Below are 576,716 nucleotides of genomic sequence, written 5' to 3' on the forward strand. Positions count from 1 at the left end.
TAAGATTAGTGCTCCATTATACAATAATAGACCTATTTGTCTGTCTTATTTCTGACCGAAGGAATGGAACAGGGAAACAGACCCAGAAACAGGCCCATATGTATCTGGACACCTGATTTATGACAGAGGAGTGGGGAGATTTATGTTGAGCAGTGGGGAACGGACAGTCGTTTTAATAAATAGTACTGGGACAGTTGGATATCCACAAGGAATTAAATGAATCTTGACCACTGCCTCACAGCATGCACAAAAATAAATTCCCGAGAGTCCATCTAAATGTGCGAGTAGACAAAATAAAACTTCATCTACGAGACAACATAGAATATCTTCATAACCTTGAGGTAGCCATACATTTTTTAAGGAGACACCCAAAGCACTAGCTCTAAAGGGAAAGATTGATAAGTTGGATGACATTAAAATGAGAAACTTCTGATCAATCATCCAAAGACCTCACTAAGAAAAGACAAGCCGAGTGGAGAAGACACATGGAGTACCTATAACTGGCCGGTGGGTTTGTAGCTAGAATATGTAGAGACTCTAAGAAATCCAAGGAAATGAATCCCTTCCCCCAAATGGGCAAAAGAACGTCCCATACATATAAGATTGTGAGCCGTGTGGTTTTCCTCTCCCAGTTCCAGGTTTTAACCAGTTTGTCCCAGATCATTGGCACAGCCTGGTGGCTGGCCTTGGGAACGATTTAATGCCGTGGCTCTTTCTGACATTTCCTTTGTGTGTGGACTGTGGGCCCCTCCCTTCACATGTTCTCACGCACTCAGCTGTTCATTCTGCCACGAGTGCCTCCTTTCTCATGAATGTGTAATACATGTGTCTCTTCCTCTTTTCCTTTGGGTTGTTAACTTTTGATCAGCTATTTTAAGAGTGTTTCTCTCCGGCTTCTTCCTCCCCTCCCCCCCCCACCTCTTTTTTCATTTCCCTTTTTGTACCTACTTGTTTAGCCTAAAAACTTGCGGTTGTAAAAGTTTTCCTGAAATGTCTGAGTGTGTTTGGGGGACTAGGCTTGTTCCATGGGCTCCAGAGGCAGAGTGAAGATGGGAGGCGAGTAGTTAGTTACCTAGAGAGAGATTTCCTCTCAACCAAATTCAGTTGTCAGAATCCTCCAAAGGTGGGATGGGAGTTATTGAACCAAGGTGAGGCTAGACAATGGCTTGGCCATAGTGTTGTTCATGGAGCGCCCTGTGCCTTGGGTGGGCAGCTGGGTCATCCCTCCAATTTTACCAACAAAGCCCTGAACAGACTCTTCGAGCATGTCCAGAGTAGCAGCTCCTCTAACTGTGAGAGAGGGCCAGTACGTTGGAATATATATGTGTATATGTCCTGTGTCTTCCCCTAGGACTTCTGTCTCTCTGGTGAGTCAGGATGAGACACCATTACTGGCCCTTGAGTGGTATCGTGTATATTTAAAAATAATTCCAAAGCACCCCTCCATTCACAGCCCTCCACACAGGGCTGGTTGACCACCATTGACCTGAAGGCCGAGATTTCCCTCACTGCCCTCTCTTCCATCCTTTTCTTCCGGTAGCAGTAGCTGTGAGGTAACGCTGTTCCCTTCGGTTATGTTTTTCGTTTCTTTAGTTTATTGAAGTCCTCACCCTGGCATTGCTTGCTCCCATTTTTTTTTTTTTTTCATAACAAACGTATCGTATTTTGGATACATTACCACAAAGAAAACAACTTAGAGGCTCTGCAGGTATGTTTTGACTTTTAAAGGTTTTTGACAGTGTTTAAAAGTTGAAAGTTTAATATAATAAATCTGGATTTCCACCTTCTCCTGGAAAACTAGATGATGTGGGCTCTTGGTGGCCTCTGTTCCCAGATGGTCCCAATCAGGTGGGGCTGGGGAGGGCTGCCCGTGAGGAGTAGCGTGTTCCTTCCACTTGGTACATTCCTTCCCAACCCACGTCACTCCTTTGTTACCTGCCTAGACCCCAAAGGCATTTGAGTTTGTGGCTTTCTGAAGTGGGTAAAGTGGGTGAGCCTAGGAACCCAACTAGTGAGCTTAATATGATTTCAGTGGGAAAATTGATTCTAGCTTTTCAAGAGCAGATTTTCGAAATATCAAAAATACCAGTTTGGGAATGCTAATACAGGTTCTGTAACTAGCATGCATAGGTCTTAAGGTCTTCTATGCTGTGTGTTGGCTTAGCACCTAGAACGTACTTCATAAATGAGTTACCTCTTGGGTCACTGGGTGCCCGTTGTTTGCCCCCTCCCAGGTAGTGAATAGAAACACTGTCTCACTGTGGCCCACCTGTAGGTTCTCCCTGGGACTGAGACCATTGTCATTTGATCTAGAGCACTTTCTCTAGCCCTAGATATTTGTGTGGAGTTTGGGATTGGTCTCCTGCACAGGTACCCTGTCTTGAGAAAAATGGTTTCTTTCCCGATTAAAGATCCAGGGACCCCTGGGTGGCTCAGTCGGTTAAGCGTCTGACTTCGGCTCAGGTTATGATCTCGCAGTCCATCAGTTCGAGCCCTGCATCAGGCTCTGTGCTGACAGCTCAGAGCCTGGAGCCTGCTTCAGATTCTGTGTTTCCCTCTTTCTCTGCCCCTCCCCTGCTCATGCTCTGTCTCTCTCTCAAAAGTAAATAACATATTTAAAACAATTTTTTTAAAGATCCTGTCCTCATAGGGACACCTGGGTGGCTCAGTTGGTTAAATGTCCAACTCTTGATTTCAACTCAGGTCATGATCTCATGGTTCGTGAGTTCGGGCCCTGTGTCGGGCTCTGTGCTGACGGTGTGGAGTCTGCTTAGGATTCTTTCCCTCTCTCGCTGTCTCGCTCTCAAAATAAACAAACTGAAAAAAAAAAAAAAAAAAAAAGATCCAGTCCCCGTAGAGTAGGCCAAAATGAGGAAATGAGGGAACGGAGAAGCCTGCACTAAGCCTGCTCTCCTGGCTGATGCCCACCAAACTGGAGTTTGTGGCAATTACAGAGCGATTGCATTCCAAAGCCTGGACGAGTCCTGGGTAAAAGTTCAGCTTATTCCCTGCAAAGAAAATACTTCATCTTTGGCATTTCATAGTTTTGACCCAGATCAGTCAGAGGCCACGGAGAGCTTGCAACGTCTATAAAGCGTGCACAGCTTCCGAGGCCTGTAGCCGCAGAGAAGCCGAAGGGAGCCGGGGGCCTGCTGAGCTCGAGTTGAAGCCCTGCCTTTTCAAGTTTGCCGTGGCCCAGCCTTTCCGGGCCTCACAGGGTGGACGGAAGGAACCAGCACCTTCCCTCTGCTCCGAAGTTATCTTTACCCCCTGAAATCAAACACCACACGCAGCACCCTGTAAAACTGCTTCCTTGTAGGACTCGAGCGTGCTTGCTAAGTAAACATCCTCCCATGTTTTTAGAACTGAATTCGTTTCTGCTTCCTGGTCATCCCATTCGGGTTTTTCTGTCGTAGGCACCACGCAGAATCAGGTTAATAGAAGGAAGATCTAGCATGGGGCAGAGGCACCTAAAATGACTGTTTCAGTCCCAGTAAAACTGTGAGAAGAGTAACACGGTCGTGGGAAGAAAAAGCAAAGACTTAGAAGAAAAGCAAAGTGAGACAAAGCCTCCCCGAACTTAGTACTGTCCCAGTGCCGTTCGAGTCAAGAGTTGGGCCCTGCTGCGTCCCTGAAATGGGGACCTTTCTCTGCATGGACTCAAGCTCAGGTGTGCTGTGGTTGGAGAGTACGGTTGGCCCTCCTCAGTAAATTCCGCGGCTGTGTATGGCCCTCCTCTGACCCTGACTTGCTCCTTGCTCTGTCTCTCATGACTTATTTGCCTCTCCTCTCTCACTTCCGCCCACCCGTGACATCTCCATTGCCATGGCAGTGAGCAGCCACGTCATTCACCAAGTTCATGGGGTGATGGGCCAACTCTTCGGAGCCCTACTTCCCTCTGGTTCTCCCTCCTGAAGCAGGAGGCTCCCTGGCAGAGCTCAGAGCCCTTTGTTTATTTGATCCTGGGCTCTTGGATAAATCAGGAATGTCCTGACATGAACTTAGGCATGTTTTTCTTCCATGGAAAAGGAAACTACAGCAAATGGTATTTAAGTAGGCAGAGGACCATTCCGAGGGACTTGCTTTAGTGCCATCAAGGCCACATTCCTTTGGTCATCAGACCAGTAGGTGACTTCTTTATTGGCATGCACTACCCTGGAGCCCAGAAGGTGTGAATTTGAAGCACTTTCCCCCCTGCTGGGAGCCTGGCACAGATGCTCTGGGCTTCTTTTAAGCCCGTGGAGTGCCATGGTTGTCTTCCAAGTGGTCTTCTTTCTGCTGGGTGAAACCTTGGCCCCAAGTTGCCCGAAGAAGGCTGCTTGGGAAGCAGGGTGCAGGACAAGGTGGCCGCCTGGTCTTCCGTCCTCAAGTCCTCTTCCCAGAAGTCGCAAGGTTCTTGATGTGATACACCTTATGAGTCAGCTAGCTACCCGAGGACCTGAGTATATTTCTCACTTCTGGTCAGGTCCAGGCCCATAGAGCACAACTGGTCGTGGGAAACCTCTGTGGGTCTGCGTGCTTTCCACGTGGCGGTGTGGGAACCCAGCCTCCCTGGGTCTGTCTGGGTAGACAGGGTCTAGGGAGTCGGCTTCTAAGCTGTGCTGGATACATTTCTGGGTCTGGGGTCGGGAAAATGTTGGGAGCTGTGTGCTTGGCTGCAGTGGAGACCTATCGGGATCCAAAAACAACCCCAGCCGGCCTTCAGAGTGTTGGTGGGAAAGCCCCAGCCCCGTGAGGGTTTCCAGGTGTGGGCAGGCCTCCCACCACCATCACGGGGCAGCCGGGGGTGAGCCGGCACGTGCTCGTGCCCCTGGGCTGCCCACCCGGAGCGAAGAACCCGGCCGTTGGCCACTCCGGGTCCAGGCTTGGCCGCTGCTCTGTTTTGCTGCTTTCCATGTTGTCAGAGGATCTTCTTGGGAACAAATGACTCAGCAACCTGAATCTCTGGGACTGAGTGGCCTAAGTGCCTTTTGAGAAGTGATTGGACATTTCCACCGAGGCCCGAAAATTCTGAGCCCGGAAAGAACGGAGATCCAGCCTGGTGTTACCCTGGACTCTTCGGGCTGCGGTTCAGTTAGGTTTCTGCCCCAGTCCTGCCCTGATAGAAGGAGAGCATCCGTGGGGTAAGCGGGCAATGTTTCAATTACGCTTTTTGTCATTAGGAAATTCCAGGGAGAAAAAGGTCCTGGTTTGTGGCCAGAAAAGCAGAAAACAACAGAAGTCAGCTACAGGTCATTGTTCTGGATGTGTCTGTGGCACAAAGAGTTAATAGGACAGTGGTGTCAGGGTGAAGACCATTTTATTCTCCTGTGTGGGAGAAGTTCACAGGGTTCAAGAAGAGATGAGGCAACGTTTAGCATGGGACGGCCCTGTCTGGGTTCCGGGTGCTGTCACTCAAAGAGTTAAGCTAGTCTGGTGGCCGGGAAGCCGGCAGGGAAGGCGTGAGCCTGCAGGGACCAGGCCCTCTATGCCCCCGAGCAGTGAGGTGTGAGGGGTAAAAAAAAAAAAAAAAAAAAGGGCTCAAAAGTGTGGCCAGGGAGCAGAGTGTAGGCCCAACTTTTTTTTTTTTTTTTTTTTTTTTTTTTTTTTGCCTTGTTTGACCAGCCTTGGCATTGCCCTCCGGCTCTCCAGGGGAAGAGCTGCAGTTCTGCTCTTGCAACACAAGGAGCAGACTGGAGAATTTAGATCTGCGTCACAGAGCTCAGAGAGAGAGAGAGGGGAGAGAGAGAGAGAGAGAGAGAGCGAGAGAGAGAGAGAGAGAGAGAGCGCTCCGTCGATAGGTCTGCTAGCAACAGCCGTGCTGCAGCAGAGAGAGAGAGAGAAATCAAGAAACAAGTCATAGCAACACCGGGCACCAGGTTCTGCCAGCTCACTTGCCAAGCGTTCAGAAATCTGTCGGGGGCTAGAGGCCTCTGGGTAGCCCGGGCTAAGGAGATGACACACAAGGTGGCACGGGCGGTTCCCGCGGGGGGGAGGTGGGTGGTGGTGGGGGGGCAGGGGTGGGAGCAAGAGGTTGCGGGGCGATGGTGGAAGGTTTAACGGGACCAATTTCTGGAACATTCGGGACTGCGGCACCCTACGGCCAAGACCGAGATTTGGGTCTGCGCAGGCGACGATGGGTGGTCCGACGGGCTTCAGGACTTGATGGCGTAACCCCCTTCTTCCCCCACGTACGTATCTGCTGGGATCGGGGGCGATGTCTCTGCGTATGTGGGTGCTCTGTCTTTCTCACCTTCTTTCTCGCTTTTTTGCTATTTTTTCTCTGAGAGAGGTTTTTTGTGTGTTTTTTTTTTTTTTTCCACTTTAATTTTCTTTTCTTTTAGTGTCAGCTGCTCAAGCCTGACCGGGGTAGAGGCTAGAGGAGCAAGCTGTCCCCAGCGTCCCACCTGACCTACCAGCCTTTGCCCCCGTTTCCTTCTTTTGAACAGACAGACAGACTGGTTTTCCAGGTTGTTTGGGTATCCGCGTCTGTCTGTCCATCCACGTCGTTCTTAGGTGGCAGGTAGGAAGTGAGGAGGAGAGGTGCTGGGAGGAAGGTGGAAAGGCATAGCTTTCCAGGGGTTGCCTTATTGAAATGTTCAGCCTCGGGGCAGCTGGGCTGGTGGGGAGCCGGTGGGCAGGATGGGGCGTGGGTTGGGAGAAGTGGGGTAAAGCTGGTAGGTTTGTCACTGCGTAGTTGGGAAAAGTGGGGAATGGTGACGCAGTCACTGTTGCATCTTGTTAGGAGCTCCAAGGGGGACAGGTAGTGAGGCTCCCGGCATCTGTAGGGCCAGCTGAGAGGGGTTAGGGATGAGCTGAGAAGGGAAGCTAGCATTTAGAGATTAAATGTCATCCTTTTGGCGTTGGAAAGTTGTTTACCTTGCGCTCTCTGTGTCTCCATGTTGGCACCCTTCCAGTTCACATGTGATGGCCTTCCTTGTACTGCTGCATCATTAACTAAGTGACTGAGCTGGCCTTCCATTGGCCAGGGGAGGGCTCTCACTCCAGACATTTCCTCTGATTGGTGGGTGGGCCAATGGCAGGTGAAAACCTTTTTTTGATTGGCTGAGGGCAGGGTATCAAATCTGAATTTGCATTTCACTTGCTTAAAGGGGAGGGGGGGAGAAGCCCAGCAGCTTTCTAAAATCTGTTTAGGGGTGTGCGTATGCTCCTGTGTCTGTGCCTGCTTTTGACTGACCAGGTGAAGCCTCTTCCTATGCCTTTTTTATTTCAAGCACTCAGAGGAAGAGGAGCTCCGGGTTCCCCAAACTTTTTTTTTTTTTTTTTTTTTGGAGTAGGAAGGGTTGGAGAGATGGGTGCGCAGAGGGTTGACCAAACTGGAAGGAAGTATTTGTCCTTTAGTTTGGTGTCGGAAAAGGGAATTTTCCAATCAGCCACACCTCGGTGTTGCGGCACAATAATTCTTGGCTCCCCTGGAAACGCACGGGGCAAGGTAGGACAGATCTGCTGCTGCTGACACTGCCACCACCATGGGCTTCCTGCTGCCTCTGGGCTGCTCCCTGGGGACGAGAGATTTGCATTGACGGGGCTGTCCAGAGCTGAGCCCAGTGTGGGAAAGACCTGCCTTCTGGAAGCTGCTGCTCCTTGGTCTTGGAAAGGTGAGGATGGGGACTGACCCCAGGATGTTGCTCAGAAACTGCGTATTTGGTGGGATTTCCGGGAGAGCCACTGGGCCGCAAGAGGTTTGGAGGTCCCAGGTTAGGAGGGTTTGTCATTCTGGGGAGTGAGGAGAGTGAGAGCAAAACTAGGGCAGCAGGCTGTTCTCCTGTGGTTGGGGGAGGGAGACTTGGAAAAATCAGGGTCCCGGCTCCCCATCGAGTCCGTGTCGCAGGTCTCACGTTTGTGGGGAGGGGGTTTCAGAGCCCTGCGCCTTGCGCAGTGGCCCCCGCCCATGACTGCGCATCCGGGAGCGCAATGCGCCCTGGGTCGCTGGCCTAGGACAGCACCGCCCTTCTTCTTACATAACGGAGGCACGGCTGTGCCTTCTCGGCCTTTCTTTGCAACCCTGCCTCCTGGCTCCCCAGGGCCCATGGAGCTGGGGAGGGTCTGGTTGGGGAGCAGGGGAAGACTTGGCTCCCTCGGAGGGTTAGCCCTCGTCCAGTCAGTGATGGGAGTTGGGTTTGAAGACAGAAGTGGGCTGCTGTCCCCCTTGGGAGGTGGAACGCAGAATGTCCTTCTCAATGCCCTGTGTCACCCATGGCCCCCAGGACCTCTCGGGGGCATGGGGTGTGACGTCCGTTCTTTCCTTCTTATGCTTTCTGGGTTTTGAGAGGAAGTTTCTGAAGGGAAAGACATGACGATTCTAAGAGTGAGGAAGGGTGTGTGTCGGGGGCCCAGTTGGGAGGTGGTTGACAGTTCACTCCCCTTGTCACTGGCTTCCCTTTCCTTGGGTGGGTTGATAGTGTTTTTGACTCCTTTTATCCTAAGGCTGCCATTTTGGAGGCATTTCTGCTGGTCTCTGACATGGTGACGTTGGTTTTTCTGGTCCTGCTGTGCCAGTTCCGCAGAGTGGGCGGGGGGCGGGGGCTGTGACGGAGGAGGGGAGGGGGGGCAGAAGCGCAGCAGAGGCGGGCCCAGTGGTGGCTGCCGCAGTGAAGGTGGCCCCAGGGGCAGGACCGCCCAGTCCCACCCTCGGACACAGTCTTGGGTGGGGGTTCCACCACCTGGGGCCCCGGCTTGGCCAGAGGGTGGGCATGGCTAACAGAAGGCCTGGGTCTCCCATGCCCTCGTTGGCCTGAGGCTTAAAGCAGTCCAGGGCAGAAGCTGAGTTTTTTTTTTTTGGGGGGGGGTGTGTGTGGAGGGGGCGACTGAAGGCAGAGACCTGGCTGCTCATCTCAGACGTGTCGGACCTGTGGTTTGTGTTCCCCAAATAGGCTCTGTCTCCGGCAGTTTTCTCTATGGGGACAAGGGGGTGGGGTCCAAGGCAGCTTTGAGGATTTGTTCGATGGCCCTCCCTTCTCATTGTTTTTCTTTTCTGCTCCTCGTCATGCCCCCTGCCAGAGCCATGGTTCCAGCTGTAGTCCTCCGGTGAGGCTCCCTGCTGCCCGTCCCTCTCCTTTCCAGGCCCTTCTGCGTGCAGCGGCCATCTTGTCTTTTCTTGCTTAGAGGTTTAAAATGGTTTCTCATCATTTCCAGAGTACAACTCCTTCCCTTTGGCACAGTGCTGAGGACTGTGTGTAACTAGCCTTAGCTCTCCTCCGCAGGCTTACTCTTCTCCGTTTCCCCAGGTGGACCACGTATTCCGACAAAGCCAGGCAACTTACTTTTTCTTGCTTTTCCTATCTCTCGGTTTTCCCTACTGGTATTTTCCACGCCTCCTTGGCTCCACCGCACCCACCTGCGGCAGCCCCACCGTCCTCCTTGGACCTTTCCCGATCACCTTCACAAGCAGCAGTCCTCGTAACCTCTCCTTGCTCCCTCCGGCCAAGCTCTCGTACACTTTGTCCCTCTCATGTGCTACTTTGGTGGCCTTATGGCTCTTTGTGTAGAAGTCTTGGGTCACCTGCGAGATGATGAGCTGCAAGGCGCTGAGAGTCAAGGAAGGAAGACACTTAACCTATTTGGTGCCTTCTGTTCGCCAGGTGCCACGTCAGGCTGTTCCACGGACCTTCTTTCATTTACTGCTTTCCACAACCCTCCGAGGAGAGTCCCGTGACTGGTAAGTGTTCTGATCATGATTAGAACCCCTGTTTCCCCAAACCTTTGCCTCCTTCTTTACTCTCAGTTCTCAGTGTCTGCCACGTGGCTCTTACAAGGTAGATCCCCAGAACGTGCGTGTTTAAGGAATTTCATACACCTCTAATGCCATATGGGAGTTTGGGTGGCCGCTCTTCCTGCGCCCGAGGTCTGGGTCTCGTAGCTCTCCCACACTCCCCTGGACCCTGCTACCTCGTTAACTTTCTCCTCTTCCTTTGCGGTCAGGTTCACTCAAGATGATGGCTTTTTTTTTTTTTTTTTTTTTTGTAGCTGAAATTTTGTTGGGTTAACAAACCTCAGTTATCCTACTTACCTTCCTCCTGGAAGAGAAGGTGGAGGTGGGATGGTTGTAGTACCTTCAGAGCAGAGTGAGCTCCAGAACCCAGGATCAGTGGAGATCGGACAAGGCAGGGAGCAGGACCATTGCACTTGGATCTTGACCCTGCCTCATCTTGTTAGGTGGTTTTTCTGAGGCTTAGTGACCTCAGTCAGTGACATGGAGCCACTGTAATCTACAGTGAAATGCCTAATATATTGCCAAGCAAACAGGCTCCCGACAGAAAGTGGTGCACCTCCCTTTCCCCTGCCCAGCTGTTTTATCGGGGACTTAAGAAGAGTATGTAGCAGGTGGCTGGAGAAGGAATGGGGGGAAGGGAGCTTGCCTGCCTTCAGTGATACCAGAGGCAGGGGAGGAGGTGACCGGGCATTGCACACCTGAAGCCTGCGAGGAAGTGCTTTTCCCTGACCTGGAGTAAAGACCCCCTTAACTTCTGCATCGGGAAAACGCTGTGGGAGCAGAGCCGTGAGGTCAGAGTGGGTGGTGGCAGCGTGAGGGTTAACCAGTGATCCTTCCTGGGAGCCTCGTGACGCCAGGTTAGCTTCCCCTCTTTCCGAATCGAATCGCAGCAGTGGCTGCCTGCTTCCTGACGCTGCTGCATCCCGTGGGAGGGGAGTTGGGCACCCTGAAGCCCCTCGTCACCGATTCCGGGGCTGCAGAGCAGAGAGTGACGACAGCCCATGAGTCGTCAGCCGACGGCAATGGGGACCCTGGTGACGGCTGCTTTGTTGTGTTTTTCCTCTTTGGATGATGACTCAGTGTGTCGGGAGCTGGGAGATGGGGCACTCAGCCGAATGGCCAGGACGTTCTGTCAACATGAAAGCAGCAAAAACAGCTTATCGGGGCTCAGAGCCGACCCTTAGGCTGGGTTCATTTTCAGGAAGGGCTTGGCAGAGAAGAGCACTTCTGGACATCGGGGGTGGGGAGACAAGGCCAGGTAACCCAACAGGGGTCTGTGGACCCTTCAGTTTCAGAAACCAAAAAGAAAATGCAGCTGCTTGTGTTATTAGATAAGCTTGGCAAACGGTCATTTTACAAGCTCCTCTCACCCGTCCCAAACAAGAGACATCTTCTCAGGGCCAGAAAACCCTCCGGGATTTCTCACCATGGCTCATTGTCATAGATGGAGGGTGAGCCCGTCTCAGGTAGGGTGGGCCTGGGAGTCCTTAGTGATCACTGGCATTCCGGGGCCCCGGAAGCAAGAGCCCTGGTGGGGACGTGGCGTCTCAGGTGACCTCTGTTGGCATCACACCAGCAGACGGTGTCACCCACCAGAAGATGGTGGGTCCACGTCACCGGCCTCAAGCCGAAGGCCAGCTCTGGCGCAGCCTACTTCAGCCTCCCCTTTCCTTATTGTTCCGAGTCAAACTTACCTTCTCCCCTTTCATCGTCCTCAATTCCTTCTTAGGTGAAATAGTGGGCCTTGAGTCCTTGACCTTTGTGTGTGTGTGTGTGCGTCATCATGGCGGCTCAGGGTTCTAGACTTTTCTTGAATCTGCAGCATTGCGCTAAGGGCGCGTGACATTCCCCCCCGCCCCGCCCGCCCGGCCCCGCCCAACCATGGCCAGCCATGCCTTCTTGGGAGCAAGAGAGGCCTGGGCCTCCATTGCCACTGAATCTCAGGCAAACCACTATCCTTAGCATCTGGCTTCCCTTCTCTCCTCTGTCTCCCTCGGCCCTGTCTGGGGACAGAGGAGCAAACAACTTGTGGGTGGGGAATTGAGGACGGCCTGGCCCGGGACCACCCTGCCTAGGTACCCCTTAGGCCATTTTTCAGTCTCCTGCTTTCCCATAGATGATGCTTAGCACTGACATTTGTCGCCGAGCACCTCCTCCGCTCCCCAAGGACCTCCCAGTGTGACTCATTTGGGATCTCTGCAAGGAGTGGCTTTGGGGCCTTGGGAGCCAGAGGGAGCAGGAAGACCTGGTGGAGGTCACAGTGGAGAGGTACGCAGGGCAAAGGACGAGAGCCGGCTGTCCCTGGCCCAGAATGCAAAGGCAGCCCCAGCCCCTTTGTGTCATGTCATTTTGAGCCTGAATAGAGAGCAACTTGACCTAAAAAAAAATCGTATATATGTGGATGTTAGATCCTTTGTGTCTCTTTGTCCAGAAGCTGCGCATATGACGAGGGCTCAGATTCTGTACTTCAGAGAGCTCTGCTGTCCCTCAGGTTTGTTTTCCGAAGGAGGTGGTAGTTCCTCTTTGATGAGACCCTGTGTCCACGGGGACTGGACTTTTCTCCAGGACAAGGGGCACAGCCTTGTCTTGTTGCTGTCATTGGATAGTGAGCAGCAGCTGAAGACCATGGTCCCGGGGCCACATATTAGCCCCAGATGGGACCCTGATTGGGGCTTGCAGAATTCATTGCTTGGCTGGCTGGCCCCAAGAGCTGAGCCTACCTGGCTTCCTTTCACTTCTTCCCCACAGAGAACTCAGAGGAGTTGAGCTCCATGAGTCGGTGACAGCCTCTTGGAGACTCAGGCTAAGCTGGGGACAGAGCTGGTGTGCAGAAGACAGCCATGATACCGCCTAATAGAATGGCCCGTTTGCATTTATTTGGAACAAAAAAAGGAGATGCCTGGCAGCCTGGCTTTCTGCAGCTAAGTATTCGTCTGCATTCTGGTTTTCCGTCACACATCGGAAGCGAGAGATGTTCATTGAACCCACCCAGCTGCCGTGACTTCTCCTTTCCCCGCGCACCCCTGCCCCTGATCCTCCAGCAGAGATTGGATTTTCTGGTGCGGCTGGAGAGCTGCAGAGAGGCTAGATCCCAGTGTCCAGCCCCCGCACATCGCCCTCACACTCAGGAGAAGTCGATTTTCCCTAAAGCGGAGCCTAAAGCCCATGTCCCTCAGTGCGGTGTTATTAATGGGCCGACGGGAAGGGCCCTGCTTGCCCTCACTGCCCCCAGCGGGGAGGTGAGGCTCTCGGCTGGCTGGCTGGGGGAGGACGGTCCTTGCCAGCATCTAGCATGGTTCTCTGCCAAGTTCTAGCTCCAAATCTCTAGGCCGCTAGGAACCTAGACTATATATAGCATTGTGCTAAGCAATTCTTATCGGACATGTCTGCCCTCCCCTGCGGGAGAGGAGCCCTTCTCCCAGGGAACCGGAACCTAGAGAGTGTGAGCCTTCTCCAAGGGGTCTTTCGTTCCAGGAAGGGCTGTGTGTGTGTGAGCGTGTGTGTGTGTGCGCGCGCGCGTGGCTGTGTCTGCTTCAGGGCTGCCAAGCTTTCTTTCCTTTTCCCTGTTTCAGATGCTGGGAGATCGGAAGGTCTGATTGGGATGAGGGCCAGGAGGTTCTTGATGGTGTGCGATGTGGCCTATGGCGCCCACCAGCCTCCCGCATGTCTTCTTGGTTTCCTGTTTGCCTTCTTTGCCCAAGGAGGTCTTCTGACCTCTTGAGCTTCTTTTGGATCTGCTGTCTTCCCTGCCCTCCTCTACCTCTTCCTCCTCCTTCCTTTGATTCTCTTTCGGGTATGTGACGGCAGACTGGGCTACGGGCATCCGGGAGCTGTGTCTGCTCGCCGCCCTCACCACCGCCCCCTCCCCCCCCCCCCCACCAGTTTGGGGTTTCTGGAAATCTGGCTTTAGTCAGCCGTCCTCTGGAGGAATTGGGTGGTGACTGAGCGTTTCGTGCTGGGTGGTACGGGGCAGAGCAGGCTGGATATTTGCCTCCTCCCTCCCGTAGGTGCTGTCGAGCCACCGATTTTCTGTGGTTCCGCGACCCCGAGTGCTGACTGATGTGACAGGTTCCGGTCTTGTCAGTGAATCATCGCCAAGCTGCTTATTGGAACCCAGATGCAGCAAGAAAATGGGATTTAACCCCTTCCCGGCCTCTCAGGTAAGTCAGGTGTGGGCTGACGCTTCTGGCCCCACCCCCCCGCCTCCCAGCCCCCTTCCCTTCTCATGGAGACCGTTTTCCTTAGTCAGTGGGGAATCCTCAAACGTCTCCATTCACAATCTCCCAAACAATGCTCTCTTCTTTCCATTCTCCTACTCCTGGCTTTTCTGTGAATGGGGTTAGTAACCAGCAAGGACTTGGGGGAAGGGCCAGCCACAGTGATCCGGCTGCCGGGATGTGGGAGATGGCAGGGACGCGTTTCTGGGTGTGGCAGTCAGCAGAGCGGTTGGGCCTCCCACAGTGACTGGCCGGGAACTCTCCTTGGCCCCCAACATCCAGCATGAGATTCTGGGTTTGAGCCCGGTTGGGGGCGGGGAGTCTGCCTGGGACTTGGGTGTGCCCTTGCTTGTGTATCCCAGTGGATGTTCACTCTGACTCTGGACACCTTGGGGCTTGCGTCTGCAGCCGTAGCCTGGGGTTTAGACTATGGGCTGGGCAGTAGACTTCAGGGCTCTTTCTCCACTTGCGTGTGTCATGGGGCTTGTTTTGGGGGTTTTTTTGTTTGTTTTTTGTTTTGAGTAAATCACTCTCTTCCTCTAGGCCCTCATTGCCTTCACCTTAAAAAAAAAAAAAAAAAAAAAAAAATTCCTGGCCTGGTAAACCATTGCAAAGCATCTCCAGGCTGTTGACGTACAAATGTTTTTTCTCTGCCTCACTTGATGCTGGTCACAGTAATAGCAACGGTGATTAAAAATGATGTTGGGACTGCAGAACTGGGGAGGCCTGTCGCATTCTAGAGACAGTTCAGAAAGCAGACCGTAGTCGCTTGCCACGCTGCCTACCAGGAAATCTCCTATTGAATGCATTCCTGCAATGTTCTGGGCGAGCAGGGTCAGGTTGGAATTAGCCGACAGCGGATTTGTCTGGGGTCTCAAGATAAAAGGGATGGTCCCCGGTAATTTTACCGCACACTTGGCTGATACCTCGAGGCACCTGTGGGATCCCACCTCTGCTCTCCCCACCCCCTTCCCACCGCTGGCCAGGAGGGACCGGTGAATTCTGCCCGTCAGTGTTTTCTCTTCTCTCCTCCCCATCTGACCGGAGGCTGAGCTGGCTGCGAGCAGCCTGAGGTCCTCCCCGAGTGAGGAATCCAAAGGCTGTTGGGAAGAGACACCCGACTCTTCTCTTCCCTGAAGGAATTTGACAAGTCTCAGCCCCTCCAGCAGTAACGTGGGGAGGGATGGCTGGGGGTGTTGGACCTGGAACGCGAATAAAGAGGAGAGATCAGCTTTGGTGCAGCTGGGGAGACGAGGAGGAGCCGGCCAAGTCCCTCAAGATGTGTCGGCTAGAGTCTGGCCAGTGCGGGCTGCCGGGCCGGAGCCAGATGGAGCCGCTGGCCACGCTCAGGAGCCTCTGCCCCCGTATGGTGTGGTGTGGTCCCGGGCCTGGCTCAGGGTGGCCGCTGCTCCCATTCACAGCCCTGCCCTGCCCTTGGCTGGACTGGGAAGATCAGAGGGGGAAGCGGAGGGGAAGTTGATTTTGCTCCTTGTGACGCAGTTGTCTGCGGGGCCTCTGGCGTTTGCAGACTTGGGGTGGGTGCTTCCCCGTTGATTTTCCTCATTTTGTTCGTCATCTGCTTCCTTGCTCCCTGCTTACCGGGCTGGCTTCTGCTGCCATGACACGGGCATTACGTGTCCCCAGCCAGGCTAGCACCACGGTTGGCGTCCCCTGAGAGGGGGACCGGGCATATCTGGCACTCGGTTCTCAACCTTTGAACCCCTGCGCTCTGGGAGCCAGGAGGCAGAGTGGGGCCTCTCCATCCGGGGTCCAGCAGAGGTTAACAGGGCTGGTGGTGCCGGAGCTGCGGTGGTGTGGCCTGGCCAGGAGGCGCTGGGGAGGGGCCCCGCCGGGGGACCTGATTGGTCAGCACCTTCTCTGTTCCACTGAATCCTGAGCCGGTCGGGGCCGTGAATTGTTTAATGCATATCTTGGCTCTGTCCCCTGGCACGAGGGCCTCCGAGGCTGCAGCCACAGTTTTAGCGAGGATGTGTACCTCGTGCTGGTCACTGTTTTGGGCACGTTGCCTCCCTGTGAGATATGAAAGAGATACTGCCCTTTCCACTAGCAGGCTGTCTGTGGGAGGCCCTCCTTTTGCGTTGCTTTTCTGGGCCTTGGAGTGTCTGTGAAGAAGGCCTAGGCTGGGTTTGATTCCTTGCTGGCTCCTTTCACAGGAGGCTGCTCGCGAGCTGGTGAAGCCAGAGAAAACCTCCAGGCCCCGAGGCCCGTGCACAGCCTGATGCGATAGTGTCGGGCCTGGGCAGGAAGGAGCAGGGGCACGAGGATGGAGCGAGGCACGCGGGGACGTGGTCGCGCATCGTCTGACCACAGGATCGGGGCAGCGGGGGTGGGGTGGGAGGATGCGTCCGGCGTTCAACCAGCGGTGCCGGCTGCAGCCTGGAATGGGCCTGTGTGTGCGTGGAGCCCAGGTCAGGGTCTGTAATGAGGCGTGAGGCTATGAGATGGGCATCGGGACTCTTGGTCCCGGCAGAGGGTCCCAGGAAAGGGAAACTGACTTTCGTTAAGCGTCTGTCTTTGCTGGTCTGATTTCATCCTCAGAGCAACCGCATGAAGTAGGTATTACTTCCCTTCAACAGATAAGGAAGCCGTGCGTAGTAATTCACTGAACCAAGGTCACATACTTGGCAAGTGGGATTGTTGAGCTTTAAACCCCGGCACTTTGGATTCCAAAGCCTGTGCTTTTTCTTCGCCCTCTTGGGTGGAAGTCAGACATCTTTGGGAGCTAAGACCATCAGAGATCAGGCAGCCGGGAGATCTGACGGAAACCGGTGCGAAAGGACAGGTGCCTAGGGGGACGTGGCAGCCACTGGCCATAGCCATGCCATATCCCTTTCGGGGGGAGGGGGGCAAGGCAGAGGCAGCTAGTTTCTGGTGTCCCTGAACAGGCAGGGCTGAGCATGGCAGATACACCCACGCCACAAGTGTGCGCCCAGTCTCTGCTTCGTGGCGGGGCGTGTGCTAGGAGCCGGGGACGCAGAACTCTACAAAACCAAGTTTCTGCTCTCCTGGGATGTACTTTCTCGTGTAGGGAGAGGTCGTTCACGATAATAAAAAAGGAATTAGGAACTATATAAAGTATGCAGATACAAAAAGGCGGACACCCACCCGTAAGAAGCAGCGGTCCCAATGTTGGTCGGGGAGGGAATTTGAGAGACTGAAGGATCTCGACCACCTGGGGAAGCCATATTGATGGAGCCCCCAGCGTTCAAGTTGATAGAGTTGCTGATGCCTCTCTTCTCCTAAGAGCTGGAAGAACCCCCCAAGGTCCCCAAAGCTTACAAGAACGTGCAGTGAGTCAGGGATCAAGGTGGCAGTAGACGTCAAGCCGTTGGTCACCAGCAAACGGAGGTTTTTCCGTTAGCCATGGCTGCTCTTGGCCTAACGTCTCCCCCCCTCACCAGGTGGCAGCTGGCGCCTCTCTGCCTCGTCGCGGTGCCCCTCTCTCGTCCACACCGACAGGGGAGCGCTCGGGTTAAGTCTTCGCCAAGTCACCAGTAAAATATGTGCCTGCAGGAGACAGAAGTCAGCTCAGGCTCCCCTGGCAGAACCCGCGGTTCCAAGATTATCGCGATAGGGACGGGTCAGGGGGCGGGAGAGGGAGGAGAAGTCACCTTGTGCCAGATGCTTGGACAAGTTTTGTGTCCAAAAGAGGTTGAGGCAAGTTGGTGGCTGGAGATGGGGGAGGGGATGTCTCCAGCGTGTGCGGCTCCAGGGCTCAGGAGTTGTTTACAGGGTAGAAGCTTATGGTGAGTCAGGCCACGTGATTCTTCCCTCCCTGGCCCCGTGGTCGAAGCCTGCCCCACTTGAACCTCGGAGACTGCCACCTGCTGCCAGGGGGCAGATGTTGCACCAAGGTGCGGTGTGGGTCTTGGGGTGTGGTTGTGGGAACTCCGGGAAAGGGGGCGTTCTGTGGCGTGGTATAGAAGTCTCCACAGTCCCGTGTTCTGGCCCAGGATCCCGTGGTAAAATCTTACTCACTTTACCCTTTTGGGACTCACTTTCATTATTTATCAGATGAGGGGGTTGACCCAGAATCTTCTGGGAGGTGCCTGCCGACTCTGACGTGGGGGCTACCTGGGTGTTCGCGGAGGTGTTTCTTAGGCAGAAACTCAGGTCGGGAACGAGCAGGCCTGACTTACGGGAGAGGGGAGGGGCCTTGAAGGATCTGAGAACAGCTACAGTCCTGTTTGCTGCCGGGATGCTGTCACCATCAATTAGGGCAGGTGGGTGGAGACAGTTTTCCAGGAACTCTTCAGGAGCGAGCGGGAAGGGGCCGGAGATTGCGTGAAGGTGTCTCAGGAAGGTCACCCAAGTGACAGGGGTTGTGACCTCTGGCTCCCACCAAGGGGCCTGTCTGGAGCTGGGCAGTGTGGGAGCCGCTGGGGTCTTTGCTGTGCCACAGGGGCTGACCTGAGATGCCACCGTGCTCTAGGGAAGACGCTCTGTCCTTTGTGACCCTGAATCCTTGAGGGAACACGGGACTACGGGTCCCGTGTCCTGGGCCTTGCCTGAGACGTCTGTTCAGGGTCTGTGCCCCTTGCTGTCAGGAAGTCTTCTTTTATATTTAGCCATTTTTTTCTCATGTGGTTGTTTAAGCCCTTCTATTTAAAAAAAAAAAAAAAAAAAAGACAAGAGAAAAAAAACAAAAAACAAAAACAAAAATATCTCCGAGCCGTTTGGTTCCATTTTAGCTTTTCAGTCTTGAGTCACTGTTTTAAAGGTAGCAAAAGTAAAACACACGCAGGGAAGCTCAAGGCCCCAGACCCTCGTGGGCTGTTGTGAAAGGCCAGCCCGGGGATATGGCGGCCTCTGTCCCCAACGTCCCCCGCTTCTCCAAGGCTGCGTGGGTAGGAGCCCCTGGGGCTGCGGGCACCTGCTGCGCGGGCCACCGAATGGAATGCAGGGTTTTTCAAATTAGCAATATGCCTTCAAGACACGATCCGTGTGCTGCTTTACTGGACACTTACGCTGGGACTCGTAGCTGTGAGCCCACCCCCTTCCCCACCAGGGTGGGGTGGCAAACAGGGATTTGGGCCAGGATTCAGGCAAGAGCCGAACTGATCCGTGACCGACGTCTTATGCGCACCGTGTGTTGTTTTTGCAGCTCTTTTCAGATTCGCTGGCTTGCTTGGTCCTCACACAGCCCTGTGAGGGTCGGCGGTGGGATCCCCGTGGGTGTTCAAGCTCAGCCTCAGACAGCCCTGCTGAGGTCCGGTTTCTTGTACCTGCTTAATTTGGGTCACCGCACCCCCCCCCCCCCCGCCCCCAGGCCCTCCGACTCCAGATGTCATTTCCTTGGGTTTCAGTTGTGCTCTTTAGCTGAGCAGGGGGGCAGGGCAGGGATGGGGAGTGCATCTTGGGTAGCCGACTTGATCTCTGTAGGTTGCAGGTTTCTTTTCTACGCATCGAATGGGGAAGGGAGCCTCCACCCAGGTTCTCCTGTTCTTGGATTGTTTCAACTTCTCTTACGAGGAGTTCTTATGAAACCTGGCTTGCCCTCCTTGACCAGGAAGCCAGCCATTCACCATGTGTCTCTGGTGAGACTCCCTACGTTTGGAAGCTTCTGGAACATACGGTGCTTTAGACCGTTCCGGCACATCTGTCGGGCACTTCAGGCATGTGCATGTAGCCCTGTTTCTGCCAAGTGGCTCACTTAGAAATGAAGCCCCATTGTGGGGCATTTTTTTTCCAACAGATTTATAAGGTATGCCCAGAGCTTTCTGCCCAGCGTGTGCATCGTGTATACGTTATCTGTTTGCTGGCTAATTAACATACAGCACCCGCTGGAAGGATTGGCCAACGTATACTGTAAGCTGGTGGAACCAGTGGCTTCAGCTCTGAACGTTGCTTTCTGATAGAGTTGAAAAAGTAGGCCTTACCCACAGAGGGGAAGGTGGATCAGAGAACGCCTGGGCATCAGTGTTCCCTGGATACTGGGCGTAAGCCCACTCTTTATGAGGAGGGTCGAGGCACAGCCTGGACTGTGTCTTCTGGGCCGCATGGCCCTCTGAGTGGCCTTTATTCAGAGAGACCCAGAGCGAGCCTGTATGAAGGGAGAGAGAAGTGCTTGTCTTTGTTTATGGCACCCTTAACTCGTGGTGGTTTGGGCTCACCTCGGGCACGTTTCTTGAAGGATCGGGGTCGGACAGCGTGGCAGCACGCATATGTCTGTCCGTTTGTGTTCCCGGATGCAGGCTTGGCTCATAGAGAAGCCCTGCCATGGGGAATCCATAGAAGAATTGTTTTGCTGGAGCGAAGGCTTTGGATAACTTTTGTGTGAAGATGCGTCACACCACACCCAGATCTTTCTGTTCTCCTGGAGGATGGGAAGGAGGATGGCAGGACCTGTAGCTGGGAGGCGATCTAGGCCAGCCTTCAGGGAGGGCTGTGGCGGCCTCTTCGCTGAGGGCTCCCAAAGAGACACAGAGCTTCTTTATCTCAGAAGAGGGACTGGATGTCCCTGTCGAGGTCCCTCGGGTCCTGAGCGTGTGGGACTGTGAGGCTCTCCCTGGAACAGCGTGAACTTCGGGTACCGGGACCCAGAGCAGGTTGCACATCTTTTCTTTCTGCCGTGGAGGCAAGCCTAACCTCGGTGGGCCCCACGAGCATCGGGCCTGGAGCTCTAACCTTGTTCCCTCCTGCAGAGAGAATTCCCAGAACTGACCCGAACAGCATTGATATTATTTGCAGATAAAAAAAGGAGAAAGCCATGTTGTCCCTCATCGCTGCCAGGAAAGAGCCCTGAGCGGCTCTAATCCTGTCTTTGTACCACTGCCACTCCCCACCCTTGCTGACCGCCCCCCCCCCCCCCCCCCCCCCCAGCCTAGGGCCCTTTGATAGGCACTAGAGATGTGAATGAGTTTGGTGGGAAGGCCAAGGGCAGGGACAGACATGGTTTGCTGGGAAGAAGGTAGGACAAGGAAAAGGAGTATCTCAGGGCAGGCCCACGGGCACACATGTGTATTCAGATGGACATACTCTTTACTGGTAACGCCAGAGTCTGACATGAACCAGTTAATGCCTAAATGAGGGTTGATTTCGTGTGGAGAATCATACATCATTTTGTGTTTAAGTCTGCAGCTTTAGCATCAAAAGGCCTGACAGGCTGGGGACTTTTCGCTGGGCCCTCCTGTCTGTAAGATCATGCTCATTTTATATTGATTTTCTGTCTCCTTTCTTTCCTGTTTTCCACTCTCATGCATTCCTTAGGCGTACGTGAATATTTGTCCACGCATTCGTGTTACGACTTCCTTGGGGTACCGTTCTTTTCAGTGTCTCCGACATCATTGAACGTATTGCTTTTATTTAAAATGTGAACAGGCCAGAGGCTCACTGCAGAGGGGAGCCATCCTTGCACTGCCCGCAGAATCCTCTTCTCTACCTTGTTCTGGAGTAGGGCATGTGGAGCCCTGAGGAGACGGGAATCAAGGGTGTCTGTGGGAACCAGCCAGACCCCGTGCCATGCCCCCTCTTTGGGAAGGGGTTGCTCAGGCATGAATCCCCCACCCCTAACATTATTAGCAGTTTCTTCTTTTCAGCTTGAACCCTGAGTAGTGGCCTTGAAAGTCCAAGAACACCTGTCACCCTGCTTAGGTGAGGGCGACAGAGAGGGACGGGGACAGACGGGAAGGGGACACACGCTCCTGGCCACGGGCCTCTCTCCAAGACAGGTGAACTCTGTGTTCCAAAAGGAACTCATTTAATCTTTTGGCCCCAATGGAAGTTGTTTGTATTTTCTCTCCCTCTCTCTTCTCCCTCCTCTCTCTCTCCCTCAACACCCCCGCCTCCACCCTCCAGCCTCCAAAAGAATTTAATCTGCTGGACAACAAACAATACTGTTATAAAACTTTGAAAACAAGAGGGTGAGGCCTCCCTGACAAGGAGAAGGGCATGCCGGGTAACGGCCGAGGGAGCCTGCCAGGCCCGGGACGGAGCCGGGCGAGGGCCCAGTTGGCCGGGTACCTGGGCGCCTGCCCCCACCCAGCCCACCAGCCCAGCCATCCCCAGTCCAGAGGGGAAGGAACCGAAACAAAAGCAGGGGCAGAGAAGCGCCTGGAAAGGGGAAGTTGTACGTGTTCCCCTCTCTCTGATCTGATGCGAGTGCGCCAGACTGTGAAACTTCCTCCCCCACCCCTCCCCCGCCAGCCTCCCTCCCTCCTCGTCCTGCCTCCTCCTGCCTCCTCCCACCACTCTCTGTTCCAGGCCTGAGGCCCGATAACAGAACAGGGCTGGCCTAGGTACAGCCACCGGCCGGCCGGCCGGCTGCAGGGGAAGCAGGCAAGGAAGGTGTTCCAAGTTGGCTTTGGACTCTGGACGTACCCTCTGCGTCCCCTTCCTGCCCCCAGCTAGAGATGTGGAGCCACGGCGCGAGGTGTGCCCCAGTCCACGTGCCCCGCCAGGGGTGTGCCCAGCTACCGGGAGAACCTCCGCTCGGAGGTTAGTGGGTCTGTCCCACTACCCGGTGTCTGCTGGAGGCCATGCTCCCAGGAGGCCGTCAGACTCGTACAGGTGGCCTGCTCTCCCTCCAGAGGGAGCCGGGCTGAGCTGTGGAGCCCTGGAGCCTCCAGAGGGGCTCAGGGGACAGAGACTTGCTCCCCGCAGCAAGCAGGCACAGGGTCCTGGCAGCGGGGTGCCTGGTGGGGTTACCGTGTCTGCTGCTCGGGGTGACCCAGCTCTGCCTGGGGAGCAGGCAAGCTGGGCGCTGGGGCATCGCCCCCCAGCCTTCTGAGTGGATTTCACCTGAGACCGAAGTTTCGCCGCCACGCCCACCTGCACTGCGTGGAGCACATGATTTGGGACGGGAGAGTGAGAAGCAGCGGTGGTCTGCCTTTGGCCCGAGGTTGTTTGGACCCGTGAACCGTGTGGTGGGCATTGTGTTTGTGTAATGGGCTGTAGGCGTGCTCGCTTTCCTCTCGTGGGAAGCAGTTCAGGGCAGTGCCCGTCCTCCTGCTCTGCCTGAGCGAAGCCTCTCTCTGGGGAAGTGTGGGGGGCCCCCCCCCTCTTCATTCCATCGCTCCTCCTTCTCTGTGCTCCCCACTGTCCCCTGCTGCCCCCCCACGCCCCACGGCACCCCAAGGCATCCCATCCTCCCAGCCAGCCGACCAGCCATCCCGAGCCTGGGCCTGTACTGAATCTGGAGGATTTCCAGATGCGGGTCTTCTCTGGTGTTGAGGCGGGACAGAGAACCGAACCGGGCGGAAAGCAGCTGCCTGGGAACTCAGGCCGCGGTACCCCGGCCCCAGGGAAACCCGGCATTGCTGATGTGGGGCCCACGTGGTATGAGAAGGCTGTGACCTCCTGCCCTGTTACCTCCACAGGCATTTGAGGGGCTCAGTGGGTCTAGAGCGTGTTATTCTCACTTCGGGATGCCGGGTCTGGGACGTGTAGGGATCCCTGGATGCCCCGCCCTCCTTTTGGGGGCCAAGCTGCCCGGAAAAGAGCCAGCTCCATGTTTCCTGCCTCCCTCACCCTCCATTCCCTCCTCCCTTGCCCCCCGTGCACATACCCATACACATTTTATCACCCTTTCCTCTGATTCATTAACCACAGCTAGTTGGCAACAGGCCCCCACCCTGACAGCTCAAGACAAAATGTCCAGGACACTGGGTCCGGCCTGGAGCTGAGTGACAGGAAGCTGGGCCGGGCCTCTCGGCTCACGCATACAATGGGCAAGGACCGTGTGGAGTGCAGAACCTTCCTCATTTTCAGAAGGGTCTTCCCCAGGCCCCTCTCTCTCACCAAGATGACTCTTCTTCGCTGCCAGGAGCCTGGAAACCAGCATCCCGGGTAGCAGGAAGACCTGATCTGGGCTCTGCTTCCGGCACCCCTCCCCCGCGCCGGCTGGAGCTTGCGTCAGTCATGTAAGTAGCCGTGACTCAGCACCCAGCCTGGTCGGGAGGGAGGCAGAAGACGCCTCCCAGGAACCTTCCCAGCATTCTGGATTTGAACACATGGTGGTGGCTGAACACACTGAACGAGCTGGCGGCCTTCGGTTCCTGGGGGTGCGTGTCTGTCCGTTCCGCGGGTTTGCTTATAGGTCTCATAACCCGGGGTTCCTCTCCTTCCCGTTTTCATCCCGTGTTATTTTTTGGACACCATGCCTGGCATAGGATTTTTAGGACTTTAAAAGGCACAGACGGCATCATTTCTAGAACGCAGCAGAAGCTCTCTTTGCAGTCTCCAGACTGCCCTTTAAACCGATGGCCCATGAATCATCTTTAACCCTCAGATGTTTTTGTTTGACTTACAGAGTTTTCGTTGTTTTTGTTTGTTTGTTTGTTTAACGTGTCCGATTCAGACATGCTTTTAGACAAAACACAGCCTCTCCAGGTCACTGGACTTCTGCTGCACGAGGTCTCTGCCTCTCTGTCCTCTTTCCCACCCCAGCCCTCAAGCATTTGAATGCACGGAGACTGGTCTGCATGAGCCCTCCCTCATTTTGGAAAAACTGGGGCCCATTCCAGGGAGGTGCGGGTCCCCCGTTCTCAAGTCTGGGCCGCGCAGGAATTAAAGCCCCTGTGTTCTGATTCACTGTGTGGTGACCTTTCCTCCACCCTCGGTCGCTGCCCGGGCAGAGGAGTGTCTAGGCATGAGGGGGTGGAAAACCCTCCAAATAGGACGTCTGCACAGAAATGGACGGAGGCTGCACCGTGCTTCCCAGACCTTCTCCCTGCGTGGTGGCGTACCCAGCTCTCTGGCTGGGCGGTTTCCCTTCCCCGACAGCGCACCAGACTCTTCCCACTGGCCCGTGTGCGTGGGACTGTTGGGCCAGGCTGGGACGATCACACCGTCCGCCTTTGACAGCAGAGCCCTAGCAGGCTGGGGCCTCCAGCCCCCTTAGACCACCTGGCCCCGTCTAACAAGGGAACAGAAACACCAGCTAGCTTCAGGTAAGTGCATCCTTGCTCGATGGACTTTTGCCAGAAAAGCCTGGTTCCCCTGGGAGGGCTGAGACCCGAGCAGACTCCTGTTCAGTGGGGTTGGGAGGGCAGAAGGTGTTGGTACTAGGATTACTTACCCCCACCCCCACCCCCGCACGCCCCGCCTTTTCTTGTCTTACGGTGTTTATGTTCATGTGTTGTGAATGATTTCTCTCTTCCTCCAGGGAACTGAGTGTTGTAGACCTCGGTCTGGGGGCCCAGACCCTGGTTCATGGCCCTCAGTTCCCTCAGTGACGGTTGCCACTCCCCCTCTGAACTCAGGGCCGATGCTTCCTGGGTAGCGGGAGAGACTGTAACGAATCCCCCTGATGACCACGTGACGTACGTGCGTCCTGAAGGACAAGAACTAGGTGCTGTGAGAGGGCGTAACCCAACACCTGGCTCACCTGGGGAAAGCTTCAGGCGACCTGCGTCACCTGGGAGAGGGTTGATGGGGTGGTAGCCCTGGGAGAGTGGACGACAGAGAATGTTCCAGAAAGAGGGAATGGTGTACGCAGAGGCCTGCTAGGGGAGGAAGGAGGCTGTCTGGATCACTGAAAGACACCTGTGTGACAATACCTTGGGAAAGGTTTTGTGGATACTGGCAGTCGGGGGTTACTAAGGAGGAAGAGTTCGGCTGGAGTAAAAAGCAAAAAAGCTGAGAAGTAGCAAAGGTAGATCTCCAACCCCCTCGTTTTATAGGACCCCACAGAAATGACTCTCATTTACCACTTACTTCCTGACCTTAAAACCCTGGGAGTTAACCTGTGTCGCGGGGCCCAGCTGTTGACTGCAGGTGCCCTGTGTCAGAACCGCTGCCCAGCTCCTCCCTCAGTGGCTGGGGCCTCGCAGAGCCCCTGGGCTCGGAGCCCAGTGCTGGGGTCAGAATCCAGAGTCCAGCACAGCCATTGCTGGTGGTTCATCTCCAACGCCTCCCCCAACCGCAGCTACGCCCTAGGAGAGCACAGAGGCTCCAGAGGGGCAGGAGGAGTGGGCGAGCCAGCTGGGGACACCGGGCCCCTCACGGGACCAGCTGGGCTCCCATCTCCACCAGGTTAAACGTGTTGTGCAGTCAGTCACATCCACGGCCACGCAGAAACCTTGCCTAGGACTCCCCCCCCCCCCACCCTTGCTCACAATTGAGTTCAAGAACAGAATGAGATGATAGACCAGCCGTGGAGCAGGTGCAGTGGACAGAGGGGCAGGAACACAGACTCTGGAGTTAGACTTGGGGTCTCTCTACCACGTAGTAGTCACGTGACCGTGGCGAGTCCCCGAACTACATGAAGGAGCAGTTTCTCCTGCAGGCGCGGGAATACTACTTGCTTCGCAAGACCGACCCAATTACAAAGCACACCTCAGTGTTCAAATTTTATTTCCTTCTCCTGCCTGCAGCGGCACATGCTGTGATTTCTGGGAGCCACAATAAATACAGGCCTGGATCTGGAAGCCTTCAGAGCTGGTAGACAGCCCGAAAGATCCAGATTCTACTCTGTCTCCTCTTTCCTTAGTTGTGGCATCCCAGGAGATACAGACCTGTTTTCTCAGCTTCCGATGACCAAAACAAAAGCAAACAAACAGACAGAAAACCCGACACATTTAGGAGATGGGAAATCTAATTTGAACACAGGATGCAAATCTTATTTTCAGACACGTTTTTGAAAACAGCACAAAACTCGGTCCTTGTGTTAGAGGATTATCTACTTAACACCGCTTCAGGACACGACATTTGTGTGTGCGTGTCACAGCAGAGGTTAAACGAAGATTGCTAATGTTCTGACCCTTACTTGAGGCTGGCAAGGTGGACCCCAGGCTCTTCCTGAATAGGGCGCATCAGGAGTTGCCCCCGAGCAGGTGAAACTCACCTGGCTCGAACCTCCTAGGCAGATAGGACGCTTGTTTCCTGATGACGTGACATAGTGTCAGAAGACACTGCGTGCTGTGAAATGTTTTCGAGAGCAGGGGGCGATGCTAATGAAAACGTTAACGCATTCTCATAATAGCTCTGGGATACTTCCCTCCATCACACGTGTAATAAACTGTTAGGACTGGTTGTCCAGGGTCAACTAGGCTCCATGAGTTTTGTATTGCTACCGTCTGTGTGACGCGTCAGCCGCGACTTTCACATTCCTTGAGCATCCCTGGCTAGGTCCGCTCTGTGCCTCTCTCACGGACCGCGATGTCCCGCCCCGAGTGGAACTGCAAGAAGACAGGGCAGCACCTGGGTCTTCCGGTTGTGTCTTCCTTCTTTCTTCAATGAGATCCTCTTCTTCTGGAAGCTGGTTTCACATGGTGGCTTAGATTTTTCCATCTTTGTATCTAGCACCATTTGAAATCAGTGTTTTAGGAGTAAGAATTGCGGCGCAGCAAAGGGCCACCTGCAGAGGAGCTCTCGCTGGTGGGACAGAGCCCCTCCATCTGCCGCCTGAGCCGGTCCAAGAGAGGAAGAACTTGAAAAGGAAAAGTGCGCCGCAGCGTATGTCCGTTGCGGGTTGTGGAGGGGCGGCCGTGCGGGGAGGGTGTTTGTGTTTCAAAGAAACTCCGAGCTGGAGCAGGGGCCGAGGTGATGCCTGGTTGTAGCACCTGGGAGCACCACCGGGCGCTCACCTGTCTGTAGGGCCTCTGACCGCGGGGACCAGGCGATGCCGGCTCCTCTGGTACTCGATTGTAGCGGGGGAGGGGCGAGGCTGTGTGCCTGGAGGACGGTTCCATCCCCATCGGCGTTGCACCCCCTCCTAGAGGCCCCGGAACACCCAGCTGCACTTGCAGTGCGGCTGGAATCAGACTTGCCGCCTGCACGGTCAAGTGCCGGACCCCCCGGGAGCACCACCGGACCCATCTCTTACACAGGCTGACCGATTTCTCCTGGTGTTCAGAGTCTGTTTTTGTCTAGCACCATTTGAAATCGGTTATGATGTAGGGGGAAAAGCAGCAGCCTCGAGACCTCACGCCAAGTCTGGTGAGCAACAGCCTCTGTTCTCCTGGAAGACGTGGTCTCCCGGAAGACGGATGGGCAGAGCGTGGGGAAGGACGATCACGCTTTTTTCACTAGCTTCTTTCACTGCATTAATGATACCTTATTGCGGAGGTAAGAGAGAATTGAATGCAGTTTTAAAAACAAATCGCTGTAACCTATCTGATGTCCTGGGGTGCAGTTTGCTAAAATGTGGCAATGCTGTGTATTCTGTAAATGGCTGCTGTTGAATTCTCTTTCTGTTAAGAGTCTATTCATGCATCTTGACCTGAATAAATATTTTACTCTCTTCAATCAATCATGTCTTTGTTTTTCATCTGATCATTCTCTGTTCGTAATGCCATGAGAAGTGGGGTCCTGCAAATGTTAACTTGCTATGCAGACTTACCTACTTCCTAAAGAACTGGAGGAGGTTACGGCAGACACACGTTAAAAACGAAGCCCGTTAAGATAAGAATGAGGTCCTGTGAGCCAAGAAATAAAATGAGAGAAAAGATCACGGAAAAGAGAAATGTTCAAGCCTGGGCTGAGGGATGCTCCTTTTTGCAGGGGAAACTGAGGCTGGTTCCGAATGGGCTGCAGGCAGCCCTGGCCCCTCTGCGGTCGGTGTTCCTTCCGGAAGCTTTTGCACAACCGAACATACTGCCACATGGCTGGTAAAGGGGAGGAGCCTGATGATTTCAGCTGCTTTATAAAAGACGCAGGAGGGGGTACCTGGGTGGCTCCGTTGGTTAACCATCCGATTGTTGATTTCGGGTCAGGTCATGATCTCACGATTTGGGAGTTCGAGCCCCGAGTCAGACTGTGTGCTGACAGTGCAGAGCCTGCTTGAGCTTCTCCCCTGCCTCTCCCTCTCCCTCTCCCTCTCCCTCTCCCTCTCCCTCTCCCTCTCCCTCTCTCTCAAAATAAACTTAAAAGAAAAAAATGCAGGAGGTCTACTTTTTGGTTCTTCGTTTCTATCACCGTTGAAGACAGGGTGAGCCAGTTCCGTGAAGGTATTCAGCAATTAGCCAGATTTTACTTCATGGGGGATTAAGCCTGGGGAATCTTCAGGTAGGAGGGCTGTGGCCCCTTGAGTAAGCATTTTGCACAAGACACATGCGGCCAGCTACTAGCTACCTATGGTACTTGATGCCAGCGGCTCTCGGTAAGTGGTCGCAGCTCTAGCACCTGGGAAGCTTTTCTAAGTTCACGTCCCCCAGATGGCTGCCCTGCCTGGCGGGTGGGGGTGGGGGGGGGGTGGTGGTGAAGCATCTGCTGGGAAGACTGCCCAGGGAGGGTGACGCACCCCCTCCCTGCAGCTGCAATGCTATTTCGGGCTGTTGATTGAAGAATCCGTGTTCTCATCCCCAGGATGTGATGGTGGCGATGGTTTTATTCCCTCCCTGGCCGCGCTAGGTGCAGTAGGACCTGTGGGTCTAACAGCTTTGGCCCAGTTGTAGCGTGTTCAGCCAACTTTTGAGTCCCCTACCGAGTCCCAAGCTCCAGCCTCAGAGTTGCACCAAGGATTCTGCCCTCGGGTTATGCTGATTCCGGCCACCCAAATGCTGGAAGTGCCGGAAGACCGGGTTTAGTATCAAAGCACAGAAACAGTGACTTGAGACGTCTTTTCCGAAAAGGGGGTCCCTCGTGCTCCCACCGAGTGCTAGGTCACGAGAAGCAAAGTGCACGCATAGCTGTGGTGCCTCTCACACAGGATTATTTTACTTTATTCGTCTAGATGCTGACAGCCCTTTACTTAAAATTGCCATTCCAGGTTGGGTTTTCATAACAAATTAGTGAGCAGAATGTTTCTTCTGGAGATTTTTTGTTTTGTTTATTTTTGAGAGAGAGTGAGCAGGGAAGGTGCAGGGCGGGGTGGGGGTGGGGGGTCGGACAGACAGTCCGGAGGGGGCTCCATGCTGACAGCACAGAGCCCACTGTGGGGCTCGAACCACGAACCATGAGATCATGACCTGAGCCAAAGTCAGATGCTCGACCGACTGAAGCACCCAGGCGTCCCTCTCCTGGAGACATCTTGAATCTGGTTTTTTTTTTTTTTTTTGTCAATGTTTATTTATTTTTGGGACAGAGAGAGACAGAGCATGAACGGGGGAGGGGCAGAGAGAGAGGGAGACACAGAATCGGAACCAGGCTCCAGGCTCTGAGCCATCAGCCCAGAGCCCGACGCGGGGCTCGAACTCACGGACCGCGAGATCGTGACCTGGCTGAAGTCGGACGGTCAACCGACTGCGCCACCCAGGCGCCCCTTGAATCTGTTTTTAAGGCCACGCTATCGACCTAGATAGGAAGTGCCGTGTCAGGCATGGGTCCCCATCACCTCAGTTTTACCACATCTTTAGCTGTAGGTGTGTAAGTGTAGAGGGACGATTGGATCTAAGCCTCACGCAAGTTGGAAACTGGCGACTGATTCCCGTCTGTGAAAATGAGTGCAGGTGAATTAACATGACACAAATCCAACCTGACCAATTGAGGTAAACCAGAATGTTTTAAGTCTTGAAACTGGTAATTCATGGAAGATGTTGGCCTGGCCTGCAGTGAGAAGCTGGTGGATGTTTTAGGGGCTACCTAGCAGACTAGGGCGTCCATATTTGGGGTAAGGTTAAGAACATTCCTTGAACACAAGTCATACTTTGGGTTTATACTAACCCAGTAGTGTTCTATAGTTAGATTCACCCAAGTAGCCTTTGAATTAGTGATACTTCGGGCCCACCTGTACAGGTTCTGGTTATACTGTTTTAGGGGCTTACATTTTTGTTCTAAGGTTTTTCCAGATGATTCTGATTGGCAGCAACGGGTGAGAGCCGCTCCTCTGTGGTCTTGTTCTAAAAGGCTTCCTACTCCAATTGCGGTGGGAGGACCCCTAGCAAGGGTGTATTCGTGTTCTGTAACAAGTCCCACAACTTGGTGTTGGTCTTAGTCCCCTCGGGCTGCTGTCAGAAAATACTAGACTGAGAGTTTATAAACAACAGATATTTCTGTTTTGGATGCTGGGAAGTCCAAGATCAAGGCGCTGGCAGATTCAGTATCGGGTGAGAGTCAGCTTTCTGGTTCAAAGTGCCTTCTGGCTGTGCGTTCCCAGGGCAGAGGGCCTGAGGGAACTCTCTTGGACCTCTTATTAGGGCACTAAACCCATTCATGACCTAATCCCTTCCCAAAGGCCCCACCTCCTAATACTATCACATTGGGGGTCAGGACTTTAACAGGATTTTCGTGGGACACATTCACACAGTGATTGTCTTACCACACAGGAGCTGGGTGGCTCAGTTGGTTAAGCATTTGACTCTTGATTTTGGCTTGTGACCCCGGGGTCCCGGAATCAAGCCCCAGAGTCCACGCTCATTATGGATGGAGGCTGCTTAAGATTCTCTCTCTCCCCGCCGTTCCTCTACCCTGTTTACATACATTCTCTACGACAAAAACAAAAAAAAACACATCATTTATTTTAGTTCTGGAACTAAAATAAAAAACACATCATTTATTTTAGTTTAGTTATCAAAAGTGTGATATCATTTCACTAGGCTGAAATGAAAGCATTGGCAGGGCCGGTCTCCCTCCAGAGGTCCTAGAAAAAACCGTTTACTTGCCTTTCGCCACTTCTAGAGCTGCGTCCTTTGGCTTGCGGCCCCTGCCTCCATCCTGACGGCCAACAGCAGAACATTCTGCTTCCGGGTCACGCCTCCTTGTGCTGCAGTCAGGTCCCCCCGGCCTTCCCTTCTTTTTTAAAAAAATTTTTTTTTTCAACGTTTGTTTATTTTTGGGACAGAGAGAGACAAAGCATGAAGGGGGGAGGGGCAGAGAGAGAGGGAGACACAGAATCGGAACCAGGCTCCAGGCTCTGAGCCATCAGCCCAGAGCCCGACGCGGGGCTCGAACTCACGGACCGCGAGATCGTGACCTGGCTGAAGTCGGACGCTTAACCGACTGTGCCACCCAGGCGCCCCCCCCCCCCCCCCCCACCGGCCTTCCCTTCTAGGGAACCTTGTGATTACATTCATTCAGGGCCCCACCCAAGATCCCATCTGCAAAGACCTTCTGCCAGAGAGGTGACACTCACAGGTGTCAGGTGTTAGGACTGTGAAATCTCTGGAGGCCATTAGCCTACCACAAATGGCAGTAGGTAACTCATGGAAATGCTGAACCCTGGCCCCACCTGGGACCTAGGGAGTCAGAATCTGCATTTCAAAAAGACTTACTACACACGAAATTGAAGCGCAGTCCCATGGGGTCCTACACCAGGAATTCTCCAATAATGAACATCGATTGCAAATGGAAGGGGTGTTTTCCTGGGAGCCTTTTCAGGTGGTGCTGGGTGACCAGTTGACCATTTTCCCAAACACCATAACTAAGTGTCATCTCAACAATGGTGGTTTCCAGATTCTCGCTGAAGCCACCAGCCCTAAGCACCAGGATGGCGGAGCTCTTGCTTGATTTCCATAGATCGGCACAAGGCTTGCCACGGCCACAGAAAATGGTTCAAGTTTTTAAAAGCTGTGTAAGGGAGATAAATGATGTTAACGTAAGTAGCTTATGCGAACATCAGTTTTACTACCCAGCTGCAAATGTTCTTGGGTAGCAAGTCAGGAATCAGAGTGGGGAACTTTCTCCATGCGATCTATACTTGTGGTGATTTGTTTACCTTCAGGTAAACAAAGGGAAGGAAGATGTTATTGACCACAGACCCCAGTATTGGATTTCTCCCATATTTAAGCAACAAGGGGCAGAGTTAAGCCTTTTTAGAATGGTAATTTCACAGAAGGAAAGCAGAAAAGACCTAGTTAATACTGGATACAACATGAAATTAAAAACGGCTTCTGGGAATCACTGCAATGGTCGGAGCCTCTGAACGATGACAAAGTTGGAAGGACTTTGGGACTGTCAATGCCCGGGAAGGCCACAGGAGGGCAGCAGTGCCCCGTCAATGGAAAGGCTGACCGCTTCAGTTTAGTGCAAACTTTTCTAAAATGAACCTGGAAATGATGAAAGCAACATCACTTAGGACAAAAAAAAATTAAAAAATAGATGGTGCACAGGCACTTGATTTTTGCATCATTTCTGGAAGTCAGTAGACGATGTTAAATCCTGCTCTTTAGTGGAAATATGCAAATATTTAAAATACGCAAGGAAGTTCATTCTTGGTTGCAGCTAGCTGTTAGGCATTACTAAATTTTAGAATACTGAAGTTGCCTGTTGTCCTTAAACCAAGTGTATTCCTTAAGAGTGCAATTCTGCCCTTCCCTCCTCAGCATTCCTACAAAAGACTTTTTGTTACTTCTCCCTGTATATTTTATAATTTAAATAATAGGGTGTAGTTTCAAATTAAAGCCCAATAAAATTTAATTTCATTTATAGAGAACCTAATTGGGGCGCCTGGGTGGCTCAGTTAAGCGTCTGACTTCGGCTCAGGTCATGATCTCGCAGTCCGTGAGTTCGAGCCCCGCATCGGGCTCTGTGCTGACAGCTCAGAGCCTGGAGCCTGTTTCGGATTCTGTGTCTCCCTCTCTCTCTGACCCTCCCCCGTTCATGCTCTGTCTCTCTCTGTCTCAAAAATAAATAAAGGTTAAAAAAAAATTTTATAGAGAACCTAATTTACATCAAATGTTGATATTGTAAAGATTGCTTTTGTTTTTTCTTAAACCAGAGCCTTGTTAGCCGGGCAACAAGACCATGATTTTAAGTCTTAGACGTTTTTGGATTTATTAAGTATGCTGAATGAATAAAACCTCGATTTTCTTTTGTAAATATAAGGCTGTGTCATTATAAACTTGTAAGTCACTAATGCAGAAGTTCTCAGCCTTAGCTGCATATTAGAATCACTTGGGAAGCTGGGAAAATCCCTATGCCCAGGCAGGCCACATCCCAGATCAGTTACATAAGAAATCCAAGAGGGGTGGGACCCAGGCATGGGTAAAATGCCCCGTGATTCCATGTGCAACATGGTTCAGAACAGTGAGGCCTGATCTCAGACATGTAGCAATCTGATTTAATTCGAATCTGCAAAAAAGACCAAGAAAACTTTTTGTGTAAACAAAAGCAAACCCTGTTATTACACAAATCAAACTTTCCACTTTCATCATTGGGGCTTGGGTTTGTAAGCACTTAATCACACCCACGCACTGATGTGATGTGGAAGGTATATCTGCCACCAGATACAGGCATATAGACACCCGGTTAACTCAAGGTTCGGTAACATCACAAAGGCTCTAAGAGCTGGGCAAGTCGGGAGAAGCTTCACGGAATGGGCAGCAGGAGCTGAGCCTTGGGGAAGATGTCCAGGACCCGGCCAGGACTAGAAGTGCTACAGGCGACAGTGAACCAGGAACACAGCCCGGCACGTGGGGCAGACGGTCCGCTCGACGGACAATAGGTTCTTTGAAGAAATGGAGCAGAAGTCTTCGGAAGACACGTTGGGATTTAATTGTAGAAAGCTTCAGGGTGCCTGCGAGAAACCTTGCACTTGACGCTGTGCACCTGGGACTGAACACCTCTGGGCAGGAGAGGCCCAGGACGGGCTGGGCGAGGAGCCTGGACATATTCAAGACTCTGCAATGTGAGGGGCTGGAGTGGAACGCGTAGAGAAGTCGGGCCAAGTACAAGCATGCTCTGCTCTGAGCTAAAACACACTGGAAATGAACGCATCGTCACAAATGAAAATTCTCCCATCTTGGATTTTATTTTTCACAACACTTGAAGATCCCATTTTCAAAATATGAACAATAAAGACCCCCCCCCTACCCCCCACATGGGACTTCTCATTTCACTGCAAACACATTCTTCCGGGTTTAGCAACCTTTCACATATGCTGCTTTCCACGTCATTAGAGAAACTTTTCATTTTATCCCATATATATAAATGTATATAATGGCATATATAATTGCCATTATTTGAAAAACAAAATTTATATTTACATATCGAGAGCAATTTTGTATAAATATACAAAATAAAAAAAATAAATTTGAAGCAGAAACTAGTATAAAAGTCTGTTTTGGAAAAACAACATAACAATAACATAACAATTTTTTTTGGAAGATAGCATAACAATCTTTGGTTGCAAAAGAGTCAACTGGGCTTGTTAAAAATCAACAGTACGGCCATCTCTTGTTTCTGAGCAAGTGCTACATCCCTGAAAAGTATGTGAAAATGGGTATAGTAAAACTTCACCTTCGTACTTAATTCAAAATTCCTGTTTCTTTCTGCTCAAGCGTATCTTCCCGAAGTACCTCACCGATCCCTCAGGGGGGGACACTTACGGTGCATCATAAACATGCTTTATCCGTAAAACAATACTTGTAAAACATGATTCCCAATCATGTCCTTCTCAAGGCAGCGTTTCTTTGGCCTAACTGATGCTACTAACTGTGAAAGTGCAAAACAAAATTTGCAAAACCGTAATCTGAATGTGAGCGGCCGTCCCTCCTCTCTGCCCAGTGGCTTATTTCAGAGACTCTGCCTGGTGTAAGGACTCAGGTCACGGTCAGTGCCACCTGAGCCCCAGGTGCCACTGCAGCTGTTTGCTTTCTCTGTCCCTTTGTTCGGCCAATAGCGGACACAGTTTCCTTTCTTGAAATAATGCGGCTGGATTTTTACTGTTTTTAGCAGTTAAGGTGAGATGCACATAAGAACTAAGATTCTGATACAACCTGAGGTTATCAGATGGAGATATTCCTGCCAAAGTCACTACTTTTACATGACGTTGTTTAAAGGCATCGTCTTATTCAAGTACAGGGAGAAAATCACCCGTTGCTGGAATTTAGAGTGGAATCTAATTTTATTAAAGAGCAGAATCTTCTTAGAGAAAATTATAGGCCACAGGTTCACTCTGTACCCCCAGCTGCCATTCCTTTTAAGAGTGTGAGAACTCTCTAAAGTTGTACAGGAGTTTCCAACGGATTCTGAATTCCTAACTGACTTCTCTGACTGTTTACTGACGTTTGAAAAAGTGAAGAACAAAGGCCATAAACTTTCTAGCTTCTGGAAGTCACCAAGAAATTACAAATAGTTACAAAACATATAGAACTCAACCCTATTTACTTTGTTTTCTGATAATATTCTCAGTTAAGGAAGTCAAACTTGTTTAAAATCCCAATTTTCAGTGTTCCTCTTTTGAAAGACTTTTTACACTGAACAATATGTAAAACATGTTTTAGAGTTGTTGAGAGAATGAATCTTAAGACTTCTTAATCTTTTTACAAAAAAGATTTGTCACTTTCTTTACAAATGAAATGTAATTTATTTTGCACCACAGTTGCCTGAAGTTGGAAATTTCATTTTAAAAAATAATTTCCGCACCTAAATACCGGGGATATTGTATTGAGTTGCCCTATAAATGCACGTGTTATTTTAAGGAGAAACAGGCCAGATGTTCATACCCAAGTGCATATACGGTTCAAAGAAGCATCGAAAGACGGTGAGTACGTTCAAAGCACATTAAAACGCTAGCGCGATGGCTTAATTAACAGTTGCATTCGTGGAAGTGGGGGAAAAAACCCTAGGGAATAGTTTTTATACATCCTTTCTTTCCCCCTTTCTGGTTTTATTAACTGACACGTAACATTGTGTATAAGGTGTAGAGCATAATTTGAGAATGTATATACTATGAAATGATTACAATGAACTTAGTTCACATCCATTACTTCATTTATAAAAGTGTTTGTCTTCTGCTCAGCAACTCTCCAAAAATACAATATACTACTGACAGCAGACTGAACGATAATTACATCCCAGCACTCGTTAGTCTTAGAACTGGAAGTGTGTCCCTTTTGACCACCTTCAGCCAAATCTGCCCCCACCCCCCAGCAACCACCAACCTGATTTGTTCCTAGGGTTTGTTTTTGTTTTCTGGGATTTTTTTTTTTTTTCCTTTTAGATTCTACAAATTAGATCATACAGTATTTTGTCTTTGTTCGACCTTATTTCACTTAGCAAAATGCCTGAAGGTCCATGCATTTTGTGGCCAACAGCAAGATTTCCTTCCTTTTTTATGGCTGGACAGTATGCCGCCGTATTTGGATACCATGTTTTCTTTTAACGATTCATCTGTCCAGGGGCACTTAGGTTGGCATCCGTGTGGTGGCCGTTGTAAATAATGCTGCAGAGAACAGAGAGCTGCAGTGTTTTTGTTTGTTTGTTTGTTTCCTTTGGATATATGCCAGCAAGTGGAACTGCTAAATCATTCGTTGGTTTGGTTTTTAGTTTTTTGAGGAAGGCGTGTATGTTTTCCATAGAGGCTATATGAATTTACCATCGATGTCAACATTCTAAAAGAATCAGAAGATGCACTGTGTGGAAACCGTTTACTGCGTGGACTCTGCTGGCGAAGCGGATTTATCCTGGTAAGTGCTGTATGAGGCGCTAACTTCTGTTTTCCTAGAAGGCGAGGTAAAAAAAGACAGTATCAGAGAGCAACATAAAATCAATTCCAAAGCCTATGTAGAAAATCCACAGTTCAAACAAAAAACTGCGGGGGTGCCAGGACTGGGAAATAAATGGTTTTTTAGAAACGATTTCGAATGTGCGGCTACTGCCAGTCTAGAAACCCTTCTATCCCTGTATTACATTTTTGATTCTCTTCGAAACAACAGAACAGTGTGATACGAAGTACTTTGTAAATATTTTCCCATTTAAGTTAAAATGAGGGCTAGTGGAGAGAAACACTTACTTTCCTAATACCAACATTTTAAATCTGGCTCTGAAATGAAATGTTTAAAGGGAGAACGATTCCACCGGTGCTCAAGTTCAATCATGCCCCATTTAGCCCTCACCGTCAAGGAAGCCATGCGTTTTGGTAAGAGATTCTCCTAAATAACTGAAATTTACATCACAATTTTATGGTGGCAGCAGACATCTAAAATCGATTATTCTAGTCCAGTGCCATCCAAAGAAATACACTATGAGACACACAGGTAATTTTACATTTTCTAGAAGCCGCATTAAAAAAGTAAAAGAAGCAAGCAAAATTAATTTTAATGTATTTTGCTTAACCGAACATGCATGTTATTTTACATTTAATGTGTACTGAGTCTTTAGAGTCCGGCGTGTGTTTTATAAGCACAACTTAGGCAGGACCAGCCACGTTCAAGTCCACAGTAGCCACACGGGACTACAGACGATGGAACTGGAAAACGCAGGTGTAGTCCCTGCCTCAGGAAACGGACTAGAACGGGCAGACAGAAACTAACGGTGGCCAGTCAGCTGTTCACCGGTGCGTGCGCCCCAGCCAACACTTCAGGGGCGCTCGATGCTACCCAACACAACAGCTAACCATGGCGGCTTTGGATCCCCTCCTGTTTCTCCTTGTGGGGGAGGCCGTCCTGGGAGCCACCACCGTCCCCGAACTACACTCGTCACAGAGCCACTTCCTGAGGGCGACGGGGAGCGTCTTTCGATTGTGGGTCACGACTGTCACTGAATTCTCCATGACCGCTCTCGTTTATCTAGTTTTTTGGAGTCAAAACTCCTTTTGTTTGTGTGGGAGTGGCATATCCTCTTCTGATGGAATTTTAAACAGAATCCGATGCGGGAGAAAGATCAAAAAGACTCTCCTACATTGTAAGACACACCGATTTGGCGTAACAACGAAGCTATTTCAAGACGGTGAAAATCTAAAACTGGATTACTAATCACAGAAAGTTCACGTTATCTTCCGCATCCGTTAGATTACCTTCAGGTGTTTACAGACACCGTAAAGCTCACGACAGACTGAAATCTCCCTTCCTGGCTGGCTTTAGCCTCAGAGGAATTCTGGGACCAGGAAGATACACTGGGCTGGGTAGGCCTCGACTGCCAGTTCTAGTGGCTATGTTTTGTCTTGCCCTTTGCTGCTGTGACCCAAGACACCACTCTGCTTTTACCAAGAAACTGCCCTTCCTGTTGGCTTTGACAGAGTCTGCTCCCAAACTCAAGACCGTAAGGGAGAGGAGCACCTCACATTGCGAGTGGGTGGGATACGTATCTGCTCTCTTCCTGGCTATGCAGACACACATTGGGGCACAAATAGAGGAACACTTCATTTCACTCAGACGCAGGGCAGTGGGGCTCGAAGGGTCTAAGGCAACGCAATTCATAATTTTCCAAAATCTAGGATTTTTTTTTGTTGTTGGTTTCTCCCTCCTATGCTAAAAATATTCTGGTAAAGGAAAACATAAATGTCTTTACAGAATTAATACTTACAAGTTGAAATTGTGGGGTGCCTGGGTGGCTCAGTTGGTTAAACGTCCAAATTTGGCTCAGGTTATGATTTCACTGCTCGTGAGTTTGAGCCCCACATCAGGCTCTGCGCTAACAGCTCAGAGCCTGGAGCCTGCTTCAGATTCTGGGTCTCTCTGTCTCTCTGCCCCTCCCCCGCTCACGTTCTAGCTCTCTCTCTCAAAAATAAATTAAAAAAACATTTTAAAAAGTTGAATGCATTTACAAGCTTAAGTAAAATGTATTTAAGTTTCTGAAAGGAGTATTTTTCCTCCCTACACTTAAAAATAATAAGATTCTAGGATAATTTCCCACTGGGCTAAAAAAATTTCTGCATTTTGGATTCACAGCTACTATGAGGTCAAGGAAGCTAGATAGTCTAATAAAAGGGCAATGGGGACATTACTCAGTTGGAGCCTACGTCAAAGTAAAAGTCTGCCAGTATGTATTTTTTTGTTTTTACTTTTAAAACAGGAGTGGCATAAAAACCAATAATTTAGCAAAGGGAACAGGAATCTAAGTGTTCCCCCTGATGTTTACTGAAGCCAACATATCTTAGTTCAAGGTACTGATATCTAAATAGTCATTGGATATTTTCTATTCTAGAAAGGGTATCTCTGAAAAGAAACATACAGAAGCAGGTACCTTTTAATGATAAAAGCAAACCTTTCTCTCATCTCTTCTTCTCAGAGAGAATTTAATTTTACTTCTCTGTGGCTCTCACCAGTTTGGTATGTGCTGAACAGAGGAAGGGAAAATGCTGAATAAAAAAGTCACAACAAACCAAAAGGAAGCAGAATGGCACAACAGGTGGGATAAAATGAATGACAAAGAGAATGGAAGTAGGGCTGACAATTAGAGTCACAAATTACGACTTTTCTGATTCTCCTTTAGGAATCTGAAACAGGAATTAGGTGCAGGGAGCTACTCTAATGTTGACATCTTACAGATCGTCTGGCAGATGAACTGATTCGGAATTTCTGTGCAATCTGTTTACCTCGAAAACCAATTAGCCTGATACGAATAATGTAAACTCTCTCTCATAGCGTAAGACTGTGTGAGGACAAACGGCCCTTGTCTCTCACATCTTAGATTTAGAGGGAATACACAGAGCATATATTAAATATTATCTTAGCAATCAATTTTAGGACAAGCCAGGCATTTTCAGATGCATCCTGACTTTCGCATCGAGTACAGTTTCTTCCTGCGGCACATCTGTTTTCACCCCGCGGAAAGACCTCTGTAAAACTTACTACATAACATCCCATTGTCCTGGGATGGATCTAAAGTTTGCTCTCAACTAACTACACCATCCTTTGTTATTTATACAATTTTTTGAAGTTTACAGCTCCAGAATTCGAGAGCCAAGTAGAACAATGTTCAAGTTAATTTGATCTTTTGGGTTTTTCCCCCCATGTCACTATACTCCCCACCACCTGATCTGGCCACTCTATGTAGTACATCCCAAAACGTTGTGTAACATTCACTTAAGCACAGACAGCTTAAGAATTGCAAATTTTTAAAAAATGTAAAAAAAAAGTTACAAAGTTAGTGGGTCGGTCATTATTAATATGACATTAAAAACAGGTTTAAGTTATACCAAATAATAAATATCCTTAACGGAAATAAAGGAGAAACGATTTAGCCACAGGTGATAAAATACATAAAGTATGTATATGAGTCGAATGGACTTAAGCCAACTCTCACTTATCCAGGGATGATTTAGCCGGACAAAAGAAAACCATGCATTTATGAAACACGTGCATGAAAACACTGATGTCAACAAATGGCATGTTTTCTAGAACCACGCAGTCATGACAAGCAAAACAGAACTCGAGCAATAGCAAGACACAGGGCAAGGGCTGCGGATTCCAAGACTAGAGACGGGAGCAAATTAGTTAAAGGAAACTGGCAGGAGAAGGTGCATTTCCGAGGCTCTGGGATCCCATCCTATTCCCAGCTGAGACTACGCAACCCTAGCAGAACACTCCAACTGGGGGCCACTTTTCATCACATAATTTAGGGATCTGTCTGAAAAATGACTACTTACACTATTTGTGTACTTTGGGATGGAGGCTGCAGGAGGGTAATGGTGTTCCCAGGTCATCATAAACACAAGTTTACATCAAAACCCGTTTTGTGCCAAGTTTTAGCAGCCATTTGGGACTATCTGTGCCTAGTGCCCTGCTTCCAGAGTTCTTACCGGCCTAGAAATAGAGAAGGAACTGCCTACGTTTTATAGTCTTGTAAGGAAGTTTCTAAGGCAACAACGCTCCGTTTCAGGGGGACAGATGAAGGACATTAAACAGTGCAAAGGACATAATAGAAATCTTTTCTTTCTTTTCTCTTTCTTTCTTTCTTTCTTTCTTTCTTTCTTTCTTTCTTTCTTTCTTTCTTTCTTTCTCTTTTTTCTTCCTTCCTTCCTTCCTTCCTTCCTTCCTTCCTTCCTTCCTTCCTTCCTTTCTTTCTTTCTTTTTTAAAGAAAAGCAACATAAAGCCAAACTTTAGCCCACGCACTTTTTAAAAACATACACATGGATGTGGTACCTTTTGAAAATTCAATTATCTTAAACAGGAGGAAATTTCACCTTTATGTTTGATGGCATTGCTTCCAATTTCAAGACTATGGGTGCATCACTAATAACCTACACTTGGTAACTCAGAGTGTCGCCCCGGCTGGCAGCAACATCGCCGGGGGCTCATTAGACATGGAATCTCAGATCACTAATGTCACTGGATCTTTCATCTGGGGTACAATGCTCAGACAATTGTTCAACTTAAAAAAATCCATTAATGGTGGCTAGAGAGAGTATCATTAATACTTGTTAAGGAATCTATACGTATTTTGATTCAGTGTCGTTGTAAATAGTAAAGTAAGTAAAATAAGGAGCAGTGAGCTATTTTAGGGGTTTTTTGTTGTTGTTGTTTTTAAATATTTATTTTGAGAGCATGAAGGAGCAGGGGAGGGGTAGAGAGAGGAAGGGAGGGAGAGAGAGAATCCCAAACAGGCTCCGTGCTTAGCTTGGAGCCTGACCTGGAGCTTGTGAGATCATGACCTGAGCCGAAATCAAGAGTGGGAGGCTTAATACTGAGCCACCCACATGCCCCCAGAGGGCTATTTTGATTTGTTATTGTGAGAAGCCATTTCTATACAAACATTTTGGACTTGCAAAAATATTCCACGACAGTATTTCCTACTCAGAGTGCTGTGTATGTACAATTTTAAAAATATACTGCTGATTGAGAAATCAAATATGCATATCATATGTTCTACAAATATTAGACTGAAGATTCAAGTGAAGGCACTGCAGTACTTTGTTTTAAAAGTTGAGCTCTTTATGCGTAAAGAATGTTCTTTTATTACATATTCCAAACCAGATGATTAATATAAAGGGAAACTGTATCAAAAAACTATGAATATCGGGGCGCCTGGGTGGCGCAGTCGGTTAGGCGTCCGACTTCAGCCAGGTCACGATCTCGTGGTCGGGAGTTCGAGCCCCGCGTCAGGCTCTGGGCTGATGGCTCAGAGCCTGGAGCCTGTTTCCGATTCTGTGTCTCCCTCTCCCTCTGCCTCTCCCCCGTTCATGCTCTGTCTCTCTCTGTCCCAAAAATAAATAAACGTTGAAAAAAAAAAATTAAAAAAAAAAAACCTATGAATACCAAAAGTCTTAAAATTATTAGTTTGATTTCAAAGGTATTTTCAAAGCAACAGGGAAAAAAATAAATCACTAAAGTTTAAAAATTTCAAAGCACCTAATTTGGTCCATGCTCCAGGATTTATTCCAAATCTTTCATAAATTGTAAATTATTTCATTAAGATTTGTTTGATGTTTAAACATCCTATTCTGCTCAGAAGATATATACTTGTATTTTTTTTTTCTATTTTAAGATCCCCTGCTTTTCATTTTTACAGATTAAAACACAGATAAAGTTAAATAAGAAGGTGCTTTGTAAATCTTACCCCTCAGTAATGTTAAGTTTATCCCCAACAGTTTTACTGCAACCTAGTAAATTGAGAGAACGAAAGAGGGAAATCAAACACTGCTGCTTTTCACTCCCCGGTTTAACAAGTAACAGCTCTAAAGGAAAAGAAATCAAACTGGGTCTTCGAAAGAGACACCTGCACAGCTTCTTACAGTTCCCTAACTTACCCGGACAAATGGAAACTTTCACCTAAAAACTCCACTGAATACAACTGTCCGAGTCTCCACAGTGAACGGTTCTAAGTTTCATCTTGGCCCCTGGTCCAATTGAGGAAATAGGGGGAAGCTGGGTGGGGAAGGCCCCGTAACGCTCCGTGATTTGCTACAGAACTTAAACCTCAAGTCCCACCCCGCAGAAATTTTTCGTGAAGTCCTAACAGACGAAGCAAGCCTGCGCAGGTCGCTCTGGCCGCCGGGACAGGACAAGCAGCCTAAAATATTGTTAGTAAACAGATGCGACTGGCAGGGCACACTGATGCGGGCTCAGCTTAGGCAAAGATGGCATAGGCACAGGTGCAAATGCTGCACGCACGCAGGTGAGGAGTGAGAAGGACCGGAAGTTAGAAGAAATGTCCTTTAATTTACCCTTTCTTCTTGTGTCGATAAAATATGACCAGGATGCAGCAAAGGAATACAATGCCAGCAACTACAAGAAACCAGAAACAAATGACATGTAACTCTGGGAACTAATTGCCAAGATTCAAAATGTAGCAGCAGAAATAAGTAAGTGTTGGTTACATTTCAGTGGTCAGAAAATGCTACTTCATTTAAGCACATATATATCCGTCTAGACTCTTCACTATCAGAAGTTCATGGGAACTATCAATAAGTCAGGGAAGAATCCTTGCTTAGTTTAGAAAAGTACCCAAAGCATATTTGGGACACAGAGTCATGACTAATCATCCTGAAAACACATGGAGTATTTAGGTTTGTTACTAAGTGGACAAGTGGAATATAAAAGAATATACATTCACCAACAAAACATAGTGTATTATATACAAAGTCAGACCGTTCTAGACTGGTGTACTTCACTTCAAGCTATAAAAACTATAGAAATTGGAAAGTTAAATTAAAAATAACCGCATACATTAAAAAATGCACTTGCTCACAGTATTATTTTTATTTAAGTAACATCAAGTTTGGGCTACTTACGAACAACAATGACAATCAGAGCAATGATTCCTTTGCCTGAGAAAAAAATGAGAACAGTTTGAAGATAATTGAGCGCACAAGGGTCCCAGAGAGTGGTCGCATTTAATCTTGCTCACATTATACACTACAGCAAAGAAAGAGTTCCTCAGTCTAGTTTTAGCACGACTGCTACTGTGTCCAGATCATTCCGATCACAGAGCCTTGGACTCTGATCCCACATCCAGGGTCCGCCTTGTAAGACTCTTCAGAGGAACCTCACTTTTCATTGTTTTGTGCTGTCGTTGCCGTATCAGGTTATTTAGTACAGCTTTCTAGGACAACTAAGAATTCAGTAGATCAGAGGGAAATTGCTTTAAAACGTATTACCCCATTATAGTTGGTTTACTTGAATCGGTATTCATCCTATCATTTATGATTTTGTGAGGAATTTGTATTTTTTCCACCAAAATGGGCTCTGTGGACTGGGTCATAAATAAATCTCTACTCATCTATCACAAACAAGGATGTTAGTTTCAGAATCTTCAAAATAATATTTTATCATCAACCCCTCCCGATCCTCTACCCCCTAAAAAAATAAGACATAATCCTAATTACCAAGGAGATTCTACATATGTAAATGAAACACCAGGGCACATAGATGAAAATAATGTATAGAGACTTAAACATGCATTTTTGACTACCCAGAGAGCAATAAATCATACTACAAAATCTTAATTCTTAGAAATGATGTCAGGAGTACCTTGGCTTCTAAACTGCCATTACTTATATTAAAGTTCTGGAAGTCAGAGCATAAAATGTCATGTTTACGTCTGTTCATTTCATAAAATATTAGGAAGCGTTTCATAAAATATTAGGAAGCCATCTTAGGATGGCACTGGTTTTATTGGTACAATGATGGTCTGACTACAGTGTTCAGAGGGAAAATATAACAAGCCTAAAGAGTTATAAAAAGGTTAGCCTTACTTACTAGTCTAATATAAATAAAAGTAATAGGCATTTCTCATTTACTTATCAAGAAACCTTTGTATTTCCATTTAACTGTCGCAACTATAGCTTTTTCTTCATTTTCTTTAACATACATTGTGCGAACCATGCGAGCCTATGTAAAGTTTGCCATACCAGCCTGTAACAGAAAAAAACTAACCCAACCTGTAGTATTTTAAGGCTTATGTATACAAGGTACAAGTAGAAAGAAACTTTATCTCCAAATTGCCACAAAAAAATAACACTACCCCATGAACAGCAAGTTACGTTGTATGTATTTTAACCTATATATAATCATAGTATTTAAGAAAGTGACCTCACCCTACTAGGAATCCTATTTGGGGACAGCTCTTAAAAACTATACTGTATACATGTATCTACAGACACTGCTTACATCTGTCATCGTATCTGCACTATCAAAATAACTCCAAATGTGACATATTACCAATTTGTGACATGCTCTTTCTTATCTACACATAACTGAAATATGATATTTACACGTAGAACTCTAGGGTCTCATAATACAAAGCAATCAACAACCAAAATAGTACCTAAAGTATTAACGTCTTCAGGTGGTGGTGCAGTGGTAGTGGGAGCTCCTAGGGGGGAGGAAAATGGAAATAAGTTAAAAAGAAAAAAAAAAAAGAAAATAATAAAGCTTAAAGGCCTCCAAATTTAGAGGTTTTGATTTTTCGCTTTTGTATAAAAACACTTGTAATTTCATTTTCCTTATATAAACTATGTTAAATGTTTCCCATTAAAAGTAGTATCATAATATATCATAAATTTGTATATTATTAGTATTCTTCCTATTCAGTAACATTTCCTGTGATAATATTCTATGGTATAACAAGCAACTGCATCATAGTTAGCCTATGGATTCAATGTGAGTCTACTTAAAAGTAAAAATTTGGGGGGCTTAATAAACTATTTAGATGTTGATCTGCAATAGAAGGAGACACCACTGTGATAAAGGCCATTTATGAAAACGCCATCATTAGCATCCTCAAAAACTGAAAAGTTTTCCCCTTAAGATCAGGAACAAGACAAGATGCTTGTGTTTTCCACTTACTATTTAACATAATATTAGAAGTTCTAGTCAGAGCAATTAGGCAAGAAAAAGAAATAAAAAGCATCCAAATTGGGAAGGAAGAACTAAAATGATCTCTATTCCACATGATGTGACCTTTACACAGAAAAGTCTTAAGGCTCTCTCTCTCTCTCTCTCTCTCTCTCTCTCTCTCTCTCTCTCACACACACACACACACACACACATACACACACACACCTATTAGAGTAAATGAATTCAGCAAAGTTGCAGGGCACAAAACCAACACACAAAAATCAGTTGTATTTCTATACACTAACAATGAACAATCCAAAAAGGAAATTAAGAAAATCCCATTTACAATAGCATCAAAAAAGAACAAAATGCTCAGGAATAAAACAAGAAGACGAAAAACTCATACACTGAAAACTACAAAACGTTGCTGAAACAAACTGAAGATATAAATAAATGGAAAGACATCCCGTGTTCATGAATTAGAAGACTATTATTAAAAGGTTCATACTACACAAAGCAATCTACAGATTAAATGCAACCCCTATCACCATCTTGAATATGCATTTTGCAGAAACAGAAAAAACTAACCTATAATTCATATGGCATCTCAAGGGACTAAGAATAGCCAAGATAATCTTTTTTTTTTTTTTTAATGTTTATTTTTGAGACAGAGAGAGCACAAGCAGGGGATGGACAGAGAGAGAAGGGGATAGAGGATTCGAAGTGGGCTCCACGCTGTCAGCACAGAGCCCGATGTGGGGCTCAAACTCACGAACCTTGAGATCGTGACCTGAGCTGAAGTCAGACGTTTAACCGACTTCACCCAGGTGCCCCCAAGATAATCTTGAAAAGAAAAGAGCAAAGTTGAGAGGACTCACGCTTCCTGATTTTAAAATTTACTACAAAGCTACAATAATCAAGCAGAGTGGTACTGACATAAAGACAGACACAAGACTAATGGAACAGAATACAAAGCCCAGGAATAAACCCTTATGTCTGTGGTCAAATGATTGCCCACAAAGGTGCTAGGAATATTTAATGGAGAAAGGGCAAAATTTTCAACAAATGGTTCTCAGAAAACTGGATATCCAAACACAAAAGAATGAAGTTGGACCCTCACTTTATACTACACACAAAAATTAATTCAAAACTCACACAAAACTAAAATAGGGCTACAAGTGTACACTTTTCAAAGAAAACATATAGAACAAGCTTCTGTGATGCTGGATCTGGCAATGATTGCTTCGATGTGATACCAAAAGCACAGGCAACAAAAGAAAAAAAGAGGTAAGTTAGGTTTCATGAAAATGTAAGACTTCTGTCCATCTGTGGACACTGTCAAGAGTGAAAAGGCAATCCACAGAATGAGAGAAAACATCTGCAAATCATACACCTGATAAGACCTCCATACACAAAATACATAATGAACTCCTAAAACTCAGTAACAAAAAACAAGCCAATTAAAAAATGGGCAAAGGGTGATGGGCATTGAGGAGGGCACCTGTTGGGATGAGCACTGGGTGTTGTATGGAAACCAATTTGACAATAAATTATATTTAATAAGAAAAAATGGGCCAAGACTTTGAAAAGACATTTCTCCAAAGATCTGCAAAAGACCCAGAAACATATAAAAAGATGATGAATCACGAATCATTAGGGAATTCAATACAAGCCACAAGGAGCTGCCACTTCGCATGTGCTAGGATGGCTGTTCTCAAAACCTGGGAGAGAACAAGTGGTGCCAAAGAGGTGGAGAAACTGGAATATCTGTGCATCACTGATGGGAATGTAACATGGTGCAGCCACTGTGGACGACGGCAGGACTGCTCCTCAAAACAGTAGACACAGAACTAGCACGTGACCCAGCAATTGTACTCCTAGGTATATGAGCCACCAGAAGTGCAAAGAAGGGCCTCAGACAGGTGCTAATATTCAGAGAAACATTATCCAGAATAGCCAAAAGGCAGAAACAACCCAAGCATCGATCAACAGATGAATGGATAAACAAATGTGGTACAGAATACAACGGAATAGGATTCGGCCAGAAAAAGAAGTTCTGATCCATGCTACACCCCAAACCAAGAGCACACTGTACACACTGTATGTTCACCAACTTGACAATAGATTATATTAAAAAGTAAATAAATAAAAAATTATGCTCAGTGAAATAAGCCAGAATACACTGGCTAACTGAAATAAGCTAGAAATGACTCCAGTTCTATGAGGTATTTGCAATAGTGAAATCCGTAAAGACAGAAAGTAGAATAGTGGTTACCAGGGCTAAAGGGGGGTGGGGGGAGAAGGGATGGAGAGTTATTGTTTAATGGGTATAAAGATTCAGTTTGAGATGATGATGAAAACGTTTTGGAGACACAGATAGGAGTGATGGTTGCAAATAATGCGGATACACGTAATGCCACTGAAATGTACATTTAAAATGGCTAAAATGGTAATAAAAGTTTATCTAGAAAAACTAACATACAGAATGGTCTAAACATTCCTGAAAATGAAGTGTTCTGCCAGATACTAAGACATATCATAGTCCCATAGTAAAAAAAAATGATTTGGTGCTGGCATAGGAGTGTATAAAGTTCAAGGGCACAGAAGGATGTGTAGGATACCCATGAATTTAATATATAATAAAAATTGGCACTTGAAAAGAGTTGGAGAGAAAACAACTTATTCAACGAATGTTGCTACTTTGCCACCAGGTAGGGGTGGGTGGAGTAGAGAGGAGCCCTACATCACACCATATATCACAGTGGATTTCAGATGCACCAATGATCTAAATGCAGAGAAAGTAATCAGAATGCATGGTTAATAGATTTCAGCGAGGGGAAGGCCTAAAGCTTTTATGAAGAAGACAAAATACACATAGCCATTAGAGAAGAGATCAATATATCCAACTACTTGTTAATATAAAACGTCTTCATATATAAAAGACCCCTGATAGGAGAATAGTTATATCAACTCTGGCATATCTTAAAGTCACCATTGAAAGGATGGGATATAGTCATCTAATTACAACCACAATCCATGAAGTGGAAAAGTGCAAGTTTCAGGAAAAAACAGCATGATGGCACTTTTATTTAAGAATAAAGAAAAAAAAAACCACCGAAGTATGTATAACTACACCTAAAAGGATGCTTATGTACAGAAATAGATGAAAAAATACCCTAAAATATTAAGTGATTAACTCGAGTAACAGACTAGAGAAAGAGAATGAGAACTAATCTTTAAATACTTCTGTAATGTTTGAAATTTTATAAACTTATATTTGTATACTACTTATATATTACAATTATAAGACGTAAGGTGCCTGGGTGGCTCAGTTGGTGGAGTGTCCGACTCTTGATTTCAGCTCATGTCATGATCCCAGGGTCGTGGGTTCGAGCCCCCTGTCAGGCTCAGCACTGAGTACAGAGCCTGCTTAAGATTCTTGCTCTTTCTTGGGGTGCCTGGGTGGCTCGGTTGATTAAGCATCTGACTTCATCTCAGGTCACGATCTCATGGCTTGTGAGTTCGAGCCCCACGTCGGGCTCTGTGCTGACAGCTCAGAGCCTGGAACCTGCTTCAGATTTTGTGCTGTCTCTCTGCCCCTCTCCCGCTCTCACACTGTCTCTCTCTCAAATATAAATAAACGCTAAAAAAATTTACATATAAAAAAGATTCTCATCTCTCTCTCTCTCTCTCTCTCCCTCTCTCCCCTACTCGTGAGCTCTCTCTCTCTCTCTCTGAAATAAAAATAAAATTTTTTTAAAAAAAAATTATGAAAAACAATCTACATCTAAGAATATAAAAATCTTAAAAGAACGGACTAGTAAAATTAAAGCAAAGAAAAAAACCCAGGAAAAAATTGTTCGCTTCATATTAACAGGGCTTTCATTTACAATCGAGAAAAATATTGTAGAAACCTAGTAGAAAAATGAGCAAAGGAAATGCAAATTAATGTAGGACATCATTTTTAATGCATCGCCTTATAAAGCTCTTAACAATGTAAGTAGGATAAAGAGTGCTGGACCTGGATGATCTGAATCTGGATGGCTTGAACCCGGAGTCGTAGTCATAAGAGGAGGCTTGGATTCTGAAAAAATTAATGTTTCAATTCACCAAATTTATTAATACAAAACTACGGACTTAATTTTGATTTTGACTTTAAAAAGATTATGTAAAAAAGAGTATGTAAAAACATACATACTTCTTGAACTTTGTAATTCTACTTCTGGGAATTTAAACTAAGTATCTATTTGCACAAGTCCATCAGAATGTATGCATCAGAATGTAGCTCTGTGTTTTAAAATGGAAATCCCAGAAGTTAACTGGCAATAAATCACAAAAATAATGTGTTCAGAGGTAGCAACTCTGAACCCTGGAAGATATTTCCTTCCAGCCCTAGCAAAATAATCTTTTCGGTTCTTAAGCAGAGTAGCTCATTAGCAGAACATGCAAGATTCAGTGAATAAAGACTATTCCCGCCTTTCGGTGGCTATGAAATTTAGTTTCTATCGCCAAATAAAAATGCCAGTAAAGAGAAAAAGAATGAGTGTACGAGGTGAGGAGGGTTGGTGGAGGTGGGGGATGGAAATACAGGCCTTTAATTCTAGAGATAGCAGAAATTTCCCAGTTTAAACTGAGCTACAAAATAATTATGTGTATATATATATATATATATATATATATATAATTTATACATATATTACTTATATATATGTATTATATATGTATTATTTATATATATACACACACATATATACACACACATGTATATATATTATTTATATATTATATATTATTTATATATATTATATATATTATTTATAATATATATATGCAATATATATATATTATACACACACACACACACACACATATATAAACAAAAAGAAACAAACCCCTAAGCTAAACTGGTTTCAGTCCAGCAACTGAAACATTGTTCTGGACCAGGAAGATACCCTAAAGGAGCCAACAGATCACTTCTGAAAGGAGTAAAACATCAAAGTCAAAAGCACAGAATATGTACATGTTAAAAAACAGACGCCAAGGGCCTTCCTTTTCACTAATATTAATTTGAGTGATGTCATATAAGCTGCCTTTAGGAGCTTCCCATGTGCCAAGCACTGTGCTGTTTTAAATGAATCCCATTAAGGGGCGCCTGGGTGGCTCGGTGGGTTGAGCATCGGACTTCGGCTCAGGTCATGATCTCACGGTTCATGAGTTCGAGCCCCGCAACTGGGCTCTGTGCTGACAGCTCAGAGCCTGGAGCCTGCTTCCGATTCTGTGTCCCCCCCCTCTCTCTGCCCCTCCCCCCAACCCTCTCTTTCTCTCTCTATCTCAAAAATAAACATTAAAAAAAAAGTAAATGTTAAACATTTACCATCACTCATTGAGGAAGGCATTAAATCATTTTGCAGGGGCGCCTGGGTGTCTCAGTTGGTCAAGTGTCTGACTTGATTTAGGCTCAGGTCATGATCTCACGGTGGTGAGATTGAGCCCCGCGTTGGGCTCTGTGCTGACAGAGTAAAGCCTGCTTAGGACTCTCTCTCTCCCTCCCCTTCTCTCTGTCCCTTCCTTGCTCGAGCGCTAGTGCTCTATCTCTCTCTCTCAAAAAAAAAAAAAAAATCATTTTACAAATACGTAAATACATTTAAAGTTTGCATAACTTGCCCAAGTTTACGTACCTGTTTATATCTGCATACTATGGCAAATAATTTTAGAATCACTAACAACTTAAAATGGCTATCGATACGTTCTTCCTCCTTTCATTACTAAACATGATAAATGTGTGGAAAACATTAGAGATTTAGAAGGTTTTGAAAAATATAAGCAGGAAGGTACTAAACCTGAGACACTCGGAATTGGAGGTTTTGTACTGGGAGGAGTTGACGCTGGAAAACAAAATAATGTAGATGCATCAAATCTTGGGGTTATTGCTGGCATTTGCACCAGGAATTTAAAAGACTTTTGGAAAATATAAGGAGAAAGTTAACTAAATCTGAATGATGCAAAATCGGAGGACTAGCACTGAGAGGAATCAGTACTGACAAAAAAATACATAAATAAATAATGTAGACTGGATTAGTACACCCCTCCCCCCGAATTACTGCTTTCTTTTCATTTAAGTGAATTATACCTTTCATTTTTTTTAAATTTAAATTCAAGTTAGTTAACATACAGTGAGTGTAGTCTTGGCTTCAAGAGTAGAACCCAGTGATTCACCTCTTACGCAGGACACTCAGTGCTCGTCCCAAAGCATGCCCTCCTTAATGCCGGTCATCCATTCACCCCATCTCCCACCCACCTCCCCTTCATTTTTACACACAAAAAAGCCGTACAAGAGAAACTTATATACCTGTGTGACATACGTAACATGCAAAGACCCTAGGAAAACGGATAAGATCACAGCAGCAGAATGCTTCCGTGAATTCTGTAATACATCTGTCATGGAACTGAATATAAGGCAGAGTCCAATACTAAAATCGCGACCGTGCGCCTATTTTTGGCGTCATTGTTATTTAACGTCAAAGAAACAAAATTACAAAAAAAGAGAGAGAGGAGGAAACAGATACCCATTGTACCTTTGTAACACATTGGGGCTGCAGGCTCCCAAGTACCGTTACTGCCACAGACTGCTATGTTGGTTCCATTATAGTAATAACCCTCTGAGCACGTAAACACAACTGTTGCTTTGTAGGAATATTTTCTTCCAAATCCTGACGTCAGCTTTCCATTGGCGGGTTCAGGATGTGGACATTTGACCACTGAAAAGCAGAGAAACTCCAGAATCAATGGAAAGCTGTTTCAACAAAGGACCAAAAAAAAAAAGAAAAGAAAAGAAAAATAGTGCACAGTAGTCATTTCCAGCAGGAAGAAACATACAACTAATTAAAGGCAAGGTGTTAATTAAAATAAAAAAAAATACCCAAGAAATCTTTATGTGTATGTACACTTTAATTCCAGGAAAAAGGATTTAGAGAAATCTGTAACTTTTTTTCACCTAGAAAGACTGTCATTAGAGTTTATTGACTTTCCTGCTTTTTTTCCATTACTGACAGGTTTTGAGAAAGGTCTGACCACCACATACAAATCCAGGGCAAGTTCAAGAGCAACTTTTGATCCTCATTAGCTCCGGGGATTTTAATTAATTATTATTATTATTATTATTATTATTATTATTATTATTATTATTTTAGAGAGAAAGAGAGCATGAGCAGAAGAGAAAGGAAGAGAATCTTAAGCAGGTTGAGTGCTGAGCAACTTGGGGCTCAATCCCACAATCCTGGGAACATGACCTGAGCTGAAATCAAGCGTCAGATGCTTGACCCAATGAGCCACCCAGGTGCGCCAGCTGTAGGTATTTTTTTTTTTTTTAAAGGTCATGCTGACACTGGCTGCAGTACCCTGCTTTTCTAGAAAGGTAGGAAAGACTTTTCTGAGAAGGTAATACTCGAGTTCAGATTTAAAAGTTGAAAAGCAAGTAGCCATGCCAAGATATGCAAAAAGAAAGTGCTCAGGCAGCAACAACATACACAAATGGGATGTTCAAGAAACAGAAAGGCCAGTGGAGTTAGGGCAGTGTTTTCCAAACATCTTGGCCTGCAAGCCAGAGATCAAAAGGCACATTTTACATCGTAAACCAGTATATAAGCACACAGGCCTGAAATACAGGTCAGCCTCATACCAGCGTGCTCTCCTGTTTCCCATTCTACTCCACCTCTTGGGAAGTAAACTACTGCTCATGACCTGATAGATTTATTTCAGAATCTATTAATTAATCTATTAATCTTTTCACCGTTGTGCGAAACTACTGTTAACTGCACTAATGATTTTCTTTATGTTATGTTGGCTAGATATAATTTACGTACAGCAAAGCTAGTCCTCTTAAGCGGACAGCTGTATGAGGTTTGACAGAGGCAAATAATCATGTAATTACCAAAATAAAGACACAGAAAAGCTCCATTGCCCCCCAACATTTCCTCATGCCGCTTTGTAATCAACCCTTCCCACCCCCACAACCACCTTCGCCAACCAGCCAAACACTGATTTGTTGTCTATTCCTATGGGGTTGTTTTTCCAGAATGTCATAATGAGCTTAATTTCTTCTTTTTTCGTTTCTTATGGTGGAAGCTTAGATCATGGGTTTGAGACTTTTTTCTAATATAAGTATTTCAGGCTATAAATATCCTTCTAAGTAATGCTTTTGCTGTATCCCACAAATAGATTTTGATATGTTGTCTTTTCATTTTTATTCAGGTCAAAACATTTTGCAACTTTCCTTGTGACGTCTCCTTTGACTCATGGGTTGGTTAGAAATGTCTTGCATCGTTTTCAAATATTTGGGACTTTTATAGATACCTTTGATTTCTACATTCATTCCATTGTGATCTGATATTACACTGAATCATTTCAATCAAAAAAATTTTTAACTATCATATTGCATAGAATATGGTATTAGAAAATGTTCCATGTGTACCTGAACAGAGTAAATATTTTACTGCTCTTCAGTGGTCCCTTTCTTCTAACAATCAAATCCCCTCCTGTGTCTCCCCGCATTACATCACTCTCTAGACCCTTATACATTAATTTTTAAATATGTTTTGTCTAGGGTTTGTTATTCTTGTTTGTGAGATGGGTAGTCTTTTGCAATTTATTCTACCATTTCCTATGGCCCGAACTCTCAAACATCTTGTAATAGAAGATAAAATTGTTATTTTTAAGCCAGTGTGTGCTGGGTTTTTTTGATGTTTCTCCCCCTCCCCCCCCAAAAAAAAAAAAATCCTAACTCATGCATACACAGAGGAGTTCACAATAAATACATTAGAATGCTAAGAATGTGTAGGGTAAGGGCTGGGGAACTCTATAAATAGAACTATTTTTGAGTCAATTTTACCTGTATTAAATTGAATTAGAAACCAATTTAACAGGAGGAACAAGCACATGGGGCTGTTTTGTTTACTTGTAGGTAGGTATCTACCAAGTGTTTCCAAAATATTTACAAATGAAGAAGGAAGAAAATGGAAGTATTACCTTTACACTGCGGAGGGTTACCACTCCATTCACCATTTCCAGTACAAACAAGTCTGCTCTCTCCAATAAGTGAATATGCATCTGGTCCACTTGATTGATCACAACTGTAAGTTACCACTTCATTATATTCATATTCTTCCTTGCCACTATTGGTATATTTCCCATTTGTTATTTCTGGGGGTGGTAGACACAATATCCCTTAAAAAATGAAAAAAAAAAAAAGGACATGAAAGGCAAAAGGAAAGGAAAAGATGAAGGTAACATTAGTGAAGTCCTATGAACTGCCTTCAGTAAATTCATTAACACATGATTTCTACAAGCTGGCTATAAATCCAATATCCATTTACAAGAAAGTTTCTGTGAGAAAATGTATTCTTCCAAATTCAAACCATTAATATAGACATGAACTTTTAGCATAAAACTCATTTTCTTAAATACTTACAAAAGATACCTATATGAAATACCTATGTTTATCTGCAAGACCATTCTAAGTTCTCATCATAAGAGATGCTGATGCTTGAATGAGAAAATATGCTTGTGATTAAAAATAAAACTCAGTGCTAGTTGAGAAATGCTTTATAATTCATAAATACTCTTGACACTTGAACAACATCGGGGTTAGCACTGATCCCCTGCAGTTAAAACTCCTCATATCTTTTGATTCCCCCCAAACTTAACTACTAATAGGCTACTACTGACCAGAGCCTTACCAAGAACATAAAAAGTTGATTAACACATATTTTTGGTATATGTAGTATATGCTGTATTCTTACAATTAAACAAGCTAGATAGAAGAAAATGTTACTAAGAAAACCACAAGGAAGAAGAAACACATTTACCATACTGTACTGTTAAAAAAAACACAAGTGGACCCACAACAGTTAAAACCTGTGCTTTTCAAGAGTCAATTGTATAACCATTCACTAAATTGATAGTTCCCAGTATCAAAATATTATTATCTGTTTTCACTTTTATCCATATGAGTCTATGGTGAAATAATCCAGATACTATAAATTGTGTGAGAACACCACCGACTGAATCCAGACATCTTCCTTTAAGCCAGATTTTGAAGAGATTTGCAAAAATGTAAAACAATACCTTATTCTATTCCTTGTGGAAAATTCTGCTTTTTTAAAATTTATTTATTTATTTATTTATTTATTTATTTATTTATTTTTTAATTTTTTTTTCAACGTTTATTTATTTTTGGGGGGACAGAGAGAGACAGAGCATGAACGGGGGAGGGGCAGAGAGAGAGGGAGACAGACACAGAATCGGAAACAGGCTCCAGGCTCCGAGCCATCAGCCCAGAGCCTGACGCGGGGCTCGAACTCACGGACCGCGAGATCGTGACCTGGCTGAAGTCGGACGCTTAACCGACTGCGCCACCCAGGCGCCCCTAAATTTATTTATTTTTTGATGTTTGTTTATTTTTGACAGAGAGACGGAGTGCAAGTGGGGGAGGGGCAGAGAGAGAGGGAGACACAGAATCCGAAGCAGGCTCCAGGCTCTGAGCTGTCAGCACAGAGCCCAATGCAGGGTTCCGTCGAACTCACAAGCTGTAAGATAGGACCTGAGCTGAAGTTGGACGCTTAACGTACTAAGCCACTCAGGCACCCCGAAAATTCTGTTTTAAAAAATTTGTTGGGGCGGCCTGGGTGGCCTAGTCAGTTAAGTGTCTGACTTCAGCTCAGGTCATGATCTCACTGTTTGTGGGTTCGAACCCCACATCGGGCTCTGTGCTGACAGCTCAGAGCCTGGAGCCTGCTTCAGATTCTGTCTCCTCTCTCTGCCCTTCCCTGCTCACACTCTTTCTGTCTCCCACAAATAAACATTTAAAAAAATTGTTGCATAGGTTAACATGCATTGAGCTTACAGTTCTTAAAAGTGAATTAATAAATAATTATGAATATCAATAGACATAACCTGCATAGGAAAAGCTCTTTGTGGTTTTCATTAATTTAAAAGCATAAAGGGATCTCAACAGCAAAATTTTATTTTATTTTTGTTGTTGTTGCTGTAAGACTTTATTTTTTTAATATGAAATTTATTGTCAAATTGGTTTCCATACAACACCCAGTGCTCATCCAAACAGGTGCCTTCCTCAATACCCATCACCCACTCTCCCCTCCCTCCGACCCCCCATCAACCCTTAGTTTATTCTCAGTTTTTTAAGAGTTTCTTATGGTTTGCCTCCTTCCCTCTCTATAACTTTTTTTTTCCCCTTCCCCTCCCCCATGGCCTTCTGTTAAGTCTCAGGATCCACAAAAGAGTGAAAACATATGGTATCTGTCTTTCTCTGTATGACTTATTTCACTTAGCATAACACTCTCCACGTTGCTACGAAAGGCCATATTTCATTCTTTCTCATTGCCAAGTAGTATTCCGTTGTGTATATAAACCACAGTTTCTTTATCCATTCATCAGTTGATGGACATTTAGGCTCCTTCTATCATTTGGCTACTGTTGAAAGTGCTGCTATTTTATTTATTTTTTTTTTTTTAATTTTTTTTTCAACGTTTATTTATTTTTGGGATAGAGAGAGACAGAGCTTGAACGGGGGAGGGGCAGAGAGAGAGGGACACACAGAATTGGGAACAGGCTCCAGGCTCCAAGCCATCAGCCCAGAGCCCGATGCGGGGCTCGAACTCACGGACCGCGAGATCGTGACCTGGCTGAAGTCGGACGCTTAACCGACTGCGCCACCCAGGCGCCCCAAAAGTGCTGCTATTTTAAAGACTAATTCAAAAGAAAGCATATACTTACTACTACATAGAGGGGGATTATCACTCCAAGTCATTGTATTATCGTCGATACTAGAAAGTTCACAATGAATAACTTTTGACCCAAACAATCGATAACTAGAAAAGAAAAAAAGTTACTGGATTCTTCAGCAGTTAACAAGATGTGTAGAGCAATGAAAAAACATTTCACATGGCTGTTTTTCTCTACTACAGTAGTTTGAGGAAGAAGTTCCTTAAGGGACATATAATGAGAATGGTAACCATAGCTGCAACGTAACCAAATAAAGAATTTCTGCACTGAAATATACACTGGCCGAGAGCAAAGATTTCTAAATAAATCTGTCACATCTGTCAGTCTGGCCTCTCTGCTATCTCCAGCCATCACATTACACATTCACTTCTATGCTCTGGCCATTCTTCTCAGTCAGAACAACCAAGCAGAGAGATTAGGCCCTAGGGCTTGCCTGGATGGAGCTGAGTCCCAGCTCCATGACTCGCTTTCTATCTGACCTCAGGCAAGTCCCTTAATGTTCCTCTTGCTCAGCTTCCTCATCCCGCCAAAGTGGATAACAGCATATACCTCATGGAGCTCTTTTTTTAACATGTATTTATTTTTGAGACAGAGAGAGAGAGAGCATGAACAGGGGAGGGTCAGAGAAAGAGGGAGACGCAGGATCTGAAACAGGTTCCAGGCTCTGAGCTGTCAGCACAGAGCCCGATGCGGGGCTCGAACCCACGGACCGCAAGATCATGACCTGAGCCGAAGTCGGACGCTTAACCGACTGAGCCACCCAGGCACCCTCATCATGGAGCTCTTTTGAGGATTAGATGAGTTGCCATCTGGCACATAGCAAGTGTTAGGTGAGTTTTAGTTCTTATTCATGTTTACATCACAGTATCTGTTTTTATAAATGCTTATTCATTTTTGGGGGGGGGGGACCGAAAGAGAGGGAGAGAGAAGCTGACAGTGCAGAGCCCGATGTGGGGCTATATCCCACGAACCGTGGGATCATGACGTGAGCCGAAACCAAGAGCTGGCTCCTCAACTGACTGAGCCACCGAGGTGGCCCCATAGTATCTTTCTAACAAGGAGTAGCTCAGGGATATGCCTACTCATTATCTTCTCTGATGATTTAAATTCACAGTACTCTCTTCTCCTGAACTCTCATTGTAATGATCATGAATCATTATATTTATTTGGGACTATTTTGACATCTTTTTGTATGTATTTTGTTTCTCAATAAGGCTACAACTTCTCTGAGAAGAGAATAGGTCTTAAATTTTTACTGTTCCTTAAAGTGCCTAACAAGCTATCTCTAAATAACTATAGGCATACCTCGTTTTATTGCATTTTTTTTTTTCTGTGCACTTGGCAGATACTGTATTTTCTTTAATAAATTGAAGGTCTGTGCCAATACTACAACATGCAAGTCAATCAGTGCATTTTTCAAACAGCATTGGCTCACTTCGCGTCTCTGTATAAACATCTTTAAATTAAGGTATGTACATTGTTTTTTTTTTAATATATAATGCTATTGCACATTTACTAGACTCCATTATGGTATAAACCTAACTTTTATATGCACTAGAAAACCCAATAAGTAATTTCACTCACTTTTTTGAAATACTTGCTTTATTGAGGGGTTATGGAACCAAACCCTCCACCTCTGAGGTATGCCTATGGTGACAGCATGCTCCAATATTTTTACTGGACCAAGTTAAAAAACAGACAGTGAAACTGCCTGCAAATGCTTCTAGCTGAATTTTCCCCCAGAATCAGTCAATCACTGATTCTCTATTAAAATGTATTAGGAGATTATTCTGGAACAATGGCAAGGTGGTAAGCACCAGGAATCTGTCTCTCGATCTAGAAGACAACTGCACTCTTAGGATCTATGTGATGTAAATATTTTAGAACTAGGGAGTCTGCTGATGGTTTACAACTTCCCAGGAAAGACTTGGACAGGTAAACTGCATTGATTTCAGTCAATTTCATCTCAGCAGAGTGACAGGTACCCATCCTCCACCCCCCAGCAGGCAGCTGTGCATGCGTTCTTGGAGCAGCTTAGAAGCAGTTGGGAGATCCAGGGTGGGCAAAAAAAGACTCTGTCCTCCAAATAGCGGGGATCTGTGCTCTTATCACTGAACTCTGCTTCTGATCACAGAGAAGCAGTGAGGCAGGCAGCTACTGTTGTCACACCTGCCCCTAACTCTTGTAAGCCCCCTTCTACCAGCCTGAAGTGACTTCTAGGGGACTAAACATCCAGTGCCCTCTGCTCCTCATTTTATGTTTCATTTTTCTCCTCTCAGGAGCCAGACATTAAAGACTAGAACACTGAAAGACAATTGCATGTGTGGGAAAAAGTAAAAGTGAATGTGCATGCCCAGAGAAAGGCTAGAAAAAACTGAAAAGACCTTCAGTTTACATGTCAGGCTGATCCTTCGCATGGAGACAGCCTACAAGAATAACATAAAATGGCAAACCCTAGGGAAAGAGGAGAATCTGATTTCCAGAGTTAGCACATCAGTAGATTCAAATGTACAGTTCAACAAAAGTTACAAGGTATGCAAAGAAAGAGGAAAGTCTGGTCCATTCAAAGGAAAATATACATTAACAGAAATTAACAGAACTAGACAAAGACTTTAAAATAAAAGTCTTAAAGATGCTCAAAGAATTAAAGGAAGAAATGTAGAAAGTCAAGAAAACAATGTGTGAAGAAAATGGAAACATCTACTGGAGATAGAAAACCTACAACAAAACCAAAATCAAATTCTGGAGTTGAAAAGCATAATAACTACAAAGAAAAATTCACTAGGGAATTGAATACAGATTTGAACATGCAGAAGAAAGAATTGGTGAAGAGAGGGCAATGGAAATTACGGAGTCTGAGGAGCAGAAAGAGAAAAGATTGAAGAAAAGTAGACAACCACAGGTACTTAGGTGACACCAATATGCTAGCCAACATACATGCTGTAAGACAATCAGAAGATAGAAAGGGCACAGAGAATATCTGAAGAAATAATGGTTGGAAACTTCCCAATTTTGATGAAAGTTGTGGATATAAACATCTAAAATGCTCAACAAACTCCAAGTAAGAAGAATGCATAGAGACCCACACTAGAAAGCATAAGAAACTTTCAGAAGACAAAGACAAAGACAGAGAATCTTGAAAGCTGGGAGAAAGAAGTGAATCATCGCCTAGGAGGGATCCTAAATGAGATTATCAACAGATTTCACATCAGGACTTAGAGGTCAGAAGATAGTGGATGGACTGAAAGCTCAAAGGGCTAAAAGAAAAAGAACTGGCAATCAAAATTCCTCTATCCAGTAAAACTGTCCTTCAAAAGTGAGGGAGAAATCAAGACTTCCCCAGAAAAAAAAATGTGAGGGAGTTTGTGACCAACGGTTTGTGACTACAATTTCGCTTATAGGAAATGTCCAAGGGAGTCTACGAGGTGAAATGGATGGACACTAAAAAGTAACTTGAAGCTGTATGGATAAAGATCTCAATAAAGTAAATACCTGGGCAACATTAAAAGCTAGTATTATTGTAACAATGGTTTGTAAGTAAAATTTTTGTTTTCTATATGATTTAAGACACCAATCTTTTAGAAGAAAATAAGTTATTAGTGCAGAAGCTAGTATTACAATTATTAGTGTAAAGATCAGCGCGGCATCAGCAACCAAAAGGGTGGGGATGAAGCTGTAAATGAGCAGTTTTTGTAATTTATTGAAGCTAACCTGGTGTAAATTCAAACTGGAGTGCTAAGAGTGTAGGATGTTAACTGTAGTCTCCATGGTAACTATAAACAAAATAGCTGTAGAATATACACAAAAGGAAATGAGAGAGGAATTTAAACATTTCACTGTAAAAATAAACTAAACAAAAAATTAAACAGTAATACAGGAAATGAGGGACATAAAAAGGTATAAGGCATATAGAAAAAAATAGCACAATTTCAGAAGTGCCTCTTGCCAGTAATTACTTTAAATGTAAACAGATTAAATTCTCCAATCAAAAGACAGTGATCAGCAGAATGGATGAAAACACATGCATGATCCAGGGGGACCTGGGTGGCTCAGTCAGTTGAGCATCTGACTCTTGATTTTGTGTCAGGTCATGATCTCACAGTTTATAGGATCAAACTGTGTTGGGCTGTGTGCTGACAACACATAGCCTGCTTAGGATTCTCTCTCCTTCTCTGACCCTCCCCAACTCAATTCTTTCTTTCTGTCAAAATAAACTAAACCCAAACCTAGCAGAAGGGAGTATTAAAGATTAGAGGGGAGATAAATAAAATAGAGGAGAAAAACCAAAAGTTGGTTCTTTGTAAAGATCAACTGAATTCACAAACCTTAGTTAGATGGACTAAGAGAGAGAGAAGACTCAATTTATTGAAATCAGAAATGCAAGTGGGAACATTTCTATCAATTCTACAGAAATATAAAATATAATAAAAGAGTTCTATTAACAGTTTTGCACCAACAAGTTGGATAACCTAGATAAAATGGACAAATTCCTAGAAACACAAAGGCTACCAAAACTAAACCATGAAGAAACAGAAATTACAACTACTTACTCACCTATAACTAGTAAGGAGATTGAATCAGTAATCGAAATTCTCTCAATAAAGAAAAACCCCAGACCTGATAGTTTCATGGGTGAATTCCACTAAACATTTAAAGAACTAATACCTATCCTTCTCAAACTTTTCCAAAAAATTTAAGAGGAGGGAAATCTTCCCAATTCATTCAATGAAACCAGTATCAACATGATACCAAAAGACACTACAAGCAAATAAAGCTACAGACCAATACTTCTTATGAACCATGATGCAAAAAATCATCAAAAAATACTAACCAACAAAATTCAGTAGCATATTACATACCATGAACAAGCAAAATTTATTCCTGGGATGTAAGGATGGTTCAACATATGAAAAATGACCAATGTCATATGCCACATCAGCAGAATGGACAAACACCACACAATTATCTCAATTGATGCAGAAAAAGCATTTGACAAAATTCAACACTCTTTCATGGTAAATATATTCAATGAACTAGGAAGACAAGAAAACTATCTTAAGATAATAAAGGCCATTCATGAAAAACCCACAGCAAATATTATACTCAATGGTAAAAAGCTGAAAGCTGTTCCTCTAAGATCAAGAACAAGTCAAGGATGCCTGTTTTTACCATTTCTATTCAACATAGTACTGGAAGTTCTAGCCATAGCAATTAGGCAAGAAAAAGAAATAAAAGACATCCAAACTGGAAACGAAGAAGTAAAATTATCAGTTTGTAGACAATGTGATCTTATCTATAGAAAATCATAAAGATTCCACCAGAACAAAACAAGTGTTAGTAGCACTAATAAATGAATTCAGCAAAGTAGCAGGATAAAAGACAATATGAAAAAAAAATCAGATGCATTTTCATATTGTATTCCGTTTACCTTCTAAATGAACATTTTTCATAAATGTCCAGTATCCCCAATATAGACTACTGAAAGAACCCTATAGAACAAAGGCTGTTAATCTTTTTAAAAAATTTTTTTTATGTTTATTTTTGAAAAAGAGAGAGAAAGACACAGTGTGAGTGAGGGAGGGGCCGATAGAGAGGGAGACACAGAATCCAAAGCTGGCTCCAGGCCCTGAGCTGTAGTCACAGAGTCCGATGTGGGGCTTGAACTCATGAGCCTTGAGATCATGACCTGAGCTGAAGTCAGATGCTTAACCAACCAAGCCACTCAGATGCCTCAAAGGCTGTTATTCTTAAGTGCTCAATACCTCTTTTTGAGATACTTAACCTTTGTAACAATCACAAAATTCTAACTAACAGATCTTGATCAACATAACGGTTCAGGTTAACCAGGTGAATTTTGGTCTGCTCTCAATATAAGAATATCTTCAGTTGGCAGTTTGGTCTTTCATTTCTATAAGCCCAACTTCAACTGAGAGTTGGCCATTTTCAATAGGGTGCACTTTATTGTAAAAAATGAAGTCACCATTGTTAATGCTTACAATAGATTTATAGTAGATATGGTAAATATTATAGAATTTTGTTTTTCTTCATTTAAATTTCTTTCTACTAATTACACATCTTTTCAGTTTCCATAAAAAGCCTGAGCCTTGTTAGGCGGTAAGTACGACTTGTCAATAGGAGGAAAATGCAATCAACTTTATGGGAACGCTTATGAAGAGAAGCAAAACAAAAATGGAATTAGGAATATTTACCTTATTTCCTCTAAGGAACAATTTACTTACCCCTCATTACAAGCATAGTGAACCTGTGATCCAAAGAGAAAACTTCCATTTACGCTGACCATATGGCCATTTACGGGATCTCCTGGATGTTGACATGATTTTTCTAAAAGAAAATTTTCAAATTTGTTGTTTCATGTCAATTTCAAAATATTTGAATTAAAATAAAAATTCTGCATTGCTTATCTGAATTCATGAGAATATTTTCTATTTTTGACTATTATAAAGCCAAACTTAAGATTCACATTTAACCAGATAACCAATTGCCAAGAAAAAGATTCCTTGGGGATTTTTCGAGGACTGAAAAACTACTATTTAAAACCTACATTCACATGAGAAAACAATCACTGCACTAGTGGAATATGCAATCTCAAATGTGTGAAATCTCTAGAGCAATAAAAAAAAAATCTGTACACTTACTTGTACAAGCCTCCTGGAGAGGTGTCCATGTGTTATTAGGGTAACAAACAGAAGATACGGGAAGAAGAGGTATAATACGCTTGTATCCTGGGCGACACTGAAATTGTACATTTTCCCCAGGATTATAACTGGATTTAACAACAGTTGGCTTCATAGAGTTGTACTGCAGAGGGTCACAGGCATCTAGGGATAAGAGAATGAGAACATGAAAATGAAGTATTTTCTCTGTCACCAACCAGGGACTGTGGTCTCCCAGCAGGAATGTAATACGGAATAGAAGGAAAAATCCAAGATTTTAAATGATTCTTCCATTCCTTTACCAAAGTTGTGATAGCAGTCGAGGATGTACCTTGCTCATTTTAAATAAAAATAACATCCTACTAGGTTTGGGGAATAGGATGAATTTTCTTTCAACAATACGTTGAAGACACAAAATCACTGGTTTTTGTCTTAACGATATATGTGAAAAAGCATCCTTCCCCATCTTTTTCTAAATTCATTTCAAAACTCGCCTCTCCTCAGGGTGTCTGGGTAGCTCAGTCAGTTACGGGTGCAACTCTTGGTTTCAGCTCAGGTCATGATCTCACGGTTTTGTGAGATCGGGCCCTGAGCCCGCTTAGGAGTCTCTCTCTCCCTCTCTTTCTGCCCCTCCTCAAAATGAAAAAAAAAAAAAAAAAAACTATGAACAATTGCCCTTCCTCTAAGAAGCCTTCTATAGTATATGTAGCACTCTGCTCTGAATACTCTTCCATAGCCTGAAACAAACTAAAATAACTTGTCACTTCAGGCTTAGTTTCCTCTCAGAAGGCAAATTCCTAGAGGTAAGGGATCATATGTCTTCTTTTTCTATTACTGTACCCAGTGGGTGCTTACGAAATGCTATAGTAACAAGTGATTATTAAATAAGCGTAATGTATTTCATAGATCAAAATAAATATTCACTAAAGTCTTTCAAAATACAAGACTTCATTTCTTGTTTCATGTTAGTAAACTGGGCATTTTATAAGTGAATAAATACCATGTAAATATCAAACTTTACTATTCTGAAATCCTTTTTTTAAGTTTATTTATTTATGTAATCTCTACACTTAATGTGGGGCTCAAACTCATGACCCCAAGATCAAGAGTCACAGGCTTTTCTGACTGAGCCAGCCAGGCACCACTCAAAATTGACTACTCTCAATAGCATTACATGAAAAATATGTTGCTTTGGGGGACATTATTTTAAGTATGATTTCATCTTCCTCCACTGATCAATGGATCACACATTCTTTCAGAAGCTCCCTGAATGCAGCTGTCTGGGCTGTTTATCCAATATACACCTCCAGGAGTGCTACGATACTGCTATGCTTTTAGAATTTTGAGGGGGTGAAGGGAGGGTTTTTTTTCCCCTCCCTAGAATAGTGTCATTTCTACTTCAGCGATTCCTCTTCCCTTTCAATTAACCATGAGCTTGAAAACCAAACAGATCTGTCAGGACAATTATGTAAAACAACACGATGGAGACCCATCCAGTAAAGTCCTAAAGGGCTAAAAGAACATGGAGGCCTCTCCTGTAAGGGTGAGGACCTAAGGACAAAGGAGACAGATCTACTTTGATCCCTGAGGAAACTTTTCTTTCTTACTCCCTGGATCTCCGTCTTACTTCAGATTAAGAGACTGGTCAAGAGAACTCTACTCAAGTGAAATATTACTCTCCTTTTACACCATATTCCTAAATTCTAAAATTGTATCTATAAACACCGTCCAACATTTCCTTTACATCATGTCCTCAAATCCACCTACTGGCAATATGTTTTCCACATTACCACTATGCTGACCAAGATATGTGAATGTTCCTCAATCAACTGTCCAAATCAGAACAAAAGCAAAAAGCAAACAAAAAGTCATAGCAATTAAAAGCATTGTCTAAAAAGAGGATTAATAAAGAGATGAATTTTATTAATAACATTACATTTACATTAAAATGAATACCCTGAGTCATTTTATAATGGAGGGAAAAAAGCTAGAAATGCTAATATAATTCCATTCTAGATACAAATGCACCACGTCATTAGAAATCCTTGGAACCACCAAGAAATAAATCAAGTAACAGCATTCCTCTGATTAAATTATGCAAGTATTCCTTGTTTTATGCATTCAACTTCAGTAACTATATTGAAACCAAATAAGCATTTTAGAATTCCAAATATGACTTTCATATATAGTGACCTGTATGGAAAAAGAAATGTCAATTGGATGGTTTATCCATTCAATTAATTTGAAGTATTTCTTCCTCCTAACACGTATAATTATAAGACATGCTTTCAAAAACATGCAAAGTTGACAACTTGGTTGCAAGCTTTATACACTATAATAACTGAGTCCAATATTACACTGTTTTACAATAGTTTCTTCTCTTGCTCGGAACACTGATTTTTTTTTTTGTTTGTTTGGTTTTTTTTAACCCTCTGGCTACCCTTTGTTCTCTGCTTGATTGGATAATGTGATATTCCTGATGGCTTGCTCTAGGAATTCGTGTTACTTCATTCTGCAGATCCCTCAGGGTGAATATGTATACTCCCATGACCTTATTATCACTGAGAGGCATTGCCTCCCGCATCCTGGTCCCCATCCTCAATCTCTAGCCAGGGTGCCAAATGTATATATCCAATTGCCCACCCACATGCTCCACTTGGAAATGTCACGCTATCTCCGATAACATTTTGAAGCCAAAGTGTGGTCTCTTGATTCTTTTCATACTTACACATGCCCAGCAAACAAAATAGATGGGTTTTAAAATTTCAATTCCTGTATAATTAACATACAGTGTTATTAGTTTTCAGGTGTACAATACAGTGATTCAACAACTCTATACATTACACAGTGATCATCACGATAAACATACTCTTTATCTCCTTCACCTATTTCATTCATCTCCCCACCCACCTACCCTCTAATAACCACCAGTTTCTTCTCTATATTTATGAGTCTGTTTTTTAGTTTATCTTTTTTGTTGTTCATTTGTTTGGTTTCTTAAATTCAATATATGAGTGAAATTGTAGAGTATTTGTCTTTCTCTCACTGACTTATTTCACTTAGCATTATACCCTCTTGCTGCAAATAGCAAAATTCCATTCTTTTTCATAACTAAGTAATGGTCCATTGTATATAGCTTCTCTATCCATTCATCTATCAACTCACCCTTGGGTTGCTTCCATATCTGGGCTATTGTAAGTTAATGCTGCAATAAACATAGGGATGCATGTCTCTTACCAAATTAGTGTTTTCACATTCTTTGGGTAAATACCTAGTAGTGGAATTATGAATCATACAGTAATTGTATTCTTAATCTTCTATGTTTTCCACAGTGGCTGCACCAGTCTGAATTCCCACCAAGAGTGGACGAGGAGGACTTTTTACCCACAACCTTGTATTTTGGATTTTGGCCATTCTCACAAGTGTGAGGTGGGATCTCATTATGGTTTTGTTTTGCTTTCTCTGATGACTGGTGATGTTGAGCACCTTTTCATGTGTCTCTTGGCCATTTATCTGTCTTCTTATAGAAATGTCTGTTCATGCCTTCTATTTTTCATTAGAGTATTTGGGGTTTTTTGTTCTTGAGTTAAATATAGATGGTCTTCAAAACAGAAATTCCTGTTCCTTCTCTTTTATTCTGCCTTTCCTTTGAGTTCAGATCACCATCATTTCTATCTACATTGCTACTAGCATTTATGAATAGGCCTCCTTACCTACCACCCACCTTTCAGCCAGGCAGCCTGGTTTCACTACCAACACTTCTTCCCAACACATTCGTCTGAAACCCTCCCGCGCTTACACCAACAATCTACAACGTGGTCCTCAAGAAATGATCTTCTACTGAATCTAGAGAAATTAAAGTAACTCTGGTTTAGACTTGCCATGTGCCAAGTCAAACAAAAGGGCTCAAGGTGCCCTAAAAGGACAGATGCTAACGTCATGTCTGAATTTTAATGATGGTGATTGTTCATTCTTGACTATCCTGTTACTTTCACAGTGATCTGCTCTGTGATCCAGTCCTCTGCCTTTCTCTTGCCTCTGTGTCCTCCTGCTGCCACACCGGGTAGCTCCACAGTCCATGGATGCCCTAAGCCATGTCACATCGCTAAGCCTCTGATCACAGCGTTCCCTCTGCTCTGAACACCCTTCCTACCTGCTCACCCGCAAGCCCTGTTCAACTCTCATCTCCTTACACTGGATCCATTCAACTGTTCCTCCAGCAAGCGTTTTCCACTTCCCCGGGGAGGCAGGGCCCCTTCCCCTTCCCTTGCACCGTCCTTTGCATGGACCTCTCAAGTCACTATCACATGTTTTTGTGTTTAACAGTTCCCATGGCTGGCTCCATTCATCCATGCAGCCACAACATCAAGCACAGCATGTCCCTCAGAGTAGCGAGGCAAAACAACATGGCACTCAAAGGACCACTGGTGTCAAACAGAACACCATGGGGAAGAATACGCTGTCAGGCATCTGACATTGAAACTAACCATCTTTAAGCTTGAAGCACTGGAGAAAGATCTGGCCATGTCATTTCTTCTGTTGCCTATCTCCCAGTATTCTGTAACCTAGCAACTGACCAGAAGGACTGTCCTCTGGGTATTATAATACGTAAAGAAACTAAGAAACTAGCATGTAAGCACTTATAGATCTTGGCTTCTTTAATTAGAGAGAAAGAAAAGACCTAACGATATGACCCACAACAGGAGATAGTGGGTTTTATGCAAAACAGCAGACCCTTTGGAGAAGAATGAGACTGGTCCCGAAACTGGACAAATGTTCCCTTCTGCCATCTCGTGCAGCTGGCAACTAACTCCCTCTGAGGTGGTGAGCTTCCGGGCACAACACTGTCTGCCTACACACCTTCTCCTGAGAGGATGAGAGGCATCAAAACTGAACCGTGTACACCCTTCCCACTGTTTCCCTGCCCAACATAATGAAGGCTCATCTGTACTTTCCCTAATTTCATACCTGTCCTGATTTTACCTTTACAAAAAATTTTTTTTAATCTTTATTTTTGAGAGACAGAGTGCAAATAGGGGAGGGGCAGAGAGTCAGGGAGACACAGAATCGGAAGCAGGCTCCAGGCTCCGAGCCATCAGCACAGAGCCCGACACAGGACTCAAACTCACGAATCGTAAGATCATGACCTGAGCTAAAGTTGGACTCTACCGATTGGGCCACCCAGGCACCCCATGATTTCACCTTTGAACCTTACACTTGGCCTTGATTTCCCTTTTCTTCGTTTTTAAGTCTTATTCCCTTCCATGTTGCACTCTGTCCATTTCAGTTGTCTCTTTCCTCTATTCCAAATGACATTCAGAGTCTCCTTCCCCTTTTAGCTATAAGGCTAATCTAACCTTGATCCTTTTTAAAAACTTCTTTTTCTTTTTTTTTTTTTTACCACCACTGGCCCCTCTCCACTCCACTCCCCCCACACAGAAATGAACTGTTTGATGATCAGTATCAAGCAAGACTCTACATAAACAGTGGAAGACAGAGCCCCTCTGACAGGCGCCCCTGCCTTAGCTTAGGCACCACGGATAGGCCATCCTAAGCACGATGCTTTAAAGAACCTTCCTCCGGTACTGTAAGCCTCACCTGCATCCTTTATTTCATTTTCTGGTACTTAATGTGTATACAAGAGTGTTGATGCTGACGCAGAAAATGGGCATCTGGAACCACAAGTGTGACAAGACAGAGGAGCTCTCTGCATTCTACTGGGGAGAGCAGAAGACACAGGTTTGCAAGGGTGACTCCCAGTCGGGGGATTTGAGGTGGAGTGTGTGGGTCCACCTGAGATGGGGTGGTCAGAGAGGGGCCTTCCGAGGGGGCAACATCTCAGCTGAGTGTGAAGGACAAGAAGGAGCCTTAGGCACAAGGGGCTGGGGGTGGATGCTCCAAGTCTAAGGGAATAGCAAGTGCAGAAGCCCCACAGTGGCAGAGCATGGCCTGTTTAATGAGAAAACTGTTCCTGCCTCCAGTTAAATGCTGTCAGGGACTCAAGCTCCTTTCCTCCAGAGCACTTCTGCGCTACAACATATTTATTAGTAGTATGCTTGGTGTCTGCCACTCCCAATAGATTTTAGCAACAATTTCTTGACGGCCACTGTGTGCATGGCACTGGGGGCCTCACAGTGAGTAATGCAGTCTCTGCTTATATCGATGTGACTGCAACCAGATCAAAAGTGAAATCAGGATCATGAAAATGGGGCAGTTTTGTGAGTGCTCACCAGTGTATCCTGAGGACCAGCACAGAACCTGGCACACAGAAGACAAATATTTGTTGAATGAATGCTACTAAGGAAAGAATGCAGCATACTTAACATATACCTAATAGGCTCCTAGAAATAACTTGGGCAGAGAAACACAGGTGCAGATATAGACAGAATGAAATATACTAAAGTGCTGAAAATGGTTGTTGCTTGAATGTTAAGTGTTAAACAACGAGCACTCTTTTTTAACACACGTGCGCGCACACACACACACACACACATATATTATAAGCACTCATTCCTATTCTGTGAAACATTACAGAAATTTAACGGACGGGCCTTCAGCTTCTGTTAATGCATGCAAGAGAAAACCACACTGACATTATTTATCATGTGATTTCTTAGGATACTCATTTATCAGTAAGCTACCAATCTTTTTGATTCATTCAGTGGCCACCTGGATGGTTCAGTCAGTTCAGCCTCCAACTCCTGACTTTGGCTCAGGTCATGATCTCATGGTTGGTGAGTTGGAGCCCTGCATCTGACCCCACACAGCGGGGCGCCTGCTTGGGATTCTCTCTCTCTGCCTCTGCTCTTCTTCTGCTTGAGAGCGCAGGCTCTCTCACTCTCTCTCAAAAAAAATAAAATTAAATTAAAAAAAAATTCCCTCAAATATGACCCACCCTAATGAAAAGAAGGAAATGGCCAAAAAGCCATTAGGTAATGGAATTGGGTAATGTCTATTGGATGGGAACAGGAAGATGATTCTATGTCCAAAAAAAAAAAAAAAGAACAGCATTCGACCAACACCAATATGATCTTGGACAACAAGGAGACTGTTGTCTTTAGGTACAAAAAGCAAGGTGTGGCCTTCCCAAACTCTAAGCCCCAGGGACCCACAGCATTTTTGCACTCAGAGGCTCTGAGTCAAGCTTGCACACACACGGGGGCTTCTCAGCCCCCATGTAAACCAAGCAGAGAGCTTCCTTACCCAACACCGGACACCATAGGCCTGGTCACTTCCGTAAAGCACACACCCGGTAACACCCAGCCTGGGGTCCCCTAGCCCGGCACAAATTATACCCTCTTCCCAAGGCAGCACCCCTCCAAGAAACACAGGGCAAATATCCCCACAGGCACAGCGCGGATCCTAGCAACAGCTGCACGCACTGAACACGAAGACCAAACCTTCACCCTGAACTCCAGGTCCGCAAGTGCTCAGGCCCGGAAGCACACTGCAAGCTATCGCTGGGGTCAGGGATCCGCCCTGGGAAAACACCCGCCGCACCCATCGCCCGCAAGACTTACTCCAACGCCTCACAAGTCTTCACCTCCGGCACCCCAGAATCCCCAACTGATAGGTGCTCGCACAGCACGTCCAGGGGCACCCCCGGCCCGCGCCTGCTCCCGACCCACCAAAGAAAGCTCCGGGGCCCTGGGTCCGGTCGGCCCGCTCGCAGACCCGCTCCGGCTCGCCACTTGAGCGCACACCCGATCCAGGCTCTTACCGGAGGGCATGGGTAGCAGTAGCCCTGGGGCCACCAAAAGGATTACAAAGCAGGACAGTGAAGAGCGCCTCTCGGGGAGGCCGGGATCTGCGTGGAACAGCGCGCAAGACGCCATCATCTTCCGGGAGACCAGCGGGAACCGGGGAGCTCGCCGGGCAAAGACCTTCCCGAGTCCGGGTACCAGACGCAACAATCCCCCTCGTACGCAGGTGTCAGGCTCCCAGGCGCAGGGGCGTGGCCTGAGGAAGTGAGTGGAAGTGACGGAGTTGGGCGGGCGTGAGAGGACTTCCGGACTGGGCGGGGCTAGCCAGCAGCTGGAAGCGGGACCTGCCTGGCGGCGTGCGGGACTCGGCTGGCTCAGGATGAGAAAGGGATCCGGAAGGGTGGAAAGGAAAGGAGGGCTAGGGAGTCATCTTTGTCCCTTTTCCGGAGCGGAACGCCGCTTTGAGGGAAAAGCGCCTCGCCCTAACAAACCCAGAGCCCAGGCAGCGGGTCGTCGTGGGGCCAGCACCCCTCGGGGCTCCGGTCGTGTCCTGAGGCACTCGGGGCTGTCCGGACCCCCTGGGCCCTTGTTTCAAGAGTTGGCAGTGATCTGGCATATTTAGGGACAATACTTGTGATTTCCGGGGCTCAGCACCTGCTCTTGGATCTTCTCAAGGCCTGCTAGATTTCAGAATCTCAAAGGTTTGGCCACCGCACTCCCAACCCCTAAGGAAAGGATGGGAGATGAATTATTAAAGGACACCGGGCCATTAGCATATCGGGCCTCACCTCTCTGGGGCCCTTGCCCTTGAGCAACTGAATGTTTTATTGAAGAGGAAAAAACATGCACGAAAAAGGTAAGGACAAGGGAGTATTAATTGCCAATCTCCTGGAGATACTCAAAGCCGTTATTGTTGGGATGCGAGGAATTGGTAAGAGAGCTTTTCTGGGGAAACAATCTCTCGGTGGAAAATCAAGCGGAAAATGAAGAATGAGCCAGATCTATTTGTAGCGTTGTGATTAAACCTGTATGACTAGTAAGAGGAGAAGTAACATGACCTTTATTAAAAGAGCACACAAAAGGAGGTGACGTTTTCTTCCTATTAGCTGGCAAAGAAGGATAAAAGTCAACCAGCGTGAGTAAATGTATCGGGGGGCCAACACCCTCAAACTTTTGGCTTTCAAGTTGTCCATATGTTAAGTTTTCAAATGGACATGACTTTTTTTTTTCTTTTTCTTTTTTTTTTTTCCAACGTTTATTTATTTTTGGGACAGAGAGAGACAGAGCATGAACGGGGGAGGGGCAGAGAGGGAGACACCGAATTGGAAGCAGGTTCCAGGCTCTGAGCCATCAGCCCAGAGCCCGACGCGGGGTTCGAACTCACGGACCGCGAGATCGTGACCTGGCTGAAGTCGGACGCTTAACCGACTGCGCCACCTAGGCGCCCCTGGACATGACTTTTAAACCACTAGTTGTTCCATTTAGGGTTCATGCCAAAGAAATCGTCAGAGCTGTGACCAAAGATGTACAATTTAGGGGGGGAAAATAAATCCTAAGTGTCTAGAAAAGTAGAAGGCAGTTTTGATAGGTGGCTTTACGGTATGAATGTCTAGGCAGAAGCAGTTAAAAATCCACGCGAGAAACTACGCAATATCTTTGTGAGTTAAAAAACAAAACAAAACAAAACAAAAAAACCTCCATAAAGTATTTGGCTTTTGGCATTCTCATAGAGGAATTAGTGTAAAATATTCCAGAATTAACTAATGGTGATAGTGATGAGGGAGTAGGAGGCAGGCTGAGGGCAAAACACAAACTAGCACCCCCCTCTCCCACAGTGGGACATGTGTGATATTCCTTGGACACTTCCACCTACCCCAAAACCAGAAAGGACAAAAAACCAAATGGTGAAACTGATGAGAGTCTCCACCAGTTTACCAGAAAAAGTCAGTCCCATCAACAGCCTAAAATTCAGGCTCTCCCTACTGTTTCAATGTTAATGCCTTGCTAGAGGGAAAAACAACCTTAGCTGGGCAAATAGCTAGGCCTCCAAAGTCTTTAGCAAACTCCCTCTTGACTTTTTGCCCCCGGGCTCCATAAAATGGTCACCCCCACACTTACAGTGCAGGTCTTCCTGCCCATGAGTCCTGTCCCCGTGCTTTCACAAAATCACCTTTTTGCACCAAAGCCGGCTCCAAGAGTGTTTTCCTGGCCGTTGGTGCCAGACCCCACGAACCCCCCATCACCCCAAAACTTCAATAGGATCATGGAGATTTTCATTTTCATTGTGGTTTTTAGTTTTCTTTAATGCCCCTGTGCTACACTGGGAATCAGATGAAGAAAAAAATTGTCAAAGTCCAACTTCTACATCCACTGCTATTTCGTTCATAGAATCTCTCAGAGTTAAGTTCTAATGTGAATGGTGAGGAAATGTAAGCTTTTTGTATTAACTTCAAATGCATCTTCTGGAATTATAAAATGCTGTATGCATTTAAAGAATTCTAAAGCAGAGATGTACTAAAAACTTTGTGGGTTCAACAAACCGTGGAATTTCCTCTTTCTCCCACAACAAAACAATGTCTAGATTCTTGGCACTGTGTATAAAACGTTATGTAAAGTGATACATAAAACAAACACCTTAGCATCTTAGATTGTAAAATCCAGACACTCCGTGATGACATTGACTTGAAGGAAGTATAGTTAAGGAGACAGTGAGGGGGAATTATTTCTGTTAATTCTTAACAGTTGCAAAAGACTGACAGAACAGAAGTGTCCTATGGACCAATATTGATACTTAACGCGTAAAAACAGAGAATGTATTTATTGTTCTCTGTAACCATCTGTATAAAATGGTATATATCATTGACATCTCAATAGGATGAAAGCATTTTCCCATCTATTTGTGGTCTTAGAAGTAAGTGGGTTTTTTGCTTATGAGTAAATTAAAGGTTCAGAACATGGCTGGAGTTTGGTTTGTTAGTTACAAGTGCTGGATAGATTCAGGAATTGGGGTTGCACGGTTGCACTGGAACTTTCCTTCTGTCAGTAAAGTCTATCCTTGGGGTTCAGCAAACCATTCTTAATATAATTGAGTACTTTCACATTGATTAATTAATTTTCAAATGACCCAATTAAGGCTCCCTTTGAAAGGTTCTGCGCCCCATTCCCTCTTGTTCTGGACAAGCCCCATGAGACAGGGATAGAGTTCTCTTGCTATAGCTCTAGTGCTGAGACAGTTCTGTGTCTGTAAGGTGTATAATAAAAACCTATACATACTGAATGAAATAAATGGGGGTTGCTGTCTCGTGCATCTAACATGTCTCTGCCAGTTCTCCGCCACCATGGATTTACCAAATGCTGGGGAAGCTCTGAGAGATTTTGTTGTCAGCATTTTAAGATACTGGGAGCAAAGTGGGGTTTGCCTCTAAAAGGAATGAGCTCCAACTGTGTGCACACAAACCGTTCCTGGATCGGGCACTGCAAGCTGTGTTACGAAGCAGAGCTGCTGTCTGTCCCTTAGCCTTGAGATGGTTTTAGTGACTTGGTTCAAAGGGAGAGTGTCGACAGTGAACTTCTTGAAGCCCTGACGGGAATGGCACTCAAGAGTCCAGGCTTTGAGTGGAGCGGGGGAGCAAACACTCATGGTTTCTGCAGCTCCCCCTGGAGATTCTGTCACACTGCTAAAGTGCAGGAGAGGAGAGCATGGAGAACATGCCTGTGCGTAGACCAGGTTTGGAGCTACGTGCTACATCTCCTTTCAGACTGTGTGAAGGCCAGTGGGGAGGGGGTAGGTGTGTGAGGATGTCTTTAAACACAGGCCAACTTCTGGAAAATAAATCGTAATGTTGGATGATTCCTGGCCTCCTAAATTAGTCTGTTTCCATCGTGCTGATCAGAGGTCGGGGTAGCAGCAGGAATGGGCCTGTGAGTGCTCTCAGGAGAGGCTTTCTGCTGCCATGGTGAATTACACACGAGGCATTTGTGAAAACCTGAAAGAGGATGGCTAAACAGGATGGTTCAACCATCTTGCTGATGTTGGCCCTGGGGGCTGTGCCACCGCCCTTTGTATCTGGTAAACACCTGCCATTCAGTTGACCTTCTTGTTTAGCTCTTACCAGCAAGAGCATTCCTGTGGTAAGCCATTACCTGCCCCGGGATTCTAAAACAATCAAGTGCAGAAAGGAAGGCATTTCTTAGAAGGAACACATATTCATTTTGTTTCCTCTTGGCTTGGGAAGGTTTAAAATGTAAATACATTACAAACCATAGTCCACAAGTAGATTTAGAAAGGAAAATCTTTTATCCCTTTCTCATTATAATGGTGGAGACAGAACATTTTACTTAAATGTCATAGATTTAAACTAACGTACACCTTACACTTGCATGTACACAAAAGGCAAATGAGAAAAAAGAGAATATTACCACTAGGAATAACTTTGGAGACCAGCTGGACCAGCCCCTACTTTTCAGAACGAAAATATAAGGCCAGAGGTTAACACAATTGCTCAAGAATAAAAGTTTGTATTTAAAATTTTTTTAATTTAAAAATTTTTAAACTTGAAAGTCAGTATTTTACCCATAGTTAGTATATAGAGTATTTCCCTTATATAAATGTTGTACAGGTAAAAAAAGTCTCATGAATTTTTTGAAATGAAATGACCCAGGCATCAGATAGTTGTTAACCACAATACTCACAGACCTACTTCATTCTGGGTGGAAAAAAAGGAATTTAGATTTTTTTCATGTGATAGGGAATTTTGATTCTAAAACAGCCCAGCCCCCAACAACTATTTTCTAGCCCTCCTTTAAAATGTACTTCTTCAGAAGCTTAAGACGTAATAGATTTCCCTATGTTCCAGCTAAGCAAAGCCATTTAGGATCTTTTTATATATTCATAGGTCACTTCCCTTTCTTCTTTTGGTGACCCGGCTGTATATCTTTTGCCCTTTTGCAGGGAGGGGGAATGGAGAGGGATGGTTTTTGAATTTTTAACTCTCTAAATATGCCTGTTTCCCCTGTCCATGATCTAAGTTGTAGTTTTTTCTTCTGGTTTGTCAGTTGACTTTGCTTATTCTGTTTTTCCCTACCTTCCATGATTTTAAAGAAAACTTCAAGTTCATGTTTGGCTCACTCTTTATATTTATCAAGGTCGATTTGGCAGAATACACTCTAAAAGCAGCTTAAAACCCAGCATTACACGGTAGATAGCAGTAGTCCTATGCGAATCTATTGTTAAATATCCAGGAAGATTCTGATATTTTCTAGATTATTAGCATGACCCATAATATCACACCAGATAATTTTTGATCCGTAAGTATGTGGACTAGTTAAGGACTCCAAGACCACTTATTTATATATTAATTTTTTAACTTCTTTTTTTAAAAAAAAATTTGTTTTACCATTTATTCATTTTTGAGAGACAGAGAGAGACAGAGCATGAGCAGGGAAGGGCAGAGAGAGGGGGAGACACAGAATCTGAAGCAGGCTCCAGGCTCTGAGCTGTCAGCACAGAGCCTGACGCGGGGCTCAAACCCCCGAACTGTGAGATCATGACCTGAGCTGAAGTCGGATGCTCAACCGACTGAGCCACCCAGGAGCCCCAATTTTTTAACTTCATGAAGTCATAGTTTCTTAGTTTATTTAGTGTATTCTGAATCCATACAAAAGTAAGCCAGTTGCTTTTATAATAAAATTATTCTTTTATTTAAAATAGTTATGTTTTTGTAAAGAATAGAGTAAAAGTGCTTTTGAAAATCAACTTAGGAATATCCAAAATTCATTGTTTCAGATATTTCTCTTGAAAACCTCTTCTCCAGAATCATTTAATGTTTTTTTTTAATAAACAGAAAATATCCTTTTTTCTAAGGAAAGTAAAAACTGATTTAGCTATATTTTACTCAGATCTAATAGGAGGAGGTTTTGCTCTATAACAGAAAACCTAACTATTTAAGTAAGACTTGTGTATAAAGAAACATACATGAAGAAAGGTTAGCAGAAAATGAATCGAAATATTACCAGTGGTTATCACAGAGTAGTATAATTCTATGTGACTTATTTGTTTTTCACATCGTCCCTCTGGATTTTCACACTCTCGTTAATGAGCCCATTCCATAGTATGGACATTTGAAAATAAGAAAGGAAAATAACACACTGGTAAACCAAGATCCTAGGCAACCCCTTTGTCCTTTAAGTAAGTGAAGCTATTTATATAGCCCAAGGGCAGTCTTTTCCCCTAAATGGATGGTGTGTGCTTTGAGCACAAGGACAGAGGGTGAAGGAGTGACAGTAATCCAAACTAAGAGGAGGGAGCTTTTCCTAGATCCGGGGACACTTTGGCATCTTCAAGTGCACATGCTTGCATCTCTGTGAGGTCACTTCCAGTTGGGATTTTATGCGTTTCACATCTTATTCTGTTGAAATGAATCGCTTCCTTCCCGACCAACATTTTAATTCGAGGTGTTCTCCAGCTTTATATACTTTGTCAAGGAAGGACACTGAAATAACAGGATATTTTTATTCAGATGACGGCAAGGCTGAAATGAATTACCCAGAACTTACTGGTAATAATCATGAGGACAGTATTACACCAATTATGAGTTCAGAAGAAGTGTTTATTGCCTTCTTTAGCGGTTGCTGTGCAGGGCACAAGAAGGTATTGCATAGGCTGAGACACTTAATAGATAAGAGAGATTAATGAATAAGCTGACCTTTCCCCGTTGCTGCTTTTATCAAAGGAAAAATGTTTCTCAGCGTTGGGCAACTAAATAAAAAGAGCCTCATTCCAGAAACAGAGGTTCCTCATAACACACCAAATGTTTCTGAGTCTCTTCTGAGCCATGTTGTGGCAGGGGAAAGCAAACAAGAGCTGGTAGTTTGGAGGAGGGCCAGCCTCAGAGAACAGGTCCTCGTCCCCCACCACCGTCAAGACTGGAAGAAATCATTGTATCGTCCATGATGTCCAGATGCTTCCCTGCCCATGCTGAAGCCTCTCGTCTTCCTCAAGGCCAGGAAGACTGTCCTTCTGCCAGTGGACAGATCCCTGTTGAGGCCCATCGGCTCACCGGACACCCCATTATTACTGCCGCCTGATCCCCCATCATTGTTCCCTTTCTACGTCGTGACACGTCCCAACGCTTGGTACCTGCGTCATCTTTGAACATTCTCACGTCCTTCAGCATGCAGCTGTGTCTTTGGAGTCTGCCTCTTGCCCTGTATCACCCTCTGCCCTTGCACTTGGCTCGGGTGCACGGGTCCTAAGCTTGGTACAGACACTAACTCACTCCTTGTCTGCCATATGTGGCCACAAATGATCAACTTCGCTCCTGTGGAACACTGTGGCCAAAATCCCAATCTTGAAAAAGACACTTGTGACAAATCCATTTCGGACTTCCTGTATTATTATTAAAACGGTGGTCAACAGTCAGTCTACACAATTTGAGATGCACCTTGATGCCAAAAAAGATTTCCAAAAAGTTAGGTAAAATGAAATTTCAAACAGTTCCCTCTCAAATATCTATACTTCTCATTTGATTAAGTCCATACACAGAAATTTTGGGAAATTTAAAAAGGAGTCGTTACTCATAAGTTGTCATGAGAAAGAAAACATAAGCACAATGCATAGTACGTGTTACAAGTGACTAATTCATGTTTGAAGAACAGAGGAATGTGCTAGTGAATACAATAGTGGTAACAGGCAAAAAACAACAAATGTCATTGACTGCTGTGTGATAGAAGTTTTTAATGATAAAGAAAATGGTCTTCATTGGGTGAAAACAAAATCGGGACTCAGTATTACACAGTGAATATACTCTCAGTGCATAATCTTGCAAATATTAAACAATATGTCAATAAAAGAAACTTAAAATACTAACCACTGGGTGGAAGCTATTACAGATAATTTTTATATTCTTTATATTTTTATTTTCGATGTATTTTTGGCAATGAGCACTTATTAGTCTTGAAAGGTAACAGTTTATTTAAAACATGTTATAGATAGGAAGTTCTGTGAGTTTGAAAGAAAGACATCACTTTGGACTGGCACACTTTGGGAGAGCTCCTTAGATGAGTGAACTCTGAGCCTGATTAATGCCACTTAGATTGGGAAAAAGGTGGCAAAGTGTTTACGTACATAACCAGGCAGGAAGGAGTAGAAATCAAATGATATTTTAAGCCCTCTTGTGAAATAGTTTTTAAAGTAACTTTTGTAAAGACGACCACGCAGTCTAGGTCTCTGTGGCTTCTACTCAACTCTGCTGTTGCAGCATGAAAAGCAGCCATAAATAGGCTAACGGTGGGGGAGGCTGTGTTCCAGTAACTTTATTTACAAAAACAGTCACTTTCTAGTCCAGTGATTTTTTTTTTTTTTTATGTTTATTTTTGAGAGAGAGAGAGAGAGCACACGCAGGGAAGGGGCAGAGAGAGAGGGAGACACGGAATCTAAGCCAGGCTCCAGGCTCTGAGCTGTCAGCACACAGCCCAACGCAAGGCTCAAACCCTCAAGGGTTAAGATGGTGACGTGAGCCAAAGTTGGACACTTAACCGACTGAGCCACTCAGGCGCCCCTGGTCCCGTGATTTCTAATATTCACTTCTACGTGTGTGCCACTTTGACACACATAGTTTGGTAATTTCCCTTTTCACCCCGGTCCTGTAGCAAACAGCTAAACAGTGACCACCCAACAGCTATGGTAGTAGGCTGGTACTTTGACTAGGTGGCATGCAGGGATGAGGTGTGGTGACAAGCCCCTGTTGGGGAGGACAGGAAACAGGAAGGAGAGAGCAGTCCTAGGAGACCTGGTGAGGCAGAGAATTCAGTGGGAGCCAGAAAGCAGGGGGAGGTAAATGCGAAGTCTCCACAGGATCCCCAGGTGATCCTGCACATTTAAGGGAAGGGGGAGCCAGGGGGACACCCAAGTGCCAAATGCCTGCGTTCCACAAGAAAACAAAAGCTTGCTTCTTCTCGAAGGTTTATAGCACCAGCGCACAAAAATACAGGAATGCTTTGAGAAAACAGTGCCCGGAGCACAGCGCTGACAGCCATCACCCAACCCCCTGGAAACAAGAATCTAAGAAAAGAACAACCAAGGCATTTCCGGTTCCTGAAGAACTTTCTATCTCTGGTGGTCCCAGTGATCCAGCCAGAGCGACGTCTTAGGCACATCCTGTTCTCTCTTTCGCTCTGAGTTACTGACAACATTATGAATTCAATATGTACATTAGGTACCCGCTGTTCTCCTGATTTGTTTGCACAGTTTGAGGACTTACACCGCTGTCTTCTTGAGGATGTAAATGGATACTCTCCTTACATTTTTCATCTGTAGTTTCGCTAATTGGCAGAGGGAGAAAAATAAGACAAATCATTTTATACATTTCAGTCTTGGAAGAAAGTAGTCAGTGGCTTCCATTTTGAAATTGAGGGCATAAGTTGCCTCAGGTTTCTGAAATCTTTGCAAGATATGTAAAAAGGAAACAACCAAATCCCACCTCTCCAGACTAAATAACTCAGAGTAGGAAATAAAACTAAAACCATTCTGTACGTTGCCAGGAGACTAGAATTGCTTATACCCAAGTGTCCATGCCTTCAAATGACATTTGCTTCCAAAGTCATTTTGACTGGTAAATACTGTTTACCACCAGGTGGTGACATTTAGGCTTCACAAGGGCAACAGCTTTGCACAACAATTTTACACAAGGCTTCCTTCTTCCGCTACAGCGAAGATGGAAGTTCTGTTTTGTGTACAGTTAACACCCAGAGTTTGGAAAGCAGCAGCAGTTGTCCGGACGCGTGTGAGGACTACGGTAAATCCAAGCATTTAAGCGCTTTTACGTATTTTTTTTTTTTTAATTTTTTGAAATGTTAGTGGGGGAGGGGCAGAAAGAGAGGGACACACAGAATCCGAAGCAGGCTCCGGGTTCTGAGCTGTCAGCACAGAGCCTGACTCCGGGCTTGAAGCCATGATCATGACCTGAGCCGAAGTTCGCTGCTCAACCAACTGAGCCAGCCAGGAACCCCTAAGCACTTTTAAATGTCAATAACAATCACATGTAAATAACAACAGCTCACACTTTCTGACATTCATCCTAACTGAGGCACCATGTTAAGTGAGGTAGGAGCTATTATTGTCCCCACATTACAGACAAGGAAAATAAAGTTTAGAGAGGATGAGTGCCTTGCTGAGGGTTTCATAGCTAGGACGTGGGTGTGACACGGCTCCTAATGATTGCAAAGCCCATCATTTTACCTGGGATGCTACTCTGCCTCTTTGGCAGTTGTTTAAGCACTTCATTTTACATAAATGAAATGGTAAATGGTACAATACCAGTACCCTTAGAGGTCAAATATGTGTTGGTATTAGGGACTTAAGGATCGAAGCGCAAAGAGTTAACTCACGCCACCACCTCCCAGTACTTCCTCATTGCTCAGTTAGTCTTTACCCTTTGGTGGAAATTACAATGAGGGCATCCCTGAGACAAAGAGGAAGACTGAGTCAGAAGCCAAAGTGTTCCCAGAATGAGGAAGGACAAACTTGAGATCCACGCCTGAGGAAGAGTAGAGGGTTGTACTGACGGGTGTTATGGGCGTCCACGGAGCAGTGACTAGTAAGTGGTTAGCCAAGGAATGGCTGAAAGGGGTTTTGGATGATGACCAGTACATGGGCCTGAGAGAATACAACCTTGGTATGTGCTGAGTGGATGGCTATCCACTTGATTGGTGGTAGTCAATGTGGGCATGGGGTAATGCAGGGATACCTCATAGAGGGCGGTCTTAGTAGTTTTGTCACTCCAAGCATCATACCAATGAAGACTTTATAGCTTTATCTGAGTATATACAAGAAGGCTGTTTTGTATGGGAATGGGAATGGATCAGAGGCAGAAACAAGGAGCAAGGCTAAATGGGCTATGAAGGCAGGAATTTAACAGTATTATTCCTCAGTGATCAGTGCATGACTTATCCTGCTTAACATTTGGCACAAATCAGGGTGCTTGGATGGCTCAGTCCATTGAGCATCTGACTCTTGGGTTTTGATCAGGTCATGATCCCGGGGTCGTGGGATCAAGCCCTGTGTCAGGGTCCATACTGAGCGAGTATGGAGCCTGCTCAAGATTCTCCCTCTCTCTCCCTCTGCACCCCCCTTCTCTCTCTAAAAAACAAAAAACGACATTTGCCACAAATTCCTGTGCAAATACACTTTGAAATGGAATGTATGCAGAGATGACGTGTTTTTTACTAGTGAAAAGCCAGTAAAGTTAAGTCCTCAAACTTGCTAGTCTATGTGAATGGACAGGACAATTTTCACTAAGCCTAGTAAGGACAGAAGCCCTTCCCGAATTACTGTAATTTCCTTAGAGGCTGATAACTCAGGATAGAGTAAAAGGGAGAGATTGCATACTATTCTCTAGGATACCTGCCCCATGTACCAGACTAGCTAAAAAAAAAAAAAAAAACCAAACAAACAACAACACACATACCAATAAAATGGACAGGGTAAAGTACTATAAGAAAAAAAGGAAACATTCCACTTTTGTGCTATATGCAGTTCTGGGTGGTACAGAATCAAATTCAGAAATGGCAGCTGAGATTATTACCGGGTAGCTGAATGGGTTCAGGGTCCTAAGATCATGGGGACTGAAGCCCTACTCCTGAAGGACCACCTGCTGGTACAATTTTAAGCCAGCCACTGAATTTCTCTGCACCTCAGACCCTTCTCTGCTTTGGGATAACAATGCAATTGGACCTACCTACCTCACAGAGTTGCTCTGAGGGTCAACGAAGACAATAAATGGTAAAATATTTTGTAAACAAATACATAAGCTGTTGCTATTATTACTATTAATCCTGACTGCTGTACAATTGGAAGTCAAAACTCATTAACTGAAAATGATTTTTTTGCGCCTAGAGGTGGTCTCTGCTTACGAGAAGCTCATTTTCTGCTTGGTGTGTGTGTGTGATTTGGGGCGGGGGGTGATTAGTGAGGAAGGTAGGGGGGTTAAGGAGACGAGAAATAATTTAACAGAGTGTGGGGAACGCAGCGTGGGGCAGAGACAGCAAACGTACCAAGTAATTAGACATGCTGAATCTGGGAAAGCTAAGGACCGAGGAGGCATAGGAAATCATCAGTGACGTGACATAAGTCCAAAGCAGGCTTGCTTACCAAGTCCAGTGGCAGAATATTAAAACAACAAGCATCCTTGAAACCTGTGGTAAGTTTAGGACAATTAAAAACGTACTACCTGGTAGACAGTTGCTGCCGAACTCCCTGGTGGAGGAGAGGGCTAGCTACAGTCGTCAAGTCCTTCAGTCCTGGGTCATAACACAACCACAGGAAGATGCCACTGTTTGATCACAACCCTGCTTTGTGCTGGACACTAACCAACACCTCAGCCCGTTGACTCCTATTTTGTAGCTGGTATTTTCCATGCTAACCCCACTTCGGGCCACTTCTCCTGCCTTGCTCTTTAAACAGGGCAGAAGAAAACAATCTTCTTGTCTTAAGACAACATAAGCAGTTTAAAGATTTACTAACTAATTAACATGAGGCAATCTCAGAGTGCCTGGGGGGCTCAGTCAGCTGAGCAACTGACTCTTGATTTCGGCTCAAGTCATGATCTCACGTTTCATTAGATCAAGTCCCGCATCAGGCTCTGCACTGAGATCACGGGGCCCGCTTGAGATTCTCTCTCTTCATCTGTCTCTATCTCTTCCCCACTCGCACTCACTCGCTTGCTCTCTCAAAATAGACATCTTTAAAAAATGAGACAAAAATAGGATGCACACAGACACACAGGGATGATCTCACTTTAAAGCACTCCTCAATGGGGACCATGCTGATCACGGTATTAAAGATTGTGTCTTTCCCACATCCACGTTTCGAAACTCTGTTCTTCTGCTCAGTTTTCTCCTAGTCTTTTTATCCTCTTTATTTTTTAATTTTTTTAACATTTATTCATTTTTGGGAGACAGCGACAGAGTGTGAGCAGGGGAGGGGCAGAGAGAGAGAGGGAGACACAGAATCTGAAGCAGACTCCAGGCTCTGGGCTGTCAACACAGACCCCAACGTGGGGCTTGAACTCACGAACCTGAGAGATCGTGACCTGAGCTGAAGTTGGACACTTCAACCAACTGAGCCACCCAGGCGTCCCTTCATCGCCTTTATTCTAATTAATTAATTAATTGTGTGTCTAATTTGTAGTCTCTGGGCCACCACTGGAATGAAAACTCCATAAAGGAGTCCATCTTTGCTGATGGATACATAACAAACCTCAGAACTGTCCTTGGGACAGGGAAGTACCCAATAAGATATTTACAAAATGAAATGAGCCCTGCTAAAACATCACCTAAGAGTGTTCCCACAAAATGTAGCGTGTTGTCTCCTGTGTCCGAGAGAGGTAGACTTGCGCCTGCAACCCTCCAGGCCTGGTGTGATCCTGCGTCTCCCATGGAGCAGGCCATTCCTTCTACACTGTTCTGTCTGTCTTTTGGGGCTCTGACATACACTGCTCTTCTGTCGACGTCATATTCTGTGCCTGTCACATGGCTTCCTTCTCGTTACTGTAAGGAACTTTCTTCCCTTCCTGTGAGGAAAGCTTGAAGTCCAGATAAGAACAATCAATCTGCACCCACACAAGGACACAGAACAATGATTACTCACCCAACTGCTTCCAAGAGCAAGGTCTTGGGCATTCCGATCATTTAAGCACAACACCCCCTCCTGCTAATCTCACTTTCGTGTTATTTCTAACACGAAAATAAATGGCATTTTCTTTTAAAGTAATTCACTCATTACTCCAAGAAGTGAAAACAGGCCAAATACATACATCCATACATGTTTAGCTAGGTTTTGAAATTTTTATAGGTTACATATGTATGATATGTTCTATGGTGGATTATTTAGACGTTTGGGAGGTTTTACTCCATGATCTTTTTCCCTGCCACATCCCTGGTTGCTACTGGTCAGCAAATGCTTATGCCATGGCTTTATACTTCTAAAGAACATAGGGACGACAGGAGGCAGGTTCAAAGCCATGGAGTACATGAAGAAATGGCATATGATCTGAGGGTACTTAGAGGGGATGAGATCACCATTCCTAAGGAAATCATTTTTATGAAATGGCTGTTGAATCTTTTTCATGCCCAAGGGTGATAATAGGAGGGACCCATCTTAAGTTACATGGGTGAAACAAATCAATAGCTGGGCTAGGGAATTCGATCGGCAGTTGATGAACTTGGACCAGGCCACAGGAGTCGGAATGAAGTAGTTGGAAGGGAGGAGGAGAGAGACTGCTGTGAATATCTCTAAGAGAAGAGTTCGGTACTCTGGCTGGTTTTAACCCGACATTGGTCCAGAAATAGAAAATTAGAAGCCCCAACTACTTTAATTCAGCCTTAATTTTTTAAAAAGCCTAATTAAAAAATTTTTTGACTCCAATTATAGTAGTAGTAAAAGAGGAACTTTGAGGGGAAAAGGTTATTGACACAAAGGCTTTTGCTAACATCAAGCATTAAGGCTACTTTCACTTTCTATTTATAGTGCAGATGAGGGAAACATATTTACTTGTCAAACCGCAACATCTAGAGAACATTTGTTATGAAGGATAAAACCGTAACTTAAATGTAAATCCCTACTAATTGCTCTACCATGAAATTAAGTTCCTGACTAGATGGTTAAGATGTTCTGCTGTGATGCTCTGCCTTTAAAAAGTTTACACTGGCCTCCTCCGTGAAATGGCAACTTTTGTTTCTGTTAGGCTTCTTTTGGAGACTGCATTTGCTTAGAAAAAGTTATAAACTGTTTCTCATGGGTGTCGAATTTGCTTATCAAGGTGATAACATTGCTCTGATTGACTTTGAGCTCCCAGATTTTGTTCCAAATAAGTCAATTAACACAAACACCGTATATGTTCTCTTCCTAGTCAAAACTGTTTCTTTATCTAATCCTTGCAAGGTTTTAGCAAGTTTAAAACTTGGGTGGGTTTAGGGCACCTGGATGGCTCAGTTGGTTAAGCACCTGACTCTGGATTTCAGCTCAGGTCATGATCTCAGTTTGTGAGATCAAGCCCTGAGTTGGGCTCCATGTTGACAGTTCAGAACCTGCTTGGGATTCTCTCTCTCCTTCTCTCTCTCTGCCCTTCCCCCTCTTGCACCCACACGCATGCGCACTCTCTCTCTCTCTGAAAATAAATAAACTTTAAAAAAAATTAGGTGGATTTATAAAATGCTTTTTAACACCCTACACAAAACCTCAATTCTTTGACACTGGCAGCCTGTGATGTATGTTCCAGTGGGCACACTGTAACTCCTAGTGCCTTGATGAGGCCTGTGTCTAGCGGTCTGTTTGGAATGTTTCAGCAAAACTGGGATAGCAACGGCCTCATCAACACTTTTGGAAAATTCCTTCTATTTTCCTTTGGGTAAAACTTGAGTACTTCTTAAAATCCCAAGCTTTTTTTTTTTTTTTTAAAGTATTCTTATTATCATGTATTTCTTTGTGTGAATATTTCTCTATCCATCATGTGGGTCAAGGGCCTTCTTTATAATTTTGAATCGTATCAGAGATTATCTAGTAGTGCTTGTTCTGAGGTTTTCTTTTACTTCTCTTTGGCTTCCAAGAGGAGGCAAGGACACTTACAACCTTTTCCTAGGCAAGTTTGGTTGTACTTACCCTTGTTTGTGCTTCACAATTATCCAACCGGCCACGATGATGGGTAAAAGAAAGAAGATTGTGCCAAAGAAAATGCCTAGGCAGTAAAACAGAGTCATTGGATGCATGGCAAACATAACCCATGGGTCTTAAACAATGAATATCTAGTCCCGCTAGAGGCTGCCAGTGAGTTTTTTATAAACTATAAATTCTGCCTTTAAGAAACCCCTCACACAGGCTTAGCTTGAAGATTTTCCCTCTGCTCCTGGTTTGATCTGGCGCATTAGTCTTCCTGCCCCAGGGTCACAGACGAGGGGTGAGCAGAGCAGTGCGTAACCTTTAGTCCCAAGCAGCCTTTCATCAAGGAGCCGAGAACCGCCCGGGAGCTCCTGGCTGTGGCGCCCGGGCCCCGCACTCATGTCTTATGTCAGGCACAGGCTACCGACTCCACTGATCCCTGCAGGCAAAGTCTCACCGAACCACTCCTCTTGCACAGGCAGGTCGCAGAAATGGCTAAGAAAATTGATCTTCGTGGCTTCTAATTTGTGCAAGCGGGCATGACTACCATCCTGAAGAATCTTCCCAGGTTGTAAACCAAAGGGGACGTTGTGTTCTCCAGCCCCGTTAAAATAGGAAGGATGATGATTATTCATTTGTAATGATTCAAAACAAAGACGGAGTAGAACCTTCGACAGGGGACACTCACTCACTCTGTGCCTGTGAGGATACCAGTCTTGCCACACCATGGCCTGAATGTAGACTCTTTTCCTTCTGACTAAAATTGTAAGAGATTTTGAGGGGCATCTGGGTGGCTCAGTTGGTTAAGCGTCTGACTCTTGGTTTTGGCTCAGGTCATGATTTCACTGTTGTGAGATTGAGCCCTGTGTTGGGCTCAGTATGGAGCCTGCTTTGGATTCTCTCTCTCTCTCTGCCCTTCTCCCCTGCTCATACTCTCTCTCTGTCCAAAATAAAAAATGATAATAATAAAAAGAGATTTTTATCTTTCTCTCCTTTTTTTTCTTTTTTTGAGAGGGAGAGAGAGAGCACATGTGCAAGAGAGCCAGGAGGGGAGGGGTAGAGGAAGAGAGAAAGAGGGAGAGAGAGAGAGAGAGAGAGAGGGAGAATCTTAAGCAGGCTCTATGCTCAGCGTGGAGCCTAATGCAGAGCTCGATCCCATAATCCTGGGATCATGACCTCAGCTGATATCAAGAGACAGGCACTCAACTAACTGAGCCACCCAAGCGCCCCTGAGATTTTCTCCGTTGTACCTGGACTGTGTGACTGGCTGTGTGCCTGGAGGACGGTTCCATCCCCATCGGCGTTGCACCCGCTCCTAGAGGCCCCGGGACACCCAGCTGCACTTGCAGTGCGGCTGGAATCAGACTTGCCGCCTGCACGGTCAAGTGCCGGACCCCCCGGAGCACCACCGGACCCATCTCTTACACAGGCTGACCGATTTCTCCTGGTGTTGAGAGTCTGTTTTTGTCTAGCACCATTTGAAATCGGTTATGATGTAGGGGGAAAAGCAGCAGCCTCGAAACCTCACGCCAAGTCTGGTGAGCAACAGCCTCTGTTCTCCTGGAAGACGTGGTCTCCCGGAAGACGGATGGGCAGAGCGTGGGGAAGGACGATCACGCTTTTTTCACTAACTTCTTTCACTGCGTTAATGATACATTATTGCAGAGGTAAAAGAGAATTTAACGTATTTTTGAAACAAATCACTATAATGTTTCTGATGTCCTGGGGTGCATTTTGCTAAAATGTGGCAGTGCTGTATATTCTGTAAATGGCTGCTGTCCAATTCTCTTTCTGTTAAGAGTCTATTCATGCGGGTTTTCAGTCGGTCGGACGTCCGATTCTTGATTTCGGCTCAGGTCATGATCCTCTCTGTGTCCCTTGCTTGTGTATGCTCTCTCTCTCAAAATAAATACATAATTTTTTTTTTTTAAAGAAGAGTCTATTCATGCATCCTGACCTGAATATTTTACTCTATTTTTCCGTTTCTTTGTGTTCTTCTTCAGTTTCCTTTCTAAGCTTTCTATAGTTTTCAGCATACAGATCTTTTACATCTTTGCTCAGGTTTATTCCTAGGTATTTTATAGTTCTCGATGCAATTGTAAATGTGATCAATTTCTTCATTTTTCTTTCTGTTGCTTCATTATTGGTGTATAGAAATGCAACCAATTTCTGTACATTGATTTTGTATCCTGCAACTTTGCTGAATTCATGTGTCAGTTCTAGCAGCTCTTTGGTGGAGTCTCTCAGGTTTTCCATGTAAAGTATCATGTCATTTTCGAAAAGTGAAAGTTTGACTTCTTCATTGCCAAGTGGGATGCCTTTTGTTTCCTTTTGTTGTGAGATTGCTGATGCTAGGACTTCCAACACTATGTTAAACAACACTGGTGAGAGTGGACATCCCTGTTGTGTTCCTGATCTCAGGGGAAAGAAAACTCTCAGTTTTTCCCCATTGAGGATGATATTAGCTGTGGGCTTTTCATATATGGCTTTTATGATGTTAAAGTATGTTCCTTCTATCCCAACTTTCTTGAGGGTTTTTATTGGGAAAGGATGCTGAATTTTGTCAAATGCTTTTTCTGCATCTATTGACAGAATCATATGGTCCTTATTGTTTCTTCTACTAATGTGATGTATCACATTGATTGATTTGTGAATATTGAACCAGCCCTGCAACCCAGGAATGAATCCCACGTGATCATGGTGAATAATTCTTTTAACTACTGTTGAATTTGATTTACTAGTATCTTGTTGAGAATTTTTGCATCCATATTCATCAGGGATATTGGCCTGTAGTCTCCTTTTTAGTGGGATCTCTTTCCGGTTTGGGAATCAATGTAATGCTGGCTTCAAAGAATAAGTCCAGAAGCTTTCTTTCCATTTCCATTTTTTGGAACAGCTTAAGAAGGATAGGTATTAACTCTGCTTTAAGTGTCTGGTAGAATTCCCCTGGAAAACCATTTGGCCCAGGACTCTTATTTGTTGGGAGATTTTTGATAACTTATTCCATTTCTTCACTGGTTATGGGTCTGTTGACATTTTCTATTTCTTCCCATTTGAGTTTTGGTAGTGTGTGGGTGTCTAGGAATTTGTCCATTTCTTCCAGGTTGTCCAGTTTGTTGGCATATAATTTCTCATAGTGTTCTCTAATAATTGTTTGTATTTCTCTGGTGTAGGTTGTGATCTCCTCTTTCATTCATGATATTATCAGGGTTCTCTCTTTTCTTTTTGAGAAGTCTGGCTAGGGGTTTTTCAATTTTGTTTATTTTTTCAAAAAACCAGCTTTTAAATTCATTGATCTGTTCTACTGTTTTGTTTTGTTTTGTTTTGATTCTACATTGTTTATCTCTGCTCTAATCTCTATTATTTCTCTTCTTCTGCTGGCTTTGGGATTTCTTTGCTTTTCTGCTTCTAGTTCCTTTAGGTTTGTGGTTAGGTTTTGTATTTGGGATATTTCTTGCTTCTCGAGGTAGGCCTGAATTGCAATGTATTTTCCCCTTAGTACTGCCTTTGCTGCATCCCAAAGGGTTTGGACTATTGTGTTTTCAATTTCATTTGCTTCCATATATTTTTCAGTTTCTTCTTTAATTGCCTGGTTGACCCAATCATTCTTTAGTAGGATGTTCTTGCATTTGGAGGCTTTCCAAAAAAATTTTTTGTGGTTGATTTCAAGTTTTATAGCATTGTGATCTCAAAATATGCATGGGATGATCTCAATTCTTTTATATTTATTGACAGCTGTTTTGTTACCCAGTATGTGATCTATCTTGGAGAATGTTCCATGTGCACTCGAGAAGAATGTGTATTCTGCTGCTTTTGAATGAAAAGTTCTGAATATATCTGTCAAGTCCATCTGATCCAGTGTATAATTCAAGGCCATTGTTTCTTTATTGATTTTCTGCCTAGATGATCTGTCCATTATTGTAAGTGGAGTATTAAAGTCTCCTGCAAATACTGTATTCTTATCAATAAGATCGCTTATGTGTGTGATTGATTGTGTGGTGCCTTCAAGTTGGGAGCATAAACATTTACAAGTATTATCTCTTCTTGATGGATAGGCCCCGTGATTATGATATAATGCCCTTCTTCATCTCTTGTTACAGTCTTTAGTTTAAAATTTGTTTTGTCTGATATAAGTATGGCTACTCCAGCTTTCTTTTGACTTCCACTAGCATGATAGATGGTTCTCCGTCACCTCGCTTTCAATCTGAAGGTGTCCTCAGGTCTCAAATGAGTCTCTGGTAGACAGCATATAGATGGATCTTGTTTTTTATCCATTCTGATACCCTATGTCTTTTGATCGGAGCATTTAGCCTATTTATATTCAGAGTTATTATTGAAAGATATGGATTTAGTGCCATTGTGATATCTGTAGGTTTCATGCTTGTGGTGATGTCTCTGGTCCTTTGTGGTCTTTGCTGCTTTCCATTCACAGAGTCCCCCTTAGGATCTCCTGCAGGGCTGGTTTAGTGGTCATGAACTCCTTCAGTTTTTGTCTTTCTGGGAAAGCCTTTATCTCTCCTTCTATTCTGAATGACAGCCTTGCTGGATAAAGGACTCTTGGCTGCATATTTTTCCTATTCATCACATTGAATATTTCCTGCCACTCCCTTCTAGCTAACTACCCTTATGTGTCTACCTTGTAGGCTAAGGCCCCTTTGTCCCTAGCTGCTTTCAGAATTCTCTCTTTATCTTTGTATTTTGCCAGTTTCACTCTAATATGCTGTGGAGAAGAACTATTCTTGTTAAATCTGAAAGGAGTTCTCTATGCTTCCTGGATTTGGAAGTCTGCCTCCTTCCCCTTCATATATATATAAGAATTGACCAAGAATCAAATCAGAAAATTGAAAACCACTGGACCGATATCTGATGGTGCTTTGGAACCAGTGGCTGCACTGGTCTGGAGGAGGGGCCGTCTGGTTTGGTCCCACGGAGGGGTGTGGTTTGGTGTAGGTGGGTCCCGCCTCCACTGTGGGCCCACTGTCGATTCCCTGAAGCCCCACCATGTTGGTCATCAGGCAAAAAATAGCAACACCCCAGTCTCTCCACCCTCCCCACCAGGTGTCCCAAACCACTCTGTTCAGGCTGTCCTCCCAGTGCCCCTAGCATGAGTGGGCCAGTTGGTTTCCACACTCTTCTGTGCCTCCCAGGCACAGGGCCAGAGGCCATTAGCCTACCACAAATGGCAGTAGGTAGAACTCATGGAAATGCTGAACCCTGGCCCCACCTGGGACCTAGGGAATCAGAATCTGCATTTCAAAAAGACTTACTACACACGAAATTGAAGCGCAGTCCCATGGGGTCCTACACCAGGAATTCTCCAATAATGAACATCGATTGCAAATGGAAGGGGTGTTTTCCTGGGAGCCTTTTCAGGTGGTGCTGGGTGACCAGTTGACCATCTTCCCAAACACCATAACTGTCATCTCAACAATGGTGGTTTCCAGATTCTCACTGAAGCCACCAGCCCTAAGCACCAGGATGGCAGAGCTCTTGCTTGATTTCCATAGATCGGCACAAGGCTTGCCACGGCCACAGAAAATGGTTCAAGTTTTTAAAAGCTGCGTAAGGGAGATAAATGATGTTAACGTAAGTAGCTTATGCGAACATCAGTTTTACTACCCAGCTGCAAATGTTCTTGGGGTAGCAAGTCAGGAATCAGAGTGGGGAACTTTCTCCATGCGATCTATACTTGTGGTGATTTGTTTACCTTCAGGTACGGAACTGAGAGGGAAGGAAGATGTTATTGACCACAGACCCCAGTATTGGATTTCTCCCATATTTAAGCAACAAGGGGCAGAGTTAAGCCCTTTTAGAATGGTAATTTCACAGAAGGAAAGCAGAAAAGACCTAGTTAATACTGGATACAACATGAAATTAAAAACGGCTTCTGGGAATCACCGCAATGGTCGGAGCCTGTGAACAATGACAAAGTTGGAAGGACTTCGGGACTGTCAATGCCGGGGAAGGCCACAGGAGGGCAGCAGTGCCCCGTCATGGAAAAGCTGACCGCTTCAGTTTAGTGCAACCTTTTTTTTTTTTTTTTTTTAATTTTTTATGTTTATTTACTTTTAAGAATGAGAGCGTGAGCAGGAGAGGGGCAGAGAGAAGGAGACACAGAATCCAAAGCAGGCTCCAAGCTCCAAGCTGTCAGCACAGAGCCTGACATGGGGCTCAAACTCACAGAACATGAGATCATGAGCTGAGCCAAAGTGGGACGCCTAACAGACTGAGCCACCCAGGCGCCCCATAGTGTAACCTTTTCTGAAATGAACCTGGAAATGATGAAAGCAACCATGTGTAAGGGGGGAGGAAATGCATGGACACTCAATTTTTACATCTTTCTGGAAGTCAGTAGACTATGTTAAATCCTGCTCTTAAGTAAAAATATGCAAATTTGTAAAAGATCTAAGAAAGTGCATTCTTGGTTAAAATTAAGTTTAACTGTCAGACATTATTAAGATTTCAAATACCAGAGCGGTTGTTTCTTTAAAGCTAAAGTATTCTGTAACAATGCAAATTCCGATTTGTGCCCATCCTCTCTCTCTTCAGCATTGTTTGAGAAGACTTTTGGTAGTCACCTTTTCACCTTAAAAGCTCCCCTGGTTACCAAAAAAAAAAAAAACAAAAAAAAACAAAAAAAAAACAACCAAAAACCAAAAAACAACAAAAAAACCTTCCTTGTATATTTTATACCAATTTAGAAATATGCTACACTCTCAATCTAAAGCCATATACAATTTAGTAAGTTATTTTCTTTTTTTTTTTTAATTTTTTTTCCACGTTTTTATTTATTTTTGGGACAGAGAGAGACAGAGCATGAACGGGGGAGGGGCAGAGAGAGAGGGAGACACAGAATCGGAAACAGGCTCCAGGCTCCGAGCCATCAGCCCAGAGCCTGACGCGGGGCTCGAACTCACAGACCGCGAGATCGTGACCTGGCTGAAGTCGGACGCTTAACCGACTGCGCCACCCAGGTGCCCCAATTATTTTCTATATTTATAAACAACCTAACTTTCATCCAGAGCTGTTATCAGAAAGATTGCCTCTGTTTTTTTCAAACCACAAAAAGTCTTGTTTTGTTAACCAGGCAATAACATTTCAAGTTTCAAACTGTATTGTGATGTAATATGCTCAATTAAAACAAACAGCATTTTGTAAATATAAGCCTTTACGTCCTGTTTTTATTAGTTTATGTGTAGAAATGGGCTATGGAGCTTGAGAATCACTAATGCAGAGGTTCTAAACCGTAGCTGCATTATTAGAATCGCTCGAGAAACTTAGAAAAAATAGCAATGCCAAAGCATCATCCCAGATCAATGACATGAGAAACTTATGGGGGGTGGGACCCAGCCATCAGCAAAACTCCCCAGGCAATTCCAACGTGCAGCCATGATACTAAAAATACTGAGGTCTGATCTCAGACATGTAGCAATCTGATTTAATTCGAATCTGCAAAAAAGACCAAGAAAACTTTTTGTGTAAACAAAAGCAAACCCTGTTATTACACAAATCAAACTTTCCACTTTCATCATTGGGGCTTGGGTTTGTAAGCACTTAATCACACCCACGCACTGACGTGATGTGGAAGGTATATCTGCCACCAGATACAGGCATATAGACACCCGGTTAACTCAAGGTTCGGTAACATCACAAAGGCTCTAAGAGCTGGGCAAGTCGGGAGAAGCTTCACGGAATGGGCAGTAGGAGCTGAGCCTTGGGGAAGATGTCCAGGACCCGGCCAGGACTAGAAGTGCTACAGGCGACAGTGAACCAGGAACACAGCCCGGCACGTGGGGCAGACGGTCCGCTCGACGGACAATAGGTTCTTTGAAGAAATGGAGAAGTCTTCGGAAGACACGTTGGGATTTAATTGTAGAAAGCTTCAGGGTGCCTGCGAGAAACCTTGCACTTGACGCTGTGCACCTGGGACTGAACACCTCTGAGCAGGAGAGGCCCAGGACGGGCTGGGCGAGGAGCCTGGACATATTCAAGACTCTGCAATGTGAGGGGCTGGAGTGGAACGCGTAGAGAAGTCGGGCCAAGTACAAGCATGCTCTGCTCTGAGCTAAAACACACTGGAAATGAACGCATCGTCACAAATGAAAATTCTCCCATCTTGGATTTTATTTTTCACAACACTTGAAGATCCCATTTTCAAAATATGAACAATAAAGACCCCCCCCCTACCCCCCACATGGGACTTCTCATTTCACTGCAAATACATTCTTCCGGTTTTAGCAACCTTTCACATATGCTACTTTCCACGTCGTTAGAGAAACTTTTCATTTTATCCCATATATATAAATGTATATAATGGCATATATAATTGCCATTATTTGAAAAACAAAATTTATATTTACATATCGAGAGCAATTTTGTATAAATATACAAAATAAAACAAATTTGAAGCAGAAACTAGTATAAAAGTCTGTTTTGGAAAAACAACGTAACAATAGCATAACAATTTTTTTTGAAGATAGCATAACAATCTTTGGTTGCAAAAGAGTCAACTGGGCTTGTTAAAAATCAACAGTACGGCCATCTCTTGTTTCTGAGCAAGTGCGACATCCCTGAAAAGTATGTGAAAATGGGTATAGTAAAACTTCACCTTCGTACTTAATTCAAAATTCCTGTTTCTTTCTGCTCAAGCGTATCTTCCCGAAGTACCTCACCGATCCCTCAGGGAGGGGACACTTACGGTGCATCATAAACATGCTTTATCCGTAAAACGATACTTGTAAAACATGATTCCCAATCATGTCCTTCTCAAGGCAGCGTTTCTTTGGCCTAACTGATGCTACTAACTGTCAAAGTGCAAAACAAAATTTGCAAAACCGTACTCTGAATGTGAGTGGCCGTCCCTCCTCTCTGCCCAGTGGTTTGTTTGAAAGAGACCCTGCCTGATGTGAGGACTCAGCGAGGTCACGGTCTGTTCCACCCCAGCATCCGGTGCTAGCACAGCTGTTTGCTTTTTTTGGTTCCTTTGTTCCACCGACAGCAGATACTGTTTCCTTTCCTGAAATGCATGGCTTAATTTTTACTGTGCGTTTAGCAGATATGGTAAGATGCACATAAAAACTAAGATTCCGGGGGCACCTGGGTGGCTCAGTCCGTTAAGCTCAGGTCACGATCTTGCGGTTTGTGGGTTCAAGCCCTGTGTCAGCCTCTCTGCTTTCAGCAAGGAGCCTGTTTTGGATTCTCTGTCCCCCTCTCTCTGCCCCTTCCCAGTTCATTCTCTCTCTCTCTCTCTCTCTCAAAAGTAAGTAACAGTAAAAAAACAAAAACAAAAACAACTAAGATTCTGATACAACCTGAGGTTATTGGATGGAGATGTTCCTGCCAAACTCACTACTCTTATATGACATTGTTTAAAGTAAGACATGTCCTTATTCAAGTACGGGCAGAAAATCACCCACTGCTGGAATTTAGAGTGGAATCTAACTTTCTTAAAGAGTGAAATCCTCTTCGAGAAGACTACAGGCCACAGGTTCACTCTGTGCCCCCGCCCAGCACTGCTACCAGTGTGAGAGCTCTCTAACGTACAGAAGTTTCTGACTGATTCTGAATTCCTGATTTCTCACTGTTATTGTTGTTTGAAAAAGTGAAGAACAAAGGCCATAAACTTTATAGCTTCCTTCGGTCACCAAGATATTATAAATAGCTAAAAAGTATATAGAATTCTACCCTATTTACTTTGAGTATTTCTCAATAATATTCTTAGTTCAGGAAGTCAAACTTGTTCACATTCCCAGTTTTCAGTGTTCTTGTTTCTAATGTTTAAGGGCTGAGGTAGAATATATATATTTGTAAATGCATTTAACACCCAACCATATATAAAACACATTTTAGAGTTGTTGAAAGAATGAATCTTAAGACTTGGCATTACTCTGTGAACAAAAGAGACTTTAAAATAACTTTATTTTTTTTTATTTTTTTTTTTAACATTTATTTATTTTTGAGACAGGGAGAGACAGAGCATGAACGGGGGAGGGTCAGAGAGAGGGAGACACAGAATCTGAAACAGGCTCCAGGCTCTGAGCTGTCAGCACAGAGCCCGACACGGGGCTCGAACTCACGGACCGTGAGATCATGACCTGAGCTGAAGTTGGCCGCTTAACCGACTGAGCCACCCAGGCGCCCCTAAAATAACTTTCTTTACAAATGCAATGTAATTTATTTTGGACGATAGTTCCCTAGATATGGAGATTTAGTTTAAAAATTATTTCCCCATCTAAATACTCCCAGGGGTATTGTACAGAGTTGCCTTATAAATACAAGTGTTATTTAAGGGAAAACGGGCCAGATGTTCATACCCAAACGCATACACCATTCAAAGCAGCATCAAAGGGTGGGGATTACACTCAAACCACATTGAAATGTCAGCCTTATGGCTTAATGGTTGCATCGTGAGAGTATAAGCACTAGAGAACAGCTTCTGTAGATCTTAAGACTTTAATTGTATCGAAAGATAAAGTGATGCCCTCATTCGTAGAAACCACTTGGTACATCTGCTCTGCCTCAGTGGTTGATCTATTCCAGTAAGTGGTATATTCACCTCTAACCTCTGTTTCACTAAAAGGCAAGGTATACAGATAGCATAATTTAGTACAGGAATTAAATCCAGAGGCCTAGTAGGAAAATGGACAACTAAAAACATAGATTTGTAGTAGCAAGAGACCCTGATCTAGGAAATAAAAGATTCTTTTCAAAATAATTTCACATGTCGGGGTGCCTGGGTGGCTCAGTGGGTTAAGCGTCAGACTTCGGTTCAGGTTATGATCTCAAGATTCGTGAATTTGAACCCCACGTTAAGCTCTGTGCTGACAGCTCGGAGCCTGGAGCCTGCTTCAGATTCTGTGTCTCCCTCTCTGCCCCTTCTCTGCTCATGCTTTGTCTCTCCATCTCTCTCAAAGAGAAACATAAAAAAAAGAACTGTCTCTTTACTTGTTACTGCACTGCTGACCAGCAGGGCCTGGTTATCAAGGGACGTGTCGTGTGAGTTGCAGCCACGAAAGCTGTGGTGCCAAACATGTATATGAGGTCCTTTCTCAGAGACACTGACAATCTGGGGCAGGATAGGCGAGTTCAAGGATGGTGCCTGCCCACCAGTCTCCCCAGTTTCGGGGGGGGGGGGGGATTGCCTTGGGCTCACCGACATGTGTTTAATTAGAAGCCCGTTCCTCAGGCCATAGCTATGCAGATAAGCTAAAAGGCGAGTCACAGAAAGACCGGGATGATTTCAGTTGGCCACCTCTGTGCTGTGTCCTGGGTAGGGCGGCCAGTTAACAACTGTTCCTCCATTTATTCCAGTCCTACGTGACCTGCCAACATAAGCCCTGAGGGCCACCAGACAGGTGCACAAGCTCCTTTTCGGGAGGCACTGGCGATGTGGAGCACGGCAGAGGGAGCGTGAAAGGTCGCTCCGGCCCTCCAAGGTCTGTGGAGAGGACTGCGGCCAGACTTGGGTCTAGGTAGAAGCCTGTCACCTCAGGCCTCAGCTACACAGATAAGCTAATAGGCCTCTTTCCCAGAAAGACTGGGGGTGCATTTCAGACTGCTGTGTCTGTGCTGTACCCTGGAGGGCTGGCCAAAGTAAAACCACATGAGCACTTTAAGAACTGTTTCTCGGTTGGCTGTAGCCTTGTGGACCTAGGCCCCACTGGCTTTCAGAGCCAGATGTTTTGTGGACCCATCTCTGGGGTGCAGGTCTTAAAAGCTGGGGTGCCAGACGTGGGGTTCAAACATTTGGCTTCCCAGGAAGAAGCTCAGAGTTGTGAGCTTCCATCTAACTGTGGGTTGCCACACTGGGGGAGGAGTTTATGGTGAGACACTATCTCCTACTCATTTTTGATGTGGGTTTGTGTTTGTTTGTCTTCTTTTTCTTTTTCAAGTAGGCTCCACACCCAATGTGGGGCTTGAACTCATGACCCTGAGACCAAGAGTCACATGCTCCACTGACTGAGCCAGCCAGGCACCCCTTGATGTGGTTTTGTATCCACCCAATGTAGATTTAGTTTTCAGATCTCCTTCGGAGAGAAACTGTTCTGAACGTGGCTATAGACGTCGTGTGTCGGACAGGAGGTGAGTTCAGGGGATCCTCTCACGTTGCCATCTTGAACCAGAGGCTCAGCTTACAAGACCCATAACTTGGTAGCTAAAGAGATTTTGATTAATACTTGTGAAGGAACCAGCATTTTGATGCAGAGAATTTAAACAAAAAAGGAAAGTGAGGAGCAAAAAGCTATCTTGTCTTGCTTTCGCCACAAAACTTTTTGAGACTTGTAAAAATATTCTACTGACAATATTTCCGACTCATGCTATGTGTATGTGTAATTTAAAAAATGTATGCTACTGATTGACAAATCAAATATGCATATCAAGTGTCCTACAAATATAAGATTGAAGATTCAAGTGGAGGCATTGTGATTTAAAAAAGATAACCAATAACATAAAAGAGTTTGAGCTCGTTATGTGTAGAGAATGTATTTTTATTACATGCCCTAAACCAGATGACTAGTATAAAGGCAAAATATATCATAAACCCATGAATACCAAAAGTCTTAAAATTATTAGGTTTGCTGTGAAAGTCATTTCCAAAACTACAAGGAAAGAAAATTATTGAAAATCAATAAAAATCAAATTTCAAAGTACCTAATCTTAATCTATGCTCCAGGATTTATTCTAAGTCTTTCACTGAATTGAAAAGTATTTCATTAAAATTTAAGTTTGACGTTTAAAAACCCTATTCTCGGGGCGCCTGGGTGGCGCAGTCGGTTAAGCGTCCGACTTCAGCCAGGTCACGATCTCGCGGTCCGGGAGTTTGAGCCCCGCGTCAGGCTCTGGGCTGATGGCTCAGAGCCTGGAGCCTGTTTCCGATTCTGTGTCTCCCTCTCTCTCTGCCCCTCCCCCGTTCATGCTCTGTCTCTCTCTGTCCCAAAAATAAAAACCCTATTCTCCCTAGAAGATACGTACTTGTACACTTTTTTTTTCTATTATAAGTCCCTCCCCCACATTTTTCATTTTTATAGATGAAAACAAAAATAAGGGTAATGAGGTGCCTTGTAAATCTTACCCCTCAGTAATGTTAAGTTTATCCCCAACAGTTTTACTGCAACCTAGTAAATTGAGAGAACGAAAGAGGGAAATCAAACACTGCTGCTTTTCACTCCCCGGTTTAACAAGTAACAGCTCTAAAGGAAAAGAAACCAAACTGGGTCTTCGAAAGAGACACCTGCACAGCTTCTTACAATTCCCTAACTTACCCGGACAAATGGAAACTTTCACCTAAAAACTCCACTGAATACAACTGTCCGAGTCTCCACAGTGAACGGTTCTAAGTTTCATCTTGGCCCCTGGTCCAATTGAGGAAATAGGGGGAAGCTGGGTGGGGAAGGCCCCGTAACGCTCCGTGATTTGCTACAGAACTTAAACCTCAAGTCCCACCCCGCAGAAATTTTTCGTGAAGTCCTAACAGACGAAGCAAGCCTGCGCAGGTCGCTCTGGCCGCCGGGACAGGACAAGCAGCCTAAAATATTGTTAGTAAACAGATGCGACTGGCAGGGCACACTGATGCGGGCTCAGCTTAGGGAAAGATGGCACAGGCACAGGTGCAAATGCTGCACGCACGTAGGTGAGGAGTGAGAAGGACCGGAAGTTAGAAGAAATGTCCTTTAATTTACCCTTTCTTTCTTTGAAGACATCTGTACAGGCAGGTGCAAAGTACTGCAAGGCCGACAACTACAAGAAACCAGAAACAAACGACATGTAACTGAGAGCTATTTGCCAAGATTCAAAATGTAGCAGCAGAAATAAGTATGTTTTGGTTACATTTCAGGGTCAGAAAATGCTACTTCATTTAAGCTCATATATATTCATATTCCATCTAGACTCTTCACTATCAGAAGTTCGTGAACAGTCCACAGTAAGTCAGGGAAGAATCCTTGCTTAGTTTAGAAAAGTACCCAAAGCATATTTGGGACGCAGGGTCATGACTAATCATCCTGAAAACACATGGAGTATTTAGGTTTGTTACTAAGTGGACAAGTGGAATATAAAAGAATATACATTCACCAGCAAAACGTGTAGTATCATATACAAGGTCAGACTGTTCTAGACTGCTGTACTTCATTTCAAGCTATAAAAACCACAGAAACTGAAAAGTCACTTAAAAAAATAACGCACTTCCTCGCAATACTATTTTGATTTAAGTGGCATTGAAGTTTGGGCTACTTACGGATAGTAAGAATAATCACAGCAATGATACCTGCATCTGGGAAAACATGAAAACAGTTTGAAGATAATTGAGCGCACAAGGGTCCCAGAGAGTAGTCGCATTTAATCTTGCTCAGATCATACACTACATCTATACACGACAGCAAAGAAAGAGTTCCTCAGCGTGGTTTTAGCACGACTGCTAGTGTGTCCAGATCATTCCGATCACAGAGCCCTTGGACTCTGATCCCACATCCAGGGGCCATCTTGTGAAACTCTTAATTGGAATCGCTTTTCATTGTTTTGTGTTGTGGCTACTACACCAGGTTATTTAGTAAAGCTTATTGGGCACTTAGAATTCCCTACATGGGAGGAAATTACCTACATGTGTCTACACATAAGTACCACTTATGTTTATCATGTTATCTGGACTACTAAAATCACTATCAGTGTCAAATTTCGTGAAACTTGGTTCCTTCCTTAACTACAAATAATTGGAACATGATAGCTATTTCTATATAGAACTCCAAGGTTTCATAAGGAAGAGTAATTAATAGCCAAAATAATACCTAATTCCTCCAGTTCTTGAAATAATGCTGATTCATTGGGCTCAGGATAGCCTGGGGGGCAAAATGGAAAAAAAGAAGAAAGACTAAACCTTAAAGATCCATAAATTCACTGGTTTTTATTTTTTGCTTTTGTATGAAACTGCTAATAATTTCATTTTCCTTATATATTAATGTTTCTTAATACAAATCTCATAAGTTATAAATTTATATTTGATGTCACCAACAATCTTCTTCCTGTACATTGGTATTTCCTGTGACAAGATTCTGCAGTATGGCAAGCAAATTTATCACCACCGCATCCTCAAAATTAGCCCGAATTCAACATGAGTCTACTTAAAATTAAAAGATAGAGGAGGACTTTAAAACAATTTAGAAGTTGATCAGGAATAGAAAGACTCTTCAACATAATAAAAGCCATTTATGAAAAACCCATAGCCAACATCATATTTAAGACTGCAAGTTTTCCTTTAAGATCAGGAACAGGACAGGGTGCTTATGTTTGTCACTTCTATTCAACATAAATACTGCAAGTTCATATTAGAGCAATTAGGTAAAAAAAATAAAAAGCATCCAAATTGGGAAGAAATAAGATGATCTCTGTTCACACATGACATGATCTTTTACATAGAAAACTCTAAAGATCACACACACACACACACACACACACACACACACACACACACCTAGTACAACCAACAAATGAATTCAGTAAAGTTGCAGGATACAAAATCAACATGCAAAAATCAATTGTGTTTTGGGGTGCCTGGGTGGCTCAGTCGGTTGAGTGTCCAACTTCAGCTCAGGTCATAATCTCACACTCCGTGGGTTCCAGCCTTGCGTCGGGCTCTGTGCTGACAGCTCAGAGCCTGGAGCTGCTTCGGATTCTGTGTCTCCCCCTCTGGCTGCCCCTCCCCTGTTCATGCTCTGTCTCTCTCTGTCTCAAAAATAAATAAAAACATTAAAAAAAATACAAGTTGATGGGGAGTGTGAGGGAGGGGTGGGCGGGTGATGGGTATTGAGGAGGGCACCTGTTAGGATGAGCACTGGGTGTTTTATGGAAACCAACTTGACAATAAATTTAATATTTAAAAAAAATAATAATAATAAATAAATTTAAAAAATCAATTGTGTTTCTACACACTAACAGTAAGCAATGTAAAAAGGAAATTAAGAAAACAATTCCATTTACAATTGAATGAAAAGGAGCTACCCTATGACCTGACAATTGCACTACTAGATATTTATCCAGAGCATAAAAAATGCTGATTCAAAGGGGCACACGCACCCCGATGTTTATGGAAGCACTATTGACAATAACGAAATTATGGAAAGATGCCCATTGACTGATGAATAGATAAAGAAGATAAGGAATATATTTAAAATGGAATATTACTCAGTGATTTAAAACAATGACACCCTGCCCTTTGCAACAATGTGGATGGAACTAGAACGAATACATCCAATACGTGCGAAGCAAAATAAGTCAGTTGGAGAAAGACAAATATATTATTTCACTCATTTGTGGAATTTAAGAAGCAAAACAGATGAACATAGGGGAAGAGAAGGAAAAGTAAGAAAAACAGAGAGGGAGGCAAACCATAAGAGACCCTTTTTAAAAAATGTTTGTTTATTTTTCTAAAAATAATTTATTGTCAAGTTAGCTAACATACAGTGCATACAGTGTGCTCTTGGTTTGGGGAGTAGATTCTCATGATTTCTTGCTTACATACAACACCCAGTGCTCATCTTAACAAGTGCCCTCTTTAATGCCCATTACCCATTTCCTCCTCCCTCCTGCCTCCCCCTCAACCCTCAGTTCGTTCTCTGTATGTAACAGTCTCTTATGGTTTGCCTCCCTGTCTCTTTGTAACTATTTTTTCCCCTTCCCTTCCCCCATGGTCTTCTGTGAAGTTTCTCAAGTTCCACGTATGAGGGAAAACATATGGTATCTGTATTTCTCTGACTGACTTATTTCACTTAGCATAATACCTTCCAGTTCCATCCATGTAGTTGCAAATGGCCAGATTTCATTCTTTCTCATTGCCAAGTAGTAATCCACTGTATCTATAAACCACATCTTTATCCATTCGTCAGTTGATGGACACTCAACAATGTGGCTATTGTTGATAGTGCTGCTATAAGGAGACTCTTAAATACAGAGAACAAACTGAGGATTGCTGGAGGGGTGGTTGGTGGGAGGATGGGCTAAATGGGTGATGGGCACTAAGGAAGGCACTTGATGGGATGAGCACTAGGTGTTATACGTAAGTGATGAATCACGAAATTCTATTCCTGAAACCATAATTACACTATAGTTAACTAACTTGGATTTAAATAAAATTCTAAAAAAATAATAAAAGACTTTGGAATAAACTTCACAAAGGAGGTAAAAGATTTGTACACTGAAAACTATAAAACACCACTGTAAGAAATTTAAAAAGACATAAGTAAATGGAAAGAAATCCTGTGTTCATGGAATGGAGGACCTAATAAAGTTAAGATGCCAATGTGATATGAAGCAACCTACAGATGAAGTGCAACCCACCAAAAGCCTAATGACGCTCTTTGCAGAAATAGAAAAATCCATTTGAAAATTCATATGGAATCTCAAGGCACGAGGAATAGTTAAAGCAATCATGAAAAGAGAGAGCAAAGTTGGAAGGACTTGTACTTCCTGATTTCAAAACTTGCTACAAGTACAATAATCAGAACAGAATGGCACTGGAATAAAGCAGGGCACCTGGGTGGCTCAGTCAGGTAAGGGTCTGACCCTTGATTTTAGCTCATGTCATGATCTCATGGTTTGTGAGTTCAAGCTCCATGTCAGACTCTGAGCTGATGTCATGAAGCCTGCTTGGGATTTTCTCTCTCCCTTTGTCTCTGCCCTTCCCCTGCTCTCTCTCTTTCAAAAGTAAATAAACATTAAAAAAAAAAAAAGACAGACATACAGACCAATGGAATAGAAGAGAGGCCACAAAATAAACCTTTGCATATATAGTCAAATAATTCTCTACGAGGGTGCTATCAAAATTCAATAGGGAAAGAGCAAACTTCTCACAAATGGTTTTGAAAACTGGATATCCACATACACAAAAGGATGAATTTTAACACTTGCCATACACCAAACACAAAAGTTAATTCAAAATCGATCAAAGACCCTAAATATCTAAAACCATAAAACTCTTAGAAGAAAATAAGAGTTCAGGCTTCATGATGTTGGATCTGGTAACGTCTTATTGAATGTGACACCAAAAGCATAGGCAACAAAAGGAAAAACCAAACAAATTAGACTACATTAAAACTAAAAACTTTTGGGGCGCCTGAGTGGCTCAGTCGGTTGAGCGTCCGACTTCAGCTCAGGTCACGATCTCACGGTTCGTGAGTTCGAGCCCCGCGTCGGGCTCTGGGCTGATGGCTCAGAGCCTGGAGCCTGCTTCCGATTCTGTGCCTCCCTCTCTCTCTGCCCCTCCCCCATTCATGCTCTGTCTCTCTCTGTCTCAAAAATAAATAAACATTAAAAAAAAAACTAAAAACTTTTGTGCATCAAAGGACACTAACAATAGAGTGAAAAAACAACCCACAGAACGGGAAAAAAAAAAAACATTTGAAAATCATATATCTAATAAGGGATTGAGATCCAAAATATAAAATGAGCTCCTAAAACTCAAAAACAAGACAGAAAAACAACCCATTAAAAATGGACAAAGGACTTGAATAGACATTTCTCCAAAGAAGATATACAAATGGCCATTAAGCACACAAGAAGATGCTCAACACATTATTAATTGTTAAGGAAATGCAAGTAAAAACCACAATATACCTCATGTATATTACCTAACATATATTATGATGGTTATTACCAAAAAGCAGAAAATAATACATGTTGATAGAGGTCAAGAAATTGAAACTTTTTCAAATTAAAACAACAACAACAAAAAAAAGAAATTTAAATTTTTTTTGAGAGAGAGAGAGACAGCACAGGCAATAGAGGTAGAGAATCCCAAGCAGGCTCTATACCCAGTGTGGAGCCTGACACAGGGCTGATCTCATGATACTGAGATCATAACGTGAACCGAAACCAAGAGTTGGACGCTTAACCGAGTGAGTCACCTAGGCACCCCACAAAATCGGAACTTTTGTTGCTGATGGGAATGTAAAATGGTATAGCCACTATGGAAGACAGTATGGTTGTTCCTCGAAAAAGTAAACACCGAATTGTCATATAACCAGCAATTCTCCTAGATATATAGCACCCCAAAATTGCAAACAGGGGCCCAAAATTAAAACTTTTCAATTGTTAAGTTCACAATTGAAAGTAGGACTCAAACACTTGAAAGCCAATATTCAGAGATACATTATTCAGAGTAGCCAAAATGTGGAAAAAACCCAAGCAAGTGTCTTTTCAACAGATGAATGAACAAACAAAATGTACAAAACAATGGAATATTATTCAGCCATAGAAAGGAATGAAGTTCTGATACATGCTGCAAGGTGGATGAACCTTGAAAACATTATGCTACATGAAATACGGCAGAAATGATTCCACTTCTATGAGGTAGCTCGACTAGTCAAATTTATAAAGACAGAAAACAGAATGGTTACCAGGGATGGGGTGGGGGGGGGCGGGGGCGGATTGAGTTATTGTTCAATGTGTATAAGGTTTCAATTTGAGATGATGAAAAAGTTTGGGGGATAGTGCTGGTTACAAACAATGTGGATGCACTTTATGCCACTGAAATGTACACTGAAAATGGTTAAAACAGTAATAAAATATAATACAAGTTTATCTAGAAAAACTAATATACAGAATAGTCTAAATGTTGCTGAAAAGGAAGTGTTCTGCCAGATATTAAAACAAATTATAGTGGGGCACCTGGATGGCTCAGCTCAGGTCACGACATCATGGTTCGCAGGTTCAAGCCCCACGTCGGGCTCCATGCGGTCAGTGAGGAGCCTGCTTGGGATTCTCTCTCTCTCCCTCTCTCTCTCCCCCTCCTCTGCTCTGCTCTCACTCTCTCCCTCTCAAAATAAGTAAACTTAAATAAAAATTTTTAAAAACCCAAAACATTTCATAGTATTATAGTGGGGGAAAAATGACTCAGAATGGCCAGAATTCAAGGAAACATAAAGATGACTGGAAAACAGTTGGAGAGAGGACTTCTTCAACAGATGTTGCTATTTCACCATTACAAGGGGGTGGGTAGAGTGGAGAGGAGACCTATCTCACTCCATTTGTCAGAATGAATTTCAGAGGCACCAATGATTTAAATGCAGAGAATACAATCAGAACACAGGGTTGAAATGTTTATAAAGTTTTAGCATGGGAAAAGCCTAAAGCTTTTATAAGACAGGCAAAACACACACAGCCATTAGGGAGAAGATCGATACGTCCATCAGTCCATCTACTTATTGATGTAAAATTTCTATACATGTAAAAAAGACCACTAACAGAATACTTAAATAAATAAATACGGTATACATTTCAAAGTCATCATTGGAAAGAATGACAATAAATCTAAATACAACCCCAATATAAGACATTCAATGGGAAAAGGGCAAGTTTCAAAAAATTACATACAAGATGATGTCAATTTTGTTTAAGATAAAAGAAAAAATGCCCAACTATATGTATCTAAGGATGTATCTAAAGACTAAAGTAATTCTTCACTCTGTATACTTTCACAATGTTTGAAAATTTATAAAAACATATCATCCATTTACCACTCATGTAACAAAATGTTACAAAAAGCCATCTATAACCAATAGTACACCATAAAAATCTTGAAAGGAAACTGACCAGTGAAAATAAGGCCCCAAAGCCCCTGAAAAAATGTTCACTTCGTATTAAAAGTGTTTTAACTTACAATGAACTCTCACAAATCAACAAGAAAAATATTTTAGAAATCTAATTTTTAAAAAATGAGCAAAGGGCCTGGATAAATCAAAGTGGGGCAAAAAAGTTCAAATTCTTTGATGATAATTAAAGAAATGCAAATTAGAACAAGACACAACGTGGCACTCATCACCTTATCAAGTTGTTAACTATATAAGCAGGAGGAAGAATTACTGAACCTGGATACTTTGAAACCGGAGGTTTGGTTGGATGAGTAGGCTTGAAACCTGGAAAAGTAAATTGGATACAATTCACTAGCCTTATCAACACAAAATTATGGATTTAATTTTGAATTATTTTCAAAAAAGACTCATTATTTCTCAAAATGAAAAATACAAATACTTTCCAAAGTTTGCAATTCTACTGCTGGGAATGTAGTCTAATGTATATTTGCACAAGTTCATAAGCATGTATGACTAAGAATGTTCCCTACAACTTTGTATTTTATATGGAAATCCTAGAAGATGACTAATAATAAATCATAAAAATAATGTGTTCAGAGTAAACACACATATCTTTAAAAAAAAAAAAAACCATCCAAGTCGTATCATACTACATAAGAAGGTGTACCTTTTTCTCTTCTGCCTTGTATTTCCTGGACTTAAAAAATATTTGCACATTTAGATATGCTTTAACACCATTATCTGTTGCTGGTCCTTTTGATACAGTCTTTCTGATACAGTCTTTTTTCTGATGAAAAAAAAATGATTGACAATCCCATGGAGAGTTTTGATTTTGATTTTTTAAAAAGGATCCCTGTAGTTTGTCCTCTTTATAAGCTTTTTCTTACAAGTTTTCTTCTAAAAACTAAACTGTATCAGTGTTTTATAAGTCCTTTATGAAATGCTTATGGTTCAACTCTTTCAAAAGAGCATATCAACAAACATAGGATACAACACAGTGCATATACTCACTAGGATCATGTAAGTAAATACGGATGGTTCATGGAGTATAAATTTCATATACAATCTTAATAAATCAGTCCACCAAAAAAACCATTTTCTTTCCCTCCAAACCTCATAGCCCTCAACTAAAGCACACAAGGAGGGTATCAGGTACTAGGTTTACAGGAATTATTTAAAAAATATATTATAATTACCGTATTAACATGCATAATTCCACAAATCCTTTAAAATACTATGGCCATAGGAAATATACAAACAAATTAAAAGCTATTAATCATGATGTGTTTGAGTTCAACACTTTCAAAAAACGGGAAGCTAAAGTCCACAGAAATGAGGTTACTTGAGTAAGCTGAGCCAAACTAGGACCTTAGTGAGGTCGCCCAGGATAATGTTCTTCCCACTATTCCTGTTGTCTCTTGCTTCTGATGGAAAGAGAGGCCAAAGATAGGAGCACTGAAATCAGGAAGATATTTCCTTCCAACGTAGTAAAAATAATCTTTCAAGTCTTGAACAAAGTAGCTGACCTATAGGAAATCCTTCATTTCATTTCATTTCAATGAATAAGGATTTTTCCTGCCTTTCAGTTGCTATGAAGTTTAGGTGCAGTTGCCAAATAAAAATGCCCAGTAAAGGGAAAAAGAAAAATTGTATGAAGTTGGAAGGGGTGGGGGTGGGGGAGGACATACAGGTCTTATTTGGAGACAGCAGGTATTTCCCAGTTTAAATTGTGCTACATAAAAAACAACAAACTAAACTGGTTGTAGTCCAGCAAGTGAAACATAGTCCTAGACCAGGAAGATACCCTGGGAGCAAACTGATCACTTTAAAAAAAAAAAAAAGAAACAGCAAAGTCGACCCAGAAAACACACATGTTAAAAAACAGAAGCCATAAGCCTTCCTCTTCACTGATACTAATTCGAGTGCTGCTATAAGTCATATGAGCTACCTTTACAAGCTCCCCATATGCCAGGCACTATGCTAAGTGTTAAATGCATCCCACTTAAACGGTATGTAACCTTCCCAAGTTTACATACCTGTTTATATCTGTGGACTCTGCCAAATAATTTTAGAAAAACTAAATAGAACTAAAATGGCTGTAAATACATCCTTCACCCTTTCACTACTCAAAATGTGAATGACTATAAATCACATAAATGTAAAGGATTGTTGTAAAATATAAGCAGGAAAGTACAAATCGGAATGACTCAAAATTAGAGGTTTTATTTTGGGAGAAATCTGTACCGAAAAACGAAATAATGTAGAATCAACGACTTCAGAATTATTGGCTTCATTTCATTTATATAAATGAGTATTATTCTTTTATTCTTGACTTATAAGTGTAAATAAATGTGCGTAAAATTCTTTTAGTCTTGACTTACAAATGTAAAAAATTCTCATGCTTCAGTCTACTCTAAAAGTGGTTGCTAGGGGCGCCTGGGTGGCTCAGTCGGTTGAGCGTCCGGCTTCGGCTCAGGTCATGATCTCACGGTTTGTGAGTTGGAGCCCCGAGTCGGGCTCTATGCTGACAGCTCAGAGCCTGGAGCCTGTTTCAGATTCCCTCTCTCTCTGCTCCTACCCTGCTCACATTCTGTATCTCTCTCTCTCTCTCTCTCTCTCAAAAATAAACATTAAAAAATTAAAATAAATAAATAAATAAAAAATAAAAGTGGTTGCTATACATTTTTACACATAAAAATACTAAATGAGAAATTTGTATGTGATGTAGATAACATGGAAAGACCCTATGAAAACTTACAAAATCACAACATAGGAATGATGTCATATCTCCATCATGTAAATAAATACAAGATGGAACAAAATACTAAATTTTTAAAAATTATTCGTTTTCACTGATATTTCATGTCAAAAAAATTAAAACTAAAAAGATGGAAAAAAAAACACATTTGTACCTTTAATACATGTCGGCATCTCAGGTTCCCAAGTATTTCTCCCACCACAGAACACTGGGTTGCTGCCATTAAGGTAGAAACCTGGGAGGCATTCAAATAGAACCACTGCTTGGTAGGAATAGGTTTCTCTGACTCCTGATACCAGTCTTCCATTCACAAGTACTGGATGTTCACATCTGACCACTGAAAAGTACAGAAACTCTAGAATTAATGGAAAGCTGCTTTAACATAGGATTAGGAAATATAGCGCCAAGTAGTAATTTCCAGCGGGAAGAAACATACAAGGAATGAAAGGCAAGGTGTTAAAAGAAAAAAAATACCCAAGAAACCTTTATACATATGCACATTTTAATTCCAAGGAAATGGATTTAGAGAAATCTAATAACTTTTTTCCACCTAGAAAGACTGTCATTAGAATTTATTGACTTTCCTACATTTTCTTCCATTACTGACAGTTTTTTTTACATTTATTTATTTTTTGAGAGACATAGAGAGACAGAGCACAAGTTGGGGAGGGGCAGAGAGAGAAGGAGACACAGAATCCAAAGCAGGCTCCAGGCTGCGAGCCATCAGCACAGAGCCCGATGTGGGGCTCGAACTCATGAACTGTGAGATCATGACCTGAGCTGAAGTCAGACGCTCAACCGACTAAGCCACCCAGGCGTCCCTCCATTACTGACAATTTTTGAGAAAGGTCTGACCACCACATACAAATTCGAGGCAAGTTTTGATCTTCATCAATTCTAGGGATTTTTTTTAAAGGTCATGCTGACACTGGCTGCAGTACCCTGCTTTTCTAGAAAGGTAGGAATGACTTTTCTGAGAAGGTAATACTCGAGTTCAGATTTAAAAGTTGAAAAGCAAGTAGCCATGCCAAGATATGCAAAAAGAAAGTGCTCAGGTAGCAACAACATACACAAATGGGATGTTCAAGAAACAGAAAGGCCAGTGGAGTTAGGGCAGTGTTTTCCAAACATCTTGGCCTGCAAGCCAGAGATCGAAAGGCACATTTTACATCATAAACCAGTATATAAGCACACAGGCCTGAAATACAGGTCAGCCTCATACCAGCGTGCTCTCCTGTTTCCCATTCTACTCCACCTCTTGGGAAGTAAACTACTGCTCATGACCTGATAGATTCATTTCAGAATTTATTAATTAATCTATTAATCTTTTCACCGTTGTGCAAAACCACTGTTAACTGCAATAATGATTTTCTTTATGTTATGTTGGCTAGACACAATTTACGTATAGCAAAGCTTGTCCTCTTAAGTGGACAGCTGTATGAGGTTTGACAGAGGCAAATAATTATGTAATTACCACAATAAAGACACAGAAAAGCTCCATTGCCCCCCAACATTTCCTCATGCCTCTTTGTGATCAACCCTTCCCACCCCCACAACCACCTTCACCAACCAGCCAAACACTGGTCTGTTGTCTATTCCTAAAGAGTCGCTTTTCCAGAATGTCATAAGGGGATCACGGCCTCTGAGTATGAGTTATTTCACTCAGCATCATGCATTTGAGAGTCATTCCTATTGCTGCATGGGTTAGAGCTCACTCCTTTCGATTGCTGAGTATAATTGCATTGTATGGACATACCATGGTGGTTTGCCATTCACCAGCTAAAGGGCTAGTGGGTTGTCTCCGGTGCGGGACAATTACGACTAAGGCAGCTGAATATTCTCACACAGGTTTCTATGTGAACATGTTTTCATTTACTTGGATTGATGAGTTGTATGGTAAGTATATGTTTAGCTTTATGAAAAATGTAAAAATATATTCCAAGTGGTCATATACCACTTTGTATTCTTACTAGCAATGTGTGAAAATTCCAATTGTTTTACATCATTGCTGGTACATGGTATTGTTAGTTTTTTGTATTCAATTTCAGTTCTTTTATTAGGGGTGTTGAGTGGTATCTCTTTGTGGTTTTAAATTACATCTCTGTAATCACTAATTATATTGAGAAATTTTCATGTGCTTTTTTGTCTTCCATATATCATGTTTGTTGAAATAGGTCTACTCAAATATTTTATCCATTTTTTTTTTAAATTGGCTTGTTTTCTATGATCGAGCTTGGAGAATTCTTTATGTATCATAGATAAAAGTTATTATTTGATATATGCTTTGCTAATATTTTTTCCCAGTCTATTGCTAATTTTTTCCCCATTCCTTTAACACTTTTTTTGCAGACCAGAAGTCTCGAATTTGGAACATCCAAGTTTTTTTCTTTAAAGGATCACACACTTTATGGGTGGTATTTAAGAAATTTTTGGCTAGGTCACAAGTATTTTGTATGTTCTCTTGCAAAAATCTTACGGTTTTAGGTTTTACGTGTAATTCTATGATCCATTTTTTCCCAAAGTTTATTTATTTTTAATTTTTTAATTTAATTTAATTTTATTTTATTTTTTAATTTTTTTTAACGTTTTATTTATTTTTGAGAGAGGGAGAGACAGCATGAACAGGGGAGGGTCAGAGAGAGGGAGACACAGAATCTGAAACAGGCTCCAGGCTCTGAGCTGTCAGCACAGAGCCCGACGCGGGGCTCGAACCCACGGACTGTGAGATCATGACCTGAGCTGAAATCGGCTGCTTAACCGACTGAGCCACCCAGGCGCCCCTAATTTTTTAATTTTAATTGCTCTTTTATTTTTTTAGCATGAGAATTACACATCACAGCTCAGCATGTAGAATTCATTATCCAAGGAAATAGAAGTCATTTTTAGTTTTTTCCTTTTTTATATATTTTTAAATTTATTTATTTAAATTCAAGTTAGTTAACATACAGTGCAGTATTGTGGTCAGAGGCAGAATGTAGTGAGTCATCACACATAACACCCAGTGCTCATCCGCAAAAGTGCCCACCTTAATGCCCATCACCCATTTAGTGCATCCCCCACCACCCTCCCCTCCCCCACCACCCTCCCCTCCAGCAACCCTCAGTTTGTTCTCCGTATTTAAGAGGCTCTTATGGTTTGCCTCCCTCTCTGTTTTAATCTTATTTTTCCTTCCCTTTCCCTATGTTCATCTGTTTTGTTTCTTAAATTCCACACGTGAATGCAATCATATGGCATTTGTCTTTCTCAGTCTAACTTATTTCACTTAGCATAAAGTTTCTAGGTCCATTCGTGTTGCAAGTGGCAAGTTCTCATCTCATCCTTTTTATAGCCGTGTAATATTTCTGTGTGTGTGTGTGTGTGTGTGTGTGTGTGTGTGTGCGCGCGCGCGCGTGCGCATACATTACATCTTCTTTAGCCATTCATCTCTTGATGGATACTCAGGTTGCTTCTATAGCTTGACTATTCTAAATAATGCTGCAATAAACACAGGAGTGCATATATCTTTTCAAATTAGTGTTTTCATCGTGGATAAATATGCAGTAGTGGAATTATTGGATCTCTATGATTCATTTTGAATAAATGTTTGCCTATGGTTCTAACATCGATGAAGGTTCCCTTTTTTTGGCACCTGGATATCCGATTGTGTTGTACCGTTTGTTGAAAATATCATTTTCCACTGAACTGTTTGTATACCCGTACACCTGAAGAAAACCCACTGGACATATTGGCAGGTATCTAATTCTGGATGTAGTACTCTATTCCATTGCTCTATATGGCTATCCCTTTACCTATACCACATTGTTTTGATTATATGCCTTAAGTGTGCTTTATACTAAGTCTTAACGTCCGGTAGAGCGAATCTTCTAATTTTTTTCAAAACTATTTTCACTATTCTAGATATTCTGTCTTTCCACATAAATTTCCGAATCAGTTTAATTTATACAAAAGGTTCTGCTGGGATCACCTGGGGAGCTCAGTCAGTTGGGTGTCCAGCTTCGACTCAGGTCATGGTCTCATGGCTTGTGGGTTTGAGCCCCGCGAAGGACTCTGTGCTGAGAGCTCAGAGCCTGGAGTCTGTTTTGGATTCTGTCTCTCTCTCTCTCTCTCTCTGCCCCTCCCTCACTCATGCTCTGTCTCTCTGTCTCTCAAGAACAAATAACCATTAAAAAAAGGTTCTGCTAGGATTTTTGTTGGGATTGTGCTGAGTTTAGATAAATTAGAGAGGCTTGACTATTACATTCAATCCTCCAAACCATACCTAGTGTATATCCCTTCATTGATTAAAGATTTCTTTAGTTTCCATTATTAGTGTTGAGTAGGTTTTAGCATTAATATCTTTCACATATATTGTTAGCTTTATACTCAAGAATTTCATATTTTGGAACTACTGTAAATGCTTCTTAAAATTTCAATTTCTTTTTTTTATGAATATAACTTATTGTCAAATTGGCTTACATACCACACCCAGTGCTCATCCCAGCAAGGGCCCTCTCCTCAATGCCCGTCACCCATTTTCCCCTTTCCCCCACCCCCCCCCATCCACCTCAGTTTTTTCTCTGTATTTAAGAGTCTCTTGTGGTTTGCCTCCCTCCCTCTCTGTAACTATTTTTTTTCTCCCTTCCCTTCCCCCGTGGCCTTCTGCTAAGTTTCTCAATATCCAAATATGAGTGAAAACATATGATATCTGTCCTTCTCTGACTGACGTATTGCACTTAGCATAATATCTTCCAGTTCCATCCACGTTGCTCAAATGGCATGATTTCATTCTTTCTCATTGCCAAGTAGCATTCCATTGTATATAGGAAACCACATCTTTTTAGTCTATTCTTCTGTTGGTGGGACAATAGGCTCTTTCCATAATTTGGCCATTGTTAAGAGCATTGCTATAAACATTGAGGTACACGTGCCCCTATGCATCAGCACTCCTGTATCCCTTGGGTAAATTCCTAGTAGTGCTATTGCTGGATCATTGGGTAGATCTTTTTTTAATTTTTTGAGGAACTTCCACACTGTTTTCCAGAGTGGCTGCACCAGTTTGCATTCCCACCAACAGTGCATGAGGATTCCCGTTTCTCCACATCCTTGCCAGCATCTGTAGTCTCCTGATTTGTTCATTTTAGCCACTCTGACCGGTGTGATGTGGTATCTCAATGTGGTTTTAATTTGTATTTCTCCAATGACAAGTGATGTTGAGCATGTTTTCATGTATCTCTTGGCCATCTGGATGTCTTCTTTGGAAAAGTGTCTATTCATGTCTTTCGCCCAATTCTTCACTGGATTATTTGTTTTTCGGGTGTGGAGTTTGGTGAGTTCTTTACAGATTTTGGATACTAGCCCTTTACCCGATAGGTCATTTGCAAATATCTTTTCCCATTCTGTTGTTTGCCTTTTAGTTTTCTTGATTAAAATTTCAATTTCTAATGGCTTATTCCTAGTATATAGACATATAACTGTCTTCCATATGCTGATCTTATATTTTGAAACCTTGTTAAAACTTCAGTTATTGGAATATTGTATACAACCAAGTCGTAAGTGATTAGAGACTATATTTCTTACTTTGCAATGTGTATGTCTAATTCTTTCTCTTGCCTTGTTATAGTAGCTAAGACCTCTTGTACAACGCTGGAGAGTAGTGGGAGTGGATTTCCTTCTCTTGTTCCTGCTTGGGGGGAAATTAGTCTTAACATTAAGTATAATGTTAGCTCTGAGATTTTTGTTGATGGCTTTTATCAGAATGAAGTAGTTACTTCCTTTCTATTCCCACTTTGTTGAGAAATTTTATCCTGAAAAAGATGATGAATTCTGTGAAGTGCTTTTTTTAAATATCTATTCAAAGTTTCACTTTTTTAAATTTATAGTCTCCTCATCTAGTATACTGATTAATCTTTGAATCTGAACGAATCTTGCATTTATGGGATAAATTTTACTTTGTTGTGATGTATTATTATTGTTATACATGGCAGGATTTGCTTTGTTACATTTTGTTGAGAAGTTTTGGTTCTATGGTCACTAAAGATATTGTTTGTAATTTTCTTGCAATGTTTTTGTCCAGTTTTGGCATCAGGGTAATGCTGTCCTCATGAAATGAGTTGAGAAATATTCCTTTCTCTTACATGTCTTTAAATTTTTTTCATTATTGTTTTTATTTTTGAGAGAGAAAGCATGTAGAAGGAGCAGGGAGAGAAGGACAGAGAGGGACAGAGAAGGAGACAGAGGGAGAGAGAGAGAATCCAAGGCAGGCTCCTCACTGTCAGCACAGAGCCTGACATCGGGCTCAAACTCAGGAACCATGAGATCATGACCCGAGCTGAAACCAAGAGTTGGATGCAACTGACTGAGCCACCCAGGTGTCCCTCTCCTCTTATATGTCTTGCAAAGCTTGCATGAAGGTACTATTATTTATTCCTGAAATGTTTGCTAGAATTCCCCAGGGAGGCCATGTGGGCCTGCAGTTCTCACTGTGGGAAGTTTTTTGGTTTTTTAAAATGTTTACTTATTTTTGAGGTGGGGGGGAGAGCAAAAGTGGGGAAGGGAGAGAGAGAGGAAGACACAGAATCAGAAGCAGGCTCCAGGCTGTAAGCTATCAGTACAGAGCCCGACCTGGGGCTCAAATTCACAAACTGCAAGATCATGACCTGAGACCAAATCCCATGCTCAACTGACTGAGCCACCCAGGCACCCCTTTAGGAAGGTTTTTAACTGTAAGTTCTATTTCTTTAATAGATATAAGACTATTCAGAGGTGCCTAGCTGGCTTAGTGGGTATAGCATGTGACTCTTGATCTCAGGGTTGTGAGTTCAAACCCCATATTAGGCATAGAACTTACTTAAAAAAGCAAAAGGAGGAGGAGGAAGAGGGGGAGGAGAAGAAGGAGACAATTATTCAGCTTATGTACATCTTTGTTTTTTGTTTTTTTTTTTTTTCAACGTTTTTTATTTTATTTTTGGGACAGAGAGAGACAGAGCATGAACGGGGGAGGGGCAGAGAGAGAGGGAGACACAGAATCGGAAACAGGCTCCAGGCTCTGAGCCATCAGCCCAGAGCCTGATGCGGGGCTCGAACTCCCGGACCGCGAGATCGTGACCTGGCTGAAGTCGGACGCTTAACCGACTGCGCGACCCAGGCGCCCCTGTACATCTTTGAATAAGTTTGGGTTGGTATTTTGTGTCTTTGAAGGAATTTGTCAATTTCATACATATGTTGTCAAATTTATAAACACAAATTTGTTTGCATAATATTGCCCTATTATCCCTTAAACATCTGTAGGATATTTGGTATTTTTTTTTCATTTAAAAAAAAATTTTTTTTTTTTAACATTTATTTATTTTTAGACAGAGAGAGACAGAGCATGAATGGGGAAGGGTCAGAGAGAGGGAGACACAGAATCTGAAACAGGCTCCAGGCTCTGAGCTGTCAGCACAGAGCCCAACGCGGGGCTTGAACTCACGGACCGCGAGATCATGACCTGAGCTGAAGTCGGCCGCTTAACTGACTGAGCCACCCAGGCGCCCCTTTTTTTTTCATTTTTGATGTTAATAATAAGTATCTTCTTTTTTTTCTTTCAGTCTGGCTATAACTTTATCTACTTTATTGGTTTTCCCCCCAAACCAGGTGCTGGTTTCAGTAATTTTCTCTTTTCAATTTCATTGATTTATTTCTAAAAATATTATCTCTTTCTGTCTCCTTGTTTAGAGCTTAATTTTTTTTTTTTAGAAGCACAGGTTATTGAGACTTTTCTTTTTTTCTAACATTAACTATTTCATGTCATGAATTTTCCTCTAAGCAATGTTTTTGATATTTTGATATGCTGTATTTTCCTTTTTATCCAATTTATTCAATTCAAAACACTTTCTAAATTGCCTTATGAATTCTTCTTTGATTCATGGGTTCGTTAGCAGTATCTTGCATAATTTTCAAATATTTGAAGAGTTCTAGGTTATTAACCTGTTTTGATTTCTACATTCATTCCACTGTAATCAGGTAATGTACTTGGAATCATATCAATTTTTTGAAATTTGTTAAAAATTATCTTGCTCATTTTAGAGAATGCTCCATGTGCACTCGAAAACAGTAAATATTTTGCTATTATTCAGTGGTCCCTTTCTTCCAAGAGTCAAATCCTCTCCAGTGACCCCCTGCTTTTGATCGTTCTCCAGTGTCTTAATCATTGTTTTTTATTTTAGTTATTTTAATTTTTTTTAATGTTTATTTATTTTTGAGACAGAGGGAGACAAAGCATGAGTGGGGGAGGGGCAGAGAGAGAGGGAGACACAGAATCCAAAGCAGTCTCCAGGCTCTGAGCTGTCAGCACAGAGCCTGATGCAGGGCTCGAACCCACGGACCGTGACATCATGACCTGAGCTGAAGTCGGTGCTCAACCGACTGAGCCACCCAGGCGATCCCGTTTTTTAAATATGTTTTGTACAGAGCTTATCAATCTTGGCTGTGAGAGGGTTAGTCTTTTATAATTTACTGTCCAGCCAGAACTCTCAGACACCTTGTAATATAAGAAAAGATTTCTTATTTTTAAGACAGTATATGTTGAATTTTTGAGTTCTTTCAAGCCAAAAATTCCTAACTCATGCCATATACGCAGTGGTTCACAACATGTGAACTAGAATTCTGAGAGCGTGTGAAATGGGGGGTGGGTGGCTCTGTAAAACTGATTTGACTTTCTCTATATTAATCTACGTTGGGAGTCAATTTAACAGGAGGAGGAAGCACATATGACTGTTTTCTTTACTTACAGATAAAACCATTTACAAACTGTTTCCAAACTTACAATTAACAAATGAAGAAGGAAATAAATGGAAACATCATTACCTTTACACTGAGGAGGGTCACTACTCCACTTGTTATTCCCAACACAAATAAGTTTGCTGTCTCCAACAAGTGAAAATTCGTCTGATCCTTGTGAAGGATTACAACTGTAAGTTATTAATTCATTATATTCGAATATAGTTCTGTGGCTATTGCTGTATTTTCCGTTATTTATTTTTGCAGGCGGTTGACAGTAAATCTCTTAAAAAGGAAATACAAAGAGGCAAGACAGGGCCAAAGGAAAAGTGTCAAGATAGCATTGTAAAGTACTATGAACTGCCTTCAGTAAATTCATTAACATGATTTCTACAAGCTGTTTATTTAGGCTTCTATGAGAAAATGTATTATTATCCCCAATTCAAGCCATATACAAATGAACTTTCAGAACAAAACTCTTTTTCTCAAATACCTCTATGAAAAACCTATTATTACTTTAGAAGGCCATGCTAAGTTTCGTTCTAGTCTCATTACTGAAAATGTAATGAGAAAAAATGCTTGTGATTAAATATAAAATTCACTGCTATTTGAGAAATTCTTTATAATATTTAAATATACCCATTTGCTAAATGGGTGATTCACAATAATACCAAGATATTGTCTTTATTTACATCCTTATGAATGTATGGTGAAATTTTCCAAGCTACAAATTGTGAGCTTTCACAACAGACTGAATCCAGATGTCCTTCTGTAAGCCAGATATTAAAGAGATTTGCAAAAATGTAAAAAAAAAAAGGCATTATTTTCAGCCTTTGTTTCAGAAAATTATTTTTCATAAAAATATGCTACATACATTAACATGTATTGAGCTTACTGTTCTTAAACAGGAATGAATATATAATTATTTTCCTAACTTCTCAGTTTTTCTTCCAATATAATGAATATCAATAAACACAGCCCACATAAAAAAAAAATCTCTTTGGGATCTTTGACAATTTAAAAGCTTAAAGGGGATATGAGGTCAAAAAAGACTGAGGCTTGCTAGTCTAAATTCTAAACTGAAAATTTACTTACTTTTACATTGTGGGGGGTTATCACTCCAATACACGTCATTTCCACGAAGGTTACAAACTATAACTTGTTGCCCAACTAAGTAATAACTAAATGAGAAAAGAAAAACTTACTGTTTTCTCTATTAGTTAACAAGATGTGCATAATAATGAAAATTTCAATACTGTTGCATTTCTGCACTACAGTAGTCTGAGGGAGAAGTTTCTTAAACAACATTATACCGTGAAAGCGCTAACCATGTCTGCACTTAATGAAATAGAGTTTCCACAGGTGAATGCTCACTGACCAAGAGCCAGAAGATTTTGAAGTAACTCTGTCGTACCTGTCAGTCTGGTCTCTCTGTCATCTCCAGCAACCACATTACACATCCATTTCTATGTCTGTGCTCACTCCATTCTTCTCAGTAAAAGCAATGGAGTAGAGACAGTAGGCCCTAGAGCTTGCCTGCCTGGATCTGAGTCCCAGTTCCATGACTCACTTTCTGTTTGAGCCCAGGCAAGTCCTTTAATGTTTCTCTTGCTCAGATTCCTCATCTATGAAAAGGGGATAATAGTAAATTTTCCATGGGGATTGTTTTAAGGATTAGATGAGTTAGCATCTGGTACATAGTGAGTGCTGGGTAGTTTTCAGCCCCTTTAATACTTTTAGGTAAGAATATTTTCTGGGAATAGCTCAGGAATACTACATAATGAAATTTTCTCTCATGATTTAAATTCACAGTACTCTCTTCTGCTTGACTTTTTTGTAACAATCATGAATAATTTTATTTATTTGCTACTTCTCATTAATTATTTTGCTTTGACACCTCTCTGTATACATTGTGTTTCTCAACAAGGCTATAACTTCTTGGAGGAAAGAATAGGTCTTAAACTTTCGGCATCCCTCAAACTGCCTAGCAGGCTTTCTCTCTAAAACTACTGACTGGATATTCCAGTATGTTTTCTTGATCAAGTGAAAAAAGTAGTCAGTGAAAATGTCTATACATGGATGCGGTTGCCTTTTCTCTATATTAGAGTGTTTGGGGGAGAATTCTAGGAAAATGGCAGAGTGGGAAGTGTGAAGAACCTGTCTCCCCAACTGGGCAACAACTGTAATGGCAGAATCTGTCAAGGGTGACTACTGTGGAACTCTGGAGTCTGTTGATGGCTTGCAACTTCCCAGGAAAGACTTGGACAGGTAAACTCCATTGATTTTAGTCGATTTCATCTTAGCACAGTGTCAGGTACCCATCCCTGACCCCCAGCAGGCAGCTGTGCACATATTCCTGGAGCAGCTTGGAAGCAGTTTGGGGGATCAAGGGTGGGCAAAAAGGGCCCCGTCCTCTGAATAGCAGGGATCTGTGCTCTTATCACTGAATTCTGGTTCTGGTCACAGAGATGTAGTCAACTCCTAACTCTTTTAAGCCCCTTCCTAATTGGCTGAAGTGACTTCCAGGGGATTTAAACAGCCAGTGCTCTTTGATCCCCATATCATTTTTCATTTTTCCCCTCTCAGGAGCCAGACATTAAAGATTATTCAGAAACATCTTAATATGTGAATAAAGTTAAAAAGTGAATGTGCATGGCCAGGGAAAGGCTGAGAAAAGACTGCGAATTTAAATTTCAGGCTGGTCTTCAACAGAGATATTGTACAACATTCAAAAACAAAACAAAACAAAAAAACACATGAACAATAACATAAAACAACTGGCCCTGGGGAAAGGGAAGAATCTGGTTTACAGAGTGCCCGCATTATTAGATTCAAATGTCCAGTATTCCACAAAAAATCACAAGATATACAAAGAAATGGGAGAGTTTGGAACACTGAAAAGAAAAAAATAAATAAACGAAAACTGTTCCCCCAAAAGACCTGATGGCAGATTTACTAGACAAAGACTTCAAAATAACTATTTTTACATGCTCAAAAAACTAAGGAAGAACTGGAGAAAGTCAAGAAAATCATGCATGATCAAAATGGAGATGTCAATGGGGTGACAGAAACCCTAAAAAGAAGTAAAAAATAAATTCTGGAACATTAAAATAACTGGGATATGAAAAATTCACTAGAGGAGTTGAATGCAGATTTGAGCAGCAGGAGAAACTAGTGGACATGGAGACAGAACAATGGGAATTATTGAGTCTGAGGAAAAGAAAGAAAAAAGAGTGAAGAAAAGTGAGCAGAACATATGGGACCCGTGGGACACCATCAAGTGGACCAACATACATATTGTGGGAGTCTCAGAAGGAGAAGAGAGACAGAGGCAGAGAGAACATCTGAATAAGTGATGGCTGACAACTTCCCAAATTTAATGAAAGACATGAATATATTGGGGGCGCCTGGGTGGCTCAGTCAGTTAAACCTCCGACTCTTGATTTTGGCTCAGGTCATGATCTCATGGTTCATGGGATTGAGCCCTATGTCGGGCTCTGGGCTGACAGCATGAAACCCTTGGGATTCTCTTTCTTATTGCCCCTCCCCTGTTCTAGCACACATATTCTCTCTCCCTCTCTCTCTCTCTCTCTCTCTCTCTCTGTCTCTCAAAATAAATAAATAAAATTAAAGAAAAAGAGACATAAATATAAACATCCAAGAAGCTCAAAAACCTCCAGGTAAAGTGAATTCAAAGAGTAACTAAGACACATAACACTCAAACTTTCAAAAGACAAAGACAAAGAGAGAATCTTCAAAAGAAGGACGACAGAAGTGAGTCATCATACAAAGGATCCTTAATAAGACTATCAGCAGATTTCTTATCAGAAGCTTTGGTGGCCAGAAGACAGTGGGACAATATACTCAAAAAGTGCTAGAAGAAAAAAAACTGTCAACCAAGAATCCTCTATCCAGCAAAGCTGTCTTTCAAAAGTGAAGGGGATGTTGGGAAGAGTACTGGGTATTGTATAGAAACCAATTTCACAATAAATTTCATATTAAAAAAAAAATAAAGGTTAAATGTGTATTTCTGAAAAAAAAAAGTGAAGGAGAAACTAAGACTTGATAGATACGCAAAAGCTGAAGGAGTTAGTGACCACTAGACATTCCCTGCAAGAAATAAATTCTCAAGGGAGTCCTGCAAGATGAAATGAAGGAATACTAGAAAGTATCTTTGAGCCATAAGGAGAGATAAATATCACACTAAAGGTAAGTACATGGGAAATTATTACAGCTTGTATTATTGTAACAATGGCTTATAATTGCAATTTTTATTTTCTTTATAACTTAAGAGACTAGTGCATTTAAAAGAAAAAAAAGAAACAATCAGTGTAAAACATAGTATTACTGTGACTTTGTTTTTCACACCAAATCTTGTTTTCTACATAACTGAAAGGACTAATTTATAAGAACTATTAGTTTATGTTATGGCACACATGATGTATAAAGATGTACTTTTGTGTAATAAACAACCAAATGGGGTGGGGATGGAGTTATAAAGGATAAAAGTTTTTGTATGTTATGAAGTTAAACTGGTATAAATTCAAATTAGAATGTTTTAACTTTAGGATGTTAAATGTAATCTCCATGGTAACCACAAAAAACAGCCATAGGATATAGACAAAAGGAAATGAGAAAGTAATAAGAACAGTTTACCAGAAAAAGTCAGATAAACAAAGAAGACAGTAATGCAGGAGATGAGGGCCAAAACAAGCTGTAAGGCATACTGAAAACAAATAGCACAATGACAGAAGTAATTCCTCTCCTTATCAGTAATTACTTCAAACTTAAGTGGATTAAAACTCTCCAATCAAAAGACAGAGATTGGTAGAATAGATAAAAACACATGATCCCACCATATGCTATGTATAAGAGACTCACTTGAGATCCAAAGATGAAAACAGGTTGAAAGTAAACGGACTAAATAAGATATTTCAGCAAATAGTAACCAAAAGAGAGTATGGTTGGCTATACTAATATCACACCAAGTAGACTTTAAATTAAAAAAGGTTACCAGAGACAAAGGATATTATATGTTACTAATTAATAAGGGTTCATGCAACAAGAAGATGTCACAATTGTAAACATTTATGCCACCTGATGCAGACCGTCAAAACATCTGAAGCAAAAACTGACAGAATTGGACAAAACAATACACATTTCTACATAATAGGCATTTCTACAACAGTAGTTGAAAGCCTCACTACCCAATTCACAATAATGGATAGAACAAGCAGACAATGTAAGTAAAGAAAGAAATAGAGGACTTTAAGAACACAACATTTCTGTACGTCCTCCTTCAAACCTGAGAGTTGGCATTTTAAATAGGATATACTTTGTCAAGAATAAAGTCACCATGATTACTACATTTTTGGTGCTTACAATAAACTTATTATTAGGTATAGTATTAGACAATTTTGCTTCACTTCAATATAAATTTCCTTGAATTAATTATGCATCTTTTCAGTCTCCATAGAAAGCCCAAGAGTTGTTTGGCTATAAATGTGAGTTGTCACATACAAAATAATGAAATAAACTTTATGGGAACGCTTGCAAAACAAAACAAAAATGGAATTAGTGACATTCAACTGATTTTCTCTAAGGAGCAACTTACCCCTCATCACAATAAAAGTGAGCTTCGTGATCAAACGAAAAGGTTTTATTTGGGGCAACAACTTCACCATGTTGAAGTGATAGCCTATCGCATTCTTTTTCTGAAATAAGATTGAAAAAAAACTTTAATGCCAATTTCAGAACAGATTTAAATCAAGGTCAAAATTCTGCACGACTCTCTGCAACTAACACAATATTATTTTCTATACCTAGCTGTTATGCAAACTTAAAAATTCACACTCAACCAGGTAAACAATTATTGCCAAGAAAAAGATCCCCTGGAGATTTATCAAATTCTGGAAAAAATATTGCTATCTGAAACTAATTTTTCACATGAGAAAAATTGCGGTAGTGGAAAATGGACCCTAATATTTGTAAAAATCTCTAGAGAAAACAATGTATATACATATACGTTGTTTTGTTTACTTACTCATACAAGCTTCTTGGAGAGGGAACCACGAGTGATTCTGCTCACAATAAGCCATGACAGGAAACACAGTAATGCGTCCTGGAAGACACTCATAATATATTTTCTCTCCAACCTCATAATATTTTTTAGGTTTACCCTTGAGCTTCATCGTTTCGAATTTTGGTGGTTCACCACAGGCATCTAGTGATAAGACAACGAGAATATGAAAATGAAGTATTTATCTCTTTCACCAGCCAAGGCTCTGGTCTGGCAGCAGGTAGGTAATAGAATAAAAAAGGGAAAGATCTTTGCAAGATTTTAATGATTCTTCCATGCTTTTGCCCACTTAGTGGGAGTATGTAAGATGTGTGCCTTGCTTGCGTTAAATAACCGCCTATTAGCTTTTGATTTGATGGGGAACAAGCTGAATTTACATTCAACAATAAAACTGAAAAGACAAAATTAATGTTCATGTTCTTAAAATATATACAGATAGGCAACCTTCCCCACTTTTATCTAAATTCATTTCAAAACTCGCTCTTCCTTGGGGCGCTTGGGTGGCTCAGTCGGTTAAGTGGCCGACTTCGGCTCAGGTCATGATCTCACGGTTTGTGAGTTCAAGCCCCGCGTCGGGCTCTGTGCTGACAGCTCAGAGCCTGGAGCCTGTTTCAGATTCTGTGCCTTCCTCTCTCTCTCTCTGACCCTCCCTCGTTCATGCTCTGTTTCTCTTTGTCTCAAAAATAAATAAACGCTAAAAAAAAAATAAAAAAAAAAAACCTCGCTCCTCCTCTAAGAAGCCTTCTACAGCATATAGCACTCTGCTCTGATTACTCTCCCATGATCTGAAACAAACTAATGATAACCTGTCACTTCAGGTTCAGTCTCTCTCAGAAGGAGAGTTCCTAGAGGTCAGGCAACTTGCGTCTTCTTTTTCTAGTATACTCTGTACCCAGTGGATGCTTAAGAAATGCTATAGTAACAAGTGATTATTAAATAAGCATTACATATTTCATAGCTCAACATAAATATGCATTAAAGTCTTTCAAAATATAAGGCTTCATTTCATGTTAGTGAACTGAGCTTTTCATAAGTGAAAAGATGTCACTTAAATATCAAAATTTACTACTCTGAATAGCCCTACATGGAAAAAAAAATGTTGCTTTTTAGGGCATTATGTCAAATAAAAGTTCATCTCCCCTACTGATCAGTGGATCACACATTCCTTCAGAAACTCCCTGAGGTAGCTGTCTGGGCTGTTTATCCAATATCCACTTACAGAAAAGCTACGATGTTGCTATGCTTTTGGAATTTTGAGGGGAGTGGAGGGGAGATTTTTCCCCCTAGAATAGTGTCATTTCTACTTCAGCAACTCCTCTTCCTTTTTAATTAACCATGAGCTTGAAAACCAAACAGATCTGTCAGAACAATTATGTAAAATAACACGATGGAGACCCATCCAGTAAAGTCCTAAAGGGCTAAAAGAACATGGAGGCCTCTCCTGTAAGGGTGAGGACCTAAGGACAAAGGAGACAGATCTACTTTGATCCCTGAGGAAACTTTTCTTTCTTACTCCCTGGATCTCCGTCTTACTTCAGATTAAGAGACTGGTCAAGAGAACTCTACTCAAATGAAATATTACTCTCCTTTTACACCATATTCCTAAATTCTAAAATTGTATCTATAAACACCGTCCAACATTTCCTTTACATCATGTCCTCAAATCCACCTACTGGCAATATGTTTTGTTTTCTTTTTAACATTTCCACTCTGCTGACCAAGATAAGTGAATGTTCCTCAATCAACTGTCCAAATTAGAACAAAAGCAAAAAGCAAACAAAAAATCATAGCAATTAAAAGCATTGTCTAAAAAGAGGACTAATATAGAGTTGTATTAATGACATTACATGCACTGAATACCCTGAGTCATTTTATAATAGGAAAAAAAAAAAAAGCTAAAAATGCTACATAATTCCATTGTAGATACAAATATATAACATCATTAGAAATCCTGGAACCACCAAGAAAAAGATTAAGTAACAGCATACCCCTGATTAAATTATACAAGTATTCCTGGTTTATGCATTCAATTTCAGTAACTATCTTGAAAGCAGATAAAGAAGATAGAATTCCAAATATGACTTTCATAGACAGTGATCTGTATGGAAAAAGAAATAATCAATTGGATTGTTTAACTTATTCAACTAAGTTGAAGTATTTCTTCCTCCTAACATGCACTATAAAAGACATGCTTTCAACAACATGCAGAGTTTATAATTTAGTTTGGCAACCAGTTGATTGATTACAAGCTTTATACCTCTTATAATCAGACTTCTTCTATTGCTCAGAATTTTTTTCCTATGGGGATTTTGAAACTAAGTATTTCCAGCTCCAGAAAAAGAGTATCTTGGCTTAGTTTGTTCTAGATAGTTTACATGTAATTACTATTACCTGGCAATGCTATACTTTAACAATAGATGCCATTATATAATACCATAGGCAGTATACAGAAAATTCCCCAATGTTCCAAAGGAGTTTCAGGAAAGTGAAATAGTGCTCTACTATGGATCAAGACAACTGTTCACCTCTACACTTGCAAAAATCGTGCAAGCACTCCCTAACCTTGCAACAATTAAAATAACTCCCAGACAGCAGCACCCACCCACAGCTCCACCCAAAACGCTACCTTCAGAAAATCATGGTCTCTGACCAAAACTGTAATCTCAGTGAAACCTGACCTACCCGCTACATCTCGTGCGTCTACACAACCTAGTTTTCTTTGCTTCCTTAAAACACAGACTGTGGCATCTACCCCTGTCAATTGTAATCTCACTTTCCACTCCCTTCTGAGTCTATAAAAATCACTTAAATTATTCAAAGTCATTAGGTGGCTCTCTTCTTGGTAAATTCATCTTAACAGTTTCTTCCTCAGTGATGTCAGTTACCCTGTGTATAACATGTGTAGCCATTGATGACTCTTAGCTGTCTCCTGCCCAAAAAGCTCTCTCCTTGGTTTCCAGGATAGCAAACCACCCTGGTTTTCAGCTTGTCCTCTGGCTACCTTTCCTTCTCTGCCTAATTAGATAATGTGATGTTCCCGACGGGTTACCGTAGGAACTCTTGTTACTTCATTCTGTAGATCCTTCTGGGGGTGAGTGTGCATACTCTTATGATTTCATTAGCACTGAGAAGACCTGCCTCCTGTATCCTGGTCTGCCAGGGAGATCCTCGATCTCTAGCCAGGGAGCCTACTGCATGTATTCAGTTGCCTCCCTGAAACTGTACCCCATCGGCTTAATGAGGTTGAAACTAGCACAAAGATTAAACCTTTTCTTTTTCTTCCTGAGAACTGTTTCTCCCTGATCAGCTACTGTTTCTTTTCAGACCCTACTAAAAAAACTCAGAAGATTTTTCTGCAGCAGCCTGGTTTCAAGGTCAATGGATGAACAAGCAAGGCCATACATTCCTTACCCGAGATAAGGAGTCCAAGACCCAATCCAGGTTATACTGGCTCTCAGAGCAGACCCATAGCCCCTTCTCCTTGTCCTAAGATAACTGCATGAGGCCGGGGTGCTAAATTTTGCCTCCTTCTGATGCTAAGTATCCACCCCAAAGGGAACGTGGGATATATGCTTGCGGTCACTGAATGCACATGCTCTACCTCTCCTCATGATTAGTTGTAAGTTTCCCCACTGTTTTATCAATATGTATATAATCCCAACCCTATGATTATTAAAAAAAAAAAAAAAACTTGTTCTTGCCTCCCTCAGAGAGGGGGCTTTGGGGCTTGTTCTCCCATCCCCTCCTTGGGTTGCCTCTCAAATAAACTTTCCTCAATGCATATCTGATAGCTTTGTGCTGGGCTTTGCTGCATATCAGGCAGATGAACTTGTCTTTGGTTCAATCCCCACATGCTCCACTTGGAAAGTGTCAAGCTATCTCAAATAACATTATGAAGGCAGAGTGTGGCCTCTTGACTCTTCAGCCTCACATATGCCCAGCAAACAAGATAGAGGGTTTTCACAACTGAAATTCCTGTTCCATCTCTCTAATTCTGCCTTTCCTTTGAGCTCAAATCACCACCCTGTCTTATCTACATTGCCACTAGCATTTCTGAATGCCACCAGCACTCCAGACCTCCCATGCATCATTTAACTTTTCGACCAGAGATTCCAACCCCTCCCGCCCACTCATCCCTCAGCTTCCACTGAGATGCCACTCCTTATGGCTCGTGACATCTCTCATCGAAAAACTGGGTTAGGTATCCTCATGATGTCCCATTTACCTCTTCCAGAGAACACTTCAAAGTGTTAGTCTTTATTGTTCATACTCCCTATGAGACGGTCACCTTCTGAGGACCATGTGTGATTCATCACTGCACTTCCAATGCCAAGTGCCAGAGCTGAATGAGCACTGTCATCAGTTCCATACGCTCTCAGATCAAAACTCAAATTCTTTTCTGCTCAGCTAACTTCTTCCGGAGATAGCGGCAAATTATAGTTTTTTTTTTTTTCCCTGCTGTTTTATGCCTGTCTTCAAACTTTTTCCTTCGGTTTAACGACAACTATTTCCCCTTGTCAGAGTATTTAATTTCTTTCATGTCAATCTATCCACGCTTTCTTGTTTTATTATGAACGCTTTCTCCCTTACTGCTCTTATTAGAAACAGTATTTTGACATTACAGAAGGTGAACTCCAAACACTGGGGATTTTATTTTCTCCCAAAGTACAGTAATGAAGGATTCTGTATCTTGTTTTCTCAAACAACAGTGGTGACACTAATAATTTTAGAAATTGCAATCATTCAACACTACTTGTGCAACCATTATTTTAAGAGCATTTTAACTAACAGTCTTCATATGCATCCAATGAGTTGGGTTCTATCCACCCTCTCCCCACCCCACCCCATAAGATGAGCAAACTGAGGCAAGGGGATTAATTACCCCCAAAAATATTCCAGCAGCGAGGCACCATGGTTCCACTACCAACACTTCTTCCCACCACATTCGTCTGAAACCCTCCCGCGCTTACACCAACAATCTACAACGTGGTCCTCAAGAAATGATCTTCTACTGAGTCTAGAGAAATTAAAGTAACTCTGGTTTAGATTTGCCATGTGCCAAGTCAAACAAAAGGGCTCAAGGTGCCCTAAAAGGACAGATGCTAACGTCATGCTGAATTTTAATGATGGTGATTGTTCATTCTTGACTATCCTGTTGCTTTCACAGTGATCTGCTCTGTGATCCAGTCCTCTGCCTTTCTCTTGCCTCTGTGTCCTCCTGCTGCCACACCGGGTAGCTCCACAGTCCATGGATGCCCTAAGCCATGTCACATCGCTAAGCCTCTGATCACAGCGTTCCCTCTGCTCTGAACACCCTTCCTACCTGCTCACCCGCAAGCCCTGTTCAACTCTCATCTCCTTACACTGGATCCACTCAACTGTTCCTCCAGCAAGTGTTTTCCACTTCCCCGGGGAGGCAGGGCCCCTTCCCCTTCCCTTGCACCGTCCTTTGCATGGACCTCTCAAGTCACTATCACATGTTTTTGTGTTTAACAGTTCCCATGGCTGGCTCCGTTCATCCATGCAGCCACACCACCAAGCACAGCATGTCCCTCAGAGTAGCGAGGCAAGACAACATGGCACTCAAAGGACCACTGGTGTCAAACAGAACACCATGGGGAAGAATACGCTGTCAGGCATCTGACATTGAAACTAACCATCTTTAAGCTTTAAGCACTGGAGAAAGATCTAGCCATGTCATTTCTTCTGTTGCCTATCTCCCAGTATTCTGTAACCTAGCAACTGACCAGAAGGACTGTCCTCTGGGTATTACAATATGTAGAGTAAAGAAACTAAGAAACTACCATGTAAGCACTTATAGATCTTGGCTTCTTTAATTAGGGAGAAAGAAAAGACCTAACGATATGACCCACAACAGGAGATAGTGGGTTTTATACAAAACAGCAGACCCTTTGGAGAAGAATGAGACTGGTCCCAGAACTGGACAAATGTTCCCTTCTGCCATCTCGTGCAGCTGGCAACTAACTCCCTCTGAGGTGGTGAGCTTCCGGGCACAACACTGTCTGCCTACACACCTTCTCCTGAGAGGATGAGAGGCATCAAAACTGAACCGTGTACGCCCTTCCCACTGTTTCCCTGCCCAACGTAATGAAGGCTCATCTGTACTTTCCCTAATTTCATACCTGTCCTGATTTTACCTTTACAAAAAATTTTTTTTAATCTTTATTTTTGAGAGACAGAGTGCAAATAGGGGAGGGGCAGAGAGTCAGGGAGACACAGAATCGGAAGCAGGCTCCAGGCTCCGAGCCATCAGCACAGAGCCCGACACAGGACTCAAACTCACGAATCGTAAGATCATGACCTGAGCTAAAGTTGGACTCTACCGATTGGGCCACCCAGGCACCCCATGATTTCACCTTTGAACCTTACACTTGGCCTTGATTTCCCTTTTCTTCGTTTTTAAGTCTTATTCCCTTCCATGTTGCACTCTGTCCATTTCAGTTGTCTCTTTCCTCTATTCCAAATGACATTCAGAGTCTCCTTCCCCTTTTAGCTATAAGGCTAATCTAACCTTGATCCTTTTTAAAAACTTCTTTTTGTTTTCTTTTTACCACCACTGGCCCCTCTCCACTCCACTCCCCCCACACAGAAATGAACTGTTTGATGATCAGTATCAAGCAAGACTCTACATAAACAGTGGAAGACAGAGCCCCTCTGACAGGCGCCCCTGCCTTAGCTTAGGCACCACGGATAGGCCATCCTAAGCACGATGCTTTAAAGAACCTTCCTCCGGTACTGTAAGCCTCACCTGCATCCTTTATTTCATTTTCTGGTACTTAATGTGTATACAAGAGTGTTGATGCTGACGCAGAAAATGGGCATCTGGAACCACAAGTGTGACAAGACAGAGGAGCTCTCTGCATTCTACTGGGGAGAGCAGAAGACACAGGTTTGCAAGGGTGACTCCCAGTCGGGGGATTTGAGGTGGAGTGTGTGGGTCCACCTGAGACGGGGTGGTCAGAGAGGGGCCTTCCGAGGGGGCAACATCTCAGCTGAGTGTGAAGGACAAGAAGGAGCCTTAGGCACAAGGGGCCGGGGGTGGATGCTCCAAGTCTAAGGGAATAGCAAGTGCAGAAGCCCCACAGTGGCAGAGCATGGCCTGTTTAATGAGAAAACTGTTCCTGCCTCCAGTTAAATGCTGTCAGGGACTCAAGCTCCTTTCCTCCAGAGCACTTCTGCGCTACAACATATTTATCAGTAGTATGCTTGGTGTCTGCCACTCCCAATAGATTTTAGCAACAATTTCTTGACGGCCACTGTGTGCATGGCACTGGGGGCCTCACAGTGAGTAATGCAGTCTCTGCTTATATCGATGTGACTGCAACCAGATCAATAGTGAAACAAGGATCCGAAGGTTAGGAAAGTAAAGGTCCGGGGCCTTGGGCCTTTGGACCCGCTCCCCCTTGCAGCCAGGGGACACACCCTCTCCAGGCTCTTACCAGAGTTTAGAGAGAGCAGGAGCACTGGGGCTACCAAAAGAATTCCGACCACGCGCCAAGAAAGGCGCCTCTCGGGGAAGCGGGGACGGCAAGGGCGCCGCGCGCAGGACGCCATCATCCTCCTGGATATCTGTGGGAACCCGAGAGTCCGCAGAGCAGGGACCCTCCTGAGTCCGGTACCAGACGCAACAATTCCCCCAGTACCCAGGTGTCATTCGCACAGGCGCGGGGGCGTGGCCTGGGCGGTGCTTGGGCGGAAGTGCCGGGACGTCCAGTCAGTGTGGGCGGGGCCGGCAGGCGGCTGGAGGCGGGGCCTGCGAGCGGGGCCCGTTAGACTGGGGTCTCCCCACCCGGTGGGCAGCCGCCTGCGTCCACTATCGCGGGCGCCCTGCGGCGACCCCGTCTGAGCACCTGCGCGAGGCCCCTGGCGGCTTGCGGGACTCGGCCGGCTCCCCGCCGCATCTGGAAGGGTCGAAAAGAAACGAGAGCTGGGGGGTCATCCTTGTGGCTTTTCCGGAGCGGAAAAGCGCCTCGTCCTGAAAATACAAACCCAGAGCCCAGGCAGCGGGTCGTCGTGGGGCCAGCACCCCTCGGGGCTCCGGTCGTGTCCTGAGGCACTCGGGACTGTCCGGACCCCCTGGGTCCTTGTTTCAAGAGTTGGCAGTGATCCAACTGCCCTAAATGATCCCTAAATGTTTAGGGACATTTAGGCAGTGTCCCTAAATATTTAGGGACAATACTTGTGATTTCCGGGGCTCAGCACCTGCTCTTGGATCTTCTCAAGGCCTGCTAGATTTCAGAGTCTCAAAGGTTTGGCCACCGCACTCCCAACCCCTAAGGAAAGGATGGGAGATGAATTATTAAAGGACACCGGGCCATTAGCATATCGGGCCTCACCTCTCTGGGGCCCTTGCCCTTGAGCAACTGAATGTTTTATTGAAGAGGAAAAAACATGCACGAAAAAGGTAAGGACAAGGGAGTATTAATTGCCGATCTCCTGGAGATACTCAAAGCCGTTATTGTTGGGATGCGAGGAATTGGTAAGAGAGCTTTTCTGGGGAAACAATCTCTCGGTGGAAAGTCAAGCGGAAAATGAAGAATGAGCCAGATCTATTTGTAGCGTTGTGATTAAACCTGTATGACTAGTAAGAGGAAAAGTAACATGACCTTTATTAAAAGAGCACACAAAGGAGGTGACATTTTCTTCCTATTAGCTGGCAAAGAAGGATAAATGTCAACCAGCGTGAGTAAATGTATCGGGGGGCCAACACCCTGAAACTTTTGGCTCTCAAGTTAACTTGTCCATATGTTAAGTTTTCAAATGGACATGACTTTTACACCACTAGTTGTTCCATTTAGGGTTCATGCCAAAGAAATCGTCAGAGCTGTGACCAAAGATGTACAATTTAGGGGGGAAAAATAAATCCTAAGTGTCTAGCAAAAGTAGAAGGCAGTTTTGATAGGTGGCTTATGGTATGAATGTCTAGGCAGCGAGCAGTGTAAAAAAAAATCCATGTTAAAAATATGATACCTATGTAAGTGGAAAAGGCAGATTCCAGATCAGTACGTGCCTTTTGGTATTCCTTTATTAAAACGAAAGTAGTATATTCATACATGTAAATAGAGATTAGTTGGACATATACCAAAATTAACTACTACTTGAGAGGATTGTGGATGTTTCATTTTCTTTGTGCTTTTCAGTTTTCTGTTACGGTCTTACATTACATTTGGAATCAGTAAAGAAAAAAAAGCCAACTGCTATTGTTTTCACGAATGGTACTGATGAAACCTGCACCACAAAGAGTCAAGGTATGAGACGATTGGAAGGACATGTGAGCTCTCTGCATACACTTCAGATTCATATTCTGGAATTACAGAAATCCCTCTTTTTAAAATTCTGTACCCAAAATGCGCTGAAGACATTCTGGGTTGGACAAACCGTGGAATTTCCTCTTCCCAGACCAAAACATTATTTTCAATTCTGGGGGCAGCCTGTAGGCCACAAAATTGTGGATTGTTGTATAAAATCAACACCTTACCTACTATCTTGGAGTATAAAAACGAGACACTCCATGATGACACTTAATTGAAGGAGGTATGTATAATTAAGGAGACACTGGAAACTCAAATGAGGGAGAGTTATCATTTCTGGAAATTCTTAGAATTGTTAAGAGTGATAGGACAGAAATGTTTTTCAGCTCAATGTTGACATTATTTCTGCAAACAGATAATCTATTTCTTACTCTTTGCAACCATCTGTACACAATGATATATGTCAGCTGTATCTCAGTAAAGCTGAAAAAACTTCCACATTTATTTCTAGGCTTGGAAGTCACATTTTCTTGTGAAAAAATTTAAAAGATGTGGAACAGTATATGGCTAGTGTTTGGTTTCTTAGTGTCATATACTAGATTAGATTCAAGACTTGGGGTTTTGCTGGAACTTTCAATCAGTCAAGTTTCTATACCTGGCGTTCATCAAACCACTCTTAATATAATTGAGTACTTTCACATTGACTATTTTTATTTGACGCAATGCATCACATAATTTATCTGAGAGGTCCCGAGCCCTGTTCCTTATTTTTCTGGACAAGCTCCATGAGACAGGGATAGAGTTCTCTTGCTGTAGCTCCAGTGCTGAGACAGTTCTGTGTCTGTAAGGTGTATAATAAAAACCTATACATACTGAATGAAATAAATGGGGGTTGCTGTCTCGTGCATCTAACATGTCTCTGCCAATTCTCCGCCACCATGGATTTACCAAATGCTGGGGAAGCTCTGAGAGATTTTGTTGTCAGCATTTTAAGATACTGGGAGCAAAGTGGGGTTTGCCTCTCAAAGGAATGAGCTCCAACTGTGTGCACACAAACCGTTCCTGGATCGGGCACTGCAAGCTGTGTTACGAAGCAGAGCTGCTGTCTGTCCCTTAGCCTTGAGATGGTTTTAGTGACTTGGTTCAAAGGGAGAGTGTCGACAGTGAACTTCTTGAAGCCCTGACGGGAATGGCACTCAAGAGTCCAGGCTTTGAGTGAAGCGGGGGAGCAAACACTCATGGTTTCTGCAGCTCCCCCTGGAGATTCTGTCACACTGCTAAAGTGCAGGAGAGGAGAGCATGGAGAACATGCCTGTGCGTAGACCAGGTTTGGAGCTACGTGCTACATCTCCTTTCAGACTGTGTGAAGGCCAGTGGAGAGGGGGTAGGTGTGTGAAGATGTCTTTAAACACAGGCCAACTTCTGGAAAATAAATCGTAATGTTGGATGATTCCTGGCCTCCTAAATTAGTCTGTTTGCACCGTGCTGATCAGAGGTCGGGGTAGCAGCAGGAATGGGCCTGTGAGTGCTCTCAGGAGAGGCTTTCTGCTGCCATGGTGAATTACACACGAGGCATTTGTGAAAACCTGAAAGAGGATGGCTAAACAGGATGGTTCAACCATCTTGCTGATGTTGGCCCTGGGGGCTGTGCCACCGCCCTTTGTATCTGGTAAACACCTGCCATTCAGTTGACCTTCTTATTTAGCTCTTACCAGCAAGAGCATTCCTGTGGTAAGCCATTACCTGCCCCGGGATTCTAAAACAATCAAGTGCAGAAAGGAAGGCATTTCTTAGAAGGAACACATATTCATTTTGTTTCCTCTTGGCTTGGGAAGGTTTAAAATGTAAATATATTACAAAACCATAGTCCACAAGTAGATTTAGAAAGGAAAATCTTTTATCCCTTTCTCATTATAATGGTGGAGACAGAACATTTTACTTAAATGTCATAGATTTATTTATTTATTTTTAAAATTTTTTTTTTCAACGTTTATTTATTTTTGGGACAGAGAGAGACAGAGCATGAACGGGGGAGGGGCAGAGAGAGAGGGAGACACAGAATCGGAAACAGGCTCCAGGCTCTGAGCCATCAGCCCAGAGCCGGACGCGGGGCTCGAACTCACGGACCGCGAGATCGTGACCTGGCTGAAGTCGGACGCTTAACCGACTGCGCCACCCAGGCGCCCCTTAAATGTCATAGATTTAAACTAACGTACACCTTACACTTGCATGTACACAAAAGGCAAATGAGAAAAAAGAGAATATTACCACTAGGAATAACTTTGGAGACCAGCTGGACCAGCCCCTACTTTTCAGAAGGAAAATATAAGGCCAGAGGTTAACACAATTGCTCAAGAATAAAAGTTTGTATTTAAAATTTTTTTAATTTAAAAATTTTTAAACTTGAAAGTCAGTATTTTACCCATAGTTAGTATATAGAGTATTTCCCTTATATAAATGTTGTACAGGTAAAAAAAAGTCTCATGAATTTCTTGAAATTAAATGTCCCAGGCATCAGATAGCTGTTAACCACAATACTCACAGACCTACTTCATTCTGGGTGGAAAAAAAGGAATTTACATTTTTTTCATGTGATAGGGAATTTTGATTCTAAAACAGCCCAGCCCCCAACGACTATTTTCTAGCCCTCCTTTAAAATGTACTTCTTCAGGGGCGCCTGGGTGGCTTAGTCACTTTAGCGGCCGACCTCAGCTCAGGTCATGATCTCTCGGTACATGAGTTCAAGCTCCGGGTCGGGCTCTGTGCTGACAGCTCAGAGCCTGGAGCCTGTTTCAGATTCTGTGTCTCCCTCTCTCTGACCATCCCCTGTTCATGCTCTGTCTCTCCCTGTCTCAAAAATAAATCAAACGTTAAAAAAAATTTAAAAAAAATGTACTTCTTCAGAAGCTTAAGACGTAATAGATTTCCCTATGTTCCAGCTAAGCAAAGCCATTTAGGATCTTTTTATATATTCATAGGTCACCTCCCTTTCTTCTTTTGGTGACCCGGCTGTATATCTTTTGCCCTTTTGCAGGGAGGGGGAATGGAGAGGGATGGTTTTTGAATTTTTAACTCTCTAAATATGCCTGTTTCCCCTGTCCATGATCTAAGTTGTAATTTTTTCTTCTGGTTTGTCAGTTGACTTTGCTTATTCTGTTTTTCCCTACCTTCCATGATTTTAAAGAAAACTTCCAGTTGATGTTCGGCTCACTCTTTATATTTATCAAGGTCGATTTGGCAGAATACACTCTAAAAGCAACTTAAAACCCAGGATTACACGGTAGATAGCAGTAGTCCTATGCGAATCTATTGTTAAATATCCAGGAAGATTCTGATATTTTCTAGATTATTAGCATGACCCATAATATCACACCAGATAATTTTTGATCCGTAAGTATGTGGACTAGTTAAGGACTCCAAGACCACTTATTTATATATTAATTTTTTAACTTCTTTAAAAAAAATTTTTTTTTTTACTGTTTATTCATTTTTGAGAGACAGAGAGAGACAGAGCATGAGCAGGGAAGGGCAGAGAGAGGGGGAGACACAGAATCTGAAGCAGGCTCCAGGCTCTGAGCTGTCAGCACAGAGCCTGACGCGGGGCTCGAACCCCCGAACTGTGAGATCATGACCTGAGCTGAAGTCGGACGCTCAACCGACTGAGCCACCCAGGAGCCCCAATTTTTGACTTCATAAAGTCATAGTTTCTTAGTTTATTTAGTGTATTCTGAATCCATACAAAAGTAAGCCAGTTGCTTTTATAATAAAATTAATCTTTTATTTAAAATAGTTATGTTTTTGTAAAGAATAGAGTAAAAGTGCTTTTGAAAATCAACTTAGGAATATCCAAAACTCATTGTTTCAGATATTTCTCTTGAAAACCTCTTCTCCAGAATCATTTAATGTTTTTTTAATAAACAGAAAATATCCTTTTTTCTAAGGAAAGTAAAAACTGATATAGCTATATTTTTCTCAGATCTAATAGGAGGAGGTTTTGCTCTATAACAGAAAACCTAACTATTTAAGTAAGACTTGTGTATAAAGAAACATACATGAAGAAAGGTTAGCAAAAAATCAAAATATTACCAGCGGTTTCACAGAGTAGTATAATTCTCTGTGACTTATTTGTTTTTCACATCGTCCCTCTGGATTTTCACATTCTCATTAATGAGCCCATTCCATAGTATGGACATTTGAAAATAAGAAAGGAAAATAACACACTGGTAAACCAAGATCCTAGGCAACCCCTTTGTCCTTTAAGTAAGTGAGGCTATTTATATAGCCCAAGGGCAGTCTTTTCCCCTAAATAGATGGTGTGTGCTTTGAGCACAAGGACAGAGGGTGAAGGAGTGACAGTGATCCAAACTAAGAGGAGGAAGCTTTTCCTAGATTCCGGGGACACTTCGGCATCTTCAAGTGCACATGCTTGCATCTCTGTGAGGTCACTTCCAGTTGGGATTTTATGCGTTTCACATCTTATTCTGTTGAAATGAATCGCTTCCTTCCCGACCAACATTTTAATTCGAGGTGTTCTCCAGCTTTATATGTTTTGTCAAGGAAGGACACTGAAATAACAGGATATTTTTATTCAGATGACAGCATGGCTGACATGAATTACCCAGAACTTACTGGTAATAATCATGAGGACAGTATTACACCAATTATGAGTTCAGAAGAAGTGTTTATTGCCTTCTTTAGCGGTTGCTGTGCAGGGCACAAGAAGGTATTGCATAAGCTGAGACACTTAATAGATAAGAGAGATTAATGAATAAGCTGACCTTTCCCCGTTGCTGCTTTTATCAAAGGAAAAATGTTTCTCAGCGTTGGGCAACTAAATAAAAAGAGCCTCATTCCAGAAACAGAGGTTCCTCATAACACACCAATGTTTCTGAGTCTCTTCTGAGCCATGTTGTGGCAGGGGAAAGCAAACAGGAGCTGGTAGTTTGGAGGAGGGCCAGCCTCAGAGAACAGGTCCTCGTCCCCCAACACCGTCAAGACTGAAAGAAATTATTGTATGGTCCATGATGTCCACATTGCTTCCCTGCCCATGCTGAAGCCTCTCGTCTTCCTCAAGGCCAGGAAGACTGTCCTTCTGCCAGTGGACAGATCCCTGTTGAGGCCCATCGGCTCACCGGACACCCCATTATTACTGCCGCTTGATCCCCCATCATTGTTCCCTTTCTACCTCGTGACACGTCCCAACGCTTGGTACCTGTGTCATCTTTGAACATTCTCATGTCCTTCAGCATGCAGCTGTGCCTTTGGAGTCTGCCTCTTGCCCTGTATCACCCTCTGCCCTTGCACTTGGCTCGGGTGCACGGGTCTTAAGCTCGGTACAGACACTAACTCACTCCTTGTCTGCCATATGTGGCCACAAATGATCAACCTCGCTCCTGTGGAACACTGTGGCCAAAAACCCAATCTTGAAAAAGACACTTGTGACAAATTCATTTCAGACTTCCTGTATTATTATTAAAACGGTGGTCAACAGTCAGTCTACACAATTTGAGATGCACCTTGATGTAAAAAAATGTTTCCAAAAAGTTGAGGATAAATGAAATTTTGATAAATTTATTCTCAACTGTTTAGTGTACACTTCTCATTTTAGTAAGTCTGTACTTAGAATTTGGGGAAATTAACTTACTCATAAGTTAATTTAGCATGGGAAAGAAAACACATAAGTACAATATTGGTAGATTACAAGTGACAAATGTTTGAAGAATGAATGAGCAAGCGAATGAATGCATTGGCGTTACTGGGCAAAAACAATAAATGAAATATTGGATACTATGGCATATAAGCATATATACAGTTTTTAATGATAAAAGGATGGTGTTTATTTGGTAGAAACCACACCAGGAATAATGTTATACAGTCAATATAATCTCAGTGTATAACCCTGTAAATGTGAAGAAGCTTAAGTGTACTAGCCACTGGATGAAGGCTATTATAGCTCATTTTTATATACTTTATATTTTGTGTATTTTCTACCTTTTCAATAAGCACATACTACTATTAAAAGACACTATTTTCAAAATGGTATAGGCACTAAGTTCTACGAGTGCCAAAGAAAGACATTACTTTGGACCACAGCACATTGGGAGGGCTTCTTGGGTGAGTGAATTCTGAGCGGAGTAATGCAGATAGGATTGGAAGGAAAATGGTAAAGTGTTTAGGTGGGTAACCGGCCAGGATTGAGGAGATATCAAATGATATTTTAAGTATAATTCTGCATTATTTTTGAATGGACTTTCGTAAAGACAACCATTGCCCTCACAGTGGGCAGTTACTTTGTGTGTTTACAGTGGGTGACAATCCGGCTGGGGATGAATCAGCCTGGCCCAGCTTTTCCATCATAGTAAAGGACAAGCAGTACATCACCCCAAGAGCCTCGGAGGCATAATGTAAAGTATTCCTGAAAGCATAGTATTATCTGTCTTATTTGATCTTAAAATCTGCATTATTTGACTTCTGTTCCTATACCTATGTATTTGTGTTAAGATATAAATAATGCTCTTTTCATTTCAAACTACTGGGATCACAGTAGAAAAAAAAAACACTCTCCTAGGAAATCATGCCATTCCTGTCTCATGACTTCTATATCCTACTGATATAGTAGTCAAGCTGCTCTAGGTATATGCTCTTTTGAGAAGAATCAGGCTGATGGTTATTATAGCTTCAAAAAGCTAATTACTGAGTTTTTTAAAAAGCAGTGCACATTTCATTTGCTTCCATAAACAGTCATGAAAAACAAACTGTTCAGCAAAAGCAAGGTGAGTACAAGCCAGAAAACAAACCTAGCGATTCACAAATTTCTATTCAGGAGAAAGTTGACCATACCCGATATATTTGTTCAAACGATTTGAATTGCCTGTGTCTTGATTATAAAATGCCTCTCTGACCCCTTGCCTTTTCCTGTGGCTACTTCTACTGTCCGATGTTGAATTTAAGATTTGGGACATGTGTGCAGATATAAAATGCCAAGTTTAGATAAGTGCACATTGATATATGGGAAAGAGGACAGAAAGGAAATTGACGAAAACACATGATACTTTTTGCTTCTGCTTTCTACAGGAGTGGCCAGTCCCCTTTATGGCATTTTCGTGCTGGTGTTTCAGACACCCAAGAGTCTGAATAAAAATTTTAGGATACTTAGGCCCAGCCAGAGGAAGCCAAGGACTGGGCTGAAGCCAAGGACTGGGTGAATTGCTCTGTATGATAAAGAAAAAATGGAATTTTGAATTTACGACAAGACCAAGAGTCAAAATGAGGTACCCTGAGAACACATTAAAGATTTTAACAAAACTGATGAGTGTCTAATGTGAGAGTGGCCTAGGAAAAGACTGGAAAGCCAAGGCTTATAGGGGAACTAAACAGTGAGAAAATCCTGATCATATGATAGAGTTCAGGGTTTGGCATTTTTCTTCTGAAGGACCAGATAGTAAGTCTTGGTCTCTGTATTCTGCTGTTAGAGCATGAAAGCAGCCATAAATAGGCTGACAGTGGGGGAGGCTGGGTTCCAATACCTATATTTACAAAACAGTCACTTTTTAGTCCATTGATTTTTAATATTCACTTCTACGTGTGTGCCACTTCGGTGCACATAGTTTGGTAATTTCCCTTTTCACCCCGGTCCTGTAGCAAACAGCTAAACAGTGACCACCCAACAGCTATGGTAGTAGGCTGGTACTTTGACTAGGTGGCATGCAGGGATGAGGTGTGGTGACAAGCCCCTGTTGGGGAGGACAGGAAACAGGAAGGAGAGAGCAGTCCTAGGAGACCTGGTGAGGCAGAGAATTCAGTGGGAGTCAGAAAGCAGGGGGAGGTAAATGCGAAGTCTCCACAGGATCCCCAGGTGATCCTGCACATTTAAGGGAAGGGGGAGCCAGGGGGACACCCAAGTGCCAAATGCCTGCGTTCCACAAGAAAACAAAAGCTTGCTTCTTCTCGAAGGTTTATAGCACCAGCGCACAAAAATACAGGAATGCTTTGAGAAAACAGTGCCCGGAGCACAGCGCTGACAGCCATCACCCAACCCCCTGGAAACAAGAATCTAAGAAAAGAACAACCAAGGCATTTCCGGTTCCTGAAGAACTTTCTATCTCCGGTGGTCCCAGTGATCCAGCCAGAGCGACATCTTAGGCACATCCTGTTCTCTCTTTCGCTATCTGAGTTATTGACAACGTTATGAATTCAATATGTACATTAGGTACCTGCTGTTCTCCTGATTTGTTTGCACAGTTTGAGGACTTACACCGCTGTCTTCTTGAGGGTGTAAATGGATACTCTCCTTACATTTTTCATCTGTCGTTTTGCTAATTGGCAGAGGGAGAAAAATAAGACAAATCATTTTATACATTTCAGTCTTGGAAGAAAGTAGTCAGTGGCTTCCATTTTGAAATTGAGGGCATAACTTGCCTCAAGTTTCTGAAATCTTTGCAAGATATGTAAAAAGGAAACAACCAAATCCCACCTCTCCAGACTAAATAACTCAGAGTAGGAAATAAAACTAAAACCATCCTGTACGTTGCCAGGAGACTAGAATTGCTTATACCCAAGTGTCCATGCCTTCAAACGACATTTGCTTCCAAAGTCATTTTGACTGGTAAATACTGTTTACCACCAGGTGGTGACATTTAGGCTTCACAAGGGCAACAGCTTTGCACAACAATTTTACACAAGGCTTCCTTCTTCCGCTACAGCGAAGATGGAAGTTCTGTTTTGTGTACAGTTAACACCCAGAGTTTGGAAAGCAGCAGCAGTTGTCCGGACGTGTGTGAGGACTACGGTAAATCCAAGCATTTAAGCACTTTTAAATGTCAATAACAATCACATGTAAATAACAACAGCTCACACTTTCTGACATTCATCCTAACTGAGGCACCATGTTAAGTGAGGTAGGAGCTATTATTGTCCCCACATTACAGACAAGGAAAATAAAGTTTAGAGAGGATGAGTGCCTTGCTGAGGATTTCATAGCTAGTAAGTGGGTATGACACGGCTCCTAATGATTGCAAAGCCCATCATTTTACCTGGGATGCTACTCTGCCTCTTTGGCAGTTGTTTAAGCACTTCATTTTACATAAACGAAATGGTAAATGGTACAATACCAGTACCCTTAGAGGTCAAATATGTGTTGGTGTTGGGGACTTAAGGATCAAAGCGCAAAGAGTTAACTCACGCCACTGCCTCCCAGTACTTCCTCATTGCTCAGTTAGTCTTTACCCTTTGGTGGAAATTAGAATGAGGGCGTCCCTGAGACAGAGAGGAAGACTGAGTCAGAAGCCAAAGTGTTCCCAGAATGAGGAAGGACAAACTTGAGATCCACGCCTGAGGAAGAGTAGAGGGTTGTACTGACGGGTGTTATGGGCGTCCACGGAGCAATGACTAAAAGTGGTTAGCCGAGGAATGGCATAAAAGTAGTCTTGGGTGAGTGGTACGTGGGGTGTGAGAAAATACAACCTTAATATACGTTGAATGAATACCTACCCAGTTGATTGATGGTGGTTATGAGATAACAGAAAATACATATTGTTTTCTTCCCTCAGTCCTTGGCACAGATATCTGAAACCCATGTATAATTTTAAGAGCACTAGGATGATCTCTTGTTTTAATATTTATTTTTTGACCCCATCTCTGACACAGTTCTCCTAAAATCCTTGTGAAGTCCTAAGTGGTAAGAGCACTAGGAGAATCTTTTTTTCAAATGAGGTGACTCTGGCTGTGCTCCTGGATGGCTCCTGGATAGCTCATTGGTCACTAGAATGATGAAACTGTGATCAGAAGGTTGGAATTTCAGCCCCATCCCCTACCCTTCAGAGAGGGGAGAGAGGCTGGAAATGGAATTAATAATTGATCATGCCTATATCAACAAACTTCCATAAAATCTCAGAGGTATGGGGTTCAGAGAGCTTCCTAGCATGTGAATGTATCCATGTTTGGGGAAGGTGATGCACCCCAGCTCTGTAGGGACAGAAGCTCTTGTGCTTGGGACCCTTCCAGACCACACCCTATGTCTTTCCTCAGCTGGCTGTTCATTGTATTCTTTCTCATATCCCTTAATAAACGGATAAATATAAGTAAATGCTTCCCTGAGTTCTATGAGCCACTTTAGCAAATACATCAAACTCAAGGAGGGATTCCTGGGAACTCAGATTTATAGCCCATCTGTCAGAAGCACAGATGACAACTTGTACTTGAGATTGACATGTGAAGTGGGGTGGGAATAGTCTTGCAGAACTGAGACCCGAAGCTGTGCGATCTGACATTATCTCCAGGTAGACAGTTTAAGAATTGAATTAAGTTAAATTGTAGGACACACAGCTGGTGTCACAGAATTGTTTGGTATGGGGGGGGGGGGAAACCCCGCACATTTAGTGACCAGAAGTCAAAAGTGAAGTGTTCTGTGCGAGCAGTTAAGGGGACCCACAGGAGGAAAGACAGATTTTTGTAATATTGTGGTTAATGTGAACATAGGAAAACACAGGGAGTCTTTGCACAGAGGGGCTTTAATAGTTTTGTCACACTAAGCATTAAGCCAACAAAGACCTTAAAGTGCTGTCTCACTATGGACAAGAAGGCTGTTTGTAGAGAAAAGGAAATAGATCAGCAGCAGAAACAAAAGGCAAGGATAAACGGGCTCTGAATGGACAAGTGTAACAGCATTACTCCTCAGTGATCAAGCGCATGACTTACCTTGTTAACATTTGTCGCAAGTATTTAGTAAATACACAGTGAAATGCCAACTGTGCAGATAACAGCATTTTTCACTAGTGAAATATCAGGCCAGTGAGGTTTTGTAATCACAAAATGAACAATTTCAATTTTTAAACATGCAGTCACTCAAAATGAGTAAGCAGACTTTTATTCAAACCTTACAAACAACCTTTACACTTAGCCTGAGATTAAGGAGAAAGTTGAACCCATGGTTACTTTCATTGCCCAGTTAAGCATCTGAACACAAAATATTTCCAGTGAACACGCATTTATCAAACATGATCATCCCAATGAACTTGACAATGAATAGTGACCCAAACCAAACTGTAATTTACTCTGGTCTATATGATCTTCAGAGCCTAAAAGTACCTATTTAGTAACGATTTTAAAAAGTCACAGAACTTTAAGTCTGCATGAATGGACTTCCCTAAGTTTTCAGCAAACCTAATAAAGGCTAATGAAGGGCTTCATAAGGACGGAGGTCCTGACAGAAATAGTATAATTATCTTATAGTATAATAACTGAGAATAAAAAGGAAGAGATTGCATACTATTCTCTAGGAGAATAATGTACTCTTAATGTACCAGAGTCCCCCCCCCCCCAAAAAAAATCCAATAAAGCAGATGGGAAATATTGAAAGAAAAACGGAATTATTCCCGTTTTGTGCTGTATGCTCTACTGGATGATACAGAATCAGATTCAGAAGTGAGCAGCTGCAATTTTTACCTGAGAGCCAAATGGGTTCAGGATTCTAAGATCATCAGGCTGAACAACTGAACACCCCTGAACAACTTCCTGCTGGTACGATTTTAAGCAAGCCACTGAATGTCTCTGCAAACTCAGAGCCTCCTGCTTTGGGATAACACCGTTTTTGGGCTTCCCTACCTCACAGGGTTGCTTTGAGGAAGAAACAAGACAATAAATGGTAAAGTATTTTGTAAACAAATATATTAGCTGTTGCAACTCTTCATGAATCTTAACTACTAATGCAAGGAAAAGTAAAAAAAAAAAGTCATTAAAATTATTTTTAAACTAGACTTGCTGGTGTTATCATTTTGCGACGTATACAAATACCAACTCATTATGTTGCACACCTGAGACCAATATAATGTTACATGTCAATTATACCTCAGTTAAAAAGAAATCACTTAGGGGCGCCTGCGTGGCTCAGTGCGTTAAGCCTCCGACTTCAGCTCAGGGCGTGATCTTAACAATTCGTGGGTTCGAACCCCACGTCGGGCTCTGTGTTGACAGCTCAGAGCCTGGAGCCTGCTTTGGAGGCTCCGTCTCCAAAGAGACATGCTCTGTCTCTCAAAAATACGTATACAAAACAAAAACAAAAGAAATCACCTAAAATATGATTTTGAGTAGCTACAGGTGGTCCCTGCTCATAAAATGTTCATCGTCTAGGGAGGGGACTGAGGAGACAAGAGCTAATTTAATAGAGCATGGGAAGGCCCAATGCAGGGCAGAGAGAGGAAACACATGACCCTCTGCTTTTTAAAAAGTTTACATTAGATTGGCATCCTCTATAAATTATCAACATTTCAGTTTCTGTAAAGCTTGTTTAAGAGACTCTTTGCTTAGAACGTTTACCGCAGAAAACTGTTCACTTAAATTGATAAACTTTCTCATAGATCTAAGATTTGCTTATCAAGCTTATAGCATTGATCTCATTGACTTTGACCCAATGATTTTGCTAGAAATAAATAGTACAAAAGCTGTATGCGTTCTTTTCCCAGTCAAAATGTTTATTTAGATCTTAATCTTTGCAAAGGTTTTGCAAGGTTAAAAAGTAAACGGTGTTTATAAAAGTTTGGGGTTTTTTTGAATACTCCAAAGCAAGTCTCACTTCTTCCATACTGGCAGCCTGTGATGGCAACCAGTGGGTCATACTCTCTAACTTCTAGTGCCTTGATGAGGGCTGTGTATAGAGGCCTGAGTCTGGAATGTTTCGGCAAAACTGGGATACCAACTGTCTCACTCATCTTTGGAAAAATTCCTTCTGTCCGTTTTCCCTTTTGCAAAATTTGAGTCCTTAAAATCCTAAGCTTTTTAAAAACATATTATTATATATATTTCTTTTAGTGTGAGTACGTATCTATCCACAGTGTGCCTCAGGGCCTTCTTGATGATTATTACATCTGTTTATATAGGTGGGTTGTTTTTTTTTTTAATTTTTTTTTTGAGGTTTTCTTTTTTATTCCTCTTGGCTTCCAAGAGGAGGCAAGGACACTTACAACCTTTTCCTAGGCGAATTTGGTTGTACTTACCCTTGTTTGTGCTTCACAATTATCCAACCGGCCACGATGATGGGTAAAAGAAAGAAGATCGTGCCAAAGAAAATGCCTAGGCAGTAAAACAGAGTCATTGGATGCATGGCAAACATAACCCATGGGTCTTAAACAATGAATATCTAGTCCCGCTAGAGGCTGCCAGTGAGTTTTTTATAAACTATAAATTCTGCCTTTAAGAAACCCCTCACACAGGCTTAGCTTGAAGATTTTCCCTCTGCTCCTGGTTTGATCTGGCGCATTAGTCTTCCTGCCCCAGGGTCACAGACGAGGGGTGAGCAGAGCAGTGCGTAACCTTTAGTCCCAAGCAGCCTTTCATCAAGGAGCCGAGAACCGCCCGGGAGCTCCTGGCTGTGGCGCCCGTGGCCCCGCACTCGTGTCTTATGTCAGGCACAGGCTACCGACTCCACTGATCCCTGCAGGCAAAGTCTCACCGAACCACTCCTCTTGCACAGGCGGGTCGCAGAAATGGCTAAGAAAATTGATCTTTGTGGCTTCTAATCTGCGCAAGCGGGCATGACTACCATCCTGAAGAATCTTCCCGGGTTGTAAACCAAAGGGGACGTTGTGTTCTCCAGCCCCGTTAAAATAGGAGGGATGATGATTATTCATTTGTAATGATTCAAAACAAAGACGGTGTAGAACCGTCGACAGGGGACACTCACTCACTCTGTGCCTGTGAGGATACCAGTCTTGCCACACCATGGCCTGAATGTAGACTCTTTTCCTTCTGACTGAAATTGTAACGTTACAGATTTTGATCTCTCCTTAAACATCTCACCCATTGTAAGTGAGTACTTACTGTGGAACGTGCTAGAGCTCCTCAGCAAACCCTTCACAGAACTTACCAGCTATGAGAGCATCGTGTGTGCCTAAAGGGAAGACAAAAGCCAGGACGACATCAGTCTGGCACACAGGGTGGTCAAACAGGAGGTCTCAGCCAGTGAAACTTCATCTGATATTTTTCAGCACACAGTCTAATGTTTTTCTAATATAAAAAGCCATTGGTTTCCCCCACTGGACTCCTTCGTTCTTAGCAGGGGCCATGAACATGACACCACATTCAATGACAGGATGGACGAGTGAATGAACAGTGACCATGACGAAGGAAGGACCTACATTTCTTGCAGGTGCACTTACTAGATGCACATATGGCCAGAGGAGGGTCCCACGTGTTATCTGCCTGGCACTGGCTCTGGGGACTACCTTTCAGAGTATACCCCTCTTCGCACTCAAAAGTTACATTATCTCCATGGTGATAGACTTTTCTCATTTCCACGTCCTTCCGGATTCCATTCATATGCGCTGGGAGTCTACATTTTGCCTCTGAAAATAGAAAAATCAGAAGGAAATGGATATTTTATTAATTTTTAGTTGAAACTGCCGTAATGCAAAGATCTATGACCCCCAAACTACCCTGCCTTCAGCAAAGATGAGTCATGTTTTCAATCAAGACCTATTGACACCTACCCAACACCGTACAATTTTCAATTCTCTTTCATTTCTTAGGTAAAGAAAGAGAATACGGAAGGCACTGCAATCCGCTTTTAATTATTGACAACTCTGCAACTGTACAGCGGTCGACAGGTTGGGAGTTATGATAACCATGTTCTAATCCTGGATCCGCGTGGATCCACACCGTAAGGAAAGAGGAGTATCACATTAACTCTCTCTAGGTATGCAACAAATACTGGTATTTTGCTTCTTGGTTAAATGCATGTTTCTGGCTCATTTCTATGCATAGAAGCTAGTAAATCATGATTCTCAATTTAAAACATAATTTTAAAATTTAATTTATTTTATCTCATTTATCTTATCCTTTGTTTTGCTTTCTTTCTCTGCCCAGCTATTGATACCTCCTTCAACCAGCAAAGCCCGCTTTCCGGTTGTAATTATCTCAAAATTAGGCGAAATTATTATTTTCAAAGAACCACAAGGCGAAGTGGTATTTCCCAAAATATGGTCTGTGGTCTTCCTACATCAGAATATGCTGATGGGTCTGTTAAAAATAGACCTCGAGGGGCGCCTGGGTGGCGCAGTCGGTTAAGCGGCCGACTTCAGCCAGGTCACAATCTCGCGGTCTGTGAGTTCGAGCCCTGCATCAGGCTCTGGGCTGATGGCTCAGAGCCTGGAGCCTGTTTCCGATTCTGTGTCTCCCTCTCTCTCTGCCCCTCCCCCATTCATGCTTTGTCTCTCTCTGTCCCAAAAATAAATAAACGTTGAAAAAAAAATTAAAAAAAAAAATAAAAATAGACCTCGAGACCCCACCTCAAAATGTCAGAATCAGAGTTCTTAGGAATGGAGCTTGAGACTGGAATCTTCTTAACTAGGTGCCTGGCTGATTTTGCTAATGCTAAATACAGAATGACCGCTATAAAGCACGTTTGACGAGGACAATTATTAAGACAAAACGAATTTCACTTGGAAGCAGCTGCCAAGAGACTAGAATAGTACCCTTTTATATTCAGGAGAAAAAAACGTCCCAGAGTCTTTTTTTTTTTTTTTTTTTAATTTTTTTTTTTTCAACGTTTATTTTTTGGGACAGAGAGAGAGACAGAGCATGAACGGGGGAGGGGCAGAGAGAGAGGGAGACACAGAATCGGAAACAGGCTCCAGGCTCGGAGCCATCAGCCCAGAGCCTGACGCGGGGCTCGAACTCCCGGACCGTGAGATCGTGACCTGGCTGAAGTCGGACGCTTAACCGACTGCGCCACCCAGGCGCCCCAACGTCCCAGAGTCTTAATTTGAATAATCCGTCTTTGAAGTATTGTCTGAATCTTCATACTTCTCCATGTAACTAAAGCAAAGAGGGGTGAGCTTTCTTCCTGTTCCTGCAGAGGCACAGGGACTCCACAGTTCATGGAGAATAAATAGAGAAGAGCCACTTACCGTCTCTGTAGAGGATATTTTCTCTATCTCTAAAACCAGAGGTCGGCTGGACAAGAAGGACTTCTGAGACTTTTAGGTTGGGGAGAGCCCCATGATCCTGTGACCACCCCAACAGCCATAGGACTAACTGCTCCTTAACGTTGGAAACACAGGCCTGTCTGAAGTCCCTCCTACCTCATCCCTGCCCTTCGCCTAGTTTACTACAAAGGAGACAAAGAGCAAACTGCTAACTCAAAGTTGTGCCAAGTCAAAAGAACCACATTTAATAGGAGACAGAATACAGTGCAGTGTTCCAAAGCATGGGCTGGGCAGTCACCCAGTCTCGGCACCCCCGTCTGGGAGCTGCCTATTGTCGACTGGTTACTGGGGCTCTCTATTTCCTCTTCTGTAAAATAGCAAGAATAATCCCATCTCATCAGATTCTTTTGGAGACTAACACAAATGACTTTTATAAAGACCTCGGTACCATGCTTAGTCACTGAAGAATATTTTTAATTCCATATTTTGTGGGTTTATTTATTTATTTATTTTTAACGTTTATTTATTTTTGAGACAGGGAGAGACAGCATGAACGGGGGAGGGTCAGAGAGAGAGGGAGACACAGAATCAGAAACAGGCTCCAGGCTCTGAGCTGTCAGCACAGAGCCTGATGCGGGGCTCGAACTCACGGACCGCGAGATCATGACCTGAGCCGAAGTCGGATGCTTAACCGACTGAGCCACTCAGGCGCCCCACTTGTGGGGTTTTTTTTTTTTAAAGAATATTGCCAACAAAAGATGTTTTGAGTCAGATGCCAGTTTCGCAAACATAGACAGGAATAAAGGAAGTAAGTTTTGGCACTTGTTTTAAGGAAGAGATGAAAGAGACATTTCACTTTTGGTCTTGGAAATTATAATGAGGACCCATATCCAGTAATTCCGGTAATTAATTGCTCTCAACCTTCCTCCATATTTCAGTTTTCCTCACAAGAAAGTGTGCTTCCAGCCTCCTCTCGAAGGTATTTATGAGGACCACTTGTAACTCCTCTGAGGTCTCTTAGAGCTGAGATATTTTATTAGTTAAAAGCCTGCAAAGCATTTTAAATTGGTGTTTGATGTCTACTGTATTACTGGAAATTCCATCAGTTCTTCTTACTTGTTCAGTAGAGCTGAGAATCCTTGGGCAGCCTCCTTCCTATCTTTTTCCCTGCTTTTCTCCCCCTTCTATCGATACTCATTTCACAATCCTCTCAGAAAGGTGGCTTAGCCTTAGCAGCCTCATTCATCAATTTTCCATTAACACAACCCGGCAAGAATAAGAAATACCTCTGCAATAATGTTCAAAATGACTCCAGGTTCCCAGGTATGTGCAGAAGATGAAGTTCCTTCCCACCAACAAGTAGCCTGGGTCACAAGTGTAGCTGACCGTCATCCCAGGAAGATATGGAAATGGATGTTCTCCAATGTAATGCCCATTGTGGATCTTGGGTGGATGTGGGCATGCTAAGAACAAGACCCCCCCCCCCCAAAAAAAACACAAGAAAAGACATTCAGTTAAACAAAGAAGTACAAATACGCCAACGTATCTAATAACATCTCTATTAGAGCCACACAGAGACCCAAGGCAGGCAGGTTCCAAAGGCACTAAATATTTACTGATCCCTGGGAAGAATGATTCTTCAAACGGAGACCTCTCAGCCTTTAAGCAGGACCATCTGTGTTGTCCCTTGCATACTACACTGGCTGGGAATACCACCAGGATCTCAAATGACCAGTTGCATGCTGTCTGTCCTCGCTGGCTCACAGAGCTTGTGTGGACAATCACAGCCACAGATGAGCCTCCAAGTGCCAGGCACTGTCACTTCATGCCAGACTAATGTGTAAAAGGAATGAGCTGCTAAGAGCACAACCTTGAACTCCGCTTCTCTAGGGCGTGTTGAGTTCCTATTGCTACAAGTGAGACAAAGGGTCACCAAAATGCAGTTACAGGCTGAGCAGAACACTTAAGGGTAACAAAAGGAATACAAGTGCCTACACTGGAGTTTCTTTATTTCTGTAGCCTCCAGTCTGAAGTAAAATGAGGCCATCAACATGTGCTTTTTGCTCTGCACACCCACTTAGCGAGTATAAAGACAACTTGTACTGGAGATGGCACGACAGAGTATTTTCTTTGGCACTTGTATTTTACTGCTTTGAAAATACTCTCGAGAAAATCTGGGTCTCGCTGATTCTCCCCATTCTCCACCTCCTCCTCTTTTCACTGTCCCACACTCCTCGCCCCCGTGGGAAGGATCATCAGAGTACCACGGATTGGGACACAGCATGGCACATCTAGAACCCATCTATTAAGTTGCTCAGCAGGCAATTCTGTGTGTCTGACTTTTATAACCAAGCCACGTTCACAAGCAAACACAGCTGTCACCACAGAAATGAGGACATTCTAGCCTAGATATTCTGATCCGGCTGGGGCATAGGGAAGTGGGTACTGACCAGCAGGACCAGCAAGTTCACAGGAAGGGGCAGGGCCGCTCCAAATCCCGTTCCCTTCACCATCGCTCGTGCAGCGGATGGTGCTCTCCCCGACGAGGTTGAAGGTCATCCCTCTGGCCGAGCGGGGTTCACACATGTAAGTAACTTCCTCTCCATAGGGAACGTCTCCCTGAGAAGTTCTGGGGTAGTTCCCATTAGGGATAGATGGAGGACTTGGACAAAAGATTTCTAGAAAGAGAGCAAGAGCTTTAGATCCATTAGAGTTTTAATCAAAACGATCATACAGCAGGGGTGCCCTGGGACTGTATTTTTTCCGTGAGAACACAACTACAGTGGGTAGACTTAAATATGTAAGGCTTCTTCTGAGAAGGAACGAACTGAAGTGAGACTTTAATTACAGTTTATTGCAAAAGTTCCAAGACCCTCCAGGTAGCTAAGGTTTTAATCAATTTGAAAAGTAACTAATTTGCTTTTTCAGCAACTATCATTTGTCTACTTTCTGTTTGGCATAAAGACAGTCCTGGGTTGACACTGAGACACAGGGCAGACAAGATTGGCCCTCAAAGATCCGAAGTTGCCAAGAAATCTTTGTAAATCTTTAGTAAACACAGATGACCACCTTCAGCAGATATAAATGTTTCTTGATAATTCAAGACCATTATCCGTGTCACTAACAAATACACAGTAATATCTTCAGGATACACTGATTACAGGACTTTTCAGAGCCAGATGAAGTGGCTCTAGGGAGGCGGTTTTTTTTTCCCTTTTGCTTTTTTTTCTTTCTTCCAGGTGACCAGCTGTCCTTTCTTTCTGCTGTTAGTGTATCTGTTTCTAGCAGTTCCCTCCCTAAACTAATCTGATGCTTTGAATCTGACATGAACTTAAGAACAGATACCCAAGCCTGTCAGAATTGTGTGAATAAACAAAGTGAAGGTCCTAGGACGTCCAACAGTGATTGACTTCTCATATCTGGATTTTACCCATGTGTTTATGTTTATCTAAAGTTTATTTATGTATTTACTTTCAGATTTACATGTCTCAGGAAAGTAGAGTTTGTTTTTGTTGGATATCTGAGTTTTATTTATACCGATTGTTCTTGTAAAGTTCCATCACAACCCCATGAGGTGTCCAAATAGATTTCTAGCAAAGATATTTCAACAAAATCCAGATGAAAATAGCCATTCACAACTGAACAAAGGTGCCTCTGTACATTACATTTCTGCACACCTGCGCTTCGAAAAACAATGAGGATAGTTATCTCAGAGGCTGCTATGGATCCAAGGGAGCTGGGATCCAAGCGAATTGGGGGGAATTGCCCCACCCACATTTGCTGGAGAGAGAAAAACATGGTGGACATGCACCAGAGACAGAGATTTTGCAGAGGCCCAGCCAACTTGATGGGAGAAGCGGGCACCCATCTAGGCAGGACAGAGGCAGAGGAGAAGGATCTTGAGGAGCCAGCTCCCCCTTTAGGGCCAGTGACTTCCCTCACAGAAGAGGTGGAAAGTGAAAGTGGTGAGTGACTGTGACCCATTTCTATCCAGCTGCACAGATTTCTGAGGGGGGCACCTGTGCACCTGGGAGAGAGAGGAAAGGGAAGGACAGGCAGTCAAGAATAACAAAGGGCCTTGAAGGGACCTGTTTCCTGGCTATCAGCTTTGGGATGTTAGCGGGAGGTTTGCTCTCAGACCTCTGGGAGTACCCCTGATCTGTGGGCAGTGGGCACCCACAGAGCAACAGGTGTTAAACCCACACTTCCTCCAACTCCACCGTCAGCTGTTTCTAAGCCAGCTTTTTAAAACCAGCATGCTCCCCTGTGCAGCCCAGAGCCACTGCGGTGAAGAGAAACCAAAAACTTGAGCTAAGGCGCCACCTTCTGGAAAACAAAAGAATGGTTTCTAATTGCAAGTTAGTTGAACTGGAGTAAACAAATAAAGGTGTGTGCTACTTCAAGTGCAATGGCAGAACACTCTCCAGTTCCATCCATGTTGCTACAAAAGGCCATATTTCATTCTTTCTCATTGCCAAGTAGTATTCTATTGTGTATATAAAGCACAATTTTCTTATCCCTTCATCAGTTGATGGACATTTAGGCTCTTTCCATATTTCGGCTATTGTTGAAAGTGCTGCTATAAACATTGAAGTACAAGTACCCCTATGCATCAGCACTCCTGTATCCCTTGGGTAAATTCCTAGCAGCGCTATTGCTGGGCCATGGGGCAGATCTATTTTTAATTTTCAGAGGAACGTACAGAGAAAGACAGATACCATATGTTTTCACTCTTATGTTCATCCTGAGAAACTTAACAGAAGACCATGGGGGAGGGGAAGGAAAAAAAAAGTTAGAGAGGGAGAGAGCCAAACCATAAGAGACTCTTAAAAACTGAGAATAAACTGAGGGTTGATGGGGGTTGGGAGGGAGGGGAGGGTGGGTGATGGGCATTGAGGAGGGCACCCGTTGGGATGAGCACTGGGTGTTGCATGGAAACCAATTTGACAATAAATTTCATATTAAAAAATGCAATGGCAGAGATACATTTTGTCAAACACAATGAAAAATCACAGGAATATTGAACCGCAAAGAGGAAATGATAATTCTCCAGCGATCGATTACAAAGGCATGGAGTATTGCAATCTAACTGATAAAGAATTCAAAACAGCTGTTACGAAGAGATTCAATGAGCTACAAGAAAATTCAGCATGACAAGTCGATGAGTTTAGGAATAAAATTAATGGACAAGAGTTCTTTACCAAAGAGACTGAAATTTAAAAAAAAAAAAAAAAAAAAGAGGGGCGCCTGGGTGGCGCAGTCAGGTAAGCGTCCGACTTCAACCAGGTCACGATCTCGCGGTCTGTGAGTTCGAGCCCCACATCAGGCTCTGAGCTGATGGCTCAGAGCCTGGAGCCTGTTTCCGATTCTGTGTCTCCCTCTCTCTCTGTCCCTCCCCCGTTCATGCTCTGTCTCTCTCTGTCCCAAAAATAAATAAACAACGTTGAAAAAAAAGAACCAGACACCCACTAAACTACATTTTTATTCATGTACAATAAAGTTTTCTATTTCTCTAAAAGGAAAAAAAAAAAAAAAAACCAGAAATTCCGGAGATGATAAATTCAATGAATCAGATGAAAAACAGAATGGAGAGCTTAGGAAATAGGATGGATCAGATTGAAGAGAACAAATTAGTGACTTGGAGGATAGGAATTTAGAAAGGACTCTGAAGAGGAGAGAGAGCTAAGATTTTTTTAAAGCGATGAAACCCTATTAGAGCTATGCGATATGAGAAAAACACATATAACTGGTTTGTCAGAAGAAGAAGAGAGGGGGAAGGGAGCAAGAAGTGTCTTTTGGAAAACAGTAGCTGAGAATTTTTCTAACGTGGGGAAGAAATTGAACATACACATCTAAGAAGCTAATAGAACACCCTATTATCCCATTGCAAAAAGACCCTCCTAAAATATATTATAATGAAACTGTCAAAAATCAATGATCAAGAAAGGATCTTTTTTTTTTTAACTTTTTTTTTTTTTTTTTTTTTTTTTGGACAGAGAGAGACAGAGCATGAACGGGGGAGGGGCAGAGAGAGAGGGAGACACAGAATCGGAAACAGGCTCCAGGCTCCGAGCCATCAGCCCAGAGCCCGACGCGGGGCTCGAACTCACGGACCGCGAGATCGTGACCTGGCTGAAGTGGGACGCTTAACCGACTGCGCCACCCAGGCGCCGCAAGAAAGGATCTTAAAAGCAGCTAGTGGAGGGGGGTGGGGAATAAAACAATCTACAAAGGAACCCCCATTAGGCTATCAGTGTATTTCTCAGCAGAAACTCTATAGGCCAGGAGAGAGGAATGATATATTCAAAGTGGTGAAAGATAAAAGTTGCCAGCCACCAACACTTTATCTAGCAAAACTGGCCTTCAAATATGAATGGGAAATAAAGGCTTTCCCAGAAAATACAACAACTGAGGGAGGCTCATCACCGCTAGACCTGCTTACAAGAAATGTTGAAGGAAGCCCTTCAGCTGAAACGAAGAGACGTTAACGAGTGACATGATAGCAGATGGAAGTACACAGCACTCTGGCCAAGGTGAAAAATAAAGAAAACTGTAACTCTATATTGGAATGGCATATTAACCACTTAATTATAATATAAAAGCTTACAGAGGGGCACCTGGGTGGCTCAGTCAGTTAAGTGTCCAACTCTTGATCTTGGCCCAGTCATGATCTCACGGTTCATGGGTTCCAGCTCCATGCTGGGCTTTGTGCTTGGGATTCTCTCTCTCTCTCTCTCTCTCTCTCTCTCTCGCTGCCCCTCCCCGACCCTCTCCCTCTCTCTCCCAAAACAAATAAATAAACTTAAAAAAATATATCCTGGTCTTTTTAAAAAAAGCTTACGGAAAAGAACATTACAAATAACTATACCTACTATAATTTCTCAATGAATTCACAGCATAAAAAGAGGTAACCTGTAACATCAAAAATATAAAAAGGGACAAGTAGAAGGGTGGAAGCTTTATAGGTGAATGAAGATAGGGTGTTATCAACATAAAAAAGGACTGTTTATCTATGAGATGCTTCATGTAAGCCACATGGCAACCACAAAGCAAAAGTCAAGAATAGACTCATGAAACATAAAACATGAAGAGAATGAGCAAATCACCCTAGAAAACCACCATTTTGCAAAGACAAAAACGGGGGGGGGGGGGGAGGAGAAACAAGACAATAACCAGAAGGTATATGATCCGATGGCAGTAGTAAGTCCTTATGTAGCAAGTTACTCTAAATATAAATGGATGAATTCACCAATCACCAGGCACAGAGTAGCTGAGTGGATAAAATATAACACCCAACATATGCTGCCCACAGGAAATTCATTTCAGTTCTGAAGACACATAGGCTCAAAGTGGACAGATAGAAAGGGATATTCTGTGCAAGTGGAAATCAAAAGAAAGTGGGCATAGCCATACTTTATATAAGACAAAATAGACTTCGTGCCAAAAATGATAAGAGACAAAGAATGTCATTATATAATGATAAAAGGGTCGGGTCAATATATCTAGAAGATATAATAACTGTACGAATATACACACCCAACACTGGAGCACTAAATATATTAGGCAAATACTGAGAGATATAAAGAGAGAAACAGAAAACTCTACAATAATAGTAGGGGACTTCAGTACCCCTACTGTGAGCAAAGGATAGATCAGACAGAAAACCAACAAGGAAACATTGGAATTGAACCATGCTCTAGAACAAATGGACTTGACATACATATATAGAACATTCTACCTAACAGCAGCAGAATACACATTCTTCTTGAGTGCACACAAAACATTTTCCATGGTAGATCATATGATATGGCACAAAACAAATCTCAGCAAATTGAAGAAGACTGAAATCATACCAACTATTTTTTTCTGACTACAATAATAGGACACCAGAAATCCACAACAAGGGGAAAACTGGAAAATCTACAAATATGTGCACTAAACAACACACTTCTGAACAACCAATGGATCAAAGAAGAAATCAAAAAGGAAATTAAAAAGTTATCTTGAAAGAAATAAAAATGGAAATACAACATATCAAATCTTATGGGATGGAGCGTAAGCAGTTCGGAAAGGAAAGTTTGTGGTGATAAACGCATATATTGAGAAATTGAATGACCTCAAATAACCTAACTTTACACTTCAGGTAACTAGAAAAAGAAGAACAGATTAAGTCCAAAGTTATGAGAAGAAGGGAAATAATAAAGATCAGAGTGGAAATAAATGAAATAGAGAACAGAAAAGCAACAAAACTAAAAGTTGGTTTTGTGAAAAGGTAAACAAAAACTGACAAACCTTTAGCCAGACTCACCAAAAAAAGAGAGAGAAGACTCAATAAATAAAATTAGAAATGAAAAAGGAGACAACTGATACTACAGAAATACATAAGACCATAAGACACTATTATGAACAATTATATGCCAACAAATTAGATAACCTAGAAGAAATGGATAAGTTTCTAGAAACATAACACCTACCAAGACCAACTCAGGAAGAAATACAAAATCTGAAAAGACCAATGACAAGCAAAGAGATTGACTCAGGAATCAAAAGCCTTCCAACACAGAAAACTCTAGAGCTGATCACTTCACTGGTGAATTCTACCAAACGTTCCAAGAAAAATTAATACCAATCCCACTCAAACCTTTCCAAAAAACTGCAGAGGTGGGACTACATCTAAACTACATCTAAACTCATTCTCTGAGACCTTGACAGCAATGCCAGATAAGGACACAACAAAAAAAGTGAACTATAGATCAATATTCCTGATGATATAGATGCGAAAATTCTCAACAAAATATTAGCAAACCAAATTCAAGAACACAAAAAAAGGATTATACACTATGACCAAGTTGGATTAATCCCTGATATGCGAGGATGCTTTAACATACACAAATCAATAAATATAATATATCACATTAATAAAATGAAAAATTTTAAGTCACATGATCATCTCAACAGATGCAGAAAAAACATTTGACAAAAGACAGCATCCTTTCATAATAAAAACCCTTGGCAGATTAGGTATAGAAGGAGTATTTACATACCTTAATGTCATAAATATCATATATGACAAACTCACAGCCAACATTATACTCAATGGAGAAAAGTTGAAAGCTTTTCCTCTAAGATCAGGAACAAGACAAGGGTGCCCACTCTCACCGGTCTTATTCAATATAGTATTAGACATCCTGGCTAGAACAATTAGGTAAGACAGAGAAATAAAAGGCATTCAAACCAGGAAGGAAGAAGTAAAACTGTCACTATTTGCAGATGATATGATTCTATATATAGGAAATTCAAATGAATCAAACAACAGCTGGAACTAACCAATGATTTCAGTAAAGCTGCGGGATATGAAATCAAGGTACATTTCTATACGCTAAGGATGAAACATCTGAAAAAGAAATCAAGAAAAATTTCCCATTAACAATAACATCAAAAAGAATAAAATACTTAGGAATTAGTTTAACCAAGAAAATGAAAGATCTGTACAATGAAAGTCACAAGACTTTGCTGAGAGAAATCAAAGAAGACACAAACAAATGGAAAGACAACCTATGTTCATGGATTGGAAAAATAAATACTGTTAAAATGTCTACACTACCCAAACCCATCTATAGATTCAGTACAATCCACATCAAAATATCAATGGTATTCTTCACAGAAAATAGAAAAAAAACATTTCTAAAATTTGTTTGGAACCACAATGTAAAAACAAATCAAAACACTAAGACCCAGATTAGCCAAAGCGATTTTGATGAAAAAGAACAAAGCTCGAGGTATCATACATTCTGATTTCAAACTATACTACAAGGCTACAGTAATAAAAACAGTAGAGTACTGGCACAAAAACAAATACCTAGACCAATAAAATAGAATAGAAAGCCCAGAATGAAATTCCTGGTTATACAGTCAGTTAATAGTTGGCAAGACAGCCAAGAGCACCACTCACAAAAATTAACTCGAAATGGATCAAAGACCTGATACTATAAGACTCCTGGCAGAAAATGAAGAGAATGCCCTTGACATTGGTCTAGGCATTGATTTTTTGGACATGACACCAAAAGCACAAACCTCAAAAGCAAAATCAACAAATGGGACTACAACAAACCTGAAAACTTTTGCACAGCAAAAGAAACAATTCGCAAAATGAAAAGGCAACCTACAGAATGGGAGAAAACTTTTACAAATCATATAGCAGATAAAGGGGTTAATATCCAAAAAATATAAAGGACTCATAAAACAACTCACTAGCAAAAACCAAACAGTCTGATTTAAAAAGGGCAATCTCTAATTCCTCATGGTACACCTTTTACATTTCTTAAAAATTTATCAGACTTATTTTTAATAAGTTTTATTTCTTCCATTAGCTATTTTCCAACCATGCTGAACATTTAGATTTTTAACATTTTCCACTGTCATAAGTATTGTTGCATTGAGTGTCTGCGAACCAAAATCATCGGAAAATTCCATCATGATTTTCTTGGGATAAATTCTGGGAAATGGAATTACTAGGTCAAAGGGTATTTACATTAGGCTTTTGTATATATTGCTCATAAGCCTTCCAGAAGTTTGTGCCCACTTTTACTGCCATCAGTCCTGTGTGTTTGATCCTGACTTCCTCAGAGCCTTAAAATTTTACCAATTTGCAATCGGTCATTCTTCCATGTTCCTCAAAGTTTTGGAGGTTCACTTTGCAATATCCCACTGAAAAGATGCAGGCTCAACTAATCAAGAACAAATACAACCTGGGAGAATTTAAAGAAAGGATAAAGCGCAGAACGATCAGAGGCTTGGGGCAATTGCTAAGATTTACGAGATCTTATTTCCTTTTTCAGAGTAAAAATAATAAGAAAGGGAGTTACCTACTTCTTGGGCTTAGCATATGCTACTAAGAGGTGGCAGAGACAGATTTTATTTTCTTCAATGTCTTTTAATTTAGTCATGAGGAAAAGCCTTACACTGGGAAGCATTTACTATCAAAGTAGGAAAGGAGAGCGATTTTACCTGAGTTCAGGTTCACAGTTTTAGACAAATAACCTCCTAAAATAAAGAAAAATCTGGACAACTATGTAGCATAGGACTCTGGATTTCGAATATCAGGGAGACTACTCTCTGCAAGATGGATTGGATTTCCTCTTCGTAACATGAGGCAGATATGGATGGAGCAGAGGGAATTATGGGAAAAAATACTTCGACTCACTCTTACAAATAGGTGTTTCCTTATCCCAAGTGACAGTATTGCCTGAGAGGTGACAAGCTGCAGAAGGGGAGCCAACGAGTCGATACCTAGAAGCAAAGAATGAAAAATGATTATACTCTACACTTCTTACTTAAGTCGCCATGAGAAAATAATTGCAGGTAGATGTTACAAATTACAGGCAGATTCAAACAGAAGTCAAGGAAGAAACCTCATCTCTATCTGCGAATTAGTCCTTTATTTCTAAGGACAAGCTTATATTCTTACTGCTTTTATCCATGTTTACTGCTAGTCCCTCCCCACTGAACACAAAATTTCCCTTCATCGTGGGACATTTTGTACTTGTCTTTAGGGAACCTCAGGAGTTATTTTATCCGTATGCACTTCCATCAAGGAAATGATAAGCTCCTTGATTAACAGGGAAGATGCCTTATTGAAATATTCACATCCTCTAGCACCTTGCCTAGAGATCAAGCATGTGGTACTCAGAGGACAGAAAGATGGCCTTACTGAGAAGATTCAAAAGTGGGAAGCAGGGGAAACAGCTAACCATCTTCACACCTTAAATGTAAAAGGCAGGGGTACTTAACTATTTTGCCATCAAATCACTCAAAGTAGGCCACAAAATTTGGAACATTTTGTCATCACTTATTTTTTTATTGATTAGGGAACTATACAGTTACTGTAAGACATGTCACAAAGGATATCCAGCTAAACCATTCACGTGTTCCATGTACAGTAGGGTTAAACTTGAGTAAGTAAAAGGTAAGGGATATAATGCAATGTCATATAATAGTGAGCAGTTACTGGAACAGCTAAGAACTTGGCTTCTTGATTACCCAAGACACGTGATCAGGACAGTAACCATTTGTAGCAGAGTCTACTGATATCTCCAGTATCTCCTTTCCTCTTCTTCATTAGTAATGAAACTGTGTGTTTTTAACTGGGCCATTGGCCACCTCATTGAAGGCTTCATTTCTCAGCTTCCCTACAGTTGCGTACAGCCATATGGCTAAGTTCTGGCTAAAGGGATGCCCCTGGAGGGTCTTGTGAAACTTCTGGAAAGTGTCTTTAAAGGAATGGGTGTTCTCTTCTTCCATTATTTCTCTCTGCTGGCTGGAGTTTGGGCCATGTGATGACAGAGTCTCAAATAGAAGGATCCCAGGTTTATGTGGATCATGGAGCCAGGTATCAGCCTGGACTTGGAAACTTTACAGTCTTCTTTGAAGGACTGCCCCTGTTCTTAACCTCAGAGAGAAGTAAACTACTAACTTGTTTAAGCTCCTATTATTTTATTTGTTCTTTTATAGCTTAATCTAACCCTAATATGTACCAGCTCTTGCAAAAATAGTGATATAAAGATGATGGGGAGCTATGTGGGCATAGCAATGACAGTGAATACTTTTGTAGGCATATTGAGTCACTTTTGTTGACAAATTGTAGACAAATTGAGTGAATTTTACTTACTGTTACTTTTCATTGATTATAGTGTAAAATCCTTTCAAATGTGCCAACAAATATTTAATCTTCAGAATTTCTTCAGAGAAACAGCTTGAGAGCCACTAGTATGTTTCCTTCCGCCTGCTTTCTGTCCTACATTTAAAAGTTGTCTTACGAGCACAACATCACGGATGTTGCTCGACTTCTGACTATAGAGGTTGCTCTTAATGTGTTCACTATGACTAAGTTAGAGAACTGGAGTGTAAAAAAAAAAAATGTGAAGCAGGTTCCAGCCTATGTGTGCCTGTAAAAAACAGTGAATATTTTTTAAAGTATTATAAGACACTAATATGCTACGATCGCCATTGTGTTGTAATTCTTCCTGACTCGATTACCCATCTCTCTGAAACTCATAATTGTACTCAAGCCTTACTCCTTAGCTTCCATCAGCATTAGAAATTTGGGTGGCCATAAAGCGAAACCACTGTTCAAGAAAAGCCATGAGATTCCCTTCCCTATAAGCAAATATACACACTGTGAGAAGCATGCTGAGACAGGCATCAGAGAGTCCATTGCATGAGGTCAGGGATGGGATAATTAAGGGCTGGAGGGTGGGGCTCCTTCCATCCTTCCTATTTGTTCACGGACTTCTAAGTATTTGGGAGTAGAGGGAATCTATGGAGATATTCAATAGGCTGCAAGTGATTAAAAGTTGCTCACAGATAGGATTCTGCGGCACAAATCATGTAACAATATGATAAACCATAACAATAAATCATAACACAATTGTGTATTAAACTTTGCATCTCACAGAGAATATAAACTTTCTCTCCAGGAGCCATTTATAAAAGTTGTATCATATCACTCGGCAGAGTGTACCCCAAGAATTTGCACAGAGAAGAAATCAAAACAGCTCTACACCCTCATTATAATATAACAACACTAGGAATTAATAATCACAGAATAAACACAAAATTGAAATTTTTGGATCTTGGTCAAAGACAAAAGTAAAACAGCCGTTGCAGATTACCTATAGGATAACAATGACGCATGATCATTGAGTCATGTGCCCAAAACTCTTCAAAGTGCTTTGCATCAATTAATTTAATCTTTATTTTTTTAAATTTTTTTTTAACGTTTATTTATTTTTGAGACAGAGAGAGACAGAGCATGAATGGGGGAGGGGCAGAGAGAGAGGGAGACACAGAATCGGAAGCAGGCTCCAGGCTCTGAGCCATCAGCCCAGAGCCCGACGTGGGGCTCGAACTCATGGACCGCGAGATCGTGACCTGAGCTGAAGTCGGACGCTTAACCGACTGAGCCACCCGAGCGCCCCCAATTAATTTAATCTTTAAAATGATGCTTTGAAGTGAATGTTATGCATAGCTCCCATTTTACAAAAGAGGAAACAGAGAGTTTAACAAATTTGTTCAAATTCACATGACAGATATTGAGGTTCGAGTTTGAATAATGTTAATTGGCCTTAACAGCCTGTAGTAATAAACCTTACATTATTCAGCTACTTCATTACAAATGCTGATGCAAATATTACTCTTTGAAAATTTCTAGGACACTGATGCCAAAACCGTCCTTAGAGAAATATTTAGTACTTTTGTTATTTGACAAGAAAATTTTCAAATAAATGAACACAACATTTTATGTTAGATGTTTTAAAGACTATAAACATGAACATACGAAAGAAGCTGGTCTGAGGAATTACTAAAATAAATTAATAAGTAAGAAAAATGGAATATAAATGATGAATAAATCTAAGAGCCATTTCTTTAAAGTGGTCGATTGAAATAAACAGAACTTGGCCAATTGTAACCTCACAAAATGACACATCTACAAATATATATACATGAACGAGAAAGTAGTTATCATCACAGATATTAAAAAAACTCAATACTTTATCAAAATATTATATCCTCTCTATCTTAATGAGATTGAAAACATCCATGAGATGTATCAATATAAAGGAAAAATAAAATGTATCAGGATGTATTTAAAAATAGGTAGAACAGCTGATAAACCCGTATCTGTTTGAGTGTATATTTTTAATCTTTTTGGATATGTACCTAGGATTGGAATTGCTGGATCATATGGTAATTCTGTGTTAACTTTTGAATCACCGAACGGTTTTTCTCAGAGGCTGCACCATTTTACATTCCCAGTAGTAATCACAAGGGTTCCATTTTGTCCACATCCTCACCACACTTTTGTTTTCCATTATAGCCAGCCTATAAGGTATGGAGTGGGTTTGATGTGCATTTCTCTAATGACTAATAATATTTAGTACCTGTTCATGTGTTTCCTGGACATTTGTCTGTCCTCTTTGGAGAAATGTCTACTCAAATCCCTTGCCCATTTTTAAGTTGGGTTGTTAGTTTTTTTGTTGTTTAGTTGCAGGACTTCTTTATATAGTCTGTACATCAAACCCTTATTAGAGAAATGATTTGCAAATATTCTCTCCCATTCTGTGGGCTGTCCTGTCACTGCCTTGATATGTCCCTGGTGTTGCCTGGGGCTCCCGTCATTTGAAGGACTGATGAACTAAGAAGTCAGAACTCCTTGTTGGGGGCAAGGGGTGAGCAGGGCAAAATCTATACTTTCCAGATAATGCAATTGATGCTTGTGTCCAATTTAACCACCTCTCTCTTCTAAGGGTAACTGAGCTCAACTGACATGTGGGTCACATGCATATTTTCAGGTAAAAAAGGCTAGAAGACTTCAGAGCAAAATATTAACTACAATGAGTAGTAGAACTGTGGGTGGTGATTTTTTTGATCTTTGGGTTATTCGTGGCTTCCAAGTATGTCTAATGAATATATGTTCAATCCAATAAATATGTTCACTCCAATAAAATTCATTGGATTTTACAATCCAATAAAATTCTATTTTTTTCTCTGAATTTGTTGTGGCAACTGAAAATTAATACACATTCTTTAATTGCTCCCTCTAAGTTGAGGCAATGTTTCTGGCATGGTTCCCTGTGCCAAAGAAAAGTTCAGAGCAAGAACTCATTAATGTTCCCGCTCTGTGCATGTTCATACTTACATTTCCCAGAGCTGCTATCACGTTAAGATTTACCCTGCAACCCCTAATTCAAGGTCCTCCAATTCAGCTATAGTGCTCGCTGATCTTAGTTAAGAACATTGCATGCACGGGGGCACCTGGGTGGCTCAGTTGGTTAAGCCTCCAACTTCGGCTCGGGTCATGATCTCGCAGAGCTTGAGTTCGAGCCCCGTGTCAGGCTCTGTGCTGACAGCTCAGAGCCTGGAGCCTGCTTCGATTCTGTGTCCCCCTCTCTCTCCACCCCTCCCCTGCTTGTACTCTTTCTCTCAAAAATAAATTAAAAAAAATTTTTTTAAAGAATGTTCCATGCATGGTACAACTAGCATTTTTCCTTTTACTCATTTAATAGACTCGTCCTTTTTATCCAGTGAATATCTTACCAGGCTTCACACATACTACCTTCCGCAGGAACCTGGTGCTGTCCTCTAGTTAAAATACAAATTGCTTGCTACTCCTTTTTTTATTTTTAGAATTTATTTTATTTTTTAAATTATTTTTTCTAAAAGTTCACTTATTTATTTTGAGAGAGGTAGGGGGAGGGGCAGAGAGAGAGAGAGAGAGAGAGAGAGAGAGAGAGAATCCCAAGCAGGCTCTGCACTGTGCCCAACACAGAGCCCAACACGATGCTTGAACCCACAGACCATGAGATACTGACCTGAGCAGAAATCAAGAGTCAAGACACTCAACCAACTGAGCCACCTGGGCATTCCAGCTGTTGCTACTTTTTTATATTCCTTTGGTCATATGCCCATGTTCAAGCTATCATCTCTATCCGAGAGTTCCTATTGACAACTTTTTGAAGTGTAGATGATAGTCCAGTGTGTCTGGTTGGGAGTAGGTCAGAGATAGCATTGTTGTTCTGAAACTCATATTCCAGGGATAGTGCTTTCAACTCACCCTTCATTACAAGAATAATTCACTGTTGATCCAAACTGGGTGTCTGTGTTTATATGTACCATGCCATTGAAGGGTTCTGGAGGAGCTCCACATGATTTTCCTATGGGAGAGAAGGAAAATTTGGGACTAGGTGTAGAGTTCAAATTACCTTTCCTTTTACGATTCAGTCTGGAGCGTAGCAGACTGAACAGTCTGTATACTTCTGATTGTTCCAAAGGATTGACCACATTGAGGAAGTGCACCAACTTCAGACTCAAGCAGCTCTGGGGCACTGCTTTTTAAAAGATGATGCCTGAATCTCCCAACAGAAGAAATATATGGATAAAGAATTGTTTTCTCATCCCACGAGCCTAAATCAAAGGCCTCAAAATTTGAGATTTCCCCTCCATCTTGGTTATTGAAGCACAGGTCACTGTGATCTATGTGACTTTCTTTTGTGTCCCTATTTCACTCATGTCACGGTTTTAGCCATCAAAAGTAACCTCCAGGGAATGGAAACTTCCCCTCTGATTCCTTTTGTGAGAGACATTCTTGTGAAATAAACATTGAGTCAAGACTGCAAAAACTCCAGGCAGTAAGAAAGGCTGACCTACAAGTTCACCCTCCATTTAAATACCGTGGGCAAACTTAGATGTCTACAAAATTTGAACAAATTAAATGAGATCCCACAGACGCTTTGACATACATGAATTAGCTCCCAGGATGGGGTTACTCACGTCTACACGTATCTTCGGCACTGGACCAGACCAAGTTTTCTAAGCAGGTGATAGAAAACGTAGACTCAAAATACCCAGGGGAACATTTAAAAGTCAAAGATGTCCCAACTGGAAACTCAGATTCATCAGTCTGAGTTGCAGGCTTGGCAAATGGAAACTGTTTTGGGGCTTTACAGTAACCTGGAGAGCAAAACCACAGGAATACAAAAGTGAGCCGAGAGATTTCCGCCCTTCCTCCTCTTTCTGTCCAGTTAAGCTGATAGATGGGTTCATGGAGACAGACTTCTAAAAACGGCAAAAGGTCTTTTTCCCCTTCGAGTTACCTTAGGATGGGGCTTTCCAGCAGCATTTACTCATCAGGAAATTTTTACTACTTGGAAGACGATTCACCTTTTTGGCCTTTTTGCTCTTGTTTCACCAAAGCAAGAATTTCATTGATTTTTAAAGTTTATTCATTTATTTTGAAAGCCAGAGAGAGCACAAGCAAGACAGGGGCAGAGAGAGAGGGAGAGAGACAATCCCAAGCCGGCTCTACACCACCAGCACAGAGCCCAATGCGGTGCTCAAACTCACAAACCATGGGATCATGAACTGAGCCAAAACCAAGAGTCGGACGCGTAACCGACTGAGCCACCTGGGCACCCAAAGCAAGAATTTTAGCTAAGGATGTCATGTGTCAGGCCTATCAGACTGCCTCTGTGTAGAGTTAATCATTCATACCCTCATTTATTAGCGTTAATGTACTCATCCATCAAGACATATTTTACCCTCTCTCTCCATTTGTTCCTCCCAACCTCATTCTCAGGGTGTCCACCATAAGTAGCTTCCCTGGCACTAAATAGCAGTCACTACTTGTAGTGGGTTGAATGATGTCCCCCGAAAAGACACATGCATCCAGGACCTCACAATGGAAACGTACTTGGAACAAGGATCTTTTCAGCTATAATTAAGGTAACAATCTCAAGATGAGATCATCCTGGATTACCAGGGTGGGCCTTCAATCCAATGACTGGTGGTGTCTATAAGAGAAACAAGAGGGACATTTGAGACACAGAGACACAGGGGAGAAGGCCATGTGAAGACAGAGGCAAAGATCAGAACGATGTGTCCACTAGCCCTGGAATGCCAGGAGCCACCAGTATCTAAGAGAGGTAAAGGAGGATTCTCCTCTAGAGTCACAGGAGGGAGCACGGCCCCACCAAAACCCTGATTTCAGACTTCTAGCCTCCAGATCAGTGAAGAGAATAAATTCCTATTGTGTTAAGCCACCTAGTTTGTGGTAATTTGTACGCAGTCCTAGGGAAGGAACAGAGCGCTCTTCTTCTGATGCTAAACCAGAGATTTAAGGAAAAGGCCATCAAGTAGCTTCTTTAGCATATGAAAATCCCTTTGGAAACTTCCCCTTCCCCTTGCCTTTACCTCCCCCCCCCATGCCCCCCACCCTCACCCGTATAACCAGTCTCTCCTCAAGGTCCCGAGGCAGCTCTTTCTGCCCATGGGCCCTGTCTCCGTCCTTTAATAAAAACACCTTTTTGCGCTGGAAAAAAAAAAAAAAAAAAAAGAAGCTATGTCTTTTTTTATGAGAGGGTATATTGTGTGCTGCATATTTCAAATAGAGTCTGACCTCAACGATCTCCTTTTCGGAGGAGACTGCTTCTGTTTGCCCATTCAATAAGCGTGCCTGGTGGCCTAGGCAACTGCTTTTAAAGAAATCTCACTAGATTCTATTGGGAAGGGGAGGGGCAGCAAAGAAAAGTTAAACGTGTTTTATCATGTGTTGCCTTTTCTCATCGGATTGCTTTTCTCTGTCATGTGGTATCCCAAGTCTGGTGCCACCTCCCTGTGTACCCTGTTTCTGTCTTGGGAAGGCCTACAGTCAGTCCTCAAGAACCAGGTAATTTTCAATCCTTCGGAAGAAACAGCCTCTTCCTTTCCATACTCTTTCCCTTGAGCTGATCTTTCCTTGCTTCTAACTCTCAGAACGGGTAAGTTCCAGGGCAAAGATTAAGGTGGGCCCCACAAGCCAGCAGACAGATGGGCATACTTTGAGTCAAGGTCTTAAGCTACAAAAGTAGAGTCCCTTTGGTCACTTAGCCTATTTGACACAGGACTGGCTAAAGCCTTAGCTAAATAATATCCATATTGCCAGTTTTGCAGACGATGAACTTGCGGGGAGTGTTTGGCAATCATCCGCCATTGGTTACTGTTCATAGCCAGTTGTTTTCATGTCCTCTCCAGTGAATACGTTTTTCTTCTTGATCTTCCCCTCCCCGTCCCTCTCCCTTCTTACCCCTCTCTGCTCACCACTGCACCAGCAAGAAGAGTTTCAGAACTTTGACGCTTCCACTTATGACAAAGTTGAACTCACAAGCACACACCATAATCTTAGAGACATATGAAGGATCTGGGCCTGATATTCTGAATCCACTTGGGGTACGTGGGTACTGACCAGCAGGACCAGCAGGTTCACAGTAAGGGGCAGGGCCGCTCCAAATCCCATTCCCTTCACCGTCGCTTGTGCAGCGGATGGTGCTCTCCCCGACGAGGTTGAAGGTCATCCCTCTGGCCGAGCGGGGGTCACACATATAAGTAATTTCCTCTCCATAGGGAACGTCTCCCTGAGGAGTTCCGGTGTGGCTCCCATTAAGGATAGATGGAGGGCTTGGACAAAAGATTTCTAGAAGGAACACAAGAGCTATAAGTTACATCAAAATGTTTACATTTTAACCCGAGTTGATTCTACAATTATGGGATGCTGTGACTGTGTAGCCAATTAAATGACTAAACTCTCAGGGAGAGTATAAACCATAAAATAGATATATTAGGCCGCTGTTGAGATGCTTCCAAATGAAATGACACTGAAACCAATGTTTATTATTACAACGTCCAGGAGGGACTTAATCATCCTGAACTCTTTGAAGACGTAAAACTTCTGGATAATTGAGAGCTCATTCTTTTAAAATAGACAAAAATCTTAACCACATTGACAAGAAAGGCATTCCTTTAATAAGAAAGTTATCCATTAATTCTACAGGAATTTTTTTGAGGACCTACTGTACATCCCCTACTATTTTAAGTTCAAGATAGACCAAATCTTTTAACATCGAGGCTCTTCATCCCAGAGAAATCTTTCAAAATATATTATACATTTACTATCTATCACTGATTTCATCTTTTCTTGATGACTTGAGGCTGTTAGGCTCCAAAGCAAAATGAATGGTTGTAGTAATGCCATCATAATGAAATGAAACATCCCAATGCCCCTGTGCATGCTCCAGAAGACTCAGAAATGTTTTACGACTTTGAGATACTTATTGGTTTCTACAGGAGTTTTTGTTTGTTTGTTTGTTTTTATTCGTTTTTGTTTTCAATTTTTTAATGTTTTTATTTTTTTGAAGGAGAGAGAGCGGGGGAGAAGCAGAGAGAGAGAGGGAGACACCGAATCCAAAGCAGGCTCCAGGCTCTGAGCTGTCAGCACAGAGCCTGACGCGGGGCTCGAACTCACAAACCGTGAGATCGTGACCCAAGACGGAGTCTGGACGCTCAACCGACTGAGCCACCCAGGCGCCCCTGTGTGTTTGTTTTTAAATAACGATCTGGAGAAGCTCCTTTCCCCTTCTGCTTTGAACTATATTTGGGAGGATGATACTCTTGAAAGGATTATGGATAAACTAATCAAAGGTGGACTAACCTAACCAACGTTTGTCCTCTAGCAAGTGATTTTAGCTGTATCTGGCTTCTTGGGAGCATTTTTTTTTTTCTTTCTTTCATGCTTCTTAATTAACTATATTCCAGGAAAGTTAACATTTTCAAATAGCTGGCTTCCAAATATGAAGGATATAATGATCAAGTTTCGTTATAGAAATACAAAGGTTCCAAACAATTTTAGAGCAAAACATTCATTTGAAAAAAAAAATTCTATGTAAACATATTTTTCAATAGTTGTGATCAGAAGGTGAAGCAACATCCTGTTTGTTTTAGTGAAGAAGTAAATGGGCAGACTGAATATATTCATAGTATTTCTGTATTTAACACATTATATTTCTGTCCTCTTAAAAACAAAAACTAGGGCGCCTGGGTGGCTCAGTCGGTTGAGGGTTTGACTTCGGCTCAGCTCATGATCTCATGGTTTGTGAGTTTGAGCCCCATTTTGGGCTCTCTGCTGTCAGCACAGAGCCTGCCTCAGATCCTCTGTCTCCCTCTCTCTCTGCCCCTCTCCTGCTTGAGCTCTCTCTCTCAAAAATAAACATTAAAACACACACACACACACACACACACACACACAAACACACACACACACACACACACCAAAACCAAAAAACTAGCTCCCTTCATCCCACTTCCTTGTGCAGCAATAATCCCATTTCTCTACTCCTGTGACACCAGGACTCCTCTGAGATGTGGCCTATGGTCTGCCCTTCCTTCCCTTCATTCCCCCTTGAACTCATTCCAATCAGACATTTGTCCCACAATTCCACTGAAACTCCTTGTTGAGGCCAATTGGTACCTTCAAGTCATTATACCCAATAATAATTTTCCACCATCTTATTTGACCTCTCTGGAGAATCTCACCTCCTTCAGAAAATTTTCTCTTGGCTTCTAAGATATATCACCCTCCTGTTTCTCTGTCTCTGTCTCCCTCTCTCTCTCCCTGGGTACAGTTGACTGGACAACCCTATCCCTTTCCATATCTTACACTCTGCTCTCCACAAGTGAAGCTCCTGTATGTCTGCACCCATCGCCATTACAGTATCATTGACTACATTCCTTACGTTGCATCTTTTGTTCCCGTGACGTACTCGTTCTATAACCGGAAGCTTGTACCTCCTCCTTTCCTGGTTTTTCTCTTAATATACTGGCTGCTGCTTCTTCATCTCTTTTGTTGATTCATTCTCACCTTTCCAACTTATTAGTGTTGGATTTACAAGGCTCAGCCCACGCATCCCTTTTCTGGCCCCATTCCCCTCCTTGGTGATCTTACTGAATTTCTATTTTAAACTCGGTTTCTTGGGGCGCCTGGGTGGCTCAGTTGGGGCGCCTGGGTGACTCAGTTGGGGGCGACTTCGGCTCAGGTCATGATCTCACGGTCCATGAGTTCGAGCCCCGCGTCAGGCTCTGTGCTGACAGTTCAGAGCCTGGAGCCTGCTTCGGATTCTGTGTCTCCCTCTCTCTCTGCCCCTCCCCTGCTCATGCTCTGTCTCAAAAATAAATAAAAACATTAAAAAAAAAAAACTCTGTTTCTAAACCATCGGCAAATTGTGCCATTTCACCTTTCAGAATATACCCAGCCTGTGACCACTTCTTACCTCTTCTCCCACTGCCATCCAACATCTGTGGTTAGATCTGTGTAACAGCCTTCCAACTTATACCTTCAGCCATCCCCCTACATTTCCTTGGCTGCATCTCCCTTTTGGGCCCTCAGCTGCCTTCTCACTTGGGAATGCTGATTGACACCCCTGTCACCTCCTTTTCTAACAGTACTGGCTGTCTCAGCCCCCCGGAAGTGAGGGGGAGATAGGGGCTCTTGCACATTACATAGAGGTCACAGTAACTCCCACATCCAAGCCAACATGACTGGGAGCCATGGCCACTCTGGCTCCTTCCACCACTTCTGGTCTTAAATGGAGCAGGTCATGGGCTCCGGTGTCTTCAGAGTTTGTCCAGAGGGATGAGATAATACAGCGTAGAAACAAGGGCCTTAATACCCTTGGGATAAACAGGAGACAAGAGACAGGGAAGATCCAGCAAATAAACTGCTCATTCTTTCTCTTTCTACTAGACAGTTCTGGCTTCACAGAACCTCTTCAGGGATGTGTTATATGAGCCAACAGCCAGCTGGGTTTTTTTGTTTGCTTGTTTTGGTAAAGCTTACGGCCACCTCAGCAACACAACATATTTTATTTATCAGCTTTTCTTTCCTTCCTGCACCCTTTTTTCCTCCTTCACTCTTGTTGCTCCAGAACGGCACCCTCGAATAGAGCATGACAATTTATGCTTTGCCTCCAACACTGTTTTCCGGGGACTCTCGATCTAAGGTACGTTCCTTCCAACTGAGTCCTCTCTAGAGTAGCCAAAGTGATATCATTAAAAATAAATTCCATCATGTTACTTTTCTACTTACAATGCTCCAGTGGCTTTCTATCTTGCTCAGAATGAAAACCCACGTTGTTACGGGATGTACAGTTACCGCTCTTTTATCACCTCCGACTACTCCTCTATTCGCTCGCTCCGTATCAGCCATATCGGCTTCTGAGAACATGTCAAAAACAGGTTTGCCAAAGAAAATGCTGGGAATGTGTCTGCCTTGGGCCTCTATACCATCTGTATGGGAAGTTATTCCTCTGTCTATGTCCATTGGTAGTAACCACTTTCCATCAATACTCAAATGTCACTTTCTCAGTGAGGATTCTCATCATCACCTTATTAACTTATTTATTATTTTTAAATGTTTATTTATTTATTTTGAGAGAGAGAGAGAGAGAGAGAGAGAGAGAGAATGAACAAGTGACGAAGTGCCAGAGAGAAAGAGAGAGAGAGAGAATCCCAAGCCGGCTCCATGCTGTCCAGTGCAGAACCTGACGTGGGCTCAGCCTCACAAGCCATGAGTCACGACCTGAGCTGAAACCAAGAGTCAGATGCTCAACTGACTGAGGGACCTCTATAATCACCTTATTTTATTTTTTTTTTAAATTTTTTTTCAGCGTTTTTATTTATTTTGGGGACAGAGAGAGACAGAGCATGAACGGGGGAGGGGCAGAGAGAGAGGGAGACACAGAATCGGAAACAGGCTCCAGGCTCCGAGCCATCAGCCCAGAGCCCGACGCGGGGCTCGAACTCACGGACCGCGAGATCGTGACCTGGCTGAAGTCGGACGCTTAACCGACTGCGCCACCCAGGCGCCCCATATAATCACCTTATTTTAAATGGAGGCTTTATTCTTTTCCTGGCATTCCTTATCCCCCTTCATATAACCATTTTATTGCATCACTCTGTTTTTTTTTTTCTTAATAACACTTGGCGTTATTTGAAATCATCTATTTATGCATTTGCTTGTTATTTTCTTTGTCTTTCCTTCTGCACAAGAATATAAACAACACGAAAGCAGGGTCCTAGTCTTTCTTGTTGACAGGTATATTCCTAGTGTCTAGAAGGAAGACACTAGGAATATAGTGTCTAGACACTAGACACTAGACACTAGAAGGAACCAGTCTAGAAGACTGGTTGTTGACACATAGCAGGTGCTCAAAAATTTTTGTTGAAAGAATGAGGACAGGAATGAATAGATGATTGAAGGAAGGACAGAAAAGCGGAAGCGGGAGTATCATTTTTGACAGGAAAAAGAGCCCAGGCCTTAAATTTCTCTCCATCTGTGAAGCATGTCTTTCCACCTGTAGCACAAAGGATGCTCGTAAACGTTTATAGGATGGTATCCAAAACACACGATGCGCAGATTTATTTCCCCCAGAAACAATCCTTGCAACAAAGAAATATTTCAATCAAAAGTGAAGATAAACAGAGGGGCAAACGTTAGATAATTTTACAGGCAAAGCACATTGAACAAACAAACAAGGAGGAAGGTGCAGACCTCAACAGATATCCCTTGTACTCACGCTCACACACAGGAACACTGTTGTTCCAAAGGCTTTTCATTTCAACCAAGGTACAGTAGCTAGCAGAACTTCCCTTTAAACGGAACCTGAGGAACAAAAGCAGTAGTGACCGGGCGAGCGCACATGTCTCTCTCCCCTTCACTGACAGATCTCAGCTTCTGTCCTTCTGCTGAAATACAGTTTCGTTCCTAAGTTAAACCCCAGGTGAAAAAGTTCCGCTCACTTGTTTTCTCAGCTGATAGAGGGACTGACACCAAGACGTCTGGAGAGATTGCAGTTTCCACTGAGGACAGAGCAGTAACAACTGTCTCTGGTCTTCGGCCTTCAGGAGGTCGTCTGCCCCTGACTGCCCTCGGACAGCTCCCTATTTGTCTCTGTAAGGAACTTTGTCCTCTAACGCAACCCGTAGCCCTTTCCTTTCTTACTGGACCAGGAGGGAAACAACTGCCTATTCAAGTTAGCAAAGAGAAAGGCATCAGAGACTGGCCTTTTTTGCCAACACATTCGGAATGTTCCCGAATGACACCTGTGGCATATCCAGATTATTGATGAGAAACCCAAATTTTCTAGGAAAAATAAGAAAAGGTGAGAAGAGAGGATTCTTTGGAGGACAATCATCCCCAAACATCTGGCTTATTGTTGGACCAATAGCTGCCCGAGTTGCCTCCAGGTGTTTATTGGGTGACAGATATTTGATGCCTGATGAAGGGCCCTTGGAATGTACTGACAACAACATGCTTTCTACCTGTCAGCGGTGTGGGAACATAATACCAAGATCACTTACAGTCACCTAAAGAGTTAATGACATTGCTTGGAACATGAACATCAGTCTTCATGCTCCTTCAACACAGCCTAATCCTAATCAGATGACATATAATTAGATTTAAAAATACTCCCACTTACTCTTTCATTCCTATTCCACATTTCACTACTGACAGGTTTCAAATTTTCTTGAAACAGTCCCTGCATGTCACTTATCTTATAAGTAACTTTCTTTTCTATATCAAACTTTTTTAAAACAACCCCTCTGCAATATTTCTCCCTTGGCGCCTACAAATTACTTTTTATTCATACGTGTAATAAATAGGCATCAGTAGTAATAAATAGTTTCACTTCAATAGTCAAGATCTGTTGTTATACTTCTGCTGTTCAGTATATTTTACTCTTCTTCCTTTTTAAGCATCGTTCATGGTTCTATGTGGTTGCTACAATACTTCCCAATCGTTGCCTCAAATACTAGTCTTTTTTGGTACTTCTGTTCCATTAGACAGCTTGCTTTTTGGATAAACCCCCACTGCCCAGGGCGCCAGCATATTAGCATCCAGAACTGAGTCCCTGGTCTCCATGCCAGGTCATCATACTCACCCCTCATTGCAAATGAAGGACACTTTTGCCCCAAGCTGGAAATTAAGTGGAAAGAGCACACGGCCGTTAGGGAGTTGGTCCAGGAAGTCATCACATGATTTCACTAGGAAAACAACAACAACAACAAAGAGGTAAGACTGCCTCTGTGAAGAACAAGAAGACTGATCTGCAAACCAGAGGAAACCACAGGTACCTGCACACATAGGGGCTGCTGGGCTCCAGTTTCCCTGGGGCGTACAGCGCACAGAAGCAGTCCCTCTGAGATCATAGCCAGGCTCACAACTGTAGAATACTTCCTGCCCAGGGGAAAAACTGTCCTTGTCGCTTGGGGTGGGCTTACCATGCGGAATTTCTGGAGGCGGCGCACATACTGTGGAAAGAACAGGCGCAAAGTACCAGTCATTAATGGAGAAATATCTTTTGCTAAATTCTAACCCTTCTGAGGAGTCAGAGACACAGTTAAAGGGGTTTGGTGTTATAAGAAGGGAAATCAAACGATACTCTAGCCCCCTCCTTTTACTGATATGGAAGTTAAAAATATGGAGATGTAGCCGAAGACCTCACAGCTAGTCAGAAGCAGATAATTAGAGCCAAGTTCTCCCCAGCACAAGGTGAAATACATTTACAAGTCCCTTCTTCTAGTGCTGGCTATTCAAGATGGAGTTATTCGCATTGGTGGGGTTCTCCACCCACATATTTGGTAGAAAGGCGATCCAATTTACAGGCTCATCTTTCAGAGGAGAGGGCTGCCTGAGCCTAAATCTATTTAATAGATTTCCCATGTCTTTTACTGTACTCCTATGATCAGATGTAGTAATCATTCATATTTATATCACTTTGTCTGTTTGTCCTTCCAGCTCTCAGTGGTTGTACAAGGCTGGTGTTAGTTGGCACAAGAATGGTAAAGTCCGTCTTTGTCCCTACGTAGCAGCCACAGCATTTACCCATCCACTCCTAAGGCAGCTATTGTGGCATACAAGGCCAATGAGATAAGCCATTGAGAACAACACCCACTCAATAAACCCATCCTTGTAACGAGAGGGCATATCGCTTAAAGAGTATTTGACTCAAGGTCTGGCTACCTCCATTCATAGCCCTCTTCGTGCTCAAGGCATCTGAACTCATTTGCACTTCAACCTAATCTATATCCAATGAACAATGAGGGAAAATCTGTTTGGCTTTAAGCAACTTTCACTCTCAACTTGAGATTCCTAATGATAAAATGTAGGAGATGGACCAGAACAGACAAACTCTAAGGTCTTGGCCACTATTCTGAGGCTATGATATCTGTCTTCATAAGCCAGTTTCTTATTTTCTGGGAGAGATGCTGACAGAAGTATAACTAGGACCAGAGAACTCAGGTCCTGGAGTCTGACCCATTTGCTTCCATTCCTGGGTACTCCACTTAATAGCATGTGATCTGGACAGTTTACTCAACCTCTGAAATACCAAACAAACTTCACTGCCATATGGATATAAGAATAGCCCTATTGTAAAGGAGTGTTGTGAAGGGTAGATGAGATCATGCATTTAAGGTGCTGATCGCAGGGGCGCCTGGTCGGTTGAGCGTCTGACTTCGGCTCAGGTCCATGATCTCACAGTTAGTGGGTTCGAGCCCCACATCAGGCTTTGCACTGACAGTGCAGAGCCTGCCTCGGATGCTCTGTCTCCCTCTCTCTCTGCCCCTTCCCTGCCTGCTCTCTCAAAAATAAATAAAGACTAAAAAAATTGGAGTGCTTGTGACACAGCTGACTAGAAAGTCCACCTCAGTTTTCAATATATTTGAGAGATACTGGAGCTGGTATTTTGCCCGGAGACTTGCTCAATAGGAGAGTCTCAAATGTCTCCTTCCTTGATTAACTAAGCTCCTGCTTTCAAAAGGAAGGCACATATACATAAGTGCACACACACACATGCATGCACACGCCCCCTTTCTTAATTTCATGCTCCATCCCCCCAAATTGACCCATACTGCTTCCCACGCATCCTCCCCCGGAACAAACACTAATCTCCCAATCCTTTCACAACTCATGCCATTTGTAGGCCCCTTCAAAGCCTCAGTCAGACTCACGCCTAGAGCAGCTTGGCAGCTGTGGTTCCCATCTGTTTCGAGGTTGGCATTTCACACTGGAGGGTCCTTTCATGTCAAAGCCGGACTCACACATAAACACCACGATTTCATTTAAGGAATATAAGGTTTTGCGCTCAGATACTATGATTGCATTTTCAATTTCCGGAGGTGTGCATTTATTAGGTATAATGCACTGAGGGGGAGGGCCGCTCCACGTGCCGACGCGGTTGTCTTTGCTGGTGCAATATATTGACGGCTGGCCCACAAGCTCAAACGGCTTTTTCCCTCTCTGTCCAGAATTGCAGCGATAGGTCACCACCGTCCCGTATGGAAAATATTCTCTGTTGATGCTAGTGAAACTTCCATTGGCAATGTTTGGGGGCGGCCCACAAGGAATTCCTGGGAAAAGAGACAGTGACTTAAGTAATAGTGAATTAAAATAACTAGTCAGAGATCCAATGAGTATAACTCTTTTTACATTTGCTATTTGCTTTTGATCTTTCCTCACATGTGGGTATGTGTTTACAAAGTCATAATTTATTTTTAATTTATTTTTTAATATGAAATTTATTGTCAAATTGGTTTCCATACAGCATCCAGTTTTCATCCCAACAGGTGCCCTCTTCAATGTACAAAGTCGTCATTTAGGTGGGCATACTAAATAGCATGCGTACTGCCTTTCTTACATTATTTCCTATAAGCATACGCATTTTTAATATAATTCACATTCCTTTCATTTTAAACAGCTCTTTGATCATTTTATTTTACCATACTTTACACAGCTTTCCCCTACTCTTTTCCATTTTCCTTCTTAATTTTCATTTTTGTTATTAGCTCAGTAAAGCTTTAAAAAAATAAAAAAAAAACCCTTGCTAAAAGAAAAAAATGTAAGGGAAGAGAAACAACACAGATATACAACAGTGGGAAATAGTATTAAATATATTTGCATATATATGAGAAATTCATAAAGCTGTAGGCTAATATATGTTAATTAAACATTTTGAAAATCTAAATGATATAAATGGAAATGTAAATTACCAATATGCATTCAAGAAGATATAGAAAGCTAGAATGGGCAAAGAAACTGGTAAGAATAGAAGAAAATATTTTACATAAAAATGCTATCAAGTTACTTTCAGGTAATACGTACTTTCAAATGTAATTTCAAATTTTTCACAAGATGTAGAAAATAGAAAACTTACCAACTCATTTCATCAAGCCTAAGTTTGGTATCACAACATGATACCCATGTAAAAGGGATCATATATTAGTTCATAAAAAAAACCTCGCAATACAGTTGAAAATCTAGAAGTAGGACATAGTACATTGTACGACTATAATATTATATAACTAGAACGAAGTGACTTCAGCCAAAACTCCAAAACACTTGAAATTAAAAATAAAAATTCTTAAGAAGGATACTCCTTCTGATAAGGGTAACCTTAACAATTTAAATCAAACATCATTCTACCCCTCCATTCTCCTCCCCCCCCCCCCCCCGCCAAGAAAGACTATAAATGCTGGATAAAATATAAACTATGTCTGTGGATGTATCAGAAAGCAATGAACTAGTGAAGCATTACCAGACCATAATCTGATAGAAGATAAAAAGCTGGTTAAGAGGCATTTAGGCTGCTGGAAGGATAGCTGAATCAGGAGGGGGGGATCTGAGTGGTGAGCAGACTTTGATAGTCTCAAGGAGTCAAGGAACTAAAATGGAATCCAGATCTTGCAAGGTGGAAGCCTTGGTAATATCTTCTGCTGTATACTTATAGGGACCTCAAAGAAATAGGCCTTGGGAATCAAGATTACTGGAGTTGTTCCTCAAGTACTGTGGGTGGCCTAGAAAAATAACAGTTTCTGAAATTGAATGAAAGTGGTCCCAGACTGCTAGGTCCCCAGGTTTCTGGAAGAAATAACAACAACAAAAATCCTTCCTGAAGAAGGTTCGTTTCCTAAGACCTTGAATTTATTTGTACAGAGGAAGGTTCTCAAGTATAATTCCTGACCTACAATCAATGAGATACTTAATGAGATAAAATAACATGAATTAGAAGCAGCATAATTACTGACAATAGAAACTGAACCGTTAGGACCCCAGCTATTGGAATTTTCACTCACAGATTTAAGATAATTATGTTTATCTATTCAAAGATAAAATATACGAAACCCAAACTTTTGGTAAGAACAAGAAACAATCAAAAACAACAGGGAAAATTTTGAAAGGAATCAAATAAAAGTTGTTGTCATTGTAAAACACAGTTACTGAAATTAAGAATCTGATGGAATTAACAGCAGGTGGGACACAGTTGAATAAAGATCAATGAATTGGAAGCCAGGACTGAAGAAAATATCCGGAATAAAATACAGAGACACAGAAGGATCAGAAATACATAAAAAAGAGTAATAGACTTATAGGATAGAGGGATAAGGAAGGCCTAATGCATGTTTAAGTGAATTCCGATAATGAGAGGAGAGCGGTAACACACGGCGTGAACATTTGAAGAAGTAATGGCTGAGAATTTTCCAAAACCAATAAAAGACATCATTAAACCTAAAGATTCAAGAAGCCATACAAACTCAAACAATACAAATACTAAAAAAAAAAGGAAAAACTTTACCTAGACACATCATAGTAATATTGTAAAAAAAAAAAATCAAGAGCAATCAATTTTAAAAGAAGCCAGAAAACAGGGATGATAACTTTTAAGAAAGCATGCCTAGAAAAATATTTAAAGAATCTATTGCCAGAAGACCTACAATACAAAAATGCTAAAAGATAATTTTTTAGATTGAAGGAAAATAGTGTCATAAAGAACTGACTGAACTGCAATTTGGAGGAAGTATAGCAAAAATAGTTAATAGATGGAGGAGTATAAATATTCTTTTTATAAAAACAACAATCATGTCTTGTGAGATCAATGTAAAAGCACAAAAACTGACACAATGAAGGAGAAATAGGATCTGATCGTCTCATTAGATGAACAGTGATAAATTAGAATACACATTCGTGATAAATCTTTTAGCAAGTTAGGTATAAAAAGCAACTGCCTTAATCTGATAAAGAATACCTCCCTAAAACCTTCTGTAAACATCATGCTTTATAATGACTATTAAAAAACCAATATTAAAAAAACCAATATAATGACTATTAAAAAACCTGGGTGGTTCAGTCCGTTAAGCATCTGACATCGGCTGAGGTCATGATCTCACAGTCTGTGGGTTCAAGCCCCACATCAAGTTCTGTGATGATAGCTTGGAGCTTGGAGCCTGCTTTGGATTCTCTCTCTCTCTCTCTCTCTCTCTCTCTCTCTCTGCACCTCCCCCACTCACACTTTGCCTCTCTTTCTCAAAAATAAATAAACATTACAAAAAAAATTTTTTTAAAACCCAGTATCTTCTCTTCCATTCAACATTGTACTGGAGGTTCTAGCCAATGCAGTAAAGCAAGAGAAATAAAAAGCTCCAAGAAAGGAATAGATTAAAAAAATAGGATAATTATTTACCAATGACATGATTATTTATACAGCATATCCAAAAGAATATACAGATAAACTACTGCATTTCTAAGTAAATTTAGCAAGATTGTTGGTTCCAAAGTCAAATGATTGCGTGTTTAAGAAACAATTAGAAAATGTTACATTTTTCAATGTTACATATCTATGTTTACATTATTTTCTATAATGTAAATTGGCAAATATTATTAAGAATTCAAAAATTTCAAAAATTCATGTTCATGAATTTAAAATTAAAAAATGTAAGTGGCCCACAATTGCATCTGCTGAGTCAATAGAAACCCAATGCTAATTCAAGTAGTATTCTTTTTGTGGAAACTGACAAGCTGGTTCTAAATTTTATATGGAAATGCAAAGGGCCAAGAATCACCAAATAAATCTTGGAAGAAGTACATGGCAGAGGATATGCCACCAGATATCAACTCTTATTAGAATACTTAGTAATGAATACTATAGTAATGAATACTATAGTAATGAAATACTATAGTAATGAAAACTATAGTAATGAAAATAGCACAGAACCTCTCTGAGACCCACATATAATGACACCTGACACAGATATTAAACTATTGTATGGTGATATACAAAAATGTTTTTTAATGGTTTTTAAAATCAGTAATATTAGGTGAATTGCCTACCCATTAGGAAAAAAACAAACAAAAACACATACAAAAAAGGAAATACATTCCTTGACCATACTTCACACCACACAAAAAATAAATTTGAGGTGAATCATAAACTTAAGAGATAAAATGATAGGCAAAGCTTCCTTACATAGAACAGAGAAAGTGGTGGGGCGCCTGGGTGGCCCATCTAGTTGATTGAGCATCCAACTCTTGATTTAGGCTCAGGTCACGATCCCAGGATTGTGGGGTCGAGCCTCATGTCAGGTTCCATGTTGAGTGTGGAGCCTGCTTAAGATTCTCTCTCTCCTTCTCTCTCTGTCCCTCCCCCACTCATACTTGCTCTCTCTCTCAAAAATAAAAAATAAAAACATTAAAAAAAAAGAACAGAGAAAGTAGTGACTAGAAAGGAAAAGATTTATTAAGTCTTATTAAAAAACACTATAAAAATGTATACCTTCTATCATCAAAAGACATCATTAAGAAAGCAAAAGGACCAATTTTAGCCTGGAAGAAAATGTGTTTTGTTTATTGTGTTATGTTTATTGTGTATAAAGAATTTCTCCAAGACAATAAAAAAGATACACAAACTAGCAAACATCGGGTGAAATTTTTGAACAGGCACTGCACAAAGATACGAAAAGGTGCTCTGCATCATCAGTCATTAGGAAAATGCAAATTAAAGCCACAGTGAGCCCCTAGAATCGCTGAAATTCAAACAATTGATAACTATCAAGTTGACAAAGATATTGAGCAGCTGGACTTTTCATCTGATTTCGGTAGAAGTGTAATGTGTACAACCACAGTATGACATCTTTTGGCAGTATCTATTAAGACTGGCTATGTTCATACTCAACAATTCCACTTATGTAAATATAAACACTATATAGATGTGCATATATATATATATAAAGATTTGAAATTTTATATTTGCATATATATGGATGTTTATTGCATATGCACATGCATAAAGTACTGCTGATATATAAACAGCTGAGTTTACGAATTCATTGTTAAGTTCTTACAATGAAATACATACAACAATTAAAAAAAAGATCCAATTAATCCATATACAACAACATGGATAAGTCTCCTACATATAACACTCAACAGAAGTTGGACACAAAAGAGTACATGCTTTTTGATTCCTTTAATAGAAAATTCAAGACGGGACAAACTAATCCTTGTGATAGAAGCCAGAATAATGGTTCTTTGGGAAAGATGAGCACTGAGGAAGAGCATGGGGAAACTTCTGATGTGCTGTATCTTATTTGAATGCTATTAATGTGTGTTCACTTTGTAAAGATTCATTGAAGTGAATAATTACTACTGAGCACTTTATATATATATATATATGTAGTAATATATAAATATATGTCTTTCAATAAAAAGTCTAGATGGTGTGAAAAAATTGTTGCAAAAAAGACCTTCCAGGGGAGTCGGGCAGGGGGATGGGTTAAGTAGGTGATGGCTATCAAGGAGGGCACTCTTTGTAATGGGCACTGGGTGTTGTATGTAAGTGGTGAATCACTCAATTCTATTCCTGAAGCTAATATTACACTAAATGTTAGCTGGCTGGAATTTAAATAAAAACTTGGAGATTTAAAAAAGGAGAAGAAAAAAAGAACTTCCAGCAACATAAACTATAGACAATAGGGCTTTATTGGTGAGTCTTTTTCAAATATCTAAGGAAGAAATAATGCCTTAAAGGGAAACAAATCTATGGAACACAATCAGGTGGCTTTATGAGTCTATTGTAAGTTTGATACCAAAACCTCATAAGGACATGAGAAAAATATTTCATTTTTTTCTCACGGGAGAAATGAAATGGGAAAAATATTACACGGGATATTTAAGTCACGGGAAAAATATTACAGTCTGATCCCTCTAAAAAACATTAGGAATGGGGTGATAAAAGTGTTCTAGAATGAGTGGTGCTGGTCGCACAACCTTATGAATATACTAAAAATTATTACAGTGTATCCTTTAAAAGAGTAACTTTATGATATGTAAATTATATCTCAAAAACATCTAAAATACATTACAAAAGCACATTAAACAACATACAAAAATTATAAAATATTTTGTCAAGTTGATGTATTCCAAGAATATAAAATTGGAATTCAAAATCAGTTTGTCTTTCAAAAAGAAACTAAAACTATTCATTACATTAAGAGAGTAACGGAGAGGGGCGCCTGGGTGGCTCAGTCGGTTGAGCATCCGACTTCAGCTCAGGTCATGATCTTGCAGCTTGTGGGTTCGAGCCCCGCGTCAGGCTCTGTGCTGACAGCTCAGAGCCTGGAGCCTGTTTTGGATTCTGTGTCTCCCTCTCTCTCTGTCCCAACCCACTCGCATTCTGTCTCTGTCTCTCTCAAAAAGAAATAAACATTAAAAAAAAAAAAAGAGTGTAACAGAGAAACAGATATGATTGTTCAATATATGTAGCCAATGTGTTTGGTAAACTTTACGGTTTAATGATAAAAAAAATTCTTAGCAATGAAGAATATTATAAGGGAATTTTCTTAATCTAAAAATGGGTATCTACAAAAGCCTACAGCAAATATTGGTTAATGGTGAAATATTCCAATCTTTCCCTTTGAGATGGGGAACAAGACAAAGATACCTTCATCAAGATTTTATTAGGGGTCCTATCTAGTATATGAATAAAAGAGAGAAGGAAGACAAGGAGGGAGGGAGGAAGGGAGGAAGCAAGTAGGAGAGAAGGAAGGAAGGGAGGGAGGGAGGGAGGAAAAGCGAGCTGGTTGGTTGCTTGCTTCCACGTGCTTTGGAGAACTCAAGAGAAAGAAAATGCTCTAAATTCCTGTTCAAGGTCTGGTTCTGAAAGCTTCTCTACCTGCCCTAAAAGAAATACTTGTAGGGCACCTAGGTGGCTCGGTCAGTTGAGTGTCTGACTCTTGATTTGGGCTAAGGTCATGATCTCAAGGATGGTGTGATAGAGCCCGCTTCATGCTCTGTGCTGACAGCGTTCTCTCTCCCTCTCCCTCTCTCTCTGCTCCTCCCCAGCTCCCACGTTCACTGTCTCTCCTCTCTCTCTCTCCCAAAATAAATAAATAAACTTAAAAAGAAAAAAGAAAAGAAAAACACTTGCATTCCGTAGCCACAGAGCCAAAATTTCTGAAGCACAAATCTAACATCTAATCAATCCCGTAGCTGGATTCCACGACAAATCGAATTCACGACAGGGTCTCTTATGTTAAAGTTTGAGAACTGATTGGAAGGAGGACTCTGAAAATTGGGATGGAGATATATGGACAGATTCGAACAAAGCTGAATACCTTGAACCTGTGAGTTCTGCTGAGTCTCCTTTGCTAGGGGAAACAGGCCCTCCTCCCCTGTCTGAGGGGGTCCTCCCCTTCTCTAAAGAAACTGTAATGATCTCTCGTGAGGCAGCTGCCCTGATAAGATTGCCAGAGAAAATACAGAATGTCTAGTTAAATTTGAATTTCAGAAAAACATTGAAAAAACTCTAAGCGTAAGTATATCCCCAATATCACAAGGCACATAGTTAGAATACAAAAGTATTTGTTGCTTATTTGAAATTTGAGTTTAACTGAACATCGTGTATTTTTATTTACTAAATCGGGCAGCCCAAATTTCAGGGACTGCTGATCTTCCTCTGGACCTACCCCTACTACTTCGCATTGTTTTTGGTCCTTAAACCTGATTTAAGTCCTGGCAGACCTGGAAGTACAGGAGGGGGTGGGGAGTACAAGTTATGACCTACAAGAAGGTGCAGAACACCAGAAATGAGACTGTGAATTCAGCGGGTCAGAGTCTGGCCTCTGCTGAACGAAGCTGAAATACCAGAGCTTTTTCAGGATGCTGTTGAGGAAGCATTCTATGACTTGGGGATTTAGGAATGCCAGAGTGGATTTATGTAGTATCTGTTTGTCAACTCCCCAACAATATGCACAGGGGTGGGGTGTTTAAAGAGAGAAATTTAGGGGCGCCTGGGGGGATCGGTCAGTTGAGCATCCAACTTTGGCTTAGGTCCAGATCTCGCGGTTTGTGGGTTCAAGCCCCGCATTGGGCTCTGTACTGACAACTCAGAGCCTGGAGTCTGCTTCCGATTCTGTGTCTCCCCCTCTCTGTGCCCCTCCCAAGCCCATGCTCTGTCTCTCAATAATAAATAAGTGTTAAAAAAAAAAAAAGAGAGAACATTTATCTTTTCACCCAAGGCTTTGAGTAATACATTCATGCAGAATATTCAGTAACCTTGAAAAACATCTATGGTGCTTATTCTCTGTAGGCTGGGAATGACATTGGGATTTAGTTATGGAATTGTCTTCCCTGAATTTAATGGTGATGGAACGACCTCAGGATGCTAGGCGTCAAGTGGCAACACTTGAGGGCCAGGGGGCCAGAGACAATTGAAACAGAAATGAGAATGATTTGCCTGCAGAAATCGTTGCTCCTGGCTGATTGATTGCGGAATCTCTAAAACCGAAATAGAAGAATAACAGACTAAAGTGTCATTAGATGGGTAGAAGCAGAAAAGATCTAGGTTTGACTTGAATCACTGAAAAAAAAAAGTTATGGTTATTCACCAACCAATGCCCAGACTTGAGAGCCAGTTTATGGACCTAGGGCAGTTTGAATAAATAGGAGACTGGATCTTCTTGAGAAAGCATGCGGCTGCACGGTCAAAATGTATACCAGAAGTTTCCTCCCACTTTTACCAAGGAGGCGGAAAGCCATTCACCAAGGTTTAGATATACAAAAGGTTACAGATTTAGAAACAGAGATGAAAATACAGGAATAGATATAGGTGTGTTATCTTTAAATTAAGAGATCTAGCCAGAGTACTGTCCTGTCACCTAATTTTTTCACATAAAATATATAATTAACATCTTTACATGTCATGAAGTGCTTTTCCATGACATCTTTTTTTTTTAATGCTTATTTATTTTTGAGATAGAGAGAGAGAGAAAGAGAGAGTTGGGAAGGGGCAGAGAGAGAGGAGACACAGAATCTGAAGCAGGCTCCAGGCTCTGAGCTGTCAGCACAGAGCCCGATGGAGAGGCTCAAACCCACAAACTGTAAGATCATGACCTGAGCTGAAGTCCCAAGCTTAACCAGCTGAGCCACCCAGATGACCCCCCCCCCTTTTTTTAATGGCTGAATAATATTCTGGTGCATGGCTGGTATTTCTTCTAACTCTGATTTTATGTTTCTTAGGGAATTCTTCATAGTTATTTTTTTTAATGTTTATTTATTTTTGAGACAGAGAGTGACAGAGCATGAATGGGGGAGGGTCAGAGAGAGAGGGAGACACAGAATCTGAAACAGGCTCCAGGCTCAGAGCTGTCAGCACAGAGCCCGATGTGGGGCTCGAACTCATGGACCGCAAGATCATGACCTCAGCCAAAGTCGGCCGCTTAACCAACTGAGCCACCCAGGCGCCCCTCTCCATAGTCATTTTAACATGACTCCTTCCAGTACTTTCCAGACCATGATTTCAAACATTTAGGTTACTTTAACATTTTTGCCATTATAAAGAATGCAGCAGTGAAACATTTACAATGAACCCCTAGTAAAAGTCTGTGTTTATTTCCCAAGCATAAGTTCTAAGAACTGGGTCAAAATAGATGCCCACTTTTGAGGGTCACAGTACATGGTACCCTTCAAGAGGTTTTGTGTAACTCTAGGTACATGAAAGTGTTGATTCATACACAGCTTCACCAACCTTGGAGAGTAACACTTAAAAAAAAATCTTCACTAATTTGCCAAGCAGAATGATTGTTATACTGGGGGTGGTACAGTCAACATAATTCCAAATTATTTGAAGTAAAAATAAAGTTTGAAGGCTTTTCTGCATTTAAGTCCCCAGATTCAGAAAAGGTACATCCTGGGATAAGGAAACATTTAAGGAAACAGTTGCCAGAAACCCCCTAGGGATTGAGGGACAGAATGCACAAAAGGAATTCAATTAAGATTTTTACAACTCCAGGAGGAAACTTAGAATCCATTGGTGAAGGTAACAGGAAAGAATATCTCAACTCACTTTCACAAGTAGGTGGGTTGTTATCCCAGACGACAGTATTGCCCGAGATGAGGCACGTGCTAGAGGGCTGACCAATGAGTCGGTATCTAAAGATAAAGAAGAATGAATGTTATATTCCCTGTTCATTTTCCTACTTATATTGCTACTTACTAGAGATCGCAATCTTGGAGAATTCAGAAGGACAATTTCCATCTGTCATAGTACTATCACTTTCCCAAAGTTTATGTCTTCATTTGGACTTTAAATTTTTTTCTTCATGCCTTCTCAACTAAATGGGCTCTCTCTACTTTAAGCCATGCTTTTGTAGAAACCTACAGTATTTAAGATTCATCAACCTCAAACCAAAGGAAATCCAAACAGAACAACAAAAGTCCAACACTGATTTCATATTTAAAATGGTCAAGGCAGAAATTCTCACTTAGTATGCCACAAACTATTCCAAGCGTTCCATAAATGTGGAATATCTCCCCCATTGATAATCTCTTGCAAAACTATAGTAGAATATTACAACCAGGACATTGGCATAGGTATGATCTGCCAATTTGGTTCAAATTTCCTCAGTTTTATTTGTGCTAATTTGTGTGAGGGGGTGCATGTGTATTTACATCTATGCAATTTTTTTTTATACAGACTATTTTTAAGAGGAGATTCAAGTTTACAGAAATATTGACCAGAAGGTACAGGGATTTACCATATACTCCCTTTCCACACACATGCACAACCTCCCACATTACTAACATCCCCCACCAGAATGGTACAATTTGTTGCAATTGATGAAGCTACGTGGACACATCATTATCATCTCAAGTCCATAATTTACATCAGGGTTCACTCTTGGTGTTGGACATTCTATGGGCTTGGACCAATGTAAAATGACATGTATCCAAAGAGTCGGACGCTCACCCAATTGAGCCACCCAGGTGCGCCCCCGGCCCCCCACCGCGTTGTTTTAGTTTGCATTCTCCTAATGGCTAATGAAGCTGAATATATGTTCATGTACTTACATCGCATATTCTCTTCAATGACATGTCCATTCATGTCCATTCTGGATTCAATAGTATGCCTCTAAATTTACGTCCTGAAACCTCAGAATCTGACTTTATTTGGAAATAAGTTTGTGGCGGATGTAACAGAGTTAGGATGAGTTCACACTGGATTAGCGGGGGCCCTACTCCAATGACTGGTGTCCTCAAAGGAAGATGGAAGTTTGGACAAAGAGACACACAGAGGGAAGACAAAGGTAACACATACAGAGGCAAAGTCATGTGAGGCAAAGCCAGACAGAGGCAGAGATGGAGAGATGTGTTTATAGCCAAGTGATACCAAGGACTGCTGGTAACCACCAGAAGCTAGGGGAAAAGCATGGAATAAATTCTTCCTTAGAGCCTCCAGTAGGAACCAACCTGCTTACACCTTGATTTCAGACTTGTTCAATTCCATCCCTAACTTGCTGTGAGTTTTTACCATGATTTGTTATTGGATTTTGTCAACTGCAATTTCTGGGACCGTTGATATGAGCATATATATTTTCTACTTTGAGCATACAAATTAATATGAGCTTGGGTGGATCAGTCGATTAAGTGTCTGACTCAATTTCAGCTCAGGTCATGATCTCACAGTTCACCAGCTAGAACCCACATTGGGCTCTATGCTAACAGTGTGGAGCCCGCTCGGGATTCTCTCTCTCCTTCTCCCTCTGCCCCTCTTCCGCTCTCTCTCTCTCTTAAAATACATACATAAGACAATTCTAAAATATTAAAAAATTTTTTCCTCTTTAGCCTGTTAATATAGTTGATTATGTTGATTGATTTTTGGATGTTGAATCTGTCTTGCATACCCGGAGTAGTTTCCACTGTGGTCACTGTAGGCAATTTTTTTAATGCCTTACTGGGTTTGATTTGCTAACATTTTATAGACGGTAAAAAAAACTTCAATAAAGCATTAACAAATCAAACCCAACAGTACATAAAAAGAATCATATACAATAGCCAACTGGGATTTATTCCAGGTATGCGATTAATATTTTTAAAGACACGGAGTTCACAGTTAATAAGTTCTTTTCTTTCGTATTTGGAAAAGGTGTGCCACTTCCTTCTTGCCTCCATATTTTCAGATAGTAAACCCATTGCCATTCAAATTGTGTTCCCCTACAGGTAGTGTGTCCTTTCTCTTTGCTTGCCTTTAAGATTTTTCTCAAGGGAATTTGTAATTACTTATTGAAGCGATTTTATGAAGGCTGCTTTAAAATCTTCGTTAGATAGTTCCAACATCTGACTCATCTGGGCATTGGCATCCTTACTGGTATTGATTATCCCTTCTCAGTCAAGCTGCGATTTCCCTGGTTCTTGATGTGACACGTGATTTTTCTCTTGGATCCTAACACTTGGGATATTGTGTTAAGTGACTCTTGCTCTTAGTGAAATCAAGTTGAGCACGTAACCGCTCTCTTTAGGGTAGTGTGTAGATTCTGGCCTATTTTTGTGGGCTTTAGTTCCAATGACAATTGGATTTTCCAGTCTTGCAGGGCTATTCTGGTCGGCTTCATTCTCCTGGCTCCGCATCCCTGCTGACACTGCCTGGGACGGCGGAGGCGCTTCTCTGACCTGCCTGGTACCACTAGGTGAGGCGTGAGAGATGTTCAACCCTTGCATGGAGAGGAACCTCCCTGGCCTGTTCTCTGGCTATCTGGGGAAGGGGGAGCTCCCCCTTTGTTTTGTGTTGTGGCCACCAGTGGAGGGAAGCCCCTATCTAGGCTGCATTTTGCTGCTGGGTGGAGAACCAGGAGTCATGGGTCTGGGAGGCTCTCTCCTACTGCACGGAGGAGGAGGAAACCCCGAACCTGGTTCCCTTTCTGCTGCTGGGTTGAAGTCTAGGTCTCGCCAACTGGGCTCGGTTGACGCCGTCACCACCGGCAGAAGAGAGCTCACTGCTGCTGGCTGGTGTGGGGCATTAGATAAAATTGTCATTGGGACTGAAGCCCAGGTTCTACCATTGATACAGCTGCTGGTGACCTGGGGACCTGCTGCTTCTCAGGGCTTCTCCGAGAAGGAGAGACGCTCCCCTGATCCCTGATTTCTGCTTATGCTGCTAAGCTGGGCAGATTGGACCACTATTGCCATCAACATGTCTCCCCACCACCTCCCCACTAAGGTTCCCTTTTCCCAGCCCTTTGACCAGAGAACAGGCTTCTCTCTCCCTCTCTTCCTGCCTGCTGAATATTCAGGGTTGCGTTCCTTCCAAGCACCCAGTCTTGGAGATAAAAAGGAAATCCAGGGACCTCACTACGGGGTCACTCTTTACGTTTTATAGTCCTCCAGCCCATCTCCTTTCCACCTTTTGTGGTCCTTTCATGGTTACGTGTTGAACAGTTTCCAGGGTATTTAGCTACATAGAGAGACACAGAGAAAAGTGAGTCTGCCCATCGTGTCCTGGAACTGGAAGTTCTTGCAATCGACATAAGTTTTAATGCTCTTGGAAGATATGGAAGTATTAAATGTGTATGCACCTAATTACATAGCCTCAAATATATAAAACAAAACCCAGAAATACAAGAGGAAATTGGAAAAAAAATTGATAGATCAAGCCTGCTTTAGAAAAGAAACACACTCTGCTCATTTTATGAGGATAAATTGGTTATAAAGCCAGACAAGGACAGCATGAGAATGGGAAATTATGAAGCCTATCAAACTTATGAGAATAAAAAGGAAAAAAATCTGAAATAAAATATTATAAAACAGATCTAGCAGTATATAGAAAATATTTATTGTACTTCCAGACTGAGTTGGGTTCCTCCAACATTTCAGGTTTAATCTGTTAGCACAATTCATGACATGCATTCCTCCTCCTTCACTCTTTTGTATTTGGTTATTCAGTTGCCCCAGGCCCAGTTGTTGAAAAGATTCTTCTTTTACCTTTGAACAGTCTTGGTGCCTTGGTGCAAAATAGTCGATGATAAATGTATGGTTTTACTTCTGGATTCCCAATTCTGTTCTATTGATCTGTACATCTGTCCTTATGTCAGTATCACACATTCTGGATTGCTGTAGGTTTATAGTAAGTTTTGAAATTGAGAAGTTCTGCTTTTTTCAAGATTTTTTTTGACTGTATGGGTGCCTTGCACTTCCATAAGAATTTCAGGATCAACTTGTCGATTTCTGCAAAAGGATGCTGGAATTTATAGGGATTGTATTAAATCTGCAGGTCAATTTGGTGAAGTCAATATTCTATAATTCTATAATATTCAATATTATTATAACACTAGCAATATTAAGTCATCCAATCTATGAATATAGAATATATTTCCATTTATGTAGATCCTCTTTCATTTTGTTTTCCAAAATATTTCATAATCTTCAGTGTATACTTTTATGCTTCTTTGGTGCAGTTTATTTCTAAGTGATTTTATTTTTTTGATGTTATTGTAAGTGGAACTGGTTTCTTAACTTCATTCTTAGATTGTTTATTGCTAGAGTATAGAAATGCAATTTAATTTTGTGTATTGGTCTGATATCCTGAATCTTGTTGAACTATTTATTAGCTGTAATAGGTTTTTTGGTGTGTGTGTGTGTGTGTGTGTGTGTGTGTGTGTACATTCCTTAGGATTTTCTATACAAAACACATCATTTTCAAACAGTTATTTATTTAAATTTTTTAATGTTTGTTTATTTTTGAGAGAGAGAGTGAGAGAGCGTGAGCAGGGGAAGGACAGAGAAGGGGGAGACACAGAATCTGAAGCAGGCTCCAGGCTCTGAGCTGTCAGCACAGTGTCCAATGTGGGGCTCAAACCCATGAACTGTGAGATCATGACCTGAGCTGAAGTCGGATTCTTAACTGACTGAGCCACCCAGGTGCCCCCAAACAGAAACTGTTTTAATCCTTCCTTCCAATTTGGATGCCTTTTGCTTCTTTTTCTTGATTAATTGTCCTGGCTTGAACCTCCAGTACAATGTTGATTAGAAGTGGTAAGAAGTTTTCAATAACTTTTAATTTATATTAAAATCGTGTGGTGTGTGTGTGTGTGTGTGTGTGTGTGTGTGTGTGTGTTACAAAACTACATTTCTTAGCTGTGGATCATGATAAGAGAAGTTTGAAAACCACTGTCCTAAGGAAACTTTGGTACATGTGCGCTAGGAGGCATGTATATTCATATCAGGAATGCCTAGAGTAGCCAAAACAAAACAAAGTAAAACAAACTGGCAACAATCCAAATATAACAAGCAAGAAAAAATAAATTGTGGCATACCCACATAAGGAAATACTCTCCCAAGTGAAAATGAATTAACCACAACCACATAGATAATTGGCAGAAACAAACTGTTAAATAGAAAAGCCAGTTGAAGAGAAGTACATAGCGTATCATGCCAGTGACATAAAGCTTAAACTAGGGAAAGCTAAATGTAAACTGACTTGGAGTATGTATGGGAGAAAAGGGGAACAAATGGAAGGGAACGAACCACACAAAATTCGGGATGGTCGTTACTTCCAGACAGATGTTGGAGGTAGAAGGGGAATTGGAAAAGGCACATAGGAGGCTTCCAAGGTACTTAGCAATGTTTCTTAAGGTAGGTGGTGTATACGCCAAAGTTCATTTTATTGTTATTGCTTATGCTACTAAATGTATTTTAAGTGAGCAATAAATAATAAAAACAAAGCAAAAGTTAAGATCTATGGTAAAACAGTCTCTCTACTTCTTTCCTGAATTGGTTGTCTCCCTTCAGGATAAGCCAAGAATATGCCCACAGCAAGATTTCTGCACTGTGTGTGTTTCTGGAGAGGGGCTCTAACAATCGAAATTTGCCTGTCTACCATTCAGCTCCATCATCCCAAACAAATCATTCTTTCCCACTTCTCAGTCCAACATCTCTAGTTCGTGGCGCTTTGGGGCAAGAATAGATGCATGGATCAACTAATGTTTGTTCCATTTGCTTCTTTAGAGAGCTGGTCCTTCCCATTTAATGAATGTTTCGCTTGGTTTTAGGTACATTAATTGGTTGTGCAGTAGGCATCTTTCCTCTCCACCCCCAGGTTTCTAGCACGGATATAGGTTTTTTCCTATTTTTCCAATATTTGTTTAGTCATTTCAGGCAGAGTTGAATGCCTGGATTCAAGCCACCACTTCTATTTAGAAATCTTATTGCTGTTTTTTTAACCTCTTTTTTAAAAAATTTATTTTGAGAGAGAGAGAGAGAGCAGGGGAGGGGCAGAGAGAGAGAGGGTGAGAGAGAGAATCTCAAACAGGCTTTTCAGCATCAGAGCAGAACCTGAGGCAGGGCTCGGACTCATGACATCGGGATCATGACCTGAGCCAAAACCAAGAGTCAGAAGCTTAACCAACTGAGCCACCCGGGCACCTCTCTTATTGCTACGTTTTTAATAGGCAGGTAGACTTTCTAAGACTATTGCTTAGAGATTGGTGCTACAATTCTGGAACTGTCGTCCCCAACAGTGATGCTTGGCACTAGACTCACCCTTCATTACAAGCATAATTAACAGTTGATCCAAACTTGGTGTCTCCGTTTATAGTCATTCTGCCATTTATGAGTTCTGGAGGAGTTCCACATGATTTACCTATGGGAAAGAAGTAGAATTTGGGGACCGGACATCGAACACTCCAAACTTCTCTTAGTAAGTACATAAGATCCCAACGGGCTGTCCCAACCTTTACTGAAAAGCATTTGTAGTTCCAAGGCTTTTGCCCCCTGGAAGACACTTACAAGACTGCCTTAGGACCAGCCACCCACTAAGCACCACTTTCAAAAAGAGCCTTCCTCCAGATCTACCTCATCCTCATACTGTGCCTCCCAGAAAAATGTAAACTTCCCTTATTCCCAAAGTGTTCACTTTGTAATTCAACCAGTGTAAATCAGGGTCTCGAAGTGTGGGATTTTCTCCCCGCCTACACTTCTCTTTCCTTTCCCAAGTCACTCGTTACTCAGTTTCAGTGGTGACAACGGGGAACCCCTACTGAATGGAGGTTTTCCCTCAGTCATGCCTTGTGATAGTCATTTCTCATGAATCGAACTTGTAATGAAGGTGTCAGGAAATCAAAGCAATAGGAAGATAGGACGCAAAGAATAACTCTCACATCTGCAATCCCGTTTAGGCAAACTTATTAAGTCATACGCATCTTGGTATGATGTTCAACCTGAACAATTGAATCAGCTCTTATGGACGTTTAACTGACACAGTGGAATTCTCAGTCTAAAGGTACTTACGTTCACATTTGTTTTCAGCACTTGACCAGGTCAAATTCTCTTGGCAGGTGATACGGAACTGTTTCTTGTAGTAACCAGGGCGGCATATGTAGTTCAAAGATGCCCCAATGGGAAACTCAAACTTCTCAATCGGTTCTGTAGGCCTGGCAAACGGGAGCTGTGCCGGGGCTTTGCAATTACCTGGAGACCAAGACCACAGTGGCATCAAAGTTAATGGAGAAACTTCTACTCTGCTGTCTGTTTTTCTCCAATATGCTTCATGGATGTGATCAAAGAAGAAGAATACTGTAATAATGGTAAAATGATTGCTTCCCTTAGTAGCGATCTTAGATATGAACTTTTTAAATCAGCATCTACTCACTTAGAAAGTCGTTGCTATTTTGAAGGCAATTAAGAGTTAAATATATATATGTGTGTGTGTGTGTGTGTATGTATATATGTGTGTGTATATGTATGTGTGTGTGTATATATATATATATATATATATATATATATATATAAATACTAGACTCAGCTATCTCCCCTTCAGGCCTAATATGTTTAAGTTAAGGTAATAAAAATAATATTTACAGTCAAACAGTATGTAATCAAGAAGAAATATCTGTTGGAAAAATATCATTTTATTCTAGGTTTGGAAATCTGTCAGGTTTTTTCAAATTTTTAATTTTTATTATTTAAAATTTTTTTCAATTTTTACTTATTTTTGGGAGAGGGAGAGCTCCTGTGGGGCAGGGGCAGAGAGAGGGCAACAAACAATCCAAAGGGAATCTGCACTGACAGCAGTGAACCCGATGTGGGGCTTGAACTTGCAAACTGTGAGATCGTGACCTGAACTGAAGTTGGTTCATTAAGCTTGTGGTAATTTGTAACAGGAGTAATAAGAAACTAATACAAAATATAATGGTGTATAGTGTTAGGAACTGGATTCATATCGATCTGGACTTGAACTTCTACTTACTAGCTGTGAGGCAAAAGTAAAAATGCAAATATGGATAATAGCCCAAATAAAAAAGAATGTATGAATCCTCACTAGAGAAAGCTTGACCTAGCTTCCTTTTCCTCCTTCATTTCCGATCCCTCAAATTATTTATCCTATTTGTCCTATAATAAATATATTAATGTGAACTCCATAAACTCAAGATCTACTCTAATTTACTAAAAAAAACCTCTTCCGCATAGCTTTACAGTATATTAAATACAATAACTGAAAAGTATTTGGAGTATTCAATTTGATGACTTTTGACACACGTATGCCCCATGAAACTATTACCACAACGGAAATAACAAACACTTCCATCAGGCTCCCTCTAGTTTCCTCATGTCCCTTTGTAATGCATCCATCTCTCCACCTCCTCCTCTAGGTGATCTCTGACCTGCTTCCTCTTACAACAGACTGATTTGACCTTCTAGAATTTCATATAAACCACATCACTCAGTTGGTACTTTTTTTTTTTCTTTTCTTTTGGCTTAGCTTTTACACAGAAAGCTTATTTTGAGATTTATCCGGGTTGTTGCATTTAAAAAAAAATTATTTCTTTTTGCTCGGTAATATTCAGTTGTACAAATATACTTAATTTAGTTCATCTCTTTAGCTGCTGGAGGTTATTTGGATTGTTTCCAGTTGTAGGCTATTACAAGTGAAGCCACTGTGGAAATTCTATAGAAGTCTTTGTGTGGTCGCATGCTTTCACATCTCTTGAGTAAAGACCTAGGGGTAAAATGCTCAGTCGTATGACACATTTGTGTCTAACTTTTTAAGAAACTGCCAAACTGTTTTCCAAAGGAGTTGGAAGTCATTCCAGTTAGTTCATCTTATTGCCAACACTGTATGCTCAATTTTTAACATTTTAGCTATTCTAGTGGGTGTATACAATCATCTCGCTGTGGTTTTGTCTTGGGTGACCCAGTCCACATTGAAATACTCCCAATCCAAATTTTCCATTCAAGGCAGATTGATTTACTCTGTGCTAGAAAAACAATTTACTTATTACTTCCATGCCTCTGTTCAAACATGAACTGTCAACCTGGGACACACTCTGGTCTCCAGTCTGCAGATTCTACTCTTTTATGAAAAGATCTGCAAATGTCTACAAATGTTTTGTTAAAACACCTTCATCAGTTAAGGAAAAAAAGCATACATTTAAAAAAAATTAATGTATTTATATTTAATATTTAAAAATATTTATGTATTTTATAATATTAGTATATACTACATATTATATTTGGTATATTATGTAATCTAATGTAATATATAATATTATGTATTATAATATATAGTTTGGAATATTATGTTATATATAACATATTAATTTATTATATTATAATATATAATATATACTATATTATACAGATTAATGTATATTATAAATTACTTATAAACTATATATACAAACTATAACAACTTAATACTACACATTAAATTATATTCATATTATACCACTTAATAAATTTCACATGCATATGATGTAATTATATATGTTAATTGTATAACAAATTGTAATGTCATGTTATATATATATAAATATAACATAATTTATATAACATTGTTATATAAAAGAACTATATTACATGTATTATATATTAAAATAGTAAATATATTTAAATATATGTGATAATTTTATATTTATAAAACTATATAATATCACATGTTATACATAAATAGAAATTTTAAAATACGCGATAGAGATGAAATAAACATTTTAAATGCTTTGCTAATCATGATGACTTAATATGATCATTAATTAATGTCTAAAGGGACAAAATAGTCACAATGAGTTTCTCTGTTCACAAGGTGGATGTTCATTTCAAGTAGTCTTGACATTTTCTCGTTTTATTTTGTGAACTTCTGGTCACTTGTGATTAGACTGACAACGTTTCTTCCTCTTAGTGTCTCTGACAAAGAACTTGGATATGTGTGTGCCTGCGTGTGTCTGTGTGCGCATGTCTGCGTGTGTCCATGCGTGGCAGGGATTGTCTTGTTTGCTTAAGTTGGCCTTATTAGAATTATCTTCATTCTGTTTCTATGTGGAAACACTTCGAAGTTACTTGTGCGATCACAGAGGTTATATTAGATAAAACGAGGTAATATAAACCATAAACCTGCTCATCTGAACACATTTAAACTGAATTAGGTGACAATTCACAGAAAGCCACTGGACTTGCCATCTTTTCTACCTTGCGTCTTTACACGGCACGGCAACAGAGTGAGATCTGCCCCAAGGACCAGGTGAGGGCGCCAGAGTCCGTCCTATGCTCCACACTGCCCTAGTACCCTGAGTGTGCTCCTGTGTATGTGAAATAACTATCTGGGTGAATCCGCATGTCCAATTTGGATTCACTCCTTAAATGCTGCGAGCGCCATGCTCCTTGCCCTCTGCCTTCTCTGATCATCAAAGCTGAGATGTCCCCCTTTTGAGTCATGCTGTGGTCTTTAGGCTCTTGTCAGGGAAGGTCCTACTCATGGTTTCTCAGATCTACAGGGGCTTTTCAGGTTACAAAAAACACTGTCACATACACTACCTCATTTGATTTTCACAATAGTCCTCTCATAGGACAGGATGTCGACTATGTTCATTTTCTATGTATGGACACTGAAAGTCAGGGATGTGACTGGCTTGCTGGACTCCAGGCCGACAGATAGTAAGTAGCGGCTGAAAAAAACAGAACCCAGGCCTCCTAATTAAGAAAAGTTCATAAGGGGCGCCTGGGTGGCTCAGTCGGTTAAGCGTCCGACTTCAGCCAGGTCACGATCTCGCGGTCCGTGAGTTCGAGCCCCGCATCGGGCTCTGGGCTGATGGCTCGGAGCCTGGAGCCTGTTTCCGATTCTGTGTCTCCCTCTCTCTCTGCCCCTCCCCCGTTCATGTTCTGTCTCTCTCTGTCGCAAAAATAAAATAAACGTTGAAAAAAAAATTTTAAGAAAAGTTCATAAAACTCCACCACACAGCTTCTACATGAATGCACCTTGGAGAAATAGCTCTCTCATAAAGTCCGAAGTGCTGTGCACACTGTCAGCATTCCATAAACATTTTCTTTACCTAAATTCCTTTGGCAAGTAAATTACTAAGCTGTTTCACATTTTCAGGTTATTATGATAACCTTAGCAAATATTTTTTTTTTGCAATTAACATTCCAGTAAGAAGAGACACATATATACTCAAAAGGTTCACAAAAAATTCTACTCGTTGACCACAGATTGCTTAATACACTTGGCTTGCTTCTCTTCTAGTAATAAAACTTTCGGCTTTATCACGTTTCTTCACCTGGTTGGTTACTTTAGGACGTCTATTAGTAATGACTTCAGTGGAAACTTGGTTTTCCTTTTTCCTTACTCTCTTAGACGGCACAAACAATGAACACACAATGTCTAGCGACAACAGAGAACAAAGTCACTTGGTCAGGAAGAGGCTGGACAAAAATAATTAAGACTCTCATTTCAACGGAGAGGTTTTACCAATGAGTCCAAGCAACTAAGACTTCTCAGAAAGCCAAAAATAAGAAGAGAAGGGTTCAAACTGAAAATGTTTACCTATTTAAAAGGAAGGAAGGAAGGGAAGATGCCACCTCAAAATTTCCCATCAGTTATAACAGGCTTTATTTTCTACCAAAACACATGACCACACTGCCACACTGTGAAAACATCTCTACACTTCCCTTCTATCTGCCACTAGTGACACTGAGGGTTCTGGAACTTCGCTGGCTCTTCCAACCCCGTGGGACTTCTTCACACGTTGGCGCTCAATAGGTGCACGTGCTGGTCTGGGGTGTGAGTGGGGCGCATCCAACCAGATGCAAGGTGAAAACTCCACCGGCAGGACTCCTTGTCCAAACACCCTCACGCACAAAGTTCAGAAAGATTGGCTGGAGGAAAGAACTTAAGTGACAGGCTCTGTGTTAGACCCCTGGACACACTTCATGCCATTTAGGTAACAACACCACGAGGTAGAAATCCGGGTTCACACCACACAGAAAAGGAAACGGACTCGGGCAGGTGCAGGAACCTTCCTCACACTTAAGAACTTGCTAGGATTAGAACCCAAGTTGGTCGTATTTCCAGCCCCCCCCCCCCCCCCCCCCCCCCCCCCCCGTTTCTTGGCTGCAATCAGCACTGCGCTCCTCTCTCGCCGGCCTTTGTTAACAGACAAAGGCAGAGAAATTTCCTGCTGCACCTGCTCGGCACCTGCTCGGCACCTGCGCGCTCCCGGGCGGTGGCACAACACAAGCCCCGGCAGAGGGGATCACCCAGAGCCACCAGGGTCCGGGCATGGGCGGGGATCTGAGAGTCCCCCTGCCTTCTCGCCCCACCCAGCGCCCAGCCCCGAGTCTCACCCCAGGCCGCCGGCAGCGTGAGCAGCAGCAGAACCGCGAGGAGGGCTCCTCCGGAGCGGGAGAGAGGGGGCGCCGGCGGCCCGAGAGGCTGCGGGCTCCTCCGAGGAGAGGCTCCCATCCTCTTCAGGAAGAGGTGCGACCTCGAAGGAAAGCGCAGCGGAGAGAGCAGCGGGGAGATGAGAGGCAACGCGCTCGCTCCCAGCGCTGCGGAGTATGGAGAGTGCAGCTGGGAGGGGCGGAAAGAAGACTTTGACCGCAGCTTCCCCTTAAGGGGCGAGGGCCTGTTTACTACTAATTTGCATCGTTTCTAACGAGTTTCGCTCCCACGACCACCATCGGGAGCCCTCCGCAGGAGCAAAAGCTGGTGATGCTTCGTTTCCTTGATGTCGTCCGCGTGGAGGCTGGGCGGCTCCGGATAAAGGCGGTGGAATCTTGCTGCTCAGCTTTCCGACGCCTCCGCCTGACTTTTCCCCTGGTCAAGAATCCGCGTGAATAGGTCAGCAGACGAAATGCCTGCTCCTTGTGTGAAAGCCACCGTTTGGGGCAACATGTACAGTATGTAGGAAATACCAGGAACTAATTCCTTTACGTTGAATTGAGAAATACCAAGCCACCGGCAAAATTTTTTTTTTTAGCTGACCTAATCAGATTTACATTTTAAACATATAATTGTCTATACGGCGGGGAGACTGGCTTGGAATAAGGCGATAGTGAATGGGGCTGACCAGCAAGGAGGTTTTGCCATCATCCAGGTGAGATTTGATGGTGGCCTTGACTGGAGGTAAAGTGGACAATTAAGAAACTGGAGGCAGAATGAACAGAATTTATTCATGCATTGGATTTTGGTTACTTCCTTTCTTAAAGTTAGTGCTGAGAAAGAGAATTAGCCTTGAATCCTGAATTAGCCTCGGGATTCAAAATGAGTGATGGTGCTATTTGTTGAAATGAACAAAAACGTGGGGGAAGGATGCATTTGGAGCAGGGGGTTAAGAATTCAAGGGTGAGAGAAATGGGTGTGTGTGATGGGTTGAATAATGACCCCAAAGATGCCCACATCCTAATCCCCAGACCAGTGACTATGTTATCTTAGGCGGCAACAGGGGGTTTGCAAATGTGATTGAGTTAAGGGCTTTGAGGTGGGAGATTACCCTGGATTATCCAGGTGGGCAGTGTTATCACACGGGTCCTTATGAAAGGGAGGCACTAGATCAGAGTGAGAGAAGGCAATGACCGGAGCAGAGACTGGAGAGGTGCTGCCATGAGCCGAACAGAATGACAGCCACCTCTAGATGCTGGAAAAGGCAGCACCTTGGTCTTAGCTCTGTAGGATTCATTTGGCCTCCTGACCTCCAGGCTGGTAAAAGAATACATCTGAGTCATTTCCAGCTACAAAGTAACTTGTTGCAGCACCAGTAGGAAACATACAGGAGAGAGAGGGTAACTTGATCAAGGGAGAGTGTGTTGGGGCACCCAGGTGGCTCAGCTGGTAAAGTGTCAGCCTTTGGCTCAGGTCATGACCTCACAGTTTGTGAGTTCAAGCCCCGCATCACTGTGGATCCTCTGCCCCTCCCCAGCTCACGTGCTTTCTCTCAAAAATAAACTTTTTTTTTTTTTTTTTTTTTTTTAAAGAGAGAGTGTCAAAGTATTTTTTTGTTGTTTTTTTAAACCTGAGAAAGACTTGGGGGCATGAGACAGATGGAGTTTTAGTGAGAGCCAGGACGTGTGAGAGTGTTCTAGGAAAATATTGGGAATATAGTTTGATTATGAAACCGGACTTCCAGAGATGTCCAGCAAGAGGCCTTTTGAAAAGGAAATGGGTGGCAGAGGGTCAAAACCTCAGGAATTGATGGCACTCTTAAGGGAGAACATGTATGTAGAATAAATGATAGGAAGATCAGGATGGAAACATTTAGATGTGGTTCACATGTGGTTCATGGTTTTTAATATTTTTGTGTATGGTGGACCCATTTGTCTCTTTGGCTGAGCCTTTGGACCCCTCCTCAGAATTATTTTTTCTTAATGTTCATTTATTTATTTTGAGAGAGTGTGTGAGGGGGGGAGAGGGAGAGAGAGAGAATCCCAAGCGTGCTCTGAGCTGTCAATGTGGAGCTTGTTGCTCACAAGAACTGTGAGATCATGACCTAAGCCAAAATTGACAGTTGGACACTTAGCCAACTGAGCCACCCAGGTGCCTCCAGAATTAATTTTTAATTTTTTTAAATGTTTATTTATATTGAGAGAGAGAGAGAGAGAGAGAGAGCAGGGGAGGGGCAGAGAGAGAAGGAGACACAGAATCCGAAGCAGGCTCCAGGCTCCGAGCTGTCAGCACAGAGCCTCATGTGAGACTTGAACTCACAAACCGTGAGATCATGACCTGAGCTGAAGTCGGATGCTTAACCGACTGAGCCACCCAGGTGGCCCTAGAATTAATCTTTTTAATGCACAAAATAGAATATCTAGGATTACAAAGGAAAGCGGCTATATTGAAATTTAGTTCTACCCATAAACCTTTGGAGGTCTGTGGTCCTTAAGGACCCCAGATTTAAAAGTTAGTTAAAATAAGAGTCAGTTGGGGGCGCCTGGGTGGCGCAGTCGGTTAAGCGTCCGACTTCAGCCAGGTCACGATCTCGCGGTCCGTGGGTTCGAGCCCCGCGTCGGGCTCTGGGCTGATGGCTCAGAGCCTGGAGCCTGTTTCCGATTCTGTGTCTCCCTCTCTCTCTGCCCCTCCCCCGTTCATGCTCTGTCTCTCTCTGTCCCAAAAATAAATAAACGTTGAAAAAAAAAAAGAGTCAGTTGTATGTAAAGCAAGAGTTGGAATGAGTTGTGTGGAGAGTGGAATAATTGCAACCGTCAAATGCTGTAGAGAAGGGAGGGGGATGGAGGTGGGAAGATATAGTAGCAGATATTAGACCACCCATTACCACTTCCTTATGCACTGATTTCCTGACATCTGCTTTCTCACCCCCTTTCTTGAAGGTCTAGTTCTCAGCTCAGAGCAGCCTTCTCTGCCGTTACTCCTGTCACCATCCCCATACTCACAGAAGCTAAGGAAGCTGTACAAGCCGGACACAAGTATTTGGGTGAAGTGACAGAGGTGGAGGTAGAGGAGGTTGACCCAGTTACCCTGTGATGCTTTCATCAGCTCCTAAGAGAAGGAGAATAGAGACAAAGGTAGAATAGATGGCTTGAGGTGCATGGACGGATAATTTGGAGGAATGAAAATAGTACTGATTATGACTGAATAAAAGATGCTGAACAGCATCCCAGTTTTGGGTATGTGTCTAACGAATTGAAAGCAATGAATTGAATTGAATTGAAAGCAATGAATTGGGGGCGCCTGGGTGGCGCAGTCGGTTCAGCGTCCGACTTCAGCCAGGTCACGATCTCGCGGTCCGGGAGTTCGAGCCCCGCGTCAGGCTCTGTGCTGACCGCTCAGAGCCTGGAGCCTGTTTCCGATTCTGTGTCTCCCTCTCTCTCTGCCCCTCCCCCGTTCATGCTCTGTCTCTCTCTGTCCCAAAAATAAATAAACGTTGAAAAAAAAAAAATTTAAAAAAAAAAAAAAAAAAAAAAGAAAGCAATGAATTGAATTGAATTGAAAGCAATGAATTGAATTGAATTGAAAGCAATGAATTGAATTGAAGAGCTATTTGCACACTCATGTTCATAGCAGCATTATGTACGGTAGTCATGAAAACAGCCCAAATGTCCACTGACAGATGAATGAACTAAATGTGATATATACAAGCAACGAAATATCATTCAGTCTGAAAAAGGAAGGAGATTCTGACACATGCTACACCAAGGAGAAAAGTTGATGCTATGCTGAGTGAAATAAATCACACAAACACGGTAGGATTCCACATCTAGGAGGTATCTAAAGTAGTCAAATTCATAGGAACAGAAGGTAGAGTAGTGGTTTCTGAGGGCTGGAGGAAGAGGGGAATGTAGAGTTATTGTTTAATGGATAGAGCATTTCAATGTTCTAAGATGAGAAAGGTCTAGAAATCTGTTGCACAATAATGAATATGCAAACATTTATGAACTGTACATTGGAAAATGGTTAAGATTCTAAATTTTATGTTATGTATATTTTAAAACAAAAACAAAAAAGATGCCAAACAGAATACATAGTCTAGGAGAGGATGGCAAGAGAAATTTGTGGTAGCCACGGAGCAAGGTTTTATTTTCTCAATAGTATAAATGCTAGAACAAGGAAAATTGTCAGCTGGATTTCGAGTGTGGTGGCAGGGGGCTAGGGAAAGGCGTTGTCTGGACGAATAGAGAATATCTTGAGGATGAGGGAATGGAGTTTGTGGACTGCAAGTCGGCTAAAACAACAAAGTGGGAAGATCCAGAATGTATAAATGTTAGATCAGGAACTCTAGAAACCTTAACTAACTGCAATTAAAATTAAAAACAAAAAACAAAAAACAAAAACTCTAAGAGTTCATTGACTCTAAGAAAAAAAATCCTGTAAGGCAAATGTTTTTGTTAAAAGATAAAATTTATTTGAGTAACCACTGTACACATTATTAAAGGACACAGAGCTTTGACAAAACTGCCAAGGAAATATCCAAAGCCTGAACTGTACACCAAAACCTTACAGTGAAAACTTGACTCCTATAATGAAAAAAAAATGTGCAAATTGGAATTACTGAGTGATTATGGAAAGGCAAAGTATACACTGTGGAAAAAGAACAACAACCCTAAAAACAAGCGGAAATACAGGTGAAATGTTTAACCATATGAGAGCAAGATGCTACTATTAAAATAAAATTAGACTTCCCAACAGAAGAATGCCCATCATAATTGCATGAAATCCTCTCTCCTTTGCTTAGTTAAAACCACTCTAGAACCAAAAATATATGGTGACAGTAAGTATGCTGATTACAAAAGAAGGGTCGAGATAGGAGGGCAGCGCTTTTTAGCGCCTTCCTTAATTAAAATGGCGACACTTATGGAGTTCTGTTGTTTGTAGCCATAGCCAGGCTCCAGGCACATCACAGGGGAGGCGTCAAAAAAGTCCTTGAAGAGAGTGTGGCGGTGAGACTGGGATCCCATCTTTATTATCAAGCAAACTTTCTTTGTTCTGCTTGAGAGAAAGTGCATATGGGAAATCATAGCTTATGAAGTCATTTCACTGATGTTGAGACCATACTCATAGACCGGCTGATATTAAAATGGTTTCGTCCCAACTGATGTTCAGTAGGATCCAAACAAGGCACACTGCAATAGAGAATTTCTGTTCAGGGGGCAGCAGGAAGAGCAGTGATGTGACTCAAAATTTACATAATGAGAACGTTAACATTCTCTCTCTCCCCCAACTGTGCTATAACCGATAGAGCATCAAGCCTCTTAGAAGACACTTTCTATCAAGAGATCCCTTCTTCAGAAACAGGATCTGAAGGAAATGATAATTAAATTTTATGTTGATAAGTAATAAGTAATGAGATAGAAATCCAAGCAATGGTATCATTCTTTGTCATTCATGCATTCATTCAACAAATTATTTATAAACTAGTTTTACTTGGGACCCCTAGCGGTTTGGATTTAGGTATCACTCTGGCCTGGTCTCCGCTGTTCTCTTTCCTCTTTCCATGGTTCACCAGCAGTAGGTAATCTTGGCTTTCCTAGCTACCATACCAGTTTTTCTGTATCTTGTTTAAGGTACTTACTCTCACACTATGATAAGTCGATGTCTATGTTTTGTTCTATTGTTTTTTACTTTGTTCTATTGTTTTCTATTATTTCTATTTCTATATTTCTATTTCTGTTTTCTATTCTATATTGTTCTATTGTTTTCTATTTTTTGTTCTCCTGTTTTGTCTATTTTTTGTTGTAAATAAGTTCCAAGCGGGCAAAGGGGTTTATTTTTATATTTTGTAGATTATGTAAGAGAAAACAATTTGAATGTAGATTTGGGCTTGAATTCAGCCTCTGCCCATTACTGATCCTGAGACCCTAGCCGATAGTTCAGCTTTGCTTCTCTCACCTTGGATAGTGTATGCTCACCTGGGTATTATTTGGAGATAATACTTTTCACTGTTGTAGCGGGGACTGAGACAAGGCATGAAAAGTGAGTATTATCTCAAAATAATACCGAGGTTCCCTCTCATACTCCATGACTCTGGATGTGGAAGGACTCAAGGTCTGGCACGTGGACCTTTTCTCTTCCCTAGCCCCTTTCACCCCTTTGCTAATCTTATTTGATTTCATTATTACATACATCCATATGCTGACAGGGCCCGTATTTATGTCTTGAGCCTGGACTTATTCTCTGAAATACACACTTGTACATCCACTGCCTTCTTGATACTTCTACTTGGATGCTTCTACTTGAATGAGGGGATCATTCTCCCCTCTGCTTAAAACCCTCCATTGGTTTCCATCTCAGAATACACACCAAGCTCATTACAATGACCCAGCATACTCTATAGGAGTATGCTTTCTTTCTCTTCAAAATACATTTCATCTTCTCCATTTTATCCTTAATTATTACACTATGTATTCAGTATTTGTTGAATGGATGAATGAACTGAAAAGAACCCATGGCATTAATTTGGCAATACGAAGTAGGTAAGTTAACAATTTCTGGGCATGATTGCTGAAGACTTGTGCAATACAACCATACTCATTTAGTACTATACTTATTGACAAATACAAACTGAAGGCATTTTGACGGATGGGTGAATAAAAATATTTCAATTTCATTAGATACCAGTTTGTCTTCCAATTAGCTTGCCGGGTTGTATGGATCAATAGAATAGACTTCTTGTGTTTCTAAATGAAGATCTCCTTCTATAGGGCTTTTGTTTGTATAATAATTCCTAAATGGAAAAAGGAAGAAAAAAGTAAACTCTTTACTCATTGGCCATGATTACTATAAACATGTCATAGTTGTTTGTTTTCTGTAATTCCCATCACGTGATAAGTACTTTTCATGAATGAGTTCATTTTGATGTCCTAAGTATCATATGAGATGATCACTATAACCCCTATTATTTGGAAAGGCCCCTAAAAATAAATAACTTGCTAGGATGCTAAGTGTCCAAATCAAAAGTTGGTACAAGGTTGCCTTCCCTCGGATCCAGGACTCTCAATAACTTAGAACTATGATCCTCAGTTTGAAAAAATAAATTAAAAAAAGAAGCTTTAATTTTAGGATATGACCATAAATTTACCTTTGTGGGACACAGTCTTCCAGTTTAACTTAAAGGAAAGTTTTCATATTTGATGTTAAATTCCGAATCCTCCTGTAGTCTTACAGCACTAAAAGCTTGAGATAATTTTTAAGAGGACATTTTTACTTTTACACTTTGAAAGCCCACACACTTCACTGTGCTCCTAAAACCCCTTGGCCAAAATTAGCAAGAGACATGAAAATGTGATCACATTATCAGGTAGCACTCTGAAATAAAGTATTACAGAATTACCAAAGAATGATTTCTGCTAAAGTTACTCAGAGCATGTCACTTACTACCATATTTAAGACGTCAGCTTATCGATAGAGGCGTCAAGAATATTATACAATGGTAATTTTTAGGTCTACGTGAGATTTAGGTTTCATTAAAAGATCTTAGATGTCTAGAGAAGAAGAGTGGTCTCTCTCAAATGTTTGGGTGGCTTTAAAAAATACTTAATTTCGCGGCGCCTGGGGGGCTCAGTCAGTTGAGCATCTGACTCTTGATTTCGGCTCAGGTCATGATCTCACAGTTTGATCGAGCCCCGCCTTGGGCTCTGCGCTGACAGCTGACAACGTGGGGCCTGCTTGGGATTTTCTCTTTCTCCACCCCTCACCCTTGAGCAAACTCTTTCTCTCAAAATAAATAAATAAACATTTTAGAAAATATTTAGTTTTGTTACTTAGGCAAAATTTCTAAGTGACCGATTATTTATCTCGTTTACAGAAAGTATTTAAGGCAGCTCGAATGTCTAGATCAACTATCAGAAAATAAACTGAAGTCAGTTACAAATTGGAAATAAAACGAGTGATGCTTAGGAATGGAGTTTAACATATAGGTTTGGTTTATATCAATGGAGGTGCTTCAGTATAGTATATGATATAGTCCCATTCATAAACTAAATAATCTGCCTGGAACATTATAAATTATTTGAGCTTATAGGCATTCCTAAAGTTTGCCAATTTTCCTACACATGTGACTCTCTGATAACAAAATTAGTAGTATGAAGGAAAGTGATAGAGACCACATTTTCTATTTATTTAAATTTCTAATTACTCTTGGCTAAAATTATCTTCAAACTTCCTGTGAGGAAAGCCATGTGACTGACATCCCTATTTTTCTTTTTTGAGACCCTTTTCTCCCTTGATTCTGTGAGACTACTCCTTCCGTCTTCTGACTGTCCCTTCTTCTCCCTTTTAAGCATTACTGTCCTTCTGAGGTCCGTTTTCATCCCTATTCTTACCTTTTATGTTCTTTTTGGTCTCAAGGCTTCAAATGTGATCTAAATGTCACCTGCCGGAGTCCAGGTCCCTCTCTTGCGTCCTGCATCGTGAGTGCCCCCAAAGTGAACTCCTCTTTCTCCACAAAACTGCCCCTCTCCTCTTTTGGTGAACCACTGGATCCAGTCCACATGAGTCATTCTTTTTCTCTCCCTTCTGCCCGCATTTGGCAAGTCACTAAGTCCCAGAAATCCTCTCTTCTAAATAATGACGATGCCTCTTCTATCTATTCCATCCTCCCGATCCCCACCACGGCTGCTTTGGTTGGAAGCCCAATCCTGCCCTTCTTTTGAAAACGCATATCTGAACATATTATTACTTTGCTCAAGATCTGACGGGATACCCACCAACTCCTCTGTCATGGTATGCAAGGCTTTTGGTGATCTAGCTACTGCCCACCTCTCTAGATTTCCCAGTGACTGTTCAATGGAACATTAGTTCCATGGGATGTTCAAGCATTAGTTGAGAAAGAGTTCTCCAGTCCAATTAATTTGGGGAACTCCGGTTTGAAAATAAAATGAAACAGGCTTCTTCGTTGTAGGGCTTTAAATATTTCTCATGGTCATTGTGAATCTTCATGAGAAAAATAACGCATGTTATTTGGTCACAGAACACCCTTTTTATTTCCTGAAGTCATTGACAAAATGAGGGCGATATGGTCCGTATTCTGGTAAACACTACAGGCTAAAGTATATCACAGTTGTAGATCCTTGTAGGACCTGCGGTCCTCAGGCCCCGCCGAGCTCAGAACAAAGCACTCAGGTTCATAGGTGACATCCTTACAGAGGTTCAGCGTAACCCCATCACGTCTAATGCCTCCATCAGGCATTTTACAACGGTGAACAGTGCGTCAGCCCTGATAGATCCAAGTGACTTAGCATGTGAAAGTAATGTTGCTGGAGTTTATGGGTGACACGTTTGGGGTGACATGACGTGGTCACCCCCCCCAACACACACACTAGAGGTTACCTGAGACGTGGTAAGGCTTCACCTGATTATCTTCTCTAACACTGGCACATACGGAGATTCAAGAACCTATGCACACAGACCATCCCTAGGCTGACATCTGATGGTCTCATTTGCTAAAAAGGTATCCTTTTCACTTATCAGAATATTTTGATACAAGATTTATGGGTTAGAGGGGTCTTTTATGCCATCTCTCCACCTAAATCTATGCTGCCTTTTCCTTCAGTCACCATGTCCCAGTTGTGTCAGATGGCTTGCGTAGTTCTCATAACACATGATGGAATGACAAGCCTCTGGGTTTTCACTCAAACTGCTCGCTTACTGTTTCCAGGAAAGCCTTTCTCTCCTGGTCTACAGTTTCTTGAGGCGCTTTTGAAACATTTTGTTCACCATGGGATCTTTTTTTTCTGCTACACATTCTCTGTGACTTGACCATTTGCTTTGTGCACCCACCAAACAGCACATAACCTACTATGGCAGTCAATATTACATTATAGATTAAAATATTTTAAAACTTTAATAAGTTAAAAATAAAACTAGATCTAATCTCTGGATAATAAAACATAATATAACAAAACACAGAAAACCTAGTAATATATTTAAAAGTAGTCATGAAAACAACAACCAAGCGAAAGGAAAGATCACTTGAACGAATAGAAAGGCCTACGATGCTTCCGAAGAGGAACACATTACAGAAAAAGATGCCAATTTCTCACCCACTAATCTATAGACTTAAGTGTAATCACAACACATGTTTTTTTTGGAAATGGCAAATGATCTAAAAGTCACCTGGTAAGAATAAACAGAAGACAATAGAAAAGAAAATAGTAAAAATTATAGCAAGGGAATTCTTGCCCCGCCGTATATTAGAACAGTATAAAACTATACTAATTAAACACAAAGTGATTTGTGATAGAAGAACAGATAAGTCAACACAGCAGGAAAAAAAAGTCCAGAAACACAACACATCCAAAATACATTAATTATTCAATGTTTGGTCAAGTTAGAGCAAACTTTTTGGAAAGCCATTGGGCAGTATTTATTAAGCACCTTAGATGTTCATACTCTTAGTAATTCTAGACATCTGCTACAGAAATAAGTAGATGGGGGAAAGGTTTTATTCAAAAAGGTTTTATTCAGAGGGGTTTCTTGTATCTTTATTTATTATCAAAGTAAATGTGGAAGCAACCTAAAATTTCTACAATACAGAAATACATAGAACAATATGCTGTTAAGTAACTAAAAAGAAAACATACGATACAAAAGATAAAGGCCAAATTTTAAAAATTTAGGTGGGAGACTATCATTCTTAAATTTCAGTTAAAGAGAGAAAAAGAGAAAGAAAGTAAGAGAAAGATCAGATAGGAATATACCAAAATATCTGCAGTTGTTACCACTGAGATTTTTCAAATTTTAATTTTCTAGATTTTGTAAATAATATATCACCTGAATAAACATCATTCAAATAAAGTAAGTGATAATTTTTTTAAGTTCTTACAGAGGGGGCTTCCTCTCAAGAGCCCTTGAGAGGACAAGGGATCCACACAAGATCCCTTACTCCAGTGATCACACTACAATATTCATGGCATATAACTTGCGCTTCTGAATTTAGTTTCAGGCAAGAAGCCAAAACCTTTTGTGCCTTTTGGTCAAGCGTGCAATGAACTTACCGTTCTCTGTGTTTTAATATCGTGCATAAGGTGACACCAATCAAGAATATAAGAAGTACTGAGCCTGCAGAAAGACCTAGAAAACAAAACAGCAAGTATCAAATGCCAGAAAAGTGTGGCCTGTATTGTTCTGAAGTCATTGCAGGGCTATTCCTAGTGTGTGGGGGGAATGTTATGTGATTTTATACCTATCCTTTCTCAGCCATATAAATACCGAATTCCTAAATAATCATACTTGGGATTAAGTGGGGTTTTTTTTGATTCAGTCCAGCCCACATTTAATCTAAAGCACTGAGCATGTGACCACAGGGCTCCAGTCACGTTTGTGTCTCCTTTCAGTTTTATTAGCAATATTCTCGTTGCTGGGATGATATGAGGAGTTCAGGACACCGGGGTCCCACGACTTGGCCAAACAGCATAACTCAGCTGTGAAATATATTTGGCCGCTGCAGAATAAGCCAACCTATTTGATAGTACCGAATCATGCAAATGACCAGAAGTTAATATAAACTACACTTTCAGGTTAAAAACTTGGAATAGCTGGCTGTTTAAACCATTTATTGAGCTCGATGCAAAAGTGTCAGTGTGTAATATGGAGGACACATTAATAAAGCTTTAAAACAGCAAAAAGGATCGTTTCCTAGGACTTAAAGTGAAAAAAAAAAATAACAGGCAGGATATAGGGCCTCAAAATACACACATATTTTTAAAAAATGTTTATTCATTTTTGAGAGAGAGAGAGAAAGCGAGCACAAACAGGGGAGGGGCAGAGAGAGAGGGAGAATCTGAAGCAGGCTCCAGCCTCCAAGCTGTCAGCACAGAGCCCAGCACAGGGCTCGAACTCACGAACCGCGAGATCATAACCTGAGCCGAAGTGGGACGCCACCCAGGCACGACTTACATATTTTTTATAAAACATTAGAGGGGAGCCTCGGTGGCTCAGTCGGGTAAGCGTCCGACTCTTGCTTTCGGCTCAGGTCATGATCTCATGGTTCATGGGTCTGAGCTCCACATCGGTCGCTGTACTGACAGTGCAGAGTCTGCTTGGGATTCTCTCTCTCCCACTTCCTCTCTGCCCCTCCCACATGCTCTGGCTCTCTCAAAATAAATAAATAAACTTAAAAAAATCATTAGAGATTTAATTCAAATATTTAAGAAAACTTACCAGAAAGAAGAGGAGCAAGTGAGGCTAAAGAGAATACAGAATCATGAAAATATTAGTCTAGTTGCATGCTTCAGTGCAGCCCAAAGTCCCATGGTCATGTCCCCAAAGTTAACATTCAGCTCCTCTCTCTCAAAATCCACTTAAAAAAGATGTGATGGGACCCTGGATTATAATCACGCTTCATTTTTTATGTGACAACTCACTGGACTTTAAAAAAAAAAAAAAATTCACTTTAAGTCGGGGTAGTTCCTGAACGAAAAAACCAACATAGTCAATTTCATAATCAGAGACTTCTCAGGTTACAATGCACATATTAGCTGTTGATATTTATCATTAATCCTAACAGGTTGTTCGCCGTAGAGAGTTGTCAGAGGTGAACCATATAGTTTGTAACAGGTGAACGAACGCCCTTAGTTGGCATAGCAACAATGTTCACCGTTGTCCAATCGGTAAGTGGTTATAAAACAAGATTCAGCAAGGGAAAGCTCAGTAGTGACTCCTTTCAAAATGTAAGGTTGTTAGTCTTGCACCTTATAAGTTAGTATTCCTCTCCCTTGATTTCCTTTCTTTATTTCCTCCATCCTCAGAGAGGTTTGCTTTTTGTAGAATCGACTACTAACTTCAAACTCTTCCATCAGTGTAGTGCTGGTCACAGACCCATGTCAAGTTAAAACCTGGAACTTAATGCTGAGGCATAGCCCTTGCTGTCTTCTCTCCAGTGAGGCAAGTACACGAGCTGCAATAGAGCCCTTGGTACTTACCTGGCGATTTGCAAACAGCCAGGGGCGGGTTCCACCGGTGATCATCCTGGCACTGGCTCTGGGGACTGCCTTCCAGGGTATACCCCTCCTCACACTCCAAAGTGACAATAGCTCCATACTGATACATTTTCCCAGGCTCCAGCCCCTTCTGGATTCCGTTAATATACTCTGGGGAGCTACAGTTCACCTCTGAAAGGGAAGAAAGCTAATGGAAGCTGGGTCATAGTTTAGCCTTTTCTCAAGGAAGTAGATCATTCTAAGTAAAGCCTCACTGTGATAACACAAAAGGATATCTTAGGCAGTCTTTTCGTGTCAACAATCCATCTCGATCACCTCTAGGCAATTGAAGCCAGATTATTTTCCTCCTTTGTGCTTTAGTTTCTAAACGGATAGCGTTGGATCATTTTGATGGCTTCCCAGAGAAATGGTGAGGGCTGAGTGGGTAATATTAAGAATTCTGAATGACTGTCTCATCTGCTTCACTGTTACCTAGAATTCTCCTTACAGGAACATGCTCCCTTATTTCTTCTTTCAACTTGCAGTGTAGGGAGTGATAGTGGGAGATTTGGGATTTGAATCATGACTCCTAGACTTCCCAGCTGTGCGACTTCAGGTAGGTTACAAATCTCTCATTCTACCAAGACCTCACCTGTCATACAGAAATAATAGTGGCACCAACTTCATATTGTTCTCAAGAGGATTAATGAAATAATGCATGCAAAATGGTGTGCATGGTTTCTGGTATTTAGTAAAAAGTGCTTGACAAGTATTGGATATTAACTCACTGTGTATTTCACATGTGTTGTTTATGCTAATGAAAGTGAAATCCTGAAACTTTTATTAAAAAAATAGACCCATAATGCCACCACCACTGATAGGAAATATACTGACAAGGTCATTGTGCGTTGTATCAGCATTTTGTCGAATGCACACTTCCATAACTACAACCGTAGTATAAATTCAACCTGTATTTAGTTATATAAGTTGTGTAAGTACTTCAGTTTTCTGTACTTAAAGGACTACATAAGCGATCACTCATCAGACAAGCTATTCCTTAAGTCATTTTTTCTTATTTTGTGGTTACTTAGTGGATTAATCCAATTAAATCAGTCCAATCAAATGCATTGTATTAAATGATCCAATTAACGCATTTGTCTATTTTAAGTTGAAAGCACCAAACTGAATCTATCTACGTGGGAGAAATTTAATTGACAAATAAGAAAATAATAGACACCGCACCTTTACAGTAAGGGGCAGGTTGGCTCCAGGTTCCCTCATGTGTGCAAAGGAGGAATGCCTCTCCCACCAGCAGGTAGCCTTGGTCACAGCTGTACAGGATTGACATTCCAGGAGAAAATCGAGCCATATCTCCACCAGTGTGATTCCCATTGGGTATATCGAGTGGAGGCTGACATCCTAAGAAAGCTTGGACACCAAGAAAAAAAAGGATCGTTAATTTAGCACAGAGGAACATATCGCCAACGCTCTCCGTGAGTGACAGTGATACTGAAAGAAGGTAGGAAACAAGCCAATGAATTGGTACCCAGAAATACGCATCCCACCCAAGCCAAGCAGCAATGGACGGAAATGTGCATTTTCTACATCTCTCATACGTGACCTAAAGATGTCAGAAGTGAAATAATGAAAAATCAATGGTTGTAGCCCACAGTTGTAATCTATCAGCTAACAGTGTTCTTTTCTTTTCCCTTTAAATAGCAGAGAGGCTGTAGTTTAATGGTCTCACACTCAAATGCCTACTGGAACCAGGAAGGGAAGCCGCTATATATCATGAATCCAAGAGCATCTGTCCTAAAAATGGCGGCCATTGCTACCCAATTCAAGCTACTGGAGCCTTGCAGGAAAGCAAAGCACCGTATTTCAGCCAAAGAAAACAGTTCTGGTGAGCTGGGTTCGGTTCTTAGGGCACCAATTGGCAGGCTCGGTGGTAGGTAGTTTCTGACAGGAGCAAAACTGCCACACAATAACTAAAAAAAGAAAGACAATTCAATGGGTTTGAAGGCCAGCATTCCTCTTGAGAAACACAAAGTTCTCTTTCTGGCTGCTTTCACAGTTTTTTATATCAAATCATCAAGCAGTATTATCGCCAGACATTTCCCCTCCCAGAGATATGTGTATTTTTTTAAATTATAAATTAGTAAAAAGAATAGATTTTAGAGACTCCATCAGTTTGGGAGGTAACCATTATCCTCTCGTGTACTTTTGCTCAATGCACTTAGAAAAGGGGAAAAAGGGGCGCCTGGGTGGCTCAGTCGGTTAAGCGTCCGACTTCAGCTCAGGTCACGATCTCGCGGCCCGTGAGTTCGGGCCCCGCGTCGGGCTCTGGGCTGATGGCTCAGAGCCTGGAGCCTGCTTCCGATTCCGTGGCTCCCTCTCTCTCTGCCCCTCCCCTGTTCATGCTCTGTCTCTCTCTGTCTCAAAAATAAATAACCGTTAAAAAAATTTAAAAAAAAAAAAAGAAAAGGGGAAAAAAGAATCAGATGAAAAGACAAGACAAGGCAGGTATCTTGTAAAACAATGTGACTGTCTTTACTTTTACATGCTTTTCTGCAGTTCAAATGGCCAGTGGAGATTCAAAGCCCTTTCCTTTATTCTCTGCACCATCCCATACTTAATTCCTTAAAATATCTTACCCATTTTGATACAAGTTGGTACACCTGGCACCCACTGGTTGCTGGTATGACACCTAATCAAGTTACTGCCATTCATGATGAAGCCGGGATTGCAGGCGACATATACTGTGTCATTGTGGGCATATGAAGAACGAGTTTTGTTTAGCTTATATCCGTGTTTGACTTCTGGGTTAGGGCAGTGGGTCACGGGAGGAGATTTGAAGCACTGGGGGGTAGGTCCACTCCAAGATCCATGTCCTTTAGAATCACTGATGCATCGTATATTTTTCTCTCCCAGAAGGGAGAATCCCTGGTCACATTCATAAGAGACTTCATTTCCATATAGGAAGTGTTCTGCCATCACACCCCTGGGCCTCCCGTGGTCAATCACTGGTGGAGGCGGGCAGTGAACAGCTGTAGAAGAGAGTTAGGAAATTCTACTTCAGTTGGACAGTCTTCATTCAGGCACGGATGAAACTAGGCAACTGTAGGTATTACACAGAGCGATAAAATAACTTAGATTTTAGGACCTGGGTTATACTTTCTTGAAAACAGCTTTATTAGGGGTGCCTGGGTGGCTCAGTCGGTTAGGCGTCCGACTTCGGCTCAGGTCATGATCTCCTGGTCTGTGAGTTTGAGCCCCACGTCAGGCTCTGCGCTGACAGCTCAGGGACTGGGGCCTGCTTTGGATTCTGTGTCTCCCATTCTGTCTGCCCCTCCCCCACTCATGCTCTGTCTCTCTCTCTCTCTCTCACTCTCAAAAATGAATAAATGTTTAAAAAAATTTAAATATTTAAAAACAGCTTTATTGGGGCACCCGGGTGGCTCAGTCAGTTGAGCCTCTGACTTCGGCTCAGGTCATGATCTTGCACTCTGTGAGTTCGAGCCCCGCGTCAGGCTCTGTGCTGACAGCTCGGAGCCTGGAGCCTGCTTCGGATTCTGTGTCTCCTTCTCTCTCTGCCCTTCTGCCTCTCATGCTCGCTCTCTCTCTCTCTCTCTCTCTCAAAAATAAATATTAAAAAATTTTAAAAAACAGCTTTATTAAATTCTCTATGTGACTAATACATCATACTCATTCAAAAAAAAATTCAGGAAACACAGTGAAGTCTTCAGAAAGGAATAAAGGCGGCTATGCTACCATGAACTAGAAACCTAGGCCATATATATATTTTCTTAAATCTTGAGCAGATATACGGCAAATGCTCAGTTCCTACTTGACAACTTCATTTCCCAGTGTCAGTGCCCATAAACACGGAAAGATTTGCCTTATCTTATGTACACGGAGACTGAACACACAGACCACTGAGGTAGTTATAGGCTAGCTCCTCAGTGGCCTGCCCTCTCTACCCCTACTGCCCCTCCAACAACTTTTTTTTCTGACTTACCTTTACAAAGTGGAATCTTTTGGAACCAAACCCTATTCTCAGCATCTTGACACTTCTGATAAGCATGTCCAGTCAGTTGGTACCTAGAGAGAGACTGTAATGCATTTCCTCTTCCTGATAGCACATCTCTGCCGCCTCTCTTCCTCAAATCACAGATGCAGGGGCATTTCTAAGTAAGAACTTCGGGGGGACAGGAGCTAAAACTCTCGGCCCTCCAAGCACAAAAGCTACTTTAAACAGAGTTTTTCACAGCACAGTTATTTCCATGTCAAGAAAGGACTGAAAAGCCCTAGATGTTAGACCTTTAGAACCTCACGTTCCCTGTGAGTGCGACAATGAGGGACTTCTAAATGGAGTCACCAAGACAGGTTGAGGATAGGATTAATGCATAAAGCTAGTGGAGACCCTTCCCAAGAGTGGACCCTCTTCTACTCACCCCTCTTGACAGGACGTATTAACCAGTACCACGTGTGAGTGAACAGGAGGCTCTCGAAGATCTTCTCTCACAGGTTGACACGGTGCTTCTGGACGAGCAAAGTTTGAGTTACTTATACATGCCTGATATCACGGAGAAAGACAACTCTGGAACTGAAAGTACCTTCACACCGAGGGGCAGAAGGACTCCAATTTCCCGAAGGCATACAGTGAATGGATTTGTTTCCCACCAGCAAGTAGCCAGGGTCACAGGTGTAGTCTACAGTCATCCCAGAGACAAAAAGGACCCTATTTCCACCTGTATGCCGACCATGCTGGAGCCCAAAAGGTGGCGGGCAGCCTGAAGAGAAAACTCCCCACATAAATACCAACAACAACAACAAAAAAGGAATTTATACGTGAGAACATTAAGTATACATCGTTCGACAGCAGACAATCTGAAACTTAAACCAAAGACCATGAAGTGCTAATTCATTACTGAATGTTTTCTGCTCTTTTGCAGGAACTAGGCACCTTTAAAAAGGTCGGGAAACAGATGCTTAGCTACAGAGAACAAACTGATGGTTGCCAGAGGGAAGGTGGTTGGGGGGTGGGTTAAATAGGTGACAGGGATTAAGGAGGACACTTGTGATGAGCAGCTGATGTTGTATCACCAAATTCTACATCTGAAACTAATATTACACTGTATATTAACTAATTGGAATTTAACTAAAAACTTGGAAACCATAAAAAGGTCCTCTCATTACCTACCCTGAATACATCACAGATCCATGGGGACATTCACATGAAGAATATATAAAACCACATAGAACATTCCGTCACAGAATGGGAGAGACGGGATAGTAACGTGTGCATGCTTGCCTTTTTCCGTGACTCTAGTTTTGGGTTGGAGATAATAAGAATAAATAAATAAATACCTCATTGGGTCGTTACCTTTTTCACAGACTGGTATTTCAGGATCCCAGGTGTTATTGGCTTTGCAGCGAATCTGACTGCTGCCCTTCAAAGTAAATCCCTTATTACACTTGAATGTCACACTGTCATTGTAGAAAAATGGGGCTTCCTTGCCAGATATCTTGTATCCGTTTGCCACGTGGGCAGGTGGACACTGAACAGCAGGGAGGGAGAGTTTACAGACAGGGGCAGGGCCACTCCAGATGCCCCTCTCTTGGTCATTGCTTATACAACGGATGGTGCTCTCTCCAATTAGGATGAATTCCACTCCGCTCTCTGGCCCAGGGTTGCATGTGTAGGTGACCGTGGTGCCATATGGAACATTTTCGGAGGAACTCCTGGTGTGTTTCCCATTGTAGATCACAGGAGGGGGCGGGCAGGTGATTTCTGGAGAGAGAAGAATTTACTGTAGAATTCTGTTCCAGTATTAGACACAAAAGAAGAGAAGGGAAGCTGGTTACAGACCTCTTGTTATCAGGTTTCCTGGAGGATATGGATGAGTTTTGATGGTAGAAGCTACATCAAGGCTCATTATGTATGTAAAATGTGATTTAAACAGATATCATAGCAAAGATCTTTGTAACGGAAATCTTTGTTTAAAGTGAGCATGTACATCAATATCATGTTGTGAGGCAGTAAAGTCCAGTAGAAAATAAGCCCCCCGTGTCGGGCTCTGTGCGGACAGCCCGGAGTCTGGAGCCTGCTTCGGATTCTGCGTCTCCCTCTCTCTCTGTCCCTCCCCAGCTTACACTCGGTCTCTCTCTCAAAAAATAAACATTAAAAAAAATTTGTTTAATTCATTGTTTTTTTTTTTTTTTTTCTAAATCACTAATAGGTGAATAAAAGGCACAGGGGAGTAGGATTAAGCTTTTTTGAGTCATCTTTGTGCTGATGTGATATGATAGGTTACGCAAGAAAGACTGTCGATTGAGCACCTATTTTGACAGGCAATTTTCTTAGCTACTAAATAGGAATAGTACCACTTAATTCTAATAATGTGGAAGTCTGCAGTCTTAGGTTAACTTCACAGGTAAGAGTCTAGGATTTCCGAGAAGTTACATAAATTGCCCAAGGTCCAATCAAGCAATAGCAGCAGAATCTGGGTTCAGATCCCACACGATTCCCCTTTCTCCCCACTAAACTCCAGTGTTCCCTCTATCAAGGATGGTGGCTCATATACTCACTGTCCTTATTACTCTTATACTCCTCAATCACAAAAGAGAATCAGAAACTAAATAGGTTTACATTGATCGTCATGCTCTGAAGTAGAAAGAGGGGACAGCAGAAAGACAGCAAGACTGCACAACTAGAAGCGGTGACAAAGTGAATCAAATAGAATCTAATATTCTTATTCCCGTAACAGCGCCTCAAGCGGAAATCTCCCGGGAAACGCATCATCTTACCCTGTTTGAGGTCCTCCGTAATTTTTGCTACTCACCTTCACAAAGACGATGCTCCATAAACCAAGGAATCGCACCTTGACACAACTGATAAACACTCCCACCTAACCGGTACCTGGAGACAAAGAGTCATGTCATTTTGCCATCCGGTGCCCACCAAGCTAAGCAAGAGCTATTGGCTCAAAGCGGACTCCCCACTTTTAGGATAAGAAACAATAGGAACAAAATTGTAGCCAGCATCAACACCATCCACGCATTGCATGGACAGAGCTTCCAGGCACGGAACAACGGCACAATCAACCCTTCTGCAAACGTGTGACAGGGAAGGGTCTTTGAGATAAATGCTTGCAACAGAGCTTGTAGTGTGCACTGATAAGACAGACTTGGTTCAGGCTGAGAGCCCTCACTCACCCTTCATCACAAGAAGAGTTAACATCTGGTCTAATAAATTGATCCCGGGGTCTCTTAAAGACTTGTTTTTCTATAGGTTCACACTCTGCCACTAAGAAAAGAGAGCGGGATGAGAAATCAACTCAAGGCAATCTCAAAACCACAAAACATCTGCATTCAAAGCCTGGCACCTTTGCATTCGGGGGCGGTGGGTGTCCACACCCCCTCAGAGGTACAACGTATGGATTTTTCTCCCACTAGCACATAGCCAGGGTCACAGCGGTACTTTATGGATGTTCCTGGGTCAAAGCGGACCATGTGTCCATCTTCCTTTTGCCCATTGAGGATTTTAGGAGGGGCTTGGCACTCTAAAGGAAAAGAAGAAAAATTTTCTTATATAAACAACTGAAAGAAACAGCCAAAGAAATTATCATGACTATCTACAATCCGCTCTGGTGGCAGTTATATGGGATAGAAGTAATCTGTGCAGTCCAGTTTGGGGTAATTTTAAATCAGTGGTTCTCCATCTTTTTTCTTTTCTGCATTTAGTTCAGTTTCCATTTGGTGCTCCAACTCCCCTCCTGTCTCTTTGTTTCTCAAGGAACGATCTCATATGTGTTTCATGGGATATATCCATGGGGTAGAGGATTTGTTGACTTCTCTTAAAAAAAAAAATCAATACTGAGACAAACAAGCATTTTTTTTTCCCCTAGAGAAGTGGGCAACTTAGTGATCCTCAGTGTTTTTTCTCCCAAGGATGCTTCCACAAAATGAAACAATGGTGGGGTGATGATGTTAAGAAAACCTATATAATTTATATTCACTATATTTAGTAGAATCGGGGGGACTAGAAGCTGGAAAAGGCCCTGCTTAAATCTATAACCCCATCTTCTAACTCTTCAAAAAGATGAATTAGTAGCACTTTTCTGAGTATTGGAACACCCACCCTTTTCACAGACCGGTACCGATGGCTCCCATGCACCTTGGCCATTACATCGGGTCACCTTGCTGCCCTTCATGGTGAAGCCAAATGTGCAAGCAAATACCACGGTGTCATTATAGGAATATTGCTCTTTCCATCCAGATGATATGTGGCCTCTTGGGATCTGGGGAGGTGGACACTGAATGGCAGAGCTAGAAAGTTCACAGCGTGGGGCAGGGCCACTCCAGACTCCTCCAGTCTTCTGACTATTGGCGGTACAATGGATGGTTTTCTTCCCAGTAAGGATGAAGCTCACTCCTTTCTCTGGGTCTGGGTCACAAGCATAAGTGACCATGCTTCCATATGGGATGTTCCCTGAAGGGTTGCCTGTATGCCTTCCATTGAGAATAGAAGGAGGTGGCCCACAAAGAATTTCTAGAGAAATCAGAAATAATGACAAGATTGCAGCTGTACAGCAAACAAAGAATGCCTCAGATGTTGCTTGAAACCGTGGTCCCACCCAAGGTTCAGGGACAGTGATACTTGAATCTGTAATGTATCAATCAGGACACCTACAGCAGTATAATTTTAAAAGTATGATTCGGAACTTTATTCTTGACTATATCTATTAGCATGATCCTTTGATTTCTTCTACTGAATATACAATCTCCTTTATATGCCTGGCCTGGCTGGCAAGTGTCCACAGTTTCCAGAGAAAGAAAAGCCTAGGAACCCTGTTTTACTTGAGGACGCAGGGAATAAAGAAGTGGCTGAAGGATGCTTCAGTGAAGAACCTATCCCTTCAAGAGGTCTACGTGAGATCTTTGCTCTATGAGATTCTGTATAGTAATGACTGAACCAAAAACTTTTAGTTAAGCTGAGAATGAGGTGTTCTGGTCAAGGACCAGAGAACTAGCTGCAAACCAGTTTCCTAACATACCTTTGCACACTGGCATCCTGGTCCAAGAAGCACGCTGTCCAGCAATTACACACCGACTAGAAGGTTGGCCTTGTAACCAATACCTGGAGACGGAAGGCGACGTTCAGGACTATTAAGCAGTTGGCGTTACAGGGCAACCGCCCCCACTTAAAACCCAAGACAAATGCACTCAGTTGACACGTACCAACTCCTTTTATAAGCATTCTCTCTCACAGCCTCACTCACACCAGGCTGTCCCTGCATCCTCATGGAGGAGCCTTGTGCAGGTGTCCCGGGTCCTACCGTGCACGCATAAGCCAAATGAATTAAATCTCCCAGGCCCTGCCGACACTCACCCTTCATTACAGTAAAAGTTCACAGTTACACCAACCCGAAGACTTGGAGGGCCCTCTATCTCTCCATTGAGAAACGGTCCTGGAGGTTCACACTGTGCCTCTAAGGAAACAAACCAAAGGTTAGCGAAGCATGGCAAATCACAGCATAGCCCAAATTCTTAAAACTGGTTGCAAATTTAGGTACCTTTACACCCGGGAAAAGCAGCGCTCCACTTTCCTGAAGACAGACACCTAATGGTCTTTTCTCCAACAAGCAAGTAACCAGGTTCACAGCTGTAAGTCACAGACAATCCTGGGGCAAAGGAGCCAACACTCTCCCCTGTGTGATGTCCATTGGGGATCTTAGGAAGCGATGTACACTCCTGCGGGAAATCTTTACATGCACACATTAGGAAAAAGGCTGTCAGGTGATACATCCTTCACAACCTAGACTTTGACTTAGAACAGAGATCCAGACACAAGACATGGGGTCGACGGTAATCGCTAATTTTCAACTCAGTCTTTTCAAGATCAGGCAGGTGTGGTTTAAGTGTATGCATTTTATATCACAAATGGTACTGTAGTTTTCATTCTTAGTTACACTTTATGTGTTACATTTGCCTTGTGAAAAATTTCAGTTACCCAAAGAAGTTCCTTTACACCCATACTATCCTCCTACCCTTAGCCTGTTCTCTGTTCCAAGAGTAGCATGTTATCATTTACGGGGGGATCCTCAAAGACATTAGTAACATAGCTTTTGGGGATCCTAAATATGATACATATCTACACACAGGTATGTGTATGTACTTAATACGTACTACTCTACGCCTTTTCTTTGCCTCATAATCTGTCTATATGTATAGATCTATCTAAATCTTTCTAAAGGCCTCATTGTTTTCCATGGTCACCCCATTTTGTGACTATCTTAAGATCTTCCCTGCCTCCAAGATTACATACTTACCTACGCATAGATAGACCCATATTTTTCTAATGAGTCAACAGTGTGTTCAACTCAACTGATTTAGAGTTGGTCAATACTGTTCTTTACTAAGAAAATAGCTAATTTTGATGGTATAGTTTTTGCCAAGTATTGCCAGTCCGTTTAATTGTAGAACTGAAATTCAGCTTTGGGTTTTGGCAGTGACATAAACCAAACCAAATGAAAAGAAAATTTAGAACTTACAGTGGTCCCTGTTTTCAAAGGGATTTGATTTGAAATGCGATGACTTAGTAGGTGACTTGGATAATAGTGGATCACTCCAGAAAAAATTCACAAAGACCATAGATAAAGGGGAATCATTTCTGCCAGACCATCCCAACAGCTATTCAAAGATGCGTTTTAAATCCATTGCGTACATCTTGCTATCAGATCCCACATTTCTTCTCAATTTAACAGTAACCCAGATACGTAGTTTAAAACCATCTAATTCCCACATCCCAACCAACATTGGCCCCCATTCTTGTGAGACCTATTCCATTCAGTTATTAGGTACGTTCACAGTTACATCTCCCCCTTATTCTTTGCTCTGTGGATGGTTGTTGAATGAACACTTATATCCCTCCAGAACTAAGGACAAGCCAGAAACCCTAATTTTCACCCTCTTCCCTTCCTTCCGCCCTCACCATTCACATATCCATACTGTTCTTCCTTCAGAATAAAAACTTGATCTGCACAGAAATGCAAGGCTCCAGCCTCCTCACTTAGCATTGTGTTGGGTTTTTACTTACCGCTCTCACAGATGGGTAGTGGTGTTGGCCCCCAGGTTCTATTTGCCCGGCACCAAACAGATTTGTTGCCTTTCATGGTGAAGTTGGTATTACAGGTAAATGTCACGGAATCACCATGTCTGTATGGTGGTCTAGACGTTTTATCTCTGTATCCCCCTGGTACTATGGGCTCGGAGCAAAAAGAATTTTTATTATAATATTCACATACAGGAGCACCTTTATCCCAGATGGCCTTCACTTGGTCTTTACTTATACAAAAAATGACTCTTTCTCCAATGAGGCGGAAGTTACCAGAACAAGTGTACCGTATCACAGTGTTAAGAGGTATGGGACCAGAAGAATAACTACTCCAACCATTTTTGATAGGAGGAGGAGGGTCACAAGAAATTCCTGAAAAGTAGACAAGGAAAGATATGGTCATACTGATCCTGACAACGAAAAGATCTAAATTTAGATAAAACGTCCAAATACAGGTCATGTCATTTTTTTTTCAGAAACAGATATTTGTGTAATCTGTTTCTTACTCATAGTCTGTGCTTATCCCCAACCTCCTAAGTTCTTACCTTTCTCCCAATCTGCAGCAAACAAATCAAACTGATCAATACCATCCCGACAAAACAGTAACAATGAAACAGAATTTATTGAATAGTTGTGGATCTCATCAATCTTAGTAGTGAAATAAAAGGCAAACAGCACACGAAAATAATCTTAGTCACATGTTAATCACATGTGGGGAGGCACCATGCACTAATGAAATTTGGGCTCAACAGACCTGGTTTCAAACCCCCACTGTCATCAATAGCTGTGTGACCTTAGGCAAGTCTTAACCTCTCTAACCCTCAATTTCTTAGTCTATAGTAGAATTCAAGCTACTTCATAAGGTTACAAGAAGCATCCAGTGAGCTAAGAGTACCTAAAAATGGCAGGCACAATACCTGGAACATATTAATAATTCAATGTCTGTTTCAAACACACAACTGGGGCCACAAGTGGTGAGAACACATTCTGTTTTGCTAGTGAAGATACTGCGGCCTCACCACAGATCATTTGTCATCCTTTGATGCTGGACGCCTTTAAAAAAGCCACAGAAAGTGATCAGAGGTTTTGAATAATGACCTCACATCCTTTATTTACTTGTCCTAATGCACAAGAAGGATATTAATGGTTTACAGCTGTGTTGATATATGCACACCTTTCCTGAATGAGACTCAGAATGAAGGGAAAATGGCCAATTCCCACAACTTATGGATGATTTCCATTTAGCTCCCAAGAGTTGCTCATCAGTAGAGGAACTGGCAAAAGAAGACACAGCCAACCCATTTCAACACATCAGTGCTACTCAGTTTCAACAGGGGGAACTTTCAAAGCATTTGTCTTTATACATATAGAATACCTAATACAATAGGTAGTCAAATAAATTTGGCTTTGGTCTGCCTCCTAGAACACAGAGAAGACTGGCATACATACATTCAAAGCACACATATGAAGATGTTATGATTGATAAATGGGAATACACCAAAAATCAAGGGGTAAGATCCATACTTGATGATTTTTGTTTTCTACTCACGTTCACAGACAGGAAACTTATTATTCCAGAGTACTCTCGTTCCTTCTGAGACACACTGACTAGAAGATTGGCCATTTAATCGGTACCTTAAACAATAAGGGGTAGCAAATCATCACCAGAACAAATCAGTTCTCGGCTGCATGGAATTAATCACTTCCCTCAAGTATGTGGTATTAATGGCCTCTATTTTTTAAATCATTTCTGACTTAAGGAAAAAGTCCAAGTTTGTGAATCAGCTCAGCTATGTGATGACTTCAGACCAGGTAAAAACACAGAGGGAAAAAAAATTCCTAACAATCATATTCTGTTTTTGTATTCTCCATTTCCTCTTTGGCATCCAAATGTCAAGATTCTCTTTACCATTTAGAAGGAAAAAACCTCAGTTCTTCGTGAAGAAAACGTCAAAGACCTTGTTCCCTAAGATCATTCCAAAGAACCCCTCTTAGTGAACCCCCATTATTCTCCATAATAGGAGCCTTAATTTCTGACCCTAAATTTTGCTTTTTCAAATGGTTAAAGGACAATTTCTAGCTCTCTCTGGCTATGCACAATATATACAGTTGGAGAAAATCAACAGGATTTGCTTAACAATGGAATTATGAGTCATATAAGGTAAAGAAAATAAGAGAAAAAAATCAGAAAGAGCAAAAAATTTTTAACCATCTTTACAGATTATTCTTTGCAATGCTTAGCTATATATTATACGTCTCAATTCAGGCCCTCTCACCTCACACTCACCCCTTATCACAAGCAAACGAAACCTCTGCCCCAAGCTTGAGATTAGGGGGGACCACCACACGGCCATTGAGAAGTTGGTTTGGAATGGCATCACATGATTTTGCTAGGAAAAAAGAGACAAGGCTGGCACATCAAGAGTAGGAAACAATTGAGTTTCCTGAAGATGGAATAGAGATTTAGGCACCTTCACATTCAGGGGCTGTATGGCTCCAGGTTCCCAAGGATGTACACTGAATAGGGTTAGTTCCAATGAGGGTGTAGCCAGGGTCACAGCTGTAGGACACTTCCTGTCCAATTGGAAAGAATTCCTTATCCAAGATGTTATAACTACCATGGTTGATAGGTGGAGGTGGTAGACACCCTGAGAAAAGAACAGGACCAGAGGTCTTTTATTCCTGAAATAAGAACTTTCTCCTCTACAACCTAAGCCAACTTGAGGTGTGTAGGGGTGGGATGAAGGTGGCCATGTCAACTCTCCTAAGCAGAAGGCAGAGACTCCTTTGGGTGGGGTGGAGGTGGCGTGGAACTAACATGCATTACGTCTTTAGATATGATGAACCATGAAACTATCTGCTTTCCCTATCTTGATCTATGCTGGAAAACATTACACCCACTCATCACTTTCCATTTTATTTCACTAAAAAGGTCTCAGATATTCTCTCACTAATATTGTAGCCAAGGGAACCTAACTATTATAATACATTTTTATTACCAAAATCTACCTCTTTCTTCCTGCCGTCCCCAAACCAGGTTGATGAAGTTCCTGAGCCTTGTGGGAGGGGCTCCCAATATTGTCATGTTTTTAGTAAGTCAGACATTTCTTAATAAGAGTAGGGGAGAAAGGCAGAATGGGGAAGTGACTCAATCTTAATTCTAGCCTTATTCCATAAAGGCCACATTCTCAACAGGAGCATGTATAATGTCTACGGTATTTTTAATCAAATTATGATTTGATTAAAATCAGATTCTGATTTGATTTGATTAAATTGACATCAGTCAGTTTCCTCTATTGGCATGGCCAATAGGATTCAGAGTTTATTTTATCCTCATTTAAATAAAATCTAATCGCCTATGTCCTGGAAAAAGAATCTCTGATCATTGGCTCTGCTTTTCTTCGCTTTTCAAAGTGTCTTCTAATTTGCTCTACACTAATGGACATCTAGTACTGTCCAAGAATATAGTAAATTTCCTACTTCTTCAACATTTAGATATTGCTTTGAAAGTATACCTTCAAATTCTTTAACCAAGATACCGAACTACATACACAATCTTTCCCTTTCTTTTTTCCACAGGTACCATGTATCTATTTCTCTAAAAGTTTCATTTTGTTTCTAGATCCCCAGAGTTTCAGCCCAACTCACCCTTAAAGCACTTTGGCAGTGGAGGATTCCATTTGCTGTTTGCTTGGCACCATACTATGTTGCTGCCTTTCATGGTAAAGCCAGGCTTACACCTAAACATCACAGTATCATTTAAATAAAATGAACGTCCAAATCCAGATTCTATAATTCCGTTTTCGACTTCTGGAATTGGGCACTTGACTAAAGTAATACACTGAGGGGGAGGGCCACTCCAGATGCCAACTCGATTGTCTTTGCTGGTACAATATATGGACTTCTCACCCACGAGGTCAAACAACTTTTTTCCATTCTGTCCAACGTGGCACTTATAAGTCACCACCATTCCATAGTAAAAGTTCTCTCTACTGCTGCTGTAAAAATCCCCATTGGAGATGGCTGGGGGTGGTGCACAAGGAATAGCTTTTGGGGGGTAGGTGGGAAAAAAGAGAAGGCATTTAAATGTTATACCTTCTTGGAATCTTGTCTTCACTCTTGCAAACCACACTTCAATTCAGCCAACAATTAACCCAGATTGTTGAAACTCTACATCCTCATCTCAAAGATAGTTCTAAATAGGAAGTAGCAAGGTAGGAAGATTCATGGAACTGGCCTGAAGAAAACTTAAAAAAAAGCTGTGATCTGGTCACCAGTTGCCCCTTCTACTGCAAAGTACAGATAAACTATTCTGGGAACACCTAGGATGGCTGACATTCTGCATAGAATAAAGATGGCAGTGTGTAATCTCATAGTGTATTTTAGATTCAAGCACTTATTCACTATGAAATAACTTATCCTCTAAGAACAGTAATCAAAGGAAAGTGTGGTGAGACTGGGAGACACGGAAGAAGATAAACCACAGCTCTGTGCCCAGAGCTACCCAAACCAAGTGTAACTCTCCTGGGTACTTGTTTTGATGTGTAGATGCCCAATTTCCCTCTAGAAGGGGACAAGAGGAATTGCAAAGGGTATGACAATGGGATCATTTTACTCACATTCACAAAAAGGCATGTCCTTATCCCAGGTTACAATATTGTCTGAGATAATACATGTAGCAGATGAATCACCAATGAGTCGATATCTAAAGACAAACAGATGAGTGATCATCTCCCAGCTAGATGTACATTTTAGGAAAGCTTAGTTCTTCCTCTACTGAAATAATGGCAAAGAATAGATCATCATGTAAGACAAGTAATGGTGATAAACTAAGGACTCATACAAAAAATTCAACAATCCGAAGCCAAATGACATTTGGCTCCTGGTCAGTAATGCTGGAGATGTAAAATTAGAAGAAGAGTAGCCCAAATTTCTTTCTCTTCTAGTGGGTATTCTTGAAGTGTTGTCTCTGGAGCAGATCAGGGTGGTAGTTCTCTTTTTGCTTATCTATGTTTAAGGGTAAATGGCAATTGCTTGGATCTCTTTTGGAAAACTGATGGTTTATGGTTGAAACCACTGTTCTAATACCCATGTATTCTGGAGATGTCTCCTGCCAACTCACCCTTTATCACAAGAATATGTAATTGTTGACCCAAACAGGACACCCGTGGGTATGAGGACAGAGCCATGGAGGAGTTCTCCAGGACTCCCACATGATTTACCTATAATGGAAAACAAAACAAAATTTGGGACTGGGATTTGGGGGATGTTCTGTGTTTCATATTAGATACCAACCTGACTGGACTTGCCAACTAGCCTACTTAAATTAATTCAAAGACAGTTTTGATATCTACAAAACTTGTATCCTCCAAAGGGTCAGTCAACTTCAGAACACTATCTGTTTGAAGCATGCACTCTCTATTTCTGAGCATGGATGCAAACATTATTTGTGGTCAACCATAATTTATAATCTGTATTTCCCCTTTTTTATATCCTGTCAGTTGATGGCATCATCTACCAAGTCTGTGGCTTAAAAAACCTCATAGACATCATTTCCTTTCTGTAACTCATCCTCCACCTACTGCTCTTCACTCAATTGGTTACCAAATTTTAGCGACTGGGTTCCAGAAATCTCTCTCCAAACCAACTATGTAGTCATTGCTGTAATCTCTCATTGGATCATTGAGTACCAAAATTTACCTTTCTATCTTTGGTCTCCATTGGTTTAATACATCTTCTATAGCACAGCACACACTATCTTTCGGAAGCACAAATATGGCTATGCCCCTCCCCACACTGAAAAACTTACAATGACTTACCACTGTTTATTGGGGGAAAATGCATGGCCCATCAAAATTAAGCTTCAATACACTTAATTAACTATTATTCCCCACTATGTACCTTATACTCCAGCCACATTGAATTTTTCTATTTTCCAAAGATGTCCTGTTCTTTTATAGCTCTATGCTTTCGAATATGCTATTTCCTCTGCCTATAATGCCTACTTTTGCCTAATTCTCCAAGACAGTATTATTTACTTCCCTGCAGAGCTTTATACCTATAAATAAATTACATAATAGTACAGCATTTATTTAAAAGTCAGTCTTTACAGCTAGTATAGGAGCTCCTCAAAGGCAAAGACTAGCTAATTTTTATGTGTATTCCCAGCCCCATCATCCAGCCTAATGCTTCACACCTAATGGTTACTAAAAAATATTTCTTGGATTGAATGGGACAAGAATGAGGTGACACACACGTGTTCCTTGTATACTAACTCTTAAGCTCATTTAACACAGTATAGAGACTGTAGAACAAAGCTGTAGAGATTACAGGATAAACAGGGCTGGCCAGCTGTGATGATTTAACCCCAATACCCAATATTATTCTTGGGAGTAAAAGAAACATGGAGAACCCAGGAGCACCCTTCATTTGAAATCATGTAGTAATTTTCTGGTCTTTCACCTTGAAAATAATAGGCTATCTCACAGAGGTACAGATAGACCCAAAGATGCTTCTATTACAGATTACTCACGTTGACACAATCGCTGAGGATCTGACCACTTGGAGGTTTTTAGGCAGGTGATAAGGAATGACATCTTGATATACCCAGGAAGGCATTCATATTCCCAAGATGTCCCAACAGCAAACTCAGACTGATCACTCTGAATTTTAGGCTTAGCAAAATGATACCTTGGCAGGAACTTACACTGACCTAGAGACAAAGACCACAGGAATATCAAAACTAGGAAAGGCTGACACTGCTACTCTGCTGCTTTTTTGTCACCGATCATCCTGACAATTTTGATCTTTAGAAAGTAATCCTAAAATAGGGCAACATTTTCTGGGACAAAGAACATATGGGTGAATATACAGAGATATAAGCTCAGAAGTTCAAAGACTTTTTAGGATGGACTAAGAGGAAGAGCTCGAGAAAATAAATTTTACAGAATTCCATAAGGACCTCGGAGTTGTTTCATCTCCTTAAAGACTCATTAAAAAAACGAAGCCTTATAAATCAAAGCTTTTCTGGGATAGCACAGGGAACAAAAGTGCATCAGAGACCTTGTAAGCTCAGCACATGTATGATCTTCTAAAATGACTTTAATGAATTAACATTACTCTGTTAATCATTAAACCTTTAGGTCTTAGCAAGACAAAAATACATTTATTAATTCTTCATTACTTTATTCCTTTAACCTAATAGTGTAATATGCCTCTTAAGAGACCACAGTATATAATTCTGATGGGTACTAGATAAAAGGAACTAGTCATTTTGAAATAGTTCCCTGTGATTTAAAATAGTATGATGATGATGATGTTTAATGAAACAAATATCATCATAGCTGATGGGTGAGAAACTGTAACACCCATATACTTGAGGATGTACCTGGAAAAGTCATTTTTCTAGGTATGAAAGAGAGCTCAAGTTTCGATGCCAGAATGGCAGAATATCTGAATATCGCATTTATAAATCTTTCTTTTTCAAAGAAGTTTGACACAGGTACAGGTGAAAGTCCAAGAACAAACATGAACGAAATGACACAAAGGCAAACGCAGAGCTCCCAAGGTTGTAGCCAGACTCGGCCTTTCGGTAGCCAGACACTTCTGTTGGAGAAGTCATAGACAGGGTCTAAGAACAGCCATCACTGTTAGGACCCAGATCACTGTAGGTCTTCTTCTAGTTCTCTCAACTCCTTTGTTTTTCTTCATTAACCCCCACAAATGTCTCCAAATGCATACCTGTGCAAAACAGCAAGACACTGTAGGGAAAGTAAAGGTTTGACCTCAACGAACACCATCTTCACGATCCTGGTATTTCTTGTACCAAGTCATCCTAAGCAAGTGATTTAATCTCTAAATACATAATGTGAATAGGGGCAATACCAAATAATGCTCTACAAACTGGAAAGCCAATTTAAATTTGTAATAATCAGTAGCAATGACATGGCCTAAGATGGAACTGAGACCTAAAAGCAGGAAGAGCAGAATACTTTATAACATGATCTTCTGGGGCGAAAGGAGAGAAGGGTCATACTTTCTGGATGGGAAATAATGACAAAACCTTATCCCCGTTAAGAAAACTCGAGGACCCCGTCTCTTTTGGGGGACAAGAGTTACTTGTAACGAATTGCCAAAAATCTAGGTCACGGAAAGAATTTCCCTCAATCATGGTCTCTGCCATCTCAGAAAAAAAAGGTTAGTCCATGAGCCATTAAGAAGACTTTTCTTCAGGGTTACTGTACCCTCTTTACATCTTTCTATTATCAGGAGGAAAAAAAAAAATCAGAGTAGATCGCGACTGGATCTAAAACGGAGTTGGGGCGCCTGGGTGGCTCAGTCAGTTAAGCGTCCGACTTCGGCTCAGGTCACGATCTCACTGTCCGTGAGTTCGAGCCCCGCATCGGGCTCTGTGCTGACCGCTCAGAGCCTAGAGCCTGTTTCGGATTCTGTGTCTCCCTCTCTCTCTGACCCTCCCCGGTTCATGCTTTGTCTCTCTCTGTCTCAAAAATTAAAAAAATGTTAAAAATAAATAAATAAATAAATAAATAAATAAATAAATAAATAATAAAAAATAAAACAGAGGCTAGTGGTTAAGACACCGACATATGCATTCTTCAAAAGTTGTTAAAAACTAAGGAGGCCAAGCAGTTCCTGGAGAGCAGGGATACATTTAACTTTTTGCTTGGGTCCAAGGGGCCTTACCTAGAATTGCTTAGAAATCCGTTCGAAATGAATGAAGAACACATATATAAGATAATAAAAATAAAATGGAAAATTAGGTCAGAAGGCAGATAGGAAAAATTATTATTGAGAACGAGAATTATTATAACCAAACGCTTTAACAATGGGTTTCCTGACTCATCATTTTTGGTTTTGTTTTTCTTTTTTTTAAATGTTTTCTTTTTTATTTTGAGCGAGAGAACGTGCACAGCTGTATACATGCTGGGGAGGGACAGAGAGAGAGAGAGAGAGAGAGAGAGAGAATCCATGCTGACAGCCTGGGGCCTAATGTGGGGCTCGAACTCACGAAGTGTGAGATCATGTTCTGAGTCAAAACCAAGAGTCAGACACTTAACTGACTGAGCCACCCAGGCGCCCCTGATCATTTTTGAATGGCAGTTATGCATATTAACCAAGGTACTGTCCCAAACACAGGAGACACTCTAGTGAACATTAGAAACAAGGTTCCCACGCTCACCGAACTCATACTCCAATAGAGGGAGACAGACAGACAGGTACTACCAGTAAATAAACGGTATGTAAAGGAAATAAATGGGGCGATGTGTCACAATGTAACGTACCAGAAGGAGGAGGGGACGGAGAGGCATTCGACCATCGGCTTATGATGGTTTAGGAAGGCCTTTGAAGAGGAGGCATTTGAGTTGTGACCGGAGAAGGAGCCAGTCAGGTGAAGCATGGAGTAAAAGCATTTTAGGCAGAGGTCTAAGAGCAGGGATGGATTTATTACACTTTAGGGATAGACGGAAGGCAAGTGTGGCTCTAATGTAGTGATCACAACAGAGTGGTAGGAGATCAAGTTAGAAAGTTCAGCAGTGGGGGGGGGGGCGTTCATATTAGGCTTCTTAGGCCATAGTAAGAAGTCTGGATGCTCTCCTAAGTGGAAGCTACCAGAGAGTGCAAACAGGAGAGTCACATGACCCGATTTACCTTTTAAAAAGAATAGCCTGGCAAGTGAGGATAAGTTTGGAATATATTTTATAAGTAGAATTTAGAACAAAAACTTCTTGTTGCATTAGATGTGGGGGTAAGAAAATGGCAGGACTCAGTAATGTCTTCCAGGCTACTTGTAGTGACTTGAGCTACTGGGGTGATGGTAAGACCATGAACTAAGATGGGAACACACCAGTGTGTGTGTGTTGTGGAGTGTGTGCAGTTGGTTTTATGTTAGTCTTGGTATATTTAACACATTTACTGGGAACCCATATGGAGACGCAGGAGGGAAGTCGGCTATACAAACTTTCTACTCAGGAGAGAGTTCAAGACTACAGATAGTAAATGAGCCATCAACATATAAATAGTATTTAAAGCCATGAGACTGGATGAGGTCTCTTAGGAAAAAGGAATGGAGAAAAACAGGAGGCTCAGGCCTGAGCCCCCAAACCCTATAATATTTAGAGATAGGGCAAAACAGACCCAGAGCAACCAGAGAGGTACAGAAAAAAAAAAAAAATTGGTAAGAGTGCCCTGTTTTGGAAGAGGAGAATGAAAACTGTTCCAACAGAGAAGAAAGAGTCAGCTTTTGCTGAAAGACTGAGACAGAGGAGGATAGAAAAAATGGCCATTGGATGCGTCAGCATGAAGGTCAATGGTAACCTTAGAGAGAGTAGCTTCGGGAGAATGTGGGAGAAGGAGCCTGTCTGGAGTGGGTGAAGGAGATAAAGAGAAGTGGGCAAGTAGTCCATGAGAAGTTTTGCTGAGAAGGATGAGAAGAGGGCTGGGAAAATGGAGTTTCACTAGGCCATGAGAAGTCTCCTGACGACCTCAGTCAAGAATGTCCCAGCATGTTTAACTGCTGGTGGGGATGATCCAACAGGGAGATACAAATAGGTGATACAAGATGGGGTATACGCAGAAGTCAAGTCCTTGCACACCGTAATTCTGAAGGAGGAGTGGACTCCAGTCAAGAGAAAGGATACTTTTTCCATTGTTACAGGAGGAAAAAGAACGTTCTTACTGAACTCCTTGTTATGTGCTAGTGTGAGGGATTCATCAGGCAGTAAGACAGATAAAGACCTTGTTTTCATGGAACTTGTATTTCAACGAGAGAACAGACAAGCCAGTGAAAAAATAAATAAGAAGTTTTCATAGGATGAGAGATAGGTGCTCTGTGGAAAAGAGAACACGGTCGTGTGATAGAGCGTGACCTGGGGTACAGACTACTTCCGATGAGAGTCAGAGAAGGGTGACAGAGGAGCAGAGACCTGAATGTCGAAGAGACAGGCAAGGGATGATACGTAGGATGAGCATTTCAACGGAGGGAGCCCCTAGTGCCAAAGCTAAACAAACGTGACTGTGTTCAAGGAACAAAAAGAGGGCCAGTGTGGCTGGAACAGAGAGAGTGAGGGAGGAGAACAGAGGATTTCAGAGACAGACAGATCTACGGTCAAGGTTAAAGAGCATGGATTTGTTCTAATGTCATTGGAAGCCCTTGGCAGGTTTTAAGCAGGGGAAAGAATCTGAGCTCAGATGGAGACAGATGATTGGCAAATAAGGGAATTCCTATTTAATGATTTTGTTTTCTTAGTGTAGGATGAAATGAAGTGGTCAGTCTAGGCAAGAGTGAAATTTAAGAGCAGGACATTAGAATCGGTTTATGCAAACAGACAAAAGGAGAAAAGCGGGAAAACACTCTAAGAAGGGAATTCACTTCCCATATGACTTTGCTCATAGCAGGGCACCCTATAGACACTTGCTTCAGAATCTTCCAGAGTACTTGTTAAACTCAGCTTCCTGGGCCACACCCCAAACCTATGAATCTCTGAAGAATGAGACGGAACCCAGGAACCTGAATTTTTAAAAGGCACTTCAATTCCTCAAAAAATTAAAAATGGAACTACCATATAATCCAGCAATTCCACCTTTGGGAATATATCGAAAGGAAATGAAAACACACACTCAGAAAGATCTGCACCCCCATGTTCATTGTAGCATTATTGACAATAGCCAAGACATGGAAACCACCTAAGTGTCCATCAATAGATGAACAGATTAAGAAGTTGTGATATATATATACACAATACAATATTATTCAGCCATTAAAAATGCCAGAATCCTACCGCTTGTGAAACCATGGATGGACCTTGAAGTCATTATGTAAGTGAAGTAAGTTAGACAGAGAAAGACAAATCCTGTATGATCTCACTTATATGTGGACTCTAAAAACAAACAACAAACAAAATCCAAAGAGCCACATCATATTCGTAGAGAAAGAGATCAGATTGGCGGCTACCAGAGGTGGGATTGGGGGAGGGCAGATTGTAAGAAGGTGGTCAAAAGGTGCAAACTTCTAGTTATAAGGTAAATAAGTACTAGGAGATAATGCTCAACATGGTGATTCTAGTGGATGCTGCTGTAGGATACATAGGAAAGTTAAGAGAATAGATCCCAAGCATTCTCATCACAAGGAGAACTTTTCATTTCCCTTTTATTGTATCTCAATGAGATGATGCATGTTAACTAAACCTATGGTGGTAATGGTTTCCCAGTATCTGTAAATGAAGCCATCATGGGGCATACCTTAAACTTATACAGCGTGTATGTCAATTATTTCTCAACAAAACTGGAAAAATCACTAAATTTTGCAAAAGGTACCTCAAGAGTTTCTTAAGAATGTTCAAGGTCAAGAACTGGCCATGAGCTAAGGCACGGTCTGCAGGACGTACACAGTAGAAGCGAAAGTCAGAAGGGATGTGTGGGCACAGCACCAGCAAAGGACCGTGGTGGTGGTGGCAGGGGCGAGGGGACAGTCAGGCAATAGGATGAACAGCAGAAGCGATGGGGAGTCAGGAGGGGCATGTTTAGATGAGATCCAATGACAAAAAGCTTGAAAGGCTGAGGCATTAGATTTTTTTTTAATTTTTTTTTTTAACGTTTATTTATTTTTGAGACAGAGAGAGACAGAGCATGAATAGGGGAGGGGCAGAGAGAGAGGGAGACACAGAATCAGAAGCAGGCTCCAGGCTCTGAGCCATCAGCCCAGAGCCCGACGTGGGGCTCGAACTCACGGACCGTGAGATCGTGACCTGAGCCGAAGTCGGACGCTTAACCGACTGCGCCACCCAGGCGCCCCTGATTTTTTTTTTTTTTTAATCCCACAGGCAGTGGGAAGCCCTCTTACATTTTTGAGCAACGGAGTGGAGTAATGAAAAAAACATATCTACATCTAGATCTATATATAGATCTAGATAAGATATGTTAAAATGTTGGTGGTCACCACTGGTAAGTTAAAGGCGGGTATCAGAGTGACTGGTAAGAGAGGAGGTTGTTACACAGGTAATCAATCATATGCTCAGGATTAGAATATTGGTGGGTGGGTGCAAAGACAAACAAGGGAAGCACATTAGCTGGAAGCAGACAGGGAGGCCTGGTCGTTCATGAGTCTCCAGTTAAGTGGCCAGAGAGGACGGTGGCACGCTGGTACTGGGCTGGGGGGGGGGGGGGGGACTCTCGGGCATACTTGGAAGGGGCGCTGAACTGGCAGGGCCGGTGTAGAACCTGATTTTCAATTGATAATATCCTCTGCAAAATTTAGTAATAGGAACAGAGCGTCAGTGAGAAGTCAGGTCTGGAACCGTGCCATGCAGAGGTGTTAGAGAAAGTTGTGAACACGCACTTGTTCAAAGGGAGTTCATGTGTAGGAAAGAGAGATGAAGATGTTGGTCTGGGGGAAATGTCCAACCGAGGGCCCGGAGAAAGCAGAATGTCAGGAAGCAAAGTAAGCTGTAACAGAACCATTGATTATATGCAGGATGCCTTAGCAAGGTGGGGGAGGGGGGGTTGCGGATTATGCGTAGATGCTGGCTCCATAAAACCGGATCTATACAGTAATCTCAGGACTGGTATTTAGTAGTAACAAGTAACGCCTGACCTTCATTTGCCTAATTTCATCTCACACTCAGGCAGCGCTGTAAGGTGGTAGGGCAGCTTACCGCACTAGCTTCATTTCACAGATGAGGAAACTGAGGGTCAGGGAGCTAAAAGACTTGCCAAAAGTCACCCAGTTATTGGAATGTGCAGATAGCAAACTTTTAACTAAGATTTCACTCTACCCTGGAGACAATGACAAAGTTAGACCCACGTTGTAGCCAAGAGATTCTAGTCTTAACAAACTGCTGTGCTTCTCTAAAATGAAGCCAATCGCGGGTGGGGGGAGTTAGCATCAACGTGGAAGGAGACCTTCTGGGGCCCTTGCCATTGCAGAAGGTAAATAACACGAAGGCTGTAGTTTTAATTCACATACCAAGTTTCCTCCAATAGCTCTAGGTGTTTGTCATTTAGGATCTCTTTACCAGCATCACATCAAAGTGCAGACTGATGGGAGAACCAAGCCCGCAGCGGGAGGTCTTCGCACACCCGGCCCGGCCCGGTAGGGTTTGGTTACGTGGCCAGCTTTACGAGCGCTTGCAGACCTCGGGCGAGTGCGAGGAGCATCAGCTGAGTCCCCGGGGCCCGGGAGCCCGGACAGCGCAGAGCGAGTGATCCCAGCCCCGGGAGGAGCCAGTGAGCACATTCAGGACCAGGAGATCCTAGGGGTCCCCCAGAGCGAGCGGGAGGCAGTCAAGCGTCCGGCCCTGACCCCTCCTTCTCACTTACTCCGTTTTGCATCGCCGCACAGAGGCGTCCCTGCCCCAGACGTGTCCCTACCTCCGTGCTCCCCCTCCCAGCTCACCGAGGACCCCCGGCGCGAAGAGTGCCAAGACCACGCAGAACAGGCCCGCAGCGCCCATGCCCCGGCGGCAGCCCCAGCGGCGGGATGCGTTCCGAGACGCTCGAGCCTCCGGCAGCTCCGAGAAAACGCGGCTGAAGCAACAGACGGCGACAAGGGAGGGAGGGGGGGCCCTTAAATAGAGCCTGGCACCACGTGCTAGCTTTGCGCGCACACCTGCAGGCTGCCTGGGGCGGGACGCCTGCGCCTGTTAGGTTGGCCGGGGCTGCGAGGCGTCCGCCTGAGGGGGCGACGGGGTCAGGGGGGCAGAGGGGCGGAGCAACTGTGACCCGGTCTTTGGCTCAGGCTCTAGCCCTCAGCGTTGTGGCTTTCCAACCTTTTCTACCGTGCAACGATGCGTCCACTTCGTCTTTTCTGGAGAAATGAAACACGTTTCACAAACTAGGACTCACCGTTGCTAATCTACAATGCTCCATCCCATCCCATCCCATCCCATCCCATCCCATCCCATCCCATCCCATCCCAAAATTCTGGTTTGACTCCACTAAAATATTTTCAAAAGCTATTAATGTTTCAAATCCTCTGTTTAAAGAAATAGTTTACTTAGAAAGGAAATTTACAAGCAGCAGTCCCCTCTGCTCTTTGGCCCTTTTTATTTTGAAGCAATTTCTACAGAAAGTTTTGAGAACAGTACAACGAATTCCCATATACCCGTCACCCAGATTATCCGCTGTTAACATGGCACTATTATTTTCTTTATTATTCCTTCTGTAGACAGTTAGATGACATATAGGTGTAATTATATAGAGATCGATCTAGATGTGTGCACACATACATACATATGATTCTATAATTATAGAATTGTTACTTTGGAACTGAAGTAAGGTGAAGGTATGATACCCCCTGCTATAAATACTTGGTGTGCGTTTTTCCTAAAGACAAGGACATTCTCTTGCATAACTAAGTAAATGCACAAAAACAGGAAATAAACATTGAAATATCTAAGCAACAGGCTATACTCAAATTTCTCCACTCATCTCAGTAATCTTTATTATTGCAATCTCTCTCTCTCACCCTTTCGTTTTTCCGGTCCAGAATCATTCAAGGTTCACACATTACATTAGCGGGTTATGTCTTTTATTTCCCCTCATTTATCTGCAAAAGATCCTCGGCCCTTTTTATGTCTCTCATGACCTTGATGTTTTTGAAGAGTACACAGCAAGTATTTTTGTAGAATGATTTTTATGTTGGTTAGCTATTGCACAGTAACAGATTACCCTATGCTCACTGGTTTAAAGCAAGGGTAAGAATTTAGTATCTCACACAGTTTCTGTGTGTCAGGAATCCAAGAACAGCTTAGCGAGGCAGTTCTGGCTCAGGCTTGTCTTGAGGCTATAGTCCAAACATCAGCCAGAACTGGTTACCTGAAGGCTGGGCTTGCCCTGGAGGATCCAGGTCTAAGAGGGCTCACTCATGGCTGTTGGCTGCAGGCCTCATAGTCCTAACATGTGGACCTCACCATAGGACTATTTGAGTCTCCTTGTGACATGGCAGTTGGCTTCTCCCAGAAAAAGAGAGAAGGGCAGATGCCACAATGTCTTTTATAATCTGTCCTCAGAAGTCACACTATGTTATTTCCACAGTATCCTATTGGATAGTGCGATGGTTAATTTTATGTGTCAACTTGTCTGGGCTGTAGGATGCTCAGATATATAGTCAAACATTATTCTGAGTCTTTCGGTAAGGGTGTTTTGGGACGAGATTAACATTTTTTTTTACAGTGGTAACTGATATTTTTATTCTTTCCATTTTGTTCTCCAGTTTTATTAAGATATAATTGACATACTAGGGGCGCCTGGGTGGCGCAGTCGGTTAAGCGTCCGACTTCAGCCAGGTCACGATCTCGCGGTCTGTGAGTTCGAGCCCCACGTCAGGCTCTGGGCTGATGGCTCAGAGCCTGGAGCCTGTTTCCGATTCTGTGTCTCCCTCTCTCTCTGCCCATCCCCCGTTCATACTCTGTCTCTCTCTGTCCCAAAAATAAATAAAGGTTGAAAAAAAAAATTAAAAAAAAAAAGATATAATTGACATACTAGTTAGGGTATACAACGTAACGATTTGATAATGATTACCACAGTAAGCTTAGTTAACTACCATAGTTACAATTTTTCTTCTTATATTAAGAACTTTTCAGATCTATTCATTTAAAATAAATGCACAATACAGTATTGTTAACTATAGTCACTATGCTGTACATTACATCCCCAGAATTTATTTATCACCTAACAGGAAGTTTGTGCCTTTTGACCACCTTCACGCATTTTCCCCACTCCCCACCTGTGTCACATCTGGCAATCACCAATCTGTTCTCTATTTCTACAAGGTCAATTTTTTTTAGATTTCACATATAGGTTAGGTCATATAGTATTTGTCTGTCTCTGTATAACTTACTTCACTTAGCATAATGCCCTCAAAGTCTATCCAAGATTTTATTCTTTTTTATGGCTAAATAATATTCCACTACGTGTGTGTGTGTGTGTGTGTGTGTGTGTGTGTGTGTGTATCTCACATTTTCTTTATCTGTTCATCTATCTCATTAAGACAGTGATTTCTTTTCCCCTTTGGATATATATTCACAAATGGAATTGCTGGATCATATGATAGTTCTATTTGTAATTTTTTGAGGAACTACTGTACTGGTTTCCATAGTTGCTGCAACAATTCATATTCCCACTAAAAGTGCCTGAGCGTTCCCTTTTCTCCACACCCTCACCAACCCTTACCTCTTCTGTTTTTGATGATGGCGATTCTAACAGGTATGAGGTGATTGCTCATTGTGGTTTTGATTTGCATTTATTGATGTTGAGTATCTTCTCATGGTGGCTGTGCAGAAGCTTTTTAGTCTGATGTAGTCACATTTATTTTTTCTTATGTTGCCCTTGCTTTGGGTGTCAAATTAAAAAGTCATTGCTAAGACCAATGTCAAGGAGTTTACCCCCTATGTTTTCTTTTAGGAGTTTTATGGTTTCAGGTCTTATGTTCAAGTCTTTAATCCATTTTGAGTGGATTTTTGTGTATGGTGTAAGAGAGTGGTCCAGTTTCATTCTTTTGCGTGTGGCTGTCCAGTTTTATCAACACTATTTACTGAAGACATTATGCTTTTTCAATTGTATATTTTTGGCTCTCTTGTCATAAATCAATTAACCACATATGTTTGAGCATATTTCTAAGTACTCTAAACTATTCCATTGAACTATGTGCCTGATTTCATGCAAATGCCATACAGTTTTGATTTTTATGGCTTTGTAATATAGTTTGAGATCAGGAAGTGTGATGCCTCCAGATTCATTTTTGTCCTCAAGACTGCTTTGGTTATTCGGGGTCTTTGGGGTTCCTTACAAATTCTAGGAATGTTTTCCCTGTTTATGTGAAAAGTGCCATTGGAATTTTGATAGGAATTGCATTGGACCCAAAAATCTCTTTGAGTAGCATGGCCTTTATAATAATACTAATTCTTCCAATTCATGAGTATGGAATATCTTTTCATTTATTAGTGTCATCTTCAATTTCTTTCATCAATGTCTTATAGTTTTCAGTGTGGAGATCTTTCACCTCCCTGATTAACCGTATTCCTAGGCATTTTATTCTTTTTGATGCAGTTGTAAATGGGATTGTTTTCTTAATTTCTCTTTCTGATAGTTTGTTGTTAGTGTATAGAAATGCAACAGATTTTTGTATATTGATTTTGAATCCTGCAACTTACTGAATTCAAATTGTTTGAATTAGTTCAAACAATTTTTTTATGGAGTCTTTAGGGTTTTCTTTTATGTAAAAATTTTTTTAATGTTTATTTTTGAGAGAGACAGAGAGAGACAGAGTGTGAGTGGGGGAGGGACAGAGAGCCTGAAAGAGACACAGAATCTGAAATAGGCTCCAGGCTCTGAGCTGTCAGCACAGAGCCCAACACAAGGCTCAAACTCATGAACTGCGACATCATGACCTGAGCCAAAGTCAGATGCTTAACTGACGGAGCCACTCACGTGCCCCTTTAGGGTTTTCTATATATAATATCATGTCATCTGCAAATGGAGATAATTTTACTTCCTCCTTTCTGATTTGGATGGTTTTTACCTGTTTTTCTTTACTAATTACTCTGGCTAGGCCTTCCAGTACCATCTTGAATAAAATGACAAGAGTGGGCCTTCTTGTTTTGTTCTTGATCTTAAAGGTAAAGCTTTCAGCTTTTCACCACCGAGTATGATGTTAGCTGTGGGCTTGTCATATATGGCCTTTGTTATGTTGAGGTACATTTCTCTGTACCCCGTGTGTTGAGTTTTTATCATGAATTTCTGTCAAATGTTGGATTTTGACAACGTTTTTTCTGCATCTATGCATTTTTTTCTGCATCTATAAAAATCGTATGATTTTTACCCTCTGTTTTGTTCATATGGTGTATCACATTGATCAATTTATGGATGTTGAATCATCCTGGCATCCTTAGGACAAATCCCTCTTAATCATGGTGTATGATCCTTTCAATGTATTGTTGAATTCAATTTACCAATACTTTGTTGAGGATTTTTACATCTATGTTGATGATGTAATGTTCTGCAGTGTTCTTTTCTTGTAGTGTCTTTGTCTAGTTTTGGTCTGAGGGTAATGCTGGCCTTATAAAATGAGTTTGAAAGTATTCCCTTCTCTTTTATTTCTTTGAAAGACTTTGAAAATGATTGATATTAATTCTTCTTTAAATGTTTAGCAGTATTCACCAGTGAAGCCATCTAGTCTGGACTTTTGTTTGTGGGGAGGTTTGTGATTACTGATTCCATTTTTTCACTAGTAATTGGTCTGTTCAGATTCAGTCCTGGTGGGTTATATGTTTCTCAGAATTTATGCATTTCTTCTAGGTTGTCCAAACAAGTCGTTCCAGTATCAACTTGTATTTTTCCAGACACAACATTAAAATCTAACATTTCTTGTAAGAATGTTGGTTCTTCTGAGCAGAGTACAGTATTTGAAAACCAAGATCTGGTTGCTAAGTATGTTCACTGCTATTGGAATATCATTGCATCTATACCCTTTCAGAAGGCAGTGTAGGAAATATATGTATGTATATATATTCCTATATCTATTTAAATCTATTCCAATCTATTTTTATATCTAAGTCATGAATTCATATCAGTTCTTCAAATTCAAACCCAATACCATAGATGTCATTTTAATGTTTACTTTTTCCATATTTGTACTTCCTTTCTTCAACAGCAAGGTACCTAGTACTCATATCCGCCATGTATTAACTTATTTGCTCAATCCTAGAATACACAGAAAGTTTTGGAATTGTAATCCAATACCATGGTGGAAAGCAAACTTACTAGTTTTTAAGACGTTTGTTTTTTTTTTTTAGCCTGGGAGCATAAAAATAACATTACTCTGTTCAAAAGTTACTTAGATTAATTATCACACATCATCTCCGCTGACTTCAGTGTGGTTATGTTATACAAGTAAATTTATTTGTTCCCTTTGGATTTCATTTTAGCTTTTCCTCTTTTTTTTTTTAATGTTTGAATAATTTTATTTTTTTAAATTTTTAAAAATTAAAATTATCAGGGCTCAATCCCATGAACTGTGAGATCATAACCTGAGCCTAAATTATAAATAGTAATTTATAATAATAATTTATATTATATAAAAATTGTATATATAATTATATCATATGTTATATATAATTATATATATTATAATATTATATATTATATATGTAATTATTTTATAATTCCATATAGTAAATATACAAGGACATGAATGATAGCATTGTAATAGCAAAGAGTTTAAAACAATCTAGGTTATGTCTCTTGAGGCAAGGGAAACAAAAGCAAAAATAAACTATTTCACTTAGCATAATGCTCTGTAGCTCCATCCATGTCATTGCAAATGACAAGAGTTCATTCTTTTTATGGTTGGGTAGTACTCCATTCTCTATATATACCACATTTTCTTTATCCATTCTTCAATCAATGGACACTTGGGCTCTTTCCCTAATTTGGCTATTGTTGATAGTGTTGCTATAAACACTGGGGTGCATGTATCCCTTCGGATCAGTGTTTTTGTATCGTTTGGGTAAATACCTAGTAATGCAATTGCTAGGTTGTAAGGTAGTTCTATTTTTAACTTTTTGAGGAACCTCCATACTGTCTTCCATCCAGAGTGACTACACCAGTTTGCATTCCCACCAACAGTGTAAGAGTGTTTCCCTTTCTCTGCATTCTTGCCAGCACCTATTGTGTCCTGTGTTGTTAATTTTAGCCATTCTGAGTGGTGTGAGGTGATATCTCATTGTAGTCTTGATTTGGATTTCCCTGATGATGAGTGATGTTGAGCATCTTATCATGTATCTGTTGGCCATCTGTATGTCTTCTTTGGAAAATTGTCTATTCGTGTCTTCTGTCCATTTTTTAACTAGATTATTCATTTTTTGGGGTGCTGAGTTTTATAAGTTCTTTATACATGTTGGGTACTAATCCTTTATCAGATATATCATTTGCAAATATCTTCTCCTATTCTGTCAGTTGCCTTTTAGTTTTGTTGATTGGTTCCTTTGCTGTGCAGAAGCTTTTCATTTTGATGAAGTTACAATCATTTATTTTTGCTTTTGTTTCCCTTGCCTCAAGAGACATAACCTAGATTGTTTTAAACTCTTTGCCATTACAATGCTATCATGAATGTCCTTCTATATTTACTATACGGAATTATAAAATAATTTCTTTGAGAAATTTACCTAGGAGCAGAATTACTGGGTTATAGAGTATGTGTGTTATTCAATAGAATAATACCAGATTGTATCCTCTGCATCATTCTATACTTCTAGCAACAGTGAATCAGGGACATTTTGCCTCTGTATTCTTGCCAACCCTAGACATTATCCAGCTTTCTGTTTTTTCCCTTCGCACAGGTGTGCAAATATCATGTGTTTGTGGCTTTTCTGCCTTGTAAACATTATCTAATGTAGTCAAATTGATCTATTGTTTTTAAATTGTATCTGGATTATGATCCATAGTGAGAAAGCCTTTACCCAGGTTATAAGGTATTTCATCCAAAAAAATAAATAAAATAATTCATCCATATTTTCTTGCACTTGTATCATTTTCCTTATTTTACAGGTAAATCCACAAAATATTCTTGTACTTGTTCTTGACTCTTCAAACTATATTCTTTTGGAGATAAACACCTTTCACCAAGACCAAAACCCAAGTTCTCAGCAGGTTAAATGTGCTCAGTGTCTCGTATCTTGCAGTGATCCTATGTAAATCTTTGTCATTAAAAAAATCACTTCTTTTTGCCCCAAACTGTCCACTAATTTTCTATCTCGTTCAAAGTAAAAACTAATGTTGTAACTTTGACCTACAGGGTCCCATGTGATATGGCTGTCTTTAACCTCTCTGAGTCATCTGCTGCTTTCCCTTTCTTTCCTCTGCTCTGATGGCAAAGGCTTCTGCTATTCTAAAATGTAGGCATCATGTTCTGACTGAGGTCCTTAGACCTCAGTGTCTTGTTTCCTCTACCCAGAGGTTCTTCTCCCAAATACCTATAAAGAAGAAACTCCCTATGTAGGGAAAATCCCAGCTCTTCCCCACGTGTGTTTCTTCCCTGTGTGTCTCCTTTATTTTTACGTGGGACACTTTACTTTTGGTCACTGAATGTTTGTAGGGTTTTCCCTATAACAACAAGCAAGTCCCAACACCAGCAAGATATCCTACCTTTAACCAGCAAGGTATCCTGTAACTTAACTCAATTCTGACACTGTCTATCTACACATAGCATCAGAACTCACAGGTTAAGGGCTGAGTTCCATAAGACTACCATCCCCCACCCCCACTTCAGATGCCAGTTGCACACAAGCTCACTTTATCATCTGTGCTTCTGACTGACCAGCTATAGATCAGAGGTTCCAATGAACCCTTCCTCAGGTTCCAGTAATTTGCTAGAGTGGCTCAGAGAACTCCAGGAAACACTTATGTTTACCAGTTTATTATAGGGAAAGATACAGGATACACATGAACAGCCAGATGAAAAAATGCATAGGATAAAGTCTGGGAGGGTCCTGAGCACACAAGCTTCTGTCCCTGTGGAGTTGGGGTGCACCACCCTCCCTCCAGTGTGGATGTGTTCTCCCACCTGGAAACTCTCCAAACCCTGAACTTGTTGAGATTCTATGGAGGCTTCTTCACACAGGCATGATCAATTATTAACTTCATTTCCAGTCCCACTCCCGTCTCTAGAGAAGGGCAGAGAGCTGAAAATCCCAAGCTTTTAAGCATAGGTTGGTCTTTGTGGTGACCAGCTCCTGCTCAGGAGCCATCCAGGAGGAGCTCATTCACAGTAGCCTCATTAGAATGAAATACGTTCCTAAGGTTCTTATCACTTAGGAAATTACAAGAGTTTAGGGGCTCTGTGCCAGGAACTGGGGACAGAGACCAATGCTTATATTTTCTATTATCTCACAATATGCCGATGGCCAGGTGCCCTTTTCTTTTTAACCTTTATTCAAAGATATCTTCTTAGTTTGGTCTTCCCTGGATGGTCCATCTCACATTTTTACCTACCTTTCTATTTATATTCCATTTGATCTATTTTTTTTATCCTTAGTACTTAACTCTATTGAACACTTTATATATTTTACACTGATTTTGTTTATCTGTGTCTATAACCTAAGACCCACAAAGGCAGAATTTCGTCTATGTGTATTTATTTCTTTATGACAAAACCCCTAGTTCCAAGAACATTACCTGGCACATGGTTAATGGACACTCAATAGAAATCTGTTGAATAAATAAATACATGAATCCCATGGGGGGCTGGGGATTCTACATATGGTAATCCCCCTGTACTGCACTTAAGACATTAGTATGCAGTGGAAACATTTTCTGATTGTTTATAATAAATAAAACCCAGAATACGTAGAAATTTTTGCCAACGTGACCAATATAAAATCTCAAAAAATTTGAAACTGGGGCAGTGAGTTATAGGCATACATATATGGCAGGTTGTATTGAGGGCAAGCATCAAGTTTTACTACAGTCAGGAGACTAAGCTTCGTAGGGAAGTGCACTGAGTAGGCAACTTGACCTGAAATTTTTTAATTAAGCTGGGTAACACAGAGGGGGCTATTGTGGTCTATGTTGTACATCTGAAACTAATATACTATTGTATGTCAACTATTCTTTATTAAAAATAACAATTTTAAAAATTTAGGAAAACAACTTCAAAGATTGAAATCACAAAGTGTATGTTTTCTGACCTCCATATCTTAAGCCTAAAATCAATAACTAAAAGACAAGTAATTTTAAAAATCCGTATGTTTGAAAATTAAGGTAGACATGTTTAAATAATACATGCAGTAGAGAAAAATCACAGTAGAAATTAACATATATTTATATGTATTTCAAAGTGAACCATAGGGGTATATCACATTAAAATTTGTGGGATTCAGCTAATGCAGGTTCTAGAAGGAAGTTCAAAGTTTTACACGGATACTGAAAAAATGCTGAGTGAAATAAGTCCGTCAGAAAAGGACAGATATCATATGTTTTCACTCATATGTGGATCTTAAGAAACTTAACAGAAGGCCATGGGGGAAGGGAAGGAGAGGAAAAAAAGTAGTTACAGACAGAGAGGGAGGGAGGGAAACCACAAGAGACTCTTATATACAGAGAACAAACTGAGGGTAGATGGTGGGGTGGGGCAGAGGGAAAAATGGGTGATAGGCATTGAGGAGGGCATTTGTTGGGATAAGCATGGAGTGTGGTATGTAAGACAATTTGTAAACAAATTATATCAAAAAAATAAAAATAAAAATTGACAAACAGTTCTTGGGGGGAAAAAAGGAAGTCTGAAAAACATCTGTTTCAAGAAGTTAGGAAGAGAAATCCAAAGAAAGGAGAATGCAGGTGATTCTAAAAGTAAGAATTAAAATCAATCAAATAGAAAACAAGTAACAGACAAGTCGTGTTCTTGAAAAAGTCCAATTAACTGGACAAATAATGACAGTGATCAAAAATAAAGGATAAAAATAAAAATAATGGTGAATAGTGGAAATGTTGGGGTCATTACTGCAGATAGATCAAGAAGACAGCTAAGTTTGTTGAATGAACCAACCCAGAAGTCCCTAGCAAAACGCTTCCCAGCCTGTGACTTACCAAAAGATACTGTCTATGACCACGATCAGTTTTGGAACTTCCTAGCTTCTGGTGAATTAGGAAGGAGATTGATATCAAATCATCCTAAACGATTTCTGTCTAATCCCCCTCTCTTACACACTATATATATATATATATATATATATATATATATATATATTCATGCTAAGGTTAACCTTGGACTTCAGGTTGTAGATGAGCTCCTTGCACCAGCACTGAGCAACTGCCATCATACAAATGGGTCTAACACGTCTACACATTGTGGTTTTCAGTGGTGACGGTGCCTGGGACCTGAACGTCTTGGGGTATTGCCAGGGACGCATAAGAACAGTGGGTCTATGGGCATAGTCGGGGGGCACCCAAAGAAGGGTGAAGAGCCCACCACAAGAGAAGAAAGTTATTCTCCATGAGACTTAATTTTTCCCAAGTCAAATAGTATTTTTTTTAAAAAGCTGTCATGACACTAATCCTGTCATGGCATTAACATGGAATTTAAAAATAGCTGCAATGTTTCTACCATCTATTAAAGTAACATTACTGGGTGTAGCCGCGCACTGAGGAAAAAGTTCTCAGGGCTGCCTCTGCCAGCAGAACAGCAGCAGCAGCAAATTGCACATGTCTTTATTTCACGTCCTCCAGGTATAAACATCAAAGAATGTTAAAGCATGGGAGGAAAACACAGAGGCCTCTAGACATAGACCGAACAGACATCTGGTGTTTATGTGAAAGCATGGAGGGAAGATGTGCAGTTTCGAGGACTCCTGGGCAATTACGGTGGGTTTGTCTCCTAACTGGCTCCTGGGAGATCATGGGGCTCCGTTCTCATAGTGCTATGGGCTCAGACAGCCTTGAGACCAGAACATCACTGATGTTTCAGCAACTACCCCGTCCACTTTCCCAGGGGCTTACAGTATGCCCTCTGGAAATAACTCCACAACTTGGAATGTGGGTCTCTTGAATACAATAAAAAGTCATATGTTAAACACACACACACACATGCACACGCACACACACACACACACACACACACAGGAAAGAAAGAAAGAAAGAAAAGAAAGAAAGAAAGAAAGAAAGAAAGAAAGAAAGAAAGAAAAGAAAGACCAATTCCTTGAGATTTCCTGGAAAAAAAACTTTGGCCAGTTCATTTAAAAAGCAGAAGAGGAACCTCCCTTTTGGGGGGTTTCCACACTGGCTTCAGAGCATGTAATGCTGGACCCTCAATGATGAAAGAAGTTCATTCAGGAGTCACATGAAGAGAAATATTCTTTTCCTTTTGGAAAGCAGGATTAATGTAATATCAGTTTCCATAGAAACAGTGTCTAGAACCTGGCCAGGACAATTTCTTCTCCCCCCCAAACCACTTGATCATTTCTGTCAGTTTAAAACCAATGCACTCAACAGTGAGTTACCTCAAGAAAGTTCTGTTACACAATACCAGTCAACGAATGACCTTTTCAGGAAACGAGTCAGAAGTCAACTTGCATTTTAGAACCTTAAGACCAGCTCAGTGGTGGTAGTAGTGATGATAATTCATGATGCGGTGTGGGCCAGGAGGCTGGAGGACAGAGACATTACAGGGGCTTTCCAGGCTACCTAAATCCCGACAGACATTTCATCACCATTTCTGCTCTCATTTTCAAAGACGAGCCAGAAGGGCTTTTGCTACCGTTTGACCCTACCTTCCTGCAAAAATCATGGATTTGCATCTCAGAATTTACTGCATTTCACCTATTGCGGATCTTGTGTTTGTGGGTACTGAAGCAAAGACCTGACACAGCCCTCCGAAGTGCAGAATACTCAAAAGGTGCACCCCGCCCACGCCTCTGGGAATGGAGACCAATTGCAGTCATCTATGGCCTATCTTTGCCTCCTAGGGTGGCCCGATTAAGAAGGACAATGAGGGACTACTAAGTAGTGGAAGAGGGCGTCCAGTCACACTCCTTTCAGACCTTCTCCACTTTTTCTTCATAATTCCTCTGTGTCTCTTACTTGGGGTTGATCCAAATTTTCACGTCAACAAAGATCTTTGGTTTCGAGAAGACACAGAATGAGTCATGGCTCATTGTCTTTATTTCTATTTGTCCCCGACATGGGAAGAAGTCCTGTCGTTGGTCGTTCTTGCCTAGAGTTCACTTTGAAAACAACTTGCGCCAACTAACTTACTGATGGCACTAAATTAAGTTCCAAACACTTAAGACATAATGTCATTAAAAAGAAATCACGGTCCCTAATTTTCTCAGCAATCAAGGATTTTTTTTTAACAATTTTTACTGAGGGTTTGAAGATGAAGTGAAGACAATGCCAAGTGATACAGATGATTAGCAGTTGATTAAAATATATATACAGGCTTACAAAAGAACAACATGGGCTTTGTTTAAAAGCCTGGGCATTCGGCATTCGAAGAGGAAGCAAATTTTCCTAAGTTGGAGTTCAGGTTGCATATTAAGAAAAATTAGAAAGAATTATTCTCAACACCAGAAATAAGACAAAGAGTAAGCAAGTAAAGTGGTTTTGAATTTTATCACAATCGATAAGCTATACAATTAGTAATTAATATAACAAATAATTGGCTCAGTGAAAAAATCAATTTGTTCGTGACAAAAATAACGAAATACACAAAATGTGGGTAAACTTCCTAAAGCAATTTTAACACATTTGTAAAAGCTCCAAATCAGTATGCTCACTTGAGTCCAAAGGGTTTGAAAATTAAAATGAAAGCAATTAAACTCAAAGCAATAACAAACAGCAGCAACAATCGACGTAACAAAACTTTCATTTTATGAACATTTCCAAAGACCCCTTTTTTAAACCTCCTGAATCATGAAAATAATTTAGGATTGTGCTATTTTTGTACCTACTTGGTGAAAGTTCGATCAATGATAGCTAATATTTGCAAATACAGCAAGTAGATGAAAAGGTCAAAGCTCCTAAAGGGGTTACAACTTGGAATTCACAAGACAATTGACAGTCAATATACTGAACCACATACATATATACAATTTCACTTTTGATTCCACTTAATATGGAGCAAAGATACATAGAACCCATAGTGACAGCAGGTAAGCAGTTTAGACTATCATCCCCCAAACTGTAAATCTCCCAGAAAGTCTACCAATTCTTGCCAGCTAACATATAATTTTAAGTGGTAATTAGTGACCATTTTAGTTCTGGGATATATGGCAAATGAAAGAAAAGAAAATCTTTCTTACTTCGGAAGGAAAGAAAACAGCGTATTCATCGAGGTTAAATAATGCACGAAAATGTTAATGAGCCACTACATCTAAACACATTCTCCAGTCCTAGTAGAAACCATTTATCCTTTAACATCTTGGATGTTTTCGGCCATCCCAAGTTACAGATACTAACTCTGCAGTATGTTGTAAATCATACATCTAAAACTTGGCTTCTCCAAAACACTTTACATAAGAAGTAGGCTGAGTAATAAAATCTGAACTTGCTCAAGGTGATTAGACCTGCAGTTTTTCCTCTAGGAATCCTTAGTTTTACTAGCCTCTGCTGCTTTTTTGGCTGGTGATTTTGCAAGCCTAGATACTCTTTGTACCACCTTGTGATAGCCTCTAGAACAAGTTACCCTCCAGGCAGAAAGAATCCGATGCTGGGAACCTAGCTTGGACATCAGTCTTTCCTTTAGCGTTGGATGGAGCAAACTACATACTCACTCAGAGGCTCTGCTTTAGGCCTCAGTAAAGGGTGTGGTTGTTATTTGTTGATGTCTCCCTCTCACTGTATTAATTCTGAATCCCTCCCACACTGCATCACCCTTTCCTTGTACCTTTAACGTTGGTTTCTTCAACTGTTACAATTCCACCTGTCAGTGAATCTTGTCATGATTCTCCCAGTCTCTTCACTTAAGTCTAATGAGACAGAATGTATCTGGTAGGTAAAATGTGGAAGTTTGTAAAAACTATGAAAAGTCAATCTCTTTTGCCAATGATATAGAAGAATCCCTTTCTTTATTTTATTTATTTGTTTGTGTGTGTGTGTGTGTGTGTGTGTGTGTGTGTGAGAGAGAGAGAGAGAGAGAGAGTGTGTGTGCTCAAGTGCACATGAGCAAGGGAAAGCAGCAGAGGAAGAGAGAGAGAGAATCCCAAGCAGGCTCCATGACCCTGGGATTATGACCTGAGCCAAAATCAAGGGTTGGACACTCAACGGACGGAGCCACCCAGGTACCTTGAGGAATTCCTTTTTTAAAATAATTTCCATTGTTCCATCCGAGTCCTTTGCTTGCCAAAACCATTTAATTGCATACATTTCTCCACTTTTGGCTTCTACATGTCAGTATACTTTTCATGTATCTCTCCTATACCTCCATGTAATTTGTAATAATTCATTATCAAATGAGTATTCAGTTTGGCATTTCCACTGATAATCATAGTTGCGATACTTTCCCTGAAGCACGTAATACACTTTTCTCTGCTGCTGGCTCAAATATGTCATGACTCTTACTTATTTCCTTGAAAACTGCACGGCCAATGAATTCACGACAAGACGCTCACCAGTAATCGAAAAATTACAAATTAATGCCAATATTATTTCATACCTATTAAATTGGCAACAATTTGGAAGTTGATATTGGCAACAAGGCCAAGTGTTGATAAAGATGTGACACAAGGGAAATTTCATGCCCTGCTGCTGGAAATTAAGTTAGAACTTCTATGGAGAACACTTGTCACATTTAGTAAAGTTAAGGGTGCATATACATGTGGACCCAACAATTCCACTTCTAGGTATATACCCCAAAGAAACTGTAGCCTGAGACCTACATTTATACAAATGAATGTAATTTATACATCAGTGAAAATTGTTGAACTAAAACTACAAGTATCTTCATGAATAATTCTCAAAAGCATACCCTTCAGCAAAGATGAAAAACTGCCTACTACATGGAGGACGAAGCCATTTATGTAAAAAGCATAAATATATAAAACTACTGTTTTTACATTCACTTAAAAATGCATGCACTTTTGCTAAAAGGATAAAACGTGCAGAGAAATAATGACTACCACTTTGGGGATAGTAGTCACCTCCAAGCAGAGGACAGAAATTGGATGTGACCATGGCGTATAGAGCACTTAAATGGTAAGATTTGGCAAAGTTTGGTATTGGATTCATGGTTGCTTATTATTCTATTTTTTTCTGTGTGTTCGAAATATTTTTTAAAGGTTTTATTTTATTTATTATTTTTTTTTTTTTGAAAGAGAGAGTGTGTGCGTGAGTGGGGCAGGGGCAGAGAGCGAGGGAGACAGAGAATCCAAAGCAGGCTCTGCTAGACATCCCGAAGCAGGGCTCTAACTCACAAACCGCAAGATCGTGACCTAATTTTTCACTTATTCATATTTTGACAGAGACAGAGCGTGAGCAGGGGAGAGGCGGAGAGAGAGGGAGACATGGAATCGGAAGCAGGCTCTAGTCTCTGAGCGGTCAGCACAGAGTCCGACGCGGGGCTCATGAACCATGAGATCGTGACCTGAGCTGAAGTCGGACGCTTAACCTACTGAGCCACACTTCTGAAACTGTGAAATCAAACATTAGGCCTTGGAATGTGGGGACACAAATATTAACCTTGAGAAACCTTGTCTAGGTGGTCAGCCAGGCCGATTTTATCACGATCTCACTCTTCCCTTCTACCTGATCATCTATAATCCCTCGATTGATCATTATCCTCAGGCAAAGCCCAACTATCTTAACATGATCTGTGAGATTGACGATCAGGATCCTCTGGCTTCTTGGGCTGGTCTTCCCCTCCACACTACTGAATTGCCTGCATTGCCACCTGAACTTGCCAAGTCTCTGAGATGTCAACCTTGAACAAAGTCTTCCCTTGACCTTTTTCCAGCTCTTTTGCCATGACTGCCACCACCACCTCTCTTTTGGACGACTCCCACTCATCTCTCAGGTTTCAAACTTAGAGATCGTATTCCCCAATGATCCTTCTAATACTTTTAAAGGTTTACGGTCACATGTCTGTCTGTTGGCATACATAGTCCTCTTTCAGCGTCAGTATCATCGATCCCAGATGGATATTTTTACTCCTTTCCTATCCATACAATGTTATTACCGTTTGCCCAAATGCAAAGTGGTTTCTCTTAAATACATAGGAAAGAGTCTCCCATATATTTTTATCTCAGTCTGAAATGTGTTTTCTCATTCATGCATTTGGCAAGAACTTATTGGGAATTTCTGGTGTTCTAGGCCCTGTGCTGGGTCTTGGGAAAATGAACAGTCTTGACAAGGATCATTGACACCTACTTATTCCTGGGGTCTCAACTTAGGCCTTATTTCTTCCAAGGAACATTCTTGACTCTTCATCCAGGTTTATGTCCCTTTGTCACCTCCTAGACTCTGGACTGCCCCATAACCCAGGGTTTTTTCACACTCCAGGATCACCTGTTTGTCTGCCTATATTCCTGTATTCACCTCAGACTGAACTCTGTAAACGCAAATCTAGTTTATTTATTGACATATCCCTACTACCTCGGCAATGCCTGGCACCGTAGTTAGGGCTCAACAAATATTTGTAAAAAGCACAAAGCTTTTCTGTAACAACGAGAAAAGACTTGGAATTTTGAAGACGACAATGAGATCTCCAAATGGGCTTAGGCTATTGACAGCCAGGAATATGGCACCAGGGTTTGGGGGAAAAGCAGGACTTGAAGTATAGACTAAAAATCTGCAGTACAGGGAAGGTGGGAGGGGTAAGTAACAAAGTATTTGAGTTACACACAAGGAGAGAATAACTGAAGCACAGAGATTGGTCTTGAGGAATATCTTTCATCCATCCATTGTGAGAAGGTCTAGAACAGGTGCTACAGCTATGGATGCCCCTTGTCAGTTCATCTCTACACAGCAAGGCTGTTTACTGAAAACCCTGGAATCTTCTGCTTTTTTGCCCTCTACGAAAGAACGCTGGGCCCATAGAGGGCAAGTCATGTTCTTATAAGCAGTTCTCAACCACTAATGACAAATGGGTAGGACAGCAATGACCTAATCTGTGGAAGCTCTGACTTTGTCCCAGCCTTTTCAGTTCAGTTCTCCTTGCTCCACAGAAACAAAGTGTTGTCTGAGGTCCTGTTGCCATGTACCACGTGAGCACGTATGCACAGTGCAGCCAGAATCCAGAGGGAGATATCAGATATTGCAGAAACAGTTCCTGAGTTTTCCTGGCTTGTCTTCATGCTGACTAAGGACATCTGTGCTCTGTGAAACTTTTAACATAGCAGATTTTTTATAATATCTTTTTTTTTTAATGAGTGGCAATGGCAATCAGGCAATACAGTTGGCTATTGGGACAAAAGATCCTTTGCTCCCTTTTGGAAAATCCCTGTTTCAGACTAAGAAAGACCGGTGCTTTCTGCAGGATGGCAAAGGAGTATTGTCTTTGACCTGAGGACTTCCATAACATCTAGCAAACACCAATGTTTCTAGTGAATCTAGTGGAATAACTAGACAAGAAACAAGCTAGGGTTGGTTTTTGTTTCTTATTTCTTCCAAATTCTCTTTCAGATCACATTTCTAGAATATTCATGTAAGTTAGCTAGTGACACATTAATAAGCATAAATTAAATCTTAGCCCTATTGAATATTCCATTAGACAATTTAGCTAATAGCATCATCTTTTAAAAGTATTTGTAATTATAGCATTTGCAGTAGGAATAGATTTTTATATTTATTTATTATTTTTTTTTAATATTCATTTTTTAGAGACAGAGCATGAGCAGGGTAGGGGCAGAGAGAGATCCTAAGCAGTCTCCAGGCTCTGAGCTGTCAGTACAGAGCCCAACACGGGGTTTGAGCTCACGAACCATGAGATATTGACCTGAGCTGAAGTCAGATGCTCAACCGACTGAGCCACCCAGGCACTCATATTTATTTATTTGTTTAAATGCAAGTTAGTCAACATATAGCGTAGTAATGGTTTCAGGAGTAGAATTTAGTGATTCGCACGTTACGTAAAACACCCAGTGTTCACCCCAACAAATGCCCTCCTTAATGCCCATCACCTGCTCAGCCCATCCCCCCCAACCCAGCTCCCCTCCAGCAACCCTCAGTTTGTTCTCTGTATTTTGAGTCTCTTACGGTGTGCCTCCCTCTCTGTTTTTATCTTTTCTTTCCCTTCCACTATGTTCATCTGACGGCCTTATTTCGCTTAGCATGATACACTCTAGTTCCATCCACATTGTTGCAAATGGCAAGATTCATTCTTTTTGAGAACTGAGTAAAATCCCATTGTATGTATACCACATCTTCTTTATCCATTTGAATATTTTTTAGAGATAACATGATTCGGGATGCCTGGGTGACTCAGTCAGTTGATTCAGGTCACGATTTCACAGTTTGTGAGTTGGAGCCCCATGTGTCAGCATTCTCTCTCCCTCTCTCTCTGCCTCTCTCCGCTCTCAAAATAAATAAATAAACTTAAAAAAAAAAGACTCAATATGATTCAGTGGCTCTTGAACAGGGCCGGTCATCACAATCACTCAGAAGCATGTAAAAAATGTAGATTCCTGTGCTACAACCCAAAGTAGTTCAAATAACTTAGAAGCCCCAGGTGAAGGACTTTTTAGATGATTTTTTAAACTTTTAAAAATGATCTCCCAGGTGATTATTTTGCAGCTTGGCACCAATATTTTTTTTTAAATTTTTTTTTTCAACGTTTATTTATTTTTGGGACAGAGAGAGACAGAGCATGAACGGGGGAGGGGCAGAGAGAGAGGGAGACACAGAATCGGAAACAGGCTCCAGGCTCTGAGCCATCAGCCCAGAGCCCGACGCGGGGCTCGAACTCACGGACCATGAGATCGTGACCTGGCTGAAGTCGGACGTTTAACCGACTGCGCCACCCAGGCGCCCCGGCACCAATATTTGAATAACTTTTGAAGGCTGCTGCACATTTCATTCCTCTGCCTTATGCAAGACTCTTTGTGTTAGCATTATCCCTGAAGAATTTGACTAGTTTCCCCTTGTGGGTGAAGTTTGTTGAGGCATTATCTCCTTCTTTGTTATGGCATATAGACAAAATTTGTCTAACCTGTTGTTTTTACTCACTGGCCTTGCTGAGTCCTGTCATCTGGAACTACACAGAATAAATCTAATGTTATTTCACATTTTTAACACCAGCTGCGTCTTTTCTTCTGCAGGCCAAGTATTTTACTTCTTTAATTCATTATATGACGGATTCAAGTTCTTGTGCCATTGTCTTCACCCGCTATCGGGTACAACCCAGTTTGCTTGTGCTCCTAAAGTATGGTGGACCTCAGCACCGTGCAGCATAATCAGCAAAACTGAGATTAATTCCCTTTTCCTGAATGCTGTACTTGCATGGGCGTGTTCCGGTAACAGAAGCAACTCACATCATTCTATCACATTATTGGCTAATACTGAGTTAATTAAAGCCAGTTCTTTTTACATGTTCTGCTCTTAAGCTGTGTCAGTTCCCATGCTAAACTTACCTATTTGAACATCTGAAGACTTTTTTCAATTAAGTACCAGTGTTTATTGAGACGTTTGTAACATTTCCTCATATTGGATTTGACCTAAAGTTTTCCTAGATCAATGTTATTTTGCATCCTTATTCTTCCAACTATCTCTGGCTATTCATTCCTACATCATATCAATCACAAATTTTACACACAAGCCGTCAATAATTCTTTCTAGTCACTGAAAGGGCCAAAGTCAGATATTTTTTTTTTTTAGGGTGTGATATCATTTGCAAGGAATCATTATTTTGTAAGTATTAAAGTCAAGGGAGAATGAGCTTAATTTATGCACAAACTCAGATCATGGATGTGCTTCATGATCATGCACATTCAGTAATGTTTTATGGACATTGACTAGGTTTCTGAGCATGTGGACTTTAAAAAGGGGTTAGTCTCCTCTACCTGGAATTGGTGAGTCTTAAGACTATTTTACTCTAGGTATTCTCTGGTTGATCCGACTTACATAACTAAGTTCACTTCCTCCCTTCCCCTATGGGTTTTCTCTTAAGCTCTCATAAGAAGTTCCCGTAGGAAATAGGAACCAAGGTACACTGCACCTGTGTTTCGATTCTTCTTTTTCTGGTCCTGGAGTTAAAGAGTGTGACAACATTCACTTTGAAAGTTGGTTTTAAGCCTCTGTGTTTTTGTTAAAGAATAAGCTAATGTTAGGAGTAATCCTATTATTTGAAATAAGATTATATATACAGTCCTTACAGCCAAATAAAAAAGCGTTCTACTTTGTGGCACTTTAGGTACAGCTCTTACAAAGCTTGATTCAGAGTTCCTGTCGCAATCTGAAGCCCCAGGTTTCCAGCCCCAGGTTGTCTCCATCCTATCTTAAAATCATTTTCAGTTTTTGCTCTTCTTTGGATTTATTTTGCAATTTTTTTTTCAACGTTTATTTATTTTTTGGGGACAGAGAGAGACAGAGCATGAACGGGGGAGGGGCAGAGAGAGAGGGAGACACAGAATCGGAACCAGGCTCCAGGCTCTGAGCCATCAGCCCAGAGCCCGACGCGGGGCTCGAACTCCCGGACCGCGAGATCGTGACCTGGCTGAAGTCGGACGCTTAACCGACTGCGCCACCCAGGCGCCCCTATTTTGCAATTTTTATGCTTTCCACCACCATTCTCCTTAACACAGTCTTCTACAATAGCTTCCCAACTTATCTTTTTCCAGTCTCCCCAAACCAGATATAGAGGAGAATATCAAATGATAAGAAAACCTTGAAATCAGTATCATAAATAACGGCACCATTTTATATCTTTAATTTCTTCAAAATCCATAAATGATCTCAATGAAATGTAAATTTGGGCTCCATTTGTTTCTAGTTTGTGTCTCCTTCTTCCATCATTCCAACTGGGTCCTTTGAGATATCTAGCTCCAGACGTTTGTATCGAGGACTTGAGAGGTCAGAGCCAGAATCCTTCCCTGTCTCTCGGGGAAAGGGTAGTCATCTATGGCGAACTGGTAAAAATTACTTGGGAAGCTATTTGTTAATACGCAGATTCCCACGCCCCCGATGAGAACTGCTGAATCTAGTTAACCATGGGCAGACTGGGAACTTGCGAATTTAAAAAAGCTCTCCAAATGATTCTGATGATCAGCCAAGGTTGTGAAATCACAGAACTAGGAAATTGGTAAATGGGTAAGAGAAATCTGAATGCTATTGAGAGGAAGTATGCACCCTAAATATAAAACTTCACAGCTGCTACCAGTCGATGACATGTAAATGAACTCTATGAGAATTGATTCAAAGACTGAACATGCAAACCTATCCCTAATGGATTTGTTTTTTTAAAAAATGGTATAACCCCCAATGTTAGGGTTAAAAATAATAATTGTCATTATACTGACTTGAAGCGTGAGGTTAAAATTTAGCATGGTTTCAAGTAGAGAATTTCAACAATCTACTTCCTTGGTCACACCCTGACCTTATGTCATAATATTGCACCATTTCCAAAATCACGAATTCAAACATCCTGCTCTCTGTCTATAACCTCTATGTTCAACTTACTTAACGACTCACCCTTGACCGCTGTTTGACCACGTTGGGGACTCTGTCCTCCCCAACTTCCAAGTCTACCTGCCCACTCTTTCTTCAGTTCCTCAATCAGTGTAGAGACTATAACCACAAATTCAGCAGTATTGCCAATAACAAAAGCACATTGCTTTTCTGTTTTCTTACTACACGTGTTTAGAAAGGCCTATTTTCCACTTTCTCTGCACCTTCTTCTTCATCGGCTGCAGGTAGCCCTCATGGATAAATTCAGGGTAACCAATTTCAAATGGGATTTCCACCTTGCGTGGCAAGCTTAGAATTGTTTTCTTCCCCACTTTTAGCAGATGAAGTTCTCCCTTTCTTCACTGAGAAGCCATCGGAGATCTCTTGTCCCATTTTCCTGCTAACGATTCTATGAACCTCTGTCTGCATTTGTCTTTTCCTTCTCTCTTGTCTCTACTCCTGCTTAAAGTCAATCTCTCACCTGGGTCTTGGATTCTACATTTGCCTGATTTCTCATAAACGTTACATTACCAAGCAATTTCTCTCTCTTTCTTGCATATTCAACAGTTTCCTAACATTGGATCATTTGGATCATTCCCAGTGACATTTAGACATGCTAAAAAAATAGGTTTTTAAAAGTTTGTATTTAAATTCCCGTTAGTTAACATACAGTGTAATATTAGTTTCATGTGTACAATATAGTAATTCAGCAATTCCATACCACACCCAGTGCTCATCATGACAAAGGCACTCCTTAATCCCCATCACCTATTTCACCCATCTCCCAACCCCTTCCCTTCCTGCAACCATAATTTTGTTCTCTATAGTCGAGAGTCTGTTTCTTGGCTTCTCTCTCTCTCTCTCTCTCTCTCTCTCTCTCTCTCTCTTTTTCCTTTCGCTTGTTTGTTTTGTTTTGTTTTGTTTCTTAAATTCCACATATGAGTGAAATCATATAGCATTTGTTTTTCTCTGACTGGTTTATTTTACTTGGTATAATACACTCTAGTTCCATCAACATTGTTGCAAATGGCAAAATTCCGTTCTTTTTGATTGCTGAGCAATATTCCATTGTATGTATGTACCACATCTTCTTTATCTACTCATCAGTCAATAGACATTTGGTCTGTTTTCATAGTTTGGCTATTTTAGACAATGCTCCTATAAACATTGGGGTACATGTATCCCTTTGAACTGGTATTTTTATATTCTTTGGGTAAGTACCCAGTAGTGCAATTAGTAGATTGTAGGGTAGTTCAATTTTTTAACTTTTTGAGGAATCTCCATACTGTTTTCCAGAGTGGCTGCACCAGTTTGCATTCCCACCAACAGTGCAGGAGGGTTCCCCTTTCTCCACATCCTCACCAACACCTGCTGTTTCTTGTATTGTTGATTTTGGCCATTCTGACAGGTATGAGGTGATATCTTTTTGGAATTTTGATTTGCATTTTTCTGATAATGAGTGATGTTGAACATCTTTTCATGTGGCCATATATATGTACGTTTTCTTTGGGAAAATGTCTATTCATGTCTTCCGCCCATTTTTTAAATCGGATTATTCGTTTTTTGAGTGTTGGGTTTTGTAAGTTCTTTACACATTTTGGATACCAACTCTTTATCAGATATGTCATTTGCAAATATCTTCTCCCATTCTGAAGATTGCCTTTTAGTTTAGGTGATTGTTTCCTTCCTGCTATGCAGAAGCTTTTTATTTGATGAAGTTCCAATAGTTTATTTTGCTTTTGTTTCCCTTGCCTCAGGAGACATGTCTAGTAAAAAGTTGGTATGGATGATGTGAAAGAGATTACTGCTTGTGTTCTGCTCTAGGAATGGTGTTGGGAAAACTGGACAGCAACATGCAAAAGAATGAAACCAGACCACTCTCCTATACCATGTACAAAAATAAACTCAAAATGGATTAAAGACCTATATATGAGACACAAAAAAAATGTTTTAAAGGCCTTTTTTCAACTTCTTATACTCAGACCCCTTTTCACTCTCACTTCCTACCTTTCCGCTCACTTTCAAAGCCAAATGTTTTAACCTATTAAAAGAATTAGAGATTCCCTATTCTTTTTGACATCTTTTACTAATGTTCAATCTATTTTAATTTGGCCTCTGCCTGTCTCACTCAGGTGAGCAATCACCTCCATATTGCCAAAGCAAATGGACATTTTTCGGTTCTTGGCAGAATTTGATGTTTTTCTTTTATTTTCTTATTATTGAAATTTTTTGATGTTTATTCATTTTCGAGACAGAGAGAGAGAGAGACAGAGTGTGAGTTGGGAAGGGGCAGAGGGAGAGGGAGACGCAGAATCCGAAGCAAGCTCCAGGTTCTGAGCTGTCAGCACAGAGCCCAGTGCAGGGTTCCCACCCACAAACCGCAAGATCGTGACCTGAGCTGAAGTCAGACGCTTAACCAACTGAGCCACCCAGGGCCCCAAATGTTGGGGTTTTTCAAGACTCAAGCCTGATCTCTTCACAGTCTGTTTTACTTCCACAGGTAAATGCAGCTGTTACCAAGTGTATTTACATGGCTTAAAAAATTCTAAACCTAGTTCACATCTGTCTTCTGAGCCTACGTCCCTATGTATCTTATTTTACATCTCCATGCAGGTGCTTTAGCCTCCATATGTCAAATGCCAAACTCCCTGCAAAGTTTGTTTGTTCCCTCCAATGTTTCTAATCTCACTGAATAGTGACACCATGCATCCGGTTGCATAAGTTAAAAATCCATGATAACTGCATTCTCTTCAAACCCCAACATTTAATCCATCTTTGAGATCCATGTATTTTTTAAAATCTAGGTAGAGATTTCTTTTTCTTTTTTTATTGAGGTATAATTAACATGCAGTGTTTGTTTCAGGCATGCAATATCATGATGCAATAGTCTGTACATTCCTCAGTGCTCATCAAGATAAGTGTACTCTTAATTCCTCTTATCTGTTTCTCCATTCTCCACCCACCTTGGGCAACCACCAGTTTGTTTTCTATATTTAAGAGTCTAGGGGGACCTGGGTGGCTCAGTTGGTTGAGCATCAGACTTTGGCTCAGGTCATGATCTCGCATTTTGTGGGTTCAAGCCCCATGTTGGGGTCTGTGCCAACAGCTTGGAGCCTGGAGCTTGGCTTGGATTCTGTGTTTCCTTCTCTCTCTGGCCCTCCCTGGCTCATGCTGTGTCTCTCTCTCTCTCTCTTTCTTTCTCTCTCTCAAAAATAAACATTAAAAAAAAATTTAAAAAGAGTCTGTTTTTTGTTTGTTTTTCTTTGTTATGTTTCTCAAATTACCCATTAGAGTGAAATCATTTATTCTTTATTCTAAATATCTCTTCTATCCATTCTAGTGAACTAGTCTTTTAATTAATTTCCTTTCAGTTCTTGTGCGTCACCCATTCTCATCCATTTTTGACAACATGCTGGGTGATCTCTTTAAATTTTTTTTTTAACGTTAATTTCTTTTTGAGACAGAGAGAGACAGAGCATGAACAGGGGAGGGTCAGACAGAGAGGGAGACATAGAATCTGAAACAGGCTCCAAGCTCTGAGCGGTCAGCACAGAGCCCGACGCGGGGCTCAAACTCACGGACCGCGAGATCATGACCTGAGCCGAAGTCAGACGCTTAACCTACTGAGCCACCCAGGCGCCCCTGGGTGATCTCTTTAAAATGCAGTTCTCATTTTCTTCTTCTCAGCTAAAATGAATTCTTCACTGTTACATTTATGAAATTTGTCCAGGAACCACATGGGCTCACTTTGATATGGACCTGAGTCAAAATTCCACTCACCATTAGTTTATATCAAAGGTCAACTTTAATTAATTAGCCAATGCCAAAGACATCGGTGGGCTAACCATTCATGTTACTGCTTTGGTATTGATATTAATTATAATGACCATCTAAGTCTCCATTAAATAAGTGTTACCACTTGGCCCTCATCAGTTCAGGATCCAATCATCCCCACTGGATTCAAAGAAGCCCTTTCAATAGCAGAATTTTCCACTATCATTTCTGGCCTGCAAAGGGAATCTAGTACAAAGGACTTAACACTGGAACTCCTCTTACCAATGTATGTCTCAAATTCTTGGGGACGTAGTATCCTCTAGATACCCACAGCGTATACTCATATGTGGCAGCTTAATAGCTTATATAACCCATTTCAGAATTCCAATATCTCTTAGTGTTTGAATAATAAGAAAAAACTTACATTTACTTATGTAGTTACCATTTCTGGTGCTCTACATTCCTTTGTATAGGTCAGTATTTCCATTTTTCCTTTAACATTTTGTATAGTGTAAGTCTGCTTGTGATGAATTCTTTCAATATGTCAGAAAAAAATTTGTTTTGCCTTTATTTTTCAAAGTTATTTTCACCGGTTATAAAATTCTAGAAAAAACAATCCTAAAATTTGTATGGAACCACAAAAGACCCCAAAGAGCCAACGTAATATTGAAGAAGGAAACCAAAGCAGAAGGCATCACAATCCAGGACTTTAGCCTCTACTACAAAGCTGTAATCGTCAAGACAGTATGGTATTGGCACAAAAACAGACACATAGGCCAATGGAATAGAATAGAGAACCCAGAGTTGGACCCACAAATATATGGCCAACTAACCTTTGACAAGGCAGGAATGAGTACCCAGTGGAAAAAAGACAGTCTGTTAAGCAAATGGTGCTGGGAGAACTGGACAACAACGTGCAGAAGAATGAAACTAGACCACTTTCTTACACCATTCACAAAAATAAACTCAAAATGGATGAAGGACCTGAATGTGAGACAGGAAACCATCAAAACCCTAGAGGAGAAAACAGGTAACAACCTCTTTGACCTTGACCGCAGCAACTTCTTACTCAACATGTGTCTAAAGGCAAGGGAAATAAAAGCATAAATGAACTATTGAGACCTTATGAAGATAAAAAGCTTCTGCACTTCAAAGGAAACAATCAACAAAACTAAAAGGCAATCTTCAGAATGGGAGAAGATATTTGCAAATGACCTATCAGATAAAGGGTTAGTATTCAAAATCTATTTAGAACATACCAAACTCAACACCCAAAAAACAAATAATCCAGTGAAGAAGTGGGCAGAAGACAGGAATAGACATTTTTCCAAAGAAAATATCCAGATGGCCAACTGACACATCAAAAGATGTTCAACATCATTCATCATCAGGGAAATACAAACCAAAACCACATTGAGATACCACCTCACACTGTTCAGAGTGGCTAAAATGAACAACTCAGGAAATAACAGATGTTGGCAAGGATAAATGGGAATCTTCTTGCACTGTTGGTGGGAATTCAAACTGGTGCAGCTGCTCTGGGAAACAGTGTGGAGGTTCCTCAAAAAATTAAAAATAGAACTACTGTATGACCCAGCAATACCATGACAAGGAATTTATCCAAAGGATACAGGAGTGCTGATTCCTAGGGGCATTTGTACCCCAATGTTGATAGCAGTGCTTTCAACAATAGCCAAATTGTGGAAAGAGCCCAAATGTCCATCAACAGATGAATGGATAAAGAAGATGTGGCTTAGGGGCGCCTGGGTGGCGCAGTCGGTTAAGCCTCCGACTTCAGCCAGGTCATGATCTCGCGGTCCGGGAGTTCGAGCCCCGCGTCAGGCTCTGGGCTGATGGCTCAGAGCCTGGAGCCTGTTTCCGATTCTGTGTCTCCTTCTCTCTCTGCCCCTCCCCTGTTCATGCTCTGTCTCTCTCTGTCCCAAAAATAAATAAACGTTGGAAAAAAAAAATTTTTTTTTTAAAAAGAAGATGTGGCTTATATATACAATGGAATACTACTTGGCAATGAGAAAGAATGAAATCCTGCCATTTGCAGCAACATGGATGGAACTGGAGGGTATTAGGCTGAGTGAAATAAGTCAGTCAGAGAAAGATATGTTTTCACTCATGCGTGGAATTTGAGAAACTTAACAGAAGACCATAGGGAAAAGGGAAAAAATAGTTTCAAACAGAGAGGGAGGCAAACCCATAACAGATTCTTAAATACAGAGAACAAACTGAGGGTTGATGGGGGGGATGGGGGAGAGGGGAAAATGGGTCATGGGCATCGAAGAGAGAGCCCTTGTTGGGATGAGCACTGGGTGTTATATGTAAGCGATGAACCACGGGAATCTACCCCCCCCCCCCCGAAACAAGAGCATGCCATATACAATGTATGTTAGCTAAGTTGACAATAAATTATATTTTTAAAAAATGTACAACCAACACCACAATTCCATAGGTGCTTTTCCATAAAATCACAGTTCAATTTCAACCAGTACAAGTTTAAGTATTTTCTTAAAAAAAGAAAAAAAATCAAAAAGCATTGGCACATGTGGTTAACAGCTACCATACTGGACAGTGAAGAGCAGGCTGCAGGCTGGGTAAACTAGAAACAGTGGGTAAAAAATAATCAGAAGAAAGTAGGCAGGTTCTCTGTCTTTCAGAAGTCTCAGAACTAGTGGAGAGGGCACGAGACTTCTGATGAAATAGAAGCTTAAAATATTTTATTCAGTTATTTAGGAAAGAGTGGCCATAAAATGTTGAAAGGCAACACATACATTGTATGAACCTAAAGTTCCAAAGTAGATTTCTGTGCTCCGAGAAAAGATTGGAAGGATATATTTCACAGTGTTACCTTTAGATGGTGTGGTTATAAATACTATCCATTTTTTTCTTTATGCTTAAAATGCCCTTCTCAGATTTTCTCTATGAGCATGGAAAAGTTTTTATTTTTGCTTTTGTTTTAAATCCAATTGGTTATTTATCCGGGTAATACTTTGTAGTGCTAATGACACCCACCCCTCCCAAATTTCCCCATTTCCTTCCCATTCAATTGATCAGGTAACTGACTAACCAAGCTACTTTGCTTCTGGGAAATTATGTGGTCAGCAGGAAGGCAGAAGTTATCTACAAGATTTCCGGTGTTCTGTTTGAGTGTGTAAAGGTTTGCAAAATTTTTAAGAGAAATTAGGGGTTGGGAAGAAACAGAAGGAGGACTGAGCTGAAACTTGCCCCTCAGAAAGCAGAGTGACTTCTGGGGATTGAGAGAGGGGTCTGTGAATTTGAGAGGACGAGGGATCAGAATGAGCTTTCTGGTAGTGCTAGGGTCTTGCATGATTTGTCAGGGAAATGACTGCATTACTGACCCTGGGGTTCTCTGCATAATAAGAATGTCTCATGTCTTGGGGCGCCTGGGTGGCGCAGTCGGTTAAGCGTCCGACTTCAGCCAGGTCACGATCTCGCGGTCTGTGAGTTCGAGCCCCGCGTCGGGCTCTGGGCTGATGGCTCAGAGCCTGGAGCCTGTTTCTGATTATGTGTCTCCCTCTCTCTCTGCCCCTACCCCGTTCATGCTCTGTTTCTCTCTGTTCCAAAAATAAATAAACGTTGAAAAAAAAAATTAAAAAAAAAAAAAAAAAAAAAAAAAAAGAATGTCTCATGTCTCAAAGATAGTGTGAAAACAACAGAAAGTTGCCATCCCTGAATCTGTTAGACGATGGGAAAGATCATTTCATGATCACCTGTGTGGGCCAAAGGGCTCAGCCCCTAATACCCTGTCCCTTGGAGTTTGATACAGTGCTGGGGTGGGTACGGAAGGCACAGGAAGGAGTGAAGAGGAATTTTCCACCAGCTGGGAAAAAAGAATTTCATGAAATTAACGAAATTAATTATTAAATTGTCTTAAGAGGTTTAAAAAAAGAAGGTGGAGAAAATGGAACCCTAATGCATTACTGATAAAATGTAAAATGGTGCAGCCGCCATGGAAAACAGTTTGACAGTTCCTCAAAAAGTTAGACATGGAATTAGCATATGATCCAGCAATTCCATTTTTTGGTATATACCCAAAGGAATTTAAAGCAAGGACTCCAACAGGTACTTGTACACCCATGTTCGTTTCAGCATTATTCACAAAAGCCCAAATGAGGAAACAACCGAAAGGTCCATCAACAGAAAACGAATTTTTAGGAAGTGATATATACATACAATAGCCTAGAATTCAGCCTTAAAATGGAATGGAATTCTGATTCATGCCACAACGTGGATGACCCTAGAAGACATTATGCTAAGTGTAATAAGCCAGACACAAAAGGACAAATGCTGTGTGATCCCACTTATATGAGGTACCTAAAATAGGCAACTTTATAGAGACAGAAAGTAGAACAGAGGTCACCAAGGGCTGGAGGGTGGGGGAGGGGGGTGGATAGGAAGTTATTGTTTAATGAGGACAGCATTTCAGTTTGGGATGATGAAAAAGTTCTGGAGACAGGTAGTGGTGAAGGTTGCCCCAAATGGTGAAGATACTTAATGCTGCTGGATTGTATACTTAGATGTGACTAAAATGGTAAATTTTATGCTATGCGTATTTTACCACAATACAAAGAATACTTTAAAAAAGCATTTAAGGGGCACCTGGGTGGCTCAGTCGGTTGGGCGTCTGACTTCGGCTCAGGTCACGATCTCACTGTCCGTGGGTTCGAGCCCCGTGTCGGGCTCTGTGCTGACTGCTCAGAGCCTGGAGCCTGTTTCAGATTCTGTGTCTCCCTCTCTCTCTCTGACCCTCCCCCGTTCATGCTCTGTCTCTCTCTGTCTCAAAAATAAATAAATGTTAAAAAAAAAATAAAAAAAAAAGCATTTAATTTGTGGTTTTCTGTTCTTAAGTTTTATTAAGTGGGTTCAGAAGAGCCTTTACAGTTAATTTAGCTTCTGCGGTGAAGCAATGAATAGCCTTTTAGGTTTCTACCTGATGCCTCATGTGTTGAGGTCTTTCTACCTTTGCCAGTGGGAAACAAATTGTTCCTAGGCTTGCTGGGCTTCAAGAATTTTCTGCCTTTGTCCACCTGGTGCTTGTTTCTCTGGTTCAGGAGAATTCTCATATGTGTGTAGCTAGTAACTTCGCCAAATACTTGAGCGTATCCCTCTGTTGCTTTCTGTGCGGCTTGTCTTCTCTGTGATACTCAGCCCTGCAATTCGAGTCACCTTGCACCCACCAAACTCCAGCGTCTGCCTGTCAGCTCGGTGAGACTGTGGGCTCCTGGTGTTACGGCTTGGTGACCGTCTCCAGGTACCCAGCTGTTCCTGCGGTGCAGCTCACCTTTTCTGTGTCCCTCCTTACAAGGATCACAGGCCAGTGCTGTGTCTGGTACAGGGTCTCACGCAGGTGACCCCTTGGCAGATTCCTGGAGCTCCTTCTGCGTGTGGCTGTCTCCTGTCTGGCACTCTGCCCGGCGACTCCTGCCACTCCAGACTCCCCGACCACTGATCTCCGTCTCTTCAAGTCTCTGAGCCCACTGTGTTCCGCTTGGGTTTTCCCTTTTGCTGTTGTGACCTAAAATATGTGCCCATGTAGAAGCCAGAGCAATTGTTTCTCTTTCTCTCGGGCCGTTCTTTAATGCCCGAAAATCACAGTCTGTATTTTATCCAGTTTACTTGTTGTTTACGGTACCGGGGCAAGTCTGGTACTGGGTACGAAAGTGTGAATGACTGTATTTTTTTAAGTTTTAGAATTTCTGTTTTGTCCTTTTTTAAAATTTTCTGTTCCCTTTCATTATGTTTTGTTCTTCCATGGTGGTTTCCACTCTTTACTTCTCTTTGAACATTGTAAAGATCCTTTATTTAAGGCATGTTTATATTTTTCTATTATCTGTATTTCTCTGGACGTGATTTACCTAATTCACTGTACTCTCTCTTCCCCAGTCCTTGGTCTCCTCTCGTGGGACACACGTTTTCACTAGGAACTCTTCTTCAGCGGGAGCTATTTCTACAGGAATCAAGTGTCCTGATTTGTGAAGGATCCTCTGTGGGGCAGAAGCACGCTTGACTCTGTCCGCCAAGGCCCCAAAGGTTTTAGTTTTTATAAGAATTTATAAATTGGGGTTTTCCACATAGACAGGATAATGCAAATTCATCTACCACACCAAGCAAGGTTCAGATGCAGACTTCCGACTTCTTTTGTCTCCACCCTCTTACTGCTTCACTGGCTTAGTTAGCAGGCTATTCTAGTTTCCATTTCATGGACTGGCTCTCAGATTTACGAAAGGGCCCATTTCTACGTGGCAATGTTGCCTGGGACTTCAGACTCAAGTCTACAGCTTCGTATGTGTTAAAACCATGGTTCCCATAGGGATTTACTCCATTCTGGCTCCTCCACAGGTCACTGGGTTTAGCTCTTGCTCACCGCACTGATTTTGAATATTCTATTTGTTTCTTCAATCTGGGGATTTCCTTGTCTCAATTTCAAGCTCAGCTGTCTGTTTAAAAAATGAAATGTGAGTTTATTGTATCCAGTTTTTTCAATGTTTTATTTCTTTTTCTGTTAAATTTTTTAATGTTTACTTATTTTTGAGAGGCAGAATATGAGCAGGGGCAGGGGAGCGGCAGAGAGAGAGGGGGAGACACAGAACTCAAAGTGGGCTCCAGGCTCTGTGCTGTCAGCGCACAGCCTGACACGGGGCTTGAATTCACAAACCCTGAGATCATGACCTGGGCCAAAGTTGGGTGCTTAATCCACTGGGCCACCCAGATGCCCCTATGTTTTATTTATTTTTGACAGAGAGAGAGCAGGGGCGGGGCAGAGAAGGAGAGGGGGACAGAGGATCTGAAGTGGGCTCTGTGCTGATGGCAGTGAGCCGATGGGGGCTCGAACTTCCAAACCGTGAGATCGTGACCTAAGCCAAAGTTGGACGCTTAACCAACTGAGCTACCCAGGCACCCCTGTATCCAGTTTTTCTAAGCCTTTGCTTGGGATGGGAAGCTTCAAAAGTCAGTCTTGTTTACCATCCTGCCTTGAAGAATGTGTAGTCTTAAGAGCTCCATCGTACTGCCTCTCAAGTCAGATATTTTCTAGAATCATACTCTTTCACTTTTTATTGTTTGTATGTATGTATGTATTTGCATCCAAGTTAGTTAGCTGATAGTGCAATAATGGTTTCAGGAGAAGATTCCAGTGATTCATCCGATATATATAAAACACCCAGTGCTCATCCCAACAAGTGTCTTCCTTAGTGCCCTTTACTCATTTAGCCTGTCCCCCACCCACAACCCCTCCAGCAACTCTCAGTTTGTTCTCCGTATTTAAGAGTGTCTTATATTTTGTTCCCCTCCTTGTTTTTATGTTATTTTTGCTTCTCTTCCCTTATGTTCATCTGTTTTGTTTCTTAAAGTCCTCATATGAATGAAATCATATGATATTTGTCTTTCTCTGACTAATTTCACTGAGCATAATACCCTGTAGTTCCATCCATGTAGTTGCAAATGGCAAGATTTCATTCTTTTTGATTGCCGAGTAATACTCCATTGTGTATATATACCACATCTTCTTTATCCATTCATTCATCGATGGACATTTGGACTCTTTCCATACTTTGACTATTGTCTATACTGCTACTATAAGCATTGGGGTGCATGCGCCCCTTTGAAACAGCACACCTGTATCCTTTGGATAAATGCCTAGTAGAGCGATTGTTAGGTTGTATGGTATTTCTATTTGCATCTTGAAATCTGGGATTGTGATGCCTCCAGCTTTGATTTTCTTTTTCGGGATTGCTTTGGCTATTTGGGGTCTTTTCTGGTATTGTACCAATTTTAGGATTCTTTGTTCTAGCTCCGTGAAGAATGCTGATGTTATTTTGATAGGGATTGCATTGAATATGTAGATTTCCTTGGGTAGTATTGACATTTTAACAACATTTGTTCATAAAATCCATGAGCATGGAATACTTTTTCATTTTTTGTGTGTCCTCTTCCATTTCTTTCATAAGCTTTCTATAGTTTTCAGTGTATAGATTTTTCACCTCTTTGGTTAGTTTTCTTCATGGTATTTTATGGGTTTGGTGCAATTGTAAATGGGATTGATTCTTGATTTCTCTTTCTGTTGCTTCATTATTGGTGTATAGAAATGCAACCAATTTCTGTGCATCGATTTTATACCCTCAGACTTTGCTGAATTCATGCATCAGTTCTAGCAGGTTTTTTGGTGCAATCTTTTGGGTTTTCCATAAAGAGTATCATGTTGTCTGTGAAGAGTAAAAGTTTGACTTCCTCCTTGCTGATTCGGATGCCTTTTATTCCTTTGTGTTGTTTGATTGCTGAGGCTGAGACTTCCAATACTATGTTGAATAATAATGGTGAGAGTGGACATCCCTGTCGTGTTCCTGACCTTAGGGGGAAAGCTCTCAGTTTTTACCCATTGAGGATGATATTAGTGGTGGGTCTTTCATATATGGCTTTTATGACCTTGAGCTATGATCCTTCTATCCCTACTTTCTTGAGGGTTTTTATCAAGAAGGGATACTGTATTTTGTCAAACATTTTCTCTGCATCTATTGAGAGGATCTTGTGGTTCTTGTCCTTTCTTTTATTAATGTGATGTATCACATTGATTGTTTTGCAGATATTGAACCAAACCTACATCCCAGATATAAATCCCACTTGGTCGTGGTGAGTAATTCTTTTAATGTATTGTTGGATCCAGTTGGCTAGTATCTTGTTGAGGATTTTTGCACCCATGTTCATCAGAGAAATTGGTCTGTAGTTCTTTTTAGTGGGGTCTTTGTCTGGTTTTGGAATCAAGGTAATGCTGGCTTCATGGGATGAGTTTGGAAGTTTTCCTTCCATTTCTCTTTTTTGGAACAGCTTCAAAAGAATGGGTGTTAAGTCTTCTTTAAGTGTTTGGTACAATTCTCCTGGAAAGCCATCCAGCCCTGGACTTTTGTTTTTCGGGAGATTTTTTGTTCCTAATAAAATTTCTTTACTGGTTATTGGTCTGTTCAAGTTTTCTATTTCTCCTTGTTTCAATTTTGATCATTTGTATGTTTCTAAGAATTTGTCCATTTCTTCCAGATTGCCCAATTTATTGGCATGTAATTGCTCATAATATTCTCTTATTATTGTTTATATTTCAGCGGTGTTGGTTGTGATCTTTCCTCTTTCTTTCTTGATTTTATTTATTTGGGTCTTTTCCTTTTCGTTTTTGATCAAACTGGCTAGCGGTTTATCAATTTGTTAATTCGTTCAAAGAACCAGCTCCTGGTTTCACTGATATGTTCTACTGTTTGTTTTGTTTTGTTTTTGCTTTTTTGTGGGTTGTTTTTTTGTTTCAATAGTATTAATTTCTGCTCTAATCTTTATTATTTCCTATCTTCTGTTGCTTTGGGGTTTTATTTGCTTTCTTTTTCCAGCTCCTTGAGGCATAAGGTTAGGCGGTGTATCTGAGGCCTTTCTCCCTTCTTGAGGAAGGCCTGGATTGCTATATACTTCCGTCTTATGACTGCCTTTGCTGCGTCCAAGAGGTTTTGGACTGTGGTGTTGACATTTTTATTGGCTTCCATGTACTTTTTAATTTCCTTTTTAACTTCTTGGTTAGCCCATTCATTCTTCAGTAGGATGCTCCTTAGTGTCCAAGTATTTGTTGTTTTTCCAAAGTTTTTCTTGTGGTTGATCTTGAGTTTCATAGCATTGTAGCCTGTAAATATGTACGGTATGATCTCAATCATTTTGTACTTGTTGAGGGGCTGATTTGTATCCCAGTATGTGATCTATTCTGGAGAATGTTCTATGTGCACTTGAGAAAAATGTGCATTCTGCTGCTTTAGGATGAAGTGTTTTGAATATATCTGTTAGGTCCATCCTATCCAGTGTGTTATTCAAAGCCATCGTTTCCTTGTTGATTTTCTGCTTAGATGATCTGTCCATTGTTGTAAGTGGGGTATTGAAGTCCCCTACTATTATGGTATTATTTTCAATTCGTTTCTTTACGTTTGTGATTAATTGATTTATACATTTGGGTGCTTTCATGTTTGAAGCATAAATATTTACAATTGTTAGATCTTCTTGGTGGACAGACCCCTTAAGTATGATATAATGCCCTTTTTCATCTCTGTTGCAGTCTTTATTTTAAAATCTGATTGTCTGATATAAGTATGGCTACTCCAGCTTTCTTTTGGTAGCCACTACCATGATAGATGGTTCTCCATCCCCTTACTTTCAGTCTGAAGGTATTTTTAGGTCTAAAATAGGTCTCTTGTAAACAGCATATAGATGGATCGTGTTTTCTTATCCATTCTGTTACCCTATGTCTTTTGAATGGAGCATTTACTCCACTGACATTTAGAGTTAGTACTGAAAGATATGAATTTATTGCTATTGTGTTGCTTGTAGAGTTGAAGTTTCTGGTGGTGTTCCTGGTTCTTTCTAGCCTTTTTTGGTTTTGTTTCTTTGTTTGTTTGTTTGTTTTGTTTTGGGGTTTTTTGTCTTTTCTCTCCTTAGAGAGCCCCCCTTAAAATTTCTTGCAAGACTGGCTTAGTGTTCACGAACTCCTTCAGTTTTTGTCTGGGAAACTTTTTATCTCTCCTTCTATTTTGAATGACAGCCTTGCTGGATAAAGAATTCTTGGCTGCATATTTTTCCAATCCAGCACATTGATATATTGTGCCACTCCTTTCTGGCCTGCCAAGTTTCTGTGGATAGGTCTGCTGTGAACTTGATCTGTCTGTCCTTGTAGATTAAGGACCTTTTCTCCCTTGCTGCTTTCATGATTCTTTCCTTGTCTGAGGATTTTGTGAATTTGACTATGATATGCCTTGTTGATGGTTGGTTTTTGTTTAATCTAATGGGAGTTCTCTGTGCTTCCTGGATTTTGAGGTCTGTGTCTTTCCACAGGTTAGGAAAATTTTCTGCTATGATTTGCTCACATAAACCTTCTACCCCTTTTTCCCTCTCTTCATCTTCTGGGACCCTTATGATTAGGATGTTATTCCTTTTTAATGAGTCACTGAGTTCTCTAATTATTATATTGTGCTCTTTTGCCTTAGTTTCCCTCTTTTTTTTCCTCCTTCATTATTCTCCATAAGTTTGTCCTCTATATCACTCATTCACTGCTCTGCTTCTTCCATCCTTGCACTGTGTCAGCCATTCGAGATTGCATCTCAGTTATAGCATTTGAAATTTCATCCTGACTAGATTTTACATCTCTTATCTCTTCAGAAAGGGATTCTATGCTTTTTTCAACCCCCAACTAGTATTATTATCGTGGTTCTAAATTCTGGTTCAGACATCTTGCTTGTATCTGTGTTGATTAAGTCCCTGGCTGTCCTTTCTTCCTGTTGTTTCTTTTAGGGTGAATTCCTTTGTTTCATCATTTTGAAGGAAGACAAAGAATTAAATGATAAATAAATAAATAAATAAATAAAAATTTAAAACAACACACAAAAAAATCAAATAAAGGATGCCAGATCCTAGGTGTATTTTGTTCTGGTTGTTGACAAAAGCTTGACAGAATACAGAAAAGAGGAAAAGAAAAAAGAATCAAAAGGAAAAAAAAGGAAAACCTTTGAAAATTTAAAAAAATGAATACAATACAATAAAATGAAGGAAGTAAAATAGAATTTAAAAAAATTTTTTTAATAAAAAATATAGTAGAAAAAAATTAAATAAAAACGTTTTTATAAAATTGGAAAACAAAAACAAAATTTTCTCTGTATTCAAGAATAAGGAAAGAAAAGAAAAAGAAAAAAAATTGAATAGGTGGACCAGCTAACAGAATGAAATACGATTGAAATTACATCCAGTTTCCCCTAGAAGTCAAACTATGAGGCACTTTATAGCCTGTAACTAAGCAGGCAGAGACTTGTAGTGTTCCTCTAGAGCACCGTTGCCCCAGTTGAATGGGGCTTGGTGTAATGGCCCCATTCTCCACTAGATGACGCTGCTTAGTTTACTGATGTGGATCAGTATGCTCAGGAGAGGTGAAAATGGTGTTACCCAGCTACTCAGTCTCTAGTATCAGAACTCTGTGCTCTCACCCACCAGCAGTCAAGCCACCCCTCCTTTGTCTCTGGCTTCCATCCACTCCATGCTTCTACACTGTCTGTGACCAAGCCATCAGCCTGCCAAGTGACACCTCCCTCCCGAGTTTTATCTCAGATGGGACTGTCTTTCCCAACTCCTTACTTCTGAGGCCTCGTGGCTTTGACATGCTCAGACCCTCTGGGGGAGGGTCTCATCCAGCAATGGCTGGATGCCCGCGCCTCCCCTAGGAACATTCACACAACTGGGCTGCTGCAGATGCCCAGAGACTGCGGCTGGGTGCCAGCTCACCCCGGAAAAAATTCACACAATGGTGTAGCAGCAGCATTTCAGGAATTATGGTAAATCACAACACATACCTGGCACCAGGCTTCATCCTTAATGTCCTTGTTCCAACACCAGTGAACGTGGTTGTTCTCCAGGTTCTGCTGGGACTTTTCCCTGTAGGGATGCCACACAGCCTCTACCAAATGTCCTCCCAGCAGGGGAACTGCATCTCCCCATGTGGCCCGAGGACCCCTCAGACCTCACTGTCTGCTCCTAGGGATTCACCCTTCCCACCAGAGCTCCACCTAGTATCAAGCTGCAGAGTTTCAGACTCTGTGCTCCCCGGTTTATAGAGTCTTAATGGTATTTAAACCCTCTCTTTTCTCCTTTCTCCCTTTCTTGTTCAATCCATTGTGGGTGTTTCCAGTCTTTCTCTTTCTCTCCAGTTGCTTTCATGGGGGGTGCTTTTCCTGTACCCTCCCCCCTGTCTCCATCCTCTCCCCACAAGCAAAAACAGCTCCCTACCCTCTGTGGCTTCTCTCTCCCCCAGTTCACCTCTCCATGCCACCTACCTGCTGAGTTCTGTGGTTGAAGTTGTGCAGATTGTTGTGTTAATCCTCAGCTCAGTTTTCTAGGTGTGCAAGATGGCTTGGTGTTGATCTGGCTGCATTTCAGGGATGAGAGAGGCAAAAAAAACCCTTCCATGCTGCTCGGCCATCTCGTCCCCTCCCCCTATACTGAAATGCCTTTCTAATTTTGATCCTCTTTAACTTTTAATGAATGTACTTTTTATCCCATGCTTCATTCCAAAGACAATTTAGATGCTAGTGGTGAATTCATTGTTTGATTATAAAATACGTATGTAGCACAGAGTGTGTTATTTTAGTTTCTATACTCCCAGACTCCTGATACAGCACCAGCCTAACACATTGCTGAGTAAGTATCTGTTGAAAAGAACAGAAGGAAAAGTTCTGAAACTTTATTAAGAACTTGTATTCGTTAAGTTCAACTTCTCTAAAATGAAACTTAAGACAAAATTTCATCCTTTTTATTTGACTGAAGATAACTGTTGAATGTTGAAGTAGGTAGACAACCCCTCAACTGGTAGCTATCTTTTATTTTCTTTATTAATCTGATAAGAAAATACAGCATTAGAAAAAAGCTCAATAAAAATATAATTCTTCAAAGAAGCAACGCTTCAATTAGCTAAAGCAGGAAGTGACAAAATGGATCCAATCCTTTTATTTTTTATTTATTTATTTTTTAAATATTTATTTTTGAGAGAGAGAGAGAGAGCATGAGCAGGGGAGAGGCAGGGAGAGAGGGGGAGACACAGAATCCGAAGCAGGCTCCAGGCTCTGAGCTGTCAGCGCAGAGCTCGACGCGGGGCTCAAACTCACAATCTGTGATCGTGATCTGAACCCAAGTCGGACACTTAACCAACTGAGCCACCCAGATGCCCCGGATTCAACCCTTTTAAATTTTGTTGGTTGTTGTTAAATAATTTAGCTATATGAAGATGCAGAGAGAATGCCTAATAAATGTCTAGCAAACAGTGTAAGAAACAAAGCCTTCCCAATGGGGGTAGGGGGTCTGGAAGGAGTGAGTGGTGGCACTTTCTCTCTTGGGAGTCTGTTACTCAACCACCCAGGGACAGCCTTGGGATCTGGAGCCACAGCAGAGTGAGATGTGGGTGCAAGGGCTCCTTCTGCCAGGAAGATGCTCTGAAACCCCCTTACACTTGCTGCTTATAGCTCCACAAGGGGTGGTGCTTCCTGGACAGATGTATGGAGTGGGGACTAGAAGAGCCTCCGGTTGGCCTCCCAGCCAAGGACTTTAGGAGTAGTTGGAGGCACCCCATTCCTCCTCAGTTTTAGAAAATCCCCAAGAGACCCTTAGCTAGGGATTTACGCAACTGGATTGCCCCAGACTTCCCGAAGGAGGAGGAACTTCTTGTTGCTTTTGCAAAGAAATGAATCATTTGGAAAACTTGGGACTCTAGATATTCCCTCAGAAGACTTTTCTAAGGAGAGGCGGGCACAGAGAGAATGGGGGCATGACACTAATGTGAAAAACCCGAGAAGCACAGCCGGGGAATCATTTATTTGCTTGCCTGCTTCCTACATCAGGATCTTAGGAAAGCCTCTCTCCAAAAGGATCCAAGATCCCTGGAAGGGCAGTAGCGAGGGGTGAGGACAGGTTTAGGAACAAAGCGGGCTCAGCGCTGAGCAGAACAGACTTAACGGATCTTATTGCCAAACTGAGAACATGTTCCATCCCAAGGGCAACCCCTCCTTCAGAGAGGGCTTCTAGAGGAAATCATAAAGAAAAAACTCAAGCTGTATGTTGAAAAAAGCTAAAAGTACCCAAACATCTGTGAGTATCAGGACATCTTAAAGTTTAAATTAAAGTTTACTGAGAAAGAAGGTGAGCACATGTGTGGCTCAGTTGGTTAAGTGTTTGGCTCTTGGTTTCAGCTCAGGTCATGATACCACTGTTTGTGAGATCAAGAGTCAGGTTCTGTGCTGACAATGCAGAGCCTGCCTGGGATTCTCTCTCCTCCTCTCTCTCTCTCTCTGAAAATAAATAAATAAGCTTTTTTTTAATGTGAAAAAAAAAAAAAAGAAAGAAGGAAACCAGCAATGATAATGGTTATTCTCCAGATGCAGGTAGAGATGTCCGTGGAGTTGAGTCTATCCTTTTGGCACTTGTAAGGCAAAAAATTAACTCTGCTGACAGAATATTCAACTAAAGGAAAGGAGGGATCCTTTCTCAGAAGAACTTACATCAACTTGTTTCAGTTATTTTTACAGCAGGTTCTTCCTCAGAGATTGCCCAGAGAATTGAGTCATTCTAGTACCAGGGACTTTTGAACGAAAGGCTAGGGATTAATTTCCAGCTCTTGATTAGACTGTAGAGTCAGTCTACCAGTTCTAGAAGAAACCATTGCTATTCTTCAGTTTAACTCGCTTAATTTGCAGGAAAGGGCCTTAAGGTCCTGAAAGACGGATGATCATACAAGTCAGTGACAGCTGGCCCTGCCATCTTATTTCCTGGCACCAAAAGTAATGTTTTGTTTTGTTTTGTTTTGTTTTTTTCAGAACAACCCAAAAGCTCTGCTGGGCTGGAGAAATGCTCGGAGTTGGCTCACCTGTGAAAGACAGTTAAGGTAATTGACTTAGGTAATTGACTAAGGTAATTGACTAAGGTATTGACTTCCGGTTGGGAAGTGACTTGTTCCGACATAATGGAACCTGTCCAGAGGCAGGAAAATAGATATGGACCAGTTTGTACTTATTCCCCGTGATAAGAAGGAAGAAAGTTTAAGTTTCCACACTCCCTTTCAGGCCTCCTATTTATTCTAAAGTAAAAGTCTGAGTAATTTTGAGTGAGTCTGGTTGAATTATGAGAAGCAGGAGGAATTTTAGTCGCTCTGTGTTCAGTACCGTCTGAGAGGGAAGACCGAGCTTGAGATGAGATCTTTGGGTTTTGCTTCTCATTATGGTTTAAATGAGGGCATGAGGTGGGGGGGGGCAGTGGCAGAAGTTAAGAGAAAATGAGGTTACAATTCAGTTACTCTTCCACGGAGAGTATATGTTCTGAATATGCTTTTTTTTTTTTTTTTTTTACAAATCTGTATGGCAGGTTCCTAAGTACAGTGGGCCTTCAGATGGGCTTGGGGCTACTTGTTCAGATGTTGGAGAACCTTGACGGGATCATGGAAGGTGTGACCCACCTTTGTCTCTCTTCCTTTCCCGTTGTCTCACTGTTTTACCCAGGCCACAACTGCTTTGATGGGAACAGAATGAAACCGGAAAGGGAAGCATAGGAACAGGAGAAATAAGAACTTTTAAAGAGAAAGAACCCGAGCTGGTCTTCACAGCTACCCTCCAGCCCCACATGCACACTCCATACAGCTGGTGCCTTATAAATACAACCAACAAATCTATACGCTCAGCCTGTTTCTTTCTCTCTTTTTGCCATTATAACCAAGTGTTTGTTGGACTATGTAGCATCTCCTTGTCGCTCTTCTAATCCATGGCAGAAATCTTAACTTGACAGTAATTCACTCCCATGGTGTTTTTTTTTTTTATTTTTTTTTAACGTTTATTTTTTTTTTAATTTTTTTTCAACGTTTATTTATTTTTGGGACAGAGAGAGACAGAGCATGAACGGGGGAGGGGCAGAGAGAGAGGGAGACACAGAATCGGAAACAGGCTCCAGGCTCTGAGCCATCAGCCCAGAGCCGGACGCGGGGCTCGAACTCACGGACCGCGAGATCGTGACCTGGCTGAAGTCGGACGTTTAACCGACTGAGCCACCCAGGCGCCCCTCCCATGGTGTTTTAAGAAGAAGGTGTAGAAAAAGTGTGGGGAGGTAGAATAATATATATTTGTACAGATTGTATGTATATAAAGCCTCCCAGAGTTCTGGATATTTTTCATTTTGATGGGCAGTTCAATTCAGCCTGATGTATATACTTTTATTTAAAAAATGTTTTTTAACATTTATTTATTTTTGAGACAGAGAAAGACAGAGCATGAAGGGGGGAGGGTCAGAGAGAGGGAGACACAGAATCCAAAGCAAGCTCCAGGCTCTGAGCTGTCAGCACACAGCCCGACGCAGGGCTCAAACTCACGGACAGTGAGATCATGACCTGAGCCCAAGTCGGATGCTTAACCGACTGAGACACCCAGGTGCCCCTGATGTATATAGTTTCATGAAGTATTCTTCTCTTATCTCCCCATTACTTTCTCACATTCAGAAACCTCATTGTTCTCTTTATTATGTAATTTTATAATGACATATTCCTATTGGACTTAAGCCTTTGTGCAAATATTAGCTCCCTTCATTATCATAATTGCAAGTGAGGGGAGGTCTTATAAAAAGCACTGAATTTGGAATCAGGAAATCTATGGTACATTTCCACCTCTGACATTTGTTTACTGAGTTTGGATAAACTATAAGATCTTTTGACACCACATTTCCTTCATCATAAGACAAAGACATTAAACACCTTTCCTATCTTCCTGACAAAGTTGTGGGAGGTGTTGAGTGAGATCCTGGGCATCAATGCAGGAAGGATTGGAGATACAGATAAAGAAATGAAGGTTCAGAAAGATTCACTTAGTAAATGAAGGAGAGTCATTACAAAGGTATCTACATTTTATACTGAAAGCTTTTTATTTTTAAGAAAGTCTGAGAGCTACATGTACGTGTGAATAACCTCAGCTCTACAATTTAGGTTGAGACCGACCTGAGAATATGTTTTTATATTAGAATTTTAGACTTTATAGAAAAGGATCTTGTTACCATTTTAAAACTTGACGCTACTAATTCAAATAAAGTAAAATTTAAATAAAGTTGTCACACAGTAGAAAATATTATTTCCTCCCTGATGACACGTACACAGTAACAGCCGCAGTAATTCCTATGTATGCGACACTTCTGATGTTTCATGGTGGGACGATGGCCTTACTTATTGTGCAAATATTTGAAATACATTTCTACCACTAGAGGGAGATAGAACCATAAGAGATCAAAGTTCACGTGCCTGTTTAAAAGAAGGAAAAACCCCTCATCCTCTAATAATTGCTTATAGAAAGGGACATATACATTGGTTAATACAATGTGATAATTTTCTTTGATATTTTAATATGCTGGTTTAAATTTTTAATACGTAATTAATACTAAAGCTTGACACATATAAACGTTCCAGGTAATTTCCAGATGCCATATTACTACCTCAAATCTCTGGGACTGAATAACAGAAGATGGTCAGTTGTGTTTAGAACCTAGTTTTCTCTTTCACATTGGTAAACAGGCTAATAAAAGCTATTATATAGAGCTACTTTCTGTCTTGGAATTAAAAAAATTTTTTTTTTTCAGAATAAGCCTCTATGGATGCATTTCTCCATCAATTCTGCCTAAAATTCTGTAACTATTGTCATACTATATATTCAAGACAATTTTCAAACCAGAAACAACTTCCTTTATTATTTCTCTAGTTATTGTCTACAATGAAACTATTTTTAAGTACATTACTATGTGCTTATATGTGTATATATGTTTTTTGCTTTTTTAAAGTTTTATTTATTTATTTACTTATTTACTTATTTTAAGAGAAAGAGAGGTTGAAAGGGAGAACATGAGCAAGGGAGAGGCAGAGATGGAGGGAGAGAGAATCCAAAGCAGGCTCCAGGCTCTGAGCTGTCAGCACAGAGCCTAACCCAGGGCTCAAACTCCTGAACCATGAGATCATGACCTGAGCTGAAGTCAAGAGCCCAACGCTTAACCAACTAAGCCACCCAGGCACTCCTGTGTATATATGATTTTATAATTTAATATATATATATATATCTTTTTTATAGGACATAGATCATAAAAGTAAGATTTCTAGGTTAAATATTAAATGTATTTAAATGTGATCATATACTGCCAGATTACTATCTAATTGTTGAAACTGACACTTTTGTCACTGATGTATAAGTTCGCTTTACCAAAATCTTTTTAACTCTGAATGCTTCAAATTTTGCCAGGCTGATTAATGCAAATCAACTTATAGTTTTTATTTGCACATCTTTGAACACGTATGAGATTGAACTTCTTTTCATATTGCTATTGGCTATAAGGAACTTTTCCTCTGTAATTGCCTATTTGTTGGTTTATCCAATTTCTTGTTTGAGTGCTTTACTTTTTAGTTATAGAGTTAATTTTATGTTAGATATTAATTTTTTATCTATTATATTGGTTGTGAATCTATTCTCTCTAGCGTACATTTATAGTGACTTTGCCATATGTAATTTCAAAGCTAATCAAATATTTTTCTTTAGAATTTTTGGTTTTCTAGTATTGTTCAAGTTTATTCAATTGCTATTCTCAATTCTTACCAGATATATGTATGCTTTCACAAAAAAACAATAAAATGATATATGCATATTTAAATGGTAGATACTTCTTCTACCTGGATTTTACTTATGTAAATGATGTATGCAGTTATCTTTTTTTTCTTCCAGAACAATATGCATTTATGCTGGCCTCATTTTTATAAAATACACCTAGTCTTGGGGTGCCTGGGTGGCTCAGTCGGTTGAGTGACTGACTTCGCCTCAGGTCATGATCTCATGGTTCGTGGGTTCGAGCCCCGCGTGGGGCTCTGTGCTGACACTTTAGAGCCTGGAGCCTGCTTCGAATTCTGTGTCTCCCTCTCTCTCTGCCCCTCCCCCACTTGTGCACTGTCTCTCCCTGTCTCTCAAAAATGAATAAATGTAAAAAAAATTTTTTTAAATACACCTTTCTTTTTCTACTGAGCTAAGACATCAAATTCATCCTAAATCAAGTTTCCATATGATGTTAGATCTGTTTCTGCATTTAAACATTTCACTATATTGGTCTATCTATTCTGAAATATAGATTAGTACCTTTTTATGATGAATTTAATTTTATAATTTGACAAATCTTGTTTTGAATAATTAAAGAAATAGAGCAATGGTTATTGTGAAAATTACAGTAACTCTCAAAATCAGTGTAATGCACTCCTGATAACGAGAGTAAGCAATTTCACATGTTCCTCTTTCTGAGGATAAATCTTGGTGATTCCTAGTTTTCCTGAAACCTAAATACAACACAAGGCTTTTTTAAAAAATAAATTTTCCGTGATGAATAGTTCCATTGTCTTGATTTGAATTTTTTTTTTCCTTACAGTAAATAACTGTTTTCTCGGAGTAGCATGGCAGACTGTCCCCTATTATAAATTACCTTCACTTAGCAAGACCTTTCTCTCTGAGTGGGACTTTCAGTAGGGGAAAGCCTGTGTCAGCTGCTTGACTGTATGCTCGCCTGATTGGAATGTATTTCTCCCAATCTCTCCTACAAAGAGTCACAGAACTGCGTTAGGTAAAAGTCATCCTATGGTTTGGAACATATTCCCTTAAAGTATGGGCTTTCAATTGGTTGTTTTAATAATATTAGCCCTGGCTGTAATGCTTAAATTCATATATCTGCTTTGCCAAAGATATAAATACTTGTGAGCCTTATTTTTATGGAAGAGCTTTGAAATTTTCTTTTTTCCCATTATTCAAAAGATAAAGTAAAATCCACAGTCTTGCTGAATTCTTTATTCAAACAGAGAGTTAAGAATCCTTGTCTCTTTTGAATTAATAACTGTTTGGGGATTGAATGATTCAGCTAAGGCGGAGTGCATGCTAACAGAGGTAAGATTAATCTCCATCTGGAACGCAGAGGGAAGACTGTCTTCTGCCATCTGTACCCAGCCGCTGGTTATTACTGAGGTTGGATCCACAGGATTCAGACCGTTTTGTTTTTTGTTTTGTTTTGTTTTGTTTTTAATGACATGAGGCTGTCTGCAAGGCTTTCAACTTAAAGATGATTAAACTCCGTTTTTAAGAGTCTCTTATGCTTTGGCTCTCTCCCACTCTAACCTCTTAAAAACTGAGAACAAACTGAGGGTTGATGGGGGGTGGGAGGGAGGGGAGGGGAGGTGATGGGTATTGAAGAGGGCATCTTTTGGGATGAGCACTCGGTGTTGTATGGAAACCAACTTGACAATAAATTTCATATATTAAAAAAAAAAGGAATATATATATATATATATATATAAAAGTAAAAAAAAAAGATGATTAAACTCCTTAATTCCCCATTTCTGGTTTGATACTTCACCTAGTGAACTGGTTAGAACCCTAGTCTGGTTAAGGGCAGGAAACAGGTTGCTTTCTTTGGGCGAGTTGAGCGAGGGTCCAACAGAGGGAGGTTTGTGGGTAACCCAGCATTGGAGCAGTGGAGCTCTGGACCTCTGTGGACACACGGGGTGGATAAATACCATCCCCTGGTGGATAAATACCATCCCCTGGTGGATAAATTCATTGTACGATGGTCTTGTTCCCTGAAGCTCACTCAGGGCAGTGACAGGCACCTCTGGGTTGAACAGAGGCTCTCCCTGCCCTGGTTCATAGTTCGCTCTTTTCTTTTCTTTCCATTTTCTTTTTCTTTTTCTTTTCTTTTCTTTTCTGGAAAAAAAGGATGACCAAAACCTCCATTTTGCCCAAGCATTTGATGAAATTCTGCTACTGAAGATGATCCGTTGTTTCTACCCTGAATGAAAGCCCATGAATTAAAAGACAGGGAATGGGAAATCCGGGTGAAATTCGTAAGTCCTAAACAGGATCTCCAGCCTTCTAGAAGCACTTTGCTTTCAGAATCCACATATTTCTTGAGAAGTGAAATGGACATGTTGAAGACAACCCTGATATATTCTGAATATAACCCTGGTCCCATGGAGGGAACGTTGATCAAGAAAAGTTTATGTACCTAATTCTTTAATAGAAAGACAGTGATGTTTTTCAAATGCAATGGTATGTTAGTACAAAAAGAACACTAAATGATAAGTGGGAGTAGAGTCTCTAAGGATTCAAAAAACATGAGAAATCAAGATAATATTGCTAATGTTTTAAATGTGCTATTTCTGAAAGAAAAGCAAAAATAATAAAACAAGCACAAACCTGTCTAGTTTGAAGAAAATGGAGGTAACTGCCTTCTTTTTTTTTTTTTTTTAAAGAGGCTATTTATTTATTTATTTATTTTGAACGTTTATTTATTTTTGGGACAGAGAGAGACAGAGCATGAACGGGGGAGGGGCAGAGAGAGAGGGAGACACAGAATCGGAAACAGGCTCCAGGCTCTGAGCCATCAGCCCAGAGCCTGACGCGGGGCTCGAACTCGCGGACCGCGAGATCGTGACCTGGCTGAAGTCGAACGCTTAACCCACTGCGCCACCCAGGCGCCCCAAGGTAACTGCCTTCTAGTCACTGTGTGCAAAGACAATAATTATTTATATATGATAAAGAAATCATTATTCAGGGGATGACACCTTACAATGTTTTTTTCTATTTGAAAATGTTGCCTTCCAAATAAAAATATTGACTTGTTCAAATGTTCTAACATCGGTGGCTAATGATAATAGTATGCTTTGATGAGAGGAGAAATAAAATAAACATTAGCTGTGTAGAAAAATCTAATTTTTTCTTTGTTTTGGTTTTTTTGGTTTTTGTTTTTTTTAATAAAAAAATATTTATTAGCCATTTGAGTATTCTCTTTTTGAAAGACCTGTTCAAAATATTATCCATGTTTGTATTTGTTTTTTAGTTGCTATTTCTTTTTTTTAATAGCTACTATTTATTGAGTGCTATGTTCTTTTTTTTAATTTTATTTTAATTTTTTTTTTTTAATTTACATCCAAATTAGTTAGCATATAGTGCAACAGTGATTTCAGGAGATTCCTTAGTGCCCCTTACCCATTTAGCCCATCTCCCTTCCCACAATCCCTCCAGTAACCCTCAGTTTGTTCTCCATATTTATGAGTCTCTTCTGTTTTGTCCCCCTCCCTGTTTTTATATTATTTTTGTTTCCCTTCCCTTATGTTCATCTGTTTTGTCTCTTAAAGTCCTCATATGAGTGAAGTCATATGACTTTTGTCTTTCTCTGACTACTTTCACTTAGTGTAATACCCTCCAGTTCCATCCACGTAGTTGCAAATGGCAAGATTTCATTTTTTTTGATTGCCAAGTAATACTCCATTGTACATATATACCACATCTTCTTTATCCATTCATCCATTGATGGATATTTGGGCTCTTTCCATACTTTGGCTATTGTTGATAGTGCTGCTATAAACACGGGGGTGCATGAGTCCCTTCGAAACAGCACTCCTGTATCCCTTGGATAAATGCCTAGTAGTGCAATTGTTGGGTCGTAGTGTAGTTCTATTTTTAGTTTTTTGAAGAACCTCCATACTGTTTTCCAGAGTGGCTGCACCAGCTTGTGTTCCCAGAAAAATCTAAATTAAAAACCATAAGAGACTCTTAAATACAGAGAACCAACTGAGGATCGATGGGGGGTGGGGGAGAGGGGAAAATGGGTCATGGGCACTGAGGAGGGCACTTGTTGGGATGAGCACTGGGTGTTGTATGTAAGCGATGAACCATGGAATCTACCCCAAAAACCAAGAGCACACTTCACACACTGTATGTTAGCCAATTTGACAATAAATTGTATTTTTAAAAAATTAAAATGTTTTTCTGTCCTGGTATAAATACTTGCTGTATTTTAGGAGTTTTGAGTGAGGAAAAGGAAAATCTATGGTTTAAAGGCTTTGCTGTTTCTACTGAAAATAATATATTAATCAGCAATACTCTAATAATTAATAGTCATGAAGGAGAAAAACAAACATGGAAGGCATTAGGCCTAAATTGGCTTTTATAGTAAAAAGACAACATTTAAAAATATAATGTACATATAAATAATGCTAAGAATGCACTTTATTTTTACTTATATTTAATTTAATAAACACATAGCATATTGTGCCAGGCAGGCAGTACTCTAAGCACCCTACAAATATTGACGGGTTTCATCGTTATAAATACCCTATAAGGTTCCACTATAAGACTTATAGATGAGGAAACAGGAAGGTTAAAAAAAAACTTGCACAGGGGCGCCTGGGTGGCGCAGTCGGTTAAGTGTCCGACTTCAGCCAGGTCACGATCTCGTGGTCCGTGGGTTCGAGCCCCGCGTCAGGCTCTGGGCTGATGGCTCGGAGTCTGGAGCCTGTTTCCGATTCTGTGTCTCCCTCTCTCTCTGCCCCTCCCCCGTTCATGCTCTGTCTCTCTCTGTCCCAAAAATAAATAAAAAACGTTGAAAAAAATAAAAAATAAATAAATAAAATGTTTCTTTTAAAATATATTTTAGAGAGACAGAGCGAGCGGAGAAGGGGCAGAGAGAGAGGGTGACAGAGGATCTGAAGCAGACTCTGTGCTTACAGCAGAGAGCCCCATGTGGGGGCTTGAACTCACAAACCATGAAATCATGGCATGAGCAGAAGTCAGACGTCTAACTGACTGAGCCACTGAGGGGGCTCTTCTTGCTTATTTTAATGACCAGGCTTTGTAGTGAGTGATGTATTCTATTGCATTGTTAATACTGGTGATTTTTGTCTTTTCTCTGTATTCTTTACCAGCCAAATGGAAGTTCATCAATTGTTTTTTAAAGACCTAACTTCTGGTTTCATTGGTTTTCTCTTATTTTTCTGTTTTCCATTTCAATGATTTTTACATTTATCTTCACTTTTTTCTTTCTTCTATTTGATTTTCATCACCTTATTGCTTTGGAAGAGCACAGGCAGGCCATTTTGTAAAAATGTCCCTCGAATTACTTTTTTTCTGGTGCTCCCTCATAATTCGATCCAGATTATGCAGTGTTGGGCAGAAATAACCCAGGAATGATGCTGCATTTTTCTCAGCATGTCCTATCAGGAGGAACCTCATGTCCATTACTGGGAATGTTAATTTTGACCAATTGGCTGAATTGGTGTCTGTCAGGTTTCTCTACTATAAAGTTACTTGTGAGGAAGTTATTGTAATGTGTCTTGTGAGGAAAATTTGGAGACTATATACTTCTCTTATTTCTCATCAGGCTTTCCCTCACTCACTAATTGCAGAATCCATTGAGGATTCTTGCCTGAAAGTATCGTTACAAAGAGGGCTGACAAATGCTGATATTCTAGTTAAATCGTTCCTTGTACATGTATTCATTGGAATTCTGCTGTAAAAAAAAAAAAGGAATTTTCTTTCCCATTTATTTATTTATACCAGCATGCACTCAAGTTTCCACTTTTCTCCTATGTATTACAATCCATTGCCATTATTTTATTTTTCTAATTGTCCCAGATTTGGTCAAAGGGAGCTTGTTCAAGCTGGCTTCTGAGTCCTTTTGACAGGTTGCCATCATTTTTTGAGCATTTATTTTCTGAACCCATTAATTTCGGATACTACAAGATGTTTCAGGGTCATCTTCTACTTTCCCTGCCCCAGCACTAGTATCGGCCTTTTTCTCCAAGGAACTTGGATTTATTTTATTGGACGATGATATTTAGATATCTGGTTCTGGAGTCTCATTGCACCTAGGATTTCTGAGCAGACCAGATCTAATGTACATTTAATGTATGACATGTAGAAGACCCTCAGTAAACATGAGAGAGGGATGGGAAAGTAGACAGATTATGATAACAAGGAGTGGAAGAGGAATGTACATTGCACTTGAACTTGCACACAAATCTCTGGTAGGGCAAAAGCATCCCTTGTTGACCTCCCTCACTCCACATATTACCAGGCCTGGATGTGAACTTGGTGCCCTATGTTTTTCATTATTGATACTCATAGGTCAATCTCCCTCCTCCCTCACCACAAAGCCTTTTCCTTCGAATCTCATGCCATCAGAATACATCACCTGCTACCTTCTTTTCTGCCGTCATCTTTAGATGTCTGGGCCACTCCAAGCTCAATGGTTGCAGTCTCGATTCACGAGCACTCACACCAACTGGCCCACTAATTTTACTAAATTTCTCCAGTCTTTTCCTTCTCTTCCTCTCCTCAAATGTATAACACCTTCTCACGTACTTCATACTCGCGGATGACCTTGCTTTCTATGTCGATAAAAAAGTAGAAGGAAATTTGCAGAAGTTGCCACCATGGCATCCCACACGCTTCCGCAGATGAACCTTTATATGCTACTTTCCTTCCTATTAACTATGGATGATCTGCTCTATCTACTTCTATCTAAGGCCAGGCTCTCCATTTGTGCACTAATAAGAGCTAAAGCTTCCTGAGCACTTCCTATGTGATTGGCACTATTCTAAACCCTTTACGTTTATTAACTTACTTCTCGCAGCATCCTATGTATCACCACTTCACAGATGGAAAGGCACTTTATAGATAGATAAATAAGGTACACAGGCAAGGAATTTTCCTAAAGTCACACAGTTGTTAAATGGTGGGAGTTTGATTTGAGCGCAGGCAGGTTGTCTCCATAATTCATGCGCTTGACCACTAATTATACCACTTTTCTGGATGGAGTCAATTACCTCTTGCCTCCTCAAGAGCTAGAAATCTTCCCTTCTTTCTCCTGCATCATACCCATCAGCGTATACCATGATATACTTCTCCCCATATTTTAAAATGGCATGTTTCTTAAGCTCCCAGTATGTTCCAACGAACATTTCTCTGCCCAAACTTTTCTGCAAAACGTCTCAAAAAAGTTGTCTGTATTCACTTGTATTGGCCATCTTTAATCTCTCTTGTCCCAGTCGCTTTTTGGCCTCTTAACCTAGGCTTTGACTCACAACCACGGTACTGAAAGAGCTTTGCTCAAGGCCACCAATGATGTCCATATCGTAAACCTTAATGCTGAATCTGTCTTCCTCTTGCTTTCATCACTTGGGTTCATTGACACATATTCTCTTATTGATGACTCCCACATATACATCTCAAGCCTAGACCCCCACTTCAGAACTCCAGATTTGTATTTTTTTTTTTAATTTTTTTCAACGTTTTTTATTTATTTTTGGGACAGAGAGAGACAGAGCATGAATGGGGGAGGGGCAGAGAGAGAGGGAGACACAGAATCAGAAACAGGCTCCAGGCTCTGAGCCATCAGCCCAGAGCCCGACGCGGGGCTCGAACTCACAGACCGCGAGATCGTGACCTGGCTGAAGTCGGACGCTTAACCGACTGCGCGACCCAGGCGCCCCTTGTATTTTTGACTACTTATACAACATCTCTACTTTGATGCCCAAAAGGCATCTCAAACTTACATGTAGGAACACAAACTCCTGACCTTTCTGTTACAAAAGTCTTCCCCAAGGGAGTTAAGGTTTAGTAAGTGCAACCTCCTCCTTTCTGTCCCTCAGGCTAAAACTCTTAGTGTCATCCTTAATTCCTTTCTTGCCTTTTTAACTGCACACCTAATCCTTTAACAAATCCTGCTAGTCTCAACTTCAAAATATAACATTATGCTTCCCATCATATACCTCTGAGTCCTTACCTTTTCACCCCAGAAGCTGTCAGGATGCCTGGTTCAGAGACTTTGAGGTTGTTAGCAACATCTGTCTTATTATTCACAGGAATCTTCCCTCTTCCTGGTTCTGTTTCTACCTCCCCCCCCCCCCGCCCCGCCCCACCAGCTTAGTTAGTCTATGATGAGAGTATAGGATTTCAGAGAACAGCAAGGAAGAGACATGTCTTTTAGTGGTTCTGCTCCCATAAGTCAGGATGTTCCCCTAGAGCAAGGAAGACCAAAATTTCCTACCCGCTTGGAGTTGAGAAAGGGAAAACTATAGGGAAAAAACTTAATATATTAGTAAATTGTCCTACCGGAGTAAAGAACAGATACACTTTTAAAGAATATATGGGAAGGGCGCCTGGGTGGCTCAGTCAGGTAAGCATCCCACTTCAGCTCTGGTCATGATCTCGCGGTTCATGAGTTCGAGCCCCGAGTGGGGCTCTGTGCTGACAGCTCAGAGCCTGGAGCCCGTTTCGGAGTCTGTGTCTCCCTCTCTCTGTCCCTCCCTGGCTCGTGTGCTCTCTCTCTCTCTCTCTCTCTCTCTCTCTCTCTCTCTTTCTGAAATAAATACACACTAAAAGAAAATTTAAGGAATATATTGAGATGGATGAAGTAGAGGCAACGGGAAGCAAGGAAAAGAATACCACCACTTCTCAACACTGAGACAACAAGGAGCATGAAAATGAACCAGCCACCACTGGACTAGTTTGCAAAAGAAGCATTGGCTAGGGAGGAAGCCATTTTTTTTTAAGTTTTTTAATTTTATTTTGAGAGAGAGAGACAGAGCATGAGCGGAGGAGGGGCAGAGAGAGAGAGAGAGAGACTCAGAATCTGAAACAGGCTCCAGGCTCTGAGCTGTCAGCACAGAGCCCGAGGCGGGGCTGGAACTCACAGACCGCGAGATCGTGACCTAAGCTGAAGTCGGACACTCAACCGACTGAGCCACCCAGGTGCCCCATGGAGGGAGCTGGGTTTTTTTTGTTTTTTTTTTTTTAATTTTTTTTTCAACATTTATTTATTTTTGGGACAGAGAGAGACAGAGCATGAACGGGGGAGGGGCAGAGAGAGAGGGAGACACAGAATCGGAAACAGGCTCCAGGCTCTGAGCCATCAGCCCAGAGCCTGACGCGGGGCTCGAACTCCCAGACCGCGAGATCGTGACCTGGCTGAAGTCGGACACTTAACCGACTGCGCCACCCAGGCGCCCCAAGGGAGCTGTTTTTTAATTTAGGCAAGGGGGTGGAGGGGACGCTCAAGTTGGTTGAGTAGAAAAAAAGGCATTTCCACCTTGGGCGTTAACCAACAAAAAGTAGTAGGGTGTGATAAGACAAAAAATATTTAAGTGTTCTAAGAAACGTGATAGTGATAGTAGGTTAAATATCATACTACACAAATTTCTGTGGTAAGCAAGTATAATTTCCTGCATGGATTATCAGCAACAGTGTCAAGGGCAATACCATTGCCCTTGTCAGTGTAAAGGCAATACCATCTTTGCAATCAAAGTATCATCTCAAAGGAGAGCTTACCTTGGGGAAAAAACATAAAATTATTCAAGTTCATGACAACAGGACACAAAGTAGTTATAAATCCTGTAAGACAATGCCATTAGTCCCAATACACCTACTGTTTATTTTCTTCAAGGTAACTATTAAATATTTTTTCAGCTTTACCTTTATCTAAATAATAAGATACAAAGGTTAACTCAGTGTATTGTATTGCTGAAGTTCAATATTTCCCAATATCTGAAATTCCTGTGATTATAAACTTGTGTCCATTGATTTCCACTTTAATCATACAGAATAATTATGCGGAACTTACCATTTTTACTTCTCCACTGAACACAAGTCTTCTCTGTGAGCCTTTCCTACTTTGGGCGCATTGCGTTTGCACCTTCCATTCCTGCTATGTGAATCTCATCTATTTGCCCTTCCTTAATTCACATCCTGTCTCGAACGCCTCCCTGCCCACCACGCGCTCATGTAGCAAAGATAGCTTAGATACTCTCTGTATTCTGTACAGGTGATTGCTGTAATATTTGTTAATTCTACACTTTTTCTCTCACTGTGTTAGTTTTGCTTTTCCCGTGATAGAACATAAGCAAATTGGGGGTAGCCACTGTGTTGTAGATCTTGGTAAGCACACACTTACCACATGGTGACCTGCACACAGTAGGCGCTCAGGTGTTTTTCTAAATAACTGAATCGGTGTTATGCTCGCTGCTACCCCAGGAAGCACCAAACTGTCACAAAGTAGGCGGAGCAAGCCCTCTTATTTAACAAACAAATGGATTAGTAGCTATGTGTGGCTAAATGCAGAACTTCTAGGAAAGTTCAAAAAATTTCCTAATATTAGAAGCTATTAGGAAATTATTGTTAATCTCGTTAGTTGTGATGATTGTGGTTAGGTAGAAAACATGTCCTTCTTGTTAGAAATGCATACTGAAGTATTTATAGTGAAATACCATGATGCATATGACGTTTACTTTAAAATACTTTAACAACAAAATGGAAGAAGCAATATGGCAAAATACTTATTGTTAAATTTAGTTATATGTATATGCTAGTCTATTCCAGCCCTTCAAACGTAATCAGTAAGATGAGAAGAATGGATAATCATCTAGAAAGTAATGTGATTGTCCTTAGGTAAATTAATAACAAGTGACACAACTCTTATATGAGAATATGACATGCTTGAGGTAGTACAATATGGCGTAATTTACAAGTAACTTAAGGGGCACCTGGGTGGCTTAGTTGGTTCAGAATGGGACTCTTGCTGAAATTTTGGCTTAGGTCATGATCCCAGGGTCATGAGACCAAGTCCCGAGTCAGGCTCTGTGTTGAGCGTGGAACCTGCTTAAGATTCTCTCTCTCTCGGGGCGCCTGGGTGGCTCAGTCGGTTAAGCATCCGACTTCAGCTCAGGTCATGATCTCACGGTCCGTGGGTTCGAGCCCCGCGTCGGGCTCTGTGCTGACAGCTCAGAGCCTGGAGCCTGTTTCAGATTCTGTGTCTCCCTCTCTCTGTGACCCTCCCCTGTTCATGCTCTGTCTCTCTCTGTCTCAAAAATAAATAAATGTTAAAGAAAAATTAAAAAAAAAAAAAAAAGATTCTCTCTCTCTCTCTCTCAGTGCCTGAGTGGCTCAGTCGATTAAGTGACCAACTTCAGCTCAGGTCATGATCTTGCGGTCCGTGAGTTCAAGCCCCACCTCGGGCTCTGTGCTGACGGCTCAGAGCCTGGAGCCTGCTTTGGATTCTGTGTCTCCCTCTCTCTCTGCTCCTCCCCCGCTCATGCTCTGTCTCTCTCCGTCTCTCAAAAATGAAAAAATGTTAAAAGAAATTAACTCTGCCCCTCCCCTGCTCATGCTCGCTCTCTAAATAAATAAATAAGTAAATAAAAGTAACTGAAAATGTTTCACACCAGGAGAACCAAATGATAGCATTATTAAGTACTTATGAGATGCAGGAAAATAATCTCCTATTTAGAAATAAATATTTATATTTAAGGAAATAAATTTCAAGTACTACATGAGACAAAAATGCAATCCATTATTTATTTCCATTTAGGGAAAATAAATTTTTCTTTACATATCTTCTTGAATTTTTCTTGCTATACATGTAAAATCAATGCGTTCACTGACATGAATAAATATAAATAAATTAATCTTAATATTACAAAAGAATAAGATTTAGGATTTGGCTATGAACACCCCCTACTTCAGAAATATAGACTCTTATGTTAATATTGTAATATACTTTTAAAGACATTAAGTCAATGAAGATACCTTTCAACCTTTCACAGGGGTCTTTCTCCAAAAAAAAAAAAAGAAGATTGTTTTTAAACAAAATTATAGCCAAAGAATTACTTCTTCATTCTGTGTTCCCCCATTTCCACCAACTAACCCCTGAAAAATCAATGCTCTTGGGTCATTAGCATAATTTTCCTTTAAAAAATGTTGCCAACACCTTCAGCCTCATCATAATGGAATAAGAAAACAGGACAATGCCTAATAGTCAAGAGTTATTTTACAATACGGTTCATCGCTCTTTGGCAAGTCTGCTCAGAAGAGACTTCCGGTTTTTTGTTTTCAATATCCAATCACTGTTTTTAATATTTAATTTTCTTTGTAAACAAAAGTAACATTACACACCTAGTGAAAAAACTCACTTATTTCCTTCACATTCACGTTCACGTTCTAAGCATGAACAAACCTCTGCACTTTCCTACGCTTTAAGGAAAGTAATCACTCTAAATCTTGCAAGTGGTTCTATTTTCAAGAGGTTTAGGACAGACTTGCTTCACTGATTTTCCTATGCCCCGTAAAGACAGTGATAACATGAAAAACGACGAGCACTATTACATTTCTTGTGTCCATTCCTCCACAAGGTTCTAAGAAACTAGAAATATTCTGCACACTTGTGTATATTTTCTTCTGATCTCTTCTTCGGCTAAGTCAGCTAGCCAATGGTTACTAGCGTCATAAGCAAAACTGTCAATGTTATACATGTGTGTCCTGAAAGTTAAAAAAGAAAATTAAAATCAAAATAATTTTATTGACTGATGATACACATTAATCTTTTGGTTATTAGGTGATAAACGATGAAAATTAATCCGTTAATGTAGCATGCAAAACAAATGGAAATTAGTAAGTTATCCAACTTCAGCCAGGGTAGACTTGAGTATTTAGTTGCTATAGCAACACCAACTAAACTAGGATACCTGAGTTTTTTAGTTTCTTGAAAATAAGCAGTCAAATTAGACTCAATGAAGATACTTTCAGAATAAAAGTCAATGAAAACCCTGCTACATGTGCAATAGAGGAAAGTTTCGTCAAAAGACACCTAGAAAAAGACACCCAGAAAATTTCACAGATACGTTTATATTATGGTATTTTTGCATCATAATTTTGTATAATATAAAAGGGCTGTAAGATCTATAAACGTGATTTATGAAAGATACCGTAAAACCAATTTTAATATTTCCTACACACTGGAAATTCTAAAAGCCACCAACCAAACCGGAGAAATACAAATACAAATACACTAGAAGCCAATCATCTCACGATGCAAACAGTCATAAGAAAGGCATTCCTATTTGTAAGTCCTAATGCATCCACCTTTTGTTTGACGAAATACTTGCGGTTTTGCTAGCATCCAGTCATTACAATAAGTTGAGTGCAAAACCCAAGGCGAGACGATGAACACAGAATGGAGGGCACGGCACGCGAATGAGAGACTCAATGAGTTAGTCACTCAATAATGAAAACCAATTCTGACAAGTCCGTGAACAGTCACAGGTTAAGTCCCGCCCCAGTGTACTGATGGACATTCCACAAGACACAGAGATGCAACTTTATAAAACCATATACCTTTTAGAACTGACCAGAGGTTTGACTTCTGAGGTATCACCAATCACGGTGAAATTACGAAAGACAACTGCATGCTTTTCTGTTTTCATGTATGTAATAAGAGCTGAGTAGTGGAGAAGGAAAACACCAATTGAATTATAGAATGGTAATTTCAACCGAAAAGCAAGATCAGCATTCCCTTACAACCGGGTCCCTCTTTTGAACTAAAACTCATCACCCAAACCCAACATTTCTAAAAAGAAGTAAGCAAATCCTTTGATAGGCAAACATGAAGGATCACCAGGCGAAGGTACATTATCACCTTCATACTCATTAACCCTTTTCCCAGTCCCTATTAAGATCCAATGTGTTTTTTTTTTAATTTTTTTTTTTAACATTTATTTATTTTTGAGACAGAGAGAGATAGAGCATGAATGGGGGAGGGGCAGAGACAGAGGGAGACACAGAATCGGAAGCAGGCTCCAGGCTCTGAGCCATCAGCCCAGAGCCTGACGCGGGGCTCGAACTCCCAGACCGCGAGATCGTGACCTGGCTGAAGTCGGACGCTTAACCGACTGCGCTCAACCCACTGAGCCACCCAGGCGCCCCAAGATCCAATGTTTAATTAAATCAGTATGAGATCTGGAGTATAACCAGGAATGTATGAACTTTGCTCTTACCTTCAACAGCTTATACTTGCAAAACTAGGCAAGTGGAGTGTTTTTTTAAGGGCACTTGAAAAAAGGCAAATTCCTCCTCAGGGGTTTGCGCGAATTTCTCTGATTCAGAAATAGGGGAACTAGGTTTATTGCAAAACCCCAGTGAAATTCAAAACAGCTATTTTCTCCTTCTATGTCTCAGCACTTTTCATCCTATTAAAACCATCATGGCTGATTACTTTACTAAAGTAGGTAAAGAAACTGAAGCAGCCCAGAGAGCACCCAATACACTCCACCTTCCCTTCCACCCCTCTCACCTGCCAAGCACTGGCTTTGGAAGGCAAACTGATAATGCTCTAATTCAAGAGGAGAGCTGGAATGAGGGCAAAGAAGTACAGAAGATGGGCAGTCTACTGTTTTTTCCACAGTAGTTTTGCTAAAGCATCTGTACCAATGCAACTCACTTAATAGGTCTTAGAATTCTGTATGTTTTTGGTGAACTCTAAACCACGTTCTTAAAAAGCTTCTGAAAAATCTGAACTCTTTTACTACATTTGCTATTATAGCAATAAAACATACATACATATATATGTACGTATATATATAATATATATATACATATATTATATGTATACGTACATATATATACATACATATATATTATATATATATACATATGTATATATATTATATATATATATCTAGAATACTTTATTGTCAGTAAACAAATAGCTGTAAAAACTATTTGAAAAACCCACGAAGCCCAGGACCCAGTGGTCAGATAATTTTACCGGAAGACTGAACCATTCAGTGTTTTAAAGAACATTTACATAATTTAGCTTACAATAGGCTTAAATCATATTGTTAATTTAAGGAGAAAGGTAAGAGTTACAGAGGGTAAAAAGTAGATAGCTCACATCAACCCCCAAATTAAAACAAGCCATTTAGTAACAGCATTAAAATATAGTTGTTTTGAGGGGCCTGGGTGGCTCCGTCGGCTAAGCATCCGACTCTTGATTTTGGCTCAGGTCATGGTCTCACAGTTCATGGGATTGAGCCCCACATCCAGCTCTGTGCCGAGAGCACAGAGCCTCCTTGGGATTCTCTCTCTCTCCCTCTCTCTCTGCCCCTTCCCTGCTTGCACTCTCTCTCTCAAAATAAATAAATAATATATACATATGTATATGTATATACATATATACATATAGATATATATGTATACATATGTATACTTGAATTATTTCTAAACTGCCCTAATGCCTATCTATTTTTTTATCAATTCAAAACAACCATATATTTTTTATTAATTCAAAACAACCATATATATGTATATGTGGTATATGTATATATATATACATGTATATATATACATGTATATATATATACATGTATATATGTATATATGTGTAATATGTATATATGGTATGTATATATGTGGTATATGTATATATATACATATGTATATGTATATATATATATGTAATGTATATGTATATATGTATATGTACATATGTATATATATACACATATACCACATATACATATATATGGTTGTTTTGAATTAATAAAAAATATATGGTTGTTTTGAATTGATAAAAAAATAGGCATTAGGGCAGTTTAGAAATAATTCAAGTTTATATGAACTCTACAGTAAGGTTTCTGAACAGAGGAGGGTCAAGTTAAATAATCCTCTGTTGACAGGAAATGTCAGAGCCAACCAAGGCATCATACTTAAAATACGTTTAGTGCAGGTCAGATCGTACCGACTTTTTTTTTTTTTAATGTGTTGCTGTTTTACCATCTGAGGGCTTTCCACGTGCCAAGCAACATTCTACCTTCTTCTTTATGGCGGGCGACTCATTTGATCCTTACTACCATCCCCTGAGGCAGGTACTATGCTTCTCCCACTTCACAAATAAGAAAACGGAGGCATTAGAGAGATGAAGTTACCCGTTGTCACATAGCACATAAAGTGTAGAGCCGGGTGGATTCAAAGCCAGTGGTCAGGCTCCTGAGCCCGCCCTCCTAACCAATGGGCTGTTTTTAGCTGTTTTGGTGTGTTTTAATAAATACGACTCAGAAAAAGGCTACCCACAGACAACGTTAACAATATGTTAGAGTCTGACTTTTCTTGGGGTTTTGCTCTGTGTAACACAGATCCTATCATAAGTTGTACTGAGTAGGGACACAAGGTGATTTGATTACTGGATGGCAAAGTGAGAATTTGGCTTTCAAATCATTTGCCTTTGAAATGTTAATGTCCTTGAATTTACTGAAAAACTAAAAAAAAAAAAAAAAAAAAAAAAAGACACAAAGTCTGTTGACCCAGGGTTTAATTACAGAGAAAAGGAATAAAGAGATATATTTCAAAGCATACAATTAAGCTAAGAAAGTTACCTTCTGATTGTCAGGTTTTACTGGAAAGAAGCTAAGAACAATTTTTTTTAAATCATCAGAATTTCTGCTCACCCTGATTTTCCATAGTGCCAGACAATTTTGCCTAGAATTAGGGTACCAATTACAGTACCAGCAACAAGTCCTTGAGGAGGAAAAAATTTAGTAACACAGTTAATAGAAACATGAACAATTGCATATACAATGCAGTTTCACAATGACAAATACATTGGATATGAGACAAGTTAAAGAAAAATAGGAGACCATGAATGACAGTTTGTCTATAGCTTTTTTATGTCACGTTTGACAGTAAAAATTGCATGGTACTTATCCTGCTTTCTTTCAAAGCAAAATGAAATAAAATATTTAAAGTATCACCGTGCTCAAATAAAATTTGTTTAACGGGTTGGAGAGGATAATGAAGTGTTTCAACCTGACCATGTTCAATTTTATGATGACTGCCTTATGTAATTTTAGCACTAGGAGGTATCTTGAAGTTCACTCTCATTTTGCAGATGAGTAATTTGAATTTCAGAAAGGTGAGAGTTACATCTGTGGTTGTTAATGGGAAGGCCACTTAGTTCATAGTGAAGATAAGAGATGTAGGCCTTTCTCCATCACAGGAAAGGTAAGATCACCTGTGCATGGGGGGTACAACATATTTACTTTGCTTACAGAATATGCCCTCCAGTGTTTAGTCTTTTGTAGATAAAATTTCAGTTAGGAAAGCTAATATTTACTTTTAGGATTAAATGCACTATTTTGAGTTGAACGATAGAACAACAATTGGTCAAATAAATTGGTCAACAATACTTTTTATAGTTTGATTTTTACACATAATCTTTCTTCTCAAAACCCACCCATTTGCTCTTTGTCTATGCCATTCTTGGTCTCCCTTTTCCTCCCTACTTCACCCTCTAGGATCCTTGAAATCTATTATTTAGATCTGTATTGCATAGCAAACTACAGATAACAAAAGGAAAGCAACTGAATGAGGTTAAATGTGGCCAAATCACAAATCGGTTCCAAATCAGCAAACTACAGATGTCACACAATCGCACTGTCGTATCGATACATGATTTAACAGAACAGCTATTTCTACCACAGCTAAGTTTTTACAGTATTTTACCCAATCAATTTCTTTAACTGATCCTCTAGCACATCATTAGCGTGGAAAGACTGTATTCATAAAATATATCATGGCTCCTCAAAAATTTGGGGTGTCTTTTCCCTCCGTCACTCCCCATTAACCTCTGCCATTTTCAATTGTTGAAAAACCATCCCATTTTCAATTTGAATGATAAATGAAGATAGAAAATTTTAAAGTGATCCAGAGTATCTGGACGACAGAACTAAAATCTTACTCTTAGAACACTGATCAACGCATGTAACTCTAGAACAATGTGTGTGGAGACTCATGTTTTCACAGGGGACTAGAATAAAATACAGAAATAGTAGAAACGGGATTCTACATAAACGATTCTTTAGTAAATAATAAGAGTATTACCCTCCAAATTATAAGCAAAGAAAACTTTCAGGTATAAAGGCAATAGTTACGTTCTCAAAATTCACTTGGCATCTACAGAAAACCAACCCAAGGGTGTTAAGACTTACCACTTGGAATAAATGAGGCAATGAGATTAGGATTATGACAGCCACATTCTTAGTCATTAACTGAAGAGTCTTTGGGTAGGAAAATTATATAATTTTACAAAATGGGTTTCTGCCAAGTAAAAGGAGTGTTTTAGCAATGGTCCTCATTGTATAGAATGACACTTAGTGTTTAAAACATCGCAAAGCAGTTTGCCACCTTGTATCCCGTTACTCCAAGAACTAGTGCAGTACTTGGCAAATAGTAGGAAGTGTTTAGTAAATATTTATTAAATTATACTGAATGATGGAACCTTCTTTTTACATAAGAGAAAACGGAGACCAAAAAACGGTGAGGTGATCGGTTTATTACTGTAGAAAAACGTATTTCTAATCCCAGGCTCTGGTCATGATTTTAACTGTTTCTAGTATTCTCAGTAAAAATACCTGAAGTTATTCAAGCCCAATTTATATCAGATGGAGTGCCTTCTCCATTCCTGAAGAACCCAAGTCAGATTCCACATACAAGATCTGATGTTAATTTAGTGATGCTTTTTCGGAAGAAATGTGAATTTGTCTCCTCACTTCAAAAGGTCTCACTTATATTGTTAATAAAGTGGAAATGTAGTCCAGATGCTATAAAAAAAAAACTTAGGGGCGCCAGGGTGGCGCAGTCGGTTAAGCGTCCGACTTCAGCTAGGTCACGATCTCATGGCCCGTGAGTTCGAGCCCCGCGTCAGGCTCTGGGCTGATGGCTCGGAGCCTGGAACCTGTTTCCGATGCTGTGTCTCCCTCTCTCTCTGCCCCTCTCCCGTTCATGCTCTGTCTCTCTCTGTCCCAAAAATAAATAAATGTTGAAAAAAAAAATTAAAAAAAAAAAAAAACTTAAAAAGTTGTGAATGGGTTGTTCTGCCTTCTAATCCTATTTAACAAAACAGAATAAAGGAACTGACGTCTGAGGACAAGTGAAGTCACAACAGAAAGAGATTTTTTTTTTTTTTGGTGGAAAAAGAATGTGCTTGATTAAACCTTAAATTTTCATTTCCAGATTGAGAAACCAGAATTCAACACTGCTTCCTCAGCAACATCCATAGGACCCTGTCACGGTTTTGGTACCATCAATGGCTTTTCTGTGCCTCCATACTTTTTAAGTGGGAGACGTTCACACTTCTCTCGCCAGCCTAAGAAGATCAATGAAAAATGCTATAATTATGCCACCTGACTTCTTAACTTTGAGTAACTTATAGACAATTGAAGTCATTTTTTATAACGGGATTTAAGTTTGTCATACACAGAGATGGGTAATAGCACACACCAAAGACCTCGTATCACAGCATCCGATGCCTTTCAAATTACTGCTGATGATTCACGAGTCTTGGAAATACACTTCCACTTGGGCTAGTCTATAACATATGCCGTATGCAGGCGGATATGTATAAAGCATAAATGAATAAGCATGTGATATTAAAGGATACAGAAAAAGCATTTTAGATATTTCACTGAGTAGTCTCTAATTTTTTCTTAAATATATTCCTTCAGAGGACCTGTTCACCACCATGAGAAATTTATGAATGTCACAATATGGGATTTCAGCAATGACGGGGGGAAAAAGTAAAGAACCAAGACCACATTAATTTTCAAATTTGAGTTGTGCAGCTTTTTTGTATAGGACAAGAATCTTTCTATCCTTTTGAGTACCTAGTGCTGGAGAAACAAGTCAAGCCTCCATTGAAGCACCTAAGAGCTGTGTGACCTCGGGTAAGTTACAAGTCTTGCAAAAACAGTTCTTTCCGCTAAAAAAAAATGGGACATAGAGACACTGTAAGATGTTTTGAGAAGTAAATAAAATAATACATATAAGAATCTCATGACAGGACTTGCCACACAGCCAACACGCAAATATTACTTTAATAAAGGACTGTTCTTATTCTTTGGTGTGGCCAGAGGGAGTTGCTAAAACTGTCAGAACACCATCTTAGGAAAAAAACAGTGACTGCATTCTAGGACTTCTTTAAGCTACTATTTATTCAATGTTGAACACCGTGCTGGGAGTTTTCATATCCTACTATCTCATTCGGCTTCAAAGACTTTAAATAGGGATCATAAAAAGAGAAAACCGGGACTCAGATTAAGCTCAATCACTGGGGCTGAATAATTACTAAATTAAACAAACCAAAACAAACCAGGATTCAAACCAAGGTCTGCCTGACTCCAAAGCCCAAGCCTGTCTTCTTCTATACAATGTTGGCAGAAAAAACAAAACCAGAAACAAGAGCGAAAACAAAATACAACTATGAAGAGCATGTATTCTCAGTGGGGTGTAGTATCATCCCAAGAGGCTGAAACAAATCTTACTTTCTTATGTATAAAGATATAAATGCAGTATATAAATAGATTTGCATTATATTTGTGGTAGTAAAATGTCACAGGGAGACGATTAGTGGGGGGAAATGTCTGAACTGTTCCTTGAGGGAGAGAAGGCAATAATGGAAAAAAAAAAAAAAAGATTGGCTGCACGAGTGCTGAGCAAGCATAACGTATACACTTGCGGGATCGCTGTATTGTACACCTGAGACTGAGGGAAAATGAGTGTCTGTTACACTCAAATAAAAACAACGCACAAATATAAATAACAAACAGAATGAGAAAAGCGGCCCGATTCACAGAACCCTTTGAAGAAATAAGGATAACGTTTAGGTTTATATTTTACAAAGCTAGGATCCCAAAGAGAACGAGCGCTGCAGATCTTATTTAAGAAGGGAAGAGCTCCTCTTTAGTTTTGAGCACAAGTTGGGATTACAACTACCCCCGAGAGAAAGTCTCTGGAAGATCGCACAGTCCACAGTTCAAGAATGTCAGAGAAAATAAGCACTTCAGACCTACATCCGATGCTACTGGGCAGCTGAGAAAAAGCCCACCCGTTAGACTCACCGTTCTTAACATTAAATCATGAAATCGTGAGGTTTTCATTTAGAATACATTTATTTCTATTTAAAATATCAAACAGACAAAGTGAATTCCAACTGTTCAAAACTCTCAAGATAAATACTTTAGCTGAGGGGAGGTTCATTCAAAATATAAAAGAACTATAAATAATAATAATAAATACCTGCTTTCAGCTTTAGCCCCTTGTCACACTAATGCATATATAGATAGGAGACTTTGGCTTATAAGGACATAATTTTGAAATACTTTCTTTATAAGAGTATATCTTCTAGTGGGTATGATTAATATGCCAACTTAGCTGTATTGCTTCTGAACAAACCTTTCTTTTACCATCTTCGTTAGGAGTTATTAATCTTCTTGTTAAAAGGTGTAACATCAGATAATATATTTAAGAACAACACAAAAGAACGAACAAAAACTAGAATAAATGGCGACACGGTAGGTCCTTAGGTCTACACCAACGGGATATTTTTTAAAGCTAACTTTGCTTTACATCACTGACAGGGCAGGGAAATGGAAGAGGATATAACCAAAGGTACTCTGCTGTCTCTGGAATGGGACAGAAGTCTAGAAACAGTCAAGGAGTAGTTTATGATTACTTGTAGAATACTAGAGGCTTAAAAACTGTATTGGTACCTGCCTCTTCTTTGTTGTTCTTTGGCCCCTAGCCTGACGATGCATTGAGACAATAAGCATTCAATAATACCTGATTGACTGGCCACATGATTTGAAGTTGCCCTAAAACTACCTTGGAACAAGAACACGGTTGGGAATACTTAGGAACATACCGAGTACCTAATGGTGTCCACCAAATACGTCGATAAAATGGATTTACCTGTTTTCTCTTCGATACCCTTAAACACTGCATTTTAATAGTATTCCTAAGACACTTAAAAGACAAGATTCTCTTCCAGGAATATGGATTGTACATCCCACAGTGACGACAATTTCTTTTAACTGCCGAAGAACCAAACTTACCAATTGCAGCGATGTTAGCATCTGAAGAAGGAAAAAAAACAAAAACAAAAGAATTACAAAAAAAATAAAGTCAATGATTTCCTAGCAATTTTATTTATCAACAAAATGCACTCCAAAGTTCAAAAGTAACTCAGATTTTCGTAACTAAAAGAAATAATTGTAAGTAAATTTATGAAACAGTTATGTATTAACTTAATCAAACGACGTATACCACAGTGCGTATCTATTCAGCAGAGTCAACACTGTAAATATGACACATGACTAAGAATACTGCAACAAACACCATATAATTTGGGACTTGATGGCAAGAAGCGAGTTTGAAAGCTTAAATAGTAAACTGCAATCCAATCCTCTGACCGAGAAACTATCAGAAACTGAAGTCTCTTTCAGCAGACTCTATCAAAACTCAAATTACCATAGCACCTTAGTTTTTATACCTTTCAATGACTGTGAATGAGGCAAGTGAAGGCAATGAAGTAAACTTTACTTTCAAGTAAATATATTTATAGTAATATTCTGCTCTCTTAAGTAGTGAACAAATTTACTCACGGGACCACTGAGAACAGGCAATATTACACAGCAGAAAATGCACAGGACTGAGAGCTGGCAAACAGGTGTATACCCCCCACCCCAATTTTCTCCCTAGTACTAGGCACGGTCTGAATCCTACAAATTAATCCCTGTGCCTTGAATGCACCATCTATAAAACGAAGCTAAAAAGACTTATTTTGCAAGCTTGTTATAAGGACTCGTGTCCAGAAATGGAAAGTGCATGGTACATGCTGTAATCGTTAAGTACCCAGTTAAGTGACGGCAGCTTTCTTTTTCCATATGAGCAAAAAGTGGTAGATGATATTTAAAGAGTAAGTTAATGGGGCGCCTGGGTGGCTCAGTCGGTTAAGCGTCCGACTTCGGCTCAGGTCATGATCTCGCGGTCCGTGAGTTTAAGCCCCGCATCAGGCTCTGTGCTGACTGCTCAGAGCCTGGAGCCTGTTTCAGATTCTGTGTCTTCCTCTCTCTCTGACCCTCCCCCATTCATGCTCTGTCTCTCTCTGTCTCAAAAATAAATAAACGTTAAAATTTAAAAAAAAAAAAAAAGAGTAAGTTAATTACTTAAAAGAGAGAAAATTGACCCCAAATATTGGTTGTATTTTTATCACAATGTTTGACTTAGGTTTAATTTATTTTTTTTCAGGTTTAGTTTAAGTTTCTTAAATTATCTTGTATTTTTTTTTTTGGCAGAAAGAAATATTTCAACAAAGTTAGCTCTATAACAAATTTATATAAAGTGAAACTTATGGGGCGCCTGGGTGGCTCAGTCGGTTAAGCGTCTGACTTCAGCTCAGGTCGTGATCTTGTGGTTCGTGAGCTCTTGCCCCACGTTGGGCTCTGTGCTGACAGCTCAGAGCCTGGAGCCTGCTTCGGATTCTGTGTCTCCTGTCTCCCTCCCTCCCCTGCTCATGTTCTGCCTCTCTCTGTCTCAAAAATAAATAAAAAAGGGGCGCCTGGGTGGCGCAGTCGGTTAAGCGTCCGACTTCAGCCAGGTCACGATCTCGCGGTCTGTGAGTTCGAGCCCCACGTCAGGCTCTGGGCTGATGGCTCGGAGCCTGGAGCCTGTTTCCGATTCTGTGTCTCCCTCTCTCTCTGCCCCTCCCCTGTTCATGCTCTGTCTCTCTCTGTCCCAAAAATAAATTAAAAACGTTGAAAAAAAAAATTTAAAAAAAAATAAATTAATTAATTTAAAAAAAATTTTTTTAAGTGGAACTTATGCGGCACCTGGATGGCTCCGTTGGTTAAGTGTCTGACTCTTGATTTTGGCTCAGGTCATGGGATAGAGTCCTGCTTTGGGCTGCGTGCTGTGCGGAGCCTGCTGGGGATTCTCTCTCTCCCTCTGTCTATCCCTGCCCTGCTCATGCTCTCTCTTTCTCTCAAAATAAATAAAAAACTTTAAAAAAAAATTTAAGGGACACCTGGGTGGCTTAGTCGGTTAAGTGTCCAACGTCAGCTCAGGTGATGATCTCTCAGTTAGAGAGTTTGAGCCCCGTATTGGTCTCTGTGCTGACAGCTCAGAGCCTGGAGCCTGCTTTGGATTCTGTGTCTCCCTCTCTCTCTCTGCCCCTCCCCTGCTCATGCTCTGTTTGTCTCTCAAAAATAAACAAATGTTCATTTTTTTTAATTAAAAATAAAGTGAAACATTTCTCTTTTCCATGCTCTATGAAAAATTGGATGTATTCAACCTAAACCATTTAGGTTGAAGACGTCAAATAACCTCCTACAAGTGTTGAAAGTAACAAACTAAATATAAAGGTGTCAATGTAAGCTATAAAACCGATATTGAGTACCAAAAGTCAAGTTAGATGATGAAATATATGCCATACTGCTTACATAAATTATAAAAACATACAAAACAATATCATGTACCACTAATGGAAATACACATACAACACGAGAATTAAAACGTAGATAGGATGCTTACACACAGACCTCAAGGCAGTAATTGCCTTGAGGGAGACAGAAATGGTGACACAGAACAGTGTCTGCAACGTTCAAATTCTTAAAAATACCCAGGTAATGGCAAGAAAGACTTCAAGATAACAACTGTGAAATGTTTGAAATTGTTACAAAAATATGGTCACAATGTGTATAACTGTCTTTGAAAAAACAGTTATTTGATGCCATTGAGGAATGACTCAAAGCAGGTAGGAATGGGTTAAGATTCTGTGTATTTGCCTGTATTTGGCTTTTTACCTAATGGAATCAAGAAATATACAAAGGAAATTTCAACAATGATATCTGTAATGTTTTCAGCTCTTAAAAATCGTCTGGGGTGATGGCAAAATAGACCTCATCATAGCAGTTATAAAACCTGAACAAAATATGCAAAAACATAATGACGGTGATTTGATGGCACCAGAGGGCACAGGAAGACAGGCAGAAATTGGTCAAGACCAAAAGAGGGAGAAGAACTGCCTGGAACGCGGTTTGTGTGTTTGGAGGGAAGGAAATCCCTGGCCATGTGGTGTAAGGGGCAGAATGCCAGGGGCCTCCTGGCTGGATAAGTCAGTGGATGGAGTTCAGGATCAACAGAGCATCTGGAAAGGGAGGGGGCAAATCTGAGGGGCTTCTACAATTTTATTTCTTGACGTTTGTGGTAGTTACACAAATATTTGCTTTAGAAAAGTTATTGAGCCACACATGGGTTTATGCAGTGTGTGTGTGTGTGTGTGTGTATTTCTTCAAACAAAAATTTACAACAATTTTTAAAAAATTATCTCTTGGCTCACAGTCCTATTGAGATTTTTCAAAGGAACCGAAAAAAAATAGACATCTCTCATACGGAACAAGAACATCCATAAAAATTTTGGCTACACATTAGACAAGTTATGAGACAAAAGGACATCCCGGTAGCCTGAAGCAGCAGTAACTAGTAAGAAGGGTTTCATTGGTTCACTCAACAGGTATTTCTGAAGTCTACAGCCTATTTTACTCCACTTTTATAAAAACTATCATTTAAAGAGCCTTGTGTTAACATAGACTATTTCAAAGTATTCTGTGTTTTCACTTACTTAGAAGACACTGTTGAGATGCTTTACCAACTCTAGGGAATCTGGAACACCCTTTAGCATGCTTAAGGGATGGACCTCTATCAATCAACCAGACCCAGAAATCAACCTTAAGGATGGTACATGTTTGCTTCTCAGAAGGGTCCTGAAGAAGTCAACGACTCCCTAAAGCTAACATGGAAAACAGAATTTCTTCACCAATCTTAGTTTCGCATTGTTTTTATGGAGCCACAATCTTTTTCTGTGTTATTGTAAAATGTGTCTTTTTAAACAACTTGCCCTAGCATACTCCAAATCTGCCTCTGAAGAAAGTCAAGAGCGCTAGCATGAAAAACCCCTTCTACCGTAGCACATGAAATCCATACTCAGGAAAACCTGAACAGTCTTAACTAACCTGAAGAAGGAGTTCCTCTTCCTTTATGCGAGCTTGTTGAGCGAAAGTGCGTGGTCGCCCTGGGAACGACAGCTGAAGTCTGTTTTGCTGTAATATGAGCAGAGGTCAATCTTTTTGTTGTATGGAAACCCTTAGTCGCTGGGGCATGGACAGCGGTGGACTTTTGTGTTGCTGGAACACTCTGTGTAAATGAAATTTTTGCTGTGGTGGATCTACGGGTTGCTGGTATGGCCTGTGTAGCAGACGCATTTGCCACGATGGGCTTCTGGGCTGCCGGTGGGGTCTCTGTAGATACAGCATTTGATACAGGGAATTTTTTGGCTGTGGCTGAATCATTTGCTGTGGTAGGTTTCTGAGGAGTTGGTTGGGACTTTGTAGTTGAAGAATTTATTTTGGTGGATTTCTGAGGAGTTGGTAGGGCTTTTGTACCTGGAACATTTACAGTGGTAGGTTTCTCAGGAGTTGGTAGGGCTCTAGTAGCTGAGGAACTTATTGTGTTGGGTTTGTGAGGAGTTGATGGGGCCTTTGTAGCTGAAACATTTACTGTGCTGGGATTTTGAGAAGTTGGTAGGGTTTCTGTAGCTGAAGAATTTAACGTGTCAGGTTTCTGAGGAGTCGATGGGAGCTTTGTAGCTGAAATATTTATTGTGTTGGGTTTCTGAGGAGTTGGTAGGGCTTCCATAGCTGAAGAACTTATTGTGTTGGGTTTCTGAGAAGTTGATGGGGCCTTTGTAGCTGAAACATTTACTGTGCTGGGATTTTGAGAAGTTGGTAGGGTTTCTGTAGCTGAAGAATTTAATGTGTCAGGTTTCTGAGGAGTCGATGGGAGCTTTGTAGCTGAAATATTTATTGTGTTGGGTTTCTGAGAAGTTGATGGGGCCTTTGTAGCTGAAACATTTACTATACTGGGTTTCTGAGGAGTTGGTAGGGCTTCTGTAGCTGAAGAATTTATTGTGTCAGGTTTCTGAGGAGTTGAGGGGGACTTTGTAGCTGAGGCGTTTGTTGTGTTGGATTTCTGAGGAGGTAAAAGGACTTCTGTAGCTGAAACATTTACTGTGTTGAATTTCTGAGGAATTGATGGGGCCTTTGTAGCTGGAGCATTTATGGTGGTGGGTTTCTGAGGAGCTGATGGGACTCTGGTACCTGGAACATTTGTGGTGGTGGGTGTCTGAGAAGTTGATGGGGCTCCAGTACCTGGAACATTCACTGTGGTGGGTTTGTGAGGAGTTGATGGGGCTTCAGTGCCTGGAACATTTGCTCTGATGGGTTTCTGAGGAGTTGATGGGGCTTCAGTAGCTGGAACATTCACTGTGGTGGCTTTATGAGGAGGTGATGGGGCTTTAGTACCTGGAACATTCACTGTGGTGGTTTTCTGAGGGGCTGATGGGACTCTCGTACTTGGAACACTTGCCATTGAAGGCTTCTGAACTGTTGGCATGCCCTTAGAAATCTGGGAATTTTCTGCGGAAGAGAATTGTACAAAAATTAGCTAAATAATGCTGTCAAGTTAAGATTTAGGAACCAGCTGCTTGCTCTGTGACTTCTCCCTTTCTTCCTAAAAACACCTAAATTTGACATTTAGGAAAGCAAGTCTTATTGTGAATTTCCCAAGGACCTGAAATGCCACATTGTTTTTGCTCTGATATAAATGATACCCACAGCCAGTTAAAGTGGGTTTGCACCAAAGTAGTACTGAGATTCGTAAACTGTTTTCTGTGTAAAGAAAGGAAACCAAAGTCAGAGTTGGTAGTAATCTCAGCCTGTGACACACCCCAAATTGAGATGTTTTCTCTCACAAAATGTCTTCCTTTGCTTATGCCAAGACCAAAGAACAACACTGGACAGACAGAGATAATCACAACATAGTTCCTTTTTCCAATGCTTTCTGGCATGTTAGCGACCTCGGAAACGTCTTTGCTTTACTTCTTTTTTCACATAATAAAGTCAACCTGAATAAAATAACTTTTTCCTCTTGTGCTGGCTACCAACTTTACATATCCTAATTTAGTTCCTCCTTGGATTTTAGGTCAGGTAACAAATATCTGAATTTGCAGCTTCCGTTAAGATCCTATTACGAGAATCACAAATCTAAAAACTTGGCACCATTTTAGGTCTTCGGTGCCTTTTTGACTTCGCGTGGCTTGCAAATTCCTTCCTAAGGCAGCGTCGAGTAGGGCCACCCATTTCACCATACACTAGAAACTGTGGTCAAGTTCTCTAATTCTGCTAAGCTTCGGTGTTCTCATGTGTGCGATGAAGATAAAAACAAAGCAGATTTTATGACATTATTGTAAGGAAGGAGAGGTATAACTGAGGTAAGTTATTCCCCACAGTTCTTGTCCCTGAAGCAACACATTTTAGCATAGTGCCAGTTCCACCAACAGACGTTTTGCAACATGCACTCGCAAGTTGTGTGTCCTTTACTTCTGCTTCCTGTATCTACCTCAAATGACACTGGAAAAAGGATAAGGCACATCAAATACCTAGCCAGTGGCACAGTACTTAGGCACTCAAAAAATGATAGACGGTGCTCTCTCTCTTAGTGTAAGCAAAGCTTTTACATGGGTTTTTCCTCTAAGATGCTCACATGTAAAATTTATCCTTTGTTCCACCATGTTAGTTCTCATTTTTGACCCAGGGGGCTTAGGTGCTACTGGAGCTTAAGTTTCCTGGAAAGTGCTTCTCCGGTTACCTCTTTGTTATTTGGTGTCTAGTTTAATTCCCTCGCCATCAGAAAGCGCGCTCCGAATTATTTCAGTCTGCTGAGATATACTGTGATTTAGAGCCCAGAATACGGTCAATGTTCCATGCACCCTTGAAAAAAAAAGTTTTTCAGGGTTCCGTGCTCTTAAGAGCACTGAATGAAATATGCTTATGTGAAAATATATCAGTTTTTTAAAGTTTAACTGTTGCTTCTATATTCCTTTTGGTTGCTTGTTCTATCAGCTATTGAAACAGGTATGTAGAATTCTCAAACTATAATCATGGATTTGTCTATTTTTCTTTCTGTCCATTTTTAACAATGTGTGGGTTGAAGCTTTTTTTTCAAGTGTTCATAGATCGTAGATTGTGATAGATTCCTGTTGAACTGACCCCCTTTGTCATTATGTACTCTCTTACCTTACGTATGCCTTAATACTAATAGAATTGCATGAGCTGTTTTTATTTATTTATTTATTTTTGGTAATTGTTTGCAAAGTATATTTTTCCATCTTTTACGTCTGACCATTCAGTGTTCTTATCATTAAATTGGGTCTCTTGTAAAGCAGATAGTTGGTTGTTTTTTTTTTTTTTTAAATCCGGTCTGGCAATCTTACTTAAATTACACTAAGCATAATTACTGATATAGTTGGGTTTATATCAAACACCTTACTCTTAGTTTGCCATTCCACCCATCTATTTTATGTTTCTCTTCATCTCTTGTTTCCTTTTGGAAGAACTATTCATTAACATTCCCTTATTAGCTTATGATTTCTACATTCTGTCGCTATTATTTTCATGATGGCCCCAGAGAGCATGGCATGTATTAGACTAGAGGTCAATTATGCAAATTAACATCTTTACCACTTTTTAGTATTGCCAGAACCTTGTAACATCTGAATTCAATTTACCTCCTTCTGTCTTTTGCTCACTTGCTATTACACATTTGTATTTGACACAGAAGTCACATCCCAGGAGGCACTACGTTCACTGTTTTGTAGAGTCCATGGTCGTGTATATAATCTTGGTAGCGTTCTTCATTTCCTTTTGCATTTTCCTGTTTTACTTGGGATTATTTTCATTCTGCTTGAAGGACTAGTTTTACTGTGTCATTCGGTACAGGTCTGGTCTGCTGGGGACAAGTTCCCTTGGTTTTCATAGGAGAACATATTCGTTTTGCATTCAGTCTTAAAGGATGTATTCACCAGGGAAAGAGCCCAGGGTGAGCAGTTCTCCTTTGCTTGAAGGATTTCTTCTTGTTGTCTTTGGTTTCCATAATTTTTGTCGAGAAGTCCGTGATCAGTTGTCGCTCCTTTGAAGATAATGTGTCTCTTTGTCTCTTGGTACTTTTATCATTATTTTAAGTTTCCAAAATTTTTGCTATGAGATGCCTGGAAATGGTTTTATTTATATTCTGTTTAGAGTCCGGAGAACTTTTGCAGTATGTTGATGTATTTCATCAGTTTTGGAACAGTGTGTCATTTCTCTGAATATTTCTATTCCTATTTAGCTAACTTAGGTTAGAACAGTTTCACATGTCTCAAATATCTCCTAAAGTTGTATCTTTATTTTACATTTTCCCCCCTCTTTGTGCTTCTGGGCATTATTAATGAATCTTCCTTTCTGTTCCTAACACTGTTTCCTGCTGTGTCCAAATCACTGTGAAACCTATCTATCATGCTCTTCATTTCGGATTTTGTATTTTTCAGCTGTAGAAAGTCTACTCCATTTTTACAGATTCCAGTTCTTTGTTGAAATTCTCTATCTTTTCCTTTAATACCTTAAACATATTAATCATTTATTTTATTTTATTTTATTTTATTTTATTTTATTTTAAATTTTTTTTTCAACGTTTATTTATTTTTGGGACAGAGAGAGACAGAGCATGAACGGGGGAGGGGCAGAGAGAGAGGGAGACACAGAATCGGAAACAGGCTCCAGGCTCTGAGCCATCAGCCCAGAGCCCGACGCGGGGCTCGAACTCACGGACCGCGAGATCGTGACCTGGCTGAAGTCGGACGCTTAACTGACTGCGCCACCCAGGCGCCCCTAATCACTTATTTTAAAGTCCTTGCCTGCTAACTCAATTATCTGGATCTCCTTTATCTGGATTTATTTCTCCCTGGTTTGGTTATAATTTCTTGCTTCTCACCATGCCTAATAACTTTTTTATTGTATTATAGATATTTGTATCTAAAATATTCAGAAGCTATCATCTTCCAAAGACAGGTCCCCTTTTCTGATAGGCAGACTGGTAATGGAGGTGATCACCTCCTCAGCCCATGAGGAACTGAGATGGGTCTCAGCCTCAGTAAGGCTCAGTCTATTCTACCAATGCCTCCGATCCTTGGGGATGGCCCCTGTGGGCTTTTCCTGGACAACCTGGAAGATCTTTGTTTCTTCATCCCTGGGAAACTGGGGGATCCCAGGTCTGTCCTTCAGAGTTCCCAGCCCAACAATCCAGCCTCCTTCCCCACATAGCTTCAAAATGGTCACAAATATCTTAAGGGGGAGACTGGCTGTGTGCTTGATCCAAGCTTCTTCCTCAGATAGGTATTCATTGCTCAAATACCATTAAGACCTGAGGAATTTCATTTTGTACTTTGGAAGCTCTGGGTCTAACACCCCAGTCTCCCCTGCAGCCCAGAAATCAGCAAATGACCCTTTGGAGAAACCAGCACTGCATGTGAGGACCTCAATTTTCCGTGTATTTTCCTAACCCACCAGAACCATTAAAAGCTTTGCCCATTTCTTGGGGCACCTGTATAGCTCAGTTGGTTAAGCGTTCAACTTGGGCTCAGGTCATGATCTCATGGTTTGTAGGTTCAAGCCATGCTGGGCTGACACCTCAGAGCCCGGAGCCTGCTTCGGATTCTGTGCCTCCCTCTCTCTTTGCCCTTTCCCTGCTCATGCTTGGTGTCTCTCTCTCTCTCTCTCTCTCAAAAATAAGTAAACATTAAAAAATAATTTAGAAATAAATAAATAAAAGCTTTGCCCACTTCTCTTTCCTGGCAGTGGTTTTTTTATGTGAGTTGCGACGAATCCCCAGCCCAGGTGTACCTCAGAACATCTTGCCTTCACTCGCCACCCCCAGGAATTCGAGTTCATGCAGTCCTCCTTGTTCCCAGGACTTGTATCTTATGCTTTTAAAAATATGACTTAAAAGGGGGCCTCTAGGTGGCTCAATCGGTTAAGTGGCCATCTCTCGAATTTCAGCTCAGGTCATGATCTCACGGTTCATGAGTTCGAGCCCCGCATCAGGCTCTGTGCTCTTGGTGTGGAGCCTGCTTGGGATTCTCTCTCCTCCTCTCTCTCTTTCTGCCCCTCCCCTGCTCTCTTTCTCTCTCTCGCTCTCAAAAAATAAAAATGAATTTAAAAAATATGACTTAAAAAAATGGATCCAGATTTGGCAGTTATGGTAATAGAAACATAGCCTACCATGGCCTACTTGGGCACTATCCTAGAGTTGTAAGCTCTAAATAACTGATGATTTAATAAAGCAGGGTAAAGTAACCATGACATGTGTCAAATAGATTAAGGGGGAAAAAAACCACATATCAAACCTCACCCATAATTAAATTAACTCAAACAATAAAATGAAATGTTCACTGCTTATATTGTCTCATCTCCACATCATAATAACCATGCTCATTAACTGTGCAGAGAACCAGCACAATGACGCGATATGGGTAGGAGAGTAAATTGCTACATTTTCTTTGGAAACAATGTTGATAACATCTATCAAAAGTTCAAATGCGTATACCTTTGCTTCAGTAATTACACTGCAAGGAATTTATTGTACAAAATGTACTTGCCCACACGTGCAATTCCAGATGTATAATATTCCTTGCAGCATCTTTTGTCATAATAATTTACAAAGCAAACTAGAATCAAAAACTAAATTCCCCTCCACAGGTTAAATAAATGATACATCCATACAACAGCTATGATTAAAAAAATAAATGTTGTAAAAAAAATATGCGTATGTATGTTTATTTTCTAGAATTGAACACGAAAATTTGTGAACAGCGGTCACTTCTGAGGGTTTACTTCTCATTTTATACTAGTCTGCATGGTTTTAATATTACTGCTCTGTTAATGTACACCATTTATAACACAAACCTACTTTTCACAAACACTGATGTTTAAAAATCCATGCCAATGTAATTCCAAGTATAATTATAAAAGTAGCATTTGCTTGAGTTATACCGGCATTCAAACATGACATTGCTAAAACAAATACCACCTACTGGGACTACTATCTAGATCCTAGATAGTCTAACTATCTAACTTTCCCTCCTAACTGAATAAAATAAGCCACCCTACGGACCTTTGTATTAATATTAACTCATTGAAAGTAATATGGTAAGAAATAGCAAACTTAAGCTAATTCACTATAGCATGAGACATTACGGTGTGTGTGTGTGTGTGTGTGTGTGTGTGTGTGTGTACGCGTGTGTATTTGTATATGCTGTGTGTGTATATGTATGTATTTATTTATACATTATCATATGTTCTCCATATCAGTGGTTCTTTCTTTCTTGGAACCCATAGACTCTTCTGAGGATCTGATAAAAAACTGTGTCCCCCAGAAAAATGCAGATATGCACACGTACAACATCGTACATTCATTTTTCAGGGGGTTCATGGAATCTCTGTAGCCCACATATAGTCCTAAAGGTAAAAATAAAACAAAAACATAACTATGCAAACTGATTACCTTTGCATTCAGGGGGCAGGCCACTCCATTCTCCTTGGTCATCTTTGACAGTACAATAAATAGAGTTCTCTCCGATCAGGGTAAAGCCTTGATTACACTGATATTTTACAGACTGTTGATACACATAGGTTTTCCGTGGATTTTGAATGGTTCCGTTGCTAATTTCTTGTGGTTCTGGACAAACAATTTCTTTAAAAAATTCCAACATATTTTAAATTAATAAAACTGCCAAGGTATTTTTACATAAGACTAAGATATGTTAAATTATTTTAAAGAATTAAAAATCTACCATTTCTCTAAATTCAGCACTATCAACAAGGGATGCTTATAAATACATATTAAGTAACGAGAATATATTTGGAGCTTTGGATGCAAATGTTGTAAAACACGAATGCTAACTTTGAGACCAATGTATAGGAATAAGATTTAGAACAGGGGTGCCTGGTTGGCTTAGGCATTTAAGCACCTGACTCCTGATCTTGGCTCAGGTCATGATCTCACAGTCTGTGGGATCTCGCTCTGCATCAGGCTCTGCTCTGACAGCATGGAGCCTGTTTGGGATTCTCCCTCTCTCTCTGCCCTTGCCTCAAACCCCTTCCCTGCTCTCTCTCTCTCTCAAAATATATTTAAAAAAAAAAAAAGAAATAAGATTTAGAACATATATGTAAAGCAAAAATTACAATAAAGTCTGCACATATTCCAGATCAAATTGTGCTAGAAAAAAGTAAATACTGCCAGAGTTCAGAAGTGAAAGCAGGACAGAGAGTTTAAGGAGGATATGGAACTTGAATTTAATACTGAGATGTACCCTTCTAGAGAAGAGGGCATTACTCTTTATTCCAGGGAAAAATGATGCTAAATGAAAGGAGCTTAGAAGTCAAGTGGCGGGGTGCCTGGGTGGCTCAGTCGGTTGAGATTTTGAGACTTCAGCTCAGGTCATGATCTCATGGTCTGTGAGTTTGAGCCCTGCAATAGGCTCTGTGCTGACAGCTCAGAGCCTGGAACCTGTTTCAGGTTCTGTGTCTCCCTCTCTCTTTGCCCCTCCCCACTCACGCTCTGTCTGTCTCTGATAATGAATAAACCTTAAAAAAAATAAAGAAGTTAAGCGGCATACTTGGGAAATACGAATAGATCATTTTGACAGAGCAAAATACCTTAAATGTCAGAATTACATTTTAACCTTTAGGATAAATTTTTTTAAGCATGTATTGACTCACAGCCTTTTACTTCACGTAAATTTATTGAGCAGCGGAATATGTCAAACAAATACAAGCAGAGTCTCTCTGGTTATACTATAAAAAGAGACCTCTCTCTAGAAGTTGCCTTGATTAAAAAAACAATGCAATGGTTCCACATTCTCTAGAGCCATGACGTTTGTTATTTTTTTTTCCTTGAATCAGGAAAGCAATGTGATCACCTGTATACATCGAGTGGCCTTAAGTAACCAGAGAATACTAGAAAATTTATAAATTACTTTTAGGCCATCGATCAAAGCAAGGAGCAAAAACAAGTTAGTCTGCTTTGCTCTGGGCTTGGGTGTCTGATAACAACACATATCACCATCGGTACAGTTCAGATATTTTCCGAGTGCCTAATGCATACCAGGCATTGTTCTAGAAACAGAATTGCAAAACTAAAGAAGATATTAAGTCCTGGGTCTTCAAGCAGAGTGACAAAAAAGATTTTAATTTGATCTTTAATTAAATACAAAAGATTTTAATTTTAACACAAGATAGGGAGACTTTCGGCAGAAGTGTGTTCCGTGGTGTGGAAAGAGAGAAGAAGGACAGTTAACCAGCTGGAAGGTCAGGAGAAACTTCTAGAAGGACTATCAAAGCAAACCCTCAATAAGAAAAAAAAGAGAAGTCCTGCATTTGAAGGGGCCAAAGGACACTCCAGGCAGAGGCAGTCACAGAAGGAAAGCGGGAGGGCAGTGAGCGTGGGTACAGCGTGAAGTATGAAGGCAAGACATAAGCACGAAGTAGGAAGGCCACGGCTAGCCTTGTATGCTTCACCAAGGAGTCTGGACGTTGTAAGTGATGAGGAGACTAGGATCAGCTTTAAGAAGGAAGAGATGAGGGGCGCCTGGGTGGCTCAGTCGGTTAAGCATCCGACTTCAGCTCAGGTCACGATCTCGCGGTCCGTGAGTTCGAGCCCCGCGTCGGACTCTGGGCTGATGGCTCAGAGCCTGGAGCCTGCTTCCGATTCTGTGTCTCCCTCTCTCTCTGCCCCTCCCCCGTTCATGCTCTGTCTCTCTCTGTCCCAAAAATAAATAAACGTTGAAAAAAAAAAAAAAGAAGGAAGAGATGAGACACATTTGTGTTTCAGATGCATCACTCTGGGTAGCGTGTGAATGAAATATTACAAGAATAGAGGATGGGGCCATTGCGAACAGTGTCACTTTTGAGCTCAGGCAAGTGGGGACTCTTGCCCTAGCTCCCACACTTTATTTTCTTTTTAAGTTTTATTTATTTTGAGATAGACGGGGTGGGGAGGGGCAGAGAGAGGGGAGAGAGAGAGAGAGAGAGAGAGAGAGAGAGAGAGAGAGAGACTCCCAAGCAGGCTCTGCACCATCAGCACAGATGTGGGGCTCAAACTCACAAACCACGAGATCACGACCTGAGCCGAAGTTGGATGCTGAACCAAGTGAGCCACCCAGACGCCCCTGGCTCCCACACTTTAAAATGCCACGCTGTGGCCCTCCTCTGACTGTGCCTCTCCCTACTGGGTGGGATATCTGCAGGGCACGAAGGCGTGCTCACTGCGAGCTCCCCCTCCACTCCCACTATAAATCACGCTCTAGGAACTGGCCCAGAATTCCCTGTGCCAGCACCCTTTGCAGGGCCTGAAAGGTCCCTTCTCCTGGTCTGTATTCTATTTTTTTTTTTTTTAATATGGAACACTTCACAAATTTGTGTGTCATCCTTGAGCAAGGGCCACGCTCATCTCTGTATCGTCCCAATTTTAGTATATATGCTGTGGAAGCAATCACATGGTCCCGATTGTTGAGAATGGTCTATACTGTCGATGTGTACATCTGCAACCCAAAGCTCAGTGGAGTGGGAAAAAAAGGTCACAGGGCGCATGGCTTGGGTGTGTGGGCCGAGTGGTCCATTGACAGGCATCAGAGACTTCTCACAGCGACAGAAGGGGATACCTATTTGAGACAGATTGGGTCTTAGGTCACGAACCTCCATTTAGATTTGCTCTGGGCCCTTGAAAATGTTAGGAGTGGCCCTTACTGCAAGAGTCCAGATGAAGGATAATCAACCACACAGAAGTCATACAGATGGAGGATAAGACACAGGTTTGGAAGTATATTAAGGAGATAAAGCAAAACGATTTAGTGATTAGAAGTGGGAGGTGAAGATAATGGGATGGGTCTTGGATGGCAGATATTATACAGATATATTCCAGGATTGCAGGGGATAGCAGTTCACTAAAGGTACTTCTGAAAAAAGGAAACATTGGGAAGGGCACCCGGGTGGCTCAATCGGTTGAGCGTCCAACTTCTGCTCAGGTCATGGTCTTGCGGTCCTTGGGTTTGAGCCCCATGTCGGGCTCTGAGCTGTCAGCTCAGAGCCTGGAGCCTGCTTCGGATTCTGTGTCTCCCTCTCTCTCTCTGCACCTCCCCTGCTCACACTCTGTCTCTCTCTCTCTCTCACTCTCAGAAATAAATAAACAATAAAAATTAAAAAAAAAAAAAAAGAAAAGAAAACATTGGGAGAAAGATAGGAAAACAGATCCTTCTGACATTGAAGCTTCATTCAGAAAGGACCAAGCACTACCGAAGTTTGATGTATAACCAAGGACACATCTTGACCTTAACCTTTTCTTTTCTTCCTCAATCTACACGCTGACATTAAAGCACTCTGGTGTGTCCAGAGGCCACGGCTGTGTACTTAAGGTGAGGCAGCTCACTGTTTAAGAATATGTATTTTCCACTTCATCCTTTGGCATTGTCCAAACAGAAAAATTAAGTCACGTGGAAAATCAGAATCAGAGCCTAAAAGAACTGGGCTTTATAGGGATAGCTGAAGGCACAGGTTTTTTTTTTTTTTTAGGAAAAAGGGCTCCTTTTTTGCAAGACACAGGTGTCCGTGGTTGCTGAACTGCGAAATGGATAGAACAATCAAAGAGGAAAACAGGAACCCCAGTCAAAGAGGAAAATGGAGTTCAAGTTACCAGACAGGGAGTAGGACTGTGGCCCAGCCCTGGCCAAACATGAAGAGAAAGTGTGTTTGCAGTGCAGAAGCTCTACTGTGCTGGGTTACGTGCTTGGTGTCCACATGTCTGTGAAGTTCCTGACAGCAGTTGCTTGTGAAGATCGCAGCCTCAGACCAGGAGACTGCTTGTCCAAACTCCTGGACAAGTTGTCTGTGTCAGGAAAAAAATACAGTCTGGTTCCTCTTTGCCGTCCAAACTTACTCTAGTGTCATGCACAACATCCCCTGCTGGATGGTGGAAATGGGAAAGATGGTGGGGGGCAGTAATGCTAAAATTTTCGAAGTAATAACAACGAGACAAAGATGTAGCAGAGAGAGGAGGGTGGAGTGAGCACAAGGAGGGTGTGGGTGTGATCAGCTTACTCCTGTAAGCTCTTGGCTGGCAAGGCTTCAATTTATTTGTCTTCATATCAACTGACCCCACACATTGCCTACTACAGTGTGCCCATCAATACGTGCTGGACAAATTACGCTAAGTCTATTCTAGTTTCCTGCTCCTAATAACACCAAAAACCTGAACTTAGCAATGATTTTAGCAAAGATGGGAGAAATAAAGCCTACATTTTAAAAGTTTTCAAGAAATGTTTATTTTTGAAAGAGAGAGAGAGAGAGAATGAGATAGAGACAGAGACAGAGAGAGAGAGAAAGGCAGAGAGAGAGGCAGAGAGAGAATCCCAAGCAGGCTGTGCACTGTTTGCATGCAGCCCGATGTGGGGCTCAGTCTCACGAACCGTGAGATCATGACCTGAGCCAAAGACAAGAGCCAGAACTCAGCCAACCGCACCCACTCGGGTACCCCTCAAGTCTACATTTTTACAACGTTTTTTTTTTTTTTTTGGGGACAGAGAGAGACAGAGCATGAACGGGGGAGGGGCAGAGAGAGAGGGAGACACAGAATCGGAAACAGGCTCCAGGCTCTGAGCCATCAGCCCAGAGCCTGACGCGGGGCTCGAACTCACGGACCGCGAGATCGTGACCTGGCTGAAGTCGGACGCTCAACCGACTGCGCCACCCAGGCGCCCCTCAAGTCTACATTTTTAAATGCTACATTTTTTCTTAAGAAGAAAAAAGAAATATGTTCCATGGGTTTTACCCCTCTCAATTTTCAGGAGACCTATGTCTAGAGTGGATATAAATTTGGCTTGATACTTGTATTTATGATATTATTTCTGTGCCCTACCTCCCTTTTAGCAGATAAGATCCTCAAGTGCAGAAATCATATTTCTTCTATATTGTATAACCTTATTTCTCTAATGATGAAAAATAAATCACACTTGAAAACATTTATTGATAATTAGCTCAGCTCATAATCCCACAAGAGGCAGATAGGCAACACTGGGTTTTAGAAAAATAATGGATTTGAATCCAGAAGTCTGGGTTAAATGCCTTCTCTTGCCACTTATGTTGGGATGTAGGGTCAGATCATATAGATTCTCTGATAAAAAGTATTTTAATCCATAAAATTAAAAATTGTGGGGGAAGAAAAACTCTGTATCTATTTTGCTTGATTGTTAGAAGGAAAGGTAGGATAATGTACAACTGAGCACAATACATATCTCAGTTTGTTGGCTTGTGTGTGTGTGTGTGTGTGTGTGTGTGTGTGTGTTTAGGAGTTTGTTGGGTTTTTAATCCTTTATCTCCATAACTAATAAAGTAAGATACATTACTGATAAAGTAGCTAAGACATTCCTACATTGGAAAGTAAGGGTACTACAAATATACACTGTGGATAATTCTTAATGAGAGAAAGTAACGCAGGGGCGCCTGGGTGGCTTAGTCGGTTAAGCACCGACTCTTGGTTTCGTTCGGCTCAGGTCATGATCTTCCAGTTTCATGAGTTCAAGCCCCGCATCCAACTCTGCGCTGACAACACAGAGCTGCTTGGGATTCTCCCTCTCCCTCTCCCTCTCTCTCTGCCCACCCCACCCCCACCACTTGCGCTGTCTTCGTCTCTCTCAAAAATAAATAAACTTAAAAAAGAAATAAGAGCGTAATTTACCACTGATTATTCAGCCTTACCACCAGAGCACTTAGGTTTTTTTCAGTCTTACCTTCGCATTTTGGCAATGGGTCACTCCACTCCACAGCCTGGTCTGCAAGGGAACAGTAACTAAAAGCTGAACCTACTAGCCTATACCTAAAACAATGAATGGAAAGAAAAGTTAGGTCTCATCCACACTGTTTGACTTCGTTTAAATTCTCCAGAATTATCACCTTAAAATATATATATATATATATATATATATATATATATATATATATATATATTTATTTTTGGGACAGAGAGAGACAGTGCATGAACGGGGGAGGGGCAGAGAGAGAGGGAGACACAGAATCAGAAACAGGCTCCAGGCTCCGAGCCATCAGCCCAGAGCCTGACGCGGGGCTCGAACTCACGGACCGCGAGATCGTGACCTGGCTGAAGTCGGACGCTTAACCAACTGCGCCACCCAGGCGCCCCTAAAATATTTACTATCCCCGTAGATGGAGACGAGACAATAGTTGATCAAAGTTTACATGGCAGTGTAAAGGAAAAGAAAAATTTACTTTTAAAAAGGTGATATCCAAACGAAGAAAAGGTAGGAGACAGGCAAAACATTTTTGATTTGGGGGGAGTCCGTGTGAGAGAACATGAAAGTGTTTTGAAACATTTTACGGTGATACAGATGTTTGGATATTTTATATTTCTGAACGCTAAAACGATCAATAAGGCGTTCACAGAATAACAGAACATATTTTAAGGGTTCAAAGTACTCCCCAGATTTGATATTAATCATATTAATGATCCAAACATCTCTGTTTCATACAGGAGACAAGTGATGCTGGTATTTTTATTTTCTAAAGAGCAGGGACACACACACACACACAGAGTAAAATATCATAATTCAATGCGCAGATATTCAATGAGAAAATGAACATAAAGTTTCCAGAAGTGTCTGAGACACTGATGATACTCAATGAGTGAGTTCCTCTTCCGTACATATGGGACTTAGAAAAGACCTCAGGGCAGAATGGTATTTTCACACTAGGAATAAATGTCTTTTACACATCATACTTTCTAACAGGCCATTTGCATATAGAAGAAAATATGGTAAATTTAGGCAAATTAAGGACTGGTTTCTTTTGAACCGTTGAAGGACTTAATTTCTACAAGTGCAAACATGTTTTTCTTCCTTTGCCAATCACATTTAAAACGTTCTAGTGAATCATAGACGTACTGAAATCTAGCAACTGAGGGAATTTGATGTTACAAGAAATTGTCTTTTCTTGCCCCATTTTATTACACGTAACTGTGATGAGCTCATGATAAAAGATCTTTGAGCAGAAGACTCGTTTTATGGAGACTAGCTTGAAAACACTGACCACAAATGTAAACACTTACACCTTCCATCCTGTTTTCACACTAATTAAATAGAGAGTATAAATACAAACTATGCCCAGACGTACCCTGTGTCACACGAGAAGGAAATAGATGCACCATATAATATGTCAGTTGTTATACTGACATGACCATGTGTTATATCTCCAGGAGTAGGACAGGATTTTTCTAGAAGAGAGCACAAATTTATTTTTTCATTAGATTATCAGGCACATCTATGCAAATGCATTGTCACTTCTTATCCGTAGATGTTTCATACCCTGCTTTCATATGGTAAGTTTCAAATAACATATTTAGAATATACACTCATTACATCTGAGGTGGCCTTAAACTAATTAAATGTGAAATGTGTGAGTTAATTAATATTCCTATCTCACGAGTATTTTTTTTTTTTAATTTTTTTTTTCAACGTTTATTTATTTTTGGGACAGAGAGAGACAGAGCATGAACGGGGGAGGGGCAGAGAGAGAGGGAGACACAGAATCGGAAACAGGCTCCAGACTCTGAGCCATCAGCCCAGAGCCTGACACGGGGCTCGAACTCCCGAACCGCGAGATCGTGACCTGGCTGAAGTCGGACGCTTAACCGACTGCGCCACCCAGGCGCCCCTCTCACGAGTATTTAGTTTGCCTAATTTAAAATAAAATTAATGGTTCTTTTCAGAAATTCTAAATAATGACAGGCACACGTAGACTTCTGGCATGAATGAAGGAAGAAATACTATTTCCCCAAATACCGTGTGATTGCGAATACTCTGTAAAATTATACTCACTTTTACAAAATTCATCTGGTGTGGACCACGTAAAATTCTGAAGGCAAGTTAGTTTGTCTGAGAGAGTTTGGTTCCTTCTGTAGCCCGGACGGCAATCATATTCCACAACGAAACCCTCGGGGAAATAATTCTGTTTGCTAAAAGACCTCTTGAGCGATGCAAAACGTAGCCTGGGTGGAACATCGCAGCTACCTGAAAGTATTAACAAAAGCAACAACATAGGTAACATCACTTTGTTTTATAATCTATGTTTAATTATCCAGAATTATTTGATCCTTTACATCATGCCTTTTTCGGTACTTCTTTGTACATATTTGGTATTTGACCATATTAATATGACTATGACATTTACAGCACATCGAGCATATTCACACGTATGCTTATGAAGTAAATTGGGTATGTAGATATCACTATGCCCACAATGCAGGAAGTAGAACCCATTTAAATTGCTGGCACAGTTCTGGCACTGACACTTATGTGCCCTATGGAGGATGGGGAGGAGATCAGATGAAAAACAGTATTTCCAGACTCCTGGGCTAATGTCCTGGGCAATGACAATACCAGTGACAGTAATAGCTAATATTTGTTGAATACTTCTAAATGTCTTACACATGCAAAAACTCATTTAATCCTAACAACCCAGGAGGCCAAGGATCAGATGGGCCGATAATGTACATAAAAGTATTAACTGGAAATGTCTGGGCAATTGTGAATTTGGAGAAGCATGGGATCGTGGAAGGGACATTGGATGTCTAGTCCAAAGGCTCAAGTTCAGACGTTGGCTCTCGTGCAAAAGAACTGCTGATCTCAAGAAGTTATCTCACTTCTGGGGGACTGTTTTCCAGCTGTAAAATGGGGGGAAGGGTCCCCACCCAACTCAATATATGTAGAAGGGTTATAAACTCTAAAACTTGATGCATGCTCAAAGGCCTACTTACTTCAACACACTGCCTTCTGAAATCATGGATACGTAAAAACAAAAAGTTAAAGCTGATTTCACACCTGGTTGCAAAAAACACTTGCGGCAGGTCCTGTATTTATGTACCTTCTATTACTGTAGGTTGTCCAAAGCTAGGAACCAAGTCTTACCTTTATGTTTACTTGTATATGTCAAAGCTAATGCAGGACTATGCCTCTAATGATAGATTTGGAGGTAAAAACAGAGAACTTTTTAAAACACCACCACAGAGTGGTATTCGCTAAGTCCTACCTTCCAAAATGAAATTTAAGAAAACAGACCTCTGTTACGTGTCTCAAGGTGATTGCCAAACATACATAATTTACTTCCTACGTTGTACCTATTGTTTATTTTCTCTATTATTTCAGGAGGTACAGCATTAGGGGGAAACAACAACAAAAACAAAAAAAAAACCCACAAAAAAACAAAACAAACAAACAAAAAACAACAGAAACCCCAAACCTGTTAACGAAGAAGCAGGACCTATTCTGGGAAGTAATGACAGTCAATTAGCTGCAGGGTAAAGTGCCAGCTATACCCTGGGGTTTAATAATGCTTGAAAACTATCAATTACCAGTCACTGCGAAGAGGGATAAAATTAAGCTAACAAGATACATTCCATTCCCATAACTTACATACCAAAAAATTAAGAACTTACGGTTACAAAATGCTGCCACCTCCGACCATTGATTGTTACCAAGACAGATCACGGAGTCTGGCTTGCCAGGGACTTTTACAAAGCCTTCATTACATTTGTATGTTACTGTGGTTCCTTCAGGAAAACTCTTAAGATCACCATCACTCAGAGTTGGGTGGGCATTAGGTACCTCTGGGGGCAAGCTGCAGCCACCTAGGGAGAAAAAAAAAAAAAAGAAAAAAAGCACTGAAGGAATTAATACTTTTCAATTCACAGCAACATACCTTTTCCCAGAGGAGTAAGGGAAGCGGCAAGGGCTTTTGATACACATGTAACAGTTCCATCCAGCGCTGACCTTCCAAGTTCCATCCAGGAACTTGCTAGGCTGCCATTCTTGTCAATTAATTCAGTGCTAAAATAAGGAAGGAACCCTTTCCCTTCATTATTTTGTTTGTAAAGTGGTTTAGAACACGCATACAGTTGCTAGGCGCACAATGAAGACAGACGCCCCCTCCGGACGTTACTACCCAAAGAAGACGCGCAAACTTGTAGCGTCCCGTGTGGCACCCAACTGTGTAAAAGGTGAGAGTGGTCAACTCTTTGGCCACCCACCCTTAAAGAGATGTTTTGGGGGGGGAGGGGAGGCTGAGCATTCACTCTTTGAGCCCTGCCCTTTGGGTTCCTCGTGTTCGGCTGCTCCGCAGACTCAGCCCGCGCTTCCTCAACCGTCCACGCCTCACTCCTAAAGCCACGCGAGCTGGGGGCCGGCACCGCAAGACCCCAAAACTTGCAGTTTAGCAGCGGCGATCCTCTCCCTGTCCCCAAGGGGTCGTGCTAGTGGGAGCTCTGAGCCTCAAGGGTAGGGGATTACGGGAACAATTACCCGTGCCCGCATTCTTCACCTCCCCCGGGTCCCCAGACTTCCCGGTCTCCGCGGAGACGGATCCAGCCCCTCCCACGCGGACTAAGGGCTCACCCAGGGGGGCTGCCCCCCCCCACCCGGGTCCCCCGCTCACCCTGCGCGGCGGGTGGACACAGCAGCAGCAGCAGCGGCACGCTTAGCCCGCCAAGGAAACGCAGCGCTGCGGGGACGCTCCGCCGCGCGGGACCCATGGCGCGCGGGGACGGGGACCCGGAGCGAGTCCAAGCGGCTCCAGCAAGGAGCCGTAAGTAGCAGCAGCGCCCGACGGTTCCGCCAGGCGAGTTAAATTAGCGCCTGGGCGGGGCTGGCGCTCTGAATCACCAAGGGTGGGGCAAAGAGACGGGTGGGGGAGTTTGCTGCACCAGGTGCCGGGCAGGGCGAGGGCGAGGGCGGGGGCTCTCGCGTCACCCGCCCCCAGGGATCCCAGACTTGGAAAGGCGGATAAGGGGCCGGGAGAGGGGCTCGCTTTTTCTCTTTGCTGGGGTGGGGCCTGCGATGAGCTCCCATCTGCAAATGTAAATATCTGCCTTCCAAGTAAAAAACTGGGGGGAACGGAGGAGAAGCGAGTGGCGTTGGCTTGGTTCCCCAGGAATCTCAGTTAGGTTACCAGGAAAGTAAGCGGTCTTGAGGCGGAAAGGAGGGTGCCTTGGATTCGGAGGTAGCTCTTGGAGGCTGACAGAGTGCCCGCCCAGGGACCTGGTGCCTTCAACTAGAGGTCTGTCAAATGCCAACCAGAATAGGAAAAAAAAAAAAAAATGTTGTGTGGTCTCCCAGGACAGTCCCTAATCTGAAAACTGCAAGTGGGAAATGGCCCAAGAAAGGTCGAGCAGCACAGCAAGGAGTGGCCATTGTTCATACTATGCTTGGGCGGGAATCACTTTCCTCGCCAGCGTTCTCATTTACCAAGGACAGCTCATGAATTCCACTTTGGGACGATTTCAGTCCGACTGCTGGGAGAAATTCACCGTCCTGCGGGTGTGTGTGTGTGCGCGTGTGTGTTGGGTGGGGAGAAAAATGCCAAAACAGAAACCAAACGCCAGAAAACGAAATGATAGGGTGGTGGTTTTAAGAGGAAAGTTTGTTGGAAGACTTTACGTATATGCCAGTGCATTGCGATACTAGCTACACATTGGAATCACGTGGGTAGCTTTTAAAAATTCCAGATGCTCAAACTGCACCTCAGACTAGCTAGATTAGAATCTCTGGGGATCGGAAGGGGGCAGCAGGATGATTTAGAGCATTCCTGGTGATTCCAACTGGGCAGCAGTTTGAGAAACACAAATCTACATGGTGGTGGTCAGAGTAATGATCCCCCCCCCCCGGACTCCCACCCTCACCAGGCCAGCACTGTCCCTGTCAGAAACAGGAAAGGACATTGATGGAAAGGCTGGTTACTCCTCTTCATGGAGAGTAACCCCAAGAACATTTTCCTTTAGTAATTCACCTGGATCTGGTTAGCAGAGGCCTACCCTAGGTTTTCCTATTCCCTCAAATATCTTAGGTGAAATCCTTGACTTGGAAATGTGCCTTGGTCCGTGGACCAGCTGTGGGGGGGGGGGGTATTTGTGGCATCCTGTCATGATACTCTTTCCTAAATGCTTTTGATCACTCTTTTTATGTTAGTATGAGATTTATAAGAAGGAAAACAACAGTTTCGACAATACCAGTTTCTCTGGCTCATGCTTAGTGTAGTGAACTGGATGAACCCAGTGTCACCCAGTGCTAGAACCAATTGTATGGGCATTCCAGGAAAGGAAGTCCTGTAGGCTTTCACGGAAACCTATCAGTATTAAAACATTCTAGAGTTTAGGGGCACCCAGGTGGCTTAGTCAGTTAAGCGTCCACTCTTGATCTCTTGGTTTGTGAGTTCAAGCCCTGAGTTGGAGTTGGGTTCTGTCCTGACAGTGCAGAGCCTGATTGGGATTCTCCCTTTCACCCTTTCTCTCTGTCCCTCCCCCGCTTCTGCACTCTCTCTTGCTCTCTCGCTCGCTCTCTCTCAAAATAAATAAACTTTAAAAAAAAAAAAAAGCCCAAACATTGTAGACTTTAGAAGTTGGGCAGGGACACTTAAAGTTATCTACCGTGACCCTCATACTTGATATTAAAACACCTTGGTTTTACTCCCATATGTGAAATAAAAACAAAGTATATCAGGGCCCAGCAGTGTTCTGGAATTCATACCAGATCTTCATGTATTCTCCCTAAGAGGCTCCCGTGACCTTAACCACCATCCCCTTCTGTCCTACATTTATAGGCAAATTGGTGTGAAAGGCAAGGTGGCATCATGAAAAAGATCTGAAGGTCAAGGCCACTACCTTAAGACCTGTCAGAAAACTTTGAGGCCCGTTAGCACTTTCTGTTTATTAAGTGAATGTAATACCTTTTTATCCAGGAAAACAATGAGCTCTGAAAAGGGTTTTCTAAAAAAGATCTTTAACACCCGGTTTAGCTACACTCACCTTCCAAAATATTTTGTTCTCGATAATAAAGAAAAAAAAAAAGGAACTTTTCCAAGAACAACTGGGTAATACTGTGACCACCCAAAATTTCAACATTTTGAGGGCAAAGGGAAAGAAAGGAATCCAGTACCCATTTACTCAATTTAGAAAAAAGATGCTATAAAAACCTATGCATTGAGAAAAATGAAATATGCAATTTGGTAAGTTACAAGGAATCTTTTAAACAATGGCTTCAGGGGTGCCTGGGTGGCTCAGTTGGTTACGCATCCGACTTTGGCCCAGGTCATGATTTCACAGTTCGGGGGTTTTGTGCTGACAGCCTGGAGCCTGCCCCGGCTTCTGTCTCTCTCTCTCTCTCTCTCTCTCTCTCTCTCTCTGCCCCTTCTGCGATAGCACTCTGTCTCTCCCTCTCCGAGATAAATACACATAAATAAATAAATAAATAAATAAATAAATAAATAAATAAATAAATGTGTTCCAGACGCTTCATACACACATTACCCCATTTTACTAACACCACTTCCAGAAGTGGAAATCACTGTCCACTTTTTCAGACGCTGAAAGGTTCAGCAAGTTTCCAGAATCCATGCAGCCAACAAGTGACCAGGCCCAAATCTACATCCGGTTTGTGTGATTCCAAAACCTATACTTCTCCAGTTCTACCACACAACGTTCTTTTTATTGGGACCAGTTGGCAAAGATTTCTTCTAAAGAGAGGACGCTGAATTAGGACCTTTGGGAGGTGCTTAGGGAATCCAGCTGCTTCTGGTGTCAACAGTTGACTCAAGTCTTCAGAACTGATCTTCCTGAAACTAGCTGTGTGTTCTCAATGAGTCACTCTGCCTCTTAAGGCCTCATTCCCACTTTGACTTAGAAAGAGCATGGAGTGGAAATGAAATAGTCTCTGCAGAGCTTTCCAATTCCAAAATGGTAGGTTTGTGTCAGTAGGTCGACAACATTTTTAAAAAATAGCACGTAGGTCTATGACTTTGGCAGAGGTTAGGGAACATGGCTGTCACTCTGTCCCAGAAACCATACAATGACTAAATCAAAGACGTTTAATAAACTGAGGTGCACATAGTATTCCAAAGCGCATTAAGAAAGTGCCAAAACTTGCGTTCATGACTCTGTGATCTACAACGGAGGTGTTATGGGACAAGTGCTATGAGAATGCCAGAGCCAGTAGAGTGGGGGGCGGGATCAAAAAGAGAGAAAAGACCATGGCCACCAGGGTGGAGGAGGCCAACGGCCTAGTGATTCAGCTAAATATGACGAATGAATATCATCAGTGCAATAGGGAAAAAAATATGAGAGGTGATAGGTATGGTATGAGCACATGTTTGCAGTCAGAACAAGGTTAGTTGCTTCCAAGAATAGTAAGGTTACAGAGAAGATGGGGGAGTGAACTACAACCATGGAGGAAGTGGTGAAGAGGGCAAGAGATGGTCTGGCAAGAGACGTGGGAGCCTTAAACACAAGGCTTCTTCCTCTTCTGCTACTCAGAAGCGTTGATGGACTGTTGAACATCTTCAGCAGAGAAATCTAAGGACAGGTTGGACGTCGTGTGCAAGATGCCGCAGCGAAGGTGACCGTGAGCAAAGACCCAATTTTACGAACTATGCAATAGTTCAGGCTGTTAAGATTGGAGAATAGAAATGTCTTTTCGTCTTCAAACTAATAAATCTATAATGACGAAATAGCCTTGTTACTCTATAAAACCCCTGACACGATTACTATAGCCATTGAAGTGTTTGCGTCTGTTCTGATCAAAGAAGTTTCAAAGGAAGAACTCACAGAATTCGGTGACTGATTAGATAAGGAACAAGTGGGGGAGAAAGTGTTCAAGATGACTCAGAAGTTTGGTGTCTGTGAGACCAGGGGCCCTGTTTAGAAGAACTATCCATTCCAAAGTCAAGGGAAGGATTTAGGGAAGGAATAGCAAATTTGGCTGCACACTTGTTGAATTTAAAATGCTTGGCAGGTGTCTGTGTGCAGATGCACAGCATGGGATGGACATGTGGGCAGACTCCGTTGGAGCCTAGATGAGGTATGGCTACAGGCAGGGTGACCAACGGAGACAGTGTAAACCAAAACTCAAAGAGGCCCAAAGGGTGACCCTTGGGTACTCCCCACAACCACACTGAACTGAGTTCAGACAATAAGGCAGAAGGAGAGGGTAGTGGAAAAGGAAGGAGGGTAGTGCAATTTCCTTAAAGCCCAGGGATATGAAATAGTGAGCCAAATGTTCTCATTCCAGTTATAGGTGAGGCAACTTGTGTTTAGGGAAGTTAAGTAACTAGCCCCAAACCACAGGGTTTGTGGAGGTGGAGCTAGGCTTAAGATCTTACCCCTTCTGGTACATTGCTCAGGCATCGCCTCTTCCAGGAAGCCTCCCTGCTTACGACATCAGACCCTGTCCCTTCCTCTACCCTCCCAAAGTACTCTATGCATCCGTCAGTCTTCCAGTCTAAGATATCCATCTGTTTCATACTCGCGTTCAGAGCTCAGCCTAGAATTATTCCCAACTAATCTTGACATGGCCAAGGAAAAACAAACAAAAAAAAAGTTTTAACTGAGGTATGTTTGCAAATAAGGGCAGTTGTACTTTGCAGAATAAGTGTGGTGTACTTTTGAAAAACAAATTAGCAGACTCCTATTTTTCGTAAGGAAAATTTAATTCTCCAGGAATTCACTAATCAAGTTATCAGTGTACTTCATCAAATACAGTATTTTTTTTTTCCTCACGAGGTAAAGGGGTAGCGGGACCTAGTAAAATGGCCTCCTCTCATGTGATACCTTCACCTGACTTGATGGCATCTTGCCTTCCCTCTGGCTTCCCGGTATGTGAGGAAAGGCTCACGGGCCAAACAGAAGGGCAATGCCTGACTCACACGAGCAAACACTTCTTTGCCAAGCCCTAATTTTCTGAGATTGCAGTGAATTTTTGCCAAAGTGGAGGAAGTGGTGGCAGGAGCCAGAAAACTTATGTGAGGTGTATGTGTGTGTATGTATTAGTGTGTGTGTGTGTGTGTGTGTGTGTGTGTGTGTGTGGTGTATGTATGTGTGTAAATGTGAGCGTATGGTGTGTGTGTGTGTGTGTGTGGTGTATGTATGTGTGTAAATGTGAGCGTATGGTGTGTGTGTGTTGTGTATGTATGTGTGTAAATGTGAGCGTATGGTGTGTGTGTGTGTGTGTGTTGTGTATGTATGTGTGTAAATGTGAGCGTATGGTGTGTGTGTGTGTGTGTGTGTGTGTGTGTGTGTGTGTGTGTAGTGAGTGACAACATAGCACTGGGACTGAATGGGCAGGTTTGAGAGTCTAACTGACTTAGGGGGAAATACTGACTCCATTGCCCTCTTCCTTTCTGTATGGCTTGGTTTTCAAACTGCTCCGTACCACACATTCCTCATTCTTAAAACAGGTGTGATAGTATTACCCACCTCATAGAGTTTCCGTGAAGGATAAATTCGATGATATACGTAAAGCATTTGGTACATGGCATGGCCCACTGTAAATACCCAAGAAATAGTAGCAATAATTGATGGCAATGATGGCCATGAATGGACACATCATATACCAGAACTTGCCCACTTTTCATGTAATCTATAAAAAGGGACGTGTCGTGATGCAGGATCTGAAAAAAAATCTATAAAAGAAATGGAAAATGTCCAAAGGAGATGCTAATAGAGTTGAGATCATTCGGTTATTCTCCATTCTCTCCCCACCCAATGGAATATGTTCTTTGGCAAAGATTAGATGATTTGCAAAGTGTCCAGATTTGTTTACACATTGTCCTCTTTCCCTCCCTCCAGTCCATCTGCATTTTGTTTGCCTTGACTTATGATCTTTCAGATTAAGAAGAACTGCACTCAGGAGAATCGCATAAGGGTGGGGACAGAAGAAAGAAATTTGCCTTTAAGGATCACATACCCTGTGCTCTTAGTTGGAGACCAACCCTTCCTGCTCAGCCATTACATCAGTGCCATTTTTAAACTATTATAACATCCATTTTCACTTGATGAAACAGAGGTTCAGATGGGGAAATGACCGGACCAAAGGATATAGATAGCAAAGCCAAGATTTGAACCCAGGTCTAAGTAGCTCTGAAATCATGCTCTTTCCACTACGTGCGTCCCCTTATAGTTGTTGGTGCATAATTAAAAGTAAATGTTTCCTTGATATTTCTCTGGAGTATTCATTAATGGGTAAATATTCTCCTAACACTTCTCTCTCAGTTGTCAAATCAAAGCCATTTACCCAAATGGTGAGCACTTCCCTAGGATAAATTGTAATTTCTTTTTAAATTTTTTTTTCAGCGTTTTTTTATTTATTTTTGGGACAGAGGGAGACAGAGCATGAACGGGGGAGGGGCAGAGAAAGGGAGACACAGACTCGGAAACAGGGTCCAGGCTCCGAGCCATCAGCCCAGAGCCCGACGCGGGGCTCGAACTCACGGACCGCGAGATCGTGACCTGGCTGAAGTCGGACGCTTAACCGACTGCGCCACCCAGGCGCCCCTAAATTGTAATTTCTTGTACAAAACTAAATAGTCTGCTTTAAAGAAGGCAATTTACCTGAAAAAAAAAAAAACACAATAGTTGCAATTACTCTTGAAAATGCTACTCTCTTCTTCAAGGTCCCCATCTATTACCACCTCCATCTCTAATCAAAGACTTCTGCAATACCCTTTATTGCCCTCTCCTGAAGGCCAGTCCTTGTGTTTCAGAGCACTTGGACTCTCCTTTGGTACTTTCTTAGTTTGTTCTGCCACATCTAGGCCAACTGAGGCTCAAATCTAAATCCCAGGGAGATATGAATTTATTGAAGGCAGGTGTAATGTTGAGTTTTATCTTTGTGTCTTTTACTCTCCAGTGCGATACCATGCCTAATGGAGGCCCTGAATAAATGTTTGTGAAATCGTAGTTATTGGTCTGTCTTCTTTGTGACCCTAGAACTTACTCACTCATTCCATAAATCTTGCAGACAGGATCCTGCATTAGCACTGAAAACATTGTTTCAACCTTTGGCTCTTTTTGTCTCTTACTCTATGGTTTAGGTAAACTCTCCTTGACCTCTATACCAGACCTGAATCTTAATAGGTAGAAAAGAGAGGAACCAGTTTCCCAGAATAAAAGACCTAGATAAGATGATTTTGAGTTTATATAGGAAATATATGGAAGTGAGTTCACTTCCATATTGTCATCATCTTTGTCTCTAATTCAAGCCTGCTTTACCTCAAAGAATGGTACCATTCTCCACCCACACCTAGGTGTCTCCACATCTGTTGCCTGAAGACCTTTTGCGAAAGAAGGTATTGGAATGGCCAAAAGGAGCACAGTGGGGAGAAAAAGTCTCAACATGATTATTCATCTGGGAAATGCAAATCAAAAGCACAGTGAACACCCCCTAGAACAACTAATATTTAAAAAGACTGAAAAAGGGGTGCCTGGGTGGCTCAGTCGGTTAAGCGGCCGACTTCGGCTCAGGTCATGATCTCATGGTCCATGAGTTCGAGCCCCGCATTGGGCTCTGTGCTGACGGCTCAGAGCCTGGAGCCTGTCTCAGATTCTGTGTCTCCCTTTCTCTGACCCTCCCCCGTTCATGCTCTGTCTCTCTCTGTCTCAAAAATAAATAAATGTTAAAAAAAAATTAAAAAGACTGAAAAAAATCTAGGTGTTGGTAAGGATATAGAACAGCGGGAACAACTCTCATGCATTGCTAGTGAGAATGTAAGAAAATACAACCACTTTGGAGAACACTTTGGTGACTTCTTATAAAATTAAACAGATACCTTATGACCCAACAATTCCATTTCTAAGGATTGATGCAGGGAAATGAAAACCTGTCTACAAAAGACTTGTGCGTAAGTGTAACGGCCACAAGTGGAAACAATTCAAATGTCCATCAGCAGCTGAAAGGATAAACAAATTGTGATGCTTCCATACATTGAAATTTCCATACAACTACTCAGCATTGAAAAGAAACAAATTAGCTACATACACAATATGGACAGATCTTAAAAACATTCTGAGCAAGAGAAGCTAAATAGATGAAAATACATACCATAGGGTTCCATTTATGTGAGGTTCTAGAACAGACAAAACCAATTTACAATGGCAGAAATCAAACTAGTGGCTGTCTAGAATAGGGAGTTCAGAGGGGTGGGAGGGATGACTCCAAAAGGGCAAGAGGGACCTTTTAGGGACAACAAAAATATTCTCTATATTGATTAGGTTTGGGTTACATTACACATGTATAAATTTATCAAAACGCATCAAGCTGAAAACTTTAAACATCCATCGGTAGATGAATGGATAAGGAAGATGTGGTACCTATATACAGCAGAATATTATGCAGCCATAAAAAAGGATGAGATCGTGACATTTGTGGTCACACGGATGGACCTAGAGGGTATTATGCTAAATGAAATATGTCAGACTGAAGAAGACTAATATCACGTGATTTCACTCATATGTCGAATCTAAAGTAAACAAACAAACAAACAAAAAGCACAATTAGAACTATAAAGGCAGAGAACAAACTGATGGTTGCTAGAGGGGTGGAGTGGGGGAATGGGCAACATGGGTGAGGAGTGGGAGATACAGGTTCCCAGTTATGGAACGAATAAGTCGTGGGGATAAAATCCATAAAGAATGTAGTCCATGATATTGTCATAGTGCTGTATGGTGAGAGATGATAGCCATACTTGTGAACATAGCATAATGAATAAACTTCTTGAACTACTGTGTTGCACACCTAAAACTAATGTTAACATTGTGTGTCAACCCTACTCGAGTTAAAAAGTGTATGTTTTTAATGTTTCTATTTGTTTCATGTAAATTACACCTAAAGTTGATTAAAAACCACAAAATGAGATCAAAGACTTCACTTCTGGAGTTTGTGGGCTTTAGCTACAAGGATCCAAATAAGCCATTGTGCCAAGGGTAGCACAGTCAAACATACCTTTCCCCTTTTTGCCTCCTAATTTAGTAGATCAGTTTTAAGTAGTATTAACCTTGCTTGTGAAATAATCTTAGCCTATATGGAACAATGTTAGTGCATTTTACTGGCTTCCAAAAAAACCGAATTGTTACATATATACCAGGAAATTGATAGGATAAAAACAATTATTTTTTAAAATAAATTTTTATGTTTATTTGTTTCTGAGAGAGAGAGAGAGACAGAGACAGAGTGCAAGAGGAGGAGGGGCAGAAGGAGAAGGAGACACAGAATCTGAAGCAGGGTCCGGGCTCCAGGCTGTCAGCAGAGAGCCTGATGCGGGGCTCGAACGCACAAACTGCGAAATCCTGATCTGCGCCAAAGTTGGACACTTAACCAACTGAGCCACCCGGGTGCCCCTAAAAATAATTACAAGCATGTTAGATCAACCTTTTGATTTGGATGGCATAATGCTGGTTGTTAACTATATTCTGAGAGGCACAGGGTCAGATCAGAATGCTCACCGTTGCCAGGACAACCAGGGACCTTCCAGTGTGACTTCCACCAAAGAAGAACCAAAGAGATTCCATGATCCAGATGGTTTCAACCCCAGTCTGCTCTTAACACTCCAGCTGAGTATGCTTTCAGAGCTGGTGAGGAGAGTTTCTGGCTCTTTTCCCAATGACCTCTCCCTTGCTCAGTCCCCACTAAACCTTGTGCTGGCACGATGCAGAGGACAGAAGTAACGACAGCAACAATTTAGGTATGCACAGGACTTTATTGCCCCTGGGGTGTTTTTCGCTGACATCTCAGTTAATCCGCAGCTCCAGTCTGTGAGGTAGGTATCAGGACCATCTTCCCAAGTGAATTTCAAGGATTACCTAACTAGTCCACAGTCGTACATCTGGTAATGATCAGGCTGAAACTTGAACCCAAATCATCTGACTGCAGATTTTGCGATTTGCGCGGCTCGCCAGTCACACTTCCAACATACCGCGAAAAGCAAAGCCGACCCCTACAGGCACCATCTATTAAAGGGTGCTGCGTACCTAGTCTGGTTACTTGGCACCAGAATTTTCGCTATGAGAGCCAGGCGCTGCTAACCGGCTCCAGTATCTCTTCTTAATAACGTCTACCGTTTCTATAAATTCAAAAATTTAAAACAACAACACGATGAACTAAGAAAAATTAACGACCATACTTCAGAATGTACGATGTCCATACTCCTAGTTAACTTAAGCGTCGATACATGTAAATACATTTAAGTGCAACATAAAACCACACAAATATAGATATAACTAGAGTGTGCCTCTGCCGTTCATGATGAGCCCTAGTTGTGCTTCCTTAGATATTTTCTATGCTATGATTATTTCCCGAGAGTCATTATCAGCTGTCCTTCAGGGGCAGCAGTGTGGTTAGAAAACAGTCATTTTGATGCCTTGCTAAGGTTTTGCTGTTTAACTGTTTCATCCTCACTTAAATAGAAGTTATATTTAAACTGTTCACGTTTCATTTTCCATTGGTTTCCTTAAAGGTTGTTATCTCGGAAAGTAGCCTAAGGAGGTAATTCACAACACAGAAGAAAGATTTTAAGCAAAAAAAAATACTACACTATGTAAGAAGAACATTTAGAATGTGCTTACATATCATTATATTAGGTTAAATACCTTTTAGGACACAGGCCCACATTAATGATGTTAAGAGTTGTATTTACAGGGGTACTTGGGTGGCTTAGTCTATTGAGCATCCAACTTTTGAGATTGGCTCAGGTCGTGATCTCACAGTCGTGAGATCGAGTCCCACATCAGGCTCCATGAATAAAGCCTGCTTAGGATTCTCTTTCTCTTCCTCTGCCCCTCCCCTGCTCGTGCTAATACACGTGTGCTCTCTCTCTCTCTCCCAAAAAAGAGTTATGTTCACAAATATATTTGTAATGGATTATGAAATGCTTCATTAAAATGTTAATTATTCAAATAAGATGAAAATGATAAATTTTGCACATAATATGATAATCAATCTAACTATGTATTAACACAGAAATAAGCTTTATATGAAAGACCTTGAGGGGCGCCTGGGTGGCTCAGTTAAGCGGCCGACTTCGGCTCAGGTCATGATCTCGTGGTCCGTGAGTTCGAGCCCCGCGTCGGGCTCTGTGCTGACGGCTCAGAGCCTGGAGCCTGTCTCAGATTCTGTGTCTCCCTCTCTCTCTGACCCTCCCCCGTTCATGCTCTGTCTCTCTCTGTCTCAAAAATAAATAAACGTTAAAAAAAAATAAAAAAAAAAGACCTTGAAAAAAATAAACCAAAATGTTAACTATGGATGTATCTGGAGGGTAAGCTTACTGATTTTTTTTCTTCTTTCTACTTGTATTTATTTTCCATAGTGAGCATATATTACTATTAATTCTAGAAATCTTTATTTTCATTTTATTTTATTTTTTTAAGTCTCTTTATTTTGAGAGAGAGAGAATGAGTGAGAGAGAGGGAAAGAGAGACTCTCAAGCAGGAGGCATATTATGAGGGCAGAGCCTGACTCGGTTCCATCTCACGACTGTGAGACATGACGTGAGCTGAAATCAAGAATCAGACGCTCTACCAACTGAACCACCCAGGTGCCCCTTTTTATTTTCATCTTAAAAGAAACCCTATCAGCTGATTGAAGATCATAATTGCAAAACATTTGATTATTCTGGGGTATGAGTTGCTCGAATCTAGTATTTTGAATTCAATTTTTTAAGAAGCAGGTATTCTACTTGAGCTTCTTACAACTTAACTGCATTTTAATAATATCTGTTTCATACTTTCTAGTTTGAAAATCTTTCCCCTTAGTATCCTACAGTTGAGAATTATTCTGATATGATTTTTTTGCGTTTAATACCCTGTGCCTTCTATGGGATAGTCACCTGGGCGCTCTGCGTATGAAAGGGTCCTTGGGATGTAACTACGTTGCATAGCTTTTCTACCTATTCCCCCATTTTCAGCACAAACTCTCACCCTTACCTTCAGAGGTTCTTGGTGCCCCCAATTTCTCAGCTTTTCTGAGGTTCTTCAGCATAAACAGATGTGCTTCTCCCTGTAGGGCACTTAGGTTTCTCCTCTTTGCTAAATCAGTAACCATTCAAACATCTTACCCACTGCTATTCTCTTATGTTTTCATGCCTTTGAAGAAAATTACTGTCGTTTCAGTGGCATCGGGGAAAGAAGAGAAATAAACATGAATATTCATTTCGCATCATTTTAAACTAGAAGTCAGTGTCAATATAAATATATTTATGTACAGCTTAACCATTTCAGGTGATGTTATTATCACCTAAAGAACGGACACCAATTTATCAGCCAATATTTATGAAGCACTTAGCTAGGAACTTTGAAAAAACTGGATGTCAACTTAAAATCCAGAACAGAGGCATAAGTTGAAAACTCTTTGTTCCTAGGGGAGGAAAAAAACACATCCAACAAGTAAGGCAAACCGTAGATCAGCTCTTTCCTTTTAAATGGCTTGGATACCCTGAATATTACCTACAATGCATCAAAGGCCTAAAACGGCCTCTGGAAAGGTCATTACCTTGTGAGTTATTAAAAAAAAATAATCTTGATGGGCACAGGGTGATGTATGGAAGTGTTGAAATGCTCTATTGTATATCTGAAACTAATATAACACTGTATGTTAACTAACTGGAATAAAATTTTAAAAAAGGAAGAAAATCTTCAGGGTCTAGCCTTGTCTGTAAAAAAAAATCACATGAAAAATTGCTAATTCAAAGTCCAGGGTCTAATGGAGGTAGCAATGCTTCAGAGAGTAGACAGAACTAATTTTTATTCATTAGTTTAGCAACTGTTTATCATACGCTCACTTTGCACCAGGAATTGGGATTGTTGGTCCTTTGATGTGAGGATTTCCCCGGGATAAAGAAATAGGGCTCCTTGGGGAGCCTTCCTTCTCTAAAGCAGCCAGTCCAGAAGGGTTGCCAGGGATCACAAGTTCCGGATCTGTGGACAGAGCACTAAAGTTCTTACTTGTTGAAGCTGACACTGTTTCAATTATGTGATGAGTCTAAGCTTCCAAAAGGGGGCTCTAAATTAAGAATTTTTCTGGAATGATAACAGCATGTACTTAACAAACAAATCAAGTCCTTTGGGAAATGTCAGTAGTTTTAATCTAGTAGCTGAAATGATACAGCTATCTATTCCTCATGGACCAAGACCAACATGTTTAAAAGAAATGTAAGTTCTCGTGTGGATGTCGCAGTTTGAAGTCAATTCAGTCTTTATTTCTTCATTCCAAACCAAAATCCAATGGACTATTTCCAGAACACGAGTCCATCAATGTCTCACCAATTATGGGTAGCAGCTTTAGTTTGGCAACGTTTACACCGAAGAAAATCTGAATATTGGTAGGGTTTCCAAAGGAAGGCTTTTCCGCTGTGGAGGATCTATAAGGTCCATTGTGTTTTCAGGATGAGCAGATCAAATATACAGAGGTTGCAAGCTGGACCCGATGCTCAGTGTGCACTATTAGCCAGGTTCCCATCCCCATCCAGCCTACCTCTCCTGCTCTAGGACATTCTCCCGGCACTTGTCTCCTCTCTTACCTGCATCATTAGCTTTTTCTCTCAGTTGGATCTTTCCTGAGAGCGTACACATGTACTCTTAGTTTTCTGATCTTCAATGAAATACAAGTCCTCTTTTGACCCCCTTCTGCCTTCTGCTACTGCTCCATTTTATACCTCCCTTAGAACGTTTCAAGAGATTTGTATATACTCACTGGGTTTATTTTTTCTCCTCCTTCTTAAGACTATTCTCATCAGGCTTTTTTGCCCAGCCCCCCAACACTCCACTAAAACTGCTCTTATCAAGGTCCTTAATGATCTTCACGTAGCTACACGTGATCTCAGCCAAAGGCTGAGAAGCGATGATCTTCCCATTGCTAAATGGTCATTTCTTGGGACTGGCAACATCGTATGTCCTAGTTGACCTCTTCCTTCTTCTTAAAGCACTTTCTTCTCTTGGACACCACATTCGCCTGGTTTCTCTCCTATTTCACTGGCTGTGTCTTCTCAGTTTTTCTAGCTTCTCCTCATCTCCCCGGATTCTAAATACCATGCTTTTGTGCTCAGTCGTTTGATGTGTTCCCGCCTCCATCAACACTTGCTTCCCTGATAAGATCTAGTCTAAATGGTATTATTTTCCAAATTGTATGTCCGCTTTGGATCACCTCCCCTGCTGAATTCTAAGCATAAAATACCCTGTTGCCTAATTGACAACTTGGAGATTTTTTTTTTTAATTTTTTAATGTTTTTATTTATTTTTGAGACAGGGAGAGACAGAGCATGAGCAGGGGAGTGGCAGAGAGAAAGGGAGACACAGAATCCAAAGCAGGCTCCAGGCTCTGAGCTGTCAGCACAGAGCCCGACATGGGGCTTGAACCCACAAACTGCGAGATCATGACCTGAGCCAAAGTTGGGCACTCAACCGACTGAGCCACCCGGGCGCCCCGACAACTTGGAGATCTAATAAGCATTCCAAATATAACAGGCAAAAAGGAAAAAAAAAAGCCTCCTATTTTTCACTCCATCCCCAAGATCACAGTTTTCCCCATCTTGGTTAATGACAATCCATCCTTCCAGGTCAAGGCCCCAAATCCTGGGAGTCTTATTTGATGCCTCACTTTCTTTCACACCCTGCGTAGAATCTAGTAGCGGGTTCTGTTGTCTCTACCTCCAAATACATCCCAAATTTGGTTCTGTTTCCCCCTCCCAGTCTTGTCCTCTCTAGCCTGAGTTTCTGCAGTAGCTTGGTCTCAGGTCTCCTTATTCTTGCCCTGACTCTGTAGAAGTGTGCTTTCAACAGAGCAAGCACAGAGTTCCTCCTCAGCTCAAACTCACCAGTGGCTCCCTATCTCACCCAGGATAATGGCCCAGACCTTCACCATGGCCAACAAGACCCAGTAGGGTCCTGTTCTCCATACTTGTCACCTCATCCTTCCAGACTTCCTCGAGGTCTCACTGCTTCTGTTGCACCGGCCTCTTTGAACTCGCTGGGAAGTCCTACCTAGGAGACGTGTGTTGTTCGCTTTTCTGTGAACGTGAAAGAAGTTACCAGAGCGGCTTGCTCCTTCACTTCCCTAAGGCCTTCACTCAGACCTCCCTTTCCCAGTAAGGCATTTCTTTGCTATCTTCTTTAATATTGCAGCCCACTCCAACATTATCCAATCCACACTGTTGCTTTCTATTTCTTTTGTGCCTGCCTCTCCAACTAACATGCCAATATTTCCCTCCTTCCCTTTGTTTATTTTATGTGTCTCCATGCTTGAATGTAAACTTCACCCAGGTCTAATTGAAACACAAGACCTACCACAGGGCTTGATCAAGAGTTAAGATTTCGAGAAATATTTGAGGCAACAGAGGAGAGACTAAAGGAAGAAGACATAAACAGAGACTATCTTGATGTCGACTTTGCCTAAATTGTGTACCTGATATTCTTGTCTTTTCTTCTGAGAAGCACAGGTAATCTTTGACTTCATCTCCTTTTTTTCTCATCTATGCCTTTGGAGTTCAGATTGCTCTTCTGTAATGTTCATTTCACTTGAACCTGAACTTCTTGGTCCACCTATGACTAGCAGACTAAGTGTAGATAATGCCGTGTATCTGTCACCCCTGCAGGGTGCTATGTTCCTGACACGCATCCGCGAGCCTGTATTTAATAGCAAGTTAATACTTATTTTAACAACAGGAAGCAACTTAATGTTAACAACCCTCAAAACTTATATGAGCTCCCTATTACCTCCCTATTATCACACAACAGCACATCCTCATTAAAGAAGCTTATAATTTTGAGAGGCAGCGGTTTTTACCCATTTCTTACCAACAGGTAAGCTGGCAGGGAAGGGAGAGAAAGAGTTGGCAACAAATGAAAATAGAACCCAGAGCTTTTGGTTCCTGACTGCCTGCTCTAACTGAAAGCCCAGAACCGCCCCCCACCCCACCTTGGCCTCCCAGGACCTGTGCAAAAATAAGCAAACACCGTTTTACCTCAAAGCTAGCTGAGTCCAGTTCTGTAAGAGACAGAGACACAGAGAAGCATTCTCTTTGAAATTTTTTTGAATGTTTATTGATTTTTGAGAGAGAGACAGACAGACAGAGTGTGAGCAGGGGAGCATCAGAGACAGAGGGAGACACAGAATCCGAAGCAGGCTCCGGGCTCCGAGCTGTCAGCACAGAGCCCGATGCGGGGCTCAAACCCACAAACCAGGAGATCAAGACCTGAGCCAAAGTCGGCCGCTCAACCAATTGAGCCACCCAGGTGCCCCAAGAAGCATTCTCTTTGAAGAGGGATTTCCCTTCAGGACTTTAGACTATGCAATACCTCTATTTTCTGATATTACTCTTTCCAACCAGTTTGTCTGCAGTCTCAGGAACCGTCCTCCAGCTTAAAGACCATGTTTGGGCCTCAGTTCCATGTGTGGCCTCGTGTGTGCGATTGCTATAATTCATAATAATTGATCTGACACCATTGTCACATCATCAGCAAAGGGGAATTTTAATATTTCATACATAAGTGTGTAAAGCTAACATGCCATTTGTGTGTGCTTTCATGAAAGTGTGTTGTTGGCTCCATTGGAGAACATGCAGAATGCCATCACTGGAATCTAGGAGTTTCTTGGGCCAGCGTATCAGACCTCATACGAGGTTTTACAGTCCCTCAGTTGCTCTCCGTCTGAACAACTAGTTTCCAACCTACAACTACCACTCTCTTTGAATGTCAAAATCTAGATCCTTGGACGAAGGGCAGTTTTAGTTTTTAGGCTCTTTTGATTAAAGTTACACACACACACACACATATATATATATATATATATATATATATATATCGCTAGAAAAAGCTACCATGAATTCAGACATACTTCAAAATTCATTTTAATTTATTAACTAAAATGAATCTATACGCTTCTACAATTATAAGTTTATTAATTTGTCCTACAGAAAATGGCTTCACCAAGCACGAAGATTCATAGAGGTCCTTACCATAGCTGCAGCCCGTCCTCTGGGTCCACCTTCCCTTCTTGCCACGCTGGACCTTTTCTTTTCTTCTTCTTTCTGGCCTGGCTTACCTCTGAGACGTCCCTTCACCCCCATCACAAAACTACATTCTCTCTCGTTTCCTTTAGTTGCTCTTCAACACGTTTATCCTCCTTCCCAATGCCCAGCCTTCCGTATGTTCTTTGAAATTCAATTACTTCAGATTTAGCAAACTTTAGTGAGCACCTATCATGTGCCAGGTACTATGCTGAGCGCCTCCATGCGTTAATTGCGCGTAAACTTCACATAAGTCTTGTCCACAACACTTTGAAGATATTATTATTACCACCACTTTACGTAGAAGGATGTCGACGACTTGGTCAGGTAGCCAAGTTTCGCATTAGAAGACGCTAGATCCCACATATACCTCCAAGGCCTCTAGTTTTCCACAGTATAGTATCGGCCATGACATGTCTCAATGCCCTTGACATTTAGGTGGATCCCACATCATGTAGCATTTGTTCTGTACCGATTTCCATTTTAGGTGCTGGCTGAGGGCAGCAAGAACAGGTTCTGCACACTGAGGTGCTTCTCTTCTAATAAGGGTAATAAAGTAAGGGATTTTTAGAAACATGACTCAGCACACCCAAAAGTTGTTTTTTTTTTTACCTTTAACACAAATGTAATTTCTCCACTTAAAGAAGTTAGTCCAGAAGAGTTCCCCCGATCCACCTACTAGGGATTTACTACCTGCATCCTCATTTACAGATTCATTGAATAAAAGCAGTCAGAACCAAATTACAGAGATGCGATCGTTTTTTTCAAATCCAGTGCCTGCTAAACCTTGCCAGGAATACGGTGGCCTCTGTGGAAGGCTTTGTAACCAAGCAAACATGACATTGCTATGGCATTGTCTCTTGGAACAAAATAAGGCCCTCAGGTCTTTGGGGAGCAGAGGCCACTTTGGACTTCAGATCAGATTGGAGTCTAAAGAAGTCAACCATAAAGTACACAACAGAAAGTACAGTCGTATTTTATATATATGCGAATGCACCCATGCGTATAAATGCTTGATTTCCACTGTTACTATTTTTTTTTTTAATTTTTTTTTCAACGTTTTATTTATTTTTGGGACAGAGAGAGACAGAGCATGAACGGGGGAGGGGCAGAGAGAGAGGGAGACACAGAATCGGAAACAGGCTCCAGGCTCTGAGCCATCAGCCCAGAGTCCGACGCGGGGCTCGAACCCACGGACCGCGAGATCGTGACCTGGCTGAAGTCGGACGCTTAACCGACTGCGCCACCCAGGCGCCCCTCCACTGTTACTATTCTAAGTGTGCAACAGCCTCTTCTGTTCTTGCCTTTTGACAGAAGAGTAGAACTTCAGCCTAAATATGTATTTGGGAAAGCAAGACTGACTTATGTGAGTAGAATAAGCCACTTAAACGAAAGTAAATCAGGCCAACAGGTAAAAAGAGTTGTTTCTTCTGGCATGGAGGAAAGCTTGGGTGTGGAGAAGTCTGACAGAGAACTAAGCAAACACCAAGAAGCGGTTAGGAACTGGGTGTGATTGCAACACAGTGAAAGTACTTTGACATCTGAGGTTGGAAGTCGTTATTTAGGCATGAGCACGTTGGAAGACAAGCCATTGAAGACAGCACAATTGGCAGGTGCATCGAATGGAGATTTTTAAGTCTATGGGGAAATGATGCCAATAGAAAAGAAAGGAGGACATTTCTGCCCAGCTGAAATTTTCATTTTCCTCTGAAGCAAAATTCTCCCAGTTCCCAGGCTCTTGTGGCCTAGGCACAAAGTCTTGGGCTAAGAATCAAGAGATGTGAGTTCTAGTATCAAATCTCATAGTGACAAGTAGGCTTACTTTAGGCAAGTCAACGAATAATGGGATTACAATCTTAAAAGACACGTCAGAATTGTCTTAATCCATCACTTTACAGCAGCTGAAAAGGAGGGGGATCTGTCTGTGTGTCGGTTTTTCCACCCTGTCAAATGCATTCATCATTTCCCTACCTCCATAACAGAATTGAGGCGAGTGTCAGATGAAATAGGAAGCTTGAGAGTGGTTTATCCCTGTGATCTTTCTTCCCTGGATTCCAGTGTTATTTATTGTTAGTCTCATCCTGTCTCCCTCCCTCTTCCTCTCCCTCCCTGCCTCCCTTCCTTCCTTTTTCTAATTGCCTAGTCTTTTCTTATTCCTTATACTGGATTTGTCTACCTTTGACCTTACCTCAATTCTGAAGGCAAGAGCCTGAAACATATTTGTTGAGCATATACTAACAACTTAAATCCGCTACGTAATTACTATGCATCAGACACTGGGCTGCTGTATACAACAATCCAACAAAGGGTAGCACTGATTTTCCTTTTCCATCTAAGGAGACTGAGAACCAGAGAAGTTTAACAGCTGCCCAAGAACACAGAATTAGGAAGTAGAGGAGAAGGGACCAGATTCAAACTTCTCTGGCTCCAAAGCCCTTATTCTTTGCACGCATACAGGCTTGGTTAGGTTAAATGTGATCAGGGACAGTTAAGCATAATTATGACAACCCTTGAATTTCCCTCAGGAACCAAGGAGATAAAGCACAGGAAAAATCAGGAGGAAACAAAGAAAAAAAGATTCTTTTGATGTTATCGAAACCAACAGAGAACTGGAAAACCATTCATGTATCTCATATCCCCAAGGATCCGGAACAGGAAATTTTGTTCAACCTTATCTTCTACCCTTTCCTTCAACCTAGCTAATGGCCTATCATATGTTCTCTGGCTATGTTTTTCATACCCCAATGAAGGCTAAATTAAAATTTTTTAGATCCATTGAATTTAATCACTGCCCGATACTCCTCAGATCCTCTCACCTCTTCTCTCTCTCTCTGGCGGGGAGGTGCAATGGACTTAGTCAGGGAACTGGTTCTAAAGGCTTGATTCCATAATGAGTGGAAAGCTACAAGCCATGCCCCCTGGGAGCACTTGAACCCCATTCTCTGCAGCTACTATGCTTTCATGAGGCACTGGCCACCAAGGATACCTGACATTAAAAACAGTTGCAGTTTTAAATGGCAAATCCTCCAGGAAAAGACTGTGTTTATACCTTTCTCCGATTTTTCCGCGATTTTTAACTCTTTTTTAGTCCCTGCTCTTTAAATTACACCTGTCAGAAAAAGCACATTTCACCAGAAGAAAACTCTGAAGAACAAATAGTCTAAGTAAGTGAACCACGAACTCCTTCTGTGTTTGATTCATTCGATGCATATTGATTGTCTACTTTATGCAAAGCTTTGTGTAGCGAACTTTGAATTGACGGGGGCATTCAGGGTCCCGAAGAGACTGCCAGAGCTACATCACCTGCACAGTCTCATCTGGGCTTTCCCAAACTTCTCTTTCTCCCACTTGCTGTTTGGTTTCTTCTGCTGTCTTACGTCCTACCCAAATTTTTAAAAAATCTGCTAGAGAGAAAGGAACCCATGTTGAAGATGCAAGGCTTTTGCCGGCAAGTGAGGCTCTACATTATGATAAAAAGTATACCCATCATCTCATCCCATGGTTTATACTGGCTTTAGTTTTCCTAAGAGGGCTAGTCTTTTATTTATTCTTTTACAACACCCTTTTTTTTTAAAAAAAAAAAAAAAAAAAGATCAATACAAATTAGAATGGAGATACAATTTCGTGTTAATATGTTTGGAACTCACTGCTGGCCATTTCTCACTTCTCTGGCCACAAAAAATATTAAGCATGTAAGCCTGTTGCTCAAAATCAAGAAGCCGGATTAAAGCAGGGCAAGTCATTTACCCTCCTTTCTCCACAAAGAAGAAACAAGCAAATAAAACAAATAATCTTTGAGTACTTGGCTTTTTAGAAGTTTGACTATTGTCTTGAGTCTCTGTTAGTCAGAATTATCTCTAAAAAAAAAAAAAAAAAAGAGGAAAGACTTGGTGTCAAATCACATACTACATACTCAAAAATATTTAATATCATTGATATTAAGTAAAATATAAAGAATGAAAGAGGGAAGAAACAACTTCTAAGTGAAACTTCAGAAGTCATTACTCAATATCTTGGTGTATTCCATCCCATTTTTTTTCTTATATGATTTTTATTTAATATTGTATTGTGGACATTCTTATATAAATGAAAACTTCTAAAATAGTTACACAATAGTACATTTCTGTATAAAAATTTTTTTAATGTTTATTTTTCAGAGAGACAGAGCACAAGTGGGAGAAGGACAGAGAGAGAGGGAGACACAGAATCTGAAACAGGCTCCAGGCTCCGAGCTGTCAGCACACAGCCCAATGGAGGGCTTGAAGCCACGAACCGTGAGATCATAACCTGAGCCAAAGTCGGATGCTTAACTGACTGAGCCACCCAGGTGCCCCAGACAATAGTACATTTCTGATTGGTCAGTAATCTATTCAGCATTTTCCTGTTGAATGTTTAAGTTGTTTCCAGTTTTTCACTATCACAAATAAGGCAGAGGTGAACATCCTCTTTGTATATTTTCCAGTATTTAAATCATTTCTTTGGTGGATCCTTATCTTATACCATACACAAATATCAACTCAAAATGAATTAAAGACTTAAATGTAATACCTGAAACCATAAAACTGCTAGAATAAAATGCAGGGCAAAGCTTCTTGACATTGGCCTTGGCAATGATTTTTGGGATATGATACCAAAGCAAAATGAGACAAATGGGACCACATCAAACTAAAAAGCTTCTGCACAGCCAAAGAAACAATCAACAACATGAAAGTCAGCCTATGAAACAGGAGAAAATATTTGTAAACCATGTATCTGTTAAAGGATTCATACTCAGGATACATAAAGAACTACTATCACTCAATAGCAAAAAAACAAATAACTCAATTTAAAAATGGGCAATGGAACTGAATGGAAATTTCTCTAAAGAAGACACAAATGGCCAACATGTATTTGAAAAGGTGCTCACCATTATTAATGATCAGAGAAATGCAAATCAAAACCGTGAGACGTCGCCTCATCCTGGTTAGGATGACTATCACCAACAAAAGAAAAGATGACAAGGTAAGGATGGAAGCCATGTGAATTTTATGGCCACCATGGAAAACAGTATGGAGGTTCCTCAAAATTCAAAATATAGCTACCATATGATCCAGCAATTCTGCTTCTGGGTTTATATACAAAGGAAATGAAATCATAATCCTGAAGAGATATCTGACCTCCATGTTCATTGCGTTCACAATAACCAAGACATGGAAGCAATCTAAATGTCCATGGATAGATGAATGTTTTTAAAGAAAAAGTATATACAGACAATAAGATACTATTCGATCTTAAAGAAAGAAGGAAATCCTGCCATTTGCAACAACAAGGATGAACCTTGAGGACATTATGCTGAGTGAAATAAGTCAGACACAGAAGCACAAAAGATACATGACACCCCGATATGAAAAATCTAAAAATCACCAAACTCATAGAAACAGGAGATAGAATGGTGATTGCCAAGGCCTTGGAGGAGAGAGAGAGAAGTAAGGAGGTAGTAATCAAAGGGAGTGAAGTTTTAGTTATGTAAGATTAATAAGTCTTAGAGATCTACTGTACCCTATAGCGTCTATAGTAAATAATACTGTATTGTATACTCAAACATTTGGTAAGGGGGTGGATCTTATGATAGGTGATCTGATTACACACACACACAAACTAATAAGTAAAAAAAAAAAAAGGATGAGAGGAAGCTTTTGGAGGTGATGGTGGTGTTTATGGCATAGGTTGTGATAATGACACCATGGGTGTATACTTATCTCCAAAATTATCAAGTTGCATACATTATATATGTTCAGCTTTTGTTCTTTTTCCATTTTTTATTTTTTTAAGTTTATTTATTTATTTTGAGAGAGAGAGAAAGCATGAGTGGGGAAGGGGCAGAGAGAGAAGAGGAAGGAGAGAGAAAGAGAGAGAATCCCAAGCAAGCTCTGCACTGACAGTACAGAGCCCCATGAGGGGGCTCAAACCCACGAACCATGAGATCATGACCTGAGCTGAAGTCAGACATTTAACCAACTGAGCCACCCAAGCGCCCCTTGTTCTTTTTTCTTTTTTAGTGTTTATGTATTTATTTTGAGAGAGAGAGAGAGAGAGAGAGAGAGAGAGAGAGAGAACACAAGCAGGGGAGAGACAGAGAGAGGGAGAGAGAGAATCCCAAGCAGACTCCACGCTGTCAGCACAGAGCCCACCATCAGGCTTGATCTCACAATCGTGAGATCATGATCTGAGCCAAATCAAGAGTAGGATGTTCAACTGGCTAAGCCACCCAGGCACCCTGATGTATACAGCTTTTGTATGTCATAATTTTTTAATAAAGAAGTTTAAAAATTATGTCATTGAGAATGAATCTCTTTAAGAAACAAAATAAAAATTAAAAAAAAAATTGAAAAAGATAGAAACAAAAAACCAGTCTCTTAAATACAGAGAACAAACTGGTGGTTGCCAAAGGGGAGTGGGGGGGGGAAAGGAAATGGGTGAAATATACAAAGGAAATTAAGAGTACACGTATCACGATGAGCACTGAATAATGAATAGAATTGTTTGATCATTATACTGTACACCTGAAACTAATATAACACTGTATGTTAATTATACTTCAATTTTTAAAAGGATACAAACTTCCCATTATAAATAAGAAATAAAAGAAGAGAATGAGTCCCAAATACAAAACTAGTACATCAAACACTTTTGATAGACATATCCACATTGCTTTTCATACAGCGTAGTCTTGGCTTCAGGAGTAGAATCCAGTGATTCATCACTTACATGAAATACCCAGTGCTCATCCCAACAAGTGGCCTCCTTAATAAGCCATTACCCCTTTCCCCACCCCCATCCAACCCTCAGTTTGTTGTCTGTATTTAACAGTCTCTTAGGGTTTGACTCCCCCTCTGTTTTTATCTTATTTTTCCTTCTCTTCCCCTATGATCATCTGTCAAGTTTCTCAAATTCCACATACGAGTGAAATCGTGTGCTATGTGTCTTTCTCTGACTGACTTATTTTGCTTAGCATAGTACCCTCTGGTTCCATCCATGTGGTTGCAAAAGGCAAGATTTCATTCTTTTTCATCACTGCATAGTATTCCATTGTGTGTATGTATATATATATATATATATATATATATATATATATATCACATCTTGTTAACTTCTAAGCTTCTCCCTCCATTTTAAATATACCAGTCTCTCTCTCACTTCCTAGTCTCTGGATATGCAGGTCCTTGATTCCTTAAGATTCAGCATGCGTGTCACCTCCTCAGAGAAATCTCTGATCCCCCGAATCAGGTCAAGTGATCTCGTGGTCTCTATACCCCATCAAAGCACTGAACTTTAATTTTCCATTTCCTTGTCAAAATTCCCCTTGAGACTTTAAGCTCTGCGAGACTAAAATCCAAGTCTACTTTATTCGCTTTACACCCCTAGCCCTAGGAGAGAATGCATAGAATTGCTGCTCAGTTGTATTCACGCAAGGAATGAGTAAGTGAATGAGCAAGTCTGTGCAAGTCTTTGTATCCAAGGTTATAGAGCCAAGGAGGATGTCGTTTCTATCCCGAAGGAGCACTGTAGAATGACTGCAATACAAGGCAAAATAAGTTTCATAGACGAGGTAAAGAAATTCTGTAGGAATTCAGAGGGGAATGACAGCACGTTGGAGATAAGTTAAGGCCTCTTGAAAGAGGGAGCAGCTGAGATAGACCTTAAAGGGGGGCTGGAATGTTGATAGGCAAAGAGAATGAACGTGCAGTTAACATTCAATATATCACAAACCTGTTATGTACAGGAAGATATTGTTTGAGGCACTCAGTAGGGCAAATAAGTCATGAGTCCTGTCCTAAAGGAGCCAGTGATCTAATTGGAAAACATACAGACATACTAAATAAAAGTGATTTCTATGCTAAAATTAACAGAGTGCTGTGGCACACGAGGGTGTGGGGAGGGCAGAGACAGAGAGAAGTGGGATCAATTCTGACTGGGGACGTCTCTTCCATTGGGGTGGAGAACAGTAGAGCAAAGCCCTGCAGCTGTGAGGATTAATGAACTTCTTGGAACTGGCCTTTGTTTCTCTTGTTGCTTGGTAACCCTCATTCCGGCTCAGGAGATGGCCACCGCTGGGAACAAATTTTTTTTAAAAGCCGAACTTTACATCTCTTCTTTACCCGCAGACCACACTTGTAAAACTTTTGTCCAGACAATGGCATATTTCAGCAATGACCTTGGCCAGGTTAAGAGCATTTCACCCAAATTTTACCTTCCCTTTGGTTGCCTGTCCTTATGGGGTAATCACTGGACTATTCTAACTTCAGTAACTCCTAGGGACATTTTGAGCTGGTTTCTTCCCAAGGGGGTTGTGACTGGTTAGAACCTACTGCAGGTGAGGTCTATTTCTTTCCCCTTTCCCTCTTGGATTCTCACTTGGGGAATTATAGGCTGTGCTGCTCTCCAGAGTCCCCACGGTGTATGCGCCAAACGGCGTGCCTAACCCAGCTGGCCGCCTCTGCCCTTGGGATGCTCTGAGGTTGCTCAGCAGCAGCCGGAGGGGGAGAGAAGCAGTTTTTGTCTGCAATTAACATAAAGCTTCTATGTGGATGCTAACTTCAGCGGTAGACTCTAAAACGTACCACAAGGGCGAACACTGACACAAATCTGAGAATCCCCCAACTCATCAGCATTATGGCATTTAGCTAATGACCTCTACCATAGACCCCTGGAAGATATAATACCAGTATTAAGTGACAGCTTCTAAAAAGCCTTTGGATAAATCAAGGCTTATATACAATTCCCCCCACCCTCAAGTGTTCCTGGAAAGATGGGAAAGTTGGCGGTGAACTTATTTTTTCTTGGCAGGGGTGTCTTTGGGACGGAAGGGACAGTGTTAAGTGACCAGTTGATCTAGGACTACAGAATGGTATAATGTGAGGCTGAGATCATCTGTAAACGTGCAACTACATTTAGTCCTTTTCAAGGAGAGAAATGCAGTTTATACAAACACTATATATGGCCAACTATCCATGCTGTCAGCACCAGATGATGTTGCAACCTCTCCATATACCACAACAAGGTCTCTGCTCTGCAAATGAATTTTGTTGCAAAATCTGGAAGCATGGTTAGTTTAAAGCAGGAAAGAAACTACAGGCCCTAAAGACACTAAAGCATTCATTTTCTTGTTCATTTAAGCGTAGCTGACGCAGGGTCAAATACAAAATATTTCAGGGTGCCTGGGTGGTTTAGTTGGTTAAGTGTCTGACCTCGACTCAGGTCATGATCTTACAGCTCGTGGGTTCAAGCCCCGCATCGGGCTCTGTGCCGACAGCTCAGAGCCTGGAGCCTGCTTTGGATTCTGTGTCCCCCTTTCTCTCTGCTCTTCCCCCACTTGTGCTCTGTCTCTCTCTCTCTCTCTCAAAAATAAACATTTGAAAAAGATTATAAAAAGCAGTACTAAGTATTTCAAGAAGTAAACATATTACATGGTCAATTAATCTTTAACAAAGGAGAAAAGAATATGCAGTGGAAAAAAGAGTCTCTTCAACAAATGATGTTGGGAAAACTGAACAGCTACATGCATAAGAATGAAACTGGACCTCTTTCTTACACCATACACACAAAAAAACTCAAACTGGATTAAAGACCTAAATGTAAGCTCTGAAACCATAAAAATCCTTGAAGGGAGTACAGGCAGTAATTTCTCTGACATTGGCCGCAGCAACATTTTTCTAGATATGTCTCCTGAGGCAAGGGAAACAAAAGCAAAAATAAACTATTGGGACTTTATTAAAGTAAAAAGTTTTTCGCAGCAAAGAAACCAATCAACAAAACTAAAAGACAACCTATGGGATGGGAGAAGATATATGCAAATGACACATCCAATAAAGGGTTAGTATCCAAAAAATACTATATGAATATATGAATATTCATATAGTAAAATTCATATATGAATTTTATATATGAAATAAAGAACTTATACAGCTCAACACCAGAAAAAAAAAACCCAAATAATCCAATTTAAAAATGGGCAGAAGACACAGACATTTCTCCAAAGACATCCAGTTGGCCAAAAGACACATGAAAAGATGCTCCACATCACTCATCATCAGGGAAATGCAAATCAAAACCACGATGAGATACCACCTCACACTTGTCAGAATAACTAAAATTAACAACAGAAGAAACAACGAGTGCTGGTGACGATGTGGAGGAAAAGGAAGCTTGTACGCTGTTGGTGGAAAGGCAAGCTGGTACGGCCACTGTAGAAAACAATATAAAATTTCCTCAAAAAATTAAAAATAGAACTACCATATTCAGTAGTATTTAGGGAAGGATACAAAAATACTAATTTGAAAAGATCTATACTCCCCCCACGTTTATTGCAGCATTATTTATTACGGAAGCAACCCAAGTGTCCATCAATAGATGAGTGGATAAAGATGTGGTACACACACACGCAGACACACACACACACGCACATACAATATTATATACGGATATGTCATATATGAAATATATATTACATATAATATACATGGAACATTACTCACCCATAAAAAAAAGAATGAAATCTTGCCATTTACAACAACATAGATGGATCTAGAGAGTATAATGCTAAATGAAATTAGTCAGTCAGAGAAAGACAAGATCATGTGATTTCACTCATATTGTGGAATTTAAGAAACAAAACAAACAAAAAAGACAAACCAAAAAAAAAAAAAACCTGTTAACTATAGAGAACAAGCTGATGGCTAGCAGAGGGGAGGTGGCCGGGGGGGTGGGGGTGGGGGAAATAGGTAAAGGGGATTGAAAGAACACTTATCGTGATGAGCACTGGGTAGTATATAGAATTGAATCATTATATTGTACCCCTGAAACTAATGTAACACTCTACGTTAATTATACTGGAATTAAATTTTTTTAATGAAAAAAATACAACACATTTCAGAGCAGAAATAACATTTTCTTCCTGTCTCTGGCATCTCTGAGTATGACCAGCCCACCCAAAGACAATCATGCTGAGCAAGTCCTTTGTCATTTGTAAACCAGACAAAAGTCTCTGGGAAAAACCATCTTTCCCATAAAAAAAGAAAAAAATCTGACTTTTATGGCTAATTCATGGGGAGGATTTGGTTTTGTATTTATAGTTCTTCAAAACAGATTCAGCAGTACCCAAACCAGGGTGAGTAAGGAAAAATAAGCTCTCTGTAGGAGGGAATTTAAAGAAAGAGCCCCACAACCCATATGGCATCTGTTATAAATGCTTTATGAAGCGATTCTTTGGAATCAGCAGTCTTATTGCCAGAGAAGGAAAGCTGAGAAGCTGGTCACTGTGGACTCCTGGCCACAAAGAAACTACCGAGCAACTGCCACATCCTTCTATTGTGTTTAGTCAGTTAACGTTGCTCCTCAAGTGGAAACTTCTCGCACCATGTCTGAGAAATCTCTTCCGGCGCCATTTAAAGTGCAGATCTCTGGGGGAGGGGGAGGGGGCGGGCAGATTCCAGCCAGAAGGAGCCCTGCCTGCTTGGAACCAGGTGTCTCAGTGGCTCAGATGATGCTCAACCCAGGGGGTTCTGGGCACACCCAGGCCTCTAGGGCTTGCCGATAATATTACAGGAAAGAAAGAAGAGTGACCGGTGACGAGGGAAGAGGGAACACAAGAGCTGCGTGTTGTGTCCTGGAAAGGGCTTCTACAGTGTACCACGCAGGGTGCCTATCACCCCCGAATTCCTATACGTGGCCCTGAGTTTAACCAAAACAGCTCTGACTTTCCACTTCGTTATTTTGCTACCGACATTTTGTTTTCCCACATGGATTTTGGTTAGAGGGAGGAGGCCTTGTGTTTAGCTTTCCCTTTATTTCCTAGTAACACCTGCTTCAATAGGCCTATATTAAGCACTTGTTAAATCCTTGCTTAATTAATGAACAATTCTTCCTCCCGTTCCCTTCCGTCAGTCCCATCAGACTAAATGGATTCCCTCAACATTTTACACTCTAGAGTCCAACTGGTAAACTGGTTCCGCAGTTCCTCTGCGAATCCTCACGATCTTACTGTCTGCAGCAAAATCAGACGGACACCATCTGGGAAGAGTTGCCCAGTGGCATGTTCAACGTGAGACCCTCGACGTGCTTTTGCAGCTCTCCTTCTTCACCCTGCCAACAACCTTCAAAGAGGAAGGGAGGGGGCAGAACACAATTTCCCGACTACAGTGTCACTGGGAACCAAGTAAAACAGACAAGGCGGCGAAGTTACATAGATCATAGTTAATGTCGGGAATACAAGCCTGGTTAGATGACACTCTGCCTATGGCACTTGCACGGCAACCCTCAAGGTCATTGCCATTTCTTAACTGAAAAGAAAGCCGGTCAGTGAGACAGCTATCACCAATTCTAAGCAGCCTGGACGTAGGTAAAGTTTGTCCCAGGGGCGCCTCGTACCCACTGTTCCGTATTCTGCCTCCAAGTCTATTGTTTTAGACTTGACTTGTCACAAATGGTCCAGTTTTCTACTATTGTTCCTGCTTTCAAACAAAAATTAAAAAAAAAAAAATTCCTGCCTAACAAATAAAAGCTTGTTAACTTTTCCCCTGTGAGGGAAACCGCTTTTGAAAACATGCAGGAAAACAGTGAAAATTAATACAAATACATTGGTAATGACAGAAACTCAAGCATTAGCCCACTCAAGATTTTAAAAACCACATTTTTTTTTTTAATTTAGGAGAAAGGAACTACTGACAGTATGTATTAATGAGGCCAGCTGTAACTGTAATAATCGTCTCTTACAGAAAGAAGTCGTCAGATACTGTTACACAAATCACTTAATGTTATTTTATTTTTAAAGGGAGGGATCATCTCACCCAGCTGTTTGGTGATCCAGTATCCTGGAATAAAAACAACTAAAGGTCAACAATGAATCTTTCCCGAGACTGGGATGATATTTTCACTTTAGAGGTCTGGGTTTGCCTGGAAGGGAACAGCCAAATGCATTTACTTAAAGGAAAGGAAGCACGTCTAAGCTTTTATTTTGTAAGAGAATCTTCAAAAGGGCCCAACAGCCAGCCAGTGGCTCTTTTCCTCCTCTACCTGCTCTCACACCTGGGTTGTTTCGGGCACCTTACACTGACCTGTATTTCAACTCCGTGCCCTTTAACTTTGGCCAAAGTGCGGACACAAACTCATTTCTTGGCTTCCTCCTTAGCACAGCGAAGACAGATTGGAACTTTCACAAAACTTTTCTAAAATACCAATTAAAACAAAACAGAAACAGTAGACGTAAAAATACACGAAAACTGTGGTATATGAACTACAGCTTCCTGATTTTTTATGTGCTGATGTGCACCGAAGGCTTATAGACCTCGTCCTATTTTATACTCTATCTGAGATGGTTTACTTACCCCTAAATGGCTGGCACACATTTACAGCCTTCTGCCGTAAGGAAGGAAAATTTTTCCTGACCCTCTTAGTGTCTCTGGCTGGGTGTGAAAGTGAGACTGACAAAGACAGATTCGTAGGAGAAAAGCATGCGATTTTTATTAAATTGGTTACATGTACGTGGGAAACTTCGCAAGACAGTGAAGACAGAAGTGAGCAGAGCAGGGAGCTTTCATACCTTTTAGATGAGGGAACAATAAATACGTGACAAACAGGCAAGACAAAGAGGTTTGGGCTAGGGGTAGCAAATGGTGAAGAGGTAAGAGGGTTTATTTATTACCCTTCTCAGCTCTGAAGTCCCTGTTTCTGGTGATAAGGTTGTTTCCCTTTCCCCTCATATAGGGAGGATACCTTTCACATGAGAGATTTATCTCCTACTCTTGTGTTTTTTTGTAAGAGGTTGGGGAGGAGGAGACAATCAGAGTGAACTTCCTGTTTCTGGCGTTTTCTCAAATTCTTCCAGCATAAGATATTCAGTAGGCTAAAGCACCATATTTGGGGGTGATGTGTTCTGAACCTCACTCATTATGCCCGTGTTCTGACCTCCAAAGTCTGATTTAGCTTCCTATGGAAGAAATCATTTGAACCTCCTCAGGCTCCTTCTAGACATGTTGGCTACATGGTGGTCCAGATCAAGAGAGAGATTTCTGGGCTTCCCTCTTCCCTTCCCCACCAGTACCAACAGAGCCTCCTTCTATGTTCTGATGGGAGAAACACATATTTTAGTCAAGTGATTGGTGCCATGAACCCACAAACCACAAGATCATGACCTGAGCCAAAGTCAGACGCTTCACCGACTGAACAACCCAGGCACCCTTAGATTTTTATCTCCTGAGTTAGGCTTATTCCTAAGTATCTTGTGGGTTTTGGTGCAATTGTAAATGGGATTGATTCCGTGATTTCTCTTTCTGCTGCTTCATTATTGGTATGTAGAAAGGCAGCAGATTTCTGTACATTGATTTTGTATCCTGTGACTTTACTGAATTCATATATCAGTTCTAGCCATTTCTTGGTGGAATCTTTCAGGTTTTCTGCATAGAGTATCAAGTCATCTGTGAATCATGAAAGTTTGACTTCTTCCTTGCCGATTTGGATGCCTTTTATTTATTTTTGTTGTTGTTGTTGTCTGATTGCTGAAGGTAGGACTTCCAGTACTATGTTAAGTAACAATGGTAAGGGTGGACATCCTTGCCTTGTTTCTGACTGTAGAGGAAAAGCTTTTAGTTTTTCCCTGTTGAGGATGATATTAGTTGGGAGTCTTTCATTAATGGCCTTTATGATGTTGAGCTATGTTCCCTATATGCCTTCTTTGTTGAGGGTTCTCATCAAGAGTGGCTGCTGTACTTTGCCAAATGTTTTTTCTGCATCTGTTGAGAGGATGGTTCTTATCTTTTCTTTTGTTGAAGTGGTATATCGTGTTGATTGATTTGTGAATATTGAACCACACTTGCCACCCAGGAATAAATCCCACTTGATCATGGTTACTGATTCTCCTAATGTACTATTAGATTCAATTTGCTAGTATTTTGTTGAGAATTTTTGGATCCATGTTCGTCAGGGATATTGGACTATAATTCTCCTTTCTGGTGGGGTCTTTGTCTGATTTTGGAATCAAGGCAATGCTGGCTTCATAGAATGAGTTTACAAGTTTTCCTTTCTCTTTTGTTTTTTGGAACATTTTGAAAAGAATGGGTATTAACTCTTCTTTAAATGTTTGATAGAATTCCACTGGGAAGCCATCTAGCCATGGATTTTTGTTTTGGGGGAGATTTTTGATTACTGATTCATTTTCTCTACTGGTTATTGGTCTGTTCAAGTTTTCTATTTCTTCCTGCTTCAGTTTATATGTTTCTAGGAATTTATCCATTTCTTCCATGCCAGAGTCTAGCTCCAGCAGGTCCAGGGGTTTCCGAAGGATGAACGGCATCGGCGAAAAAGTGAGAATAAAACAAAACTAAAATAAAAAATGAAAATAAAAACAAAAAATAAAAATGGACACAGACAACAGCAATGTTGAACTGGCCGATTTATTGTGGCAAACGTAGCATCATATTCGTTAGTGATTTCCTTGTAGCATACGTCATCTATGTTTTCTTGCATTACCTAATTCTAAAAATGTTCCTATGTGTCATCACCCTTTAAGGAGTAACATGGTTATTTTCTCATAACGTTCCCTCCTGCCCTTTGCTTATTGATCAATTTCTTACATTGTTTTCATTACGTATCTATGTTTATCTATAATCTATGAAGCGTTTGCTTTGCTGTTTTCATGAAAGGTCATCTGTCTCTCAACAGCTCAAGTGGAACAGTTACAGGGACATGACCTCTTAGTTGTTTCCCTGAACCATTTGTGGTTTGAGGAACAAAAGTGTTCGCCTCAGTCCGAGGTGCCAGGAGGGGGCCAAAAGGGCCTTAGGAACCCACACCTCATACATTCTCAGAGAGACAATGCACCTTAGGAACGAATGAACCATTTTGTACTTTAACTGACCAGGTTCAATCATCATCTGAAATGCCTCCTGGGGGCCAAGTGGGCCTAGGGTTTAGAGTGACTTGTGCCCGTAGATACACTCCTTAGTTGGCAGAGTGGGGCTTTCAAATACATATGTCTCTCCTTTGTTGGTCTCCTTTGTTGGCAAATGTATGAGGCTATCCTTCCTGTAAGTAGAGGAGTCTCCATAGGGGATGGCAAGGGCCAAATGCAGGGCCACACAATTTTCTTGCGGAACCTTATTTTCTTTTCCTAATGGTTCCTTTTCCAGGGGGGCCTGTCGAGGGCAATTCGCCCACAGACAATACCCCAGGTACTTTTATTAAGGCCAAATTACCTAAAAGCGGGAGTACAAGAAGCTTCACTGTCGGTGGGCCGCCTTGAAGTCACCAATCCCGTCCCCAGCCTTGGCCTTGCCATCAGGCTGGGATAGCTCAGCTTCCAGCATTTCCAGTTGCCCAATTTGTTGACATATAATTTTTCATAACATTCTCCTGTAAATGTAGTCCTATGGCGTTGGTTGTGATCTCTCCTCTCTCATTTGTGATTTTTTTTATTTGGATCCTTTCTCTTTTCTTTTTGATAAGTCTGGCTAGGGGGTTATCAATTTTATTAATTCTTTCAAAGAACCACCTCCTGGTTTCATTGATTTGTTCTACTGTTTTGTTGTTGTTTCTATATGTATTTCTGTTCTGATCTTTAGTATTTCCCTTCTTCTGGTGGCTTTAAGCTTCGTTTCTTATTCTTTTTCTAGCTCTTTTAGGTGGAAGGGTAGGCTGTGTATTTGAGACTTTTCATATTTCTTGACGTAGGCCTGTATTGCTATATACTTCATGCCTATAACCACTTTTTGCTGTATCCCAATGGTTTTGGACTGTAATGTTTTCATTTTCATTTGTGTCCATGTATTTTTTATTTCTTCTTTACTTTCCTGGTTAACCCATTTATTTTTTAGTATGATGTTCTTTAACCTCCATGTATTGTGGTCTTTACAAATTTTTTCTTGTGGTTGACTTCAAGTTTCATAGTGTCATGGGCAGAATATATGCATGGTATGATCTCAATTTTTTCGTATTTGTTAAGGCCTAATTTGTGATCCAGTATGTGATCTATTCTGGAGAATGTTCCATTTGCATTCAAAAAGAATGTGTATTCTGCTGCTTTGGGATGAAATGTTCTGCTATTTCTGTGAAGTCCACGTGGTACAGTGTGTCATTTAAAGCCATTGTTTCCTTGTTGATTTTCTGCCTAGATGATCTGTCCATTGTTGTAAGTGGGGTGTTAAAGTCCCCTACTATTATTGTATTCTTATCAATGAGTTTCTTCATGTTTGTTATTGATTGGCTTATACATTTGGCTGCTCCATCTTGGGGGCAGAAATATTTACAATTGTTAGATCTTCTTGTTGGACAGACCATTTTATTATGATATAATGCCCTTCTTCATCTCTTGTTACAATTTTTGCTTTAAAATCTGGTTTGCCGGATATAATTATGGCTACTCTGGCTTTCTTTTGTTGTCTATTAGCATGATAAATGGTTCTCTATCCCCTCATTTTCAATCTACAGGTGTCTTTTGGTCTAAAATGAGTCTCTTGCTGGCAGCATAAAGATGGGTCTTGTCTCGTTATCCATTCTGACAAAAGACATCCTATGTCTTTTGATTGGAGCATTTAGTCCATTTACATTCAGAGTAATTATTGATACATATGAGTTTAGTGTCATTGTATTACCTGTGAAGTCATTGATTCTGGGGATTGTCTCTATTCTTTTCTAGTCTTTGTCAATTTTGGTCTTTCTTCCCCACTCAAAGAGTCCCTTTTCATATTGCTTGCAGGGCTGGTTTAGTGGTCACAAACTCCTTTAGTTTTTGTTTGTCTGGGAAACTCTTTATTGCTCCTTCTATTCTCAATGCCAGCTTGGCTGAATAGAGTATTTTGGCTGCATTTTTTCCCATTTAGTAGATTGAATATATCACTCCACTACCTGCTGACCTGCCAAGTTTCTGTGGAGACATCTGCTGCTACCCTTATTTGTCTCCCCTGGTAAGTTATGGAGTTATTTTCCCTTGCTCTTTTTAGGATTTTCCCTTATCTCTGTATTGTGCAAATTCTACTATCGTATGTTTTGGTGTTAGCTTGCATTTGTTGATTTTGATGGGAGTTCTCCATGCCTCCTGGATTTGGGTGTCTGTTTCCTTCCCCAGATTAGGGAAGCTTTCAGGTATAATTTGCTCAAATAAACCTTCTGCCCCTTTTTCCCTTTCTTCTTCGGGGAATCTTATGATACAAATGTTATTATGCTTTATGGAATTGCTGAGTTCTCTATATTTGCATTCGTGATTCAATGTTTTTCTTTCCCTTTCCTTTTCTGATTCTTTATTTTCCATAGTTCTATCTTCTATATCACTCTTTCATTCCTCTCCTTCTTCCATCTTTGTGGTCATAACATCCAGTGAGTTTCACATCTCAGTTATTGCATTTTTTATTTCGGCCTGACTACTCTTTAGGTCTTTTATCTCTGCAGTAAGAGATTCCTTGATATCTTCCATACTTTTCTTAAGCCTGACTAGTATCCTTGTGCTTGTTGTTTCAAATTCTGGATCAGTCATATTACTTATATCTGTTTCAGTCACATCCCTGGCCGTGATCTTTTCTTGTTCTTTCTTTTGAGATGAATTCCTCTGTTTTGACATTTTGTCTAGGCCTCTGTCTTCTTCTCTGTGTTAGGAAAGCCTGTTCTGTTTCCTGCTCCTGAGAATAATGCCTTTATTAAGAAGAGGTCATATACTGGTCATATACTGTCCAGGGCCTGGTGCTTCAGGAAGTGTTTCTGGTGCATGCTGTGTGCACTCTGCTGCTGTGTTTTAGCTGTTCTTTCCCTCAGGTCAGTCCTCTGCAGAGTTTCTCCTTGTCTGCAGTGGGGAGTGTTTGGACCTTGGCCAGAGCGTGACGAGTTTTAACTAGATGTGTTCTGGTCTGCTTGTTAAAAGAGGCTATTTGCACTAGAGCTGAAGCTTTGCAGCTCTCTATGGTCTGTAGATTCGGTGCGTTTGGGTGGTTTGTGTTGGTCTTCTGGGCAAGGGGCCCTTTGCGCTGGTTCTTGGGCACACTTCCCTAGTAAAGAAGCCCCTGCAGAGTACAGGAGGGTGGGGCTTGGTGTGAGCAGCTCAAGCCTCCACTGTGGGTGTTGTTCTTCTCAGTGAAGTCGGTCCAGGCTGACAGACGGGGAAGAAAAACGGCACTAGCCTTCTCCCTTTTTTTCTGGAGAGGGAAGTTCATAGTCACTGCTCCCCGAGAATCCCTCCCAGAGGAGCGAACAATCTTCCCTCCTGTGTTCCAGGCATCCCTCCTATCCCTGCCTTCGCGCTGTCTGTGTCTGAGCCATCTGTCTGCCCAGGATCACACAGTGCACTTGTCTTCTATATCAGGCAGACTGGCTGGGTTTTAAAACCCAAACTTTAGGGAACCAGCATGGTGAGAACCCATGCTGATCCTCTGGGGGAGGGTCTCGCCACGCTGTGGGTGGTGCCAGTTTGTCCCAGAAATGTAGTCTCATGAATATGGAGGAGCTTGGAGTTTAAAGCACAGCAAAAAGTCAGTATCCAGGTTAGCTGCCCTCAGCAGGTGCTTCTGCCACTATGCTAAGGAATGGGGCAGTGCAAAGGCACCCGCTGACTTTTTTGTCCCCTGAGAGGCAATGTCAGCTCTCCCAGATAGGCTCCAAGAGGGGGGAACTGTCTCTCCCAATATGTCCTGGGGGATCCTCAGATCATGTTGTCTGCTCCCAGTCCTCTGCTATCCTTCTCTACAGGAACACCACAGCCCCTGCCAGGCTCAATACCAGCCAAGGAACAGACCTATAAAACTCCAGGCTTGGAGCTCCGCTGGTTGCAAAAATTGACAATAATCAGCCTCTCTCCTTTTCCCAGTCAGTTGCTTTGGGGAAGTGCTTTCCTTGTGCGATCTGCTGTGTGCCGCTCCCTCTCTCCCTCTCTCTCACTCTCTATCACACTCTCCTCTCTCTGTGATCAGGGTTCCCTCACCTCTGCATCTATCTCACGTCAATTTCATTATTAGATCGGTCAGAGGAACAGAGAAGAGTAGAAGAAGCCACCCCAACCACACAGACACACATACACAGAGATTCCCCAAATTGAGGATTAGATATTTGGTCATTACTAAGAGTGTGTGTTTGTCATTCTAAGTTCAGCCATTCTGACTGCCTGACAAAATGTCTGAATGCTAATGGGTAGGAAAAAGGAACCTGCTGAATTATGGCAACAGCTACTTCCTATTTATTTACTTATTCATTTATTTTTAAAGATTTATATTTAAAGATTTTTTTTTATTTTTTTTGAACGTTTATTTATTTTTGAGACAGGGAGAGACAGCATGAACGGGGGAGGGTCAGAGAGAGAGGGAGACACAGAATCCGAAGCAGGCTCCAGGCTCTGACTGTCAGCACAGAGCCCGACGCGGGGCTCGAACTCACGGACCGCGAGATCATGACCTGAGCTGAAGTCGGATGCCCAACCGACTGAGCCACCCAGGCGTCCCAAGATTTTATTTTTAAAGTTTATTTATTTTGAGAGAGAGCGACAGAGAGACAGAGAGAATACAAGCAGGGTAGGGGCAGAGAGAGAAGGAGAAAGAGAGAATCGCAAGCAGGCTCAGCACTCTCAGCATGGAGCCTGATGCGGGCTCAAACTCACAAATTGCAAAATCACAACCTGGGCAGACACCAGGAGTCGGCCGCTCAACCAACTGAGCCACGCAGGTGACCCAAGATGTTATTTTTAAGTAACCTCTATGCCCAAAGTGGGGCTCAAGCTCAGAACTCTGAGATCAAAAGTCACACTTCCCACTGGCTGAGCCAACCAGGCACCCCATACCTCTTCCTCTTTAAAAAAAAAATGATGAATGATCTGAAAAAAAAAAAAAAAAGATTCACTTTCACTTCTGGCCTCTGAATTCTGAGAAAAGCAGGATATGGACTTCTGACCTATTAGTCCTACCAAGTTCATAAACATGAATTCAGACAAAACCAATGTGTTTTCTATTCATCGAAGAAGGAAACAGCTCTAGAAAACATTCATTGCTCAACTCTTAAATATGTGGTCAAATTCAGGAGTGATTACTTGAACCAACCATGAATAAATGGACTATATAATAAACAATGAATAAATCTAACAACTCAGCATCTTTCTTTTTTTTTTTAATTTTTTTTTTAACGTTTATTTATTTTTGAGACAGAGAGAGACAGAACATGAATGGGGGAGGGTCAGAGAGAGGGAGACACAGAATCTGAAACAGGCTCCAGGCTCTGAGCTGTCAGCACAGAGCCCGACACGGGGCTCGAACTCACGGACCGCGAGATCATGACCTGAGCCGAAGTTGACCGCTCAACCGACTGAGCCACCCGGGCGCCCCTCAGAATCTTTCTGCCCCCCCCACCTGAAGCACCCTCAACCAACTGGATTTGCTCTAGCTTGTTCTTCCTGGCCGTCCTGCCAGATTTTGTTCCCAGCCTGCTACTTAAGCCTTCAGTTTTACTCCATCCCCCCCTATTTACTCCGACAACCTAAAACAAAACAAACAAAGCCAAACAAAGCGAAAACAAACAAATCAAAACCATCACCCCCTGCTTTCTCTTCGAAATAACCCGAGGGACTCCAACCTTGCCATCCACCGTCAGACTTTCCTACTAGGCCCGCACACCACACCCCAGGCTGGCTTGTTGAACAAGTTTCTCTCTATTCCCTCCTACCTTGAGGAGGTAGGGTAAGTTCCAAACCTCTCACCTGCTTGGAGGTCTTTTATTATGGCCCTGTTCCAATTTGACTTTCGGACATGCTCCGTCCCCCAAACGTCGTATCTCTCGTGCCAGCCATGCCAAACTGCTGTACCCCTATATATACACAACACACCCTTTCTTGTCTTCACCCACCCGTACTAGTTGCCTCCTTTGGTGGGGTGCCTGCTTCCGCCCACCACCTTCCTGGGTAACTACAAACCCCTCCATATTCACGGACACATCCCGGAAGCCCGTCTTTCACTCTTTAGGAGGCATAAGTGTTTTCTGCTATGTGGGTCTTGCCACAAAATATCCGATCTAACTGTGGCAAGAATACAGCACGTCTGGGGATGGATCGCTGGCTCACTGCTCTTCAACCATATGCTATCCGAGCCGTTCTCGGAGCATCCTTGGACCAGAGTGTGACACGTGGGTGCTTGAATAACTGACACCACCTTACGTTGTTGTTGTTGAAACCGTGGTTCAATACTGATTTAATAAAATGGGAGAAGATGACCTTTAATGATAAAAAAAAAAAAGTATGTTGAATTATGCTAACATTTACAATACAGGATTCGTGCGATCTTCATTAGCATTCTCCTCCTCACGGCTAATATTGTTTACAATATATCACATACTGTGATAAGCATGTGATACCCGTTATTTGATTTGTTCCTCAAACTATTTTAATTCTAGTCTTATCATCTTATTTCAGGTCACACCCCCACCCATTTCTGTTATTTTTGTTATTTCACCAACCTGCTATACTTTCTCTTCCTTTCCAGAGCATGGTCACGTTCAGATATACTATTTACCTGCTTTTCTGTCTACTGTTTCTTTCCTGGCTTTTCTTGTGGAATATAAATTCCACAAGCACCAGCCTTTAAAAAAAAATTCTAACTCATTATAGAAGCACGTAGTAGGTGCTGTATAAATATTTGTGTTTTTTTTTTAATTTTAACTTTTTTTGAGAGAGAGAGAGAGAAAGAGGGAGGCAGAGGATGAGTCGGGGAAAGTCAGAGGGAGAGGGAGAGAGAGAATCTCAATGTGGGGCTTGAACTCATGAACAGTGAGCTCATGACCTGAGCTGAAATCGAGAGCTGGACGCTTAACTGACTGGGCTATCCAGGTGCCCCAATATTTGTTTCTTGAGTAGCCAAAACTCTATGAGATAAATATTTTTAAATCTTCATTTTGTGAATAAGGGAATTAAGACACAAAGAAGATAGGGCACACAGCAGGTTGATGGAGGACTCAGAATTTGAATCGATAGTAGGTTCCACAGTCTGCTCTTTTAACATTACATGGAACATAACACAGCAATCTATTTGGAATTACCTTTCATTTAAAAATTACCACCAGTCAGAGGAGCCAACAGGGCAGAGCAGCATGGAAGTTTTCCGCTTCTCTTGTCCCTGAAATGCAGCTAGATCAACACCAAACCATCTTGCACACCTAGAACACTGAGCTGAGGATTAACACAACAATCTGCATAACTTGAGCCACAGAACCTGGCAAGTATGCAGCACAGAGAGGCTAACTGCGGGAGACAGAAGCCATGGAGGATAGGGAGCGATTTCTGTTTGCTGAGTGAGGAGGGAGTCAGTGGGGAGAATACAGGAAAAGCACTCCTCCTGAAAACAGCTGGAGAAAAAGTGGAAGAAAGTAAACACCCATAAAAGATGGAACAAGAAAGGGAGAAAGGAGAAAGGAGAAGGAAAAGGGTTCATTTTTATTTTATTTTTATTTTTTTTCAATATATGAAATTTATTGTCAAATTGGTTTCCATACAACACCCAGTGCTCATCCCAAAAGGTGCCCTCCTCAATACCCATCACCCACCCTCCCCTCCCTCCCACCCCCCATCAACCCTCAGTTTGTTCTCAGTTTTTAAGAGTCCCTTATGCTTTGGCTCTCTCCCACTCTAACCTCCTTTTTTTTTCCTTCCCCTCCCCCATGGGTTTCTGTTAAGTTTCTCAGGATCCACATAAGAGTGAAAACATAGGGTATCTGTCGAAAGAAGAGGGTTTAAATACCATTAGGACTCTATAAACAGGTGATTGCAGAATCTGAAACTGCATAGCAGCTTGATACCTGGCGGAGCTCTGGTGGGAAGGACGAATTCCCAGAAGCAGACAGTGAGGTCTGAGGGGTCCTTGGGCCACAGGAGAGGCGGATCCCCTGCTGAGAGGACATCAGGTAGAGTCTGTGCAGCCTCCCCGCAAAGGTCCCAGCACACCCTTGGAGAACAGCCATGCTTGCTGGTGTTGGAATAAGGACATTAAGGGGCATTGAAACCTGGTGCCCGATGTGTGTTGTGATTTACCATAATCCCTGACATGCTGCGGTTACACCATCGCGTGAACTTTTTCTGGGGTGGGTTGGCACCTGGATGCAGTCTCTAGGCATCTGCGGCAGCACAGTCGTGCAAACATTCCTGGGGGCGGGCTGGCACCCAGCCATTGCTCGGCGAGACCCTCTCCCAGAGGGTCAGAGTGGGTCAAAACCACAGGGCCCTTGGAAGTGAGCAGTTTGGAAACACAGCCCTACCTGAGATAAAATTCAGGAGGGAGGTGCCGTCTGGCAGGCTGATGACTTCTTCGAGGTTGCAGACAGCATAGAAGAGGGGAGCGGATGGAAGCCAAAGACAAAAGAGGGGTGCTCAATTGACAGTTGGTGAGAGCACAGGGTTCTGATGCTAGAAACTGGGTAGCTGAGCAACACCATTTTCACTTCTCTGGAGCATGTGCATACCTACAGGCACCCCTATCATCCACCCCACTAAGGTAAGAAGCGCCATCTAGTGGAGAACAGAGCCATTATGCCAAGCCCCATCAAACTGCACCAACCATGCTCTAGAGGACCACCACAATCTCTCCGCCTGCTTGGTTTATGGACTATAATGTACTTCATAGTTTGACTTCTAGGGGAAACTGGATGTAATTTCAATAATGTTTCATTCTGTTCTCTGGCCCATGTATTCAATCTTTTTTTCTTGTTCTTTTCTTATTCTTAAATACAGAAAGAGAGAAAATTTATTTTTCTCTTCCGTTTTTATAAAAAAGATTTTTCCTTATTTTTTTCTGCCATATTCTTATTTTTTTTGTAAATTTTTTAATTCTATTTTACTTTAATCATTTTATTTTATTCTATTTTATGTTTTCATTTTTTAATTTCAAACATTTTCCTACTTTTTTTTACTTTTTAAAAAATTTTCTTTTCTTTCCCTTTTTACTCTCTTCTACCAAGCTTCTTTCAACAACCAGATCAAAACACAACTAGGATCTATATCCTTTATTTGATTTTTTTGTGTTGTTTTAAATTTTTTAATTTTAGTTATTTTATTTTATTTTTTTAAATTTTCTTAATGTTTATTTACTTTTGAGAGAGAGGCAGAGTGTGAGCAGGGGCGGGGCAGAGAGAGACAGAGACACACAATCTGAAGCAGGCTCCAGGCTCTGAGCTTTCAGCACAGAGCCTGACGTGGGGCTCAAACTCATGAACCATGAGATCATGAACTGAGCCAAAGTTGGATGCTCAACTAACTGAGCCACCCAGGCACTCCTAGTTTTTTTATTTTATTATTTTTCCTCCTCCAAAATGACAAAATGAAGGAATTCACCTCAAAAGAAAGAACAGGAGGAAATGAAAGCCAGGAACTTAACACAGATAAAAGCAAGATGTCTGAACCTGCATTTAGATTCATGGTAAGAAGAATACTAGCTGAGGATGAAAAAAAGCATAGAACCCCTTTCTGCAGAGATAAAAGAAGTGAAATCTATTCAGGATGAAATCGAAAATGCTATAACTGAGATGCAATTTTGAATGAATGCCACAGCAGCAAGGATGGTGGAAGCAGAGCAGTGAATCAACAATATAGAGGACAAAATTATGGAGAATAATGAAGCAGAATAAAAAAGGGGGAATTAAGGCAAAAGAGCACAATATAAGAATTAGAGAACTCAGTAATTCATTAAAAAGGAATAGCATACAAATCATAGGGGTCCCAGAAAAGGAAGAGAAAGAGGGGTAGAAAGTTTATGTGAGCAAATCATAGTGGAAAATTTTCCAAACCTGGAGATCAACACAGACATCAAAATCCAGGAAGCACAGAGAACTCCCATTAGATTCAACACAAACTGACCATCAATAAGGCATATCATAGTCAAATTCACAAAATACATAGACAAGGAAAGAATCATGAAAGCAGCAAGGGGAAAAAAAGTCCTTAGCCTACAAAGAAAGACAGATAAGGTTCGCAGTAGACTTATCCACAGAAACTTGGCAGGTCAGGAAGGACTGGCAGGATATATTCAATGTGCTGAATCAGAAAAATATGCAGCCAAGAATTCTTTATCCAGCAAAGCTGTCATTCAAAATAGAAGGAGAAATGAAGAGTTTCCCAGACAAACAAAAACCAAAAGCGTTCATGACCACTAAACCAGCGCCGCAAGATATTTTAAGGAGGATTTTCTGAGGAGACGAAAGATGAAACAAAACAAAGAAGACAAAAGCAACAAAGACTAGAAAGGAGCAGAGAACACCACCAGAAACTCCAACTCCACAGGCAACACAATGGCAATAAATTCATATCTTTCAGTACTCACTCTAAATGTCAATGGATTAAATGCTCCATTCAAAAGACATAGGGTAACAGAACGGATCAAAAAAAATCCATCTATATGCTGTTTACAAGAGACCCATCTTAGACCTAAAGACACCTTCAGATTGAAAGTATGTAGATGGAGAACCATCTATCATGGTAATGGCTGTCAAAAGAAAGCCAGAGTAGCAATACTTATATCAGACAATCTAGATTTTACAAGAAAGATTGTAACAAGAGATGGAGAAGAGGATTATATCATAAGGTGTCTATCCACCAAAAAGTGTTAACATTTATGCGCCCAACATGGTAATCCCCAAATATATAAATTAATTAATCACAAACATAAAGAAACTCATTGACAATACTACCACAGTAGTAGGGGACTTCAACACCCCACTTATAGCAATGGACAGATCGTCTAAACAGATAATCAACAAGGAAACAATGGCTATGAATGACACACTGCACCAGATGGACTTAAGAGATATATGTAGAACATTTCATCCTAAAACAGCAGCCTACACATTCTTCTCGAGTGCAGTGGAACATTCTCCAGAATAGACCACATATGGGACACAAATAAACCCTCAGCAAGTATAAAAAGATTGAGATCATACCATGCGTATTTTCAGACCACAGCACTATGAAACTCAAAATCAACCACAAGAAAACATTTAGAAAGACAACAAATACTTGGAGAGTAAGCAACATCCTACTAATGAATGAATGGGCTAACCAAGAAGTTGAAGAGAAAATTAAAACGTGCATGAAAGCCCATGAAAATGATAACACCACAGCCCAAAACCTCTGGGACACAGCAAAGGTGGTAGTCAAAGGGAAGTATATAGAAATCCAAGCCTCCCTAAAGAAGGAAGAAAGTTCTCAGGTACACAACCTAACCTTACACCTTAAAGATCTGGAAAAAGAACAGCAAATAAAACCCCAAACCAGCAGACAATGGAAATAATAACTATTAGAGCAGAATTCAATAATACTGAAATCAAAAAAAGAGTAGAGCAGTAGAACAGTGAAACCAGGAGCTGGTTCTTTGGAAGAATTAACAAAATTGATAGACCCCCTAGCAAGTTTGATCAAAAAAAGGGAAAGGACCCAAATAAATATAATCAAGAATGAAAGAGGAAAGATCACAAGCAACATTGCTGAGATATAAACAATAATAAGAGAATATTATGAGCAATTATATGCCAATAAATTGGGCAATCTGGAAGAAATGGACAAATTTCTAGAAACATACAAACTATCAAAACTGAAACAAGAAGAAATAGAAAATTTGAACAGACCCATAACCAGTAAAGAAATTTTATTAGGCATAAAAAATCCCCCAAAAAACAAGAGTCCAGAGCTGGATGGCTTTCCAGGAGAATTGTACCAAACACTTAAAGAAGAATTTACACCTATTCTTTTGAAGCTGTTCCAAAAAAGAGAAATGGAAGGAAAACTTCCAAACTCATTCCATGAAGCCAGCATCACCTTGATTCCAAAACCAGACAAAGACCCCACTACAAAGGAGAACTACAGACCAATTTCTCTGATGAACATGGGTGCAAAAATCCTCAACAAGATACTAACCAACCGGATCCACAATACATTCAAAGAATTATTCACTATGACCAAGTGGGATTTATACCCAGAATGCAGGGCTGGCTCAATATCCACAAAACAATCAATGTGATACATCACATTAATAAAAGGACAAGAACCACACGATCCTCTCAATAGATGCAGAGAACGCATTTGACAAAATACAGCGTCCTTTTTTCATAAAAACTCCCAAGAAAGTAGGGATAGAAGAATCATACCTCAAGATCATAAAAGTCATATATGAAAGACCCACTGGTAATATCATCCTCAATGGGGAAAAACTGAGAGCTTTCCCCCTAAGGTCAGGAACATGACAGGGATGTCCACTCTCACCACGGTTATTCAACATAGTATTGGAAGTCTTAGCCTCTGCAATCAGACAACACTAAAGAATAAAATGCATCCAAATCAGTAAGGAGGAAGTCAAACTTTCACTCTTCACAGACAACACGATACTCTATATGGAAAACACAAAAGATTCCACCACAAAACTGCTAGAACTGATCCATTAATTCAGGAAAGTCACAAGATGTTAAATCAATGCACAGAAATCGGTTGCTTTTCTATACACCAATAATGAAGCAACAGAAAGAGAAATCAAGGAATCAATGCCATTTACAATTGCACAAAAAACATAAAATACCTAGGAATAAACGTAACCAAAGAGGTGAAAAGTCTACACACTGAAAACTATAGAAAGCTTAGGAAAGAAATTGAGGAAGACACAAAAAATGGAAAAATATTCCCTTTCTCCTGGATTGGAAGAAAAATATTGTTAAAATGTTGATACTACCCAAAGCAATCTACCTATTCAATGCAATCCCTATCAAGATAACACCAGCATTCTACACAGAGCTAGGACAAACAATCCTAAAATTTGTATGGAACCAGAAAAGACCCTGAATAACCAAAGAGATCTTGAAAAAGAAAACCAAAACGGGAAGATCACAATCCCAGACTTCAAGCTGTATTACTAAGCTGTAATCATCAAGACAGTATGGTACTGACACAAAAACAGACACTCAGATCAATGGAACAAAATAGAGAACCCAGAAATGGACCCACAAACGTGTGGCCAACTAATCTTTGACAAAGCAGGAAAGAATATCCAATGGCATAAAGACAGTCTCTTCAGCAAATGGTGCTGGGAAAACTGGACAGCGACATGCAGAAAAATGAATCTGGACCACTTTCTTACACTATACTCAAAAATAAACTCAAAATGGATGAGAGACCTAAACATAACACAGGAAGCCATCAAAATCCTAGAGGAGAAAGCAGGCAAAAACCTCTTTGACCTCGGCCACAGCAACTTCTTACTCAACACGTTTATGGAAGCAAGGGCAACAAAAGCAAAAACGAACTCTTGGGACCTCATCAAAATAAAAGGCTTCTGCACAGCGAAGGAAACAATCAGCAAAACTAAAGGCAACCTATGAAATCGGAGAAGATATTTTCAAATGACACATTAGATAAAGGGTTAGTATCCAAAATCTATAAAGAATTCATCAAACTCAACACCCAAAAACAAATAATCCAGTGAAGAAGTGGGCAAAAGACATGAATAGACACTTCTCCAAAGAAGACATCCAGATGGCTAACAGACACATGAGAAAATGCTCAACATCACTCATCATCAGGGAAAGACAAATCAAAACCACGTTGAGATATCACCTCACACCAGTCAGAATGGCTAAAATTAAAAACTCAAGCGACAACAGATGTTGGCCAGGATGCAGAGAAAGAGGATTTCTTTGGCACTGCTGGTGGGAATGCAAACTGGGGCAGCCGCTCTGGAAAACAGTATGGAGTTTCCTCAAAAAGTTAAACAGAATTACCCTATGACCCAGCAATTACACTACTAGGGATATATCCAAGGGATACAGGTGTGCTGTTTCGAAGGGGCACATGGACTCCAATGTTTATAGACATGTTATTGACAATAGCTAAAATATGGAAACAGCCCAAATGTGCATCAACAGATGAATGGATAAAGAAGATGTGTGTGTGTACACACACACACACACACACACACACACACAATGGAGTATTACTTGGCAACCAAAAAGAGTGAAATCTTGCCATTTGCAACGTGGATGGAACTAGAGGGTACTATGCTAAGTAAAATAAGTCAGTCAGAGAAAGACAAATATGGCTTCAGTCATATGTGGAACTTAAGATACAAAACAGATGAATATAAGGGAAGGGAAGCAAAAATAATATAAAAATAGGGCGGGGGAACAAAGCATAAGAGACTCCTAAATACAGAGAACAAACTAAGGATGCTGGGAGGGGTTGTGGGTGGGGCTTGTGGGGGGGAGATGGGGCAAATGGGCAAGGGGCATTAAGGAAGACACTTGTTGGGATGACCACTGGGTGTTACACATAGGGGATGAATTACTGGGATCTACTGAAATCATTATTGTACTATATGCTAACTAACTTGGATGTAAATAAATAAATAAATAAATAACCAACGAAGAGGAAAAAAAGAATAAAGACAAAAAAAAAAACAGGGAGGGGGACAAAACATAAGAGACTCTTAAATATAGAGAACAAACTGAGGGTTGCTGGAGGGCTGTGGGTTGCGGGGGACAAGCTAACTGGGTAAGGGGCATTAAGGAAAACACTTGTTGAGATGAACACTTGGGTGTTATACATAGGGTATGAGTCCCTGGAATCTACTCCTGAAATCATTGCACAATGTGCTAACCAACTTGGAGATATATATATATATATATATATATATATATATATATATAAATGAATAAATAAATAAGTAAAAATTATCATCAATCTTGCTCACAAAGGCTAGCAGTCCCTTTTTACAGAAACAGGCATGAATTCTCATGAAAACATCCAATATTGTTTAGGAAACTTTATTCCTGGTTTTTATGTTCCAAGAAGTGTTTCCTTCTTTAACATTGCTCATGTTCTCTCTTTAGGTTTTATTTGTTTCTATTGTTGTGGTATCTTTCCAAAACAGGAAACTTCTTTGGAAGTATATTTAGGGTGTTTAAATTTAGATTAAAAAAACTAAATTGCTTGTTCCAGGGAAAAGTGTCACGTCATCATGTTTCTGTGGTTTCAGAATTCTAACCGTCAAACACAAGGGCTCATCAGCCAGCTGGTTCTTTCTGATGGCTGGTGTCACTACTTTCAGCAATATACATTCACACTTCACAAAAATCTCCGCAGAGACATGACTCAACCAACAAGGGCTGGTGAGTTCAGTTCTTCTAAAGGATGTCAGCATAGAAACGCACAGGGATGAGACTAATTTGCATTTTTGCTACTAAAGAAAAACACACTTCTCCTGTGTCGCCTCTATTCTCAACACTTCACTGCGACACTACTGCACGTCTCCACCAGATGTGTGGGGTTTACACACACCAAGCAACCCTGCAATACCACCTGGATACCTTACAATTCAATTCAATTCTGATACTATCGACCTGGTGATAGCATCAGATCCCACACACTGAGGGTCAGTCCTCCCAGACTGCTCCCCACCCCCACCTAGATGCCAATCGCGGGTCCAAGTTGTTACCTGTACTTCTGACCAATCGGTATAAATTGGAGTCTCCTATGATACCCTCCTTGGGTTCCATTGATTTGCTAGATTGGTGTGTAGAACTCAGAAAAGCATTGAACTTACTAGATGACCAGTTTATTGTAAAAGGATATAACTCAGAAACAGCCAAATGGAAGAGACACATAGGCACGGCATGTAGGGCGGGGTATGGAGTTTCCATGCCTTCTCCAGGCACCACTCACCCTGTATCTTCACATGTTCGCCAACCTGGATGCTCTCAGAACACAGTCCTTTGGTGTTTGTTTGTTTGTTTGTTTGTTTGTTTGTTGTTTCTATGGCAGCTTTATTGCATAGGCACAATTGATGAAATCACTGGTCTTTGGTGATTGAACTCAATCTCTAGCTCCTCCCTTCTCCTTTGAGGTCAGGCGGTGGGGCTGAAAGTTCCAACCCCATAATCACAGGGTTGGTTTCCCTGGCAACCAGCCCCCACCCTTAGGGACTTGCCAAAAGTCACTTCATTAACCTAAACTCAGCTGTAATTGAAAAAGGCTGGCTGTGAATAAGAAGACGTACATTTCCCCTTTATAGGTCTGAAGACATTTCAGGAACTGAGGGCAAGAGACCAACTATTATAACCACAGATGCTCCCTTTGTTCTCATCACTCAGGCTCCAAGCGTTTGGGGAACTGTGAGCCAGGAGCATGGACAAAGACCAAAATACATATGATGCCGTATACTTGAACAGGAATGAGACTAAGTTGCGTTTTCTCTACAGAACTGTTCATCCTGACATTTTGTGCCCGAGATGAGTGCCTCACTTGTGTCACTCTGGTCCCAGCCTGTGGCTCAGGGTGGGTACAGGAATAGCTGTAGTAGTGGCAACTATTTTGGACTCACTTTGGTTGCATTTTGCATATGCCCAAGAAGAGAGTATATGAGTTTACTGACTTGGCCTCTCCCCTTCAGGTTCTGAGTGACTAAATGAATGTGTTTTGTGCATTTCTGTGGCTTTTTGAAAAATGTCCTGAAGATCTCCCACCAAGATCTATCAGTAATTTACAGGAAGCTGAGGTTTTGGTGGTGTTCACTGACCTGTTGAAGCATGAATGATGAAGATAGTACTTGATATAAAATGGGTGTGTTCTGAGTGAGGATGAAAGTAACATAGACAAAACCCCACTGTGCTGGGAAATCAATACCCAATTATCATCGTCTGCTTTTTGGGTAACTGTTAGCAATTATTCCAGGACTAATTTGATAGATTGTGTCTGATCCTGTTCAGTGAACACAGATGTGGAGAGCCCTGGGGCTGAAAGGGATCTTCAGGGGCACCTGGGTGGCTCAGTCCGTTCAGTGTCCCACTTTGGCTCAGGTCATGATCTCACAGGTGGTGAGTTGGAGCCCCCCATGGGGCTTGCCACTGTGAGCACAGAACCCACTTCGGATCCTGTCCCCCTCTCTCTGCCCCTCCCCTGCTAGCGCTCTCTCAAAAATAAACTTTAAAAAAATGAAAGGAATCTTCATGCACATTTTGAGCCTTGGGAGGTGAAGCTAAGCCAAGCAGCAAGGTGGCCTCTGGAAGCAGAAGGAACTGTGGGAAACCTTAAAGTCTGGCTTGAAGGTTAGAAGTGTGCCACACTGGAAAGGGTGCCTCCAAGGTTTCATCGAATGTACCTTTTGGCCTGGTGCCGAAAGGCCAAGGGTTAGAGCATAATATTTGATCAAAGTGGAGGCCAAAGCTTATCACCAGTATCTTGGAATGCACTGGGGAGCTGGAGGGAAAAAACTTCAACATGTTGGGTAAACAAGTATCGCAAATGTATTATGAAAACTGAATAGTCAGACTTTTAAAGTTTGCTATTCTTATGCGCAAAGAAGAATTTGTCAAGAATTTATCAGCACCACCAGCAGCTGGATTGCTCCTAGGGCTACTAGGCCGCTTCTTTGTGACACTTCAGAGACCTTCATTTTCACACTGAAATCAGAAGAGGAAGGTGTTCGGGAACTACTTGATTTTTTCTTAACAATTTCTTTTCTTTATCTGTTTTATAATAATGTATTGCATTATGATTGATAATGCTTTATCGGGAATGCCACATATGATTTGGAAGTTTTTCATTTCTTTTTTTAGGTGAAGCCCAGCGCAAGGCCAGGCGTTGGGCTTGAACTCATGGCCCCGTGATCAAGAGCTGAGCTGAGATCAAGAGTCAGAAACTTAACCAACTGAGCCACCCGAGCGCCCCTGAAAAGTTTTCTTTTTTGGTCAAATTTGAAATGGCAGCGTTGATATTCATCTCCTTTCTATTCTGCTTGGGTGAGTTCTTCTAGGACTCGTGTAAAAACACAGTGGCCCAAAGGAAATAAAGTAACACAATAGAGCTATAAAAGATCATTTTGTTTAACACAATGAGTACTACTATATCGAGCAATTCCATAAAAATTATCATTTTGATGCAAACTATTGTTTTGCCTTCTACAATTATTTAATTTTGTTAGATGTTTGTTGGCTGCAAAGTTATGTTTTCCCTAAAGTCATCTCTATAATGCACTGTCGATATTTAGTATTAACTATCAAACTATTTCCCTTCTTATTTAAATATGTAAACATTTTTCTGTGCATACAATCAATAGGTTTAACAGCCACTAATCACACTAATCCACATAAGAAATATTTGTAATAATTCATGTATGGTGTATATCCTTCAACTGACTGATAGAATTTTAATGCAAAGCACATAAGGTGACTTTTCATCCTGAGTTGCATCTAGAACATCTGCCCATATTTAAAAGAGAATGTTCAGTAGTGACTATAAATTTCAATGATATTCTTTTTATGCATTATCATCATTGTCATTCTGATTAGATGTGATTAGATATGGCTTTGAGGAATGACAGAAATTACACTGCAAGAGGCATTGAGCTCTTTGACCTTCCCGGGACAAGGCTGAAAAACCAAATAGTGGTCAAGTAATGAGGCTACGAACTGCCTCTCTGGTATCTGTACCACCAAAATGGTATTGTGGGGCTGGAAGGGAGTTGCTCTGTTATGAACTCAAATGTGATCATTTTCCTGGCTCACAGGGACAGAGGCAGGTGCATGCATTACTGGCCTGGGTGCCTTGTCACAGGTAGTGATGAACTAAAGGATGTTGTCATCCTTCAATTGTTGTGGGCACATCACCAGAGACCCACTGGGCCCTGCTTAGCATTTAGGAAGTGCACTTTAATTGCTTGGATTATCTCTAGACAGGTTCTGGGTAAGCAGTCATCAAATACTGCTTACCATGATCCTTTTTACTTTGGAAGAAGTAAAAAATAACAGAATTAGCCAGGACTCCCTTTTGGATATGTACCCAAATAGCGTTCAGAACCATCGGGGACCTTCGGGAGCAGAGTGTCGGGTTCCATGTGTATAACCACTAATTTCTTCCACCTTCCCCATCAGGCAGGACACTAAAAATACCATTTCTTCCAATCATCCCAAGAACCCATATTACTCATAAAAGATAGAAATTGCATAATAAGCTTTGCAATGACTTTAGGTTTCCCTCCCATACAAACTTTGAAGTTTGGGAGAGGAGCAGCCCTGGCAGGATTGGGAGACTGTAGAGATAGGACCTGTGAGAGGGAAAACATTTCTAGCAGAACCTCACCTAATGAGCTCTCAAGGGTTGCTACGTCCATTCTTGGGACCATATTTGGAGGGATGGTGGCAGGGAATAGAATGTGGCCACAAACTAAACCTAGTAAATGGCATGATAAAGGAAACAGCTTTACAGCAAAAATATCTGAGCTCCCCTCCACCCCTTTTAGAGGACTTGGTACACTCTTCAACCAGACTAGTGATGGGAGTTCAGGTCCCAGGAGGCAGGAGCTAAGGCAGAGGGTTCTGATCTCCAGAGGGCCAGGAATGTCTATATTGGATATTGCACAGGGATTTGGATGGCAATAAATAGCAATACACCCAAGGAACTCAGGACTACTTGAATTATGCCTTACCAAAGACACTCTGCCTTCTCTGTCATCACTCTATGCCTTCCCCTGCTGCCTTGCCCTGGCTTCCTAACTGAGGGATAGAAGTTTGGGAAATTACCGCAGCTAGGGCCTGGCCTCCCAGTTCCTTGAGCTCTGAATCTCTAGTGACATTCTCCTCACTCAGCACCCTTTCTAACGGCTATTTTAGACTTTGTCATTACCCAGATCTGTTTTGCCTGAAGAATAAAAAATTTCAGAAAGGCCATTTCGTGACTGCAACTTCTTGTCTTTCCAGTTTGTTCATTCTTAATAGTTTCCTGCCATTGAACATGTTGCCCCCAACATCACTACCAATATCCCCCCCTTCGGACTGAGTCAATGCACCATTTTGGTCGCTTATCAATATCTTAAAACTGCTTTGCCCCTTTGCCCTTTTGTCGTATTCACCTAACAAATTTTAAACTTAAAATAGAGCTCAGTCGTTTCAAACCAACAGAACTCTTGCGGGGGAGAAAAAAGCCCATAAAGTTAGGCAGATTGGTACCACCATAAATTGATGGGTACCCACTTCACCTGGGTCTTCAACTCTGACTCTGGAAATTCTCTTTTCAATAAGGTTGCTCTTAATGCTATCACATTTTCAACCCTTCTCTTCCCTCCTTAGAATGTAGACTTCCCTACTTCGTCCCTATCTTTGAGGAAATGTTCTTTACCCCTACACAAGTGGAAAAACAGAAACTGTAATATACATCTCATATAAAAACAAATAGCATCCGTACTTAATCTTTTCCATGTCCCCCTCTAACATGGAGATGCCCAGCCTCCTGTCTGAGATCATTCTCTGCAGCTGAATTCTAAATCTTATCCACTACGGCTTTATGAGGAAACCTATGTTATTCTCCCAGCCATTGTCCTCTGAGCCACCCCCTGTCCACAGCAGCTAATCTACCCCTCAACCCAACGTGCCACTGCAGCCCTCTGTCTTTACTTTCTTTTGCAAATATAATTTTTGTTAGTCTTTAAAATTATACTAGTGTTTTCTATTATATATACATAAAGTTATGGTTATTATATATAAAAACACACTCACATTACAGGAGTATGACATGTCAAATAAATACTTTCTCTTCCTACACATCTCCCAAATACATATCCCAGAGATAATCACTATGAAATTGTGTATATGTGTATGTAATATACAGAGATGCATAAGAATTTCTTACACAAATGGAATCATATGATACACGCTTTTTCATTTTATATATTTTTGGATATCTTTCCACGTTTGTACATATAAATACCTCATTCTTGTTAATATCTGCATTAAATTTTAATGTTTTTTTTAATATTCATGACTCTACCTTCAGTGCCTAGAACAGTGCCCAGCACATAGTAGGTACCCTATGAATATTGGTGAATAAGTGAATTAACTTATTAATCCACTCATTCAGCAATATTCATAAATGAATAAACTAATAAATTCCATTGCCCCTATGCACTCGGCAAATATGTCACCTCAGCTAAGAGAACAGCTACTCGGGGACAGTGAAAGACCATAAGATAATAAAGCTTGGAGTCAGCCACAGAGGAGTCCTTTTTTTTTTTTTTTTTTTTTTTTTTTGGAAACTGAAGTTACTCAAGAAACATCTGCGACAAGGAGACATTGTTCTGTGAATGCTTGTCAGGAGTCAGGACCGTACGAATCCAGAATCCCCAAGTACCTCCTTCCCTACACATCAACAATACTCTCTGGTTTTGAACCTTTTATAGAAAAGAATCTTGGGGGGAAATTTTTTGTTTTAATTGCTTGAGTGATGAAATAAGAATTAACCCACATGAAAAGACATTGTGTCAAATTTCATAAAGCCTTGTTGCAGAATTGAGTAATATATTTTAGTACATTGGTAAATACAGATAATTTTTTTAAAAAGAGGTTTTAGGGAAGATCTCTATCGGGATCGAGAAAGGTTTTATAACTGTGTATTTCTGTAAATAAAAGATTAAAGCCATAAGGCAATTGTGAGGTTTTTAGAAAACCTTTTTCCTGGCTTTGCTCTTTGAAAATGCATGCTCAGAGAGCATTCTGCCATCATGCTTTGGGTTTCCACATCTGTGTCTTTACTTATGCAATTTTTTCTCTGTACCATTTCCTTGATCCTTCTGCCTGTTATCTAACACAATTCTCATGTTCCCTGTTCTTGTTGGTGTTCTTGGACCCAATTTCAACATGTGGGGTGAGGGCGGGGAGAGGTAGATCATGCCCCATAATACCTCCAACAAGCAACCCTCCAGAAACCAGCCGGGTGCCCTACCACAGAGGGTGTCAGATTCCACAAATGAAGGGTCCAGTCCTACCAGACTGCATCTCCCCCCAACTTCAGACACCAGTCTCAAGGCCAGATTGTGACCTGTACTTCTGACCAACTAGCTATAAGTCAGGTTTCCACAACCCCCCTTAGGTTCAATTAATTTGCTAGAGAAGCTCATAGAACTGAGAGAAACATTTTACTTACTAGGTCACCAGTTTATTAGAAAAGGCTATAACTCAGGAACAGCCAGATGGCTGAGATGCACAGGGCAAGGTATGTGGGAAGGGCCAAGAGCTTCTATATTCTCTCCAAGCAAGCCACCCTTCACCATCTCTGCATGGTCACCAACCCAGAAGCTCTCTGAACCCTGTCATTTTGTTTTTTTATGGCAGCTTCATTACTTAGGTATGATTGATTAGGTTATCGGTCATTAATGATTGATTCACCCTCTAGCCCCTCTCAGGTCCCTGAAAGTCAGTCAGTTTCAGTCCTACCCCTGGCAACCCTCCTTAGGTACGTTACAAAGGTCATTACATAACGAAAGACACCTTTGTTGTTCTCACCACTTAGGAAAATCCCAGGGTTTGGGGAACTGTGATCCAGGAACAATGGTCACCTGAATGACCAAATATATGTTTTTCTTATACACTACAGTATCACATCTGTGAACCTCCTTGGCTGCCCTTGGTACGCAACAATCTTTGGTTTCTCTGAATTACAAACTGCTTGTTAGTAAAAACAGAAGTATTTATCTATGTAGCAAGCATTGTGTTAAGCTTAATTCTTAGATCAACCTTATTAAGTGTTACTATCATCCGCATTTACAGATGATGAAACAGACTAACAGAATAAATAAATTATAAATAAAAAGGGTAAGTAAATAAACCACACAAGGTCACTCGATGAATGGAGTAAAATTCAGGTCTATTTGCTTCCATAATTTGTGTTCTTACCAAAATTCTATTCTTTGCCTCACTGATTTGTCCACTGTATTATGATGTGTGTGTGTATGTATCTATGTCAATGGATAGATAAATAAATGGACAGGTTTTTTTTCTTTAATGTTTATTGTTGAGAGACAGAGCATGAGCAGGGGAGGGAAGTGAGAGGGAGAGACAAAGAATCTGAAGCAGGCTCCAGGCTCTGAGCTGCCAGCACAGAGCCCAACGCGGGGCTGGAACTCACAAACCACAAGATCGTGACCTGAGCCGAAGTCGGTCGCTTAAATGACTGAGCCATCCAGGTGGCCCATAAATGGACAGATTTTTATTATAACTTTTGCATTTTGAGAGCAAGGAGCACATTTCCTACCTCTCCATGCCACAGGCATTTAGCCTGCATGCTCCTCTGAAGAGTAGTTCCCAAATACATATTTGCATGAAGGTGATATTGTTACCTATACAGAAGGTTTAGAGCTGCAATATGGCATTTTTCTAGACTCATACAAAATAAACTTTTATTAACACAATGGACACAAGATTGTTGCACTAAACTCCATGGAGAAGACTGAGGCACATACTCGTATTTTGTTGGGATCCTAAGGCATAACACATGAGTAGTTAAGTCAGAATACCAAGGCAAAGCCTGGCAAATGTCAAAAGAGAGCAGATAATAGGTAGAATAGGAAGAGAGAAAGAATCAAATCAAATTTGACCAAGAGTCAAATAGGTCAGGAAAATCCCTCCTGGTGTCAGGAATTGGAATTAGATAAGTAGCTGCATTCGTGGAAGGCTTTTTATGTTAGGGAAGAATTATATTAGCAAGAAGGGGGAAGGGAGAAATGCATGGAAATACTCATGGTTAGTTAATAGACTAACTTAATGAGAGAATCATATGGAGCAGAACTGAGAGATAAGACTCTAAAGGTAAATTGAGATCAGAGTACAGCAGGCTTTGAACAACACATTGAGTTAAAGACGTATTTCCATAGACAATGGAGGAATTTTTAAGGGAATGAAAAGGAATTTATTCAAAAGCTAACTGAATAACTCACAAGACTTATTGACCAATGGTGTATGGCCTTCCTTCGTTAACTTAGTCAACATTGAATAAGAAATTCAATGACGAACATGAAAGATTGATAGAATAAACACACCACACACACAAACATACATGCACGTGCACAAAAAGAAGAGAATTTGACTATTTACTAAATCTGATCAAAAATCACCAGGTCCAATTCCTAGCCAAAAATTAAGAGGTTCATAATCTGACACTAATCCTTTTGCCTAACTTTCAGCCTTCTATAGATTATTCTCATCTTTTGCTGTAGAAGAAATAACCAAAAGAAAGATGCCTCCATGGTTTCTTAGAAAAATTGCCCCAATGTCACCAGGGCATTAAGGCATTTCAAAAAGTCTGAAAAAGTATAGCTGAACTTAAATTTCTTTAGGCCCATAGAAATCAATCAGCACATCTTCCGTTAATATTCAAAATCTTGTATTTTAATGTTGAAAGAGATGGTATGGGAATTTCTGAATAAACATTTTCAGAATCAGGTTAAAAGTTAACTCACAAAAAATCATATAAGAGAAAGGGAGTCATCTGTAAGTTCAAAAGGCCTTAAGAGACGTATCAAGCAATTGCAATGCGCAGCTATTATTTGGGTTCTAATTTGAACAAATAAACTGTTACAAAAACATTTATAAGACAATCAGGACAATTTGAACACTAACTACATATTTGATCTTACAGATTTCTCATTTAACTTCAGGTACAATAAAGATTTGTGGTTATGTTCTTAAAAATACAATGCTTATCTTTTAGACATACATGTTGAAATATTTGGAACTGAAATACTATACCTAAGATTTCCTTCTAAACAACTTAGAATGGGCAAAGTGGAGACAGATGGATAAAATAAGATTGACCATGAGTTGAAAATTGTTGAAGTTGGGTGATGGCTACATGGAGTTTTATGTATGTTTCAAGGACAAAAATCATCATCGCCTAAGTAAAAAATCACCTTTAATGCATAGATGTTCATTTATATAAAACTTAATGAAATGCTCCAGTCGCCATATTTCCCCCCATGGAGTCCTATAGGTACTTCCTAACCTTTTCAATGTTGATTAATTTATACTTCCTTTGAGGGAAGTGTAAGTTGTTTTATTAATGTTAATTCTTATTAACAGTTAAATTGCTTTATCAATGGTATTAATACATTGTTTATCAATTTCCATTTTATCAATGAAAAGATTGAATTCCAAGATATTTTCAAAGGTTTTAATAATTTTAGGTGTATGTATTGCTATTGTCAGAGAAAACAGTTTTTCGACATGCATTCCTAGGGATCTGGCCCTGTAAACGGATAAGAATAAGTTGCAAGTAACTTCACTTTGATAAATATAAGTTCATTAATGCTTAAATTTCCTATATATTTTTAATTACTTTTTAGTTTATTTATTTTTTGAGAGAGAGAGAGAGAGAGAGCAGGGGAGGGGCAGAGAAAGGGAGAGAGGGAATCCCCAGGAGGCTCCACACTGTGAGCACCGAGCCCTATCTGGGGCTCGAACTCACAAACTGTGAGATCATGACCTGAGCTGAAATCAAGAACCAGATGCTTAACCAACTGAGCCACCCAGGTGCCCGTTAAAGTTCCTTTATTTTTTAAACGAGTTTTTTATTCCCAGTGATATTTTTGTTTCTAATTGATTGTCACATGTTGATTACCTATAAAGCAAAAGTGAAATCATAATTATCACTCATTATGAGAAAATTCACTAAAGTCTAAATTCATTAGTTATGTGTATAAAGTTCCTGTGTAAACTGTAAGACATTTTGTAAATGTAAAGTTTATTTATTTATTTATTTATTTATTTTGCAGTTTGGTAAGTAATTGTCATAAATGAATCAACATGGAATAAATTTGATGTACTGTAGTCTGATCATACTTTAAAAATTCCTAATACGGAATCAATTTGGAATTAATTGGTCTCAACGACTTTGTCTTCATTAATTGAGCACTCCTCTCTTTTTTTTTTTTCCTGGGGCTCTAAGTGAGTAACTGCCTTACTCACCATGTAGGCTGGCTGGGCATAGGAACACAGGCAGAACCCCAAGGAGGCACAGAGCTGGGGCGTGGCTCCCTGGGGCAGGCCTCATGGTTCCTGTCTGCACCAAAGGAAGTTCAAAGGTCTCAGATTTCACCTGGAAACATCTGGAAGAAAGAGAGTAAACTGGCAGCCACGTTTGCCAAACTGGAATTCAGCTGTGCAATAGTCAACAAAACCCTAGGGGAAAGTCCAGGTCACGACCCAGCCCTGAGTTCGGGAGAAGCCAAGCAGAGATGGGTGACATTAGGGCTCCAGGAAGCAACTGAATCAAAGGGCACTTGAAATCTCTCTTCCAGCCTTGGTGGTTGATGCCAGGTGCAAGCAGCCTCTTGGAACTCTGAGGGTACTTAGAAGTATAAACCTAGTCTTTTGTTTTCATGATAGAAGTGGGAAGTTGCCATCTAGAAATGTAAATCATTCATTTTCGAGTAACACACAAGGCATTGAGTGGGGGGAGGGAGGGAATAAAAGCCTTTTAGTTCAGAGTGGGCAGGCTCAGCAACCCTCAAAGCAAAACTTGAGTACCGTAAAGCTGGGTCCTAGGCCCACTGGCGTTTGAAAATTAGTGTGAGAGAAAGTTATTCCTGAGAAGCATAACCCATTAGGAGAAGTTGTGACTTCGCTTATGAGTTTGGTCTGGCCACAACAGAATGCAATTAAAAAACAAATGCAACCAAAAGTGTCAGAGAAAGTTAAATTTCCTTCCCGAAGTTCTAAAGCCTGAGTGGGGAATGAGAAGGATGAAAAGTCTCAGGAACACAGGCTGGCCTGAAAAACATTCCTCAGGCAATAGTTGAGTAGGAAGTTCCTGTTTTGTCATTCCTGATTTACTTAAGACACGTAATGAATCACACCCCCCGTGCTATTCTAGTCTGTTCGAAGAAGGAACGCGGTGCCTGAAGCATCAAGAAAGCAGTCCCAGACATGAAGGGGTTGGAAGTGGTGAACTATGAAGAGAGGAAGGTTCCATAAGGCTTGAAGAATATTTGGAATGTGTTCAAATCAGCCAATAGATACACCCAGTCCTGTGTTATGTCGCTGGCTAAAGCAGCGAATGGTAAGTATTTATATGCACAATTTTTATCTTTCAGGGGAAGTAATATTTGAAGATAAGCTAATGTTTATCGAAACAAGACAATGAGTTTTGAGAAATGCCTGGATACAACCTTCTTACAGAGGTCAGCTGCAGACTATTATAGGTGTTCAAAATCCAAAGTACTTAGCTCTCCCCAGAGATAAGGGGGTAAATCATGATGAAATATTTATTGCAGCACAATTAAATTTCAACCTTCCTGAGAAAAAGAAAGGCAAATAAATTCACCATGAATTTGCTTTACTTTGGAAAATGAATCCAAGACAATACTAAACATTAGTTAGGAAAAAAACAAGCAATTCAAATATTCACTAGAAGACTATTTTGAATCATTCCTTCTATGAAGCACCTACTATGTTCAGAACATGTTCCATAAATGCTTCCATTTACTCTTACAATAAGCCTGTGACTTTTTTTTAATTTTTTTTAATGTTTATTTCTTTTTAAGAGAGACGGAGACAGAATGCGAGTGGGTTAGGGGCAGAGAGAGAGGGAGACACAGAATCCAAAGCAGGCTCCAGGCTCTGAGCTGTCAGCACAGAGCCCAACGTGGGGCTCGAACTCACGAGCCATGAGATCATGACCTGAGCCCAAGTCGGACGCTCAACCGACTGAGCCACCCAGGCGCCCCAATCCTGTGATATTTTTAACCCTCTTCTCAAAAAAGGTTAAGTAACACTTGCCAAAGAAACTCACAAACAATAAGTGGCTGAGCCAGGATCTGTGCTAAATACATGTTTTCCACTATAACCTAATACTTTTAAAATAATGTAAATAATTGTCAAAAAAGTACATACCTATTTAGAGACAAGGTAGAGACAGAGAACATGAGAAAATGTGGTTAAGATCCAGAACGCAAAAGCACTATCTCCTTCCTCCAAACCACAAAAGGACTTCATCAAGAGCTATTGAGTGGATGAATTTGACCTTGATACAATCCACTGATATTACTCAAATTTTCATACTTGTGTTTCAGTGCATTCAGTTCTATACAGTTCTATCACATGTGTAGGTTTGTGTATCCACCGCCCCTGTCAAGATACAGAGCAGCTCCAAGGATCCCTCATGTTGCCTTTTTATGACCACATCCACCTCCCTCCTGGCCATCTCCCCAGCCCTAACCCCTGGTAACCACTAATCTGGTTTCCTTCCCTAAAATGTCGTAATTTCAGAAGTGTATAGAAATAGAAGGATCCAGTGTGTAATCTTTTGGGATTAGATTCTTTTCACTTAGCATAATTCCTCTGACATCCATTCAAGTTATTTTACGTGTCAATAGTCATTCTTTTTCACTGCTACGTAGTATTCCATGGCATGGATGTACCCTAGTGTGTTTATCTGTTCGTCTACCGAAGGACATCTGAATGGTTTCCAGTTTTTAACCAATGTGAATAAAGGTGATAAGAACATTCACGTACAAGTTTTTGTGTGAACGTAACTTTTCATTTCTCTAGGATAAATAAAAGGAATACAATTGGTGAGTCGTGTAGTGGTGGCATGTTTGTAGCTTTAAGAAACCGTCAGACTATTTCCAAAGAGGCTGCACCATTTTACATAACTACCAGCATGTATGAATGACCCCGTGTCTCCACATCCTTGCCAACATTTGAGGTTGTCACCATTTTCCATTTTAGCCAATCTAATAGGTGTGCGGTGATGTCTTGCGGTCTCAATTTGCAATTTGCATTTCCTTAACAGCAAAAATGTTGGACACCTTTTCACCTACTTGTTTGCCATTTATGTATTCTTTTGAATGAAATGTGTATTCACGATCCTTGCCCGTTATCTAATTGGATTGTTTGGTTTTTTACTGTTGCATTTTGAGAGCTCTTTATTCTAGATGTTAGTCTCTAGTCAGATATATGGTTTGAAAATATTTTCTCCCTGACTGTAGCTCGTCTTTTATCACTTTCACATGGTACTTTGTACATAAAAAGGTTTTAATTTTAATGAAGTCCAGTTTGCCATTTTTTCTTTTTGTGAATTGTGTTTTTGGTGTCAAGTCTAAAAATCTTTGCATAGCCACATATCCCAAGACTTTCTCCTAATTTTTTTCTAAAACTGTTATACTTTGGGGGTGCCTGGGCGACTCAGTCGGTTAAGCGTCCGACTTCAGCTCAGGTCATGATCTCACAGTCCGTGAGTTCGAGCCCCGCGTCGGGCTTTGTGCTGACAGCTCAGAGCCTGGAGCCGGCTTCAGATTCTGTGTCTCCTTCTCTCTCTGCCCCTCCCCTGCTTGCTCTCTGTCTCTCTGTTTCTTTCAAAATACATGAATAATGAATAAATGAATAAATGAAAAAAATGAATAAACATTTTAAAAAATCTTTTTAAGTGTGATAGTTTTATAATTTACATTTAAGTCTTAGATTCTTTTTTCTATAAGTTTTTTTTTTTAATTTTATGTTCTACATTTAAGTCCAAGATCCATTTTGAGTTAATTTTTATATGAGATGTGAGGTTTAGATCAAGGTTCGTTTTTTTGCCTCTACATGTCCTGTTGCTACACCATTATCTGGCAAAAAGGTGACCTTTTCTCCATTGATTTGCTTTTGCATTTGTCAAAAATCAGTTGAACATACTTACGTGTAGATGTATTTTTAACTGTCTAGCGTGGGCTACTAATTTAATGAGTATTTATTGAGCCCCTACTATGAGCCAAGATTTCTAGGTGTTGAGGATGCAACGCTATCCAAAGCAGACAAAAATTCATAGAGCTAATAGTCTAGTGAGAAAGATAATCATAAACAAAAATATCAATGTATTCCATAAAGTCAGGAAAAAAATACTATGAAAATAACGCAGGGTGAAGTGGTAGATAGCCATGTGTGAGGTGGGGTGGGTGGCATATATGAAATAATATGGTCCAAGAAGGCTTCTCTAAACAATTGACATCTGAGAAAAGAGTGAAATTAATAGGGGAGTAAACCATGCAAATATCCCGGGGAAATTTTTCCCTGAAGAGAAAACAACATCCTGCAAGCTTGAAAGATTCCATATGTGGAAGGGTGTGGAGGGTATTGCTGTGTGAGTTTCTATAGCTTTATTCTCCCACAGGTAACTCTCAGAAATTCTAGAAAAGACATAAGGTGAGGGGAAACCCACCTGAAGGGACCAGAGAGTGAACCAAACATACGCATTTTAGAAGAGCAATGGATGGATACTGGAAGAAGGGAACAGAATCGAATGTGTTTCTCGTTTGTCATGGCTGTTGACCTGAGAGAAGATGGTGTTGGGCACAGTGGCGGATGGCTGAAACTTAATGGGAAACTAGCAGTCTTTCTGACCTGAAGAAACAGAAACAGAGTTTGGGGCCACAACAGCCACTGCAAAATGAAGGGATACTTGGAAATAAAAGAGCCAGAGAGACAGGGCGACCATATTGTGTAGAAACTCTGCCCGAATCCCTGCTGATTCCCGAATCACTCATTAGGGGGACAGACTGAAAGCAGCCCAGCTAAACAGGAAAAGAACGGAACTCAAATCTGAGCTGCTATTCAAGATAGAATGTTCAGTTTGGATCCAAATAAGTTAATTGCCTGCTTAAACAATCAAACAAACAAACAAAGCGCTTCTTATTAGAGGAGTGTAATAGAATCCATGCCCAATGTCCAGGATACAATCCAAAATTACTCAACATGCAAAGAAACTACAAAACCTGAATCAAATAAACAAATAACCAATAACCAATAAACCCATATTACAAAACATTTCCATAATCTAACACAGGCTTTTTGTCCATTCTCTCAAAAACATTTCAGAGGAAGCAGCAACTCAGTTACATGGCTAATTTGAGGCAGAGGACAAGAAAAAGAGAAGAAAAGAAACTTTAAATGTTTGTTTATTTTAAGAGAGAGAGAGCACAGCAGGGGAGGGGCAGAGAGAGAATCCCAAGTAGCCTCCACACTGCCAGTGTGGAGCCTTATGCGGGGCTCAAACTCACGAACTGTGAGTTCACGACCTGAGCTGCCATCGAGAGTGGGATGCCTAACTGACTAAGTCACCCAGATGCCCAAGAATTGTACTATTGAAGAAAAATACAATGATTCGGCTGCAGAGAATATCAGGATAGGCCTTAATGGCTTATTCACTTGATTTCAAGAGGTCTCAGTAACTAACCCTTATTCCCATTCAGAAATGTATTAGCCAGGGCCAGGTTAGCCAAGGAGGCCATCTTTATACCTGGGACCATTTTGTATACTGATGAGGGACACTTTGGCCCAGATGAGTGAGTTCAGCCTTTAGCAAAAACAGCCAATGCGTAGAACTGCTCCAATGTTATCAGGCAGTCCTCAGAAGGTAACATTTGAATTCCCAGAAGTTCTGATGAGGCTCTTGCTCAAATGAAATTATCTCAAGAGTGTGTTCACTGTGATGATTTGGAGGTCTGGAAGCTTGACCACTTGGAAAATGTGACTGATCTCTCTGCCCGATGTCCTGAACTTGATGATTCCCTTCTGTATCTCTGGATCTTTTCTATAGGCAAATGATGTGATTTACTTAAGCATTTGATCTTCTCATCAATCTGAGATTCATCTTAACATTTGTCAACACTGTAAATACTATTGCTGCGTTGATTAGTGGTAACAGTAGGGTTGAGCAGAGTCCTCACCTCCATTATGCCTAAATCAGCGTGAAGAAAAGTTGGGACAATGAAGCGGTATAACATCGTGCCCCCAGATTATCTTACCGTTCACAGTTTGAGATACCTAAAGCCTTGAGATGTGTAGAGGGAGGTAGAGCTTACCAGCAGGGCATAAAATCTACACCTTTAGCCCCCAAGAATCTGGTGTAGTGGAATAAACTGGAGAACACCACCACCGAAATCTAATGCCCTGTTTATGGTTTACTACGCTGGCAAAAATCAGTGAGCCATTAGAGGGAGCCAAAACAGCACAGATGAAACTTCTGGATACTGGGACTGCTATCCCACAAAACTGGTGCCATAGTAACTAACAGTGGATATACGGCGTAGCGGTAAAGGGGCAAAAAGTGGCAGCCGGTAAAACCATTGAAAAGATGAACTCTACTGTGAGGAAAACAACCTCTCCTATATCACAATGCGCTATGGTTAAGAATACTCTAAGTAAATGAGAAAACCTGCCATTACCTCCCAGATCGCTAGGGTATAGAAGATCCACTCTTTTCAATCTTTAATGTAATTTCCATTGAAGTGTATCATACATGCAAAAAAAAAAAAAAAAGTGCAATCTCTCCTAGATCTAGTTGACTTTTTACACACTGAGTCACGCCCACGTGTCACTACCGAGGTGAAGAAACAAAGTATTACCAGGACTTTTGTGGCCCTGCTGATGCCCACTTCCTAAGAGCGATTTCTATTCTGACTTCAAACACTATGGATTACTTTTGCCTGCTTTTGTACACTACATAATCAACCAATCGGTATGTACTATTTGGGGTCAGTCATCTTTCGGTAAACATTGTATGTTTTGAAAATTCATCCATACAATCATTCCTTCCATTGTTGGGTGTTTCATCATCTGACCTGCCCCAATTAATTCATCCCCTCTACTGCATGTGAGCACTTCGGTGGTTTTCGGTTTGGAGCTGTTACAGTCCGGGCTGCTACAAATACTCTAATACTTGCGTGTTGTTGACCGGATGCATGCACATCTGAGGGGGAATGCCTATGGGCGGAATTGCTGGATCACAAAGTAGGCACACGCTCAGCATTAGTAATTACTGCCAAAGAATTGCACCGGGCAGTTGGACAAATGTACACTTTCACCAACAGTTTTTCTGAGTTGGGGTTGCTACCACTAACATTTTTTTTAATGTTTATTTATTTTTGAGACAGAGAGAGAGAGCAAGCAGGGGAGGGGCAGAGAGAGAGGGAGACACAGAATCCAAAGCAAGCTCCAGGCTCCGAGCTGTGAGCACGGAGCTGGTTGCAGGGGTCGAAGTCATGAACCGTGAGATCAAGGAGAAGTCAGCCGCTTAACCGCCGGAGCCACCCAGGCGCCCCTATCCCTACTAACATTCTTGCTAGCAGTTGCTGTTTTATCATTTTAACAGTTCTTCTGGGTGTGTAGTGAGATTGCTCTGTGGTCTTTTTTTTTTTTTTTTTCTTTTTTTTGGAAGGAGTTGTTTTGTTTTAGATAGTTGCTCTATTTTTGCTGTTGGCAATAAACTCAGTTTACCTTCTCAGTACATAACCATTCACTGTACCTATATTTGAAATTTCTTATGAAAAAGGCTGATCCCTTGTAGATTTGTGGGTGGGGTGTGTGTGTGTGGGTGGGTGGGTGTGCGCGCGCCAGCATGTTTTCTTGGCCAACTTTAATTCTTAGGAAAATTAACAACCACTTAAAACATCCAACCAAGTGTTTCTCTCCAACTTCCTCTCTAAGAGACAAAACTTAGCTGGGGTTCTTTATGTGTGCAAAATTATATCCCACTTCAAGTTCATAGTCAAGTGAGCAAATGCATTTCTAGAGAATTAATTTGTTTTCTGGAGTTTTTATGCCCTGTAGAACGTTGAAATATTATTCTTTTGCTGTCTGAACGCATATTTATAGGAAAGTATTTCATCAGTGTATGATGTTTATTCTTTCAGGTTAAAGGAATTTTTGCTTTATTTTAAAAAATGCATTCAATTTGTTTAAATAACAACAACAAAAAAACAGTCTACCCATTTCTCTCATCCCTCCCACCCCTTTCCTCTGACAAGCAACCATCTGTTCTCTGTATCTGTGAGCTTAGTCATAAACATATATTAGATTCCACACAGAAGAGAGATCGTATGCTATTTGTGCTTCTCTGACTTATTTCACTTGGTATAATGCCCTGAAGATCCATCCATGTGGTAGTCCTACCATACACTGTTGTTTTCATTTCAGTTTCCCTGATAATTAATCAAATTGATCATCTTTTTATAGGTCTATAGGCCAGTTGAATGTCTTTTTTGTGGAGGCACTTCTGGTCTTTTGTCCATTCTTTTGGTGGGTTGGTTATATTGTTCTCATTGATTTGTAGGCGCTCTTTATATATTTTGGATATAAGTCCTTAGCTGGACACGGGTATTACCAATACCACTTCTCAGCTTGCAGCCTTTGCACTCCCTTAATGGTGTCTGTGTTAGCGTGCCCACGCTGCCGTAGCGACCTGTCACAGATTGGGTGCCTCAAACAACAAAGATTTATTTTCCCACATTTCCGGAGACTGGAAGTTTGAGATCAAAGTGTTAGCAGGTTTGGTTTCTTATGAGGGCTGGGAGGGAGATTTCTGTTCCTGAATATGGTCATCCCTTTGTGTGCACACATGTCTAATCTGTGTGTGTGCGTGTGTGTGTGTGTGTGTGTGTCCAAACTCCCTCTTCGAATGAGAATACCAGTCATATGACTAAGGCCCACCTCAAAGACCTCATTTTAACTCAATCGCCTTTCTAAAGACTTTATCTCTGAATACAGTTACATTCTGACGTACTAGAATACCTCAGACTTGAACATATGAATTTGGGGGGTGGGGGGAGAGACAGTTTATCCCAATTCACTGGCTTTTTTTCTTTTGAGATACAATGAACATTTCACAAATTCACCATTTTAAAGTGTGTGATGCATAAGGTCATGCAACCATCACCACTATCTAATTGCAGAACATTTTCTGCAAAATGAAACCCCACACCCTTTAGTAGTTACTCTTCATCCTTCCCCTCCAGTCTCTGGCAACTAGTAGACAGTTAATCCACCTTCTGTCTCTATAGATTTGGCTATTCTGGACACTTCACATAAATGGAACCATTACCTTCATGTCTGGCTTCTTTGACTCAACGTAATGATGCCAGGGTTCATCCATGTTTAGGAGGTGTCAGTATTTCATTCCTTTTTATGACTGAATAATATCTTATTGTGTGGATAGACCCCATCTTGTTTATCCACTCAACAGGTGGGTGGTGTCCACGTTTTTGGTTATTATGAATAATGCTGTTATGAATGTTCATGTGTGCACATGTTTGTATGAAGATAAGCTTTCAATTCTCTTGGGTGGATAACTAGAAGTGAACTGCTGGATCATATAGTAATCTAATTTTTTCAAGGAACTGCCAAGTTGTTTTCATAGCAGCTACAATATTTTCCATTCCTACTGACAATGTATGAACGTCATCGTCGAGGATGGGAACTGTGGTGTTATTGTGGCTTTGATTTGTGTTTCTCTAATGACTAATGACCCTGAGTATCCTTTCATGGGCTTATTGGCCGTTTTTACATCTTATTTGGAAAGCCTTTATTGTGTCTTTAAATGAGCAGAAATGTTTATTTTAAAATTGGATAATTTATAACTTTTTTCATATTGCTTTTTATATTGTTGTATAGAAGAGATACTTGCCTACTTTAAGATCATGAACATAATCTTCTATATGTGTTATTTATTTTTTACCTTTCACATGTAGACCTATATTCCACTTTGGATTTCTTGGGGGCAGGGGTAAGGTAAGGATCAAGGTATAATTTTTTCACATAGCTTTCCAACTGATGTAGAAAATATGAATTGAAAAAAGCATCCGTCCCCACCACACTGAAGAGTCAAATTTGTCATAATTATGGTGGCTATTTTAAGGTAAATATAAATTTTATATATCAGCTTGATTCTATTTGTACCAACACTGTCTTAACCTAGTTTTTTGTTGTTTTTTTTTTTTTTAATATTTTTATGGCTTGGGAGTAGGAATGATTTTTTTTTTCAACGTTTATTTATTTTTGGGACAGAGAGAGACAGAGCATGAACGGGGAAGGGGCAGAGAGAGAGGGAGACACAGAATCGGAAACAGGCTCCAGGCTCTGAGCCATCAGCCCAGAGCCCGACGCGGGGCTCGAACTCACGGACCGCGAGATCGTGACCTGGCTGAAGTCGGACGCTTAACCGACTGCGCCACCCAGGCGCCCCTTAACCTAGTTTTGTAACCAGTCTTGAAAGCTAGCAGTATTAGTCCTCCAGCTTTGTTTTGTTTCCAGATGATGTTGGCTATTCTTGGCCCTTTTCATAGCCCTGGGCTTTTCTGTTAAACCCAGAAAAGGAGCAAATTACTTGTTTTTGGTTTGTGTTATCGTAGAGGGAATTACATTCAGCAGAGAATTTAAAAAATTGATCTTTTGTACTAAGTCTTAGCTCGTGTAACTCCAAACATCCCTTTATGAAATGATTATTGAACACTTACTGTGAACAAAGCCCACAGATGAAATGGTAAGTGTATCGTATGGCAAAGGTTAGTTCTGCCTTCGATGGGTAGTGGTCAAAGATGTTCAACAGAATCAACAGAATCAAAGTTTTTATGTAGTAAAAACTCAAGAGAAAGGAACAAGGTTGATAGATCAATATGGAGGGGATTATAGATATCCCAGGAGACACTGAGCATCCCCCTAAAAAGACCTATAGATACGTGTCCCATTTAAAAATAAAACAGGGGAAGCATGCCCTGGTGACTCAGTCGGGTTAAGTGTCTGACTTCAGCTCAGGTCATGATCCCATGGTTCGTGAGTTTGAGCCTTGCATTAGGCCCTGTGCTGACAGCTCAGAGCCTGGAGCCTGCTTCAGATTCTGTCTCTCTCTGACCTTCCCCTGCTCACGCTTTCTCTCTCTCTCTCTCTCTCTCTCTCTCTCTTAAAAATAAATAAACATTTTTTAAAAACTTTTTAAAGTAAAAAGTTCATTTCAGAGCCACTGAATAGGGGACCCAGAAAGGAAATCTCTAGGGTGGAGGGCAGGAAGGGGGGTGGAACTGAAATTGCACCTGAGGTGTCTGAGCATTCAGAAGTAGAGCGCTAGATTGCTTTTCCATCTACAGTATAAGAGGGTTCCCGTTTCTCCATATCCTCGCCAGTATCTGTTGTTTCCTGAGTTGTTCATTTTAGCCACTCTGACTGGTGTGAGGTGGTATCTCAACGTGGTTTTGATTTGTATTTCCCTAATGATGAGTGATGTTGAGCATCTTTTCATGTGTCTGTTGGCCATCTGGATACCTTCTTTGGAAAAGTGTCTATTCATGTCTGCTGCCCATTATCTTCACTGGATTATTTGTTTTTCAGGTATTGAGTTTGGTAAGTTCTTTATAGATTTTGGATACTAACCCTTTATCTGATATGTCATTTGCTAATATCTTCTCCCATTCCGTCAGTTGCCTTTTAGTTTTGTTGATTGTTTCCTTTGCAGTGCAGAAGCTGTTTATATTGATGAGGTCCGAATAGTTCATTTTTGCTTTTATTTCCCTTGTCTTCAGAGATGCGTCAAGCAAGAATTGCTGAGACTGAGGTCAAAGAGGTTTTTGTCTGTTTTCTCCTCTAGGGTTTTGATGGTTTTCTGTGTCACATTTGGGCCTTTCATCCATTTTGAGCCAAATCATGGAAAGAGCCCAGATGTCCATCAACGGATGAATGGATAGAGGAGATGTGGTTTATATATACAATGGAATACTATTTGGCAATGAGAAAGAATGAAATGCTGCCATTTGCAGCAACATGGACAGAACTGGAGAGTATTATGCTCAGTGAAATAAGTCAGTCAGAGAAAGACAGATATCATATGTTTTCACTGATATGTGGAACCTGAGAAACGTAACAGAAGACCATGGGGGACGGGAAGGGGAAAAAATAGTTTCAAACAGAGAGGGAGGCAAACCATTAGAGACACTTAAATACGGAGGAAAAACTGAGGATTGATAGGGGGAGGGGCAGAGGAGAGGGGAGAATGGGTGATGGGCATTGAGGAGGGCACTTGTTGGGATGAACACTGGGTATTGTATATAAGCAATGCATCAAGGGAATCTTGATTCCCTCCAAAAGCAAGAGTATACTGTATACACTGTATGTTAGCCAACTTGACCATTAATTATATTTAAAAAATAAAATAAAATAATAACCCCCCTCCCAAAATAAATATATCCTCCTTCTGGTTAAGTTTTCAGGATACAAAATTTATTTAAAAACAGGAAAGAAAAGAAATATAGCGCTAGACTCTAAAAAATCAATGGGAGCATGTGGCAAGAATCGGCAACAACAACAGAAAACCTAACCAAAAACCAAGATAAAATATTCATGCCATAAAAAGTAAAGCATTTTCTTATAAGGAAATACATTCACAAATCATTGCTTGGCTTCCCTTGGGTTAGCAAAGCTTAAGATTTGCTCAGTCACAATAAGGTAAACCCTGACTATTAATTCAATCAAGGAGTCGGATACAAGTATATCGAGGAAAGATGGTGCACTGTAAAGGACCTAACCTCTAGTCTCTCTTGAGAGTGAGCCAAAACATAATGAAAAGTAATAAATAAGCATAAGTGGAATGAGAGTGTCATTTGGAAATCTGTAGATAAATATCCTAAGAAAGAGCTAAAGGTGTTGAAAGTGGTTATTTGGGGGGCAAATGACCAAAGGATGGGATTGGGTGGGTCGGAGTACTAGAGTTTTCATTACAAGAGTTTTTGGATTATTTGACTTTTTAATTACCTGCTTGCATTCCCTTAATAAGACAGTAAGCTACTGAAAATTAAAGTTGTATAAATAATGGAGGTTTAAATGAGTTATTTAAAGCCATAAAGATAAGGGGCGCCTGGGTGGCGCAGTCGGTTAAGCGTCCGACTTCAGCCAGGTCACGATCTCGCGGTCTGTGAGTTCGAGCCCCGCGTCAGGCTCTGGGCTGATGGCTCAGAGCCTGGAGCCTGTTTCCGATTCTGTGTCTCCCTCTCTCTCTGCCCCTCCCCCGTTCATGCTCTGTCTCTCTCTGTCCCAAAAATAAATAAACGTTGAAGAAAAAATTAAAAAAAAAATAAAGCCATAAAGATAAGTCATCAATAAGAGAATATAAAATTAAATAAGACTGATGGAAAGAGAGACGAGGGGAAAAGTCAGTGCTAGATTGATCATTTTGTAACAGGAAATCAACATATACGCTTCAGAGAGAACAAGTCAAATCAAATAGTGTGTGCTTCCTCTTCAGAATGATTAATCTCACCAGTAGAAAAACCCAAAACAGAATAGGACTTAGAAGGAGAGAAGAATTTCATTTTTATTTTTTATATACACCTTTGTAAGGTTTGAATTCCTCTGTGTGTGTGTGTGTGTGTTTTCCCTGATTATAATTATGTGTAATTAAGTTAGAATTCACAAATACAAAGATTGTGGCATAATTCACATCGGTGTGAAAATGTCTCCACACTGTCCTCCCTAGAGACTGCGGGAAAGGAAATACGGAAAGACGTGTTATTTTAGAGATTCTTCTGCATCTTCTCTACAGCGTGGGGCCCATGCCTGGAATGGGTGACTCTTTGTTTATTTCACACATTCATGAGTTTTGGGGTAAAGACCCTGACTGAGACTAGGGAAAGATGGTGAGCTAAATGCTTTCCCTAATAAAGTGAAGGGAAACGAGTTTCCAGGACAGCGAGAGTGAGAACGGATGAAGATTTGAGAAGGGAAAGTGTCGGACTGGAATGGCCTCGAGGCTGACAAGGTCATACAGAGAAAAATCAGCCAGAAGATATTCCCTGGTGGAAGGGAAAAGCAACGGTCTTTTAAAATCACAGTTCTGGAACATTCAGTGTGGAAGTCCAGTCTTGGGTAGCCATCCGTATACCCCTCTGTTAAGTCTAAAGCTTTATAAAAGTCTGCTATGAAACTTTCTCACGTGGCACCTGTTGTGACACCACCAAAGAATAGAGATTTTCTCTCTTATGGATCAAGATGCGGTGGAGAAGCAGAGGCCGGGGTGAAGCAAGCATGGGTGGCAATGAGATTTCAGAGGACGTGAATGATTGGAAGAAGAGGTGACTGTCCCAAATGAACATTTCCCAAGAGTATCCAGAGCTGTAAGGGGAACATCTGACGGACAAGCCCCTGAGGAGTTTCCCCAGCCCCTTCGGTCCTTTCTCCCATTTCTGTGTGCTCCTCTACAGGCTTCCCTGGGCTCTGGCTTCTCAGGGTCCGGCCTTCTATTCTCTTGGGGAGACTCCCTTCAGGCGGCTAGACAGTTTGTCCCCCAGAGAGAGCTGGGTGGCCGAGGAGCTCGTAGGCCCCCAGGGTGGCTCTTCGCCAATAACAGACAGGTGCTGCACAATGACAACCCAGTTCCTCTCCCTGGAAAAACTTACCTGGGACAAAAGTTCAGCAAATTCGTCGTCCAGAGTTCTCTCTGGGTCAAGGCTAAACCGCTAGGGAAAGAAAGCAGAAGACTTGGAGGAAAATGAGATGTTTGGCCTGGGCACTGAAGGCAGAGTACGAAGTAGAGAGGGCGGGTAAAGATACCTCACACAAGGCACAGGGATATATTTTTGAGGACTACATACACCTTGTGATGCCATATAATAGAGACGAGAGTTAATTAGAGAAACGTTAGGAAGTGATTTGTACGGGGCGTTACGCTTTGGTTACACGGGCATCCAAGTGAAAACACGGACACTGGATTTTTGACAGGTGATTATTTATTTCTGTCATGCCATCACATCCAGGACAGCAGAAGCGTAGGCTGAGCAAAGAGACAGACCCATAGCCCCACGTGATGGGTGGCACTAAGGATATCAACAGATTCTCCTAAGACAGGTCTTTTTTTCTTTTTTCTTTTTTATTTTCTTTTTTTTTTTTTTTTTTTTTAGTAAACAGTACTTAAGGAACAATTAGTAGGGTTGCTAACTGGAAAAATGTACCTAATTCTTTTTTGCAGGGAGGCGGCAGGCGTGGGGGGGGGGGGTGTGGACGTACTGGTTTCTCAGCGGCATTCCCCTCAAGCCGAACTCTTGTCCAGGCGCTCAATCTCCACTGACAGCTTATACACCTCCAGGGCCATTTTCACGTCCTCCGGGGAGGGGAGGCATTCCAGGAGCTTTTTGCCTTTTAGCACTTGCTCACAGCCCATCTGCTCTACCTAAAAGAGATCCAAGGATAGATTCAGAGATTTCTCTCCAACTGCGAAAGTAATAAGATTTCTTCAGGAGGCCGCAGTGGTGACAGCAAAATGGGAGTAACGCGCCCATCCTCGGGGCTGGTGGAAGAAAGGAAAAGATTCTCTGTCTCAGCAGAGTGTTCGCCCTAGGGCCCAGCACTCGCCCAGACCTCCCCATCCACGGCGAATAAATAACTGCTAAAGCAGGGAAGGAGCAAGCCTGCAGAAGACATCCGGAGGCTTCTGCAGGGACAACTGGCAAAGTCATAGCACGCGTTGTAGAAAACATGGCGCGAGGGGCCGGGTGACCTGGATCTACGGAACCCTCCTACTGAGGGGCTTGGTTCTTCTTGCCAGAAAGATGAAAGAAGTAGAACTTGCTTTAACGAGCTCAAGTGCCTTGAGGCTGATTTTCAACAACTCAGAAATGAGTCCGGGTCGAAGTCAGATCTCATCCATGTTGGTTGACAGCGCTCTGTCACCGATGACCAGTTTTAGAATGGGATGGGACATCCTGAAATGTGTGCCACTTACCCACTGACACTTGGGCACTGCTGGCAACCACATTCCGTTCCCGGAGCAGGTAAGATTTGGGGAACCAACCACATCATAGCCATCATCACACCGGACGGTCACATTTTCAGGCTCAACGTACTGGTGCTTAGGCACGGTCAGGTCTCCATTCTTTATCTCTGGTTTCTGACACAGGGCTGGAATGGAAACACAGTTTTGATCATCCTGTGATTCTCAGAGTAAGATCTTATGAAAGCGAAGAATCCCGAGGGGGTGAGAAACACGGATGGTAAATTATACCCGCATGCTGAGAGTTGTGCTTTGTCTCCATTTGTTGTATGATTATGACAATAAAATTGGTAATGAGAATAATGCTAGTTTACACACTATCGTCAACATGAAACACTGTGATTGTCTCCATTGGACTAGAGAGGAAAAGCAATCATGTAAAACGTTATTATTGTTTCTATTTTGCTAGAAGGAAAAACTAGGTGCAGAGACTTTATGTGACTTGTCTAAGGTTGCATAGCTTTTAGGTGGCGTGACTATAATATAAGCCTAAGTACGTGACACCGGAATCTGAGTTTTTAAAACTACTCTATCTGGAAACCTCACTCTTCTTATGATCTCAAGTACGTAAGTTTTCTTCGCATACCCTTGACCCCTTTCTGTGTTAAGTGAAGACAATGGTGAGAAATTAGCCCCTTGAGTTGCTATTTGCAGTGTGATTTTTACAAGGCACACCTAATCTTGGTGGTCAACCAGAAATCTCCTGTTAGGCCAATTTCATTACGAGAAGATGAACGGGATGTGTGAGGCTCTGATGGAGATATCAGACACTCCGGGGAGGTTTCGAATTTATCCATAAGAACAGTCATTGAAAATGAAGCAGGTACTCACAGAAATGTTGGGAAACCTCAATGATACTTTCAAATTAAAAACTGCTATCTCTCTGTGCAGGAAACAGAACCACACACACATAGACACTTGGATTATGTCAAAGGCAGCAGTTGTGGAACCTATGGCCCGTTTAATAAGTGGCACACAGCTTATTGATTATCCGCCAGGGAAAACCAAACTTTGAACCCCACTCTCTACCACAGATGCATAGTAATTTCAGGTAGGTTGGCAATATCAGTGTGAAAGGTGAAACAGTAAAGACCTGTAAGATAACACAGGAGAGTATTTTTGTTGTGTTTTGTTGTTGTATAGGCTGTTGCCTTGTGGTGAGCAAATATTTCTTCAACAAGACACAAAAGTTTCCAATACCAAGGAAGATACTGGAAAATGGAAATAAATTGGGATTTAAAACTTATGTTTATCGAAATTGGAATTTAGAACTCATGTATGAATGTAAATTGTTATAACCGCTTTCGGACAAAATTTGACGTCATCTGCTAAACATGAATATATGTACACTCTACAAAATAGCAATTTACTCCTGAGTTTATTCCTAATAGAAAGGTTTGCACATTTGTACCAAGAGACATGCACAAAAGTGTTCCTAAGAGTATTATTCATAATGGCCAAAAACATGAAAAACCTCAAACGTTTATAAAGTACATGAAGTGTGGTCTATTCACCCAAAATAATATTATAAAGTAACGGAAATGAATAAACTATCACTATGTGTAAGAACATAGATGGTTTTCCAGACCTAATGAAGAAAGAAGCCACGCACCAAAGACAAGCATGACCTCCTCTGTATAAAGTTGGCAAAACTAATCCATAGTGTTGGAAGGTGCGAGAGGGACAGTAAAGTATCCCCCAGGCTGAAAAGTTACTCTGAGACCAAAAAAAAAAAAAAAAACAAAACAAAAAACAAAGCAGGCCATTCCATACAGTTCACACAGAATTTTATTGAGGGTACCTTACTGATTCGGGGGGCGGGGCGGAATCAGGCAGACGACGATCCAGGCCCTGCGCAGCAATTCTCAAAAAAGTCTGGACTTCAGTCCACAGATTTCTTTAGAGCGAGGGGGCATTGTAGTACAGGCCACTCTAGTAAGATCAAAGGGTTCAAAGCACCTAACTGACAGCTAACATTTAAGCAGATCTTGTGGTGGTATCTAGACTTTAGGAAGAGGAAAGACTTTTATCTCTAAGATTCGTGAAAGGCCAAAGCAAGCCTCCCCCTGTACCGGCCTTGGAGGGCATTTTTAAGGTATGTTTAGTCATCTCCAACAGGCCTGAAACACATAGCCCCAAGAGAGGTCATCAAGGGAACAGGAACAAGGTGCAGTCAGTGTCGTCAGCACTTCCACACGTAGAATGGGCATAGCAACCGTCTCTGGGGAAGAGAGCCATGCGGTGTGTCAAGGTCAGGTTCACATTGTGATAATTGTTGACCTTCACACCCAACATCGGTACACTTTTCTGTAGTATGTTACATTTCAGGTAAAACTTTCATTGAAACAAAGCAGGGGCGCCTGGGTGGCTCAGTTGGCTAAACGTCCAACTTCAACTCAGGCCACGATCTCGTGGTCTGTGAGTTCGAGCCCCGCATCGGGCTCTGGGCTGAAGCTCGGAGCCTGGAGCCTGCTTCAGATTCTTTCTCTGCCTGTCCCCCACTCATGCTCTGTCTGTCTGTCTCTCTCTCAAAAATACATACACATTGAAAAAAAAAATTTTTTTTAAAAAGCGAAAAATGGCCCTCTAGATTACCTCTGAAAACATACACAATTGGTAACAATGGTTACTTCAAGAATGATAAGCTGGATGATGGTTCAGACTTGTAAAATATTGTATATATGCATGTGTTAATGAGTCGATAAATAAAATAAAAATTTGTAAGTGTTTCCCCTGGCTGGGAAGAGACGCTACAGTCAGAACTTTCCTGGAGGCTCTACTTTTTTTAGTCAGGGTCATCAGTAAAGTTGAGGTTACCTTTACATTCAGGAGCCGAAGCCGACCAGCGGGAGTTTCTGCAGGTAATTTTGGACTGTCCAACCAGAACGTAACCTTCATTGCATTTATACTGCACCGCAGTAGTAAAGGAGAAAAATGAGCTCACGTCTTTATGGAATCCATGGGCAACGCTTGGGAACATTTTGCAATCTTGAATGACAAAAGAGAAGGGTGGAAGGCAATGAGCCAAATATAATGAACAATTCCGAATGAGGGACTCTTCCTGTTTCATAGAAGGAAGTCATTAAGTTATACTGTAGAGGGGTATTTTATTTCCTTGACAAAATCAACAGGAATGATTTGCCGAGGTCTTAGCAACTTGCTAGCCACTGGGTTAACCATTTTATATGTTATGCCATTTAACGCTCACACCAGCTGAGTCACTATGATCATCAAACCCATTCTAGAGAAAAGGAAACACAATCTTAGAGGGATCAGATGTTCTGCCAAAGGTCACAGCTAGTAAATGCTTGCAACAGGAATCGAATTTAGACATTGAAGTAAGGTTTGCCTCCAAGTCCAAGGGTACTTACTGGAATACTGTTATTTTCTTTTCTCTGCCGTGATCATTGGATACTTATTCTACGTGGCATCAGTGGGTATGTAAAGGCCATCAAACGGAAGTCTTTGTTCTTATTTTTTGCAAAGTCAAGTGGCATCTCATAATTGATGAACTTGGTGGCTCAGAATCAGTTAGAAAACCCTTAACTCCTTTGCCCAATCCAAAGGCACGAAAAGATTAGGAATTTCATTTTTTGCCATTTAAATTAGTCTCGGGTGAGTCAAATGAGGTGGGTGCATTTCTTCTTCTCAGTGACAGGGCCCACTGAGAAAGCCCAATACATCTCTTTTCAACTCGGGGGGACATTAGACACAATGGCCTAGTGTCGAGCTCCTGCCTGGGAAATCGAAACTGCAAAGGTGGGCTGCCTAGTGGCCCCGCTGGTGAGAGAGAAGGACAGATTTCTGCTGCCTTGAGATTGGCCTGTACTCCTGACATTATTCGGGACAAGGGATGAATGCATACTTCCGGTGAATTGGAAATGGGCCGCATGAAAAAGACAGCCCTGGTGGTGGTGTCTTCAGGCCCGTGCAGAGGGAGCCCTGGAGGTGGGAAGAAAGCCTCTGTGTAGATAAAATCTCCAGGAGTCACCAGGTATTTAGGAGACAGGAAGGAGGAAGTGATCAGCCAGTATTGGAGATGGATACGGGATCAAGCCGACCAGGGGACTGCACTTAGCAGATCCTCAGCCATTGTGATGAAGGCTCCACCAAAAAACAACAACAAAAACACGGGCGAGACAGCGCGCCCGAAACACTCTTGCTGGCAAGACTCGGCTCAGATCGAGTACTGTTTCCCTTACCTCTGCTGTTCGCAAAGCTGCAACTCTGAGGCGTTCAGAAAGCATAGGCATAGGAATCCCAAAGTCAGTCCTGTTTTTGTTACGAGGAAAAGGAATCGGCCTGTGTAAGTCAACAGCTTCCAGAGAGCTTTCCTTGAACTGCAGATCAAGCACCTCCATAGAAATATCAAGAATAGCTCTTCATTTTTATGAATAAACATACAGAGGGAGTTTTGTAGCTCAGGCTCTTCAGGTAATATTAAGGAAGCATACTTGCAACGTACTTAGCAAGGTAAGATGTCGCCGCATGCGGAGTTATACCACTGCCCTAGCCACTGCAGCGCCAGATTCGGGCCGGAAACGAGTGCTGTAGGACCGGAAACAAGTGCTGTAGGAGAAGGTGTTGGCAGAATGGAGGGAAGGCCTCCAGGTGTAAGCTGGAGATACATCCTGAAGGACGGGTGAAAGCTGAGTGGTTGATAAGGTAGGCGAGGCAGCGTCATACGGAGGCAACGAGCCAAGTCTGGCATCAGAAGCTTATTACCGTGAAGGAAGGGAGGTTCAAGTCAGAGCGGACAGACATTATATACCATTTCAGAGGGTTGGGGCCATAGGGAACAGGAAGAGAGGAGGCAACAGCAGAGAGAGGGGGAGGGAAATGGACACATGAAGAAATCATTGGGAGACTTGACAAATTTGACGGGGCCTTCCTCTGCTGCCTGCGACTCCAAGAGAGAGGGACTCAGAGATGAAGCTGGAAAACTAAAAATCCCCCGAGCACAAGGTTCTTTATCCTGCATCCACTCTACAACCTAAAATTAATACTGCCACCCAACAATTTTCATGCATCTGATGTGAGAAGTCATCCTCCAGAGAAGGATGCTTCCTTAGTAAACCCACGCTTTCCACCCCCCCCCCCCCCGACCACTCTCAGTGACGAAGAAAGCATGGCTTCTACACTCTGAAATCAGTAAGAACATGCAGCCCTTGTTCTGGGTTGGGATTTTCCAGCCAAGCCATCTCAAGTCCTCAGTCTTCAGGCCATGAAAATCCTTTCAGAGAATATGTTTATAAATATTTTTAAATGTGAAACATTAGTTCTCTCAGACAAAAAAAAAATAATATTAGATAACAAAAGAGGAAAATCTCACTTTGCTTAAAGGACATTTCCATTTAAATAACATAGAGGTAAATTTTTTTAAGTTTATTTATTTATTTTGAGAGAGAGAGAGAGAGAGTATGAGAGAGCACACAAACAAGGGAGGGGCAGAGAGAGAGGAAAAGAGAGAATCCCAAGCAGGTTCCTCACTGTCAGCACAGAGCCCAATGCAGGGGGGTGTTCGGACCCACGAACTGTGAGATCATGACCTGAGCTGAAGTCAAGAGCCCGACGCTTAAGCGACAGAGCCACCCGGGCACCCCTCACATAGCAATAAATTAATTACCATAGCAGCAGGTCTTCAATCAGTTCTGGTAAGTGCTCTCAAACACTTTTGTTTCTCATTCTGGTAAAAACTTCTCTACATTTCAATAACAACGCCTCACATTTATACGATGGCTTACAGTTCACAAAATGCCCTATAATTTTACTCTAGAAAATTTACTCAGTATTTGGTAACAGAAAATATTTAAAATTTTTATTTATTATTAGTTTTTAATTCCAGTATAGTTAACATACAGTGTTATATTAGTTCCAAGTATACAGTACAGTGATTCAACAGTTCTCTACATTATTCAGTGCTCATCATGATAAGTATGCTCTTAATCCCTTCACCTGTTTAACCATTGCCTGCATCCCTCTCCCCTCTGGTAACCATCAATTTGTTCTCTATACTTAGCAGTCTGTTTTTCAGTTGTCTCTTTTCTTTTTCTTTCTTTCTTTCTTTCTTTCTTTCTTTCTTTCTTTCTTTCTTTCTTTCTTCCTCTTTCTTTCATTCTTCCTTCCTTTCCTTCTTCCTTCCTTCCTTCCTTCTTTCCTTCTTTTCTTTCTTTCTTTCTTTCTTTCTTTCTTTCTTTCTTCCTTCCTTCCTTTCTTTTGTCCTTCCTCCTTCCTTCCTTCCTTCCTTTTCTTTATTCCTTCCTCCCTCCCTCTTTCTCTTTCTTTCTCTTTCTTTCTTTCTTTCTTTCTTTTTCTTGCTTTCCACACATGAGTGAAATCACATGGCATTTGTCTTTCTCTGACTGATGATTTCGCTGAGCATTAAACTCTCTCAAACCACCTGACAACAGAAAATATTTTTGCTTTTTGGATGGAAAGTATTTCTAATCAGTCAGTAACTAAGATTTTGGATGGCACAATTAACCTATTTGGAAAGTAAATTCGTCTTAAGCATTTTGCAGTATTTAAATATAAGACGTTGATTTGAAAATTCAAGATTATTCCTTGCTAAAGCAGCCTCACAAGGATTTTTGCATATCAACATGTTTTTATTCTAGACATAATCACAGCTTCTACCTGAATTAAAATAATTTCTTTTACATTTTAAAATTCTTCATTTTTATTAGTATATAGTTGATTATACTCTCTCAAAAAGGTTACGAACTACCACTACTTGACTATATTCAGTTAGTTCTTTATTAGACATTTGTCCTCCACATCTTAGAGAGACTACCCTCCTTTCCCCATAACTATTGTACTCACCACACAAGCCAGAAGGGCACAGAAGTAAGGTCAAGACCCCAAAGAGACACAGTGCTGGGAAAGCGCTCTGCAACTTGGAAGGCATGGCACAGTCTCAGAGGTGCCACACTGGGGCTCAGTGCTTCCAGACCCTTGAATCGGTATGAAGAAAAGATCTCTAAATAACAATTGAAATGGTGCGTAAGTCAAAGCCTTGGCAAAGTCTCAGTTACGTGTCACTAAAGGGGAGGGGCTGGGGGAGTGACCAGAAGACCAAGTGCTGAGCACAGCTCTGATAGGGTAAGCTTTCCGTCTTCTTGGGGAGAAGAGTCTGGAGATTGATGGAAGAGCCCTCTGGAATTGTGTATGTAGTTACTGTTGTAATCCCAAGATTCTCTTGCTGTCCAGATGGGGCACATGATGAGTTCCTTTCTGGATATATTCATGATTCCTCTCCAAGTAACCAAAAGCAAAAAGGTAAAAGGGACTGCAGCCCATGATGCCTTGTGTTTGTGATGGGTTCCACAGGAATTAGAAGTCATAGCATGACAGAAAATAGAACGTCTGAGAAGTGGTATCTGTTTGGGAAGTGGTTTCTTTAATCAGAAGTAGGTATAAATTGCCCATAGAAGAATGGATTTTTTTTTAATCTCAAATATTAAATGTCTTTCCAGATAGCACATGGTCTAACCAGAATAGAGTAATATGAGTCTCCAAGTGTGAAAATACTCAAGAGCTTGGTCCCTATAATTACAATTACAATTATAATTACAATTACCATATTTCAATGGTAACTCCTTTTCCCTGATCCTGGGTTTTCTTTCTTTTAAAAAAATTTTTTTGTTGTTGTTTACTTATCTATTTTTGAGAGAGACAGAGACAGCGTGAGGGGGGCAGGGGCAGAGAGAGAGGGGGAGAAGGAATCCCAAGCAGGCTCTGTGCTGTTAGCACATAGCCCGATGCAGCCAAGAGTCAGACACTTAACCAACTGAACCCACTCAGGCACCCCTGGGTTTACTAACATACATAAAAACACCAAATGATTCCCTCTATGAAACTATTCTAGTGTGGAAGTTATTCTAGTCTGTGTTGCAACACGGAAAAAGCATGCACTGAAAGTTAAATGGTTGAGGATGATTAATTAAGAAAAAAGGAAGATTTATTAAGCTTTCAGAATATCTGAATGATGCTGGATCCAGGAGAAGCTCGGCATTTTGTTTCTAAGCACTAAAGACAAGATGACGGAAGGCACATTCGTTATTCTTCTTGGATTGTTAACCCTAAGACTATGGTCTCCTTAAGCATCTAGGCTTGCCTAGATATTCGTCCAGATCACTTCCTAAATTTAGTATTCTTAAGCGGGACAGATGAACCTGCCAACCCGGATTCTGCATCTTGCCCACCAACTGTGGATATCTGTTCCTAGAAGAGACAAAGACAGTTGTCTAAATAAAAGAGCAAACTCTGGAAATTGTCTTCACTACTCAGCTGTACTGGAATGACTGCTACATACCAATAATAGCCAAAATGCCTGTCTCTCAAAAACAAGGATTACCAAATATAACTGAACAAAACTCTTTGGAATATTGAGGAAAGCACAATTAAATTTCAACTTGTTAAAGAGAAAAGTAAACAAGTTAAGTCTACCAAATGGCTGTTTCCTTTAAAAAGAGGAACCGCAATAAAGAGAAGTAATTTAAATGATCACCCAACATGTTTTGTTAACCTGTTTTTAATCTTTAAGCACGTAGTATGCCAGGACTCTACATAAATTATTGTAATTAATCCTCAAAAACTCCTGTGACAGGGCTCTTGCCTTTGTTGTTGCATAGATGAGGAAGCAAGTTCAGCTAGATTAAATAAACTGTCCCCTAACCTCCTCAGATAATTAGAGGTTAAGCCAAATTCTGAACCAAGACTGATACTTAAATCTCAGCTTTTTATTTATACCAAAAAATTTTGCACTTTTTGGCCCATCACTATTTCCTGTCAGGACACTGAAATAGTCATTTGGGAGTCATTTGGGAGTTACCCAATGGTGTGCCCACCCTCCAGATGCTGCTAGCACTGCAATTAATGGCTTAGACCTGTGACCTCCAACGCATGTACTGTGATGACAAGGGCCACCTCATCCTGATAACCTAGAAAGTTATACCCTGTACCCCTAGGAGCAACCAGTGCCCAGCTGGCATTGGGATACCAAATCCCTGATTCCTTGCCTCGAGTCTGGACAATTCTGTGGTGCAACTGATGTCCTAGGTGCAACTGATGTCCACTGTGGATCGGGTAAAGATTACACTTAACCTGAGAGTACATTTTTGCTCAGTTCCTTTTCCTCCTGTTGTTTCATTCTCTTATACTTCTCCACCCCCTGCCCCCCGCCCCCGAAAAGCATACCATCAAAAGCTCGTATGCATCTGAATCTTTTCTAGAGACATTGACTCAAGAGAGTTTATACCATAAATGGGTCTAGGGAGCAAACTCTAAGAATGAGATTCTAGAATTGGATCACCCACCAGCCAACTGGCAATCAAGACTCCATCATTAGGGAGAGATGAAGTATAGATAGCCCCGGCCTGCAGCAGCATCGCAAACATGAACATTTTCGCTGTCTGGTAAACTGCCATGAGACATAGATGGAAGAAGATGCATTAGCTAGTGAAATATCTCTGACATTTGAGAGCTACAGTGGAAATAGCAACAAAAAAGGATTGTGAAGTTGGGTGACTGAGTACTGTTGATGCAAGCTCAGTGCCCCTTAGCTGCAAATGCAAGTTCAAGGAAATAAATAAATGTGAAATCCAGGAGGCCCCCCTGTTAGTATTTAAAGAAACTCTTATCTCAGCTAGCTTGGAGATTAATTATTTGAAGGACCAGGGTCAGGATATAATCATAAAATAATGGTAAAACCTCAGTAAAAAAATAAATTCTTAGCCCTGGCAAGTCTCTACTAAAAGGAATGTTATGGAAGGAGTGGCGCCTTTAGACTTGGCATTAGGGTATCTGAGCAGATGCACTACAGAACCTCGAACTCCAGATTTCCCTAAACCCAAAGAGCCTGCATAATTGGCCGGCTTTTCCTTGTTATAAGACAGTGCCCCTGTTGTTTGAAGACCATGCATAGTAATCAAATACAGCAGGTTTCTTCTAAGGGCATAACTGCTCTCCTCAAGATCCGTCCCCAACTCCCCTCTCGGCATCAGAACAGTAGCTGACATCGAAACTTGGTATGAACGGACTAAGGACATCTGAGCCTGCTAAGAGAGGAAAAGAATCATATACAGGATCTGTGAGACCTAGCTGGCATGCGTTAGCAGGTGGGAGAGTAAACGTACAAGGGGATCCTAAAGCTGGATAAGGGAGAGTTTGTCAGGATGTGGACACTGTTCCATAACACAAGATAGCAATGCAAGTGCCCTGGGGGTCAGCTCTTGTGTACTTCTAGGATGCTTTGGGAAGCTTAGGAAAAATGATGGTCAATAAATGGAATAAAGATGCCAGAACTGCTAAAGTAGACTAAGTAGGAAATGATTAAGGACTCAGAGAAGAGGACATATTAGAATGATCTCTTTTATAAAACCAGAAGTCCTACCAGCTCTTTTCTTCACAGGAACACTGAGGATACACCATTTACCAGGAGAATAAGGAATGCACCAGTGACAGGGACCAATATTATAGAGAAACTCTATTGTGGCTAATCATCTGTAGGCTACATTTTTGGTAGGAGATGCTATTATCAAATGTGGCTGCCTAACAGCAGTAAGGATTATCGAATCCTGGGATAGCAAGGTTAAGTGACAGCTCTTCATCTTCAGAAGCAGGTTGGATGAAAAATACTAGAGGGCCAGGACTAGGTGATGCAAGAATGTGCCTAGGATGCAAAATCAAAGAAGGCACTCATTCTCAGGGTTTTGCGAATGCCGACCCTCAGAAAGAGTGCCTCTTTAAGAATAAGGCATGTAAGGCAGCAAGGTTGGGATGCAGGCAGGGGAGAAGACACCCTGACCTGTAGGAATCTCTGGAGAGCGTTAACAGAATATGGTGTTCCTTAGGGTAAGGGTCAGCCCACACAGAATGAAATCTTGCCATTTGCAACGATGTGGATGGAACTAGAGTGTATTATGTTAAGTGAAATAAGTCAGCCAGAGAAAGACAAATACCATATGATTTCACTTATATATGGAAGTTAAGAAACAAAACAGATGAACATAGGGGAAAGGAAGGAAAAATAAAATAAGATAAAAACTTAGAGGAAGGCAAACCATAAAAACTCTTAACTCCTAATCATAAGAGAATAAACTGAGTGTCACTGGAGGGGAGATGGTAGGGGGAAGGACTTAAATGGGTGACAGGCATTAAGGAGGGCACTTGTTGTGATGAGCACTGAGTGTCATATGTAACTGATGAATCACTAAATTCTACTCCTGAAACTAATACTACACTATACGCTATGTGTTAACTAACTTTACTTTAAATAAAATCTTGGAAGAAAAAAGAAAGGTCAAGAATGAGTGATCCAAAGACTGAGATAAGCAACTCCAATAAAAGTCATGATCTCTTGCCCAATTATCTTTTTTGTTTTTCTTCTTGGCAATCTTCTCCCCAGTTCTCAGACTCAAATTAAGGACAGATTCCTATGAGGAAGGACCATGGAACACCACAGCAAGCATATATAGTAGTATTTCTCCAATCCTTCCCGAAAGAAAACTCCAGTGACTGACTTTAGTAATTGTGCACTAGAATCTTTAGAGACGTGTTGGATCTGAGCTGTCTCTGAAACCTGGGAACAGAAAGTATCACCATAACCCCAAGGAGCTATAGGAGCCAGGCAATAAAAGGATCCCTAGTTCCTGTTTATCTCACAATGACCCATTGGGCTTATGGACCCACCTGGTGGTCATTTCTATGGCTCTGAGGTGTGTACAATTTGTAGGACCCTCACATTAGTTCTTTGATCTTTGGAACGGGAGCTATCAAAGAAAACCCACGTAAAAAATTCTACAAATAATATTTAATACTGAAACACTGAGTGATTCTCCCTTAGATTAGGAATCAAAGCAGGGAGGGGCGCCTGGGTGGCTCAGTCGGTTAAGCGTCCGACTTCGGCTCAGGTCACGATCTCGCAGTCCGTGAGTTCAGGCCCTGCGTTGGGCTCTGGGCTGATGGCTCAGGGCCTGGAGCCTGCTTCCGATTCTGTGTCTCCCTCTCTCTCTGCCCCTCCCCCGTTCATGCTCTGTCTCTCTCTGTCTCAAAAATAAATAAACGTTAAAAAAAAAAAAAAAGGAATCAAAGCAGGGATATCTACTCTCATCATTCCTATTCAGCAATGCATTAGAGGTCCTAGCTAGTGCAATAAGGCAAGAACGATAAACAAAAGACACTCATTTTGGAAAGGTAGAAACAAAACTGTGCTTATTTTCAGATAACATGATTGTTTATTTGGTAAATGCCAAAGTATTTGTAGAAAACCTGCTAGCATTTATGAAAGAATTTCATAAGGTCACAATATACATGGTCAATAGAGAAAGTCCATTGTATTTCTACTACTAGCAATGAAAAATTAGAAATCAAAATTTAAAAAGTCCTACCATCTCAAGGGCAATATGCTAGGTGACAAAAGCCATTTTCAAAAGATCACCCATTGTATGATTCCATTTTGTAAAACTTTGACAAGGTGACAAAATGATAGAGGTGGGGAAGGGATTAGTAGGTATGAGTGGTGGGCATGGTGGGCCAGGGGAGAGGGGTGAATATAAATATAAAGAGGTAGTCCAAGGGGGATCTGTGATGATGGAATAATTCTGTACCTTGATCGCTGTGGTTGTTACATTAGTCTACACTGTGATAAAATAGTATAGAATTATACATAACCATTGACTAATGTCAATGTCCTGATATTATCAATGTTATTATAGTTCTCTAAGATGCAACCATTGAGAGAAACAGGGTGAAGGCCACATAGGACCTCTCTGTACTATCCTTGGGATTTTCTGTGAATCTATAATTATTTCAAAATAGAAAGGTTTTAAAATGACACAAACTCTATATGGTGCGTGGTAGCTGAAAACTCCAAAGCATTCATGAAAGAAAACAGAGAAAACCTAATTAAATGTAGTAATATACCGTGTTGAGGAGTTGAATTCAAAGACTCGACATTATTAAGATATCAGTGATCCTCAAATTGATCTAGAGATTCATAACATTCCAAACCAAATCCCAGCAGATGTTTTGTAAAAGTTGATGAGCTATTTCTAAAATGTACATGAATAAGGCAAGGCCCTAAAACAGCCAAAAAATTTTTGCAAAAGAATGAAATTTGGAAGACTCATACTTCCTGATTTCAAGACTTGCTGTACAGCTACATGATCAACCCATTTTGGCATTGGCATTGGGAATAGACTTATAGATCTATAAGGTCCAGAAATACACTAACACATATATGGTTAATTACAGACAAAAGTGCCAAGGTAATTCAATGGAAAAAAGATAGTCTTTTCAACAAATATTTCTCAATGGCACGATTGGACATCCGTATACAAAAAAAATAAAAATAAATTTAAAAAAAAAAAAGAACCTTGACTCTTACCCTTCACCATATACAAAAATTAACTCAAAATGGATCATAGACATAAATGTTAAACTAGCCAATTTGGGAATTACTAGTTTATTTTATTTTATTTTATTTTAGGAGATAGTATTTTTTTAATATGAAATTTATTGTCAAATTGGTTTCCATACAACACCCAGTGCTCATCCCAGAAGGTGCCCTCCTCAATACCCATCACCCACCCTCCCCTCCCTCCCACCCCCCATCAACCCTCAGTTTATTCTCAGTATTTAAGAGTCTCTTATGTTTTGACTCCCTCCCTCTCTAACCTTTTTTTTTTTCCTTCCCCCCCACCATGGTCTTCTGTTAAGTTTCTCAGGATCCACATAAGAGTGAAAACATATGGTATCTGTCTTTCTCTGTATGACTTACTTCACTTAGCATAACACTCTCTAGTTCCATCCACGTTGCTACAAAAGGCCACATTTCATTCTTTCTCATTGCCACTTAGTAGGGAATTACTAGTTTAAAAGAGATAATATTTATGTATTTCTCTGTGTATTTCACAATCTAATCTTTGTTATAAAATTAGATATTTAGCACATGCATGCCTGGAGCTCAGTAACACTTTGCAAAAGAGTCAATGCTGACTTATGTTTTACTATGTCATCTCAGTTTCAATATATTTGGCTTTCTGAAAAACCCATGAACTGAAGTCGAAGGCAATATTACATTTTTCACTGTTCCTTGTAAAATAATTCCTGTTGTTAATTTACTTCCTATTTTCAGAACAGAAAAAAAAAAAACTTCTCCTAATATTTTCTTTTACCAAACAATGTAAATATTTGATTCGTTATATTTTCCACTTATTTTGGCTGAAAATAAACTCAACTGCTATATGAATTAAATTTTTAAAAATTAACTTCTATCTCTTGGGGTGCCCGGATGGCTCAGTTGGTTAAACATCCGACTTCAGCTCAGGTCATGATCTCATGGTTCATGAGTCTGCTTTGGAGTCTCTGTCCACCTCTGTCTCTGCCCCTCCTCCACTTGTACTGTCTCTCTCTCAAAAATAAATATTTAAATATATATATAATATTATATATTATAATATATTTAATATATCTCAATAATATATCTCAATAATAAATATTTAAATATATATGTATATATGCATATATACATATATATATACATATATATATACATATATATACCTATATACATATATACCTATGTACATATGTATATATGTATATATGCATATATATGCATATATACATATATATGTTTTTTAAAAAGAAAATTAACTTTTATCTCTTACACAATTTTAATTTTTCATTTTTATTTTAGCAAGTTTAAATTATGCATGTCTACTATAAACTGATATATTCTACTTTTTAAAAAATTATTAGGCTTCTACTGGGTGCTGAGCAAACCGTAAAGGAAAGGAAAACTACTTAAGAAAACGCTTTAGCACGAAAAATTTTCAGTTATATAAATATGCATCATTTGTTAAGTATAGATATTCATAATGAATGGTAATTAATCTTATTTTTAAACCTAAAACTATCAGTACGAGAAAGTTGATGATCTGCTAAAAATGATGGGAATACAGGATTAAGAGTTACTCACAGGACTATTTGTGAATCACAGAAAATTTTGGGAAATAATGTTCCTTTTCTGACCGTTTGCATCCCCCATTAGAAAATGGCAGCTAAATCCGTAGTCTCCATTCATACACAAATTCTCGTCTGAAAGCCTCTGATTTACCAACTTCCTTCTCCCCAAGATACTTTCTTGGGAAGGGAACAATCATCTGAAGGAAGAAAAAGGCTGTCGGTGCTGACAGAGCGAAAATAGTGTTGCATTAGAAATAGGCTGAGGGATTTAGGGAGAAGCAGAGGAAGTAATCCCATCTTGCACAGTAGAAATTCAAGTTACTGTGAAAGATTCAAGACTGGAGAATCCTCTTAAGAAACTGAACAGCAACAGAGAAGACACCTATAAACACTGATATTTGGGCAATCCTCTGGATTTGTTCGTGTGAATTTGCTAGTTAAGCTAAGTTGCTAAAACCAAGGCAGGAGTTTACATCTCTTTCAGGCAACAATCCAGAGGCAGAAACGCATTCAGGTTGATCAGCTGTTCTGTCCAGCAAGGGCCCTGGGGATAAGGTCCCTTCCTCTTTGTCACTTTAACATCCCCTGGGGCGTTGTCCTCAACAGCTCACCAGCACCAGGTCAGCATCTGAGAGTGAAAGAGGAAGTAGAAGACAAGCAGCTTCTTGTTTAAGAAAGTAACTAGGAAGTTGCACCCATTAGGAAGTTGTGCCAAGGGAGCACATGTCCTGCTGATATTTAAAGGGGCGAGGGTAGTTCTATTACCTAAAGCAGGTAGGGGGAAATGGATACTGGGAAATAATCAGCAGCCTCTGCTATAGCTCCCAAAAAGAAAAGCACAGCTTACTGTCTAGTCTCTCCATTTACGTAGAACTTAAACCAGCCTGTGTGGGTCTCATCCTTAAGAATGGACATGTAACCTAGAATCATTATCAACAGAGGTTTGCAGAGAATAGAACTTCCAAAGAAAGTATTATTAATATTCTGACATATGTGAGTAGTTGTTACACCCATAAAGAACAGAACACTTTTTTTAAATAATGTGGACATTTTCTAAAATTGATAAAACAATTAAAACACAAAGGCAAGGAAATATCCCCAAAGAACATGGGGGAGGGGTGAAACAGAGATGATGGTATAGGAAACAAACAATATATATATAAGAAAATGACAGGATTGACGAAGAGGTCCAACATCTGAGCAGTAGGATATCCATAAAGAAAAAGAAAAAAATAGACAAGAGAAAATTACTGAAAAAACTATACCAAGAAAATTTCTCAGAAAAAATGAAGGCGTTTCCTTACGGAAGAAAAGAGATAAAGAGAAAAACCCTATACAATCTGTAATAAAAAATAGCTTCTGGGGGCGCCTGGATGGCTCAGTTGGTTAAGTGTCCAACTTTGGCTCAGGTCGTGATCTCGCAATTCATGGGTTTGAGCCCCGCGTCAGGCTCTGTGCTGACAGCTCGGAGCCTGGAGCCTGCTTCAGATTCTGTGTCTCCCTCTCTCTCTCTGCCCTCCCCCGGTCGCATTCTGTCTCTCTCTCTCTCTCAAAAATAAATAAAGATTTTAAACAAATTTTTTAAATAAATAAATAAATAAAGCTTCTGACGTTTCGATTGCAATACTGGAAACTAATGTGCAAAGAAGACCCTCTTTAAAAGTTCTAAAAGAAAATTACTTTTAACCCAGTCTTCTACATGCAATGAAATTATCAACCAAATATTCAAATAAAACAATTTCAAATACGTAGAAGTGCAATATGTATTTTACTTTCTACGTGTCATTTCCGAGGCAGCTTATTGAGGAAGTCCTCCAGTAAATAAAGGAAAGAAACCAAGAAACAGGACAACTTGAATCACAGAAGCAAACGCAGAGCAGGAAGGCGAGGCTACAGATGTGAGATCACCCATTCATATTAAGTAGGTAGCAGATGCTATCAAGTTCCCACCCATTTTACTAGGGTTCTATTGCTTTGGCACACTCTTGAAAACCTCTAAAAGGCAGTATCTGCTTCGTTTGCTCAGGTTTTTTCAAGAACTATTGAAGGTAACTCCGTACTACTGAAGGTTACTCCGACAACATGCCCAGCAGGTCAAACATAGCAGGTAATTAACACCTCCCAGTAGCAGACCTTAAGATCCATAGAAGTTACTGTATCACTACACCAGCTCCTTTGCAGTTTGAGTGGGATAACTCTCGGGTTTGTGTTTGACGCCCCTTCATAGTTTCCCGTGGGTTCAGGTCACTCACAGAGGTAGGTGGCTTGACAATGCACCTCTGATCGGCTGCTAAAAACATTTTGAGCACGTACGTAACAATGCATCAAGTGTTCTGAATATATAACACACGTAAAACATCGGTTACCTAAGTATCTATCACTCAGTGAACTCAAGAATGAGTTTTTGCAAGCAGAATGCAGTGCTATGGTACAATACAAAGTACAAATTAGGTGTCCATTCTATTCTCAAAAACAAAAATCATTTATTCTACTGTAAATGACCAGTGGAATACCTTGTTTAAGATATAAAACTAATTCAAATAGCACTTAACAAAGAAAATGAGTAGAGTTTACATTTTTTTTAAGGATTGAAGACCTGTGAGCCAGTCTTGGTGGCAACAGGGGGGACATGGGGAGGGTCTAATCACTCTGGCTAGTGGGAGAAGGTGAGTGAAAATTAGTGAGAGCAAGTGGGGAAATAGTTATCCATATCTAACCTTAGGGAACTGGTTAACATCCTCTTTTTCAGGCCACGCGGGCCTTGGAAGTACATAGAAAGCTCCACTTCAGGAAGCTAAATACATAAAATGGTCATCTGTTGATGGCGTGACCGCACTGGGGGTTCACCAGCATCCTGGGGACGGTGATGGAGGGAAAGCAGATGCTGAGAAGAGACAAGTTGCCAAGGAAGCGGAACATGAGGCTGTGGAGGTGAGGTCCAAGGGGATGGCCAGGATGTTGAGCAGATTCCCCATGTACCCAGTCAGATACAGGCTGCAAGACAGACCAAAGAGCACCTGTTGCTACAGGGGCCCCTCAGAGAGGCAGAGGAGGAGGAATTCAAAGACTCAGGTTTGATGGTCCATGTCCGGACAGTTATTTTTTTAATGTTTATTTACTTTGAGAGAGAGCATGTGCGTGCACACGCACACGAGTAGTGGGGAGGGGCAGAGAAAGAGACAGAGAGAGAATATCTCAAGCAGACTCCCTCTGTTCTCAAGGTAGAACCGGACTTGGGGCTTGATCTCAGGAACCAGGAGAGCATGACCTGAGCAGAAATCAAGAGTTGGACGCTTAACCACCTGAGCCACTCAGGCACCCCCCAGACCGTTCTAACGCCAGAAACAAGGGCGTCAACAATGAGTAGACGCCCCCCCCCAGGGAAGAAATGGATCATCATCCCATTACTGTCCTTCCCACCCACACTTCATGGTGCATCTCACTAACCTTTTCTGAGCCTCAGTTCCCCATCTGTTTCATGGGACTAAAAATTCTAGCCTGTTAGGATAATTATGGATTAAGTGAGAAAAATATAAGGGCTTAATTCGATACCTGACATATAACATGAACAAATATTTTTATTACTGGGAACTGCTAATGAGGCTATCAAAATAAAGAGTGATATGTTACATAAAATAAAATAAAGTGGGAATGTGTTAGGGTTTCCGTTGCTTACAATCACGCAGCTCCCACTGACGTGAGACTATGTTGGCCATTCAGTTTTTGTTTTTGTTTTTTATTGTGATGCGTTGGCCCACCTCCTGATAAGGCAATGGCAATTATTTTTCTGTATGTTTTAAAATTAATTCTTAATATTTGGTATAAAATTATTTAGGCTCTTTCCCTTTCTCTTCCTCCAAGATTCAATGAGCATCAGATTGAATAAGCTCCTCTCTTATAAATTCTGCTGGTAAGTCTTTTTGGTGCCTCTTGGTCTCACCGGCAAACTTAACAGTCTTCTCTACTTTCATAGATCAGATTTTCAGTAAATAAAGTGGAAAATGGTATTTAAAATGCACGGGACATCAAGCAGTGAGTAGCAGATTCACTCCTCCTGTGAAAATGTCTAAGTTACCCCAGGGGCTCACGGCACATCCTCATGCCCTGAACCCAAGAGGGAAACTCAATATTTGTCATAATGGATTTTTCACTTATTTATAAATTTTAATTAAGTTGTGTTTCAGGAAGGTTTAGTAAGAATTTGATTTGCGAGCCTGCAGATAACAAAAGATACATCGATAAGCTCAGAGTCCAATGGCAGATAGAAAAGTAAATGACTAAGAAACTGAAAAGAATTCTGGTAGACACAACTGATATAAAATAGTGCAGGGATCGGATAAAAGGAGGGTTCTGAGGAGAGAGAGAGAGAGGTAGACCAGAACAGATGTCAGAAGAGAGCCATAGAGAAAAGGAAACTGGAAGAGGCCATATGTGCCCTGCGCACGTCCCGACCCTGGAGGCTACTGCAGGCAGAGCCAAAGAGCCATCGGCCATCAGGGTCTCTGTGCCTGATGGTGCTCCCTGGCCACAGGAGACTGCTCAGGGGGCCCACAGGGTTGGCTGTCGAAGATGTTGGAACAAGTCTCCACCAATGGGAGAGGGGAATTGGTGGACAGACGTTCCGGGTCCTCATCCCTGGAAGGACTCTGCAGAGTTGTGATCCACAGGCTCTCAGAGAACAGTCTCAGATCTGCACACCTGTCTGCAGCCTCAGTCGACACCCCGAGAAAGCTCCCTTCTTCGCTGTGTTCCCTTTCTCATCTTCTCATCCCGTTCCCACTCGCTCACCATGCTTTCTGGGGCCACCTTCCAAGGAAATTAGTCCCCCACAAACCTCTGTCTAAGATGAAATCCAGAATAAACATCTCCTGGGTTCCCCGAGGCTGGGGCAGACGAATGGCTTCCAGGACCCTCAGTGGAACCTTCCATGCCAAGTGGGTTTCTCTCGCAGTTCCAGCCCATCTGGGACGTGTAAAGTTCAGTGAAAGCCTGTGGGACACCAGTGCCTCTGCAGAGTACATTTGGGGAAATTGAAACAAAGAGGCCAACGTTCCCCTAGAGAAGAGACTCGCTGAAGGAGAGATTTCAGAGGATGCAGGCGTCGGAGGAGGTGGTGAGAGAAGGAACAACAGCCTCCAGGATGCCACCTGTATATCACAGGTGATTGACGGGGGTTTCTCCTCACGTATGGGATAGTCGCTCAGGCCGCGTTACATTTCCATCAAGGACAACGGGGCCAAATCAAATGGTGGACTTGGGAACACACAGGTGGCCATCATGTGGGCCTCACATTCGGCAGCCTTTCAGCGTTTCTTCCCTAAAAATGGAATAAAGAGGTTCGGACACAAACACAAATCCCATTCGTGTCAGGTAGAAGTTGAGGGGCAGCATTAGAGAGGCAGAGGCCAGGTTCATGGGGTTTGGTAAAGGACGTGACTCCCTTCAAAGGGGGGAGAGTGGACAAGGATTTGAGGGTGCATCAACATTTCATCTAGATGCTGACTGACTTGCACATGGGAAACCGTGCGGTGAGGCAAGTTGGAGAAATGCTTTTCTGTGAGCCCACATCCATGTCCAAGGCCCTTACAACGAAGTGAGTGTGTAACTTTAAGCAATGGGTTTGTTCAGGTTCCTCATTAAAGACAGAGTTGTAATGACCACACAGACAAAATTGTTTCTGATACGTAAATTTTTTACTTGAAAGAATAATGGGCACTTGGTGTCCAAGAAAGCAAAAACATGAGCCACGAGATGATCAATAATTCTATAGTCTCAAAGCACTAAATGTGAACAAATTGTCCTTTCTAGACATTTATTACTATGAATGATGGTGCAAAGGGGACAGGAGCATTGGTAAGCTGAAGTGATCTGCATTGAATTGAAGGCAGCGTGTTTTTCCCTCTTTTGGGAGAAATTACAGTGGGGGGTCCGCAGTTGTTTTTCTTGCATTGTCTCTTTGCAATTCCAGTAGTTCAATCTCTAAAGACAATTTATACATCTCCAGGGATATTTTCAGATCCTCGGGGTTGGGGAGACACTGCATGACCTTTCTGCCTGCGAGCATATGTTCACAGCCTTCAGGCACAACCTAAAAGAGACATAGGTTTTGAGTGTGGTTGAGTGGTTTCTCTCCAAATCAGAAGGGGTGGGGGAGGTGGGATCTGCTGACAATGACAAGGCTACAGGCTCAGGGCCAAGGCGAAGCCCAGAACTTGCAGGTGAGCAGGAAAAACAGAAAACACCTCGGGCCCCAACTTAGTCCTCCCTAGATGAATAGGGACTGGTTCTCAGACAACTTCACAAGGGGCCTCTGTGAAGACAGAGGCTGTTTCTGAGACCATCCAGAAATGGAACACAGAATATTAGATAGTCTAGAAAAAGTCAAATTGGGTCTCAGTGTTGCAGGCATCCGACACCCTCTTCTCCCTAAGGGGCTCAGGTTTTCCTATCTCCAGTGAGAGAGGAAAACTTGTCACTCCTAAGGGACCACAGTGCTTCAAGATAAAAGAGAGTTCCTTGGAGGGACTCAGGAGTGAATCCTGACAAGTCAGATCTCACCATTGCTGGCTGGGACAGCGCTTGTGGAGAGGCACCATTTTTAGGGTTTGATAGGACTGGAACTTTCCTTGAACTGTGCCACTTACCCACTCACACTTGGGTACCTCAGGGTCCCAGGTTGTGCTCTCTGAGCAAGTGATGCTTTGCGGACCGACCAACTTATAGCCAGAGTCACACTGGATGTTGACATTTTCAGCTTGAACGTATTCAGTCTTATCCACGGACAGCTTTCCATGGGCTATTTCCGGTTTCGGACAGAAAGCTACAAAGAAAACATGGTTTCAAGGAATCCATGAATCTAAGAAAAAGGACACGACAACAGGCTAGGATTATGAGATTAAACTATCGTGGGTGCTGCTAATTGCTTTGTCTTGTATTCGGTAGCAATAATATTCCTTAGCATTTTTGTTGCGCACTGACCACATATCAGACTCGAGCTAAGCACTTTATGTGATTCTCTCAGCTCTGTGAAGGGAGGACTGTTATTAGTCCCATTTTACTAGGAGAAAGGTGAGATATAGACAGGTTAAGAAACTTGTCTGAGGGGCACCTGGGTGGCTCAGTTGGTTAAATGTCCGAATTGGACTCAGGTCATAATCTCAGGGTTCAGGAGTTCAACCCCGCATAGGATTTTCTGCTGTCACTACAGAACCTGCTTCGGGTCCTCTGTCTCCCTTTCTCTCTGCCTCTCCCTCTCCCACTCTTTCTCTCAAAAATAAATAAACATGTTAAAAACAAAAAACTTGTCTGAGCTCTTCATACATGTAAACATGATAGGTCACATGATAGGCTATATAAAAGCATGCGACCCCAGGTTCTCAGGATTCAAAGCAATATCCCTCCCATCTCGATCCCAGCAAGACACTAGGTATTCTGTAGTCTAGAAAAAGTCAAGTTAGGACTCAGTACTTCCGGGTATCTGACACCCTCTTCTCCTATTGCCCCCCATGTGCAACGGAGCCTGTGGTGACAAATAATCCCCGCAGTTGCTGATGGCAAAGTGTTAGTAACCTGTGGGCATGTAAAAATCAGAGCCAATCTGGACTCGTCCTGTCCCCACTATGGATGGTCACATGCAGCCTGCATCGTGGGCAGGGGGTGCATTTGCACAGGGCTCTGATGGAAGGACTTGCCACTTTGTGATGTTTGGAATTAGCCCATGAGAGCCCACGTTCATGCCAGAGAAAGCTTCAGTGAAAATTTTGCTACAGGCCATATATCAAATGTTGCACCTGCAGAATATTTCTTGAAAGTGGGAATCGGGCTGAGATTTATGACTGGGAGAAAGCCTGGGGAGGTTGATGTTAATGCAGCCCCTTTGTAATGTTTGCATCCGGAACACAGTAATGATTTCAAGTCAACCACATCAAATGTTTCTGTGCTGCCCCTGGCAGGAAGAAGCTGTACTCTCGGTGCTTTTGTGACATTTCCACCCACCTGACTGGAAAGGGAGCAGGAGTTACCTTTACATTGAGGGGCTGCAGGAGACCAGCCTGAAGAACTGCAAGAGAGTCGAGCTTCACCAACCAGAGTGTATCCTTTGTCACATTTATATATCACCTCCGTACGAGCGAATACACTGAATGCTTGAGTTCGTACATAATATCCATGGTCAATGGTAGGAGGAAAGTCACAGCCTTGATGGTAAGAGATAAAAGTGACAGGGCATGAGCTTATAAAATGTAAAATATAGCTTACCCCAGAATCTGCGTGGTTTGTAGGAGGCTTCATTGTGTCCTGTCATCCTCTCTGCCCATAGGATCACTTAGCCAAACCCAAGACCTGGGCTGCCCTCCGATAAGCCTCAGGCTGAGGAACCACCATGGCCCCCCTCATTAGACCACTTGATGGTCATTGCCAATATCTTCAAAAGTATAATGGGAATAAACAAAATTAATACTTGGTCCAAACCCCATGTCGAGTTCCTAGTCTATGGGGTAGGACAAGTCATGTTCAAGAAATCAAATAGAAACTACTGATACTGTCCTACCACTCCCCCTGAAGCAAAGACACTATATTAAAAAATATATCATATACCAAGGGGAAAGTGGAAATGGGAAAATTGGTGCCACTCTTGAAGAACAAAAGCTACGTTCCCATCGTATTGACATTTACTTCCCCAATCTGTCTACCAGGAAAATTAGGATTCTGGGAAATTACAGTAAAGTATTGAAACTGAACATTTTCATCTCATTTCACATGGGGCATCTTTGCTAAAGTAGATTTAGTTATCCTCAGGTAAATGGGGTCACTGGTTTAGCTAATGCCTTCTTTTCATCCTAATCGGAAAAAAAAAAGGGTCAAAAAACAGCATACACATGAAATGATCAAATCACACATTTGTAGTTTTAGACCTGGGTATGATTAGTCACTTGCCCCTGTCATAATAGAGCCTGAAGATACTACAACTATCTGGACATCCACATTGATCCAGTGTATCAATGGCATCATGTTAATTCTGCTGTATGGGCAAGAAAAGCTAACGTGTAGATAGAGAGATATGTCATCTAGGTCTAATTATAGATATACATATGGCATCATGGACAAGAAGAATCTAGCATGATGTCATATATATATAGATATCTAGAACTAGATGATAGATCAATAGATGATAGAGAGATAGAGAGATAGATGATAGATAGATAGATAGATATGTCCCAGTTTCTGATGGAGACTTCCTAAACCCTTGTAAATTGCTAAGTGCTGAGAACCCTAAGAACATCTTTTGTTCTACTGAGGCAACTTTCAGTGGCTCCTGGATGGGAACCGGTCACCAGAAAGACCAAGCCATGAATAAAGCATGGAATTTTTCAGCCCCACTCTCCTCTCCAAAGAAGGGGGAAACAGCGTCAATAATTGATCATGCTACAGAGGGTAAGCCTCCATAAAATCTTAGGAGTGCCTGGTTTGGAGACCTGCCAGGGGGGTGAACGCATCCGCATCCTGGGAAGGTGATGGATTGCAATTCACAGGGACAGAGGCTCCTGTGCTTGGGACCCTTCACCTAAGTGCTCTTGGTGATGGAGATGTAGACATTTCACACTGGGGCAGAGTCTGAAGGTGAACAAAGAGACAGCAGAAGGAAAGAAGGAAATTTGAGGAAGAAAGGAAAAAGTTTAGAAAGATGGTTTCAAATAGGTTTGAGTGGGTATTGAACTGCAGATTAAGGCATATGGATCAGAAAGAAGGCAAGAAAAGACAAAAATACCAAGAGAAACAAGGCAATAATTGAAAAGTCCAGCTGATCTATTACATGGGGCCGATTTCCTGATTCGGAAAAGCAAAGCGAAGCAAAGCAAAGCAAAGAAGCAAGGTCAAGAGGATGGGAATAAACAATGGGGGGTGGGGAGGAGGAAAGTTGGATAGGGGGTGGGCAGTGCTCTTTAACAAATTTATCCACTCCAAAAACCGTGCAGGGTATACAAAATCTTTTAGCGAATTTCAAACCTTCCCTTAATCTCCATCACTTTGATACAAAGAAACATCAAAAATAACACAAATCCAAAAGCTCTTACTCTCATCACATGTTGGTGTCTTGGGATACCACTTGCCATCTGCTTGACATCTGGCTTCAAACTGGTATTTCTCATGACACGTATATAAAATTGTGTCTCCATTGAAAAAATCACAGCTACTGACAGAACTAGATCTCTGTTCATTGATTTTGCCATTCTTCAGCTCTGGTGTTGGGCAACATACCTCTAAAAAATTAAAAGTGAGACTAAAGGTTAGTAAAATCACTTCAATGGAGTTCCTATGGATAATAAGCTCATCTCCACCTTCCGAAGATGTCACCACTGAAGAGAAATTGGAGAAACAGAGGAGGGTACCAGAGACACTTGGATCTGCTCTCTCTGCCCCTGATTGCTAAAGGACTCCAACCCAGTCATTTCCCTCCAACTAAATAATTTCATTAGGAGCCTCCAAAACGAGAAGTGGGATGAAACCTCTATGAAAATGTAAATTTTCAGAAGTATTCAAAAGCAATGACAAATGACACCCATCACTTTGTGTTTTCTCTAGGGTCACAGCATTACTAACCCCGCTAATAACTTACGCTGCCTCAGTAACAGGAGGAGAACTGTCCTTAAAAGTTTATAGCCACCTGACAACTAATGCACAGAAAGACATTTAAATTCTTGCATATGGCCAGGAGTTTTCTTTTTTGATGCCAAATTTAAGAGAAAGCGCTATTAAGGTCTTTAATTTTAATGCAATAAGAGCTGATATAAAGATATAATTTCTTGGGGCGCCTGGGTGGCGCAGTCGGTTAAGCGTCCCACTTCAGCCAGGTCACGATCTCGCGGTCCGTGAGTTCGAGCCCCGCGTCGGGCTCTGGGCTGATGGCTCAGAGCCTGGAGCCTGTTTCCGATTCTGTGTCTCCCTCTCTCTCTGCCCCTTCCCCGTTCATGCTCTGTCTCTCTCTGTCCCAAAAATAAATAAATGTTGAAAAAAAAATTAAAAAAAAAAGATGTAATTTCTTATTCATTAGTAGAACTACTTTAAGGTAGAACTTGGTATAGTTTGAGGTAAGAGAAAATATCAGAGCAAATTAAAATGTCCTATTCTTCACATGAGGAGATTGACTAGCACTACAATCGGGATCTTTTGGGCATACTCAAATACTCTCACCACTCATTTATTTATAAATTACAATAAAAATATCCAAAACTGATCTGTTTTCTAAATTATAACATTGATATTTAGGTAATACTGTATAAAATACTTGTATTTAAGTCATGAGTGCAATTCCACACTGAATCAGATTTTCTGATTATTTCAGAAGTAATTCTATTATTTCAGTGAAATAAATTCCATTTCACTTCTGCTTTTTATTTATTTTTTAATAATTTCTTTATTTTAAGTTTATTCATTTATCTGTTTTAAAAAATTTTTTAACGTTTATTTATTTTTGAGAGAGAGAGAGAAAGAGACAGAGCACAAGAGAGGGAGGAGCAGAGAGAAAGGGAAACACAGAATCCAGAATCTGAAGCAGGCTCCAGGCTCCAAGCTGTCAGCACAGAACCCAATGTCGGGCTCGAACTCACGGGCCGCGAGATCATGACCTGAACCACGCAAGTGCCCCAGTTTATTCATTTATATTAAGAAAGAGAGAGGGAGGGAGGGAGAGAGAGAATGAGCCAGGGAGAGGAAGAGAGGCAGGGGGAGAGAGAATCCCAAGCAGGTTCGTTGTTGCCTTATCTCACAAACCTTGAGATCATGACCTGAGCTGAAATCAAGAGTCAAATGCCTAATTGATTGAACCCCCAGGTGCCCCTCACTTCTGACTTTTAAATGGTTAAAAAATATCCTTTATTAAATAATTAAATCAATAAGACTCTAATGGGTAAAATAAATATGAGTTTAAAGTAGGTTTTCAAATTTCCAACAAACAAAAGCCCCAAACCTGGTAGCTTCACTACTCACAGATGAATTCTACCAAACGTTTAAAGAAGAGTTAATAAACAAACTGAGGGTTGATGGGGGGTAGAGGAGAGGGGAAAGTGGATGATGGGCGTTGAGGAGGACACTTGCTGGGATGAGCACTGGGTGTGATATGGAAGTCAAGCTGACAGTAAATTATTTTTAAAAAAAATAAAGAAGAGTTAATATCTATTCTCGAACTATTCTGAAAAAAGGAGAAGAAGGAAAAATTCCAAGTTCATTCTACGGGGACAGCATTACCTTGATACCAAAGCCAGAAAAAAACACCACAAAAAAAGAAAAATGTAGGCAATAATCCTAATGAACACAGATGCAAAATTCCTCAACAAAATATTAACAAACCAAATTCACCAATACATTAACGGGACCATCCAATATAATCAAGTGGGATTTATACCAGGGATGGAAGTATGGTTCAATATTTGCAAGTCAATGCATGTGATACATCAAACAAATAAGAGGAAAAATTTTAAGATAATATGATCATTTCAAAACACGCAGAAAAAGCATTTGACAAAATACAACACCCATTCGTGACCAAAAGTTTCAACAAAGTGGGTTTAGAGGAAATATACCTCAACATGATAAGGTCACATATGAAAAACCATAGTTTTTCATCATAATGATCATGGCAAAAAACTGAAATCATTTCCTCTAAGACCAAGAACAAGACAAAGATGCCCACTCTTGCCACTTTTATTCAACATAGGACTGGAAGTACTAGCTGCAGCAATCAGACAAGAAAAAAAAAATAAGAGGCATCCAAATGGTAAGGAAGAAATAAAACGATCACTATTTGCATAGGACCTGATACTATATATAGAAAATCCTAAAGACTCCACCAAAAACCTATCAGAACTAATACATTCAGAACAGTCATAGAGCACAACATTAATATGTAGAAATCTATTATGTTTCAGGGTGCCTGGGTGGCTCGGTCAATTAAGTGTCCACCTCTTAATTTTGGCTCAGGTCTTGACCTCAGTCTGTGAGTTTGAGACCTGCATCAGGCACACTGCTGTCAGTGCTCCGCCCACTTCAGATCCTCTGTCTTCCAATCTCTCTGTACTCCTCCCTGCCCCCCACGCTCTCTCTCTGTCTCTCTCTGTCTCTCTTTCTCTCAAAAATAAATACATACTAAAAAAATAACTTGTCTGAGGTCCTCATACTCTTAAGATGATATAAAAGCATGTGACTTACAGGGTATATAAAAGCATATGACCCCACTTTCTCAGCTTTCAAACCTTAGCCCTGGAAAATAAGTCATAACCACATAATTAGCAAAACCACAACTTCAGTCAGTTTACAAAAATGTGTCCAAAGACAAGCAAGGCCAACAAGATAGGTATAAAAAAGAAAACAGAGAGAGAGAGACAGAGAGAGCCAAGGGAGAAAACATAAGGTAACACTTTCTAAGGGAGGCTGGAAGTATTTCTTACTTTTTGGATAAAAGTTGCTCGGATGGATGAGATACAGGCAGGCATTTTGTCTTGGAGCGAGAATGTGAGCAAAGGTTTACAGCAGCAATAAGTTGGTACTGAAAAATGAGGAAGAAGGCAAGCTCAGAGACCGAAATGAGACAGATTGCAGTGTATGTTATCCTGAACATGGACCAGAAGAAAGGTGGGGTAGAAAATCGAGAAAAATCTAAAGGTATTGTGGCAGGTCTCAGTGACTTGCTGGACATAATCTACCTTCACTGTTTTGTAAAGGAAGAGGAGGCCAGGAAGACCAAGGTAATGGCGCTCATGGAAAACAGAGTTTTCCCAACAGAGAGCGTTGGGAGTGTGGCTGAGCTTTGGAAGAACAACAGAGGCAGCCATTTCAATTCCAACCGAGGAGAATCACCCAGGATATATGAACTTCTCTACCTAACATTGAAATTTCTCTTAAAGTACCTGCCACTATGATGAGGTAAAAAACTTCCCAACTAAAATGCTTCAGTACTCCGCTTACAAAAAAACTCTGAAGTTATTCTGTACTCTTAGGAACATTCCTAAAGCCGGAACAGCACGGGATCATTCTGGGGCTCGAGAAATTAATCTTGACAAAGGATGACGAGAGGGCACCTTGGACCTCCGCATTCTTCTGCTTGGCAGGTAATCTTTGTATCATCAGAATTTGGAAAACACCCAACATCATGTAAATAGAAAACATAGTCTCCATTGAAAAAGACACAGTTCTTGGGGAAATTTCTCCGTTGAATGATTTTGTCATTCTGTGCAAAATGCTCTATGTTAAATGCTCTGTTAACAGAGCTCTATGTTAAATGCTCTGTTAAATGGTTTAAGGGACACAGATGTAAATATTTAAAATAGTCTTAGAAATCCTTTCTTTTAAATAAGAGATTGTATAGGCAGATGAATAAGAAATGTTACTTTTGGGGCGCCTGGGTGGCACAGTCGGTTAAGCGTCCGACTTCAGCCAGGTCACGATCTCACGGTCCGTGAGTTCGAGGCCCGCGTCGGGCTCTGGGCTGATGGCTCGGAGCCTGGAGCCTGTGCCCTGCGTCGGGCTCTGGGCTGATGGCTCGGAGCCTAGAGCCTGTTTCCGATTCTGTCTCTCCCTCTCTCTCTGCCCCTCCCCCGTTCATGCTCTGTCTCTCTCTGTCCCAAAAATAAATAAACGTTGAAAAAAAAATTTTTTAAAAAGAAATGTTACTTTTATTGGCATATTTCCACTTACAAACTAAAAAAACACTCATGTCTGCATTTATAATCAGCACTACCTTGGTGGGGCCTGTAGGTCCTGACAACCCTTTCGGGGCTCAGTGGTTAGGGACAATTATTCCCTGACCTGCAATACAATATCTTGCACTTATATAATGTTTTCAGTGTATACAGGGATTTGTAATCTTACTCTGATAAATTCGCTCATTGTTTGTGATAATATAAAATTTTACTTTCTGGTTGGCAAAAGTTTTCTACTCAGTTATTAATGCCATAGAAAAATAATGAAACCTGTGAAAGACTGAAATCTTTAAGAATTGAACAGCATCCATTTAAATATAATACATTAATATAAAAATTAAGGGGCGCCTGGGTGGCTCAGTCGTTAAGCATCCGACTTCAGCTCAGGTCATGATCTCGCGGTTTTTTGAGTTCAAGCCCCGCGTCGGGCTCTGTGCTGACGGCTCAGAGCCTGGAGCCTGCTTCGGATTCTGTGTCTCCCTCTCTCTCTGCCCCTTCCCTGCTCACTCTCTGTCTCTCAATAATAAATAACCATTAAAAAATTTTAAAAAGAAACAGTGTGTGTCATGGCACTGTTTGTAAAAAAATAATTAATTAATTAATTAAATTAAAATTAAAAGATTTTTGTGAGTAGATGGGCTGCTCTTAGATTTGTTATATTATGTGTTCTGAGTTACCATGGACTGTATCTGAAGGACTAAAAATTTTTAAATATATTTCTCAATACATACTTCATGGTTCTTCTCCAAAATTGTACTGAATTATTGTCATACGATTATCTGTAACTAATTCTTAACCAGGAATTATTTTCCATAGCTTGGTTTCAACTCGCCCCCTTTCCTTATCATGTGTGTACTCACCGCACAGGACAAATGGGCATTGCAGTAGAGACAGGACCCCAAGGAGACACAGTGCTGGGAAAATTCCCTGCAACCTGGGGGACATGGTGAAGAGTCTCAGAGATCGTGCACTGCGACCCAGTGTTCTCAGATGCCCCGAATGAGGCTGAAGTGAAGCTCTAAGTCAGTAGGAAACTGATGCCCGAACCAAAAGTAAGTCTGAGTCACTAAAGGGGAGGGGCAGAATTAAGTACACCCGGTACTGGGCAGGATCTGATGGGGCTCCAATAAAGCTCCAGGTCTTGGGAGAATGATATGAGCCTGACATGAATGTTCTCTCGGATTCCATGAGGGTTTACAGATGTGACCCCGAGAATTTCTCAGTGTTGTGGGGGGCACTTGGTGGCTTGTTGTCTACATACAGACAACATTTCCCTTGGAGAATTCTAGATAAACGAGGAAAATGGTACGGGATGTGTGGCCGTTTCTTCAGGGATGAGGGCGAGGTGCTGCTCTATGCCATCTTCCTGCTGTGTCCTGTCTTCATGCACTGGTGTGAATTCCCGGTAGAAAGGCAGGAATAAAAAAGACGTGTAGTTCAATTTTATTTCTACACCCGTCAGAGCCTAATTGGAATAGAAAAAGCTTGCAAGTCTACCTTGTGAAAAGACAAAAATATAGTCAAAACAGCAATTATTCCCTCAGTATTGAAGTTTCCTTGAGTATCTATGATGTCAAGTTTAATCAATTGTGGGGTTACGCCATTTGGAGAGTCAAGGGAAATTTCTCAGCGTGGTGTTTACAGCCAAGATAAAGCGCGCATGGAAAATTAAGTGGGAGAGGATCAAGCGTGATAAATGGACAGAAGGTCGCGACAAATTCAAGACTTTCTCAATGGCACTGGATCGGAGTGAAGGAGCTTCCAGCCTAGCGTTGTATTTCTAACTAAAGCACTAACTTCTATATCGTAGAAGGCATATTTGTTCATTTCCAGACTTAGCTTATTAATAGCTATCTGGGTGAAGACTGGTCCCTTAATCACTGCCTTAGTCTTTCACTCAGCTTATTTCTTTTAGTCTCTGCCAAGGGCACAGAAGAAGTTACCAACCTGAATTTCGTGTGTCCCCTCTTGGACCAGCTGTGTATATTTGTCATTTAAAGATACACAGATATTCATCCACAGAGGATCATAAGCACTGGGAAATGTCTGAAAATGACCTATGCCGCCCAGCTGAATTGAGGTAAGTGCAAATGAAGCATGCAACAACCAAAGTGCTTAGCTCTCAAAACTAAAGAGGAACATTCCTCAGAAATAAGTGACTCAGAAATAAGTGCATCCGTCTGTAATATTGATGACAGCACACAATTCAATTTCCTTCCCTGGAGAGAAAGGAAAGTGGATAAACACACCATACAGTTGCTTCATTTTATGAAGAGGAACTAGAATAAACCCTGAGGATGTCAGATAAAAGAGGTGATTTCAATAGTTTAACAGAAGATTATTTTTTTAGAAAGCACTTCTGCTTCTCATGTTCCAACGTCTACATAAATCATTGCATTTAATTTCTTCAAATAAAAATATGACGTAGGTGTTATAGCTACATGTAACAGATGAGGAACCTAACTGGGAAAGACCGAGTAAATCTCCCCCAAACCTTTCTCCTCAGTGGTCGTGTCAGATTCTGAACCCAGATCGGATTCAAATCCTAAGCTCCTTCCGTTGTACCTTTTGGGGAACATCATCGGAACGATGGGACCACCAGTTTGCCTATGAGCTGGACCTGTACCCTCGAAGGCTCCCACGCCTCCCCTGTCCTTGGAATGTGGGTTCCTCTCCCTTTCTCACTCCTCCAGGCTGCTTGAAGGACATATCCTTGAAATAGTGATGTGGTGTTGAGAACACCTGCATGGTATATGCGACCGAAACCAGTTTAGGCCTCTTCATAAACTAAAGATTTGGTGGGAAGGTACAGGGATCCATCTGTCTTCCCGCCACCCAGGACAGTACTCATATGTCAGTTCCCTTTGCTTATTAAAACCACCCATCCGGAGGGGTCTGCCTCTTCTGTCTCTCCCTGCCCTCCTCATAGAGGGGTCAGTTTCCCATTATAGCTGGGAAGCTACCAGGAGTGTTGCAAACCAACAGTGTCAAAGAATTTCCATCTAAAGTACGGGATCCTGAATCTATTACTTAGGGGAGTATGCCTAGGAACATTCTGCCTCTACCAGGGTGGAGAAGACCCCAGAACAACTCCCTCTTCATCACGTCGTATGAATGTCAACGCCTCCTTAACTGACCTATGGATACATTGCATCATAATGAAAATCAATAGCATTTTGATTTAAACAAATGATAAGCTGATTCTACAATTCATATGGAATGTAAGGGATCAAAAATCTCTAAGATGAGGGAGGAGAGAGATGGAGGGGGGATGAAGGGGATAAGGGAGGAGAGGAGCAAAACCAAAGAACTACATGGCCACATATCAAGACCCGTTATGAATCTTCAGTAAATAAGATAGTGTGGTATTTTTGTAGGAAACCAAATGGACTAAAGGTTAACAATTGAGAGTCAGGTAATAAGCCCCAAGCAGGCACGATCAATTGATTTATGACAAACTGACACACTACAGAGCAATGGGGGAGACGAAGGTCCTTTCAATAAAAGGCACCAGGTCAATTGGATATGTACATGGGAAAAAAAGGAATCTTGGTTCTTTACTTCACACCGTGACAATTTTGGGTGGTCATGAATATAACTGTGAAAGTAAAGCCATAAATCTCCTAAAAGAAAATATGGGTCAAATACAGTTGTGTTCCTAGGGCAGACATAGATATCATTTCTTTATTTCTCCCCCCTTTATTTATATCTATTTTGGCACCAGTTTATTTTTAAAAGGCATACAGGCAATAACCAAAGAAAATATTTACTCCAACCTTAACTCCTGCCAAGTATTGTCTGTCATAAAATTGTTCCACGAAGTTCCAGTCTGCTAAAGATTTTAAATTGATTAATCGTCATCCTCATCAGAATGTCTTGTCTTCTGTTGAATTGAACTGTCGTGTTTCAAGAGTTTCCACTAAACTTGGTCCTGATACCTGCCCACTTAGTCGTCCGTCTCTTGCCGTCTATACAAAGTCATTCTCTATTGCTTTCGTCTTGGGGGACTTTTCAGGTGCCAAGTGGTCTGGCTGGCTGACCCGCCACTTGGTTTGCTTCCAGTTCCACTACCTCACCAGGACCAAAATAATTAAAAGCTGGGCCTCAGAGAAGGGAACAGCATACTTTCCACTTACTACCATGTTTTGTTAAGCTTCTAAAGCCATAATCTGACAGAACGTTTTTGAATACAAGCAGACATTAGGGAAGAGAATCGCTGGACTATGAAACAGCATTTTACATGGTAAGAATAATCTCTGGAAAATAAAATGTCCTTCAGTACGGGGGATGCTGATGATTCCAATGGCCCTTCCTTCCAGGCCATGCCGCTCCATCCCTAACACAGGACGCTCCCTCTCTTCACAATACAGTGGTTATTTGAACATTTTGTTGATAGGATTAACGTTTAGTAGCTGGCTCCTGCCCTGGACTATCAGCTTTTGTGGAGTGTGTGTTCGTCTATTCCCTGCTGTACCCTCAGCACCTGGCACACAGCAGCCTGTCAAAGAATGTTATGATTGTTGAGGTCAAAACAACTAAATTCTAGAAAAAGATTTGGCATATGGCTGGAACGCTAGTTCAAGCAGGCTAGATCAAGTAGCTAAGCATACAGAGTGACCCAAGGGCCTTGAGCATTCTGCCTTGGACGCCTACCTGAGCACAGCAGAGTGGATAAGCACACGCTTGCCTGTGCACTTAGTGGGCTTGGCCGCATGAGCCACCAGGCAACAGAGAAAGGGGCTGAGGATGCCAGGCAAGGGATGAAGAGAGGGACTAAGGCCACCAGGATAGATTTCTTAAACAGGATACAACCCCCACCATAAAACAAAAAAATAAAACAACAAAAAAAACAAACAAAACATACCAAAAAAAAACCCCAATAATCAAACTGAAAAAAAAAAAATTTTAAAGAAGCAAACCACTACTTAAAGTAAAAAAAAAAACTTGAAAAACTATAACCACAAAAACGTAGGAAATTATGCTTATCAAGCACCTTATGAACATTAAATAAAAGGTAAGCTACCAGCGCAGGAATACAGAATTTTACAATACCTAACTCACCAGAGACTTTTTTTTACAGATAATGTTAAAAACTCTTACAAATAATCAGAACTAGGTAGACCACAGAGCATGGATAAAAGACTTGCCATAGCACTTCACGTTAAGATGATATCCAAATGGTCGACAAACACAGGAAAAGTAGTTCAACCTCAGTAATCAGGAGGGAAGTGCAAGTGAAAAGCACAATGTGTTGGGGTGCCTGGGTGGCTCAGTCGGTTAAGCGTCCGACTTCAGCTCAGGTCACGATCTTGTGGTCCGTGAGTTTGAGCCCCGCGTCGGGCTCTGGGCTGATGGCTCAGAGCCTGGAGCCTGCTTCAGATTCTGAATCTCCCTCTCTCTCTGAATCTGAATCTGAATCTGAATCTCCCTCTCTCTCTGCCTCTCCCCCGTTCATGCTCTGTCTCTCTCTGTCCCAAAAATAAATAAACGTTGAAAAAAAAAATTAAAAAAAAAAAAAAGAAAAGCACAATGTGATACCACTTCATACCCAGCAGAATATCGCAAATACATACATACATACGTACATAAACAAACAAACAAAAAATAGCAATACTGTAAAGAACTTGCACGTTGTGCAGGGGTGGGATGGGAGGCTACCATCCGGTACAACTGTTGTGGAAAACTGCTGAACAGATGCACCCATCCAGCAGCTCTATTTTTAAGTACTCGTTCATCAAAAATAGACGTGTTCAGGGGCACTTGGCTGGCTATGTTGGTAGAACGTGCAGCTCTTGATCTCGGGGCTGTGAGTTCAAACTTCATAGTAGGCCTAAAAAATAAAATTGTTTTTTTTAAAAAAATAGATGTGTTCAGCAAAAGACATGTGCAAAAATGTTCCTGGCCACAAAATGGAAAATACTCCACTGTTCTTTAACCCTAGAGTAGGCAAGTGAACAGTGTTAGATTCATGCAATGGTGGAATGCTTAACAGAAATTAAAATGACTGAACCTTGACTGCACACAACGTGGATGCATCTCACAAATATAATGGTTAGCAAAAAAAAAAAGTAAAAGACATGGAAGAAAGAACACATAACGTATCATTCCATTTCTACGGAGTCAGATAACTTCAAACCAATCTGTGCTGTTAAAGTGAGGAGAGCAGAATTCTTTGCAGGTGACATGAAGGGGGCCATGACTTACTGAATTTTACTTTGAAGAAAAACAAATGTAAACATTTATCCCATATTTCTGATATATTTTAAGAAGTAAAAAATGTAATTAGATTTGTTTGCTCCGTTAGATCACTGTGATCATTAAGGATGTGATATAGCGACCAGTTATCCATACAAATGTATGTTCTTGAATATGGTCGCACTTGCTCGTAGGGAAACAAGGAAAAGGGATATATATTTGATATCCTTACCATGAGAAAAGTATCTCCGTGTGCATTCCTAACCGACTTCTTCCAAATAGCTTAGGCGATGATAATTGTGAAGACAATTTTGATCAAAGATTGCCATTTCAGATAAAGAATTCGGTGAGTTCCTGAGAGAACATTCCCAAATAAAACAAAAGCACAGGCGAGAGAAATAAATGTTGATACTTACTGACACAAAAGACACAACAGTCCTTTGGGCCCCTAGCATGAGAAGTAATACAGAGTGAGCTGATTCTATGACAGCCAGGATGGCTGCTGTATTTCAGGGCAGTCCCAGTTTTGAAGTGTGTCTGAAGCAATTTGTTTATTGGAGAAGCCAGTCAGCAAATCAGGTGGAGGACCACCATCGCCTGGACACCCAAAGGACAAGGAACATCAAGTGGTAGCTTGAACACAGTATCTCAGTGCTTCAGCAGGAAACTCTTTGGAACAGACACCATGATTTTCTTTCATCAGAATTCCTTTGTCCCACTGTTCAATGAACCCCATGAGTAATCCATAATGCATATTAGTTGGTTGATGGCAATGACAGGAAGGAAAAAAGGCAGAAACATTTCATCTGTTCTTTCCCGTATGTGTGACAATTAGGAATCCCAGGAATCAGTGAAAGGATTATCTCAACACCCATTGTACCTGCGGGCGCTAAACACAGCCACTCAGAATGCTTCTCAGAGGGGGGGCACGTGGGAAGTTAACAATCCCCTCATGTCCGCCTTCCTCTTTCTTTGTCCTTCCCTCTGTCTCTTCAATCGCCTGTGTCACAGGACACATATAAGAAGTTGGGAAATGTTAAACTCTGACAGTAAAGCAATATCAGAGTTAAAGGTCAACGTTTATAATCAGTCACCTTCAAACACAAGCTAGTGAATAAAGAACTCCAGCTCAAAGGGCTAACTAAGTATTTTGCATTCTTGAGAAATCTCCATCAGTTTCTCATTCCAGTGAGTATTGTCACATTTGCACTTTGCTGCCACAAACTAAGTGAGTGTCCTTTTCTGAGTATAGATTCGTCACTTAATGATCTGCATTAGGAGACTGAAAGAAAACACTTCGTATCTTTGTAATTTTTAAAAATCTGTCCACGAAAAAAGAGCCAGCTCTTCCTGTAAGGGGGAACATTCTCTCCGAGGTACTCTAAGGCCAGTGAGTCCATGTCACTTCTGGTTCTTTTAAAAGATTCCGTGGTGCCACCCTCGTCCTCTTCCAGATCAGGAAGCCCATTCAGCAGTATTGCAACATCTTCCTACACGGCTTGTCCCCTCACCAAGATTCGTCAATCAAATCCAAGATCCTTCCGTCTCTCTGCACCTCACTGTCCATTCTCCTGCCGCTTTGATCTTGTCAGATCCGTGTTGAGGCAGTGCTCCACCTGTTTCTGCCATTAACGTTCTATATATATCTAAAGTTTAATTATTTTTGAGAAAGAATAAAAATGCAAGCAGGAAAGGGGCTGGGAGAGAAAGAGAGAGAGAGAGAGAGAGAGAGAGAGAGAGAATCCCAAGCAGGCGCAGTGCTGTCAGCACAGATCCCAAGGTGGAGATCGAACCCACAAACCATGAGATCATGACCTGAGCAGAAATCAAGACTTAGACACTGAACCGACTGAGCCACCGAGGCGCCCCCAAATTATGTATTTTAATAAAAGCAAATAAGGTCCTTTTTCAGAACTGTGTTTCTTTTCTCAACCAATAGCAAATATATAATCATCGTATTTTCCTTGTTTTCCTTGCCTGAAAATAAACTCAAACAAAATTACTTTCCTAATCTAAATGGTAATACATCTGTTGCTACTCTTCTGGCTCTTCCTCTCCCACGGTCTACCTCTGAGCAATCCTTGCGTGGTTTTGACTTTGCATGTTTACTTTAGCAACTTCCAGCTGTCGTGCTGTGCCAGTTAGCGCTATGTTGCCTTTCGGCTCTACAGTCACTGTTTATCGCAGCTCGGAGGTATGGAATCAGAACCGCTTGGAGTTTCTCAAGGTGATCGTGACGTTGAACTTTCTCAACAGAGGGTGCTAGAGGGACACTGAAGGAAGAAAGGACTCTCCCCTGTTCCCTGCTGTTTCTAGGTAGGTTAGCCCAGTGAGAAGGAGGTTCTGCAGCGGCACTCTGCCCCAGGCTTGTGCCCATCACACAGAGTCCGTCCCATGTTAACCTTGCAGCCTTTAAGTGGCCCAGCCATCACCTTCCTGTGGTTCCTCTGACAGGGATGCTATCTCAAGCCTCTTACCATGCCAGCACTCCATCTGCAAACCCAAACACCTGACCCACCTCCCAGCTCCGCCCTGCAGGATGGCCGTGGGGCTGGGCTCCCGCTCGCCGAGCACACCCCTGTGCCTGGCCACCAGGCGCCGTTCACGTCACAGTCACCCGGTGCTCTGGTGCCCCTTTAGCAGCCCAGGTCCATGTTGCAGCCATCACCTGCAGGTCACTTATGCGCTGCCTGAATTCTGGAGGGTCGGTTTCTGCAGATCAGCTCTGGTGCATGCCATGCCGCCCGTGAACTTCCCTGGCATCTAGTGGGTTCCAGCTACAGCCTTGGGAGGGACCCTGTTTGAAGTTTATTCTTCTCTCATTACCCTCTCCCACCCCTGGGATTACCATGTAGAGTTTCTTTTATATCCTATAGTTAATCTTTTATCGAAGTCTAATAATGCTTCATTAAAAAAAATATGACGTGATGTCTGCCTCGCGATTGGCCCCATTGATGCTTGCACATTTTGGCCTACAGTAAAGGTAAATATAACTTAAAACTTGTAATATTCGAGCTTCCACTGGTATTGAGCCAGATCCCATCTAAAGTTTCAAATAAAAAAAATGACATTTCAGAAATAAAACTTTCCAAACTGCACAAATCCATTCAGAGTATTTAAATTTCTTAAATATTTTGAATAACAAGAATTCATACCTTTAAGTCTGCAAATGCGTTCACTATCAGGATCAGAATGTTGAGTATTTGCCTAAAGTTGACAAAAACGCAGAACTGGGGACAGTCACTCCTGGACTCACAGGAATTTTAGAAAGTAACATACCCCCCCCCTTATAGCTCCCATCAATGCAAAACGGCAAAACTCTTACTTGAGTTAAGAGTTTTTGTAGCAGAGCCTCTAGCTTACCAATGTCTTTCTCCCTGTGGTTATTAAACCTAGAACAGAAAAAAAAATCACTTGATTTTAATTTATATTCTTCTAGTCAGAGAATAGGTGTTAGCAGGGGGTTCCTGGTTGTTTTTCTGAGGCTAAATTAAACTGTAGCACCAAATGAACGTTTCATGTAACTTGCTACAGTGTTTACTCATGGTGTAATTGCTCAGCACCACCGTGGACAAACCTCTGCAAGAAAGGTGAGGACAAATGGGTCCTAATGGAGGGTAAACACTTCGCCTAAAACAAGGAAACACGGGCAAATGTCCTGCCTTCTAGGGTTGGGAACAATCAGTTCAGGAAAGAATCAAAGTCGCTCATTGTTAATGGGGCACAAGTAATGTGGTCGTGGAAATGGGCGCAGGAACGGAGGGAGGAATCGGAATTCAGGGAGAGTATAGAGGCGACAATCTCCTCACCTGGCATGCTAGAAAGTCAAGTTGTAAAGAAGCAGGCAGAAGACCAGAGCATCTTTCTCTAGAGAAACCAGACGGTGAGGGAGAAGGCACTAATATTCACTAGGATCTGGAGACTCCCACCCCATACTTGTCAGCAGACAGGACACCCCAAAACTTAGTGGTTCAAATCATGTAGAACTTGGTTTTTCTTTCATGGAAAAAAGAGGCATAAGAGCATGTAGGATGGTCAGCAGCCCTGCCCAGTATGGTCAACCAGGGACCACTGTCCCTTTCTGCTTGTTGTCTCCACATGCCTTGGGGTGCTGTCCTCCTCAGCAAGGCGGAAGTTGGCTCCAAGCACCCTGTCAGCCCTTTGCATGAGGAAAGAGGAAGCAGAGAACAAGCAGGGGAGTGACTGGGAAGTTGCAGCCATGGGGAGGCTCTTGCTGAGGGGTCACGTGTCCTGCTGATATTTAAAATGGTGGAAGTGATTCTGTTCCTTAAAATAAAAGCGGGAGGGGTTAATTTAGGAAACCAAGGAGCAGTTTCTGCCACAACTGCATTTAAATGCCTCACTGTACCATCAACCCTGCAAGTAAGCCTAATGCCGGCAAAAGTTGTTCATATCCAGAGAACTTTAAATTAGGTGATTTGGGCTTTGCTCTTATAAAAAGAAAAACTGACCAATGATCGTTTGCACACTGTAAAGAGAATGCCTCTCTATTTTAAATAGCTCCATAGAGACAAGAATGAATCTAGGTAGAAAGAACAAGATGCAATTTTTTGGAACAAAGAATAAAAATCTTTTGGAAGCTATAATGAAATGGTCTTAAAAGAAATTGAAATATTCAACAAAGGGCCTGGAACGTAAAGCCAAAGAAATTTCTCGAAAAATATGTGGAGCGTTGAGGGTAGGAATGAAGACAAAATGCGTAACAAAGGTACCTAACGAACAAAGGGAAACAATATTGGGTTAATTTTATGTCCGTGAAGAGAAAACAATGAAGAAACGTTACTAAAGAAGTTATATGAGAAAATTTCTCAAGACAGAAGAACATGAGTTTATAGATTGAAAGGGCTCATCAAGAACTGCATATAATACGTGAAAAGATAAAATTTAGCAAAGTTCTTGGCATGATATTTTAGAACATCGTGGGTAATGAGTGTATCCTAGAAATTTCCAGGGTCGGGGGAAACATCAGGTCAGAAGGTAAGATATGCTCTGACTTCTCAGTAGCTGTACTGGAGTCAATAGGACAATGAGGAAATTCTTTTTCCTTTTTGACAACGGAGAAATTCTTTCAAAATGAGAGGGAAAATTATTTTAACCTAGCTTTCTATACCCAGCTGAATTATCAATCAAGCGTCAACCTAAAGACGGTTTCAAATATGTTAGGACGCCTATTTTTACTTCCTATGCATCGTTTCCCAGGTAGTTCTGAAAGGATAGGCTCCAGGAGAATAAAAAAGCAACAGAAAAGACAGCACGGATCCAAGACCCAGAGCAAGTAACAAAACCGAATCTGCAGACGTGAAAGCAGTCGCTGCACAATGCAGTATGCAGATGTCCCGTCTCTATCACTAGGACGCTGACACTTCAGCACAGTCTGGACAACTTCCAAAGGTCACTTCTGCCTCCTTTCGCTCAGACTTCTTCCGGAATCATTTAAAGGGACTCTGCCTTTTTACCTATAAAGACAAAAGGGAGGTAATCAATCAACACCTTCCAGAAGCAGATCTCACTTAACAACTGATGGCAATTATCGGATCGATACCCCAGCTCCCTCACCTGAGAGTGGTTACCTACTTTGAGGTGTGAATTCATCACCTTTACCAGTTTCCCTGGGATTAGGCGCTGCTCATCCTAATAGACCTTGGGAGAACAATCCATGGAGACTAAAAAGGGAGTTGATAAGCATGTGTTGTCTCCAAACATTGGGACAATTTCGAGGGACTGAAAAATCTCTTGGAGCACTTAGAAGGACTTGGAAATAGAAAGAGGGATAACGAAGCAGGCAAACAACATCACTAAAAAGAACACTATCGACCGGCGTAAAATAAAAGACCGTTGTAAAGAAAAGAAACATGCCCACAGAACACTACTTGCTCAGAGCAGTGATAGTAAGTAAATGTTATACTACTGCTTTAACTAAAATTGGGCAATAGCCACATTGGAAGAAAGAGCGAGAAAAAGCAGATGACTTGATCTTTGGCTGTGAACGATAGATAAATGGATAATTCATTTAAAAAGAAAAAATATATACTCTCTAAAAAATATGGTGATAAATACCCGGAAAAAAAATGCCCCAAGAGGTGACAGTGGATCTCTGGGACAAGGGAAAAGGAATTGTGCAGGTCTGATTGGTTCACTACTTTGCTAAAGGTGCACATATTTTAAATTAATTTCAAAGATAAGTAGAGTTGCTAGGTCAAGAAACAGTTGCACTTGTAAGGTGGTTTATAATTTATACAATTATGTACAAAAACTGAAATGTTCAACATGAAATTTCAATTAAAAATGGAAAGAGAGAAAGGAAAAAAAATGAAATGGAGTCATTTATACCCAACTTTATTATTTCAGTATTTGTTTGCATATACATGCATTCAATTTAGACAATTTTGAGATGCATATATACTATTCATCTAGGACCTGAGACATTTATCCACCGAAGAATATACTGTTAAAGAATGAAGGAAGAATTCATATCAGTGTGAAAATAAGACTCTGCACTGCTCATATACTCATAGAAAATGTTAAGGAAGGAAGCAAGAAGGATTGGCATTTCAAGCCTCAACTACGTCTTCTGGACAGATAATGAATGAAGCTCGAGGTAGATAATTCTTTGTATGATGATACTCGAATAATAGGAAAATATAATAGGAAATAATAGGAACATATAAGCATATTTTGTTATTCCATTATAATCCACCATAAAAATGGTGTGGAAGGTGACTTTTCAGATAGCAGGAACATTAGTTTTCCTTATGAAATTGGGAGAAAGTATTCATTCTGAACCCATGCCAGTATTCAAACCAATTCATTCGTATCAGCACAACATTCTTAAACACAGCTGCACAAATACACCAAGGATTTTTACGTAGATAATACATTTAAAACATCATCTAGTTCTCTCATATTCAGCAGTGATAATATACAGTATCAGTCACAAATGAGGTTTTCTTGTATGCCAGAGAAAACATGTCTTACGGAAAAAAATAAAGTAAAATAATGTGATATGAATCACAATGAAATAGAAAACTAATTCAAATAGCTTATAACAAAACAAAATAAGCAAACTACTGTTTTTTAAAATTATTACTTAATTAGTGAAAACTCTTCTGAGTCGAAGTTTGGTGGCAAAGAAGAAGGATAGGGGGCATATAGTCACCCTCTCTGGTGGCGAATCAGTGAGAGCCAGTGGGTAAACCAGCAGTCGTCTGATACTCAGCCACATTTCACCCCAGAAAACTGGTCAACACCGTCTCCCCCAGTCCCTGCTAATGTTACAAGCTGATAAACAGAAACACACCAGAAAGACACAGACGTGAGCTAAACGGTGATCCGTTTGAGTTTCCTCTGCTTGCAATGGCATAGCTCCTGCTAAGGTAAGCTGATGCAGGCAATTCAGTTGCTTTGAAATGACACATCGGCCCCGTTCTCATAAGATGATGCCATTGTTTTTCTGAATGTTCTCAATTTCATCTTAGGTTTTTGGTATCAAGTGCCCAGGCTCCTTTCCTTTCTCTCACTGAAACCCTTGATGACCAACAGACTGAATGAGTTCCTCTGCTACAAAATCTTCTGAAAAGGTCTTTTTTAAGCCTGCTCAGCTCATGCATATGACTAGCAATATTTTCCACAATCTTAGATCACATTTGAGAAGAAAAATTTGGCCATGGGGGAGGGGAAGGAAAAAAAAGGAAAAAAAAAGAAAAAAAAGGTTAGAGAGGGAGGGAGGCAAAACATGAGACTCTTAAAAACTGAGAACAATCTGAGGGTTGATGGGGGGGTGGGAGGGAGGCGAAGGTGGGTGATGGGCATTGAGGAGGGCACCTGTTGGGATGAGCACGGGGTGTTGTATGGAAACCAATTTGACAATAAATTTCATATTTTGAAAAAAAGAGAAGAAAAATTTGGAAAAAATAGTTACGATGCACAGCTAATTAAACAATAGCAGCAGACAATGTTGCAATTCTATTCCCAGAATGTCTGCGGGACCCCTGAGGCTCCTTCCACATCCTCACTCCCCAAAACCAAAAGCGAGGATTGATGTTTGTTACAGCAGATTGTTGACTTGCTGGTGAATTTTAGTTGTTTTGTGCTTAGTGTAGACGATTATTCGATTTATGAGAATTCAGATAACAAGAGAAACCTCAATGCGAGATCAGAACTCAATAGCTCACTCAAAAAAAAAAAAAAAATGCAGTCAGGGAGGACAAAAGCAATGCCACAGGGGACCTGATAAAGAGAAATGAGAGTTTAGAGTGGTGAGAGAGAGGTAGACCAGAACAGATGTCAGAAGAGAGCCATAGAGAAAAGGAAACTGGAAGAGGCCATATGTGCCCTGCGCACGTCCCGACCCTGGAGGCTACTGCAGGCAGAGCCAAAGAGCCATCGGCCATCAGGGTCTCTGTGCCTGATGGTGCTCCCTGGCCACAGGAGACTGCTCAGGGGGCCCACAGGGTTGGCTGTCGAAGATGTTGGAACAAGTCTCCACCAATGGGAGAGGGGAATTGGTGGACAGACGTTCCGGGTCCTCATCCCTGGAAGGACTCTGCAGAGTTGTGATCCACAGGCTCTCAGAGAACAGTCTCAGATCTGCACACCTGTCTGCAGCCTCAGTCGACACCCTGAGAAAGCTCCCTTCTTCGCTGTGTTCCCTTTCTCATCTTCTCATCCCGTTCCCACTCGCTCACCATGCTTTCTGGGGCCACCTTCCAAGGAAATTAGTCCCCCACAAACCTCTGTCTAAGATGAAATCCAGAATAAACATCTCCTGGGTTCCCCGAGGCTGGGGCAGACGAATGGCTTCCAGGACCCTCAGTGGAACCTTCCATGCCAAGTGGGTTTCTCTCGCAGTTCCAGCCCATCTGGGACGTGTAAAGTTCAGTGAAAGCCTGTGGGACACCAGTGCCTCTGCAGAGTACATTTGGGGAAATTGAAACAAAGAGGCCAACGTTCCCCTAGAGAAGAGACTCGCTGAAGGAGAGATTTCAGAAGATGCAGGCGTCGGAGGAGGTGGTGAGAGAAGGAACAACAGCCTCCAGGATGCCACCTGTATATCACAGGTGATTGACGGGGGTTTCTCCTCACGTATGGGATAGTCGCTCAGGCCGCGTTACATTTCCATCAAGGACAACGGGGCCAAATCAAATGGTGGACTTGGGAACGCACAGGTGGCCATCATGTGGGCCTCACATTCGGCAGCCTTTCAGCGTTTCTTCCCTAAAAATGGAATAAAGAGGTTCGGACACAAACACAAATCCCATTCGTGTCAGGTAGAAGTTGAGGGGCAGCATTAGAGAGGCAGAGGCCAGGTTCATGGGGTTTGGTAAAGGACGTGACTCCCTTCAAAGGGGGGAGAATGGACCAGGACTTCGGGGTGTGTCTACATTTACTCTACTGAAAAGAGAGGGAAACAAGCCACAAGAGAGTCTTAACGATACAGAAGTAACATAGAGTTTGTGGAAGGAAGTGGGGGGGAGGATGGGCTACGTGGGTGATGGAGGGCACCCCAACTATATCTAACTAAGGAGGGCACTTGTCGGGAAGAGCACGAGTGTTGTATGTGAGTGATGAATCACTGAATTCTACTCCCAAAACCAACATCGCACTGAATGTTAACTGACTGAAATTTAATTAAATAAATAAAAATAATAATAAAAAGAACCATTAAAGCCCTGGGTGATTTGTACACATGAACCTGTGTAGTGAGCGATCCCGGGAAACGCTTTGCTGTGAGCCCACATCAGTGTCCAAGGCCCTTACAGGGAAGTAATGAATTACTTTCAGCAATGGATTACTTCAGAGACCTCATTAAGAACTGAGTCCCGGCGACCACAAATAACAAAACTAAATTTGATGTGTAATTTTTTTTACTTGAAAACAAAAATGGGCACTTTGTGTCCAGAAAAGCAAAAACGTGAGCTATGAGGTGATCGATAATTGTACAGTCTCAAAGACTAAACATGAACAAATTGTCCTTTCTAGACATTTATTACCATGAATGATGGGACAAAGGGGGCAGGAGAGTGGGTAAGCTGAAGCGACCAGTGTTGTATTGAAGGCAGCACGTGTTTCTCCCTCTCTTGGGAGAAATTACGGTGGTGAGTCCATAGCAGGATCCCTTGCCTTATCTCTCTGTATTTCCAGCAGTTCAATTTCCAAAGACAATTTATACACCTCCAGGGCCATTTTCACATCTTCTGGGTTGGGGAGACACTGCATGACCTTTCTTCCTGCGAGCACGTGTCCACAGCCTTCAGGAATCACCTAAAAGAGATGTAGGTATGGAGTGGGGTTGTCAGTGTCCTTCTGACAATGACAAGACTAAGGGCTCAGGGCCAAGGCGAAGCCCAGAACTTGCAGGTGAGCAGGAAAAACAGAAAACACCTCGGGCCCCAACTTAGTCCTCCCTAGATGAATAGGGACTGGTTCTCAGACAACTTCACAAGGGGCCTCTGTGAAGACAGAGGCTGTTTCTGAGACCATCCAGAAATGGAACACAGAATATTAGATAGTCTAGGAGAAGTCAAATTGGGTCTCAGTGTTGCGGGCATCTGACACCCTCTTCTCCCTAAGGGGCTCAGGTTTTCCTATCTCCAGTGAGAGAGGAAAACTTGTCACTCCTAAGGGACCACAGTGCTTCAAGATAAAAGAGTGTTCCTTGGAGGGACTCAGGAGTGAATCCTGACAACTCAGATCTCACCATTGCTGGCTGGGACAGCGCTTGTGGAGAGGCACCATTTTTAGGGTTTGATAGGACTGGAACTTTCCTTGAACTGTGCCACTTACCCACTCACACTTGGGCACCTTGAGGTCCCAGGTTCTGCTCTCTGAGCAAGTGATGCTTTGCGGACCGACCAACTTATAGCCAGAGTCACACTGGATGCTGATATTTTCAGCTTGAACGTATTCAGTCTTATCCACGGACAGCTTTCCGTGGGCTATTTCTGGTTTCATACAGACAGCTACAAAGGAAACATGGTTTCAAGGAATCCATAAGTATAAGAAAAAGGACACGACAACAAGCTAGGATTATAAGATTTAACTATCGTGGGTGCTGTTAATTGCTTTATCTTTTATTCGGTAGCAATAATATTCCTTAGCATTTTTGTTGCGCACTGACCACATATCAGACTCGAGCTAAGCACTTTATGTGATTCTCTCAGCTCTGTGAAGGGAGGACTGTTATTAGTCCCATTTTACTAGGAAAAATTTCAGAATATTTCTTGAAAGTGGGAATCGGGCTGAGATTTATGACTGGGAGAAAGCCTGGGGAGGTTGATGTTAATGTAGCCCCTTTGTAATGTTTGCATCCGGAACACAGTAATGATTTCAAGTCAACCACATCAAATGTTTCTGTGCTGCCCCTGGCAGGAAGAAGCTGTACTCTCGGTGCTTTTGTGACATTTCCACCCACCTGACTGGAAAGGGAGCAGGAGTTACCTTTACATTGAGGGGCTGCAGGAGACCAGCCTGAAGAACTGCAAGAGAGTCGAGCTTCACCAACTAGAGTGTATCCTTTGTCACATTTATATATCGCCTCAGTACGACTGAATATACCAAATGCTTGATGTCGTTCATACTGTCCATGGTCAATGGTAGGAGGGAAATCACAGCCTCGATGGTGAGAGACAAAAATGACAGAGTATGAACTTGTAGAATGTAAAATATAGCTCACCCCAGAATCTGCGTGGTTTGTAGGAGGCTTCCTTCTGTCCTGTGATCTTCTCTGCCCATGGGATCAAGTGTCAAACCCAAGACCTGGGCTGCCCCCTTGTAAGTCTCAGGGTGAGGAACCACCATAGCCCCCTCATTAGACCATTTGACAGTCATATCCAATATCTTCAAAAGTATAATGGGAATAAACAAAACCAATGCTAGTTCCAAACTCCATATTGAGTTCTTGGTCTATGGGGTAAGACTAGTCATATCCAAGAAGTCAAATAGAAGCCATTGATTCTCCCCATTGTCTTCCCCAGGAAGGTGAGATACTATATTAAAAAATACATCATATGCCAAGGGGAAAGTGGAATGGGAAAATTGGTGCCACTCTTGAAGAACAAAAGCTACGTTCCCATCATATCGCCATTTATTTCCCCAATCTGTCTACCAGGAAAACTAGGATTCTGGGAAATTACAGTAAAGTATTGAAAACTGAACATTTTAGTCTCATTTCGCATGGGGTATCTTTGCTAAAGTAGATTTAGTTATCCTCAGGTAAATGGGGTCACTGGTTTAGCTAATGCCTTCTTTTCATCCTAATCGGAAAAAGGGGGTCAGAAACAGTTTGCATACACATGAAATGATCAAATCACACAATTGTAGTTTTAGACCTGGGTATGATTAGTCATTTACCCCTGTCATAATAGCATCTGGATACTACAACTATCTGGACATCCACATTGATCCAGTATATCAATGGCATCATGTTAATTCTACTGTATGGGCAAGAAGAAGCTAATGTGTAGATAGATAGATAGATAGATAGATAAATAGATAAGAGAGAGAGAGAGAGAGAGAGAGACAGATAGATACCTGTCCCAGTTCCTGGTGCAGACCCCTAAACGCTTGTAAATTGCTAAGTGCTGAGAACCCTAAGAACATCTTTTGTTCTACTGAGGCAACTTTCAGTGGCTCCTGGATGGGAACCGGTCACCAGAAAGACCAAGCCATGAATAAAGCATGGAATTTTTCAGCCCCACTCTCCTCTCCAAAGAAGGGGGAAACAGCGTCAATAATTGATCATGCTACAGAGGATAAGCCTCCATAAAATCTTAGGAGTACATGGTTTGGAAAGCTGCCAGGTGGGTGAACGCATCCACGTCCTGGGAAAGTGATGGATCGCAATTCACAGGGACTGAGGCTCCTGTGCTTGGGATCCTTCCAGACTTCACCCTATATATCCCTTAATTTGGCTGTTCATTGTATCCTTTGTCAGATCCTTTAATAAACTGGTTAATACAAAAGTGTTTCCCTGAGTTCTGTGAGCCACTTTGGCAAATGAATGGAACTCAAGAAGGAAGTCATGGGAACCTCCAGTTTGTAGCCAAGTTGGACAGATTTTGGTGGTAACCTGGGGACCCACTACCCACATTTGAGATCTGAAGTCAGGAGGGGCAGGGAAGTTTTGTGAGACTGAGTCTTTAAGGTGTAGCATGTGATACAATCTCCAGGTCCATACTGTTGGAACTGAGTAAATTACAGGGCATCCAGATGGTGTTGTGGAGAATTCTTTGTGTCAGAAAAAAAAAAAAAACCACACGTTTGGTCACCAGAAATGCTGTGAGTGTTCTGCGTGAGTAGTAAAAGGGACACACAAGGGAGACAGGAGGTGAAGGGAAAGACTGGGCTTTTCCATCCTTCGTAATGATGCTCCAGCATATAGAAGGTAAAGATTCAAGGGTTTGCCAGATCAGTGCAATATTTAGAGGTCCAGGGTACACGGCTTGTTAGGCTATCCCTCCAAACTAAAGTCGAACTATTATAAATGGCACACCACACCAAGGAAAAAAAGATGCACAACATGTAATAGAACTTTCCCGTTTCCAGAGGCAGGATCTTCCATACGTGGGAATACGATTCCAGCCCATGAGCTAGATGACATAAAACATAGCTGGGTTTGTGTGCAGCCCATGTTGGGATACGGCTCGGCAGCTAGTTAACTGTCAGTGAAATCGTCCTGTTGCTTGGACCTTAGGACCCTGCAGAGCCTCGTATATTGAAGGTGGCTCTAGTCGGAAAACATGCAAATGTCAATGGCATGATCACAGCATAGACCCTTGAGATCCTGAAGCAAGGCCATGCACTGCTGCAGAGAATTATGTGCTGTTGGAGACATAACTCTTGGCATGTTATTTGGTCCTGATAGGAACCGTGCCTGACATTGGGTCATGAAGTGAGCATGTGCCAAAATCACTCTTCATGAGCTTGGTCTCTCAGAACCAACAAGTTAGAAGGCCAGGCAGGGAGCAAACCGTTCGTTTATAAAGTGGAAGTCGTCATCTGGGATTGAGCATGAGCAGGACCCGATGGCACAACATCTGGCACAAAGAGGCTGCCCGGATCCTACCTGTGCCCATCCACCATTGCCCAAGTGCCTCTTTAGCTCGTGCTTATGGCTATGTGGGAGGTATCCATGATAACCAATTGACAGAACAGAGGAAACCCGAGCCTGGTTCATAGGTGTATATTTGGGGTATGTGTGTGCAAGCTAAATGGATGAACACAAAAGGAAAGGAGGAAGTTTGAGGAAGAAAGGAAGCAAATTTAGACAGATGGTTTCAAACAGGTTTGAGTGGGTATTGAACTGCAGATTAAGGCATATGGATCAGAAAGAAGGCAAGAAAAGACAAAAATACCAAGAGAAACAAGGCAATAATTGAAAAGTCCAGCTGATCTATTACATGGGGCCGATTTCCTGATTCAGAAAAGCAAAGCGAAGCAAAGCAAAGCAAAGAAGCAAGGTCAAGAGGATGGAAATAAACAACGGGGGGTGGGGGGAGGAAAGTTGGACTAGGGGGTGGGCAGTGCTCTTTAACAAATTTATCCACTCCAAAAACCGTGCAGGGTATACAAAATCTTTTAGCGAATTTCAAACCTTCCCTTAATAATCTCCATCGCTTTGATACAAAGAAACATCTAAAATAACACAAATCCAAAGCTCTTACTCTCATCACATGTTGGTGTCTTGGGATGCCAGGTGCCATCTGCTTGACATCTGGCTTCAAACTTGTATTTCTGGTAACACGTATATAAAACTGCGTCTCCATTGAAAAAATCACAGCTATTGACAGAACTAGATCTCTGTTCATTGATTTTGCCATTCTTCAGCTCTGGTGTTGGGCAACATACCTCTAAAAAATTAAAAGTGAGGCTAAAGGTTAGTAAAATCACTTCAATGGGGTTCCTATGGATAATAAGCTCGTCTCCACCTTCCGAAGATGTCACCACTGAAGAGAAATTGGAGAAACAGAGGAGGGTACCAGAGACACTTGGATCTGCTCTCCCTGCCCCTGATTGCTAAAGGACTCCAACCCAGTCATTTCCCTCCAACTAAATAATTTCATTAGGAGCCTCCAAAACGAAAAGTGGGATGAAACCTCTATGAAAATGTAAATTTTCAGAAGTATTCAAAAGCAATGACAAATGACACCCATCGCTTTGTGTTTTCACTAGGGTCACAGCATTACTAACCCCGCTAATAACTTACGCTGCCTCAGTAACAGGAGGAAAACTGTCCTTAAAAGTTTATAGCCAGGGGCGCCTGGGTGGCTCAGTCGGCTATGCGTCCGACTTCGGCTCAGGTCATGATCTCGTGGTCCGTGAGTTCGAGCCCCGCGTCGGGCTCTGTGCTGACTGCTCAGAGCCTGGAGCCCGTTTCAGATTCTGTGTCTCCCTCTCTCTCTGCCCCTCCCCTGTTCATGCTCTGTCTCTCTCTGTCTCAAAAATAAATAAACGTTAAAAAAATTAAAAAAAAAAAAGTTTATAGCCACCTGACAACTAATGCACAGAAAGACATTTAAATTCTTGCATATGGCCAGGAGTTTTCTTTTTTGATGCCAAATTTAAGAGAAAGAGCTATTAAGGTCTTTAATTTTAATGCAATAAGAGCTGATATAAAGATATAATTTCTTATTCATTAGTAGAACTACTTTAAGGTAGAACTTGATATAGTTTGAGGTAAAGAAAATATCAGAGCAAATTAAAATGTCCTATTCTTCACATGAGGAGATTGACTAGCACTACAATCGGGATCTTTTGGGCATACTCAAATACTCTCACCACTCATTTATTTATGAATTACAATAAAAATGTCCAAGATTGATATGTCTTCTAAATTATAATATTCATGTTTAGGTAATACTGTAAAAAATACTTTTAAGTATTTAAGTCATAAGTGCAATTCCACGCTGAATCAGATTGTCTGATAATTGGGATAAATACCATTTCACATCTGCTTTTTATTATTTTTAATAGTTTCTTCTTTTAAGTTTACTTATTTATCTTGAGAGACAGAGAAAATGAGTGAGGGAGCGGCAGAGCGAGAGACAGGGAGAGAGAACCCCAAGCAGGCTCCATGCTGACCGTGGGGGCTGGATCTCACAAACCATGAGATCATGACCCGAGCTGAAATCAAGAGCCGGATGCTTAACTGGCTGAGCCACCCAGGTGTCCCTCACTTCTGCTTTTTAAATGGTTAAAAAATATCCTTTATTAAAGCATTAAATCAATACGACTCTAGTGAGTAAAATAAATATGATTTTAAAGTAGGTTTTTGAACTTCCAACAAAAAAAGTCCAGGGCCAGATGGCCTCACTATTCCCAGGTGAATTCTACCAAATATTTAAAGAAGAGTTACCGTCCATTCTTCTCAAACTATTCCAGAAATAGCAGAAGGAAAACTTGCAAATGTATTCTATGGTGACAGCATTACCTTGATACCAAAATCAGAAACAAACACCACTAAAAAAGAAGACTGCAGGCCATAATCCTAATGAACACAGATGCAAAAATCCTCAACAAAATATTAACAAACCAAACTCACCAATACATTAACAGGACCGTTCAATATAAACCAGTGAGACTGATACCAGGGATGGGAGTGTGGTTCAATATTTGCAAGTCAATGAATGTGATACATCAAATTAACAAGAGGCAAAACATGTTTAAAAGCATATAATCATTTCAAAAGATGTAGAAAAAGCATTTGACAAAACACAACATCCATTCGTGACAAAAAAAAGTGTCCACAAAGTGGGTTTAAAGGAAACATCTCAAAATAAGGTCACCTGAAAAACCCATGGTTTTTCATCACAATGATCATGGCGAAAAACTGAAATCTTTTCCTGTGAGACCAAGAACAAGACAAAGATGCCCACTCTTGCCACTTTTATTCAACATAGGACTGGAAGTCCTAGCTGTAGCAATCAGACAAGAAGAAATAAGAAGCATCCAGATTGATAAGGAAGAAGTAAAACTGTCACTATTTGCATATGACATGATACTATATATAGAAAATCCTAAAGGCTCCTCCAAAAAACTGGTAGCACTAATAAATTCAGAACAACTGCAGGACGCAAAATCAATACATAGAAATCTATCGTGTCTCAGGGCCCTGGGTGGCTCAGTCGGTTAAGTGTCCAACTCTTCATTTCATCTCAGGTCACGATCTCACAGTTGTGAGTGCAAGCCCTGCATTGGGCTCTGTGCTTTTTTTTTTTTTTAATTTTTTTTTTCAACGTTTATTTATTTTTGGGACAGAGAGAGACAGAGCATGAACGGGGGAGGGGCAGAGAGAGAGGGAGACACAGAATTGGAAACAGGCTCCAGGCTCTGAGCCATCAGCCCAGAGCCTGACGCGGGGCTCGAACTCACGGACGGCGAGATCGTGACCTGGCTGAAGTCGGACGCTTAACCGACTGCGCCACCCAGGTGCCCCAGGCTCTGCGCTTTCAACGTGCAGCCTGCTTGGGATTCTTTCTCTCTCTCCCTCTCTCTCTCTGTCCCCCTCTGCTCTCAGTCTCTCTCTCTCTCTCTCTTTCAAAATAAACAAATAAAAGCTTTAAAAAAAGAAATCTATTCAGTTTCCATATACTAACAGCCAAGTAGCAGAAAGAGAAATTAAGAAATTAGTCCCATTTACAATTGTACTAAGAAGAATAAGATGCCTAGGAATACATTTAACCAAGGAAGTGAAAGACCTATACTCTGAAAACAATACGGCATTGTTGAAAGAAATTGAAGATGACACAAACAAAAGGAGAGATATGCCATGCTCGCGGATTGGAAGAATTAATATTCTTAAAATGTTCATACCACCCAAAACAATCTATGGATTTAATGCAGTGTCTGTCAAAATACCAACAGTGTTTTTCACAGGACTAGAACCAATAATCCTAAAATCTATATGGAACCATAAAGACCTCTAATAGTTAAAATAATCCTTAGGAAGAGCAAAGTTGGAAGTAACACAACCCCAGCTCTTAAGACATACTACAAAGCTGTAGTAATTAAAAATGTCTGGTATTGGGGCGCCTGGGTGGCGCAGTCGGTTAAGCGTCCGACTTCAGCCAGGTCATGATCTCGCGGTCCGCGAGTTCGAGCCCCGCGTCAGGCTCTGGGCTGATGGCTCAGAGCCTGGAGCCTGTTTCCGATTCTGTGTCTCCCTCTCTCTCTGCCCCTCCCCCGTTCATGCTCTGTCTCTCTCTGTCCCAAAAATAAATAAATGTTGAAAAAAAAAATTTTTTTTTTTAAATGTCTGGTACTAGGACAAAAATAGACACACAGACCACTAGAATAGAATAGAGGGCGCCAAAGTGAACCCATGCTTATATAAACAACTAATCTGTGACAAAGGAGGCAAGAATATACAATGGGGAAAGCACAATAGTTTCAATAAATGAGTATTGGGAAGACTAGACAGCTACGTGCGAAAGAATGAAGCTGGACCCCTGTCTTACACCATATACAAAAATAAACTCAAAATGGACTAACGACCTGAATGTGAGACCCAAAACCATAAAACTCCTAAAAGAAAGCGTGGGCATTAATCTCTTGGACATTAGCGTCGGCAACATTTTTATGGATCTATCGCTTCCAAGCAAGGGAAGCAAAAGCAAAAATAAATTGTTGGTGCTATGCCAAAATAAAAGGCTTTTGCACAGTGAAGGAATCCCTCGACACAGCAAAAAGGCAACCTACTGAGTGGAAGAAGGTATTTGTAAACGATGCATTCAGTAAGGGGTTAATATCCCAAATATATAAAGAACTTCTCAAACTCAACACTGAAAAATCAAATAATCTGATTAAAAATGCCTGAATTGGCATTTTCCTAAGGAAAATATACAGATGGCCAACAGACACATGAAAAGTTGTTGTTCAACATCACTAATCATCAGGGAAATGAAATTAACCACAGTGAGATATCACCTCGACCCTGTCAGATTGATTGGTAGCAAAAGAACAAAAACTAGCAGGTGTTGGCTAGGATGGGAAGCGGGCTCCAGGCTCCGAGCCGTCAGCCCAGAGCCCGACGTGAGATCATGACCTGGGCCGAAGTTGGACGCTTAACCCACTGAGCCACCCAGGCGCCCCCCCATTTGATTTTGAACGAGGATACGGAAAGGTTATAATTCTCAGTTCCTCCAAGACTTGCATGATCCCTCCTGACAATAACACTGCACTATTCTGTTGAATTATTATAATTCTCAATTTCTCTTGAAAGATAAAATTTCCTCCATTTAAGGTAAAAAAAAAAAAAGAAAAGAAAAGAAAAGAAAAGAAAAGAAAAGAAAAGAAAAGAAAAGAAATACTAGCCCAGGTTGGGCATTTAATATACAAAAAGATTTAAAAAGCAGAAACTCACCCTTACACTCTATGTACGGGGTCCAAGTCAAGTTTTCCTGACATATCACAGTCGTAGGCTCATCTGAAATAGGTTTATAGCCATCACGGCACCTGTATTTCAGCATAGTTCCAATAGGATAAACTCCCTGTTTTGTTGGCATCTGGTAGTTATACATCTCCCAAGAGGTATGTGGGATGTCTGGTAAGCCAAGACAACTATCTGCTCATCAAAGAAGAACAAGGGGGAAGCGATGCCGTTACTCGGGATGCAACCGTGATCATCGACTAGCCTGTTCTACCAAAGGATGCCATGTGTTCATTCAGTCAGGAACTATCTTGCCCTGGCTGATGGATCAGCCACACCAGAAAACAGACTAGCACCAAGTTATCGTTATTAGTATTAACGTAATTCTTAGTGACTCACATAAGTTTATAATTGCAGAGTGTCAGATTCATGGTTAGGCCATATAATCCTTTTGTGGAAGTTAGGAAAAGGCATTCCCCCCCCTCCACACGGGACACTTTATTATTATCTTTCAAATCAGTTATCATAATGTAATGATTTTTTTTTGGAACAAAACTATTTTCTACTAACTGCAAGAGAATTGTTGAACGAAATATACTAATCTACAATGTTAATGTCTCCCTTTAGGGTTGGAGAGTCCACAACCCGCGCAACTCTTTGTGGCAGCATTTTGTGGTTATAGACGACCTTGCCCAGTGGACTCTAATCATTTTTTTCCCAATAACTACAAGACAAAGACAGTCATTGATCTAAATTTAAATTTTCACAGTGGGGCAAGTGGGTCTAGGCATACAAGTATGCCCTCACCAGCATTTCTGGGTAATTTAGATGGAAACATTGAAATCCTTTCATGGCCCGTACTTACTGAGCTCACAAGTGGGAGGAGGAGGGTCCCAGTTGTTATCTTCTCCACAGTGGATTAAACTGCTTCCTTTGAGAATAAAACCTCTATTGCAGTCAAACACCATGGAGTCTTTATAAGTATAGTGGGGTCCAAATCCCAAGATGATTTTTCCATTTTGAATCTCCGGCTTAGGACAAGTGACTTCTAAAGAATCACAAGAAGAGACAAGTGGGTCATAAGAGAGAAATGGCAATGAAGATATTACTGTTGTTGTTAATCCTGTGTCAACTATAACACAAAAGCCTAATAACACTATATGTCAAGCGGACCCATAGAGAACATTTTTTAAACGTTTATTTATTATTTTGGGGAGAGAGAGACAGAGAGCAAGCAGGAGAGGGGCAGAGAGAGGGGGAGACACAGAATCTGAAGCAGGCTGCAGGCTCCGAGCTGTCAGCACAGAGCCCGACGTGGGGCTCGAACTCTCGGACCGTGAGATCGTGACCTGAGCCGAAATCAAGACTCAGACACTTAACCAACTGAGCCACCCAGGCGCCCCCAAGGCTCTTTTTAAAAGCCAGGGCATGATTTACTTTTCTCTCTTCACCCACTGAACAGATGTTGAAAGCACATGTTGATGTGGAAATACCACAAGATCAAAGCTGCTAAGTTTGTTGCTAAATTACCACCTAGACTCCAGCTGCCCTGGAGTCTCCTGGACACTCAGCAGACTGAGTGTGAATGAAAACCAACCTTTACTTTGCAAAGCCAATGAGATATTGGTGCTGTTTGTCACTGCACAATGGTACATCATACATAAGTACCAGTTGAGAGAATACATGCATACATCATGGCAATAATTAGTCTTGTCATCATTCCATTTCCCCCAACAAATTCACCTTCCAAGCCAAATTCGCCTTCCAAATCACAATGCATCATTGTGACTTAGCTTTTTTTTTTTAAGTTTTTTAAAATTATTTTGAGAGAGAGAGAGAGTACGCATGAGCTCGAATGGGGCAGAGAGAGAGGGAGAGAACCTCCAGCAGGCTCCATGCTCAGGGCGGAGGCTGATGAGAGGCTCCATGTAGGGTTCGATGTGGAGGAGAGGGGCTCGATCTCATGACCCCGAGATCACAACCTGAGCCACTGTCAAGGGTCAGATGCTTACCCAACTGAGCCCCCCCCCTCCACCCCAGGCACTGTGACTTACTTTTACAAGTAGGAGGACTTGGGCTCCAGACGCCTGTTTTTTTATTTTTCACTGTGCAAGAAATGGAGGCTTTGCCTAAGAGCGAGAAGTTGGGGTCACAGCTGTAGGTGACAGAGGAGCCATATGTATAGAAATCTTCATCTCCACCGTTGTGCTTCCCATTACTGATGGCTGGAGGAGGATCGCACTTGGCGACTGGGATGAGTGAATGAAGAGAAAGAAATCATCAGGGAAGGTATCCTTGCAAATCTAAACTTCATGATGCAGCTTTTAATGGCGGGTAGAAGACGCAGCAAAGATACACGGGAGTTTTAGTACCGAACATGGTTGATGTAGGTTTGTGGTCAAGTCAGAAAAAGTCTTTACTTACTTATACATTGTGGGAGAGGATGACTCCAATCAACTCCTCTATCTTGGATCTCACAATGACTAGTGGCTGAGCCAACTAAAACGTATCTGAATAAGAGAGGGCCAAAGATTGTAATGAAATTCCTCTGACTCTAAATGAAGCTGGACAAAGGGGTCTAAATACGTTAACAGGTTACGCAATATTAAACAGTGAAGAAACAATATTTTCTAAACAGCACTTCCCACCGAGCACTCCGTTCAGTAGAACTTATCACCGCAGTGAGATGTGTGTGTTCGTTCATTCATTCTTTTATTCTGGAATCTGTTGGCGGGCAGCGACTATCTGTCAGGCATGGGGTTTATCCCGAGCTCAAACGGGACAATGTAGGGTAAAAGGCTCATACGAGTGTGTTCCGAAGTGTTTTGTAGATGTCGGTACCAGCCAGGTTACTGGCCCCAAACTTTCCTGTCCTTGGACAGGCAGCCTCCCTCTGATTTACAGGTGCTTACCCTCTCCAATACACCATTAGCTCTCTGTTCACGATCCCCATTTTTATAGCTCTTGACAAGTTCTAAGCTTTCTTCAGTTTGTCTTACTGCCCTCTGTATATTATGGTAACAGAAAGAAAAAGCACTGTTAGTATGTCTTAAAATTGTGCTATCATCAAGGAATAAATGTACACTCTGATTGAAGATTAATGCAAATGGGACCTCCAGTTGGCTTTATTTAATAATAAATAATAATACGTAATAATCCTAGTTGGATTTATTTAATAATGACTTAAAGAAAAACTAATCTTTTAATAAGATAAGAGACACTGAGATGTAAGCATTTCCTCATTTTGAAACTTCTTAAAAATGTACATTTTCCAAACTACTCAGGAAACCAAGTGAAAAGTGTGGTTTCCAGCTATTCCAATAGGAACACTTTAGTGTTCCGACAGCACTTGCGTTGTGAATCTTCTCACTTTCTGTCTTGGGAGCCATAAGGGATAAATAAGGATACATGTGAGAAGACCAAACTAAAGGGAGCAACGACATTAGAGGAAAATGTTAAGCACAGATAGCAAGCAAAGGAGAATCAACACATAGTCAGTCGGAGAACCTGACGAAGGAACACAACACAAAACAAAATAGCTATTTTGAAATGCATATCAAGCAAGTATTACAGAAGTAAAATAATAGTCTACATTTTAAAATAGCAGCTCGTTGGGGCGCCTGGGTGGCGCAGTCGGTTAAGCGTCCGACTTCAGCCAGGTCACGATCTCGCGGTCCGTGAGTTCGAGCCCCGCGTCGAGCTCTGGGCTGATGGCTCGGAGCCTGGAGCCTGTTTCCGATTCTGCGTCTCCCTCTCTCTCTGCCCCTCCCCCGTTCATGCTCTGTCTCTCTCTGTCCCAAAAATAAGTAAAAAACGTTGAAAAAAAAATTTAAAATAGCAGCTCGCGGCACAAAATGTTGAACTAAGTGACCTGTTCCAGGACAACAAAGAGTAAAATTACTAAAGATTATTTTGAGCTAAAGGCACTTGAAATGGCAGACATAGGAAGGGCACTTGGACTTCTTTTCTTTCTGAAAGCAGGAGATAAAACTCTTCATGTAGAAGATGCTCTCCCTATACCGCGAGGAAAAAACCAATCTTTTCACCAGAGATGAGGAGTTGAAGCCAAGAGAAATCTATACAGACTGACCTTGTGGAAATAACCCTTAATCTTCCTGTAGCCTCCCCATGTATTTTGTTACTTTTCTACAATTGTTACTTTTTATTCAACCTAGCATATAAACGCTTAGGCCTAATCACTTCTTGGGTCTTCAGTTTTCCTGTGTAGGCTCCCATGTATGTCTAAAAATAAAATGTGTATGCTTTTCTCCTGTTAATCTGTTTTATATCAGCCTAATTCTCAGGCCCATTCAGAGACCCTGAGAGGGGAGAGGAGAAGTTTTGCATCCCCTATAAGAACCTGTGCTTGTCCAGGGAGACTCAACATTAAAAAAAGTAAAAAAAAAGTCTATTCTTCAAAAATGAAGTTAAACACTAATCCAGCACTGATTTTTTTTTATTTTTATTTTTTGCATTTTAATATAATTTATTGTCAAATTGGCTTCCATACAACACCTGGTACTCATCCCACCAAGTGCCCTCCTCAATGCCCATCACCGACTTTCCCCTCTCCCCCAACCCCCCAGCACTGAATCTAAAATATGCCTAAATTTAGGGATGCCTGGGTGGCTTAGTCAGTTAAGCATCCAACTTTGGCTCAGGTCATGATCTCACAGTTCCTGAGTTTGAGCCACCCATAGGGCTCTGTGCTCTTCGCACAGAGCTTGCTTTGGGCCCTCTGCCCCCGCTGTCTCTGCCCCTCCCCCTCTCATTCTCTCTCTCTCTTTCTCTCTCTCTCTCTCTCTCTCCCTTTCAAAATAAGTATACTTTTTAAAAATAAAATAAAAGATGCTTAACTTAAAACTTTATGTAGAAAACAAGTATTGTCAGGAAAAATTTTTTTAAAGGCAAGGAGGCAGGACTACCCATATTGGCTATTAAAACACATTATAAAGTCTTGATGAGTAGGTCACTGTGAAATATGTATATGAATATACAGGCAAAACAATGGCTTTGAGTAGAAACATATATAGATACATACATGATATATACAAGACACATGTGAGAATGTATTACAGTACCGAAAAGCACTCTCAAATTTGTAAACTGGAGATGGACTTTTGGGGTAACAGGTTCCAGTCATATGGAAAAACATTGCCTGAAATAGGCATCTCATGCTATATATTGTATATTACTCCAAATGGATCAAAGCTTTAAACATCAAAAAATATGAAAACGTACAAGCAGTAGAAGAAATCTAGGCAAATCGTTTAAAATCTTGTATTGGAGAAGGGCTTTTAAATGAAGACCTAAAATCTAGAAGTTATTTTATTTTATTTTATTTTTTTCACTTATTCATTTGAAATGAAGAGAGAGAGAGTACGCATGCAGGGGAGGGGCAGAGGGAGAGAGAGAATCCTAAGCAGACTCCAAGCCTGGCATAGAACACACTAATGAGAATGACATAATGACTTGAGCCAAAATTAAGAATCCAACACTTAACTGACTGAGCCACTTAAGCACCCCCAGAAGCCATTTTAAAAAGAGAAATCGATAAACTTGAAGCCGAAGTACAGTTTTTCCTTGAGAAGAAAAAAAAATGTATCAATACCAAGTCAAAAGAAAACTTAGATACTTGGGGGGAAAGTCTGCAGTTCATGTCAGAAAAAAGGTCTAAACCCTAATATGCATAGGTTCATGTGTATATATCTTGTGTGTGTGTGTGTGTGTGTGTGTGTGTGTGTATAGGTTTATGTATGTACATATCTACCCTAGAAATTAAGAATAAAAATTTCAACAAATTAATTGAAAAAATAAGCAAAGGAATATGGCAAATAGTCCACAAATAAATACAAATGTCTCTTGAACACATAAAAATATGCTCAACCTCACTCATAATAAGAGAAATATACGTTGAAACTATGGTGAGCTTCCAGTTTTACCTCTTAAATTGGAAAATTTTCAAAAAGTTTACAAAGTTTCTAAAGATTGACAATACAGAAAGTTTTTGAAGAGAAAGGCATTTACATACCCTGCAAAACACTGTAACCTCTAAGGAGAGCAATTTTGCAGTATCTTTAAAATTTTCAAATATGTGTATTTTTTGACCCAGAAATCCCACTCTGGAAATTGACCCTATAGATATAACTACATCTGTAAAAATTTATATATGTGCCAAGTAATGCATCAGAACACTGTTCAGAATAGCAAAAATTGGAAATATCTATGGATCCATCAAAGAGATTGTTAATCCGTGATGCATCATACGATAACATTCTTTGATGTTGTAAAGGCAAATCAGTAAGAAACTTCTAGGCACAAACATGAAACTATGTCCTGTATACACTGATGAGTAGAAAACAAGGCAAGACTCAGGGGTGCCTGGATAGCTCAGTCAGTTGAACACCCAATCCTTGATTTCAACTGAGGTCATAATCCCAGGGTTGTGGGATCAAGCCTGGCGTTGGACTCCATGCTGAACTTGGAGCCCGCTTGGGATTCTCTCTCTCCCTCTGCCCCTCTCCCCCACCTGCACTCTCTCTCAGAGAAAGAAAGAAAGAAAGAAAGAAAGAAAGAAAGAAAGAAAGAGAGATAGAAAGAAAGAAAGATTCAAAGTTATGTTCGTTATTGGAAAGGTGCGATAAAAACGTATACTAATTTCTTAACTTGTATTTTTAAAGATAAACACCAGAAAGATACATAAGAAAGCAAAAAAGTGGATCCCTGTTTAAGGACACAAAGGAATGGGTGGAGGGTGAGAGAGTAGAAGTGACAATCCTCAGCGTATACGGTCTTATATCACTTTTACTTTTGAACTATATGAACACATTAGCTACTTTTTAAAAAATTAACTTAAAAGAATTGTTTCTAGATTGCTTCGCACTCACCCAGTTGAGCAGACGAATTCTATGCGTGATCCAAACAGGATATCTGTCTTAACTATCACTTGCCCGTTTTGTAATTCTCCCGGATGTCTGCATCTTTTCTCTGACAAAAAAAAAAAAAAAAAAAAAAAAAAATTTAAAATGATAATTAGTGATTCCAAGTATTCACAGATAAGGCATTAGAAAAGAAGATTGATTGATTAGCTCTGGCCTATGCTTCCAGAAAGACCCAGAAGCTGAAATTCAAACTTATTTCTGATCCTGAATCACTAAATGTTTACTTTGGGGGATAAATGAATACAAAACGTGATCCCATATTTTTCTGGTACATTTCACCACTAAAGAAAAGGACTCTGCTAAATCACTGTGGTAATGGAGTCTACGACCCAGGATAGACACTGATTAGGGAGCTATGGTCCATTCTATATTTGTGGCATATACTTTGTATTTAGGCCAGTCGAAAATGCATGTCATGAGTTACAAAAGGTACAATAAAAAGCGTAGACCGTATACCCTTACTATTGGAAAAACATTACGGAATATATTCTCAACCACAAGTGAATCACAGAATCTTCTTCCAAACACAGCAAATATTTTGGGTGAAGTTTCTTTGGAAACTACATTACCACTCTCTAGCCACATAACTTTTTGTTTTAAGTTTACGTGTTTATTTTGAGATGACAGAGTGCATGCAAGCAGCAGAGGGGCAGAGAGAAAGGGAGAAGAGAGAATCCCAAACAGGTTCCGTGCTGTCAGTGCAGAGCCCAATTTGGGGCTCAATTCCATAAACGGTGAGATTATAGCCTGAGCTGAAATCGAGTCGGAAGCTTAACCCACTGAGCCGCCCAGGCATCTTTGTAAAGAATGAATATGGTTTTCAAAATAGTAAAATTGAATTTGCAGTTCACTTTGGAAAGAAGTGTTTACCGAACTACGTTGTAAAGGATAAACTTATTTTTCACTGCAACTAGGTACTTTGTAATTTTTGTTTTCTTTGGTTTTTTTATTTATGTTTTTCAAAAGGTAGCACACACGTGTACTTTGGAATCAGTAACTGACAACTGGATGGTTTCTTAGTAACCAAATATTATCACTTGCAGTCAGAAAACTTAACTCCTGAGACAATTTTGCAAAGAGGGGCAAAGCGCAAATAAGAAAAATAAATGTTCATACTTACTGACACAGAACTCATCGTAGTTCCATGACCTGTATCGGCAGGTAACATCCTGACTTTTATAAGGATCCTTACTGTAGCCAGGACGGCAGGTGTATTTCAGGATAGTCCCAGAGATGAAGGAAGTCTGGTTCAACACATTTATTGGGGAAGCAAAGTATAAATTCGGTGGGGGACCACAACTACCTGGGCACCAAAATGACAAAGAATGGCGGAAGTTAATGCCTTGAAACACAGCATCTCAATATTTCAGTAGTATGATTTTTAGAGGAAGAACCATTCTTTTCCCCTCTAATCAAGAAAAATTACAACTCCTATTATCCTCATTGTTCAAGGAATCCAGTGAGTGATGAGTAACACGCATTTGCTGGTAAAGGATAATGATGATGGTAATGATAAAAACGTCGTGTCAGATTGGTTGCCTCGGGAAAGGGAAACCCCGGTGGCTGGGAGATGGATAAGAACAACATTTTTAATTTGCATTTTTTGTACATGCTGGATTTTGAATGATATGAAGGAAAAAGCATGGAGCCATTGAAACATAAAAGTCTTAATCCTTCTGACCTTGCAAGAATTAAATTAGAGGATTCATTTACATTTCCAGAGCCCGAGTAGAAGTCTATACTTAATTCCCCTCTCTATTCTAGATAGACCCAGAAGCAGTGAAAATTGCTCAGTCAGGCTCATAGATCCTATAGATTTGTTTCAAGTCATGCTTGGGAGACAGATTGTTTTGGAAATCCCTGGAGGAGAAATGGTAGGAGGAAATGTCTAGAAAACTGCTTCCTTTGTGGATAAAACAAAGTACCCTTAAATCCCAAATAACTCCAAATCCTCTTAACCTTCAAATTCTAAGTTTCTGATCAAATAAATGCCTTGTTGCTGAATGTGGTTTTCTGCTCAAAGTTGAATCATCTGTTAGTCTTAAGAGTGAATGAGTGGATGATCTTGAATATTTGTTGCCAATCTGAACATACCTCTCTATTACTCACCAAGGACAGTAGCAAATAGAGCAGCGACCAAGGTCATTTGGAACAGAGTTGGATCAGAGACTTTCCACAGCCTAGGTAAGGGCCAGGCTGCCATTTTCTTTTTTCTATGACGGATCCCATTTAGAGGAGCACTGGGGTGCATGACCTGATGCTTCTCCCACAGTTTTCTGCCAAAAGAACTCAATTTGATAAACAGTCATTGAGGGACACTTGGGTGGTTCAATCTGTTGAGCAGCAAACTCCTGATTTCGGCTCAGATCATGATTCCAGCGTTATGGGATGGGGCCCTGAGTTGGGCTCCATGCTGAGTGTGGAGTCTGCTTGGAATTCTCTCTCTCTCTCTCTCTCTCTCTCTCTCTCTGCCCCTCTCCCCTGGTCACTCTCTCTCTCTCTCTCTCTCTTTCAAAAAACAAATAAACAAAAATAAATAGTCATTGAATTCCTACTTGTCATAATGCACCAGGATAAATGCTGTGGGGTCCACATCTTCAAGAAAATTAAGGCCTAGAGTGGAAGAGAGGACATGAATACAGTGTCACGGCACAAGACAGTGAGTGTTAGTCTCTGTGGAAGTACTTTGCTCAGAGGAGAGGAGAGGGGGTTGCTAAGAAGGGGCAGCTTATAGATGTGTCTGAATGGGATGTAAGGGTCAGGTTTAGGAATTTATAGATGCTACTCTTTAGGGAATAAAGAATCGTTGTTTTTTGTTTTGGGTTTTGTTTACTCTTTGTTTACTTTGAAGCTAAGGAGTGACTCATTACCATGTTCTGAAAAGAGCAGTATGGCAGATGTGTACATGACAGACTGAAGTAAACAGAGAGAGGAAACAGGGTAGTTAAGGAAGACTATTGCAATTGGCCACGTGAGCCGCAAGATGGTCTGACCAAGGAAATGGCAGAGGAGTTGGAGAAGAGGGAACAAATGTAAAACAAAATAAAACCAAAAGGCAGGCAAATGATGAGACAGAGAAAAGGAGCCAGATCTGTGTAGTATTGAGAGTTCCTCATGACAACTGTCAACAAAGACAATAAACCATCAAGCAATTTGCAGTTTTGAAAGAATGGTTTATGGAGAGATACATATAACTATAGATATACATATAGATATACAAAGAAAAGTAAAAATTTATGTGACAAATGTACTTTCATTATTTAATCAGACTATTTAAAGACTTGTTTTAAGCAAAATCATGAGGGACACTTTTCTCTCCACCGCTCCTGTTCTCTTTGGGAAAAACAATGTATCTTAAATTTACATTAAAAATAGTCCTCATTCTCTGGGACACCTGGGTGGCTCAGTGGGTTAAGTGTTCGACTTCAGCTCAGGTTATGATCTCGCGGGTCACGCGTTCAAGCCCTGCATCGGGCTCTGTGCTGATGGCTCAGAGCCTGGAGCCTGCTTCCAATTCTGTGTCTCCCTCTCTTTCTGCCCCTCTCCTGCTCACACTGCCTTTCTCTCCCAAAAATGAACAAACATCAAAAAAAAAAAAAAATAGTCCTTGTTCTCAAAGGACTGTATGAAGTCAACTCCTAAGGAAATACTGAATTTCATCTTTTATTCTGATACGTATTAGATCCAGATAATTCTACACTCCCCATGTGTCCATAATTCATAATATGAATTATGTAAATAAAGGGAGTAAATAAAGGGAGTGCCCTCAAAATTTCGCTCAGAGATATTTCTGTCCCACGTTGTAGAATAAAAAAAAAAAAAAACAATTTATGATGACCTATATTTCTGTTCCACATTACTGGGGGAAAAGGCTTATAATGACCCTTCACACTATGTGGAGGGGCCTAACGTCCTCATTGAGTAATGGTTCATTTAACCTCATCTTTCCAAAATTCATTTCTGATGAAGCCGTGCCTTCAGCTGCTGTCGGCTGTGGCCAATTCCATCTGATGCTCAGCCTAGTCCCTGAGCTCCAAACATAGCTGCTAAGACAGTTCTGCTGAAAAAAATAAATTCAATCTGATGACCAACTTATCAAATGCATTCTCTTACTAAAATATGTTTACAAAATTTGTACCGAATACATGCAAGCTGTCTAAAGAGGTAGAAAGGAGCCAGGACCAGATTTTGGGCCCTTACACACCACTTTTCTTTTTTGTTTGCGCCTCTCTTTTCTCCTTCCTGATCTCTAGTCTCTCTCTTCCTCTTGGCTAACCATCTGGATGAGACAGGAGACAGACGGGGGTAAGGCTGGTTCCACATAGTGAAAAACAATCCACCAAATCATCTGTGAAATTTGCAAGTATGATAAATTTCTCCCATCCAATAAAAACTGTTACGAACCATAAAAACGATAGAAACGAGTTTCTTCAATTTTTGATAAGTTCGTGTTTGTTGAATTTCAGTGAAATTGAAGAAAGAGATATAAGAATACCCATACATATTTTTAAAAAATTAAATGGAAGCTTTCTAATTAAAATAAAATAAAATAAAATAAAAATAATATTTGTAATCATTGAGTATATTCAAAATGCATCTTTAAAACAATGTTCAGAACTGATGAACGGATAAAGAAGATGTGGTTTATATATATAATGGAATACTACCTGGCAATGAGAAAGAATGAAATCATGCCATCTGTAGCAACATGGATGGAACTGGAAGGTATTATGCTGAGTGAAATAAGTCAGTCAGAGAAAGACAGATACCATATGTTTTCACTCATATGTGGAACTTGAGAAACTGAACAGAAGACCGTGGGGGAGGGGAAAAATGGTTACAAACAGAGAGGGAGGGAGGCAAACCATAAGAGACTCTTAAATACAGAGAACAAACTGAGGGTGGATAGGGGATGGGGGAGAGAGAAAACGGGTGATGGGCACTGAGGAGGGCAGTTGTTGGGATGAGCACTGGGTGTTGTAGGTAAGCGACGAACCATGGGAATCTACCCTCACAACCAAGAGTACATCTTACACACGGTATGTGAGCCAATTTGACAACAAATTATATTAAAAAAATAAAACAATGTTCAGTAAATTGATAATCCGATAAATTCAGCAAATTGGTTTCAGCAAACTGATCCTTCAGGAACTGGCACTCACTCAATTGGCTTCTGGCAAAGACCTTTTCGGGGGTTTGGTCTGAGCCCCCATGCTTTGGCTGGCCTGAACAACCTGGATCTCTGACAGTCCCAAATACTTTCCTAGGACACTCCTGCCCATATCACCTGCTGGTCCTTCTTCCCTCTTTAATTCCTACTCATTCTGCCAGCCCCTTATCCAATGGCCCCTTCTTTCCTCCAAGCCAGTCTCCATATTCTAATTACAACTCAGTGTTTGTCATTTTGATTCTGACTTGGCTTATAATTAACATCCGAAGTCTGTCCGCAACACTAGACCGCAAGGTCCTTGAAGTCAGAGGTGGGTGCTTACTCGTCTCTGCCTCACCTAGTACCTAGCACTGTGCCTCACACAGTTAAAGTACTCAATAAATGTTTGTTGAATTCACATGCAGAAGCATTTCGTGACAGGGGCGCCTGGGTGGCTCAATTGGTTAAGTGTTCAACTTAGGCTCAGGTCATGATCTTGTGGTTCATGGGTTCAAGCCCCAAGTAGGGCTCTCTGATGTCAGGGTAGAGCCCACTTCGGATTCTCTGTCCCTCCCTCTCTCTCTGCCCCTCACCTGCTCACACTCTCTCTCTCTCTCAAAAATGAACAAAAAAAAAAAAGCACCTAATGATAAAATGTTTTAAAGAAAGGTAATACTGCCCCACATCCATATCTACTCTTAACAGTGTTTATTTTGTCAAGGCCAGAGCTTAACTGATTTTTAAAATTTTTTTTTTAAATTTATTTGTTTATTTTGAGAGAGAGCAACTGGGAGGGGCAGAGAGAGGGAGAAAGATTAAGAATCCCAAGCAGGCTCTGTGCTGTCAGCACAGAGCTCGACGTGGGGCTTGAACTCCTGAACCACGAGATCATGACCTGAGCTGAAACCAAGAGTCAGATGCTTAACCGACTGGGCCACCCAGGCGACCCTGAGCTCCTACTGATTTTAAGGTAAGACACACCTGTCTCTTAATGAGAACAGACCACAACGATTTTACCCCAGGCTCTTCCCCCTCCTTAACCTGAAGTCCTCATATCCTCAACCATTCAACAGAGGACCGTGAGGAGGGAAAGAATGAACAAAAACTAGTTCCCCTCCCTCCACAGGCTATGACAGGAGATAAAAGGCAGCCACACACACAGACCCTACACTAGAGTCTCAGCCTCACGCCGAGGCCACAGACACAGTGCTGGGGACACAAGAGGCGAGTATGTGGCCAGGCCCTGGGGCATGGGCTCTGGAGTCAGATCCAGGCTATGTGGATTGAATCTTGGTTCCACCAGATGGGAACTGTGTGGCCCTGGGCAGGATACACAGCTCCTTTAAGCTTCAATTTCCTCTTTTATAAAATAGGAATGAAAACTATACATGCCCCTCGGAATTGCTGCGAAGTAGCTTGGCATGGTGCACAGCTGGAACTCAGAAAACATTGAGAAGAAATGTTAGAGAAGGAAGTGAGGGGATCAGGGTTGGCATGTGACCCTAACAGGACCAGAACTCCCAGAGTCAAAGCATCATCAGAATAATGATATACAATTGCAATGACGTCTGCCTGCATCACAAGGGAACTTCAATTAAACCCCAGCGCAGAGGAAAGCCCACTTGGACTTGACCCAGAAGTCATTGGTTGGGTCTTCACTGTGGCCTTGGGTGATCGTGAGACCCAACACTACACCCAGAGCAGAGACTCTGGCACCCCTGGAGGCCTGTTCTGGGGGGTTCTTCTTCCCCCCCAGTCTTCATCGTCTCCCGGAGAGGAACTCACCTACTCCCGTGACAATGACCATCACCCAGGAATCACTCACAGACCTCTGAGCCCAACTGTCTTCTGTAGGTGCAAAAACTTACACGCTTCATAAACTCTGTTGTTAACAAAACTCTTATTCTGCCCTATTCAGTCCCATATGTAAATTTTGAGTCTCCAAACTGTGAAAGTTTCTACAAGTTAGTCAAAGAAATCTCGGCAAAATAAAGAGGAAATATTTTGTCTTCCCCTGTAGCCTCACAAAAGCAGGTACCTGCATCATAAAACTGACCTTGCAGAGGTTATTTCTAAGACTTTAGAGATCGTTACTCTGCCGCTTGACTGTAACTTTCAACTCTGGAAAAGTCTACAATTCCAACGGGTTACCTTCACAAATTATTTTTTGTCTGGGATCATATTTAAATTACATTGCTGCTTTTGACCGTGACAAACGCCTGTGAGTTTTCTTTGCAAATCCAGAAACACAATCAGCGCACTTGTCACATGTAATCCTGAAAGTAAACTCAAACTTTTCACTCTGTTGGATTTCTTTTTTTAAATATCAGCTTTATTGAAGTGTAAGGGACTAAATTTTAAGATTTTTAAAGAACATATCACTCTGATTTCATATTCGTGCACCTTGAGAAAAGACTGCCCCCCCTGCCCCGGCCACCCATCTTTTTATTTTTTTAATTTTTCAATGTTTATTTCTGAGAGAGAGAGACAGCGTGAGCAGGGGAGGGGCAGAGAGAGAGGGAGACACAGAATCCAAAGCAGGCTCCAGGCTCTGCGCTATTAATGCAGAGCCTAAAGCAGCGCTCGAACCCACGGACCATGAGATCATGACCTGAGCCAAAGTCGGATGCTTAACCGACTGAGCCATCCAGGTGCCCCACCACCCATCTTGTTGATGAACACATCCACCATCTCACACACTTATCCTTTTATTGTGTGTGAGAATATTTAAGTTCTACTTTCTTGGCAAATTTCAATTATATAATACGGTGTCATCAAATATAGTCTGTGTGTTTTATTTTAGATCCTCGGAACTTCTTCATCTTATATATGAAAACTTATAACCCTTTACCAAGCTCTCCCTATTTCCTCAACCCTCCAGCCCCTGATAACTGATTGTTAGATTTCTTACTGAAGCAAAAATCTTTTCTTTTCTCTTTGTTTTTTTTTTTTTCTTTTAAGCTTAAGGTCTAATTCCCAAAGTCCTAACTGCTTCCTTTGTATCTCCCAGGCACCTCGAATCCAACATATCCCAAATGAAACCCACTGTCTTCTCTCCAACACACCTTACCCCCGTGTCGAAGATCTCAGCTAAAGTAATCATCTCCACGCAGCCGCCCAGGCTAGAAACCTGAGTCATCCCAGCCTCCTCTCTCTTGTCCCTTCCCATATTCAGAGTCTCCAAGTCCTATCACGTTGGCCATAGCAGCACTAGAATCTGCCACTCTCTCCTACAACCCTTGTCCATAGGTTTAGGGTTTAGGGTTTAGGCTGTCGTAATTCCCTTCACCCACCCTCGGCCACTGCAGAAACCTCCAAACAGGTCTAAGCCAGCTTCCAGGCTGATGCTGTTACATTCCTAAAAAGCAGTTTGCTTGAAACTCTTGTGGTCCTCCGTTTACAAGGTTTCCATACCTCTCCCAAACATCCCTCTGTTTCTGCTCACTTAAAACACTGCACTTCAACTTCATGCAGGTGCTTACCTTTCCCAAAACACATCCTGGATTTATTGAAACACCTGCAAGCATTTGCATATAATACCTCATGTGCATGGATGCGCTTAACCTCCAAACTCCTCTTAATTCACTGTCCAGGTCAAATGTCACCTCCTTAATGACGAATTGTCCAACCCCACAGAGAAATATCAGCCTCCTCCAGGCTCCCCCAGTATTTTGCTGATGCCTCAGTTGTAATACCACATTGTATCGTATCTATTCACTATCTATTCACTTTTGCCTCCTAAAATAGATTGTGGGTCCCTTGGAGACAAAGATGCTTGTTCAACTTCCTGGTGCTGATCTGATATTGGAACCGACACATAATAGTTATCCAATAAATGTGACATAAATAAATCAATATAGTTTTCCCTTCCGAGTGAGAAGGATTAACTGCCTTCCCGAGGACCAAATGGAATAATATCTGTGAAGTGCTTTGCAAGTTGTGAAGACATAAATGATACAGTAAGCCCACTTTCCTCACTGGTTCTTAGTGAATTAAAGAGTATGGTGACTCGATGGGCCAGGGGTGGTATCCGCCGTTTGCCATCACTACTCCCTGTGGTTCCTCAGCAGAACCCGCACAGGATTCAGCAGACCACAGAGGATGGGGTTGGAGGCTAGGACTTGGGAGGCAAGGACCTGAATTTGAGCCTCAGTCAATACCACAGTCTAATTCTGTGATCTTGAAGAAGCCATGTCAGCTCCTTGGGTCAGTTTCTCATCTCACAAATGATGACAGGAAACTTAGATCATCTTTCCATTCCATACAAAGTCTAGAATTCTATTAGCTGCCCACTGAAAAGCTAAAACTTCCCTAGTAAATATCCTCGCATTTCAATGACATCATCACCTTTTGAATTCCAATAAAATTGAAACCAACTCAAGAGCTACAGTCAACGTGACAGGTGTGTGGTGGAAAATATCATTGGTGGGGTGCCTGGGTGGCTCAGTCGGTTAAGCATCTGACTTTTTTTTTTTTTACTTTTTTTTCATGTTTACTTTTGACAGAGAGAGACAGAGCACAAGCAGGAGAGGGGCAGAGAGATAGGGAGACACAGAATCTGAAGCAGGCTCCAGGCTCTGAGCTGTCAGCATGAGCCATCAGCACAGAGCCCGGTGCAGGGCTCAAACTCATAGACTGTGAGATCATGACCTGAGCCGAAGTCAGACGTTTAACCGACTAAGCCACCAAGGTGTCCCTGAGTGACTGACTTTTTATTTCAGCTCAGGTTGTGATCTCATGTTTTGTGAGATTGAGCCCTGCGCTCTGTGCTGATAACACAGAGCCTGTTTGGGATTCTCTCTCTCTCTCTCTCTCTCTCTCTCTCTCTTTTTCTCTCTCTCTGCCTCTGCCCTACTCTCTCTCTCTCTCTCAAAATAAATAAATAAACATTTTTTTAAAATGTTATTGTTAGGCATACTGCAGTACAATTTGAGAGGTGCTAGGAAAATTCTCAGCCCCCAAATTTCTCCTTCCATTAGAGATTATTTTTTTCATTTTTTAGAGGGAGAGTCGGGGAGAGTGGCAGAGAGAGAGGGAGAGAAAGAGAGAGAGGGAATCTTAAGCAGGCTCCACACTGAGTACAGAGCCCCATACAGGGCTGGATCCCATGACCCTGGGATCATGACCTGAACCAAACTCAAGAGTCAGACACTCAATCAACTGAGCCACCCAAGTGCCTCAGTTAGAGATTACTTTTTAAGTATGTGTATTTATTTTGTCTACACTTCTTCTTTTAAAACTCGGATGCCTCTGGAAAGGGTAATATTTTTCTTCGGTCTCAGCTGATATCTCCTTGTTTATACCTGCACGCTCAATCACCTCACTTTAAGATTCCAGAACTAGCTTCCACACTTTCACCTCTTTCCTAGAATCTCTTTATCTACATCAGCTCCTTGCTTGTGTGCTCATATTATATTCAAGTGTATCAAACCTTCTCTGATACTTCTGCCCACTCTGGATACTTGAATTGTCATTCTCCTTGTACTGCCATATTTAGCGAAAGAACGGGAGTCAGCTAAGAGTGGTCAAGGAGTTGGAATGAGGACAAGAATAGTACTGTGTCTTGCCCAACCAAGAGAGAAGGAAATTTCAAGAAGGAAGGGTAATCAACATTGCCAGATTCAGAAAGTGAGGAAGAGAAAGGAGGTGAGAACAGTTAAGGTGTCTAGCTTCAGAAACTAACTGGAGGCTGACCAACGTCTTCTCATCATCAAATCAAAAGATCTTTCTTTGCTGGTGGTGGTGGAGGAGACGTGGAATGGTTAATAAAATCTCCGAAGGGCACTGCACCAATTTTTAGAAGGTAGACTATAAAAACCAGGTCTTCTATGGACCCCTCTGGGTGGTCTGGTCTACCTGTCACAGGTATCCTAGTCTTAAACTCCCCTATGTGGAGAGATAGTAAAGAATCAATGAACCAACACGCTCGACTTTTAGCTACAAGAGTGACATCTTACTTCCTTTCTGCTTTAGTTTATTAATATGCATTATTATTCCCCCATTTATAGTAAAAAAAAAAAAAACAACATTGAGGCTCAGAGGGATTAAAAGTACTTGTGAAATCACATAACCTCCTAAAAACTTCTGGAAAGATTTCTGCTGCAAATACCCCCAAGTGTGTGTTTGTCTTATCTTTCTAATCTTGTCCTCCTTAAAGGGCCGAACCACCAGCCTTTTCCCCAAGGTACCCCAAATAATCCACTGACCTGCGGGTAGCTGAGGAAGAAGCAGAAGACTCTGTCGTGGTGCCTCAGGTTGTCTCTCAAGGGAGAAAAGCGTCTGGATCTCTAATAGTTTTACTTCCTCCCCAGATCAGAGTTTACCAGACTACCCTGAAGCTAGCTGGTAATTGCACCACCAAAAAGTCCCTGAATTCAGCCCTGTAGTTGACTGGTCAGGGATGGCTGAATTGTAGTGGATGGGGAGAGACTTTCTACCAGCCTCGTGAATGATTAACGGAAATAAAGCACTGGTGTTTACCTAACCCTCTTCCTCTGCACCAACCCTCATCCTTGATAACATGTTGCAATCACTTATTTGCTCCTCCGCCAACCATTTCCCCTAAGTGGAAAGACAATATGAATTTGATGCCAGAATTCTTTTTTTCTTTTCATAATCACAAGCCAGACATCCACAGTGCACTCCAGCTAGCCTAGAAAACTCAGATACTGTAGGGTTGAGACTAGGTCCACGAAAATGATCCACTTCCCATGATGGTAGGTCCAGCAGGCCCTCCTGGGGCTCAGGGACTGGTGACTTTACCCTCTGCAGGTGTTCATTCCACCCCAAGATGGTAAAATGGCGGTGGGGGGGGGGGGGCGGTTAACAAATTCACTGAATCCCTGCCATATGCCGAGTTGCCTGGAACAAATCAGCACTCAGTACGTGTTAATTAACGACTACCCCCACAGCTACTACTGTGTGCTGGTCACCAGACGACTTCCAGAAGTTGGTCAATTATTGAGCGCTGCTCAGAGAAATGCAATGAAGGGCCAGCATGCTGGTGATCATACAGATCTAGGAAGAACCCCAAACTCTGACATTATCTAATTAACGTTTTAATCCTCAGGATTAAGATTTGTGTGCTCAGGAGATTGCTATTAAAGAGCAATTTTTCCCGATAACTTCCCTTTTTCTGTCATAAACACCAAGAGTCTCATGAAGGTCTCAGAAAAGATGGAGTCGAACCACCATGGAAGCTTTGACAGAGGTAGGAGATTTGAGCTGGGCTTTGAATGAAAAGTGGAAATATTAGATGAGACTGAGAACGCTATTAGAGGTTAAGAGAACATAACCAGGTCACAGGGTGAGACAGATTTGTTGACTGACCGAAATGAGAGTAGAGGAGGATTCCAGATTGTACCAGGTCTTGAGAGCTAAGTCGAAGGAAATACCACCTTTCAAGGGGAATCTTCAAAATACCATTTCCCAGTCTCTTGCTTGGAGTGCTTTTCCTTACTCTCCACAGTGACTGCTCCAAATTTTTCTCTCCAAATCACCAAATGGTCTTCCTCTCAGCAGGCGATATTGCCTCCTACTCTACCACACAATCGTTCCTCGGCCTCTCCCCACCTCAGATTTTCTCTCCTATTCACTCTTGTTTCAGAAGAGATCTCTTTTGCTCTTTTTCTCATTTTCGAGGTGACTTTCATCCTGAAACATTCCCCAAATCTTGCAAAAACCTCAAATTCCATTGATCTTCTGTCCTGAGGTACTTAACTCCCCAGGTCTCCTGTGTTTCCTGCCTACTCTTTCTTGTTTGGCCCTCCCTGGCCCTCCCGTTGTGGCCTTCCAACCTGACTTCTTCCCACACTTGTGGACACAGCTCTTTCAGGCATGTCCTTATCTCCAAATTCAAATTTTTTTAACTCATGTCATGATTTCTTGGCAGCCTCTAATCCTGCTGCTAATCTCCTTTCTGAAACACTTCTCCTTTGGCTTCCATCGCCCTAAACTTTCTTGATTCTTCTCTCTTACTAAATGTTTCGTTCTTCTTACCTCCTTTTCTCTTTCTCATCCCCAAATATAGATATGTCCCAGGTTCTCCTTTTCAAAAATTTTTCTCTCCATATATTTCATTATTGTACCTGCTGTCGTGGCTTTAACTCTTCCCTGTAAGAGAACTACCCCTACAACTACCTCTTTTTATTTTTTATTTTTTTTTTTTTTTTGAGACAGAGAGATACAGAGCATGAGCAGGGGAGGGGCAGAGAGAGAGCGAGACACAGAATCCAAAGCAGGCTCCAGGCTCCAAGCTGTCAGCACAGAGCCGGACGCAGGGCTCGAACTCACAAACGGCGAGATCATGACCTGAGCCGAAGCCAGACGCTTAACCGACTGAGCCACCCAGGCGCCCCCACAACCACCTCTTTATACCTGATTACTCTCCTAAATGCAGACTGACAGTTTTTGTTGCCTAGTGGACATCTTACAAACACATTACACTAGCACATCCAAAGGGAACTACTCATTTCCGGTCCAGAAGCCTCACCTTCTGACCCCAAGATCAATCCAGGCTTCCAGGAATGGAATTTCAAACTCAGCTTTAAACCCTTCCTCTCCCTCATCCTCCAGTGTTTGATGAGTCAAGAAGTTTGATGAGTTGTTTTTGATTTTCCAGTTCTCCCATGTCTAGTTTTCTCTTTCTATTTCTGCCACCACCCAGTTCAGGTCACCATTGTCTTCTCTGGCAGCCCTTTATGTGGTTTCTCTGCCTCTGTTCTTTTCCTGCTTCGACCTGTATATACTACATACTGTCATGAGAGAAATCTGTGTTCGGTCCCTATCACTTCCTTTCTTTTTTTTAATTTTTTTTTTAATGTTTATTTATTTTTGAGACAGAGAGAGACAGAGCATGAACGGAGAAGGGGCAGAGAGAGAGGGAGACACAGAATCGGAAGCAGGCTCCAGGCTCTGAGCCATCAGCCCAGAGCCCGACGCGGGGCTCAAACTCACGGACCCTGAGATCGTGACCTGAGCTGAAGTTGGACGCTTAACCAACTGAGCCACCCAGGCGCCCCTCACTTCCTTTCTTGAAAGCCTTCTATCTCGGAAACTAATTTGACAATAAATTTCATATAATAAAAAAAAAAAAAACTCATCAAGTTGAACACTTAAATAAATGCACTTTATTATTAAAAAAAAAAAAAAGAAAGCCTTCTATCTCTTCTCACCGCCTATCAAATAGACGTCAAATTCTCTAACATGCTCTTTAAAAGCCTCCATAAACGGGCTTTAATGTATCTTTCCAGCCTTCTTTCTCATCACTCCCCATGCTTTATCCAGGCCAATCCAGGCCATGTGCTGTCCCCCAGACATGACCCATCCTTCCTGCCTCTGCACAACATTTAAAAAAAATCATTATTAGAAACTTTCTTTCTTTCTTTCTTTTTCTTTCTTTCTTTCTTTCTTTCTTTCTTTCTTTCTTTCTTTCTCTTTCTTTTCTTTCTTCTTTCTTTCTTTCTTTCTTTCTTTCTTTCTTTCTCTTTCTTTCTTTCTCTTTCTTTCTCTTTCTTTCTTTCTTTCTTTCTTTCTTTCTTTCTTTCTTTCAGGGAGAGAGAGAGTACACGCAAATGGGGGAGGGGGCAGAGGGGGGAAAATCAATTTAAAACATGAAAGAACTTTCAAAGAATCAACACCTGCAAGTTCATTATCCTAGGACAACTGTTTTCATTTGTGCCTTGCTATCGCCTGGACCTTCTCTACAAAAATACAGGTTTTACATAAATGCGACCATAAGTACTTAATATTATGTATTCTACTTTTACTTAGGATTATATTTTTAAGATTTTCTGATCATAACACCATCGAAGCTTGCGTTACATTTGGTATGCCATAACTTACTAAAACATTTTCCTAAGATTTGACATTTCAGGTGTTCACAAGGTCTCACTAGTATAGACAGTATAAGCAATAACAGAATGAGCGGCTTCAAATTAAAAAATCATTTTGCCAGAGTTAGACTAATCTGAGGAGTGGGTTTACTTGGTTCAGAAGCTTAAGACTCTTTACGACTCTCTTGCTATATTTCCCAAACCTTCTTTCAACTTGCCACGTCCCCTTCCTTAATTTTCATCTCTCAATCCTCCTCAGTCTTTTTAAAAAAATTATTTATTTTGAGAGAGAGAGTGTGTGTACGAGTTGGGGAGAGGGGGAGGGAGAGAGTCTTAATCTCGATCTCACGACCCTGGGATCACGACCTGAGCTGAGATCAAGAGTTGGATGCTTAACCAACGGAGCCACCCAGGCCCCGCAATCCTACTCACTTTTAAAGGCCCAACTAACCGTGACTTTTCTTAACAATTTTCCTGCCTCCACTTCTTCCCAGACAGGAGGCCTCCTCCTGGACGCTGAGCTCCCATGGCACATTCTTCTCTGAAAAGTGTTTATTACATTCTAACCACCCTGAATGGATGATATGCGTCTATCATCTTGTGTCTATTAATAGACTGCGGACTACTTGAGAGTTTCTTATTCCGAGGTCTTATTCTCCTTCATAACTACACCGAGGGATGTTCCGTTAGTTCAAGCTCTCTTAGGCGTTTTCTTTGTATTTTATCCAGGTTTCCTATGTGTTTTGGAAGAGAACAAAGTGAGAGATGGGAGAAGTTTGTCATATCATGGCAGTATGACATCTTGGTAAGAAAACCTTACGATTCTTGCTTATTCTGCCCTCAAAAAAAAAAAAAAAAAAGAAAAAAGAAAAAAAGGAGAAGAAAATACGTTCACTTATTTTTCACCATCTCAAATTTCCGATGCCGGGCTGGGTTTCATCTAAATGTGGTAAGCAATGTTACTGCAGAAGATTTAGAAACGTGGTTCCGTAAACAGGATATAGGGGACACAGGTTAGGTCCTAACTCTACTTTTGTCTCAATAGGTCGTTTTAAGGATATAATTGTTCAGAGTCTGTTTTCTCAAATTGAGAGGTTAATTTTTGCCTCATAAGTGTTGGTTAATTTGAGGTTATTTTGTGCCTCACCATTTGCGTCTCATTAAACTATGAGGCATCCCCCTAGCTGGGATCTGAGCTTCCCATTCTCCTTACGGACTGGAAATTAAATCCTTCACTCCCCCATTGATGTGCTGCTAAATTCTGGTCTTAAACAGACAACCACCACGTAAGAGCAGCACACACACGCTCACACTGTCACATACTCTCTCTCTGCCTCTGTCTCTGTCTCTGTCTCTGTCTCTGTCTCTCTCTCTCTCTCACACACACACACACACACAAGGTGCTTTATGCAACTACAGTTGGTTACTGTACAGTGACGCTGTGTTTCAGTCTAATGAGAGAAAAATCTGAAACCGGTTTTAGAACCAAGAAGAAGGTTTATTCATAGGGTGCTTTTCTATGACCCAGCCTGCTCAGCTATAATGTCAGGGCATCATTTTTTGGCTGCAGCTCGGCTTTCTGAGTTTCCAGAAAATGTTTTAGTTCCTCCATCGTTAAGGAATTTTCCTTGAGTCTTTTCATAAAGTTCTGCATGGCTTTGCAAAGGTCTTTCGTCTCCTGAAAGGCAAGCTGAAAAAGAAAATTTTTTTTTTTTTTAAGTAAGTTACAGCTTAAGAACTGAGATTCTCTGAAGCCATATACTCCGAAGCTAATGCGTAGCGTTTAGGTCCCTGATCTGGGTATTCAACGTGATGAACCACTTAAATTTTTCTAGCTTATGTATACTTGTTGTTATCCCAGTAATAAAAAAAAAAAAAAAAAAGAGGGATCTATAAAAGGGATCTCAGTGAAAAATGATCTATTCAGGGTTTTTTAAAATCTAGAAGAATTTCAGAGACTTTTTACAGCAATACATACAAGTCTAAGACATGAGTTTATAAAACTCGCTCTATAAAGTCCATGAGACAGTAACTCTTACCAACACGTCCTCATGAGGTGTTTGTGATGATGGTGGTGAATGAGAACTTCTCATGTAAAAATACGAATTAATAGCTTATGATCCCTCTTCTACAATCGGGCCAAGGCCAACTCTTCAAAAACATCCCACAGTGAACAGATATTTACTGAGTATGTGCCAGGAGATACAACTGTGAACAAGACAGACAAAAGCGTACTACTCACAAGCACCCGCTCAAACTTAGTCTGTGGAATTGGTTTGGGAGCTTCTTGGATCAACTCACAGACTGGAAGTGCACTGCTCCACTCCCCATCAACGCACCGTTGGTCCCGCGTGCCCACCAAGTGGTACCTGAACAGACATTAGCATGGCAACAACACTTAACCTTTCCACCTCTGATCTGGGCTAAGGCAGCCAACTAAGGTTGGTTTTGTATAGTTGTTTTCCGCATTTCATATGGTGATAGGATCCACCTCCCCGAGCCTTAATGAATGCTTAAGTTATTTCAGTATTACAAAGCAGCCATCAACTAAAGTCACTCTCCTTTTGGGGGTGGAGAGGACCCAAGTGATAATTCAATCTGTAAAACATGGACCAGTGAGATCTGAATACGTGTGTTCACACACAGTTGTCGGGTGGAGAGGGTGAGGGACGAAGTGCTTCATCATTCAATAACTTAAAAAAACATCTGCCATCTACTCTCTAAAAAGGAGTGGAAAGCTAGAGAAAATCCTCAAATAAATCTTAGGAAGGAGATACAGCTTTTAATCAGAAAAAAAACACGCCCACTGAAAGTTTATAATGAGACAGAAATGCTAGTGAAGCAACACGACCCCGAGTTAAGAAGGTTGAAGCCAAGGAAAGAGTAGGTCATCTGTAAGCTAGAGGATGAGGTAGTCTAAATTAAGGTTAGAATTTAATTAGGATGTATTAAAGCTCTATAAATCATTCTCTTTCTTTTTCTTTGTTTTTAAAAGGATATATATTTTTTAATTCAAAGAACTGCAAATAGGAAACCAGATGGGGGGGGGGGTGGCAAGCTGGGACAATAAATCATTCTCTTTCTTTTGTGCTGAGAGTCTTTAGAAAAAAACATACATTTTAAATATCTTCTCTTGTCTTTTTTTTTTTTTTATTTGAGACAGAGTGTGTGCACAAGTAGGGGAGGGGCCAAGAGAGGGGGCAAATGAGAATCCCAAGCAGGCTCCATGCTTAGCCCAGAGACCAACATGGGGCTCGAGGCCATGGCCCTGGGATCATGACCTGAGCTGAAATCAAGCGTCGGACGCTCAACCCACCGAGCCACCCAGATGCCCCTGTCTCAACTAAGAGGAAAAAAAATGTAATACTTTAAGATAAATATACTAAATACTTTAGGATAAAGACATGAGTCTATCTTTTAGAGATTGGGGACAGCTGGCAGTGGCCAAAGCAGCTCTCGTCAGAATGAGCTCAGACTCCTGAAGCAGTAGGAAGTCAGGGCACGAGGTGACACAGGCTGGGTCACTCCCCACAACAAAGCTACCAGTCAATGGGCAAGATCTCACTTTGTGGGGGTTTTTTTTATAATTATTTTTTTAAATTTATGGGGCGCCTGGGTGGCGCAGTCGGTTAAGCGTCCGACTTCAGCCAGGTCACGATCTCGCGGTCCGTGAGTTCGAGCCCCGCGTCGGGCTCTGGGCTGATGGCTCGGAGCCTGGAGCTTGTTTCTGATTCTGTGTCTCCCTCTCTCTCTGCCCCTCCCCCGTTCATGCTCTGTCTCTCTCTGTCCCAAAAATAAATAAACGTTGAAAAAAAAAATTTAAATTTTTATTTACTTATTTTGAGGGGGGTAGGGAGAGAGAGAAAGAGAGAGAGAGAGAACGTGCGCAAGCAGGGGAGGGGAAGAAAGAGAGGGAGAGAGAGACTCAGAGCACAGAGTCCGCCCTGGGACTCAACCTCACAAACTGTGAGATCATGACCTGAGCTGAAATCGGATGCTTCACTGACTGAGCCACCCAGGCGCCCCACGATCTCACATTTGAAAGGCTGCATACACTTACCTGTCTTCACAGTAATAAGTAATGGTCGAACCTAAGTTGAAATCTCTTCCCTCAAAATAGCCATGAGCCGGATTCCCAGGAGGGCCACAGTCTCCTGAGAAACAGGAGAACAGGAACGACGGTCATGAGTTACGCTCAGTGAACAGCACCCCCTAAGTTTAGCTGTCTATGCGGGATCTTAGGACACCTTCTCCATTCACTTCCTTCTGGTCAGAATCATGTTTATCCTGGGACAGACTGCCTTCTCCTGCTCATCCGCTGAGTGATTAGGAATGGGGGAGTGCTTTCTGATTGGCATGAGTTTTGAGGAAAGGAAGTTTAAATTGTAGAGATCGTCAGGGTACAAGAAAAGAAAAATTAAACCAGAGGTAGAGGTGGGAGTAGCAACTCCCTAAGAGTGGAGATAAATGGTGGGCGTTCAAATGGAGGCTGACGTTCTCTGTGGGACAGAAGTGTGCAACACGAGAGCTTCAGAAACGCAGGATACAACTGGGAGGAAAGATGAGTCTATAAAATTGTGGAAAGAGAGTTGGACAAAGTACGAGATGTTGTGAATTTTGGGTTCTGCCTCTTCCACGACCCATGATTTTATCCTTCTCGGTTTCCCTCCTAACCTATGAGATGAGCAGGTTAAACAGAATTATTTCTTAAGTCCCTTTGAGCTCTGAGATTATATACATCTAAACATGATGATCAAGGTTAAAGGGTGAATGAAGAATAATTACGGAGGTATATATTTATGGAAACATAAATGCCTTCAAACCAAATAGTTGAGTAAAAACAGCAAAGCATAAAAGAGTATGTGTTAGTATAGTACATAGTATGTGATACTGTGTATTATAATAATACATACAAATTGAAATGTAATTATAATAATAGCATAAAATGCTATTTTTGTAAAATACACTCATGCATCAACGTATATGAACAGAAAAAAAGCCTGAAAGTTATATATCAAAGTACTCTATTACTTCTGGGTAGTAGGTTTGTAGGTAATTAAATGTTTTATTTTCTGTATTTTTCTACAACCAGATGTTTTCTTTGAGAAGTTAATACATAATTTTTAGAAGATCAAAAACTGAGTTCAAAAGCTGTATAGAGGAAAGGAAAAAGGATTTCCATGAGTTGATTAAGGAACCCCAGTACAGACAGGGCTCTCCTGGTAACTTTTAAGAGTACAGTTTTCAACTGAAAGAGATAATATGGATCTTGGGCCTAAGCAGAAAAGAATCTGCTTTACTCGGGGACCTAAGGAGCTTTCTTTAGAACTGGGCAATGAACTAACACAAAAAGACAGAGATCCTGCATTTCAGAGCTAGAATGGGAAGTACTGAATTAAAAGAGATTAAAAGAAATAAATTCTTTAAACCTGTGTCAGGCTAATAATAATGATGTTATATGCTTGTAATTTAACTGCCTACAGTATATATGTATGTTTCAAGTAACCCCTAACTCCTTGAAAGAGGCTACATATAGTCTGTGCTTTTAAACTGCTTATTGGGGCACCTGAGTGGCTCAGTCAGTTGAGTATCTCTTGATTTCAGCCCCGGTCATAATCCCAGGGTCATGGGATCGAGCCCTGCATCAGTCTCTGTGCTGAGCATGGAGCCTTCCTAGGATTCTCTTTCTCTCTCCCTCTGCCCCTCTCCTCCACTCATGCTCTCTCTCTTTCTCTATAATAAAATAATTTAAAAAATTAAAAATAACAAAAAGCTGCCTATTATTTTAATAGCTACTGCCAAAATATATCTACAGAATGATATCTCTTTTCCTCACTGACATCAGTGACTAGCCCCTCATATCATGAACGATGTTAGGTGAAATCATTTTTTTTTTTTTGCTAATTTGATCAGTAAAACATGTGTATCTAATTTTACTATTCATTTCTGTAATTATTAGTTATATTCATTATCTTTCCGTAAATTTGAGGAATATAAATGCTGTTTGGGGGCTAATCTTGGAATTGTCTAGCCTTAAAATTTGCCATAAACATGGGGGAAGGGAAGCAAAAATGAGATAAAAACATGAGAGAGACAAACCATGAGATTCTTAAATACAGAGGACAAACTGAGGGTTGCTGGAGGGATGTTAGGTAGAGGGATGGGTAAATGGGTGATGAGCATTAAGGAGGGCACTTGTTGGTGTGAGCAATGGGTGTTAAATGTAAGTGATGAATTACTAAATTGTATTCCTGAAATCATTACTACACTATGTGTTAACTAACTTGGATTTGAATTTAAAAAAAAAATAGGGGCGCCTGGGTGGCTCAGTCAGTTAAGCGTCCGACTTTGGCTCAGGTCACGATCTCATGGTTCGTGAGTTTGAGCCCCGCATCGGGCTCCGTGCTGACAGCTCAGAACCTGGAGCCTGCTTCGGATTCTGTGTCTCCCTCTCTCTCTGCCCCTCCCCTGTTCATGCTCTGTCTCTCTCTGTCTCAAAAATAAACAAAAACATTTTAAAAAATTAAAATAAAATAAAATAAAAATAATAAAAATAAAAATAAATAAAAAATGGGCCCCAAACCTTAACAGACACCTCATCAAAGAACATATACACATGGAAAATCAGCATATGACAAGATGCTTGACATCATTTGTCATCCGGAAATGCAAATTGAAACAAGGAGATACCATTATACAACCATTAGAATGGCCAGTCTGGAACACTGACAACACCAAATGCTGACAAGGATGTGGAGCCACAAGGCCTCTCCTACGTTGCTGGTGGGAATGCAAAATGATACAGCCACTTTGCAAGACAGTTTGATGGTTTCTTAGAAAAAAACTAAATCTACTCTTCCCATAAGAGTCAACAATCGCCCTCTTCGGTATTTATCCAAAGGAGTTGAAAACTTACATCCACACAAAAACCTGCACCCGATATCTATAGCAGCTTTCCTCATAAATGTCAAAACTTGGAAGCAAGCAAGATGTCCTTCAGGAGGTGATCGGATCGATAAACTTATGGTACATCCGGAAACGGGATATTATTCAACGATAAAAGAGAATTAGCTGTCAAGCTATGAAAAGACATGGAGGAACCTTAAATGTATATTTCTAGGTAGAAAAAAAGGCAGTCTGAAGAGGCTACATACTATATGATTCCAAATATATGACATTCTGGAGAAGGAAAAACTATGGAAACAATAAAAAGATCAATGGCTGAGATGGGCGGGGGAAGTAGAGAGACCAATAAATAGAGCACAGAGGATTTTTAGAGCAGTGAAAAGACTCTGTATGATATTATAATGATAGATACACATCATTACACACATGTCCGAACCCACTGAATGTAAAACACCAAGAGTGAATCCTTAGGTAACTATGGATTTGGGGGGAATATGATGTATTAACATTGGTTCATCCTTGGTAACAAAAAAAAAAAATATAGTACTAATCTGGTGAATGATGTTGACAGTGTAGGAGGCTGTGCATATGCGGGGCTAGGGAGTGTATGGGAAATCTCTATACCTTCCCCTCGGTTTTATTATGAATCTAAAACTGCTCTAAAAAACTAAGTCTCGGGGCGCCTGGGTGGCTCAGTCGGTTGAGCGTCCGACTTCAGCTCGGGTCATGATCTCACAGCCTGTGAGTTCGAGCCCTGCGTCGGGCCCTGTGCTGACAGCTCAGAGCCTGGAGCCTGTTTCAGATTCTGTGTCTCCCTCTCTCTCTGACCCTCCCCGTTCATGCTCTGTCCCTCTCTGTCTCAAAAATAAATGCAAAAAAAAAAAAAAAAAAAAAAAAACTAAGTCTGAAAAAAAGTAAGTCTTTAAATCAATAAATCTGTAGTTAGATATGTACCCTCCCAAAGGAGATTTCAAACTCAATTTTTTGTTTTATACCTTTAAATTTTAAACTCTTGGGTCGCCTGGGTGGCTCAGTCGGTTAAGCAGCCGACTTCGGCTCAGGTCGTGATCTCGCGGTCCGTGAGTTCAAGCCCCGTCTGTTTCGGATTCTGTGTCTCCCTCTCTCTGACCCTCCCCCCTTCATGCTCTGTCTCTCTCTGTCTCAAAAATAAGTAAACGTTAAAAAAGAAAATAAAAAAAAAAGAAACTCTGGGTAGAATTCCATTGCAATACCAGTCTGTCCATGCAGGACCACGGTATACCTTTTATTTAAGTCTTATTCCATGTCCTTCAGTAAATTTTCATATAGGTCTCATGAATGGAATTATTTTTACATTTCAATAGTCACATCATAATGATTAGAAAGTAATACTATTGGTTTTTCAATATTTATTTTGTGTCCAAGAATGAAGTTTTTTAGTAGAATTTCTTGGATCTTTTAAGTATGTTTTACAAATAAGTATATCCTGTGACTTACCAATCATTCTAGGAATCTATCCTACAGAAATAATAGCACAGGCATGAAGATATATGTATATGTATACATACATAACATTCGTTTCAGCATTGTTTGTAATAGCAAAAATACAGAAATAGAACAAACGTTCATCAATACTAGAGATATGGAATAACTGATGGTGTATCCACATTATTTTTTAAAAGCAGGAGATAGAAAAAACAAATAAATAAAAGCAGGAGATACAGCCACGTATACTGATCGAAAAAGATTCCCATGTATAATATTACATAAAAAAAAAATTTAAACAATACATAGCACAAAGTCCCATTTTTGTAAGTGTATATGTGTGTAGATATGTGTGTGTGCATTTGTTTATTTTAAACGTCTGCATAAACATAGGAAAAGACATGAAGCAAACACATTCCAACTAATTTCCTCTGAGAAGTGTGAATTACCATGTTAGAAGGAGGTACTTCTAATATACGTTAGAAGGAGGAGGTACTTTTTAAAAAAAAATTTTTTTTTTGAGAGATAGAGACAGTGTGTGAGCAGGGGGAGTGGCAGAGAGAGAGGGAGACCCCGAGTCCAAAGCAGGCTCCAGGCTCTGAGCTGTCAGCACAGAGCCCAAAGCGGGGCTCAAACTCATGAACCGCGAGATCAACCCCTGAGCCAAAGTCAGACACTTAACCCACTAAGCCACCCAGGCACCCCTCAACTCTTATTTTATATAATTTTGCAATGGATGAGATATGGTCCTCTTCCCCTGTTTTCATATATTTTTCAAATAAGAACTGTAAGGCGTTATCATGAAACAAATGAACAAAAAAGTCAGATGCCCCAAAGTATCCTGTGTTGGACTTAGTAGGAAAGGAATCCTACTTGAGAGGGGAAATAAAGTGTTCATTGTTTGGATGCTGTTTGTTTCACTGGAATGTATCATTTGAGGTGCGTTTTGGCTCTGTGAGCTCCATTTGTTTTCTGGCTTCCTCCGAGATCCCAGACCCTTCCCAGATACAAAAAAAAAAAAAAAAAGAGGAAAACATCATTGCAGGGATGTGACAAATGCCTAGGGTGTCCCTCTGGTCAGTGTCTTTGGGTTGGTGCTGGTTTCTCTGACACTTACTGCTTTTGCAGATGGGTAAGGGAGGCATCCAGGTGTGGTCGTTCATGCACTGACTCCAGTTGCTGCCCTGGAGGATATAGTTCTCATTGCACTTAAAAGTGACTTTGTCATTCACATTCACAGGACCTGAGAAACTGGGTTCGCCATTCACCAGCACGGGGTCAGGACAGTGGCCCACTGAAGAAGAAAACAGGAAGTGATCGGAAAGAGCAGGAGAAAGTCCGCCACTGCGGAGGCTAGACCTCCTCAGACTTCAATGAGAGAAAAGAAATCAGAACTAAAACTGTACTTTATAACAGGGACTCCTACATGGGACCAAATCGTATCAGTGCAGGACGCGAAGGGACTAGGTTGGCCTAAGTGTGGTAGGAAAGGTCTTGGTCATGCACAAGAGTGACAGTTGGCACTTGAACTTACGAAAAGTAACTAAGCACATAACTGGAAATGATCAATGGCATGTTCATCATCCTGGTAAGCGTTGCTGAAAATACTTCACCCTATGCTGGAGGCAAGTTTTTCCCTCCCTTTCCTCCATGAATAGACACCTCACTCATCAGTTTGTACTTTGTTTCATTTTCCTTCCCCCCCCCCCACCCCCCTACCCCTCTGTGAAAAAAACAGGAGAGAAGATGAACTTGCTGGTATAAATACAGGATAAACATTTGGCGTGCTTTACTCTAGGTATCAAGGAGAACAAACCCAACTATTCCTAAAAATACTAATAATAACGAGGATGTTGAGCAGTTATTCTCTGTCTCTACAGACACCACAAGTGAGTTTTGTGAATTTGAGCACATCACTTAGATCTCAGTTCTCACATCGGTAAATTGAGAATATAAGTGTTTCCCAGTTCAAAAGTCATATGATGGATGAAATAAAATATGACGTATTTAGGGGCGCCTGGGTGGCGCAGTCGGTTAAGCGTCCGACTTCAGCCAGGTCACGATCTCGCGGTCCGGGAGTTCGAGCCCCGCGTCGGGCTCTGGGCTGATGGCTCGGAGCCTGGAGCCTGTTTCCGATGCTGTGTCCCCCTCTCTCTCTGCCCCTCCCCCGTTCATGCTCTGTCTCTCTCTGTCCCAAAAATAAATAAACGTTGAAAAAAAAAATTTTTTTTAAAAATATGACATATTTACTTCAAAATAATAATCATGCAAAACAGAATCTTTGAGAAAAAGATGTTACATGTTGACAATTGTTGAAGCTCAGTGATGAGTGCATATGACCTGATTTTGCTCTTTTGTCTTTTGTATATATTTACAATTTTTATGTTATAGAAATTCTATAAATAGATTTCTATAACATAAAAATTTTAAAGGAGTATGATATTAAATTAGACCCCCCCCCAAAAAAGGCAGTTTTAATATATGGTAGAAATTCTTCCCTCCCTGCAGGGGTGATTGAGTCTATTAATTCTATTAATCAACTAATTAAATCAACACTGAGGAAGAGCTGACCATGTACCTTGTAAGAGAAGTTCCACCCTGGGGTGCTTTAAAAATTAATTCCCAGAAGTTGCGAATTTTTGTCTTACAAAGTTTTAATGCGGCCTGCGGGAGGTAGGATGTGTAAGAGCCCAGGGAGATGACAAGATACACAAGAAACAAAATTTCAACTCACATTGGCATGTGGGAGTGGGATTATTCCACTCCCCAGAGGCATTGCAAATAAAGGTTTTCTCTCCTACCAGGTGGTAGCCCTTGATACAAAAGTAAGTCCCCAGAATTTGTCCCTCGACCTTCTTTGCAACAAATATGCTATATCCCACTGGGGGGAGTTCTGGACAGTTCTCTGTTGGAAGGAAAAAGAAAACAGATTCACTTGGCGTTATCACGTGCTGTGACGAGGCCCCGTTAGACAGCCATCCGAGTGTCCTTTTCCTGGATTATTGATTCTCCTTCCTTATACAATTCCATGTCCATGTATATCCCCATCCCCCCCTTCCCAAGAATTCCCAAAGTTTTGTTTTCAAAAGGATAACGGGCATTACATTCAATTCAACCATGAAGATACAATTCCCTTTCCAAATAGCATTTCTGGAGTTTATAACAGACAAGACCTCTCAAGATTTTGAAATTGCTACTTTTTGGTACCAAATTGGTACAGTTAACCACCCACTTCATAGAGCAGAGTTATCATTAAATATTTACTAAGCCCCTACTGAGTACAGGGCATTAGGCCAAGTCATTTGACATTTTTCAATAAAGGAAATACATTTCATTGACTTAAATTTCATTAAAACCATAGACAGCATGCTTCGTACCCCGCAGGCTGATATCAAGTACCCTAGAAACTAATCTTAAGCATACATACCGTATGAGGCAGAAATCGGCCACACAACCACAAGATAGCACACAACCCGCAAAAACATCTTGCGATCAGTTGCTTGACCCAGGCTGGAATTAACCCAACACAGGCAACACGTGGTTTGGATCAAAGTAGGAGATACCAACCACCTCCCTCCTGGAGATGTTGTATTGATTTCTCTTTCCTAGGAAGAATGAAAAAAAAAATTCTACCAAAGGAAATAAGAACAGCTGTGAGGAAGTCAGTACAGGGAGCGATTTTGCAAAAACACAAAGGGGCGGCTGATGAGCCGCCCGTTTTAAAATTCAGTTTTAGAAACTGCCTGGTTGTGTCATGCAAACCCAGTTGACCAGGCCCTTTGAACTGCAGACGGGCCAGATGGTGTTACCCTGACTCTCAGTTCTGTCAATATTTGCTCGTGTTTACCATCCAGCTTCTGTGACTCTCTCCAGCGTTGCGGGCGGGGGTGGGGGGACCAATCTCTGGTGCTTTGCCAAGTGAGACCCAACCCTGAGTGCCACCTCTCTCAAATACCGGGTGCCCCAACAGCACCGAAGGCTGAAGACGAGAAAGTTCAAGGAGTGAAACTAACCTTACCTTCCTCTGACCTTCCGGATCTATGGCTCCCAGCAGGGAGCCGATCCCAGTTACTTCCAAACCTGAGAAAAACTCCAGTCCTGCGGGGACGCTTTGTCCTCATTTGCCAGGCCTGTGCCAGGGTTTCCATCCTGTGGGTCTTTGGGAGGCAGGATTTAGCCTGAGTCCAGAGTCAACCAAATGATTTTCCAAGGGAAATAAGGGAACAGCTTTGGTCTCCGGAATTAAAACATGTAGAATTGCTTTTGGCCTCTCCTACCTTTTATTCATTTATTCATACATTTATTCGTATTTATTTAATTATAGCAATTAGCTGGTTGTCCGTGCTCCAATGATAAAATTGGGGGTAAAATTCCTCCAAATGTTTAGGTTTTAATGAAATAATATAAAGCATCATAATAAATATAAAGCATAAGGACACAGTAACGTCTTTTTGGGGGATTTGGGGGGATGTTTTTTATTTATTTTGAGAGAGAGCGTGAGAGTAGGAGGGCCAGAGAGACAGGGAGAGAGAATCCCAAGCAGGCTCTGTGCTCTCAGCACAGAGCCTGACGTGGGGCTTGATCCCACCAACTATGAGATCAGGACCCGAGACAAAATCAAGAGTTGGACGCTTAACCGACTGAGCCACCCAGGGGCCCCTGGACAGAGTAAGGTCATAAATGTTCTTCTCTTCTCCATCCGTTATCATTACTTTATGATGATTTGTTCATGTGTTCTCCCACACGAGACTGGTAACAACTCTAGGACAAAGATTGTGCCTAGTGTATTGCTATGTCCTTTCTTGGCACTCCGTAATGCAAAGCAGAACTGTCTGCTAAGTAAATCTGAGCAATGGAGTACAAATAAAAAGAACATAGTCATACAGAAACTGTACCACAGCCCCTCAAATCCATACTGATAATGTATCATTTACTGTATATTACCTTTATGATTTCTCCATATCTTATTTTCACTCAAATAATATGTGAATTCCTATAGGGCAAGTACTCTCTATTTTTTGTCTTTTTTTTTTTAATTTTTTTTTTAACGTTTATTTATTTTTGAGACAGAGAGAGACAGAGCATGAATGGGGGAGGGTCAGAGAGAGAGGGAGACACAGAATCTGAAACAGGCTCCAGGCTCTGAGCTGTCAGCACAGAGCCTGATGCGGGGCTCGAACTCACGGACTGCGAGATCGTGACCTGAGCCGAAGTCAGATGCCCAACCGACTGAGCCACCCAGGCGCCCCTCTTTTTTTTGTTTTTTTAAAGTAGACTCCACAGCCAGCATGGAGCCCAACGTGGGGCTTGAATTCACAACCCTGAGATCAAGACTTAAGCTGAGATCGAGTCTGACACTTAACTGACTGAGCCACCCGGGGCACCCCTAGTGCACATACATTTTACAGTATAATTCTCAGGGGTGCCCCGGTTGGCTCAGTCAGTTAAGCATCCGACTCCCGATTTTGGCTCGGGTCGTGATCTCATGATTCCTGAGACAGAGCCCTACACTGAGTTCTCCAATGACAGCCAAAAGCCTGCTTGGGGTTCTCTCTCTCCCTCTCTCTCTGCCCCCCACCCCCTTGCACGCTTGCTCGCTCTCTCACCCTCTCAAAGTAAATACACTTTAAAAAAGTGAAGTATAATTCTTGAAAGAGTAAATAACATGATACTCATATTAAGTATAACATGAGTATGTGTCAAAGATTTTGCTCATGAATTAATGAGAGAACCATTATGAGGCTACAGCTAATTCAAAGAAGAATTTGAGGAACAGAGATTTATGTGTTCAGTCAAAGGCCTTCTGAAGTGACTCTTCTAATCGATGTAAAACTGACTAATATCTTACATGGCAACACCCTGTAATATTTGCAATCAGCTTTTCTAACTCCCGGAAATTAATTGAATCTGTCTTCTGGACAAAATTCATTTGCTTTGTTATCAGAATCCTTTGCATTGTTTTCAGAAAAAGAATCATTTGCATTCCAAATTAACCTCTAGTCTTATAGAGGTGTAAAAAAGACTGATTGACAATCAAAATTTCGCACTCCTGTGAAATTGATAATCCCTGAGAGGGTCTACAAAACAATATTCAGTCACCTACTGAAAAATTTCTCCAGTGATTTCTTTTTGTCTCTTTTGTTAAGCTTTGAGTAATTTTTCTTAACACACTACATATTCTACTTCTTGAGGAATACAAGTTCCCCAGTACCTACTGTATATATTGTTTGCACAATAAATGATTTAAAAAAAACAGAAAATTGGGGCACCTGGGTGGCTCAGTCAGTTAAGCGTCTGACTTCGGCTCAGGTCATGATCTCACAGTTTGTGGGTTCGAGCCCCACGTTGGGCTCTGTGCTGACAGCTCAGAGCCTGGAGCCTGTTTCGGATTCTGTGTCTCCCTCTCTTTCTGCCCCTCCCCTGTTCATGCTCTGTCTCTGTCTCAAAAATAAACATTAAAAAAAAATTTAAAAAAACAAAATTCTGTTTCCTCCTAAAATTAGGAATTTGTTTATTCCTAAATGAGAAATTCCTAAATACCTAAGAAAATAGAGCATTATTACAGGAAATACTTGCAAGTAATTCTTCATCTCAATGGTTTATTTCGGATGCATATTAGGGCTTCAGAAAGGCACTATATTATTTAGAATATTGTTTTACTAATATTTCTCTATGCAATGTAAAAATATTTACACTAAGTGAGATATATAGAGATTACAAACAACCTCACAAAATTTAGGTCCAATTTTCCTGTCAAATAAATTAGAAGAGAACTTTGTTTTCAAAGCTTTTGAATTTTAGGATTACGTATAAGGGAATACAGGACTGCATGTTTTATTATGAGCGTCTGAGCTTAGAAAAATTAATGAGAATTCAGAAACCCTTCTAGACCTTTGGACGTTAAGGACAGTTTGATCGAATCCAGATTGTTTTCTGGAGAACGGGGCTAACAGGTCAAGTGCAGAAGTTGTACTGACTGGCTAGCTTGCTCCACAAAAGAATGGGCTGACAGTGATTAGTAGAAGACATAAGGAGGTGAGTGGGGATGTCAGCCAGGAAGTCGTGGGAAGTTAAACTGTTGCGTGCGCGTGAGGTTTCAAGAAAATTGGGAAACGACATTTCGAGAAGTTCTCTGGTATGTTATGAGTGGATTCCCTTTGGTCTTTGTCATGATAATTCAGAAAAGATATAAATGCTTCTCCACCTTTTTTTTTTTTTTAAATATATATCAAGTTGATGTCTCTTGAATATCTCGCCAAGAAAAACCTGGGCCAGAGAAGTAACCTTTACGCAGAGTACGTGAGAATAAAACGAATGTAAATTTCTTTAAAGGTCTAATTGTTCATGAAACATTGTAGAGTAAGCATTGGCAGGAAGTCAAATGAGAGACTTCGTGTGGCCTCTGTGCTCCTTCCTGTTGGTGACCGTGTAGGCAGGATTCCGGTAGCTCCCCAATAGCTATGTGGTACTGTTGGGGTAGAATCATTTTGAGGATAATATGTTAACTTCACAGAAGGACAGAGGGGCAGAAAGTCCTGGATGACTGGGGAAGCTCCATTCCAGTCCTAGACTGTTTCTTATCTCCACACCGCTTCTCTCCACACTTCATTGTGGATGAGAGTAACCTTCTGTCGCAGGTAAGGTGCTGTTCTCTGGGGTTTGCTGGCACCTTCCAATCTGAAACACTGACGAATCCAAGAAAATAAGGGTCTACCAGTGTTTCAGTAAAATGACCCAGGAATTTAAATTCAGAGAAGACTGTTTAATAGACCTTATTAGGGGCGACGGGGTGGCTTCGTCGGTTAAGCGACCGAGTTCGGCTCAGGTCAGGATCTCGCGGTTCCTGAGTTCAAACCCCGCGTCGGGCTCTGTGCTGATGGCTCAGAGCCTGGAGCCTGCTTCGGAGTCTGTGTCTCCCTCCCCAACTCATGCTCTGTCTCTGTCTCTCTCTCAAAAATAGACAAACATTAAAATTAAAAAAAAAAAAAAATAGACCTTACTAAGTTATGCCCAGAGACTGTTTCCCTTTCCAGCCATAAATTCTAAGAAGGCAATGGACAAAAGAGGAGAGAACCTGGCAAATGAAAACTGAATGTAAACAAGAACGTAAGAAGTTCATTAATGAAGAAAATGCAAATGGACGAAGAAGCTGTTGTTCTCTGCAGGCTGTGTGGTTGAAGGCACTACATGCTTTGAGGCGAGGCTCTATGAGATCTGCAACACTGCTTCCCAAGGGTTCCTGTGCTTGTGAAATTATTTAATTGCAAGGAGAAACTGGTCTCTTGAAGGTGACCTAGTTGTGGCCGGCAAGGTGCCGCATAATACCAACAGGGTAGGTAGGTGCCCTTGGGAACGGGAACGGAGCTCTGAAGTGAGTTGCCCTGCCTGTGGTGATGAGCAGTGGGGCATCGGCTTCACGGAAACAAAAGGAGACAGACTATGCACCTTGAGGTTAAGAAAAAGAAAACATCACACACCCGGGGGAGGCTTAGTGAAACTATGTTGTTAGAATACAAATTCCTAAATATTCTACAACGTCTGGTTTAAAAATCTAAGTGTTTCAGAATCCCATATATTCTTCTCCTCTGCTTAAAAAAGTTAATATCAAATAGATGTCTCCTGATTTTTTTTTTTCTTAATGTCAAAGAAAAGAAAGGGAGATGGGTTGTGTCATTATCATCTGGCTCCTGCTTTGCTGCCCTGAGGTCAAGACCTCCCCTAAACTATCTGTGAAACGTACATGCATCTACCTTTTGGGGGTGGGGGTCAGGGGGCCCTTAGCTTTCGTCAAATTCTCTAATGAGTTCAAGACCATGAAAGTGGGTTTGTGGCAGGATTCTCGCACTGAGAGTCGTGGCACTGAGGCTTTTCGTTCCAGGAAGCCATTTTATTTGTGCCGGCACTGCTCACTCGGGTTCCTATCGGAACAACTGAGCCCCGAATGCCACGTGGCATAGTTTTTAATATACTTTTTACTTTTTTGTCTCCCATATATGGTAACACACAAACATGTAGTCTGAGGGGCGCCTGGGTGGCTCGGTCGGTTAAGCGTCCGACTTCGGCTCAGGTGGCGATCTCACGGTCCATGAGTTCAAGCCCTGCCTCGGGCTCTATGCTGACAGCTCAGAGCCTGGAGCCTGTTTCAGATTCTGCGTCTCCCTCTCTCTCTGCCCCTCCCCTGTTCATGCTCTGTCTCTCTCTGTCTCAAAAATAAACGTTAAAAAAATTTTTTTTTTTTAAAAAACACGTAGTCTGATTAAGTGGTCTCCTGTTACAAGGTCTGGAGGGATGTTGTCACATGTATAACCAGGTTGCCTTGAGGTTTTGGGTTTTTTTTTTCTTTCCTTAGGGAGGGGACCCTACCACGGGTTGGATGGTGCAGAATACTTCGAGACAATAAAGCATGGTGATGATGGCTGTTGCTGGACTGACACAGGAAGTGCCGGTGGGGTCGTCACCAACCTGGGCAAGCTAGTGAGCCTGAAGGCTGATCTTCTCACAGTGAGTCCCCAGTGAAGATCTGGGAGACGTTAAAGATCTGATATAATAATTAAGGCTACAGAAATCAGACAAATAATGACCATCACCCAACACCAGGGCACTGTCTGCGGAGTCATTTTTTAATACTGGTATCTTTATTAAAGTTTCTAGCTACATTAAAAAAATAGTGTGGGGGTGCTTGGGTGGCTCAGTCGGTTAAGCGGCCGACTTCAGCTGAGGTCATGATCTCATGTCTCCTGGGGTTCGAGCCCCGCATCAGGCTCTGTGTTGAGAGCTCAGAGCCTGGAGCCTGCTTTGGATTCTCTGTCTCCCTCTGCCCCTCCCCCACTTGCACTCTGTCTCTCCCTCTCAAAAATAAACAAACATTAAAAAAATTAAAAAAAAAAAGTTTGTTATAGGGGCACCTGGGTGGCTCAGTTAGTTAAGCATCTGACTTCGGTTCAGGTCACAATCTCATGGTTTGCGGGTTCGAGCCCCACGTCAGATCCTCTGTCCCCCTTTCTCTCTGTCCCTCCCCCCGCTCATGCTCTCTCTCAAAAATAAACATTAAAAAAAGTTTTTAATAATAAAAAATAAAAATAGTATATGCCTGTTGGTCCCTCATTTTTATATATCATACCATTTACCTTGTTCTGAGGTGTGGGCTTTGACAAAAACTCCATCAGCGTTGGGGTAAGTCACTTAGTGTGTTCATTCACCTACTTGTGAAATAGGGAAAATGAGGGGCACCTGGGTGGCTCAGTCGGTTAAGCGTCCGACTTCGGCTCAGGTCATGATCTCGCGGTCCGTGAGTTCGAGCCCTGCGTCGGGCTCTGTGCTGACAGCTCAGAGCCTGGAGCCTGTTTCAGATTCTGTGTCTCCCTCTCTCTGACCCTCCCCCGTTCATGCTCTGTCTCTCTCTGTCTCAAAAATAAATAAAATGTTAAAAAAAAAAAAATAGGGAAAATGATCGCAGACGTGCTTAGCCTTCTACAGATGATGGCTGGACCGCTGAATAAGATAACCCCTGCAAGAGTGCCTGGAGACCTTTCCAAGAAAAGGGGACAAGGACTTGGTTTTACTCACTGCATGGCAACCAATAGGTGATCATTAAATATTCTCTAAATAAGTTAAAAAAGCTGCAGAATGCCGATAATACATGGCAATAATGATCCCCCTGATATCATTTTAAAATGGCTAATGTAACTTGATAAAAGCAGGAGTCACCAGTCAAAACACCAGTTGGAAATATATATATATATATATATATATATATATAGTCCAGTAATTTGAAAACCTTCTTAAAGAAGCTAGTTGCAAAAACATTTTGCACATTACCAACATTTTGTGTTATGTATAGAATGCACCAAATGTTATCCTATTTTGTGTGTCATGTCCAAATTAATTATATCTTTAAATTAAAAATAACTTTTATTATGTTTCTTATTACAAAGCAATGCATATTACTCACGTATTTTAGCATGATTTTATTTTCTCCAGAGAAATGCATCTCTTGGTTGATACTTACAATAAAAATCAATGAGAAAAAAAAGTATTCAAAAGCAATCCACTGTGTCTTAGCACAGTTATCATCCTTTTGTAGAAGACAGATACCTATGCCCTGGAAATTTAGTTTAAGGTAATACTATGGACGTCAGACTTAAAATCTCAAACTACCTAAATTTCTACCAGGAAAGTGACACCGGCAATTATCTCACATTCTGATTAAACACATGCAAACACTAATGTGGGGACTTTGAAATATCTTACATGGATGAATAAATAACTAAATAAGAACATTATCGGATCATCCACAGACACTGTGTTTAGATGCGGTAAGAAACCCGCATCACAGGAACTGAAGCGCTCCAGTACAGCAAGCTACGAGCAGCTAGCTGAGAATCACCTGCCACAGAGCAGAGTCAGGAGCCTTTCTGAAGGCAGCTTTGTGCGTATAAAAGCAGCTCCTAGTTGCTGGATGCTGAACTGCCTGCAGCCCAGCTCATCACATCTTAGGTAACAGAGCCCTGTATCATCCACGGTATAAAAGAACCATTTGGGAACAGTTGCATTTCATTACTTCTCTTGCTACTTACCCTCTTGTCCAGCAAGTGGGTATTTGCATGAAAGAGAAAAATTATTTACAAAGCTAAAAACTTACTGTTCTTAAAAAAAAAAAAAGGGTGGGGGGTTGCATGTAAGATATTTATCCCTTGGAGCTTCCACAGCCTCCTTTGGAGTGGTGACAGATTAAAATCACACTGACAAAGATATTTGTACATTTGACAACCACTGATCTAGAGAATGATTACCTGGCTTATCTTTAAGGGAAACCAAATGATGGATACATCAAGGACGCGGTTCCCCCTTGTTCCCCGCCCCCCCTGCCGCGTTTTACCTAAGAGACCAGATCAGTAGACCCCGATAGTGACAATCAGCTAAGAGGCAGGAATCAGAAGACTGCTCTTGAAGTCACAGTGACAGCTTAGAGACCACATCATGGTGACAGACCCCACAGAAAGTCACGTCCCCCTACACTTGTTTTGAAGCCAGAACTCCCTGGTAGAGTTGATTCCCAAGGAACCTTCTTTACTTCTTCAGGTAATGTAAATGGTGCCCTACTTTTCTTTCTCGTCTTCATTCCCACCCACTGGAGAACGGTATTATCCCTCTGCAGCTATGAGAGGACCCAGCATCAGCTAGAAAATACAGGTAGAAAATGAAAAGGGAAGTTAGAAGATGGGTATGCATTCTGGGGAGCCTTGCAGTCAGATCCTGCCCTTACGGGGCCTGGAACAAGAAAACCTCTAAACGAAAAGGCAGCTGACGCTGCTTCTCCATCACCACAGTAGAGACGTTTCAGGGACTGAATTTCTCAGGTACCCTCTCTATTCACCTGGTGAATGTGTCTCTTGTTTCCAACGTGACAAAGGGACTGCTCGCATAGGTATGTCGTACTCTAGCCCGTTCGCCCGGAACGGATGGAGAGACCAGCTCTTAGAGCACAGAAAAGGCTTGCGCAGCACAGCCCGCTCACTTGGAAACAATTAAATCCAAAGAGGTACGTGTGCATTTCAGGAAAGAACAGCCAGCCAGGGATACAATTGCAGGTAGGAAGTTAAATGCCCAAACGGAACAAGCTTGACCAACTGAGGTCACACCCAGCAAAGAGATAATAAAAACTAATGGACTCAGGCTGTTAGATGTTTTGAGGCACAGGGAAGTGAAGTTCTTCAGTGTCGCAGAAATTCCATTAGGCATGAGGGGAAGAAATGTGATGTTTCTCCAGGCCTCATTCTGGGGGACCCCAACGTCCGATCCCCGCTCAACTTCCTGATCAAGCCCCTGTGGAGCTGACATCCCAAGCTTCATAGTTGATCCTGGAGAAGTCTGGCCTCTCAGCCTTCTCGTCATCAGGAATGCGACGTGAGGGACATCGTGGAAGACAAGTGCCTGTGCACAGCCAGCATGGACTCCGCCTAGGAGCCGGAGAAGAAAGAGAAAGCCATTACACCACCACAAAGGGACCGGTAAAAGGAACGCAGAATCCCTGCCCCCCCCCCCACTTCCACTGCTCCCCCACAGGCCAGATCCCCACATCCGCACACACGCATGGACACTCTGGTGTGCTCACACACACCCGGGTAAACCTTGGGATTCAGCCAAACTCCACCGGTACAGTCATGGGCTTCTTCCCCTGAGAAACCAACCTTGTACCCATGCTGGACCAGGCAGTTCTTCCAGACCTAGACCATAAGCTATATGCCCAAGATACGAGCCACATAAGCCCTGTGGTAAAAGGGGAGCACGTGGGCCCCTACCAGCCAAAAGACCATGCCGAGAAAATGGCACCACATTCAGGGCAACTTGGCTTGTGGAGAGGGTCTCTACAGTTGTTATCCCAGTTCGTCCCGCAACCGGTCGTAGCACAAATCAACTTCTTCCCATAAACTGGGATTTAATGTTTTTTTTTTTTTTCTGGAGAAATTCTTGCCCCGAGAGCAGTGTTGCTCAAGTGATAAATGTGCATCTGAATCACTTGCTAATCCCGTGAGGATGAAGCTTCTGATTCAGGAGGCCTGTGACGGGGCTGGAGAGTCTGCATGTCGAACGAGCTCCTGCTCCTTGCGAGGGTACCAAGGAATGAGGCAGGAGACAGTGACACAATCCCACCTATCTTTCCTGTCTCAGAAGATAAATGCCATTTTATCCTTTCGGCTGTAAGCGCTTTAGAAACAGGCAGGTCATATTCCAGAAGGAACAGCCCACTAAATTCTAAGAGATCTCCACAGTTTTTCTTTACAACGAAGAGGTACACATTGCTAATGGGAGTCACAGTACGGTGTGGGCAAAGGTTGATTTTTTCTTAATTCTTGTAGAGGCGCCAAAAAGTACACACAACTCCTACTCAAGTTCACGTGCCTTCCATAACGTCCTACCCATGTTTCCCAGAAGGTGGTGGAAGAGAGCCATGACTCCATCAAGGACTCCAGTCACACTGCCAACTGGCTTTGGCTTGTCTGAGGCTCGATCACGGAGCAGCATGAGATCGTTTTGGAGGTGGGGGGAGTGGGTGGAGAACACAATCCGAAATACAAAACAAAAAACCCAGAAGCCTTCTGATAGGTTCAAGTTACACGCCAATTTTATTTACCCATTCTACACACACGCGCACACACAAAAAACATTTCAAATATAGTTATACACACCTTCGGTGGATCTGAGTGGCATATTTTGATATCAATGTCACCAGATTAAATCAGAACGCTGGTAAGGACTCACATTCCTTTTTCACCAGAGCTGTGCCTAGGAAATCCGCAGGATAACTAGTACGTGAGTTCCCAAGTCAGTCCATTCCCTTCACCCATTTCCAACCCCCTCCAAGGGGCACAGCTGGTGATCAGTCCTTTGCTTTTGCCACAGTAAAACCGCCACCAGATCAGAATGAGTTGATTTTGTTATTCCAACACGATTTAAAAAATGTGCACAAGCAATTCAGATACAAAAACGCCAAATTGGTAAATAATGGTCCTAGATCGCCAGTGAAAGGCTTGCTGGAAAGAATACTTCTGCCAACTCTTAAAATCAATTTTTAAGTGCAAAATTTCCCTTGCATTTTTATGTACCAGATTATGAGTGAGAGCCAAATGCATGGCCAACCACACACACAGCGGCATGAGCCACTGCTACATCCCGTAACAGGGAAGCTGAGGACACAGAAGGTTCAGAAACAGGCAGTGAAAGGGAAGTCCTGCCTAGAAGTGGGAGAATGGATGGAATGAATTCGGGCAGAGGTAACAATTTCAGGCTTTGAGGAGGCATTTCCTTCGCTGAGTTTACAAAATACTATACACAAGTGATGTTTTCATCATCTGCTGCAAAACGGTGGGGATTTGGCTGCTACTCTAAAAGAAAGGTCTATTAAAAATCATAGCGTACAGAATGTCCCCCTTAAAAAAAAAAAAAGTGAGTGTTTCCTTCCTTTCTTTGTAGGGCTCATGCAACAGACACAGAATGACAATAATATGCATATACTATTAACTGCCACAATTAGAAAACAGACTGTCAGCATACAGACCCCAATAGAGTCCGTCAGTCATCAGCATACAGATCCTACTGGAGTCTGTCAGTCGGTCAGCATATGGATCTTACCAGAGTCTGTCTGTCAGCACTGGGACCCTACCATACATAGTCTTCTCAGTCAGTCAGTCAACATACAGACTCTACCAGGGTCTTCCAGTCAGTGAGCATACTTATACTACTACTGGATACAGTCTTCTGGACACTATGCATCTAAATTAAATTCCCGGACATACTTCTGATGGCTGATGTCACCTCTGCGGGAAGTCAGAGATCAACCCTGATCTAGTTGCCAATGCTGCAATCCGACTCGATCGTTAGATATTTTTCAAAATGAAAATATTTAAAACGTTGACCAAGTGAAAATGCATACTAGAAAACCCGAGTGAATTTATCACAGTTCTTGCAAACGAACACAACGTGGCCTCTGAACTCAGCAAAGACAACGGAATGTGCGTAAGACTGTGTAACCCGGATATAGTTCTCTCAGTTCTTGGACACTCTTCCCCATCCTTTGGCTACTCCAAGCACCAATGAGTTTCTCCAGAACTTAGATCTCCTACTCACAGAAAGATTGTAAGACGGATTTATTTCCAAGGTTATGTCACGTTTCTTCAAAATGCCAGGGCCTCTGCAGATCAACTGTGGGTTGCAAAGAGGAACACCCAGAACCTCCCAGGAAACACTATTCATTCAGTCTAGGAATAGGAGTAAATTGTATTCCTAATTCTAACTTCGCGGAAGGACAGCAAACAAACCTGAGACAATAAGAGAGGGCGGACCCCTAGCACCATGCACGTTTTTAAAAACATTTTCTTATTCCGCTTTGCAACTGAATGTAAAACAATCCCCTGGTCAAAACAAAACCAGAGATAATACAGATGATAAGAGCTAAATTCTAATTTGAGGATTAAGAGACCAGAGAAGCTAGTTCTCTAAATCTGCTTTACATTCCTCGTTCAAGTCTGTCACAAAATTCATCGTTCAGCTTCCAAGCGAGAAAATAAAATATACAACGATTTTCCTTTCCTCATTTACTAGACTACATAACTTAATAGATTAAATGCTAAAACCTTCGCCTATTTCTCCCACAACGAAATGGAAAGTCTCAGCAAAGGGTACTCCGGAATCCATCCTTTCTTTGTAGAATGTGTGATCGAGGCACAATTACAGTCATGTGTATATACTACCAATACACGTTTTAGTAAGAAAGGAAGAGGAAGACAGAAAAGAAAGGAAGTAGAACTTCTCTGAAATGTGGAGTAAGAGCTCTACGCCTTCTGTATTCTCCAGGCTTCTTCCTGCTCTAACTTCTCTGGAGGGATCTTGCTCTAGAAACTGAAGGACTCTGAAACCCATGCTACTGTCAAATCCTAAGTTCTTGGGTCCCACCCGAGCGTAGTAAGCCCACCTCAGGCTCCTCTTCTGGGGGAAGCACACGAGGGCAGGGGGAGAGTGGAGAAATGACGGGCGGGCTGAGGGCCAGAACGAACTCCCCAGTGACCTGTGTGTCCCGTGGTGGGGTTTACAACAGGGTAACACAATGCTAGCTCGTTAGAGAATTCTCCTCTCACTAAAAGTACGTGCAGCCCAAATCCAAAGTCTTTGGCTCAAGATGCTCCTGCTCGTCATTCATGAGCTCTGAATTGCTCTCACTGCACAGCAGGAAAAAAAGAAGAAAAAAAAAAAATAATAATCATTTAGGCTAAAATGCTGCCAGCCAAGTGAGATGAGGCCGCCACCTTCTCAAAGTGCCACACATACCACCTAGGCCTCATTCTCACCTGGCGGGGTGGGGGGTTCTCTCCTCCCGGCCCCTTTAGTCTCCTAGCCAGAGGACAAGAGGAACGTCAGGAGAAGTAATCTGAACTCCACTGCAACGTCTACATTTACAGACTCGATGGGTCGCTCTTTCGCAAATGTTCATTTAGCATAAATTGTACACCCTGTCTCTAATATAACCTTCTTCAGGGCAAGGACCTTTTCTTCCACTTCTGTGTACCCCACCCCTCCACCACCCTCACCACCAAGCCCCACAAAGACACTGTGTACATAGAATGTAACAGCGAAACAGGAATAGCAGGTTAGGCGCAATTAGGAGCAGAATCTAGGCAAGCGGCCTTTGGAAAGGCCGTGATGGGTGTAAGAATAAAGGACTCATGGTCACAAGTGGGCTGCCTATGATGATAACCCTTATCATTCGACAAGTTTTATCTCTGTGCCTTTACCCAGAGTGCTTAAAATTCCCAGCTATTACCCAAGTGCATTTATTCACACAGGGATCTGTTCAACACAAAGGGTTAAAGATGGGACTAGAACCTAGGGTGACCCTCTAGAACACAGCAGACTGCCTTCACAGGCGTCACTTCATTTAATATTGTGATCTGTTCACACATCTAACTCCAAAGAATCACCCCTTCCGAGCCGAGAGGAATTCCGAATTCTTAGGTTGACGTGCTGTCCAAGGAACTATTCCAGTATTTCTCCCCCACAGCTTCATAAAAAGGAGTTCTAACGTGCATGTCCAGACCCCAACCCCAAAGACTCTGAGTTAGTATTAAGCCTGAAGCGGACCCAGGCACGTCTAGGTTTCAAAAGTTCTAAAGAGGATTCTAATGACTGCTCCTAGGTGAGAACCATGACAAAAGGTCATCTATCACCCAAGGAAAACATCCTTGGCAAACAGGTAACTGGCTCCTGCTGGTTACCTCTAAAAGGCAAATCGGTAACTTCAAGGTGTGGACCCATTCCATCGTTTTTAAAACAAAATCTCATGAGAGATCTGGACTTCCCTCTCAGAAAACTGCACATACGTTCCTGTTTTAGATACAGAATCGGAGGGGGGGAGGAGTAGGCCGCCACGGGTCACCAAGAAGCTAAGAAGAACTCCTTGCTCTAAACATTTCCTGTTTAGCCCTACTGAGAAAATAAGGTGACGCAAGTGAACAGGCAATTCCGGACAATGAAAGGCTAGACCCCTCAGGGTCCCGAAGACTTCTGGATGGCAAGATGAGACAAAAGAATATGGCAGGGAGGGAGATTAAATTCATGACCAGGCTTCTCCATATTTAGAACAAAGAAAACAACAACTGCTCTTGCGTAATTTTTTTTTAACGTAAAGAGGGGAGTGTGTTGAAAATTACGGGAAAATCAGAAAAAGCTCTAGTGGACTCTTCTCTGCTGTTTGAGCAATTCCATCAGAGGTGACTCTTTAACTCTGTCCTTCTCGACAGCCCCAGAGGTCACTGGCCTTGGCAGGAAAGCTGCTGTGGTTGGCAAATGGGGAGCCACTGGGGAAAAAAAGACACGACAGCCCTACAGGAGCCCAGTAAGAGCTAGAGACCGTCCTCTCCCGAACCTCACTCCACAACTGCCAAGGGCCCTGTGCCTGGCTCCCGAAGTGAAAACTACCAACCCAGCTATTTCCCACGTGCTCAGAGCCAACTCCCCTAGGGCACCGCACACTTCAGACTGGTTCTCGTGAACCGAGGTGCGAGCTCTCGCTCTGTGTCCACCTGTAGGCTCCAGAGCATCTGTGGATGTTCTGAGGCCTGGGCTGACCCTTTCACGACCTGGCTTGAGAGGAAAGGAGGGAGGGGGGAAAAAAACCACACTCCCCAGTCCCGATCCATTGAAGCCCCCTGCAGAGAGAGCATCAACAGAGCCTTGACTTCTCTCTCGCCCACCACCCCTTCCCACCTCGACAGACACGATGACAATGCCATGCATCACACCGGACAATCCAAAGGGAAGAGGAGGGAGGGGAACAAAGCAGGCAAGTAAGGACTGTGAGTAGAGCACACCTTGAAGAGACAAAAGTGAAGGCAAAATGGGCTTCTGTGTCCCCCCTCTGCCCTGCCCCCCACTTTAGCAACACAAGGACATTAGTGAGTTTAGACACCGAGGACAAAAACCAAGTCTATGGGGCATACTTAACCTCAGAGCCAGCTATGCTAAGCACCCAGGGGAGTGTACCCCTTTTCCTCCTCCTCCAGACCACCCCAACCGAGGACATGTCCTGAAACGGCCGCAGGTCAACTTGCCCCTGGGCGGGGAGATGTTTCACACTGGAGAACAGCTAAGATTGGTCTGGAAACACATGAGCTCATGTTCTCTGTTGAGATCCACGGTGTGTTGTTGGGGGTGGGGGCTAGAAGTTAAATGACTCCTTGGTGATTAGTGACAAGGGCAGGAGGCCAAGCCGGGGCAGGGGTGGGGTGGGGGATATAGGGTTACACCACCGGAATGCTGACTTGGGTCTTCGGCTGGTCGGCCCCTTCTTGCGTGTCCAGGGCACGGAGAGGGCTGAGGGGCTTGAGGGGCCGGCTCCCAACACTGTAATTTCTTGGACGCCTTATTGTATTCGAACTGGACAGAGGCGTAAAGCTGTTCCTTCTCATCCTTACAGGGGTTTGGTTCTTGGGGAAGTTGTTCTGATTAGAAATGGAGGGACACCATACAAATGAAAGGCAAGCCAAAAGCTCACTCATCAAGGTTAAACAATGCTCGTAACCATAAGTTTCCTCCACTCCTGCTCCTCTGCAGACAGAGCCTCTCATAAGACATGGGCCATGAACTTGTCCCCAGCCCCTGGAAACTAAAGGGTTGTAGCTAAAGGTCCTTGAGCATCACAGTCCATAGTGAAAGAGGGCCCGCAAAAGGAAGGGGCTTAAGATCACACAGATTATCAGGACAGACCAAGGAACGAATCTATTCCTCTTAACCCCACTGTATAGGGTCTCCTGGATCCTATATTCTAAAGGGAGCATTCTCTGGGGGAAAAAATTTGTATTTCACTTCAGCTAAACACTTTCCATATTTAACAGGACTTCCAGGAGCCACCTTTCAAGTGAAGACTCAGGAAAGAGGTACTAATTTTTAAAAATAATAATTCCAACATCTCTTCCTTTTGGAAGTAAGGAGACTACACAGGACACGAGTTCTGGACGCGTTTTCCTTTTGTACATAAGCAAAAGCCCAGGCTCGTGATGTCAGAGGTGCAAAGACTCAAGGTGGCAGGGAAGCTGCACGTTCATCTGTGAGAAAATACTTACAGTTGGCTTGTCACGATGAGTGTTCACAGCCTCCACGTTGAGTTTAATTGTTTCCACTTTGCATCCTGAGAAAACGGAGGAAAGAGAACAGGCTTTCAGGGGAAAAAAAGCTCAAAGAAAAATTCTTTGTTTCAGTATGGGAAGCATACCATAAAAGTACGTGTATATGCCCACATACAAACATACATACATACTTTTAAAAATGGAAGGCATTGATGGGATTCCCCTGGTATACAGGGGTCATGAAGTTGAACTTCTGGACAAACTTCAGACAAAATTCAAATATCCTGACTGTTTTCGGTCCCCACCTCCTGCCCAGCTCCTTAGCTCATAGTTACCGTAGGCCACAGGAGTAAGCTTGAATATGGTATGGAGAGGACACCTCAGGTACGGTAGCTCATCTGAAAGCAGAAAGACCAGGTGCCAGAAGTCGCTGTATTATGGAGTAAGGTCAAGTTGGCGGGCGAATCTCAGCCCGTGAGTTTTCTTTACCCTACCTAGAGTTGTATAATCCCCCTCCTGAATCCCAGACGATTATCAGGACAGTCACCAAAGAAGCTGCCCAAGCTACGGAGAGGCTAAGAAAGGAAATCAGTCCATTTTGGATCCTTCCACGCAGGGAAAACAGGAGTAAGAGCAGGAGCCAGAGCCCCATGAATGAGAACATGGGGGCCCAGCTGGGTATGCCAGAGGCCGGCCCGCAAGCTTCCCAGCAGCTCAGGTAGATCACGAAGGAAAGGGTCAGAAAAGCCAGCAATTTCCTTAGGGCTCTACCCAGACAGAAACTGTCCTACGCCCAATCCAAAGAATGAAGATGGTTCTAAGACACCACGCTCCTCGTAACCAAATAACAAGCTGGGAATGTTTGACCACTGAACATCCTGATTCTGCCAGGAGTGTCAGCTTGACGCTGGCCCGTTAGCCAAGGAGGATCAAGGAACTCCAGCAGCGGCCACTCTCCGCCGAGGGCTTTTGTACCAGCGGAGTAAATTCAGCCAGTAGTTGGCCCAGTGGCTGCTGGGAGCCCCACGCCGCGGCCTCAAGAATGCACTCCAGTTTGAGTGGAAGAGGGGAGGTCCGGTTGCCCAGGATCCTGGTGCCACCTCAAGTCTAGCCCCCTCCCCATGGCTGTGTCCCCTGGCCCTTCCCTCAGATGTCACCTGCACCCTTATCCAAGAAGTAGGCCAGGAGGCAGCGCATGACAGCCTGGTGGGAGATGACGAGGACGTTGCCCTGACGCTCCAGCTCCATGATGACAGGCTCCAGCCGCTGCACCAGGTCCTGGTACGACTGCGGAGGAAGCGGGGCACACCGGTAAGAGGCCAGGCACAGGCCAGCAGCCAGGTCGGCGGCCGGGTCCAGAGTCAAGAGGCCACTTCTCCTTCCCCAGCTGGCTTTCCTCCTGGAGGTTCAGCGACTCCATGTCGCCTGCTAACTCCCCCCAGCCCTGGGATCTCTTGAGAATACTCAAGAGCAACATTCGGACCGAGAAAACTGCGGTCCAAAGGAGGAAATCTGAATTCAGCCTGTGTTTTTTTCCCCTTCCCACAGAGGAACAGGCAGCACGTGAGGCGAGAGTCTCCTAGGGGCTCCCCAGGCCTCTGCCGTTGCGTCACAACTCCAGACTACGAAGCACTCACGCCAGGGAATGGCCTCAAACACGCCAGATGATAGGGGGATCATTCATGTCCCATATATTTACTTGGGGCCTAGGCCTGCTTGGGTGGGGTGGGACAGAGGGAGTGGTACGAAAGAAAGACGTGAAAGAGATGATGTTGATGCTGCAATTAGTCAACACAGAAGACATCCTGTCACCTTTTCCCCTGGAGATCTCAATGAGCCATTCGACTGTCTAAGCTGAATTAAACACAGCGTGACCCAAAGGCAGAAGGGAAAAACGACACGATGCCGTGACCACCCTTTCTAGACCCTCCACATCACATTCACTCCTTCCCCCAATTTAAAGCTAAACCCCCAACCGAGGGCTGGGCAGTTGCCCCACGTGACCGGAGTCTCACCTCCCCGCCAGGGTATCGATACAGGTATTTCTCTTGGTCCCGAAGCGCAAACTCCTCTGGGTACTGCTTCTCAATCTCTGCGTAGGTCATCTCCTCGCACACACCCTGCAGGGAGCCACGCCGGCTGGAAGAGGCAGACCGGCCCGCGCACCCCCCCACACAACGGGGACAACACCGAAGAACCCCAGCTCTCACTACGTGCCAGGCACTGCGGTGCTTGCCCGCGCTGCCACTGACTGGCCCAGGCGTGTGACACTGGCAGGGGGAGGGCCGCCGCAGACAGGACGTGGCCGCTTAAGCTGTCGCTTGCTCCGGCTACTTCGGAGGAGTCAGAAGTCAAGAAAAGTCAGCAGGATAGAGGGAACAGGAAACAGGGAAAGAGGGGACACTGAAGGGACCAGAGAATTCTTACAGAAGGCATAAAAAGGTACAGAGAAAGAAATGAAAAAGAAAGGTCTACTTCTCGATGAAAAAGAATGAAATCTTGCCATCTGCAACAACATGGTTGGAACTAGAATATACTATGCTGAGTGAAATAAGATATATGACGTCACTCATATGTGGAATTTAAGAAACACAACAGTTGAACATAGGGGAAGGGAAGGAAAAATAAGGTAAAAACAGAGAGGAAGGCAAACCATAAGAGACTCTTAAATACAGAGAACAAACTGAGGGTTGCTGGAGGGGAGGTAGGTGGGGGGATGGGCTAAATGGGTGATGGGCATTAAGGAGGGCACTTGTGGTGATGAGCACTGGGTGTTATATGTAAGTGATAAATCACTAAATTCTATTGCTGAAATCATTTTTATATAGTATGTTAACTAACTTGGACGTACATTCAAAAATATATAATAATAGTGAAAGGGAGGGAAGGAGGGAGGGAGGGAGGGAGGGAGGGAGGGAGGGAGAAAGGAAGGAAGGAAGGAAGGAAGGAAGGAAGGAAGGAAGGAAGGAAGGTGGGAAGAGGAGGGGAGAGGAAGGGAAGGGCAGGGAGGGGAAGGGAAGGGAAGGGAGGGGAAGGGAAAAGAAGGGAAGGGAAGGGAAGGGAAGGGAAGGGAAGGGAAGGGAAGGGAAGGGAAGGGAAGGGAAGGGAAGAAGGAGAGGCCTACTTCTGTACTCGAGGACAGAAAAAGCCAAGAACGATTTGGAAAGGACTTTTCCAGAAGAGCTGACCAAATGATCTAACCAGAAATTAAAGTGTTGTTAGCCATTTCTTTTTCCCAGGAGAAAAATAGGCAAAGGAACAAAATGGAGCTTCCCTCTCCCCACGTACCAGAGCGGCTAGGTCGCAAACTGGTTTGGGCCCATCACTGGCACAGGGGCTCAAGCATGAGGCAGGCAGTCTTGACTGGGGGTGCAATCGTTCTCACCTCCTCCCCACGTACTACTACCCGGTAGTTCTGGTTTTCTAGACAAAAGTGCCCATCTCCTGACTTCTGAGTTCCCTGCCCGAATCAGAGACTCTTACTGGCTTTGTAGCCATCAGAATTTCTTACTCACAGCATCAATCTCATTCAGAATCTTCCACTGCTCATATGTTACACCCAGGGACTCAGCAGTCTGGATAGTCCTCTTCAGCTGGCTTGTCCACACTTTGAGGTCTGCTATCTCCTGTTCCCCCAGAAACTTCCTTAGAGCCTGGGCAAACTGGGGTTTGAGATAAGATTTTAAAAGGAGACACACACGCACATACACATGATTGCTAGCCTGGCCTGTAAAAGACAACATGTAGGATCATGGTCAAAATTCAAAACATGCTACACAGTTAGGATAAACCCACGGGGAAATGAACTTCAACTGGAGCATCCTGTACTGTGCTACGGACACAAGTCGTGCCCAAGAGATATCTGACGGTCCCATGAACAGCAGAAGTGGTTCGAAGTTATCCACATTACAACACAGAATCAGTGGATGAGAAAATGTCTTCAACATTTGCTTGACTAAGCCCCAGTGGGATTTAGGAAGAAGTCATGGGATAAGAGGCGTGACCTCTGCCATGCCCTTCCTCCAACCCTAAGCCTGGGAACTTCAGCCTGCTGCCGAACCACTCACCTGCTTTCCCCGTGCCGAGAGGCCAGAGTCGCCCCCAATCTTCCCCAAGAGGTTGAATTCACTCTCTCCGTGCCGGCAAAGGTAAATGGTGCGAGGCTGCACGTGGATGTTCATGAGGTAGTAGACTATTTTGCTCTGGATGTAGTCCTGGACTCTGTTCACTAAAAATCGCTGGCCCACATTTATCACCTTGATGAAAGAAAGATCCCTGGGACAGAGCAGGAGAAAAGAGAATCCCCGGGAATGAAAATCTGGGGATAACAGTGGGAAGGGAAGGGTTCCCATAGCCACTTGCGGGCTCAAGACAGCTCTTCCTCCTCTCCTATCAGAGCCAACTCACATTTAAGGAAACAAGCGGTAAGAGATGGGTTACACCTCAGATCCAGTCTACCACTTCTTCGGGGTCTATACTGTGCCATGCAGTGTAGACAGGTATGATACAAAGGATCCAGACTTTCCTTCAGGGGCTAGACTAGGTGATGTGACAATCTTGCTACCCTGAAGTTTGGTGAGAAGCACATTCCCCAGCTGAGGGAGCGAGAACGGCTTCGCTGGCAGGGAGGGCAGGAGGCAGCAGAATCTTAGAAATCTCTCTACATTCCTGCATCGACCGAACCAAGCCTCTCTCAGAGGCACTTCCACAGCTGTTGCCCCATCAGAGAATTTGTCTCACCGTAAAAATGATCCATGCTCATTCCAAAAAATTTTCCAAAAAAATGTGTAACGATGCAAATAAACATCACCCAAACCCTACCTACCAACACACACACACACACACACACACACACACACACACACACACACACACTTTTAGAATGTTATTCTATATAGGACCTCTGTGAAGAATATACTATTACACCCTATTTAGAACAGTGGTTTTCAACCTTTAAATTAAGGAACACATCCAAATACTAACGTTCTGGGCAATCTACTTGAAGGAACTTTGAGACTCCAAGCAGACCATTAACACAACCGAATGATGGGCTACGCACACTTATGTCGCCACTTGCTTGGCTGCAGGGCTGTGTTCTTGAACACGGCTGTTAACTGACCCGACTACATACTTTGCCAAAGGCCACATTCTCCCAGGTTTCTGTGTACACATCTTTCTCCAAAACGGACCTGACATTTTACTATAGCTCTCGTACCTCGTGCATATCAAGTTATCCCATACTGCACACTACATTGCTAACAGACACTGGCACAGTAATAATGGCTGGCCCCGACCAGACATTTCTGGTGAGCCAGGCGTGGCAAGGACTTTACGTGCTATATATCCACACACAGACACGTGTGTCTGTGTGTGTATACATATACATATACATACAGGTATATATACACATATGCATATTCATACCCCTACACACATGTTTTATGTATAACATATATTTGAGTTTATAAATTTTTGTTTGTATCTATTCGTATTATGTGCATTTATATGTAAAACAACAGTATATATACATTACCCATATTTGTACATGTCTGCATGTCATATTTTATATGAACATATATTTCTACATAATGTTAGGGCGATACATGTAACATATACATATACTTACACATTACACAATATACATACACGCAATAAACTTTAAAAATTTTTAAAAAACCGATGACACATCTCTCTGAGGGGTTTCCTACAACACCCTAGATGAGAACCATGGATCCAGAGCAGTGGTCCTCAACCTGGGGTGGCTGTGTTCCCCAGGGACATCTGCGATGTCTGAGAACACTTTAGGTTGAGGCAGATTGGGAGTATTACTGATGTCTAGTGAGGGGAGGCCAGGGATGCTGCTAAACATCCCACCGTGCACGAGACAGCCCCCTACTGCTCTGATTAAAAATTAGCCGGCTCAGAACGTCAACAACGCTGAGACTGAGAAACCCTGTTTTAGAGAAGAGAGAAGAAGAATGGTGGTAAAAGACACCTCACTATTCAAGTGTAAGACGTGACCTACATCGAAGCCACAATTCCACACCTTGTTTCTCTGGAAGGATGTAAACATTACAGGTCTGGATTGTCAGACAGAAGGTTTGAGGACAGGGGGAGAAAGGCTCTTTTCTCAAATGAGACCCCAGCCTCAGGCCCTTCAAACCATGGCCTTAAAACCTTACTTGTCATAGCTGTCTGGGTCAAGGGGCCGATAGGTGACTTTGTAGCACTCGATCCTCTTTAGGAAGTCCTCCATCACATTCTCCCTGTTCCTTTCAGGGTAGTCAGGGCTCGACACCTTTACCTCCTGGAATCACAGGAAGAATAGGGCCTGGTCAGAGGTCTGCCCTTAACAGCCCTCCCATAAACAGCCAGCGCTACATAAAGAGAAGGAAGTCCACAGAAGGGCCCTTTCACTAGAGTGTTGGCAATCCCCACTCGTTGAGCGCCCCCTCCCTGTCCTGTGACCCTGGCAACCAAGAAAGGAAAGACAACTGGGGAATCATGTGCCTGCCCTTGGCTGAAGGACTGAGGCAGTCACGCAGCTGAAAATGCTCCTGGGCCCCAATCCCTCTATGCGCCCTGCCAGGAAAACAGAATGGGCTTCAATTTCTCTACACAACCACTCAGAATAGGGTGTTTGATCTGATGCAGACCTGACTTGGACCAGATGCTTCTTCGGAGATGGTCCCAAGTTCCCACATTGCTAGGAGGGCACTTCCATGACACCATGTCTACACAGCACAGCACAACCCATCAAATGAGCACTGGTTTACACTATGACAGCACAGAGCATGAGGCATTCAGTGCATGCAGCGCTGACCTGAATGGTAGACAGTTAGTGGGCAGGTGACCTTCCTATACGGCGGCCCTGACACACAGCGAAGGGGCGGATCCACTCTAAGGATATACCGAGGTCTCGGCACCCAGCTGATACCCAGAACGCGGGGCCAAAACTCCTACCGTCTAAGTCTCGGCTTCCATTCAACAACTAGCTCTTACTTTATTCCTCAAAGCCTCAGCTTCACCTCCCAAGGGAAGGGTGTGGAAGTATAAAATGGTGCTCTGACAGATTAAAACGATCAGCTTGTATTGTTAAACGTGTCTATTTCTTTCATCACCCGGTTGACTCTCCCCGCTCAGCCACCAACACACACATAACACATGGCAGAGAGGACAGAGAGGTGGCGGTATGCAGGGGAGTCACCCACCAGGATGTTGGCAGCAATGACATCAGGATCGTCACAGACAGATTCCACAAAGAATACCTGGCCAGGGAGAGAAGGCAGTGATAAATGAGTCCAAAATGGCCAGGCTGTTAAGTAACAGCATGTGCTCACACCTGCCCCACCCCAGTCACCACATCCTCCAGGATTTTCTTTCATGGGAGCGGCCTCCAAGGCCTCTTCGTTTAAAAATAGCTCTTACCACATCCCCGGGGCCTCAGACATACCAGCTACGGGGCTGAGAAAGGACCTGAAAGAAAACACTCAAGGACTGGGGGTATTCCCCAAGAAAAGAAGAGGGAGAGCCAAGCCGGTCCTCAGACACCAGAGTCAAAGAGATCCACGTGTCCCTCCTGGCTCCCCACCTCCACTCATCCCAGCATGAAGCCAGGTTCCTACCTTGAAGGAATTCTCCTTGGCAAAGTTCAGAATCATGTCCCGCCTCTCCCTAGTGGTATTGGTGGCATCGAACACCTGAGAAGAGAGGCCACAAAGTAGATGAGGGGGAAGACAGACTGGGAATCCCACCGAGGCAGACCCAATGTGAGGCCGTGCAGTCACGCTGCTGGAAGGGTGGAGACCAGGATGGGGAAGGGGCAGGGAAGGCTCACCGCGATCTGCCCGCTCTCCTCCGTAAGATATGCCTTCACATCTTGCAGTGCCACCAGAGCGCACTGTCTGCCGTGACAACAGAGGACATCAGCGAGAGCAGCACCAGACCAAGTTCAGAGACGTGAACGACTCGGTTGCTATAGGACTCACATCCCCTCCCACTCGGCTTTCCCAATGGTCAAACATTTTCCCTAACTAGACTTTTCAACCTCCCCCCTGAAGTTTTTACACCCCCCCACACCTTTCTCCTTCCCCTGCCCCATGCGTACCAAGTGTCCCTCTGCAGGTTTACCCCACAAACGCACATGCATCTCCCTGAGCCTGTTCTACCTCCCAAACCCGATATGACCCGTCCACCAAACAACTTCCAGCTAAAAGCCCCACAGGATGTTTACTGAAATGAAAACCAAGCCCTGTCACATCTAGTCTTGTGATGGCAGAGAAAGAGCTGGCTGGGAGGTCAGGCCTAAGAGGACTCACTTGCGGATCTTCATGGCCTCCTCGTTGTCATGCCGGAAGAAGTCATAAGACTTATAGGACTTGACTGCTTCACGCCGATATACCCCAAGATTAAACACTGCAGATGACACCAACAGCCTTCAGCAGTGAAACAACACAATGGTCCCACCAAAGGGGACTTCTTGGTCTACTGTCAGAATGGCCAAGGAAATGAAAAAAGCACCATGGTATGTTGGGAACAATACCAGATTGAGAGTCAAGTTAGATTCAAGTTCAGACTTACTAGACCTTGAACAAGTCTTAAACTGCCTGAGTTTCAATGTCCTCAGTCACTTTGGCTATTTCACAGGGGTACTGCTAGGATGAGGCAGGATGATATATACAGAAGGGCTCTGAAAATGCAAAGCCCTATATTACCAAAGGCATTCCCTGAAAACTAGGCCCATCCACCCAGGCCAAAAGGAAACAAGTCTGTAAACAGGGAATAAATCCAGTAAATCAGGAAGCAACCACTATTTCTGCCAGGAGCACCCTATAACCTTGATGCCAAGGAGAATAAATCGCCCAGAGGCCCGGGAGGCCCAAGAGCTAATCATTTCCCTTCCCAAGGAATACATGACCTGCACCTACCTTTGGTGGGCACTCCAATCCAGTTGAGGTAGCGTGTGAGTTTCTTGGACACGTAGGTTTTGCCCCGGGCTGGCAGGCCAATCATAACAATGAGCGTTGGGGAGTTGGTCATGTAAGAGGCCCATGCTAGAGGGGGGGAAAAAGAGAGCAGAACTGAATGGCTAGGGGCTGAGTAAGGTTCACGCACTGGGCTAGGTACTTCATAGCCATAACCTGATTTAATCTTTATAAGCCTCAGTAAACCCAAGGGAAAACTGGGAAGGCAAACTGAGGAGATAGCAGTCCAACCTCTTAAAAGAGAATTAAAAGGTCATGTAGATTTCCAAGAAGTACCCAAACCAAGATATGTCTTCCCCACATATGCAACATCTCCAGAGGTACCTAAGGTGGGAAGAGAGGGCAAAATGGCAAGGATTAGGAAGATAAGAACCATGGCACCTTCCTTGACACAACCATGTCGGGTAACCCAAGGTTGATCCGGCTGTGGAGACACGCCTTGTGTCTGGAGAGTCTCCAGTGCAGAGCTGGGCTGGCTCCTAGAACAGACCCAACAGAGCTGGAGCTTCCTGAGCAGCTTGCTCACGGGGCCTGGCTGCGCCCGCACCCCGGCCACCCGGCCCATCCTGCCACAGAGGAGCAGCAGGAGATGGGCCTCCACTGCTGCCAGCCACTCTCCTGGGCCAGGACCCAAACTGAGGTCATGTAGGACTTGGGCTCTACAGGCTCTTGTGAGGGGAGGCCCTGCCCAGGACTGGGAAAGGGAAAGAACTGCCTCCCCTCTCCACTTCCCAGCACTGCTTTCCAGAAGGTGCCCTGCAGGTCGCTGCTGCTTCTCTGTTCTGAGACAAGGTGACCCTATAAGGCTAAGAAACAATTCAGTTAAACTGAGCTACTTGCACGGGAAAGTCATTTTCAACAGATCTCAGGGGAGAAGTGGGCAGAAGGGCCTGGGTAGAGGAAGACCACAGAAGGAAGAGCGTTTCCTTACGGTGTTTGGCAAGAAGTACCCAGAAATCAAAGAGTGGCCCAAGTGGTCAGGGAGGAGTAGATGCCGAGATGAGGGGTCAGGGGACTTGGCCTTTAGTCCTTTACCCGTGTGCACAGGGAAAATGCCTGGGCCTGAGCAGGGGCTCCTCCAAGGTAGGTAATGAGCAACACAAATGATTTTCATCTCTGTACAAATAGGGAGCACAAAGCCAGGCAAAAACACCACCCTGCAGACTTAGCTGATGTGAATCCCCGATCTCTGATCCCCTAACAGGTCTGCCAGGAAGAAGCTGTCTCGGGTTTCAGTAGTAAAATTCTCCTGAGTCTTCACTTTCTCCAGCTCAGCGCGATGCTCTTCTCAATCCCCCGTGATTTGCCTCATTACCTGCACTTCTGGGCCTGCTTTGTCCACAACTTCCAGCCCATTAGGCGCTTCCCCCTAACTAAGGTCCTCTCACCCTCCCTAAAGCTGAACATGAACTGATACTTGGGAGCTGCTCTGAAGCTAAACAGGGGGCCAGCTGCTGAATGCTTACCTAACCGGTCAGAGAATGCTAAGAGCAAAAGAAAACAGGGGTCTCTAAAGACTCCCCTAGGCACCACACCTCCCACCGCTGGGCTTCTCATTTTCCAGGACTTCTTAGTTTCTGAAACGAAGCCACACTTCCTATCTCAGATTGCCACATTGACAAAATTAGGAACCTTCTGTCCGGCTGGTTACAAAACAAAACCGCCTTAATTTGAAGAGTAGATAGTTCAAGCTGATGAATTTCAGGGACAATGAAACATACCCCTTGACATATAATGGAAAGCTGTTTCAATGCTGAAAATTCTCTCCTACCTTCTTTACATAAGGTTTAATTTGCTTTCTTAATCTTTTTTTTAATTGTTTTTTAATGTTTACTTATTTATTTTGAAAGAGAGAGTGAGAGCAGGGGAAGGGCAGAGAGAGAGGGAGACAGAATCCCAAGCAGGCTCCGTACCATCAGCATGGAGCCCAATGCAGGACTCAAACCCATGAACTGTGATATCATGATCTGAGCCGAAATCAAGAGTTAGATGCTTAGCCGACTGAGTCACCCACGTGCCCCTCCCTTTCTCAATCTTAAATTTATTCTCCCTCACGAACATAATTAGACGAATAGGGATTGATAACCTCCCTCCTATAAACAGAAACACTCAGACCCAGGGAAGTGAACAGCTCGGCCCACAGTTCTACAGAAGGTCAAGTCAGGGCTCTGACCGGACTCCTGGTTTCATGACAGCCCCATTAGTTCCAGCCACCAGCTCTTGTCAGCACCTGGCGACGGCAATCATGTGATAAGTATGACTACACTCTCTAATCTAATCCCAAGAGGTGGTCTAGAAGGTCAGTGGAGAGAGCATTGGTGGTTCGAAGGTAGAAGGTCAGTGGTTCCCAGCCTTTCCATGAACAAGGTCTTCTTCCACGGTATGTTCTAAATACACCCAATATTTTTGGAATATACAGCCTATTAAAATGTATTTCATTAGTAGTATCTTTTTTCATGTATGAAAAGTCATAAAACTGCCAATTACCTCTTGCTATTTGACTGATAGGCACGAAATAGCCAAGTTCTGCAGCTATAGTTGATAATGCCCAATTTCCACTCATGTGCTTTGAAGTATTAAAAATAGCTAGCAACGGAGAAGTTTTTAGGAGAATAAACCAGTAATGCTGACAAACATTTCAGATGTGCCTATCTTTCCTCCTATGATTTCTGTGCAAACAGGCAAAGGTGTACACGCGAGCATGCTCCCTGCAGCATTGTCTATGATGATGGAAAACTGGAAACAGCACAAATGTGCATCAGGGGAAGGCTGGCATATCCAGATAATGCAGTTAAGTATTACTACGCAGAGAGAGGTAAATTTGCATTTATGAACACACGCAAAAAAACGCTCCATGATACATGGAGGTACACATGGGAATTGGTCTGTTCCAGACGCACTCAAAATATCAATGAACGAAAGAAACAAAGAAATGCATGTACGCCCACACTCACCCCTATCCCCAACAGGCCTAATTCCTGAGGTGCCTTTAAGATGCCCTGAAGCCAGTCATCTGAGCACCTTAAAAGCACCTCGGCCAGCAACTGCCCTGTCGCCCCCATCCCTGGAGCCGCTGAAGTTCCAGTAATGCTCCTTTGGAGGCTGTGGCTCCCTAAAGTCATTCTCCGGTCCTCCAGCTCAGGCACTTCCCGGAGTGAAGCCAGCCAACACAGGTGTAACTGGCAGCAAGGGGGTAACGGCTGACCTATTAATAAAGCAACCGCTGGGTGTGAGCACTAAGCAGCCAGGGGAGCCCTGCTCCAAGACACAGGCAAGCAACAGAAAAAAAGGAAATCGGCTAACACGTATTTTCATGTGTGTTTCTCCTTTGACTGTGGCTGCAGCTGTCCCCCGGTCCAACCCACGAGGGGAGAAGAAAAAGGGGGTAAATGAAAGATGGCGGTGTCAGGACAGCCCAGACGCTTCCAGTGGGGGAGAAGAAGGTGGAACTTGGAAAGGAGAAATCAGAGCCCAGAGCAGGAATGAGAGACTAGAGGATAGGAAAGAGACCTGGGAATACTGCCTCCTAACTATCGAGAGCCCTCAAGGCAGAAAAACTGCAGAAGAGCGGGAAAGGCAGGTAGCAGGTTTCTGTGGAGAATAAAGCGGAGCTAGAAGGCTGATGCTGGGCACTGTGCAGCCCGCGTCCCCACCAGCTCAAGTGTCCTAGTAACGTGTGTGCACCTCTCTTTAAGATGTGCAGCCCATACCCCCAAATCCGGGTTACAGTACAGCAAGAGGAGAAAGCATTCTTTACTGAGAATCTAATCCTTCACAGGGCTCTTTCAAATAGCTCCCAGCACAGCATTTTCAATTTATATGCAACGAAAATAGAGTCACCAGTGAAAACTAACACACTTCAGCTACAGAAACACTCTTGTAAGTACTTGCTTATATTGACTCATTTAACGCTCACATCGTTCTAGGGGGAGATATTATTTGTACTCCCATTTTATAAATAAGCAAACTAAGGCCCGGAGAGGATAAGCAACATGTTAAAACGGGATTCAAACCCAAGCAGTCTGACTCCAAGGGATGCACTCAAACATCATGCTATACTAGTTATCTCCTATTTGCCCTCAGTACCCGGCTTCCTGCTCTGGCAGAGAACGGAGACCCTAATCATAGAGGTGTGCCAACCCCAGTGTCACATCCAAACAGGCTGCCTCTGTTGCAGCGCAAACCCCAGCAAGCTTCGTCAGTGCTAGATGAAAAGAGATCATCGTCCTTAATCATGAGACTGACGAGGACATGACATCAAGGCCGAGACCTGAGGGAAAGCTTTGACCACGAGAGATGGATTCCAGGTCTCGTGCTGGTTGGCTGTCGTTCCCACCTGCTGATACGCACAACCACTGAAGTGAGAACTGACTGACAGGGTTCCAAAGGAACGGGGCATCTGGAAGCAGGGGCGAGGGTTAGCATTCCTTGAGGACCTTTTGGACCATACAGTCTACAATGATGGTCAGGAACGCAGGTGCATGGGGAGAAGAAATGATGCTTCATTTCTCTACAAACCCACCTGATGTCTCTGTCTAAACAACTGGCAGGGAAACACTCCGGTGATACCTGTCCCCAGAGGAGTGAACTTGCGGGAAAAGCAGTTTGCAAAGTGCAAAGGCTAACCCTGTGGGAAGCAGGGTGCCCACGTCAGAGTGAGAAGTCAGATGTCAGGGTTGACTCCCCTAAGGCCGGTCAAAATGAACGACTGCTGGCTCTCACCTGCCACATCCACAGTGAGCAGCATCCTCACAAAACTTGGCCCCCCAAATAAAGGGAAACTGTTAACAGTATCAGCCCTAAGTAATCCCTACACCTGCCATTCTGCCTTGCACAGCGTATAACTTTCAACATCAGTCAAGTGTGCAGATCCCCCCACCCCCACCCCACGAGGCAGTTAAAGAAAGCAGTAAGAAAATGTAGAGAAATACCAGCAGTCTAGCCCCAGTGACAGACATTTCACTGGGTCTCCTTGTTTCAGACAAGAAATTCCCCTTGTAGATTTGGTTTTAAGTTCCCATGTCAAAGAATTATCGCTTACTCCCACCAAGCATTAAAGTCAAGGATTACAATTCTATTCCCAAGATAAAATCCTGGGAGGGAGCAGCCCCTCCTCCTTCCCCGAACTCACAACATTTCTTCTCTGACATTCGGAGACTGGAGGTTTTGGTTTCACAGCTGTTGTTGTTCTGTTCTGAGGAAGATGCAAAATTCCCAGACATGGCAGCTCTTCAGGAGATGTCTGGAAGGGACAAAAGGAATGGAAGGAAGGAAGGAAGGAGACATCCCTCAAAACACTCAGGGAAGAGGACAGGTGCAGTATAAGTGAAAGAACACGGGGCCAAGAGTCAATCCCAGAACTTGTTGTTCCCAGTTAACAAGTTGGGAGGACCTTTGGAGAAGGTGCTCCCTAGCCCTGTTTCCTCATCTGTTAACTCAGTTGCACTAGAACCTTTCATGTTAAATGCTACTTAGGGGTTTACATTCACATGAATTCAATCCTTCTAATAATCCTTCAGTAAGGCATATTTTGCTACCATTGTTACTTTCCCCCATTTTACAGGTTGAAAAACTGAGTTTTATCAGTCAGTGGCTCATCCAAGTTCTTTCCTGACCTCAGATTCTAGTTTAAGAATCTGGGGAGTAGGGGTGCCTCAGTGGCTCAGTTGGTTAAGCGACTGACTTGGGCTCAGGTCAGGATCACACAGTTGATGAATTCAAGCCCTGCCTCTGGCTCTGTGCTGACAGCTCAGAGCCTGGAGCCTGCTTCGGATTCTGTGCCTCCCCCCCTCTCTGCCCCTCCCCCAATTGTGCTCTCTCTCTGCCTCTCAAAAATAAAATAAATGTAAAAAAAAAAAAAAAAGATGCTGATGGTGGGGCGCCTGGGTGACTCCGTTGGTTGGGCGTCCAACTTCGGCTGGGGTCATGATCTCACTCACACTCTGTGAGTTCGAGCCCCGCGTCGGGCTCTGTGCTGACAGCTCAGAGCCTGGAGCCTGTTTCAGATTCTGGGTCTCCCTCTCTCTCTCTGCCCGTCGCCCCCCCCCCCCCGCTTCAAAAATAAATAAACATGGGGGAAAAAAAGAATCTGGGGGGAGTAGTGGCAGAAGTTGGGGGTGAGGTGGGTTGCAAATAGATGCAGTTCATTATCATAAAGTCACTGCAGCCCAACGACAAGATAGACTGAAAAAAAATGGGAGAAACGGGGAAATCTCAAACATGTTCCCTTAAGGAAAACCGTAACTGGACCCAGGGACAACCCTAGTACGTCATCATTTCTCCTCTGGTGTTCCCATTCGCAAGCCCTTGCTCCACACCCTCTTCCCATCCCTCCCTCGGAACGCAGTCTATATAAGGAACACGGGGGCACAAAGAGGTGATAAATGACTTCCCCAAGGTCACCTGCTGATTAAGACTCGAACTGGGGTGGGATAGCCTCGTGCTCACGCCCCACACCCACACAAGGGGCTCGTGAGGACCGAAAGTCCTGTTGCTTCAAGAACCTTGTCACTGCCCTTCCACCAACCACACAAATGCTCCAGCCCCAACACCAGCCGCGGCTCCCGGTCCCCGAAAGTCCGCACTCTCAGCAGTGCCAGCACTTCCCCGAAACGGTAAGGCATCACCGTCCCGCACCTCATTCGGCTGCACGTAGCCCCCCTCCTCCCTCCCGCCCAGGCCCTCCCCGGCACAGTACAGCTGTCGCTCACCCTGTGATCCCTCCTAAGCTCCCTCCCGGCAATGGCCCCGGCACTTTCCCCGTTACGCTGCGGACGGGAGCCGGGAGACTGTGGCCCGGGTCCCGGCACCTCCGTAGCCGGCAAATCACGTGCCCGGGTCTGGCCCCTCCACCCAGGCGTCGGTCCTCACCTGGAGAGGATCGACCAATCCGGCGCCCGCAGGCTCCAGGGGGCGGGTTCAAATCCGAATCGCTGACGCCGGCTCTGGAAGGTGGATGAAAACTGTAAAGCCAAAAAGATCGCTAGCTCCCAAGTTTCCTCGCACTGCGGAGGTTGGTTGCATCGTTGCTAGGCAACTAATAGGGCTGGGGGCGGGGCTAATAAAAAAGCATAAGTTTTTTTCATACTCTCGCGAGAGGAAACGAAGGGGACGTCTTCGGAGGATGTGACTTTTCGGTGATGGGGAAATGTTGCGGAGATTAACGCTTTCCTCCCTGAATCCCAGAGGGACCTCGCTTAGATCCGTAAATTGGAACGTAAACTCTAGAAGGTGCTTTGCTAAAGTAAGCTACCACCGTCCTTGAGCTGATTACACCGTAGGGGGTTTGTATATCCTTCCCATAGGCCAGACACTGTAACCTAAGAAAATCAACTACTCTTCTGTCATTGCTGAACCAGGAGCTTCCCTGGACCTTCCACATACTCCAGTGGTCTCCCTTCTGCCTCCTATGCTATACCACCTGGTCTGGTTGTCTTGAAGGCCCAAAGAGGAAAATTGCTCCAGCAAAAATATTGGGTTACAAAAGTGAAGAGGCAAAGCTTCCATATAACTTATTCGGAGGTATTTAGAGTAGAGGTGAGTTTGTACATTTCAAGGGAACTTTTCACAGTTGATCCCAGGCCTTTCTGATGCTTGATTCTGTTGATAAACTCACTCTACGCAGGCTAGGGCGTGCTGCTCCAGGACGGAAAAAGAACAAGGAATAGAGATTTCTTGGAAAGGAGATAAATTCAGAGATGTCTTTATTCCTGGGGATAAAATTCATCCTTCAAAATAGTTCAACTAGCGCCTCCTTTTTGAGGCTTTCTACAACAACCAGTATAACTGCCTTATCTGTACCAATACAACTCTGTATGCATTCAGCAAGTGTTTGTTGAACGCTTGTTTGGTGAGGCACAGTCCTTGGTTCTAGGGATACAGGGTTGCCAAAGGTCACATAATCTAGCATTACCACGTGGCTGTGAAATTCGGTGGGTATGTGCCCTTTACACCCCACCTTCTCTCCTGATTACAGTGAGTACCTGCAATGCTGAAGGCAGGAATGGAGTCGTCTTCATATCTCTATACCCAGAGCCTGAACTGGAATCCGAATGACAAACATTCCTTCCTCTTCCTTAAACTGCTACCACCCACGTGTAGCAATTGCCCTAGGCCCAGATGATGACCTCATACTGCGCTTTCTGATGTGGCAAATGGACATTTTCAAGTTACAGCGTCGAGGTGGCCAGGCCAGTTGTCTGGCTCCCTTAACCTCAATGAGTCAATGTTTGCTGCAGCCACGAGCCTCGTCACGAGTGTCTGATTGTTTTTTGACAGGTATTTTGACTCACGGACCATTCTTGGTATTCATTTGCGTTCTGAACTATGACTGTTTCTCCCGGTGTAGTTTGGAAGCCCCAATTTACTAATTTCCGACCTCACTCACTGCAAGGTTACATTCCAATGTACCCGATTCAGGAACTCCTTCCTCCGCCCTCTTTCCTTGAGCATATATGCTGCCAACGCAGAAGGCACCTCACTCGTTCGGCAGGTAGCAAAGCCACTTGTACTGGAGGAACAGGGATAAATCTTCATCCTTTGGCTCCTGCAGGGTTGGCGGCAGAGAATTAGTTATCACTTTAAGAGAGTTCGCGCGTCTTAAAGTGCTAAAGCTTACGCTACACCAAAGCATCGCGAGAACTGTAGCCACTGCGATTTCTCGCGATGTTTGGCCCTGCAAAGGGTGGCCATTTTGGAGTCCACCCGGCGGCTGGTTGCCCCGGCGGCGTTTGCCAACCCGCTGCCGGGACCAAAGCTGGCCCCACGGGTGTCTGGCCTGTGGGCAGCCGGACCGACACGATGTGGCGGCTCCGCTGCAAGGCCAAGGACGGCACCCATGTTTTGCAGGGGTTGTCCAGCCGGACCCGAGTGCGGGAACTCCAGGGCCAAATCGCCGCCATCACCGGCATCGCCCCCGGCTGTCAGCGAATCCTCGTAGGATACCCGCCCGAATGCCTGGATCTCAGCAACGAGGATACCATTCTTGGGGATTTGCCCATCCAGTCAGGTAGGGAATCGAGGTTGGGGCCAGGGAAAGTCCTGGGAGGACGGAGAGGAGCGTGGGGGGAAACAGAACTGATCCAGGCAAGGTAGCTGTGGGTCTGTTGGGGGTTTTGAGGACAGGGCTAAGGATAAATTAAGGAACGGAGAACTCTGACGGAGGCCGGGGCAAGTATCTTGCAACTCTTCGCCCACACACCTGGTTGAAAGAGGGAGGGAGGGCCCAACCCGTGTGAGAAGCCCAAAGCCTCGGGGTCCCCCCTTCCTCAGTGTGCTTTCTGGTCTGCCTCGAAAACGTCTCATTCATTTTGTTTTTTCTGAGTCCACAAACACCCCAAAAAATAAGGCCTATTTTCTCTGTCCTGATGGCTTTTTCTCCTCTATCTCTAAAAAAAAAACAAAAAAGAGCAGGTCTGAAGGATGCAGAATACTTCTTTTTCGCTTTCCTGGTTGGTTTTTGCAGTCACCTTCACGTAGAGTTCGTTGTACTCATTTTAGAGTATGCTTTTACACATCCACCGAAGGCCCTTTCAAATTCTAAACAACAGCAGTTATTTCTGTCCGCTATTCAAACTTGAACAGCAATATTGATCGTTAAAAGCTTTCAGCTGTTGTGTCAAGGATCCCGTAAACACTAAACTGGGTAGATAAAATGTTAAGCTTCAGAGGACAAGAACCCCCCTAGTGGCCTAGTCTTGGGTAAACACCTTTTGGAAGACGAGTGCTTTTAAAATGCAGAGAGGGAGCATAAGGAAATTTTGTTGTTGAAGTGTATCTTTTCATGTAAGCATAAAGGTGTATAACCAGGGCTCCTTAATTGGAATGCCCCCTCAAATGTTTTTCCCTTTGGTCTGTTTTCGTCTTTATGAAGACTGAGGAACAAGAGGTGTTACCGATCACTTGTTTGCAAAGCTGTATTCTCCCCAGTAACCCAGTTTATCCTTTTTTTTTTTTTTTTTAAACTCTTCCTGTTCGTAATTTGCAAACTTGGCTAGTGAACAACGGATTTCATCTATAATGTCTCTGCAGTTCTGGCTTTGTTTTATTTTTAACAGGCGACATGCTGATCGTTGAAGAAGACCAAACCAGGCCCAAAACTTCACCTGCATTTACAAAACATGGTGCTCCTAGTTATGTCAGGGAAACTTTGCCCGTGCTTAGCAGAACTGTGGTCCCGGCAGACAACTCTTGCCTCTTTACCAGTGTATACTATGTTGTAGAAGGAGGAGTCTTGAATCCAGCTTGCGCCCCAGAGATGAGACGCCTCATAGCACAAATTGTAGCAAGTGATCCAGACTTTTATAGTGAGGCAATACTGGGAAAAACAAATCAAGAGTACTGTGACTGGATCAAAAGGGATGACACTTGGGGAGGAGCTATTGAGATATCAATTTTGTCTAAATTTTACCAGTGCGAAATCTGTGTGGTGGATACACAGACAGTAAGAATTGATCGTTTTGGAGAAGATGCCGGATATACCAAAAGGGTCCTGCTTATTTACGATGGCATCCACTATGACCCACTTCAGCGTGTCTTCCCTGACCCAGACACCCCGCCTCTGACCATTTTCTCCTCTAACGATGATATTGTTCTTGTACAAGCACTGGAATTAGCAGACGAAGCTAGAAGAAAGAGACAGTTCACTGACGTAAACCGCTTCACCCTGAGATGCATGGTGTGTCAGAAGGGATTAGTCGGACAAGCAGAAGCAAGGGACCACGCCAAGGAGACAGGCCATACCAACTTTGGAGAAGTGTGATCTATGCATGATGAGGACTGCCGCCTACTACCTCACAGATCCAGAAGGCTCTGGGTTTTCCAATAAGCTATTCGTAACCCTAAAGAACAAAGGAACACAATGTTCGAACCATCTTTTTTAACTTAAAACCACTAAGACCCTGAAATTCCTTGTCAAGATTAAAAATGAGTGTGCAAGTTTACAGATGTGTGTCTCCAGTGGTGATACATGCCCTTTTTCTGCTGGGGTGACAGACCAGGTGGTCCTTGCCACTGACTGACACTCGCCGGAAGATTGAGTCCTAGTATTATAAGCTAGCACCCAGCAGCTTTAACTTGTAGAAGAAAACAACCTGCGTACGTTGGGTAATGCGGAAGGCCTCACGCGAGGCCACTGGACATCGACCACAGTGTCTCCATAATTGAGTCCTTTTAAAAACTCTGGGGTAATAATTTTCTAAATTGTGCATCGATTCCTCAAATGAAGATACACAGAGTTGTCAAAACTGATTTTATATTGCAATTTGGTAGACTTTATAAATGTGTACTTAACCAGTTATAAGTACATTACAAGCAATTTTTACAGGGATGAGTCTGTTCCTTGAGAATGTTACCTAAGGAACTGATAGTACCCAATTTAGGATTTCTAGTGTATAAAAGGAGAATGTATGAGGGAACAGGTGCCTGAGCAGCTTACTAAAGCTTTAAAAGACCGTTGGCCTCGTGTTTTAATGCAACTCATTTATTGATGTTTGTCACATTGGATAAGAATTTTTAATTAAGCAGGGTATTTATTTGTAATTGAAGTTTCTTGTGTTTTGAGTGCTTGATTTTTTTTTTTTTTTAATGATTTATCTGGAGGGATTCACTCTCCTCAGCTTTTTCTCCAACTCCTAAACAGTCTTCATCTAAAGGGATAATGCTATGCTTTGATTCGATTTTTGTGAGATCTTTTCTTACCTACACAGTACTTACTTTCATGCGAGCCTTATCTGACCACTAATGCTCTTTTGAATAATTTCACATTTCTGCAAATTAGCACTTTGCTTATCTACTATCTTTTACTTTGACTTTTGAAGAGTTTTAAAGTAGCGGGGATAGTAATGTTGAATGAATTTGTTTCACTTCCAAAATATGACCGTTTTTAAATCCTTGCCTTATTCAGCTTTTCTCGGAATTCTGCTTCCTACTATTAGATGTGTACTCTTTTGCTTGGTGGGCTGACCTGCGAGGCACACCCTCTAAAATTAGCTTCACCATGAGATCTTCCAGATAAAAGTTTCCTACCTCTTTTCTTAATTCTTCTGAAGATCAGGGATGCTAAATTATAATTTGTTATGTATTATCTCACAAAATGTGAAGAGGTTTAATGTTGTGACGCTTTGTTATCTTGGTCTCATTTTTGATGAAGTATCTCACTTAGAATACCAATGGAATATTTTAAAGCACTTCTGTCTCTTTCAGCTTCTCTTCTTGGCAAATGTTTTAAAATTGAGATTTACTTTTAGCACTTCACTTGGTGGAGGTGGCCATATAAAATTAGGAACATGGAAACAATTCAGTGGACAAGTTCCTTTAAGGAAGAATTCACAAAGTATGCTTGAAATCATTAGGTGACCTTTCTTGAGTACCTTTTTTGTGAATAACTACTTTAGGCATTGTAAATTATGGTCAGTATAACTTAAATTAAGTGTTGAATTTTCTATTTTACTGAGCCTTAAAATAGCACTTGTGAGCTTGAGATACTTAATGTTTGGCAATCATACTACGTACAAATGAATATGTTTGAAGATCTCTTTGCACCTGGCTGTCATCTTGGTCTAAAGATTTTTGTATCTCTCCTTTCCCCAGAAAATAAGTTTAAAACTAGAAGTTACGAGAATACCCACTGGGTAGCATCCATCAAATTGAGCTTTACACATCACCATTCATAAAGCTTGCCTTCTTAGGTACTTCAGAAGCCAAATTTGACATTTGCTTACTGGGATTTTAGACAGGTTTATTCATGCAATAAATATTTATTGAGTAATTTATAATATCCCAGGCATGTATTGATATGTGTCCCAGCATAAAATTCTGTCACTTTAAGATGGAGTGTATCTTATCTATGTTGGATTAACTTAACAAATAGAAAGAGATAGAACCTGATAGTTCATAAAATTAAACCCCTTCATTTTTAAGTGTTTTTGTTTGCATATTTAAGCTCATGCTTTTTATACAAAGCAAGTGTCCAGTATTTATTCCGGGGATCTTACTCTATTTTACCTGTTACATAGGTTGTCCATTCACCACTGGACACTGATCACTCTGTCAAATTGCTGTCAATAATGAGTTATAAATTAACCAGTTGCTGAAATTCAGCACTAAGACTTGAATGTTCTGATCATGGAAAATCCAAGATGATGCATTATTTGCGGATAGTTTGTTTTAGTTATGGAGGAGTAAAAACCCAAACTTGTGCTCATTCTAAACTCAAGCTTGTAAACCTCACAGAATTTAAAGTTGTTTCTTTGTTTTTTTGTTGTTTGTTTGTTTTTTTTAACTGCACTTATTGAACTCTTAAAATCAGTTTTGGGTGTTGTTGTTTTTTTACTGTTTTATTTATTTTTGAGAGAGGGAGACAGGATCTGAAGCGGGCTCCACGCTGACATTCGTGTGTCCGATATGGGGCTTGAACTCTTGAACCGGGAGGTCGTGACCTGAGCCAAAGTTGGACGCTCAACCAACTGAGCCACCCAGGTGCCCCTTGAAATTAGTTTATAAATGTGTATAAATTCTAATCTTCAGAATTTTGAAAACCTATGGGTTTTAGTACTTGCAACAGGATCAAAAGAAACTTTCTCTTCAATTTGCACGTGAGCAGAATGAAACCCTTCTTCCTATTTATTCAGTTTTTGACTGCCATTCAAGAATATCTTTTTAATTAAAATGAGGATAGTTTACCTTCGTGGCTGAATGAATGAGGACTGTGCTTTCCTGTCCCCGACCCCTTTCTCTTATTCTTCTTTCCCTTATTCTTCTTTGGATTTAGAGATTCGGTGTGGGAGCATGAAGATGCACTTCTGGATAGAGTGATTTCAGAAATTAAAATGAATACCCCTAGGGATTTGGGGATGGGATAGCCATAGAAAGACATCAGGGTGGCACATCTTGTGTTAATCATTCCTAGTTGATTTTTTATTTCCCAGGAATGAAAACTGGGCACAGTCGAGTGGTACCCTTGAAAGTTTGGCTGCTGGTCAGCGTGACCCTTTTGACAAAACTAATTTAATCATGCCAGTTGATTACTCCACGCTCAAGTCCCAGCAAAGTCATAATCAGGAATGCGTTAATGTATTGTCTCTCTATAAATGCCCCTAAGTGCCCACGCCTAATTTACTTATCCAGCATATTCTTTCTATCCTACGTAGGCATTAATTAAAACATGTATGTTGCAAGTTGCCATAACTAAACGTAGTTTTTTGTTTTTTTTTTTCTTTTTAATTAGAATGGGGAGTACGTAAAATGAGAGTAATTTTTGTCCTTTATGGATCAGGTGGCCTTCCTAAACTTTCATATGTTAAGATTTATGTTCTTTCATGTGTTGAGACACACTTGTTATTATTTGCAGCACTTTAAAAGATGGGAAGTAAAAGTTTACATGTTACCCTCTCCAGGGTTCTTGTTAAAGACATTAAAATATAATTCTTGAGCTGCTGACGGTCAGCTCTTAATCAGCATTGCCATCAGTGTATGCTGTATCCATCCAGTGGTACAGCATTCTGGTGTTTTGATAACAGTGCAACTTGATGTCCGTCACTTGGGAGCATGCTGTGTGGCCTAGCATTCAGAAAGTTACCTGTTTCTATAATGTGATTGTTCTTTATCATTCATTGTACGGTGCAGTATTCAAATTTATCCTTGTAGCACAAAGAGGACTATACCAACTTAGAAAAGATTAGAATCTTAAAACTCTTCATTTGTTGCTAAGCAAACTTATTTTAGGGGAGCTGATTTTTTAGCCTTAAATGTATCATTTTTAAGTCTAAAGTGAAACACTTCATTTGAGTAAGCTGGTTCATTAACCAGAGATGTTTCCAGATTAAGAGTTACAATATTTCAACACATGTAATTCGTCTTAGAAAGATTATAAAAGTTGCCTGATTGTGGGAATGGGTTTTATTATTATTTTTTTCTTTTCCAAAAATTAACTGGAATTTTGTTTACAGTGCTTTGAATATTTGACTTTGAAGAAACTACATTGATATTGAATTGTGGGGTGCTGATTTAGGTAGGTCTTGGTCCATATGAATTTAAAAGAGATTGCTATTTTAGATTAAAAAGAAAGGGGGATAAAGTACCACTTAATCACAGAAGAGATCCCCAAGTGAATCCTTTCCTTAGTTGTGAATTACGCTTTTTGAAAAAATTTTCAAGCAATGCCTTTGTGTCATCCCAACCCTCCTCACCCATTTCTTGGCATAGAATGTAGCAGGGCCATAACTGAGAAGTTTGTCATTAATGTATAAAACCATGAATATGAGCATTTTGCTATGATGCCTTTTTATACTTGTTTTTTAAAAATATCCTACGTGTAGTAGTTTAGGGATGTGAAGATACGATTTGGTTAAGTAGTAGGTAACAGGTTAACCTAAGAAAGGTTTAGAATTTCTACTAAGATTACATGAGACTGACTTTATACATGGTATAGGATCTGTAGTTCGTTGTCGCCCATAAGTTACTGGAAAGGACCAGGGCACCTAATTCTTGGCAGTTTTCCAGTTCACCTTGGTGCCATTCATGACTCAAGCTGTTTACAAGCTGTTTAGCAAAGAGTAATTTTTTTCCCCATTACAGAAGTATTGAATTCAGCTGAAAATGCGGAATCAACATGTATAGCTTGTCAAAAGGGATAGAGAATGATAATAGTCCTGTATTTCCTGTATTAATGGAGTGTAGAGGTGGAGATTCCTGAAGCAAGAAGGAAACCACAAGATTGTCAAATTTAGAGCTTAGAACATGACTTGAAAAAAGTAGCAGGAAAGGGCAAACAAGAGTTTGTTTCTTGGCATATTTTTGTTCATTAAGATGGACAGTGTTTTCTTAAAAATGTTCTTTTGTCTGTTTGCCAGCATTTATTTTTTTTTTTTTTTAAGTTAATGCACTGCTGCTACCTGGGAGATGTCTGATTTCATTTTGTACAACTCTTATGTGATTTTGCCATTGTCATTAAGATGAATTGATTTTATTTATGAGGTCCATGATTTTAAGTATCTAAATGCTGTATGAAGTGACTTGTTTTGAAGGAATAAATGAACTGAAAATATTGTTGTCTGAGCATATTTTGGGGTGAATACAGCGGGCCGGTGGACAGCCATAACACCCAAGTTGCATGTTTATTACCAAAAGCTGATAATAGTCCACTGCTTTGAGGAGGGTGCCAACATCTGCTGAATCTCACTCTGTGGGTGGAGTCTTAATGACTTTGACCGAAGAAACTAAAATGTTTCTTCTTAACACCAGAGGGCATTTGAAATTTTCCTTCCATTTTCTGGTATGCAATCAGCTCCTGAAAGTTGTTAATTCAGTGTCTGTTGCTGAGCAATTGTGGGAAGGCTAAATGTTCCCTTTCCACTTGTCATAGACTGAGATCTACACTGCAGCATCCCTATGGGAGAATTTATTTAATTGTTGACAATGTCAACATTTAAGCTTGTTTCAAACAACACTGGAGTTATTAGAATTGAACTGAGCTCTAGGACCAGAGTTTAGACTTGAACCACTTCTCCGTTCCTTCTCATTGAAGCTTAAAAACTATGGAAATGGAACCATAATATAATCAATTTGTGGGAGATCAGGATACATCCAAAGAATACGTCCGGACAAACCTCATTAAAAGGTTTGTAAAGAGTCTCATAAACTGTGATGGCAGCTTGTGGAATAATTAACTGCACCCATAAAGCAATACTGCTTAAAGTGTGTTTCTCTTATTATCTGGTAACTTGTTAGAAATGCAAATTGTCAAAAAGATCAGAAATAAATGAGGCCAACAATCTGTTCTGATTCTGATGCATGATACGGTTTGAGAACCAGAAGTATAACCACAGTTAATTAACTTCCAGAAGACCTCTGATGGCTGATGTCAGTCCTTTGTCCTTGGTTTCATGCAATCCCTTTTCATCCACTACTTAAAGACAGTTACTAAATTTACAGGTAATATAAATCCAGAAGGGACTGATAGTACAACGAATGACCATTCAAAACTCTTCAACAGACTGAAAAAACCCTAAGATTGGATATTCATAAATGTGAAGCCCTGCCCCTAAGTTCTAAATCTATTATGTGAGTCCAGCATGGGTAAAAACTGGTTTTGTAGTTGATCTGTTGAAGAAATAGCAATAATATTTTAACTCTAATCTATCCCAGCAGGGCAATGTGACTGGGCCGCAGAAACAGTTGCATTTTAATAGTTAAAAGGTCTAGAAAAAAAGGAAACACTAGTGTTCGTGTAAAATGCTTTAGTCACATTGCACTGGGGGTTTGGGTGAGGGTTTTACATGGAAAACCTAAGGAACGACTGAAGTTTGACAAAAGGAACTGGAGATCCTTACCTGGACAAGAGATCGCAGGGCAGTGTGACAGCTTCAAATTCGGGGAAGTATTATGTGAAAGATGTAGATTTATTCCTGAGGCTCTAGACGAAAGAACTCAGACCAATAAGGAGTGCATATTGCAAAGCAAAATTTACCATAAAAACCTAACACAAATAGAAAGGGATGCTTTACCACGAAAGCTCAAGTACTGTGATCTAGCCTCCTGCCTTGTGAGAAATAGAGCTACAAGTCATTAGGTCCCTGACATCTTGGAAATTTTGTTTCAAGTGCTAGTTACATGAAACGGATACTTACAAAAAGAACTTCTTCCCTAGAGGAAAATCGATTTTTTGTTGTTGTTTCCTCATTACCCCTCCCATTAGTGTTTAGAAAGGAGTGTGGCTTGTACTCTTATTTAGTAATAACAGCAGAGCCTGCAAAGCAGGACTGACATATTTGGCAGTGGTATATGCCATGCTTCTTATATCTCTAAGCCTAAAACGAGAGGTTCAAGAATAGAAAAGCAAGCACCTCAAATATTTTTTCTATTTAAAAAATTTGTTCGAACTTGGATTGCCTTTGTCTCTATTGTGTTTGTAGATTTTGAGGATATTTATCTGATGGGATCAAGTGCCAAGGCATCATAACATAGTTCCTTAGGCTCATTAAACTTAGGATTTCCCTATGTGTGAGTTAAAAGAAAATAATAATACTAAGTCAAGAATTCATGAGGAACAAGTTCTGAATGAATAGTCCTTTCTCTGCTTTAGTGACTGCCTCTCTCAACTGCTTCTCTGCCTTTGTGTCCTAAGATTTCCTTCTGTCCACCAACAGGGGTTTTCTGATCTCACGTGAGGGCATTATTCAATTGAAGGGCTTCATTAGTGAATCTTAAGATATCAGAGCAGGTGTCACAATGACGGCCATGCTCTAAAATCCTGCAATTGAATAACTGCAGTAGGTTGAAAGCTAGGAGTTTGAAGTTTGAAGCTTCCTCAGCCGAAAGTCAATGCTGAAGTTAAATACAAAATACGGACAAAATTTTTCCTGATAACCCCTTAATTGGCTCATAGAATCACCACAACAGTAAATCCAACACAGCTAGTGTTGAAAGAGTTTATGCTCACTCCTGCAGTGCAGCTCTGAGTTCCCCACCCACAGCAAGCAAGGGCGGTATACTAAGTACACTAGGTCCCCATCCATTGGTGGATCCTGGACTCCCAATTGCTGATACTTCGGTTGTGTGAAGCTCTCAGAAGCACCCCTTAGTATCTCAGCCACCCATTCTGGGATAGAGAGAGGTCTCCAGAGGAAAAGTCCCAAATGTTGGCTGCACTACACCTGACCTCTTTCCTCATCTTGACCCAGCCTGGCGATTCTTTCTTCAAAGTCTTCATTGTATGTTTAGCTCCCCACTGCTTCAGCAAGGAGGGGTTGTTTGAATTACCTAGTCCGACGTTACCGGATATAGAAGTCCCCAGCAACATCTTTCACATGATAATCAAGAAACAGCTACTATAAAATTTATATCTAAAAAAAAGCGGGGGTCGGGTGGGAATAATCTTGGAAATATAAGGTAAGAAGCAAATGATTTAATAATATATTTTTTCCGTCATCAATGGTGGGAGGATAGTAAAAAATTTGTCCGTGTTTATTTTTAAAATTCCAGATGGAAAATACTTTTTCAAGTAACCATGAATATTTCTAGCACAGTTCATTTCAGCCCTGTTGGGTATTCATATTGAATTAAGTAGAAAACGTGTCCCTTATGGAATGAGAATAATTTTTTAGAGTCTATTATGTGGGATATTTCAGAAAATTATTCATCCTAATTGTGGATGGAACATCACACCTATTAGAATTTCAAACTTCTTTCTACTGTGACTTTTGCATTGGAATTGAGAAGTCTTTCTCTTTGGAATTTTACGGTCTTGAATTACTTCTTTTAGAGCTTGAATATTATGGAGTAAAACTAATGAAGTTTTTAAGCCAAAAATACTAAGGTACAGACTGAATTATGTTAACCTTCTGTCAAAATGACCCTTCCCATTGGATCCACCCTTTAGCATCCGGCCTTATTTTTCTTACTCTTAATCTATAACAACGAAGACTGAGAAAATGATCTTGGATTTGGGTAGAAGCAGCCAAAGTCATAATTTATCTGCGATTAATTGTTCAGTTTAATTTAACAAGCTTTTATTGAGCTTCTATTTCTTGCAAAGTATGCTGTCAAATACCTTAGGATTTAACAAGGATAGTCATTCATTCAATAAGTATTTTTGAATGCTAAGTTTCAGGAACTGCCCTAGGTGCTGGGTTTATTTGGGTGGGGGTGGAGGGGTCCACAAACAGCGCTATAAAGAAATAGAAATACAGGTGCTATGAAGGGAATAACAGGGCAGGGAAATTCTAACTCAAAGTGGTGAATCTGGGAAAGTCTTTTGGCGAAAGTGACTATTTGAAACCTGAAGCATGAATAGGGGTTAGTCATTTGCAGAGTAAGAAGAGCATTCCAAGCGAGAGTATAGCATTTGCAAACCCTATATTGCAGGAGGAAAGGAAATCTCTTCCAGGCCAGTCTGGCCATAGCGTGATAAACAGGAAAAAAAAAGGGTGGGGAGGGGACTTGAGATGAAGACTTTAGAAGCAAGCAAGGATCCAGATTTGCATCATCTATGAGCTATATTAAGCACTTACCTGAATACCTACTTGCCACATATTATTTGCTTGTTTATTTTATATGAATGTCCTCAAGTAGTTTGTCCAAGGGCAGAGACCAATTCTCCCTATTACCATTGTAGTCTCAGCACCTAACAAAGTATTGGACACACAGTAGACATTCAATATATATTTGAATGACTGAACATATGAATGAATGAAATCAATGTATAACTTTAATAGGACATGAAAGTCTATTAAGGAAAACATCAGATTTATGTTTCTCCAAGTTATTTTAACTGCTCTTCGGAGAATGGGTTGAAAGGGGCAAGAATGGAAGTGGAGGACCAGTTAGAAACAGGCTACTGCAGTGACCTATTTAAGTGATGATGGTAATAATTATAATAGTATTTGTTGAGCACTTACAACGTTGTGAGCCTTTTTCATATGTTAGCTTACATAATCTTCACAGCAATTCTGAGATGCATAGTTATTATTAAGATTTATTGAAAGGCATAAAGTCTGAAGGACAAAGAGATGGTGGGATAAACAATAGCAACAAAATTTTGGAAGCTAGCCAGCAGGTGGATGAGTGGTAACTGACCTAGCAGATTTGAAAGAGCTGACCCTAAGCTAGCAACCCTATTTTTACCATGGAGTCCCCCGGCCCTCAAAAATTCAAGAATTGGTGGCATTAGTAACCCTGGAGACAGGGGTGGGAAAAAAAATCAGGAAGGTGGGTGAAGAGTCTGGTTAAGAAACAGTTAAGACCTCTCAGATCTTCTCTCCTACTCAGAGCAACTAAGAACTTGCTACATCCCCTCTCAGGAGAGGGTAAAAAAGGGTTTCTCTGTACTAAAACTAAGGGGATGAAGCGTTGTTTTTACATACTAAATGCTGAGAGCAACAACCTTCCTCTGCCATAGGCTCCAAGAATGCTAGCTGCCAGAACTGCGCCCTTCAAGAAGGATTTTGGAAAACTCTTCTCTGAAGGATCTGCTCTGAGGATTTCAATCAGGCCATCAAAAAAGAGTAAAGACACAGGCATCAGAGATTTTCCAATCAAATGGCCCTATGAGATTGCTCTGTAGCGAAGTCCATGGTCAACCAGCCCCAGCCACAGCTTCAAATGTATCTTTTTGTTGACAAATTGTTGAATTTGAGTGGATAGCCAAGAATCATCGGACATGTGAAAATATTCTTTAATAAGAAACAGAAAAGCCAAAACAAATAGGAAAAAAAAAGTAACTTGGAGAAAACATTCTATAGAGGCAGAAAACACTAACACTATATATGTTCTTAAAGTAATAAGATTCTGCATCAATGAAACTGGAAGAAATGTAATAAAAATTCAGAGAACAAACAATAATTATTGGAAGTTAAAAATACAATAGCAAAAAGAAAATGCAATAGGAAGTTGTAAATACATTTTAAAAATCTCTCAGTAGCAAAACAAAACAGAAGTTGAGGTCCAGGAGGGTATCCAATAGCATCCAAATTATATAAGTTCCAAAAAGAAACAACAGAGAGAGAGAGAGAGAGAGAGAGAGAGAGAGAGAGAGAGAGAGAAGAGAGAGAGAAAGTGGATGATAGGAATTCATCAAAGAAATAATTCAAAAAAAATATCCCAGAACTGAATGTCATGAGTTTCCAGATTGGATTTACTGAGTACCCAGAGTATAGATTCACTCCAACACACATCATTATGAAAATTCAGAATACTGGAAACAAAGAGAAAGCCTTAGATTTAGAATCATAGATACTTTGGGCTTTGCAACAGCAGCACCAAAATCTATCAAATACTAATCTAGAATTCTATACCCTGACAAACAATCAAATGAGAGGCTAGAATAGCAATACTTCAGACATGTAAGATCTTATGCACTCTTTCTTAGGAAACGACTAGAGAATGTGTCTTATCAAACTGAGAGAGCTAACTCAGGAAAGAGGAAGATGTGAGATTCAAGTAACCCAACAAGAGAAGAGGTGAAAGGACTTTTCCCAGTAGGATGATGAAGACACATATGAAAATGACAGCCATGCAACAGACTAGATAACAACATATCCAGATGGAAGCAAATCAGAATGTTCTGGAAAATGTTTCTCCAGGATGAAACTACTACTACCTCTGAATGTATTGAGAGGAGATTTACACAGTGGGCAAGAGTAGACGGACAAAAAAGATAAACGGAAATGGAAAAGTAAACATAGCATATCTCAGAGCCCACCTGTCAATAGCATTTTATTTACATGCAGAAGCAGAGAATCAAATCAGACATTTTGGCTCCAGAGACACCTAAGTGTCATATATTTGAATGCTGATGGGCATTATTTTAGTAGAAAGGTCAAAAAGATGTAAGAGAGAGGACTGCAAAGGTAGAGAGTCTATGAGATGAGATCCAGAGCATATGCGGACGGTGGGGTTTTATTGGAAAAACATTTTCTTTGTCATCCCAAGAGAGAAGAAGAAAATGAGTACAAAGGAAAGCAGGTTTGTAAATGTGATGGGAACGGGAAGGCACAGTGTAACAGGATGTCAAAAGATAAGATTTAGAAAAAAATAATAAGCAAAATCGTGGCAATAGATGGGTTATCCATCAATACGGTCTCAAAAAAAAAAAGGAAGTTTAAAATTTAGGACATTTTTCTTAAGTAACGCACTTCAGTTGCCAAAAAGTTCATCATTAGTTTGGCATTAATATATAACTACTATAAGTAAGACAATAGAAGAGTTATACACAGAAATATTCGATGTTCTTCATGAATTCAAATTTTACAGGGTGAGAAAGAGGACAGTTACACCCTAGTGGGTTCAATTCAGAGATGTACACTCTGCATCAGATTACAGTGAAGCAGCACCTAACATCCCATTCCAAAAGAAGATGGTACTTGAGTTGAATCTTGAAGGAAAAATAAGACTAAGCCAGGAGGACATCATGGGAATGGGTCCAAGCAGAGGGTACAATATGTGCAAAAGTCTCAGAAGCATGAATGCATGGCAGTTTCAGAAATATTAGATTGACTGTAATAAACAATATAGATGACTATGTGACAGGAAGAAGCACGTAGGGCCTGCTCACGAAGGTCTTTCTATGTCACATAGGGTCTTTGAATTTAATCCTGAGCACTATGAACTTGCAGCCAAGAATTGAGACGATCAATCACCCACATAATCTATAAACCCACCTATAAAATGGAATATGTGAAACAAGACATTCCTGTCGTCTCTTCACATCTTCAGTGGTCCACAACCCTATAACTTGTGCAGTCCTGAAGCTGAATAGAGAGGAAGAAGAGCGGCAATGATCTCACAGGAGACAAGGGAGGATTGCTATGAAGCACGGAGCCTGGGTGAGAATAGGTATGGTGATGCAATTAGCTGGCATGGGGAAAGGGGAGAGAGAACATGTTGGTGGGGGCACGGAGAGCAAGATGAGCTCAATTTTGAACATGTTAAGATTTGACACTCTCTGATCCTAATAGGTGACTTCAGCCCTCAAACTTTCATTAGCACTGGAAGGAAAAGGACGGCCGAATCCTCCTAATTTCCATGGTAGGTGGGCCAAAGAGGCACTGATCTCAAAAAAGAAAAACAAATCTACCCCTAAGTATTACTTAATGATTAATTTCAGAATTTCTTCGTCCAAACCCACTTAATTACACCCTTTAGTTCCCCTCTAATCATTTTAGGCTTAACACTAATACCACTTTGGTGAGAACTGGGTGATCTATTTGATGTCTTAATATGGCCTATCAATTCCAATTTGGTCTTATAGCCAAATTATAATCACCCGCATCTGAACCTCTCCCCAGCCGTTTTCTCTTTAAAGCAAACTCTTGCTACTACTTGAAGAATAAAAGCTTCCCTCTCCCTGATATGTTGGGAAAGCACTCGGAGACCCAGTATACAGTATCATGCTCAATATCATGAATATAGTGGGTACCCTGTGTCTCTTAAGGATGGTGGTAATACATGTTCAAAGTAACTTCATTATTCCTTTGGAGAGGAAAAGGAAGACACTGACAGGATGTGACTATAATGTGAATGAATAAGTATCATGAATGGTTAGAATGGACATCCACAGCTATTGTGCAGAGAGTTCAACTTTATAAGGGGCCCAAAGAGGAAAGATTAATCAATGACTGTGGTAACTTTTGGTTTTGAATTAGTGTGTGTGTGTGTGTGTGTGTGTGTGTGTGTGTGTGTGTGTGTGAAAAATGCACTTGTCTAGGGGAAATTAGATCTTTCAGTAGGAAGTTGTACCGAGAAAGGAAACCATAAACTAGCCTGTATCAGTCAAGGAGATGAGCACACCACAACAGCATACAGGATGGATGAGTCAGGTGAACTGGGCTGTAATTAGATTTCACAGTCAGGTCATCAAATAGGAATTCAATTGCTTTTCAACAAGAAACAACTACACACTTTCCTCCTCAAATGATGACCTACATCAACTACATAGCCTTAGTCTTTCAAGTGTTTCTGATTTTGAAGGACTCTCTTTCCCCTAGTCCAGGCCTCCTTTCCAACTCTCTTGGAACCTTTAGAGACTTAATATTTTTCCAAGCAAAACCAAAGAAAGCAAACCAGAAAAATTCCAGGGTAAGACACTTAAAGATAGAATGAGGAATACCAAATTCAGGACAGCGGTTCATTTCAGCAGGGGCATATGTGTGTTTGAGGAGGTAGGAGGAAAGGGAGGGGCAAAGTATGTAAGTAACTTCAACTATAAGATTCTATTTCTTGAACCGGGTGTCGGTACAATGGTGTTTGTCATGCCAAGGTATTGGAAATATTTCATAATTTTCAAGAAGACATGTCTAAAAGGAAAGAGAGAGGAACAGAACGATCATTTTATCTATGTTCCTACTTCTACCTGTGGAAAGATGAGTCCTTCCTAATTACACTAATTTTAAATTTTTTTTAATGTTTTATTTATTTTTGACAGAGAGAGAGAGAGAGAGAGAGAGAGAGAGAGAGAGAGGGAGACGGAGCATGAGCGGGGGAGGGTCAGAGAGAGGGAGACACAGAATCTGAAGCAGGCTCCAGGCTCTGAGCCGTCAGCCCAGAGCCCGACGCCGGGGCTCGAACTCACAGACCGCGAGATCATGACCTGAGCCAAAGTCGGATGCTCAACCAACTGAGCCACCCAGGCACCCCAAATACTAATTTTATTATAAACTGAAAAACTGTTCACAAGCAAGATGGTGCCTGCTATCATCTTTGAAGTTAATGCTCATAAGTCAAATTCATTTTTCTAGCAAATGTTCAAATCACACACGTATGAAGCTGGGTCAACTTCAGTGATTCCATCCATGGGTGTGACTCTCGTTGCACTGAACCCCTGATGTGCAGCTGCCTTTCCTGTTTGGTTACTCCTGTGACATCACACATGTTTACGTGACACACCACAAAGAGAGGTCATCACCCTTAAATGCTCAGTCAGCTCGTTCAGTTGTGATAGTGTATTGGTTGTCTCAGGCTTCCTCGGTCCTCCTTCCTCCTCGACTAGTCCTGCCCCATTTCTCCCCTCTCTTGGCCCCTGTACTTCTTATTTCCTACCCAACCATGATTACAGGAAGAGAAAAGATGAAAGCCATGTGTCATCTTTTTAATAAAAGGTGTGAATGGCTACAAGACAGAAATGAGATGGGAAAGCTTTAATCTAATTGTTAGAATTAGACCTGCAAATTATCTGTGTATTTCACGTTTCCCACTTGGGAATTTGTCCAAAACGGAGGCTGACTAGCATTATACTGAGGCATGGCAAGCTTGGCGTCGTAATGCCTGAATTGAAATCCCCGCTCTGCTGCCTCCTGGCTACATGATCTTGTGTATTTAACCTCCCTGTAAGTTATTTAACCTCCCTGTAAAATTTGGATACTAATAGCGCCTACTTTTTCGAAGTTGAAATAAAGGTTGCATGGAATAATGCACGAACACACGTAGCACAGCATAATCCCTAGTACACAGCAATTGCTCAATAAATGTTGGCGATCATTACGTGCATTGATTTTAATTTTTCTCCCTGCCCTTTTGGCATCAAGGATGGCCTATATCAAGGAAAAACCAGCTTCCAGGCAAAAAAAAAAAAAAAAAAAAAAAAAAAAAAAAAAGTCCTTTCTGGTAAAAGTGGCCTTCATACCTGGGGGGGGGATGTTTTTTCCTGAAAGCCTTGATTTCTTCCACCTACTCCCATCTCCCTATTCTCCTCAGGTTGTTTTAACAGCAGATGCAAGGAATCTGCCTATGGAAGGAGACAGGTTGCTAAGCTGGCTGGTAGCCTGTTTTGTTTTCATTTCTTAATATTCATTGCCACCTTTCAGGCACAGCCAAAAGAGATCAGAGACCCAAATGACAGCATGCATGTTCCCTCCTTCGAGGCCATCCAGTCACTTTTTCCTCAGGAAAGGGACCCCCTTGGGAGAGAAAATGGCTTCACGCCCCCCAGAAATAAATGAGGTCAAGAAGCTAATTGCCAAACAGTGGGGCAAGGGTGTCTCAGCTCCAGCACCCCTGGGCTCAGTCACCTTTTCCAGCAGTCCTGAGGACAGGGACTAGTAGTAAGAGCTGCTAGGAAAAGGCTTGAGAGCAAAAGTGCTTGCGAACAACTAGAAAAGCTACTAACAAAACCGGCCACAGTGGATCTTAACTTGGAGAATTCAGGGGAATACTTGCCCCGCCAGTGAAGGAAGGCAGCTCTAGATAGAAAACCAAGTTTCAAACAGACATAGAAAAGCATACCGCCTGTCTGTGTTTCTTTACAGTCAAATTTTAAAATAGTATCTTTTGCCTACTCCCTCCCGGCCAACTCTCCTCTTCCAGTCTCAGCCCAAAGGAGTCTTCTCCTTCCAGCCCTCCTATTTCTTTTTCTTTTTCTTCCTCCCTTTTTTTTTTTAAAGGGCTCTTTATTGGCTCTAACCGGGGAAGGGGAGGGCAAGAGATGATTGGCTACGGAGCGGAGGGAGGGGGGGGGAGCGTCCCGCCCATTCCCCTCCCACACCCTCCCTCCCGAAACAGCTGGAATGAGAAGTAGGGAGGGAAAGCTGCTGGGATTGGCTGTGAGTCAGTGGCAGGGTGGGGTGGGGTAGCACTGATGAAGCATTTACCTGTCCAGGTAAGTCTGGAGGAGGTCAAAAGAAGAAAACAGTGGAAGGCAGGGGAGGCAGTCTCTGTCTCCGTCTCTGCCCTTTGAAATAAAAGGGTCTTCCTTTCTTCTCTTCAGCCCCTCCTCCAGTGAAGGTGAGTTAATCACTAACCCACTATTGCTTATTCTGCAGCAAGAAGGGGTGCTTCGTGGGAAGTCAGGGCCACAGGATGTGCGGAACCCTGTAGTGAGGGAAGCTAGGGGGCTTCCCTCTCTGTTCCTTAATTCTCTGAGCCCACTCTGCAATCACAGTAGGCTGGTAGCTTCTGCAGATGGGACTGTTTTTGCGAGAGACCAGGGCTCGGATGCATTTTTTGTTTGTTTCCATCTGCCTGTTTAGGTTGGATAAGCATATTTTGCAGACGACAAGGAAATAAAATGGGTTTGTTTTGCAGATTTCCATCTCTGACCAACTGAAATTGAGCTGTGATTTTGGAAAGGAATAGTTGGGAGCACAGGGAGTCAAAATGGGGGATCACCCAGGGGAGAAGAGTGCCATGGTTTCTCCGTTGCCTTTATAACAGGAAATTTGCCCATGGTTCTATCAACTCAGTGTCTATAGTTCAATAAAGGGTGCTGTGTGTGTGTGTGTGTGTGTGTGCAATAATGGTAGCATGGTAATGGACCTCTCTGTAGACGTGTGTAAAGGTGTGAGTTGCGTTCGGCTGTGTGTAAGGGGATGTGAGGCTGGGAAAACTCCACCTGGGACTGCCAGTTCGCCTTTCGAAAACCCATGAATAACCTGGTTGCAAAATGGAGTCTCTTTGGATTTGACTCAATTTTCCGACTTTGCCTGCTGTTAGACACAGAGACTGACAAACACAAAGCTCCTCACCCGCTGTGCCGGGGCCTCACCCACATTAATAATATTTCACAGTAGTACCTCGAGTTGGGCGGGAGTTCTCCGGGGGGCTCAGGCCAGAGTAGTGTGGCTGAGTCCACAAAGAAGAGCCGGACCCCTACGGTGGTCCTCCTTCAGGTGACAGTCTGTGTGGCAGGCTCACCTGTAGAAGTCAGTTCAGAGTAGCTTTATCCACCTCGGGGAGGGGAGGGGGCTAACACCCTGGTCCCTAACTTTGCCTCTTTTCCTCTTGCTGCAGGAAAGAGCAAAGTGGGGAGACCCCAGCACCAGGCTCCCAGGGCCTGGCACATACAAGCCCTGAGCAAATATAGTGGGTTTCCAGTCCTGGCAACCGGCGCTTGGTTTCAGCTTAGCCCACACCGCAGGACCAGCCCCCCAAACTCATTGACCGAGGGCTGCCGCAGATGGTGAACTTGTCGGTGACAAGATAGCCTGTAAGTGTCAGACAGAGCTCTTCTGTGCAGAAGATATTTCGACCCACCTTTTCCTGAAACCCATCTGTGAAATAGGAGATTCTAGCGTTGACTAAACACACTCGGAAACTTGCCCATGTGCTCACGGAGAACGACGTACACACAGGGCAGCTTTTAGTCCTTCCTGGTGTTTTTCTTAGGATGTTCCTAAGCCCGAGGCATATGTCTGGGTAGTCGGCAAAAAGGAGAGATACTTGTTCTGAAAGAAATAGGTAATCTTGGGGTGCCTGGGTGGCTCCGTCGGTTAAGCGTCCGACTTCGGCTCAGGTCATGATCTCACAGTCTGTGAGTTCGAGCCCCGCGTCGGGCTCTGAGCCTGCTTCTGGTTCTGTGTCTCCCTCTTTCTCCGCCCCCCCCCCCACTCACGCTCTGTCTTTCTCCCTCTCTCAAAAATAAATAAACGTTAAAAAAAAAAAAAAAAAAAAAAGAAATAGGAAATCTCTTTGACCAGTGGGGAGAGAGGTTGAGCTCTTGGAGGATACGGAGCTGGGCTCACGGGAGGAGGGTGACAAGGGGGCCTTGGGTCTGTTTAGAAGGTACAGAGAAGCCAAACAGGAATGGGGCTGGAGCCCGGCCCCTGCCCCATGCCAGAACTCCAAATGCTATTTATTTACTCTCCTCCAAGACTTGGCCGGTTTCAGTGGAGCAGTTAATATTTAACACGCTTTTGCCTGAGTGGCCCTGACTATAGGCTGTGCATATGTCCTTCACCCATTTCCTCCTCTTCTCAGATCCCCCAAAGAGGTCAAGGGTCAAAAGATACCAAACTCTCACCCTGAGCGTTTTGCTTGTTTCTCAGGCTTCTTATCAGGTCAAAATACCTCAAGTTTCGATGGCTGCCCTGAAAGAGCCCCCAAGTTTCAAGGTTGTAAAGTTGGTGGATAGAAATGCAGCATCCAGGTCAGGCCAGAGCGCTGAGAGAGGGAGTGGAAGGGGAAGAAGAAGAGAAGATTCTTACAGTCCATGTTCTTTGGATCAGAAAACTAGGTGCGGGGCCGGGATGCAAGCACTCATCCGACTTTGCTTGCAGGCTCAGAGTCACCTCTGCGGTGATGACGCAGTGCCCGACGCCACGATCTCCAGGGGCGTTTGGTGGCGTTTGTTTACTCTGGAAACATCTGTTGTTGGGGCAAAAAGCTTGCCTGGAAGCACAAAGCTGAACCAGATAATTTAGAGGGTTTCAGGTGTGAAGTAAAAGGAGAAAGGTGATCTTAGGGCTTTTAGTGTTTAGTCAGGGGAAGCCAATGGCCCTTCTTCAGGTACAACGTGGCCCTCTTGCCATCTCCGCGATGCCTTCTGGAGGGACCGGGACCCACAGGCTGCCCTGTTCATGCAGTTGTAGGTCATTCGCTACCTCCCTTAGGAGACACCAGTAGAAAGAGCCCCAGCTTTGTCATCTGTCAAAGAAGAAAATACCGCACGTTGCCTAAGTTATCGGGCTATTTGGAAGATCTAATAGGCATATCTGAAAGTGTAAGCTAGACCGTGTTTTTGTTTTGTTTTGTTTTGTTTTGTTTTTGAAGCAGTGCCATTCATATTGTTTCTCTCCCTCCCAGCTACTGTAGGCTATCCTTAGTTCCAAAATGAAAGTGTGATGGGTTGCCCTGGGAGGAAGGAGAGGCTAGCAATCCATCATAAAGTCTGAAGAGCACTTGGAAGAACAGGGTGGTAATTGTCTTTGAAAGGCAGAGGCATCATCTGGTCACCCATTCACAACATTGTATTAACTACAGTGATTAATACAGTACTAATATTTATTGCTCCAATGTTGATAAAACTGGAGCCCAAACCTAGACCCTTGGATTTACACCGACTGCTTGGAAGCAATGCCTTTGTCTTATAAAGTGTTGCTTGCCCCATCCCTGTTAGGTGCTCATGAATGTTAGTTTAGCTGAAGGCATTGTCCAAATTCCACTGAGTCGTATATTCTCAGGGAAATAAACTACTTAAGAGTCTGTAATAATAGAGCAAAAACAACAACAAAAAAAGTGGTCTTCCAACCGGCTTAACTCAACAGATGCTAGAACAGATGGCAAGTTTATTCATCCAGCATTTTTCGAGTGCCTTCTGTGTGCCTAAGCTTATGAGAAATGGATCTCTTTTGCTATAATGGCCTCAGCCCTACAGAATGTTAGGGATGAGTTAGCATCCTCTGAATCTAAGCCGTCATGAATGGAATGGATAGCTGAGGAGACTGAACTTCATCCACGTGACTCCTCATGTTTCTGTCTTTGGGGTTCTGGGTATTGGGAAAGAAACGTCACAAAGAAGACTAAAGAGCTATCATACCCAATGCTGATTTATCACTGGGCTCCTTTGGTGTGTCTGTCCCCTGTGGTCCTGTCCCTATCTCCTGAGAGGCTCTGGACCCTTATGAACTCCATGTGTCTGGCTCATTGGGATTTTTTCCTCTTCTTTCCCCATTGTCCTGCCCCTCCCTACCTGTCCCATTTGCAGACCTTCCCCCCAAATCGGCCTTGTGCTGGTCAGCTCTACAGCATTGGCAGCTGACTCACCCAGCACAGCCCAAACCTGACTTGGCAATGGAAGAAGTTATGGGTAGAGGCCAAAGAGACAACCTCCCTGGAATCCAAACCCCGGGTCCCAAGATCTCCAATTGAACACATTTTTTTCTATGACATTTTACTTAGTAAAGGGGGAGAGGGGTGGGGAGTAGGAAAGGTGATAGAAAATATAAAATGGTGTCACAGGAAAAATATAGATTCTAATCCTAGCTCTCTCCAAACTCCCTATCTGACCTTGGAACTGGCTTTTAAACTTAATTTTTCCAGAATTTTATTTCAACATAGGAGAGCCCCATCTGGCCTTTCCAGACTTTGCGGTTTTCAGAAGGAAAATGGTACCGCCTTCCTTTGCTCTTACTATTGGCAGAGTGAATTTGAAACTCTTTTTCCCTACGAGTTGGAGTTGGGAGGAAGCTACACAGGCCATTTCTCTCGTTTATTTGACAAACATTAGGGAACCTTGCTGAAAATAAGTGCAGCCTCAGAGTGGGTGGTACACAAGAGGGAAACTGGGTTTGTATCAACCTGTGTGAGTTACGTAGGAGGTTCCCAGACCACGGAGATGATGGTGGCCCTGGTGGCGGGGGCTGTTGATGATATTGGCTACGACAGCAGCTAACAGTTACTGCACAGTGTTTTACGTGAAGTATCTCAGTATATGTCCATGGCAACCCTATGCGGTTGGTGTCGTTGAGGGCCCTGTTCTTTCTCCCCCACGTAACCCAAACCCTTCTTTTCTAAACTCTTGTTCTCTTACGTCAGTTTACTTTGATCCTCGAAGGACCTTGTCTTTTTCTTATGACAAGAACAGTAGCAGTTAGTCCTTTATTCGTCGAGCATTTACTTCCAACTAAGCTGTGCAAACTGTTCTCATGTAATCCTTGCGTTAACCCTACCTAATGAGAAAAACCGAGTCAAAGAGTAATTTGCCTCAAGTCACATAACTGTAAATGCAAGCGGGATTTGAATCCAGATCTGACTTCCTCCAGAACCCACGTTATGAACCCCTTCCTATTTATTGCTTGTGGTCCTGGAAATGTAGCCTAAGCTCCCCGACGCAGAGAAAAAAAGCAGCTAAGACAAGTGTGGAGTTCCCTCTCTGGCTAGACTGCTTCTGCACCTGCTGAGCCCGTCCTCCTGCATGTGTGTGAGCCCGCTTCTGCGTCCTTCCACGCAGGCGGGGAGGTGTGGGGAACCGCCGTGCACGGCCCCTTCCAGCTCTCTGCTTGCTTGGTGTCCCTGCCGCCACGCCCCGGGGGCCTGGGCAGAGCCTGGCCCAGAGAGCCTCCGCTCGGCTCACACGTGGCTTTGATTCTTGTCTTTTCAGGCCGGCTTGGGACATTCTTCACTTCCCTTCACTTCCCCTCTGGGAGCCCCTCTCACCGCCCCTGCACCTTGCTTCAGGCGATGCCCAGGAGCGAGCTGTGGCCAGCGGGGCCTGGCTCGGAACCCGTGACCCGCATCGGCAGCTGCGACAGCATCATGAGCACCGTGTCCACCCGCTCTGGATCTGTACGTACTCTCCGCCCTGCAGCCCGCCCCCCCTGCTTCTGTCTGCACGCCCGCCCCGCCCCGCCCTGCCCACCCGCCCGCCTGGCTGCTCCTTCGCTTTCATCTTCCTTGTCAGAGAGTGAATCACACCGGTTGGTATTTCTGCCTTTGAGTCACCCAGGTTCTCGAGAGAAAGGGTGGGACAGTCCCAAAGCGCAATGAGATGAGACTTGCTCCCAGCTTTCATTCACGGGGTGGGGGGGGGGGGGGGGCTAAGTTGAGGTGAGAGCGAGGGCCAGTGGTCTGAGGTCCTGGTGGAAAGCAGAGGGTATATCACCATAGCACTCACATTCCTGAAGCCTCCCTGCAGCCAGCAGGGTGCCTTCAATCTTTTACCAAGATCACAGAGGACAGAGTAATTAGGAGCCTGGGTTCTGGAGCCAAGCCGGTCTGAGTTCTCGATCTATAAGCTCTGTGGCCTTGGGCAAATTATTGAATTTCTGTAACCTTCAGTCTCCTCCGTTTTAAGGTGGGATATAAGGTAAACACCGAATCCTCTGGGGCGGGGGGGGGGGGGGGGGGGGGGAGTGAACGAGATGCGTGTGAAACACAAAACACTCAGCACATGCCTCTAAGTAGAAAAGAAATAGCCTTATCCAGGAGCATCGATTCAGAATCGCCCAAAGTCATCGTGTTTAACTGTTTGTGAGTGGCAGGTAACAAATTGTAATTTTTCTGGGGATGAATTTAAGTCAAGGTTGTTGTAAGGCTGGTGCGAAAGAGTAAATCTGCCCTACGTCCAAATGGAAACATTCCTTTGCTGTTGGTGTTCGTTGCATACCTAATAACCCTTGAGAATTTATACTTTATTGCTCTATATCCTACAGAGGTACTTGAAAATTTAAGGATGCTGAGGATCTCTACCAAATGTCAAGGACTTTTAATACAGCCAGTGAGTTTTGATATGTGAAAATGGAGTAGAGAAAGCAGCACACACACACACACACACACACACACACACACACACGTACACACACAATCCAAAGCGTGGGCAGTCCGTATATAATTTCTTGTTGACCTGAGATGGTGGGACCACAGAGACATCTTTCTGTTTCTGTTAGGCTGAGGCCAATACGAGCAGCTACATAACACTGGATACAGAGTGTGGCACGGATTAAAGATCTGCAAGGTGAATCCTCCACAAAAGAGAAATTCAGAGTTGGTTTATCTTTGGCAAAGCTATTTTGGGAAGAAGAGGGCCGTAAAGAAGATTTTGTTCAGGGAACCCCTGGAATCGGCTTCAGGGCTTCCACGGGCTACATTTGTAGCTTCCTTTGACAGGTCGGCCTGCCAGATGGCCCTTGCAGGAGTCAGGGGAACTGGTGGGGTTATTCCAACAACCATCTCCTAGGGTATCTTTAGGGCTGTCTCAAATCTTTCCTGGCCATCTGAGTGGGTCTGGAGAATATATAACTCTGAAGTATCTTAAATATTAGGAAGAGGGATGAGATAGATGCCAGGAGGGAACTCAGGCCAAATTTGTTACATTTCCATTTGCCCTTTGGTTTTCCCTTCAACCTTCAACTTTAGAGAGCAACTATCCTATGGATCTTCCTGGCCTTGCTGACCGTGGGCAGCAACCATTTAAAAGGGCCGTAACACTTTTCCCCAAATACCCCTATGTGCTTTTTCATCATGACGGTTATTTACTTTAATATCTACTTGATATTTCACACTAAGTTCCTTTCCCCTCCTCCCATACCCGTCCGGTTTCTCCACCCTACCCGCCTCTAGTTAATATTTGCTTAAGAAATGCACACTTATTTGAATGTTAGCCAGAGCCAAATGCCATCAAGAAAGTAAATACACAAAGGAAAAAAAAAATCCTGTATGGAATGCATTTCAAAGTCAAGTGTAAATTATTTGGTAAATTTATCTGTGGCTACTCATACCACTGTTGCCATTGGCCTGATAGCCAGTGGCTGGCTGCGTTTCCTGTTTGTCCTTATACTGTCCTTGACATACCAGATCAAGTGTGCAAAAGTACTCTGACAAATTAATACCATTGAAGTTTAAGGTCAAGTCATTATGTTACCCATGTAATTCGGAGCTAAATCGGAGACACGTAGAGGGATATGCTTATGCCGGTCACACACAGGAACTGGAATCAGAACCCGGGACTGCTTCTGATCTGTTCCCCTAAGCATCCCACCCAGGACTGGGTGGAAAAGGCCAGCTGCCATCTGCCTGCCCAGCACTGGGTGTTGGTGGGCCCACAGCCGCCAGTCTCCTCCCTGTCCGGTGCCCGCGGTTTCTCAGGAGACAGACAACTCCCGCAAACTTGCGGAGTCGCCTCCTGGAAAGGTTTCCAGCCCTTCAGCATTCCTTCTGGACTCGGGGTGGTTCTCAGCCCCACCAGTTTCTGCGGAGCTCCCTCTCACAGCTCCCTGTCTCCCTCTCTCTCTGTCCTCCACGCCTCATTCCAGAGTGACTGCAGCTACGACTTCCTGTCCGCAGAAGAGAAGGAGTGTCTGCTCTTCCTGGAGGAGACCATCGGCTCACTGGACACTGAGGCTGACAGCGGACTGTCCACTGACGAGTCTGAACAGGACACAGCTCCCCGCGGCCCCCGAGCCCTGCCCGTCACCCAGCCTGCTCCTCAGGGTAAGAGAGACCATCTGGGGTGGCACCGCTAACAAACCCAGAAAGCCAGGACATTCTTGTGGCTGCTTTGCACCCTGTTTTCCCTCTCCTCTGAAGGTCATTGGCAGAAGGAGCGATAGCACTCCTCTCCACGCCCCTGGCTAGAAATAAGCCATGTCCCGCAGAAGAGAGACTGCGGACAAGCCGGCGTCCTCTGTCTTTCTCTGAAGTCTCAGAGGCCTGGGAGGGAAAAGGGTTTGACTAGCTCTCATTCTCTCGCAGAAACGCTGAAGAGACGTGACCGCAGAGGTTCATGGGAGGGGTTCAGGGAAGGGTGGGTGGTTGCTCTGGGGACACGAAGTGAGTCTGGAGAGCTAATCTGGATGCTCCAGGAGGATGAGGCTGTAAGAGATAAGGGGGAAGGGCCCCCTGAACTTCAGTGGGTGGCACCTTGAGGCTCTTGTGAGAGGGGGTGGAAAGCCAGTGGTGTTGAGGCTCAGTAGAAGGGGGACAGGATGGCACATGAGTGTGGCCATGAGGGTGGGGCCATATGTCCCAGAGTGAGGGGGGCACTTTACTCCTGAAGACAGCCCCACTGCTATCAGGATTGCAATCATTGATTTATTCGTTTAGCAAATATTTACTGACAGTGTGTTAGAACTTCCATGGAGATAGAGGCGTAACTGGGGACAAAGGCTTCACTGCTCCCTGAGGCTGATTCCCTGGTCCGTGGGCCTAATGCACCTGCTGGAAGGAAAGACCCCATGTCGCTCAGTCGTGTGGGGACAGCTGTGGCCATTCCAGAGCCATTCACGTGTTTATAGAAAGTGAAGGTGGAGGAAGGCAGAAGTCTGGTCGAATCAAGAGCAAATCCGCTGCTCATGGACTCAGTTGCTTGGGAGCCCCGAGATAGCTAGAGGGAATCTCTCCCCCTCCCTGGTGCTTCTGTAGAAGCTTAGAAGGAGCCCGAGTCAAGGACCTGGAGTTACGTGAGGCTGCTCTTTCCCCAACCATCGTGAAAAAGTAATCCTAGGTTGAAGGGAACCTGCTCAGATCAATCTGTCAGTGTGAATGATAGCCATGCAACAGGGCGGCTCCTTGAAGAGCAACGAATCAACCCAAAACAAAACCCACTGCTAAGTGGAGACCAGAGTTCGGGAGGTATTAGCTTTGCCCCGGGGCAGCAGGGTTCTCACCTCTGTCCACTCTTCTTTGCCCGTTCTCCTGGGCCCTCACAGGATATCCAGGGGAGAAGATCATCCCACAAGGACCGGAGCCAAGGACAGGGACTCAGTCCAGCTCACCCCATCTGCCTGAACCCGAAGGCCTGGGCCTCAGGTCTGGCTCCCATAGCCTCCCCAGAAATATCCACATCGGCAGGAAGCGGAACCCCGGGGAAAGCACCACTCAGACGAATAGCCACATCCCGGGGGAACCTGAGGGGCTTGTCCCAGAGCCCAAGAGAGAGCAGGCCGGCCAAAGCGGTGAGCCCAGCCAGGCTCCGGCCGGCCCCCCGACGCCTGCCCTTGGGTTGGACACAGTACCCATCCCCCCACCAGAGGCCTTTCAGGACAGCCAGCCAGAGCAGCGTGGGGAAGGCGGCCTGGGCGTCCCCAGGCCAGGGCTGCAGAGCCATACGCCCCGGCTCCATTCGTCACTCAGCCCCCAGGAGAGGAAGGAGACTCCTTCAGCGGCCATGTCCCAAAAAGCCAGTGAGAAGGGTTCAACAGGGGGACCTGGGCAGCCTCAGCCTCCTCCCGCCGCGTCATCGCAGAGCGCGAGAGCCGGAGATGCTCCCATCCCGTCAGGGGGGGACCCCAGTGCCCGGCCAGCGCCCTTCACAGCTCCCAAGCCCCGGAAGCTACCACCCAATATCGTTCTCAAGAGCAGCCGAAGCAGTTTGCACAGTGAGCCCCACCACTGGTTGTCTCGCCACTCCGAGGCCACCGCGGGAGACTCCGGCCTGGCCTCCTCCTCGCTGCAGGAGCAGAAGAAAGCGCGCCGGGAGGCCCTGGAGAAGCTGGGGCTCCCCCAGGACCAGGATGAACCTGGCCCCCACTTAAGTAAACGCACCAGCTCCACCCGATTCAAGGAGACCCATGCCCAGGCCTCCTTCCAGGCTCCGGCTCCGGCCCCGGCCCCGGCTCAGCCGACGCGGCCTGCTCAGGGCACAGCCGCTGCGCCTGCCGGAGGGAAGGCTCCGGCTCCCGCTCCCACTCGGGGACCTTCTCCAGCGAAGCCTCCGGCTCCGACTCCAGCTCAGGGTTCTTCTCCGGACAAGGGGTTGATTCCTGCCCGGGAGCCCACTGCAGGCAAGGTTCCAGCTGCCAAATCCATGCCGATTCCTATCCCCAAAGCCCCCGGGGCAGGTGGTCCTCTGGCTCAGGCAAAGGCGGACTCGGGGCTCACTCTCCCCGAGAGCAATGTCCCTGGCCTGAGACAGATGAGCTTCAAGTCCAACACTCTGGAGCGTTCGGGTGTAGGGCTGAGCAGCTACCTCTCGGCCGAGAAAGACCTCAGTCCCCAAACCAGCACCTCTCTGGGTAAGGGCTCCTTCTTGGACAAGATGTCTCCCAGCGTCTTGCGTAACTCAAGGCCCCGGCCTGCCTCCCTGGGCACGGGGAAGGACTTCGCCGGGATCCAGGTGGGCAAATTGGCTGACCTGGAGCAGGAGCAGAGCACCAAGCGCCTGTCCTTCCAAGGACAGAGCCGCGACAAGCTGCCTCGACCCCCCTGTGTCAGTGTCAAGATCTCCCCAAAAGGAGTCCCGGATGAGCACCGAAGGGAGGCCCTGAGGAAGCTAGGACTGTTGAAGGAGTAGTCACTGGCCACCAGCATGGCCCCGCCATCCCCGTCTCACCCTCTGCCATACAGGAGGCTCAGGTCCTCTCCCACCCAACAGCCCGGGGCTCGGACAAAGTGGGCTTCTCTCCAGTGTGCACCTCTCTCTGAGGCAAAGGGGTGGAAGAGACTGGATTCCAGTGGATGCACGTGTTTATATTCAGAGCGGTTGTGTCACTGAGTGCCTGCCCAAATCATCCTGAAGATGATTTCCACAAGACGGTGTGTGTGTGTGTGTGTGTGTGTGTGTCCATGTACTATAGGCTGTATATATCATTGAAGCTATTTATATGACACAAGGAGTCATTGCTCAGAGTTCTGCTTGTGTTGGAGATTTTCTTCCACTGGGTAGGGTTCAGCCCAGCCAGAACTAAGGGGAGAAGGCGGGGGGGGGGGGGCTGAGTCTGAGGAATAAAAGGTCAGCTGAGACAATGGATGTGCTGGGGACATTAGGCAAATGCAGTGTCATGTGAAATGTGGGTCTCCCAGAATCCCTGCATGGAAGGGGACTGGCTCGTCCCTTGGTTCTGGACTTCTGGACACCCCGGTCCCAAGGTTAGGGCGCGTCCCTGTAGCTAAATCTGTCCATTGACTGAGAACAGAAGTGCTCTGGTTGGCCTGCGAAGGCAAGATGGGTGACCGCACAGCACACGGCCACTGGGAAGGACCCCTGTCCACAGGCTTGATGCATTTATAATAATAAACCGTGCGGTGGCCCCTGCCGGGGACATTCCTATTCTTCCGCTCCCACTCTCAGCCTGCATGTGACTGACCCCAGGGCCGGGCCAACAGTGAGATGGGAGTCTGAGCCCAGAGACTTTATAAATACCAAAGAACTGTTTGAGGCCTTACCTATGCTACTACACATAGATTTTTTTCAGTTCCTATGGGAAGGCAACACCATACATTCTCTGCTAGTTACTCACAGAATATCAGAGCTGGGAGGAATCTTAGAGACAAGACTCTTGTGACCCACGCTGTTGGGGAAGGGAAGGGAGTCATCTGCGGTCACTCTGCCATTCAGTGACAGAGCCGGGACCCCGGCTCCTCATGCCATGCTGCACGCTGCCTCCCTGAAGCAGTGCTTCTGTATGTCTACACAGCACCCTGTGGATCAGGAGTCACCATCAAAGGCTCAACCCCAAAGCCTAGAGAGATTAAATGTTGTTCAAGACCATATTGAGTGTTGTTTTTTCTACTGTGTCTTCAGAAAGTAGCAATATAGTAACTCATTTATTAATCCAAATTCCCTGACCGCTTTGTACAGCTTGAGAAAATGCCAAAAGGAGGTACTATGAGTAGGCGTCGTAGGCTTGTGGATACAGGCTTGGAAATTAGACACAGCTAGACATGACCCCTGCTTCCCCTAAGGAAATAAATATTATTCGTGGCTGTGGTTGGAGTCTAGGATCCCCAGATGTGAGGAGCAGATAAAGGGAACTGTTGTTGGAAAGGTGCCCTTGAGGTCTGCTGAGAATTTCTGGACTGTGTCCTTAGGGACCCAGCACTGTCAAAGCATGGTATTTCTAAAAATGATGAAAAGATTAAGGTGAGGACAACAAATGGCTCCACCCTGTCATGGTATGTGGGAGGTGGGTGTGACAGTTTCTGTATATACTCTCATGCACACACCCAAAACCTTGGTGCCTTCCTGGCCCTGGTAAAGACCTGGTCTGTTGGAGCTGATAGGGACTCCCACAACTGGCCAAGCCATACGTTATTACAGACTCTTCTGAAGAGAGAGGGCCCTTCCTGGAGAACTGGTTTGACACGCTATATTTGGTTGAGCTGCCTCATACGTGTATTTCAAGACAACCTGGGAATGACCACTTAATTTTTTTCAGTTTTCCTAATGAATAGAGACACTTGGTGCTACCTATAAAGTAAGACTTGGTAGGAAACTGAGGCCTTCGTATCAACACAAGGATGATCAACACAGGTGGGTCAGGAGTACCTCCTCTTACATCCTCACCCCTGGTAAAGGCGATGTCTCTCGAACAGAACATGGTTACACACAGCTTGCCTTCCCTCCCTGAACCCTTATCTAGTGACATGCCCATTTTCCCCGCAACTCCCTCCTGGCTTCCCCGTGTCCTCGCCCTTCCAAGGGCACGTCTTGCTCTTAGGACGGTCTTTGGGATCCAAGTATTAGGATAAAAAAACCCAAACCCATCTGTCCTCATTTTGAAGAGGGGCAAAGGAACCCATCTGGGGACATCTGCCATCCTGAAGTTGGCCCTAGAGCCACCTGAGGAATTTTATCTACCCTCTGACGTCCATATAGGATTGGTCTTCATCGAGCTTGAGCTGGATGTAAGAGTGGGGTCACTGCTGTTGTTATCCCTCTACCCCTTTTTGAAAGATGTCGGATGGGCGTTTGTAAAGGCCACTCGTTTGATTTTAAAAACCCATGTGACGGTTCTCCTTCCGCTTGGCCCCGTAACTCTGCCGTACCCTGCCGCGATCTTACTGCTACTAGGAATGAGCTATCTGCCAAATACAGGAGCTGGCTTCGCCTCCGCCTGGCACAGTGGGACAGGTGCCTTAAGTGTGTCGACAGCTGCTCCTCTGAATCACCACTCACGTGTGTCCCTGGGCACCCTGTACTCCGACCCGATATGGAAGGGCTGTGTGCTACCGGGGATGGGCCCAGTCGCCTCGTAGGTGCTTCCCTCCATAGTGGGAAGTATGGTCTGGAAGAGGCCACCCCGCACCCTGACGTTGCACAGGTGTGCAAAAGTGGGTGTTAATTCCACAGAAGAAAGAGCAGATGAACGAGTGGCGAGCAGGCCCTACTTGATGTTATGAGTTAAAGCTGGAGGTGGGATTTAAGAGTCTGCAATATGTGTGTGTGAGGTAAAGCACTCCATTCCTTGATCCATGATCATATGTGTAGGGAGAGGAGGATCATCCTGTCAGAGCATGAAGCTCATAGACTAGAGGAGGTGGCGACCAGGGGACAGGCAGGAGAAATCATGTCTATCTCAGAACCTGAGGAGGAATGGGGCCACAATGCGCCCATGCCCTTTTCTTCATGTGAGTGACTATAGAGCGTATACGGGTCAGGCTCAATTGGACAGCCATCGCTTACCAATCTGGGAACCCTGGGCTGTTCCTGTCTGTAAAGTGGGGATAATAATACCATCCTTCCAACATTGCTGAGATGAACAAGTGATATGAAATACGTAAAACTCAGTGCTTAACATAGTGTAGCTACTCGACAAATGATAGTATGGTCTTCGGCATCTTATTTCTTCCTTCTCAAAGGGAGCAAATGGAGGCAGGGATGGAAGCCAAGAGCTCACCCAGCTCAGCTCCGAGAGGAAATGGGAGCGATCTTGCTGCAAGTAAAAGTCCAAAGTACCGACTAGGCTTTGGCACACCCTCCAGGTGATTCAACTTCACCCACGCCAGGGTTCCTGGAATTGGAAAAGAAAGGGATCGGCATGAATATGGTGTTTGTGTCTCAGGGAAGCCAGCTTCTCTATCTCCAAACCCAGCTTCCAATTTGTCACCAATGTCTTGTCGCCCATGGTCATATAGTTGACTTCTTTTTGCTCCCTCCAACTTCCTTTTGCTGTGTGGTTCAGTGACCTATATGCTGTTCTATAGTTACTCATTTTTAAAATGGAGAAAAAGAATAAACCTATATAACAGAGGGGAATGATGGCTCAAATAGAGACTAGAAAATGTTTCAAGCATTTTCTAAACAAGGGAGGCATCTTTCAGAAGTGAATCAGGCGTAAGTTGGCAGGAAACAAGAAGGTATATTGGATGACTCCTCAAATCCCTTCTAATATAAGGGCCCAGTGAATTGCAGGAGTCATTGCCATCATCAGTCTCATCACCACCACCATCATCACCATTGCCATCAGTGACCCTTGGCAGACAAGGGAGGTGAAAACAGGTGATGTTCTAATTCCATTCCCTCTTGCTCATTGCCTATCTGGATCATTGTCCTTATTCAGCACTTGCCACGCATCCAGGGTTCAAAATAATTCAAAGCAGAATGGTATCCTGGCAAAGCCAGACGAGCTATAGTGAGTCACTGCATCTCACTCATAAAATGGGGAACTTGGACGGAACTATCTCTTAGATCCATGCCAGCTCTGAAACAGACGTTAAAACGAGTCCAAGCAACTTAATTAGGAAGATAAACACCACGCCAAAAATAATCACAATATGGTCTAAGATAAAATATACCTCATAGAACCTAAGACCTGGAAGAAACGTTTTAGATTATCTAATCCAACCTCCCACTCAAAAGGGAATTATGTCTGTAAATTGATATATAGTCAGAAAGATGGATGGATGGATGGATGGATGGATGGGTGGATGGATAGATGGATGGACAGACGGATGATGGACAGATGGATGGATGGATGCGTGGATGGAAGAATAGGTGGATGGGTAAATGGGAGAAGGGAGGGGAGAGAAATATATCGTGGACAAGAGTGCAAGCTTAGGAGTCAGGCTGCCAGGCACCCTGCACCTGTTTCCTTTTCGGTTTATTTTTGATTCCTTTAACTTCCTTTGTTGTGTGGTTCAGGGAACCAGGGAACGCTGGTTCAGGGAACGCGATCCTACAGTTACTTAGTTTGAACATGAAGTGTAAAAAAAAAAAAAATTATATAATAAGAATGAACCTTGTAGAAGCAGTAATAATCCTTACCTTTTACAATAATTTTGAGAAATGATGCTCATTGAAAATAGAATCAAATGAGATAATACATATGAAACACACTTACCACATTGCTCAAAAAATGGAATCTATTAATATTATTATCATATACATATGTAATTCAGACGCCAGTGGGTGCCCTTGAGGATTGGACTGATATCAGCCTACACTTAAATTCCTCAGCCTGGAACAGTCAAAAGCCCTCCTCCAGTTTCCAGAACCTCCTGCAGACAACCTGCTCATGTACCATCCTGTGTGCTCTCCATCTGGGGGTGTGGCTCCGGGGCCTCCCTGCGCTGCCCGCCCTCCTACGCCATGCACTGTGGCCTCGTTTCACCCTCACTGTCCCCACTCCCAGCAAATTAATCAGACCCAAGCCCGACCAGCCTCAAAGCCCAGGCTTTTAATCGATTCTCATAGGAAACCAAGTTACTTGAAGCATTTTTGTTGTTCTCTGACTTTTTAACCAAAGATTGGGGTAGGAGATATCAAGGGACCTAACACAAGGCACACGTCCGTTCTCACCTCCCATGCCACCCTTTCGATCCTCTTGTTCCCTCCTGGTGTGGGTGCTGTACGTAGGTCAACCAGGAAGCTCTCCCCGCCACACCCACGCTCAGAGCCCCTCATGATCTGAGCATCTGCCTCAAGACACTGTTCAAAAATTTTCTTATCCATGAATAGGGTTGTCTCCTTGAAATGAGCTCTGGAATGTTCTCTACCTCCTTACCTTCAGGCCTGAAAACGGAGAGGAAGAAAACACAAGATGACTTTTGGCATCTACACCTCCAACTGACCTGACCCCCGCTACACTCTCCCTAAGGAATCCCAGGGGCCTCCTTTCCACCGCTCCCTGATGTGCCCATCTGCTTGAGAGGGTTGGTTCCCTCCACCCCCCCCCCCCCCGCCGTGACTCCCCCAACCCCCATGCCTCAGGCAGGGGCTCTGTAATAGCCAGGGTCCACGTAGGTCTTGTGAGCGGTGGGGATATGGTTTAGTTGAAGTTACTTCACAAACAGGATCATTAGCATTTTAGGGTGACTTGAAGTCAGGCACAATTGCAGCCTGAATCTTCTGCCGTCCCACCTCCACCTAGAGGGGCAGGCACTGCCCTGTGCCTCTGACCTCACCCGCTGGGAAGGCACAGTCCTCCTGTGGGCTGCTGCCCTGAGCGACCAGCCTCCTGCAAGAAGAGAGTTGAGTGACTCCCAAGGTTTTCTTTTTGGGGTTGTTCTTCTGCACGGGACCGGCACACCTTCCTGTAATATTTTGGTTTGCGATAAGAAATACACACTTGGTCTTCGTTTCTGTGCCCGTTTCTGGCACTGGGCTCTTAACACCCTTGGGGTTTCCTGTGAAGAGGGAGAGAGGGATATCATCTGTTATATTAATGAGTGACTTTTGGAAAGCCCCTAGATCCGCTAAGGTGAGGGCTGGTTCCCAGAGGAACCGATCCAGAGATTAGAGGCTGGAACTGTCAATCCTACCTGCACCCCATCCCCCACCTCTGGGGAGGGGAACCGGGCTGGAGAAGAAGTTCAATTGCCACTGGCCCATGATTTAATCAATCAGACCTATGTTAACGAAACCGCCTTAAAAGGCCGAAGGACACGGTTTGGAAAACATCCATGTTGGTGAACCAGAGCGCATCCACGGCAGGATAAAAACTTCTTTGTTTGGGACCTTGCCCTGCGTATCTCTCCACCTGGTCGTTGATTCGTATCCTTCAACATCTTTTGTAACAAACTGGTCATCTAGGGGGTAAACGGGCTTCCTGAGTTCTATGAGCCGCTCTCGCCAATTAATCGGACCCAATGAGGGGTCGCGGAAGCCTCTGACCTACAGCCAGCGGGTCAGAAGCACAGATCACAAGCTGGACTCCACACTGGTGTCCGAAGCGGGGAGCGGTCTTGTGCGACGGGGCCCCCAGCCTGTGGATCTGCTGATGTCTCTGGGTAAGCGGTGCCAGAGTGGAGTTGAACTGTAGGACACCTAGCTGGGGTTGTGGCCTTGTTTGGTGGTGTAAGGAACCCCCCGCCGCCCCCCCCCCCTCGCCGGAACTGGGTGCAGATCATGCTCCCTGCGCCGCCGCACTCTTACTGCCTGACCTACGTGTCCGGAAAACCAGGGCAGAATTCACGCGGCTTGAGACATTTCTCTTCACAGCTCCCCTCTGTGTTTTATGTCTCAACTGCCAACTCTGTTTCCACTTCAGACTCAACATGTCCAGACCCGGGCCCAGGAGGGGGGACCCTCTGCCCAAATCTGATCCTTTTACAGTGTTGTAGGTCTCAGCCAGTGACACTAGCATCCGTCCGATCAGTAAAGCCGGAAACCAATGCATCGTCTCTGACCGGGCCCCTCTCCCTGGCCCTGAGTGATCAGTTACCGAATCACCACGTCACCTCCGAACGTTCAAACCTGTCCTCCTCCTTTCCCTCTAACACCACCGCTGCCCCAGGGCCCCATCTGCTCTCTTTTGGTGGTAGGTCTCTAACTGTTCCCTTTACATCCACTCAAGCCCCCCTCCCGCACCCGTTCCAGCAGCAGCCAAAATGATCTTTTCATCTGTAGGACGCTGCTTCTCATGTAAAAAAGAAAAGGACCTAAGAAAATGCACGTGTACCTGCATTTGTGCAAGAAGAAATACAGCAACGGGGAACCCCAAGCTAATGGGACTGATTAGCTACAGAGGGTAGGTGGGAAGGCTGTAGAAAGGGGAGACAGGGAGAGGGTGGGAAGGATGGCAAGAACTGTCCTTGGCTGAGTATACTTTTTGCATAGTTCCGATTTGAGAACTGTGGTCATGTGTCACATATCCAGGAAATAAATATGTAAATAATAAAGAAATAAGCGGGATGTGTGTGTTTGGAGGAGGGTGGAAGGGTCCCAGGTGAAATACACACAGTAACAAACTTAATCACGTTAAAAGTGAAGGTCATACCACACGAAAGGGAGTGGGGAAGAAAAGAACGAGTCTAACTTTGAAAAAAAAAAACCTACTCTCACCATGTGGTTGCTGCATGAACCGGAGGTACCTGCTGACACGTCCAGCTTGAGGATAACGACAGGTGTGCCTATTTATGTATTTATTTATGTGTTTGTTTATTTCTTCATTTATTTCTATTTTAGAGAGCGCCACCGGTGGGGGGGGGGGGCAGAGGGAGAGAGAGAGAATCTCAAGCAGGTCCTACGCCCAGCACCGAGCCTGACTTGGGGCTCAATCCTCAAACCCACGACCCTGGGGTCATGACCTGAGCCGAAATCAAGTCAGATGCTCCAGCAACTGAGCCACCGAGGCGCCCTGAGAAATGGTTTCTTAAGGGGACTCAGGGACAGAAGCGTGTCTTGAGTGGCAAGTCACGTACGTCTGCAACCTCAGCTCCGTAAGATGTGCTCCTATAACTCTAGAGACTGGGGAATACGTGCCAGTAACCCACCAGGTAGGAAATATCATGTCTTCGGAGCAGTTAAAGGATATTATGCCCCAAGGGTGTACTTATGGGTGTGATTAGACAAAAAGGAAAGAATGTGGATGTGGGGGCTGTACTCAAAGCTTCAGGTCACAAAGCAGTCGTCGTGACACGTTCGTCCAAGATGGTGTTAGTCCGGTTCACATAATGACGTCAAAGGCTAAAAGACAGATTCTAGCTGATGGCGATGTATTTCCCATTTATGGGCTAGCCTTCTGCGTTTGTGTGTATTACAGGATCGAGCAAACAAGTAACTTTATTATGGAGGAAAGCACTAGGTTTCTTGCCGTTGGAGAAGAGAGTTACAAATGAGAAAATGAGAAAGACCAGAAAAAGCCCTGTGATTTTAGATTACATTTGGAGTTATCAATATGAACTCATGATTTTTAATATATATATACAGACAGGTAAGTATAGATAAAGATACAGATGTGTGTGTATAATATATACATATATTTCCTAGTTCTATTCATCAAAAGGGCCTAGGAGTAATAACACCCCAGTCGCAACGAACATATCTAGCACCCGCATCAGGCTTCTTAATATAATTTTACAAAATAGGGTCCAGTAGTCCTTCAAAAAGTTCAGGCTGAGAACAGAGAAAGAACAAGATGGGCCCCAGACATCTCGTGATGCCCAAAGCAAGGAAGTCTTGGGGCGCCTGGGTGGCACAGTCAGTTAGGTGTCTGACTTCAGCTCAAGTCACGATCTCACGGTTCGTGAGTTCAAGCCCCACGTCGGGCTCTGGGCCGACAGCTCAGAGCCTGGAGCCTGCGTCAGATTCTGTGTCTCCCTCTCTCTCTCTGCCCCTCCCCTGCTCACGCTCTGGCTGGCTGTCTGTCTGTCTCTCTCAAAAATAAATAAACATTAATAGAATTTTTAAAAATAATAACAAATTTTAAAAACACAAGAAAGTCTCAAAGAACGGTGGAAGCATGTCAAAAGGACAGAACAGCCAACGTAAAGGGTCTCTCTCTAGCCAAATATGCTACGCTGAGCAACACAATAAATAACAGTCATGGACTGTAACCCACAGAATAAAATAAATGTATATGATCCCATAGTGATGTAAAGAAATAACTGAGTAAATAATTAAATGGGGGTTAAGAAATGACTCTGGTACAGTAGCATCCCAATAAATAAATGCTGAAGGAATGATGGAAACAAACATCACAACTTGGCAACCACCACAGTAATAATTGTTACAGGTGAAAATCATTAATATATGCTAAAATTAGTGGAAGAAAGCATGATGGGAAGTAGGATTTTTGCATAGTCTCAAGGTATCCACCTGTAAGATACATACTGGTCGAAACAGGAAGAGCAGTGACTTTGCGATGAAAACACGTGGCAGATACAAGTTTAACAAAGTTAACCAAGTTAACATCACGGGTTGTGATGCGTAGTTGATAGCCAGTGCCTCCTATTATACTGCACTAAAAAGGACACAATGTCACAGTGTTCTTGCCAGCAACGCACAATCTGAACTTAAACATGAGAAAACATCAAATACCAATTGAGAGACATTCCGCAGAAATAATCGGCCAGGATTCTTGAAAGGCACCAGGATATTTAAAGACAAAGGCACGATCACACATTGAAGGGAAAAGAGACATGACAAATAAATGCCGTGAAAATTCTGGGTTGGATCTTGCATTGGAAAAGGACATCTTGATTTGGCTTAAAAAATATTTTTTTAAGGTTTATTCATTAAAAAAAATGTTTTAATGTTTATTTTTGAGAGACAGGGACAGAGCATGAGTGGCAGAGGGGGAGAGAGAGAGGGAGACACAGAATCCAAAGCAGGCTCCGAGCTCTGGAGCTGTCAGCCCAGAGCCCGACGCGGGGCTCGAACCCATGAACTGTGAGATCATGACCTGAACCGAACTCGGATGCTTAACCGACTGAGCCACCCAAGTGCCCCAATGTTTATTCATTTTTGAGAGAGAGAGACAGACAGAGCACGAGCAGAGGAGGGGCAGAGAGAGAGAGGGAGACACAGAACTCATAGTGGGCTCCAGGCTCTAAGCTGTCAGCACAGAGCCAAAGAGGGGCTCAAACTCACAAACTGCAAGATCGTGACCTGAGCTCGAGTCGGTCGCTTAACCGACTGAGCCACACAGGAGTCCCTCGATTTGCTTTTAATAAGTGGATTTCTGTAAGATGCTAACATTTGGGGAAGCTGGGTGAAGAGTATGTGGGAACTCTGAACTCTTTTTGGAATTTTTTTTAAAGTTTATTTTGAGAGAGAGAGAGAGAGCATGCACGAGTGAGGGAGAGCAGAGAGAAAGAGAGACAGAATCCCAAGCAGGCTCCACACCATCATTGTGGAGCCCGACTTGGGGTCTGAACCCACAAACCTTGAGATCATGACCTGAGCTGAGATCAAGAGTCGGAGGCTTAACTGAATGCGCCACCCAGGCGCCCCTGGAACTTTTTTAAAGTTTAAAATTAGTAAGTTTAAAGAAAGACGTCTTTTTATGTTTATTTTTGAGAGAGACAGAGAAAGAGTGTGAGTGGGGGAGGTGCAGAGAGAAAGAGAGAGAGAGAGAGAGAGAGAGAGAGAGGGAGACAGAGGATCTGAAGTGGGCTCTGTGCTGATAGCAGAGAGCCCGATACGGGGCTCGAACTCATAAACTGCGAGATCATGTCCTCAACTGAAGTTGGACACTTAACCAACTGAACTACCCAGGGGCCCCTGAGGTGCACCTTTTCACTGTCTCTGGATATGCCGTGTTCATATTGCAACTTGCATGGTGGTCGGTAACCAGATACTCCAGTGGTCCTTTGGGTAGTCAGGCTTGACAAGCAAAGGTGTGGACATCGTCTCCACCCGGGGCCTGGGACTATACAGAGGAACCTCCTAACCAGAGATGGAGAACCTCATCCTAAATCCCCAGGAACATACTCATGTCCCTGAAAGGCAGCAGAGCACAGGGTAAAAGGGTAGACTCTGGAGTCAGACCTTGGGGCTCATCTCGAGAGTTATAACGATAGGCAACATTTATTGAAGTTAAATATGTACAGGACACGGAGGTAGGCACTTTACCCACAATATCCTGTTTAATCCTTCCCCCTAGTAGAGGGGAAACGGAGGCAGAAACAGATTAAGAGAGCTGCCCTAAGTCACTCAAGTCGCGTCCGGTCTTGAACTCTGGCTGTTGTGCACACTTCCTAAAAGTGTCCTTCCTCCAATATCCTCTCAAGGAGGTGAACATGGTCCAACTTCAGGAGACGTTCCAGTCGGAAAGATCTCTTACGAGTCCACTCCTGTGGCCTCTCTGCTCTGCTTGCCTGTCACGTCAGGATAGGATGATGCACATTCAACAGCATCTGGAGGCATCGTCTCTACTGTTGAACTTAACCGGTGAGTGACTACGTGGCAGGAATTTGGGCCCAGGAAGATTGGGCACAGGGGCAAGGAAGAGCCTTCTGGGTGGGCACCTGAGCTGCGTGGGAGGCAGACAGCCCGCCCCCTTCTCTGGGGTTCATCTCAAAAAAGTGACTGTCAGCTATTGGAGGCTGGGGCTGGTTTTGGCTTCCTGCTCACCCATCACCCATGCTAGTGATCTGTCTCCTGAGCCCCCCGTGAGCTGTCTCCCCCTCTTCATGCCCCTTCTCAGGCTCCTGGCAGCATAGGTTACCGTGATCAAGGCTTCCTCATTCCTTAGGTGCTCAAACCTTTGATTTCTTCTCCTTCAGTCTTGGAAGAGAGGAAGCAGGGAAAGTCCTCAGGATATGGAGCAGCGAGACCCGATTGTGCCATCGCGTGACGGCCGTGTGCCCTTGAGCAAGTCATGTCACATCTCTGCTACGTTCTGGATGCACAGAGTTATTTTGAGACATACGTGAGATGCATATTTGGGGAAGCGCAAGGACTGTGCCGATGTCGGTTTCTCTTCTTACTTCCTCCACGCTGGGATGAACCCAGAGCGGTTCTGCACGGGTTGTCCTGCACAGCGAAAGGAGACAGAGCTCTGTGGCTTTGCTGCCCAGCAGCATTAGGACTAGAGCTCTCCCCCAGGCACCGGGCATCCCGGGGGGACCCCACCAAGGCTGATGAATTCCTCCTCTCCCCTCCACTTCAACTAACATTTATTGAGCCCCTGTTATGAGTCAGACATTCTCGCCTCCAACATCTAACTTATTCTCATGACAGCCCCACACGTTTATATACAACCTCCCATTAAGGAAACTGAGGCTCAGACAGGTGACTTACCTTGCCCAGGTTCATAAGTTGGTAATTAGTTGAATTCGCATCTGCCTGTCAGCAAGGCTAGTGCTGTTTCTGCCACTACAAAGCTACCATAAACGAATAACTTCATTTGAACACCAGACAGCCCTGTGATCTTGGCAAAGGTAGAATTATTACTCTCGCTTTACGTAGGAAGAAAATGAGTTTGCGAGAGCTCGTGAGGTTAGAAGGCATAGACCTGGGGATAGAATCAAGGTCTCTGGTTTCAGTTCGCCCATTCATTCATTCATTCATTGTACAATTTCCTGAGTTCCAACCCTCTACCCAATACTGGGAAGACAAATCCAGTTTAGAAAGGAGCTCACGTTCTAGCTGGAGGGAAAGGCAATCAAATGCGATTGTACTCTCTCTGCTTTTCCTGTGGGCATGTTCTTTGAAAGAGTCCTGGGTTCTCCTTTCTCACCCCACGCTCACACCTCCACCCCTCCAAAGACGCATCCGTGTCCACCATGCCCCCACGATTGCGCTTGCGAACGTCAGCAGTGGTGTCCGTGTTGGCAGATCTAACGGTCCCCCTTGATTTCATCTGATTCTGTCTCTGAGCAGTCCTTCTCACGGACAACTCCCTTCTTTTGAAGCCCTTTCTCCTCTGGTTTTCCGGGTGCTACCTGCTTCTCCTATGTCTTCGCCACCTCATCCTCTTGGGTCGCAGGGCTTTATGCAGGAATATGTCTGCATGTTCTTTAAACACATGGAGTTTGACCCAGCTCTGGACTTTGCCTTGGCTGTTCCTTCTGCTAGAATTCTTTTCGCCTCATCTTTACATGGCTGGTTCCTTATCTTTCAAGTCTCTGATTAAATTTTAGATCTTCAGAGAAGGCTTTGCTGATACTCCATCTAAAGATGACCCTCAACCTTTTCCTTTAGAGTTCCCCCCTTTAGTTCTCTGCATTGGACTCACCACTATCTCCTATTTTGTTTACTTATTTTATTTGCCGTCTCTTTCCCTCAACCAAAAGTAAGCTCTGTGAAAACAAGGGCTTTGCCCATCTTGTAGAAGAATGCTTGGCCCATAGTGAGCATTTGACAAATGTTTGTTTAATAAACATATGGAAGGGGGGCGCCTGGGTGGCTCAGTCGGTTAAGCGTCCTACTTGGGCTCAGGTCATGATCTCGCGGTCCATGAGTTCGAGTCCCGCGTCGGGCTCTGTGCTGACAGCTCAGAGCCTGGAGCCTGCTTCAGATACTGTGTCTTCCTCTCTCTCTGACCCTCCCCCGATCATGCTCTGTCTCTCTCTGTATCAAAAATAAATAAACGTTTAAAAAAAAACAATAACATATGGAAGGTGTTCTCTGAAAGATAGGAGAGAGAGACAGAGACAGAGAGAGAAAGAGAGACTTTGAAAGCTAATTAAAAGAGTTTTTAGAAGGATACATGGTCAACAGTATCAAATGCCCCAGATACGTCAAATATGACAATAAATAAATCGTTTCCATTGGATGCGGAAATTTGGACATCCCCAATCTCAGCAAAAGCAATTCCGGTGGAGATTTGCATGTGGAAAGCTAACCCAGGAGCACTGTGTGCAGTACGTGGACGTGAGACAGTGAATGCAATTTAAGCTTAGTTGTAAGGTGAAAGGAAGCTAGAGAAATTGATAGGCCATCAGGGTCAAGGAGGATTGTTCTGCTTTGGTTTTGGTTTTGCTTTGGGATGGAAAACATTTGAGCATGATCATACACTGAGGAGTCTACGAAGGAAAAAAAAAAACATATAGGAAAGGTGATCATTATAAAGCAAGGTTCTTGAAGGAAAGAAGGGATGGAATGTAGTGAACAAGAATGAATTCTTAGGAAAAAGGATCAGCACCTTCTCTTCCAGGTCAGGGGGGAAGAAGCAAAGCATGGAGAGATGTAAAAAGAAAAAAAAGGGGGGGTGGGGGTGGGACGCCTGGGTGGCTCAGTCAGTTAAGCGTCCGACTTCGTCTGAGGTCGTGATCTCACAGTCCGTGGGCTCGAGCCCCACGTCGGACTCTTTGTGTCGACAGCCCAGAGCCTGGAGCCTGCTTCAGATTCTGTATTTCCCTCTCCCTCTGCTCCTCCCCTGCTCATGCTCTCTCTCTCTCTCTCTCTCAAAAATAAATAAAGATTGAAAAAAAAAAAAACCACCCAACTTTATGGGTAGAGGTTGAGAAATGGAAGGAGTTCCCTCTTAATGGGTAATATTTTCCCTCTGAATGTCAACCGCTGATGGCAAGAGAAGTAGGCGAAGGGGCAGGCCCTTGCTAAGACAAAAGGTCTAAAATAGCCATCAGCCATCGTAGGTAGGGATGAGAAGTAAACTGCATTCGGAACAATGACAGAAAAGAACCCGTGTTGATACTGAAGTCGGGTGAGGTCCGACCCATGTACTCTTGAGGAAAGCGTGAGTGTGCAGAGAAAGGAAGGTGGCATTGGGTCAGTCCAGGTTGGGGAGCACGTGGGGCTGTCCTCACGCCTGGTGCTGTGCCCGAGGCCCCCTCTCTCACCAGCATACAGCTACTACGTAAACACACCCAAGCAGAAAACATTTGTTCTGCACAAGCCACTGCCCCCCTTTTCCAGTCGAATAAACGAACTCGTGCTCACACCCTTGCTCATTCCCAGAACCCGAGTGCACCGTTCCGGCATCCTGACTTCTTGAAGCTGCTCTTGGTACCTGAAGGGAACTGGAACATACACCCTCCAAGCACTGAGGAGCGGGACTATATGCTTAAGAGGGCAGAAAAGGCACATTCTGGAAATGGTCTGGGTCAGCGGAACGCTAACACTGCCTTCCGGGGTCCTCTCGGCCCCTGGACAGAAGCGGGGAGGGATGGAAGGCAGGCTGGCAGAGAGGAGGCATGCCCTGTGACACACTGAGGCTGTGTCAGAGCTTTGCATCTAGTAGAAAATGCTGGGCGTGGGGGAAGGAGCTGACTGGCATGTTGGTGCCCCGGGGCCTCCATGTGGGCCCAGGCTGGGGTCCTTCTCAGGTGACATCAGTGTTAAAGGAGCCTGGGCCCCCACACAGCTGAACACAGGCTGGGAGGAAATTCTTCCTTCTGAAGTTATCACTTCTCACTTAATGACTTTTGGGGGTGTGTCTCTGGGTGGAGAGGAGGTGATTAACCCTTTCCTGAGACACGCAATTGCCTTCGAGGCTTGGGGAGGAATCTAACTCAACTCATTTTGTGTCATTTACTATAGTCAATGCCGTAACTATAGTCAGCAGTGGGTGGTTGATCTACATGAAATAACCTTCCTGAGAGGAAGGGAGGGAGACAGAGAGAGAGAGAGAGAGAGAGACTTTCCACATAGACCTTTCAAACACTGTCCACGGGAGAGCTGAGGCTAGAATCAGTATTTAAAAATTTTTTTTCTTAATGTTTTTATTTATTTTTGAGACAGAGAGAGACAGAGCATGAGCAGGGGAGGGGCAGAGAGAGAGGGAGACACAGAATCGGAAGCAGGCTCCAGGCTCTGAGCCATCAGCACAGAGCCCCAGTGCGGGGCTCGAACTCACAGACTGTGAGATCATGACCTGAGCCGAAGTCGGACGCTCAGCCGACTGAGCCACCCAGGCGCCCCGTAGAATCAGTATTTAACAAACATGTACAGAACACGACTGCTTGTATTCAGGCTTCGAGTTGCAAAGAAGGGAGTTTCCAGTCTAATGGGGGAGACCTAGACGATGCCCTCAGAAAGCATTCCAACGCGAGGGCCAAGCAGGCCGACAGAAAGCACCACAGAAAGAGGGCAAATGGGCATGACTCCGGGGAGGTACGTAACCGCCGAGGGGATGTGGAAGTGTTGACAGATCAGAGGATGTTGATCCCCTTCTTTAAAGGATAAAGTGCTTCATCTGAGAAGCCAGCAGAGGAGAATTCTTTAACAGGCTTGAGTTTAGAAGGCGGGAAGGAAAAGGTGGAAGAATGCCTCATCTTGAAGAAAGGTAACCCCGCGCGCGTCCAGTCGTCCCGCTGAAGCCCCCGTCATCCCTGCGCGGGAAGCCCTGAGCAAAGCCACCACATAGGCCTGCCCCAGGGTCTGCCCCCTCCCAGAGCAGGGCTGCTGTCTTTCTCTGGCACCACTGCATTCAAGGCCACGGGCAGACCCGAGGCTCTGGGCCGCCTCCCACCTCTGGAAAAGTCCGGGCAGAAAGGTAACAATGAGTCAATGTTTAGCTCAGGGAGACAAAAGGCCCTTTGATAAGACCCTGGCCTCGGCAGACGCCTCCGCTCTGCGAGTGAGCTTGGATTGCATTCAGGAAGAGGGGGAGCAGGAAGCCGCGGTTAGTGAGCACCCCCCCCCACCCCCCTTGTCCTTTCAGAGGCCGTGGCTGTGGTATAGACCCTGCAGTTTGGACCCTGGCCTGGCAATCACGCTTCTAGTCGCCTCGTCTGATAAGGCCCTCCTCACACCCAGGAATTCTGGGCTTGTTCCGACAGAGATGGGAGCGGGGCCAGGTAGCCACGTGGAGGGAGCTGGGACTTGCCTCCACTGCGGGGGTGGGGGTGGGGGGAAGGGCCACAGCTCGATGATGCTGGAGTCCTGTGTCCCTGAGCTTGCATTTCTAGAGAGCCACCTCCTCTGTGATGTGCCGGTTCCCTGGTGAGTCTGTTGTCTCAGCTACTCACCTTTCCAAGGCAAAGCGGGGAAGAAAACACTAAGCTGTCGGGTGAGGCTCTGCAGGGAAACAGTGCGGGCCTTTAGGAGCCATCCAGGGGGGCTGGTTAGGAGGGAAGCTGGGACTGGGCTCACAGATTAGCAGCCTTTGTGTGGGTCATTTGGATTTTATGGAGACCGTGGAGACAAGGAGCTAGGGGCTGGTGGGACTGTGACAGGTAATAAGAAATGTATCTTGGGCCCTCACACAGAGCTCCTAAGACCTTTGGAATTTCCTAATGGTGAGAATCATAAAAGTTTCTCTTGTTGTGTTAATGAGGCAACTTTTGGAATATCCCTAGGTCACCTAAGGAGCTGTTTACCTGAAGACCCCACCTTACCCGCCCCCCACCCACCCGTGAGGAGTGGGGGCTGGAGGATGAGTCCAGTCACCCTTGGCCAGTGAATTAATAAACTGTGACTATGCAATGAAGCCTCCGTTAAAAACAAAAACAAAAAAGGATGGGGTTTAGAGAGCTAATGGGTTGTGAACATGGAGGGGGGGGGATTGTGGGAACCTCTGAGTTAAAGCTGATTGGTCAGAGGCACAGGGGACAACCTGGCCTAGTGATTAGCATGTGAAGTTCGGGGAGTCTTGGAGACGGAGCCCTTAACCTGTGGGATCTGACTCTGTCTCCGGGGAGGCCTGGTCAGAATTGAGTTGAATTGTAAAACAGCCAGCCAGCCAGTGTCCAAAAATTTCTTGGTAGTGTGGAGACCGCCTCCCCCTGCCGCCATATTGGAATTAGATTCATAAAGACGGGGTTAAAGCTGCTGGGTGGGGACCAGGACATGAGACAGCCACCAAGGAAAGCTCAGTCTGCTAAAAGTGAAGTCCTATATGAACAAATAAATGCATCCCCCCTCTGCCCTTTAGCATCAGTGCCAGCCCCCTTAGCTCCACCCTGCCCTGTGCCCCCGCCCCCCCAACACACACAGAGGAATCTGGGCTTAAGGAGACCTGGGCTCTGGGGAAGGGAGAAGAAAGTAGACAAACCGGTTCAACAGGGAGGAAGGATTCTTGCCATTCTCTTCCCAGGCTGAGGACGGAAAGGAGTAGGGGAGCAAGTGAGGTGAGCTTGTGGAGGGAGAAGGAAGGGCCTCAGAAGGCTGGGTGCTCTCCCATAACGGACAGAAATGGGTGCCGCTTTGTGTCCTTCATTATTCCAGCAGGATTTCAAGAAGGCAGGCTGACTGGCCCCATCTTGCAGGTCCGTGCATGAAGGGAGGGCACGTGAATTGCCTGAGGAGGACGGAGTTTGATGGGGAGGAGAGAAGAAGCAAGCAGTCAACAGATTGAGCTGGGCACCATGCATAGCCATGCCGACCCAGATGCAAGGTGGGAGAGCCTGGTGCTGCGCACACGAGGGATGGCCCCTCTGAAGGCGGAGGGGGTCCGAGGTTCTTGGATGTCCTTCAGCGTTCTCTCGTCCAGGCCCCAACCCTCTGGGCTGCTCCCCGTCCCCGCCGTTGAACAAAGCATCTTCCTAACACTCAGAGGTACAAGAAGACCCGGGAGACCGAAGACGCCCGGCCACCACATGTCAGCAGTCCAGTCTCCTCACTTGACTCCTGCACTGGTCTGATAGAATGGCCACCACACCCCCATGCCAGGCTTCTGACGCCCCCCTGTCCTCCAGGGGTCCCAAGCCAGATGGAGACCATCCGCATATCCCCCGTGGTCTAGCTGAGCCACGGCTGGAATTATTTCCCAAGAATTTGATAGGAAAGTGTAAGAAAGGCAGAACTCTTCAATAAGAGAATACAAGAGCCATCAGAGCTCAACTCCCTTATTTGAGTCCAGCCACAGACTAATGTGGCCGGCAGGAGTTCTAGTTCTGCGGCTTTATTGCAGAACATGAGGGGACTGGGTTCTGTTCTCTGTTCGCCCGACTCCCGGCATGCCCGGCCTCTTACAGGTGTTGGATGAATAAATGAACGGATTGCCAGCAGACAGGAGTGCAGGGTGGATTTACTCAAAGGCCACTTGCCCAAACATCTGGGGACCCCCATCCTCTCCCATCCTGTCCCCAACCCCTGCCTTCAGGGAGCAGACAATATTCCCAAACAAACTGGGCTAACGTGATGCGAAAGAGTCAAGGACATCTAGGATGCTTCCCTACAGTAGGTCTCATTTTCAGTAAAGCCAAAAACTCTTTGAGCTCCGGGTAATGTCCCTTGCTATCTTCCTTTGGGCCTGTCTTTCTATGGATCCTGCTGCTCTCCCGTCTCTCCGATCCCTCCTCGGTGCTTCAGCCTTTCTGCCTCTTTTTCTTTGTCTCTCTGGATTGTAGGCCTGGGGTCCGAAACCGGGATCCTCCCAGGCTGGCCTCTCTGACCCTGATCTTCAGAGGCCCCCCCCCCCCCCCCCGCCCCGGCACCTTCAAAGTGTTCAGTGCTAAGCAGCTGTGCACAGACAAAAGGCAGCAAACGTGCTTGTAGAGACATGTATCCAC

General features: G+C 42.3%; 10 protein-coding genes, 5 long non-coding RNA genes and 1 pseudogene across 66 annotated transcripts; 6 read left to right on the forward strand and 10 right to left on the reverse strand.

Moving 5' to 3' along the window:
• Window positions 1–5,575: 5,575 nt before the first annotated feature.
• On the forward strand, window positions 5,576–28,141 carry LOC102899196. Of its 5 annotated transcripts, XR_006592141.1 has the most exons (6): window positions 5,576–5,946; window positions 6,088–6,170; window positions 6,324–9,658; window positions 12,461–13,872; window positions 23,714–24,839; window positions 25,152–28,141. It is a non-coding gene; the product is annotated as an uncharacterized LOC102899196 (long non-coding RNA). The 5 variants fall into 5 exon arrangements; XR_006592138.1 differs by having other exon boundaries at window positions 6,088–9,658; XR_006592140.1 differs by lacking the exon at window positions 5,576–5,946 and having other exon boundaries at window positions 5,985–6,170.
• Window positions 28,142–36,462: 8,321 nt separating this feature from the next.
• On the reverse strand, window positions 36,463–72,783 carry LOC102899273 (membrane cofactor protein-like). The gene is made up of 12 exons (XM_011290966.4): window positions 72,403–72,783; window positions 64,665–64,847; window positions 64,248–64,350; window positions 58,000–58,094; window positions 55,234–55,431; window positions 52,785–52,967; window positions 52,050–52,094; window positions 50,231–50,293; window positions 45,698–45,745; window positions 44,163–44,198; window positions 43,596–43,656; window positions 36,463–37,209 (listed from the first exon to the last, which is right to left on the reverse strand). The coding sequence occupies exons 1-12, from the start codon at window positions 72,518–72,520 to the stop codon at window positions 37,137–37,139; spliced, it is 1,206 nt and encodes a 401-aa protein (XP_011289268.2). The 5' UTR covers window positions 72,521–72,783; the 3' UTR covers window positions 36,463–37,136.
• Window positions 72,784–78,057: 5,274 nt separating this feature from the next.
• LOC101094152 (membrane cofactor protein) lies at window positions 78,058–133,778 on the reverse strand. Of its 5 annotated transcripts, XM_023247354.2 has the most exons (15): window positions 129,072–129,217; window positions 128,175–128,284; window positions 126,151–126,330; window positions 125,722–125,821; window positions 121,203–121,288; window positions 120,195–120,392; window positions 111,526–111,708; window positions 108,890–108,937; window positions 102,818–102,868; window positions 102,271–102,306; window positions 101,717–101,774; window positions 93,305–93,595; window positions 88,041–88,116; window positions 81,605–81,706; window positions 78,058–78,876 (listed from the first exon to the last, which is right to left on the reverse strand). In XM_023247354.2, exons 1-12 carry the CDS (start codon window positions 129,083–129,085, stop codon window positions 93,589–93,591), a joined length of 1,071 nt encoding a protein of 356 aa, XP_023103122.2. In that variant the 5' UTR covers window positions 129,086–129,217; the 3' UTR covers window positions 78,058–78,876; window positions 81,605–81,706; window positions 88,041–88,116; window positions 93,305–93,588. The 5 variants fall into 5 exon arrangements, with proteins under 5 accessions (XP_023103122.2, XP_023103123.2, XP_044904820.1 ...); XM_023247355.2 differs by lacking the exons at window positions 128,175–128,284; window positions 129,072–129,217 and adding an exon at window positions 133,647–133,778; XM_045048885.1 differs by lacking the exon at window positions 128,175–128,284 and having other exon boundaries at window positions 129,072–129,224.
• A 5,432-nt stretch (window positions 133,779–139,210) lies between these two features.
• Window positions 139,211–202,832, reverse strand: CR1L (complement C3b/C4b receptor 1 like). Of its 2 annotated transcripts, XM_011290964.4 has the most exons (19): window positions 202,452–202,832; window positions 197,127–197,306; window positions 196,380–196,479; window positions 189,913–189,998; window positions 179,750–180,148; window positions 177,872–178,048; window positions 177,679–177,781; window positions 176,314–176,399; window positions 171,153–171,380; window positions 168,704–168,883; window positions 167,988–168,087; window positions 162,579–162,664; window positions 153,826–154,053; window positions 152,662–152,838; window positions 149,609–149,794; window positions 149,317–149,340; window positions 148,448–148,523; window positions 143,672–143,773; window positions 139,211–140,023 (listed from the first exon to the last, which is right to left on the reverse strand). In XM_011290964.4, the coding sequence occupies exons 1-19, from the start codon at window positions 202,567–202,569 to the stop codon at window positions 140,011–140,013; spliced, it is 2,649 nt and encodes an 882-aa protein (XP_011289266.1). In that variant the 5' UTR covers window positions 202,570–202,832; the 3' UTR covers window positions 139,211–140,010. The 2 variants fall into 2 exon arrangements, with proteins under 2 accessions (XP_011289266.1, XP_044904818.1); XM_045048883.1 differs by lacking the exon at window positions 139,211–140,023 and having other exon boundaries at window positions 141,014–143,773.
• Window positions 202,833–206,936: 4,104 nt separating this feature from the next.
• On the reverse strand, window positions 206,937–241,163 carry CR2 (complement C3d receptor 2). 8 transcript variants are annotated; one of them, XM_019821898.2, is made up of 27 exons: window positions 241,001–241,162; window positions 233,123–233,302; window positions 231,713–231,812; window positions 231,210–231,295; window positions 230,239–230,637; window positions 229,062–229,238; window positions 228,878–228,980; window positions 228,140–228,225; window positions 226,573–226,962; window positions 225,050–225,238; window positions 224,866–224,965; window positions 224,531–224,613; window positions 223,615–224,025; window positions 222,860–223,036; window positions 222,690–222,780; window positions 222,317–222,393; window positions 220,858–221,265; window positions 220,088–220,264; window positions 219,926–220,013; window positions 219,490–219,572; window positions 218,126–218,518; window positions 216,714–216,899; window positions 215,475–215,663; window positions 214,714–214,737; window positions 213,549–213,624; window positions 209,170–209,278; window positions 206,937–207,646 (listed from the first exon to the last, which is right to left on the reverse strand). In XM_019821898.2, exons 1-26 carry the CDS (start codon window positions 241,056–241,058, stop codon window positions 209,185–209,187), a joined length of 4,425 nt encoding a protein of 1,474 aa, XP_019677457.2. In that variant the 5' UTR covers window positions 241,059–241,162; the 3' UTR covers window positions 206,937–207,646; window positions 209,170–209,184. The 8 variants fall into 8 exon arrangements, with proteins under 8 accessions (XP_019677457.2, XP_006942880.2, XP_044904816.1 ...); XM_006942818.3 differs by having other exon boundaries at window positions 206,937–207,677; XM_045048881.1 differs by lacking the exon at window positions 233,123–233,302 and having other exon boundaries at window positions 206,937–207,677.
• A 40,688-nt stretch (window positions 241,164–281,851) lies between these two features.
• On the forward strand, window positions 281,852–282,700 carry LOC109495674. Its single transcript, XR_002739213.2, has 2 exons — window positions 281,852–281,920; window positions 282,531–282,700. It is a non-coding gene; the product is annotated as an uncharacterized LOC109495674 (long non-coding RNA).
• Window positions 282,701–297,192: 14,492 nt separating this feature from the next.
• Window positions 297,193–330,123, reverse strand: CD55 (CD55 molecule (Cromer blood group)). Of its 14 annotated transcripts, none has more exons than XR_006591629.1 (12): window positions 329,933–330,120; window positions 328,938–329,129; window positions 327,322–327,513; window positions 326,618–326,717; window positions 325,222–325,307; window positions 318,945–319,133; window positions 312,719–312,985; window positions 311,525–311,611; window positions 307,568–307,588; window positions 302,129–302,198; window positions 299,022–299,124; window positions 297,193–298,166 (listed from the first exon to the last, which is right to left on the reverse strand). XR_006591629.1 is itself a non-coding variant. In XM_045048692.1 (11 exons), the coding sequence occupies exons 1-11, from the start codon at window positions 330,027–330,029 to the stop codon at window positions 298,043–298,045; spliced, it is 1,305 nt and encodes a 434-aa protein (XP_044904627.1). In that variant the 5' UTR covers window positions 330,030–330,119; the 3' UTR covers window positions 297,193–298,042. The 14 variants fall into 14 exon arrangements, 12 of the variants coding, with proteins under 12 accessions (XP_044904627.1, XP_044904623.1, XP_044904632.1 ...); XR_006591630.1 differs by having other exon boundaries at window positions 312,872–312,985; window positions 329,933–330,119; XM_045048692.1 differs by lacking the exon at window positions 302,129–302,198 and having other exon boundaries at window positions 312,872–312,985; window positions 329,933–330,119.
• Window positions 321,833–321,932, reverse strand: LOC111558491 (annotated as a pseudogene).
• Window positions 330,124–403,581: 73,458 nt separating the features above from the next.
• LOC102899713 (C4b-binding protein alpha chain-like) lies at window positions 403,582–411,625 on the reverse strand. Of its 2 annotated transcripts, none has more exons than XM_006942825.5 (4): window positions 411,462–411,625; window positions 407,457–407,627; window positions 404,592–404,767; window positions 403,582–404,039 (listed from the first exon to the last, which is right to left on the reverse strand). In XM_006942825.5, the coding sequence occupies exons 1-4, from the start codon at window positions 411,544–411,546 to the stop codon at window positions 403,899–403,901; spliced, it is 573 nt and encodes a 190-aa protein (XP_006942887.2). In that variant the 5' UTR covers window positions 411,547–411,625; the 3' UTR covers window positions 403,582–403,898. The 2 variants fall into 2 exon arrangements, with proteins under 2 accessions (XP_006942887.2, XP_044904647.1); XM_045048712.1 differs by lacking the exon at window positions 411,462–411,625 and adding an exon at window positions 408,842–408,966.
• Window positions 409,207–427,762, forward strand: LOC123382755. Its single transcript, XR_006591635.1, has 5 exons — window positions 409,207–409,304; window positions 421,407–421,530; window positions 421,636–421,716; window positions 422,359–422,540; window positions 427,562–427,762. It is a non-coding gene; the product is annotated as an uncharacterized LOC123382755 (long non-coding RNA).
• A 7,183-nt stretch (window positions 427,763–434,945) lies between these two features.
• LOC123382756 lies at window positions 434,946–438,247 on the forward strand. Its single transcript, XR_006591636.1, has 2 exons — window positions 434,946–435,354; window positions 436,218–438,247. It is a non-coding gene; the product is annotated as an uncharacterized LOC123382756 (long non-coding RNA).
• A 12,116-nt stretch (window positions 438,248–450,363) lies between these two features.
• Window positions 450,364–478,390, reverse strand: LOC101094897 (C4b-binding protein alpha chain). Its single transcript, XM_006942826.5, has 12 exons — window positions 478,178–478,390; window positions 468,932–469,098; window positions 467,943–468,125; window positions 466,769–466,868; window positions 462,306–462,391; window positions 461,936–462,130; window positions 460,747–460,929; window positions 459,876–460,076; window positions 455,179–455,364; window positions 451,955–452,128; window positions 451,301–451,476; window positions 450,364–450,778 (listed from the first exon to the last, which is right to left on the reverse strand). The coding sequence occupies exons 2-12, from the start codon at window positions 469,071–469,073 to the stop codon at window positions 450,605–450,607; spliced, it is 1,800 nt and encodes a 599-aa protein (XP_006942888.3). The 5' UTR covers window positions 469,074–469,098; window positions 478,178–478,390; the 3' UTR covers window positions 450,364–450,604.
• Window positions 478,391–483,281: 4,891 nt separating this feature from the next.
• On the reverse strand, window positions 483,282–494,209 carry C4BPB (complement component 4 binding protein beta). 4 transcript variants are annotated; one of them, XM_003999447.5, is made up of 7 exons: window positions 494,193–494,209; window positions 493,602–493,779; window positions 492,909–493,079; window positions 491,292–491,468; window positions 485,865–485,958; window positions 484,047–484,173; window positions 483,282–483,494 (listed from the first exon to the last, which is right to left on the reverse strand). In XM_003999447.5, the coding sequence occupies exons 2-7, from the start codon at window positions 493,657–493,659 to the stop codon at window positions 483,342–483,344; spliced, it is 780 nt and encodes a 259-aa protein (XP_003999496.1). In that variant the 5' UTR covers window positions 493,660–493,779; window positions 494,193–494,209; the 3' UTR covers window positions 483,282–483,341. The 4 variants fall into 4 exon arrangements, 3 of the variants coding, with proteins under 3 accessions (XP_003999496.1, XP_006942889.1, XP_019677467.1); XR_002151273.2 differs by lacking the exon at window positions 494,193–494,209 and adding an exon at window positions 483,844–484,012 and having other exon boundaries at window positions 484,106–484,173; window positions 493,602–493,951; XM_006942827.4 differs by lacking the exon at window positions 494,193–494,209 and having other exon boundaries at window positions 484,106–484,173; window positions 493,602–493,950.
• Window positions 494,210–501,126: 6,917 nt separating this feature from the next.
• Window positions 501,127–526,285, reverse strand: PFKFB2 (6-phosphofructo-2-kinase/fructose-2,6-biphosphatase 2). 7 transcript variants are annotated; one of them, XM_023247866.2, is made up of 16 exons: window positions 526,146–526,285; window positions 524,407–524,517; window positions 519,219–519,344; window positions 518,610–518,706; window positions 518,129–518,195; window positions 517,917–517,991; window positions 517,503–517,559; window positions 516,474–516,598; window positions 514,359–514,566; window positions 513,807–513,953; window positions 512,307–512,411; window positions 511,449–511,578; window positions 510,627–510,689; window positions 510,289–510,353; window positions 509,488–509,667; window positions 501,127–503,133 (listed from the first exon to the last, which is right to left on the reverse strand). In XM_023247866.2, exons 2-16 carry the CDS (start codon window positions 524,495–524,497, stop codon window positions 503,068–503,070), a joined length of 1,602 nt encoding a protein of 533 aa, XP_023103634.1. In that variant the 5' UTR covers window positions 524,498–524,517; window positions 526,146–526,285; the 3' UTR covers window positions 501,127–503,067. The 7 variants fall into 7 exon arrangements, with proteins under 7 accessions (XP_023103634.1, XP_044905199.1, XP_006942895.1 ...); XM_045049264.1 differs by having other exon boundaries at window positions 509,476–509,667; XM_006942833.5 differs by lacking the exon at window positions 509,488–509,667.
• Window positions 525,642–558,402, forward strand: YOD1 (YOD1 deubiquitinase). 13 transcript variants are annotated; one of them, XM_023247862.2, is made up of 8 exons: window positions 527,249–527,552; window positions 528,123–528,282; window positions 540,169–542,603; window positions 542,726–542,795; window positions 547,491–547,686; window positions 551,578–551,762; window positions 554,228–554,405; window positions 555,623–558,402. In XM_023247862.2, exons 6-8 carry the CDS (start codon window positions 551,658–551,660, stop codon window positions 557,203–557,205), a joined length of 1,866 nt encoding a protein of 621 aa, XP_023103630.2. In that variant the 5' UTR covers window positions 527,249–527,552; window positions 528,123–528,282; window positions 540,169–542,603; window positions 542,726–542,795; window positions 547,491–547,686; window positions 551,578–551,657; the 3' UTR covers window positions 557,206–558,402. The 13 variants fall into 13 exon arrangements, with proteins under 13 accessions (XP_044905192.1, XP_044905193.1, XP_044905191.1 ...); XM_045049261.1 differs by lacking the exon at window positions 547,491–547,686; XM_045049262.1 differs by lacking the exon at window positions 542,726–542,795.
• Window positions 558,403–574,079: 15,677 nt separating this feature from the next.
• LOC109495454 lies at window positions 574,080–576,212 on the forward strand. Its single transcript, XR_002739262.2, has 2 exons — window positions 574,080–574,206; window positions 574,563–576,212. It is a non-coding gene; the product is annotated as an uncharacterized LOC109495454 (long non-coding RNA).
• The last annotated feature ends 504 nt before the right edge of the window (window positions 576,213–576,716 follow it).

Source organism: Felis catus, chromosome F1 (assembly GCF_018350175.1).
Source record: "Felis catus isolate Fca126 chromosome F1, F.catus_Fca126_mat1.0, whole genome shotgun sequence".
Taxonomy (NCBI): domain Eukaryota; kingdom Metazoa; phylum Chordata; class Mammalia; order Carnivora; family Felidae; genus Felis; species Felis catus.

What these genes read in the sequence shown, in the direction of transcription:
- LOC102899273 (XM_011290966.4), bottom strand. Translation starts at nt 72,520, where the DNA reads ATGATGGCGTCTTGCGCGCTGTTCCACGCAGATCCCGGCCTCCCCGAG. An exon ending in TCCAATTCCGAGTGTCTCAG is followed by an intron (nt 50,294 to 52,049) that starts GTTTAGTACCTT and finishes TAATTTTTTCAG; the next exon opens with AATCCAAGCCTCCTCTTATG. An exon ending in TCTGATTGTCATTGTTGTTC is followed by an intron (nt 43,657 to 44,162) that starts GTAAGTAGCCCA and finishes GGTTTCTTGTAG; the next exon opens with TTGCTGGCATTGTATTCCTT.
- LOC101094152 (XM_023247354.2), bottom strand. An exon ending in GATGCCGACATGTATTAAAG is followed by an intron (nt 108,938 to 111,525) that starts GTACAAATGTGT and finishes TTACTTTTCCAG; the next exon opens with GTTTCAAGCCTACTCATCCA. An exon ending in TGTGATTATTCTTACTATCC is followed by an intron (nt 101,775 to 102,270) that starts GTAAGTAGCCCA and finishes GGTTTCTTGTAG; the next exon opens with TTGTCGGCCTTGCAGTACTT.
- CR1L (XM_045048883.1), bottom strand. Translation starts at nt 202,569, where the DNA reads ATGGGAGCCTCTCCTCGGAGGAGCCCGCAGCCTCTCGGGCCGCCGGCG. An exon ending in TGCCGAAGATACGTGTAGAC is followed by an intron (nt 168,088 to 168,703) that starts GTGAGTAACCCC and finishes TCTCTCCCATAG; the next exon opens with GAAAATCATGTGGAGCTCCT. An exon ending in AATTATTCTTGTAATGAAGG is followed by an intron (nt 162,665 to 167,987) that starts GTGAGTTGAAAG and finishes CTTTGCTTCTAG; the next exon opens with GTATCGACTCGTTGGCTCCC.
- CR2 (XM_019821898.2), bottom strand. Translation starts at nt 241,058, where the DNA reads ATGGGCGCTGCGGGCCTGTTCTGCGTGGTCTTGGCACTCTTCGCGCCG. An exon ending in ACATATTCTTGTGATAAAGG is followed by an intron (nt 231,296 to 231,712) that starts GTGAGTTGGCAG and finishes GTTTGTCTTTAG; the next exon opens with ATATCGACTCATTGGTGATT. An exon ending in ACCTGCCCCTTACTGTAAAG is followed by an intron (nt 215,664 to 216,713) that starts GTGCGGTGTCTA and finishes CTTCCCTTTCAG; the next exon opens with AGGTGAACTGTAGCTCCCCA.
- CD55 (XM_045048687.1), bottom strand. Translation starts at nt 330,029, where the DNA reads ATGGGTCCCGCGCGGCGGAGCGTCCCCGCAGCGCTGCGTTTCCTTGGC. An exon ending in GTGTCCACCCGCCGCGCAGG is followed by an intron (nt 329,130 to 329,932) that starts GTGAGCGGGGGA and finishes TTTTCTCCCTAG; the next exon opens with GTGGCTGCAGCTTGCCCCCA. An exon ending in CACCACAGTGAATGTTCCAG is followed by an intron (nt 311,612 to 312,718) that starts GTACTGGAGCCC and finishes CTCATATTACAG; the next exon opens with CAAAACAGACTTCAGCTGTC.
- LOC102899713 (XM_006942825.5), bottom strand. Translation starts at nt 411,546, where the DNA reads ATGCCTTCCAAGTTGCAGAGCGCTTTCCCAGCACTGTGTCTCTTTGGG. An exon ending in GTGCCCTTCTGGCTTGTGTG is followed by an intron (nt 407,628 to 411,461) that starts GTGAGTACAATA and finishes TTGTCATTCAAG; the next exon opens with ATTGCAAAATGTTCCCAAGC. An exon ending in CAGTGCCCAAGTGTCAGTGG is followed by an intron (nt 404,040 to 404,591) that starts GTAAGTGGCACA and finishes GATCTCTTTTAG; the next exon opens with GTAGAGCAGATGGGCTGTGA.
- LOC101094897 (XM_006942826.5), bottom strand. Translation starts at nt 469,073, where the DNA reads ATGCACCCCAGTGCTCCTCTAAATGGGATCCGTCATAGAAAAAAGAAA. An exon ending in CTACGATGAGTTCTGTGTCA is followed by an intron (nt 466,869 to 467,942) that starts GTAAGTATGAAC and finishes TTTTTTTGTCAG; the next exon opens with AGAAAAGATGCAGACATCCG. An exon ending in TGCAGCCCCTCAATGTAAAG is followed by an intron (nt 451,477 to 451,954) that starts GTAACTCCTGCT and finishes TTTCCTTTGTAG; the next exon opens with CTGTCTGTATGAAACCAGAA.
- C4BPB (XM_003999447.5), bottom strand. Translation starts at nt 493,659, where the DNA reads ATGTTTTTGCGGGTTGTGTGCTATCTTGTGGTTGTGTGGCCGATTTCT. An exon ending in GCCGATTTCTGCCTCATACG is followed by an intron (nt 493,080 to 493,601) that starts GTATGTATGCTT and finishes TCCTTCCAACAG; the next exon opens with AGAACTGTCCAGAACTCCCC. An exon ending in CTTACCCATCTGCAAAAGCA is followed by an intron (nt 485,959 to 491,291) that starts GTAAGTGTCAGA and finishes CCTGTTTCTCAG; the next exon opens with GAGACTGTGGCCCTCCTGGG.
- PFKFB2 (XM_045049264.1), bottom strand. Translation starts at nt 524,497, where the DNA reads ATGTCTGGGAATTTTGCATCTTCCTCAGAACAGAACAACAACAGCTGT. An exon ending in GCTTACTCCTGTGGCCTACG is followed by an intron (nt 510,354 to 510,626) that starts GTAACTATGAGC and finishes CCGTTTTCTCAG; the next exon opens with GATGCAAAGTGGAAACAATT. An exon ending in CTCATCGTGACAAGCCAACT is followed by an intron (nt 509,668 to 510,288) that starts GTAAGTATTTTC and finishes ATTTCTAATCAG; the next exon opens with AACAACTTCCCCAAGAACCA.
- YOD1 (XM_019821909.3), top strand. Translation starts at nt 527,940, where the DNA reads ATGTTTGGCCCTGCAAAGGGTGGCCATTTTGGAGTCCACCCGGCGGCT. An exon ending in TGTCCACCCGCTCTGGATCT is followed by an intron (nt 551,763 to 554,227) that starts GTACGTACTCTC and finishes GCCTCATTCCAG; the next exon opens with AGTGACTGCAGCTACGACTT. An exon ending in CACCCAGCCTGCTCCTCAGG is followed by an intron (nt 554,406 to 555,622) that starts GTAAGAGAGACC and finishes GGGCCCTCACAG; the next exon opens with GATATCCAGGGGAGAAGATC.